At 41.0% G+C, this 576,716-nt stretch overlaps 2 protein-coding genes and 1 long non-coding RNA gene across 3 annotated transcripts; 1 reads left to right on the forward strand and 2 right to left on the reverse strand.

Annotated features, from left to right (window-relative positions):
* Nucleotides 1–14,378: 14,378 nt before the first annotated feature.
* LOC126470907 (nose resistant to fluoxetine protein 6-like) lies at nucleotides 14,379–341,010 on the forward strand. The gene is made up of 15 exons (XM_050098938.1): nucleotides 14,379–14,571; nucleotides 88,167–88,390; nucleotides 133,454–133,647; nucleotides 178,819–179,030; nucleotides 179,118–179,180; nucleotides 197,007–197,174; nucleotides 236,605–236,698; nucleotides 236,781–236,897; nucleotides 245,822–245,987; nucleotides 324,918–324,997; nucleotides 338,505–338,600; nucleotides 338,687–338,816; nucleotides 339,934–340,108; nucleotides 340,501–340,643; nucleotides 340,715–341,010. Exons 1-15 carry the CDS (start codon nucleotides 14,379–14,381, stop codon nucleotides 340,880–340,882), a joined length of 2,223 nt encoding a protein of 740 aa, XP_049954895.1. The 3' UTR covers nucleotides 340,883–341,010.
* Nucleotides 341,011–341,306: 296 nt separating this feature from the next.
* On the reverse strand, nucleotides 341,307–350,590 carry LOC126470310 (uncharacterized). The gene is made up of 2 exons (XR_007586165.1): nucleotides 350,467–350,590; nucleotides 341,307–348,208 (listed from the first exon to the last, which is right to left on the reverse strand). It is a non-coding gene; the product is annotated as an uncharacterized LOC126470310 (long non-coding RNA).
* Nucleotides 348,225–350,543, reverse strand: LOC126470309 (inosine-5'-monophosphate dehydrogenase 1b). Its single transcript, XM_050098081.1, has one exon. The coding sequence runs from the start codon at nucleotides 350,383–350,385 to the stop codon at nucleotides 348,826–348,828; it is 1,560 nt and encodes a 519-aa protein (XP_049954038.1). The 5' UTR covers nucleotides 350,386–350,543; the 3' UTR covers nucleotides 348,225–348,825.
* Nucleotides 350,591–576,716: the final 226,126 nt, after the last annotated feature.

The following is a 576,716-nucleotide window of genomic DNA, read 5'->3' on the forward strand; positions in this document are numbered from 1 at the left end:
TTATAGCCTTGCCTACTGCCTTCCTATTAGAGAGGCAGAAATTAATCAAGAAACAGAGGTAGAGATTGATCTCAATGAATCGACCCAGCCAGCAATTGGCAGAATCGTTCCTTTGCTGCCACCATTGGATAAAAAAATGTTCCAGCGGATGTCTCACTAACAGGTTCCATAGTGCACCACACACATCTATTTTTCTTTCTTTTACATTTGTTTTTCTAATTTATTGTTGTTCTGGTCAGGTTTCATTTGCCACGTTGTCTGATTTGGAATAGCAGAAAGGAGTGTGGTTCCACATTACTTTATTGCTTATTTACGCACCTAAATGTTATTTAATTGACTCACTCAATTTTTCAAAGTTCTGATGCTTGAAATTAAATTACAGACACAAGAGTATCACACCAGAATACTAACCTCAGTCACCCTCCCAGTCACTCATATATCTAACTATGATGAAGTCATTAAAATGCATTCACTCATTAATTTAAAAATTCTTACAATATCAACCCATTCATTCATTCACACATTAAACATCATTCCCATTCACATCCTCAGTATAGGTCAAGAACATGGAAACGTGCATAACACGTGATGACTGGGTGTTGCGTGCTGTCCTTAGGTTAGTTAGGTTTAAGTAGTTCTGGGTTCTAGGGGACTGATGACCATAGATGTTAAGTCCCATAGTGCTCAGAGCCACTTGAACCATTTGAACCATGCATAACAAAATAACAAACACACTACAAAGAAAAAAAATCATAAATACAGGTACAACTCATCAGCCCACTATGTTCAATATAACACCAACAATAGCAACAGCTTTTGTTATGAAAAGGGAATATACTCCAAACATCTGAATAATAAAAGAATGCTTCTTTAAAAAGGGTATCTGTGGAAAGCATTTCATGAGTAAACATTCATTTACGGTTATGATTCAGTGTGTCCTTCACTTAAGGAAGCAAGGTGAAAATAACAATATGATGACCAAAAATATATTAATACTAACCGAAATCAGTTAATCATGAAAATTACTAACAATAAACAAAAAGCGGCTCAAGTGCCCTCTCGACCAGTCTCTGACCAAAGCTACTGAGTGCTATAGCACGTAAATTTAAAAAAATCACAGACAATTGCATGATGTCAGTGGTTTATGAAGTACTGAAAGAAACACACAGAGTCACTTCAGACTATATGTGACAAGTCTCCACTCAACACTGTTCTTACACGTTAAAGTGTCGGGCATGTTCACGGGTCTTCACACAGAAATATGGGAGATCAAAGTCTTCTTAATCCGACTTGAAGAAAAAGAAAACGCTAGGAGTGAGGGGGGGGGGGGGAGGCGAGGGGAGGGATGTCGTTGCAGATCTCATCAATGATTTACTGTTTATCTGCGACACATCCCGCTCCTTTACTGCACATTTTGCAGTGTTAGCTTACTAAATTCGACTGGCTACATCTAAAAACTCGCTTAAAGACCTTAATCTTGCTAGACGAAATAAATACGTTAATAAAGAATCGGTAATATAGGAATTATTCCATCTTTTGCGGCTGTAAGAGAGTCACAAAACATGGAATAACTTGCATATTAATTGCGAAACTGTGACCGCCGAAGAGAGACCTCAGGCAACATGTAAGTAAATACACAGGTGAGCAAAATTTTAGGACGAAACTAACTTTCGAATTGTGTGTCACTGCCAAGTCACATAGCTCGACGAAACTTCGACCATTCATAAAAACAAGTGCTGCAGTGCATTATAGAAGGTAACTGAAAGAAATACGCAATAAAACGAACGAAAATTACACTTTAAGTCAGAGACAATAATTATAATGAAGTCATAGCTCCTGATAATGGTCACCTCGATATTAAACAAGGAGGGAAATGGTTCTTAATAGGGTGTGTGACCACCACGGACGGCAATGCAGGCTTTGCAATGTACTTCCAGGCTGGCCAAAAAGTTGGGAAGGAGTTCTTGTGGTAGGGCGTTCCATTCCTCCACTAGCGCTGATGACAACTGTGGGATGGACGTTGGTGCATGTGGACGTGCTGCAGTAAGTCTCTCCAACGCATCCCACAAGTGTTCGATGGGAATGAGCTGGCCATTCCATTCACTGACCATGCCTTCGTCGCAAGAGCTGCTCCATCTGTGGTGTTCGATCTGGTAGCGCATTGTCATCCATATAATTGAAGCTAGGGTCGAATGCATCCCTGAAAAGATGTACATGTGGAAGGAGTACAGTGTCACAAAACGCTGACCGCTGAGTGTACCAGGTTCAAAGAGCTGGAGATCAGTATGTACATGCAACATTATGAATCCCCACACCATAACACCTGGACCACTGAACCGACAATGTTCCACAATCTTGGACGTACCCACATGTGACGAGAGGAGGAAACACTTAAAGCTCCCAGGAACACTGCAGTTAGTCTTTAATTGCTGAAAATGGGGAGCCATGTTCGCTTTCTATCAAATAGGAGTCCCAAAAATCGGGACTGCGCAACAATATCCAAGCACGTAGTATAGGAGTAGGGTTCTAGATGAGGATGGAGAGTGGTACGCCGACAGAAATTCATGACTCACGTTTTTGCGGAACGAGGTTGTAAGCCATGTGAAAGGACAAAAGCGGAGTCCCTTCGGATGGCTCCTTGGAACTGGCGTTCAATCCAGGGTACAGATTGGGTGCTACACAAACTGCAAAAGTCGTCGACATACAGTGCGAGGAGTAAGCACTGGTCCATCAGAGGCAGCCTATTGATGGCGATGGTAAGTGTAACTACGCAGAACGGATCCCTACAGGAAGTCATTCTCGTGGGTCCGTGATCAGCAGAGAGATGGACCAACTCTAACCAGAAACAACCTACGAAATATAAACTAACGAACAAAAATCGGTATAAGGGGAGGGGGAGTGCTTGAAAGCCCCAGTCACGGAGGGTAAGAAATGTGATGGAACCAAGCGGTGTCGTGTGCCTTATGTAGATAAAAAACAAATGACTGCAATGAGATGTTGGCGTTTGGAAAAAAGCCTGTCGGATTGCTGTTTCCAACCAAATCAGATGATATGGCGTGGATTGCCCTTCCTGGGAACCACACTGATAGCGGGCCAAAAGGTCCTGTGATTCAAAACCCCAGCGCAATCGTCGGACTGCAGTCCTTTCAATCAGTTTGTAGAGCACGTTGGTGAGACTAATCGGTCGATAGCTGTCGATTTACGTTGGACTTTTGCCTGGTTTAAGGACTGGTACGATGATACTGTCTCGCCAGTGCGAAGGGAAGCACCGTATAGCTAAACACGGTTTCGGACACTGAGTAGATGGAGTCTTTGAGTAAGTTGGAGCATCTCAAACTGAACCAGATCAGCGTCTGGGCCTGTATCGTGTGACGAGTCAAGAGCAAGTCTCAGTCAGTGAAATGTTCATTATATAATTCGGCTTGAGAGGGGGGGGGGAGGATGAAGAATAGGGGGATGTTTCCGACGTGTCTTTTATGTGTTTAAAAAGTAGCCAGGTAAGAAGAGGACGTCGATGTAGCTGTAATGAGTGTCCTGATTCGTTTGTATAATCATGAGGAGTATTAAATAATCGGAATTAATGTGGACCAATAGCTTCCTTTCTGTAAATAGTATATTTCTCTACCTTATCACCTAATGATGTAAGCTGTGCATCGCGGAGTGGCTGCGTGGTTTAAGGCGCTATGTCAAGAATTGCGCGGCCATTCCCGCCGTAGGTTCGAGTCCTCCCTCGGGCATGGGTGTGTGCGTGTGTTGTTCTTAGCATAAATTAGTTTGTGTGTAAGTCTAGGGACCAATGACCTCAGCAGTTTGGTTCAAATGATTCAAATAGCTCTGAGCACTATTGGACTTAACTTCTGAGGTCATCAGTCCCCTAGAACTTAGAACTACTTAAACCTAACTAACCTAAGGACATCACACACATCCATGCCCGAGGCAGGATTCGAACCTGCCACCGTAGCGGTCGCGCGGTTCCAGACTGTAGCGCCTAGAACCGCTCGGCCACCTCGGCCGGCAGCAGTTTGGTCCCTTAGGAATTCAACACATTTGAACATTTAAGCAGTACCGCCACTTTCATTGGTATTTAACTCGCACGCTATGACTTTAATTTTGTGGATCCCACGGGTAATAGACATTGTAGAAACACAACTAAACCTAGAGGCGGCAGGCTTCATGTACTGATGGACAGGAACCATCGAGCATTGTGGAGTGTGGTTAAAAAAAGTCGCATGAAATCAGCTAAAGCAACCACACAAGAGTTCCAAAGTTCTACAAGCAGTAACTGTGCGCAGGTAGTTAAAAAGAATGTGTTGCACTGATCGAGCAGCTCGTCATGTGACAAATTTCTGTAGTCATTGCTAAGCAACACTTGTGGTGGTATAAAAAGCTGTGTCACTGGACAGTGGATGACTGGAAACGAGTGATTTGACGAAAGCCAAGACAACGTTACCTCTCGTCATATATAGTGCCAGCAATGAAGAACAGAGGAGGTGTCGTTACGGTAGGCGGGGTGAATTTCGTGTTTAGAATGTGGTCCCCTTATTGCGCTTAAGAAAACGGTAAATTTGGAAGGATATGAACACATTTTACAGAGCTGTGTACTGCATACAGTAGAGGAACTGTTTGGAGATAATTCAACCTGCGCGGCATGGTTTCTGGAGAATAACTTTCCTGAAATGGACTGGCCTGCCCAGAGTCCAGACCTAAACCCTTTGGAATATTTTTGGGATGACCTAGAAGTTAGCTTGGCTCAAGATCTCAACCTCCAGATTTGTCAGATTTCGGCTTTTCCGGAAAAATAGGTTGCCATTCCTCCATAGACAGTTAGATACCTCACTGAAATCGTCCCCAGCAGAGTTCATGCCACCATAAAAGCGAAGGGTGGACAACCCTCATATTAATGTCCAATAATAGACGTCCGGATACTTTCGATTAAATAGTGTAATAGTGTAAGATTAGCAGATGAGAAATATATAGAGATAAGGAGATGAGGCTAGCATGGACAGAACTGGCAGTCTGACAGAAAAACTGGAACGCCATTGAACAGAAAGAAGACATATGTCAAAGGGTAACAGGTAAATCTTTAATCTTTGCTTGGTTGCAGAGTGGGCTTGGAAAAGACGTAGGTTACTGAGTAGCTAATTCCAGTGTCATATGACCGAAATGGCGATGGTGAAAGATTTAGTATTATACATAGGTACAACCAAGATGCTGGACGTATCAGATCTTGGCCTGCATTTATATAACAATGGCGGGTGTTTATTGTGCCTACATCTACATACTCCGCAATCCACCATACGGTGCGTGGCGGAGGATACCTCGTACCACAACTAGCATCTTCTCTCCCTGTTCCACTCCCAAACAGAACGAGGGAAAAATGACTGCCTATATGCCTCTGTACGAGCCCTAATCTCTCTTATCTTATCTTTGTGGTCTTTCCTCGGAATATAAGTTGGCAGCAGTAAAACTGTACTGCAGTCAGCCTCAAATGCTGGTTCTCTAAATTTCCTCAGTAGCGATTCACGAAAAGAACGCCTCCTTGCCTCCAGAGACTCCCACCCGAGTTCCTGAAGAATTCCGTAACTTTCGTGTGGTGATCAAACCTACCAGTAACAAATCTAGCAGCCCGCCTCTGAATTGCTTCTATGTCTTCCCTCAATCCGACCTGATAGGGATCCCAAACGCTCGAGCAGTACTCAAGAATAGGTCGTATTAGTGTTTTATAAGCGGTCTCCTTTACAGATGAACCACATCTTCCCAAAATTCTACCAATGAACCGAAGACGACTATCCGCCTTCCCCACAACTGCCATTACATGCTTGTCCCACTTCATATCGCTCTGCAATGTTACGCCCAAATATTTAATCGACGTGACTGTGTCAAGCGCTACACTACTAATGGAGTATTCAAACATTACGGGATTCTTTTTCCTATTCATCTGCATTAATTTACATTCATCTATATTTAGAGTTAGCTGCCATTCTTTACACCAATCACAAATCCTGTCCAAGTCATCTTGTGTTCTCCTACAGTCACTCAACGACGACACCTTGCCGTACAGATCATTTATGTAGGTAGAAAACAACAGCGGACCTACCACACTTCCCTAGGGCACTCCAGATGATACCCTCACCTCCGATGAACACTCACCATCGAGGACAACGTACTGGGTTCTATTACTTAAGAAGTCTTCGAGCCACTCACATATTTGGGAACCAATCCCATATGCTCGTACCTTAGTTAGGAGTCTGCAGTGGGGCACCGAGTCAAACGCTTTCCGGAAGTCAAGGAATATGGCATCCGTCTGATATCCTTCATCCATGGTTCGCAAGATATCATGTGAAAAAAGGGCGAGTTGCGTTTCGCAGCAGCGATGCTTTCTAAAGCCCTGCTGATGCATGGACAGCAACTTCTCTGTCTCAAGGAAATTCATTATATTCGAACTGAGAATATGTTCGAGAGTCCGGCAACAAACCGATGTTAAGGATATTGGTCTGTAGTTTTGAGGATCCGTCCTTCTACCCTTCTAATATACAGGCGTCACCTGCGCTTTTTTCCAGTCGCTCGGGACTTTACGTAGGGCAAGAGATTCGCGATAAATGCAAGCTAAGTAAGGAGCCAATGCAGTAGAGTACTCTCTGTAAAACCGAATTGGAATCCCATCAGGACCTGGCGATTTATTTAGTTTCAACCCATTCAGCTGCTTCACAACCCCAGGGATGTCTATCACTATGTCCTCCATACGGGAATCTGTACGAGACTCAAACGGCGGTATGTTTGTACGATCCTACTGCATGAAAGATTTCTCAAATGCTAAATCTAAAATTTCAGCTTTCCTTTTGCTGTCTTCCGCTGCCAGGCCAGACTGATCAGTGAGTGACTGGATGGAAGCCTTCGACCCGCTTACCGATTTTACGTAAGACCAGTACTTTCTTGGGTTTTCAGCAAGATCTTTTGCTAAGGTATGACGGTGGTAGTGGTTGTATGCTTCGCGCATCGCTCTTTTTACGGCAGCACGAGTCTCTACTAACTTTTGCCTGTCCTCATTCTCCCGATCTTTCTTGTACCGTGAGTGCAACTGTCTTTTCTTCCTGAGCATTCTCCGAATTGCGCTGTTAAACCACGGTGGGTCTTTTCCGCCCGTAACCCACTTTTTCGGCACATGCTTCTCCAATGCGTGATTTACAAAGTGTTTAAAATTTGCCCATAAGTCTTCCAAGTCCATCGTACCGGAAGTAAACGAAGTCGATTCATTTACTAAGTGGAATGCTGACAACTGCTTATCTGAGTAATAGATACGGAAAACAGTGTGTGAAAATCACGTGGGCTATCCAATCACATCCACCCTGAGTATATGAAGGACTTGCGTGCTCCAACACTCAAACGTTACACACATACCATACGCAATCGTTCATAAGCATCTCGAGTTACTGGAGTTACGACTGATGCCGTGTCAACTACAACACTGTAGTAAAAGATCAGCAGGACTAAAGACTTGACTAGATTTTGTTTCTTTTAATAGTAAATATTTTTTAAATTTTTGTATTTAATACAGAAAAGCGAGATGTTTCCTGCATGCCGTAAAAGCTTTTTCCTCCTAGTTTAATTGCTCGTTTGTCTGAAACTATGCCAAAATCTATTACCGTTTTTTGATAGGGTAACTACAAAGGGAAATATGATACAATAATTGGACAAAATGGATCTTAGCACTATGGGACTTAGCATCTGAGGTCATCAGTCGCCTAGAACTTAGAACTACTTAAACCTAACTAACCACAACCATGCCCGAGGCAGGATTCGAACCTGCAACCGTAGCAGTCGCGCGTGTGCAGACTGAAGCGCCTACAACCGCTCGTCCATCACGGCCGCCAATAATTGGACAATGGCTAATATTCGACAAATACTGAATTCAAGTCCCACGTTTTAGGCTGCTCCTCTACTTAACGGGAATGTCGAAGTGTATCCTCCAACAAAGCCATGGCCTCCTCCGCCCATCCCATCCCCAACCACCCCCCCCCCCCCCCAATCTTATCTGGTCCGAGGTAGTCCTCTATGTCTGAGGACCTGCATGCCAATGGAACGGTAAAATTCTTCCTACCTTTAGAAATGCCGATGGAGATGCCAATCACAGCGTCAACAGCAGACCGAAGGTTCGATATCAACATCGAAATACCGTAGAAGGTTTTGAGATATCACCGCGAACACAATCGATCCTCAGCTGTACAACCATAAGTCCTCATTCCTCCACTCCCGTTTTGCAGCCCAAACTGCGGTGGTAGAAATTCAGTTCTCACGTGCAATTCGAACATCCTTACTTAAGTGCGATTGAAGCGCATCTCTTCGATTTAGCGGAATAGTTAAGACAATGGACTCGTAATTGGGAGTACTGAAATTCAAATTATCAACCATCTATCCAGATCGATCCCTTTCCTTATGTTCTCCCCCCTTCTCCCACTCTCCTACTTTCAAAATCGAGTCATTCCGCGATTTCCGTCCTGTTGAGCACAATCTCTCGACGCCGATATGAAGTTAAACTCGACCATCCCTTCATTCCTTTTCGATGTAAACACTGGCTATGAAGTGTCTTGTTGTCATTAGGATCATGAAAAGACGAAACGATATTACAGATTCACTGAGTTTTCGTAATGTTTCAGCTCCTGCTATGCGTAAAGAATCAAACTGGCACTACGCAAGGACTGATCTTGGAAAACCATGGAAACCGCGAACTGCGTTCATAAAGTTAAATTATACAGGTGGTACCATAGAACAAAATCTTACGGTTCTACCACAATGTTAACTATCACCTCGAAAAAAAGAGCAGTATTTAGTGAGGAGTTATTGGGGATAGTCTCTGAGAAGAAATTCGTGGTGATAGCAGAAGTGCTTTCACTGCTCGGGACATTTATTTTTAATATAGTGTTATTCAGCTTTTACTGCATTTCATTGAGCTCGTTCAAATGGTTCAAATGGATCGAAGCACAATGGGACTTAAGATCTGAGGTCATCAGTCCCCTAGACTTATAACTACTTAAACCTAACTAACCTAAGGACATCACACACATTCATGCCCGAGGCAAGATTCGAACCGGTGACCGTAGCAGCTGCGTGGTTCCGGACTGTGAGTTCGTGATTTGCGTCCACTCGATAAGGTCGAACGATGCAGTGATAGCCGGCCAAAGTGGCCGTGCGGTTAAAGGCGCTGCAGTCTGGAACCGCAAGACCGCTACGGTCTCAGGTTCGAATCCTGCCTCGGGCATGGATGTTTGTGATGTCCTTAGGTTAGTTAGGTTTAACTAGTTCTAAGTTCTAGGGGACTAATGACCTCAGCAGTTGAGTCCCATAGTACTCAGAGCCATTTTTTTTAATGCAGTGATATACGTTAATATACGAGAATATATAGCACTGTGCAATAATGCGTATGACACTGTACAATAGTTCACTATCATTTATTTGGAAGTGAGTAGCAGGATGTGATTGTGATTGTATCAGCAATTGTGCTAAGATTTGCATCAAACATTACAATGTGGAATTAATTCCTGGCATCCTTTCCAAAACATACCTACAAATTCCTATAGCAGATTCACAGAGCCAAATCATCTACCAAACGACGACTGTGCAGGATCTTCTGGGGGAGGAGAGGGGGGGGGGGTGGCACACAACTTTACAAGACACGAGATGAGCAAACTAAACTTTAGCGGCGTGTGCCTCATGTGTATATGTGGACCTGCAACTCTCACGTGGACTGATCAGTTATTACAACCAGCCACACTCTCACTTTCTTGAAATATTGCGCCGCACGGGATTAGCCGAGCGGTCTGAGACGCTGCGGTCATGGACTGTGCGGCTGGTCCTGGCGGAGGTTCGAGTCCTCCCTCGGACATGGGATGTGTGTGTTTGTCCTTACGATAATTTAGGTTAAGTATTGTGTAAGCTTAGGGACTGATGACCTTAGCAGTTAAGTCCTATAAGATTTCACACATATTTGAACATTTTTTTTTTTTTTTTAGATATTGCACAGTGTGGGCAAACCAGTCTAAATGATGGACAACGAAGTGACAGATTATCTGTCTGTGAGGGAATCGCAAGAGAAATGGAGCCCTGGTGGTCGAAGACCCACGTACCACAATAGAGGATATAGTGGAAAAATTAAAATGGGGAATCGATCAGTTTTCAACGTCTTGCACGATGTTTCGATCATGACAAAGGTTACCACTCAGGGGCGTCCGCGACTGCTCATATCCACTTAAAAAGCCCGCCGAAAAGAAGCAGCAGCTAAAACGTTGCAGCAGTGCTAGGGCAAATAGATCACTTCTTTAGCCACCCAGTCACCGTGACCAGGTGATTGGTGTATCACAGTGACCCAGAGTCAAAGCAATGGCAAGGTGATGTCAAGTGTATTTGGAACTGTCATGGTGTGGTGCTCACAGATTATGCTCGTAAGGGGCAAACTGTCACAGGAGCATACTAACGAAATCTCCTGAGAAGAGGACTGTCAAAGAGGGTGTTTTTGCTTCACGACAATTCCTCAGCTAATTCTGCACAGGTTACGCTAACACATCTTCCTCCTTTAGGCTATCACATTTTACCCCCCTCCCTTCCCGCTCGTATTCTCCTAACATGGCACCCAGTGGCTTCTTCCTCCTTCCTCGGATAGCGTTCCAGGCAATTCCAGGATTACAAACTCTTGATTTTCGAAGTGGAACTTTTCCTGAACATCCACGATAGAGACTTATAGAGGATGATTCCATGATGATGCTACGAACTTCCAGAGATTATGAAAAACGGTAAACGTATCAATTTGAGGTAAGAGACACTGGTCTGTAAACGACCGAGTAAAAAGTTAAAATCAAAAATCTCTCTGATACCTGTGACGGTGGACCCCTTCTACTGCAAGCTCTTAGGTCTTCATATTTTTGGAGGAGGTAGTATCGACCAAAGCAAGAAAAAATGTCTGGTAGTCATTGGCTCTAAAGCGCATAGCTTAAGAGCTATGAGCATTTGTTATCGTTGCTACTGTGAAACACGTCTCTTCTACTGAACAAGTGCTCGTACCTCTTAAGGTATGCATTATAGAGCCCATGTTTACCAGACAAATAGTTCTTGTTTTGGTCCGTACTATCTCCTCCCAAAATATGGAATGCAAAGAGCTTGCAGTAGAGTACAGCTTGCGAATCGGTTGTTTTCGGATCAGTGTCCCTTATCTCATATTGATACAGTTATCCTTCTCCATCATTCCTTAAAAGTTTGTAACATCATAACGGAAATAACCAGTATGACCAAAGTCTCCATCAGTTAACCATCGTTGGGAAAAATGTGTTGCACTGAAGAGTGATTATGTAGAGGAGGACTTATAAGACAGCAAGTTATATTGTCGCAGTCTGATTTTTTCGAGGCTGTAATTAAAAATTTGTGACTAGTCGTCGTAGTAGGTGCGGGAAGAAAATTTAAGACCATGACATTTGATGCATATTTGAAAGTCGAAATCCTTTTTAATATTAAGGGGTGCGACGCTAGCTATTTTTTCTTATCACAGATATTTGTTGCTCGTCCTGAGATGTTTCATTCTAGACTTTTTGACCTCAAATGTTATTGCGTCTGATGTGTCATTTTAGCACATTGCATGAAGTGTTAATTGAATTTAAATCATTTTCTTTCAATGTCTTTGACATTAACGTGACAATCGAACTGCATGTTTCACGATGTTAGGTCGTTAGGAAAGAAGACTAAGGTCAAGATTGTTTCGAGAAACTTTTCAAGTCTTTGCAGACCGGTACCATGTGTAAGGTTTTCAGAGGCCCTACTGCCACATGTGAGTTCCTGGGATGTTGGCAAACTGTAACAGGTGAAGAATGTTGGAAGTAATCGACCGACGAGATCAGGCTATGACGCATTCTCCTCCATCACCAAGTTTCATTGTCGAAGCTTGATATTTTCGAGATCTTAATTAGTACACCGTCTTTTCACACTAATGTCACTACCGCCAATGTTCGACGTCAAAGTGCAGTAACCACTTACATACGGCAGGTGGCGGCGTTAACAGTGGAGGTTATACACTGAAGAGCCAAGGAGACTGGTTCACCTGCCTAATATCTTGTAGGGCCCCCGGGAGCGCGCAGAAGTGGCGCAACACGACGTGGCATGGACTCGACTAATGTCTGAAGTAGTGTGGGGTGTCGCATTGTCCTGCTGGAATTGACCAAGTCTGTCGGAGTGCGCAATAGACATGAATGGATGCAGGTGATCAGACAGGATGCTTACCCGTAAGTACGTGTCCCCTGTCACAGTCGTATCGTGACGTATCAGGGTATCTCTCCAACTGCACACGCCCCACACCATTACAGAGCCTCCACCAGCTTGAACAGCCCCCTGCTGACATGCAGGGCCCATGGACTCATGAGGTTGTCTCCATACCCGTATACGTCCATCCACTCGATACAACTTGAAACGAGACTCTTCCGACCAGGCAACATTTTTCCAGTCATCAACAGTCCAACGTCGGTGCTCACCGATCCAGGCGAGGTGTAAAGCTTTGTGTCGTGCAGTCATCAAGGGTACACGAGTGGGCCTTCGGCTCCGAAAGCCCATGTCGATGTTTCGTTGAATGGCTCGCACGCTGACACTTGTTGATGGCCCAGCATTGAAATCTGCAGCAATTTGCGGAAGGCTTGCACTTCTGTTACATTGAACGATTCTCTTCAGTCGTCGTTGGTTCCGTTGTTGCACGATCTTTTTCCGGCTGCAGCGACGTCGGAGATTTGATGTTTTACTGGATTCCTAATATTCACACTTCACTTGTGAAATGGTCGTACGGAAAAATCCCCACTTCATTGCTACCTCGGAGATGCTATGTCCCATCGCTCGTGTTCCGACTATAACGCCACGTTCAAACTCACTTAAATGTTGATACCGTGCCATTGCAGTAGTAACTGCGCCAGACACTTGCTGTCTTATGTAGGCGTTGCCGACCGCAGCGCCGTATTCTGCCTGTTTACATATCTCTGTATTTGAATACGCATGCCAGTTTCTTTGGCGCTTCAGTGTATATGGCGTGCCGGTGGGTCGCAGACAACAGTGCAGTCGTTCTCGTATTGCAGAAACGGAGCGTTTTATCTGACATCCAGAAGGGCATGGTCATTGGCTTTCGGACCAAGAGTGGAAGCCTTACCGAAACGGCTAAGTCTGTAAACTGCCCGCATACTGTTGTGTTAAGGTAAACCGCGCATGTCAAAATGACGTAATCCAAAACCGGTGCCGAGGCAACAATGGTATACCACGACGACTGTGGAGATGAGTACGGGCGAATAGACGTGCAACTGTTGATCAATTGACCGCCCAGACGAACCGAGGTGTCTCCTAAACGACTGTTCAGCGAACCTTGATGTGTATTGGACTTCGCAGTAGGCGCCTGGTTCACGCACCCTAGTTGACTGCTGTTCACCGGCGGGCAACGAAGGATGGAATTTGCACGCCAGTACCTCAACTGGAGATCAACTGAGTGGTGGCACGTGGCCAGTCACGTTTTATGCTCCATCGGACAGATGGCCGTTGGCGTGTACGGCGTGAAACGTCTCAGAGGAAAGAGTACAGGACTGAGGAAGGAGCGTGATGGTCTGGGGAATGTTTTCGTGGCATTTCTTGGCTGATTTCGTAATTCTGGAAGGCACAGTGAATCCACAAATGTATCTATCTATCCTTGGAGACCACGTCCACTCCTACATACACTCTGTCTTTCCACGGCGCGGTGGCATCTACTAGCAGGATATTGCAAGGTGTCGCACAGTTCGCAGTGTATGTGCATTTGAAGAGTACCAGGATCAGTTTACCGTACTCCCTCGACCGCCAAACTCCATGGATTTAAAGTCAGTCGAGAATATGCGGAACCACCTAAAGTGGGCTGTTCGCGCCGTGGATCCTCAATCGAGAAATCTAGCGCAGCTGGGCACGGCATCGGAGTAGGCATGGCTTCGCATCCCTGTCGATACCCTTCAGAACGTCACGCACTCTCTTCCTACACGTCTCGCAGTGGTCCTCACTGCAGGCTTTTGACGGGTGGTCACATTAATGTGAGTGGACAGTGCAAATACAAATGGATAATGGCAAAGAAAGATCCTCATCTGGAAATCCAGTAAATCTCGAAGGCGCTCGAAGTAAGTGAAAGGAGTTGTGATGTGTCCCCGCAAGACGGCGATGAAACGGAGCTCCATAACGAGCGTGTGTTACGCAAACGGCGATTGGCGAGCTTTCTCTGGCGGGCGGCCGGTCTTCGTGGCCGCGGTGGCGGAGGAGAACGGCACCGGAAGGCTTCCGCGAGCCCCCTCCACGTCTGGCGCGGCCGCCCGGCACGTACAGAGGGCCGGAGAGCCGCAGTACTGACAGCGATGTGGCGCTTGACGGTTCTCGCGGTTCTGGCTGTGGCGGCCGCGGCGGCGGAGAACGCCTTCCTGGCGCAGGAGTCGCTGCTGTACGCTCTGGCCGCAGCCGCGCCGCCGGGCGCCTCCAACTCCTCCTGCAGCGGACAGCTCTCACAGCTGCGGGTCGCCGCCGACCGCAGACACGTCTGGGCGCTCAAGAGTGAGTAACCTCACCGCGCCTACATTTTACACTCAGGTGACAGAAGTCCAGCAATTCCTCCTAACATCTTGTCTGACGCCCTTCGGCCTGACATAGCGCGGCAACTCGCCATGGCACGGACACTAGAAGTCCCTGCAGAAATACTGAGCCACGGTGCCTCTAAAGCCGTCTATAACTGCGAAAGTGTCGTCGTTGCGGGGTTTGAGCATGATCTGACCCCCTTCTTATCTCCCATAAAAGTTCGATGGAATTCATGTCGGGCTTTACCCGGTTAACCAAACCATTCGCTAGAACAGTCCAAAATATTCTTCAAACCAATCGCTAACAGTTGTGGCCTAGTGACGTTGCTCATTATGACCCATAAAAATTCCATCGTTGTTTGGGACCATGAATGGCTGCAAAACACGTAGTGGCCGCGTGGTTTGAGGCGCCTTATCACGGACTGCGCGGTCCCTCCCGCCGGAGGTTCGAGTCCTCCCTCGGGCATGGGTGTATGTGTTGTTCTAAGCATAAGTTAGTTTAAGTGGTGTGTAAGTCTAGGGACCGATGACCTCAGCAGTTTTGTCCCTCAAGAATTCACACACGTTTGAATGGCTACAAATGGTCTCCAAGTCTCCGAACATAGCCAGGACCCAGTCTGTTCCGAGTAAACACAGCCCACACCATTATGGGGCCACCACCAGCTTGCACACTGCCTTGTTGAATGTAACTTGTGTTCGTGTGGTCTGCGCCACACTCGAACCCTACGATCAGCTATTACTACCTGTAATCTGGACTTATCTGGCCAGGTCACTGTTTTCCAGTCGTCTAGGGGTCCAACCCTAGGGTCATGAGCCCAGGAGAGGTGCTGCAGGCGATGTCGATGCAAAGGCACTTGCCTCAGTCGTCTGCTGCCATAGCCCGTTAACGCCATATTTCGCCGCACTATCCTAAGGGATGCGTTCGTCGTACGTCCCACATTGATTTCTGCTGTTATTTAGCGCAGTGTTGCTTGTCTGTTAGCAACGACAACTCTACGCAAACGCCGCCGCTCTCGGTCGTTAAATGAAGTTCGTCGGCCACTGCGTTGTCCATAGTGAGAGGTAATGTCTGAAGTTTTGTATTCTCGGGTCACTCTTGACTTTGTGGTTCTAGGAACATTGAATTCCCTAACAATGGAATGTCCCATGCGTCCCGCTACAACTTCCACTGCCCTTTCGAACGCCGTTAATTCCCGTCGTGCGGCGATAATCACGTCGGAAACCTTTTCATATGAATCACCTGAGCACAAATGGCAGCTCCGCCAATGCACTTGCCTTTTGTATCTTATGTATGCCATACTACCGCCATCTATATATGTCCACATCGCTATCCCATGACTTTTGTCACTTCAGTGTATAGCCCAGTGCTGTTGCTTACTAGTTGATGCATCCGCGTTAACAATAACTATGCTTTCGAATGGTTCAAATGGCTCTAAGCACTATGGGACTTAACATCTGAGGTCATAAGTCCCATAGACTTAGAACTACTTAAACCTAACTAACCTAAGGAAATCACACACATCCATGCCCGAGGCAGGATTCGAACCTGCGACCGTAGCAGCAGCGCGGTTCCGGACTGAAGAGCCTAGAACCGCTCGGCCACAGTTGCCGGCTAGCTATGCTTTATCTTCTAATCGTCGAGCATGGTCGTCTAGTGATAAAGCGCATTCCAGGAAACCGAGAGGTCGCGAGATCGGATCCTGGTAGGCGGAAATTTTGAGTCTGCCTTTAATTTAGCCTTCACATGTCTACAACGTGAGAAATTGCCAGGAGGGACACGTGGTCCGGCTTCCACGTTAAACTGCAACTTACCATTCCCCGGCTGGATAACTGATGTAGAGCTGACGGAATGGCGTCAGTCGAAATTCATTGAGCCACACAAAATTGTTATTATTATTTTATAATTTGGAAGTTCATAGGATTATCAGATCGCGGCGGAAGGTGAAGCCACTATTGTTTAGCAATGAACTGGCTGTGGCAACAACCTAATAACAAGTGATATTGGTTTTATGGGCATGGCCGTGGTCTAAGGTAGGAGAGTTCAATGATCTGTCCGTGCGTGTTGGCTCGCCCTCACGCCTCAGCAGAGAGCAACCGGTGATACTGGCGGGTGGAAACGGGAGGAGAGGAGGAATCGGTACAAAGCAGTTAGGCACGAGAAATATTGTTAACGAGTCTATTCTGCAACTGTTAATGTTAGATCTACGGAGATGTGACACTTCGCGGTGGTTAATTAATGCATTTCGTGGCTAATTTATTCTCTGAGACTGATGCACTGATGATAAATTACAATGAAATGGAACTTACATTTCTTTTAACTGATTAAGCGAAGGACATAGGGTATCAAAGTAGGAAATGTGATATTTCTTGCTACTGATGCTGCCTTATGATGATGTCGTTTTAGAAATAAGTTTAAACTGACATAGACTTCTATATATGACTACTTTATTCACACGTTAAACATGAAAATGCAGACTGACAATGATTCCTACATATTTTGCTTTTCACTAAAGCATCAGTCTCTGGTATCACTTTCTGAACCCTGCTAGTCCGAAGATGAGCTTCTAAGTGGCGGTCTGTGACTGATCTCCTGTGGGTATATTTGGTTCTCTTCACTGCGGAAAGAAGTTGCTCGCACAAATATGTAGGTCCAAAGATCGGCATAATCGTAGCTGCCAACTTGTGAACTCATGAAAATTTATGTTGCGTAAGCATTTTACACGAGTCTACAACACTTATTTTATCACGAAATATATCACGCAACTACCTGTCACACTGCAGGTCTGTGAGTTCTAACTGCAGCTAGACATCCAGCACTGACGTGTTGTAAATTGATGTTGGTGTGTCTAGCTCAGCTGTGAAGTTCCTAAGACGGCCATAATGCCGCTTTTCATAGATTTAAAAAGAGCTATTCTCCGCTTTTAAGCACTGGGCCATTAACCTTCACCGTTCGTGCCGTTGTATTGTGTAAAACGCCTGGCTTATTTTAACTACCCATCGTTCCCGGCCAACTTCTCGGAATACTGGCATCAGCTATTCGTCGCGACAATACTCTTGCCGCCCGCCCCTCTTCACCCGTTTGTTGCAGATTCATAAACATTTATATCGTTACGTGTCTGGCTATTGTACCGACTGCAAAACGCGACCGGTGGAGGGTTAAGTACTGTATATACGCTTGCGTCTGAGGCCACTGCGAACTTAACACACGGTCATTCCTCTGAAGGCAGCGCTCAGTTTGTATTTCCCCTGCAGTACATAATGACATCTGACCATCCCATTTTACTACGAGCGCTCATCACCCAGGCGGCCAACGCACATGGTCGCTCGCGCTCGCCTAGCCGCCCCCTGAACAGGCCTGGTCTGAGACATACTTCTGTGTATTAGATCAAGGAATAATACCCATAAAGCCAATGGATATAAATACCAACCGTCAAAGCCTGCAGTGTAAGAACTTTATATTACGTAGGGAGTTCAGAAAGTGAGTTACACATGTCGTACCACGCTATGAACACGTGCAACAAGAGTGGCTCATTGCCAGAAGAAAGTATATGTTCCGGTTTTCCGGAGGACACAGTTCTGCTGCGGTTATCTACATCTACATGATTACTCTGCAATTCACATTTAAATGCTTGGCAGAGGGTTCATCGAACCACAATCATACTATCTCTCTACCATTCTATTCCCGAACAGCGCGCGGGAAAAACGAGCACCTAAACCTTTCTGTTCGAGCTCTGATTTCTCTTATTTTATTTTGATGATCATTCCTACCTGTGTAGGTTGGGTTCAACAAAATATTTTCGCATTCGGAAGAGAAATTTGGTGACTGAAATTTCGTAAATAGGTCTCACCGCGACGAAAAACGTCTTTGCTTTAATGACTTCCATCCCAACTCGCTTATCATATCTGCCACACTCTCTCCCCTATTACGTGATAGTACAAAACGAGCTGCCCTTTTTTGCACCCTTTCGATGTCCTCCTTCAATCCCACCTGGTAAGGATCCCACACCGCGCAGCAATATTCTAACAGGTTCATCACAGTGTGCGATTGAAACTGCGCGGCAAAATGAAACGTAATCCAAAGTTGAAGTACGCGTGACAGTACTACGATTCTTGTGATCAAAACGTCTAAATTGCCCACAGATTCACCGTGAAATTCTAGCGGTGTACTGACCAAATGCGTTGTCGCGTCCAACCGTAGTGAAATGGTGCCCACAATTTGAGTAACGTCGCAAAGTCGTGAGTAATGCTGATAGGAAAGAGCTGATTTTGCACAACGCGATTCCCTTCTTTTCAGCAACATGAAAGAACATCGGAGGGGAAACAGATATTCCAACCATGAAGACGTTCGCACAACAGTTGTAGAATGAACTAAAAATCTAGAATGGCTCCGCGACCAGGGGGCGGATTCCTATCGTCGAGGAAATGAGCGATTTGTAGAAATTTCGGACTGTTGTTTACAGACACTTGATGACTATGTTGAAAAGTGGTGTCATATATCTGTGTCATTTTGAAGTGCAGTGTATCATTTAATAAAAGTTACTTGGCATGCCCCAATAATATGTAATTTACTCTCTGAAGTCCGCTCTTAATATGAGACGTAAGTAACTTCACTTCTTTTTGTCACACCATTGCACGAACTGTCTGTAATTTACAGGAATGAAGACCAGCTTACTACGCAGACAACTATTCTTTTCAACGCCCAAATATGTTTCGACACATTGGTGCCACCATAAATGGGTACCTTCAGTCAGGTCAATTATCTAGTATTCTAGGTTAGGTAGGACTTTCCTTGCATTATTGTAAAGCTTGTCATAGTTATTTTCGTGGCACCTGTCCTCATCCGCATCCTCATCTGTTGCAGATTAATGTAAAGAAGATCGTACAGAACCTAAAATTCTAGAGAATAAAACACGATTAAACGCACCCACTTATGATGACGTAAGTGTATCGAAACATATTTCAGCACTATAAAGATTAGTTGTTTGCATAAAAGGCGGATCTCAGTTCCTATAATTTAATGCTGTTTTGTCGAAAACTGACATTCTGAGCCCATAGATTGACTCTTACAGAGAAGATAACAGCAACCAGTCGACCGGAACCTCCAGGACAAGTATACCTACCCTCACCTTCCCATGTATTCCTATATCCGGTCACTGCCACATCAGAAGGCCCCACAAATACGTGTATCGTACGATCAGACCATACGGCGAAATGGGGACCAGTAATGAGGCCCCTTTCAAACTCTGTCAGGCGCTGATAATGCAGTCTCACGCGGGTAAGTGGCATTCCCGTGTTCTTCAGTCGTCATTACACATTTTACCTTGTTCACGCTCCTTATACACCCTACCAAGCCTGGTAACAACGCTAAATATGAACAACACTAATAGACTCAGGTCGCCGTTCTACCAGCCACAGAGAATTGCAGCTCTAATTATTTAAATACCCGCCGATCTAAAACAATGCCACAAACTCCAATACAGATATCCACGCACGTGTAAATATGGATTTATAATACCAAATCAAGATGTTTCAAGTTGAGGATGCAGCCGTTGAGGTTAGAAAATATCGATTTGTCATGAAGAGAATGGTGGTTGTTTACTATTGGCTACAGGAAGCACTGAAGGTTGTGATACTTGAAGAATCTCAAAAACATTATTCACTCGGAAGTCTTACGTCCAACATTCTCTCTTACAATTAACTGTGGTGCTTAAAACGTTTCGATCAAAGACGAAGGAACATTACAGTATAACGTCTCGTTGACAGAGGGATATTTAGCATCAGAAAGCTATTCCAGTTGGACAATGAGTTCCTAATATCAGTCTTATACTGAAAATGTGGGCAATGCTGTTCTGCATAAAAGAGCAACATTCTCGAGGTGGTGGTTTGTCATCACCTTGGTACGACGTGTTACGAATTGTCAGATGCGAATCAGAGTATGTGTCGTGGCATGTCTATGATGAGATCTAGTGCGATTTACTGTTGCGTTTGTATTGTTGTAGTTGAGTACAGAAATGAAAGGAAGGACGACAGTGCATCGTGGTAGTGGCACTAAGGAAGCGAATATCGGATAGTACAAACCGATGTTAAAGGCTCCATTTCACGAATACATTACCATCTACAGTGTCACATGTCATCATTCCACGAGCAACTACAAAGAGATTTGGAATTTACGCTATGCGATCAAAAGTATCTGGACACCCCTAAAAACATATGTTTTTCATATTAGGTGCATTGTGCTGCCACCTACTACCAGGTACTCCGTATCAGCGACCTCAGTAGTCATCAGACATCGTGATAGAGCAGAATGGGACGCTCTGCGGAACTCACGTACTTCGTACGTGGTCAGGTGATTGAATGTCACTTGTGTCATACGTCTGTACGCGAGTTTTCCACACTCCTAAGCATCACTAAGTTCACTGTTTCCGATGTGATGGTGAAGTAGAAACGTGAAGAGACACGTACAGCACAAAAGCATACAGGTCGACCTCGTCTATTGACTGACAGAGAGCGTCGACAGTTGAAGAGGGTCGTAATGTGTAATAGGAAGGCATGTATACAGATCATCACACAGGAGTCCGCCCCCTGTAGCTGAGTGGTCAGCGCGACAGACTGTCAATCCAAACGGCCCGGGTTCGATTCCCGGCTGGGTCGGAGATTTCCTCCGATCAGGGACTGGGTGTTGTGTTGTCCTAATCATCATCATTTCATCCCCATCGATGCGCAAGTCGCCGAAGTGGCGTCAAATCGAAAGACTTGCACCAGACGAACGGTCTACCCGACGTGAGGTCCTCGTCACACGACATTTCATTTATATCACACAGGATTTCCAAACTGCATCAGGATCCACTGCAAGTACTATGACAGTTAGGCAGGAGGTGACAAAACTTGGATTTCATGGTCGAGCGGCTGCTCATAAGCCACACATCACACCGGTAAGTGCCAAACAACGCCTCGCTTGGTGTAAGGAGCGTAAACATTGGACGACTGAACAGTGGAAAAAGGTTGTGTGGAGTGACGAATCATGATATACAATGTGGCGATCCGATGGCAGGGTGTGAGTATGGCGAATGCCCGGTGAACGTCATCTGCCAGCGCGTGTAGTGCCAACAATAAAATTCGGATGCGGTGGTATTATGGTGTGGTCGTGTTTTTCAAGGAGGGGGCTTGCACCCCTTGTTCTTCTGCGTGGCACTATCACAGCACAGGCCTGCATTGATGTTTTAAGCACTTTCTTATTTCCTTGACTTGAATCCTGTAGAACACCTTTGGGATGTTTTGAAACGCCGACTTCGTGCCAGGCCTCACCGACCGACATCGATACCTCTCTTCAGTGCAGCACTCCGTGAAGAATGGGTTGCCATTCCCCAAGAAAGCTTCCAGCACCTGATTGAACGTATGCCAGCGAGAGTGGAAGCTGTCATCAAGGCTAAGGGTGGGCTAACACCATATTGAATTCCAGCATTACGGATGGAGGGCCCCACGAACTTGTAAGTCATTTTCAGCCAGATGTCTGGATACCTTTGATCACGTAGTGTATATCCAAATAGCGTTGTACGAGGGTTGTCCAGAAAGTAATGCACCGCATTTTTCTTCAACAATTCTTTATGGAACATAATGAGAATTACACACATAAAAGAATGGTGTTTTATCTACCCACCCTCTTCTTCCACGTAATCTCCATCCCGTTCTATGGTCATCCTCCAGCGCGAAACAAGGGCGTGCATGGCCTGTCGGTACCAATCCTTGTCCTGGTGGCGGAGCCAGTGCTTCACTGTGTGAACTTCCATTGCTGACTGGCAGATGCAGTGCCAGCTAGCGAGTAGTAATGCGTCTGTCCTCGTGAATGACATGTTAGGTGTGACAGCCGTGGATGGTCTCCCCGACCGCTGCAAATCGTGGAGCTCCGCCGAACCGGCTTCTGATGACCTCACCCTCCATGCCCAGCGTCTAACTGTTCTTCTGTGCCGGTCGGAGTGGCCGAGCGGTTCTAGGCGCTACAGTCTGGAACCGCGCGACCGCTACGGTCGCAGGTTCGAATCCTGCCTCGGGCATGGATGTGTGTCACGTCCTTAGGTTAGGTAGGTTTAAGTAGTTCTAAGTTCTAGGGGAAGTTAAGTCCCATAGTGCTCAGAGCCATTTCTTTGTTCTTCTGCTGACAGCCGATGCTCCCTAGACTTTGCACAAGCGTTTGTGAACATTTCCCACAGTTTCTTTCTCTGCAGTGAGAAATTCAATGACGGCACGTTGCTTGTAACGTACATCATTTACAGACGCCATTTCGAAACTGTCCTGCAGCTACGCTATCTGTCGAAAGTGACGGAAACTTGGCGCGCTCACTCAATAGACTTCAAATGACACATACGTAACGTTTCGCAATCGTAGCATTGTTTTCGGCTGAGAAAAATATGAGGTGCATTACTTTCTGGGCAACCCTCGTATAAGCCAGTACCTCTTTGCATGTGGGGGGCCACCAGGAACCAAACCGATCACTTCCGGTGGAGCGTCACCGCACTGGCGTGCGTTATCGACTTCGAATACGGAGACAGGGTTGGTCGAGAATGACGAAAGAGTTCGCCCGTTGCTTGCATATAGAAACCATTCAAACATTCGTCTGAAGGTATTATGTGAAACCATCATAAACTTGAATCTGATTAGCAGAAAGAAATTCGAACACCGCTTATTTCGGTACGAGTCTCATGTTTTAATAATTATGACATTCCACTCGGTCAACAAAGTTTGAGTTTTTCGTCAATGGCGTTCTCCTGGGTTGAAGAACCACATCATCAAAATGTCCTTGACGTCGGAAAAAGCGTACTGTATCCTCTTGTTTTGTTATACTTCTACTGATTCTATAAAACGATGATTTTGTGTGAGAACAATTTGTGATTATGCGTACACTTTTCTGCAGTTTACAGCGAAACATTTCCATTTTATTGAAACCCGTGGAGGAGTCTTACAGGGGGACTGCTCATACTCGTCATCACCGTTATCGGCCAGTTTTTGGCTATTTGCGGGCTTTGCCAGAAATTAAAGCGACATAAGTGGGAGCTTCAGATGGCCAAGCACTTAGAAAAACTAGCATTTTTGGCGTGGGCTGGGACAGGCGTGAACCATTTATGTTAGCGATGATTCTAGGCAGTGGTTGGCGCAGCTGAAAAAGTACAGAACCGTGGGTCCAGTCGCAACCTGCAACCTTTTTTTTATTTTCAATTTTTGCTTTACTTACACTACACGTATACCGAAATAATGCTCTATATATTGTATGTACCAGTATTTTCATAAAAGTCACGAAAAGGAAAGACAAACTAAAATTTGCGATTGCGAATAAATTTTGAGGAAAGGCTGTAAAGCATACACGAGAATTTCGTATATTAAATTAGGTACGTGTATTATTTTACAGTTGATGGTTTACACGTGTTGTGGCAATATTCATCGCAAAAACAGTGGAAGCAGTAGATTTCTCGGCATCTTGCACACGTCATAAACGCCGCATTTAGATGGTTGTTTTAAAGCTTCTACGCAAAAATAAACTCAATTTCCGTTCGCAAACTTTTATCTCTCATCGCATAATTTGACAGCAAATCATGTGTAATGCCGGCCGCTGTGGCCGAGTGGTTCTAGGAGCTTCATTCTGGAACTGCGCGACCGCTACGGCCGCAGGTTCGAATCCTGCCTCGTGCATGGATGTGTGTGATGTCCTTAGGTTAGTTAGGTTTAAGTAGTTCTAAGTTATAGAGGACTGATGACCTCAGATGTTAAGTCCCATAGTGCTCAGAGCCATTTCATGCGTAATGCAAATTCTTTAGCTCCCGATAAAACAGGCAGTGTTGCACTAGTGGTGTGCATTTGTGTGGAATCGCTTTAATACTGCACGACAGTAATCCTTCATCATATTGAAAAATCTCGTCGTGTAGTTGTGGATTTGTTGGTCGTCCCCAAGAGTCAGTTAACAGAAGAAATGTGTTTTCCTGCACATACGATCTCATCACATCGAACACAAAATATCTCGAACTGTCTAAGTTTATTTGTAGTGTAAGTAAGATAAAAAATTGAAAGTTTAAATACAAAATTTCCGCATAGGGACACAATCCAACGACTCTCTGAATACCCTTCAGTACTTTTTCCTCTGCACCAAACCAACCACTGCTCGGAAGTTAAGTTAACATAAATAGCTCATGCTTTGCCCGACCCGCGCCAAAAATGCTATTTTTTCCAAACGCTTGGCCATCTGTAGATCCAGCTTCTGTCATTTTCATATCTGGTCAAGCCGTGCATACACCACGAATGTGGTTGAAATTGGTGATTCCGCGCAGGCGCCGTCCTCTTGTTAGAGGGACTTCGCTTGTGGCTAGCGGTAGAGCTTTAATGGTTTGAGGAGTTGGTGCTGCTGGTGCTCGTGGTATTTTATCTGTTTCTGTATTCCTAGTTTCCTAGAATGTTCGGTACAAGCGAAGATTTCGTATGAGTATCAATAAGCTTGAAAGACAACTTGAAGTTTCTCTGATGTCACCTTAAAATTATTTGCATCAAAATAAAATATGAAACGTCATTCCTCCGCGCTCTTCAATACAGACGAATGTATTCCTCCATCCAGAAAATCTATTGAAACACAGACAGTTTATATGAATTCTCTGATATCAATACTCCCTTCCATAGGTAGTTTCAGGAAACAGCTTCAGCACACACGGAAATAAAATGCCATATGACGAGAGATAAGTAAATTATGTGCATTGTAAATATGTGGAACAGCCTGCAAATAGAGGCCACAACAAAATGTAGGAAAAAACTAGGTGTTTCAGATTTTGAAAGACCTGAGTTAGGACTCCTGCACTGACAAGGAAATTGGTGCATTAATCAGGCAAACAGGTCGTGGCATGTAGAAACAAGCAAAATACTTTTAACATTAATGCAACAAATAAAGAGACAGCGCAGTTAAGACGTGATACGGAAGAACGGTGTTAGTTGAAGAATTCTAGAAGTATGAATTCAAATAAACTAAACAACAAAGAAAATCGGTAGTTGATGTGGAAAATAAGAGAAGCACTCACAAATTTGCCTCAAAAGGATACAGGTCTGGAACTTTTGGAGTTATGATCAAAAGTAGTCAGGTAATGACAGAAAAATACTAAATACACAATGAAAGCCACGTACATTTTCATCTGTTCTGGGAATAAAAAAATATAATGAACACTAAACTCATGGTACTGATGAATTCACATAACGCTTTGTTGTCATTTAACGTATGTTATGCTAATGTTCCAAACAGAAATCTGCAAACTAAGAGACACGCAGAGTGTGCGTGCGCTGGAATGGCTACAAGAACGGCAGAAATTTTAAAAGGTCATAGCGTATTTTAGTCGATAGTTCAAAATGCGGTGAAAATTGGCGTCATTGGCATAATAAAAACAAAAGCGCAGGCGCTGTTTTATGGGAGAATGGGTCCCATATTAGAGGACAGCCGGTTGACGTCACACAGCCAGCTTTGGCGACACCGTTAAGTTCCGTTCACTGGAGAACGTCCTCAGTAGAGTGACAACTCGCAGCTGAGCTTTGTGGCCATTGAGACCATCAGGAACTTTGTTCCTCTGGGGTGTCAATACGGTCGGATAAGAGATCGGTTCCCTGCGTGTTAGGCATCGATTGTTGCTGAATACTTCAAGTTTATTACAACAGAGAGAAAGTCTTGAAAGGCGTCAGCGACCATAGACTGTGTAATGAAGGAACTTTCTACATCGCACTTTACTTCTTTACAGAAGCTGTAAATTATCCGTTTACTTAGAGCGTATGAATCGCGCAGTTCTGATGGCAGAAGAAAGAAAATACATTTTGACAGTTAACGTCAGTGCGCCCTCTGTATTGTGGAATAGTGACTGCACTGGTGCTAGGTGACTAGATCTAATGGATTAAATCGATGAATACAATTTAATGATCGTAAACAGGACTAATAACCCAACGATATATCAAAACAGAGCAGGATCTAGTTCAAATATTGATGTAACACTTGACTCAAGAGAAGACTTTGAGGGTCTTAAAGAGTGGTAGGTAGATGATGAGTCAGCTACAAGCGATCAAAATACAATATGCATAGTAGTGGAGCTTAAACAGGACGTGGTTCATCACTGTAATATTCAAAAAGCTGACTCATGACTCTTAAGGGAACGCTATAACCAGAGGGACGAGAGGAATAACTCAGCCAGCAAATAGGCTGGGAAAAACAATAAAACGTGCAATGGACGGGGCTCTGGCGACTGTCAGAAATAAACAGCTATCATGGGCTGCAGAATTAGGTTACTTAAGAAAGGAGATCCGCATGCGGATCTCCTTTCTTAAGTAACCTAATTCTGCAGCCCATGATAGCTGTTTATTTCTGACAGTCGCCAGAGCCCCGTCCATTGCACGTTTTATTGTTTTTCCCAGCCTATATATATATATATATATATATATATATATATATATATATATATACGGGGGTTGGTACTTAAATAGTGGCCACTACTTATTCACAACCGATACAGAAGAGTTAGATGTTTGCACCTGTTACTGTCCTTCAAAGTAGTCACCAGCGTTGTGTAGAACCCGTTGTCAGCGATGTGGAAGGCGTAGTATACCTTTAGCAGAGCCTGTTCTGTTGACGGTGCGAATGGAACAGTCTAAAATTATGGTGAGTCTCATGTACATCTATGATGCTGTTATCCTAACGAATTACGTTCTTCCACGGCAAACCGTCAATGCACAGTATTACCGTTCGTTTTTTGAGCACCACCTGCGACCAGCTTTGCGAAAGAAGCGGCGACACTTTCTGCGCAACCCACCCTTCATTTTGCACGACAATGCGCGGACGTATACAGCGCAAACTGTGGCTGCTCTGTTCGGTTGATGGGACTGGGAAGTACTGTACCATCCACCATACTCCCCGGACTTATGTCCTTGTGACTTTTATTTGATTCCGAAGATGAAGGAACCACTTCGTGGCATTCGCTTCAGAACTGTTCCAGAGATTCGACAGGCAGTAGACCGCTCCATTCTCACCATCAACAGAACAGACTCTGCTAACGGTATACTACGACTTCCACACATCTGGTTATGAGTTCTACACAACGCTGGTGACTACTTTGAAGGACAGTAACAGGTGCAAACATGTAACTCTTTTGTATCGGTTGTGAATAAATAGTTGCCACTATTTAAGTTCCAACCTTCGTATCAACCAGAATACTATGACCACCTACCTAATAGCCGGTATGTCCATCTTTGGCACGGATAACAGCGACGAAGCGTCGTGGCGTGGATGGAATGAGGCCTTGGTAGGTCACTGGAGGGAGATGGCACCTCTTCTGTACACACAGGTCGCCTAATTCCCGTAAATTCCGCGGAGGGAGCACCACGTTCCGTCACATGATGTGTTCGATCTGATTCAGATCTGGTGAGTTGGGGGGTCAGCATATCAATTGGAATTCACCACTGTATTTCTCGAACCACTCCATCACACTCCTGGCATTTTGACGTGGCGCATTATCTTATTGAAAAATGCCACTGCTGTCGGGAAACATGGTCTCTATGAAGGGATGTAGGTGGTCTGCAACCAGTGTACGACAGGGCCGTTATGGTGCCTTTCACGAGCTACATTGGACCCATGGATGCCCACGTGAATGCGCCAGAGCGTAATGGAGCCGCTGCCAGCTTGCCTCCGCCCCGCAGTACAGGCGTCAAGGAGTTGTTCCCCTGGAAGACGACAGATTCGCGCCCTCCCATCGGCATGATGAAGAAGGTACCGGGATTCATTAGACCATGCAACGCTCTGCCACTGCACCGACGTTTAGTGCCAACGGTCACGTGCCCATTTCAGGCTTAGTTGCCGATGTCGTGGTGTTAACATTGATGCGCGCATGGGACTTCGGCTGTGGAGGCCCATCGTTAGGACTGTTCGGTGCACTGCGTGTTCGGACACACTTGTGCTCTCGCGACATTAAAGTGGTAGTTCCACCACAGCACTCCGCCTGTCCTATTTTACCAGTCCGCCCAGCCTACGACGTCCGACATCTGCAATGAGAGGTGGCCGCCAAGCCCCACGACGTCTGGACGTGGTTTCTCCTTGGTTTCGTCACGTGTTGAAGACACTTTCCACTCTTCGATCCCGACAAGTCGTGCCGTTTCCGAAATGCTCGTGCCGAGCCTCCGGACCATTGCAAACTGCCTTCGGTCAAACACATGTAGATCGCGCACGGTCTCCATTCTGCACACGAACAGCACGCTCACTGATATTACATGCACCGTGTGTGTGTCTGACTAACTGTCATTCCTCGAAAGGTGACATTGCTATCGCCTGGACGGGTTTGTATCGACAGTACGTCGGCGGTCATAATGTTCTGGCTGATCAGTGTATACTGAGGTGACAGACTTCATTGGATAGCGATATGCACATATACAGAAGGCGGTAGTCTCGCCTACACAAGGTACAGAAGAGCAGTACATTGGCGGAAATGTCATTCAGGTGAAATGGTTTCTGACGTGATTTTAGCGGCACGATGGGAGTTAACAGACCTTGAACGCAGAATAGCACTTGGAGCTAGACGCATGGGACATTCCATTCCGGAAATCATTAGGAAATCCAATATTACGACATTCACAGTGTCAAAAGGGTGCTGAGAATTCCAGATTTCAGGCATTACCTCTCATCACGGGCAAAGCAGTGGCTGACGGCCTTCACTTACCATCCGAAAGCAGCAGCATTTGCTTAGAGTGGTCAGCACTAACAGACAAACAGCTCTGCGTGAAGTAACAGCAGAAATCAATGTGGGATGTACGATGAATTATCTGCTAGGACGGTGCAGCGAAATTTGGCGTTAATCGGCTAAGGCACGAGACGACCGATAGGAGTACCATTGCTGACACCACGATATCACCGTCAGCCACTCTCCTGTGCTCGTGACGATATCCGTTGGAAGCTAGACGACTGGAAAATCATCTCCTGTTCAGATAAGTTCCGATTTCGGTTGGTGAGAGTTGATGGTAGGGTTCGACTGTAGCACAGACGCCACGAAACCACCAACCGAAGTTGTCAACAAGGCACTGAGCAAACTGGTGGTGGCTCCATAGTGGCGTGTACTGTGTTTACATGGAATGGACTAGGTCTTCTGGTCCTGTTGAACCGATATTGACTGGAAATGGTTATCTGCGGCTAGCTAGAGACCATTTACGGCCATTCAAGGACGTCATTTTTATGGACGACAATGAGCCATGACACCGCGCTACAGTTGTTCACGATTCGTTTGAAGAACATTCTGGACAGTTAGAGCGAATGATTTGCCCACCAAGATCGCCCGACATGAATCCCATCGAAAATTTATGAGACATATTCGAGTGGTCAGTTCGTGCTCAAAGTACTGCACCGGCAACACTTTAGCGATTATGAGCGGCTATAGTGGCAGCACGGCCCAATATTTCTGCAGGAGACGTCCAACGAGTTGTTGAGTTCATGCCACGCACTGCGCCGGGCTAAAGGAGGTCCGACACGATATTAGGAGGTATCAAAATGGCTCTGAGCACTATGGGACTCAACTGCTGAGGTCATTAGTCCCCTAGAACTTAGAACTAGTTAAACCTAACTAACCTAAGGACATCACAAACATCCATGCACGAGGCAGGATTCGAACCTGCGACCGTAGCGGTCTTGCGGTTCCAGACTGCAGCGCCTTTAACCGCACGGCCACTTCGGCCGGCTTAGGAGGTATCCGAAGACTTTTGTCATATATATATATATATATATATATATATATATATATATATATATATATATATATATATCTGTGTGTGTGTGTACAATTTTTGATTGTACTGTAATTTTTACTTAAGTTATAAAACCTTAAATGTTGTTTTTTTAAATATGATCATTTGTTTTGTCATACTTGTACATGTTTGTTGCCCGCCCGGTTAGCCGAGCGATCTGACGCACGGCTTTCTGGAGCGGGAAGGAGCGCCTGGTCCCCGGCACGAATCCGCTCGGTGGACTTGTGTCGAGGTCCGGTGAGCCGGTCAGTCTGTGGATGGTTTTTAGGCGGTTTTCCATCTGCCTCGGCGAATGCGGGCTGGTTCCCCTTATTCCGCCTCAGCTACACTATGTCGGCGATTACTGCGCAAACAAGTTCTCCACGTATGCGTACACCACCATTACTCTACCACGCAAACATAGGGGTTACACTCGTCTGGTGTGAGACGTTCCATGGGGGGGGGGGGGGGGGGGGGGGTCTACCGGGGCCGAACCGCACAATAACCCTGGGACCGGTGTGGGGCGGCGGAGGGGTGAAGTGGACTGTGGGGTAGTCGTCGTAGGGTTGTGGACCACTGCGGCTGCGGCGGGGACGGAGCCTCTCCGTCGTTTCTAGGTCCCCAGTTAACATACAACATACAACATGTTTGTTACAATATCGATTTATGTGTGAGAGATAAGGTTTGTTATTAAAATTATATCTGTGAAGAAATTGATTTGTAAAATTTTGCTTACGAGTACCCAAATACTCTGTAGAAGTGCTGCTGACTGGGGAAAACTGTCCTTACACTTTCTGTCTAATGGTCTGACGATTTTCATCTTTTGATGAATGGCCTGGTGCACAGTCCTTAATATTCTCTTTTAGGTAGCTTTCCTGTAGTACCTCGTGTATTTCAGCTGTTCTGGTTCACCAGGGTATTCCTAAACTGTATTTGAAGCATTTCTTGTGTAATACTTATAGTTGATTTATGTTCGTTTGGCATATTGTTCCCCTTACCGAACTTCAACATATCACTCTGTATTCGATGGTTGCTTTTTACAGCCTGAATTTTGTTTTCGTTTTTAGTTCCATACTTCGTAGCATTGGCAGTAGTGCTCGAATCATTTCGACGGTTGCTTTCTTCCTTCCTCGGACATGTTTGTCGAATATCATCCCTTTGCCGACCCAAATTCCGAACTATTTTGCCTTCCCTTTTCAAGTGATTCGATAATCGTAAAAGGTTAGTTTTCTATTTAATATTGCTTTTGTTTGTAAAACGTTTTGCCGCTGTTTTGGTGCCGTTGATAGTGTTTTTTTTTTTCAGTTGGACCTATGTTGTTAGTCGTTCCAATTGCCTTTGTATCCGATGTATCACCTGTGGTATATGTATTCCTAATGTTAATAAAGCTGTGTCGTCCATAAATAAACTTGTTCGCAAAACACTGTTACTGTCCAAAAAAACGAAGACTATTAATCAGTGGCTCGAACAAAATCAGGTGGATTTGCTGGACTGACCTGATTAAGAACTCGACCAGAACCCACCGAACATCTTTAGACTAAAACACTACTTCTCTCGCGTGCAAGACCAGTTCGCCCATAAATCTCTCAACAGCTATCTAATCTGCTTTAGGAACAGTGGAAACAAACTGCATCTACAATGCATCAGAATTTTATTTGACTTTTCCCTCCAACGGCTCAACTCGGTAATAGCTGCAAACTGAGATCATAAATTCTATTTGTTACATATCTGTAGTCTTTGGAAGGAAAAGGCATGTAAGTCCGGAAACTTTTGGCAACAGGGCATACCTACTGACTACGGAAGGTTATTTGAACGACATATATCTGCGTCTATATCCATACTCCGTAAGCCACCTTATGGTGTATAGTGGAGGGTACTCTGTGTATCACTGTCGCTCCCCTTCCCCCTCCCTTTTTTCCAGTTCCAGTCTTGAATAGTCAATGGGGAGAACGATTATTGGTAAATATTGGGAACTACATTGTACAGTGCAGAGCTGTATTCATTATTTTGTTTAGACGTCGATTTCAGGCAAACTCAGACCATCTACGGTTCATAAGACCTGTTCCACTGTGTACACTACAATTGCAATAATTAACCATTCTGAAATTTTCTGTTGAAGTATAACATATGATGTAACTAGAGACCGGATTAAATGCGTCATAAAAACGTTAAACCTAATATGCATGAAAAATGCTTGCAAATGCATGAAAAGTGTCGAAATATGCAAGATCAAATAATAAAACAACATGGTAGTTACTGCGTGCATTATATCTCAGAGTCGAACCTGTGCATATCAGTTACGAGGAAGAGCGCTGGCCATGCGCAAAATCGGTGCATGTAGATCGCTGATATCATTATCTGAATACTTTCTGGTAGAGGTTACAAGGGGGCCATTCTGGGACTATTTTCTACAAATTTGCAAAATGGGGACGCATACCGTGTTTCAAGAATTATTCCTTATTTGTTATTGTTGTCGGTAACAAGCGGATGCGATGCGAGTGAGTCGCAGCGAAACAATTGATATGTACAGGACTAACTTCGAGATATATCGCACGCAGAGGGGCACGCTCGAAAAGTCCGTAATATTTTATTTAAAAAACAACAAATAATCATGAACTTTTTGAACAGAATTAACTTTTAATTAATACGACTGGACCAAAGTATCATCTACAACTTATTTTAAATTTTTCTACTACTGTGAACGTAAACGACCAAACACTGTCCCAAATATTGTGTCCATCACTCAAAATATTTTTATAAACGGAAAAGGACCGTTCTACATCAACTGAGGTAACTGGGCAGTATCTGAATTTGGGTGCTCTGTTGGCACTTATTGTTTCTGGTAAAAGTTCACCCGTACCATTAAAAAAACTGTCAGTTTGGTACAAGGGTTCAAAGCCTGGGTTATTGTTTAAAATGTTTCCAGGCTTTTCTTTAAGTTTTCTTAAGAATACCTTCGGCAGTGAGGAGTTCACTAGAATAATTTTATTCATTAACTGAATAGATTCATTCAACGCCAAACCTAGAGTTTCAAGCTTTTTAATACTTGCAGGTATATGGGAAAAATAAGTACTAATCACAGCAATGCCTGTTTTAATACCGGAATCATTAAAAGCTTCCTTACACTGGCAAACTGCCAAAGCCTCTGCCCTATCGAAGTCGTTTATTAACCATCTAATGGTCTCGAAATGTTCATTGTAAAACAACACAGCTTCGACCCACGTACCGCAACGAGTTACCACTTGTTTTAGACGTAAAGGCACATTTGGTAGTTTTTCTACGTGGGTGTTGAAGCGAGCAGGAGCCTTTAGAAACACTTTCTTTGTGGATGTAACCAGTTTATTTAAATTCACAATCGTGGAACGTACTTCTTCAGCAAGGCGATGTACCCCATAAGCAGAGCACGTCACATGAAAAAAATTCGGATAAAATACTCGGAGGGATTTTCCTGCTTTGATCATATAGGAAGAAATATCTGAACTAAACTCAAGCATCCTTTCATCTGCAGAAGTTTCTGAAAATATTTTTCTAATACCCTCATTCACAAATCTGGCGATCGTAGAATGATTTACTTTATCAAGTACTTTGCAGGCCTCTAAATAGGAATAAGAAGGCTCTTCTTCTAAAGCACCAACAATTAAATTTGCAATGTAATGGCCACAAGTGTCTGTAGTTTCGTCAACTGAAATCCAGATAATGCTGTCCTTGAGTTCATTGCGTATTTCTTCCAAAACATTTACTTAAATTGTCGGTAATTAATTTTTGCGCAATGTTGATTCATCTGGTATATTTTGATTTAAGCAGTATTTGCGCAGGAAGCCTTTTAGGATAAGGATTGTAAGTGTGTGAAGAGGAATATTGCTTACAATGAATGCTTCACATAGATCCATGTTAAATCGACTTTTCTTGTTACCTTTCGACAAATTCCTACTTCTGCAACTTGCTGTTGTCAGAAGTTGTTGTCGTCGTCCTTACTTCTGCATTTCTGCGATGTGAAGACTTGTCTTGACATGCTGGTCTATTTAAAACTTTTTTTGCACGAAACGTTTTCCTCGCAAACTCGACAGTATAAAACAAGTCCATCATATGTAATTGTTCCAGGTTGGTCAGCTATCCATGAAACGACGTTTCTTTTTTCGGGCGGCATGGTTCACGACACGTTACACACTACACGTCGTAAACACGCTCAACTGTGTACAAGTAAATAGAAAGCTAAAATGAAACAATGGACGTGCGACTGAAAGCTTGTGTAGTTTAATTTGTTACCGATGCATACGGTATGACAGCGGAGAGGATTAACCGGGGGCGCGGGTGCTGGAGGATTGACTCTGTCTGCCTGTTCCTGTTCCTCTTCTGTAACGATTTCGCTAGGCAGTGGCCTCTCGGTTAGCGATTGCACGCAGTTCTAGGTCGCGGTCAATCTGTGAGACATCAAAACTACATCGAGCTAGAGACCGCCCGTCTAAATTTTTAAAATATTGTAAACATAGAGAGAAAATATGCATCGTCAATAATTTTTAGTTAAAATATGCAATGGCCGGTGAAAAGGAGCCAAATTTTCGTAAGCTTCTATGTGAGCTCAAACCCCTCTAATTTTACCTTCATGTTATTTTCATGATATACACGTGAGAGGAAACAATATATTGGTTTGACTTGTCTAGAAGTATACGCTCTTGAAAGTTTTATAGTAAACTAGACCGTGATGTAGAACGCCTCTCTTGTAGCGTTGCCTGATCGTTTTCGAGGCACTTTCGCGCTTACTAAATAAGCCTGTGACGAAACGCGCTGCTCTTTTTTGGATCTGCTCTACTCTCGCAAAAAATCCTCTCTAGTACAGATCACAGATTACCGAGCAATATTCGAGTATTGGTTAAATGATGGTTTTCTAGACTACCTCCTTTCTAGGTGAACTACATTTCCTGACGATTCATCCAATGTATCTTCGTCTGACATTTACCTTACCTACAATTAGTTTTATGTGATCTTTCCACTTGAAATCGCTCCATAGGCATACTCCTAGATACTTTATGCAAGTGACTGCTTCCAGTGATTGTTTCGAAATCGTGCAATCAGCTAATAATGGAGATTTCTGTCTATTTGTGCGTAATACGTTACATTTCTTTATGTTGAATGCCAACTACCAATCCCTGCCCGAAGCGTAGGATTACATGAATTAGGGCGCTGCAACTTCTGAATATACAACACCATCATCAACGATAAGCAATGTTCTGCCTTGCACACAGGAGCTGGACAAAAGCATGGAAACACCAAAACTACAACACATTACTATGTCTAATACAGTGTAGGAAATATTTTGTCACTCAAAACTGCTTCCAGTAGTCCCGGAATCGATAAATACGGATACTGCATGGTTTTCAAGGGATCTTATACCATTCTTGTTGCACTTGTAACTTCGGGTAACGATGATGAAGGTGAGAAGCGATCTCCAGGGTCGACCGCAAAGGCTCAATTATATTGAGATCTGGTCACTGTGGTGACCAGGTGGCGATGCTACAACTCATCCACGTTCTCACAAAACCAGTGTGAACAGCGGCTATGTCGTCTTAGAACACAGCAACACCACTTAAGCACAAACATTGTACCGCCGCGCGGTGTAGCCGTACGGTCTTAGGCGTCTTGTCACGGTTCGCATAGCTCTCCCCTCGGAGGTTCGAGTTCTCCCTCGGGCATGGGTGTGTGCATTGTCTTAGCGTAAGTTAGTTTAAGTTAGATTAAGCAGAGCGTAAGCCTAGGGACCGACGACCTCAGCAGTTTGGTCCCATAGTCCTTACCACAAATTTCCAAAACATTGTACCATGGGATGGATATGGTCAACCAAAATGGTCACATGATCCTTGGCAGTAATGCGACCCTGCAGAGTAATCATGGGGTCCTTGGAGTACCACGAAATGGCTGCCCAAGTCATCACCGAATCCCCGCCATGTTTCGATCTTTGGCCGTAAACCCGGGCAAGACTCACGTGATAAAATAAGATTCTTCCATAACTCTGTAGTCCAGATTTCACAGTTTCGACACCACATTTTCCTATTACGGGCATCTGCATCACTGATGAGCGGTTTTGGAATTCCAGCTCAAAACTGAAAACTTCTCTTACCAGTCTTTCAACAAAACTCACTTATCGTTTCGTATGCATTCTTAAATGTTACCGAGCTAGTTTATGCAGCTGTTAAGTCACTAGACAGACGTGCACGAGGTGTGGGATTCAGTCCCCATCTGCCCATGCGGATTGGGGGCCATAATTTTAAAGAACTTAATGCGAACGACGGAATGACTTTGAAAAAAACTCGACCGAATTTCATCTTCAGTCTTGCCCAATCCGAGCTTGTGCTTCATCTCTAATTACACGGTCCAGTCATATTAATGTGACCACCGCCTATATTCGACGTCAACGTGCAATAACTGCTCACAGACAGCACGTAGTGATACTAGAAGTGTCGGCCGGTGTGGCCATGCGGCTCTAGTCGCTACAGTCTGGAACCGCGCGGCCGCTACGGTCGCAGGTTCGAATCCTGAATCGGGCATGGATGTGTGTGATGTCCTTAGGTTAGTTAGGTTTAAGTAGTTCTAAGATCCAGGGGACTGATGACCTAAGATGTTGAGTCCCATAGTGCTCAGAGCCATTTGAACCATTTTGAACGGGCCTACGTCATACGCGCAAACGACCGTCATTTGCGTGCAGGTAGAAACTGCTTTCATCGCTGAAGACCATGGCGCGCTATTCCATCTTCCAAGTGATCCTCTGACGGCACCAGTCGAGCCCAGCACGTCGATGCTGTGGCGTGAGTGGAGGACGGTCTAGAGGTGTGCGTGCTCGTAGTCCCACTGCTAATAACAGGGTAGTAACAGTTTGCGTTGACACGTCTTGGTTCACAAGCCGTCTTATCAGTGCTGTGGTAAATTCACAATCTGATACTGCTGTCCTTACAGTACGACGATCCTGGCAGGCGTCTGTGCTGCGTGGGCGTCCAGAACCTCGTCTGGCGTGTGAGAACGTTCACGTTCACACCAGCATCGTTGCGCAATTGACTCAGCACGTTCAGTTTGTGGTTCAAATGGCTCTGAGCACTATGGGACTTAACTTCTGAGGTCATCAGTCCCCTAGAACTTAGAACTACTTAAACCTAACTAACCTAAGGACATCACACACCTCCATGCCCGAGGCAGGATTCGAACCTGCGACCGTAGCGGTCACGCGGTTCTTTCAGTTTGTGTTGCAGTTATCTGAAAGGACCATCCCGTCACTCGGAAGACCACAATTTGACTCTTTTTAAACTCGTTCAGTATGCTGTACGAAGCGCGGGTGCGACTCTGTCACATGGTTGCCGCCTTGCTCCACACGTTTGGACTACACTAAGACTTCTGCCTGTGAAAATTCCCTATTAATGGGTAGACACAGATGGCGCTCTGGCAGCTATGCCTCTACATTATCTATTGACTGATGACACTTAAGCCGTTATCAGCACATCTATTATGCCTCAGGTAGCGTATGCCATCATCGGATCAAAATCGACGTCGTCTCTCCAGCTGTACTATTTTTTTCCGGCAGTGTATATCACCTTTTTAAGATGCTCCTCGTATAAAATCTGCAAGATGTGCTTTGCCTCCGTGTGTGAAGACAAGACAGTCGACATTAACAAAAAATGGTTCAAATGGCTCTGAGCACTTTGGGACTTAACATCTGAGGTCATCAGTCCCCTAGAACTTAGAACTATTTAAACGTAACTAACCTAAGGACATCACACACATCCGTGCCCGAGGCAGGATTCGAACCTGCGACCGTAGCGGTCGCGCGGTTCCAGACTGAAGCGCCTAGAACCGCTCGGCCACTCCGGCCGGCCGACATTAACGCCTTTGCTTCAGCGATGCATTGCAAAAGATATCTGCAGCAATTAGAAGCGGTTATTCTTCCTCCGTAACTATCATTCATTACATTTCAAATGTTCAATTTGATCTAACGCACCTCCTCTCACAACTATAATCAACCGTTTTAAAAGCATATGCCTAATTTTTCTAACCTAACATTTCCTCATAGTTTTATAAGGAAAGCGATTTGATTGCTCTGGTCTAAATTAATCACGCAAACGCTGATTCCTTCAAACTAGGTTTCTTAGTGTTCTCTTCAGACGTAATGGAAACTTCCAGATGGCATTTGGTCTGTGTATCCCAAGCTATAGCAAATATCTTTGTTTAACACTTTCAGGATAACGTGTACCATCGGTAGGGCAGGCACGGAGAATCTTTGGTGACCTGCATGCCTGATTCACATACTTATTTACGCACGTGGGCCAGTTCGTCAAGTGAAGCGACAGCAGGGCTCTTAGCGGATCAAGTCAAAACCACAGAGTCCGTGACGTTAATGTTTATAGGATAACTCATCGACATGAATAGTGCCCTTTCCCGACGCACCACGCCAACAAATTATGCCCCAAACTCGTGTTTTTGAGTATAAATTCATTTTATGTTCTCCGTACACTGATAAGCCGAAATATTATGACCACTGCGCACCATGACGCTGGATCTTACCTGGTGGCTTTGAGGGAACGTGACACAGCAAGGAAAGTATACAAGTGGATCAAAGACGGTTGAGGAATCATTCTAACGACGACATGTGCCGCAAATGAGGAAATCTACTGACATAAGCGACTTTGATAAAGACGATGTTGTTATTACCCATGAATAAGTATCTCGAAAACGGCATAGCTGGTCGAATGTTTATGTGCTACTGTATTGAGCTCTTATGGAAAGTGGTAGATCGACAGCGAAACTACCACTGTGCGATAAGTGGTTGGGTAGCAATCGAAGACGCGCTGATAGCTGTGGACCACCTGTACCACTTCATGCTTGTCTTCCCCGCCGGCTATGTCGTCTTCCAGCATGATAATTGTCCGTGTATCAAAGCCAGAACCGTGCTACAGTGGTTTGATGAGCATGGCATTGTACTCAAATTGATGTCTTGGTCAAGAAATTCGCTTCATGTGTGTCCAATTAAACTCATTTGGGTCACTATAAGGCGCCATAACCGAGTACACAAGTCAGCGATCGGCTGTTTGAGGAAATTACATGACTTGTGCGTGGACATCTGGTGCTACGTACCTCCACAAACGTATCAACAAACTGTCGAATCCATGATACGCGGGATCGGTAACATATTGTGTTGAAAAGATGGACAGACTAGTTATTAAGCAGATGGTCATAATGTTTTGGCCCGTCAGTGTATTTTCAGATATTTACATTTATTTACGCGCAGTGAGTATTGCTTTTTTACTTACGACGTGCAACAATACCTATGTTAAAAACTTCCGCTGGAAAATTCTGCAGCGTCCTGGTCTCTCACTCCCATGAATTTCCAACGCGAACTAGACTGAAACCAATCACTGGCCGAACACACCCATCGGCCGGAGTGTACCACCGGTGGCTCACGCTCGACTCTACCAACTATGTTGCCAGCAATACACTAACGTATGATGTGCACTGCTGGCCATTAAAATTGCTACACCAAGAGGAAATGCAGATGATAAACGGGTATTCATTGGACAAATATATTATACTAGAACTGACATGTGATTACATTTTGCCGGCCGGGGTGTCCGAGATGTTCTAGGCGCTACAGTCTGGAACCGCGTGACTGCTACGGTCGCAGGTTCGAATCCTGCCTCTGGCATGGCTGTGTGTGATGTCCTTAGGTTAGTTACGTTTAAGTAGTTCTAAGTCTAGGGGACTGATGACCTCAGAAGTTAAGTCCCATAGTGCTCAGAGCCATTTGGACCCTTTTTTTATTACATTTTCACGCAATTTGGGTGCATAGATCCTGAGAAATCAGTACCCAGAATAACCACCTCTGGCCGTAATAACAGCCTTGATACGCCTGGGCATTGAGTCAAACAGAGCTTGAATGGCCTGTTCATGTACAGCTGCCCATGCACCTTCAACACAATACCACAGTTCATCAAGAGTAGTGACTGGCGTATTGTGACGAGCCAGTTGCTCGGCCACCATTGACCAGTGCTGGCCATGGCAGCAGTCAAACATTTTCTGTATCCAGAAAGGCCCATACAGGACCTGCAACATGCGCTCGTGCTTTATCCTGCTGAAATGTAGGGTTTCGCAGGGATCGAATGAAGGGTAGAGCCACGGGTGGTAACACATCTGAAATGTAACGTCCACTGTTCAGAGAGCCGTCAATGCGAACAAGAGGTGACCGAGACGTGTAACCAGTGGCACCCCATACCATCACGCCGGGTGATACGCCAGTATGGCGATGAAGAATACACGCTTCCAATGTGCGTTCACCGCGATGTCGCCAAACACGGATGCGACCATCATGATGCTGTAAACAGAACCTGGAGTCATCCGAAAAAATGACGTTTTGCCATTCGTGCACCCAGGTTCGTCGTTGAGTACACCATCGCAGGCGCTCCCGTCTGTGATGCAGCGTCAGGGGTAACCGCAGCCATGGTCTCCGAGTTGATAGTCCATGGTGCTGCAAACGTTGTCGAACTGTTTGTGTAGATGGTTGTTGTCTTGCAAACGTCCCCATCTGTTGACTCAGGGATCGAGACGTGGCTGCACGATCCGTTACAGCCATGCGGATAAGATGCCTGTCATCTCGACTGCTAGTGATACGAGGCCGTTGGGATCCAGCACGACGTTCTGTATTACCCTCCTGAACCCGCCGATTCCATCTTCTGCTAACAGTCATTGGATCTCGAGCAACGCGAGCAGCAATGTCGCGATACGATAAACCGCAATCGCAATAGGCTACAATCCGACCTTTATTAAAGTCGGAAACGTGATGGTACGCATATCTCCTCCTTACACGAGGCATTACAACAACGTTTCACCAGGCAACGCCGGTCAACTGCTGCTTGTGTATGAGAAATCGGTTGGAAACTTTCCTCATGTGAGCACGTTGTAGGTGTCGCCACCGGCGCCAACCTTGTGTGAATGCTCTGAAAAGCTAATCATTTGCATATCACAGCATCTTCTTCCTGCCGATTAAATTTCGCGTCTGTAGCACGTCATATTCGTGTTTTAGCAATTTTAATGGCCAGTACTGTATATTAGGTATCAGCGAGGCCCCAAGAACACCTGCGGATACAATTTTGTTTGGGTCTTCAGCGAGAAAGCTTTCTGAACCAATAAGATAACACATAGTTTGTGATTAACTTAGTGTAAAATTATTCTTCGTGATCACTCGTTGCTTTAAAGAATGGACTTACGCCACTTTCAAAATAAAAGGCCAATATATTAAAATAATAATCTAGATCTTTTGAATTCAAACGCCTTCTCTCGGCGAGAAAAAGGAAAAGCAGCGCCGCCAGATGAAGGAAAGCATGAATAAGCGCTGCCCCACAGCGAGGAACACGTGAACCTGTTAAAAGAAAATGCTGTTGCACTGGAAACAAAGATGAATATGCAACAGAAGTACGCTATAGAAGGGATGTAGTAATTGTGTCAGACCGACTTTCACTGAGTCTGTATTACTCTATGCACGGAAGTGTGAACTATAGACCACATTACATCTGGGTAAAGTTATTTTTAGAACAAATGACTTGACGCTAGTATAGACAGCAGTAAGATAGTATTCCTGTCGAGAAAATTGTGCAGACATTTCTATGGGGTTATATGCATATTCGCCAGTTAGAACGCCGATTAAACAAACCTGATGAAATCGGTACTATTGTTCAGTTATTCGTTCATCATGAAGCGGGAGCAAAATATCCCTGGCGTGTAAACTGACCAGTAGGTACCAATAATTTTCCTCTAAGATTTCCTTTGCCTGTCTGCTAATTTAATTCCAGTGTTACAGGTCAGGTGCTGTCTAGACGACATTACTCTCGATCATTCGTAAATCCAGTATCACACGACGCACATCCGAGTCAGCGACCATCTCTGAAGTTTAACAGGACGCTGCACTGGACGTATGTATGTAGACCTTTCTAAAGCCTTCACTACACATCGGACTAGCCAATAAACGATCGTCTAGGCTGCAGTTAGGTAGCATTCCAGATCTATCCACTGGTCAATATACGTGCAGATCCATTTCAGACTGCACTAGTCTGTAGGCCGGGTGTACTAGGACATGCGGTCTGAACGATAGTTCACTCGTTCATTCGTCTTATCACGCGAGCTTAATGTACTACTGACCAGTTTTACTGCTAAGTAAACCATCCAGTCCGGTCGATTGTTTACATCTTTGTCGTGTGACATGATCTTAATATGGGCTTAATTTTCAGCGTTATAGCGCATGTCCCGAAATTTGTGTTACTTGGTTACATTTATTTTCAATATTTCCTGCACAGTCCTGAAGTCTGATTTTATTACCATGTTATACTATCTTCGTTACTCATCGTATAAAAATATCCCTCTGCCAACCCAGGTGCAAGAGAACCTTATCTCCAGCAATATTGCACCACTTACCCTCGCTGTGTAGAGTCTTTATATGAATATGTATGTTTCCATATACTTCTGCACATTTTTGTCTCCATGTAGATTATATTAGCCGTTATTTACTGTCAAGATTCTGTTGTCATTTACTTGATTATCTCAGTTCATATCTCCTTTGTTCAAATTTAAAAAATTCTCGTGGATCGTAGATGAGTACTTGTTTCATCTCAGTTGTCAAGCCTAGATTTACCGAAAACTGTCACTGAACGGAAAATGGAAGCATATAACTGATAGAAACTGAGTTGAACAGTTGTGATTGGAGCCCGTTCAGGACAGACATTCAAGAGCATGGTGTCTAAGGGTCTCTTGGAAACAACCATGTTTAAATGATAAAGTCTCACAGTGTAAGATATATGTAAAATACCACTTCAGATGCAGTTAAGAAATACTTTAATTTCTACTATCGGTCACATTCATTGAATAGTTTCGGGTGATAGGTGTCTAGGACGTTATTGAGTGCTTCGGTACGCATTTCAAGTCTCAGTTTTCTGCCAAATTATGCAGTCAAAATCGGTAGCATTCTATGGTAATAGCAATAGAGAGTAGTTTCGGCACTTCATTGCGAGACACCAGCATAGATCGTCTGTATCATCTTGGGTTCTGTCGGAGACGCGCTTTTTAACCGTTGCTGGTGTCCCAAAGAACAGTTACAGTTTTTTCAAGTTCTCCATTCCCAACTTCATGAATATTATGCATTTACACATTTCAAAATTTATTAACAGCATTCACCAAAACTTGCACATTTCATCAATGGCAGGTAACATACTCCGTCCCGACACAGATATTGTTAAGCTGTCGTCATGATTTCGCTGTGGAAAAGCTTTTGTACGGCAAAAGAACAAGGGGTGAAACATTTTCTTCGGGATATTTATTGATTTTATGCGACCGTCATTTCTTTGTTATGCATTAGTATCTGTGACTTCTAGATAACAAAACTCGTAACAACCCACAGCTGACAGAAAACAGACTTCATTTAGTAATGATGACTGTATACACAGCGGCTGGACAAAAATATGGAAACGTCAAAAACACAACACACTGCCATGCCTAATACAGTGTAGAAAAGATGCTGGCATTCAAAACAGCTTCCAGGCGTCCCACAATGGATAAATATAAGACCTGCATGGTTTCGAAGGGAATCTTATACCATTCTTCCTGCCAAATAGTGGCATGTTCAGGTAACGGTGATGGTGGTGGATAGCGATAACGCGACCTTCTCTCCAAAGTACATTACAAAGTATTAATAACATTGCAATATGGTGACTGCGGTGGCCAAGGGAGATGCAACGATTCATCCTAGAGCTCACAAAACCAATCCTGGATGATTAGAGCTGTGTGAACAGGGACCCTGTCCTCTTGCAACACAGCATCACCATCGGAGAACAAACACTGTACCGTGGGCTGGTCCTAATCAGCCAAAATGGTCACATAATCCTTGACACTTGCAGGGCAACCATGGGGCCCATGAAAAAAAATGTTAAAATGTGTGTGAATTCTTAAGGGACCAAACTGATGAGGTCATCGGTCTCAAACCCTACACACTACTTAACCTAACTTAAACTAACTTACGCTAATGACAACACACACACCCATGCCCGAGGGAGGACTCGAACCTCCGACAGGGGCAGCCGCCCGGACCGTGGCAAGACGCCTTTGACTGTGCGGCTAACACGCGCGGCTGGGGCCCATGAAATACCCTACTGGCCATTAAAATTGCTACACCAAGAAGAAATGCAGATGATAAACCGGTATTCATTGGACAAATATATTATACTAGAACTGACATGTGATTACACTTTCACGCAATTTCGGTGCATAGATCCTGAGAAATCAGTACCCAGAACAACCACCTCTGGCCGTAATAACGCCTGGGCATTGAGTCAAACAGAGCTTGGATGGCGTGTACAGGTATAGCTGCCATGCAACTTCAACACGATACCACAGTTCATCGAGAGTACTGACTGGCGTATTGTGCCGAGCCAGTTGCTCGGCCAACATTGACCAGACGTTTTCAATTGGTGAGAGATATGGAGAATGTGCTGGCCAGGGTAGCAGTCGAACATTTTCTGTATCCAGAAAGGCCCGTACAGGACCTGCAACATGCGGTCGTGCATTATCCTGCTGAAATGTAGGGTTTTGCAGGGATCGAATGAAGGGTACAGCCACGGGTTGTAACACATCTGAAATGTAACGTTCACTGATCAGAGTGCCGTCAATGCGAACAAGAGGTGACCGAGACGTATAACCAATGGCACCCCATACCATCACGTCGGGTGATATGTCAGTATGGCGATGAAGAATACACGCTTCCAATGTGCGTTCACCGCGATGTCGCCAAACACGGATGCGACCATCATGATGCTGTAAACAGAACCTGGATTCATCCGCAGGCGCTCCTGTCTGTGATGCAGCGTCAAAGGTAACTGCAGCCATGGTCTCCGAGCTGATAGTCCATGATGCTGCAAACGTCGTCGAACTGTTCGTGCAGATGGTTGTTGTCTTGCAAACGTCCCCATCTGTTGACTCACGGATCGAGACGTGGCTGCACGATCCGTTACAGCCATGCGGATAAGATGCCTGTCATCTCGACTGCTAGTGATACGAGGCCGTTGGGATCCAGCACTGCGTTCCTTATTACCCTCCTGAACCCACCGCTTCCATATTCTACTAACAGTCATTGGATCTCGACCAACGCGAGCAGCAATGTCGCGATATGATAAACCGCAATCGCGATAGGCTACAATCCGACCTTTATCAAAGTCGGAAACGTGATGGTACGCATTTCTCCTCCTTACACGAGGCATCACAACAATGTTTCACCAGGCAACGCCGGTCAACTGCTGTTTGTGTATGAGAAATCGGTTGGAAACTTTCCTCATGTGAGCACGTTGTAGGTGTCGCCACCGACCCCAACCTTGTGTGAATGCTCTGAAAAGCTAATCATTTGCATATCACAGCATCATCTTCCTGTCGGTTAAATTTCGCGTCTGTAGCACGTCATCTTTGTGGTATAGCACTTTTAATGGCCAGTAGTTTACCACGATATGGTTACCCAAATCGTCACCGAATCCGCTCCATGTTTCACTCTCGGGCCATAAACTCTGGTAAAATTTGGAAACAGACACATGTGACCAAACAACATTCTTCCTTTGCTCCATATGCCAGATTTTATGGCTTCTGTACCACTTTTTTTGTTATCAGCATTTGCATCGCTGGTGGGTGGTTTTGGAATTCCAGCTCTCCATGCAATTCCATGAGTATGGAGTGCCCATCACGTTGTTTTGGTCCTGACAGTGCTCGCGAGTGCGACATTCAGTTCTGCATTGACTTTTGTAGTTGTCGTGCTCATTTCTTGTCACAATCCTCTTCAATGACAGCCTGTCACGATCACTCAACACACACTTCCGTCCACGTTGTGACTCAGCGGGAGTTGTTTTTCCGCTTTCACTGTGTGCAATATAACACTTCGACTTCATTGGTTACGGAAGCACCCATCGTACGAGCACCAATAATTTGCCCACGTTGGAATTCATTTAGCTCCGAAATAATGTACTCACAATTACACAGAACACTCCTGAGACACGACTGACTCTTGCAACGTGTTGCACAGATGCCGTTCGTGATCAGATACAACAGCGCAACCTGCAGGTTTGGCTACCATCTGCATTTATGTTCAAGCATGCACTTCTCGAAGTGTTTCCATATTTTTGTCGAGCCCCTGTATCATTACGTACCTAAGGGAGGAAAGTCTTTTCAGTGGCTAGTCACTATGTATAATTTGTTATATACTGTTTCCAAGATATCAAGTAGCAGAACTTGAATATCGGCTAAGTCCTGCTTGAGACAGAAGTTCAAAACCTCTTATAACTATTCACCGCACACATACTGAGTTCCAGGCTAGGGGACTGATGACCTCAGAAGTTAAGTATCATAGTTCTCAGAGCCAATTCCAGGCTGAAGTTTCATACCTGGATATAAGTATAGGAATCAATCGTGAAATTTTTGAAACTGACTATAGGAGAGGTGAATTTGCCAGTTCGCAGTAGAAATTTCTACGCTGTGCTATCTCAGACTCATCATCTGTGAATCAGTGCACACTCTCTGGAACCGCGCGACCGCTACGGTCGCAGGTTCGAATCCTGCCTAGGGCATGGATGTGTGTGATGTCCTTAGGTTAGTTAGGTTTAAGTAGTTCTAAGTTCTAGGCGACTGATGACCTCAGAAGTTAAGTCCCGTAGTGCTCAGAGCCATTCAACCACACTCTGTGCAGCTTTCAGAAAACAGAAATCCTGAATACGTGGGAACTAATTTTCAGCACATGTTAGCTGTGGAATATCTTACTGAATAAGGTCGAATCGTTGTTAAGATACTATGCTTGAAATTTTTTTTTGTCGTACAATTGCTGCATTTGTCCTCCACTATCACTAGCGATGTCAAATTTTCATGTAAACTGTAAGTGTAACATCCATGCAAAATGTTCAGATTTTAGATGAAACATATACGTGGAATTCTTTCATGGCAAGACGGGATTTACGAATTACATGGCACAGAAGTTGATGTGACAGATATGTTTGCGTTTCTATAACGACAGCTGGCACGATACAAAGGGTGTTTTAATTCCACTGTGCCTAGTAATTAAAACGTTCTGGGCCAGTGCTTAATTCTGAATACAAATTGTGAACAAGGCGCTCAAATAATTCCGATACAAGGAGTCTCCCTCGTTCTGCCAATGGCCTTGTCAAAGAGAGCAGAGGAGCGGACAGAGGTTTGGAGCACTCTCTTGCTCTTCGGGTGGGAAACAGCCCCTAAAATGCAGATGAAGAAAATAATGGAAACCACTGCATTAGAGACACAATGTCTATCCATAGGACATGTGACTAGTAATTGAAAAAGTGTCATGATGATCTTTCCATTTGCAAAAGATTCCGAGTTAGTCCCACTTTCGGATCTCCGGGAGAGGACAGCCAAGAAGAAGGTGATCATGATAAAAAAATATTGAATAACCACCGAAAGAGAAACATTCTACAATTCGAAATGGGGAGTGAGTACCAGAAGTCTGAATGTGGTAAGGTACCTGCAAAGTCTAAAAAGGGAAATGCAAAACCTCGGTCTAGTTATAGTGGGGTCACTGAAGTGAAATGGAAAGAAGATAAGAGCTTCTTGTCAGACGAATATAGTGAATATCAACAGCAGCCGATAAGATGTAAAGGAAGTAGGATTCGTCATGAATCGGAAGATAGGGTAGAGAGCGAGTTCTTTAAGCAGTTCGATGGTAGGGACACTCTAGTCAGTATCGACAGCAAACCAACGCCAACAATAACAGTTCAGTATATATGTCGACGGTGCAAGCTGAAAATTAAGGGATAGAGAAGGTATATGAGGAGATGAAAAAGGCATGGAGGCACCGGAAGATTCCTGCCGAATTACATCATGGGCAACCAGAGATTCCGAAAACAGATACTGGATTTTAAGGAGCACCCAGTAGCTTTATAGACTCTAATCACAGTTCAGAAACGATGAATGTAGGCTGAAGTTTAAGATAATCGTCCGGAAGAAAGAACGTGGAAAGAAATGAGATGCTGAAGTACTGAGGGGCATCTGAAGTTCTCCGAGGCTGTAGATACTGCGATAATGAATACCACAATAAGCAGTTCAGTGGAAGAGGAATGAGTATTTCTGTAAAGAGCAATTACAGATGTTGGACGGAAGAATATACATACAAAATGGGTAACTGGAAAGTAACCTTGGGTAACAGAAGAAATACATTAACTCATAGACGGAATCAGTAGAAAAATGATCAGGAAAACACCGTAATTCAGCAATAGTAGTAGTAGAAGTAGTAGTAGTAGTTTTTTTGGGATACAACGTGGTATTAAAATTTAAGAATAACAAAAATAACGTAATTCATACATACAGGCATTCACACATTTACAGGTCTAGTTTTCAGAATGAAATTTTCGCACCGCAGCGGAGTGTGCGCTGATATGAAACTTCCTGGCAGATTAAAACTGCCGGACAGAGACTCGAACTCGGGAGCTTTGCCTTTCGTGGGCAAGTGCTCTACCATCTGAGCTACTCAAGCACGACTCACGACCCGTCGTCACAACTTTAATTCCGCCAGTACCTCGTCTCCTACCTTCCAAACTTCACAGAAGCTCAGCTGCAGACGTTGCAGAATTAGCACTCCTGGAAGAAAAAATATTACGGAGACATGGCTTAGCCACAGCCTTGGAGATGTTTCCAGAATGAGCACTTGCCCGCAAAAGGCAAAGGTCCCGACTTCGAGTCTCGGTCTGGCACACAGTTTTAATCTGCCAGGAAGTTTCATATCATCATACAGTCCGCTGCGCTCTGAAAATTTCATTCTGCGAAGAAATCGAAAAAGAAATGGTAGCTGAGTGAAGTTAAAAGCAAAGGCGTCAGCATGAAGGACCCACGAGGAAATCCATGTTAAACGCAGAGCACAGAGAATGTGCGTTTGGGGCGTTTGGGGCACAGCATTGCACGGAACTGAATCGGACTGTGGGAATATCAGAAAAGAAGAGGATTGAAGCGTTCGAGATGTGATGCTATAGAAGGATGTTGAAAATTAAATGGACTAAGATAAGAAGTGGGGAGATCCTTCGCAGAATCGATGAGGAGAGGAACATGTGGAAAACATTGACAAGTAGAAGAAACAGGATGACAGGACACGTGTTAAGACAACAAGGAATAGCCTCCATGATACTTGACGGAGCTGTAGAGAGTAAAAACCATAGGATAAGAAAGAGATTGGATTACATCCAACAGATAATTGAGGACATTGGATGCAAGTGCTACAGCGTGATGAAGATAATTACGCAGGTGAGGAATTCGTGATGAATCGCACTAAACCAGTCAAGAGACTGATGGAAACTCCGGCATTGATCTGCTAGAACTTAGACCTTCTCTCTCGAATAAGACAGGCATGTCGTTTAAAAAAAAACTTAAATTGCGTAAAGCGTTATTTTCTTGTCATTTTTCTGTCTTCTACCAGTCGTCAAAGGATTTTATTTGCCACCGAGTATTATTTTTAGTATAAAGACTGATCTAAACCACAAAATCGTCAGCTGTATACGCCATTATCGGTTTTGGCCCTGAGTTCACATTCAGAAAGCTAAGTATTATTAGTTTCCCAGTTATTTAATTTTTCTTGTATTATGGAAGTTGTTACGGTAACTTTATATTTCCTTACACTTCTAACAACAAATCGAGCCAAAATCGACGAGTATATGAGAAATATATAATGCGATGCGGCAGCTGAACAGCACATTTTCGTAGTATGAACGTAGTATGTAATGGGAAAACCACCAAAAGGGCATTTTGGATTCCCAAATGCGTAATCCGACATGGCAAGATAAATGAAGCCAAGCAGATGTGTTTCTGGTGATACAACAGAACACGGAGATATTTATTTCGGTGTATATCCAATAATTTTTAGAAAACGCAGTTGTGTAGAGATAACAGCGATTAATTTACTTATAATCAATTATTCGAAATGACAGTTACAATCGCATTATTTATTTTGCCGCCAACCGGTTTCAACCCGCGATGGGGTCATCTTCAGGGCAATTTACACCATTTGGTCGATCGCTGGAGTCGTCAACCTGTCTGTGCACCAACCGGTTGGCGGCAAAATAAATATTGCGATGGTGACTGTCATTTTGACTAATTGATATCCAATAATGTTTTTACTACATTGTGTCTTAAAGGTTGTGGTGACAGCCTGACCTTCGATTAAAGATGGACGACTGAATGACCGTTGTGTATTTTCCTTGTGTTTCCATTTGTTTACTGTCAACTCAGGGGATACAAAGGTATGCAAACACCACAAACAACCCACTGCAATGCCCAATACGGTATATGAAAACCATTGGCATTCTAAACAGCTTTCAGTAGTCTCGCAGTGGATAAAAACAAATCGTGTAGCGTTTTCGACAGAATCTTTTACCATTCTTCCTGGCAAACAGTGGCAGGATCAATAACGATGAGGGAGGTGGATAGCGACCGCGCACCCTTCTCTCTAAAGTAGATCATAAAGATCTGGCGACTGTGGTGACCACGGAAGATACCACAATTAAGCCTCGTCTGACAAATCCAGTCCTGGACGATTCGAGGTGTGAGAACAGGGTCCCTGTCATCTTGGAACATAGTATCATCATTGGGGAGCAAACACTGTACCAGCTGAGTAACCATATGACCCGCGTAAGACCACGATATGGCTACCCAGATCATCACCCAACCCCTGCTATGTTTCACTCTTAGGCTATAAGCTCAGTCAGAAGTTAGAAACAGTGTGCAAGGAGACTCATCTGATCTGTTATGGGCAGTTTCGTCACTGACTAGTCGTTGGAATTGCCGCTCTTCCTGAAACTCTCAGGTCATGGAGTTCGCTTCGTGTGGTTTTGGTCCCGACAGGGCTCGCGAGTGCGACCTTCAGTTCTGCAGTGACTTTTGCAGCCGGAATCCTCTTATTTGTCGTCACACTCCTCTTCAATGACCGCCTGTCACACTCACCCAATACACACCTTCGTCAGCGTTTTCACTTAGGAGATGATGTTTCTCTGATTTCCCTGTAGGCGGTATAAATTTTACATATGGTGCCTCTTGAAACACCAAACACTTCGGCTACCTTGGTTACGGAAGCGCCCACCATACGTCCACGTTAGAATTCACTTAGCTCCTACATAATACACTCACTACTACGCAGGGCACTGATCTGACCACGACTGGCACTTGCAACGTATAGAGGATATAGCACATGTGCCGATTGTGATGAAATACAATAGCACAACCCGCAGGCATGGCTATTACAAAAAAAGGTTCAAATTGCTATGAGCACTATGGGACTTCACAGCTGAGGTCATCATTCCCCTAGAACTTAGAACTACTTAAACCTAACTAACCTAAGGTCATCACACACATCCATGCCCGAGGCAGGATTCGAACCTGCGACTGTAGCGGTCGCGCGGTTCCAGACTGTAGCGCCTAGAACCGCTCGGCCACTTCGGCCGGCCGGCCGGCTATTACAGTACCTGCATTTATGTTCAAGCATGCATTTCTCGCAGTGTTTCCATATTTTTGTCCAATCCCATTACGTTACCCAGGTCTAGCACAGAAGAGTCAAATTAAGTTTTGTGTCACCTTTTAAATAACGTTTTGTTGAGGTAAATACCACACTATGATACGTTTTCAAACTGGCCTTCAGGAGACGAACTGGTTCGCCGAATAAATAACATAGGGTGCTATTTAAAAAGACATACTGTTGTTATATCTTGTTAACGAACAAAATTAAGAGAAACGCAATAATACTGGTTAGTGCCCCAATGGTAGCTAAACTATATTTTTTGGACAAAAAGTTATAGGCCTATTGGGTGGCCAAGATAAATCGAACACCCTGTATTTAAAAGCATTTCCAAGCGCTCTGTTCTACTGAAAGATGTGTGCTTCACACCACTGCAAGTCACGTGCACCAGTATGAAGCTTAAATATTCTTCGTGAGACTCATCAAATGCTTTTTCTGTGTCTTGTTGAATATATCTGCAATTTTCAACCCAAATCTGCGACGTGTTTCATGGAACACCCAGCGTGAGCAAGAAACGTCGTTACGATTCTCATTAAGAAAGTGTGATCTTTAGAGAGTAATTTTATTAATGCTGTCGATATTGCGAATTAAATTTTGTCTTTTAAGATATTCAAGGCAACAGTAGTTGGAGCCATTGATTAAGGCGTATACTAAGCAGCGCTGTTGTTCACTGTAACGTCAGACATTGTCTTTACGCATTCGCTACCGGAAACAACGAGTATTCGTTATAATGTTTTATGATAGCATTTTCATTATAAGCTATGGTACGTTATGCGTATTAATTTTTAAATGTTTAAAAAACTGTTATACCTTGCGCTTTCACCAATGCGATTTCTATTACTGATAACTGTTTGTCTTTACTTTTCGTAGATCTGAAACAAGTTACAGAACCGCTTTTATATTGCGATCATGACAAATCCGTAGTGAAGAAAAATAGTATTTACTACTCTTTAAAGTCGACAGAAAATCAGCACAAATTATAAAAATGCCCTATTCTCGTCACCAGAATGCTTACGACTTCCACAACAAGGATGATCTCAGAGGTGTATCTCACGGACTTTGATCCTTTTCGGCGAGTTATGCTTCGAACTCCAAAACATAGTCCCTATAGTGCTATTAGTGCCACTTAGCCGCATTTTTTAGATAATTTAGGTTTTAGAAAAGAAACGACGACGAGATCAACAGAGACAACATAATCTCAGACAGGACAGGGACTGCGAAGGATATTGGCCTCATTCTTTTTGAAGAAAGCACCGCAGGTTTTGCGTTAATAGCCAGACAAACAGTGGAAAACCTAAATTTGAATGGCCGAAGAGGATACCTTTCCGCTCCTCTCGATACCGTTCCGCCCAGTGCCTCAACCACTGCACTACTTTGTTCGGTTTGATTTTTTAGGGCGTGACGGTAAATCTCATTCGGATACACGGAAACAAACACGAGCAGCTCTCAATCTCATTTTCTTCACAACATGGTTTATTTTTCAAGTATGTGGATCGGTAAGTAACAGTGACGTTACACCATCGGTTAAGATCTCTGTGTTGGTGCAGGTACTAGATGCTCCCCCTGAAAAATCGTTGCTCGCTGCTTTGCAGCCTCAGGCCTTTGCAGGCGAGTTTGCTAAATGTCAGGTGCGGTGGTGCTCGGTAGTGGCTGGTTTGAATTCGGCAACATTTTTATTTCCGGAATTTAGCAATTCACGTGAAGAGAGGTGACCGGACACAGCTCTTAATCATATGAGCTATTTTCCCGCGTTAGATTCCAGTCTTCTCCGCAGTGTCTCATTGAGTGAGTGCTGAATGTGATGGGTCCGTTAGAAAGGAAGGTTTTGTTCGACGGCCTAATAATGCTGTTCGACAAGACTATGCCATGTGTCCATTCCGCACTTCTTTGTGGAAATGAGATGAAAGAGCTCCTCATTGGTCTCGCTAACACCCATGAAAATGGTAGACTTCCCGATAATTCAAATAAATGATCAGCTATAGTTAGAAATTGATTCACTTCTTAATTTTCCTTGATCAACACTAAAAGCTGCAAAAATCGATGTATGAAAAAATGAATAGGCGTTGTTATTGTGATGATGCAGCTCTACACGCTAGTCTATCCTGTGCAAACCTCTCCGTCTCTGCATAACTACTATGGCCTACATCCATTTGAACCTGCTTACTGTAGTTAAGCACTGGTCTTTTCCTGCAGCAAACACACCACAACCATTAGTACTACTAATCGCCACTTTTCCAGTAAAATAAAATGCATTTCCTCGATGTTGTCTTCTTTAGTTGCCGTTTTGGAAAATCTTTCACCTGTAAGTGAAAGAGCAGACTACCGATTTTGGATGAATTTCAGTTAGTGATCAATCGATCAAATCAAAGATTTTAATGACGAGCCAGTATTTTAATTTACCACTGTGGACGGCACACTACAATACTTCTGAGAACATTTGGCTTCTTTCGTAGAAACACACTCAAAAAAATCATTGAAAACTACTAATGACAGCCACAAGGTAATTACATATTTAAAATCCATACCGAGGCCAAGGCGGGACTCTAGCCCGTGACCTATACTTTAGTAAGCAGCGACGCTATGCAGAGAACACTGCGTACTGTAACTCACAGCTGTTGATAGAGATTAACATATCACTTATTAATCAAAAGAAAATGAACAGTTACACTGACTATGAAGTTACAGATAGTATATGTTGGAGTAAAAAGATTTGTGTCCTCGATACTTAATAAGGAAATAAATCTTGATTGTTTTGTATCTATTGTTTCCACCAGTTCCCGAAATGATCATCCTCATATCTTGAAACCTTAATTTTGGCCACGCGTGGTGGCCGCGTGGTCTCAGGCGTCTTGCCACGGTTAGCGCGACTCCTCCCGTCGGAGGTTAGATTCCTGCTTCGGCCATGAGTGAGTATATGTGTGTGTGTGTGTGTGTGTGTGTGTGTGTGTGTGTGTGTGTGTGTGTGTTTTGCCCTTAGCGTTAGTTTAAATTAGATTAATTAGAGTGTAAGCCTAGGGACCGATGACCTCAGCAGTTTGGTCCCATAGGAACTTACCACAAATTTCCAAAATTTCCTTAATTTTCCTCGCAAATACAAAGTAGAACCTTTGGTTTTACCAAAATAATTTATCGTGGTCCCGAGTATTCCTACCTAAGTAGTTAAACTCCCCTGGGTTACTTATATAACGCGGAATAAAATATCTTGATGACACCAACAGCCACCCAACAGCTGCGTGTCTTACAATGGCAGTGATAACAATGTCACGGCTGTGGTAGCTGACGGCAGCTCCTTTCACTGAGTATTGATCTTCATTATATGAGCTTTGCTTCGAGAGACAGAAGTACAATACCCAGCAGTGGCGAGTACCAGGACAAATGGAGGGGAGCACTTTTTCTTCGTTTCGTCGCCCTGCATATCCCTTCCACGTTACGGTTAAGACTGATTCTATAGCTAAGTTTCTTCGAAACGCCTATGCATTTTTTTGTACTTCAGTACTCTGTCCAGAGTAAGTCCCATCTACTTAGGACACAGTCATACCGTTTTATACAAACATTTGTTCCTCCGTCTAAAGTTCTGTGCTGTGCTATCGAAAAGCGTCAGCCTCAATTTTAGGTTGTTCTGGAGCACGCCCTCCGTAATAAGCGACAAAGTCATGGTTCTTGCAGATGAAAACAAGATGAGCTACAAACGGAAATTTATTTGACGAAAAACACACAATAACTTGATACTGAATGTTGAATAACATGAGACATAAGGTTGCTCTGTGAAGTGACTCGATGTTTAGGAATCCCAATTGTTGGTTTTCGAACTGAAATGAAAAGCACAACGTCTGCTTGATAACTTACTTTCAAACACAAGAATATCAAAATTTTGTTCACCTAACAAAAAACGTAACCCCCTCCCAGTCATAACTGCAATACCTACAGAGGTCTGATGCCCTCATTATTTTCTCGTAATCCTTGTCACACGCTGCAATATGATGCTTCAGATATAACTGTATTGGGCTGTGCCAAAAGCCAGCATCTACACATCGACGTTAACCCGAGTGTTTTCCATCCAAGCTTCTCTTCGGACAACTGTTCACGTTACACATTTCCCTATCACATCTCTGTTGCCCTAAACGCATTTAAAGCCTACGACCGTATATGGCAATCTGATATGATTTCCTAACTCCAGATCTTTAAACTTCCAATTAACTACGCTCGCCTTATCACATCCTTTCTGTCGTTTTTATCGAATCGTTTGTGGTCTATCTACCCATAAAACCTTCAGTCCCCGTGTCATCTTCCCCACTGCAGGCGTTCCATATGGCTCATTCCTCCCTGAATATCGAAATGTCTGAAATACTTAACCGATCTCCTCCACTGCGCCGACGACACCGGCTTATCAAGCCCTCTCTACCTCGTCCTTCACAAACCCCTCAACGTTCCCTCCAGGTTGTTTCAGTCAGTCATTGATTTCGATATGCAACAGGATTTGGAAGCATATATTGTCTTCGAACATTATGAATTATCTCGAAGAGAACTGTCTACTGACACACAGTCTGCACGGATTTAGAAAACATAGTTCTAGTGAAACACAATTAGCTATTTACTCAAGCGAAGTGCAGAATCCTATCGACAAGGGATTTCAAATTGATTCCATATTTCTAGATTTCCAGAAGGCTTTCGACACCGTACCTCACAAGCCGCTTGTAATCAAATTACGTGCTTATGGAATGTCGTTTCAGTTATACTACTGGATTCATGATGCCCTGTTACAGAGGTCACAGTTCCTAGTAATTGTCGGAAACAGAAGCGATTTCTGGCGTTCCCCAAGGTAATGTTATAGGACCTCTGCTGTTCCTTATCTACATTAACGATTTAGAGACAATGTGAGCAGCAGTCTTTGGTTGTTTGCAGATAACACTGTCGTTTACCGCCTAGTAAAGTCATCAGAAGATTAAAACAAATTACAATACGATTTAGAAAAGATATCTGTATGGTGGTAAAATTGGCAATTGACCCTAAATAATGAAAAGTGTGAGGCCATCCATATGAGTTAAACTTCGGTTACACGAAAAATCAGTCTACTATTCAACTAAATACCTGGGAATTACAATTACGAACAACTTAAATTGAAACAACATATAGAAAATATTGTAGGGAAGGCGAACCAAAGACTACGTTTTACTGGAAGAACAGAAAATGCAACAGATGTACTAAAGAGGCTGCCTACGCTACGCTTGTCCATTCTCTTATGGAGTATTGCTGCGCGGCGTGGGATCATTACCAGATGGGGTTAACGGAGTGCAGAAAGTTCAAAGGAGGGCAGCACGCTTTGTATTATCAAGAAATAGGGGAGAGAGTGTCACGGACATGATGCAGGACTTGGCGTGGACATCATTAAAACAGAGACGTTTCTCGTTTCGGCGGAATCTATTCAATAAATTTCAATCACTAGCTTCCTCCTTCGATTGCGAAAATATTTTGTTGGCGCTGATCTACATAGAGAGAAGCTATCATCATAATAAAATAAGGGAAATCAGAGCTTGCACGGAAAGATGTAGGTGCTCGTTTTTTCCGAGTGCTGTTGAAAAGTGGAAGAACAGAATTATTGTGTAGGTGGTTCGATGAACTCTCTGCCAGGCACTTACGTGCGTTCTGCAGCATATCCATGTAAATGCAGATGTAGATGTAGACTTCGTTGTATAGCCAGTCATCTCCTAAAACAAATTTTTCAACTAACCCCCACAATAATTATACTTCAGAATAAAACTCAGTCATCAGCTGCACAGTTTTGTAATACACTTTTTATACTTTACAACAATGTACGGCCAAGTTCTTGTGATGCATATAATCCCAAATTTTGTAGGTTTATGAGGATGACAGATTAATCTGTCGAAACCGGTAAAGCCAAATAAAAAATAACTGTGCAGCTGATTACTAAATTTAATTCTGAAATATTTACTACAGTTACTGAGAAAATAAGAGTTATGAATCAAATCATAATAACTATATGTTAAACCTTCGTAGTTTCTGCTACCATTACTTTTACCAAACCATTTATCCCCATCCTATCCGATGGTCCAACGCATTAGGATATCTTGAAATATCCTTCCACTGTAAACTAGCGTGAAAATTCCAACCACTAACAATCCGACAAAAATCTCACAATAGACTAAAACTTCTGGATGTTATCACTCCACCATCCTATGCACATACGAAGCCTTGATACAACTCATCGTCTCCTCTTCAAATTTCGCCTACCACGAAGCTCCATCACTGCTCATAAATCCTTGAACGAAATATTGTTCGCCTTGCTTTCCAAATCCGCTTACCCTTCCGGAAATAAATGGTCAACGAACCTTTAAAATTAGCCTCTCTCTGCTCCCATATTGACCACCTATAGATATTATGCGCTTCCCTGAAAACATGACACCAGCTACCCTATATTGTCATCCCTAATATTTAATACCACTTCTCTGCTCCACCTATACCATACATCCGTTCAACCTTACACCTACACAGTGAACGGTGTACATCCCCTTCCAACGACACTTTAACTATCTCTCACTGAGACGTCCCTTCGTCTGTACACTCTTCTTTGCGAAACAGACTTCATTCAATGCAAACTAAGATCAGTCGAGACGCTTCGTCCAATTAGATCACGTAATCTGCAGTGTACCACGTTGTGAACTCACTGTCGAGCGCTTTGAACTGAAACGATTGAGTATTCGATTTGTGTTGTGGCGGTACCTATCGGTTACTGCTGAGTAGTTGCTCTTCCTAACAGCATCCCTTATGAGCAGTCCAGTTGCGTCTTGACTTGTCATTACTCCTAATTTAGATACTTGGGCTATGCACGGTCCCGGTTGAAAAGAATAGTTCGATCTATCCATAGGATCCACCCGCGCACGTCTGCTTTCATGCCCCGCAGTTAATTCGCTCCAAATAATAACCTGCAGTTAAACAATATATGCATTGGTTAGAATTTGCGAGTTAATAAGATATACAGAAATACAAAATAAAACTTAAATGAATAATTTAATAACAAGGGTTCTTTTCTAACGTCTGTAATTGATTTAGTCCACAGAATAATGTTTATTAAGAAAGGACATCTCCAATAAACGGGAAGTGGCTCTACGATATTCAGTTAAAATACAGACATAAACACCCTTAACAAATACAGTAAAGTTACGATGAGAGCGTTACGAGAATGCTAGCAAAATCCCCAAGCTAAACTGTCGTCAAAAATACACGAAAGCTAAGTCCATTTTGTGATCATAATACACGAAATATTCATCAGCTCAAAACAGTTCAGAGTTCAACATGATGATTCACAGATTAGCACACGCAGTACAAATAATAGTAATGCATACTGCGTCTACTCTAAGTTCTGCAGATCAAACGGAAGAAGTTAAGAGTCGTATTATCGAGCACATTCAGATGTCTCGAAATATAGTCCCTTCAGAAGTTAAAATATAGTAGCGGTTCTTCACCATCCAGAATCAAACATCTCCACGATCGGGTACCACTCGTTACGACTGGCAGGTTTGTCTCTTCCCAGCACTCGACATAAAGTGTTCAGAATCTCTCTCTTGAGCTCTTCTCTCGAGAAGTCCCAGTCTCCACTTGACGCCCATAATGTTCCGCAACTATTTGCTTTCCCATTGGCTGAGGGGCATCTCCCCCAAAAAGACATCTTCCTTAAGCTCTACAGACATGATTTGACTCAAAATGACCACTTCCCAGACTAAACTAATATATTACAACAATATAAAATAAAGAAAAGTTATATACATTCGGTTACATTCAGACAATTTACATTAAACATAAGTCATAGTAGGTTCATAAATAAATAAGCCAGTATTCTTGCACAAGTGCACGCGCGTTAAATAACTGTAGATTGTCCTTATATGTTGTTTAAACAGTTATTTATGCTTTCTTGGCAGAGGGTCTTTTGGTTCTCTTTTCAATTGCGGTGTCCGCTATCACATACGGTTGACCACTTTTAAATTAGCACAGCTTTTAATAGCGCTTGCAATTAATATTAAAATAAAGTTACTGGCAAAATAGTAAAATGTTCATTACTTAAAAACACAACTATGACAAAATATGAGGTACAGATGTTGAGTCATTTGCTGCGTAAATGTAGTGAATATGATGTTCTTATACATTATCATCATGAAAAAGACGTGAAAGATGTCGTAAATCAAGAAATAAAATAGATACAGAGACGTAGCTTTCAGAGATGATAGCTGTCGTGCAATGCTATCATTGGATATAATGTTTGTTGAAATCATATGAATTGATTAAAAGTTATTAATTCCAAGATTCATTGTGAAAATGTTTATTCACCCTAGAATATTAGCTTTTGTTGTTTTAAAGATATTGATATTATTGTTGTGTCACTGGATGTGCCTCATTTTTTACGGAACCGCCGATGCATTGCGATTTGCATTTACACACATAAAAAAAGTTTTTCATCAGCCCAGTTCCCAGAAGTCCTGAAGATAGACGTTGACTGTGGATATTGTATCACAGACACAGTCCCTTTGACTGTTCAGAGATGTCAGTAAACCCGCCCAAAGATGTAAACAACCATGCATGAACAGCACCTATTAGACGGAGGTCGTCCGACAGCCGATCAGTTGCAGTCATTCCACCAGGAAGGAGGTACACGGCTCGTGTTGTCTGTAGTTCAACTGTGCCTAGACGGTCAATACGGCGGTTCGATCGCGTCCGCATTGTTACTTTGTGCCACGAAGGGCTTTCAACAAGGGAAGTGTCCAGGTGTCACGGAGTGAACCAAATCAATGTTGTTCGGACCTGGATGAGATACAGACAGACAGGAACTGTCGATGACATGCCTCGCTCAAGCCACCCAAGGGATACTACTGCATTGGATGACAGCTACCTACGGATTATGGCTCGGAGGAACCCTGACAGCAAAGCCACCATGTTGAATAATGCTTTTCGTGCAGCCACAGGACGTCGTGTTACGACTCAAACTGTGCGCAATAGGCTGCATGATGCGTAACATCACTCCCGACGTCCATGGCGAGCTCCATCTTTGTAACCACGACACCATGCAGTGCGGTACAGATGGGCCCAACAACATGCCGAATGGACCGCTCAGGATTGCCATCGCGTTCTCTTTACCGATGAGTGTCGTATATGGCTTCAACCAGACAATTGTCGGAGACGTGTTTGGAGGCCACCCTGTCAGGCTGAATGCCTTATACACACCTTCCAGCGACTGCAGCAAGGTGGAGGTTCCCTGCTGTTACGAGGTGGTATTATATGAAGCCGACGTATGCCCCTGGTGGTCATGCAAGGCGCCATAACGGCTGTACGATACGTGAATGCCATACTCCGATCGATAATGCAACCATCTACCTCTACGAGAGGTGTAGGCTAAATGCTGGCCCTTCTCTCTTCATCATCATTGCCGTCATCGTCATGATCATTACCACCCGACATAAACAAAATACTACACTATAAGTGCATCCATTACACTCGTCTTCATGGACGACAGTTCGCGCCCCCGTCGTGCACATCTTATGAATGACTTCCTTCAGGATAACGATATCGCTCAACTAGAGTGTCCAGCATGCCCTCCAGACTTGAATCCTATCGATCACGCCTGGAGAGATTGAAAAGGGCTGTTTATGGGCGACTTGACTCACCAACCACACTGAGGGATCTACGCCGAATCGCCATTGAGGAGTGGGACAATCTGGACCAACAATGCCTTGATGAACTTGTGGATAGTATATCACGACGAATACAGGCATGCATGAATGCAAGAGGACGTGCTACTGGATATTAGAGGTACCGGTATGTACAGCAATCTGGACCACCACCTCTGAACATCTCGCTGTATGGTGGAACAACATGCAATGTGTAGTTTTCATGAGCAATAAAAAGGGCGGAAATGATGTTTATGTTGAACTCTACTCCAATTTTCTGTACAGGTTCCGGGACTCTCGTAACCGAGGTGATGCAAAACTTTTTTTGATGTGTGTATATTTGATGTGAGTTACTGTCGAATCTCAAAGGGCTGTAACTTAGCCATCTTTAAGATTGGCTGACACTCCGCCACTTCTTGAAGCATCTCCTGCACAAAGGCAATGCGAGTGACAGCGTCCTAATTCCCAGATTAGGTATTTTCGCCGTTTCCCGCCACGTGCTCCTTGTCTTCGCACCTGGACTCGCTCGAACCGGTCAGCTAGCCGGAAGTCGGAACAGTCGCGGCGCGCACTGAGACTTGGGCCCGCTAACGTTTAGTCGTATAACAAATACACCTCACCTCGTCCCAATACGATGCGGCCGATTATCCCGCCTAAATACACGTAACCTTACAGTGTGTACTTGAGTTAGTTCTCTTTCGCACTCTGTGTAAGCTAGTAGCGCGTCTGGGAAAGAAATCTGCCAATTCAATGAATGGAAAGCAGCTCAACTAATCCAGCGGGTTTTCCAGCCAGTAATTCTGCGTGAGTTATCTTCATCACCTGCGGTAGCACTTTATTCTTACCCATCTCCATAACCGAGGTCGCTAATGCACCCCTGTGTGGTGGTGCTCAACTCTGAGATACGGCGGTTCGAATTCTGCTGGTGGGTGAAATTTTGGCTGCCAGTATGAGACCGCAAAGGGGAGAGGTGGTGGCGCGAAGTTCCTGCTCATCAGTCTTTCAGCCAATGTCCTCGATTAAGTTCCAAACCTCCTTATACTGACTCATGAAGTAATGGTTTCTGACACTGTTTATGGTGATCCGTCGGTCGAATGGGGACGGTAAGCTCAACGGCCCACTTTGCTCTCTACGAGAGGTGTAGGCTAAATGCTGGCCCTTCTCTCTTCATCATCATTGCCGTCATCGTCATGATCATCACCACCCAACATAAACAAAATACTACACTATAAGTGCATCCATTACACTCACCTATACTCGACAAATACTCATACGACACAACTACCATATATCCACAAGGAAAGGGACCATTGTGCACAGAGAAAGAACACATTTTCCGCTAGACGATCGAACCACTCCGAGGTATTTCCCAGTCAATAGCACCATACGACATTTAAATTGTATTCTTTACTTTATCAAACCATATTTACAGAGCATCCGTAGGTTTTGCTCTCGCCATGTGGTATGATGCAGTGCACTTTTTGGTCCTGAGTGTTTCTTTTCTCTTCTGTATGACTCAGAACACATTTGTCCAAGTATGCGTAAGTTTACAGAATCGAGAAGGGACGGAGGGCAATTGGCCCTGAGCACTATGGGACTTAACTGCTGAGGTCATCAGTCCCCTAGAAATTAGAACTACTTAAACCTAACTAAGCTAAGGATAGCACACACATCCATGCCCGAGGCAGGTTTCGAACCTGCGACCGTAGTGGTCGCGCGATTTCAAACTGTAGCGCCTAGAACCGCTCGGCCAACCCGGCCGGACGGAGGGCATTTTCTCCTAACTCTCAGGTCGAATTCTACCTGTTTCATTGATCGTATATCGTTCTAATTGGCTAGAGATGCTTGGAATCCAGACAGCTTGGAGCAGAGTCTGTGGGGAGGACGTTGGCATCTCTCAGTGCACTGGCCTGTTCACAATTATATCTGAGGAGAATTTTTAGGGTAAGAAGAAAGGAAGATTAGAGGTTAACGTTATGTCGACAAGATTACCTCATTCGGAATGGAGCGCAAGCCCAAACTGGGAAGGAAACATGGTGGTGGAATATTTTGGCCACGTCCAATTAATCGTTATTATCCCTGCATTTAACTTAAGCAATTTAGGGAAACAATGGAAGACTCAAATCTAGATGACGACACATGGGTCTGAACGACAGTCTCCAAGAATCTGAGTCCAATGTCTTACCCACTGCGCCAGCTAACTTGTTAATTCTGTTCCTCCCTCCAAGATACCATTATTACCATGCAGAAGATGGAACGGCAGTGTAAGTGAATTTTATCCAGAGTGGCTTATATTGCACATTGTATAACTTATACCAGAATTAAAAATTAACAAAGTTTATCTGACAAAGATTAATAGCTGATGAAATGAGGCTTATCGATTACATATACTACAGCGTGTTCTACAAGTAATAAAATCTACTTCTTTTAACTTACGTATCAACACGCGCACTGACCTCTCCAAATCACAGTACCGGCTCTGATACAAGACACGTAGCGTACCAAGATCGTTTTCTCCCATTCCTGTTTCATTCGCAGTTCAAACTCAAGGAGAACGATTGTTAGTACGCCTGTGATTTCCACGAATGCGGTATTTTATTGTCATTATACGAGTTTTATGGGGGAACAACTGAGAGTTTTATTGAATCCTTCCGAAATATGATCTCTCGGGAGTGTAAGAGCAAGCCTTCCAGTGACGCATAAGGGTTTTCCTGTGGCATATTCCAGTGGAATTTCTTGAAAATGTGGAGCACTCTCATCCTAAGTACACACCCCCTGAGTAACCTCTCAGCTTTTAATGTAATCTTATCTGTATCTTGCTTCATCTCAACTAGGTAATTATCCCAGACAGACGGAGAACAGCTCAAAATCAGTCTGACGCAACCTTCTTCCTGGATAAATTACACTTTTTGGGAGTCTTGCGATGAATCACACTCTCACCTTTAGCTTCTTCAGAACCACAATAATGTGCTCGATCCACCTTAAATCATTCCGCGTGGATACGTCTTGATATCTGATGTCTGCATGATTCTATTCATTAACTACATCCGAGATGTTATTAGCGTTTCATACAATTACATAATTTGTACTTCTGTCTTCACAGTATATCTGGAAATGATCTGTGGTATAAATTGCAATGTAAAGTAATAATAACACTGTAACGACGATTTAAAAAATTTTTGTGATGCGCTGACGTCAGTGTAATCAAACAGCATTGTTTCTTTCTACGAATTTATGCATATACTAAAAAGGTGGTCCGGCTTCGCAGGGGTAGCATTAAATATCTACGGCAAGGGGACTTGGGTGGCATACCGTATTTTGTTTGTGGGCCACTACGTAGAGCTATAAGTAAATTTCAGACAGAAACGTTAAGTAAGTGAATATCATCTCCGTCATATAACGTATGCGATGTAAGCAGCGCACGGGAGGAAAGTTACCTTTAGGCATGAATGTTGTGTGTTCCTCATAAAACGTCCGCAGCTCGTGGTCTAGTGGCTAGCATTGCTACCTCTGGTCACGGGGTCTCGGGTTCGATTCCCGGCCGGGTTGGGGATTTTTCTCTACCCAGGGACTGGGTGTTTGTGTTGTCCTCATCATTTCAGCATCATTATTCGTGACAGTGGTTAGATTGGATTGTGTAGAAATTAGGACTTTGTACGAGCGCTGATGACCGCGCAGTTGAGTGCCCCACAAACCGATCATCATCATCATCATAAAAGTGACGTCTGGAGTGACATCTCGTGCCATGATGGAAGCTCATTGTGATGTAACTAAAACGTTTACAACGAATGTAAACATTGTATGCGAATAGTGAATGTATGTATGTGTGACTCGTTCAAGGTTAGGTTAGTGTTGTTTTAACGTCCCGTCGACAACGAGGTCATTAGAGACGGAGCGCAAGCTCGGGTTAGTGAAGGATGGGGAAGGAAATCGGCCGTGCCCTTTCAAAGGAACCATCCCGGCATTTGGTGACTCGTTCAATATGTATCGGAGGCTGGCAGTGGTGGAACAAATAAAACAAAAATTTAAAGAAAAATATGATTTAAATTTATAGCTCGTGTTACAGCTCCCCTCTTGTAAAGTTTAGCACGCACTGTGATTTACTATCGAGACTCATTGAGGCAATTTTTTGTTGTGGATTCTTTATGGAAGGCTTCTTCGCAATGCCATGCAAAGAATTGTGTCCATATCTAGGTTTGATTCAAGGAAGCGGATGCTGAGAGTTGAGTCCTCTGCTGCGCTGCTGAAAGAACGAACTGTACGTAAATGAAGAAAAATTGGTAAGGTTGCTTAGGTGATATTTCGGGAAAGATTTTATTTGCATAATTAAAAATAAAACCCCACATGTTTTGGATTCGCTTGTTTTTCCGCAATGCAGTTGTGCTCAAATAATTTCAAGCAAAATGGTTCAAATGGCTCTGAGCACTATGGGACTCAACTGCTGAGGTCATTAGTCCCCTAGAACTTAGAACTAGTGAAACGTCCCCTTTTGAACAATTACAAATGACTGTCCTTAAACTGACATACAATATTTTTTTAGCGCAACGCAATCTGACTTTCAATAATCCCTACAAAAGAATGGGCCCTGACTAACAGTAAACTATACCTTTCACAAATCACTTACCTCACAAAAATCTTCGCTACTCAAGCTACTGCAATACAGCGAGCGCCACTACTGCCAGCTAAATAAAAGATTCAAACTACTGAAGGCACTTACTACTGATAGGGATAGTTAGCAAATGAAAGATATTAATAGAGAACAAACAATGTATTTACCTTGATATCATCATATATAAATATAGCAGTTCATGAAAAATTACAAAACTCCGCCATCTCTCTCCCCACATCCACCACTGCTGGCGGCTCACCTCCAACTGCACAACGCTACGCGCTGTTCACAGCCAGCTGCCTAACACTACAATGGCGAGTATTACAACAATGCAAAGCAGCCACAGACTGCACACAGCACAGCCATTGATTTTCATACCTAGGTGGCGTTACCAATAAAAAAACCTAAACAGCCTACTTACACTAGTTAAACCTAACTAACCTAAGGACATCACAAACATCCATGCCCGAGGCAGGATTCGAACCTGCGACCGTAGCGGTCTTGCGGTTCCAGACTGCAGCGCCTTTAACCGCACGGCCACTTCGGCCGGCTAATTTCAAGCAAATTATTGGTTAAAATATTTGATTATTTCGAGCTTCAAGTCTCACATCACAGCCTGATGATTAGACTTTTCGCTGTAAATTAAAAGTGCGAATTGTGATTGATAATCTGATGAAAGCAGAAATTGGCAGTCTGAAATTGTTATATTTCGAAACGCGTAATTGAGAGGTAACCGTGCCGGCGACCACCACAGCAGATGCAAATCTGGTCCTGTGTGCTGAGTTCTCGAGGCATTGCTGCTCTCTAAACGTATTGCGGTCCGCAGCGCGTGGTCTCACGGTAGCGTTCTCGCTTCGTGAGCAGAGGGTCTCGGGTTCGATTCCCGGCGGGGTCAGGGATTTCCACCTGGCTCGTGATGACTGGATGTTGTTGTGTCGTTTTCATCATCATCACTCATCCCCATTATGGTCGGAGGAAGGCAATGGCAAACCACCTGCACCAGGACCATGCGTAGTACGGCGGCGCGGGTCTCCCGCATTGTTCCCCTACGCTCTGTCAACGAGTATGGGACTTCATCTCATCTCAAACCTATGGCGGAAACTTTCCTCGTGTATCAGTGTACAAATTAGTCATAACCAGATCAAAATTATTAAAGTAGTTTCTAAGATTAGCCTGCATATATAGTCGGACGCGAGCAAGCGACTGTAATTTATACTTGCAGAGAAGTTAATACTGAACTCTAGAAAAAATTTATCTGTGCTTCTAGTGTTTTGAATAATGTTTATAAAAACAAAATTGTCTGACGATCCTATATACCGTATCTTAAAGTAGTTAATTTGTACTTCCATTGTGACGATTTGATACAGAAGAGATGCCGAAGCGTTGGGATGGTCTGCAGGTGCTGCACATGCGACTTTTAACTAGATACTGGAGAATGTATTGATAAATATGAGAACGCCGGTACTATAATGAGAAAAAGTTGATTAATGCCTATAAGACTCTGGATACGGTAGTACATAGGTGATCCGATGAGGAATGGTCAACATTCAGTGACATAACAGGAACGTCCACTAGAAGCAAAAAAAGTCTAGCGAACATGGGCTCTAAAATGCAAACCTTGAGAGCAATGTGCGCTTCTTCATCTTCGAAACTGTGAAACAAATCCCTTCTATTGCAGGCTCTTTGCTTTCCATATTTTGGGAGGAAGTAGTATGAACCAAACAAAAAAATAAAGGAGTCTAGCAAACTTGGGCTGTGCATACTTTCGAGCACTTGTCCACCAGAAGAGTTGTGTTTCACAGTAGCAAAGATGAACTGTTCACAGCTCTCAAGGTATGCACTTTAGAACCCATATTTACGAGACTTTGTTTCTTTTTTTGGTCCACACCACAACCTCTCAAAATATGGAAAGCAAAGAGTTTGTAGTAGAAGAGATTTGTTCCACTGTACCGAAGAGCAAGAATAATCGTATGCAATGTCATTTCGGATAAGCAGTGCAGATCTTCCAAAACCATCTCTTCTGTTCGCTCCGATAACTTGGTATCCAGTGAATGATAAATTGGTTTCCGGCGATAACCAGGTTTCACTAATTGTACATAACAGAATAAACTGGGATTGGGGAGCAGCCATAATAGTAATTATATTGCTCTCTATTGAGATATATGAAAATCATTTGTCTGCTTTACTCAGGTCAAAGATCAGTCGAGAACACCGGTTCAAATGGTTCAAATGGCTCTGAGCACTGTGGGACTTAACATCTTACGTCATCAGTCCCCTAGAACTTAGAACTACTTAAACCTATCTAACCTAAGGACATCACACACATCCATACCCGAGGCAGGATTCGAACCTGCGACCGTAGCAATCCCGCGGTTCTGGACTGCAGCGCCTAGAACCGCAAAGGCCACCGCAGCCGGCTCCGAACACCAGTGTTAACTGAATCTATAGAACGATAGGGACAGGATCTTGACAAGTAATTTGCCCTAGGCTATGACGGGCCACTCATCATGAGTAGAGTATACAATGGTGTTCAGAAAAAGAGTCGAGTCACAGTTTTTGTCTAGCCCTTAAGGCGTTGCAGAGACTAAAAGGTTAATCAGAAAACAGCCCTATATTCAGTTGAGAACATCTACAGAGATTTTTGTCTCAACATGCTGCAGTGTTGAGAAAATGTATCTGAACATCTATTTATTAATTTGGCAGGAAGTAACACACGTCCACGCCGTCGGAGACCCGGAAGAAAATGAACAGTTTTTTTTCAGCAGCCTTGTGAAACCGAGAGAGCTATTCGTTACAGTAGACTAGACTTTTATCTAAGGTTAAATCCCAACGAAATAGTGAGAAAGAATTCTCTTATTGTTTTCACACTAACTTCACACTAACTTGGTTAATACAACATACATCTGGGAGCAGTGGGAGTCAGACCCCTGTTTGACCACCCAAATTTAAGTTTCCTAAGGGTTTCCTAAATCAAGAAAGGCGAATATCTCAATTGTTCCTTTGAAAAGAACGCAGTTGATTTCCATCCCCATCTTTGCTCAGTCTAATGACTTCGTCGTCGACGGGACGTTAAATCCTAATATTTCTCCATCTTTCTTTTACCTTATCTAATTATAGCCTTTAATAGATTTCGTATACAAGTTGTTTCATAATGTAATGCTCGCTATATGACTGGCTGACGGAAGGATGAAATCCTGGTCACTTTAGCTAAGGAAAAGTTTGGTAGGAATGAAAAAACTACGAAAGTAATATTAGCATCGGAAGCTTTAGATACTACGTATGTTACATTTCTCATGCTAGACTTACATAAATCAGTCTCAAACGTTTCCCTTATTAGTGACAGATTTCTTCAAGTACAGTCTCCATCGCCCAACTATCTTTGGAATATCTGCTCCGGTGCCGTGTTCATGGTAACTCGATCAAGACGCATGGATGTTGAAATTCAAATAAGAAGATTCAGCATTCTTTCGTCCATATCGTCAAGCGTATGCTAAGCTTATCACCTTAAAGGTACCATTCATATCACGAACAACAGAGGTGCCGACCGTTTAATTTCTGTAACGAACGACGTCCGAGTAGAACGGTTCTTAATAACAACGATACCGACAAATACCGTCTACATAAAATGAGCGATGTGCGAAAGATGTGTGAGACGTCTGAAGTTGAATTTTAAAAATTTGAAACAGGTAACGGTGTTTTAAATAAATGAACCACAATTGCATTTTGGTAGATTGCTCCCGCATTTTACACATCTTCTGCATCACAAAACAGTCACAGCATTTATGTTACGCAGTAGTTTATACAATGGGACTTAAAAAAGAAAGTTACACATAAGTCACTTTCATTGAATGCTGTACTTCACGTTAAAATCACACAGACAGGTTACATGACACTATTTTTCAGTATAATCAACATGTCTTTGTAAAGAATGGTCTCAATTTTCTACCATTCTTTCAATTCCTCGATGATAAAAATCTGCTCCTTGGTAACGGAGTTATTCGAGCAACGCTGTGTGAACGTTCTCATCGTTAGAAAATAATGCCCCAGATGTTCTTTAAACTTACCGAAAAGACGGAAATCACATGGTGCAAGATCTGGACTTCCCGATCTGTATCAGCCACGTCTGTGCGGCCTTGGTCAAACTGTCGGCACCATTTCACTACAGCTGAACGCGACATTGCATTTCGTCCATACACCGCTAGATTTCACGGTGAATCTGTGTGCAATTTAGAAGCTTTGCCCACAAAAATCGTACTCTCCTACGCACTTCAATTTTGGTGTACGTTTCCAATTATCGCGTCATTGAAGTCGTACACTGTGATGCACCTATCCGTTCCGCAGCGGAACTGTCTCTGCAGTAAAACGGAGACATGTACTCTCTTCTGGCAGTGCGCCACTCTTGTTGCACAATGGGGATGACATGTGTCACTTACTTCCCGAAGTCGCTATACAGGGTGTTACAAAAAGGTACAGCCAAACTTTCAGGAACATTCCTCACACACAAATAAAGGAAAGATGTTATGTGGACATGTGTCCGGAAACGCTTAATTTCCATGTTAGAGCTCATTTTAGTTTCGTCAGTATGTACTGTACTTCCTCAAAAATGGTTCAAATGGCTCTGAACACTATGGGACTTAACGTCTGAGGTCATCAGTCCCCTAGAACTTAGAACTAAGTAAACTTAACTAACCTAAGGACATCACACACATCCATGCCCGAGGCAGGATTCGAACCTGCGACCGTAGCGGTCGCGCGGTTCCAGACTGAAGCGCCTAGAACCGCTCGGCCACTCCGACCGGCCTGTACTTCCTCGATTCACCTCCAGTTGGCCCAATTGAAGGAAGGTAATGTTGACTTCGGTGCTTGTGTTGACATGCGACTCATTGCTCTACAATACTAGCATCAAGCACATCACTACGTAGCATCAACAGGTTAGTGTTCATCACGAACGTGGTTTTGCAGTCAGTGCAATGTTTACTAATGCGGAGTTGGCAGATGCCCATTAGATGTATGGATTAGCAAGGGGCAATAGCCGTGACGCGGTACCTTTGTATCGAGACAGATTTCCAGAACGAAGGTGTCCCGACAGGAAGACGTTCGAAGCAATTGATCGGCGTCTTAGGGAGCACAGAACATTCCAGCCTATGACTCGCGACTGGGGAAGACCTAGAACGACGAGGACACCTGCAATGGACGAGGCAATTCTTCGTGCAGTTGACGATAACCCTAATGTCAGCGTCAGAGAAGTTGCTGCTGTACGAGGTAACGTTGATCACGTCACTGTATGGAGAGTGCTACAGGAGAATCAGTTGTTTCCGTACCATGTACAGCGTGTGCAGGCACTATCAGCAGATGATTGGCCTCCACGGGTACACTTCTGCGAATGGTTCATCCAACAATGTGTCAATCCTCATTTCAGTACAAATGTTCTCCTTACGGATGAGGCTTCACTCCAAAGTGATCAAATTGTAAATTTTCACAATCAACATGTGTGGGCTGACGAGAATCCGCACGCAATTGTGCAATCACGTCACCAACACAGATTTTCTGTGAACGTTTGGGTAAGCATTGTTGGTGATGTCTTGATTGGGCCCCATGTTCTTCCACCTACGCTCAATGGAGCACGTTATCATGATTTCATACGGGATGCTCTACCTATGCTGCTAGAACATATGCCTTTACAAGTACGACACAACATGTGGTTCATGCACGATGGAGCTCCTGCACATTTCAGTCGAAGTGTTCGTACGCTTCTCAACAACAGATTCGGTGACCGATGGATTGGTATAGGCGGACCAATTCCATGGACTCCAAGCTCTCCTGGCCTCAACCCCCTTGACTTTCATTTATGGGGGCATTTGAAAGCTCTTGTCTACGCAACCCATGTACCAAATGTAGAGACTCTTCGTGCTCGTATTGTGGGCGGCTGTGATACAACACGCCATTCTCCAGGGCTGCATCAGCGCGTCAGGGATTCCATGCGACGGAGGGTGGATGCATGTATCCTCGCTAACGGAGGACATTTTGAACGTTTCCTGTAACAAAATGTTTGAAGTCACGCTGGTACGTTCTGTTGCTGTGTGTTTCCATTCCATGATTAATGTGATTTGAAGAGAAGTAATAAAATGAGCTCTAACATGGAAAGTAAGCGTTTCTGGACACATGTCCACGTAACATATTTTCTTTCTTTGTGTGTGAGGAATGTTTCCTGAAAGTTTGGCCGTACCTTTTTGTAACACCCTGTATAGTAAGTTTCTCTTTTCGTAGAAGGAAATAGCCAACCTGCGTAAATGGCTGTCTGTCTTTGATTAAAACAGATTATTTGTTTATTTTTAAAAGTGTCATCAAGTCTCGTTTGTAGCATGAGCTAAATTACCGCATTCTCGTTCCCAGAAAGTTTACTCACGATAAAACCCCAACTAAATTTTGAAACCAATGGGATCTGTTGCCCTGTAACAGACGACACACTGGTGTTGGCTTTATAAGAAGTAAAGCAGAGAGTGGGTAACGTAAATCGGGACGGGAAAAACTACGCTTTCAAGTTTGCCACAGACTGAGCCGCACTCTGCAGCCCCATTTCGTCTTCCGTATGCTATCAACAGTTTTGCGACAAAAACTTATATGAAGTACGACGTTGTGCGACACTTAAAAAGAACCAGACTTTCGTCAACAATTTATGCATTTTACTGGCTGTCGACCTCCGTGACTACGGATTACAATTATTTTGATAAATACAGCAACCAGCCACTTTGTTATGTATTTTTATTTAAGCTAATAAGCGTTTGGGGCTTTCACGTATTATCGACTTCGGCATTTTACTTAGTAGCTTTGGTTAGTTACGATCATACCTGTGTTACCTTTACATTAGATGTGTTGCATACCTTTCAGGCACAATGACATAACGATCCCTTTCTATACGTATGCGATCAGTGTCTTACTAGATTCCCTAAACCCGAAAGCCCTGAACCGTCTAGAAATTGAGTGAGGATGTATACAAAGGGCCAGGTGACGTACGGAGCATTTTTGTACTACATTGTTATCCTGCTTCTGTTACTTAAGTGCCGGCCGAAGTGGCCGAGCGGTTCTAGGCGCTACAGTCTGGAACTGCGGGACCGCTACGGTCGCAGGTTCGAATCCTGCCTCGGGCATGGATGTGTGTGATGTCCTTAGGTTAATTAGGTTTAAGTAGTTCTAAGTTCTAGGGGACTGATGACCTCAGAAGTTAAGTCCCATAGCGCTCAGAGCCATTTGTTACTTAAGTATAAACAGTATTTATAGCAAAACTGGAACTGTAAATGTTTAATTCAGGTTTTATTCGAAAACTGTTGATATGTAACATGAAACGAGGGATGCTGTAGTAAAAATGAAGCAAACAATACAGATTTATCATATTTATATAAAACGTAATTTCCTCAACAAAATGGTAAAATGAGAAAACACAAAACAAAAATATGTCAAACATAGCTTCAATACGTTCAAGTGGCTCTAAGCACTATGGGACTTAACATCTGAGGTCATCAGTCCCCTAGACTTAGAACTACTTAAACCTAACTAACCTAAGGACATCACACTCATCCATGCCCGAGGCAGGATTCGAACCTGCGACCGTAGCAGCAGCGCGGTTCTGGACTGAAGCGCCTAGAACCGCTCGGCTACAGCGGCCGGCGGTTCAGTGTACAAAGAGGGGGTTTGTTCGCCTTAACATATACATCTACATTATTATTCTGTAGTTCACAAGTAAGTCCCTGGCAGAGTTTCATCGAACCACCTTCAGGCTCCTTCTCTACCGTTCCATTCGCATACAGCGCGCCGGAAAAACGAACACTTAAATCTTTCCTTGCGAGCTCTGATTCCTCTTATTTTATTATGATGATCATTTCTTCGTCTGTAGATGGGCACCAAAAAAATATTTCCACTCTCTGAGGAGAACGTTGGTGGTTGGAATTTCGCCAGAAGATCCTGCCGCAGCGAAAAAGGCATTTGTTGTAATGACTGCCGTCCCAGTTCATGTATCATATCCGTGGCACTCTATCCGTTATTTCGCGATACTATAAAACTAGCTGCCGCGCGGGATTAGCTGAGCGGTCTTAGGCGCTGCAGTCATGGACTGTGCGGCTGGTCCCGGCAGAGGTTCGAGTCCTCCCTCGGGCATGGGTGTGCGTGTTTGTCCTTAGGATAATTTAGGTTAAGTAGTGTGTAAGCTTAGGGACTGATGACCTTAGCAGTTAAGTCCCATAAGATTTCACACACATTTGAACATTTTTAAAACTAGCTTCCCTGCTTCGAACTTTTCCAATGTCGTCCGTCAATTCTATCTGATGCGTATCCCACACCACACCGCAATACTCCGTAAGATGGCGCACAAGCGTAGTGCAATCTGTCTCTTTACTAACACAGCTGATTCTGAAACCATTCTCGAAATGTTTCTCCATTCATTTCGGTATGGTAGTCAGATGTGGTTTTTGATTTTGATTTGAAAATAAGTTTACTTTCAGGCACAAACCCGGTAGTAGCAGAACCAGCGTGACATATTATAAGACGCCCTCCTTTTCCCACTGGAACTTTCAAACCGCCTTGTTCATCTGTTGTTTGCCAAATAAAATTTCTGGTATTGTTTTGATTTACCCAAGTCTCATCCAAGTAATAGACAGTTGACGTTCCGTTTGATCTGATGTAATGCATTTTTCTTAGAAACGTAATCCCAGCAGCAGCAATATAATTACGCTCCATTAAAAATTTGCGCCAATCATTGGACTTTACATATTTAAATCCGATGTTCTTCAACATTCTTTGCATTGATCTTGCACTTCCATCGAATCCAGTAGCTTCGTGCATAACAGTGCACAATTTCACTGCTATGGGGAACTCGCCTCTTTCATAAACTTCGAAAACCTTGCGATGTAACACATTTTGATCGAATTCGTCGATTCCTGTTACCCTCTTTGAACCGCTATGTTTCTTCCCTGGAGACCGAAACACCACATTGCCAACTGCTTGATCTGACAGCTTCGCCTCTTGTATAACTCGCCTAACATTTCGTACACTAATATCGCCACAGGCCGCTGCAGTGCGTTCCTGCACCTTGGCAACATCGCAGATCGGCTCACCTGAAATTGCCTCACGCTTGAAGAAAGAGTACATTCTAAAAATAAGGTCTCTTGCCTCTATGTGAAACACTCGACGACTTTTAAGTGTTTCAGCCATTACGACAGAACTCAGAGAAGACCCAGTACACAACATAAATCGGCCAACCGCACTTTTCGCCCGTAAAACACGGTAGAACTCTGAAATATGACGGAGCTTCAGACAGCACGAGGCGTGGAAACCGAATGAGCGCTCATTGGCTAGCTGCGCAGCTATCTACTGCGCATCGTCGGCCGAGAAGCCATCAATGCTGTCGCGAAGTATAGACCTGTTGCATTTTCTAAGTGTTCTGGCAAGAAATCGCAGTCTTTGGTTTGCTTTCCCCAAAACATTATCTATGTGATAGTTCCAGTATAACATATTCCTAATTGTAATCCCTAAGTAATTAGCTGCGTTTACAGCCTTTAGTTTAGTAACCGAAATTTAGCGGATTCCTTTTAGTACTCATGTGGATGACTTCAAACTTTTCATTCTTTAGAGTCAACTGCCAATTTTTATACCATCAGATATCTCATGTAAATCATTTTGCAATTGGTTTTGATCATTTGATGATTTTACAAGATGGTAAATGACAGCATCATCTGCAATCAATCAAAGTGGGCTGCTCAGGTTGTCTGATAAATCGTTTATGTAGATCAGGAACAACAATGAAGTCGCTTGTGATGAACAGTGTTAAAAGCCTTCTGGAAATCTAGAAACATGGAGTCAAATTGAGACGCCTTGTCGATAACACTCATTGCTTTGTGCGAATAAAGAGCTATTTGTGTTTCACAAGAACGTTATTTTCTGAATCCGTTTTGGCTGTTTGTCAATTAATCGTTTTCTTCGAGGTAATTCATAATGTTCGAGCACAGTATATGTTCCAAAATGCTGCTGCATATCGACGTTAGCGATATGAGTCTGTAATTCAACGGATTACTCCTATTTCCTTTCTTGTGTTTTGGTGTATTTTGCCCAACTTTCTTGTCTTTTTATGGATCTTTCGTCGAGCGAGTGGTCGTACGTGATTGCTAGGTATGGGGCTACTGTATCAGCATACTCTGAACGGAACATATTTGGCATACCACCTGGACAGGAAAACTTGCCTTTATTAAGTGTGTTTTAAGCTCCTTCGCTACACCGAGGATATCTATTTCTAAGTTACTCATGCTAGCATTTGTTCTTGATTCTAATTCTGGAATATTCACTTCCTCTTCTTTTGTGAAGGAATTTCGGAAAAACGTGTTTGGTAACTCAGCTTTAGTGGCACTGTCATCAGTAACATTACGATTGTTATCCGGCAGTGAATGTATTGATTGCGTCTTGCCACTGGTGTACTTTACCTACGACCAGAATCTCTTTCGGTTTTCTAACATATTTCGAGTCAGTAACTATTAAATGCCTCTCGCATTGAAGTTCGTGCTAAATTTCGAGCTTCAGTAAAACTTCATGTCTTCGGGAGTAAAGTTAGAAGACTGATCGCGAGCCCAGTGCGTTGTTACAGATGCAACAAGTATCACCGAACTATATTAAGTTGCAAAGGACAGATTACATGTGTAAGATGTGGAACTGCTGTACACGAGCGAGAAATATCATGCTCAGTCCAGGAATCATATGTAAATTGCTTAGTCAACCAGGCCTCGTTGAGTACAGATTGTAAAGTTTTCCTAAAATTAAACAAAATACAGATGCTGAAAACAATAAAGTGATTGAATCCATAGGACGAAATAATATTCATTCCCCTTCTAGGACCATGCTGGTCACTTTGAAGCGCTGTAGAAGGTATAGAACTTCCCGCAGGCTGTCTTGTGATTCTTCTGACGTATGTCATGACAATGAACTGGTGTGTACGTATCAGTCATCTGTATGGAAACTGTGCAATAAAAGATGAGACAGAAAAGCAGAAAGGTGCTATCGTATTTGGATGTGCGCATGACCAACGTGGGCTGTCCAACGTATCTACAAGGAATGGTGAACATCTCACAGCCATGAAACACAGTGTAAGAACAGCGATCGTATTACGATCCTAACCGACAAGAACCGGGTAGAACTTCTAGTCAGTGACAAACCGTTTTAAATTGCTGCTGTCAGTGAATGCAGGACCATAAGCACCAGTTCAGGAACGAGTATTGCGAAGGAAGCTACATGCAATCGACATACGGAGTCAGACACCTGTAATAGGCCGTTGCTCACGGCAGCACATACAGCTGCAAGTCTTGAATAGGGGAGAAAACACACAAAACTGATAGTAGCTGACTGCAGGCGTGTACTGAGTTCAGACGAGTAGCAGTTTTGTCTCTTTTCAAATGCTGCAAGACAGCGAGCGTACCATGGGCCCAATGAGGCGTTTAACGCGCAATGTGTGGAGGGTTTCATCCGAACGGGAGAATGCCAATCGCTGTTTGTTCATGTGGTGTACGGATGACCAGCGTTTTTATGATTATTAGCGAAATACGTAGATTCAGACTATCAGAGTGGAAATAAACGACTAACAGAAATAACAGGTAAGAATGATTATATATTATCTTCTCGATGAATCCGAGAAAATGAAATTTTGACAGGAAATAATTTTTGGCGGCTCGCTACTCTACCAGTTGCACAGTCCCCGATTAGCAGCGGCTTTAAGTTCTATTCTCGTAACAGCGCGGAAAACGCGTTTACGAAAACGTAATAACGTCCAACCGGAGAATAAACGCGAATTAGTGATGACAAGATCGTTTGTTAGAGCGAGGAAGGAGAATCAACGGGGACATCACACAAATTATTTGGAAGGATATGATAATTCCAAATTTATATAAAAATTTTGTGCTGCTACTTTTCGCTCTCGTGCTTGAGAATCTGGAGCGTATGAATGAAATGTGAAACTATTTCCTAACATAAAAATTTTTGCTTGCGGTAGATCTAATAGACATTTTATATTTGCACTTCGTGAATTATGTTCTGTCGTGTTACTTATATAAATGAGGTACATAAAAATGACCATTTCTGCCAAAACAGTCTCGCTTATTTGGAGTGTGTTACAATTGCTGCAATACTGGAAAGGCCTGTTTCGTTTTATCTAGCAGACAGTGACAAAACATACGTAATCAAATCGAGAAACCACACCAATCTTAGGTACTATCCGTATTAACAGCTTTTTCAGTATTATACAATGACATTTTGATTTTTTATGTAGCAAAACAATTGATGAACTTTCGTGACGTAATAGATTCTTTCACAGAAAGGAAAGCACGCCGTGTAATGCCGTAGCAAGATTAGAGAGAAAAAAATGCTGGGACCTAAGGATTGAAGAAATGTGTACGGTCTTACTGTCTCTTGTCTTTACTAGTTTTTTTTTAAAGGAAATCAAACCGTCTGACTGGGAGCAGGTTATTTTAATTTCCACCATCCTGAATATAGGCTTAATGGCTTCCATTACAAAATACATATGTTTGAATTCCACAGAACGAAATACAGTGACGTGCGGTAGAAGAATGCTGTGTGAAGTGTGGCACTGCACTTTCGCATACTTAAAACCAACTAACATGGCGTATATTTACATCTACATCTACATTTATACTCCGCAAGTCACCCAACGGTGTGTGGCGGAGGGCACTTTACGTGCCACTGTCATTACCTCCCTTTCCGGTTCCAGTCGCGTATGGTTCGCGGGAAGAACGACCGCCGGAAAGCCTCCGTGCGCGCTCGAATCTCTCTAATTTTACATTCGTGATGGTCGTCAAAGCTATATCTTTTATATATCAAACTCTTCAGAAAAATGTGCGCTACAAAACTTTTTCGAAAAATCGATTTTTTTTTAATTTTTGACGTCGCTACTATTTATTTTTTGTCCCAGTTCGGAAATAGTCTAGATCCGGGGCCGGGATTCTTACCAAAAAGTAGTAGTAGTAGTAGCTTTATTCATCCATAGCTCTCTTTTTACAAGGATATAGAACATGTCAAAGTATTTACACATTTAGATCAATTTAAAATAAACTAATTCGTATACACATATATCTGCAACCTTGTATAGTTAGAGACAATCATTAGATTTACAATTAGATTTACTCCTGGTATACAATACTTTTTTTACAAATAACTTATTAAATAATGTAATGCCACATTGTTCACTCATATCTCACTATCAGACACTGCACACTCTATACACACATTGTTTCATAACACTTCACTCATTACACACATAAAACACACACACACACACACACACACACACACACACACTGGTGATCTCTGGGTCATTTTCTGTACTGCAACTTCCCATTTGCTATTCTGAAAAACTGAGTCACCATTCCTCCATAATGAGTGAGATGTTGAGTTCAGAAAGAGTAAGAGGAGTTAGTATTGTGCTATGCATAGCTCGGGGGTAATTATTTCTGGAAAGGAAAAAATTGAAGGAAAAAAACATAAAGTGAATGTATTATGTGGAATGTTGGATATTTTATAATCATTATTCTTATTATTATTTATTTGTATAACATTTTTTATCAAACCCCTACTCTGTTTCAGCTAAGTAATCCATCAATGTATAAAATGTAATGCTTAACAGGTACTTTTTAAATATGTGTATTTTTGCAATTTCTTTAATCTCTTTTGGTAATTTATTGTACAGTTTTATTCATTGGTAGAAAATGCTGTTTTGAGTTTTATATTTATTTTTTCTTGGTAAATGTAAGTTGAGTCTACCTCTTGTTGCATGGTCACGAGCAGAGCTGTTTGTACTGTAATTACCAATGTTATTTTTTATGTGTACAACTGACTGGTAAATGTATTCACTTGGAGCAGTTAAAATCCCCAGTGTTCTGAACAGATCTTTACAATGAGCTCGACTAGTATGTTTGGTTATTATTCTTATGGCTCTTTTCTGAAATTTGAAAATTGTGTTCATATTTTGTGCATTTGTTCCCCAAAAAAGAATGCCATAGCTAAGGATTGAGTGTACATATGAATAATATGTAACTAAAAGACGTTGCATATTACACACTGATGATAGGATTCTAAGGGCATAACATACTTATGACATTCTGTTTGCAAGTACCTTTGTGTGTTCACACCACTTCAACTGAGAATCAATATTCATTCCTAGAAATTTTGCATTTGTTTCACAGTCTATAGAGGTGTCATCTACATTTAATTCAACATTGTCATTTTTCCTCTTCAAAACTGAAATTCATGGCATTAGTTTTCTTTATGTTCAATGTCACTTTATTACTTATTGACCAATCATAAACTTCCTTGAGAGTTTCATTTGCCTTCTCGGCAAGGAGTTCTCTTGTTTTCTCATTGACTATAATATTGATGTCATCAGCAAAGAGGATTTTTTCACTGTGAGTAACACTACTGGGAAAGTCATATATGTATATCAGGAACAGTATTGCTCATAATATGCTACCTTGCAGAACTCCTATATTAATGTATTTTGGTTCTGATAAGTGTTTTACTAAATGTGTAGATCCATTTGAAGTATGTGTTATCTCTACTCTTTGTATCCTATCTGTTAGGTATGATCGAAAGCAGTCATTAGCTACCCTTCTTATTCCTAATGCTTCTAATTTATTTGATAGAATCTTGTGGTCGACTGTATCAAACGTCTTAGAAAGATTCAAAAATATACCTGTGACACACTCGTCTTTATCAAGAGCATCATGTACAACTTTAGTGAATTCTACTATGGCTCACTCCGTATTTTGGCCACTTCGGAAACCAAACTGTGATTTGCTTAAAAGATTGTATTTATTCAGGTAATTCATTAATCTGTCTTTCATAATTGCTTCTATTATTTTGGAGAATGCTGACAGCAGGGAAATGGGCAGGTAATTTTCTGTGTCTTCTGCATTGCCTTTCTTAAGCAAAGGTACAACTCTTGCCTGTTTTAACTGCTCTGGAAATGTCCCTGATGTGAAGGCTCAAATGGTTCAAATGGCTCTGAGCACTATGGGACTTAACATCTATGGTCATCAGTCCCCTAGAACTTAGAACTACTTAAACCTAACTAACCTAAGGACAGCACACAACACCCAGTCATCACGAGGCAGAGAAAATCCCTGACCTCGCCGGGAATCGAACCCGGGAACCCGGGCGTGGGAAGCGAGAACGCTACCGCACGACCACGAGCTGCGGACTGATGTGAAGGATTCAGTTATTATATTTGTTAAGCGGCCTTGTATAATCTCTATGCATTATTTCAGTACACACATATCTACTTCATCTAAGCCTATTGACTTTTTATTTTTTAGCTTTTGAATTGTTTTCTGGCTTCATTCTCTGTGGTTGAAAGTATCATCATTGTATATAGTGCAACATTATTTACAGGTGTTTTATTTGTTTGGGGGAATTTTTGCTGTAATTTCTCTGCAATACTTGAAAAATGCTCATTTACATAGCTTGATAAGTGTTGTGGATCATTTATTACTTTTTCCCCCTCCCTTAGCAGTATGCTATTCTGCTTTTGTTTGCCTCTCCCCATTTCCTTTTTTATAACATCCCAGACTGCTTTGCTTTTATTCTCTGTATTATATATTATTTTGTCATTATTGTAGCAATCAGCATCTTCCTATAGATCTTTTTGTATCTGTGATAGAAATTTAAGAATGCTGGATCATTGCGAATCTTTTTTATGGAACGGAGGTGTTTAAGTTTAAGTGTTTGGGAGGACTTCTCAATGCCTGCTGTTATCCATCTGTTTTTGTGAGATGTTGATAGAGACATGCATACTTTTGGAAATGCCTTTTCAAAGTTCAATTTAAACAATGTGGAGAATTTAGAGAATTTCATATTCACATTGGTTTCCTTATACACTTCATCTGAGCTTTGTTTTTCAAGTTCGTTTGAAAAATCTTTTATTTTGATTTCTGATACATGTCGTTTGTAGGCTTCTAGTTTAGGGAATGATTCGATGCCTGACTTTACTGTTGTTATTTGACAGAGATGGTCTGATAGACCGAGATCTTTTACAGCTACATCACATTTTTCCCTGTCCATATTTGTGGCCACATGGTCAATTACTGATGAAGTCGTTGTGGTAACCCTTGTTGCACTATTGACCAATAGGGACATGCCAAAACATTGAAGGCTGTTTATGAAGGTGCTGCTGGATTCATTTATGATGCTAGTGTTGATGTTAATGTCCCCACACAGAATTACGCTGACCTTTGTACTTGAGACTTTATCTAGAACTTCTGTTAACTTATTGAAAAAAGTGTCCACACTACCACTGGGAGATCTATACACACAGAAAATGATTAATTTATTGGTGATATCAAGCCCTGTTAATTCAATAGCTGATATTTCAAAGCGTTTCTCTTCACTTACGGTACTGAGGTCGTATCTTGATTTGAACTGTGTTCCTTTTCTGATATAAATGCATGATCCTCTCCCCCCCCCCCCCCCTTGAAGTAGTTCTACAGTAAGAGTTTGCCTTTTCATACAAAGATAACACTGTTGGATTTCTGTGTCTCTACACCAGTGCTCAGGAATACAAACTACTGTGCAGTTCAAAGATTGGAGCTCAACTTCTAATAGTTGTATTTTATTTTTTATTGATTGCATCTTTTGATGGAGGATTGTTAAGTCTGTGAAATGCCCCATGTTAATCTTTCCAATGGTTTGTTTTTCTTTGTTAAAATCTGTCTTGTGAGTGATTGTTTCAGTATTTTTTAAAGTGCTGGAGATACTCTTTAGGCAGAAGAACCTGTTGTCTGGATTTATCCTAAAAAAGACCTACTTTTCCTACCTATGACAACAGGTATTTAACCATGTGTGGCCCGAGATCCACCCCCTATACTTTCATGAATCAGCTTTACCAATCTTCCCTTCCCAGTTCTGCCCAGTGAAACCCCGATCTGTTGATAGTCCCGACGGGCACCAGAGAAACATGAGCAAAGTTGGTTGTCCTCAGAGCCATCCCTAACCCCACATTGATTCGCCTCACAGCTCCATCAAGGTGTGGTCGATCATGACGCTGGAGCAGCTCAACAAAGTGTACGTTGGTGCCATGAGTCAGGGAAGCTATCTTGTCCAGGTCACCACCTATGTCATATGCCCCATCCCTGTTCAAACTGTTTCCCGCCCCACCCATTGTCACTACATGGTCCTCTTTTGTAAAGGCCTTACATAAAGACCCTAGGTCCTCTATCACATGACTTAACCCTACATTTGGCTTGAAGATACCGGTGGCCTAGTACGCTGCCCCTAAACTTTCCTGTAACTGAGGGCCTACACCTCGCCCATGGCTACTAACTAGCAGCAGCACTTTCTTCTTCCTAACACTTTGTATATTCCTAGGCTGCTTGGCCTCGGTAGAAGTATGCTGCACATTTCCTGCTCCTAGTTCTACCTGAGGCTCTTCTCCACTTAACTTTGGCAGTGGTAGATACCTGTGTTTGATGCTGATGATAAAACTGTCAGATTGCGTTCTCTTTCTTCCTATCCTCCTACCAGCTGCCAGTTCCCAACCACCCTCCTCCCCCTATCTCCCTTGATCCTAATGAGTTCCTTCCTTGCTTCCTCCAACTGTGCTTGAAGGGCACAGATTTTCCTTTCCTGTTCCCCAATCAAAATGTTCCTACCGCATACCTCTGCAGTTCCAGGAGAGAGCCTCGTCTGTTCTCCCAACATTCTCCCCAATGCATCCCATGCATCACCCCCTCCCCCCCCCCCCCCAGCAGTGAAAATATTTCCTACAAGATTGGCAACAAATCCCTCTACTCACTACCCTATAACAGCTCCCACATTTCTCACTCATGGTCAGTTTAGAAAGAATAATTAAGTTTAAATAATGTTTTAAATTTGTCAAGGACGCGAAATTGGCTGTACGTAAACAAAAAACACCACAAAAGTCTTATGTGCGGTGGTTGTTATTTTTTTTACTGATTTAGAGATACAATGACAGAAGAATGGATTTGTAATTAATTTGCTTTTAGAGAATTTACGTTATCAGGCGTGTTTGGTCAGGTTTTTAAACGTTTATAGCTCGGGAAAAAAATGGTTCAAATGGCTCTGAGCACTATAGGACTTAACATCTGAGCGCGACTGCTACGGTCGCAGGTTCGAATCCTGCCTCAGGCATGGATGTGTGTGATGTCCTTAGGTTAGTTAGGTTTAACTAGTTCTAAGTTCTAGGGGACTAATGACCTCAGTAGTTGAGTCCCATAGTGCTCAGAGCCATTTGAACCATTTGAACTTAATATCTGAGGTCATCAGTCCCCTAGAACTTAGAACTACTTAAATCTAACTAACCTAAGGACATCACACACATCCATTTCCGAAGCAGGATTCGAACCTGCGACCGTAGCGGTCGCGTGGTTCCAAACTGAAGCGCCTAGTAGCGCTCGGCCACTCCGGTCGGCCTAACTCGGGAAGTTTAGGCCTAGATTGTGTCTATCTAACTAGTAAACAATACGAAATGTGTTGGTTAAATACGATTTAGAAACGTTTAATTACACTTTTATTGCGACAATAGACACTGATGAAAATAGTAGCAGTCTTTTTAAACGAATTTTGCACTAGCAAGAAAACTTGAGTAGAATTTTTGTGTTTATGTCACGCAAAATTTCGCTATTATCGGGACTTCAGCTAAAGAACAAATTTTTTCAAGAACAAGCGCTACTGGGACGCTAATATTCAGTTGTGTGACAAGAACGGACACTACAGCAAGTATACAAAACAAAGAAATTTTAAATTTGACACTATTTCCTCATAAATAAGTTCTTTTAGCGGACGAACAAAATACCTGTGATCTCACTCGGCGGCCATCTTGGTAATATTGGCGGAGAACGTCAGAAAAGTCAAAGAGGAGCAGCTCGTTTTATACACTCCTGGAAATGGAAAAAAGAACACATTGACACCGGTGTGTCAGACCCACCATACTTGCTCCGGACACTGCGAGAGGGCTGTACAAGCAATGATCACACGCACGGCACAGCGGACACACCAGGAACCGCGGTGTTGGCCGTCGAATGGCGCTAGCTGCGCAGCATTTGTGCACTGCCGCCGTCAGTGTCAGCCAGTTTGCCGTGGCATACGGAGCTCCATCGCAGTCTTTAACACTGGTAGCATGCCGCAACAGCGTGGACGTGAACCGTATGTGCAGTTGACGGACTTTGAGCGAGGGCGTATAGTGGGCATGCGGGAGGCCGGGTGGACGTACCGCCGAATTGCTCAACACGTGGGGCGTGAGGTCGCCACAGTACATCGATGTTGTTGCCAGTGGTCGGCGGAAGGTGCACGTGCCCGTCGACCTGGGACCGGACCGCAGCGACGCACGGATGCACGCCAAGACTGTAGGATCCTACGCAGTGCCGTAGGGGACCGCACCGCCACTTCCCAGCAAATTAGGGACACTGTTGCTCCTGGGGTATCGGCAAGGACCATTCGCAACCGTCTCCATGAAGCTGGGCTACGGTCCCGCACACCGTTAGGCCGTCTTCCGCTCACACCCCAACATCGTGCAGCCCGCCAACAGTGGTGTCGCGACAGGCGTGAATGGAGGGACGAATGGAGACGTGTCGTCTTCAGCGATGAGTCGCGTCTGCCTTGGTGCCAATGATGGTCGTATGCGTGTTTGGCGCTGTGCAGGTGAGCGCCACAATCAGGACTGCATCCGACCGAGGCACACAGGGCCAACACCCGGCATCATGGTGTGGGGAGCGATCTCCTACACTGGCCGTACACCACTGGTGATCGTCGAGGGGACACTGAATAGTGCACAGTACATCCAAACCGTCATCGAACCCATCGTTCTACCATTCCTAGACTGGCAAGGGAACTTGATGTTCCAACAGGACAATGCACGTCCGCATGTATCCCGTGCTACCCAACGTGCTCTAGAAGGTGTAAGTCAACTACCCTGGCCAGCAAGATCTCCGGATGTGTCCCCCATTGAGCATGTTTGGGACTGGATGAGGCGTCGTCTCACGCGGTCTGCACGTCCAGCACGAACGCTGGTCCAACTGAGGCGCCAGGTGGAATTGGCATGGGAAGCCGTTCCACAGGACTACATCCAGCATCTCTACGATCGTCTCCATTGGAGAATAGCAGCCTGCATTGCTGCGAAAGGTGGATATACACTGTACTAGTGCCGACATTGTGCATGCTCTGTTGCCTGTGTCTATGTGCCTGTGGTTCTGTCAGTGTGATCATGTGATGTATCTGACCCCAGGAATGTGTCAATAAAGTTTCCCCTTCCTGGGACGATGAATTCACGGTGTTCTTATTTCAATTTCCAGGAGTGTATTATCGCGAAATAGCGGAGAGAATGTCACGGATGTGATAAGCGAGTTGGGATGGCAATTATAGAAACAAATGCGTTTTTCGTTGCGACGAAATCTTTTCAGGAAATTTCATTCACCAGCTTTCTCCTCTGAATGTGTCCGCCTGCTCAGCTGGGTGGTAACGTGCTTGCCTCCCGCGCAAGCGGGTCCGGGTTCTATTTCCGGCCGGGTTGGAGATTTCCTCCGCTCGTGGACTGGATGTTGTATTGTCCTCATCATCATTTCATCCTCATCACCGGCACGCAAGTCGTCCAATGTGACGTCGACTGAAATAAGACTTGCACTTGGCGCCCGAACTTCCCAGGATGTGGCTTCCCGGCCAACAGTGCCATACGCATGAGCATTTCCTCTGAATGTGTAAATATTTTATTATTGTCAGCCTACATAGGGAGAAATGACCAGCACAATAAAAGAAGAGAAATCAGAGTTCGTACAGAAAGATTTAAGCGTTCATCTTTCTCACGCGCTGTTAGAGAGTGGAACAGTAGAGAAATAGCTTGAAGGTCGTTCTAAAAACCTTCTGCCAGGCACCTAAGTGTGAAATGCAGAGTAGTCATGGAGATATAGATGTAGATGAAATACCTGCAAGCAGCTGTGACTTTCCTGGTGCACATACAGGATGTCTCTCCTAAGAGTCGTCAGGTTTTGGGGCAGATATTTGCAATTTCGTTTTTGCAATGTGTAGATGGAGTCGGCCCAAAGAAATATTGTTCATCATGTGTATCATACGACGTCCAGTTTAGACGAAGAACTTTGGTTTGTTTTCCATTAAAAACAAAACGATTTTTCAAGAGGAATTATACGTGACCATTCGATAGAGCGCTCCCAGACTGACCTACTGCATTATTCAGCAGACGGACGCATAGAATTGTGCTTTAAAACATAAACCAAAGTTTTCCGTTGACACTGGACGTCGCATGAAAGACTGCATGAGCTGCATTTGTTTATGCTTGCCCTAGCTATGCATCACAAAACAAAATTACAGATATCTGTCAAAATACGAGACAAGATGCGCGCGACAACTCTTAGGAGAGGCACCTGGTACAGTTTTGGATTTAGTGTGGGCGAAAAATCAGTCCTAACCAGGACTGAAATAGGCACCAGCAGCTGCTAAAGAGGCCCAAAACTGTTAATGAATTTAATGTAGTACAGAAGAAGATTGTAGTCCAAATTATATATTTAGAACACTAATTTATACCATTTTAAATCACCACTGCAACTATAATAATGTCAGTCTACACTAATAAGACCCAGTCTCTCTGTAATTATGTGTGTGTGTTTTTTGTATTACTTATTTCCGAAGAAGGACATCATCTGAGCGCAACAATGTTTTCAGATTTGTTTATGTGTCTATTGAAGACTCAACACCTATGTGGTGAACTGTTACGTTTACTCTTTACAATATTTGTGTTCAATATACGGAACTGGCGTACAGGAGCGAAACTACAACAGTAGCAGACATGTGATTCTGTTATCACTTTTTTCTGGGAGAGCTGGTACAGATTTCCTTTTTAACTTATTTTTTTATTTATTTTGCTTTGTTTTGATTTCCATTATTTGTCTTTTCAGTGCTGGACGCAAGTGGCACTCCTGGAGCAGCTTTTCTGTGGGGCAACAACTACTGGCTTGGGTCCAGATCTCAATGTGAAACCATTCCACTTCGTGAACCACTGGTGCTTTCCAGAGATCTACCGAAGCCACCTCTCGCGTGGCCACCTTACCCAATACACTTCTCAGTCGCCTCGTTTAGGCACAATGCAACACTTCAAGTCCATGTCGGTTTGCCCAATGAGGTAAAACACAACTGATCTTACCTTTTAATTAAATGTAAAAGAAGTAACATAAATGCTGATACTGACTTTCATACCATTACTAGTTCAACAGATATAACTTTGCAGTTTCACTCTATTTTATTATTATAATGACTTTTGAATAGTCTGACTTATTTCTTTAGTAATCTGTCGTTAATAATGTCAACATAAATTAAGATCTGTACAATAATAGCAAGGTTCAGTGCTGATGACACCAATTTAAGAGTACCTCTTAGTGTAGCTTAGCTGTGCATTTTAACCTTGTGTTATTCTTATACATTTATTATTATACATTTTTTTACACTTTACACTTTTCACTTCATTCTTTAGTAACCAAGAACTACAAATTTTACACAGAGGAACACTTCTGTAATAATGGTAATCCTCTGTTCTGCTTATAGCCATTAATGTGTGTAGGCCTGCACAATTCTATCTGTAAGTGATAGGTTACATAAACTGTTTCGTTCTTCACCCAAACACTCGCACTTATTATCTGACTGTCTTGTGTTGACAGTCTCATCGAAAAATATGTTCCACATTCTTTTATGACCAAAATAGCAGAACTTCATAGAGAAATTTCTTGGCCTAATATTAAACGTGGATTATTCTTGAATCATTCATAACACCTTAAAATAATTTAGTATTCAGAAATCCTAAATCTTTGGACTAGTTATCACCTATTTTTACAAATTAAAATTAATTATTCTTAGTAGAATAAACTAACATGTACTTCATCTCTGTATTGAAAGCATTTGCAGAAAGAAAATTCTTCTCAACAAAATTCTTCTCTCTCCCTAACTGCCTCTGCTGTGTCATACTCAATTTAGAAGACTGAGGATTCACTTCGTGGGACTCTCTTGATTACACACATTGTTGTAAACATATACCCAGATATTGAGTCTCTCATGATGATTTTGCTTTGCCACAGTATGAAAAGTTTCAGATTGATTACTACTTTTGAGACAACTGGCTTCCTCACTGCTTTCTTCTGAAGATGTTTCCTTTATATCACTCACCAGCAGTTGTAATGGACGATCAGTATTAGCACTGTCAGCTTCAGACCAGTCACTGATGTCCTACGTTTCGTTCAAGGTACTTTCGGACCAAGTATGTTTGCCAGTTACATCTGAAAAATAAAAGTAATAATACCGCATTTACAATAAATACTTTTTACCATGAAAGTGAGGTTTAATTAACATTGCTTAGCTCAGAATTATTAAACAAAGTCCTAACCCGCACGCTAGCGATTGTTGTCATTTTTTCCTCAATAAACATGATAACTTGAAAACACAAAGAAAAATGTACAGTTGTGGTTATTATACTTCTTTTGACAAGAAAACATTAATGTAATGAAAAAGAACGAAGTATCTTACCTTGCTGTTGTGACAACACTCGCCGACCTACTAAATTTGCTTTGTGTTGTCTTGCCAACACTTGCAGTGGCACCGGGTGTTTATAATTAAAACGCAGCTACGATATCCTAATTCGTTAATGCGGAATCGATTTACATCGGAAAGAAATTTGTTCCAATTTTGGCCACCAGGTGCAAATCTAGCACTGTACAGCATTTCATCGACGTCTCCAGTGCTCATATTGAACAAATTGTGTAAGCGGTGGTTAATAATAAAATCAACATTACACCTTTCTCAGTTATTTGGCCTTTTCTGCCCACGCCACGTTCACAATCCATATCGAAACATTTCTATACGTCTTTTTTGCATTCACAGCGCCAGGTTTGCACCTGGCCAAATTTGGAACTAATTTTTTTCAGCGTAAATCAGTTCTTCATTAATCCATTAGAACATGTACCTAGTTTTGCTGCCGTACGATAATTAGAGCCTACACTGGACCACTGTGAATAGTTGCACTTTAATTATAACCACACAGTGCCAACACGGATTAACCCATACGACTCATGCGAATAGGTGTGTGCCAGAGGAGTGAAAACAAGCCAAAAAATAGTTTCACAGACGAAAAGGCTGAAGGGATTAGATCGGTTTTTCCTCACCTATGGACCAACTTGTACTTCCAGACAAATGTGAGATTTGTGCCAGTAACATGCCGATGTCGACTTTGTTTTCTACTCTTCATGTAAATTTAGTTCGTGTGTAATCTCCGATGAGCTTACTGCCAACAAAACGTTTAAACCTAGTTCTCTGTTCCTCTGAACAATATATTCATTTTCAGTGTTTTTTAATTGGTTCATCTGTATCAATATTCTAGTATTTTTATTACTTCCTAACACCTCCTATTCTAGCACTCCACTGTTTTTGCACACTTCTCGTAGCAAACAATTACCCCACCACTTTCATTTAACTTGCTATTTGACAGCATTTGCGTTTCTTACATCCATCACATAACAGTCTTTGCCACCTATCACATGTATTTGTTCGTCAGTTCCCTATTGTTCATTGATTTTTTTAGTGTTCCTTCTCTAGTTAACCTAACTACTTGAAAGACTTTCTCATGTTAATCCCCTTGATATCATGTCTCCTATCTGCCTACCTTCTTACTTGTTGCTAAAACATTTGGGCAGCTTATCCAGCTTTTTATCTCCACTGCACAAATGTATGGAACCATGAAACAATTGCCTGTCATCTTGCATGAATCAGAGTCACCAGCTACACACTATCTCATGCAAAAAGCGAAATTTCTTAAAAATAGTGAATTATAGTGAAGTACCTCATTTATCAAAGATTCTCATCAGAACATTAATGAAATGTATAAATATTCCACCATGAAAACTTCTTGAGAGAGGCAGCAACAATAATGACCGAAGCCTAGGAATCCAAAGTAAATAACAAGGGGAAACCTCTGAACGTCTCTCTCTGACACAATCGAAACTTCGTAATGTGAATGAGCGTGAAAACATAAGACCACATATTTTGTCTTAGCTAGCGTCAGTCAATAGTCTCCCAGAAAATGACGATCAAAGTTTCGACGGCACTTCATCAAGTTGCTCGTGCAGCGTAAAATCAAGTGAGTCGATAATGCAGTGGCTAAGAGCATGGTTTCGAGTTTTTGCGCTCCTTATTCAAGTTCCGTCTTACGTTTCTTTTTCTTTTGTTGTCGCGGTGACAGACATCCTAAATCTTATTAAAAATGAATTTTGTCATCATACGTCTTACATAATCTTATATAATTAACAGCAAGTGAAAAAGGAAAAAAATTCTACTATTTCAATTTTTGCTTTGATTTTCACTTTGGTACTTTAAGAGAACTAGTGCATTCCCCATGATGATATGTATCATAAAACATTCAAAAGATAGAAGTTCGGAGTACCTCTAGCATCGCGCGGGAGCACATATCCCACAGTCACGTCACATTTTTTAGTATGAATACCATTTCGAAAAGCAGCTTCGTTAACGCTGCTAAATACCTTGCGATCTGGCGACATTTTTGCGGCAAACCAAGCACATCAAAACATTCTCTACAGCTGGCGTCTGTAACTGACTATGCATCAACGCGTGTATTTCAAACACATCGCTTCTACTTGTGACTTCCCTGCGTTATGAGAATAGCACACTTCTGTAATCGGCGAATGTAATTCTTCGTCAGTCTGTAAAAATGTGCATTGCAGGGTTGACTGAACGGCAACCACTTTGGCGAAATTAATTTTAATAAACACATTGGTATACGAAATGCATCGACAAACGGCCCATCGCAGAAGGAGGGATTGCTTTACCCACCCCATGGGTTAATAATGTACAAAAACGGCCCCTTTTTTACGTGACGTCCAAAAACTGATAATCAGTTTCTTTCGCGAATTTTCCAAATTTTTTGACTGTTTTGTACACACTCTGATGCCGTTCAATTAATTGGTGTACGTCTTGTTGGATTCGAGGACCACATTTGCCACCGAACTGGAGACAAACAAATAAGTTGGTAACAGTTCCCTGGGAAGTGACAATCTGTAGTGGGCAATGCAAGGGTGCGCAAGCTTACAAGTTCAAAACAGCTATTGCGATGAAAGAGCCGAGTGATAAGCGGCGTATCGACTCGAGATAAATATAAAATGATCGATTAGTGGATGTTTGGTAGTTTTACAGAGGTTAAAACAATTGACATCTGGTTACTTACGTTACTACATGAGCGTTGCTGCAGTGGGCAGTGGCTGCAACAGCCTTACTGCAGTCGGAAACTTTTGAATTTACTAAAGCCTTAAACGCCTATCGCGATTCTTTGAAGAGAAACGCAAAATTCAACAGCTTCATGTTGCCAAATACGTTGGCACCAAAGACAAGCGTAAATCTGATGCATCATCGGAAACAAGACTGTTTCAACTTCAAAGATGCACTATAATTCCAGCATTCAATCCAGATTTCGTTATAAATACGGATCAAACAGAATGTATCACATATCTAGTAACAGAATGTTATCGTTTTGAGGTGAGAAAGTTACGGAAACAGATGTCGGCAAATTGAGTCACCTGAGGCACTCCTACAACGACCAATACGGATTGACTCTTTCCGGAAACCTGTTGGTACCAACAGTTTTTTTTTCTCCAATAAGTCAGTGGAAAATTTGTTCCTCGTGTCCAACAAGACGTAAACCAATTAATGGAAAGTCACCAGAATGTGTACGCAACAACCACAGAATCTGAAAGCTCTTGCAAGAAACCTACCATCAGGTTTTGGACAATGATGCCTTACGTAAAAATGGAGTCGTTATCGTACATTATTGACTCGAGGAGTGGGCAAAGCGATCCCTTATTATGCAATGGGCCGCTTAGCGGTGAAACTGGTATACTGATGGCCTCTTTAAAGAGAATGCGTGGTCTGCAGCAAAATTATCGCGAGCTACCGTTAACAATGTTAACGAGATTACTTTTCCAGATGACATTCATACCAAAAATGTGATGTGACTGTGGCGTATGTACCGTTGCGCGTTGCTCGCGGTGCTCCGAATTTTTATGCTTTGAATGTTTTTGTGATAGACACCGCCAAGGGGAATGTATTAGTTCTCTTGAAGTATAAAAATAAAAAAAATGGTTCAAATGGCTCTGAGCACTATGGGACTCAACTGCTGAGGTCATCAGTCCCCTAGAACTTAGAACTAGTTAAACCTAACTAACCTAAGGACATCACAAACATCCATGCCCGAGGCAGGATTCGAACCTGCGACCGTAGCGGTCTTGCGGTTCCAGACTGCAGCGCCTTTAACCGCACGGCCACTTCGGCCGGCATAAAAATAAAAATCGAAGCAAAAATTGAAATACTAGAATTTACGTGTTTTACGTTTTCAGTTGAAGGCATTAGTGCGATAACAAGTTATGTCGATAATTGATCGACTATGAGGTTTTACCACCATTGCATAATCTGAAAAACGCTCTGTCGTGTTATGTAAGTATGAGACCTGTCCATGGGACCAACTCAGAATAACATAGGAAACGGACTTGTCGACGTCGGGTGTTTGGGGCACGTACCAGATATGTCCACGGCTTGCTTTGTCATTGCACCAAATAGTAGTCAAGATTCTGGCATGTAAAATACATTTAAGAAGTTCACTCTAACTGATGTTACACAAGATCTATTTTTAGACTTCTTGTTCCACCTAGAAATGCTGTTACGGTTTAACATTAAGGGTGCTGATACTGATAAGTTTACTGTTTCACGGTACAGCTTCTTTGAGTACTCCACTGCACACAAGCGTGTAGTTCGCTGTAGTGCACCATTATCACAATTTATCTACCGGGGGCGTGCTGAAAAGTAATGTCTCCGAATGTTTTATTCTGTTCGCACATTACATGTCATACGTGTTACATGTCATACATGTTACTCGGTCGACTTTCCCACTTCGCTGACGAAAGTTGTGACCCTGTGCCGCTACAGTGCCCCGAATTGTAGAGTGTATCGTAACTATGTCGGTGTACTGCGAGACCATAAGAAAACTGAAAGCACGACTAATAAGAGTTCGTCCACACGTAGAGCACCCTCTCCTTCAGTATGACAATGCCAGACTACGCACGAGGGCTGCGGCATCTGCAACAATCTGATGCCTTGTGTTCACTGCCATAGATCATTCTCCATACACTCCAGACTTTGCCCCATTCGTGTATGAGACAACATGAAAATCTGCTTCCATAGGAAGCCCCTCGAGGGCTTCACTTTGATAGTGATGAAGCGATGCGAGCAAGGGTAGGGGTTGTGGCTCTGTCAACAAAGTCAAGCATTCTGCAGTGGCGGCATTAACAGACTGGTCTCTTTAGGAGAAATATTTTCATCACCAGGATGACTACGTTGAGGAATAAATACGTAGACATAAAGAAGAAAGATGTATAAAGTTAATAAAAAATGTTTGCCTTATTTTAAAAGTTTTAAAATTTTGCACATAAAAAATTCGGTGGTATTACTTTTCAGAATGCCCTCACATCATGATTTTGTCATTCAGAAAGTCTCGGCTACATTGACTTTCCCGAAGGAAAAACCATGTAAAGTGATATAAAGATGTCATGAAACTTGCTTACGTGTATGTGTCAGCCTCAGACTTGGAATTTTACAACCCTCACGGATGGCAGATGGCAGCACTAGGAGTGGACACTGTGTAAAACGTGCCGGGAGGACGCGGGGAACAGTGCGGTCTTTGTTGCACGAAACCGGAGCGATTTCTCTGTAGTCCAAAAGTGCATAATCTTGGCCTTTCGGGTCAAGGGTGGAAGCATTTCCGAAACGAATAAGTTAGTAAGCCGCTAGAGGGGGTGGTAGGACTGGGTTGAGCTGAGAGTGGTTCTTGCTACTTGCTAAAACAATTTTTATTTTATTTAAAGAAGTTCTGAATATTTGTTTTCTCATAAAAATAGCACAATTTAGAAATTTAAAAGACAGTTACTTTTTCCAGACCAAGACTATTACATTATGGGCAAACAAATCAGATTTTTAGCTGCTCAATAAGAAGAATTTACTCAACACCAAAATGCTCACGTAACAGCGTGAAATTCCACTACAGTGAAAACACATTAAGTGTCAATGCTGCTTCATAATAAAAAATTACTTAAAATACATATATATTAAAAGTTACACACAATACCATTACGCAAGGAGCAAATTCTACTTCAAATCTGTAAGACAATTTTTATAATAAAAATTTTAATAAAATGCTTCAAATGGCTCTGAGCACTATGGAACTTAACATCTGAGGTCATCAGTCCCCTAGAACTTAGAGCTACTTAAACCTAACTAACCTAAAGACATCACACACATCCATGCCCGAGACAGGATTCGAACCTGCGACCGTAGCGATCGCGCGGTTCCAGACTGAAGCGCCTAGAACCTCACGGCCACACCGGCCGGCAATAAAAATACAATCCATAAAAGCGTCACCTGCAATGTGACAGTTAAATTAGGAGCGGACTGATTGCGTAGAACGTAACGAAAAATCAAATGACATCAAATCCAGTGGCCAAAGCAATACGCATCTGAAAAACTTAGGGAATCGAGAACTGACATATCAAGCGCAGTGAGCAAGTACTGGTTCCATAATGTGCGCTTATCAGACCGAATTCACACAATACACAGAGCAGCGCACACCACTTAATGACATCTGCAGACCTCCAGCACAAGAGAACAGCCCTGTCTAGTAACATACTCAAGCAGGCAATTCCGCTGTCTCCAGTTTCTGCTTCGGTAACAGCCAGCCAGAAAGCCCTGCAGCAAACTGCGACCAGTCTCGCCGTATCGCAAGTCTGCGGCCAGCACCCTTCTTCCTTGTTGTGGCCGTCCACCACGGCAGCCACGGTGTGCAGTTAAATCCAACGGCCGCTTCCACTACTTAGCGCGTACTGCTTAAGCGTTATTGATAAAAGCGCACGAGAATTTCAGTCGTCCAATATATACCTGTGAGTGGCCATTTTTACCAAGAAGCGCCGGCATCCGAGTGGTTAGCGTTGAAGTCCCGTAATCGCTGGGTCGCTGGATCGAATCCTGCTCATCAGTTTTTTTTTATTTCTAACACAGTCATTTTCTTTACTATTTATATTACAACTGATGTAATGGGAAAATACGTGTAATCGGATGAACTTTTATTAAATTTACAATGTTATTTGGCAGTCTACAAATTTTTACTATCACAAATAATATAATATTCATTACTACCGACTATTAAACGGCCAAACGCATAAAGTGATACCGGAAATGTATGCTTGTCCGTGATTTGAGAAATCCCTTATACCTGGAAGGACCCCGAAACGACTTGTTACCTCCAAGTTTTGACCGGCACAGACAGCTTTCGAAAGATGTGCAATTAATTGTCGCTTTCGATATTACGAGTACAAGTTGCGCGATGGTATTTTTCGTAAAAACATCAAAAACAAAGTTAAACGGCACCAGCTGCATTGAATAAATGCTATGTTTCCACACACGCAAGGTCATTTGAGGTTTTCCGTGGAAAAACAAACCTCGTGAACATTTTCAAAAACCTCTCTTTCAGACGATAATTTGGAAGCGAACAATGCATAACGCAGCATTTCCTTAAATATCGGCGCTGATCATTGGTCATGCAGTATCGAGTGTATTTTAATAGCGTCTTCACAAGAAGCAATTTCTCGTTGTCTTTCGGTTAAATACGAACAATTTTGAAGACACGGACAAGCATACATTTTCAGTATCACTTTATGCGTTTGGTCGTTTACTAGTCGGTACTTATGAATATTATATTATTTGTGATAATAAAAATGTAATCTAATTAAGTCGGGTGATGCTGAGGGAATTAGATTAGGAAATGAGACACTTAAAGTAGTAAAGGAGTTTTGCTATTTGGGGAGCAAAATAACTGATGACGGTCGAAATAGAGAGAATATAAAATGTAGATTGGCAATGGCAAGGAAAGCGTTTCTGAAGAAGAGAAATTTGTTAACATCGAGTATAGATTTAAGTGTCAGAAAGTCCTTTCTGAAAGTATTTGTATGGAGTGTAGCCATGTATGGAAGTGAAACATGGACGATAAATAGTTTGGACAAGAAGAGAATAGAAGCTTTCGAAATGTGGTGCTACAGAAGAATGCTGAAGATTAGATGGGTAGATCACATAACTAATGAGGAAGTATTGAATAGAATTGGGGAGATGAGAAGTTTGTGGCACAACTTGACCAGAAGAAGGGATCGGTTGGTAGGACATGTTCTGAGGCATCGAGGGATCATCAATTTAGTATTGGAGGGCAGCGTGGAAGGTAAAAATCGTAGAGGGAGACCAAGAGATGAATACACTAAGCAGATTCAGAAGGATGTAGGTTGCAGTAGGTACTGGGAGATGAAAAAGCTTTCACAGGATAGAGTGGCATGGAGAGCTGCATCAAACCAGTCTCAGGACTGAAGACCACAACAACAACAACAATAAAAATTTGTAGACTGCCAAATAACATTGTTCCATTTAATAAAAGTGCATCCGATTACACATATTTTTCCCATTACATCAATTGTAATATAAAAGAAAATGACTGTGTTAGAAAAAATAAAAAAAACAAACGAGCAGGACTCGATCCAGCGAACCAGCGATTACAGGGTTTCTTGAACGCTAACCACACCTTTTTTTTTATTGTTCGGTGAAATTGTTCGGCGCGGACGTCCCATGACGATCCAATTACTCAGTTTATTTTATTACAGATGGCAGTTAACCTTCTGACCGAACACGCTTTTTTCCTGTTTAATCTCATTTTGTTTGTTTTAGTTCGTTGCATCTGCTCGGGGCGGACGTCGCAAGACACCAGTTTCAGTTCGTCGTTGATCCATTAACTCAGTTTTTTTATTACAGAGGGCAGCTAACCATCTGACCGAACACGCTGAGCTATCGCGCCGGCACTACTTAGCTGCCGGCGCTTCATGGTAAAAATGGCCACGCACAGGTATATGTTTGACGACCGAAATTATTTTGCGATTTTCTCAATAACGCTTGAGAAGTACGCGCTACTGCTTACACATTTTGTTGTCCTACGAAGTTTGCATTAAATCCGCGTTCCAAACATCGTGGCCTCCCCTTGTGAGCTCTATCCCTGATAGATACTTGCTCGCCGTCCAAAATCATATTCCTCATACTGCTATCTGTTCCGCGCAGATTCGATAGGTGGCGCCTGTGTCGCGATGCTTGCGGCGCAGTGCAGACACCGAGCTGCTCAACCACGTATGCCGCGCAATGGCGCGGGCTTTTAACTTGTGACGGCACAGTTAGTTAACTGCTGGGGTGCCGCCGTGGTTAAAGTATACCGAGCAAGGTAAAATGGCGCTATCTAAAACTGGCTCCGAGGTAACTATGGTGCACCGTGGGCCATAGATGACAGGGATGAACGACGGCTGCGGAGATGCGTGTGGGCGAAGAGTCGTTCAACTGTTGAGCAACTGACCACCCAAATGAACCAAGGGGTTACCAACACTGTCTCCTCAATGACCGTTGAGCGAACGTTGCTGCCTAAGGGCCTCCACAGTGGGCGCCTGGTTCGTGCTGCCACGTTGACTGCTGTTCATCGGCGACGAACGCAACTAGTCGTCCACAGAGTGGCGACAGGTGGCCTTTTCAGATGAACCACGTTTTATGCTCCACAGGTGGCGTTGCCATGTACGGCGTGAAACGTCTCCAAGTAAACACCCTGCAGCAATTGTCGGAAGTGTCCAGGCCGGAGGAGAGACTATTATGGTGTGTGGAAGGCAAAAGGACCACACAAGTATGCATCTCTCCTTGGGGACTGTGTCCACACCTGTTTTTCCTCGGTACGATGGGATCTACCAATAGGAGAATGCAATGTGTCACACAGCTTGCAGCGTATGTGCGTAGTTCAAAGAGCACCAGGAAGAATGTACCGTACTCTCCTGGCCACAAAACTTCCTAGATTTAGACCCAATCGAGAATCTGTGGGACCATCTCGATCGGGCTGGATCCTTAACCGAATCCTTAACCGACGAAACCTAGCACAGTGGGCCACGGCATTGGAGTGGGCATGCTTCCTCATCCCTGTCGGTATCTTCCACAACCTCACTGACTATTCCTATTCGTCTCGCAACAATCAGCGCTGCTTAAGTTGGTTATTGAAACTTATGACAGGTAGTCACATTAATATGACGGGATAGTGTCCGCCCATGACAGCTGAATGATTCAAGTCATCCCTCGAGCGAAAAGTTTAATTTCGTCCTCCCCTGGTAGCCGAGTGGTTAGACCGACGCAATGTCATACCTAACGGCCCGAGTTCGATTCCCGGCTGGGTCGGAGATTTTCTCCGCTCAGGGACTGGGTGTTGTGTTGTCCTTACAAGCGCCGGCACGGTAGCTCAGCGTGTTCGGTCAGAGGGTTAGCTGCCCTCTGCAATAAAGAAACTGAGTTAATAGATCATGAACGAACTTAAACGGAAGTCTTACGACGTCCGCCCAGAGCAGATTCAACGGACAAAGGCGAATAAAATGAGATTAAAAAAAAAGTGGTCAGCGCGAAAGAATGTCAATCCTAAGGGCCTGGGTTCGATTCCCGGCTGGGTCGGAGATTTTTCTCCGCTCAGGGACTGGGTGTTTTGTTGTCCTAATCATCATCATTTCATCCCCATCGACGCGCAAGTTGCCGAAGTGGCGTCAAATCGAAAGACTTGCACAAGACGAGCGGTCTACCCGACGGGAGGCCCTAGTCATACGACATTATTATTATTATTATTATTGGACAGTGTATACTACGGAGGTCTATGACAGAACTGTTACGGATGCTACATACAGCTCATCAGAGGAAGAAGCTCAGTGAAATTCTTATTAACCTTCCATACCTATAATTTTTACTAAATTATCTTTGCTTCCTTTTTTTTTAGTTCTCAGATTCTTAATCATATTCAGTCGCCTTTAAAGTGCTAATACTTATTGTTTCTTTAGTTACTTGTTTATTTCTCTAACATCATATTCAAACAACAAAGTAGTGTGATGTTAGAATTTTTTCTTTAATTCAATAACTGTCATAATAAATCTCTGTTTGGTTATGTAATGAGCTGTTACGGTATATTGGTGTCCTAAATAAAGGGATAGTTTTTTATGTTTTACTCGAAAGTATGTAAAAGTGACTTACCTGGTTATCGCACCAATGCCTCCAGTTACTGTTAATTATGTAAGTGTGACAACAAAATTTATTTTTAATAAGATTTAAAATGCTTACTTTTTGTCGTTAATTCCACTGTATTTCAGTGTCAAAAAATACTAATGCCACATAATTCCGCGATATGTGACGAAAAGTACATAAAACTGGATCAAAACACAAGGTACAAAAATTCGAAACTGCTGTCAGCCACTGCGCTACTGACTTGCGACCTCACATGGAATGCAGCTGGCGTGGACCCGGATGGGAAATCCAACAGCACGACACACAGCGCCCATGTGCTGGTTAACGTGATTTGCGACTGCAGCGCTCTCCAGCGGCAGATGTAGGCTGTATCTGGCTCGCAAATCGTACAGTTTGTTTACGAAAATGTACGTGGGTAAAATACCTGTATAAGCTCCACTAAAACTCGCGTTTCCTCCCTCGTCCATATGCTAGCTATGTTGTTCTTTTCATTAAAAGAACTTCAGTATCCATGAACATTCTAGAAGACAAAAAGGAAAGTTACATGTCCATTCAGTAAGGACACCAGATTATAAAACTTCAGAAAATCAGACAATTTAACTCCTGAGAAGGAGTGCACATCACATCGAAAACTACAGAAAATACGAGTAATTTAATAAGAAAGTCCCACAATATTTTATAAAAATCAAAAGTGAAAAAAGTTGGTTATATCAAAACACGAATCCATTACTCATCGCCTCATAACACGCAGCCTCTACCAACAACACTACACTGAACTTCTGTAACAGATGACCGTATATTTTATGTTATGATCTTCTGTATGCTATAATCGCCGATATGTTATTAACTGACATTCTGTTATTACAAATCCTAATGAAAACGACACGTTTTTTTATGAATCTTCAATGTGCATTTCTCTTAAAAAGGCATACTTTTGTGACACGTGAGATTTAATATGAAAATCACTAAATACGAAATTCTTTAACCACCAATATGACGTTTCCTGTAATATTATTGCATCAAATCATACCAATAACGACGCGTTTTCGAGAGCAGTGTATTGGTGCTTAGAAATAGTGTATATTTGTGGGGTGTAGGTTATAATGCAAAACCCACCAAATATGGGCTTCGACTGAAAACAACAAATACAATACGACGTCTCGCAAGTCCTGCTTGTGACGTAGGGAGCGTTCTTGCCTCTTATTGTTTCAGTGTTTCGTAGCATGTTGTCGAGATACCACACAAGTTATTTTCTGTTTCATACTTGTGATGTCTCCTTTCCGTCAAAGAACAGGAAGTGACGTCACAAAATTCGTCAGTGCTGCACGAGTGGACTGATGAAGTCAATTCTCTGAAACTAATCATTGTCAGCACCTATGCCAAAATAAGTGTCCCTTTATTTTCAACCTTCTCTCCCTCCGCGACTTTTCGACTGTTTTAGATAGTGACCTATGTAGGGTACTCCTTGTAAGTAACAACCAAGGTACCGAATACTTAAGCGTTTATATCTACGTCTCTTAACACCTGGCTCTACCTGTCGCATCAAATCTAATTTATTTACACTAATGGCCATTAAAATTGCTACACCAAGAAGAAATGCAGATGATAAACGGCTGTTCATTGGACAAATATATTATACTAGAACTGACATGTGATTACAATTTCATGCAATTTGGGTGCATAGATCCTGAGAAATCAGTACCCAGAACAACCACCTCTGGCCGTAATAACGGCCGTCATACGCCTGGGCATTGAGTCAAACAAAGCTTGGATGACGTGTACAGGTACAGCTGCCCATGCAGCTTCAACACGATACCACAGTTCATCAAGAATAATGACTGGCGTATTGTGACGAACCAATTGCTCGGCCACCATTGACCAGACGTTGGTGAGAGATCTGGAGAATGTGCTGGCCATGGCAGCAGTCAAACATTTTCTGTATCCAGGAAGGCCCATACTGGACCTGCAACATGCGCTCGTGCATTATCCTGCTGAAATGTAGGGTTTTGCAGGGATCGAATGAAGGGTAGAGCCACGGGTCGTAACACATCTGAAATGTAACGTCCACTGTTCAAAGTGCCGTCAAAGCGAACAAGAGATGACCGAGACGTGTAACCAATGCCACCCCTTACCATCACGCCGGGAGATACGCCAGTAGGGCGATGACGAATACACGCTTCCAATGTGCGTTCACCGCGATGTCGCCAAACACGGATGCGACCATCATGATGCTGTAAACAGAACCTGGATTCATTCGAAAACATGACGTTTTGCCATTCGTGCACCCAGGTTCGTCGTTGAGTACACCATCGCAGGCGCTCCCGTCTGTGATGCAGCGTCAAGGGTAACCGCAGCCATGGTCTCCGAGCTGATAGTCCATGCTGCTGTAAACGTCGTTGAACTGTTCGTGCAGATGGTTCTTGTCTTGCAAACGTCCCCATCTGTTGACTCAGGGTTCGAGACGTGGCTGCACGATCCGTTACAGCCATGCGGATAAGATGCCTGTCATCTTGACTGCTAGTGATACGAGGCCGTTGGAATCCAGCACTGCGTTCCGTATTACCCTCCTGAACCCACCGATTCTATATTCTCCTAACAGTCATTGGATCTCGACCAACGCGAGCAGCAATGTCGAAATATGATAAACCGCAATCGCGATAGGCTACAATCCGACCTTTATCAAAGTCGGAAACGTGATGGTACGCATTACTCCTCCTTACACGAGGCATCACAACAACGTTTCATCAAGCAACGCCGGTCAACTGCTGTTTGTGTATGAGAAATCAGTTGGAAACTTTCCTCATGTCAGCAAGTTGTAGGTGTCGCCACCAGCGCCAACGTTGTGTGAATGCTCTGAAAAGCTAATCATTTGCATATCAGAGCATCGTCTTCCTGTCGGTTAAATTTCGCGTCTGTAGCACGTCATCTTCGTGGTGTAGCAATTTTAATGGCCACTAGTGTATTACTGTATTAGAGAAAGCTGAATAATGTTTTATCCCTATAGGAAACTTATTTTATTTGTTTGATCACTAGATATGGCTGATACAATTACATGTACACCTCTACACGATTACTCTGCAATTCACATTGAAGTGCCTCGCAGAGGGTTTATTGAATACCTTCAAGCTATTTCTCTACCGTTCCATTCGGTAATACGCGGGAAAAACAAGCACTTAAATCATTCCGTGCAAGATCTGATTTCTTTTATGTATTGTGATGATCATTTCTCTCTATGTAGGTAGGCGCCAACAAAATATTTCACACTCTATGGAGAAAACTGGTGATTGAAATTTCTTGAAAGATCCTGCCGCAACGAAAAGCACCTTTGTTTTAATTATTGCCACCCCAATTCGCGTATCATACCCATGGCACTCTCTCCCCTATTTCGAGAGAATGCAAAACGAGCTGCCCTTCTCTGGACTCTTTCGATGTCCTCCGTGAAACCTATCTGATGCGGAACCCACACCGCACAGCAATACCCCGCAACACGCCTGAAAAACGCGACCTGTTGCCTTTTCTAAGTGTTCCGCCAATAAATCGCAGTCTTTGATTTGTCCAATTTAAGCTATTCGTAAATGTAATCCATAAATATTAAATTGAACTGACAGCCTTTAGATTTGTGTCATTTATTGTGTAACGAAAATTTAGCGGATTTCTTTCAGTACTTCTGTGAATGACTTCACGCTTTTCATAATCTAGAGTCAATTGCCACTTTTCACACCATAAAGATATCTTGTCCAAATCATTTTGCAATTGGTTTTTGTCATCTGATGACTTTACAAGACGGCAAATGATAGCGTCATCTGCAAACAATCTACGTCAGCTGCTCAGATTGCCTCGTAAATCCTTTATGTAGACCAGAAAGAGTAGAGGGCCTATAGCACTTCCTTGTCGAACGCCAGATATTACTCTCGCTTTACTCGATGGCTTTCTGCCGATTACTGTGAACTATGACCCTCCTGACAGGAAATCACGAATCCAGTTTCAAAAATGAGACGATACTCTATAGGCACGTAATTTGGTTAGACGTCACTTGTGAGGAACTGTGACAAAAGCCTTCTGGAAATCTAAGAACACGGAATCAATTTGACATCATCCGTCTATAGCACTCATTACCTCGTGAGAATAAAGAGCTAGTTGCGTTTCGCAAGAACGATATTTTCTGAATCCGTGTTGGCTATTTATCAATAAATCGTTTTATTCGAGGTAGTTCAAATGTCCGAACGCAGTATATGTTCCAAAATCGTACTGCAAATCGACGTTAGCGATATGGGTCGATAATTCAGGAGATTACTCCTATTTCCGTTCTTGGATTTTAGTGTGAGCGTCTTTCAGTCTTTAGGTATGGATCTTTCGACTAGCGAGCGGTTTTATGTGATTGCTAAGTACGGAGCTATTGTATCAGCACACTCCGAAAGGAGACTGACTGGTGTACAATCTGGACTGGAGGCCTTTCTTTCGCAAAGTGATTCAAGCTGCTTCGTTACACTGATGGCATCTGCTTTTAAGTTACTCATGTTTGCAGCTCTTCAGTGGATTATAGAACATTTACTTTGTCTTCTTTGGTGAAGGAATTACGGAGAACTGTATTTAGCAACTCCGCTTTAGTGGCATTGTCATCAATAATATCATCATTGTCGTCGCGCAGTGAGGGTTTTGATTGTGTCTTGTGTACTTTACATACGACCAGATTCTCTTGTAGTTTTCTGCCACATTTCGATACTGACTTTCACTGAGGAAACTGTGAAAAGCATCTCGCGTTGAAATTCGCGATACATTTCGAGCTTCTGTAAAACTTCGTCAATCTTCGAAGTTTTGCATTCTTTTAAATTTGGCATGCTTATTTAGTTTCTTCTGCAACGATGTTCTGACCTATTTTGTGTACCATCTTTTATTAATTTATTTGTTATATATCTCTCAATTGCCGTCTATACTATATCTGTAAATTTAAATCGCTCTAGCTTAGGCTTGTATAGCCAGACTGAAAGGAGTGGATATTCTCTCTTAGGAAGGCGTCAAGCGAATTTGTATCTCCTTTTTTAAGCAGATGTATTTAGGGTTTACTTTTGGTGGATTTGGCTGCTACGGTATTCAGTCATTCTACAACAACCCTCTAGTCACTAATCTCTGTATGCTCCCTATTTGAATGAGAATATTGAGAAACCCAGCATGTCCATTCCTGGACAAAACTGAGTAAGCTATGAATTTGTACTTTAAACATATAGGCTAATCATAACACAGAGAAAACCCATGTGTTCTGCCATTTCCTGTGTTGCTATGCAGCCATTGTATCACTTTAACTGAAGATAAACTCCACATGTACAAAAGGTATGGGCTTTTTCAAAATTTTAAGTGCTGGCACTGTCGACTATTAATTTTATTTGAAAAATTTTCGTAGACTCTCTCATTTAAAATAAGGACAACCACAAATGGATACGTGTTGCACATGAGAAGACCTTGGTGAAAAAATCAAAAGTCCATCCGTGAATGATGCTACTAAAAGGCCAGCAACAACTGGATTAGTAGAGCACAAGAGGTGCGTTGATAAATTCTTTAGGAAATTACATGCGGTTAAAGAGAAAACTGAAACAGATTCTACCACTGCCGGCCTCTCTTTCGATTTTATGCAGAACCTGCAGTTGACTCAGATACCAACACAAGACATGTTTTAGTTGCATCAGCATTCAGTGAATGCCCTTAATGTGCGTGACTTATGAAGAGGAAGAGGCAGGTTTTATCTCTGTTGTGAAGGAATAGCATGAAAAAGCCCTGATGAAGTCTGTTCATTTGTTTTTGACGATATAAGTGAACATGTTGGACAACAGGTTAAATAGCTTGACTTGTTCTTGTAGAGGTCAAAATAAAAATCATGTTTCTATGAGATGTTGTTTAATGTTTATGGCACATGGAAGATTTCAGTTCATCACCCAACACTTTCCAGTAACAGGCCACTTTGTTCGGCGTGTTAAAACGGAAAATTAGAAAGATAGATAGTATATATTTGCTGAGAAAGTATGCATAAGTAATAACAGAGTCCAACAAAAAGATGACTTTTGAAGTGAAAATATAAGAAACAGAAGAGGCGGTAAATTATAAGGAATGGCAGCCAAATTTCTACGAAAAGAATGGTATTTCCGTTGAAACTCAAGGAACGGCTACACAGAGAAATAACAAACATCACTTTCATGTAACACAATTCATGCAGTCCTGCTATTCACATGAACATCTTGGTGATGTTAAAGCCAAGTCATTCATTAATGGAGCAGAAGAACACACATTCTAACTGACTGATTCATGTGTAATTCTACCAAGCCTTGAAAGTGAAGATTATTAGGATCTTGTGCTATAAATGAGAAGAAAATTCTTGACCTGACGCGATTTCTAACATTCCTACCAAAAGAAAAAATCGTACAGAACTTCCACTCTGTCATACATAATTGGCCACCACGTGTAAAAAAATAATCATTTGTGGAGCATAATTCCAAACAACATGGAAAATACGAATAATTTGTTTGATATTTGTCCATATTAAAATTAAAGTAAGTATGAGTTAAGTAAGAATTGATGCTTATTGAGAAATTGCACATGTGCGCTACTTAAATTTTAAGTTAATGTCAAGATAATGTGTCAAGATTGTCTACCGTGCATTTGCATTATTTCTCCTAAATTCATTCTGACAAAAAATAAGAAGCAAAACAGAATTTCAGCATAATCTTAAACGATGGAATTTTTTTGCACTAATGTGGGGTTTCTCAATATTCCCATTCATTTGGTCATGATTGTTTGTTTGCACTTTGAATGGGCTCCTGAACAAAATGTTCAAAATGATTTTCTGAAAACGCTTTCAGTACGATTTCGAACGACGTTTTATGCCTACCTCCGGCTTTAAACATCTACTTTTGCCAACATATCGAGGGTAGATTGAAGTCACCACCAAGTATAACTGTATGAATGGGGTACCTATTTGAAATGACACTCAAGTTTTCTTTGAACTGTTCAGCGACTGTATCATTTGAGTCAGGGGTCAGGGAAAGAAACCAGGAACTGTCTACTTCAATTTCAGTACGAGGTAAACTACTTCTGATAGCAATTAACACTCCGCCGCCAGCTGCATTTAACCGACCCTTTCGGAATAAGGTTAGGCCCTTTGTAAAAAATTCGGCTAAACTCTCTCCGGCTTTGGCCAGCTTTCCGTGCCTATAACGATCTGAGCTTCAGTGCTTTATATTAGCGCTTGGTTCACCGTTTCTTTTGCAACACAGCTACGACAGTTCACAACCACAATGCCGACTGTTGCTAGTTCTACCTTACTGCGTTTGTCCTGCAGCCTTTTAGACTGACGTTCTTCCTGCAGTTTTCCGAGACCCTTGAGTGAGCTCCCTGCCGCTGCTGGATAAGCAGCAGCGAGCAGCGAGTCGTACTGTTAGCTCACTTATTTATTTCATAGTTTAATTCTTAATTTCTTTGCTTCGTTTTGGGTACTTGCATAGTTTAATTCACAAATTTCGGACGTGTTATAGTATTTGAGAGTTGTAGCATCGCTTTTTAGTACCCGTATCGTGTAAATTCGCGTAGTCATCAGTCATATGTTTGTTTTGAACGGCTTGTGAGATAAAAGAGAGGAGAAATTGTTAGGGATGGTTAGAGACTGCGCCTGTTGTGTACGGATTGAGGGGGAATTGGCCACCGTCCGTAAACATCTGAAAGCTGTGTTGGCCGTGGTCGACAGACTCCAGGCTGTTGCTCTGGACCGCGGTGACATTGGGACACCCGAGGCGAGTACTTTGGCGCCTCTGGAACCTGTAGCATCGCCTGGGAACTCCAATGCCATTGTAGCCTCGGGTTCGGACGTCCCTGCCGGTCGACACTTGTCTGACTCTGATTGGCGAACTGTGGCGGGGTCGCGAGTCCCTGGGCGGAAGGCGAAAGTTGGTGCTGGCCGCTAAGCTGTACCCTGACGTTTCCATAACAAGTTTGAGGTGCTGCCCACTGCTGAAAGTACTTCTGAGCCAGCAAGGGAAGCCTCGCCTGTCGCGGCAGTGGCCGGTCTTCCTGAGAGGTCCGGACAAGCGCAGAGGATGGGACTGCTTGTCATTAGGAGCTCCAATGTTAGGCGGGTGATGGAGCCCCATAGGGATATGGCAGCTAAGGACGGGAATAAAGGCAATGTGCACTCCGTGTGCATACCGGAGGGAGTCATCCAAGATGTGGAAAGGGTCCTTCCGGATGCCATGAAGGGTACAGGGTGCAGCCAACAGAAGGTGGTGGCTCATGTCGGCACTAATGATGTGTGTCGCTATGGATCGGAAGAGATTCTCTCTGGTTTCCGGCGGCTATCTGAGTTGGTGAAGACTGTCAGTCTTGCTAGCGAGATGAAGGCAGAGCTCACCATCTGCAGCATCGTCGACAGGACCGATTGCGGACCTTTGGTACAGAGCCCAGTGGAGGGTTTGAATCAGAGGCTCAGACGGTTCTGCGACCGTGTAGGCTGGAGATTCCTCGACTTGCGCCATAGGGTGGTGGGGTTTCGGGTTCCGCTAAATAGGTCAGGTGTCCACCACACACAGGAGGCGGCTACACTGGTAGCAGGGGCTGTGTGGCGTGGACTGGGCGGTTTTTTAGGTTAGACAGTCTTGGGAAAGATCAAAAGGGGTCCAGTCTCAAAGGGTACAGGGCAAAGAAACGATGAGAATCGACCAAGCAACAGTCGGTATTGTACTTGTAAATTGTCGCAGCTGTATTGGAAAAGTACCAAAGCTTCAAGCGCTGATAGAAAGCACAGAAGCTGAAATCGTTATAGGAACAGAAAGCTGACTAAAGACAGAGATAAATTCTGCCGAAATTTTACAGAGGCGAAAATCGTGTTCAGAAAGGATAGATTAAATAAAGTAGGTGGTGGTGTGTTTGTGTCTGTTGATAGTAGTTTATCTTGTAGTGAAATTGAAATAGATAGTTCCTGCGAATTACTATTAGTAGAGGATATACTCAACGGCCGTACCAAAATAATAATTGGCTCCTTCTAACGACCCCCCGACTCAGATGATATAATAGCTGAAAACTTCAAAGAAAACTTGAATCTTATTACAAATAAGTACCCCACTCATAAAGTTATAATTGGTGGAGACTTCAATCTACCCTTGATTTGTTGGAGAAAATATATGTTCAAACCCGGTGGTAGACGGAAAACATCTTCCGAAATTGTACTAAATGCTTTCTCTGAGAATTACTTTGAACAATTAGTTCATGATCCCACACGAATTGTAAATAGTTGCGAAAACACACTTGACCTCTTACCACAAATAATCCTGATCTAATAGAGAGCGTCATGACAGATACAGGGATTAGTGAACACAAGGTGATTGTGCCAGGCTCAAACCCATATCAACCAAAACCACTAAAAATAAATGCAAACTATATCTACTTAAAGCAGCAGATAAAAATTCGCTTGATGCCTTTCTAAGAGAGAGTCTCCATTCCTTTTAAGCTAATTATGTAACTGTAGACCAGGTATGACTCAAATTCAAAGATACAGTATCGACAGCAATAGATAGATTCATACCACATAAGTTAATAAGAGACGGGACTGATCCAGCATGGTACACAAAACACGTCTGAGCACTGTTGCAGAAGCAACGAAAATAGCATGCCAAAGTCAGAAGAATGCCAAATCCCCAAGACTGGCTAAGTTTCACTGAAGCTCCAAATTTAATGCGGACATCAATGCGAGATCATTTTAATAGTTTCCACAGTGAAACATTGTCTCAAAATATGTTAGAAAACCCAAAGAGATTGTGGTCGTGTGTAAAGTACACCAGTGGCAAGAAACAATCAATACCGTCACTGCGCGATAGCGATGGGAATGTTCCTGATGATGGTGCCACTAAAGCGGAGTTACTAGATACAGTTTTCCGTAATTCCTTCACGAATGACGACGAAGTAAATATTCCAGAATTCGAAACCAGAACAGCTGTTAGCATGAGTGACATAAAATTAGATATCTTAGGTGTTGCGAAACAACTCAAATCACTTAAGAAAGACAAGTCTTCCGGTCCAGATTGTATACCAATCAGGTTCCTTTCAGAATATGCAGACACAATAGCGCCGTTCTTAGAAATCATATACAACCGCTCACTTGATGAAAGGTCTGTTCCTAAAGACTGTAAGGTAGCACAGTTCACACCAATATACTAGAAAGGAGATAGGAGTAACGCATTGAATTACAGACCCATATCACTAACCTCAATTTGCAGTAGGGTTTTGGAGCATATACTGTACTTGAACTTTGTGAATCACCTTGAAGAAAATGAGTTATTGATACATAACCAACACAGATTCAGAAAATATCGTTCTTGTGCAACACAGCTAGCTCTTTATTCCCATGAAGTAATGAGTGCTGTCGACAAGGGATCTCAGATCGATTCCATATTCCTAGATTTCCAGAAGGCTTTTAATACCGTTTCTCACAAGAGACTATAAATCAAATTGCGTGCATATGGAGTATCGTCTCAGTTGTGTGACCGGATTCTTGATTTCCTCTCAGAGATGTCACAGTTCGTAGTGATAGACGGTAAATCATTGAGTAGAACAGAAGTGATATCTGGTGTCCCGCAAGGTAATGTCATAGGCCCTCTGTTGTTCCTGATTTATATAAATGATCTAGGTGATAATCTGAGCAGGCCCCTTAGATTGTTTGCAGATGACGCTGTAATTTACCGTCTAGTAAAATCATCAGACTATCAATTCAAATTACAAAATGATCTAGAGAGAATTTCTATATGGTGCGAAAAGTGGCAGTTGGCACTACACAAAGAAAAGTGCGAGGTCATCCACATGGGTACTAAAAGAAATCCGATAAATTTTGGGTATACGATAAATCGCACAAATCTAAGGGCTGTCAATTCGATTAAATACCTAGGAATTACAATTACGAGCAACTAAAATTGGAAAGACCACACAGATAACGTTGTATGGAAGGCGAAACAAAGACTGCACTTCGTTGGCAGAACAATTAGAAGATGCGACAAACCCACTAAAGAGACAGCCTACATTACACTTGTTCATCCTCTGCTGGAATATTGCTGCGCGGTATGGGATCCTTACCAGGTAGGATTGACGGAGGACATCGAAAAAGTCCAAAGAAGGGCAGCTCGTTTCGCGCAATAGGGGTGAGAGTGTCAGTGATATGATACGCGAGTTGGGGTGGTAGTCACTGAAACAAAGGCGGTTTTCTTTGCGCCGAGATCTATTTACAAAATTTCAATCACCAACTTTCTCTTCCGAATGCGATAATATTTTGTTGACACCCACCTACGTAGGGAGAAATGACCATCATAATAAAATAAGAGAAATCAGAGCTCGAACGGAAAGAGTTAGGTGTTCCTTTTTCCCACGCGCCATTCGAGAGTGGAATGGTAGAGAAGTAGTATGAAAATAGTGTGATGAACCCTCTGCCAGGCACTTAAGTGTGAACTGCAGAGTAACCATGTAGATTTAGATGATGTAGAACCAAACAACCGCTCAGTTTCCTCCACACAGTCCCCGCTATACCCGTGTAACCACTTTCTGTGTGTAGTGGACCCATGAGCTTGCCAACAGTCAACACTTGTACAACGGGTGATATGGCCTCCAGTATTCAGTTGTGAAAGATCTTCTTGTGAGCAGATCTTGTGGTGTTGTACCTACGACCTGTGTGCACTGTTGCTCAATGTATTGACTACCTCACAGTCTTGGCACACTGTCGTTAGTAATTTTCTTTCATGTACAAAATGTAGATGAAACTGTACTCACCTGCCCTTTACTTCTTTAAACTTACCTTCTTCTTGTTCTCCTTCTTCCTTCTCCGCCTCCACCTCTGCTCCTCAAATTCACACATCTATCGTCTCATTTAATTGTTCCACTATTTCTAATATCACATTTCAAATTCTGTTCATTGAAGTTTCCTCTGGTTCTCCAATTACGACCTATGCATATTGACTCAATAGACTTATCTTGAAAGAAGCATTATCTTAGCTGTGATTCTTCAACTTCTCTCGGCGTATTTCTTGCTCGAACAGTCCACGGGTGTACTGCCGGTCCATAGTGTCCAACGGGCACAATATTTCGGCGATCAGACATGTCGCCATCGTCAGGTGCGCTGGCGAACTGAGCTCCTGAGGGCGGGCGGACGTCCTAAATCCCCTTCCCCCCGCGAGGCGTTCTCTCCGCGGTCCGCGCCCGCGGCCGCGCGTCGCTCGTGGTTGAGAGGCTGGCGTCGGCGCCTGTGGTGGCATCGGTGTAACTTCCGCATACGCCCTGGTCGCTCGTTTGTTTTCTTTGCTGAGCCTCTTTTTAATTAGAGTCAATGCTGGTTCCCGTGCCTTGCTGAGGTTATAGCCGCAATCTCTGTTGATGAGTCCGTCCCTGGTACGAATTTCGATAGCCTCTCTAACGACGCTGTCCAAGTATTAAGATGTCTGTGCCAATACCCTGCTATGTTGGTAGTCCATTTCGTGATTTTCGGACAAACGGTGCTCTGCGACTGCCGACTTTTTGGGGTACATAAGTCGAGTGTGCCCCTGATGTTCCCGGCAAAGATCTCCGATGGTGCGCACTGTCTGACCAATGTAAGTCATCCCACACTCACAGGGAATCATGTATATGCCGGCCTTCCACAAACCGAGATCGTCTTTGACACTTCCCAATAATGCTTGTGTTTTATTGGGCGGTCGCAGGTTCGAATCCTGCCTCGGGCATGGATGTGTGTGATGTCCTTAGGTTAGTTAGGTTTAATTAGTTCTAAGTTCTAGGGGCCTGATGACCTCAGAAGTTAAGTCGCATAGTTCTCAGAGCCATTTGAACCAACCAACCAGTGACATAGCGCATTGTCATCCATAAATATTCCATTGTTGTTTGGGAACATGAAGGCCACGAGTGACTGCAAATGGTCTCCAAGTTGCCAAACAAAACAATTTCGAGTCAATGATCGGTTCAGTTGGACTAGAAGACCCAGTTCATTCCATGTAAACACAGCCCACACAATTATGGAGCAACCACCAGCTAGCACAGTGCCTTGTTGAAGACTTGGGTCCATAGCTTCAAGAGGTCTGCGCCGTAATCGAGTCCTGCCAACAGCTCTTACTAACTGAAATGAGGACACATCTAACCTGGCCACGGTTTTCCAGTCGTCTAATGTCCAACCAATATGGTCTCAAGCCCAGGAGAGTGGCTGCAGGTGATGTCATGCTGTTAGCAAAGGCACTCGCGTCGGTTGTCTGCTGCCATAGTCCATTAACGCCAAATTTCGCTGCACTGTCCTAACGGACACATTCATTGTGCATCCCAAATTGATTGCTGCAGTTATTTCTTGAAGTGTTGCTTCTCTGTTAGCACTGACAACTCTACACAAACACCACTGCTCTCGGTCATTAAGTGGTGGCCGTTGGCTACTGTCTGTGATGAGAAATAATGCATGAAATGTGGTATTCTTGCCAAGCTCTTGAGAATATGGTTCTCAAATATTGAATTTCCTAACGATTTCCGAAGTGGAATGTCCCATACGTCTCTCTCCAAGTCTGTGTATTCCCGTTATGCGTCCATAATCACGTTGGAAATCTTTTCACACGGATCACCTGAGTACAAACGGAAGCTCTGCCAATGCACTGCCCTTTAATGCCGTGTGTAAACGATATTATCACCATCTGTATGTGTGTATATCGCTATCCCATGACTTTTATCACCTCAGTATATTTCTCTTTTCTCTCTGTTCATGAGCTCCCATCTGTTTTCTCTCGTTCTTTCTGCTGTTTTCCTCTTTCTTCCTTTTCTATTCTTTATCTTTCTTCATTCACATCTGCATCTTTCTTTCCACTATCTGTTGTCTCTCAGACAATTTTCTACCTGTCACACTCATATCCCCACTTTTGTCAGCCCTTCTTCGTTCATTATATATTGCCAAGTGTTGTTGTTGCTGTTATGGTCTTCAGTCCTGAGACTGGTTTGATGCAGCTCTCTATGCTACCCCATCCTGTGCAAACTTCTTCATCTCCCAGTACTTACTGCAACCTACATCCTTCTGAATGTGCTTAGTGTATTCATCTCTTGGTCTCCCTCTACGATTTTTACCCTCCACTCTGCCCTCCAATGCTAAATTTGTGATCCCTTGATGCCTCAGAACATGTCCTACTAACCGGTCCCTTCTTTTTGTCAAGTTGTGCCACAAACTCCTCTTCTCCACAATTCTATTCAATACTTCATCATTAGTTATGTGATCTACCCATCTAATCTTCAGCATTCTTCTGTAGCACCACATTTCGAAAGCTTCTATTCTCTTCTTGTCCAAACTATTTATCGTCCATGTTTCACTTCCATACGTGGCTACACTCCATACAAATACTTTCAGAAACGACTTCCTGACACTTAAATCTATACTCGATATTAACAAATTTCTCTTCTTCAGAAACGCTTTCCTTGCCATTGTCAGTCTAGATTTTATATCCTCTCTACTTCGACCATCATCAGTTATTTTGCTCCCCAAATAGCAAAACTTCTTTACTACTTTAAGTGTCTCATTTCCTAATCTAATTCCCTCAGCATCACCCCTTTTATTCGACTACATTCCATTATCCTCGTTTTGCTTTTTTTAATGTTCATCTTATATCCTCCTTTCAAGACACTGTCCATTCCGTTCAACTGCTCTTCCAAGTCCTTTGCTGTCTCTGATAGAATTATAATGTCATCGGCGAACCTCAAAGTTTTTATTTCTTCTCCATGGATTTTAATACCTACTCCAAATTTTTCTTTAGTTTCCTTTACTGCTTGCTCAATATACAGATTGAACAACATCGGGGAGAGGCTACAACCCTGTCTTACTCCCTTCCCAACCACTGCTTCCCTTTCATGTCCCTCGACTCTTATAACTGCCATCTGGTTTCTGTACAAATTGTAAATAGCCTTTCGCTCCCTGTATTTTACCCCTGCCACCTTTAGAATTTGAAAGAGAGTATTCCAGTCAACATAGTCAAAAGCTTCCTCTAAGTCTACAAATGCTAGAAACGTAGGTTTGCCTTTCCTTAATCTTTCTTCTAAGATAAGTCGTAAGGTCAGTATTGCCTCATGTGTTCCAATATTTCTACGGAATCCCAGCTGATCTTCCACGAGGTTGGCTTCTACCAGTTTTTCCATTCGTCTGTAAAGAATTCGTGTTAGTATTTTGCAGCTGTGACTTATTAAACTGATAGTTTGGTAATTTTCACATCTATCAACACCTGCTTTCTTTGGGATTGAAATTATTATATTCTTCTTGAAGTCTGAGGGTATTTCGCCTGTCCCATACATATTGCTCACCAGATGGTAGAGTTTTGTCAGGATCGACTCCCCCAAGGCCGTCAGTAGTTCTAATGGAATGTTGTCTACTCCCTGAGCCGTGTTTCGACTAAGGCCTTTCAGTGCTCTGTCAAACTCTTCACGCAGTATCGTATCTCCCATTTCATCTTCATCTACATCCTCTTCCATTTCCATAATATTGCCCTCAAGTACATCACCCTTGTATAGACCCTCTATATACTCCTTCCACCTTTCTGCTTTCCCTTCTTTGCTTAGAACTAGGTTTCCATCTGAGCTCTTGATATTCATGCAAGTGGTTCTCTTTTTTCCAAAGGTCTCTTTAATTTTCCTGTAGGCAGTATCTATCTTACCCCTAGTGAGGTAAGCCTCTACATCCTTACATTTGTCCTCTAGCCATCCCTGCTTAGCCATTTTGCACTTCCTGTCGATCTCATTTTTGAGACGTTCGTATTCCTTTTTGCCTGCTTCATTTATTGCATTTTTATATTTTCTCCTTTCATCAATTGAATTCAATATTTCTTCTGTTACACATGGATTTCTACTAGCCCTCGTCTTTTTACCCACTTGATCCTCTGCTGCCTTCACTACTTCGTCCCTCAGAGCTACCCACTCTCCTTCTACTGTACATCTTTCCCCCATTCCTGTCAATTGTTCCCTTATGCTCTCCCTGAATCTCTGTACAACCTCTGGTTCTTTCAGTTTATCCAGGTCCCATCCCCTTAAATTCCCACCTTTTTGTAGTTTCTTCAGTTTCAATCTGCAGTTCATAACCAATAGATTGTGGTCAGAATCCACATCTGCCCCTGGAAATGTCTTACAATTTAAAACCTGGTTCCTAAATCTCTGTCTTACCATTATATAATCTATCTGATGCCTTCTAGTATCTCCAAGATTCTTCCACATATACAAGCTTCTTTCATGATTCTTGAACAAAGTGCTAGCTATGATTAAGTTATGCTCTGTGGAAAATTCTATCAGGTGGCTTCCTCTTTCATTTCTCAGCCCCAATCCATATTCACCTACTACGTTTCATTCTCTCCCTTTTCCTACTCTCGAATTCCAGTCACCCATGACTATTAAATTTTCGTCTCCCTTCACTACCTGAATAATTTCTTTTATCTCATCATACATTTCATCAATTTCTTCATCATCTGCAGAGATAGTTGGCATATAAACTTGTACTACTGTAGTAGGCATGGGCTTCGTGTCTTATCTTGGCCACAATAATGCGTTCACTATGCTGTTTGTAGTAGCTTACCCGCACTTCTATTTTTTTATTCATTATTAAACCTACTCCTGCATTACCCTTTTTTGATTTTTTATTTATAACTCTGTATTCACCTGACCAAAAGTCTTGTTCCTGCTGCCACCGAACTTCACTAATTCCCACTATATCTAACTTTAACCTATCCATTTCCCTTTTTAAATTTTCTAACCTACCTGCCTGATTAAGGGATCTGACATTCCACGCTCCGATCCGTAGAACACCAGTTTTCTTTTTCCTGATAATGACATCCTCTTGAGCAGTCCCCACCCGGAGATCCGAATGGGGGACTATTTTACCTCTGGAATATTTTACCCAAGAGAATGCCATCATCATTTAACCATACAGTAAAGCTGCATGCCCTCGGGGAAAAATTACGGCTGTAGTTTCCCAGCCGGCCACCGTGGCCGTGCAGTTCTATGCGCTTCAGTCCAGAACCGCGAAAGAGCTACGGTCGCAGGTTCGAATCCTGCCTCGGGCATGGATGTATGTGATGTCTTTAGGTTGTTAGGTTTAAGTAGTTCTAAGTTCTAGGGGACTGATGACCTCAGATGTTGAGTCCCATAGTGCTTAGAGCCATTTGAACCATTTTTTGTTGTTTCCCCTTGCTTTCAGCCGTTCGCAGTACCAGCACAGCAAGGCCGTTTAGGTTAGTGTTACAATGCCAGATCAGTAAATCATCCAGACTGTTGCCCCTGCAACTACTGAAAAGGCTGCTGCCCTCTTCAGGAACCACAATTTTGTCTGGCCCCTCAACAGATACCCCTCCATTGTTTTTGCACCTACGATACAGCCATCTGCATCGCTGAGGCACACAAGCCTCCCCACCAATGGCAAGGTCCATTGTTATTTTCACTTAACTCTTCTTCTTTTCCCCTTCCAGCTGATTACCCTCTGCTTATTTCCACTCATCTCTCTGATAATTTGTGAAAACAATCTATGTGGGCAAACTGTATGTAATATGCTATTTCTCATTATTCAGAATTTGAACTTGCTCTTCAGAGCCCCGCAGCACTACCACCAAGATAACTCTGCTGACCCAGCCATATGTGCTCACATTCATTCAAAAATTATAGACCATGCTAGATTATTGCTATTCCTGAAATCTTCCATCTTTGACAGAGTCTCTAAATGTAGACTTCCTGAGAGATAATGCTACCTGCATCGATGATACGCACCATACATAACCCTGGACCATGTTTAATAGTGGGCACCTCAGGGAGCCCACACATTCATGGTTAGATGTGTGAAAAACTCTGAATTCTTGAACTGGAGGTTGATGGCTGCTCTGAGAACGCTTCAGCAACCACCACACAGCACAGTTGTGGAACATTGTGTGTCACAGGGAACAGAGATCTTGGCTTAACTGCCGAATCATAGAAATGAAAATCTGTAATCTCAAAGGGTGGCATGTATAAATGGAGTTACTGAAAAACAGTGTTTAACAGGCAGCATTCTAGACACCAGACACACTTCATTTGTATTAGGCTTGTCCAAATGATACTAGACCATGTTTGGGTCAACCTGTTTTTCCATAGTTTTCCAGGATTAAGATAGATCATAACTCTCAAAATCAAAAATTCTTTATGGAGTTGGATAGACCACTGGTTGAAATTTCATTTTCCTCTGCCAATAGTAACAGAGCACATTTTTAGTAAAATGTATTTACACTGCCTGACAAACAAAGCACCCAGAGTGGAAGGAGGAACTGAAACGAAACTTCAGTGGTTAAGAGGATATGTGATGTTATTTCAGTGATTGTAAACTTGAGTCAAATTTACAAAGAACTTGACAGTATGAGCCCATTTATCAATATGACATTGCACTCCCTCTGGCCTACATAAATGCACTGATTCAGTTGTGGGGTGTATCACAAAGGCACTGTATCATCTCCTGCAACTGGTGTAACGGGTCCTTGATGTTCTGGACATTGGATATTTACTCCAGGATGAAGCTGGCATCTGAGCTGGTCACACACATATTCTGTCAGGGACCATGGGAGAACATCAGCATCATGCAGACAGTTCATAGAGGCATATGCTATGTGTAGATGAGCATTGTCCTGTTGAAAAATGTCAGTGTGATACTGTCACATGAGAGGTAGCATATGAGGCTGCAGGATGTCTGTGATGTGCCACTGAGGTATCAGAATTCCCTCAGTCACTACCAGTCATGACCTGAAGTCATACCTGATGGCTCCTCACACCATGATCCCAGGAGTAACACCCTGTGCATATTCGAATTATTCAAAGAATAGGACTCCTTCCCAGGTCGTCACCATAACAATTGACAATGGTCATCCTTGGCAGTGCAGAACCATTATTTACCACCGAACATAATGCAACACCTTTCATCAGCAGTCCACGCTTACACAATCCTGCAAGGAGTCCATATTTGATCTTGGATGGCAGGTGATGATTTGAAGGGACTATGATGTGCTTTGTGCACAATATGACCATCCTCCCTTCTGATGGTCAGATGTGGTAGACTGGCATCTTGGCAATGAGTACACCATCTCTCACAGTCCCATCCAGTCCAACATTGGACCAATGTCACATCTGAATGCTCCACACACCTAGATACTGCTTGATTCGACCAGCCAGACAAATGGAGACCCACAATGAAACCTCTTTCAAACTTTGTTAGGTGCCAATAATTCTGTCCCACACAAGTTTGCGGCATCTCCATGTCCGATCACTCAACCTCTGGCAAAATTACACATGAACAACACTCATTTACTGTTCAAATGAGTGTGAAATCTTATGGGACTTAACTGCTAAGGTCATCAGTCCCTAAGCTTACACACTACTTAGCCTAAATTATCCTAAGGTCAAACACACACACTTATGCCCGAGGGAGGACTCGAACCTCCACTGGGACCAGTTGCACAGTCCAAGAGACTGCAGCGCCCAAGACTGCTCGGCTAATCCCGCGCAGCACTCATTTATTCTCATGGTCATTCTACCTGCCATATTGTTACTCATGGTTTTTTGTTGTTCACGTCATTCTTCCTGTTCTTCTACATGACGTAATTAACAAAAACCATGAGTAACGATAAGAATTAATACTGTTTATAGTAGTAAGTGAATGCATGCGTATTGCTCATGATCCTAGCAAACAATGTTGGAAGAGAAAAAAAACATATTGTTACAGTAACCACTGAAGATGCTTTGGAATAAAGTGAAATGCGTTTGGTCTTAATAACACTTTCATTGATTTATTGATCCATCTTTAAGCATTTTTCGTGCAATTGATGTCATTTTACATACATTATATAATTACAAAATAAGTCATACATTTTTAACATTTTGAATGAGTAAATATGTTTTATACTGCACATTTTTAATAGTCATTAAACATAAATGTGTCATGCAGAATGACAAACGGAGATACTGTATGTGTAACACAATACACATGCTAAGAAAAAACATTTTAACAAATATAAATGAGACAGGCTTAATACATGTTAACAATTGGGGAAAATGCATTATGTAAATAAAGCACAACAACGTGGTAAAATAACATTTTCAGAAGAACTTATGTAAAGGGGTGGTCATGTCATACAGCAGTTAACTATTGAGTAAAAATACATTATGTAAATAAAGCACAACTGCATGATACAATAACATATTCAGAAGTGCTCATGTAATATGGTGGTCTTGTCATACAGCAGTTTTAATAGATTAGATCATCTTTATTACATACTTTAAATTCTTCTATTGTATAGAATGATTTTTGTCCAAGCCACCTGGAAAAGACAGTACTTAACATAAACAACTTTTATTTCTGCCGCTGCAGGGAAAAGAGGTCGAAAAACAAAAAAGACAACATGTAGGCCAGGAGTAGTCAACATTTTTACCTACCATCCACATTTGCTTCTCTGTTAGCACTTAAATTTTCTTACTGTCCACTTTTTCCTCAGTAATGGTGATTTATGAAGCAACAAAGTAACTTCAACTCACAAAGCTTATGAAGCAGAGTTACAGCAAGTTAAAGCATATAACAATTATTAGTTCCCAAATACTTTACATCAAAATTTCATGAAAATCCAGTGCAATTGTTTTTAGAACCTCTACTGACTACGGTCTACTATCAAAGCTGGAACGCCCACTAGTGAGCGGTGGGGCCGAGGGTGACCAGAAGCCCAGATTAATCCAGACATGTCCTGCTTTTTAGCTCTTTGTGCGGGCGGATTTTTACAGTGTCCGGCTTTTTCGCAAAGTTGAGCGTAATACAGTTAAATTTACAATTCATCCCGTTCTGTTGCTCTTTTCTTAAATACTTTAACTATTGGGACAGCCTTCAAGATAAACACGCACAAAGGCGGCGTTAGTAGGTGGTACCAGGATCGTCGATGTTGTCGTTGATCGATCTATAAGCGAATGCAAATATCGATTATTTAAAATTTTCGTTTCGCATCTTCGCTTTGTATTGGGTTGGCTTCCTGTAGTGCACGTGTGATTTGTGAGTGTAATTTTTAACCGAGTGAGTTACGTAAAATATTTGGCTATGCCTAAACAAAAGTGTACATTTTCTGATGTCCTTCCCTGCAAATATCCAGCTTTCAAGAAAGGGAGAAATGAATTTGAAGCGGAATGTAAGATATGTGGAGTTGGAACGTATGTCTCAGTGAGTGGCCAATAAAGGTAAGAAATAACTTGACAGATTAACTGACATGGTTTTATTTCATTGTTTCATAATCATTCAGTTTATTTGTATTCGGAAGGTTAAATTGCAGTTTACATGTCGTCAGCTGCTGCTTGAATTGTAGATGTTGGTAGCGGTGCGTCGAATGAAGGGAGGTGAATGGTCTTACGTTTTTCGCTTTGTAGGCAATTCCGTGTTGTTGACATAACAAATCAATTGACGCCACACTGTCGCCACAATCAATGTTTTTAATTTTTTATATTGCTCAGTTAACCACCACCTGACCATCAGTAACAATTAACTACTAGTTTTACCGGTAATTCCCGGCAGTCATGTGACTTGTACGAAGCTGATGGGTGGTATCCTCATCTGCAGTTGATCCGCTTGATGTGTTCTCTTTTTTCTTCCTTTGCTCTCCTTTTTGAAGTTGTTTGTCCTCCTTTTTAAACAATTGCATCTGATCACCCTATGGGGACCAGACTGGCTGACTACCATGCGATGAAACAGCATTTCGAGCTCAAGTGTTGGTATACCCTAGCTTTACGGTATCTCGACCAAACATCAAAGGGTACTGGGTGCAATATCGATACATGACCGCATATAGGCGCAAATGTTTGTTTTGGTTGTCGTTTCGAGACACAATTTTGTATCTCGCTTCTTCTTCCAGGGTGGATTTTTAAAATCACAATGACAAGGAGCAGTGGAATAATATACAAGTTCTTGAATTTTTGAGTCTTTACCAGCAACAAATACATTTGTTGAATCCCCGCTACGAGGAACCACAAAAATCGCAATGCCACTGCAGATGCATGGCAACGCAGTCAGCAAAAATTCAGTATGGATTGCATAACAACGGAATTAAAAAAAGAAAAGTCTTTAAATTGTCAGCTTATCGTTTTGCCAGAAGAGAACAAGAGATTCAGTTAGTGTAGGTGCATTAAGTCACGAAGTATATCGTAGAATATGGTTAGTCTACGATCTTATACCTTACTTAAACCTTGGTGATTTGAAAATGCGAACTGTTAGAGCCAACCATTCTCTTCTACTTTTTCTTTTCTTCTCTTTTTCTTAAGTGGGAAAGTATAATTATTCACTCTCAAGCGCACAAATGCACAGACCGCGATGTGTGCGTCAGACCTGTTTACGTTGACTCTGGACGAGTTCAAGTGACTGTTACTTTGAATGTGCTGGCACTGTCCCATAAACATTGGCCAAGATTGGCACCAGTGTGTGGACGAATGATGAAGTGCACTGCAGCCTTTGTGTTGCGTGCTGATGTTGGCAATTCGTTATCATTGTTCGTAGCCATAGAGTTTCCATAGCCAATCAGATGACAGTATACGGTGGACAACGAGAATCGCTGAATGTAATGACTTGTTTGGGCGGAACATACGAATTAATTACTTCTGTTTCCGATATGGAGAGCGCAAGATTGACGATTATTTATCTAGCTTTTATGGATTGTAAGGTTGGTTACTGTTTCTCGTATTTATTTCTTGTATATGACAGGATATCTCAGGAGACATTGTCCAGACTAGAATACTAAGTCGAGCGATTTTTGTATCTGGACAGTGTCTATAGATAATCGAGCGATTTTGTATGTAGACAATTGAGAGACATTTCTTGTCTGTATACACGTTTTGCAACGAAATTGCAGCACTTTTGATTCCTGTTTGAAATGGGAGACATTAGACTATATTGCACAACATTTCGTAGTGTGGACGTGTTGGTAGAAATGGCCTCCAGTTATTCTCTTTGCGACGAGGAAAAGCTACGTTACTTTTTTTATCATTTTTGTTTTTCTTATTGTTAAATATCACTTATCAAGATGTGGCCAACGGAGAAATTGTTGCAGCTGAATGAAGATCTTCACGCAGCATCATGATTGTGGGCAGTTAGTAATTCCGAATATAAAAATCGCTACAAGAAAAACTTGGCTATAGAAGAGCCGTCAAAAAATATTAAGTATCAGCGAGTGATGTTGGGGGAAAAAAAAACATGCTATCTTCTACTTTCAAAATCAAAAGTAAATTGCAGCCGGGACGAGGCCCATCCACAAACAATTCAGGTTTCCACGAACGTCTCCTCTTTCGATTCTTTAACTGTTATCATCACTACACAAGCCACGAACCCAAAAGGATCAACCCCATTTAGCAAATATTGAGGAACAAGGTATTCAAGTGTGTACACGGGACAAGTATCTAGTCAAGCGACATGTTTATAGACAGTCCCTCAATAATGTCTACAGACAATCGCTCGATATTGTGTACAAATGTGTACTTGTCTTTAAGATATTGTTTCTTATTCTGAAATTATAGTTTGATTGTGAGTTTAAGCCAACAAATGTGACTGGAGGAACAATGGCTGTGAAGACGGGGCGATCTGTAGCGTGTAACCTGATGGTAGTTTCAAACACTTTCTGCGATATTTTCAGAATTTCCCGATTTCCGAGGTGCTGGTTAGGCAGGAACCTAAGAGCACTGTTTAAATTTTTACAGAATGTTGTGTTTTATACGACAGCATTCTCCATAATATATTCCATTATGACGTCACGTGATTTCATACACAAAACGTCGTGACGAAGTGTATCGTATGCTAATTCCCACTTGTTCCGCCACTTTGTTTAAGTACCCAACTCATAATTCGTCGTGTTCACTTTATATCATTTACCGCGTAAACGGTTACCAATAACTACACGTAACAGAAAAGCTGCGGTACATTGCAAGTGCACCTCTACTACGTTTACTATTACGTTGTTAGAACTTCTTTAGTTCTACTAGGCAGTTATTTGCATTTTTTTAGCATCGTTTGCTCCGCTTTACACACCCCAGAATCATTTTTTTGGTCAACATTTTGTCACGTAGATTCACATCAATAATATTTTTCGTTGTTGCTCTTGGCTTAATAATATTTGCTGCATAGGATGTACTGTGTTCTTTGAGAAGTCTTGTCACTTTTTTCTGCGGCTGTCCGTTAAAAATAACACACTTCATTCGTATTTGTGCTATTGTACGTTTTTATTGTCATTGCCTTCAATATTAGTTCCATTATTACGTGCTCTGGATGGTACCGAAGCACAGTTTCTCAGCGTCACTGTTTTTCCTAATACTGAATTTAGACCTATTTTACGCTTCTTTCGACACGGTTGGCCTAAAACTTCATTTTCAGTTATCGGTTCAATCTCTTTACTTTGAAGATTTTTCATATCACTACTCAAGGCCCTGATGATTAAGTGAAGGCTAGACATGCACTCATTTATCTTCACGATTTCGTTCGCACAATTTGCACACACTTTACTTTCACCTTCATTATTTCGTTTTTCTCAGGGACACGATTCACTTGAATAGACAATGCTGCCGTCACTTTTTACAACATAAGATATTTGTAATACCTTGCCTTTCCCGTCACTATCATTTGTAAGTAGTTGCTGTGATAATGTATATACCAGCCCTCTAGTGCCACTAAATGAATAAGCTCTAATACAGCTTGTATCACAACTCCCCTATACATTCCTTCTTAGATGCACATAATGTCCCAATACCATCCGCCTCAAGGCTAAAGTTGTTGACAGCCTTATGTTTTTAGAAGTTCTGGTACTTCTGAGTGTTGATCAGAGCACAAATTTCAACATTGTTACAGTGTTGGTCTCTTACATAAATACCAGTATCTCAGTTTACTCTACAGGTCTCAGTGGGAAGTGATCAATGATTTTAGCTTTAATGTCAACTTCTCAATCTGGATACATCTAGTAGATTGGGCACATGTCCAAATGGAAGCACCAAAATGAATGCTCAGGGAGGTTAGGTGAATGTTGTATTGTCAATTCTCTGCATTTGAATATCACAACATCACTTAGGAACAACTGGATCACATTACAAATGTGATCCACCATGCCACTGATTCATCTATTTCACAATTGTGAGACCAAAAACTAATATTACCTGTTCTCTAGTGAAATGAGGAGTGATACTCAGCAATCAGGGACAAATTTGTGACTGCAGAAGCTCAAATGGTGAGTAACTGTGGAGAACCCTGGAACACTTCAGTTGATAATGATAAAGGCGTGACAGGTTATTAAAGAGAGCAAGAAGATATTGCGGAATGTGTTCCTGGACTAAATCAGATATTCCAATAGCTCATTGCACATATAGGCAGCCATCAGAAGGATTTCCAGAAACCACTGTTGCACACTTTTAGTAGCTGTACTGAAAGAGCAATTATTTGGAAGTGGATTTTAACATGTTGCATGATAACTGTTTCATGTACGTTTTTTTTTTCTCCCCCCCCCCCCCCCCCCCCAATAAGCCAGACTTAAATTCGTAAGCGATCATTTTAAGCTTCGCTCTTGTAATTCAAGAATGTTTTAGAACAGTGACCTATTTACAGTTATAACAGTTTGAGTGACAGAGTGAGTGTGCAGATGACTAAAAGTGAAAATAGAAGGGAGGGAGTTTTCACCACATTGATCTCAAAATATGTTAATAATGTCGCTAATCACATCACTGATGAATGTCCTGCCAGAATGCATACACATGCACGCCCAGTTCAGTAACCTCTCTTCCTTTTCCACAGCAGTTCCTCCAGCCTGCTGTTAACAAGAGGGAATTTCTCCTGTTAACCCCTCTAAGGGCACTGCTACTCTCCACCTTATGATTTGTAGGCAGTTAATAATGCTTGACCATTTATGAAGATCATTCAACTCTATGAGGCCATATACCTACCATTATCCATAAATTAAGCCCACCAGCAAATGTAATCATAAGGGAAGGGAGGAGAGGAGAAGAATGGGCACTTGCATCTCTTGGCATTAACAGCATAAGCTTTTGATTCAGCACAGAACTCTAATGAATTATTAATATGGTTTTGATTCTGCTAAAACTCATGTATAGCGTGCTCTGGTATTCCATGGACAAGGGCCGTGGGATATCCGGTAGCTTAAGCAATACCTAAATAAGTTAGGATTGTTTAGTTATAACACAGTTCACAGAAAATAGTCCCATTGCACATGTTGTAGGTTTCGGTACACACATGTATTGAAGAAATGTATGAGTTTTTGCAAAATGGTGTGAAGTAGAGTTTTAAATCTTTTCTCTGTTGCTTCCTCATACCTGCCTTTGTTAAGTTGCAGCAAAGGACTAGTCCAAACCTGAACATTGCGAATTCCACAGAAAAACATTTAAACACTTCCCAAAAGGGCATTGCCCTGTCCTCACCATCTTCTTCTCAGATGCCGCCCTTCTTCCCCCCCCCCCCCCCCCCCCCCTCCCCCGTCCCCCTGCAGCACACATGCACACAAAGTTGAATGTTATTGTCTCTTAGCATATTCTCCACTTCTCAATTATCTGTCAGTTGGATGGGGACATCCTTTTGTGAGCACTGACTGATGTGGGGATGTTCGCCAGTGTTTGTATGGTATTTCACATTGTGCCGCCTGGTCTGCCATATTTCCACAGCGGACTGAATCTTGAAATGGCTGTACGAGGTGTGTTCCATAAGTAATTTAACACTTTTTTTCTCAGCCTGTTTTGGTTGAAAAAATGTGAAATTTGTTGAGGGACATTAGGGGTATTCCCATTTCAGCCCATGTGGTCTCATGAAGTTCCTATAGGTCACGTACTATACATAGCCTTCAACGTCTGTAATGGAGATGTGGTCTAAGCAGAAACCTGTAATTGAGTTTCTTTTGGCAGAAAACCAGAGCATCATAGATATTCATACGTGCTTGCAGAATGTCTCCGGAGACTTGACAGTGAACAAAAGCACGCTGAGTCTTTGGGCTAGGAGTGTGTCATCATTACAACAAGGTCGTGCAAACCTGCGCGATCTCCTGCATCCCAGCCGACCATACGCAACTGTTACTGCTATAATGTTGGAACGTGTGGACACACTCATTTGAGGTGACCAACGGATCACAGTCAAACACTTCACTACACAATTGGCCTCACACAAGTCTGCACACCCAAGAGGAGCTCACAAAACTTCATTGGACTGTTCTTCCTCATCCACTCTACAGCCCAGATCTAGCACCTTCTGACTTTCATCTGTCTGCAAAGATGCACTCCACAGGAGCCCGCAGGAAGCAGTACATGGTTGATGGGAAGGTTATTGATGCAGCAAGGGGTTGGCTATGATGTCGACCAGTAGAGTTGTAACTTTTGGACGTAAAGACCTCTCAGTGAGGTGGTGAAGGCCATCCCATGGCACAGAGATTAGGGCACTGCAGCCAAAAGAGTGAGGAATAATATTTTGTAGTGGATTTCTGAATAAAACCAACCTGCTTAAAAAAAAAAAAACAGATGTGCTTCATTATTTATTGAATGCCCCTTGTAGAATGGCCATCACACGTTGACATTGATCCTCGGTCGAGCACGGACCTTTTGTCAGCTGGATAATAGAGGCCTCTAGTGGCTAGTTGGTACTGCTAGAATAGCTTCCTCCTCTATCAGTGGCACATAGTTGACCATCCTGGACTGGTTTGGCCATCCCCAGTGCACATACCCTTCAGGCTGAGTTCCAGTTGTTCATGACAATTGGTTACCCAGAGCTCTCCTTGTCCATTTGTGATGATTATAATTGCTTAATTGCTGCTAGTGTATAGATTTGTTTTGTGAGGCTGAACTGAATTTTCATACTGAACTAAGAGTTCCTTGTTACATTGATCATCCAGACTGGTATTTGAGCAAATGTTGTTGATGATGGTGGGTTAAGTACATCTTCGATAGTAAACAATTGCCAGAACAGTTGTATTGCATGAAATTGTTGGAGTAACTTTGCAGTCTTGTGCTCCAATGTTCTACAGTCAGCTTGCAGAAGTCCCATCCAAGGACAACATTATGTCTGTATTATTGTAAAATAAAAAAATTTAAAGGCATGTGTTCTGTCATTGATAGTTAGTCTCACAACTCTGATTCCTGTTAGCTTGAGATATTTTCTGTTTGCAACATTCAGCACAATAAGAATTTTGGAATGTAATCTTGTTCATATGGCTACAAGAAATATCTGATATCACAGAAAATGATGTCCCAGAATTGACTAGTGGACCGGTTGCTCATCGCCAATGACAGTCTTATTTACTGATTTCTTTGCAACTGTCATCCAGGGAGGATTTTCATCTGCTATGGTGCCTACTCCATAGATAGACACCATGTTAGTTTTCCTGGTGTTTTTTTTTTTTTTTCAGGTGAAGGGCTGCAATATCTGTATGATGACAGGGAATGGCTGCGGTCCAGGGACAGCAGTACATTGGAGAGCAGTATAGCGACATTCTTCATTCCACTGGACAGTTGTAGTCTTCTGGAGTTGCCTGACATGGATATAACTGCCCTTTGTTTGATATCTTGTGGCATGACAGTCGTCAAACATGTGTCTTGTTTCTTTACAGTAGCATGTGACCTGTGCAAGGTTCCCCCAATGGAAACATAACTCCATATTGTCCTTCATTCTCCAAATGTCTGTTTTTCTGCATGGCACTCAAATTGATGAGAGAGCTGGTTGTATCCATGTCACCAAAAACCTTGGATGTTGTCTGACAGTTGTGATGTAAGACCAAGATTTCTGCCTCTAGTCTTCAGTTGACATGTGTCTTGTAGAGATCAGTGCCAATGATCAACAAACCTCTTCTTAAATTAATGACATTACCTTATTCTTGCTGGGTATGATGGTCAATACATTTGTGTTCCATATTAGTGGACAATGTAAAGCCTTTTACCTATATCTGTTTGCTGTATTAGTGATGCAAGGTCCTAATGATCTCCAGCGAATGCTACCAGCACAACAATTGAAAATTTGTCTAGCATCTTGTGATGTAGTTTGTTCTGGTGTACTGCCTGGTGGGCTGTCGCCACCTGATGAAGTCCTCTCTGTTTATCACATACTCCAAAAGCAGCTCTTGATAAGTGTCCTTTGCCACACTCTTTATTTGGTGTGAAACTTTGTTGGCATCCACCATATTTAAGTTCACAGTATGATACAGCACCAAAACATTCTGTGTATGTGACTGCGTCACCTCCGCCTGGTGTTGAACTCTGTTTTTCAGTTGTTCTTCAACTATATGGGCATGCTACTGATTGTCACCAGATGTTTTCTTAAAATGCAGCTAAAATTTCTTCCTGTTCTTTAGCGTTTGCTCTTTGCTCTTGAAACACTGCCAGGCTGTACTGTCCAAGTAAAAGTAGGCACTGGCAGGAAACACCATGCCATCCCACCTGTTGTATTTAGCAATAGAGTTGAATACTTATAGCCATTTTATTGCATCCTGGTCAGCATCTCCCAAAAACACTCCTATATGCCAGATATGCATATGTCTCACCAATTTATTTGTATCCATTGTTCTCTTGATAATCCAAACTGTAGGAGAAATATTTTGTTTGTATTTGGATTCCTACCCATGAAGGTAATGACTTTTGCAGGCAGTGTCAGAGATACTCTGCATCTCCAGCAAACTATTAAACTGTGTCTCATACAACTCATAAGCAAGTACCACAATGAGAGCAAGGTCATTAACTAGAACTAACACTTCACACTGAAGGCATGTTTATTAAGCACACATGAAAATAAAGATGAGATGAACTGCCTGCTTCAGCAGTGTGTGCTCCTGTTTATACATACATAAAGTATTCTAGCAAATTGCAACATTTGTAAAAAAAAGGGAAGTCCTAGAAATTAGAAATGTTAAATCATAAAGAACTTCAGGAGGTGGGTACTGAACTAGTGACCTATATGTTGCCAGCCAGTGACTGTAACCACTATGCCATGGCATACAATGCAGAGCATATGGTAGTAGTTTTCATATCAGTTCACTCTTTTCCTCTTTTGACTGTCCTGTGTCAGTGTGCATTAGGTCTCTTCATGAAATGAAATGATCATATGGCATTGATAGCCAGGAGTCCCCACCAGGGGAAGTTCGGCCACTGAGTTGCAAGTTTTTCCTGTTGACACAACAGTGGGCTACTTGCGTGTTAATTATTATCAAATGATTATGAGGACAACATAACATCCAGTCCCAAGGGAAGGAAATCTCTGATCCTTCCGGGATAGAACCCAGGGCTGCTGCATGGCAGAAGTGCTGTATCATCGATAGGCACACAAACAAAAGGTTTGGAGCTTGGCTAACTTTCAGAATGCACTTCCTTTTTCTAGGTGTAGTAAAACACACACACACACACACACACACACACACACACACACACACACACACACACACACACACACACGCCTGTCTCCGTACATTGTGCTCAGTCGACTACCAGCTCTTTACTGGTCCACGGCCAGCCAGTGTGGCCGAGCGGTTCTAGGCACTACAGTCTGCAACCGCGTGACCGCTATGGCCTCAGGTTCGAATCCTGCCTCGGGCATGGGTGTGTGCGATGTCCTTAGGTTTGTTAGGTTTAAGTAGTTCTAAGTTCTAGGGGACTGATGACCTAAGAAGTTAGGTCCCATAGTGCTCAGAGCCATTTTTGAACTGGTCCACGGTGAGTGTACTGGGATGAGGTGGAGGTGTAGGGTGGGGCCTCAGTCGACTGCCAGCTAGTCTCCCTACATTGTGCTCAGTCGATTGCCAGCTCATCTCCCTACATTGTGCTCAGTCGATTGCCAGCTCATCTCCCTACATTGTGCTCAGTCGACTGCCAGCTCGACTAGCCCACCAGATGGTTCCCTACTCTCTCAAGAGCCACTAGACACCTCCCTCTAACCCCATCCTCTCTCCATGTCTCTCCCTACCCCACCTTACACCCCCATTGCACCCCAGTACACTCACTGTGGTCCAGTAAAGAGCTAACAGTTGACTGAGCACAATGTAGGTAGACAGGCATGTGCATGTGAGCGAGTGTATTTGTGTGTTTGTGTGCATTTTTTTTCTACAGCCAGAAAGAGGGAATGTATTCCAAAAGCTAGCCAAGTTGTTTACCTTTTGTTTGTGAGCCTATCAACGACACAGCACTTCTGTCTTTTGGTGAGTTGTCTCCTTTATCCCTAAATAACTTGTGCAGTAGTTCAGTATTCGTGATGTTTGTTGTAAGGGAACACAGATTTCTTCACTAATAGTGCCCAATTTTAAATACTTCACTAACTTTAAAGTATCTGCAATGCACTGAAGATCTTAATATGTGTATGAGAAAGACTCATTTTTATAAATGACCCGTTCTCTCTTTAACAATCAAGAAAACATTTTTGGAAACACTTTGCGTTCTGTTATTGCTAAGAATACATTTCTAAGTTCTCCATGGAGGGAACTGGATAGGTGCTTGGCCATGACCTAGTTGGAATCATCCTGGGATTTGCCTGAAGCGATGTAAGAGAACCGTGGGAAATCTAAATCTGGATGGCTCGGAAGAGCATGACTTTCCATCGTCCCATATCTGAGGTGAGTGTCTTGGTTGGCTGTAGACAACAAATATCTGTTCAGCAGATGTATGTACCTGGGAAAGGATGAACTTCAACCAGAGAATCTGTTTCTGAAGACATTGTTATGAACCTTATGGCAGCATTTTGTAGAAGTGGAAAGAATGTGATAACGGTTAACTTGTTCACATATTTACAACTGCCTAACATATGGAAGAGTAATGGGACAATCCCAACGGTGACAGTGAACTATTCAATAAGAGAAATAGCAACATGGGTAAGAATGGCAAAAGCATCCATATATGAAATGGCTCTGATGATTTATGAAGATACAACCTTGTCCATCTATCAAGGCAAGAAAAATGGAAATGCTCTTGTTCTCAGAGTCCATATAAAGATCTATAGTCTGCAAACTACTGTGAAGTTTGTGGCAGAGGGTACATCCTGCTGTATCAGTTATTAGGGGTTTTTCCTCCATTCACGTTTGTAGTGCAGGAAGACTGACTGTTTAAATGCCTCCATGCATGCTGTAATCTGACCTTGTCCTCACAATCCCAATGAGAGTGATATGTAGGGAGTTGTAGTTTGTTCCTAGAGCTATCATTTAAAACCAGTGTTTGTAACTTTGCAAGTAGGCTGTCGTGGGATTGTTCACTGCAGCCTTCAAGAGTCTGCTAGTTCAGTTTCTTCAGCGTTTCTGTGACACTCATCCACGCATCAAACCCCATGCACTTGAGCAATATTCTTGGATGTGTCACACAAGTGGCTTGTAAGCAATCTTCTTTGTAGACTGATTGCATATCCTCAATATTCTATCAATAAACGAAAGCCTACCACCTTCTTTACCAAAAACTGAGTGTATGTGATCATTTCATTTCATATCCCTACAAAGTCTTACACCCAGGTATTTTCATGAGTTGACCAATTCCAACTGTGACTCATTGGTTGTATAGTCATAGGATACTTTGCTTTTTCGTTTTGTGAAGTGCACAATTTTACATTTCTGAACATTTAAAGCAAGTTGTCAATCTTTGCACCACTTTGAAATCAATCTTTGCACCACTTTGAAATCTCATCAAGATCTGACAATATTTATGCAGCTTCTTTCAGGCAGTACTTCATTATAAATAACTGTATCATCTGCAAAAAGTCTGAGGTTGCTATTAATATTGTTTGCAAGATCAGTAACATACAACATTAACAACAAGGGTCCCAACACACTTCTCTGGGGAACACCCGAAGTTACTTCTATGTCTTGTCATTGACTGTCCATCCAAAATAACATTCTCCATCCTCCCTATGAAACCATCATCTATCTTCTTTTCAGGATTTCCTGTTGTCATTTTAATATTTTTTGTCATTGTTAAAATTGTGTTGTTTGTGTCCAAATTCAAAAGCTTATAATCTACAGTCAAAATATTTGATAGATTATTTGTTGTAATTTGATCTTTTTGTGTACAGGATTTGATAGTAGTTGGACTGTGCCTGCCTGCCTCATGTCCTGCAAAGGAGGTAGCTGAACTGCTGGATGCAGCATTCCTTTCAAATCCTATATACATCCAGAAGATGTACAACATGAGCTTCAGTCGAGTCCAGGTGGAATCACTAAAGGAAGATGACTCATGGGTGTCAGAACAAACATTTGTTACTGTTGAGTAAGTTAACGTATTGAGTATGTATACATATTATAAATTAAAGTCTCCCGTCACATTTTTCAATATGTATGCGAAGGCTTATTTCAGGCACTACTGTAGGAATTTTGAGACCGTTTCCACTAGTAGATGAGTGATTCACAAGGAATGTTTGTGTGTATAGTTTATTACCACTACACCAAACAAGTTGTCTTTCTATAGATATGTAGCACTATTCATGCAAAAGTTGTTGCTAATAGTATACTATAGTTGACTTGGATGTATCATCAATTTACTAATTACACTGTAATATTTTGTAACTTGTTATGCACAAAGACAACAATACAAAAATATTGCACACACACACACACACACACACACACACACACACACACACACACACACTTTCTCCACATAATCTACATTGCAATCCATTGCCCAGTGTGGTTGACAAGATCACTGATAATCAGTACACTGTATAATGATATTCACTTTCAGTTAGGCATAATTATGTGGATTTGCTGATGGTCCAGCCTGCAGCAGAGGGGGACACACACATCCACTACTTGTTCGTAACTGCTACACAACTTCAAACTCCACACTCTACTGAGCAACAGTGTCACTGACCCAGCGTGATTGGCACTCGATAATCGATCTCTCCGTATGCAACCTGAGTGGGCGTGTAATGTACATCTCTGAGTAATAGATCACAGATTCCTTACAATTGCACCATAAAAGACTTCTTTAGTGTCTAAATAGAGTTGGAAAACTAGTGCAGACTGTCATAGACTTTCATAAGTAAGTGTAGACTATGGTAATTTTCCTAGTAGCCATGGTCTGTTAACATTGGAACCATGTTACCTGTACAGTAGATGTATTGCATACCTATAGGGCATTACCTCATTTTGATCGCTTTGTCTGCCTATGTGATCAGTGTCTTAAACTAGAACTGGTGAACAGTCTAGAAACAGAATGAGGATATATAAAGGGCCATGGGACCTATAGAACATTTTTCTTCTTCATAGTTATCTTCATGACTGTTACTTAAAAGTAAACAGAATTTATAGCAAAATTGAAGTTTTCAATGTATAATTCAGATTTTATTCAAAGATTATTGACTTGTAATGTGAAACAGAGGAATCTTGTAGTTTACAAATATACAGATTTATCATATAGTGCTAAAAAATGCAATTTCCTGTTTGCGACATTCAGTTGTCACCTGAAGATTGCCTGAGAAGCTGAAAACCCATTTGTGATGAAATAAATGTAATTTTGCAGAACATAAGGAAGTGGTTTTCCTTTTTAATATTACTGTGTTCTGCCAGTGGAAAATTCAGTTAACGTCATATAAACATGTTTGTGTTTTTCATAAACAACTTTCTCACACTTATCAATAATAACAGGAAACTCTTGCCTTTGATTATACTTCAGTATGTTCTATTGAGTACAGAATAACTACAATAATTAAATGCATTTTTTGTGTTTGTTCACGTAAACTGTACTTGCATCAAAAGTTATTGCTATGGTTACATAAAACTGCAGAAGTTACGTGATCAGCTAATTTATATTTTGTAAGGATATAAAATATACAATGGATGTGCAGTTCTAATTATGTGCAGAACAAACAAAGAACAAAGAGAAGTCATATTTTACCATTTTCTATATCAGACATTCATTTGTGTTTCTTCCCCTACTATTACTTAAGAGTTGCGCTCTACCAAACCTATGGTTTGGCAGTTTTGGTACAGTACATAAATGACACAGTAAATGATAGGATTACCGGTAGTATTGGTACCATTGCTAGCAATACTACTGGTAATCCTACCATTTACCATGTCATTTATGTACTGTACCAAAACTGCCAAATCATAGGTTGTGGCAGTTTTGGTACAGTGCATAAATGACATAGTAAATGATAGAATTACCAGTAGTATTAGTACCATTGCTAGCAATACTATTGGTAATCCTACCATTTACCATGTCAAAACTGCCGAATCATATGTTTGGTAGAGCACAACTCTTAAGAGTAAGCAAAAAATAAAACAATAAATTCTTAATAATTAAAAAAAGGAGATAAAGAATATTAAAACTGCAATGTATCTTGCATAAATTTCCTCTGGCTGAGGTAGTGGATTGCCTCTACAGAAATATTTTATTCCAAATTTACAATACATGTTAATGAAAAATGGTAAATATTTTCACAAGTTTTATTTTGCATTTAATGACAATGTATCTTTCTCTTCAATAGTTTGTTTTGGCCATCAAACACATAACTGTTGCTGGTTACCTTTTTTGGAGCACTGCCACAAAAAACATTCACTTATATTGAGCTACTGTTTGGTTGCCATCCTTTCAGTAGAGTGCTTGGCACCCATACTACTACCATTCTGAATCATATTTATTCTCAACCCACATCGGACACCACACATAGAAGGAAGAGAAGAAATACAATAACATAGCAACTATTCCATTCTTATGTTTACCAAACTATTGACGTGAAACCTATTAAGCAAAATATAATTTTAGTACATCAATTTATACAGCTAGATGACAGTTTATTATTTTTCATTGGGTCAGTGAAAACTGTAGATGCTGACTTAATGCTCTAAACCTCTGCGACTCATGTGGTTGCCCAGAGAAAAATTTCAGAATAAATGACTATTCTATTTTACTCTGACATAGTGTATGTATTGTAGTTGAATAACTGTTATCATTGCCAGTAAGAGTAGTACAGTGTGTTCTTGAAGTTGGTATTCATTATCCAATTAATAGTGGCAGAACTCTACTTTTGAAGCCTGATACAAATACATCCACTACAAATATCCTTATAGCTAAATGCATCATTAAATCACTATTCCTTTGCCATTCATGAGTAACACTTTACTTGCTATGATCATACTGTCTTCATCATCACACACATCTATGAGGGGCATTCAGTAATTGATAAGATGTGGAATTTATTGTGGGACATCATGGTATATTCCCACTTCAGCCACTATAGTTACGTGGTGTTCCAATGGATAATGGTGCTGTATGTAGCCTTCAAAGTGGAGTCTGTAACAGAGGTGGGCTCAAAGCAGAGAGCTGTAATTCAGTTTCTTTTGGCAGAAAACCAGAGCATCACAGATATTCATTGGTATTTGCAGAATATCTACGGAGACTTGGCAGGGAACAAAACCATGGTAAGTCGTCAGGCAGGATGTCACATAAACCTGTCCAATCTCTCATGTGCTGGCTGCACACCACTGTGACTCCAGCAATGTGTTCATCGCCACAAAAATGCAAACAAACTTCTCCTCCTTGACAACACAATACATCACACAAGTTAGCGTACACGAGAGGAGTGCAGAAAACTTCATTGGACTGCTCTACATCATTCACCCTGCAGCCTGGATCTTGTACCTTCTGACTTCCATGTGTTTGGCCCAATGACGGATGCACTCCGCAGGAATCAGTGCATGGCTGATCAGGTGGTTATTGTGCAGCAAGACGTTGGCTCCGACATCGACCAGTTGAGTGGTACCATACAGGCACACAGGCTCTCCCAGTAAGTTGTCATAAGGCCATAGCATTGAACAGAGATTATGTTGAAAAATGAGGTTTTGTAGCCAAAAGGGTGGGGAATAATATGGTGTATTGGAATCCTGAATAAAACCAACCTGCTTTGAGAAAAAATGTGTTGCATATCTTATTGAACGCCTCTTGTAAATATATATAGATACAAATAAGACAACTTGTGTAAAAATAAAATAACATTGTTAAAATACTAGCTCTTAAAATACTATTCCGTATACCTTTAAGCTTACATAAATCATCATTACGCATATGTGTATCTCAACTCAGTATCATTTTTACTCCAAATATTTACTACTTCAGCCTATAAGAATCATTCACCTCAGTAAATACACAAAAGTCCCACCATGTTCCTTATCTACTCCAAACATCATTGACCTCATTACATCAATTACCTTTGTACTTCATATTATTCATCTGAACAAGTAACTCATCTATACTCCATTTTACACATTTTCCTATTTATCACAACCGTCAACTGTCATGTAACTCCAATTCTTTAAGGTCCCTCTGTTCTATCATGATGACTCATCAAATAGATCTGCAAGATTACATAGAAAACTTTACTGATACTAAGTATGTATCAAACATTCTTGAACTTCTTGCGATGTCATTTCAGGGCAAAACCTTGGATCTCAATGATTACCTCCATTGTCTTCGTCAGGAGCATATGACTGTCTAAACTGCAGCTGTGGTGTCCTCATATAGTCCATAGACAGCTTATGATTGGTCGATAATTACATAATACTGTCGCAGGTGGTGTTAAAATCTGCACTGGTGGCACCACTGATCCTGTTGTAGTGTAAACATTGCGACGGATATCTAGGCTTCTTCTCTGCATCGAGGGCTCTTTTCCATGCACTGCTAAGATTGTATCTGCTGCCAGGGTTAAAGTTCTTCTTACACATTCTTATTTATATTGTCTCTTTAACACGTTCCCTGTGGAAGAAGATTTGATGTACCTCCTGTATTGCATATTGGCCCACTGGTGACCTGATGAAAACTTTGCTGAAATGCAGCTGAGGTCAGCGGTGTCCCAGATACTGTGAGTGACGTCCCTTCACCACATAGGTGCTTGTTGGGCTGTCTGTGATAAAGGGGATGTATCGCTGTGTAAATTGCTGCAGTAGTGGCCAGCTAGACCCCAAAATGACCCCAAAACAATGCTTTTTTGTTGGACATTTTTATTGTACTGCTATATTTGGTAAATAAATATCTTACAGAAAACAATACAAAAAAATCATTTTCACATAAACTTTGCACTATTTAACAATCGTGATCTTAAAGAGCTATTCTTGGTTTTATTGTTCCTTCTTTTTTATTTTTGAAGAGAATTTTACCCTAATAATTTATTTGCAGAACATATAAACAACGTATAAAAACATACAAAAAATACTTTTTAACATAACCTTTGCACTGTTTAAACACTGCAATCTTAAAAAGTCATTCCTGGATGTGGTTTTCATTGAAACAACTGAGCCACATTTTAGGTTGTCCTGGGCAGTCACTGCAGAAGGTTGTAACTCTCTTGGGGTTGTTGTCTGCTACTTTTTTGCCTTCCTGAGTGAAAATGCTTTTGTAACACAATGTACAGTGTTGCTGAAATTTTCTTACTGGTCCCTCAATTTGACCCAAAGTATGGGCTTTCTTTCTTGATAGAGGAGTGGCACAGGCAGCATATTGACATGAATGGAAGGCAATGGACTCTTTGAAAATTCAAAATGACATTCTTCTCTTCAGAGTGCTCTTTTTACAAAGCAGAAACCAAGCATTTACTATAGAAGTCACTAGTAGAAGTTCCATTGCAACTTCTCTCCACCATTTCACCCCCTTTCTCAATAGTGAATTATATAAAGACATCTTATCACTGAGATCAATGCCTTTTTTTATCTTGTTGTACTCCAGCACAGCCTTTGGTTTCATTATAACTTCTGCTTTGCTGTTCTTTTTGCTGGAGTTCTCTAAAACATCAGTATGTCCAGGAACCATTGAAATCATTAGAACTCTCCTTTTACACACCCAGTTAAAATTTTTGACTCCATTATTGTTCTCTGCTCCACATATTTCCCCCTTTTTTGGTATCTTCTCCACAATATCCTTGGGAAGTCCTGCTCTGTTTGAACAAATTGTTCCACAGAGAAGCATATTTTTATCTATCAACTTATGCACTAGAGAAATGCACAAACAAAACATAAAGACCGTGACCTTTTCCAAAAAGAGGCTCTCACATTTTCATAGTGATAGTGCCAGCATGACTTGCACCTTGCAGTTCATCATCTTTCCCTTGATAGATATGCAAGGCAAACGTGTAGCATTCCCCTGTGCAAATTTTGTGCAGTTTTACACCATACTAGTGAGACTTGTTGGGGATATACTGCCTAAAAACCAATCTTCCTCTCCAAGGAATCATAGATTCATCAACTACCACATCTGTTCCAAGAGTTAGACCATTTTGAAGGTTAATCTGCAGATGTTCAACTGACAACTTTACTTTGTAAATCCTGTTGTTTACACTTCTAGGGGCCTCATTATCAACAACATGCCAGCAAGGTAAAAATGCCAGAAATTGATCATGAGACATAGTGGTTTTTATAACTTTATTTTCATACAGTGGATTCTTTGACAAATAAAGTGAAATTTTTGGGACCTCATTTAACCCCATAATTAGTATTATGCCAATAAACTTGCCTATTTCTTCCTCAGAAGGGTCAACCCAATTGGCTTGAGATCTTTTTTTGCATAGCATTTTGGAAAGTTTCTGTGCTGCATATTTGTTTCTCTCACCATATTGTTAAATATGTCTTGCGGCACCAGCATTTTGTAAACATCAAAAGGGATGTTAAAATTGATGGAAATATTAACTTTTGAATACCTATTAAAAATTACTCTTGTCATATTTTATCCAGTTGGTTTCCGAATTGGGATATCATTTTCATTACCATTATCAGAGTTACATATGATATCAGGAACCTCATCAGAACAGGGATCATCATCACTTACATTCAAATCTGAAGATGATCTTGAATCTTGGGAATTGTAAGCTGAATCATTGTCAGATGCACAAGAGACATCATCACTGGAGTTACTTTTATTTGGGTAGTAGTTCAGATAGTAGCATAGTCCCTCCTTATCTAATGGTGTACTACATCTTCACTTCCTTGTTACTGGAAGCAGATGGATCCATTTGTAGCTAAACCTGCAATGGAACATCATTAAAACTGGTGGCCAACCACCAGAATGTAAACAATCATCTCAAAACCATAAACAATATTTCAATGCATACCTTAAAGCAGCTATTCTTGGCTGCTAGCACTAACACATGACAGTGCCCAGAATGAGATTTTCACTCTGCAGCAGAGTGTGCGCTGATATGAAACTTCCTGGCAGATTAAAACTGTGTGCCTGACCGAGACTCGAACTCGGGACCTTTGCCTTTCGCGGGCAAGTGCTCTACCATCTGAGCTACCGAAGCACGACTCACGCCCGGTCCTCACAGCTTTACTTCTGCCAGTATCTCGTCTCCTACCTTCCAAACTTTACAGAAGCTCTCCTGCACAGGAGAGCTTCTGTAAAGTTTGGAAGGTAGGAGACGAGATACTGGCAGAAGTAAAGCTGTGAGGACCGGGCGTGAGTCGTGCTTCGGTAGCTCAGATGGTAGAGCACTTGCCCGCGAAAGGCAAAGGTCCCGAGTTCGAGTCTCGGTCGGGCACACAGTTTAATCTGCCAGGAAGTTTCACACGACAGTGTGTGTATTTTAAAGCATTTTTTCTTGCCTGCAAACATTAACAAATGACGGTGTATGTATTTTAAAGTATAACAATAAGTGACCTGTTTTCTGTAGAGTTAGCCACTAAAAGAGCGCAGCACAACTATCGGAACACAGGATGACCCGAACAATTGAAAACCAGTACGAAAATGTGTTATCAGGTCACCAGTGGACCGAATGGAAGCAATAACATATATGAATTATTTATCTCATGGTAAATAAATATATACCTTTGAGTCTTATGCAGCTTAGGATCTGATATAATAATAACTTCGGCAATTTTGGAAAGTCAGTGAAATTCATGACAGTCGGGTGGAAAGAATTGCATCAGGACACATGGTGGGCCGAGCTGCAGGGAATGTGTTAATTACTAAATCCCAGTATGTAGGAGCATGGTACAAAACTTTTGTCGAGCATGGTACAAAACTAATGTCTTCTCAAACAGTATTTTGTGTTTGTTTGTGAGGCTGTGTTTAGCAACTGCAGATTGCTCCAGGTCTTGATTTTTAATATTCTGTTGATGTTCTGTACAGCAGTTGAAAATGGTAGGAATGGATTATACTGTGTACTTCTACATCTACATGGTTACTCTGCAATCCACATTTAAGTGCCCGGCAGAGGGTTCATCGAACCATTTTCATACTACTTCTCTACCATTCCACTCTCAAATGGTGCCTGGGAAAAAGGGACACCTAAATCTTTCAGTTCGATCTCTGATTTCTCTTATTTTATTATGATGATCATCTCTATCTACGTAGGTGGGTGTCAACAAAATATTTTCGCATTCGGAAGAGAAAGTTGGTGATTGAAATTTTGTAAATAGATCTCACCACAAAGAAAAGTGCCTTTGATTCAGTAACTGCCACTCCAACTTGCGTATCATATCAGTGACACTCTCACCCCTATCGCGCAATAATGCGAAACAAGCTGCCCTCCTTTGCACTTTTGCGATGTCCTCCATCAATCCTACCTGGTAAGGATCCCATACTGCGCAGCAATATTCCAGCAGAGGTCGGACAAGTGTAATGTAGGCTGTCTCTTTAGTGGGTGTGTCGCATCTTCTAAGTGTACTGCCAACAAAGTGCAATCTTTGTTTCGCCTTCCCTACAATGTTATCTGTGTGGTCTTCCCAATTTTAGTTGCTCGTAATTGTAATTCCTAGGTATTTAGTCGAATTGACAGCCCTTAGATTTGTGTGATTTATGGTATACCCAAAATTTATCAGATTTCTTTTAGTACCCATGTGAATGAACTCGCACTTTTCTTTGTTTAGTGCCAATTGCTACTTTTCACACCATACAGAAATCCTCTCTAGATCATTTTGTAATTGGCATTGATCGTCTGATGATTTTACTAGACGGTAGATTACAGCCTCATCTGCAAACAATCTAAGGGGCCTGCTCAGATTATCACCTAGATCATTTATATAAATCAGGAACAGCACTACCTTGCGGAACACCATATATCACTTCTGTTCTACGCGATGATTTACCATCTATCACTATGAACTGTGACTACTCTGAGAAGAAATCACGAATCCAGTCACACAACTGAGACGATACTCAATATGCATGGAATTTGATTAATAGTCGCTTGTGAGGAACGGTATTGAAAGCATTCTGAAAATCTAGGAATATGGAATCGATCTGAGATCCCTTGTCGACAGCACTCATTGCTTCATGGGAATAAAGAGCTGGCTGTGTTGCACAAGAATTTTCTGAATCCATGTTGGTTATGTATCAAAAAGTTATTTTCTTCAAGGTGATTCATAAGGTTCAAGTACAGTATATGCTCCAAAATCCTACTGCAAATTGAGGTCAGTGACACGGGTCTGTAATTCAATGGGTTACTCCTATTTCCTTTCTTGAATACTGGTGTAACCTGTGCTACTTTCCAGTCTTTAGGAACAGACCTTTCAAATGAGCGGTTGTATATGATCGCTAAGAAAGGCAGTACTGTGTCTGCATACTCCGAAAGGAACCTGATTGGTATACCATCTGGACTGGAAGACTTGCCTTTCTTAAGTGATTGGAGTTGTTTCGCAACACCTAAGATATCTACTTTTATGTCACTCATGCTAACAGCTGTTCTGGTTTCGAATTCTGGAATATTTACTTCGTCGTCTTTCGTGAAGAAATTATGGAAAACTGTATTTAGTAACTCTGCTTTAGTGACACCATCATTGGTAACATTTCCATCGCTATCGCGCAGTGACGGTATTGACTGTTTTTTGCCGTTGGTGTACTTTTCTTATGACCAGAATCTCTTTGGGTTTTCTACCATGTTTTGAGACAATGTTTCATTCTGGAACCTATTAAAAGCATCTCGCATTGACGTCCACACTAAATTTCAAGCTTCAGTGAAACTTAGCCAGTCTTGGGGATTTGGTATTCTTCTGACTTTGGCATGCTTTTTTCGTTGCTTCTGCAACAGTGCTCTGATGTGTTTTGTGTACCATGATGGATCAGTCCTGTCTCTTATTAACTTATGTGATATGAATCTGTCTATTGCTGTTGATACTGTATCTTTGAATTTGAGTGATATCTGGTCTACACTTACATAATTAGCTTGGAAGGAATGGTGACTCTCTTAGGATGGCATCAAGTGAATTTTTATCTGCTGTTTTAAATAGATATATTTTACATTTATTTTTAGTGGTTTTGGTTGATATAGTTTTAAGCCTCGCTACAGTGACCTTGTGTTCACTAATCCCTGTATCCGTCATAACGCTCTCTATTAGGTCAGGGTTAGTTGTGGCTATGAGATCAAGCGTGTTTTCGCAACCATTTACAATTCGTGTGGGATCATGAACTACTTGTTCAAAGTAATTCTCAGAGAAAGCATTTAGTACAATTTCGGAAGATGTTTTCTGTCTACCACCAGCTTTGAACATGTATTTTCTCCAACAAGTCGAGGGTAGATTGAAGTCTCCACCAATTATAACTGTATCAGTGGGGTACTTATTTGTAACGAGATTCAAGTTTTCTTTGAAGTTTTCAGCTATTATATCATCTGAGTCAGGGGGTCGGTAGAAGGAAAAAATTATTATTTTGGTACGGCTGTTGAGTATAACCTCTACCCATAGTAATTCACAGGAACTATCTATTTCAACTTCACTACAAGATAAACTACTACTAACAGACATAAACACACCACCACCTACGTTATGTAATCTATCCTTTCTGAACACAGTTGGCGCCTCTTGAAAAATTTCGGCAGAATTTATCTCCAGCTTAAGCCAGCTTTCTGTTCCTATAATGATTTCAACTTCAATGCTTTCTATCAGTGCTTGAAGCTCTGGTACTTTTCCAACAAAGCTGCGACAATTTACAACTACAATATCGAATGTTGCTTGGTTGATTCTTGTCATTTCTTTGACCTGTATCTTTTGAGACTGGAGCCCTTTTTAATCTTTTCCGAGACTGTCTAACCTAAAAAGCAACACAGTCCACGCCACACTGCCCCTGCTACCCATGTAGCCGTTTCCTGTGTGTAGTGGACACCTGAACTATTTAGCGGAACCCGAAACCCCACCACCCAATGGCGCAAGTCAAGGAATCTGCAGCCTACACGGTCGCAGAACCATCTGAGCCTCGGATTCAGACCCTCCACTCGGCTCTGTATCAAAGGTCCGCAATCGGTCCTGTCGACGATGCTGCAGATGGTGAGCTCTGCCTTCATCTCGCTAGCAAGACTTGCAGTCTTCACCAATTCAGATAGCCACCGGAAACCAGATCGGATCAATAGCGACACACGTCATTAGTGCCGACATGAGCCACCACCTGCAGTTGGCTCCACCCTGTACCCTTCATGGCATCCAGAAGGACCCTTTCCTTATCTTGGATGACTCCCCCCGGTATGCACACAGAGTGCACATTGGCTTTCTTCCCGTCTTTACCTGCCATTTCCCTAATGGGCTCCATCACTCACCTAACACTGGAGCTCCCAATGACAAGCAATCCCACCTTCTGGGCTTTTCCGGACCTCTCAGGAAGACCAGCCACTGCCGCAACAGGCTTCTGCACTCACAAAGGATGTTATAAATCACAGGGATCCTGAGGCTGAGACAGACCTGAACAGGGTGTATCATTTCCTTTATCTTCTTAGGAGCTCGAAAAATAGGTCTTATACCTCACCTTCCTAGAACTCTGACTATTTTGCTGGATATAGTGCCGCAGAAAGGAAGGAGTACAATTGGTGTCTCACCATGTAATTGTTCAACATTTTAACATTTCTCTCAGATGATCATTACAAAATTAAGTAGATTAGAGTTGGTCCAAAGGGTATTTTAGTCAGCTTGGATGTAGTCTCACTATTAACAAAAGTTCCTTGAAACTTGTTGCAGAGCATTTTCCTCCTGAAAAGTTGTTCTGACATGTTATGACAACCAACTACTTCTTGTATGTGGGTAAATTTTATGAAATGACAGACAGAATGGCTGTGGGTTCCCATTGTGTCCGGCTGTAGCCAACTTCTTTATGGAACTTTCAAGGAATGTGCATTAAATCAGGCTCCCCTTCATCCATCTTCATTTTATCATTGTGTTGGTGATACATTTCTGGTCTGGCCACATGGCGTAGAAGCTCTTGAGCACTTCCTTGAGCATATGGGCAGCATGCACCCAAACGTTCAGTTTGCTGTTGAGACAGAGAAAGAAGAAAGTCTGCCATTTTCGGATATTTTGGTACAGCCAAATTCAAATGGATGTCTCAGTCTCTCAGTGTATTGCAAAGCAATGCATACTAATCCAGAGTTTTCATTGTCCAGTCCAGAAGAGAGCATTTTTAAATATATTGATACATAGAGCAAAAATTGTTTGTGACGAGGATCACTTGGATTCTGAAATTAATCATGAAGTACATGTTCCAAAAGAATGGCTATGGTTCATGTGATACAAAGTCAACAATCTTCAAAAAAAGGAAACATGAAAACATTGAACATTCACTTGATGAGACACAAATTGTATTCCTCCCTTTCTGTGCCACTAAATCAAGCAAACTAGGTAGAGTCCTGGGAAGGCGAGATATAAGGCCTACTTTACAACCTCCTAAGAAGATAAAGGGGATGCTGTGTCTTATTAAGGATGGTCTTGGCCTCAAGATCTCCAGGATTTGACATCCACTGTGAAAGCAGAAGCAATTTCCTTGGATAAACAATCCATACCATTTCCAACCACTGTGCAGAACATCAACAGCATAGTAAAAATCGAGAACTAGGGAAATCTGCAATTGCTGAACACAGCTTCAGGAACAAACACAAAATATTGTTTGACAAAACAAAAGTTTTGTCCAAGGCTCCTACACACTGAGATTCTGCAATTAAAGAGGTTGTGGAAATAAGAATATGTGGGAAGAACTTTAATCATGACATCTTAGCGGTGCATTGAATTGAGTTCTTTATGCAGAGAATAGGCAGACATATTTGTCACAATGTTTACGCTACTATGGGAGTGGTGGTGCCACCAGTGCAGATGTTGACACCATCTGCGACAGCGTTATGTAATTACCGACCAATCAGAAGCCATCTGTGGGCTATATAAGGGCATCACAGCAGCAGTTTGGACAGTCAGTTGGTCCTGACGAAGACAATGGAGATAATCATCAAGAGCTCAAGGTTTTACCTTGCATTGATGCGGCAAGAAGTCCAAGAATGTTTTATACAACCGTGCTGCTGTGAAAGGCTTAGTTCTCAGATACTAAGTACCTTCACTCAATATTTTTCTTTCCAATGTGGCTCTCATCTCTGTTCCTTTTGGCACTATTTCAATAGTTTTGACTGTGAACAATTAAACAAAGTATGGTTTCTCAGATATTAACGCTGTTACTTTACTATTAACTTCATACTATTATGATGCGTATCTCGTAGGTCTTACTAAACTACATCTACATCTACGTGATTACTCTGCTATTCACAATAAAGTACCTGGCAGGGGGTTCAATGAACCACCTTCATGCTGACTCTCTACCGTTCCACTCTCGAACGACACACGGGAAAAATGAGCACTTAAATTTTTCCGTGCAAGCCCTGATTTCTCTTATTTTATCATGATGATCATTTCTCCCTATGTAGGTGGATGCCAACAGAATGTTTTCGCAATCAGAGGAGAAAACTGGTGATTGAAATTTCATGAGAAGATCCTGTCGCAACGAAAAATGCCTTTGTTTTAATGATTGCCACTCTAATTCATGTATCATGTCTGTGACACTATCTCCCCTATTTTGCGATAATACAAAACGAGCTGCCCTTCTTTGTACTTTTTCGATCTAATCCGTCAGTCCCACCTGATGCGGATCCAACACCGCACAGCAGTACACCAGAATAGCGTGGACAAGTGTAGTGTACGCAGTCTCTTTGGTACACCTGTTGCACCTTCTAAGTGTTCTGCCAATGAATCGCAGTCTTTGGTTTGCTCTACCCACAATATTATGTATGTGATTGTTCCAATTTAGGTTATTGGTAATTGTAATCCCTAAGTATTTAGTTGAATTTACAGCCCTCAGATTTGTGTGACTTATCATGTAATCGAAATTTAGCTGATTTCTTTTAGTACTCATGTGAATAACTTCACAGTTTTCTTTATTCAGGGTCAATTGCCACTTTTTGCACCATACAGATATCTTATCTAAATCATTTTGCAAGTTGTTTTGATCATCTGATGACTTTACAAGATGGTAAATGACAACATAATCTGCAAACAATCTAAGACGGCTACTCAGATTGTCTCCTATGTCATTCCTAATTGAAATATTTGGACAACCATTACTTAATATACATAGTAACTACTACAACTTTCTTATCCTACAGATACGAAAGATGTGAGAGGAGCAAAACTTGCAACAAGAAGTAAAGTCTCACCCAGCTGGGAGTGTAGTGTATACGAGCAAAAGAGTTGCTGGTTTCCTACATCTTCTCAGTTCAATTTCATTATTCATTTGTCTGTCTTGTCCTCTCATGTCATTTCTTGAATCATTTTCTTTCCTCTGATCACCACAAAATTGATAGCCATTACCATGGTTCCTGTATTGATGACCACTGCCTCTTACTTTGTAGTACAGTGTGTCATTAAATTGATTTTGATAATAATTATTTCTTCCTTAGGTTTTTTCGTCTATTTGGGCATTTTCCTGTGAGAAAATTTATTGTACCTGTTCCAGCACTTAAATTAAGCTATCTTTGTCTTTAATTGGGCTCCCAAATAAACTTTCCTGCATCCTCCACGTCAATCTTCTCTTTATTGTGGATATCATAATTTCATCATTATACCCTTCCATGTGCTAAGAGATTTGCGATGTAGGAAATCTTCCAGTGTTGCGCATTGATGGCTCTTGAACTGGTATTTCTTCAGAAATTCTCCTTCAAATTGATTGTAATTATTAACTTTTTCTTCTTTCTTCTTAATTCCCCAGGTGAAAGCTTCACCTTCCATTCTCTCTAATGCGTATTGTATTTTGCCTGCATCATTAAAGTGCCCTGGAAAAATGCATTTTCATGACTTATTAAATATTGTTGACTATAGCTCTCCTTTTAGTTCATATTTCCACCCTGTAGTAGCTTGGATGTACCATTCATCACTATTCACTAATGTAACAACATTACCTTCCCTCACTGTCAAGGTTGCATGACTAATTTTGCTATCAATTTCTTCAGTCTTATTCTTCAGTAGTTGTAGCCCTTCTTGTAAATGATTGATCTCTTGTATGGCCTCTTGAGTGTCCTGTTGTCTGTGCACTGCTATTTCGTCTCTTAAACTTACACCCAGTTCAGTTTGTCTAGTTTCCAGACCTTTAGCAGTGACATTTCATTATCATTACATCTTTGTCACAAATTGTTTGTCATGACAGGTGGCAACTTCTTGACTCTTCTTTTGTAGTTCAGTTTTAGCCTCCACAACACCATCCTCTGCTTCTCCTGTTATCTCCATTCTCACCCTATTCGTATCTTCTTGGAGTTTGTCGATACTCTTCTGCAGTTTGACTTGTCTTTCTTCAAGTTCTCTGACCACTCTTTATTGATGCTCTTGTAACTTTTTCCTCAGGTTTTCTCTATACTCTCTGTGGTTTCCCATACTCTGTTTTCTATGTTCTCTTTGATTTATCAGGACTTTTTTTGTTTTCTCATAATATCTTCTGTAAGTGCTCTTTGGTTTCCTCATTTCCTCTAGATAATCTTGACATTATTTCTAATATTAATTGTAACTTTACCCCATCTATATCAGGTTTATCTCTAATTGTATTTAATGGTGTCTCATTGTAACTGGTTATGTGGCTAAAGGCCTATCAACTGACACTCCACAACCACTCGTTCCTGAGTCATCTTTATCTTGATTATTCAAAATATATTGTCAGGTATCATCAAAGAACTCCCTGGTAACCAAAATACTTCTCCTAATTAACAACTAATTAAGAAGTCCTCACTGTTCTGTTTCAGTTTATCCAAATTAACAGAACTGATTACACAGCTGGATACAGTAATCCTTACAAATCTGTCAAACTCAAATACTAACATTAACATTCACAACTTTGCATAAAGCATTTAAATAAAGTATATGTCACAAATCAATAACCAGATAAACCTGCAGTTCACAATAAGTAAAGTGCTAAAATGCTGCTGTTTGCTATCTTCACTCTTTAGTCATATAAACAAGCACACAGAGCAAAAATAAAAAAAACATTTTATAGTCCTCTGCATGAATTCAAAATACAAATATTAAACCATCCCTATGCTCTGAAGGCTGTGTTACATAGGCTGCTGTAGCATCTGCTGATCATCTTCATTCTCCCTTTGATGCTTATACATCATGATGTTTTGACTTTTGAAGGTGGGCATGGACACTGTATTTTTGTTGTGCTGATCATGCCACACAGTCCTACTCATTGTTCCAGTCCTGGTTGCTTGATGCACTGGCATTTTTGTAGTTTTGTGACTTGCCACAAGATGGAGCTGTCATTACTTTGCGTGGTGGTCACAGTTCATTGGTAGGTCACTTACAAGAGGATGCTATGACGTTCGAGTCACAGATTTACTTCACACATTTTACACTTTTAGTAGTCCATTGATACAAGTATAAAGTGCAAGCAGTAACACATACTACTGAGGCAATTCTGAGAAAATTGCAAGGGAAGTTGTGCACAGTGAGTATCTATCAGTACTTTGCCACTCTGAGCCTGTGATGACAGTGGTCAACTGCTAGTTCTTCTTTGTGTGTTGGGTGAGCAGATCATGTCATACTTCCACCTCTACCATAGTGCTGTGAGTGCTTGCTTGTTTACTTTTAGTGCTGTGTGTGTGTGTGTGTGTGTGTGTGTGTGTGTGTGTGTGTGTGTGTGCGCACGCGCGCGCGCCCACATCACATTGTCATTCATCTAATAGCATTTGTTGTTGGTTTCTCTCTTCTGGTTGCGGCATTAGTCTGTGCAGTGATGTTTATCATGTTTCCCAAGAATATTCCACATAAAGTTACTGAAGTTTCAGTTTTGACAAGACCACATGTCATATTCTGCCTGGGTCACTACTGGGTTATTATCAACATTTGGGTCACTACAGAATAGGTTCATACGGCTTACTTTGATTCAGATTTTTTTTTTTTCCCCTTCAGGTTCCTGGATCCATTTGAAGCAGACAGGTTAATTTCACATCATGGCTCCCAAGTTTCCTTTGCCCATTGCAATGGAACTGCTAGTATGGTTCTTCTTGCTAATGTGGAAGTTGAATATACTAATATCATGATTGTTAATCTTCGATGCTCCTATACGGAGATAAGGAGTATATGAAGAGAATGCTGGTCCTCCCAACCTCAATTGCAGGGTTATAGCGGTATTCGTTTGGTGGAAATGTGTGTAAAATGGAACATTTCCTCTCATTTTCTGGTGCATGGGTACTGAGTTCATATTACTTATACAGGAAAAGTAGGGTCTTGTTTTCTCTGCAATGAAAGTAGCCACCTCTAATCAAATTGCCTGCATCATTTGACTGTCATAAAATCAACTTATGAACAATGTTGTAAGTTGACATTAGTAGATCTTGTTCCACAACAGAGAGATATCATGTCTTCCAAGTTGTTGAGGAACAATGGGAGCTGCTGCTGCCTGACAACTCTTGAGAGTTTGCTCCAACACATTCAAGTCATGACTCTGCAGCTATAGTTGCCACACCAACGACACTTGCAATTCAGCACAAACATCAGTGGAGTCAGGATGGATTACAGGTGTTTGGTGTGTGAAAGCAAAACCGCTTCAGCAAAAATGGCAGCAAACGGAAGTGTTTAGGACGCAGTCAAAGCCATGCTCCTTGTTTCAAGATGAATTAACCTCCTCATACCATCTTATTTGGTTTCAAGCGCACAGTAAATGCGTGTGTGTCATGACTCTTACAAATGAAAGTAGGCATGTAATGACATCACAAGACATATCATGTATGAAACACCAATACTTTCTGATCTTTGTGCCTATTTCTGATACTGCATTGCCTGATGATTTTACCTCTTCTCTAGATTGTGTACTCACTCCTGCATTAAATGCTAAACTTTTAGGAGCCTTTCACCGAGATGACATTAAAGATTTTATTTCCCATTCACCCTCACGTAAATCACTGAGATTGGATGACATCCCTAAAGATATGTGCATTTTTTTGCCACTTATAGATGATGCAAAAAACTGCTGGTAAATGAGGTTTTGTGGAGGGGGTTTGATTTCCACTCCCTTTCAAGGTTGGAAAGATTGTGTTAATCCTGAAAATATCTAGATGTTCAGACATTGACAAATTCCTCCCAATAATGCTTCTTAATTTTGATTACAGAATGTTGCTAGAGCAATAAATAGCCACATGTTGGTCTTGCTTGCGAAAATCTTTGTTGCTCACCAAAGTTGTATTCCTGGTTGCATGATCTTGACCCCTGTTATAGAATGCCGAGATGTCGTGTCAGTGGCTGCCACCATTTCTGCTCTGTGGCTTTACTTTTTATTGATTTTAATAAAGCATTTGACTAAGTCACAGTTCCTTGCTGTAGGTATTGATAGCTGTAAGGTTTAACGCTGAAGCGCATCAAGTGTTACTCTGTCTTTCTACTGCCATGGCTGTGATTAGCCAACTCTCACCCCCCCCCCCCCCCACATCATCATCCATCAGAGTGTCCCACAAGGGGGCCCCTTTCCATGTCACTGTTTATCTTATTTCTGGAGTCCTTACTTCACCATCTCACTTCTCAGCTACATGGCTGCATGAATTAGGAGAGTAGTTTTCTGTGGAAGCATGTGTGTACAATGTCACGGACTTAATTCGTAGTTCAGATGAAATTGCCTTGCTCTCGGGAACGTTGGATGCTTTTTGTCATATTTCTAGAGTCCACTTTAATGAACAGAAATGCAGTATGTTGAATTGATGGGGTTTTACCGATGCTATGATCCCATGGGCCATGGTCGTTGATTGCCATAATTCATTAGGTGTCATCAGTGCTTGTTGCCCAGTGAAGATGGCTGAGCTCAGCTGGAGATCGGTCATGGATAAAATGCAAGGGGCAATTCCTGAGCATGAGTGCTTCTCCCTTACATTACATCAAAAAGTCCAGATCTTGGATACCTATGTTTTGTGTGAAGCATACTATGTAACACAATTTTTTCCTGTTGATGTTGGCTGTATGATTTCCAAATTGAAACAACAGGTATTTTATATCACTGTGGAGGCTAATATACCCTCAAAGACACATCTCACTGTCAGACTCTTGTTTTGTCATGAGGGAGGTCTCACTTTGCTCTCCCTTGTTAAAAGTGCATTGTTGATGATGTCTTGAAAGACTGTGTGGTTCCGTATTAGCCTGCCTATTGTACCAACGGATTTGACATCATCATGGTATAAGGTTATTCACTATCTGGTGCCAACCAATGAATATCTTTTTCATATTGGTCTAAGTGCTAAGGACAAGTGTAACAATTGCCTCCAAACTGATACATTAGACATACACGTGTCTCTTGCACTGAGAGCACTGGATCCGGATTACGCAGCAGCTGGTGTTGCTCATCTGATTAACCAAAACTAACTTTTCGGCTGACATCCTTCTGTGTCCAGCCTCTTCCTTTTTCCTGTGGACGAAAACCGATATGATCATATGATTCTTTGGACATTACGTTCACTGTATAGTGGGAGGAGAGAACAATCCCAACCCTTGGCACTGGAAATGACAGCAGATACCGCATTATCACACTTCTTTTGCCAGTATGCTGTTACTTGTCTTTAACCACCAGTGGAATGGATAAAAGATTTACGGCAGTGTAATGTTTTGGGAACCCTTCCCACCCCCCTGTCCTACTTTTCTGGTTACACTTGTTCAGGTTAACAGTTGTGAAGTGTTTGCTTTTATATGTCTATTATATTTAATAAAAAAATTATAAGAACCACTGAAAAGATTTCCTTTGTGGAGCACTAGAGTCTTAGTTCACTGAAAGAGGAGATTTAGTTTTAAAATCACTCCACTTCATAACTACTGCTGTGGCACTGGTACAACAACTGTAATAGATCTTCAGATTGTCTGATGATGCCCAGAACAGGACAAACACATCACATGTGAAGATTAAATAAATGTACCTTGTGCAGCCAAAACTGGTTTTTTCTGTATCTGAAGATTTAGTTTTTGTCTAAGAGGGGAGGGGGGGGGGGGGGGAGGTTAGTGTTTAAGTTCTATAATCAGTGGATCACTGAACTGAATCATGTCCTTTCTTTTATTTTTAATTTATATCTTTTTCAACACTGGTCGTATTAGTTCATATATATGACATGTACTAATTTTAATTACTACAACAAACATTATGTTTATATTTATTGACAAGTAAATGATGAAACATATAAAATTTTCCTGAAAATGCATGTGTGTCATGATTCGCGAAATCCCTTGTACCTGCAATCGGGTAAAGTACGTGGAACTTCTTTGAACCTGGACTCTTCCACCTGCAGACACAGATTTCAGAGATGAGGGAAAAGCCCAAGTCAGCCATCAATAAATAAAGGTGTAAATATATGTATTCAATAATACAATGAGTTACAGTATTCCAGAATATAAGGACAATGGAAAATTAATTTTCGGGTGTGCTGTCAACATTACAAGTTGCAGGATGATATTTTTCATACTGATATGGAAAACATAAATTAAAATAGCATCTACTATACTGAATCAATGCAACTTTACCACATGCTCAAAGAATCTTCAGAGCTCCTAAGAAGAAACAAGCATTGCTGACAGTTTGAAAAATATCTTTTTCTTCTGATAATGTGGATGCAAGCCATGTGTAGTGCAACATTTTTGTAAATGCTGGTAATTGGTAATGTGTGATAGAATGTATTTTAAAGAACCTTCATGAGGAGCAATTTCTTGTTCGTTGTCAGTCAAGTACAAACAATTTTGAAGGTGCTTGATGAAGTTATTTACTTGCCTATAGGAATAAACATTGCACAGTTGTAAGATATGAGTACATTTTGCGGGTATGACTTTAACCATGCAAGTTCCACGACCAAGATGACCATCAGTCATCATATACCAGGGTTCGTTTAACCTCTCCAAGAATCTGTTATTAGCAAGAAGTTTTCTTTTCCCACATAAGGAAGAATGAAGTGCGTTAAAAACAAATTATAGAGCTGTGTGGTAAGTTTCCAGATTTCAAACCTTTTACAATGACATTTCAAAATTCTTTTGTTAAATTTTCAACACTTGTTTGAACCCTTGGACCAAACTTTCCCATGGCTTCTTGCAAACACAGAAACACTTGCAATAGTAATTCAACAGAAATCATCATCCTGTATTCTGCCCTGTATGAATGTGGTATCTTGTGCATATCATGCCTTTTAACAAACACAGTTTTTGAATTTTTTCCAGCGAGAATTCTGTCGTAAGTTGGCTTGCACTGGCAACCTGTCTGAAAAGTATTAATCAAATTTTTTCTCAAAATTTTGGATAATTGCCTTCATTTGCAATTGTTCCTGTCTTGTAGCTTCTGTGTTTCTTATTTTAGTTTAATAAAAATGTACGCAGTATGCTGATGATTTTTGTGAGCCTCCACAAAGCAGTCACTGTTCAATGAATCAATTATTGTATATTTACCAATTGCTGTTTCTCCAGTTTTTAGGTTTTTTTCCCATCTCTTCAAATCGTCCTTTCTTTTTAACCTTTGAGATCCTTTTATCTGGAGAGTTTGTAGATTCCTTGTGGGGTGTCTGTTGCTGTCTCTTTTTTTGTTTCCAGTGGAATGTATCCAGCTTTTGCCTTCTTTTTGGCTGGCTCATAATCCTCATCATTGGAAAAAATCTTGAACTTCACAGACTAGACCTCCTTCATCTAGTTTGTCAGAACGGATGAGGTCCTCGGCAGTAATAAGTATATTTACTCCTAACATTTTGGCAGTAGACTGATAAAGTTCTTCTCCAATTGCCATTACATCTGCAAAAGTTGTTGCTGATGATACTGTATTAGCAAGGTGACTTTTTGAAGAAGACTGTCACAGTACATGAATGCATCTTTTAACTGATGTTTTGCAACAGCATTATGCATTGAATGTTCATGACATTTATCAACAGTAGTAGTTGAAGAGCTACGAATCACCTCCATATTTGCAGTAAAAATGTAACTTTTGTGATTTTTAAAAAAATTTGCATGTACACGATTTGTTCTTGTTACATTAGTAGACCTCACTGCTAAGCAAGTCAACTGCCAAATGGGACCTGTCTCTGTGTCTGTAGGTGGAAACTTTCAGGTGCAAAGCAGTTCTGGATGCCATACCCAACTGCAGCAGGTGTAAGGCAAAAGTTTTTGGCAAAACTTTATGCATTTTGTCATCTATTTGTCAATACATATAAATGTAATATTTTGTGTAATAATTAAAATTAGTTAGCAGCCAAACAACTGGAAGTTCAATAAAAGTTCATGCAAGATCACTAATGTGACCGGTGTTGAAAATAATATAAAAAAAATTAAAAGAAAGAGTGGGGCTCAATCTAGCGGTCCACCAATTAGGGGGCTTTAATGCGAACCACTTGACCATTGCCATCACGACGGGGTGGTGACACATTGGTACACACCTGCAGCACAAAACTTCTCTTGCAATTTTCTCAAAACTGCCTAAATAGTACCTCTTCCTACTTGCACATTATGTTGTCCTAATGGACTACTAAAAGTGTAAAAAGTTTGAAGTTAATCTGTGATCTGAATGTTGTGGCCTTCCCTTGTTAATGGGGCTGTCATTGCATGAGGTTACCCATTCAGCTACCAGGTGCTGCTGCTGCTGTGTAGTTTGCCCCTAGATGACAAAGTCAGTGCTTAGTGCTACCGATTTCGTCACTCTAAGCCTTTGCAGTCATCCTAGTTGATGTGGCTTCTGTGCTTCGCCCAAATTCCTTTTGGGTATTAGATCCCACAGCATGTAGTGTGCATTTGTGTTGTGTGTTGCATGTGTGTGTGTGTGTGTGTGTGTGTGTGTGTGTGTGTGTGTGTGTGTAATGTCACTCAACCAATGTGCCCCCATCTGAACTTGCATAGACATAAAAGTTTATAGATCTGCATACTATCAACCAATTTAAACTGTTTGAAAAGTACTTTTGGCCTCAAAATCACTTGAAAACACTTCTGCTCTAAAGTTTGTGATGAATATTTGGTCTATTCAGATGTGGTAATATACACACTTGTCTATCTTTAGTGTCTGAGTTTCACAGTTACTCGCACAGATTTTGAGGTTCACACTTTTAGACACAGTTCAACACTACTTCTGCTGTTTTATATTGTCAAAACAAGTTTTACTCATGATATATATGTTCCATCTGCTATTTCAGTCAACAGTCCAAATTACATTGTTCCTTCCTGTGATTTTTGGATTTCAAAATTACATTGTATTACGCTCGCCATGGTTTAATATTCATTACAGTTCTATTCAAAGTCTGCAAGTCCTAGGTACCATTGCTAATATGTAACATTCCTGTTTAAGTTTTGATTATATACTGTAGCAGCTTAACATCTGACTTTAATGACTGTTACCTAATGGTTAAAGCTCATTAGTTTATTTTGTTACAGTTGTTACAATGGAATTTCTGGTTGTGAATATTATTGATTTCACTAAAATATGTAATATATATGTCAATCAGGGTCATTGTTAGTTTTCCACCATAGCAAACAATGTACTGTCAAATGGAGTGATATCGGACACCGGGACAAATTCGGACAGTATGACTTATTTGCTCTTTGCCACTGCATAGAAACTAAGAGTTATTTATTTTAACGTCCGTGTACTAGTTATTTTAAGCGCAAGATTGCATTTATCGCTTTCCACAACTTTTATTTGCTTCAATTGTTTCCCTAGGTGAATAATTGACGAACAGTCTCAGTGTTAAAAATCCATGCATTATCGTAAAATGGAAACTTTCTATTGTTGCAGCGAACGGGAAGTTATTGCAACCGTAATTGTCGACACGCTCAGTAGCTAAGAGCAATGAGACAAATTCTGTACGAGTTTGTAGAGTTTTTCGTGCAAGGTTATAAAATATCGACAGTTTTTGTAAAACTGTGTACTGTGTGAGGCGATTTCGAACAATGCCAAGAACATATAAGAGCAGGAGAGGTGCTATGGTACGGTGTAATTATGACCCGGAACTTTTAGATAAAGCTGTTCGTGATATTCAGATTGCTAAATTATCATACAGAAAAGTGTGTGATTTGTATGTTATACTTAAATCAACCCTACAAAATAAAATGCAGAAAGCACATCTGAAAAAAAATGGGAGGACAGCCAGTGCTAAATAAAGAAGAAGAAATGTTGAAGCAAGGTATCTTGAGGGCTGCACATTGGGGATTTCCCTTCACTAGATTGGATATTAGATATTTAGTTAAAGGCTACCTTGATAAATATGGCAGAAAAGAGAAGAAATTTCATAATAATTTGGCAGGAGAAGAATGGGTGCATTTATTCCTCAAATGACAGTCAGAAGATCTTTCCATTCGCCTAAACGAAAATATTAATCGAGCTTGTGCAGAAGTGAACAAAGAGACTGTTAAGATGTTTTTCTCCAATATCAAGGCATAGCTGGAAAATCTCTTGCAAAATAAAAACTTTATCTGTAATATATAAAATTCATTATATCATTCCATATCACTTATTCGTAACAAAGGGCTACCTTAGAATGTGTAAAATGTCACCAAAATCAAATAAAAAGCATGTAGAATTTTAAACAAGTCAGTAACTGTCCGAATTTGCCCTCTATATACTGTAAATTCGGACAGAGATTTAAAAAACACACGTGTCTGAAATCACCCCAATCCATGGGGTGACTTCGGACACTTTATTTAACTGCCTCAGATAAATATACCTACACATACACTTTCTGGTCCTGGGGTATTTTATTAGTTACACATACACTCTACCACTTCCATAACAGTCAATTTAATCTAACAATATATACGAAAGTTACAATCAAAATAATGACAAAACTGTCCAAAATCACCCCATTTGACAGTAGTCTTTTTAAAAGCCACCATAGGAGGATAGCCATACCTTTGTCTTACAGATCAGTTTACGTCTATTTCACAGGTTGAATACATAAAGATTTTGCCATGCTCCTGTAGTCCATCAAAAACACTGATAACCAATACACTGCATAATGATATTCAGTTTAATTTTAATAAATGTGCTTTTCTCACTAGTTAGCTTTAATTACACCAGTTTGGAGGGAGTTCAGCCAGTGGCAGAGGAGGTTGCATTCAACCACTACTTGTTCACAACAAGTTGACTCATACTCCACACTACTGAGCAATGAAAATGTCCCTGACCTGGCACTGTTGGTACTCAATAATCTATCTTTCCCTATGTGGCTGTTGTGGGTGTATAATGTGTATCTCTGAGTAAGGGATAATGGATCCCTTACACTACTCTGTTGAGATGCCTGAGACTACTATGTTGGACACTTTTGTTGATTTCACCATAAATCAAGCAGAAGAGTCTAAATACTTCAGAAGTTCATATTGTTATCTGGTAAAGACTGTTTTTCCAGGGATATAGTAAACTATCCTTTCATTAGGTGTTATATTTTTCCTGGATAACTAGCCATAGCAAGCCATTTATATTTCAAAATATTGCAGCCATATGACTTATTGTCTTCTTCTAACTCTGGATTTCTATGTGTGTCATGAAAATTTATTTAATATTTATGGAAGAAGGTAGTTTTCATTGAATAATATGTGACTTTTGGCTATAATGCATGTAACATAATGTATATGGGAATAAATTAGTGCCAAATTAGACAAGTGTAATAAGACCATTGCTGCCCATGACTTGTAAATAACCCAGCAGACAATGTCTTTAGCTCACCATGCCTCTTTACAGTTAACACAGTGGTACAAAAAGATGTCACCTGGCTACAGAACTGTTACGATATGCTCGAATACTTGAAGAAGATCAACTTTTGGTGCAAAAAATGACAGATGACTCTCAACATAAAAGGATGTAATGTAATTTGTGTAACTTGATGAATAGGCCAAATACTGTTAGCTCACATAATAAGTGACTAGTCACTGGAATCGTTTACATCAACAAAGTATATGAACATATTGCTCAGAGTGTATTTAACCACAAAAACGTAGGTGTAAGAGAGTAGATAAAGTCTGAAATTTATCTGAAGAGTCTCAAGGGAGTGCAATTCTCTCATGAAGTAGGACATTTGCAAAATCCAGGGCTATCAACTTTCTGTAGTTGATTAGGGACCCTTAGCGAGTTGCTATTTGGATTTACAAATGAGAGAGAAAAGTACAGCTCAACATGGGTTTGTTTAGTTGGTATGAGAATGTCACATATACATTCAATGAGCTCCAATGTGGAATGGTGCAAAAAGGTGTTATGTGTGATGAAGAGCCTTATGCTAAAAATTCCCCAGAGTCCACTGTTTAGTACAAGTCAAGAATCACATAATTTCGTCCAACTAATGACTCACTTAATAAACATGATGAACTGTTAGAAGTGTTTGGCTCTATATGGGGGATATCAACAGTCTTTCTTCCTATCCACTTTCTGTCAATGGAACAGATAGAGAAATCATTTTGAAACATCATATTCCCTCTTCCCAGACCATTTGTTGGTTTGCATTGTAAAATTGTTCAATTTTATTCATATATGAAACACAGAAAGCCTATATACAGTATGTCTCTATGTGAAGGGAATTCATACAATACTGAACAAAAATTGGTTCTTAAAATTGAAACACATCAAAGTCTAATAGAGACAATATTAGTGATGTTGGAACAACTGTAAGTGTGATGTGGGGTGGTCTCATGACTGTGACTGGGGCTTGTGCCATGAAGATGACAAAGGGGAATTTCAAAAGTGTGCCCACTGTAAGAAGTCACATTACACTGGAAACTGGACTTGCAAAACTGAGGTGGGTGTCTGTGTGCGGCCAATGTTTATGACATTTGAGGAGGTTGAGAGCTCGGGACTAACATTCAACTTTGGCATAATTCCCTGACCAATATGCATGGTGCCTGGCCTGAACTTTCATTGTGTTCAGATTGCAGTGGCTTTGGTGGAGCATTATTTGGACCTACACTTGCAGGATTGGAGGGATAACTACATGGTGGTTCACATGGCCAATATCAAGAAATAGAATGTCAAGCAGTGTCAGTCTACAACAGAGTGCAAGGTAATTTTATGGGACAAGGTTGCTTGAAATCAACAAATGATTGAGTGAGCCACACTTGACATGCTTCATGGCCCTGATTTGCAACGTATCAATGGCTAAGTACTGTGTGATATGGTTAGTCATAATTGAAAAGTATTCAAGGGCACATGTGACCTTCACATCAAGTGGGGAACATACAAGTACAATCTCCTGGGCATCGAAATCTACATTGTACCCAGTAGAAGGCAGAAGAGAGTATGTGCACAAGCATTTTGGGATGATAACTTGAAATGGGTTTCATAATTTTGTTTGCTAAAGAGTAATGCATATATATATATATATATATATATATATATATATATATATATATATATATATATATATATAAAAAAAACAAAAATGATGTGACTTACCAAACGAAAGCCCTGGCACGTCAAAAGACACACAAACATACACACAAAATTCAAGCTTTCGCAACAAACTGTTGTCTCATCAGGAAAGAGGGAAGGAGAGGGAAAGACAAAAGGATGTTGGTTTTAAGGGAGAGGGTAAGGAGTCATTCCAATCCCGGGAGCGGAAAGACTTACCTTAGGGGGAAAAAAGGACGGGTATACACTCGCGCACACACACCCATATCCATCCACACATCGTATGCAGACTGAAGTAGTGGAATCTCTCTCCACCATGCCCTGCCTTGCAGCAGCCATGGAGTTTTTCCAGAGAGAAGCATGCGATGGAAAGAGTTCTATGACTGGCACTTCCCCACATTAACATTGAATTAGTGACACGCTCACCTGAGTGAGACAGTGTTTCATAGTGAGTGTCTTTTGTGCTGTGTGAACCTGAAGACAGGATGTGATACAAAGTGCAGTGACATTATTCTGGACACATACGGTTGCAGAAAAGACAAAGCCAATGAGTTCATATCACATGCTTGGCTCAGAACAGTGATTGCTGGCATCTGCAAAAACCTTGTTGAGCGCTAGTGGCAGAGCGTTAGCATTTTGTTCATATGGACCAGTTTCAGATGGATGTTCTTCATGCCACACATGGCAGTGTAATGAGATTGATAGGCTACTTCCACATCACATCTCAATAACAAGTGTATAAAAGTGGATAGCATGACGCATGTTTGCCATAATCTACCACGTATGTGCTATCATGTTTTCGTTTCTTGTATTTGCTAGGTGTGGAATAGTTGTGTATAATTTTCAACATTTACGATTCATTACTTGCCACTCACTGAAACTTTCAGTTCTGTGAGTCTACTGTGTGCTATAGGAATTATTTCCCCTGTGTCCATTTTTATTGCTATGTAATTTTATTGTGTCAATGCTCTTCTGTCAGTTTTTATGTACTTGTGCCCTGTTCCAATAACAAAACTGAAAAATCAAAAGCACTTTCCATGTCCTTTTTGCCTTTCTTTTTCCCACTATCATCCATATGTGCTAGTGCATTATAGGACTATGTGTGTGAGGTTAGTGGGGAAAGTATTTCCCTACACTCGTGGCCCTCGACTGAACAACCCCGACCATCCAGCTTCCGCTCACTGCACCGGGTCACGTGCATCGTACAGCTGCACCGTGCATCCATCCCCACCCCTCCATCACGGTACGGACCGATCCCACTACACCGCCCCGAGTGGGTCCAGCAGTCCCCACTGACAGCATAACCCCCACCACCATCACCACCACCCCTGACCCGCAGGCACAGATGGACGGATTCCAAGCATTCCTAAGCCACTTTGCACAGCTTGCAGATGCCACCACCAAACAGGCCACGCACACTCTTCCACCCATCCACTTGCCATACATCTGCTGCCATTAAACATATGTGACTCACCAGTGGTTTACTTCTGCAGAGGCAATATTCACAGGCTCTTCCATCTCAAATGACACAACACACTTTGCACATTCCGTTGCACAACTGGAACCTTTGATCAATGTGGGGGCATGCGACATCATTGCAGACCCACCACAATCTGGGAAATTCACTGCCTTACATGCCTGGCTCACAGAATGACTCAGCATATCAGAATTTCAGCACACAGTCACATTATTCTCATTCAAGGAGTGCGCCCAACATGTTGCTAATGGCAACTAGGCACATGTGTTTGCCTGCTGCGAAATGCACAGTGCTAGCGATGCAGGAGTTTCCGAGTGCCAATGCAGTCCCTTGACTCACTCACTATCTCTGTCACCATACAGCATCACAATGCCCATGGGCATGACCGCACACTTGCACAACATGCATCATCCCTCATTCCCCCAACCGCCGTGCTCGACATTATGACTGACAGCACGCACGCTTGTGCAGGCACAACCATATCTCCTCCCGCTCCCCCGCCTGACTAATTCATGATAGATGTGGGAGTGCGTGGGGTGAGCGATTATTGTTGTTAGCATGAGCGTTTTGGCAGAGATGCTATAAACTGCAGTGTTCAGGGGCCCCAAATCCAACAGCAACTGGCAGTAGGCACTCCTGGCTGCTCTGTGGTTTCGCAGTGCCTATTTGTACCCGATCATGGTAACCTCCACTCCTTGCCATCCTACCTACTCAACATGGATCTGGACCTTTCCATCTATCCTTACTGGTTACTACCTTCTGATGCCCTTACTCCTCCCTGCATCAAATCGCTCTGCCATTAAGGCCTACTGTTTCCATGTCCAATCCATTGACCTGGGCCTGGGTAGAGATTTCCTGTGGACCTTTGCTGTGGCTAACATTATGGACTCTATCCATGGTGTCAATTTTATTTTTCACTATGACCTCCTGCTCGACCTGGCAAACCACTGTATTGTCAACACCATCTTCTACCATTCCACCTCGTGTCAATCCTAGTCTATCACCTCTTGTTCCACCAAACAGCTCTCCTACACTTGCCAGTTTGCCTACCACCTCACTGCATTCCCCCTCCACACCCGCCCTTCCAGCATTCCCTGTGAGGTTCACCACCGCACGTGGCACTACTTGACCATGATGCCTGGGTTGCCAGTTTTCCGCTGCCCTCACCCCCTTCTGCCTAACAAATAGAGAGCCACACAGGCTGAAATTGTGCAGCAATTGCTACAAGTGTGCTCTGGCCCACCAAGAGTCCATGGGTTCCTGCCCAACACATCATACCAAAGATAGATGGTGCATGGTGCCTGTGTGAGGACTTCAGGATGCTTAACTCCAAAATGGTGCCCAATTGTTACCACTTTTGTGCAGTTATGGCGACTCTCTAAAAGATTCCGTCACATGACACTCTGCAATTTGGTCTACCACTTTGTCTCCTCTATCTATAGTCCTATTAGATTTTCATGTGGTCCACAAGGTGGATTTGAGCACATCTGCCATCAAACTCGTGTACGAACAGCCGCTCATCCTCCCAGGTGACCGTATTCAGCCCCAGCCCCAGCTGCCCATAACCTGCATCCCAGCCTTCATGCTGCAGCTCCATAACTCAGTGATCTCCCAGGAGACATAATGAATGCCAGCCCTTCATGCACTGGGATCTCAGCGCATGTACACACGCAATGCTCTGGATGGATGCCTGCCAGCTGCCACTCCGCCCATGGTACTCAGGCCCACACCATGTTCTCTCACGTGCCACAAAGACATTCTGCTTGTGTCTCCATGGCACTGCCATCAAGGTCTCAATCAATTGCCTGAAGCCATCATACACGCTCGACCTCGCAAGCCCTACGCAGCACTGTCCATCAAAATCGAGGCTGCCTTGCTGTTCACTCTGCCAACCAACCTATTAGAGCTGACAATGACATTAGTTAGCATCCCCCCCCCCTCCTTCTCCCACCCCCTACCAGACCTTTGCCCAGCCACTGCACCCAACTCATCAGGTGAAAATGCCATGTAACTGACACCGAGGGCCATTTATCACTGCCCCATTGCCAGCGCATGCTCCCGGGGCGATGCATGACCGAACCTACCACCATGGGTTGCCTGTAGTGGATGCCCACATCACCAACACAATATGGTGGGCAGTATACCACCCACAGGGTGGTCACACAAAGCAGCAAGTTGTTAGCTGATAGGGAACAAAGAGTGCAAATTTTCTGAAGAGTTCTTGTTTTTTTTAAAAAAAAAATGAGGGACAGAATGTCAAACCGGCCGACTGTAAGCAGGAGAGGCACCACAGGACATTTTAATTTCCACTGTCCTGAATATGGTTTGATGGCATCCATTACAAAATATACACATTTAAATCCTACAGAGCGAAGTATAGTGACGTGCGATAGAAGAATGCTGTGTGAGGAGATGAGGCCCTGCTCTTTGGCACACTTATGACCAAATAACATGCATCAGACTCTTCAGAAAGATGTGTGCTACAAAATGAACATATTTTCGAAAATTCTCTCCCCTTCTGCCCCCCCCCCCCCCCCCCCCCCCCCCGTCACGTGACTCGTGTTTACATTTAATGATTTTGCTGTTTCCTCTTCGTTTACTGCTCTCACATCAAATGAAAACAAAACAGATTTCTGTGGCCAGGACCTATTAAGTGAATTAAAATACATTCACATAATTACAGAAGGCTAAAATGTGTTATTAGTTGCAGATTTTATTTTATTTCCACCTTTCTGACAGTTAAGCATTAATTGCCTTGCAGAACAATGAAGTTATTTTTGTCAGTTTGCCAAAGATATTTTCTTTTATTAATCTTTTCCGCTGAGGGAGACAATATATTTGAAATGAAGTGTTTAATTCCACACACTGTTCACTGTGTTTCAAGTGCACGTTTTCAACTTCTAGCACATTTGGCATTATGCCATAATAAAGAATCAAACATAAGATAACACAGTACTGGTACTCCAAGAAAATTTACATCCCAAAAACCACATTGAAAGCTTAATATCAGGTCTCGGCCTACTTCACTGGGAATCTGGACATACTTTAAATGTGCACATTTTAGTATGGATCACGAAATTCCAATCCTCTTGGAGTATCCTCTGACATCTTGTTTCTTTTATGACATAATATAAGATCTTTTAATGTTTTACACGTACAAACATATGGGCTCCCTACGACATCGTAGCTGCGCAAGCATGGTGATGCCTGTCATCTTACACTCTCTGGCAACTGCAGAAATGAATCTATTTCTAACAGGTCGCAGGAAAATATTCCAAATGGTGGTTTGAAAAGTGTTACCATCCAAGTACCATTCTGGCAGTTACACCGGAACTATGTGTGATAATGTACAATGAATTTCTTAAATCACAGAGCGTTTAACTCTCATTTAAAACTCAACTCTTTGATGACGAGCCATTTAGATGAATTTCGAGCCCAGATCATCAGACATTAATGTTGTTATTAAAAATTTTACTGGCATCTTTGTGTGATATATCTTAAATTGTAATATGCGCATAAAAGACCAACATTGTATTATTATATGTGAAAGCTTTGCGTTTTGTGTAGCAGCACTGTGTATGTTAATTTGAACTGTTAACTTCTTCTGTTTGTGTGTTCACGCTACTTAACAGTGATGTTGCTATTGGTTGACTACATCACGTGTCCTAAGCTCTGAATACCCGCTGTGATCGGCTGGTGAGATCACGTGACATGAGCTATGACTGGCTTACAAAAGCGCATCACAATCTCGATTTCAATACTTCAGAAAGTAACATGCAGTGTTTGATGGAATTCGAATTTATACTTTCGTAATATGAAAATATGCAACGTACATGTTGCTGCACCTCAAAGATCTTTCCAAAACGCGTTTTTTTTCTGTGTTTAGTTTTCTAAAGCGCCGGGAAATTCTACGTCTATGTATAAAACCATAATCATTCAAAGGAATTATATGTTATACAGTTCTGAGAGAAAATATACTGTCAGTTAACAGGGAAAAAGTACGTTTTCACCTGGGAGAAAGTGTATTTTTAACCGGGAAATCCGGGAATTTTTGCCAGAACAATGTGATCATCACTCTCCATAAGATTCTTGCATGGATCCTTGTGAACCTAGAGTTTAGGTCTGTCTCAGGTCATAAATTGTGCCAATGTTTCGACTATGTGACTGGAGTTTTCCATACAGGCGTATCATTGTGATGACTTCATCTTCCTGTACCTCAAAAGGCAGTACAAAAATACAGATCTTTCAAAGGCCAAGTCCAGTGCGGTCCACGTCCACTGGCCTGATATTGCTGTCGGAGTGTCAAAATTTGAGTCTGTGTCATGTCAGTTGGATAAACACCTTGCAGGCAGCTTCAGAAGTCATCGTACCATGAACGACGCTGCTGACAGTCGATAGATGAATCCCGAAGGGATTGTCACGAGTGATCTTGACATCATTGTGTAAGGAGTGCTCGGCAGCCAGTGCTTTGGGTCATGCATATTCATTCAGAAAAGTGAGATTAAGAGTGTTCTTCTTGTAAGAGTTGACCGTGATATTTTGTTCAGCTTAGAAGTGCAGTGATGTGAAAGTAAATAAATGCAATGTACACACAGTGGCAAGTACAGCTAAGCATGGTCTGCACTGCAGAACTGCCAAAGGTAGACTCTGGTGTGGTTCACACTTGGAGGGATCAGAATAAAGAAAAATACCTGCTCCTATGTGGGGATTTCTTCTTCCTCTCTCTAATTTTTTTTTCATAGCAAATAAAAATCTCTGGTGCTCTAAAATGAATGAGGGTCTTTATAAATTAAAAAAAATATTTCTTGACAACATGAATAAGTGTACTTTTTCAACATCAGTTTTTTTCCCAGATCATCTTTTTACCTTTTTTTTTTATTTCTTCAGATCACATAGGACGCCCTCCATGTGAAAAATAATGATTTGTAATTAGCATCAATAACAAACAAAACATAAAGGGAATTAAAGAAAACACCTTCCTGGCAGAACAAACAAAATGGCATCCACGTCCCATCATCTTGTGGGTAGATGCACTCTGACTCCCAAGGCAGTCAGGCATGTTCTGGGCATGTCTTCATGAAGAATATTCCATTTTGCCAGTACATTGGACTGAGTCCTGGTATAACACAATCACACTGAAATCACCTTCTCATACCTGGGACACCCCAGCTGCAGGGGGGATCGAAGAAGGCACTACCCAAAAAGTTGGCACAGTACTGATCGTATCATGGATAGTGCATGAGAAAAGTAAAGCGATCTTGCAGGAATGTCCAAAAATCAAGAACACTCCTATCACCTTGAGGGAACAAATAAGAGATCGAGAGGCCCTTTATCCAGATCACAGCAGTGGTCTTCGTACGTGGGAAATAAGTCTCATCTGAGGACAGAAATGATTGCAGTGTAATGGCATGAGGGGCTGTACGTAGAAGAAAGGCAAGCATCTTTTGCATCAGGTGCCACACCTCTGCAGAAGATCCACATATCAGTCGATGTTCGTTGTATCAAGCATGTGACGACGAGGGCACGTGGTGAATCTATCATTTTTATGACATGTAGATGAAGTTGTGCCATGTATTTTCCATTAATGACCAGATACTAGGTTGCATGAGCGCTCATGTCGAGGGGGACATGGTGCACAGAATGCGAAACCATGGGCCATGCAATCATAGGATATCGGCTTTCCACAACATTCCAAGTATGAGTTCTGATCATTAGGTGGTAAACATCATGTGCTGTAGGGTTCCTGGTACTAGGCAAGTCGCCATGGACACAACTGTATTTAATGAAAAAGATCCTGACATGTGGGAGAGAGGAAGAAATATGGGTTGCTGCAACACGTGCCTCTCGAGAGGAGGGGGGGGGGGGCAGTTCATCAATCAGGCTTCCCGATAATCCAGTCCGGTGGCGGATCCATGATGTAACCATCATAAGTACATAAAGGGCAGCTGCTCTTGCTTGGACATTGACTGGGCCAAGGCCACCATCTGGAGGAGACTTTGCAGATAATACCCGCGCATAAAAAGTAGCCGAACACTGCCTGCAGTCTGTGTGCCATTGATTTTGGCATCAGTAAAATCCGTGCAGAATGGGGTAGTCGCGAGACTAGATGAGTGTTACCAACTGTTGTAACATGTCAAATGCTCTCAGGAGGTTGCCGCGAATGTTCGGGCGGATTGGTAGAAGCAGATGTTTGTAATTAAATGAGATCGTGCACTGTATATCATGCATGAAGGTGATCCACAAACATTTGAGTTGTCCACTAATTGGCAATGGAGCCACACTCTCTGCTGGGAGACCTCTTCCAACAAACATAGCACAAGATTTTGTCAGGTTCACATTGCTGCCTGCAGCAGTGCCTCTCGCACTTCATCCACCGATAGTACCAAGAACACCACATTATCAGCATAGGTCCGACAGATGAAAGCATGCCCCCTCATTGGTATCCCTATCAACCGACTCCTCAAACCATGTAACAATGGCTCAAGGGTGATGGCGAAAAGGAGCATTGATAGTGGACATCCTTGATGGACCAACCGCATGATATTAATAGGGCCCACCATAAGACCATTGACCAGCACCCGCGACGTGGCACCTCGAAGGAAAATGGTTCAAATGGCTCTGAGCACTATGGACTTAACATCTGTGGTCATCAGTCCCATAGAACTTAGAACTACTTAAACCTAACTAACCTAAGGACATCACACACATCCATGCCCGAGGCAGGATTCGAACCTGCGACCATAGCGGTCACGCGGTTCCAGACTGAAGTGCCTATAACTGCACGGCCACACTGGCCGGGTATCTCGAAGGAGTCGCAAGACGATGTGTGTAATCTGTGGGGGAAGGCCATCCATTGGAATACGTTTTCTAGAAAGTCATGACTCACTCTATCAAAAGCATGGTCGAAGTCCACTGTCACTAAGGCACCATGACTGCAGCAGGTCGTGGCCAGGGCTATGACATCACAGTAATCGCTGAGTGGTGTCTGAATGTTACTGTCACCACCAAAGGACGTTTGATCCAGAGAAATGACTTGAGGGATGATGCGCTGAAGGCGAGTGACAAGAATCTGGGTAAAAATCCTTAAGTCACAATTTAACATGGCCAACGGCTGAAAATGTCCAACTCCCCGACCTTCCGATGCCTTGGGACCAGCATAAACAAGCCTTCTACGAATTTGGGTTGGAGGGAAAGGTCAGGCTTCATCAGTTCTTCATTCATCGCAGTCCAGTGTGAGCCCATGATGTTGTGGAATGTGTGGTAAAACTCCAGCAGAAACCCGTCAAGGCCTGGTGCTTTGTTCGCACACCCTTATGAAGAGAATCAGCCATAATTGTCGCTGTGAGAAGTTCTGCAGTAGCCCTATCGTGGGTATCTGTCAAGGAACGGAGAACATCAGTCATCACTGCCATGTTCTGGTCCTCTGCTGCATAGAATTGTTTGTAGTGATCCACAAAGATGTTTACGATATCATTCTGGGACGTCAGTTGGCGACCATCTGGCATGTCAAGGGCATTGACCAGCTTTCTCCGACACTGCTGCTTCTCTCAGATAATATGATGCATGGACGGGGGTTCTCCTAGTACACAGTCATGACATCTTGTGTGTACTATTGTGCCTTCAAGGCGGTGACACTTAAGAGAAATTATCGTCACCTTAATCCACTGAATTTCAACCTGCCGTTGAACAGAGGTGTCATGGTCTGAGAGTTTCTGGAGAACTGTGAAGTAGTATTCCGTGGTATGTCATAGCATTTTGTAGTGACCATAATTCATCATTGAACGACATAAAGCAGGCTTGGGGCCATCGAGACATCACTGGAGTGTTGAAGGATACGCTGGAAGGTGTCTCACACAGTTGTTCCACATCATCTGTACAACCTGCCTGCATTCTGGATCCTTGAGATGGGCAACATTCAGCTTCCACAGGCCTTGACCACACCACACCTTCTGCCTCTGGAGCAAAACAGTGAAAATGTAGGCGATATGGTCGGAGAAGGCGGTAGGCCATAATTTAGCATCAAGCGAGGCAGTTATGATTCCTTGGGAAACGTAGACATAGTCGATACAACTTGCTGAATAGCTGTTGATGTACGTATATCCAGGTCGATCACCATGCACGTGGTCCCAAGTATTGGTGAGGTTCAGTTCATGCGTGAGCAGCTAGAGTTCCTGGCATGTAGTGAAATGGGGATGTTGGTCCTTCTGGGATAACACACAATTGAAGTTGCCGCCAAGAATAATATGGTTGTAGCAGCCCATAAACAAAGGAGTGACTTGTTGTCAGCACATGGCGTGAGGTAAGAAACATAGCCATAGATAATGGGAAATGTCGCTAGTCGAACTTCCTGCAGAAGGGCAACATCAAGGTCCAATGCCCGCAACATTTTATGGAGCAATTGTAATTTGACAAGGGTGCCAATAGTTTTGACATTGATGGAGCCAGTCCCATAAGCTTGTTGTGGAATTGGGACTACTGGGATGCTCATGGAGGTACGAAGAGCAGCAGTGAACAGGAATGTTGTCCCAGAAAGCTGTACGTCCCCATCCAGTAACCCTGTCGATTAGCAGTTGTGGGTTGGAACAGCAGCATTTGCTGCTGTCACACCACGCGTCAGACCACGCAAAGGTGTGTGGATGGCATGCGTCCACTGGAGTACCTGTGGAGTCCAAAGGCTGCATCACGTTGGCAGTGGAAGAGTGGTGCTGGCCCCGCTGCTGCTCAACATCCATAGGTACAGTGCCTGGTGCATATGAAGATGGTTGTACCTCCGACGGGGGGCAGGCTAGTGCTTCCACCATGGAATCGTCGATTGTGGGAACATCTTGAGAGATGTGTTTCTCATCATCTTGAGACTGCATCCTGCAGGTATCAGATGGAGCGATCCGCCATTTACGATGTCTCTTCGGCGACTGTTACTTGTGCATGTGATCTTCAGTGTCCAGAGATGCCTGGGTGTACAGATGGTCAGGCACAAAAGCATTGGTAGGCACAACCATGGAGTCAAGGGCCATCCCCTGTACTAGAGATTGTTCACCACTACACATGATGGGAGGAGGAGGCAAGGGTGTCAGTCCGTCCGTAACAGACTGAGGCATTACCGGAGACGACGATGTGTCATTAGTAGGAACCAGTGGTGATCGCGGTCAGGGGTCATTATGGAGAACTTCGACAATCATCAGCAGGAGCGTCGTCAGAGCAGTCATGGCCTGCAAGTCCCCTGGTGGTAAGTGTGTGATTCTGCGTTGCAGACAGCTGGAACGGAGCTGTTCTTCTCTGCCACATCCCGAGCATGTCATCAGGTGGCCATCATAAATTATAATTGCACGGCAGCCACCAGTATATAAGTAGTATGGCACATGTTTGGTTAGCTGTATGCAGATCTGTTGGACTCCATTGAGAACTGGGTATGTAGTGAATTGAACCCACTTTTCAGCTGTCCGCTGCTCGTGGTCTAGTGACTATTGTTGCTGCCTCTGGATCACAGGATCCTGCGTTCAATTCCCGGCCGGCTCGGGGATTTTCTGTGTCTGGGGACTGGGTGTTTGTGTTGTCCACATCATTTCATCGTCATTCATGAAAGTGGCAAGTGTGGACTGTGTAAAGATTGGAACTTTGTATGGGCGCTAATAACTGCACGTTGAGTGCCCCACAAACCAAATATCATCATCATCACTTTTCAGCTGTATGACTAATCACCTTTCCATATGGGTGGAATGCAGATACCACTACCTCTGAAGGCACCTCAAAAGGCAGTTCAGATATCCTGACCGTCCGCAGTCTAATTCCCGCATGTTCCACAGTTAAATTACTGATGTGTCCATCAGTGACGGAACTTAAGACCACTTCGAGAAGCAATTAGAATTTTGTCACATATGTCTTTGTTAACCAACTTCACGTATACCGCACTGCTCACTATAGACAGGTGGGTAACAACAAGATCATTGCAATCAATCTTGACTTCGTCTCTGATAAATTGTTTGATTTCAAGTGCTTATGGTCGGATATAGTCAGGTGAAAAACTAATCTTCAGTGTTGATTTTCTGTGGGCATAAGCCATTCTCTTTCAAAGGAAATACAGCACACTAAGATGTCAGAATCACATAAACAACTCCGAGAGCGAGCTGTGCAGCGATGACGTAAAGACGTCCGCCCTGCTAGCATACCAAAAGGCGACTATTTAACCCAGGACCTCCAGGGGCAGAGTCTAGTGCTCTACCTGGTAGCCCACTACAGCTACATTGTATTATTTAGTTTGTTACAGTTTTAGATATCACCAGAGATGGAGTAAGTTACTATGAGCATGTAATTTAGCATGCACAAGAGAATGGAGCATGCCGTTTTACATGCTTGTTCCTATAACTTGTACACATCATGATAACATAGTTTTAAGACAAATTTAGAAATAACAGTACTTTGTTTTATTGAAAACATTGGCAACCCTATTATACATCCGAGGGGGACAGCTAATATTACATCTGTTTTTCCTGAAGATTTACCATCCAATATATCACACTGCCCCCCATGAACCATGGACCTTGCCGTTGGTGGGGAGGCTTGCGTGCCTCAGCGATACAGATAGCCGTACCGTAGGTGCAACCACAACGGAGGGGTATCTGTTGAGAGGCCAGACAAACGTGTGGTTCCTGAAGAGGGGCAGCAGCCTTTTCAGTAGTTGCAAGGGCAACAGTCTGGATGATTGACTGATCTAAAACGGCCTTGCTGTGCTGGTACTGCGAACGGCTGAAACCAAGGGGAAACTACAGCCGTAATTTTTCCCGAGGGCATGCAGCTTTACTGTATGATTACATGATGATGACGTCCTCTTGGGTAAAATATTCCGGAGGTAAAATAGTCCCCCATTCGGATCTCCGGGTGGGGACTACTCAAGAGGATGTCGTTATCAGGAGAAAGAAAACTGGCGTTCTACGGATCGGAGTGTGGAATGTCAGATCCCTTAATCGGGCAGGTAGGTTAGAAAATTTAAAAAGGGAAATCGATAGGTTGAAGTTAGATATAGTGGGAATTAGTGAAGTTCGGTGGCAGGAGGAACAAGACTTCTGGTCAGGTGACTACAGGGTTATAAACACAAAATCAAATAGGGGTAATGCAGGAGTAGGTTTAATAATGAATAGGAAAATAGGAATGCGGGTAAGCTACTACAAACAGCATAGTGAACGCATTATTGTGGCCAAGATAGATACGAAGCCCACACCTACTACAGTAGTACAAGTTTATATGCCAACTAGCTCTGCAGATGACGAAGAAATTGAAGAAATGTATGATGAAATAAAAGAAATTATTCAGATTGTGAAGGGAGACGAAAATTTAATAGTCATGGGTGACTGAAATTCGAGTGTAGGAAAAGGGAGAGAAGGAAACATAGTAGGTGAATATGGATTGGGGGACAGAAATGAAAGAGGAAGCCGCCTGGTAGAATTTTGCACAGAGCACAACATAATCATAACTAACACTTGGTTTAAGAATCATGAAAGAAGGTTGTATACATGGAAGAACCCTGGAGATACTAAAAGGTATCAGATAGATTATATAATGGTAAGACAGAGATTTAGGAACCAGGTTTTAAATTGTAAGACATTTCCAGGGGCAGATGTGGACTCTGACCACAATCTATTGGTTATGACCTGTAGATTAAAACTGAAGAAACTGCAAAAAGGTGGGAATTTAAGGAGATGGGACCTGGATAAACTAAAAGAACCAGAGGTTGTACAGAGATTCAGGGAGAGCATAAGGGAGCAATTGACAGGAATGGGGGAAATAAATACAGTAGAAGAAGAATGGGTAGCTTTGAGGGATGAAGTAGTGAAGGCAGCAGAGGATCAAGTAGGTAAAAAGACGAGGGCTAGTAGAAATCCTTGGGTAACAGAAGAAATATTGAATTTAATTGATGAAAGGAGAAAATATAAAAATGCAGTAAGTGAAACAGGCAAAAAGGAATACAAACGTCTCAAAAATGAGATCGACAGGAAGTGCAAAATGGCTAAGCAGGGATGGCTAGAGGACAAATGTAAGGATGTAGAGGCCTATCTCACTAGGGGTAAGATAGATACCGTCTACAGGAAAATTAAAGAGACCTTTGGAGATAAGAGAACAACTTGTATGAATATCAAGAGCTCAGATGGAAACCCAGTTCTAAGCAAAGAAGGGAAAGCAGAAAGGTGGAAGGAGTATATAGAGGGTCAATACAAGGGCGATGTACTTGAGGACAATATTATGGAAAGGGAAGAGGATGTAGATGAAGATGAAATGGGAGGTATGATACTGCGAGAAGAGTTTGACAGAGCACTGAAAGACCTGAGTCGAAACAAGGCCCCCGGAGTAGACAATATTCCATTGGAACTACTGACGGCCGTGGGAGAGCCAATCCTGACAAAACTCTACCATCTGGTGAGCAAGATGTATGAAACAGGCGAAATACCCTCAGACTTCAAGAAGAATATAATAATTCCAATCCCAAAGAAAGCAGGTGTTGACAGATGTGAAAATTACCGAACTATCAGCTTAATAAGTCACAGCTGCAAAATACTAACACGAATTCTTTACAGATGAATGGAAAAACTAGTAGAAGCCAACCTCGGGGAAGATCAGTTTGGATTCCGTAGAAACACTGGAACACGTGAGGCAATACTGACCTTACGACTTATCTTGGAAGAAAGATTAAGGAAAGGCAAACCTACGTTTCTAGCATTTGTAGACTTAGAGAAAGCTTTTGACAATGTTGACTGGAATACTCTCTTTCAAATTCTAAAGGTGGCAGGGGTAAAATACAGGGAGCGAAAGGCTATTTACAATTTGTACAGAAACCAGATGGCAGTTATAAGAGTCGAGGGACATGAAAGGGAAGCAGTTGTTGGGAAGGGAGTAAGACAGGGTTGTAGCCTGTCCCCGATGTTGTTCAATCTGTATATTGAGCAAGCAGTAAAGGAAACAAAAGAAAAATTCGGAGTAGGTATTAAAATTCATGGAGAAGAAATAAAAACTTTGAGGTTCGCCGATGACATTGTAATTCTGTCAGAGACAGCAAAGGACTTGGAAGAGCAGTTGAATGGAATGGACAGTGTCTTGAAAGGAGGATATAAGATGAACATCAACAAAAGCAAAACAAGGATAATGGAATGTAGTCTAATTAAGTCGGGTGATGCTGAGGGAATTAGATTAGGAAATGAGGCACTTAAATTAGTAAAGGAGTTTTGCTATTTGGGGAGCAAAATAACTGATGATGGTCGAAGTAGAGAGGATATAAAATGTAGGCTGGCAATGGCTAGGAAAGCGTTTCTGAAGAAGAGAAATTTGTTAACATCGAATATTGATTTAAGTGTCAGGAAGTCATTTCTGAAAGTATTCGTATGGAGTGTATCCATGTATGGAAGTGAAACATGGACAATAAATAGTTTGGACAAGAAGAGAATAGAAGCTTTTGAAAGGTGGTGCTACAGAAGAATGCTGAAGATTAGATGGGTAGATCACATAACTAATGAGGAAGTATTGAATAGGATTGGGGAGAAGAGAAGTTTGTGGCACAACTTGACCAGAAGAAGGGATCGGTTGGTAGGACATGTTCTGAGGCATCAAGGGATCACCAATTTAGTATTGGAGGGCAGCGTGGAGGGTAAAAATCGTAGGGGGAGACCAAGAGATGAATACACTAAGCAGATTCAGAAGGATGTAGGTTGCAGTAGGTACTGGGAGATGAAAAAGCTTGCACAGGATAGAGTAGCATGGAGAGCTGCATCAAACCAGTCTCAGGACTGAAGACCACAACAACAACAACAACAACATATCACACTGGGCTCTATCAGACAAAAATTCTTGAAACCAATCACATATATGGCATGATTGTTCATATAATGATATCTCCAATAGCAGCTGACAGCATAGTGTAATGTCAGACCCCATTCAGAAATCTACGTGCTTGCCCACGTCTATTATATGTAATATATTGTGTGTGAAGCACTCCAGCAGTTTTTCACATGAACAGGATTTCCTGTCTCTGTGCTGACTTTTGTTTTTCTCATGGAAAATTATCATGCTTTAGCTTAAAATATGTCACAGGCTCTTTTAACAAACACGATAATGGATGAAACTTTCTAGCAGAATAAAATTGTGAGTCGGGCCGAGACTCGAACTTGGCCTTTCGCGAGCAAGTGCTTCACCAACTGAACTACCCAAACACAACTGACAGCCTGTCCTCACAGCTTTCCTTCTGCTAGTACCTCATATTCTACCTTCCAAACTTCACAGAAATTCCCCTGTGAAACTTGCAGGACTAGCACTTCTGGAGAAAAGGCTGCTGTGGAGACTTGGCACAGCCACAGCCATTTCCAGAATGAATCTTTCACTCTGCAACGGAGTGTTAGTCCTACAAGCTTCCTTCTGTGGAGTTTAGATGGTAGGAGATGAGGTACTTGCAGAAGTAAAACTGTGAGAATGGGTTGTGAGTCATGCATGATTAGCTCATTTGTCAGAGCACTTGCCCATGAAAGGCAGTCTCGAGTTGGAGTCCCAGTCTTGCACACAGTTTTTATCTTACAGAAAGTTTCATGTCAGCAGAATGAAAAATTCATTCAGGCACAGTGCATGTTTCTATGTAAACAAATCCATTATTTTATTCTTCTTGTAATTGAGAGTCACCTGTACTCACTTCATCTGTGTGGGACTTTTCTCTGTACAACACAGTCTTGAAAAATGTGACAAATAGAAGTTGCTATTGCTGCAGTATATTCAATGTAGACTGTTAAAGGAACTGTGTCAGAGACTGGAGCCTTGTTTGCTTTGCATAGCATCAATATTTTTTTCTCACTTTTAGTGATTTTTATTTCAATATCAATCATGATCAGCTTTGTGTAGTGGTTACATGAAAAAGCTATAGTTGGACCCTTGTGCATAAATGTAATTTTAATGCTAAAATTTAGTATTTTTACTTCTTAATTGTTGTCTTCTATTTTGACACCAGACTGTTCCACAAAAGACTGACTGGAAAGTTTTAGACTGTTCATAAACTTCCCGTAGGAACAGAACGTAATAAGATTTCCTGAAAGGTCTTACTAGAAGTTGTTGTCACTTTCATGCATAGCTATGCACAGTTTGTCACTTTACTTTTTGTCACTTAGTTCTTTTCTATTCTCTCGTGCAAAATCTCTGTTTATGTAACTTTACCCAAGTGGTAACATTAATGCAATGTGAGATTTGCCATTTGGTATGTATCTCTTGAGGCCATGATTAGTGATTTCTTAGAGCTTTTCCCAACTATATTTGCCACGTCCATACTTTTTCTGTTCTACTTGGAATTAGGTAGAAACAAAGTTCTCGATCACTCCCACAGATGCATGGAGATCAGTAGAACAAAGTGCCAGTTCTATGTGGTCAGTAATGAAAGATCTCATGCAGTGAACAGCTGATCAGAAGGGAAGTCCAGAATACAGCAGAGGCTGTAATAAAGAGTGATAAATCCATTTGGAGAGAAATGCAAATCAAGCAATGTAAACAGGAACATTGGAATTCAGATAATCATATGATGTACAGACAGAGGCATCATTGAGTAAATGAGTGTACCTGAAAAGTGGCTGGCCACAGTAGTTTTCATAGTGACTGCACCTACTTCATGTGCTTGTTATGTCCTCCTCAGCACCTAGTGTGAACTCTATTGCTACACAGCCTGAAGATCTCTGACTCCATATCTGTATCAGTACTCTAGTGGGTAAGAGGTTGGGTACAGTTTATAATTGACAAGCATAAAAATAAAAAAAATATTTATTGGTTCATTTTAATGACTCCCTGATGCAGATGATACAACTGCTGTAAGTCTCAAAGAAAACTTGAGTCTCACACCCTACTCATACAATTATAGTTGGTGGTGACTTCAATTTGCCCTTGATATGTTATTCCACGCTGTACGGGATTAATTTATTTAGTTAACTGGCTTTTGGTGTACTAGGTCATCATCAGACATTAACTGAGGTTAGCCTTGTAAGACAAAAACCAGTTAACTAAATAAATTTATCCTGTAGAACATAAACAACGTTTTGCTTTTCATTTTTATGGTATTCTACCAAGAAGCAACAGTAGAATCAGTTAACTGTTTCATATTATTCAAATAAAAGTGGATCAGTATGAAATTCATGAACATTTTATTGTAATAATTTATTGTACTAAATAAATTACAGTTTTACATTTCATGTAGTATTTCATTCTTTTCTATCAAACAAAATCTCATAAACTGACTATCCAGCATAATTACCACAAAACAACATGCATTACTGTACTGAAATGAAGGGTTACAAAAGCATCTTTTGCACAATAGTTCATACTTTACTTGTAATTTTCAATCAAAGTCAAAATTTTCAATGCATTGTTTACAGGGTACTGTTGACATTTGTAGCGGTAATCGTGATTCTGGGTACAGCATATGATGTCATTATTTGGCAGCCTCATCTGAGAGAAATAACAGCACATGGCACATCCCAGAAAACAAAAGTCCACAGTGTTAAAGAGAACATGGAGGTAGCCATCACCAACCCTAAAATACGTGAAAACAATAATGATAATAGTTACAGCAACAACTACAGTGAGAGTAAGAAGTTTTCTTTTTATGCCATACTTCCAGATGGATGGTTAAGCAAATAATGTTTATCATAATAGTATCCTTTAACTGTTACAGAAACTGATTGTTACACAAGAAAATCAACATCTTCCACAAGAGAGAAAATTGTGCAGGGGCTTGGTAAGTGATGCTAAATATCACAACTTGATACCTTATTTCATTTCAGCGATGTATTTTACAGTCAAACAAAGGGTTAAGATACACAGCTCTACTTCTATATGGGGTACCTAAAATTATAAAATCTGTTCAAAAAAGATTGTGATCAAAATTAACAAATGCAGTTTCACAAATATTGCTTCTATGGAATAGAGGACTTTATGAGTACCAGCTAACTAAATTTTATTGTTTCTTATATTTTATCTGACTTGGGACCAGTTGTAAAAGCTTTGAATAACTGGCAGTTAACATTTATTTTCTGAACGGTACAGGAACCACTTTTTACCAGCACAGAACAATGAATAAGTTCAGTGTAAACTCAGGATAAGCTATTTGGTGATTTATGGTTGGGTTAGGAAAATTATCTGGAGAATAAATTTGATGATCGCATCAGAAATAACTATAATTTATCAGTTTTATTGGTTGTGGAGCTCTGAGGCTGTGGTTTATATTGTTTTAAGAAATACAGCTGGCAGCTGCTTTTTTATGTATTTTTATTTATGCCAATACATGTTTTGGGCTGTCATTCATCTTCACTTGGTGTAATACATGTATAACTCTTCAGTAAGTACATCATCAAAACATCAACAGCAATTTGGATGCTGCATCTGGCTTGAGAAAAATTAATTATTTTGTTTAGCTACTACACTTCGCAAATTGTATAGTTATGATGATATCATAAATACACAACTTGTGAAGTTTATTGCCTAAATAAAATTGTTAATTTTGTTCAGGCCAGCTGCAGCACCCAAATTGCTATTGATGTGTTAGTGATGTTCTTACATATATGTATTACACAAATGAAGATAGCTGAAAGCCAAAAATACTTTTTAGTATAAATAACGATATGATGCAAGAAAAAGTGGCTGGTTGCAGCATTTCTTAAAGTAAAAGAAATAAATGTATTATTGGAGAATGATGATGAGTTTTTGAAGAGCTGTTCATCAAAATGAAATGAGATAAGAAAGTGAGTATACATTCAATTACTTCAAAGAATGCATCAACTTTAAATTAATAACTAGACTTAACAATCTGAGGAAGCTAAACTCTGGCTTTTCAGTCTTGTAATGAGAAACTGAAGCATATGACTGAGACATGAGCATGCATCTGTATCTCATAGCATTGTTAATTACTATATCAATAATATCTGGTGTTAAGGGGTACACATTTTTTTGTTTACTGATACTTCAAAAATTTTATGACATTACCTTGTGACTGAATGAAGAGAGCAATATATTGTGATTTAATTTAGTCGATAAATATGGAGCAAGACAATTTGTGCTGAACATGCCACATATTTATCTTCTTCTCAACATTTCATAGCTCTGTGTTATTATTGCTATAGTATTTTCGTGATTCATCATTTTGTATATCAAAAACAGTGTAGAATAGGCCTAAGCATACTGAGAAACCCTCATATCTTGAGAGTGATAGTTGCATAGTTCTCTTATGAAGCTAGAGATAGTTTCTAATGTTCCCATACTGACAGTACTTTTATAGAACAAAATATTATTCCACCTTCTCCTTTTTTGTTTTGTGTAAACATCCAAACAGTGTCAGAAGGTGACAATCTCAATAATGCTGAAAAAACCCAAGAAGTCTCTAACTTTTCATAATATGCAATCATTTTATTGTTATGGGTAGGCTTTTGGTAACAGAACAGAGACTATTTTTACTCCTGCTGTGAGGAATGTGTCTTCCAGTTGTCATTGGAGTCACTGAAGGATGTAGAGTGGCTCATAAATGCTATCACTGATGCTGTCTTATGTAATAAGAACTAACAGACTACAGGTCTCCCACAGGTTACCTTGCGTAAGTTTTCTTTCAGGAATGATTATTCCATCAGTGAGTTAGTTGATTTTGATTCTCGGATTTTTTTTTTTTGTTCGGATTTCCTTCTGTCATTTGGAAACCTTATTCATACTGACAAAGAAACAGCCAATAGGACTATTTTTTTACAGTATAAGAATTGACTGTGGACATTGGCCCTTAGACATCAAGTTTCCACTCATACAGCAGAAAAATACTAGAGCACAATAATGTGTTTCCGAAATAGCTTCATTCTCACTACTTTGATATGTCATACATCATTTCTTTAAAATGAAGTCCTGGGTGTTGAAGTTGTGATCTAATCTTCAGTACATACAGTACGATACATTTTATATCATGTACCTAACTAATTACAAGGTTCAGCTTAATGAATTTGACTTTGAACTGAGAATTATCCATCTATTTATTTTTGTTTTGGTCCTGTGACATCTCATGCTGATATAGGACAAATCAGTATAAAATACAGAATTACATATTTGTAATGTTACTGCTTGCATGTTGTTGTTGTTGTTGTTGTGGTCTTCAGTCCTGAGAGTGGTTTGATGCAGCTCTCCATGCTACTCTATCCTGTGCAAGCTTCTTCATCTCCCAGTACTTTAACTTCAACCTACATCCTTCTGAATCTGCTTAGTGTATCTCTTGGTCTCCCTCTACGATTTTTACCCTCCAATCTGCACTCCAATGCTGAATTTGTGATCCCTTGATGCCTCAGAACATGTCCTACCAACCGGTCCCTTCTTCTTGTCAAGTTGTGCCATAAACTCCTCTTCTCCCCAATTCTGTTCAATACCTCCTCATTAGTTATGTGATCTACCCATCTAATCTTCAGCATTCTTCTGTAGCACCACATTTCAAAAGCTTCTATTCTCTTCTTGTCCAAACTATTTATTGTCCATGTTTCACTTCCATACAAGGTTACACTCCATACAAATACTTTCAGAAACGACTTCCTGACACTTAAATCTATACTCGATGTTAACAAATTTCTATTCTTCAGAAACGCTTTCCTTGCCATTGCCAGTCTACATTTTATGTCCTCTCTACTTCGACCATCATCGGTTATTTTGCTCCCCAAATAGCAGAACTCCTTTGCTACTTTAAGTGTCTCATTTCCTAATCTTATTCCCTCAGCATCACCCGACTTGATTCGACTACATTCCATTATCCTCGTTGTGCCTTTGTTGATGTTCATTTAATATCCTACTTTCAAGACACTGTCCATTCCGTTCAACTGTTATTCCAAGTCCTTTGCTGTCTCTGACAGAATTACAATGTCATCGGCGAACCTCAAAGTTTTTATTTCTTCTCCCTGGATTTTAATACCTACTCCAATTTTTTTTTTTTTTTTGTTTCCTTTACTGCTTGCTCAATATACAGATTGAATAACATCTGGGAGAGGCTACAACCCTGTCTCACTCCCTTCCCAACCACTGCTTCTCTTTCATGCCCCTCGACTCTTATAACTGCCATCTGGTTTCTGTACAAATTGTAAATAGCCTTTCACTCCCTGTATTTTACCCCTGCCACCTTTAGAATTTGAAAGAGAGTATTCCAGTCAACATTGTCAAAAGCTTTCTCTAAGTCTACAAATGCTAGAAATGTAGGTTTGCCTTTCCTTAATCATTCTTCTAAGATAAGTCGTAAGGTCAGTATTGCCTCACGTGTTCCAATATTTGTACGGAATCCTAGCTGATCTTCCCCGAGGTTGGCTTCTACCAGTTTTTCCATTCGTCTGTAAAGAATTCGTGTTAGTATTTTGCAGCTGTGACTTATTAAACTGATTGTTCAGTAATTTTCACATCTGTCAACACCTGCTTTCTTTGGGATTGGAATTATTATATTCTTCTTGAAGTCTGAGGGTATTTTGCCTGTCTCATACATCTTGCTCACCAGATTGTAGAGTTTTGTCAGGATTGGCTCTCCCAAGGCCGTCAGTAGTTCTAATGGAATGTTGTCTACTCCCGGGGCCTTGTTTCGACTCAGGTCTTTCAGTGCTCTGTCAAACTCTTCACACAGTATTGTATCTCCCATTTCATCTTCATCTACATTCTCTTCCATTTCCAGAATATTGTCCTCAAGTACGTCGCACTTGTATAGACCCTCTATATACTCCTTCCACCTTTCTGCTTTCCCTTCTTTGCTTAGAACTGGATTTCCATCTGAGCTCTTGATATTCATACAAGTGGTTCTCTTTTCTCCAAAGGTCTCTTTAATTTTCCTGTAGGCAGTATCTATCTTACCCCTAGTGAGATAAGCCTCTACATCCTTACATTTGTCCTCTAGCCATCCCTGCTTAGCCATTTTGCAGTTCCTGTCGATCTCATTTTTGAGATGTTTGTATTCCTTTTTGCCTGCTTCATTTACCGCATTTTTGTATTTTCTCCTTTCATCAATTAATTTCAATATTTCTTCTGTTACCCAAGGGTTTCTACTAGTCCTCGTCTTTTTACCTATTTGATCCTCTGCTGCCTTCACTATTTCATCCCTCAAAGCTACCCATTCTTCTTCTGCTGTATTTCTTTCCCCCATTCCTGTCAATTGTTCCCTTATGCTCTCCCTGAAACTCTGTACAACCTCAGGTTGAGTCAGTTTGTCCAGGTCCCATCTCCTTAAATTCCCACCTTTCTGCAGTTTCTTCAGTTTTAATCTACAGTTCATAACCAATAGATTGCGGTCAGAGTCCACATCTGCCCATGGAAATGTCTTACAATTTAATACCTGGTTCCTGAATATCTGTCTTACCATTATATAATCTATCTGATACCTTCTAGTATTTCCAGGATTGTTCCATGTGTACAACCTTCTTATATGATTCTTGAACCAAGTGTTAGCTATGATTAAGTTATGCTCTGTGCAAAATTCTACCAGACGGCTTCATCTTTCATTTCTTTCCTCCAATCCATATTCACCTACTATGTTTCCTTCTCTCCCTTTTCCTACTCTCTAATTCCAGTCACCCATGACTATTAAATTTTCGTCTCCCTTCACTACCTGAATAATTTCTTTTATCTCATCATACATTTCATCAATTTCTTCATCATCTGCAGAGCTAGTTGGCATATAAACTTGTACTACTGTAGTAGGTGTGGGCTTCGTGTCTATCTTGGCCACAATAATGCACTCACTATGCTGTTGGTAGTAACTTACCCGCACGCCTATTATTTTATTCATTATTAAACCTACTCCTACATTACCCCTATTTGATTTTGTATTTATAACCCTGTATTCACCAGACCAAAAGTCTTGTTCCTCCTGCCACCGAACTTCACTAATTCCCACTATATCTAACTTTAACCTATCGATTTCCCTTTTTAAATTTTCTAACCTACCTGCCCGATTAAGGGATCTGACATTCCACACTCCGATCCGTAGAATTCCAGTTTTCTTTCTCCTGATAACGATGTTCTCGTGAGTAGTCCCCGCCCGGAGATCCGAATGGGGACTATTCTACCTCCAGAATATTTTACCCAAGAGTACGCCATCATCATTTAACCATACAGTAAAGCTGCATGCCCTCGGGGAAAAATTACGGCTGTAGTTTCCCATTGCTTTCAGCCGTTCGCAGTACCAGCACAGCAAGGCTGTTTTGGTTACTGTTACAAGTCCAGATAAGTCAATCATCCAGACTGTTGCCCCTGCAACTACTGTAAAGGCTGCTGCCACTCTTCGGGAACCACACGATTGTCTGGCCTCTCAACAGATACCCCTCCGTTCTGGTTGCACCTACGGTACGGCCATCTGTATCACTGAGGCACGCAAGCCTCCCCACCAATGGCAAGGTCCATGCTTCTTGGGGGGACTGCTTGCATACAATATGTAAATTAAAATTTCAGTTCAGACATTACATTTTACTCTTAAAATTTTCATTAATTTACTGAAAGTGATGGGAAAATAGTTTTTGAGCGGTAAATGATACAATAATTGTATTAATACCTTATTCATGATTGTTTATCGAGCTAGTAAATCATTTACATTCCTTGCAGAGCATACTGGGGTGATTCTCTTCAAATATGTTGCATTCTTACAACATAACAAATAACTTTCTCATAACCAAAATTCTTTTTCAGTATTATTGTTCACTTATAGTTTCTTCACTTCTCGTTCCTCCATTACATAACTTTTTATTAAAATTTAGCACTGCAACTAACCACACTTTAACAATTTCCTCCATAACAGCATCCAAGTTGGCCTAACAGTGGCCCATATATAGATTCTTGATAAGGCAGGCTTTCTATAGTATTGTTTTAATTATGATTTCTGGTAATTTACTGTGGAGAAAATTTTGTACAAATAAGTTTAAACATAGCAGCATGGTCAGCATCAAATTAAACAAATATATCTGAGAGTAACTGTTCTGTGAAATACCAAGATTTTCCCATGATGCTAAAACTTTATCAATTTTGTGTAAGGAACACTGTTGCAAAACATGCTGAAGATAAGTAAATTAAAATTGTTTACATTATGAACAATGAGTTTCATCATTATATAGAATTCAGTTAAGTTAGTTACATTTGTAGATTGATTATTACTACTTGTGCTGTTATACAATGATTAGTGTAAGTTGAAAACTAAGACATGACGATACATACGGATTTATCGTGTATCATGTTGTTCTGGTATCATCTTTATTGAGTAGTTCAGTAGGCAAATCTTGGTGTGTTACATTATACATTACATATGTATAATGATATTAAATACATCAAACTGATTGCTGTTAACAATACACAGTTTGACCATAAGTACATGCAGCTATGGTAATACAATTTATCACTCATATGATTGCTATAGAAAATACAGAGTTAGACATTACGTATGTATGATAGCAATAATGCAAATTACCATATACATTTGCTGTTATAGGTGTTTCACAAAATTTAATTAGCTGCGTGTACTTCTCATATAGCAGATATTTAAGACAGTGTACTTAGAATATAAAATTGAATATCATAACTTCTTATGAAAAATACGCGCCAGGTAATACGACTAATAATTTTGCATTACAAAATTCCATATCATTTGGCAAATAATTCAGTTTTAAAGGAAAATTTGTGGTCCATTAGAAATAACTTCTGCTTTTTTTTAATAGTCTTTCTTTCTTTACCAACTTGATATTCTTATTGTTTCACTATGAAGGACACATGTTCTGGCATGAGAGATATGAATATTTTAGCAGACAGAATAGCAATGGTGTCAAACTAGTTTCACAAAGTCTCATGTTAGTAAAGCCTCAGTGGCATCATTCTACTTTTGTAAGATATCACTGCACTGTTGTCTGTTCACTCGGTGGGATTTGGAGGGTGGTATGATGATAATCTGAGGCAGAGCTGTGATTGCGATAGCTTATAAAACAGGTGAACCAGTCACAATTTCAGGCGGTGATCTCATGTGAATTCAGTGTTCTCTGGCATTTGGCTGCACCTAGCAGCAGCTCATGGCAGCTGATTTAAACGTTTCTTCTTCAGAGATATTAGTAGTGTACGATGAGCTGAGTGTGGGTGACGAAAACATTGTTGATACCACCATATTTTAAGAGACTATTCCCTCATACATATACAAACACGGAAGATTCAATATGGGCAGTAAAACTCTATACATGATAAAATTCATTCACATCTTGTTGCCTGAATCTCAAAGCACCATGTGAAACTTGTGATTCTAATTGTAAGTAATTATTAGTAAACTTACTGTGCTGACTTACAGCTTACAAGAAACATGTACCATAACGTTTACAACAGCAATGTTCCCAATAGCTTTCAGTTTAAATATTTATGAAGTATGTTTATTTTTATTTCTGTTATATTTTTATTTCAGTTAAAATATTTGTGAAGTATTTTTATGATTCTTATTTGTGGATTGTACGGCAGTAGATTATGACACACTGGCTGACAGAAATTGAGGTAGTAAGCTCATTAGCACAACATTATTGGCCTAAAAACCTTATACTAAGCCAGGAGATAAAAGGGTGAGCCAGGCACTTCATCTTTCCTCCTCAAGTTGCTGGAGGTGATTGCACAAGCCAAAGTTACCATTCCTCCAACATCCAGACAAAGGGAGGAAGTAAGATTAGGGTTTAATGTCCCATCAACAGTGAGATCATTAGTGACAGAGCATGAGCTCATTTTGGGGAAGGAAATTGGCTGTGCCATTTCAGAGCAACCATCTCAACATTTGCCTTAAGTGATTTAGGAAAATCAGAGAAAATCTAGATATAGTTGGGGATTTGAAATGTGGTCATCCCAAATACAAGTGTGGTGACTTACCACTGAGTCATCTCACTTGGTAATATCCAGTTGAGATAAAACGATAACAGACATCAGTGTGGATGTGTGTCATAGACACAGGTGTCCACAAGAGGTGGCACATGCCCCCTTCTTGAATTTAGGGTACAGACTATTTGTGCATTTCTCGAAGTGATTGTCTACAATTCTACTCAACAGCAGATTTAGCATTGATTTATCTAGCTGAATATTGGCCCTGGGTTACCCTTTACCCAAATAAACCAAAACATGTAACTTTCAAACCGTGTTTTGTTGAACTTCAGCTGTGGCCATCAGTTTTAAAAAATAGGTACATGTAAGAAGGCAGCAGTGTGATGCATTTTGCACAGAGAGAGACAGAGAATACCATATTTTACCGACTACAAAATGCTACAGACCAAAAAATGCACCTTAATTCTTCAGCAGTTTTTTTAAAAAATAAAATTTTTACCATTTTTATTATTAGATTGCGAAGCCAGACAAAAAAAGTTCTTACTTTATGAAACCAAACTGATCTTTAAAATCCCTGAAAATCGCTATCTGAACTTTCATCTTCTTCTTCCTTTTCATCATCATCATTGTCCTCTTCCCATTTACACTCATATTCAGAAAAAATGGAACACCTTGAACGACTAGCAATAGGATGTTCATATTCACAGGACATACACTGGAGTATGTTCTGCAAAAATGATTAGCATTTGAACCATGTCGGCCTGCAGGTTCAAAGTCAACATCAATATCACTGCGCAACACCAAGTACTGGTAAAATGTGCCTGCAGCTCTTGCTGTCACTATAAACCAAAGGTAATAGAACAGTGTGACTTGTGCAGGCATGCACGACGCCTCACAGACGTATGTGCAGACCATACCGTCAGATCAATGAGTTTGAAAGATGGCACGTTATTGGCATGAGAGAATGTGGTGGATCCGTCTGGAAACTGCTGTTCACATGGGACAAAGTGTTTTGGCAGTGGAACAGGTGTGTGCAGAATGGTTCATGGAAGGCCATAGAATTCAATGAGATGGGTCAGGCCGCACCACCCAGACCCCTGGCCCCCGCCCGAGAAGATAGCACCTCATCAAAATGGCATTGCAGGACAGATCTGCATCCTCCTTGGCTCTGGCAGAACAGTGTAAGACATCGTACATTGTCTGGGGTGACAGTTCTTCACAGCATGGATTAAGTGCACATCGCCCACTACTCTGCCTACTTTTCACGAATGTGGAGAAACGTAGTAGATGGCAGTAGTGTATGGAACAGTGTCACTGGAGACAGGAATGGCGTCAGATAGTGTTTTCAGACAAATTCAGGTTCTGTTTTGTTGAAAAATATAGCTGCATTTTGGTTTGCCGCCAACAGGGACCGGCATCACAGGACTGCATTCACACAAGGCATGCAGCACCAACTGAAGGCCTTATGGTGTGGTGTTCTATTGGGTACAGGCACAAATTACAGCTGGTGTGTGTCCAGACACTGTGACCTGTATGACCTACGTGAATGACATCCTGCGACCCATAGCCATACCCTTTTTGCACGACGCCCCCAGACCCAATTTTTCAGCAAGACAGTGCATGACCACATGCTGCCACATGAACCCAAGCCTTCTTGGTGTCACTGGATGTCAGCCTTTTACCCTGGCCCATCAGATCACCAGACTTGTCACCAACTGAAAATGTGTGGAATATGGTAAAACGGCGGGTGTAGCACTGTGACCCAATGCCAACCATCACAGATGAACTTTGGAACCAGGTGAGTGCAGCATGGATGGTTATGCAACAGGACACTATTTGCACCTTATATGCATCGATGCGATCATACGTGGGACAAGTTATCAGGGCCCATGGCGGACCCTGTGCTTACTAGGCAACAGGACACCTGCTGAACTGAGGTGGTTGAAATGCCAATAATTTCTGCAGAACATACTAATGTACATGTCCTGTGAATATGAACGTCCTATCTCTAGTTGTTCAGCATGTTCTGTTTTTCTGAACATAAGTGTAAGATGATCTTCACTGTCATTGTGAGCGTTACTTATGCTACACTTCTTAAAAGATTTATCAGTAATGTCTTCTCTCACTCTGAACCATGACTGTTTTATCCACTGACCCACTTGTTTGATCATAGGTCATTTTAAAGCCTCCTTCGGTGTGAATTCATGTAGGGTTTCATCCATCCATTTGTCCCATTTCTCTTTTATATACAGTTTAAATTGTTTATTTATTGAGACATCAAGAGGTTGAAATTGTGAAGTAAGTCCTCCTGGAAAAGCAGCAAGCACTATCTTTTCCGGTCTCAATTTCTTTTCCACAGAATTTTTCAAATTACTCATGTTTCTCACATCGGTGCACTGCTGCTGCCAGTTGAATCCAATGTTGCCATATAGATATGTATGTTTCCCAGGGCACTGAGTATATGGTCATTTTTAAGACTGGTGGAAATTATAAATCAAACACTGGACTTTTTCTGTTAGTGTGGTGTATAAGATGCACCTGAATTTTGGAGGCAATTTTTTGAAGGAAAAAAGTGCATCTTATGTTCCATAAAATATGGTACTTTGCGATATTCCCAGTGTGATCTCTCTCTCTATCCCATGCTTCACACTCCAGCCACTGCCACCTTCTCTGCTAACTGGAAACACAGGAGTGAGTGCTACATTCAGGCACAGTTCCAAAGTTGCTTCCATTCAGTGCTGCCTTGATTAGAGGAAACAAAAAAAAGTCATTTGGAGATTAGATTAGTTTTTCGTTCCATAGATCCGTGCTGAGGAGTTCCTCGTGGATGTGGAACATGTCAATTTTTTTTTTAAGCTGAACAATACTAATAGTATGAATATATACAATACATCATTTGTTTCTACTAAAAAATTTGTCAATGGAGTAGAAGGAGTTGGCCACTAGTAAGTCTTTCAGGCTCCTTTTAAACTAATCTTTATGTGTAACTAAATTTTTTATGATTGCTGGCAAATTATTGAAGATGAGTATTCCTGAGTAGTGGACCCCTTTTTGAACTAAAGTAAGTGCTTTTAAGTCCTTGTGCAGATCATTTTTGTTCCTGGTATTGTATGTATGAACTGAGCTGTTTGTTGGAAAAAGAGATAAATTATTTTGGCTAAATTTCATTAAGGAGTAAATATACTGAGAGGCAGTAGTTAGTATACCCAGTTCTTTGAAGAGGTTTCTACAGGACGTCCGTGAATTTACTCCACAAATAATACGTATTACACGCTTTTGGACTCTGAAAACTTTTGTTTGACTTGAAAAGTTATCCCAAAATACTATACCATATGACATTATGGAATGAAAGTAGGCAAAGTATGCAAGCTTTTTCATTTTTATGTCGCCTATGTCTGCTAACACTCGAATTGCAAATACAGATTTGTTAAGGCGTTTCTGCAGTTCTGTGGTGTGATCCTCCCAACTGAATTTATTATTAAGTTGTAATCCCAGGAATTTAAGACTGTCAACCTCTTCTATCTGCTCTTCTTCATACTTTATGCATATGCTGGGTGGAAACCTCTTACAGGTTCTGAATTGCATATAGTGAGTCTTTTCGAAGTTTAATGTCAGTGAGTTGGCTTTAAACCATTTATTAATATCCATGAAAATATCATTAGCAGAGCTTTCTAGAACTACACTCGACATACTATTTATTGCAATACTTGTGTCATCTGCAAACAAAACAAACTCTGCTTCTGGCAGTGTAACTGATGAGAGATCATTAATGTACACAAGAAAAAGCAATGGCCCTAAGATGGATCCTTGTGGGACACCACATGTAATTTCTTCCCATTCTGATGATGACTGATGACTTAATTCACTAGTCCCTTGCACTGACACCCTTTGTTTCCTGTTAGTGAGGTATGACTTGAACCATTTTGCAGCACTGCCCGTGACACCATAGAATTCTAATTTATTTAAAAGGATGTTGTGGTTCACACAATCGAATGCCTTTGACAAATCACAGAAAATACCTGCTGCTTGTAACTTGTTATTTAATGAATTAAGTACATTTTCACTGTAGGTGTAAATAGCCTTCTCGATATCAGAACCCTTCAGAAATCCAAACTGTGTTCTATATAATATGTTATTAGTGGTCAGATGGTTGAGAAGCTGCCTGTACATTACTTTTTCTAAAATTTTTGATAATGCTGGCAAAACTGAAATCAGTCTGTAGTTTGATGGTATCTCTTTATACCCTTTCTTGAATAGAGGCTTAACATCTGCATATTTTAGCCAGTCAGGAAATGTCCCAGTTATAATTGACTGGTTACACAAGTAACTTAGAATTGTACTAAACTCACAAGAACATGCCTTAATTAACCTTTGTTGACATTTCATCGTAACCACTAGAATGCTTTGTTTTTAAAGATTTTATTATGGAAGTTATTTCTTTTGGTGAAGTGAGTGACATATAATCATGTACCTGAAGCTATTTGTAAAGACTAGTTTCAGATATTCTTTGGAGCCTTTGCTAACTGCATGATGTCACCTGCAGTGTCTCTCTCTATATGGCAACATTGGATTCAACTGGCAGCAGCAGTGCACTGATGTGACAAACATGAGTAATTTGGAAAATTCTGTGGAAAAGAAATTGAAACCGGAAAAGATAGAGCTTGCTGTTTTTCCAGGAGGACTTACTTAACAATTTCAACCTCTTGATGTCTCAATAAATAAACAATTTAAACTGTATATGAGAGAGGAAGAAGAATGGGTAGCTTTGAGGGATGAAGTAGTGAAGGCAGCAGAGGATCAAGTAGGTAAAAAGACGAGGGCTAGTAGAAATCCTTGGGTAACAGAAGAAATATTGAATTTAATTGATGAAAGGAGAAAATATAAAAATGCAGTAAGTGAAACAGGCAAAAAGGAATACAAACGTCTCAAAAATGAGATCGACAGGAAGTGCAAAATGGCTAAGCAGGGATGGCTAGAGGACAAATGTAAGGATGTAGAGGCCTATCTCACTAGGGGTAAGATAGATACCGCCTACAGGAAAATTAAAGAGACCTTTGGAGATAAGAGAACCACTTGTATGAATATCAAGAGCTCAGATGGAAACCCAGTTCTAAGCAAAGAAGGGAAAGCAGAAAGGTGGAAGGAGTATATAGAGGGTCTATACAAGGGCGATGTACTTGAGGACAATATTATGGAAAGGGAAGAGGATGTAGATGAAGATGAAATGGGAGGTATGATACTGCGAGAAGAGTTTGACAGAGCACTGAAAGACCTGAGTCGAAACAAGGCCCCCGGAGTAGACAATATTCCATTGGAACTACTGACGGCCGTGGGAGAGCCAATCCTGACAAAACTCTACCATCTGGTGAGCAAGATGTATGAAACAGGCGAAATACCCTCAGACTTCAAGAAGAATATAATAATTCCAATCCCAAAGAAAGCAGGTGTTGACAGATGTGAAAATTACCGAACTATCAGCTTAATAAGTCACAGCTGCAAAATACTAACACGAATTCTTTACAGATGAATGGAAAAACTAGTAGAAGCCAACCTCGGGGAAGATCAGTTTGGATTCCGTAGAAACACTGGAACACGTGAGGCAATACTGACCTTACGACTTATCTTGGAAGAAAGATTAAGGAAAGGCAAACCTACGTTTCTAGCATTTGTAGACTTAGAGAAAGCTTTTGACAATGTTGACTGGAATACTCTCTTTCAAATTCTAAAGGTGGCAGGGGTAAAATACAGGGAGCGAAAGGCTATTTACAATTTGTACAGAAACCAGATGGCAGTTATAAGAGTCGAGGGACATGAAAGGGAAGCAGTTGTTGGGAAGGGAGTAAGACAGGGTTGTAGCCTGTCCCCGATGTTGTTCAATCTGTATATTGAGCAAGCAGTAAAGGAAACAAAAGAAAAATTCGGAGTAGGTATTAAAATTCATGGAGAAGAAATAAAAACTTTGAGGTTCGCCGATGACATTGTAATTCTGTCAGAGACAGCAAAGGACTTGGAAGAGCAGTTGAATGGAATGGACAGTGTCTTGAAAGGAGGATATAAGATGAACATCAACAAAAGCAAAACAAGGATAATGGAATGTAGTCTAATTAAGTCGGGTGATGCTGAGGGAATTAGATTAGGAAATGAGGCACTTAAATTAGTAAAGGAGTTTTGCTATTTGGGGAGCAAAATAACTGATGATGGTCGAAGTAGAGAGGATATAAAATGTAGGCTGGCAATGGCAAGGAAAGCGTTTCTGAAGAAGAGAAATTTGTTAACATCCAGTATTGATTTAAGTGTCAGGAAGTCATTCCTGAAAGTATTTGTATGGAGTGTAGCCATGTATGGAAGTGAAACATGGACGATAAATAGTTTGGACAAGAAGAGAATAGAAGCTTTTGAAATGTGGTGCTACAGAAGAATGCTGAAGATTAGATGGGTAGATCACATAACTAATTAGGAAGTATTGAATAGGATTGGGGAGAAGAGAAGTTTGTGGCACAACTTGACCAGAAGAAGGGATCGGTTGGTAGGACATGTTCTGAGGCATCAAGGGATCACCAATTTAGTATTGGAGGGCAGCGTGGAGGGTAAAAATCGTAGAGGGAGACCAAGAGATGAATACACTAAGCAGATTCAGAAGGATGTAGGTTGCAGTAGGTACTGGGAGATGAAAAAGCTTGCACAGGATAGAGTAGCATGGAGAGCTGCATCAAACCAGTCTCAGGACTGAAGACCACAACAACATGAGAGAGGAATGGGACAAATGGATGGATGAAACCCTACATGAATTCACACCGAAGGAGGCTTTAAAATTCTGACAGATATAAATATGCTGCAGTAACATCCATGTACAAAACTGGAGATAAGCAAACCACCTCTGATTACAGATGTATGTCACTCTTCCGAGCCTTTCCAAAAGTGCTTGAGAAAGTGACCTATGTTACTGACTCATTTAACAGATCAAAACTTTTTGACCATCTCTCATTTTGGCTTTTGTAGAAGATTCTCCACACTGAAAGTAATACAAGACCTCACAAACGATACTGACTGAGCTAAACAAGAAAAATTACCTTGTTGGTATATTCTGTGACCTTGCCCCAAGCCTTTGATAGTGAGGATTACAAAATTCTACTTAACAGACTAAAGTGTTAGACAACCCCCTTGTATGGATGGAATCTTAGTGCTGTAATGGAAAGCAGAGGGTCACAAAAGAGGCTCGATCTTAGGCGTGAAAATAGTTTCAGAATGTGAAGTGCCTCAGGGATTGGTACTGGGCCGACTCTTGTTTCTAACCTACATAAATGATCTTCTAATGACTTTAAATGGTAGTTCAAAGACTGTAATGTTTGCTGATGATACAAGTGTACTAATCAAGAGTCCTAACTCATCCCTGCCAGACACAACTCAGTTGAGAGCTGAACAGGTCTACAAGTACTTCGCTGGTAATGCACAGTTCAGTCACATTAATGTGACCACTGCCTATGCTCGACATCAACATGCAATAACCACCCAAAGATGGCAAGTGGCAACATTACTGGTGGGGGGGTATATAAAGCGTCTCAGGGAGACTAGGAAAGCAGTGCAGTCATTGTTGTAATGTGGATATAGCAATTTGACATCCAAATGGGTACGATCATTGACTTTCAGGCCAAGGGTGGAAGTATTTCTGAAATAGATAAGTTTGTAAACCGTTCATATGCTGCTGTGGTTAAAGTACACCATGCGTGGCAAATTTGCATCTAATCTGATTCTCTAGTTTCAGAGGTTTAAAATTTTTGTTAGCTACATGGCAAGTAGTAGTGTTGGTTATTAAGTTGTATAACAAGTATACTATAAATAGGACTCCATATTCATAGGAGTAAAAATATTTTCTTTGAAAAATGCAATTGTGATCAAGTAAATAGTAAGCTACTAATGGCAGATAAAGAAAAGCTCTATAATAAAACTAATGAACCAGCAACATTTTTCAAACTAGCAGCTTTCTTACTGACATACTAGATTAACGTTACATGGCAGCCAGAGATAGTGGTCATGTGTGTGAGAGCTATATTTGTGTGAATATGTATGTGTGTGCGTTTTCTAATTCAGAAGAAGGCTTTTTGGCCAAAAGTTTACTTATTTAGCAGTCTTTTTGTTGTGCCTCTCTGTGATGCAGCACCTCCACTCTACCCTTTTCATAATATCGTCATTATTCCACCGTGGATTTTCCATTGTTTGAATAAATGTTGTACATCACAGGCAACAACACATCCATTGAAACATCAGCAATGAAGTTTAATTACCTTGGTATGTTTGCTATTGCTTCTGACTTTGTTTGGGATGTTTCCTGCAATAATTCACTTGCCTTTGTACTGTATACCATCCTTGGTGTACAAGAACTTTCCGAAACTTGCCTCTAGGAGATGGTTTATAAGATTTTCCTGATAGTTTTCTCTATTTCTTTGTTAACACATGATCAGGCTGTTAAATAGCGTCTGTGAGGTACAGCAGACACTAAAACATTTGTATGTATCATAGACACTAAAGTTTCCTTTAGGACTTGTCTAGTGCCTGCTAATTCACTTTTTGCAACATCATTTGATCCCACACAGTTTATTACATAGTCTCTTCTCAGTAAAACTGAGAGCTGCTGACAGTCTTTTTACTCACCTCATTCATGGTTGTGACAAGTAAAATGTTTCATTCAGCATAAAGCCGGTGCTTCTTCTTCTTCTTCTTCTTCTTCTTCTCTCTCTCTCTCTCTCTCTCTCTCTCTCTCTCTCTCTCTCTCTCTCTTTCCAAATAACTGAATTTAAATACAATTCAGAAAGGGTTGCATTTTGTTATTTCCATTTTGAGAATTTTCACATCCAGTCACTTGAGCGAGAGGATTGTTTCCCCTTCTAAACACTTTGCAGTCTTCTGCAGATACAGAATTGTAGTTGAAGCCAAACATTTGAAAGTACTTTTTTCTGTTTGTCAAGGGAATACCATTTACAGCACCCTACTTTTTGCTTTTTCTTGGTCTGTCCCCTAGAATCAAAATATTGTCCAATTTTATGCAACAGTGCTTTTTTCTTTTGGTTGTCATAACATTAACTCATGAGAATTCAAAATTTCCATTTGTTTCCTCGACCTAGTTTCTTTTATGTGATCAGTTTCTCCATTTAAACGTTTGTTGTACTCTATCATCATATCATATTTATATTTTAAACTTTGATTATCATCTGATAAATGAGAGATAAAATCGTTTATACCATATTTTACCTATTTAAATATTCTAGTTTTAACAAGTTTCAGCATACCTTTAGTAGTGTACCACTCTGCATTTAATTTGTAATTTTTCAGTTGTTTATCAATTCCCTCGCCATTTGAAAGTGATTATAATATGAAGTGGACTATCCATTCTTGATGCATTGACTGTGTATTGCCATTTATGTTACTAGTTTCTTTCGCTACTTCTATATCATTACAACAAAATATTAGGTACACATTGTGTCACACTGTTCACTAGCTTCTGTACACATTTTGCACTTTTCACCACTCCAACTTTCATCACTCCCAATTGCCGTGATTTTCTGAATTGTATTTACATTTGATCTTCTTTAATGTGACTCTTAATATAGCAATTTACTAGGTGAAATGAGAATATGGTTCATTTATTTGTAAGCATGTCTCTAGTGTACATAATATAAATGCAGTAAGCATGTCTCTAATGTATATGTTATAAAGTTATCAACTTATATGTTCTTTCTGTTGCATAATGTTTCAGGGCCGCTGAATAGCATCTTAGTATGTTTCTCCATATATTCCAATGTACCCATAATACTCGACACCCAACTTGGTAGTGACTCTGTCCCAGCAATACATGGCCTGCGATTCATGGGTATGGGTTGGATCATCATGGTGCACACTGTTTTCTATCTCAGTGATTATGCCGGTATGTAAAAACCATGGGAAAATGCAAGTTTTGGTGTCAGTTACATATTCCTATTAGAATTCAAATTAAATATTCATTTGATACTGGACTAGTGCCACACAAAGCTTATCCATAATGCAGTGAATGAGCAAGAAAAAGTCGTATAAAATATTGTTTTATTGCATCTGTAATATTATTGACCATAGCAATTTTTATGACTAATGAGGGCTATTGAATCATAGATTGTCACAGTTCCCACACAGGAACTTGGGCGCTATTAAGTCCACCATATTACTGGAACATGACAAAATTATATTACTAAGATCTCAGCAGTGTTTGCACAGATATCCACTTTAAACCTTTCTTGGTGTATCCATTTATTTCAATAATTTCATGCGGATTTACACACACACACACACACACACACACACACACACACACACACACACATATCAATCCTACATTTCATACCATAGGCTAGTTGTAACCCTTTTTTAAGTAGCAAATATTAACAACGTTATACAGCACAATTTTAATACCTAATCCATTTAGATGAAATGCTCACTTCACTTGTAAGAACAGATTGAAGGCATAAGTCCAAGTTGGCTTAAACATGTATATGTTATTGTATAATCATTTTATTTTGATCTTATAATAAATATAGTTTTGAAGTAAGGCAAATCAGTGCACTTGTAGACTCACACAAAATTACATGTTTAATCACAATAATTTACACACTCAGAGAAGATATGATTTTTGTCTTCCAAGTTCCCGCATGCACACTGCAGGAAAGGTGGAAGGTGATAGGGTTCAGATGTTTGTTTAGCAGCTCTGACTGAAGCTCAGACATGAAACAGTATTCCTGAAGCTCCTTAAACATTGGCAGTTGTGATAGCAGCGACACAGTGCCAGGAAAGAATGCATTTGAGCATACACTCCTTCCCAACTTTTGGAGGACTCCTGTCTCTTATTGCTCTATACATCTTTCCTAATCTTCCTTCTAAATGTTCATAAATATCTGTAGCCTGCTTTTCACTGTGACTTGTACTTGTCATAAATGACCTCTTTTGTTGAAATATCCGCCATTCTGTTTACTAGAATGCTTCAGTTCACCTTTGCCAAGCAGATGTGGCTGTATGTTGATAATTGTGGGATAATTTATACATATGAGTGTTGTCTGTTCTGTCAGACATGCAGTGTCATATACATGAATAATTGTTGTGAAAGGAATGGAAAATAAATGGGATGGGAAAGCCACACAGAGTATTGTGGCAATGCAATGGCAAGAGTGTAAAATTTGTGGCAGTCTAGGACTCAAACCCTGATGCTCCACTTCCCTGGAACAGTATCATTGCTGTGTGGTCACCCAGACACACTTCCCATCAGCCCCAAATTCCCAACTTCCCATTCATTGCACTGCAATGACCCCTCTCCTTAAACCCACCACTCACAGATTTCTGATCCCTGTAAGAATTCAGACATTGGTTGTGCATCTGCACAGAAACTTTTTCATCAAACAGCCATTGCATCCATAGAATTATAGATATGAGTGGCATCTGTTCTGCTGGACATGTCTGACAGAACAGACACCACCCATGTCTACAAATTACCCCATTGCTTATGATACTCAGGATCTTTTTACATTGTTCCCCAATTATCACCATAACAGCAACATCTGCTTGGTAAAGGTGAACTGCAGCATTCTAGTAAACAGAATGGTGGATATTTTGACTAAAGAGGATATTTATGACACTTGTGATGAAGCAACTGGGACATATACATGAATAATTGAGGTGAATCAGAAATCTGCGAGTGGAAGGTTAATGGGCGGGGGTTGTTATGGTGCAGCGAGCAGGAAGTTTGGAATTTGGGGCTGATGGAAAGTGTGTCTAGATGGCTAAGGCAGTTAACGCAACCATTCTAGACATGCAGAGCATTTGGGTTCGAGTCCCAGTCGGGCATACATTTTCAACTCCTACCATTGTGTTGCCTCAATGCCTGGTATGGCTTTAAGTCATTATTATTTTCTTCCTATCACTTTCCCGTCTCATTTCATATCCATTACTTTCACCCCATTTATTCATGAATGGGATGATTGTTCCATCCACTGTGTAAGTGCTTCAGGAGAGCAAGTGTTGATCTGGAATCTGTTATTACCATGATTTGGTCTTCCATTTATAGATAAGCATATTTTAGGCCCTTTTAAAATGGTTCTCAACTGTTAAGTTAGATCAGCAATTTTGATTGGAAGAATAAATTTTCCTTTGTTCCTGGAAACAGAATCCCATTTAGTGCATCCACATCCCTTTTTTCTGAACAGTAAGTCAGTTTGTAGTCGATGCTTTTCCATTAGGAGGCATAGTTTGCAAGGATGACATAAAGATGAAATCTAACAAGACATTGGACTAAAAAGTTGTGCACTGGAAACCAATATCAAAACAGTGTAAGATCTAAGTGGATGTGCTCCTAATAGTGCAGGGTGCAACAGAAACACCTGTCAGTTTTGAAACTAAAACAACATTTCAGGGGAAAGTGTAAATATTCTTTATATATATATATATATATATATAAAGCTACATTTTGTTTCTCGTGGAGGATTAGTGTTGCTATAGCAAGAACAAAAATGATTTATAGAACATATTACTCTATAGGGCAACATGTAAGATACGGTTGTGGCTAACTGAACACTCTGACTGGACAGCAGTAATACACGGTACAGAGTAGGCCAAGAACTTATTTGTGATCACTTAAATAATACTGTTTCCATCACAGCTCACCAGGGCACCAATCCAGGTGGCCTCTGTAAGCAGGCCTGTGAACTGTAAACACTGGTACCAAAAAAAAGCAATTGTACTGAAGAAGCACTGATACCTAAAAGCACTGGTACTGTGGAAAAAAGCATTGATCTCACAAGGGATTGAGATTATGAGTCACAGTAAACACCAATGACAGCGTTGATGCCCATTTCATTGCCCGATGATGGCAGCTGCTGTAGCATGCTGCAGGAAGGCACCAGCAAGTAGGGACAGAAATGATGAGGAGATGGTTTGGCGTGCCATCCCCCTTTTTCATGAGAGGCCATAGGGCAGGGTCAGGGATGGCATCTCCATAGCGACATCCTTGTCGAGGTCAGCTGTTGGTGCCGGAGGTGTCATCAGTGGGGGCATTGGAGATGAAGGCTGCACAAGACCCAACAATGGAAGTGGTGGCGGCTATGGTGTCAGTTACTGCAGGGGCTGCACCAGTGATGGTGGTCGAGGAGTGGGGCACAAGCAGGAACTCCAGACAGTGATATGCCAGACAGCAACCCCTGCTGTAGCGTGACCTGGATCGGCAGGGGGTGGAGGAGGTGGTGGGCTCTGCAGAACAGACCCTGCCATGTGCGGCTGCAGCTGCTCAAAGTGATGATACATCCACCTGCCTGGAGTGCGGCTTACAGACAGATGATGACCCCCGTGATACTCAATGATGGTGGGAACTCAGTGTGGCTGGCGGCCGAAACTATGGGCCCAGACAGGCACGCCTGGCCAGAACCATCGAAGATCTGGGCCAGAACCATCGAAGATCTGTCGATGCCAGCGGATGTGGCTTGGGATGCAGCAGGTGAAGGATGGTCTGTGGTCAGTGTCCCTGTCGCAGCAGGCAGCTGTGCCGGGCTCTTGTCCTCCACTAGAATGAAATAGTATGAACTCAAAAAATGGTCTAAAGTGCCTTCAGAAAACTTGCCAGATACTTAATTCCACATCTGAGTTTTAAATGTCCAAACCATGTGTTCTGCCTCACCATTACATTGAGGATGAAACAGGGGAGCTGTGAGATGCGAACACCACAATCCTGACAAAAGATGCAAATTCTTGAGAAAGAAATGGGGGGACATTATTGGTAACATTCATATACAAAAATCCCTCAACTACAAAAATCTTAGACAGCGATGAAGTAGTGGCTGCCACATACGTGGACAGACAGTGTGCAGTGTAGGGATACATGGAATAGGCGTTCACTACAATGAGCCAATACTGATTTAGGAAGGGCCCAACAAAATCAATATGTAGACGCTCCCATGGATGCAGGGGCATGGCCATGGGAAGAAAGATACCCATGGGACTACCTGTTGCTGAACACAGTGAGTACAAGTGGCAACAAGCTGTGTAATGTCCCCATCAATGCCTGACCAGTGCACGTGCTAGTGGAACAAAGCTTTGATGTGAGAGGTCTCTCAATGACTGACATGCAGAAATCACAGTACATTATGCCCTAAGGAAGCAGGAATCATAACCTGGGGAGCAGCGTGTTCCATAGCTAACAAAAGAACCCCACCAAACACAGAAAAGCGGTGCTGAAGGGAGAAGTAATTATGCAAGGTATCAGACGCACAGCCCGGCGGTTTTTCCAGCCAACTGTGCTGCACAAAGGAGAGGACCCGACTAAGCACAGGATCCACAGCAATGACCAATGCTATCGTGGCACTAGTGATGGGAAAACCATCGACTGTGTTCTGATTCTCAATATCTAAACTGAAACAAAGCAACTCATCCTGATTGAACACCAGGTCCGGCCAGATCGGAAGGAGAGATTAAGCTTCAGTGTTGGCATGTTGCACTTTCAGCCGGTAATGGCTCTAATAATGATAATGGGAGAGGAAGAAAGCCCACCGCTGCAAAAAATTTGCTGCCGTGACCAGCACTGAAGCGGAAGGCTGATAAACAGCAGCCAACCGCTTGTGATCCATGATTAAATGAAACTTAGAACTATACAAGAAGACATGAAATTTCTTGAGGGCAAACACAATCACTAAAGCCTCCTTTTCAGTCTGAGAATACTGCCGCTGAATGGAAGTTAAAGTCTTAGAAGCATAAGTGATAGGTCATTCAGACTCATCTGCATATTTGTGCACTAACCCCAGGTGAAGATTGTGTTGAGAAGCGTCTGTAGTCAACACGAGATGCTGACCCGGCTGAAAAGTGGTCAGACATGGGGAAGATTGAAGCTTAGATTTAAGCAAAGCAAATTCTTGGGCATAAGTGGGGGCCAGAAAAAAGGCACGTTTTTACCCAAAAGTGTGTGCAGGGGATGAGTAACAGTGGATGCATGCGGCAAAAACATATGTTAGTATGCATCTTTACCTAGAAACGGCTGCAGTTTCTTAACAGAGGTCCGCCATGGCAAAGCCACAATTGTGTCAACATGGTGACCCAATGGCTTGACCCCCATGTGAGTAACGTCAAAATGACTGCACTTGAGACACACAGACTGCAAAGCAGAAAACAATGATTGGAGATTGTTAAGGTGGTCTTCAGTGCAAGAAACCAAAACAGTGAGATCAAATTAACTGATGCAGCCTGGCACAGACGCTGTCAGCTCTTCCAAAAACACTGAAAAATTGTGGGTGTGCTAGTGACACCAAAAGGCAAGTGTTGATATTGGTATAAGCCAAAAGGTATATTGACAATGAGAAGGCACCTAGTAGCCTAATCCAAGGGGAGCTGGTAGTAGTTTCCGACAAATAAATCTTGGAAAAGTACTGGCTGGCCGATAATTTTGTGAGCAACTCATCAAGGTGGGGCAAGGGGTATGTATATATCATGGACTGTTCATTAATCGTGACACTGAATTCGTCGCGGAGGTGAAGCTTACCCCTTGCCTCCTTAACGATGACCAGTGCTGTAGCCCATTTGCTGGAAGAAATAGGCCAAATGACATCAAACAGTCTAATTCAGCCTTGGCAGAATCGTGCAATGCGACAGGCACCTGCTGTGCCCCAAAAAAATGAGGACGGGCGAACTCTTTCATGGCAATGTGGGCCTGAAAACTAGTAGTACAACTGAGCCCAGGGGAAAACAGAGACAAAAACTCAGAGAAGAGGGACTCCAGTTGCTGATACAGAACTTGATCTTACACTAAATTTACTTCATCAGCAGTGGAGAAATCAAAAGCGTTAAATGCTTCTAACACGAACAGGCATGTAGTATGAGAATGTTCCACAACAAGGAAGGTGAGAGGGTAAACAACAGATTTGTAAGACAGGAGTGGAGAACTGATGTAGGATCGAAATCTGCTGTTTATTGTAGCTCACCAACTTCCATGAAATCTGTGTGAGGGGAGGAGAGCCCAAGTCCACACACATTTGTGCATTTACCAAAGTCACTACAGCCCCTGTGTCCACTTACATGTTTCTCCTTCTGACTCTGCCTGACAGAATTTATATGCGTGTAAAACTATTACTGTCATATCTTAACATAATACTTGTTGTGTCAGCTTTATGCCTCCCATAGTGAACACAACAGTAGATAAGTAATCTCGCCATACCTAAACTAATGTGAAAATTAATCCTAAATGTTCTACGTCCACTCCAATGTGTGTCCTACAGGCAGACGTGGCAGAATGGCACTATCGTCAGGACCATCACATGATACACTGCTCCTTGCCACTGTGCTTCCCCCCATTCCTCATCATCTTATAAGCACACCTCCATAGCTGTCATTGCCAACTGCATGCAAATTTCAGATAATACATTCACTTTGGCCTCTGCCACATCACACGATGCATTACTGCCCATATTCGACAATTTTAAAATAGTTATGTATCTAAAAATTATTGACCTGAGAGGGTACCAGTAGTGATATTTTTTTAAAACAGTTTACAAGATGTACAACTTTTCTTCCACCGTTGTTCCCCAACATTTGAGGCTTTAATGAAACAAATTGGTTACACATGTAACATTCAAAGTATTTTCCATCACTGGCCACTACTTTCTCCATCTTTCGGGCAGTGTACGAATCCTGGTTCGAGAAAACTGTTCATCTTTTGAAGCGGTCCACGAATCGATCTAATTTCTGACTTCTTAATGAGATCGGAAGTGTTGGTCAGCCAGGCCATGCACCATTGATCTAAACAGGTGATAGTCAGTGGAGAATACGATGGGTGAGGCAGGACTTCCCATTTTAACGTTTCCAAGTACGTTTTGACCTCTTTTTCAATGTGGGGTCTAGCGTTGCCATGCTGCAAAATCACTTTATCGTGCTTCTCGCTGTATTGCGGCCGTTTGTCTTTTAATGCTCTGCTCAAACGCATTGATTGCATTCAATAACGAGCATCTGTGATTGTGTCACTTGGTTTTAACACCTCATAGTACACGACACCGAGCTGGTCCCACAAGTGCAGAGCATGATCTTGGAGCCGTGAATATTCGGTTTGTCCAGCGACGTGGAAGCATGGCCGGGATATACCCGTGATTTTTTGCATTTAGGGTTACCATAATGAATCCATTTTTCGTCCCTGGTCAAAAGGCGATGCAGAAATCCCTTCCATCTTTGCCTCTGAAGCAACTGTTCACAAACACACAAATGCTGTTCAACATCTCTTGGTTTCAGCTCACACGGGACCCAAGTTCCTTCTTTCTGAATCATGCCCGTAGCCTTGAGAGACGTTTTGAAATGGCTTGCTGTGTCACTCCCACTAATCGTGCCAATTCTTCTTGAGTTTGACACGAGTCTTCACTCAGCAATGTCTCCAATTCTGCATCTTCGAAAACATTCTCTCTTCCACCACTATGCCAGTCTACAATGTTAAAATCACCATTCTTGAAGCATTGAAACCACTCACGACACGTTCTTTCACTAATAACATCCTTACCATACGTACTTGAGAGCATTCGATGAGACTCAGCCGCTGTTCTCTTCATATTGAAACAAAACAGTAACACCTCCAGCAAATGACGAGAATTAGGCTCGTAAACTGACATTTTCAATCAAGAACAACAATATGATGCAGATACAAATCGACTAACGTTTGAATGAGGTTATGTTGACCGAGGTCCAAGCTAACTGCCTGATGTCTGCGATCTGTTTCTTTCGACCGCTGCTTAGCGTTGTGGCCACCTATCGGAGAACGGTGGTAGCAAAGTTGTACACCTTGTTTTTTTTTTTTTTTTTTTTTTTTTTTTTTCCTAATCATAGCTGTGCTAAGTCTTGTACACCAGTTTTGTACTTTAAATGAAGTTGTTATCAGCATCACGTGCAGGCAGTAGTGGAGAAACAACATCAGGAAATGTCATAGTAAACTTAAATGCTTCATTTTTAAAATACCTTTGGCACCTTGAAACCGCATATTTAGTTGTGAATAAATGGTATCACTCATTGGGTAAAAAAGTATCAGATCTAGTTACTGGCTCTGTCAGCCTCTCATCCTCACAAAGGTTATCAAAATGCTTTTTTACTATTTGCATTAACTTTTATGAAACTGACACTCAACGGCTCTGTTTTTCCTAGATGTTGAATGCCTCGTCAAATGATCTTTCAGTGGTAGTTCCGGTATTTGTGATAGTACATAGAGCCATTCTTAAGATGCTGTATTCAGCTTAAGACTTATTTCTACACTTTGTTCTTTATATTTCTCATTTTTAAGACAATATAACTTTTTTTAAGTGCATGGATTCCATCATACTTCCCAGCACAATGCATTCAGTTTACTTACTTTTTAAATCCTACCAATATAACATGTTGTGGTGAAAATATTTGTATGTTACAGTGAAAATATTTATAGATCTCAGCTGCTTCAAAAAACAGGACTGTTTCACAATTAATCTCTACAACGTCTTAAAGGACGAAATTTAAATTGTGACTTGCACAATGGACGTAATAGACATCAGGTGCTGATTTGATTCTTTTTAGGTCCAGCATTGTAGAAGCTACTCATCATAGTATATCCATTGTAGCCTTAGCCTCAACATTTAATCAGATTTAGCCTGTTTCAGTTTTTAGGTTAACTTATTTGATGTTTGCCTCCAAATGTGGACTGGTTTTTGACCTGGAAAAATGAATGTGCTACAGGGAAAGGGAGGACAACATGTTGCCAATTACACTTTCTGAAATATTACTAAAAAAAACTGTGCTCTTTTGGATGCTTTTATAACATTTCATATATTGTACATTCACGCAAGCAAAGCTGCCACTCGGCACAGTGGCGCATGGGAGCAACAGTAAGGCTGAGTTCACGTGATGGAAATATGACATGCGTTTTCAAATCACACATTTTTATATCTAACATTCAACGTACAATTAGTCATATGAGCATGCATTGAAGCTTGTTAACACAGTGTTCACAGAAAAAATCTCTAGACACAGACGAATACATGCTGATCATGATTAGAAAAGTAGGTGGTGCCCGTGTGCTGTTCAGCTGATAGCACAATTCCGTCATGACCGGACGAATTTTCTGTGTGTTTCTGTTATTTTTCTCTGTTGGACATTGCAAGACAAAAGACAAAAAAGGCCAGTATTTTGGAATACAGTGTAGGAATTGCAAAAAATAAAATGTTGAGGCTGTGAACTTGAGAAGCATTGGTTGTAATCTTCTGTGAGCAGAATTACTTATGGAAAAAATATGGGTAAGAAAAAATTTATCATTAACAGGTACACTTTCCTTCATATGATAGGTCTGTGTGACCAGTTCATTAACAGAATAGCTGGTAATTTTAGCCTGAACATTATCTGCTATTTAAGTGGGTCATCCACTGTGGTTAGAGAGTGCTTTTACAGTGTTTTCGGTACAATCCACACTGACATCTAATGGTTGATGTAGTGTTCTCCCCTCATAACTTGCTATACCGAAAGTACAGTCAACATGTTGTTGTTGTTGTCTTCAGTCCTGAGACTGGTTTGATGCAGCTCTCCATGCTACTCTATCCTGTGCAAGCTTCTTCATCTCCCAGTACTTACTGCAACCTACATCCTTCTGAATCTGCTTAGTGTATTCATCTCTTGGTCTCCCTCTACGATTTTTACCCTCCACGCTGCCCTCCAATGCTAAATTTGTGATCCCTTGATGCCTCAGAACATGTCCTGCCAACCGGTCCCTTCTTCTTGTCAAGTTGTGCCACAAACTCCTCTTCTCCCCAATTCTATTCAATACCTCCTCATTAGTTATGTGATCTACCCATCTAATCTTCAGCATTCTTCTGTAGCACCACATTTCGAAAGCTTCTATTCTCTTCTTGTCCAAGCTATTTATCATCCATGTTTCACTTCCATACATGGCTACACTCCATACAAATACGTTCAGAAACGACTTCCTGACACTTAAATCTATACTCGATGTTAACAAATTTCTCTTCTTCAGAAACGCTTTCCTTGCCATTGCCAGTCTACATTTTATATCCTCTCTACTTCGACCATCATCAGTTATTTTGCTCCCCAAATAACAAAACTCCTTTACTACTTTAAGCGTCTCATTTCCTAATCTAATTCCCTCAGCATCACCCGACTTTATTTGATTACATTCCATTATCCTCATTTTGCTTTTGTTGATGTTCATCTTATATCCTTTCAAGACACTGTCCATTCTGTTCAACTGATCTTCCAAGTCCTTTGCTGTCTCTGACAGAATTACAATGTCATCGGCGAAACTCAACGTTTTTATTTCTTCTCCATGGACTTTAATACCTATTCCGAATTTTTCTTTTGTTTCCTTTACTGCTTGCTCAATATACAGATTGAATAACATTGGGGACAGGCTACAACCCTGTCTCACTCCCTAACCAACCGCTGCTTTCCTTTCATGCCCCTCGACTCTTATAACTGCCATCTGGTTTCTGTACAAATTGTAAATAGCCTTTCGCTCCCTGTATTTTACCCCTGCCACCTTTAGAATTTGAAAGAGAGTATTCCAGTCAAACAATCAACATACACACATGATAAAGTTGGACAATAGTTAAATATGGTATCTTTTTCTTATAAGTCAGCTGCTTTCCACTGTCCCATTAAATTTTCTATCAGGCCAAATGCTTCCATCACCTATGATCTTGTAAGGAAATGCCATGTCATGGTTTCCTTTTAAAGGTCTTTGTTTCAGTGCGGCCTAAGATTTTCCAATGACTTTTTCATACAGAATGGAATCTCTGAAAATTCGTGAGCCGCTGTCTTTTCCTTAAGTGTGAGTATCTACCCAGATAAAGCAATAGCTTCACATTAAGTTAATAGCACTAGAGCAGAAATGTGTGTAAGTGAAGTAAAGAAGAGTATCCTAGATTTTGTATTCTGACATCTTTATCATTGAGAGCTCCAGTACATATTCTTGATGTAACTCAATCCATTTTCTGCATCTGGTATTAGTGTCACAATGTCTTTCAATTTCATCCAGATAACTTTGCATAACTGATGAATTATCCCAGACATAGTCAATTTCCCAATTTTATCCATTTATTTTGTATCAGTAGTGTAGCTCTGCCACTGAACAATGAACAACGGCTTGCAAAATATCTGAAACCGAAACAGACTGCGAGAGAGTACCTGCTTCAACGACTAAAGTCCTCTACTGCTTATCATCTGAACTCTTGAAATTTGATCACACATTAGTGTGCATTACATCTGAATGTAGACTAACGGGAAATGCCTTTACGTCACTCCCATGAACCTCAGTACTGAGAAGAGTCCGCTTGGATTGCGTGAATTATATTGTGTGCTTAAACCAGATTAACTGTACACTTTATCTTGGGCTCTCTGTGATTGGTAGAAGTTGGTTGATGACTTCGTGCTGCTTCAGAAACAGCCACAGACTATATTTACCTTGCATGCCAACATCCGAGGACTTCTCTGTGGTAATTTGCAGTGCAGTTGTCTTGCTGCCTGCGATGGTCATTCGCTGCAGCACAGGAATCCAAGATCCATTTTTCTTGAGGCTTTCCTCTTTCTTGTCGAAGCTGTTCTCATGTTTGTGTATTTCTACAGCTTCTCTAAACAAGCAGGTGTGTTATTTATTCTCTACAGCCAAAATTTCCATGTTGGGAAATGTTACTACATGGTCAGTCTCACACAGCACGTGCTCTGCCACAGCTGATTTCTCCACCTGACCCAATCTGCAATGTCATTTATGTTCTTTAATCCTGGTGTTGATCAATCGTCCAGTCATTCCAACATAAACTTTTCCGAATGTGCATGGTATGCGGTATATTCCTGGCATTGCAAGTGGGTCCCTTTTCTCCTTTGCTGATCTGAAACACTCTTTGATTTTCTTTGTCAGTTTGTAAATAGTCTTCATGCCGTGTTTGCATAATATAAGGCCGATTCTGTCCGTCACTCTGGGAATGTATGGCAGAAAGGCCATACCCAAAATTTCTTTTTCTGATTTCTTACTTCGCTGAGTGTTTGGCTCTGTTATACTTCTAATATCACTTGTGGAGTACCCATTGCTCCTCAGAACACTTTCCAAGTGTTGTATTTCGTGTATGAGGTGCTGTGGCTCACATATTCACCTTGTCTGCATTATGAGCATTTTAATCATGCCTCTTTTCTGGCTCAGGTGGCGATTTGATAGTTTATGCAGGTATCAGTCCGTGTGTGTTGGTTTCGTTATCATCCCGAGAACTATACCTATGGAGGACATCATTGCTAATACCAAAGCAGCAATTCGGACCCTTCCTTGTGAAAGAGCAGAGGAAATATACACTGAAACAGCCAGGATACTGCGCTGAGCAAAACCACTAGCTTGCAAACTGAAGAAAGAAGAGGTACAAGCCATTAAGAACCTTAACGCTGGCAAGAGTATATTGGTACTGCTTGCCAATGAGGGTAATGCGACCGTCATGATGAAGATCGAAGATTATGGGCAGAAGATCTGGGATCTACTAGATCTGACGATGTACTGAAAACTAAGCCCAGATCCGATGCAGCGTATCACACAGAATACGAATCAGTTAATCAAGACGTCTTCTCTGCCGACAGACATACAGAGGAATCTGCGATCTGTGCAACACAGAAGCCCTACCACCTTGGCTACATGGATTACCTAAGATCCATAAGAAAAACAGTTATTAGTACTCCTGGCTCACCAACGTATAAACTGGCAAAATACTTGGACTCTCTGCTCCAGTCGCACATGGGGAAGACTGACTCATACATTAAGGACTCTGGACATTTCATTGAGAAGCTGAAGAAACTAAAACTTGCACCAAACGATATCCTGGTCAACTTTGATGTTGTTTCTCTGTTTACAAAAGTGCCAGTCAGGGACTCTCTGGAGCACATCGGTTCCGTCTTCCTGCAAGACACCACAAAGCTCTTCCAAGCATGTCTCGCCATGAGCTATTTCACGTGGAATGGCAACTTCTATGAACAGCTGGAAGGTGTCGCCATGGGTAGTCTTCTTAGTCCAGTGGTGGCCAACTTCTTCATGAAACACTTTGAAGGACAGGCACTGGACTTGGCATCTTGTAAACCTAAAGTGTGGTACAGATTCAGTGATGGTACCTTGTTGTGTGGAGCCATGATGAAGAACAGCTTGGTGACTTCCTAAAACACTTCGAACAGTCTCCATGCCAACATAAAATTTACTATGGAAGAAGAGAAGGACAAAAAACTACCATTTCTAGATGTGCTGGTCACAAGGGATTGTGAAAACCTGGCACACAGCATGTATCGAAAGCTGACACACATGGACCGATAGCTACGCAAACTATCAAATCACCACCCGAGTCAGAAAAGAGACATGATTAAGATGATCATAACACGGGCAAGATGAATATGTGAGCTACAGCACCTCAGGTGCGAAATACAACACTTGGAAAGTACTCTGAGGAGCAACGGGTACTCCACAAGTGATATTAGCAGTATAACAGAGCCAAACACTCAGCAATGTGAGAAATCAGAAAAAGAAATGTCGGTTACAGCTTTTCTGCCATACATTCCCAGAGTGACAGACAGAATCGGCCATATATTGCACTAATGTGGCAGGCAGACTATTTACAAACTGACAAAGAAAATCAAAGAGTGTCTCAGATCCGCAAAGGAGAAAAGGGACCCACTTGCAATGCCAGGAATGTAACGCATACCATGCACATTCGGAAAAGTTTATGTTGGAATGACTGGATGATTGATCAACACCAGGATTAAAGAACATAGATGACATTGCAGGTTGGGGCAGGTGGAGAAATCGGCTGTGACAGAGCATGTGCTGTGTGAGACCGACCATGTAGTAAAATTACCCGACACAGAACTTCTGGCTGTAGAGAAGAACTATCACATTCTCTTGTTCAGAGAAGCTGTAGAAATACACAAACACAAGAACAGCTTCAACAAGAAAGAGTAAAGCCTCATTGTAAACAGGTGCTGGCTTCCTGTGCTGCAGCGAATGACCGTTGCAGGTAGCAAGAGAACCACACCGTAAATGACCACAGAGAAGCCCTTGGACTTTGGCGCGCCGGCTGCATATAGTCTGTGGTTGCGAGTTCAGTTCCTGTCGACCACCAGCAATGGAGGGTGAGACTCTGACAATGCCAGCCACTCATGCTGGCGAAATGTCATAAAAAACATCAGACAGACGTTGGCCGGCGAAACTGAGACAGAAGCCAAAAGGCAGTTTGTCAACAATTGGTCACAAAAGCCTTATCAATTTTCTGACCCAATTGCAAGCTTCCACTACCAACATCCTCCATCCAAGGGCCAAGTGTAGTGGGCTGTCAGTAGGCTTGTTGGCTGATTGGAGGAACCATAAAAACTTTTCCGTGTACACCAAAACACATAATAAGGAAAATGGTAAAATAAAACAGTTGTGATCTGGACAAAGAGTTCCATGTGCCAAAGAGATTGCTGACCTCTTTGTTGATTTTATGCCGTATACTATGAGTAGATATGGCAATACCATCAATGATAATTAATTGCTGACAGTTCTTTGGATTTTAATACTTCAAAATACTCATATTTAGACAAATAATTATAGGAATGGGTTCATATTTGTTTCAACAGCAACAATATTTCTTGATTTTTTTCACCATAACATGTTCAATACACCTGTTCCATCATCAATTTTACACATACCATACCGGTAATTGTATTCTTGTACATATGTCCTTACAATGAGGATGGAAAATTTAGCTTAAATATTTTTGTCATTTCAACTGTGATATTTTTAACTTTATTAGTAGTTTATGGTTTGTAGTACAGGTACAGTAATTCATTTTTGCTGGATAGCACAGTATATCATCAGCAACAACATGATTATTTTCCAAAACTGATGAAAATTTTCGAAGCTAACTTAAACTATATGGGCTTTCTTGAGAAATTTGTGTCATTCTCGTCAATGAAGGATTCATTTAGGTGGCTCACTGCTGACTAAAGTTAATATTTACTGGTGCAAATCTCAGCACACAGACATTATATCACCTGTTTTTTAATTTCAAGTGCAATTTGGTCATTATTGGTTTTTGTTAACACTGCCTATATACAGCTCAACTTTGAAAGGCTGTTTTTGGTTTTTGTTAACACTGCCTATATACAGCTCAACATTGAAAGGCTGGTTATTACTGTGCTCTCTCTTCATAATGAAAACCAGTGTATCACTAAGCTTTACACTTTACTCAAAATTATTGATGTGTGTTCTGGTCATCTCGCTGTATAACCTGCTGTTGTGCCTGTTGATACCAAAACCTGGCTGTTATCAAATAGAATCTTGTGGTTGTTTCCTTGCTGTGAAGCGAGTTCCATTGCAGTTGATTTATCCATTAACTCCCTTTCATTCTCTTTGTAGCTGAAAACAGCTGTTGATTGTTAATAAACTATGCACCCTTGTGAACATACATTGATGTAGGTCACATTTTCCAAATTTTGTGATGAGTTTAATTTTCCTTATTTTTGTCCTTTCTTTCTCTTGGGCACCAGGGAAAGGGGTGAGTTGTGTCTTGTACTCAGTGACCCAGTTCGTTACATGGTTGCCCCTGCATAGTATGCGCACACCCACAACCTGGTCAGTTGTAAGATACAACATTTTGAGTACGTAGGTGACTCATTATTAAGCAAATCTAGATTATCTCCAACAGTGAGTTGGTTGATTCTTTGCTGTATTGATAATTACCAATCACTCACCTGATATTTAATTATGGTTTTCCTCCACAATCTGTACACTGTAAATGCATTGACAGTCCACTAGCTTTATATAAATATAGTAAGGAAAGTTCTTACAGATCGTAAATACTTTAGGAGTAAGGGAGACCATTCAACAAATAGCAGAAGTGTTGAGTTGTCTCCAGGCACACAGAATAGAGAAAGTAAACTTGCTAGCTTTTGGAATAAGCCCTTTGTCAAGCTCCACACAGTGGCAGATTTAAAAATTTTGCACCCCTAGGAACACCATATTATATGCACCCCCCCCCCCCCCCCCAAAAAAAAAAAAAAAAAAAAAAAGAAAAACCACACCCCATGCTTAATCACTTCACAATTGCCGTTTTGGGTGAGAGCGCTGTGAGCTATTTCCGTACTCTGCTATATGTTGGTCTGAGGGACACATCAGCGCTCAGTCACACTCAGTCAAAATGTAATATGGTTCTTGAACTGTATTTGGTGTATGGCAGCGGATAAAACAAACTTAAAACTGCATTATGTTAACACGTTCTTCTGTTGAAAGGCAACAGAAATGGACACAAGCAAAATAACTTTTCTTTTAGGGCCTAAAAATTCAGCAGAGCGTGTAGGAGTCAACGGATTTTTGTTATACATTCACTTTTAATGTGTTCTTATACATGAAACTGTTGAAAATGAAAATAAAAAAGTTGTGATGCAATCTAAAATTTGAAGCAAATGTGTCATACATTAGAAATTAATAGGTACTTTTACAGAGATATGTTCAAAATTAAAATTAAGCAGATCTAATAACTTGAACGTGTAGCAGATTAAAAAAATCATGTTTGGTATTAATACGTGAATCTGTAGGAAAGCATAAGAAATGAAAATGAAATAGAGATTTCAGTGCATGAACTAATAACTACATACAGACGAACAAACACAGAACTGGATTTGTTATTACATAATTTTATAGACTAGTCTGGAAAAATCAAATTTGTTTTATAATCTAATAGTTAATGTGTAAAGCATTAGGGTCTGTGAAGCTAGATCCTGCATAAGAAGTGTACACAGTAACTTTAGTCCATGTAACAGCTAAACAGTTTTGTACTGCAGCTACTGCTCTCATCATAGCTCTTTCTAACGTTATTAGCAAAGCTTTTACGTATTTATCGACAGAACTGAACTGCGTTATTTATTAACACTTTTTCAGTACTCTCCAATAATGTATATTTCCACAATAACTACACATTTCAGCAGACACCAAGAATACATATCAGTTGTAATATACTACAGTATCAGTATGACTTGACTCTACAGCGCCAAGCGGCCTGGATCATTCGGGTTTTGTTTAGTATTGTTGCACACCTTCAGTCACGAATGCACATAAACGAGGTTTAGTTTCGCATTCTCCCATCGGCAATTGTAAAACAAACAAGTAATACATAGTTTGTAAATCCAATGAATGTGCTATAAGTTATAATAAAATCACACTATAATCTTAAATTTTTTAAACTAATATGAATAAATAGACAAACTCACCAGTCAGCAAAGCATACATCTGGCTTTGACAGCAGAAAACTTGTTGATCATATCTTCATAGTTCAGACGGTTATCAGTTAGGAGGTCGGCCGCAACATGAATAATGGACAAGGCGTTCAATCTCTCCTCAAACAGCGTAGAACGTATGTACAATTTCAGTCTTTTAAGAGCCGAAAACAAGCATTCTGCTGAACAATTTGTAAGTACTGTACATAGAAATTTTCTAAGAGCAATGTCAACATTCAACAGACTGTAACCTCTTTTTTAAAAAAAATTTACTCATTTTGACTGGTATATCACTAATCTCAGAAGATTTCAAGAGTTCTGTGAAATGTACACATTCGCTAGGGAAGGAAGGCTCTAAATCTGTGTCATATGATGCTTGGAGTTTTGCTGTATTTTCAGCAATATCATCAGGTGAACTGTTCTTAAGGTTACTGAAAACTGTGAAGGAGTCCAACAGTGTTCTATAGCTTTCCTTCTTCCTCACTAATACAGCCTACAAGTTGTTGAGTACTGGGAGAAATTTTTCGACTCTAAATTTTTCCCTTCCAGTCAGAAAAACTTCTTCAGAGTCTGCTTCTTCGTCATAATAAAGTTTGCATTTTCGTGATCTTCATTTCGTGCATTCATAGTCTATAACAGTCACAATCACCATGGATTTATTTTCATTATAGTCGAACATACCATGAATAGATGCAAAAAATCCTACAAGTGATTCATATAATTCATGCACTATTTTAGTATCAATATTTACACTTTGCAAATTCAGATTTACACTATTAAATCTCTGGAGTATGTCCTTCCAAGCTGTCATCGTGAATACTGTTTCTGGTCTTCTGAGTTGATTCAGTAAAGCTGAAGCCTCATTTTGTACAAGTGGTTTTCCAAATGTATTATTGGCAATATGTGTGAGGGCACTGATAACCCCCTCCCAGTTTTCATATAGACTCTTACACATGCTTCCTCTTTTGCTGACCAACATGTTTTTGATAAACTTTTTACCGTTTTGCTTCTCGGTTTCATGAAAGAAAGAAGTTTATCCCAGTGTTGTGTAGAAGCAGAGAAAAAATTATTGAGGCTTTGCACTACATTGAAAAATGAACATGCTTCCCGACAACAGCTTACAGCACTAGTGCCGACTAAATTCAAAGAATGTGCTGCACAAGGTACATAATGTGCTTTCGGATTTCGTTCTTTAATGCGTGCCTGCAAACCAGTGTAGGTTCCTAACATATTGCTTGCGTTGTCATATGATCGGCCTCTACAGTCAGTAATATCAGTGGAGTTTGTAGACAGGACTTTTAGTACAGCCTGAGCTAAGTTTTCGGACTTGTGTCCCAGGCTTGGTAAAAACAGAAGGAAATGTTCAACAGGTTCACCATTCTCGTTCACGTATCTTAATAAGAAAAATAATTGATTAGTATGTGAAATGTCCACGGTAGAATCTACTAATATAGAGAAATATTTGGCCTGTTTTATTTCACTTTCGATAATTCTTTTTATTCATTCAGAAAAAAGCTCTATTATTTCATTATAGATTGTTAAAGAAAGATAATTTGTATGTCCCAGCCCTGGATTTCCATATCGTTCAATGCACTCTGCGAGAAAAGGATCAAACTCTTCTATAAGTTCAAGAGACATTGTAAATTGATCACTAAGTAATGAATGAAATCTTTCTACTTGTCCATGTAGGGGAAGTCCACGACTTGTTAGCTTCTTCGCTACTGCAAACACCCTTTTCAACACACTGCGCCAGTACAGTTTTTCTGTTTCAACATGTGACTTGAAATGGTTATCTATTGTTCCAAGTGACTTTTTTCTTGTTGAGAGTGATAACTCAGAATTTTTGTGTCCAAGTGAATTCTCATGATAAGATAAAATATTAGAAATATTTTTCCAATGTGCAATACCATTAGTAGCAATCATGGCCTTACCTCCGAACAATTTACATGGTGCACAAAAAACAGCTCTGGTGCTACAGGAGTATACTAGAAAATCAATCAAAGTTGATTCACCATTTAAAAGTTTATGGTAAAATACATTTTTGTCCAGATATCTGGTTTTGTTGCCTATTGATCGTCTTGAATTAGAAAAATCACTGTTACAATTTTGATTGACGCCACGTTGTATGAGAATGTCAATTGTTGATTCATTGACACACCATTCTGCAGGATCATCACTAACGAGGTTATTTCTTTTTGTAATTTTTGACTCGACACTTAGTTTTTTGTGAAGCTTGAAATCAGGAACAAGTTGATTTTCTTCATTTTTAACTTTTGTTTTGTCTGTATTTACTTCTTTTACAACAGCTGCAGTGCCAGAAATATCATCTGTACAACTTGAACTCGTTGGCCACAGAATTACCTCAACATTATGCAGACATTAGTGAACTTCCGGGTTTTCAGCCGAGTTGTTATTTCCATTTTCTGCACCATCTTCTGCAGGTGGTGCGAGTTTTGTTATTATACGTACTCGCTGCCTGGATCCCAACTGTACTGTGAGCAATTGTTGGTCTCATGCTGTTGTTTATAGCCTAGTTGAAGACCCAATGTCCACTACACCCTTTGATGCTCATTTGTTTTATAGAGCATGCATTGATACTCTGTGAAACGCAAATTCAGTCAGGCTTTTCCAACTCTGATGGATGTGATGGTTGGCGAGATTGTAATAGGTTTAGTGCCAGACACCAAGTGTTATTTAAATTGAAAACTCATCCCTCTGTTTATTAGGTTTACTGACATCTTTAAATCAATTGACTCCTCAGTTATGCTGTCCCAGAAACTGGGCATTTGCACCACAATATTTCATTTCATGATTGTATTTGAGGCACTGGTTGACAATAGCTGATTTTATTGGTTGTTTTAGTTGCGTGTGTCGCTGATGTTCCTTGCATCTCTCCTTCACTGTTCTGACAGTCTGCCGAACATAAGACATGCCACATTCACACAGAATACAGTACACTCACAGCTTTCAGAGACCTAGATCATCATTAACATTACAAAAGATATTCTTTATCTTAGTTGAAGGGAGTGAAATACACTGGATGCCATGTTGCTGATCACATCAGTAGAACATAGACTGATTGGATTCAAGCATGCAGGTAAACACATGAGTCATACCTAATTTATGCATTTGCCTTTATTTAGTACAGTGGGGCAGACATTTATGGGACCTATCCTCCTTGCTGTGGAACAGTGATTTGCAGTTCTGTTATTTTGTTACTGTTTGATCAACTTCCACACATAGTATGTCATTTAAGTCCTGTTTGAAGGCTCTTTCCAATGCAACAGAGAAGTAGATAGTTTCATTTAAAAAGCTGATGTCGTAATTTGGCAGCTCTAAATGTTAAAAATTACATACTTACCCTGGAAAACTCGTCAGGTTACCTGCTATATATTTCAATATATTTGCTTTTTCTTGGTATATGTGGTATGGTATGTCTTTGCTACTTTACCTTGTATATCAATCATTTTTGGTTCTGTGGTACAATGGGTAAGTGCCAAATCACAGGTCTAAAGGTCTGAGGTTTGATCCCTAGGCAATCATAGGATTTTTTCTGTAAGCTGCTGCTTCTGTCATGTCTGGGCAGTGATTGTCAATGTGGAAAGTGACAAGTTGCACAACAGTTTGAAATCCACATTAAACCATAAGTCCCAATATAAACAGCTAGATAAATCAGTTCAAAGGTTGAGAGAAGGCGAGGGCATACCACTCCTAAAACAACCATACCTTGTGAAACACTATGGTGTTCAAATCAATTGTCAGGTTGAGGAGAGCTTTGCTTGTGTGTATTTTAGTCAGAAAAATGAGTCATGACTTTTTTATTTTGATTTCATTTTTGATTTGATTTATTTATACATCCAGGGATCATCAAACAATGATAAAGGATTTGTCATAATACAATGATAATAAATAGATCCAAGTATACATACATTTATCAATAGTGTTGGTATAGAGATAGGGATTAGTGATCAAGATGTCATCATAGCGACTGGTGACAAAAGTTAATAAATCAGTCAAGAAAGCTAGGAGAGTTTTTCTCTTACAAAGAGCAGATAAGCAGTTGTTAGCATCTCATTTAGACAATGAATTGCAATCATTTAGTTCCAGTATGATGGACATAGAGGAATTATGGGCAAAGTTTAAACGGATTATAAATCATGCTCTGGTAAAGTATGTACCTAGTAAGTGGATTAAGGAAGGAAAAGGTCAACCATGGTTTAGAAACAAAATTCGGAAAATGCTGAGGAAGTAAAGGCTGTTGCACTCTGGTTCAAAAGATAATGCATAAATTGTGACATGAAAAAGTTAGTAGAGATTCATGCTTCTGTGAAAAGACCTATGTGCAAAGCATGCAACAACTACCAATGTCATACATTAGCAAAACATCTGGCCAAGAACACGAGAAAATTCTGGTCCTGTGTAAAATCGCTAAGTGGGTCTAAGGCTTCCTTCCAGTCACTCATTGACCAGTATGGTGTGACATTCGAAGCTAGCAAAACGCAAGCCAAATCTTTAAATTCTCCATTTAAGAAATCATTTACACAGGAGAATCATACAAACATACTGTCATTTGACCATCACTCAGAGTCCTGTGTGGACAACATGGTAAAAGCAGCCCTGGCATAGAGAAACAAATGAAAGAGTTGAAAAGAAATAAGTCACCAGGTCTGCATGGACCCCAGTTTGGTTTTACAGAGAGTACTCTATGGCATTGGCTTCTTACTTAGCTTCCATGTATCATGAATCTCCTGCCCAGCATAAAGTCTGAAGCAACTGGAAAAAAGTGCAGGTGACTCATGTATATAAGAAGGGTAAATTACAGATCAATATCCTTAACATCAGTTTGCTGCAGAATTCTAGATCATATTCTGCGTTCAAACATAATAAATTTCCTAGAGGCCAAAATTTGTGTCCAGAAACCAGCACAGTTTTAGAAAGCATCACTCATGTGAAACTCAACTTGCCCTTTTCTTGCATGATATAACTGCAAACTATGGATGAAGGAAAACAGGTAGATTCCATATTTTTACGTTCCTGATAAGTATTTGACATGGTACCTCACTGCAGACTGTTAAGAAAGATATGAGCATAAATAATAGGTTCCCAGATATGTGAGTGGCTTAAAGACTTCTTAAGTAATAGAACCCAGTAGTTGTCCTAGATGACAAGTGTGTCATCAGAGACAAGGGTATCATCAAGAGTGCCCCAGGGAAGTGTGATAGGACCGTTAATATTTTCTATATAAATAAATATTCTGGCAGAAAGGGTGGAAGCAATCTGTGGTTTTTTGCTGATGATGCTGTGGTGTATGTGAAAGTGGTGAAGATGAGTGAATGTAGAATGATACAAGATGACTTAGACAAAATTTTGTGCTGGTGTGATGAATAGCAGCTAATTCTAAATGTAGAACAGTGTAATTTAATGTGGATGACTAGGAAAAACAAACATGTAATGTTTGGATGCAACATTAGTAGTGTCCTGCTTGTCACAGTCAAGTCATTCAAAGGTCTAGGCACAATGTTTTAAAGTGACATGATATTGTACGAGCATGTGAGGACTGTGGTAGGGAAGGTAAATGGTCAACTTTCGTTTATTTGGAGAATTTTAGGAAAGTGTGGATCATCTGTAGAGGAGACTAGGTACAGGACGCTAGTGTGACCTATTAGTGAGCACTGCTTGAGTGTTGGATTAAAGGAAGGTTGTATGAAATGAAGACATTGAAGCAGTTCAGAGCCGGGCTGCTAGATTTGTTACTGATAGGTTTTAGCAACACACAAGAGTTACAGAGATGATTCAGGAACATAAATGAGGATCCCTAAAAGGAAGGCAATGTTCTTTTCGAGAAACACTATTGAGAAAATTTAGAGAACCAGCATTTGAAGCTGACTGCAGAACTATTGTACTGCTGCCAATGTACATTTTGCATCAGGACCATGAAGGTAAGATACGAAAAATCAGGGCTCATATGGAGGCATATAGACAGACATTTTTTCCCTCACTCTATCTGTGAGTTGAACGGGAAAGGAAGTGTCTGAGAGTGTATGTGGTGGTACACAACACCATACACTGTATGGTAGCTTGCAGAGTAATGCTGTAGATGTAGATACACACAGAGTATGTAAATACGTAGGGAGAAACAATCATCATAATAAAATAAGGGAAATCAGAGCTCACATGGAAAGATATAGGTGTTCATTTTATCTGTGTGCTATTCAAGTTTGGAATAATAGAGAATAATAGAGGCACTTAAGCGTGATTCGCAGAGAATCGATGTAGATGCTGTTATGAATATAGGAAATTAGGTTGGCCTTGCCTTACTGAAGAAACCATCCTGGCATTTACCTGAAATTATTTAGAAAACCATGAAAAACATAAACCAGGCCTGCCAGGCAAAGCAAACTCCAGCCTCCTAAATATGAGGTCAGTGTCTTAACAACTGCTCCCTCATTCAGTTGTTACCTACAGCACAGAGTTCTTTTGGCAATACACAATTTGCACCAGATAACTTGTATCATAAAACGTAGTTTTGCACTGCAACACTGCACTCACTATGGACACGAGCTGGAGCCTCCAGGAGCATAAACTTGCTGCTATGCAGCTTGTGCTGCCTTTCTTCCATTCAGAAAACTGATTCCAGGCATGTACACATGCTAACATGCTCCATGCACATCTAAATGTCCTCACAGAGTCAGCATCTCACCACTATGAGTGAGCTGTTGAGCTCAGGAGTATAACAACACATTACTGTAATGAACTATTGATACTAGTGCATGATTTTCTTGAAAAAGTGTCACATTGTGATCATCTATTACAATGTGACAGTGTTGTCATTGTCCCTTTTCATTTTTGACCCCTACACAAAGTTCTCTGAGTAATCTTTAGTTGGTTAGTATGTGTTACTTTTGAAGTATGTTTTATCTGACTCATTTTAAGTGAGAACAAAGTCTTTCATGGTGGCACTGTTGTATAAAAAATTCTTGGACTTCCTGCCGTGTCAATTCAGGGTAAAATCTCAAGCTTTTGGCAATTCCCTCCATCACCTTTATCAGGAGCAACAGCAAGCTTTCATAGATTTCCTCCATCGTCTTCATCAGGAGCAACAGCAAGCTTTCGATAATTCCCTCCATCATCTTCATCAGGAGCAACAGTCTGCTGCTCCTGACGAAGACGATGGAGGGAAAATTTTACAATTTTATTCTCTGATAGGAAATGCTGTTTTGAGATTTATGCTTCAGTAAATGTAAGTCCAGATTGGCTTGTGTTCCATGGTTATATTGTTTGTTTTCTTTATGTTCAATGTTAATTTATTACATACTGCCAAGTCATAAACACCCTTGAGGGTTTTGTTTGCTTTCTCTGATATGAGTTTTTATGTTTTATAAATGATTATAATGTTGCTGCTATCAACAAAGAGAACATTTTCTCCATGTCTTACACTGTCTGGGAAGTCATTGATATACAGGGTGTTAGGGGTATAAGTGCAGATATTTTTGTTGGTGACTGAGAACAGTGTACTGAACATCATTACAATGGTATTTAATTCATATGCAGACCAGTAATTAAAGCTATTACAAGTAAAATGTTTTAAGTTGGTTAGTAACTCCAAGTACACATGGCACAAGCAAGCCATTAATATTTATTTTCTCCTGGGCAGCAGGTCAGGTACTGATGTGCCGGCACACAGATGTCTATACTGATAGGTTTAGTCCACTTCATGACTCTGTTACAATCATGCAGAAAACATCAGATGGTAAATTATGTGATCTCTTTGTGGGACGACTGTTAGATACAGAGAAAAAACAACTAACACACTGAAGTGGGTACATATTAAGGTAACAATTATCACAATATCTGGACCTACATCCCTAACACCCTGCACAGGGTGTCCCACTCAAACCTCCCTGATTTCAAAGACGGAGGGGGGGGTGGGGGGGTGGGGGGGGGGAAACACACAGTAGATACGACAATGAAAAATACACCACATTGTAGAGCATCTCAAAGAATTTATTTATTTATCATCAGTACACCTCTACATGTGAACCATTTGTAGCTTGAAGAATATCGAGTCTATATTCAATTTCTTGCTAAGTTCTTTGTAATATTTCCTCTGTTATTGTTGCAATCGCGTAAGTGATACAATGTTGCAACATAGGAATATCATCCACTTTGGTCACATACACGCGGTCCTTCATGAATCCCCACATGAAGGAATCAGGCAGCATAATGTCAGGCGAACGTGGTGGCCAGGCAATGGATCCTCTGCGTCCTATCCAACGATTGGGAAATTTCCTATCCAGGAACTTGCGAACAGCCGTTGACCAATGCAGCGGAGCTCCATCTTCTTGAAAAATGATGTTGGGTTGGAAGTCTTGTATCTGAGGGTACACAAACTGCTCCAACATGTCCAGATACACTGACCCATTCACTGTTTGTTCTGCAAAGAAGGACAGTCCAACAATCCTGCCATGCACTAGCTTGCACCAGACATTTAGTTTAGAGCCATCACGAACATGTTGAATGACAACGTGCAGATTTTGTGAACCCCAAATCCGAACATAATGCCTATTAACCCTTCCTGATAGATGAAAGGTTGCTTCATCTGAGAATAAACATCTTTCCAGGAAGCTGACATCCATACCAATACACTGCAGCATATGTGCAGCAAATTGTTGTTGGCGTGGTTTGTCGTTCGGCGTCAGATGTTGCAGAATTTGCACCTTGTAAGCACACATACAAATGCGCTGGTGAACTACACGAAGCGATGTTGGTTGTGATACATCAAGTTGCCTAGACACTTGACAAATTGACTTACGGGGACTTCTGAAAAACGTTTATCTGATGTCCTCCACTGTCTCTTCTGAAACTCCATAATGTGCACCACCATAATGTTTCAGAACACTTCCTGTTGCCAGAAACTTCCTATACCATTCCTTAATTGTTTTCACTTCAGGTGGATCACATTCATACACATGACGATAATTTCTTTGCGCAGTAATCAGCAATTTTGTTTCTGCTGCAAACCACACTACTGCTTGCGCACACTGCTGTCGAGTCGCCATGTGGCCATGCTGCACTCTGGTGACGATACTTGGCACTTCTGACGTGGGAATATAAATTCTTTGAGATGCTCTAAAATGTGATGCATTTTTCATTGCCATATCTACTGTTGTTTTTCTCTCCTGGGTCCTTGAAATCAGGGAGGTTTGAGTGGGACATCCTGTATATTAAGAACAGAACTGGACCCAATGCACTACCATGAGAGACACCTATGTTTCTTGTCCGACCGTTCTTTTACTAAAAATTTGCCACCATCAGATATGGGAACTATCTCTACCTGTTGCACCCTGTTTTCCAGGTAAAACTGGAACCACTCATTTCCTATTCCTCTTACACATAGTGCATCCAGCCGTTTTTAGTAGTATTTTATCATCAACATTGTCAGAAGCATGGGACAAGTCTAAAAATATGCCTGTAACAGTCATCCTTGTCGTGCAATCAAGTACCACTTTTGTGAACTCTGTAATGATGGATATCATACTTCTCCCACTTTGGAAACCAAAGTGTGCTTCCATTAAAAAGATTGTATTTGTTCATGTAACACATCAGTATATCTTTCATGATTTTTCGATTAGTTTTGAGAGTGAAACAGTAGTGAAAATGGCCTGTAGTTTTCAGTACTCTCTGCATTACTCTTCGTTAGTAATGGCTCATTTGAAAAGTGCATCAGGCACTCAGAAATATATCTGAACTTAAGCACTCATTTATTATGTTTCTTAATGGGACTTATATGCTGTCTATGCACACCTTCAGAACAGAGACTGGAAACTCATGTATGTCTGCTGACTTATTTTTTAATTTCTGTATTGTCTTCTTGACTTCAAACTCTTTTGTGGGAAACTTCATTGTGCTTGCTTTGTATATCACTGTGGCTACTAAAGGATCTGGGAGGACTTCCTAATACCTGTAGTTTTCAATCTATTTTCCTTAGCTGCTGTCATTGAAGTGGATACTTTTGGAAATGTCCCCTCAGAATTAATGTAAACAATGTGCAGAATTTAGAAATGGAAATGTCGTGCGGCTAGGGCCTCCCGTCAGGTAGACCATTTGCCTGGTGCAGGTCTTTCGATTTGACGCCACTTTGGCGACCTGTGCGTCGATGGGGTTAAAATGATGATGATTAGGACAACACAACACCCAGTCCCTGAGCGGAGAAAATCTCCGTCCCAGCCGGGAATCGAACCCGGGCCCTTAGGATTGACAGTCTGTCACGCTGACCACTCAGCTACTGGGGCGGACTGCAGAATTTAGAGAACATAGAATCTGCATTGTTTTCCATATATATTTCATCTCAGGTTTGATTTGCCACTGCCCTAGAAAAAGTATGTATTTTACATTCTAAGAAGATCCTTTTGTAGGTCTGCAGTTCTGTGGGTTTTCCCAATCCTGTCTTTAGCTTTTTTATCTGACAGTAATGACTGTAACAGCAGATCTTTTGTATATACTTTACAGTTTCCCTGCCAGTATCTGTAAGTGTATGGTCTAAGACTGTCACTGAACTTTTTGATACCTAGCAGCATTTACCATTCGTGCCATGCCAAAATTTTCAGAATGCTTAGGAAATAATTACTAAGTTCACCCTCAACACCTGTGTTAATATTCATGTGACCACATATTATTATGCTAGATGTGGGACCTGAAACTCTTTCCAGTGCTTTTAATTTGTTAAAGGAAGCTTCCACGTTACTGGTACATGCACAGAATGACTAACTTCTTATGGATATCTAGTTTTGTTAATTCACCGGCTGCCAGTTCAAAATGGTTCAAATGGCTCTAAGCACTATGGGACTTAACATCTGAGGTCATCAGTCCTCTAGACTTAGAACTACTTAGACCTAACTAACCTAAGGACATAACACACATCCATGCCCGAGGCAGGATTCGAACCTGAGACCATAGCAGCAGCATGGTCCTGTACTGAAGCGCCTAGAACCACTTAGCTGCTGCAGCCAGCTCAAAATGTTTAACTACACTAATTGTGATCAGATCTTCTCTAGCTTTAGAGTGTGTACCATCTCTCATATAAATACATGATCCCCCACCCTTTAAGGTGATTCTACACTAGCAACTGGCACATTCAGATTTTACCCGAAATTGATTTACGTGGAACAGGAAAGGGGGATGTGATTAAGATACGCAAAGTACCCTTTTCCACACACCTTACAGTGGCTACAGTATCTATCACCAGCTTGTTGAGTGTTTCTAGAATGATCTCACAGTCACCAGACAAATTGCTTACTTATTGTATGTATCTTCTTCCTTACTGCAACCAACTTTATGTGGATCACAAAGAGTTCAGCAATACTCAAGAATTAGTTTTCATCAATCACATTTATGTATTTTCAGGGGTATACTACAACAATACAGAAGATTTTAGTGTATGTGTGGAGATGATTGTATTCAGTTTTCTTATATTTAGCATTAATTCCCAGTATTGTAAATCTCACAAATTATATTACATTGGTTCCCGACGAAAATTCTCCATCTAAAGTAACATATTGACTATCTTCTCACAGAAATTCCTTAATCCAGTTGCACGTACATATATCTTATTTTTTACAGGCTGTATTGTATCATATGACTTTAGAAATACAGTTCCTGAGAAAAAAGTGAAGTACCCTGAAGACGTAGTTGGATGTCAGTGTAGGATCATACAGATACACATGGTCGGCGGGTATGAGCTGCAATTCTCTGTGAGGTAGAACAGCTACCAGAGTGCATTAGTGTTGTTCATGTTTAGTGTTGTTACCAGACCTGGTAGGTTGTATAAGGGATGTCAGGGTGTATATGACCCGGGACAACCAGGAGATCCAGGAAAAACCCGGGAATTTTTTCATCCGGGAGAAAACCAGGAAAAACCCGGGAATTGTTTAGAATTCCGGGAATTTTTCATTGTTTTAGTTTTCAGTTAAATTTTTGTGATTTTGACTGGTAAGAACCAATACTCTAACAAAGGATATTACTGTATCCCACTACTGCAGAATAATACTTCAACAACAAAACATGAACTAGAGAAAAAAAACTAAAATAAAACTTAAGTTGCGAAGGAAATGCGCCATATACAACAACAAAACAGTGCTCATACAAGCGTCTGCCAACAGCAAAGTGTGTCAAAGGCTTTAAGAAGACTATGCAATGCTTTGTAACAACAAATTGCCTCCAATGAGCGTGGCGTGACAACTGTTTAAATTAGATTCATTTGAGCAGTTGCGGGCGGGCTCTTGCGCATGCGCAGTTAAGTCGCGTATGAGTAGTATCTTCTCCTGCTTCTGGTTACAGAAGTGTGGCTGGGTGCCACTACTTAATATTGCCCCAGTTTTTGAAATTAGTAAATGTGGGGCTGATGCACAGAGCAGTCTGAGTTGTGCGGGTGAGGTGTGTCGTCTCCACGTGACCTGTGTTTACGGTCAGTAATTTTGTTGTTTCCTCCTAGTTTATTGCTCTCACATTAAATGATAACAAAACAGATTTTTGTGGCCAGGAGCTATCAAATCAATTAAAATACGTTCATGTAATTACGGAAGGCTAAAATATGTTATTAGTTTTAGATTTTATTTCCACCTTTCTGACAGTTAAACATTAATCGCCTTACAGAACAATGAAGTTATTTTTGCTGGTTTGCTAAAGAGATTTGGCTTTTATTCATATTTTCTGTTGAGGCAGTCAATTTATTTGAAACAAAGTGTTTAATTTCACAATATTGGCTATTTTCAACTGTTTGCTGCATTTCAAGTGCACATATGGCATTATGCCATAACAAAGAACCAAACATTAGATAATACAGTACTGGTACTCCAAGAAAATTTACATACAAATGTGCATTTTAAGCCGAATCATGCGCTTTAGTATGATTCATGAAATTCCGACACTATTGAAGTATCCTCCTATGTCTTGTTTCTTTTATGACATAATGTAAGATCTTTTAATGTTTTACATGTACAAACATATGGGCTTCCTGCGTCATCGTAGCTGTGCTAGTGCAGTGACACTTGTTAACTGGCACTCTCTTGCAACTGCTGAAACGAACCTATTTCTAACAGGTCGCGGGAAAATATTGCGAATGGCGGTTTGAAAAGCGTTACATTCAAAACAGATTTCCTTTTATGTAAGATGAAGAGGAAATGGGAGATATGATACTGCATGAAGAGTTTGACACAGCACTGAAAGACCTGAGTTGAAACAAGGCCCTGGGAGTAGACAACATTGCATTAGAACTACTGACAGCCTTGGGAGAGCCATTCCTTACAAAACTCTACCATCTAGTGAGCAAGATGTATGAGACAGGCGAAATACCCTCAGACTTCAAGAAGAATATAATAATTCTAATCCCAAGGAAAGCAGGTGTTGACAGATGTGAAAATTACCAAACTATCAGTTTAATAAGCCACAGCTGCAAAATACTAATACAAATTCTTTACAGATGAATGGAAAAACTGGTAGAAGCCGACCTCAGGGAAGATCAGTGTGGATTCCGTAGAAATGTTGGAACACGTGAGGCAATACTGACCCTACGACTTATCTTATAAAATAGATTAAGGAAAGTCAAACCTATGTTTCTAGCATTTGTAGACTTAGAGAAAGCTTTTGACAATGTTGACTATAGTACTCTCTTTCAAATTCTGAAGGTGGCAGGGGTAAAATACAGGGAACGAAAGGCTATTTACATTTTGTACAGAAACTAGATGGCAGTTATAAGAGTCAAGGGACATGAAAGGGAAGCAGTGGTTGAGAAGGGAGTGAGACAGGTTTGTAGCCTGTCCCCGATGTTATTCAATCTATATTGAGCAAGCAGTAAAGGAAACAAAAGAAAAATTCGGAGTAGGTATTAAAGTCCATGGAGAAGAAATTAAAACTTTGAGGTTCGCCGATGACATTGTAATTCTGTCAGAGACAGCAAAGGACCTGGAAGAGCAGCTGAACAGAATGGACAGTGTCTTGAAAGGAGGATATAAGATGAACATCAATAAAAGCAAAACGAGGATAATGGAATGTAGTTAAATTAAATCGGGTGATGCAGAGGGTATTAGATTAGGAAATGAGACACTTAAATTAGTAAAGGAGTTTTGCTATTTGGGGAGCAAAATAAATGATGATGGTTAAGTAGAGAGGATATAAAATGTAGACTGGCAATCGCAAGGAAAGCGTTTCTGAAGAAGATAAATTTGTTAACATCGAGTATAGATTTAAGTGTCAGGAAGTCATTTCTGAAAGTATTTGTATGGAGTGTAGTCATACAAGTGAAACGTGGACGATAAATAGTTTAGACAAAAAGAGAATAGAAGCTTTCGAAATGTGGTGCTACAGAAGAATGCTGTAGATTAGATGGGTAGATCACATAATTAATGAGGAGGTATTGAATAGAACTGGAGAGAAGAGAAATTTGTGGCACAACTTGACTAGAAGAAGGGATTGGTTGGTAGGGCATATTCTGAGGCATCAAGGGATTGCCAATTTAGTATTGGAGGGCAGCGTGGAGGGTAAAAATTGTAGAGGGAGACCAAGAGATTAATACACTAAGTAGATTCAGAAGGATGTAGGTTGCAGTAAGTACTGGGAGATGAAGAAGCTTGCACAGGATAGAGTAGCATAGAAAGCTGCATCAAACCAGTCTCTGGACTGAAGACCACAACAACAACAATAGCAACAAGATGAGCTATGTGCGAGAATGTACAATGAATTTTTTAAATCAAAAAGCATTTGACTCTCATTTGAAAATCAACTCTTTGAGGACGACCATTTAGAAGAATTTCAAGCCAAGAAGATAAGACATTAATGTCGTTATTAAAAATTTTACTGGCACATTTGTGTGATGTATCTTAAAGTGTAACAAGTGCAAAAAAGATCAACATTATATGTGGAAGCCTAGCTTCTCCTCCAGCTTACTAATCTTCGAGACCAATATTATATGTGAATGCTATGTATATTAATTTAAACCATTAACTTTTCTTATTTGTGTGTTCGCGCTACTTAAGAGTGATCTTGCTATTGGCTGACTACATCCCGTGTCCTATGCTGTCATCAGCTGGCGAGATCACGTGACATGAGCTATGACTGGCTTACAAAAGCGCATCGCAATCTCGATTTCAATGCTTCGGTAAGTGACATGCAGTGTGTGGCGGAATTTGAATTTATGCGTTCGTAATATGAAAAATATGCAGCGTACATGTTGCTGCACATCAAAGGTCTTTCAAAACGTGTCCCCCGCCCCGAGTTTCATTTTCTAAACACGGAAAAAGTGTATTTTCACCTAGGAGAAAGTGTATTTTTAACCAGGAAATCCAGGAAAAATCCAGGAATTTTTTTTCCTTGTCCATGTATACACCCTGGATGTGAATAGCATCAGACATTGAGTAATCACTGTGAAGGTCACATAAATCTTGTGTACCCATGTGGGGCAGTGTAATCAGCACCTGATAAAGTTGGAAAGGGCTCTCATAGTGTTTCTCCATATGGCCGGTGGGACAAATCGTGCAACATCCAGATTTGTGGGACATTCAGAGGTGACAGTGGTTCAGTGTTGGAGTGCATGGCAGCATACTTGTCTTCAAGGTTCTGGTGAACCACCTGCCTCCAAGGTTCTGGTGAACCACCTATGACCACAACAAGGAAGGTTCACCATATTGTGCACCAAGTATATTGTAACCTCTTCACATCTGTGTTTGCCATCTGAGAACCAGATTCCCTGAAACATTTTGTACCATGCCACACCATTGGTCAGAGACCAGCAGCAGCTGGACTAGGGACTTATAGTCCCATCTGTAGACAGCTGTTAACACCACAACATGAACAGCTGAATTTGGAGTGGTGCTGTGACCAGGAACTGCTGGTGCATGATGTCACATTTTGTCCAGTGATAAATCGCAGTTCTGCGGTACCTGGAATGTCCACAAGCAGTGATATGGTGGTGATCTGGGGAGAGGTCCCACTCTTTCAGTGTTTTGGAGAGACACAGCAGAAACTCTGATGGTACTGTGATATGTCACGGAGATCTTGCATCCTGTGTACTAAATGTTACTACTTTAAAACAGTATCATGGTGCCATCTTTCAAAAGGACATTGCTCATGTCACTGTGAACTGTCTGCATAATTCTGAGGTACTCACATGGCCAGCAGGATTCCCAGATTTGTCCGTGATGGTACAGGTGTGGGACCAGCTCAAATTTCAACTCTGTCCCAGTGCCAGTATCCAGGATGTCAGGGCCCAGTTATGATAGTTGGGGGCCAGCTTGCCTCTGGGGAGGATACAACAGCTTTATGACAAACTTCCCCACCGAATTAGTGCATGCTTCCAGCCTAGAAAGGGTGCAATGTAATACTGATAAATGGGCTTATACTGCCATGTTCTTTGTAAATCTGATTCAATTTTTTAATCGCTGAAATAAAATCACATGCCCTCTCAACTTGTAGAGTTTCATTTCATTTTGTCCTCCCCTTCTAGGTGCTTCAATTTTGATGTCAGGCACTGTATGTCACTCACATGGCCACCACTATCAGTAGTCTTTCAGCTCTTCTGAATAAAAAGTATGAGCAGAATTCCTCATTAAGACTTCAACCAAAAATGAGTACTGATTTCAGTGGAAGAATTTCTCACCCTCAGCAGAAAACACCAAGCTAAGACGAAATGTATTTCAAAATAACACCAAAAGTGTGATAATGATAGTTGGTTTAGAGTGTTGAATAGTATAAATGTTAGCAGCATTACTCGCATATTTGAGAGAAACATTAAAATACCTAAAATTAATATAATAATAAAATTAATTGTAAAAAATGTGGTCACTCATTAAAAACCATACTTAATAGTAAATTAACATTCACACTTCATTTCCTTATAAGATCACTCAACGTGACTACTATAAACTCATTTCTCCAGACTTTCAAATCTGAGTTACAAGATTGAAAGTGAGTCAGAAAATAATGAAATTATCCATGAATAGTGAGTGCTATACAGGACTCATCACTGTTGATAATATGCCACTAATCACTACTGCATACAGAGTTAAGCTTGCAATGTGCCCTTAATGGACATTAACATGTTGCTCAAAATGGTTTTTATAACATAGTGAACACAACACTCAAAGAAATATTTACCTAAGAAGAACCAAATTCATATGAGGAGTAAGCCACAGATATCCCTTTTTAGAGTTGGCTGCAGGTTGTAGTAACCCAGAGAAGTCTGTAAGAGTAGTAGTCTTCCTTGTGATCCTTTAGTACTGCTGCTATCTTGTTCAAGTAAATTATGGAAATACAGCCAGGTAATATCTTCAACAACCACCAATGATTCTACTTGCCTGCATACCTTAAGTTAGTTAAACATTCAATACACTGAGAGAAGCTCGTATTGTCACCTTCTCAATGTGACTATATTTGAACATGAGTCCTCTGGTCCTCATTGTCAAACACTGAGATGTTAGGCCTAGGAGTTCAAGCTGCCATTTTCATCTAAATCTTCACAGTATTGCCTGCATGATCCTGACTTCAAAAGGACATCAGGAAAGGTATCCTTTTGAACTGGTGTGAGACTTCTGAATTACTATATTAGCATGTAGATTGACTTTCCTTGTGATGTAATGCACCAAGTCCTTGACATTCTCTCTGTGCATCATAGTACCCCAGTGACCATACAGAATCCAATTAACACTGATGGAGGTCCACTTTATTTGCTTCTTTTCAAGGGATTCTGTGTCCATAAAGTGCTCAAATGTGGGAAGTGATCCCTCAGCAGAGTGCTCGATAAATATTTGAACATGATTTCAAATGTTCTTCAGGAATAGTTTCATTTATGTAAAGATAAAGTTTAGTTACTGCACTTCACAGATCCATCAACTCTATTTTTTTTCCTGGTATTCTTATAAAAAATCCTTTCAAAACTTTCCTTTCCCAGTCAATTCACTTCTCATTTTGAATTAACCAACAACAGGGATTGCAATGACACAAGAATTCTCTGAAAAGTGTAATGAGAATTTTACATAGGTTTTGTGTATAAATATACAAGTTGCTATTAAGTTTCATTTATCAGATTTTTACTTCATCTTTTGAAATGAGTCTGTAACAGTATATTTTATCAAAAAAATTAAAATTATACTACTAAGCCAAGATGAATTATCCAGAGAATGAGTTATCCAGAGAATGACTTAAATGTGTTTTACCTTTGACTACAAATCTTCTGCTTCTATCACATTTAAGTTGAATGTCCTTAATTCCTTATTTCTGTTGGATATTTATATTGTCCTATCAACAAAAAATACTCTTCTAGCTTTCTGGTTTAGTAGTTTCATTTTTTGTCACCATTGCTGCTACAATACAATTATTATGGCAAATTTCTGTCTCCTTGGCAATACTGTTGATAAGGTCAGATCTGTTTGTAACCAGCAGCTATAAAATATTTCTCTTTTGTCTTTGTTGAGGCTAATGTATGTAATAGTTTTCCCAATCAGTATTACACAAATTAAAGCCAAACTGTGTATTATTGTATGGTTGGCATATTCCCTTGGTACAAAATTTTTGCTGTCTAATTAGAGTGACTCAGTGACTGATATGTCAGAATGTGGCAATCAGTAAGAATTTCCTATTATAAATGTAAATCTGGATTCTTGTCCATAAAGTTTTCAGTCAGATTAATTCTCATATTTTTTCCAAATTTTTTAAAAAAATTCTACTTTATATCTTGATTTTCAGCCAGCTCTTGTTTGAAACTTCTTAGCAGATTAAAATTGTTTGCCAGACCAAGACTCAGACTCAAGACCTATCCATTTAGCAGGCAAGTGTCCTACCAACTATGCTACCCAAGCATGACTCATGACCCGTACTCACAGCTTTACTCCTGCCAGTACCTCATCTCCTACGTTCCCAACTTCACGGAAGTTCTTCAGCAAACCTTGTAAGACTAGCACTACTGGAAGAAGGGATATTGCGGAAACATGGCTTAGCCACAGCCTGGGGGATGTTTCCAAAATGAAATTTCACTCTGAAGCAGAGTGTGCATTGATATGAAACGTCTTGGCAGACTAAAACTGTGTGCAGGAAGTTTCATATCAGTGCACACTCAACTGCTGAGTGAAAATTTTATCTGGAAACATACCCCAGGCTGTGGCTAAGCAATGTCTCTGCAATATTCTTTCTTCCAGGAGTGGTAGTCTTGCAAGATTTGCAGGAGAACTTCTGTGAAGTTGGGAAGGCAGCAGACAAGGTAATGGTGGAAGTGAAGCTGTGAGGATGGGTTGTGAGTCATGCTTGGGTAGCTCAGTTGGTAGAGCACTTTCCTGCAAAAGGCAAAGGTCCTGAGTTCAAGTCGCAGTCCAGCACACAGTTTTAATCTGCCAGGAAGTTTCACATCAGCACACATTCTGCTGCAGAATGAAAATTTCATTCCGGTAACTCTTGGTTTTTAGTGCTACAATCAATTTTAATATTTGTTTTCGAGCTGACATTTTCTTGTAAGGGTCTCAGAGGTTTGCATAATCTAAACTATAAAAATAGAACAGTGGATGCACCAGAGATGCCCTGCCACTTGAATGGACCTGCTCTGGGCAGCATTATAAGTTGTTAAACTATAGTGAAGACCATGGAAGTTTTTCTCTCTTTTGCCTAATCCAAAGAATATAGAACAGAACTATGGACATGTCACATGCACTCTGCTACTTGAATGGAGCTATTCAGGTCAGCGTTACAAATATTAACAGTACAGTGAAGGTCAAGTAATTTGCATCTGAGTTGACACCTGTGTGAACAAAGTCTGCAGTTAAGAACTTCTACTTAGCTCTAGACTATAGAAGCCTGATCAGTTTTTGGGAGGAAAAAATATCCAAGAGATATATTTAGGTCAGCCATCTTTTCTGCATGTTAACTGAAATAATGCAAAATATCTATTATTACTTTTATTTCCATTTAGAGATCCAAAGTATCTGAAATAATTTAACTCCCGCTTTCTACATCCAGAGCTACGTATACATCTATACACGTACTCTGCAAGCCACCATGCAGTACATGTATTAATGTGATTTTCTATTCCACTCACATATTGAACATGGAGGAAAAAACTGTCCATACGCTCCCATAAGAACCCTGATTAGAGTTGTTGTCAAGGTTCTTATACAAGATGTATGTTGGTGGTACTAGGATAATTCTGCAGTCTGCTGCAAATGCTGCTTTCATCTAAACTTTCTCAGTAGTGTCTTTTTCCTTCCAGGGATTCCCATTTGAGTTTATGTAGAATTTCCATGATACTTGTGTGCTAATTTTGCCTACTAGTAGCAAATCTAGCTGCACATATCTGTGTAGCTTCAATGTCTTTCTTTTATCTGACTGGTGTGGATTCCAAACACATGAGCAGTACTGAAGAATGGGTCACAGAAGTGTTCTGTATGTGGCCTCCTTTCTAGATGAGCTACGGTCTCTTAGAATTCTCCCAATAAACCGAAGTCATACATTCATCTTCCCTACAACTGACCGTACATGCTCCTATTATAATTCCCTGGGGCACTCCAGATGATACCTTAGTCTCAAATGAACACTAGCCAAGCAGGACAGTATACTATGTTCTGTTACTTGAAAGTCTTTGAGCCACTCAAATATAGGAGAACTTATTCCATATGTTCAGACTTCTGTTAACAATCTGCAGTGTGGCACTGTGTAGAACACTCTCTGCAAACATAGGAATACTGAACCTTGTGTGTTGGCCTTCATTCGTGGCTCACAGGATATTGTTCAAGAAAAGGGCAAACTATGTTCTTCACATTAGCGAAGTTTTTTGAATCCAAAGTGATTTATAGATAGAAGCTCTTCTCTGTAAGTAAATTCATTACATTAAATATAGAATATGCTCAATAATTCTGGAACAAACCATTGTTAAGTCTATTGACCTGTAATTTTATGGGCCTGTTCTTTTACCCTTCTTATGAAGGGGAGTCACCTTTCCAACATTTCAGTGTCAGGGATGTCTATTTCTGTGCCTCCATACGGGAGTTTGTGCAGTGGTCAAATGATGGTATGTCTGTACAATCCTCCTGCACAATTTTTTTTAATTTTTTTCTTCTTTTTGAAAAATGAAACTTCAAATTTCCTTTTGTAGTCTTCTATTGCCACATCACACTGGTTTACAATTACTGAATAGAAGTCTTTGACCCACTTGGTGGTTTTATGCAGGACTGTAATTTTCTTAGGATTGTTGGCAAGATCTTTCACTAATATATATAATGTTGGAAGTTGTATACTTCATGCATTAGTATTTTTATAGACACATGAATTTCTGCTAACTTTTAGCTGTCAGTACTTGTGCGTTCTGTTTTGAGCCAAAAGTGCAACAGTCTCTGTTTTCACAGTGTTTTGAAAATTTTGTTACACCACAGCAGGTCTTTTCCATCCTGGATTCACTTACTTGGCTCGTACTTCTCCAGAGTATGATTAACAATCAGTTTAAACTTCATCCATAATTAGCATACATCTATCATATTGGATGCTAACAAATGTTAATTTGCTTCTTGCAGCATAAAAACTCTTCTAGCCTTCTTGAAGGATTTAGTAAGTTAACTAACCATCATGGCTCTGTTGACATGATTGCTAATACCTGTCTCTCTACTGACACTGTCAATAAGGTTAGGCTTGTCTGTAGCTACAAGATTTAAAATATTTCCATTACATGTAGGTTTTTGCATTAGTCATTGAAGACAGTTTTTGATGAAAGCATTCAGAACTTCCTTGCAAGACTGCCTTTACCACCTATAACAAATCTATAGATGTCCACTCTACCCTCAGTACATTAAAGTCATCTGAAACTAGTATTGCATGATCAGGGTACTCCCCTACTACTGAGAATAGACTTCCTTTCAATGATAATACAACTGTTGCAACATAATCCGGTGATTGGTAAAAACATCACCTAGTCCTTCTCAGTGTCGACCTTGTTAGACATAATATTTTTTTCAGCTGCAATGGACACTCTTCCTCCAGTCAGGGCCAGTTTCATGCATGATGTAATAGATGACAATTCCTTTATTTTTCATATATGTTTTCTTTTATGTTTGCAGATAATAAACCACAAGCTTTTTACTTGTCAGAAGGTTTCATGGTGCAGGTGGTCAGTAATTCTACTCTTTCAGTAGACACATTTTTCTTCCTCAGGTAGAGTATTAAAGAACTTTTTCCAGTTGCTATCTTTTACTTCTATTACAACATAAAATTCTAACATATATTCTCTTAACAGTGGGTTCCTGGTTTCATATCTGTATTATCAAGGGAAACAAGGAAAGAAACCCTCACAAGAGACATGTGGAAGCAAAATTGTGGAGTTTATCACCATGGTTCTACGAAGAATTATTAGGTAAGGAGCATATGCCCTGTTGAATAATGTCATAAAATATTATCAGTTATTTTCAAAAGAAAAGGAGATATGTTTGCCAACAAAATTTAACCCTTTTCTTTTTAAATCTTGGGAGGTAGCGGTCCTTCATTATGTTTGTAAATATGTGTATTTAAAGTGCAACTTAGTTGAATTTCAGTGTTTTGGATCTTATTTCGTAGCAAGATAAAATGTGATGATGGTTCAGTGCTGAGGATGTAAGATTTTGTCATTAAAATCTACATCTACATCTACATTTATACTCCGCAAGCCACCCAACGGTGTGTGGCGGAGGGCACTTTACATGCCACTGTCATTACCTCCCTTTCCTGTTCCAGTCGCGTATGGTTCGCAGGAAGAACGACTGTCTGAAAGCCTCCGTGCGCGCTCTAATCTCTCTAATTTTACATTCGTGATCTCCTCGGGAGGTATAAGTAGGGGGAAGCAATATATTTGATACCTCATCCAGAAATGCACCCTCTCGAAACCTGGCGAGCAATCTACACCGCGATGCAGAGCGCCTCTCTTGCAGAGTCTGCCACTTGAGTTTATTAAACATCTCCGTAACGCTATCACGGTTACCAAATAACCCTGTGACGAAATGCGCCACTCTTCTTTGGATCTTCTCTATCTCCTCCGTCAAACCGATCTGGTACAGGTCCCACACTGATGAGCAATACTCAAGTATAGGTCGAACGAGTGTTTTGTAAGCCACCTCCTTTGTTGATGGACTACATTTTCTAAGCACTCTCCCAATGAATCACAACCTGGTACCCGCCTTACCAACAATTAATTTTATATGATCATTCCACTTCAAATCGTTCCGCACGCATACTCCCAGATATTTTACAGAAGTAACTGCTACCAGTGTTTGTTCCACTATCATATAATCGTACAATAAAGGATCCTTCTTTCTATGTATTCGCAATACATTACATTTGTCTATGTTAAGGGACAGTTGCCACTCCCTGCACCAAGTGCCTATCCACTGCAGATCTTCCTGCATTTCGCTACAATTTTCTAATGCTGCAACTTCTCTGTATACTACAGCATCATCCGCGAAAAGCCGCATGGAACTTCCGACACTATGTACCAGGTCATTCATATATATTGTGAAAAGCAATGGTCCCATAACACTCCCCTGTGGCACGCCAGAGGTTACTTTAACGTCTGTAGACGTCTCTCCATTGATAACAACATGCTGTGTTCTGTTTGCTAAAAACTCTTCAATCCAGCCACACAGCTGGTCTGATATTCCGTAGGCTCTTACTTTGTTTATCAGGCGACAGTGCGGAACTGTATCGAACGCCTTCCGGAAGTCAAGAAAAATAGCATCTACCTGGGAGCCTGTATCTAATATTTTCTGGGTCTCATGAACAAATAAAGCGAGTTGGTCTCACACGATCGCTGTTTCCGGAATCCATGTTGATTCCTACATAGTAGATTCTGGGTTTCCAAAAACGGCATGATACTCGAGCAAAAAACATGTTCTAAAATTCTACAACAGATCGACGTCAGAGATATAGGTCTATAGTTTTGCGCATCTGCTCGACGACCCTTCTTGAAGACTGGGACTACCTGTGCTCTTTTCCAATCATTTGGAACCCTCCGTTCCTCTAGAGACTTGCGGTACACGGCTGTTAGAAGGGGGGCAAGTTCTTTCGCGTACTCTGTGTAGAATCGAATTGGTATCCCGTCAGGTCCAGTGGACTTTCCTCTATTGAGTGATTCCAGCTGCTTTTCTATTCCTTGGACACTTATTTCGATGTCAGCCATTTTTTCGTTTGTGCGAGGATTTAGAGAAGGAACTGCAGTGCGGTCTTCCTCTGTGAAACAGCTTTGGAAAAAGGTGTTTAGTATTTCAGCTTTACGCGTGTCATCCTCTGTTTCAATGCCATCATCATCCCGGAGTGTCTGGATATGCTGTTTCGAGCCACTTACTGATTTAACGTAAGACCAGAACTTCCTAGGATTTTCTGTCAAGTTGGTACATCGTTCTACGAAGAATTATTAGGTAAGGAGCATATGCCCTGTTGAATAATGTCATAAAATATTATCAGTTATTTTCAAAAGAAAAGGAGATATGTTTGCCAACAAAATTTAACCCTTTTCTTTTTAAATCTTGGGAGGTAGCGGTCCTACAAGGGTGGACAAAAATATGGCAACACCAAAAACACAACACATTCCCATGCCCAATGTAGTGTAGGAAAACCGTTGGCATTCAAAATTCCTTCCAGTTGTCTCGCAGTGGATAAACACAGCTCCAGGGTGATTTTGAAAGGATTCATATACCATTCTTCCTGCAAAATAATGGCAATTTCAGGTAATGATGATGAGCTGGATAGCGATGATGCTTCTTTTCTACAAAGTAGACCACAAAGATTCAACAATATTGAGATCTGGTGACCAATGGCCAGGAGGGATGCAACAACCAGTCCTGGATGATGCAAGCTGTGTGGACAGAGTCCCTGTTGTCTTGGAATACGGCATCACCATTGGGGGCAAGCACTGTACTATGGGATGTACCTGATCAGCCAAAATGGTCCCATAATCCTTGGCAATAATACAACCTTGCATAGCAACTGTGGGGTCCACGGAACAACATGATATGGCTGTCCAAATCAACACCAAAACCCCATCATGTTTACTCTTGTGATGTAAACTCAGCTGGAAGTTGGAAACAGTGTGAAACAAAACTCATCCAAGCAAACGACTTCTATGGCTCCATAGCCCATTTTTATGGTGTCAGCATCATATTTTCCTGTCACGGACATTTGCAACACTGATGAATGGTTTTTTAGTTCCAGCTCACCTTACAGTTCCCTACTTCTGGAGCCCCCACATGTTGTTTGATGCTGACAGGGTTCATAAGTGCAACAGACAGTTCTGCGGTGACTTTTGCAACTTTTGTCCTCTTAATTTTCATCACAATCTTCTTCAATGACTGTCCCTCACAATCTCTCAATACACACTTTCATTCACATTGTGACTTAGCAGATGATGTTTTTCTACTTCCTCAGTATGCAGTGTAAAGCTTTGATATGGCTCCTCTGGGAACACCAGACACTTCGGCTACCTTGGTTATGGAAGCACCCACCATACGAGCACAAAAAATTTGCCCACATCTGAATGCTCTGAGCTCCAACATAATGCACTCACTATTACACGGAACACTGTTCTGAGCATGACTGACATTTGTATTGAGGATATCGCACGTGGTCAAATTCAGTAGTGCAACCTACAGGCTTCACTATCATCTGTATTTACGTTTAAGCCTGCATTTTTCACAGTGTTTACATATTTTTGTCCAACCCCTGTATATTCAAAGTTTACAACACATTATAAGTGCAGCGTGACCTTGGAACACAATTTTTTTTTTCTGTATTGTCTCCATTAATCTTTCAGTCAACTACTACTTAACATAATTTGGCAAAAGAAAAGTCAGTATCAAAATAGTGATCTTATACCTTATATATATACCTTATATATATTTCCACAGTGAGACTTAACCCAATTATCACCCAGACAAATACTGTGAAAGGCCAAGTTCCCAAGTTTGAGTCTCGGACCAGCACAACACAGTTTTAATATGCCAGGAATTTTCAGATCATGGGTTATTTGTTGAAGTTTTCCCAGTAGTATTTTGACTGATAACCAAACAGACATCTTCGAGGTGAGTTGGTAATGAATTAAAACTACAAGGCACAAATGGTTTTAATTAAAGTCATCAGCCCACCCTGAAGATGGCCGTATTGGTATCTGCCAAAATATTATAAGAAGAAATAATTTTTTCCTGGATGCATATCTAAAAGGTGATGGAAGGTCCTTAACTGTATTATATCTTCATAGTTTACTGAAAATATTCTCAGAATGCACCTGAAGTCCAAAGTCGTGATACACATAAGCGACCATGGCTTTCTACAGCACTCCCTGAGCAATGATTGTCAAGTTACAAATATCTGTAAGTCAGACTCTGGATTTGTCCATGTTACATGCAGTCTAGACTCTCCAGAGAAAATAATAGTGTGTGCTGGCAACACTTTAGATTGCAATCACAATTACAAATCTGATGTGATATCACAAACATTAATCAGAAGGCATCACTCATGACAGAAAATTTTGTCACCCTTACAACAGTTTGATCAGTTTTAAGTGATGCAATCTAATGAACATATAATTATAAAAACTTAACCAGTTGCTGGTGAGAGTGGAACAGTGACATGTAATTTTACAGGTTAATAGTTTTGCACTGATAGTTGCTACCAGGAGATACAAAGGCTGCCCGCTACTTACCTCCAGGAGGCAAAATTCCAGTACTGTTGATAGACAAATTTAAAAGTGAATAATGTGTCTATAAGCAATACTGAATGTAAATACTTGCCAGTAATTGGATATCCTTGTAATTTTAAAATTTTCTCAAATGAAGCCACCTTCTGAAACAAACGATAAAACTGGCATGGAAGCATGGTTATAGAACTTGCAAACTTGATTATAGCTCTGAGTGATGCAGCAGCAATAGAGCCAGTTGCATAAGTCATCAATAATAATAATAATGCATTCTACCTATACAGCATTCATCCTTTCCCTCTAATTTCCCACATTTTTGTTATGACTGTTTAGACTAAATATTTAACTGACAAATTAGTTCTGTTATTACACTGAAGAGCCAAAGAAACTGGTATGCCCGCCTAATATTGTGTAGGTGCCCCACGAATACGCAGAAGTGCCACAACACAACTTGGCATGGACTCGACTAATGTCTGAAGTAGTAGTGCTGGAGGGAATTGACACCATAAATCTGTTTGGGTATGAAGGGGTGGAGATCTCTTCTGAACAGCATGTTGGAAGGCATCCCTTACATGCTCAATGATGTTCATGTCTGGGGAGTTTGGTAGCCAGTGGAAGTGTTTAAACTCAGAGGAGTGTTCCTGCAGCCACTCTGTAGAAATTCTGGACATGTGGGGTGTTGCATTGTCCTGCTGGAATTGCCCAAGTCTGTCGGAATGCACAGTGGACATGAATGGATGCAGGTGATCAGACAAGATGCATATGTATGTGTCACCTGTCAGAGTAGTATTACTCCAACTGCACATGCCCCACACCATTACAGAGCCTCCACCAGCTTGAACAGTTCCCTGCTGATATGCAGGGTCTGTGGATTCGTGAGATTGTCTCCATACCCATACACATCCATCCACTCAAGACAATTTGAAATGAGACTCGTCTGACCAGGCAACATGTTTCTAGTCATCAACAGTCCAATTTCAGTGTTGACAGGCCCAGGCAAGGCGTAAAGCTTTGTGTTTCATACAGTCATCAAGGGTACACAAGTGGGCCTTCAACTCTGAAAGCCAATATCAATGATGTTTTGTTGAATGGTTTACACACTGACACTTGTTGATGGCCCAGCATTGAGATTTGCAGCAATTTGCGGGAAGGGTTGGACTTCTATCATGTTGAACAATTCTCTCCAGTCATTGTTGGTCCCATTCTTGCAGGATATTTTTCCGGCTGCAGATCTTTTTCCAGCCACAGCGATGTCGGAGATTTGATGTTTTACCAGATTCCTGATATTTACGCTACACTCGTGAAATGGTCGTATGGGAAAATCCCCACTTTGTCGCTACCTCGGAGATGCTGTGTCCCATTGCTTGTGCACTGACTATAAAACCATGGTCAAATTCACTTAAATCTTGATAACCTGTCATTGTAGCAGTGGTAACCAATCTAACAACTGCACCAGACACTTGTTGTCTTATTTAGGCGTTGCCAACTGCAGCACTGTATTCTGCCTGTTTACATCTCTGTATTTGAATACACATGCCTATACTAGTTTCTTTGGTGCTTCAGTGTATTTGATTAATTACAATATTATGACAAAGATGTACCGTGTCTACCAACAACATTCATATGATCATTCTAACTTTAAAATATATAAATGAAGACCAAATTAAAACATGAAATATCTATCAAGAATTCTTATACAATCATTTCAGCTTTAAAATATGTATCAGTAATCAACATGTAAGAAGTTAATTATATTGAAAATAAAATGCCACTTTCTCTACAGGAAGTAATGAAGTTACATGAAATATCTACTGATGCTTATAATCAGAGCTCTGTCAGATTACACTTAAACAGTGTCTAGGAAATATAAATTGAATGTACATTGATCAGCCAGAACATTATGACCACCAACCTACTATTGATATAAAACCATCAGGGCGACAGCAGTGTCACCTGACAAGGAATGACTGGTAGTCAGACACACACACACACACACACACACAGTGCATCTAGTATCAGTGATCATGCTTCAGTGTGTAGAATGGGGAAGTTGCACGATCTATCTGAGGGCAGATTGTGACGGCCTGAATGCCTGGCACGAGCATTTTGGAAACTGCATGACTTGTTGGATGTTCGAAGAGTGCTGTGGTGAATGTCTTCAACACATAACAAAACCAAGGTGAAACCACATCAAGACATCAAAACCCCTCATTACAGATATCAGACGTTGTAGGCGCAGACTGGTAAAACAGGATAGATGACAAATTGTGGTGGAACTAACATCAGACTTTAATGGTGGGCAGAGTACAAGTGGGTCTGAACACTCAATGCACTGAATACTCCTAACAGTGGGCCTGCACAGCTGACAACCTATGTATGTGCCAATGTTAACACCATGACATTGGCAACTATGACTGAAACGGGTACGTGAACATCAACATGAACATTGTTGCAGTGTCAGAGTGTTGCATGATCTGATGAATCCCGGTGCCTTCTTCATCATGCTGATGGGAGACCACAAATCTGTCGTCTTCCAGGGGAACAGCTCTGTGACACCTGTACTGCGGGGCGGAGACAAGCTGGCGGTGGCTCCATTATGCTCTGAGAAACATTCAGAGGGCATCCATGGGTCCAGTGGAGCTTGTGCAAGGCACCATGATGTCCAAGGAGTATCGTACACTTGTTGCAGATACCATTCACCCCTTCATGATGATCATGTTTCCCGATTGCAGCGGCATTTTTCAACGAGATAATGTGCCATGTCACAAGGCCAGGAGCGTGATGGAGTGGTTCGAGGAACACAGTGGCGAGTTGCAGTTGATATGCTGGACCCCCAGCTCACCAACTCAAACACATCTGGGGTGTGATTGAATGTGGTGTGACTTGTGTGTGTGCAGATGTGGTGCTAGCTCCCTCCAGTGACCTACCAAGGCCTCATTACTTCCATGCTATGATGCATCACTGCTGTTATCCAAAGAGGTGGACATACCAGCTATTAGGAAGGTGGTCTTAATGTTCTGGCTGATCAGTGTATGAATCTAGAATGCTACTGTATTAGCTCCCATTACTGTAAGAGTAACTTAGACTGAAGAATCAAGGCAATTAATACTCACAACAACCTTATGTTAGAAGCTCTAAATCTTTCACTCATTTGAATTCTTACAGTACAAAGTAGAGCTATGAACATAACCATTTATATTCAAAGCAGTTAACAGGATGCCAGAGGGAATATCCTGCATATCTCTAGACATCTAGAAACTGTCACTGTAAAACTGTATAAATAAAGAGATGATTGCTTGTCGAGCCTATAGAGTAAACTTTGTGCCAGACAAAATAAATACAGACAGAATCAATAAATGTCTAAATCTGTGGCAACATTACAATCAAGGGGATATGATATGAGTGAGTGATAGTTTGTCTATAACACAGACTACAATAATCTGACATTTCCATCAGATAATTACATGTATTTTTTCTCTCTGTCATTAAAGAACTCAGAACACAAGAGATATAGTAGATAGCGATAACTGCAGAGATACACAAAATACCCAATGAAATAATAAAATTCATCAAATCCTCTCCTAATCCCATAACACATAATGGTTTGATGGATTACAGTAATCTTTCTTAGTCAAAAAATGTCTGTATTTATTCATTAAATTGGTGTCATCCACACAGTAAATACATTTTTTGGTCTGTTACTATATTTTTAATCTTACAACTAATAAAAGCAATAACACCGGTAATGTTAAATATTGTAAATACATTGCATGTGGTATAAACTACACATATTATGTATTCATTGTTTGCAGAAGACTGTGTTCTCCTCTGAAATATGTACTGTGTTTGCAAGAGCTGTCAATGTGATGATGATGTGCAAAAATATTCTTAAAACAAAATGTATAAAACTCATAGTGACTATTCCAGCAGAATAGGAATATGAAATGTTTTATCAGTTATGGTTGATTACAGTTAGATTGAAACATGAGCTGAAGGAACATGTAAGTCAAAAGTTCCTGAGCTTGCTTTGTTGAGTGTGAACAGTTAACCATCCTCAGCTGTATTCATCCGAAAATTAGTACATGAAACAAAGAAGCGTGAAACATTATAAATACATTTGTATATTAAATGTAATCATCATAATAGGAAATAATTCAAAATGCTGTCGAGGCAGATATTAGTTATTGAGTACTGTATCTGCATATTGATCCTGTTCCAATTAATTGTCCATCTGAATATAAGGGATTTTTTTTTTCATGTTTGGAGGATTGTTAATAATTGTTTTGCCTCAGACTGAGTGAGAAAGTTTGTTTTAAGCTATTTATTTAACATCTCTACCACTGTCCTATTATATCTGGTATTTTTATGGAAACTTTGTTAAGAATTTTCATCAACAAACAATGGTCAGAATATTGTAATGAATATGCAGGGAGCATCTATGTTCAATATGAACTGTGAAGTAACTTCGTGTAGCATTCTACAATATTTTTTAAATCATAACAGCTTTAAACAAATTTGTGTTAACTGCGTTAAATGTTTGTGCTATAAAATAAATGCAATCGTCTTGCATTAATAATATGAAGTGTGTTCCTGCCAAGTCATCTGAAAATATTCTGCAGGTTGACACCAGCATATATGGCAGTGATTGGAATTGCCATACTTAATATGAAATGGCACAGCCAGAAAACTTTGTTCCATATGACAGAGAGAGCAGATGTTATTTGTCCGAAGTACTGGTGGCGGAATTTGCTTTACATCAATAATCTGTTTGACAGGGAAGAAATGGTAAGTGTTATTCTGATCTAAGACAGTAAATTATATCTGCATGTTATTTATGACTTTTATTATTTTGTTGTCAGTATAAGGTGACAAGATAGTCTAGAAGAGGTTTCATATACAATGTTGTGTAAAAAGGTGATCTACTCACACAGACAATGGAGTTTTATACACAACAAGAAATACATGAGTCCCTTAAATCTCAAGCAATGTAAGTTCACCTTTTCTTACATTTTCAGTAGGATTGTGATCTTGCTCAGCAAGTGGCATTCTGTTGACAGTGCAAATGGTTTAATTTGTAACTCACACAGCTAGCAGCATAATTTTCTGCTGTAAGTGGAGATATGTATCTGTTGACAGCTGAAGTGTTGTAGTTGGGAGTTTCATCACTGCGCCTGCTATTGTTTTTAGTTCTCTCAATTCAGTGTGAATCTTTGATCTTCGTACTTTTCCAAAAATAGGACTGTACTTGTTCAATTATTTGAAATGTGTTCAGTGTGATTCACCCTGAGTTCGAGTGGTAAAGATAGCATCAGGGAATATATTACATGGCTTAAACAAAAAAATCTATTCCTGGAGAGATAAATTGGGATTCTTAGAGCAATTTGAAAGGTCAGTTGAAATCTGTTTTCAGTTTTTCATCATCAGCCATAGTTTAACCAGAACGTCCATTTTTATCTAATACATTACCATACAATTACTTTTTTGCAATTCAAGAAATAATAAGATCAAATGTTTCAGTTAAGTACTCTAACTATACCATATTAGAGAAGCCTAGGAAGGTGGAATCTGATGCTGTATTCACAAAAGCATTTGCTTTCTAGAATGTATTTGAAAGGAAGGTATACAGAAATAGAGAAAATGATAAAATGTGCCACCAAAAATTACAAGTCTCATTTTTTTCTCTTGTATGGAGTGTCTTTCTTGTCTCAAATGATACTCTAGCAATAATCAGCTAACACTGTAGTTATCTACTTCCCTTTGTACCATTTTTTCATGGTGGAATATGTCTCAGTGGAATCTTTGTCTGTGTTGCTCTCTGGGAAGAAGTCAGTGTGAGAGTCCAGGAAATGTACTTTCAAAGACATGATGCAGCCAAGAATTCAATCAGCATTAATCATTTGATTAACTCGATCCTTCTAATTTGCAGCTCGTGTTCCTCCATAGAAGTTTTCTGACTTTTTATTTTATTTTATTTTTCCAGTATAATTATGCACTTTTATCTCATAAATAGAATTCTTGTAGAACAGTGTTATTTGGGATGATAATGGATCCAGTGATGAATAATATCCCTTTGTTATCTTGTTATTTAAATCAAAATTAAATGGGTTGCCACAAGCTGTCATTCATATACTCCTGGGATGAAGTGTCTGGATCTCAAGGTCCTAAGGAATTTGTGTCTGTTTGGTCAAACACATTGAAACAAAAGCACTGTCTGCAAAACATGTTGTCATGTACAATGATGGTGGTTTAGCCTCCGCAGAAAACTGCAGCAGGGGACAGCAGATATTTTGCCCCAATGATTGGTAAGATATTATTGCCAAGCCAAGGAAAAAAATTCCTTTCATGTCATTGTAATCACAGGCAATTACTTTTCATCTGTGGAAAATTTTTTGAAGACAATTACCAAAAGGAAGACTGAAACTGAAAAACATTTAGTATCATGGCTAAAGATGTTTTGGACACTGTACCAAAAGAGAGATTGATTCACACTCTTTTTCAAGGAAACACTGTAAGTGGACATGGAATTTCACATGTTGGACTTCAAGCCAGAGTCTAAAAAAGGACACACAGTTTCTCTGACTGACATGCCTCAGGGAAAGTAGTACACAGGACCATAGGTTGTTATGAAAGAGAAGAAGAAGGACTTAGAAAAACATTTGCCATTCTTTCCACTCACTCATCACTAGTGCTTTCAGAGTCTTCTTTCTTCTGGCAATGCTGAGGACATTGGGCCACTGATTGAAAATGACAGTACTGATGATGAATAACAGTGATTATGTAAATACAGTGTTGTTGACTGTCATATATATTTTTATAGTAAATAAAATCGTTGACCTGTTTGTATCACAAGTTCTGTAACTTCATTTGGGTCCTTATATCATGTCTATAACCAGATAAAATTTATTGAAATTGTTAATTTGAGGTAGAAAAAAACTATTCAGCTAATATATAAAAAGTAACATAAGAACTACTGTTGAATTTTGTATAACAATCTTAGTGAACCAAAAAGTAGAAGCATTGAGTTGTCTATAGACACACACGAAAGAAATAAAACTTGCTAAGTTTTTGGAGTAATCATTTGATGAGCTCGAGTAAAACACACACACACACACACACACACACACCTATGCCTCTACATGATGCCAGCTGGACTAAGAGTAGCAGAGCTGTATTTTGGCAGGGGGACTGGTTGTGGTAGCGATAGTGTCAGGTGGGGTGGGTAGAGTGAGATGGACTAGGAGGGGGTCGCTAGTGGCTGATAGGGAGGTAGCCAGTTTGCCAGCTATGACTGCAGGAGGGAGGGTTAGCTGGTGTATGGGCTAGGCATGTAATGCGCAGTTGTAGAGGCCAGTGTGGAGAAGCACACACTAAAGGCAACATGGGGTCATGAATTGGGAGGGTGTGATAGGGTGGAGGAAGGGGAAACTGTTGGGTAGAGGGCACAGGGATACCTGAGATTGAGACCAGGATGATTATAGGAGTGGAGGATGTGTTGTAAGGATAACTCCCATCTGCGTAGTTTAGGGATGCTGGTGGAAGAGGAAAAGATCCAAATGACCCAGTTATGAAGTAACCTTTGAAACTGAGCATGTTGTGCCACTTGGTACTCAGCTTTGTTCTGGGTGATAGTTAGAGTTGGCCATTTATCCTAGTGGACAGCTGGTTGGTAGTAATACTGACATAAAAAAACTGAGTGTTTGCTGCAGGGTTGGTATACAATATGGCTGTTTTCAGAGATGGTCCAGCTACTGATGGATGGGGTAGGAAGAGAGATAATCAAAGCCCTGCCAAAGTTGTTCCAGTCCAGGGTGATACTTCATGGTATGGTAGATGGTCTTTTGTAGCTGATTCTTGGGGGCGGTAGGAGGATTGGGGGTTTGTGAGGATATAGTGAGGGAAATCTGTTTGTGGATCAGGTGTTTGTGGGGGGGTTGGGGGGGGGGGTGCCTCTCTGCGAAGGCTTTTGTCAGGCCTTCAGCATACTGGGCAAGGGAGTTCTTGTCGCTTCAGCTACATCGTCCACAGGTGACTAGGCTGTGTGGGGGAGTGTTTTGGTATGGGAAGGATGGAAGTTGTCAGAATGCAGGTAATGTTGATGGTTTGGAGAATGTGGAAGTCAGTGGCCAGGAAGATGGTGCAGAGGAAGACCAGGTGAAGCAGATAGGACAGAAGGTGCTGAGTTTGTGAAGGAATGTGGGTCGAGTGTCTCAGCCCTGAGACCAGATCTTGAAGATATCATTAATGAATCAGACTAGGGGTTCTGAGTTTTTGGAAGCTAAGAGGGTCTCCTCTAGATGGCCCATAAGCAGGTTGACATTGGACTCCCACTTTCATCCCTTTGCCACAGGGATCATATCCCTGTGGCAGAGTAAGGAGCAAGACCTGCCCAATCTAGCCACCCAGCACCTTCTACTCCAGTCGTGCCAAAGGTTTCTCCTAGCCCATCAGAGGCCAGGCCACCTGTGAAGCAGCAATGTCATATATGATCTCTGCAGCAAACACTGCACAGCTTTTTATGTCAGTATGACTATCAGTCAGCTGTCCACTAGGATGAATGGCCCCCTTCAAACTGTTGCCAATAACAAAGTTGAGCATCCAGTGGCAAAACATGCAGCTGAGCACAACATGCTCAGTTTAAATGGCTGCTTCCCAGCCCATACCATCTGGATGCTTCCCTCCACCATCAACTTCTCTTAAACTATACAGATGGGAGTTTTCCTTACAAAACAAACTCCACTCTCGTAATCATCCTGGCTTCAATCTCATGTAACGCACTGCTCCTGAACGCTCCACACAACAGTTTCCCCTGTCTCAGTCCACATCTTCACATTGCCTTTAGCGTGTGCCACTCCCCATCGGCACCTACAATTGGGCATAACATATCTAGCCCGTATACCTGCCACCCCTCACGCCTGCATTCCTAGCCTGCAGACTGGCTGCCTCCCTTCAAGCTGCTAGCCATCCACCCCCAGTCCCTCTCCCTGACTCTTGCCTCTCACTCCATCAACTCACCCTATGCAACACTACCCTAGCACAACCAGTCCACCTGCTGAAATACAGCACTGGCACTGTTAGTCCAGCCAGTGCCATGTAGGGGCATAGACATGTGTGTGTGTGTGTGTGTGTGTGTGTGTGTGTGTGTGTGTTTGTTTGTTTGTTTCATTCTAGCTTGTCAAAGGATAACTCTGAAAGCTAGCAAGTTTTCTTTCTTTTGTGTGTGCCTATCAATAACTCAACACTCCTGCATTTCAGTGAGTGGTCTCCTTTAATCCAGAATAATTACAGTCTACAAGAAATTTCCAGCAGCAATCTCAGTAAACCATAAATATCTCAAAACAAGAACAATGTGAGTTACACCACTTGGTACCTAAGGGGCTCCAATGTACAAGTGGGCTATTAGGAACAGTGCAAGCTATCGTAAGTCCATATTCCAAACCCAAGTCCAGTCCAAGCCAGATCACAGTTCTGTGTACTATGAACAGAGTCCACCAGAATAAGATCATAGTCAAGTTGGGTTGTTTTGTGGGAGGAGACCAAACAGCGAGGTCATTGGTTTAGGGAAGGATGGGGAAGGAAGTCGCCCGTGCCCTTTTCAAAGGAACCATCTTGGCATTTGCCTGAAGCAGTTTAGGGAAATCACAGAAAACCTAAATCAGGATGGCCGGATGTGGGATTGAACCGTTGTCCTCCCAGATGTGAGACCAGTGTGCTAACCACTGTGCCACCTCGCTCGGTAAGGTCATAGTCAATACGATATCACTTGTGGTGCGCACTCCACTGTCCGCATCATAACTGCCTAGGCTAGCACCTGTTCTGGTGTATATGCCAAAGTCTGGCACGATCAGTCAGAGGGCATGCCTGAGGATCAGTGCCCTCTCAGTAGTGTCCCAACAGTGAACAATAGTAATGTAGCACCAAATAATTTTCCATAGTAACTTAAGTGATACCACTACAACCCCTCCCCCTCCCCAGCAGCGACCACCTGGTGAAGAAGAACGAAGGTAGTGCATGGTCCAGAGGATCTGCTACCAGAGAAGGCAGCACATCAGTGTCCATGGGAGTTGCTGCAAAAAGCTGTGGTAGGACAATATTTGATGCAAGTTGCACAAGTCACCTGAGACCAGAGACCCCACTGGGGTTGGAGAATCCGGCACCATGGGTGGAGGCCAAAGGATACACCACAGATCATTCCACAGATCCAAGTTGTGTCGGTCCAAGCTCATGGGCCTATGCTATGGTCCCACTTGGAAAGGAGACTTCTTTTTGCTGATATTAAATATAACTGGATCCTCATTCTGACTTGTACAATTTGTGCTTTCTGATAAAACTGGACCAATAAAAAAAACAGTCAATCAAGAGATTTCAGTTGTTTCTCAATGCCACTGACACTAATATCTACATCATTCATCTTTGCAGTGGTGCAAGGATTAAACTGGGGTGGTACTTGTGAATTTTCCTTCGTAAAGGAACACTTGAAAATTGAATTCAGCATTTCGGTTCCTGTGTCATCAATAAGTGTCTGGACACTAGCTTTGGTGCCACTGACAGCCTTTAAATATGAATAGAATTTCCTTGAGTTTTGTGACGGTTCTTTTGATAAGATTCTACTATGGTAGTCATTGCTGCTTCAAGCATTGCCCTTTTGACGGACAAACATGGTTCTTTTAGCATCTCTCTATCTATACACCCTTGCTTGTTTTACACGTATTGCTTTTTCTTTAAAGTTTCTTTAGAGAGAATTTATACCAGGTGCAGTTCACCCTGTACCTCTGCACACACACACACACACACACACACACACACACACACACACACATCACAAACTGATCTACTAGGTACATGTCAACTATTGTTCTTATTTTCAGCAACAGTTCCTTTGCATACTTATGCCCAGAACGAATGTTACAGGTTCCTCCTTCATTTATGCTCAACTGTTTCCTTATCTGCTTTACTGAACATATAAATACTTTTGGATTAAAGGAGACCACTCACTGAAAACCAAAAGTGTTGATTCATTGACAGGCACATACAAAAAGACAGAAAACATGATAGTTTTCAGAGTAATCCTTGTTCACGATACAGTATAAATATATACAGAAAGTACATACATACACACGCACACATACACATATCTATACCATTACATGGCACTGGCTGGATGCACAATGCTAAATTCTGGCAGGTGAACTAGGTCAAGTTGGATTTTGTGTCAGGTGGGGTGGGTAGAGAGAGAGAGAGAGAGAGGTGGAAGGCAGATAGTGGGGTTGGGGGTGGGTGACTAGTTGCTCAGTGGGAGCTAGCTGGTTTTCCAGTTAGGAATGGAGGAGGGACGGGTGGCAGATGTACAGGCTAGGCATGTGAAGCATGACTGTTGGACCCAGTAGGAAGCAGCACATTTTGGAGGAGGTGACTGGATGGAGGAGGAGGAAACTGTTGGATGGATGGTGCATGGACAGTAGGTTACCAGAGATTGAGGCCACAGTGATTACAGGAGCAGAGTGTGTGTTGTGAAGATTACTCCTATCTGCATAGTTTAGAGAAGCTAATAGTAGAGGGAAGGATCCAGACAGCCTCGATTATGAAGCAGCGGGTGATCAACTTTGTTGTTGGCAACAGTTTGGCAGTGGCCCCTCAATCTGGTGGGCAGTTGGTTGGTAGTCATATGGACATGAAAAGCTGTGCAGTGTTTGCAGCAGAGTTGGAATATGAGGTGGTTGCTTTCACAAGTGGCCCAACCTTTGATGCAGTAGGATAAACATGTGACAGGACTGGAGTAAGAAGTGCTAGGTGGGTGGACTGGGCAGGTCTTGCATCTTGGTCTTCCATGGAATATGATTCCCATGGCAATGTTTTGGGAGTGGAAGTGGCGTAAGGATGGACTAGGATGTTATATAGGTTGGGTGGGCAACAGAACACCACTTTAGGAGGGGTGGGAAGTATCTTGGGTAGGATGTTCATCATTTCAGGGCACGATGAGAGATAAAGCCCGTAGATATGTTTCAGTTGTTCCAGTCCAGTGTACTACAGGTTGATGACTAGGATGCTCCTTTGCAGCTTATTGTTTGGGGTGGTGGGATGATTGGGGTGTGTGTGAGGATATGGTGCAGGTAATCTGTTTGTGGGCTAGGTTAAAACCACCAACAGTACTCAAATTTTGACAGCTGTCATCCCTTCCACACCAAAAAATCCTTCCCATACAAACTGGCCACCTTGGGATGGCTTATCTGCAGTGACAGGACATTCTCTCCCCGGTATGCTGAAAATCTCATGAAGCTCTTCACAGACAGGCACTACCCCCTGAACCTAATCGACAAACAGACTTATTGTGCTGTATCCTCACAAATCCCCAATCCTCCCATCATCCCCAAGAATTAGCTACAAAGGAGCATTGCTGTCGTCACCCAGTATCACCATGGCCTGGAACAACTGAAACATATCCTATGTCAGGGCTTTGATTACCTCTCATCATTCCCTGAAATGAGGGGCATCCTACCCAAGATCCTTCCCACCTGTACTAAGGTGGTGTTCCATTGCCCATCAGCCCATCTTTATGCTGCTCCCACTCCCAGCCCCTTTGCCACAGGAATCATATACCTGTGAAAGACCAAGGTGCAAGACCTGCCAAATCCATCCACCCAGCACTTCCTACTCCATTTGTGTCACAGACTTATCCTACTCCATCAGAGGCTGGGCCATCTTTGAAAGCAACCATGTCGTATGCCAACTCTGCTGCAAACACTGAACAGCTTTTTATTTTGGTATGACTACCAACCAGCTGGCCACCAGGATGAATGGCCACTGCCAAACTGTCACCAAGTTGGCTACCCAGTGGCACAACACGCAGCTGACCACAACAAGCTTAATTTCAATGGTTGCTTCACAATCCAAGCCATCTGAATCCTTCCCTCCACCATCAGCTTCTGTAGATGGGAATTATCATTGCAACAGAATCTTCATTTCCTTAATCATCCAGACCGCAGTCTCTGGTAGCATACTGTCCCTACACACTCCACCCACTAGTTTCCCCTTCCTCTGTTCTGTCAGCCCTTCAAATTCGCCTTCAGCACGTGCCACTCGCCACTGGCTGTGGCAACTGTGCATCACGTGCGGTGAAACCTCCACCACAGCCTAGTCCACCTGCCAAAATGCAGCATTGTGCATTGAGATGGTGCCTTGTAGGGGCAAAGTCATGTGTATTCAGCCTGAATGGTGGAAGTGATTGTCTTCAAGTCTTGAAGCTCATGGGTGGTACCGAACAGTGATCGGCTCAGGGACTTCAAATTGTAATGAGGTGCATTGACTGCACTACCATAAACTCTGCATGCATTTAAGTGCATTGACAAAAACCTTGAAGTGGCTTTGTGATAATCCACAGGGAGCTGGCAGTGTGTGTATCTGCATAACTATTTTAAAGCATTTGAGTGGTTCTCCCTGGATTACATGTGGAGGGTGTATGGATCAGAAGGATCTGAATATCTGAAAACAATTTGAAATATCCATATCAGTAACTGAGGCTGCTCACAGGTGGCTATAGAACCAGCCCTGTATTTAGCTTCTGTGCTGATGATAAGAAGTCACCACTTCCCTTGTGGTGGCAGCTCGTCATGGTGCTAGACATGGAGTTTCTTTTCTATTCCACTATCACTGTCATTATACTGGGTGATCAAAAAGTTACTATAAATTTGAAAACTTAATAAACCACGGAATAATGTAGACAGAGAGGTAAAAATTTACACACATGCTTGGAATGACATGGGGTTTTATATTAGAACAAAAAAAAAAAAAAAACACAAAGTTCACCAAATATCCGACAGATGGCGCTGGACAGCAAAACGTCAGTGGTTGTGCATGACAATCATGTATAAAAGGAGCTGTAATGAGAGAGAGAATCAGATGCGCCACCAGTCACAGCATGGTCACGTTACTTGAAAAGGCACTTTTAGTGAAGCTGTATTATCAGGATGGGGAATGTGCTAGTTCAGCGTTACGATCCTATTGCCATAGGAAAGGGATTCAAACGAGTAAAGGTCCATTGACAAATGCAGCTGTGGCGAGAATGATTTGGAAGTTCAAAGCCACGATAGACCCAGCAGTGGCCGACCGAGCACAAGGCATAATGCTGCTGAGACAGTTCAGGAAGAAATGGAACTGTAGTGGGTTTGTCTATGCATGGGGAAGTCAGCGCTCGTGAAGTCGCACGTTGCACCGGCATTCCATACACTACTGTTTGGTTGGCACTTAGGCGTACCCTCCGATGCTATCTGTACAAAATCCATCTGCATCATGAACTGTTACCTGGCGATTTAGTGAAGCGGAGGGCATTTGTGGTGTGGACGTTTCAAAAGATGGCGGAAGATGACGATTGGTTGAGTAACGTGTTGTGGACCGACGAAGCTCATTTCACGCTCCGAGGGTCTGTCAACACCCACAGCTGCAGAATTTGGGCTACCAAAAATCCTAGAACTGTCGTGGAAACTCCATTGCATGACGAGAAAGTCACAGTATTGGTTGGATTTACCACATCTACCGTTATCAGGCCTTTTTTCTTCGAGGAAATGCATGATTATGGTTTTGTAACTGCTACTGTGACGGTTGAGAAGTACGCCGATATGTTACAGAATCACATCATTCCTAGCCTAGCTGATAAACACCTTCTGGAACATACAATGTTTATGCAGGATGGCGCTCCAACCCATATTGCTAGACGCGTGAAGATCTCTTGTGTGCGTCGTTTGGTGATGATCGTGTACTCAGCCGCCACTTTTGTCATGCTTGGCCTCCCAGGTCCCCAGACCTAAGTCCGTGCGATTATTGGCTTTGGGGTTACCTGAAGTCACAAGTGTATCATGATCGATCGACATCTCTATGGATGCTGAAAGACAACATCCAACGCCAATGCCTCACCATAACTCCGGACATGCTTTACAGTGCTGTTCACAACATTATTCCTCGACTACAGCTATTATTGAGGAATGATGGTGGACATATTGAGCATTTGCTGTAAAGAACATCATCTTTGCTTTGTCTTACTTTGTTATGCTAATTATTGTTTTCTGATCAGATGAAGCGCCATCTGTTGGACATTTTTTGAACTTTTGTATGATGTGACTTACCAAACGAAAGCGCTGGCATGTTGATAGACACAGAAACAAACACAAACATACACACATGTCTGCTTGTGTATGTGCGGATGGATATGTGTGTGTGTGTGTGTGTGTGTGTGTGTGTGTGTGTGCGCGCGCGCGCGTGTGCGAGTGTATACCTGTCCTTTTCCCCCCTAAGGTAAGTCTTTCCGCTCCCAGGATTGGAATGACTCCTTACCCTCTCCCGTAAAACCCACATCATTTCGTCTTTCCCTCTCCTTCCCTCTTTTCTGATGAAGCAACCGTTGGTGCGAAAGCTAGAATTTTGTGTGTATGTTTGTGTGTCTATCAACATGCCAGCGCTTTCGTTTGGTAAGTCACATCATCTTTGTTTTTAGATATATTTTTCCCACTTGGAATGTTTTTCTAATAAAACCCCATGTCATTCCAAGCATGTGTGTCAATTTGTACCTCTCTATCTACTTTAGTCCGTGATGTATTCAGTTTTCAAATTTATACTGACTTTTTGATCACCCGGTATACCCATCATATACCATTGCTTGTCCTACCATGCAAATGATTTCAGACACTCATCACTGGTAAGACCATTTGAAGCTTTGCAAAGTATGGCCTAATTGCACTTGATATGGGGCAAATCTATATCATCTGTCAATTAGTATTCTGCACGTGTATTGGAGTGCAAAAAGGATTTATGTCAAGGAATATTTAAAAATTTTATGACATTTTAAGTGGACAGAGCAGCAATGTGACAGTATATGCGGATGGCTACATTTGGGTTGTTTTTTTATCTTTTTTTTTATCTTCCATTATTGAAACTGGTAAGATATATACGTGTAGTCGAATTTCTCATTTGCTGTGCCTCTCTGCTTTCTCTTTTTAAAAAAAACTACTTGTCTACTTGTAACTTTCCACTTCCTAACCACTATATCAAATTAATATAATTTAGCTCAACATAAGAAGTTACTAGAATGCATAATTTCACATATTCTATGATACATTGTCCATTATTGCAATCCATTGTCCATTATTGCAAGAAAGTGGGAACTACACTGCCTGACAATGAAAGTGAAACACTCAGAAATCATGATTGGTTGTCAGTGTGATTTTGTACACATACACATCAATGGTGGGTATTTAAATGTATAGAGTTGAACTTCTCTGTGACAAGTAAGACAGTCACCATAGTGCATTAGTGTTGTTCATGTTCAGGATTGTTACTAGACCTGGTGACAGAGTTTGAAAGAGGTTCTCCATTTGGCTGGCTGGTGGAATTGGGTAGTACGCAGATTTATGGGGCATTTGGATGAGAGAGTGGGCTGACATTGCACTGCGTGAGGACATGAAGGTAGGCATACTTGTCAAGGTTCTGGTTGACTACATCGGGACCACCATTAGGGAGGAACACTATATTGTGCACCATCCTCATCATAACTCCTTCACATCTGTGTCTGCCATACAAGAAAAGTAATGGGCTCCCCGCAACATTCCGTGTCATACTGTATTATTAGTTGGAGACTAGCAGCAACCAGGCAAGGGAATTGCTGTCCCATATGTAGGCTGTCATTAACAGCTGCATTTGGAGTAATGCTGTGACTGTAAAGCATTGACTACTGATGAATGGCATCGCATTGTGTTTAGCAATGTATCGCAGTTTTGCACTAACTAGGATGACCATTGTTGGCCTGTGTGATGACCACTTGCAGAGATGCCCCTTTCTTCCAGTGTTCTGAAGTGGCACTGAGGTTTTACTTCCGGTTTCATGATATGGGGCATGATTGAGTATGACTTTGTCGTGGCTGGTGGTGATTAAGGGAATTTTGATGGCACAACAGTATGTCATGGACATCCTCCATCCTCATGTGTTACCTCTAATGTGATTGTATTGGAATGCCATTTGTCAACAGGACTATGGTTGTCCACTCATAGCACATACATCTACAAACTTGCATGATGTTGAGGTATTTCCACGGCCAGCAGTATACCCAGATCTGTCCCCAATAGAACATTTATGGTACCACCTTGGACATCAACTCCATCCCAATGCCAGTCTCCAGGATATCGAGGACGAGTTACAACTGTTGTGAGCCAGCTTGCATCAGGAATGATACAATGGTTTCATTACACCCTTCCCGACTGAATCAGAGCATGCATCCAGGCCAGAGGGGGTTCACTGTCATATTGGTAAGAGGGAACCCATGGAGCTTTATTTTGTTTCCTCCTCCAGTTCTGGGTGCTTCATGTTTTTTATTAGGCTATGTAATTAGAAGAGGTATATAATGATCATCGCTTAAGCAAATGAAGAATAATACAGTGTTCTTTAAATGTATTGTATAGGCACTTTTTCTCAAACATGATAGTAGACATCCAATCTTTTTTCACATAAAATGTGTTTTTGGCAGACTGATAAGTGGCAAATACAAAAATAAGCAATACATTGTCTGCAATTGCTGGAAAAAGTGGAAAATAAATAAAATTTCTGGGTGCTGCGCTTCGTTGGTCAAGTTGTGTATGGTAGCAGCAAATTAGAAATCTAAACAAGAGCTTTATTTGTGTTAGTTTCCTTGTTTCAATTTGATGTATTCATCATTGAATTTCACTACTTCTTCACTTTCTCTGCTCAGGTTTTTAAGTGCAGCGGGTATTCATAATTTAATGGGTTTTCCTTTCCAAATTTAACCACTAAAACCACTATATCATAATTTTTATTTCATTCATTATTGGATTACAGACTTTCACCTACATACAGCAGAAGACTGACTGCAGACTGACCCGCAACTGACTGACAACTTGGTGCACCTCAATACTGCTGGTGATTAAATAGCAAATGATACTAACTGATGCCTATACCCTGCCCTCAACTTATAATTTTTCAGTATTTATGTACATTGAAAATTACATTATTTTTACAAGATACTAAATGATTTTATAACTGAACAATGTTTTAGAATTAGTGTTGGAATTTTTTTTATTTAGTCGTCAGTCTTCTGTCTAGTTTGGTGCAACCCACCACATCTTCATCCCAGAGTAGCGTTTGTGCCCCACATCCTTAACTATTTGTTGGATGTGTTCCATTCTCTGTCTTCCTTTACAGTTTTTAACCTCTACCACTCCCTCTAGTACCATGAAAGTTATTCCCTAGTGTCTTAACAGATGCCCTGTCATCCCATCCCTTCATCTTGTCAGTGCTTTCCATGTGTTCCTTTCTTAACCAATTCTGCAGAGAATCTCATTGTTCCTCACCTTATCAGTCCACCTAATTTTCAACATTCTTCTGTAGCACCACATCTCAAACACTTTTGATTCTCTTCTTATCTGGCTTTCCGACAGTCCAATGATTCACTACCATACAGTGCTTTGCTTCAAACGTACATTCTCAGAAATTTCTTCCTCAAATTAAGGCCTATGTTTGATGTTAGTAGACTTACTTTGGCCGGGTATGCTGTCTTTACCTGTGCTAGTCTGCGTTTTACGTTCTCATTGCTTCATCCGTTGTGGATTATTTTGCTTCCAGGATTGAAGAATTCTTTAACTTTGTCTGCTTTGTAATCACCAATTTTGATGTTATGGTTCTCAGTATTTTCATTTCTGATACTTCTCATTTCTGATACCTCTCATTACTTTTGTCCTTCTTCGGTTTACTCTCAGTCCATATTTTGTACCCATTAGACAGTTCATTCCATCCAGCAGTTCCTGTAATTCTTTTTCACTTTCACTGATTATAGCAATGTCATCACCAAATCTTAACATTGATATACATTAACCCTTAATTTTAATCTCTCACTTGAACCTATATTTTATTTCCGCCATTGCTTCTTTGCAAAAGACTGCATTTTCCCCTTACACTCTTTTTAATCTGAGCACTTCATTCTTGTTCTTCCACTCTAATTGTTCCCTCATGATTCTTGTTCATGTTGCGTATTACCTGTCTTTCCCTATTATAGTTTACCCCATTTCTTTCAGAATTTCAAATGTGTTGAACCATTTGACATTGTTTAACACTTTTTCCAAGTCAACAGATCCTACGAACCTGTCTTTTATTTTTCTTTAGTCTTGCTTCCATTATCAAGCACAAAGTTAGATCTGCCTATCTGGTGCCTTTATCTTTCCTGAAGCCAAACTGATCATCATCTAACAGATCCTCAATTTTCTTTTCCATTCTTCTGTATTCATTTTGTCAGAAATTTGGATGCATGGCTTTTAAGCTGATTGTGCAGTAGTTCTTGAACTTTTCCGCTCTTGCTATCTTCTTTATTGTGTGGATGATATTTTTCCAAAAGTCTGATAGGCCTTAATGTGAGGAAGAAATTTCTGAGAATGTACGTTTGAAGCAAAGCACTGCATGGTAGTGAATCATTGGATAGAGATTCTACTACCATCTTGAGTAGATGTTTCATGCCACTTCCCCAGTGATTTTAGAAATTCTGTTGAGATGTTATCTATCCTTTCTGCCTTATTTGATCTCAAGTCATCCTAAGCTCTTTTAAATTTTGACTCTAATACTGGATCCTCTATCTCTTCCATATCGATTCCAGTTTCTTCTTCTGTCACGTCATCAGATAATTCTTCCTCCTCATAGAGGGCTTCAGTGTACTCTTTTCACCTATCCACTCTCTCCTCTGCTTCCGGCAGTGGAGTTCACATTGTGCTCTTAATGTTGTCATCTTTGCTTTTAATTTCACCAGAAATTGTCTCGACTTTTCTATATGCTGAGTCAGCCCTTTTGAAGCTCATTTCTTTTTTGATTTCTTCACCTTTTTTTCTGCAGCCATTTCACCTTGGCTTTCCTGCACTTCCTACTTATTTCATTCCTACATGATTTATATTGCTGTAGTCCTGTCTTTCCTTGAACATTTGTGTACTTTCTTTTTTCATCGATCAGCTGAAGTGTTTCTTCAGTGCAGTTATCTTCGTTGCACCTATGTTTGTCTGGCTAACATCTGTGATTGCTCTTTGTAGAGATTTCGACTCCTCTTCAACTGAACTGCCTACTGTGGTATTCGTTATTGCAGTATCCACATCTTTAGCATCATTGCTCAGTAGCTCAGTATCCCACTTCCATCTACACTTATTGTGTCAGAACATCGCTTAAACTTCGGTCTACTCTTTATCACTACTATATTGTGATCTGAGCCTATATAACTGTTTTGGCATCAATTCTTATGAGAATTACCCTCTCACAGAACTTTTTGCAGTAATTCTCCTTTCCTGTTCATAATGAATCCTACTCCAATTATACCATTTACTGCATCTGTTATTATGACTCTATATTCAGCTGACCACAAATTGTTATCTTCTTTTCATATCACTTCACTGACTGCACTACACCTAGATTGAGCGTTTGCACTTATCTTTTCAGATTCTCTAGTTTCCCTACCACATTCAAACTTCTGACATTCCATGCTCCAACTCATAGAATATTACCCTTTCGTAGGTTATACCATCTTTCTTTCATGGCCATCTCCCCCTTGGCTGTCCCTGCCCAGAGATCCGAATTGAGGACTTATAAGGAATCTTTTGCCAGTGGAGAAATCACCACAGCAGTTTTCAGTTATAAGCCACATATGGTGTTGATACACCCTGTTTGTCTTTATTTCAGTGATTTCCATTGTCTTCTGCTTCCTTGTGGTATTAATAATTAAAGCTGAGCCTCTATGCTCTCCTCAATTGTCTTTGACAGGCCATTGGCAGAATGAGGGTGACTTCTCAGGTCGAAAGACTTTAGGTGTCTTTATTACAGAGAGCAGCCAGCCCTCTGACCAAACACACTGAGCTACCATGCCGGCACCCCTAGACCACGGGTTTGCTTCTATTTACAGTTTATGTGAAAATATTGATGAAATATGAAAAATAACAGTTTCATGTTACAGATCATACCAAACTGTTACAATTTATATATAAATCTTTGAATAAACAATATTTTACCCAAAAAAATTTATTTGCATAGCTTAACAGCAGCCTATTTCATAACAAAGTTATCTGCTCCTTAACAATACCCATTTTCAATTTTGGAAAACAAAAATCTTATTACAGTTTTTATTATCTCATTTACTTTCATAATTAAAGCCTTAGTTGAAAAGACTACAGCACACAAGTGTCGTTATAAGCTAAAAGAACAAAACGTTTTTTGATTATCTTTCGCTGGTCAATTAGGACAATTACATAATACAGTATATGCACACAACATGTACCCTGAGGTGATAAAAGTCATGGAATACCTCCTAAGATCATCTCAGACCTCCTTTTGCCCAGCATAGTGCAGCAATCAATCAATCAAATTTTATTGTCGTTCAGCTCATAAAGCAATAGACAACGTCAAGATAACTTACATTTTTAACATTAATTACTAAATACAATTTAGTTTGGATTACATAAGGCCATCCATAGATACAGTGTTGAAAGACAGTATTTTCAGTTTCAAAAAATTCGTCTACTGTGTAGAAAGGATTATTGACTAGTATTCTGTACAACTTAGCTTTGAAGATATTGACAGGTAACTCTTTTAAATCTATACTTAACTTATTGTACAACTTAAGTCCAAGAACTAAATATGAATTCTGTGACTTTGATAGTCTTTCATATGGTACATCTAAACTTGATTTGTTCCTGGTGTTATGGCTATGTACATCCCTTCTTAATGATATATTTGAAATATTGTTCCTAACATACAATAGAACATTATAGATGTACAACTTTATTACTGTCAGGCATTGCAATTTAACAAACAAGGGTTTACAATGTTCTAACTTATCTGAGTCGGTTATTATTCTTAATAATTTTTTTTGTAAAAGTAGAACACCCTTTACGTGACTGCTATTGCCCCACAATAAGATTCCATATGATATGATACTTTGAAAGAAAGCAAAATATGCTGATCTTATATAACTATTAGGGACATGTCTTTTTAAGTTTCTAATTAAATAGATAACTCTTGAGAGTCTGGCAGATAAATGTTTGACGTGTGGTTCTCATGTCAACTTGTTGTCTACTATAACACCTAAAAATTTTATACTTTCTAAGTCATGATTCTCTCTTAAGCTAAAGGAAAGTGCCTGGGTCTTACTTTCATTTAGTAGAAAACCTTTCGCTCTAAACCATAATGAACTCTGAGCAAGGGTATCTTTAACTATATTTTTTAGTGTGTTTAAATCTGAGCTTTTATTTTAAAAAGTTGTGTCATCGGCATACATTCTTGTGTGAGAGTTTACAAAAGATGGCAGGTCATTAATCATAAGTAAACACAATAGAGGTCCAAGTATTGAGCCCTGTGGCATGCCAGACCTAACATTAATCAGATCTGACTTCTCCCTGTTAATGCATACAAATTGTTGGCGGTTCTCAAGGAAGGATTTAATCATATTTATGCTGCTATTAGCAAAACCATAATAGGATAGCTTATTCAGTAAAGTATCATGGCCCACACAGTCAAACACTCTGCTCAGATCACAACATGTAGCCTGGGCAAATGCCCTAGCCTCAAACACATCCAGAACAAATTTTACAAGAGAATCCATAGCATCTGTTGTGGATTTACCTTTCATGAATCCATATTGTTTGTCACTTATTAAGTTTAAGTTATCTAAATACGTGCTAACTTGATTATACATAATTGTTTCAAGAATTTTTGAGAAAACAGGAGTTAACGATATTGGTCTGTAACTAGCAGGACAGTTCTTATCACCTTTCTTATATACGGGGCCCTCTCTAGATATTTTTAGTACATCAGGAAACTTGTTTTCAGCTAGACATTTATTTACACAGTAGGTTAAGGGATCAATTATGCAGTCAGTAATATCTTTCAATAACTTACATGATAAATCATAGTAATCAATGCTATCTGAGACTTTGAAATTTTTAACTATTTTCAGAACTGTATTGGTACACACCTCTGTGAAGTTAAAATGCTCTGGCGGGGCCTTTCAAAATAGTTATCGATGAAGTTAAGGGCATTTTCTGAAGGTTTGTCTATTGAGCTGCATATTTCTTCAATAGATTGGACGCAGAATTTATTGAATTCATCTGGGGATATGGCAATAACGTCTTTTCCTTTAGTGTGTACCACAGAGTTAATTATACTCCAGGCTTTTTTGCATTTATTTCTAGACTTTTCAATTAGGGCTGTATTATATAGCTTCTTAGCATCATTAATAGCCTGTCTATAATTACACTTAGCTCTGGAATATAATTCCTTATGTAGTTCAGATTTGCTGTTCTTGTACATACCAGAATAGAACATAACAGTGTTTTTCATTTGCCCTAACTGTGGAGTATACCATTCCCTGTTTTTCCTTCTCTTGTAACAACTGCTATCCTTAATATTTAGAGTACATTTTCTCAAAGGAATATTATTTTCAAATGTATTTAAAATTATAGAGAAAAACTTAGTAAAAACAATGTCAGAGGAACAATGTTGTAGTCTACTAAATAGGGCATCCCAAGTGATACAAGTGAGGGCAAGTCTAAATCTATCTATCCTCTCTTTGTTCTTAGATCTCATAGTTACAGTTTTAGCTTTTGGGCTGGAACAGTCTGGAGTTACATTGCTAAGACTAATATATACTGCAATATGGTCTGAGAAATGAAAACTAACTACATCTGAAGACATATGAGTTCTATTAATATTTGTAAATATATTATCAAGACAAGCAGGGCCCCTGGTAGGTTTGGAGTTAGTATAGTACAGGTTATATTGCCTAAGTACATTCTTGAAATCTGCCACAGTTTTTTTGTCCTGCAGAATATCAAAACTTGAGTTGACGTCCCCTCCAATGACAATAGTATATTGTTCCCATTTTGATGTACAGACGGACATTAATAGGTCATCAAATTTCTCAAGAAAGATACTGGGGTCTCCACTAGGTGACCTGTAGACTACTACTACTAATATTTTAAGGCACTCAATTACTATACGCGATGTTTCAAAGTGCAGTTCCTCACAGGGAGCAACTTGACATGGCACGGATTTAACAAGTCATTGGAAGTCCTGTGCAGAAATAATGAGCCATGCTGCCTCTATAGCTGTCCATAATTGCAAAAGTGCTGCTGGTGGAGGATTTTGCACATGAAATGACCTCTAAATTATGTCCAATAAATGTTTAATTGGATTCGTGTTGGGTGATCTGAGTGGCCAAACCATTCGTTTGAATTGTTCAGAATGTTCTTCAAAGCAGTCGTGTCATGGTGGATTGTCATCCATAAAAGTTACATTGTTGTTGTGGGAGTGTGACGGCCATTAGTGGATGAAAGTGGGTCTCCAAGTAGCCGAACATCTGGAGGAACCAGTCCATTCCCTGGTAACACAACCCTCACCATTATGGAGTCACCACCAGCTTGCACAGTACCTTGTTGACAACTTATGTCCATAGTTTTGTGGGATCTGTGCCACACTTGAACCCTACCATCAGCTCTTACCAATTGAGTCATGTCTCATCTGACAGGGCCATGGTTTTCCAGTCATCTAGGGTCCAACTGATATGGTCACAAGACCAGGAGAGGTGCTGTACCCAATATCAGTCATCTACTGCCATAGGCCATTAACACCAAATTTCACCACACTGTCCTGACAGATAAGTTCACTGTATGTCCCACAATGATTTCTGTGGTTATTTTATGCACTGTTGCTTGTCTGTTAGCACTGACAACTCTACGCCACTGCTCTCAGTCGTTAAGCGGAGGCCATCAGCCACTGTGTTGTCTATGGTGAGAGGTAACACCTGAAATGTGGTATTATTGGCACACCCTGACATTGTGGATCACAGAACATTGAATTCCCTAATGATTTCTGAAATGGAATGTACCATGTATCTAGTTCCAATTGCCACTGCATGTTCAAAGTCTGTTAATTCACATCGTGCAACCATAATCATGTCAGAAATCTTTTCACATGACTCACCTGAGTACAAATGACTGCTCTGCCAGTGTACTGCCCTTTTATACATTGTGTATGTGGTACTACCACCATCCGTATATGTTCATATCGCAATCCCATGACTTTTGTCACCACAATGTAAATAACTAAAGGGCACACAGCAAAACCTGAAGGAGAACCTGTCATACTGAGAATCAGGTACATTAGAATCAATGTCTAAGGAGGTCTTGATGCTGCATACTGAAGCAATAAATGACAATGCCATACACGCTGTCTCTTTACTGTAGAGGCTCAATCATCCTTTGACAGGAGCATGAGTGAAGTAGAGATGTGGATCAACACACTGAAGTTCATTGAGGCAATGGCCTGGCAGTTTTGCAATTGTTTTCAACCATCCAGGCAACAAGAAGTACTTTAAACAGCCTCCAGTAGTGCACTGCTCTTTGGTGCTTGGGTCCTTTCTCTGTCAGGACACCATGAATGTGTGGTGCTTGAGCCTCATAGGTTTTGGTACACTAATGTTTAACATATTATATTCTGTATTCAGACAAGAATATTGATCCACCTTTTGCAGGTACATGCGCGTCCAAATTTATGGTATTTACAGCACTTGGTCAGAATTGAAAGTGATGGATGTGGGAGCTCAGATGGCTGAGCATTTGGAAAAAATAGCATTTTCGGCACAGGTTGGGCAAGAAATGAGCCATTTATGTTAGCATAGTTTGTTTGCAGGCAGTGATTTGCACAGAGAAAAGAGTACACAGCAGTAATCTCAGGATTATGGGGTCAAGTTCCTGTGTAGAACAGTTTTTTATCTTCAGTTTTTACATTACTTACACTGCAAGAAAACTGAGATAATGCTCAGTATAATATATTTATTAATATTTTCATAAAATGCATGAAAATTAAAGGCAATGGAAAATTTGGGATTGCAAATATATTTCAGGGAAGGGATTGTAAGGTGTACAAGATAACTTCATATATAAAATTAGATACTTTTATTATTTCTCAGGTGGCGATTTACATATGCTGCAGTGATATTCATTGTTAAAACAGGGGAAGGAGTAATTATCTTGACATCTTGCACATATTGCAAAGGCTGTATTTTTACTTTTTACATGGAAGGGTTAAAGTTCTATAGAAAAAAAATTGGTTTACATTCCTAAAAGGTTCTCTCTCACTGCACAGTTTGACAGCAAATTACATGTAATGCACCATTTCACCAAATATTGGCAAGGATAGCTGATGATGGGCAGTGGAATGTATTTTGACACATCCTTCTTGGGATGCAATTTATTTTCCTTTCTAGATGACATAGAACAGTTTTGAAGTTTTTTGATCAAATTCTTTACTTGATGACAAAAGTAGACATCACAGTGGTTAGCAGAGTACATTTGAGGGAAATTACTTCAATACTGCATGATGGCAATACTTTTTCATCTTGGAAAATCTTGTCATATAATTGTAGACTTGTTAGCTGCCACCCCCCCCCCTCAAAAAAAAAAATCGGTTAATAGAAGAAGTTTGTTCTCCTGCATGTAGGGCTTTATTTGCAATCCCAAATTTTCTTTTATCTTTCCGCATTATGTCTATTATGAAAATATTAATAAACACAATTTACTCAGCATTATTTCAGTTCATTTGCAGTGTAAGTAATGTAACAATTGAAAATAATAAAATTAAAAAAGATTCCACACAGCCACTCGATCCCATGATCCTTAGATCTACATTCTATACTCTTTCAGCTGCACAAACCACTGCCTGGAAACTATGGCAAAATAAATGGCTCATTCCTCACTAGACCTGCCCTAAAGATGCTACTTTTTTTTAAATGCTTGGCCACCTGGAACTCCCACTTCTGTCACTTTCATTTCCAGCCTAGTCCTGCATATATATATATATATATACAGTGGCGGTCGAAATAATAGAGCCATCTCTATTGACGAGATTAAGAACTAGGATATCTATTAGTTCGCGAAATCGCCACGAGTGCCGTGTTGTCGGTCCCTTGTAGACAACATCAGGGAAGACGTTGCTGCTATCTTTAGTCGTCCGAAAGGAAGCGTTTGAGCTAGACGTGTGAAAAGAGGCATAAAGGTAAGAATCTTATGGGTCAAAATAATAGAGCCGCTTTACACATGTGCCTTTAAATTGATTTTTATGCAGTTGTTTTGTATGTAAATGACGTGTGGTTTTGTTTACATTCGTCTAGATGGGCAGAGCAAAGCATACCAGTGAAGATGAGCGTATAGTAATGTTCCGGATGTTCAAAAGTGGGATGTCCATGAATAAAATAGCCAATGTCTTGCACGTTTCGCGAAAACGAGTCCAGAACGCCATGAGACGGTCAAAACAAACAAAGCCGCAGGTGGAGAATAGGGGGCGACCTCGTGTAACTACTCCTCGCGTAGACAGACTCATCACTAGGGAAGTGAAGAAAGACCCATTTTTGTCAACACCACGACTGAAAGCCATTTTGTTTAACGACGAACATGATGTTCAACCATCAACCTCAACGATTCAAAGACGACTGAGATCTGCAAAATTGAATGGGCGCATTGCAAGAAAGAAGCCACATGTTTCACAAGCTAATGTTCGGAAAAGGTTAGCCTTTGCCCAGAGAAATGAACAAAAACCTAATACTTGGTGGAGGAACATCCTTTGGTCCGATGAATCCAAGTTTAATAGGTTTGCCTCAGACGGAAAAGTCTATGTGCGCCGCCCACCAAACCAGGAATTTAATCCCAAGTACACTTTAAAAACTGTGAAATACGGTGGCGGAAGTGTTATGGTATGGGGATGTTTTTCGTGGTACGGCATTGGTCCAATACACCGTATCAACGGCATAATGAACGCAGAAATGTACAAAGACATCTTGGCAAATGTGATGCTGCCTTATGCTGAAGAGGAAATGCCGCTGAAATGGAAATTTCAGCACGATAACGATCCAAAGCATACTGCAAGGATCATAAGGCAGTTTGTTCAAGAGCACAATATCGAAGTATTAGAGTGGCCACTTCAGTCCCCTGACGCATCACCCATTGAGAACTTATGGGAGATCTTAGACAAGAGAATTGACCGCTCAAAAGCTACATCGTCAGAAAAACTGTGGGAAGAAATCCAGAGAGCCTGGTATGCGATCAGTAGTGACGAATGCAGGCGTTTAGTAGACTCTATGGGTAAGAGGTGCAGGGCAATCCTCAAAAATAAGGGTTACCCCACGAAGTACTAATGCAGTCCTATGCAAAAAAGACTGTTCCTGTACGTTTCATAAGACTGAGATCAAGTACAATATATTTGTTTCAATTGGCTCTATTTTTTTGACCCTGTGGTCTGGTATTCTTTTGAATATTATCGATTATTACTGATTATTTTGTGTTGTGTTATCGATATAACTGACTATAGTACAATGTGACTCGGTTGTAATGGTTTCCATCATAGTTCAAACATGTCAAGTAATAAATGTGCACTTTATTCCAAACCTTTGCCAGGTGGCTCTATTATTTTGACCGCCACTGTGTGTGTGTCTATATATATATATATATACCTGTACAGAGAATTGGATAGAGATAAACATAAACATCATTTTCGCCCTCTTTATTGCTCATGAAAACCACACATTGCATGTTGTACCACCATACAGCGAGATCTTCAGAAGTGGTGGTCTGGATTGCTGAACACACCGGTACCTCTAATACCCAGTAGCACATCCTCTTGCATTGATGCATGCCTGTATTCGTCGTGACATACTATCCACAAGTTCATCAAGGCACTATTGGTCCAGATTGTCCCACTCCTCAACGGCAATTCGGTGTAGATCCCTCAGAGAGAGAGTGAGAGAGAGAGAGAGAGAGGGAGAGAGAGAGTGTGTGTGTGTGTGTGTGTGTGTGTGTGTGTGTGTGTGTGTGTGTGTGTATTGCAGCACGTCTCCTTACGTGCCAGCGATAAAAAAAAGTCTTTCACAAAATTTCGTCTGGTGAGTACATTCGGCAGAAAAAGGACATTAAAGAGTGGCAATCTTGCAACACTGTAACCACATGTACGGTAACTACCTCCATTAGCACAAATTAGATGTGCTGTATAGTTGGTGCAGTCGATAGAGTTTTGGATTAACATGCAGGAGGTCAAGAAGGGTTTGATCCTGGGTTGGGGCTTCTCTCTCTCTCTCTCTCTCTCTCTCTCTCTCTCTCTTTTCTAATTTCATTCTGTATCCTAAATTTACAACATTTTGTAACGTTTAACATAACAAATACAAGGTTAGACAAATAAGAAATAGACAGTTGAAACAAATGACCTATCATAGGACAGAATAACTACAAAAGAAATATCAATTTCAAGATGCTAAAGATGATAGCACAGTACAATAACACAACATTTACTTCTTGTTTATACTGCATGTAATATGAGCACTCAGGTGTTGCACATTAGCAACCAGTGACAATAGTAATGTCCATATTAATGACTGCATGATGTTCAGAACAGAATATGTTGGTCTCAGAACAACAGATGCTCAAAGTGACCTCCCTGCACGTACAAATATTGTGCAACCTGCCGGATCATACAGCTCTGGACCCTTCACAGCAAGCTGCATCCACAGTTACAGGAGCAGCGTGAACATGTGTTACCAATTCTTCCACATTTGTCAGCAGAGTAGATTACACATGCTCCTTCAGGTGTCCCCACAGGAAGAAATCCAGGGAATTTAGGTCAGGTGAACGCGGTAACCATGCAACTGGACCTCCATGTCTGAGCCATTACCCTGGAAATGTTCTGTCCAAATACTCTCGCACATTAATTGCAGACTGTGGAAGTGCACCATCATGTTGGAACCATATCCTCCACCGAACACGTAGTGGAAGATCTTCCAGCATATCAGGCAGATAGTTTGAGAGTAATGCATGATACCTTCATGCAGTCAACTGTTCAGGCAACATGTAGGGGCCCAAACACCTGTCGCACAATATTACGGCCCAGGCGTTGATACCAAAGCGAACTTGATATCCACAGTCGTGGGTGACGTGCAGGTTAACCTCGCACCAATGGTGGGCATTGTGCACATTGAAGACAGCCTCACGAGTGAATGCTGCTTCATCTGACCATATTGTGGTGTTCACGAAGTCATCGTTGGCTTCCCATTGTTGTTAGAACCATTCACAGAATTGCATCTGCTGATGGCGATCTACAGGATGCAGGTGTTGCGTGAAAGCATAATGATAGGGGTGCAGCACATGCTCATGCAGCACGTTAGTGACCATGCATTGTGATACATGGAGTTGCCTTGCTACGCTATGTGTACTTCGCTGAGGCACTTGGTGATGACTTCCAGAATAGCTTCCTCAGTAGCTGGAGTAATCTATGGACGACTTCTGTCATGCGATGGTGGAAGGAGAGAACATGACTCCCAAAGGCGCAGCTCCATACAACGAAATAAGGTGCAGCTCCAGACAACGAAACACATTTTTATCTGGATGGTGTCAACGAGAACATCTAGCAGCATATTCATGAGTGGCAACACCAGACGAGTTATCAGATGCAGCAAGGACCAGAAGCATATCCACATATTCATCATTTGTGTATACCATACGTCTGACACACTGGTTTAGAGGTTTACAGTGAGAAAATTTTATATGTGTACGCATGTACTTTGGAGTCGGTCACGGGCATGTTATGCTACTTGCAATTAGTCCCTGTCTGGTGGACAGCGCTTACAGTATAAACACACTATCAGTCCTGCATGCTGTTCCACCCAACACGCCTTACCACTCGACAGATATTGTTCTGCATGATTCATCCCGACACTGCTAATTGTGAAATCTTCAATTTTGAATTACACTGTTTCCCTAACTGTAATAGACAAGATGTTTTCACAGTCCCATCTATAGAATAATAATAATAATAATAATGCATTGAGATATGTAATAAACAGTATGTGACCACCAGACTCAGTGTTGAATGGGGTAATTAGTGGGACCATGGTGATAACACATAAAAATAGTCACCGAGTTTGGACATTACTCACAAAGCATATTGCTAGTCCTACTGGTAACATAAGGCCCTAACAAAATGTAATGTACCTGAACGAGGCAAGAATAATAATTGGTACTAATCTATGGGACCATTGGAGGAGGATCCTTTTTCTGCTGGATGTACTCGCCGGACGAAATCTTGTGAAAGACATTTTTTTATCGCTGGCATGTGAGGAGTCGCGCTGCATGCTTCCCTTCCAACCCAAATTCCCAGCCTGTTATTCACTACTGCCATATTGACACATGGCCATGAACCTCTTACTTGCAGTCCCTGATTCCTGTAACAGATTGGGCATATCTGCACTGAAAGACAGGATCGCTCATTGTTGTCACATTATTTATATACACATAAGGTAAAAACAACTAATGATCCTTCTTTCAGTGCAGATGCTCACCATGCCTGATCACTTATGGAACAGGGACTGCAAGTAATGGGTTCATGAGTTGTTTCACGTCAGCAGTAATAGGCTGGGAATTTGGGCCAGAAGGGGAGTGTGCTCAACAAAATGGCTCTGAGCACTATGTGACTTAACTTCTGAGGTCATCAGTCGCCTAGAACTTAGAACTAATTAAACCTAACTAACCTAAGGACATCACACACATCCATGCCCGAGGCAGGATTCGAACCTGCGACCGTAGCGGTCGCTCGGCTCCAGACTGTAGCGCCTAGAACCGCACAGCCACTCCGGCCGGCAGTATGCTCAGATGGCCATAGTGGTTAAGGCAACTGCTCCAGTAAAGTGGTAAATCTGACTTCAAGTCCCAGTCTGACATAAATTTTCACCTGTTACCATTGACACATTTCGATGCCAGAAAGCTGCTAATGTCATTAAAATCTTTGAATGATACATAATATTAATGTGACACCAACTGTAGCTGGAGGTCCCATAGGTGTTGTATTCTTTCACCATATGTTAAATGTAACATTACCATGGTCAGAGTTTCAATAAACTGCATCTGCTTTTCAGTACTCCTTACAGTGTTACAGAGAAGTCTCTCTTGAAACCACTGAAATGCCTATCATATGTTGCATACTTGAGAAGTACTTTTATTAGGGCTTAAGGTTAATCAATACTGTTACTCTCACTCAGAAAAATTATGTCCAATAAAAGTAAAATTCCACATTGGCAGCAACATTTGTATGCAATGTAGTCCTATTGATGTGCTATATTGAAACTGAATATCAAATTTTTATAGTGATTGTAGTATAAAAAATGTGATTGCTGTGATGGAGTATGTAGGAAACTGCTGCTCCTTACATGTTTTGTTGTTCCTAGTTTCCATTACAAGCCACTGAAAACAAAATTGCCTTTTTTTTTTTTTTTTTTTTTACTGATAAAATGGCTCAAGCCATGATGTGTATAGGTCACGAAGTATGCATTGCCGTAGCAACTTAGCAATCCCAAGCTTAGAAAAATCTGAGAAATAACTCTTCTAAAGTATTTTCCCATCCTAGATTCTTCCATCCGCAATGTTCACCTGTTGTACACCTCCAAAAATCCGTAAACTGAAGCACCCAGAACACCTTAATTACCGTGTTCCTAGTGAAAGGTTCTCTGGGAGAGAGATGATTAATATGTCTAACATCAGATACCCCTGATATTACAAGGGGCAGTCCAGTGAAAACAAGGTAGATGGAAAAATGCAAGTAAACTGTTTATTATTTCAAAATAATTGACATAACAGTTAATACATTTATCCCACTGTGAGGCAGGTTGGTCAATTCCTTCATGGAGAAATATTTGCAGTTGTCTGTGGAACCATGATTGTACCCAAACATGCACTTCATCATCTGAAGCAAATCAATGACCCCTAATGTCTTTTTTCAGGGCTCCAAAAATATGCAAATTGCATGGGGAGAGGTCAGGACTGTGTGGAGGGTCTGTAATAGCTTCCCAGTAAAACTTCTGCAGCACACTCGAATTAACATTGGCAACATGGGAAATGTCCTCAACCAAGTGACAAGTCTTGTTTGATACCCCATATGAATGTACTTTCATTAATATGTGTTAGTGCAGTATTGAGTCAAATACTGTCCAAATGTCAAGATATACTACATCCACCAGATAAACTTGATCCATGGCTTTAATGATATCATGTCAGAGAAGTGCAAGTTGAGTTTTTCATGATCAGTGTTATCATAATCCATGCTTATTGACACGGAGGATGTCATTCTGTGTGGGATATCCCACTATGTTAAGAGTTCAGAACATATTCTAAGTTTCTATGATAGATGAATATCACTGTTATTCGATGGTAGTTTTGTAGATCACATCTGCTACCCTTCTTGTAGAAGCTTTCCTTCACATACTAAGCACAGTTTTTTATTTAAAGGATCCATTATGGGCAAAAGAAGAGATGAACTGCAAATACTGTACAGAATTTGATTGGAATTTCCTAGAGCTATGGGGCCTTATTTAGTTTTTGTCATTTCAGCTGTTTCTCAATGATACTGACACTGATATCTGTATCACTCAGCTTTGCACTGGTGAAAGAATTAAACTGGGACAGTACAGCTATGTCTTCCTTTTCTTGGAAGGCAGTAGATGAGGTACTGGCAGAAGTAAAGTTATGAGGATGAGTTGTGAGTTGTACTTAGATAGCTCAGTCAGTAGAGCACTTGCCCATGAAAGCAAAAGTCCTGGGTGTTAGTCCTGGTCTGGTACACGGTTTTAATGTATTGTCCTCTGCAAAGAAACATCTGAAAACAGTTCCGCTTTTCTTTGCTACTCTAAGATTTGATTCTTGGGATGTATGAGTATGGATGTAGATGTAAATTAGTGTCTGGACACTAACTTTGGTGCTACTGACAGCCTTAACATATAACAAGAATTTTGTTGGCTTTTGTGAGAGGCTTTTCAATAAGATTCTGCTACAATAGTCATTGAAGGCTTCACATATCGCTCTTCTGGCAGCCAGACATCTTTTTTTCAACGTCTCTATCTGTATTCTGCTTTGTTCTATCCCTATTGTGCAGTAGCTGCTTTTTCTTTAGACGTTCCTTTAAAGAGAATGTATACTCTGGTGCATCCCTCCCATCATCAACAATACTCTTAATGTATATACCTATAAACTGGTTAGTCAACTATCCATCTAAATGTGAGCCACTGTTCCTGTATATGCTCCTGATGTACAGAGCTAACTTCCTCCATATGATATGACCCAACTTCCTGTTATCTAGTTTACTGAGCATGTAAATCTTTCTACTTGCTTTAGTTTCTGTCTGCACATTGGTAATCTTTGTTGCTACAACTGCTCCATTGTCAATGAAACTAGTTTTAGTAGTGGCATCTTTAAAGAGTTGGATCTGTTTGTTGCCATGAAATACATTTCAGTCATGAAGGGACTTCCAAAATATCTGTTCACAGTATTTTTCAGAGAAAGCATATAGTATTGTTTTGTAGGGAATCTTATCATGACCACCACTTACAAAACTGTACTTATCTTAGTGTTATTAGGTTACTGAAGAATCTACCAGCAATGATAGTATGACAAGGGAACTAACGTATCAATGAGCTGAGGTTTTCATAAAACTGTGGCATATTATCTTGAAGTACTACTTTGCAGTATTTATTTCTTTATATATACAAGAATTTTCCATTAAATCATTTCTATGTGGAATTCAAACAACAAGGAAATTTGCCTACAGCATTTTCTCTTATGTTTCAGATGGTGCATTTATTGCTTGTCTTCTTCCATTTAAGTCTTTAGATATCCAACTTTTGTTTCTGGTTGGTTTTAATTTACGTTGCTTTAGTGGGAAGACTAAGTCAAAATAGTGCTTATATGATACATGAAAGTTATCAAACGTTGTATTTACATCTGTTTCATTGAACACTTCATCCCGTGTTTCTCGGCTTAATATGTTGCAAAAGTTTGCTATATTGCCATCACTGAAATCCCTGCACTCAGTTATTTTCAAGGGAGATATTTTCTGTGAACATAGTTCCAGTGATAACAGCACAGCCTCATGATCACTGTATTCCATCTTAACTGCTTCATTACTGTATGGAGAAAAGGTTTCTTGAATAAAAATTTGGTCTGGTGCAGTTTTACTATGCCTAGTGATTCTTGTTGGTGTATTTACTGTGGGGATTAAGTTGAAACTCTTTGTCATATATAGTAATTCATCTTTGTAGTTTGAGGGTTTCAAAAAGTCTGTGTTGAAGTCTCCACAAATGATTTTCTTTTTCTTCGGTTCTACAATATTTAACATCATTTCAAATTTACTCAGGAATTCTTCTATGTCAGCAACAGGGGATCTGTATATAGTTATAATAACTAGTTGAATGTCAGTAAGTTCAATAGCCACCATTCCAAAGACTTTTTCTTTATTCAGTTCAGGATATGTTTGGATTGCTTTATACCTTAAATTCTGCTTTGCAGAGATAGCTATCCCTCCATGTTTGTAATAAGACCTGAAAAATGAACTGACTAGGGAAAAACCAGGGACCTTTAGTGTTTCTATTTGCAGTTCTTCTAACTAATGTTCTGTTATGCAGATAACATCATTTAGGTCAGAACACAGTATTATTTCTAGTTCTTGCAATTTGTTAGTCAGAGACTGAACATTATGATACATTATATGAAATGGGAGAAGGTTGGATTTAATTTGCATACTGCAGCTATTGCTTTTAGTCTTTTCTGATGAACCACTCACCTCAAATAAAGTCCTGATGACACAGCACCATATACAGAAAACTTTTATGTGATTTGTAGTTCCTGTTACTGAAAATGTTATCTACATATCTGAAATCTTGTTCACCAGTGTTCTCCTGTGATGTACTGACATTATAAGTATCTCATCTTCTGCCTTCAAATTTTGCTGATTTTCCTCATAGACTTTATAATGTCATTATTTTCTGATGTTGTTTGTGTTATCACACTATTTTTCCCCAGCATTTTGTCATTATAATATACATTGGAAATCAGTTAATAGCACTTCTTTCTATCAAAACTTTCTCTTAAATCATCATTAATAGCATTTTAACCCTCCTTACAACCAAATACACAGTCCTTAATAGTGAACGTGTACTTTAATAATACATACAGCATCCAGAATGAGATTTTCACTCTGCAGCGGAGTGTGCACTGATATGAAACTTCCTGGCAGATTAAAACTGTGTGCCCGACCGAGACTCGAACTCGGGACCTTTGCCTTTCGCGGGCAAGTGCTCTACCAACTGAGCTACCGAAGCACGACTCACGCCCGGTACCCACAGCTTTACTTCTGCCAGTATCTCGTCTCCTACCTTCCAAACTTTACAGAAGCTCTCCTGCGAACCTTGCAGAACTAGCACTCCTGAAAGAAAGGATATAGCGGAGACATGGCTTAGCCACAGCCTGGGGGATGTTTCCAGAATGAGATTTTCACTCTGCAGTGGAGTGTGCGCTGATATAAAACTTCCTGGCAGATTAAAACTGTGTGCCCGACCGAGACTCGAACTCGGGACCTTTGCCTTTCGCGGGCAAGTGCTCTACCAACTGAGCTACCGAAGCACGACTCACGCCCGGTACTGGCAGAAGTAAAGCTGTGGGTACCGGGCGTGAGTCGTGCCTCGGTAGCTCAGTTGGTAGAGCACTTGCCCGCGAAAGGCAAAGGTCCCAAGTTCGAGTCTCGGTGGGGCACACAGTTTTAATCTGCCAGGAAGTTTCATATCAGCGCACACTCCGCTGCAGAGTGAAAATCTCATTCTGGAAACATCCCCCAGGCTGTGGCTAAGCCATGTCTCCGCTATATCCTTTCTTTCAGGAGTGCTAGTTCTGCAAGGTTCGCAGGAGAGCTTCTGTAAAGTTTGGAAGGTAGGAGACGAGATACTGGCAGAAGTAAAGCTGTGGGTACCGGGCGTGAGTCGTGCTTCGGTAGCTCAGTTGGTAGAGCACTTGCCCGCGAAAGGCAAAGGTCCCGAGTTCGAGTCTCGGTCGGGCACACAGTTTTAATCTGCCAGGAAGTTACATACAGCATGTTATAGTATCTCCTGTGTGCGATTTTTCAGGTCCACTGTATGAAAATTTCTCACTTGACATATTACATCTTCAAGAGACTCAGTCAAATCCCATATCATACTCACCAACTTTCCAGCATATTTTCTTACTGTATCTAGATCTTAACATAATTTGTCTAGCACAGTTAAGTCAGGTTTGGTACTACATATTTCCCCTGTGGCACATGACCATTAAAAGAGAACCATTTACAAAGCCTATTAAAGTGTCATAACAAGCTGGTGTCATAGGTCACACGTTCTATACAGTTTAAACTATATACACTGCCTGACAAAACAAATGAAGCACCCAAAAGACATGTTTAGATGTCAATGTAACTTCGCACATATAAAAACTGTTGGCAGTTATGTAAATGTATAAACTGGAAATTCTCAGTGACAGGTAGAATTGCCAACATAGTGCATTAGTGTTGTTTGTGATTAGTGGTGTTACTGTGCCTGGTAGGGTATATAATGGGTGTGAACAGTGTCAAATGTTGAATGATCACTGTGAAAGATACAGAGATGCCACATACTGGTGTGAGACGGTGTTATCAGTACCTGACAGAGTTTGAAAGGGGCCTCATTGTAGGTCACCATTTGGCTGAGTGCTCAAATCACGCAGTAACCAGATTTGCATGGCATTTGGATCTGACAGTGGTCCGATGTTGGACTGCGTGGACTTGTGAGGGCAGACGTAATTAGAAGCAGTCAGACTAGGGAATTAACTGTGTGTATGGGCTGACATTGATACCAAAACACAAATGTCTGCATTTGGAATGGTGCCCAGGAAGCATGGATTGGTGAATGGTGTTACATCATGTTCAGTGATGAACTGCGGTTCCGCACTACCCCTGATGATGATCGTCAGCAATTATGGTGGCCACCTGGGGAGAGGTCCCACTTTCCCAGTGTTTTGGAGAGGCACAACAGTGTTACTCCTGACATCATGGTGTGTAGAAGCATTGGGTATGACATCCAGTCATAGCTCAAAGTGAGTGAGGAAACTCTGATCGTAGAATGGTATGTCATGGGCATCCTGCATCCTCATGTGCTACCTCTCAAGTGACAATATCATAGTGCCATTTTTTAACATGACAACAGTCATCCACACATGGCATGTATATCTATGAACTGTGTGCGTGTTGCTGAGGTACTGCCATGGCCAGCAGGGTGCCCAGATCTGACCCACATATGGTACCAAGTCAGATATCAACTCCATTCCAGTGCCAGTATCAAGGATATCATGGACCAGTTACAACTGTTGTAGGCGAGTGTGCCTCAGGAGTTATACAATGGCCTTATGACACCCCATCTGAAATGAATCAGTTGTATGCATCTGGACCAGATGTGGTTCAATGTTATCACCAGGGATGTATGCTCCAAGTGTGCTGGTCAATCCACTGTGTTACAGTCATTAATTCCATATTTTGATCCGGAAGCAATATGCAGTACATGGTTCTTTTCAGTGACTGATGAACATAGATGTGATATGAATATGAACATCTATCATTTACAATTCTCCAGATAATAGTTCTGTTGGCGTCTGAATCTTGTGCTTTCCTTCATGTAGATAGGTGACGGTGAAGATTTGCAGTAAGGAAAACTGAACTTCTGTCATCTGAAATGTATCTTCTGACTTGTTTATTAAGATTGTGGGTTGACTGCACTTGACCACTATTATGAACCTGTGTCTCCAATAACTGAGAAACATGCCATAACTGGTACAGACAATTTTGTCCCTCTGTATGAAGCTGCTTTGTTTGTAGGTAATTCTGACAGCACTCTCAGAGTATCATAAGAATATCAAATGCTTCTTCATTACAATATGATGTTACCAAATGAATAACATAAACGAACCGTCACAGTAACCTACAATACCTTGCTGAGAAACTGCCTCTTGGTAGACTCTAGTAATGACACTAACATGAGGAAATGCGCGTTGCCCTATCTAGCAACAACTTCCCATGCGAGGCAAAGCATGGCATGACAGTTTTCCAGTAAGACTGTATAGATGATATCACTGATCCAACACAAAAAAGTTGTAGACTAAAAAATATCACTCTGCGGCAGAGTTTGTGCTGTTATGAATCTTCTTGGCAGATTAAAACTGTGCACCTGACCAGGACTCAAACCTGAGACCTTAACTTTTCACATGCAAGTGTCCTCCCGACTGAGCTAACCAAGGATAAATCATGATCTGCCCTCACAGTCCTACTTTCTCCAGTGCCTCTTCTCCTACCTTCCAAACTTCACAAAAGTTCTGCTGCATACCTTGTGGGACTAGCACTCCTTTCTTTCTAGAAGGAACATATGGCTTATCAAGTTGAAAGCTTTTATGAGGTCCAAAAATATATGTGCATATTGTATCTTCTGGTGGTGAAGTAGACAATACATTGCATGTAAGAATTGTTTAGCTACTGCAGTCATGTTTAGCTATTTTGAAAACCACACAGAGATTGTGTAAGCAGTTTGTATCTCACAAAGAAGGCACTAAGTTGAGACAGGATAACACTTCCAAATATTCTATTAAAGGTTGGGGTTAATGATATTAGTGTGTAGTTTGAGGCTTCTTTCTTACATCCTATTTTTATACATCAGCTTGATCACAGTCATTTTTAGTTCACTTGGATACACATTTTCCTTAATACTGCAACTAAAAAAGTAGATAAGATGGTTTGGAGATTTCTTGTATGCACATCTTAGTAATCACACTAGATATGCCATCTAACCTCAATGTATATTTATTCTTTAACATTCATTTAACTTGCATACTTTCTGTTAATTTGCCTCCACAAATCAAAATCAACACATTGTGTGAAGTGACCTGATGTCTTTACATGTGCAGCTATAATAATGGTTGGTTAATATGATTACCAAATTCTTGTTAAATATATTACATATATCCTTTTGGTTTTTTGCTACATTACCTCCATCTCTAGTACTTGATGAATCAGTGCTCCTTGTCGTAGAAATTTTACAATATTAGTCAATTAATTCACAAGATGGTTTGCTTATATTGTGAGACTGCTCTGTTGATTTGCTATCAACCTGTTTCCAAAGTTTACAATTTCTTTGTTAGTAATTTTCTTAGGTTGATTGTTTTTTCACCGTACTATCTGAATTTGCATCTATATTAAAGTGTTCAAGTCATTAGGAACAATCTGCCCAATTACACAGCTAAGTCTATCCACAAAGTATATTTCATTAACATTTGGTTAGCAATATAAGCACATCATTTCTGTTTAGCTTACTTACACCTGTGAAACAACAAACTTTGAATTGGTGGTCAAGAAATGACATTTAAGTACAAATAGGTTTGTGAGCAAAAATTGTCACACCAACACCTTTGTGGTGTTGCCTGCAATAATTATTTTCTGGTGTGTAACATTCTATTCCCCCCCCCCCCCCCATGAACCATAGACCTTGCCGTTGGTAGGGAGGCTTGCGTGCCTCAGTGATACAGATAGGTGTACCGTCGGTACAACCACAATGGAGGGGTATCTGTTGAGAGGCCAGACAAACGTGTGGTTCCTGAAAAGGGGCAGCAGCCTTTTCAGTAGTTGCAGGGGCAACAGTCTGGATGATCGACTGATCTGGCCCTGTAACACTAACCAAAACGGCCTTGCTGTGTTGGTACTGTGAATGGCTGAAAGCAAGGGGAAACTACAGCTGTAATTTTTCCCGAAGGCATGCAGCTTTACTGTATGGTTAAATGATGATGGCATCCTCTTGGACAAAATATTCTGGAGGTAAAATAGTCCCCCATTTGGATCTCCAGGCGGGGACTATGCAAGAGGACGTCATTATCAGGAGAAAGAAAACTGGCGTTCTACGGATCGGAGGGTGGAATGTCAGATCCCTTAACAAGACTTTTGGTCAGGTGAATACAGGGTTATAAATACAAAATCAAATAGGGGTAATGCAGGAGTCGGTTTAATAATGAATAAAAAAATAGGAGTGGAGGTAAGCTACTACAAACAGCATAGTGAACGCATTATTGTGGCCAAGATAGACACGAAGCCCATGCCTACTACAGTAGTACAAGTTTATATGCCAACTAGCTCTGCAGATGATGAAGAAATTGAAGAAATGTATGATGAAATAAAAGAAATTATTCAGGTAGTGAAGGGAGACGAAAATTTAATAGTCATGGGTGACTGGAATTCGATAACAGGAAAAGAAAGAGAAGGAAACGTAGTAGTTGAATATGGATTGGGGGTAAGAAATGAAAGAGGAAGCCACCTAGTAGAATTTTGCACAGAGCATAACTTAATCATAGCTAACACTTGGTTCAAGAATCATAAAAGAAGGTTGTATACATGGAAGAAACATGGAGATACTCACAAGTTTCAGATAGATAATATAATGGTAAGACAGAGATTTAGGAACCAGGTTTTAAATTGTAAGACATCTCCAGGGGCGGATGTGGACTCTGCAAAAAGGTGGCAACTTAAGGAAATGGGACCTGGATAAACTGACTAAACCTGAGGTTGTACAGAGTTTCAGGGAGAACATAAGGGAACAATTGACAAGAATGGGGGAAAGAAATACAGTAGAAGAAGAATGGGTAGCTTTGAGGGATAAAGTAGTGAAGGCAGCAGAGAATCAAGTAGGTAAAAAGACGGGATCTAGTAGAAATCCTTGGGTAACAGAAGAAATACTGAATTTAATTGACTAAAGGAGAAAATATAAAAATGCAGTAAATAAAGCAGGCAAAAAGGAACACAAACGTCTCAAAAATGAGATCGACAGGAAGTGCAAAATGGCTAAGCAGGGATGGCTAGAGGACAAATGTAAGGATGTAGAGGCTCATCTCACTAGGGGTAAGATAGATACTGCCTACAGGAAAATTAAAGAGACCTTTGGAGAAAAGAGAACCACTTGTATGAATATCAAGAGCTCAGACAGAAATCCAGTTCTAAACAAAGAAGGGAAAGCAGAAAGGTGGAAGGAGTATATAGAGGATCTATACAAGGGGTGTATATGGAGGGTCTATACAAGGGCGATGTACTTGAGGACAATATTCTGGAAATGGAAGAGGATGTAGATGAAGGTGAAATGGGAGATACGATATTGCGTGAAGAGTTTGACAGAGCACTGAAAGACCTAAGTTGAAACAAGGCCCCGGGAGTAGACAACATTCCATTAGAACTACTGACAGCCTTGGGAGAGCCAGTCCTGGCAAAACTCTACCATCTGGTGAGCAAAATGTATGAGACAGGCAAAATACCCTCACACTTCAAGAAGAATATAATAATTCCAATCCCAAAGAAAGCAGGTGTTGACAGATGTGAAAATTACCGAACTATCAGTTTAATAAGTTTTTGTGGGCTGGCAAGACAGCCAATCCGCTAAGAGGAAGCCGAAAGGCACGCGTTTAAGCGCACGCAGGCTGGCGTCAGGTCTGGAACAGGTCAGGGATATGAGACTAGCAAAAATAGTACGTATCTGTTGGAATACTTAACTTTAATCCATAATTGGTGAACATTGCTCTTGACGGTACATGCATCACAAGATAAATAGCAATTGATGATGGCGCCTTGCTAGGTCGTAGCAAATGACGTAGCTGAAAGCTATGTCCACTATTGTCTCGGCAAATGAGAGCGTAATTTGTCAGTGAACCATCGCTAGCAAAGTCGGCTGTACAACTGGGGCGAGTGCTAGGAAGTCTCTCTAGACCTGCCGTGTGGCGGCACTCGGTCTGCAATCACTGACAGTGGCGACACGTGGGTCCGACGTATACTAACGGACCGCGGCCGATTTAAAGGCTACCACCTAGCAAGTGTGGTGTCTGGCGGTGACACACACAAGTCACGGCTGCAAAATACTAACACGCATTCTTTACAGACGAATGGAAAAACTGGTAGAAGCCAACCTCGGGGAAGATCAGTTTGGATTCCGTAGAAATGTTGGAACACGTGAGGAAATATTGACCCTACGGCTTATCTTAGAAGCTAGATTAAGAAAAGGCAAACCTGCGTTTCTAGCATTTGTAGACTTAGAGAAAGCTTTTGACAATGTTGACTGGAATACTCTCTTTCAAATTCTGAAGGTGGCAGGGGTAAAATACAGGGAACGAAAAGCTATTTACATTTTGTACAGAAACCAGATGGCAGTTATAAGAGTCGAGGGACATGAAAGAGAAGCAGTGGTTGGGAAGGGAGTGAAACAGAGTTGTAGCCTGTCCCCGATGTTACTCAATCTGTATATTGAGCAAGCAGTAAAGGAAACAAAAGAAAAATTTGGAGTAGGTATTAAAATCCAGGGAGAAGAAATAAAAACTTTGAGGTCGATGACATTGTAATTCTGTCAGAGACAGCAAAGGACTTGGAAGAACAGTTGAACAGAATGGACAGTGTCTTGAAAGGAGGGTATAAGATGAACATCAACAAAAGCAAAATGAGGATAATGGAATGTAGTGGAATTAAGTCGGGTGATGCTGAGGGAATTAGATTAGGAAATGAGACGCTTAAAGTAGTAGAGGAGTTTTCCTATTTGGGGAGTAAAATAACTGATGATGGTCGAAGTACAGAGGATATAAAATGTAGGCTGGCAATGACAAGGAAAGCGTTTCTGAAGAAGAGAAATTTGTTAACATTGAGTACAGATTTAAGTGTCAGGAAGTCGTTTCTGAAAGTATTTGTATGGAGTGTAGCCATGTATGGAAATGAAACATGGATGATAAATAGTTTGGACAAGAAGAGAATAGAAGCTTTCGAAATGTAGTGCTACAGAAGAATGCTGAAGATTAGATGGGTACACCACATAACTAATGAGGAGGTATTGAATAGAATTGCGGAGAAGAGGAGTTTGTGGCACAACTTGCCTAGAAGAAGGGATTGGTTGGTAGGACATGTTCTGAGGCATCAAGGGATCACCAATTTAGTACTGGAGGGCAGTGTGGAGTGTAAAAGTTGTAGAGGGAGACCGAGAGATGAATGCACTAAGCAAAAGCAGAAGGATGTGGGCTGCAGTACGTACTGGGAGATGAAGCAGTTTGCACAGAATAGAGTGGCATGGAGAGCTGCATCAATACAGTCTCAGGACTGAAGACCACAACAACAACAACATTCTATTTTTTTGTTGCAGAATTTGACCAATCCTTGACCACTTAGAAGCTAAGACTATGGTATAATCTTTTTCTTCTTAACTATCCAGGACTTCTTCATGCATTGGCTGATGGCCTGCCTCTGTTCAATTGACATCACTCTCCTAGGCTGTGGTTTTTGTTATGGGATAGCAAGTTTTGCAGTGTTATTCAGTAACATGAAATTTTTCCTGTCATATACAGTGTCTTCTGTGATGTTAAGTCTTCTCAGAGGCCTTCTTGTCTCTTCCAACCATCCCGTGAAGTTTTTTTTAATTTGAAAATTAAATTGAAAATTTTCTTGATTAGCCTAGTGTCATTAATTCTGTGAATATGACTGTACAACTTCCTTATTGTATCTGTGATTGCTTCTATATTTCTGTATAAATCATTTCTCTCCTGATCCAGTTGTTATCCTTACTCTTTCATAGTCTTAAAACTTTTCTCAGTATTGTCCTTTTTTCTTTTCCAGTTCTTGTTTACCTCTTTTATTCAGTGTAAGGCATTCAGATCAGTGTAGTGCTTCTGGTTTAACTAATTTTGTGCTGTGTCTAAATTTGGCCCAGAATGATCCTGATCTTTTATTACATCTATTTTGGGCGAGTTTTTACACTAATTCCATTTCCTTTCATATTTCCTTACTGGTGGTGTTACCTAATACATTTGCTTGTATCCATTCTCCAAAATACGTAAACTTTTCAACTCTTTTGATTTTCCTGTGTTGTGTTTGTATATATTTTTCTCTGTTGTGCTTATGTTCAATGTATTCTGTTTTCTCATATGATACTTGAAGTCTGGTTTAAGTGCAATTGTGGGAAGTGTTTGAATTGTTACCTTTGCTGATGTTTTGTATGTAGAAATTATTGCATTATCATCAGCAAAAGCAAGACATTTCACCTCAGATCTTCCTCTTCCTTGTCCCAGATGTATTCCTTTGATTTTTTCCTCTTGTAGTTATTGGGTAATAGAAGAGATACTGAACTTAATTGATGAAAGGAGAAAATACAAAAATGCAGCAAGTGAAGCAGGCAAAAAGGAAAACAAACGTCTCAAAAATGAGATCAACAGGAAGTGCAAAATGGATAAGCAGGGATGGCTAGAGGACAAATGTAAGGATGTAGATGTTTATCTCATGATGGGTAAGATAGATGCTGTCTACAGGAAAATTAAAGAGACCTTTGGAGAAAAGAGAACCACTTGCTTGAATATCAAGAAATACAGAAAGCAGATGGCAGTTAAAAGAGTCGAGGAACATGAAAGGGAAGCAGTGGTTGGGAAGGGAGTGAGACAGGGTTGTAGCCTCTCCCCGATGCTATTCAATCTGTATATTGAGCAAGCAGTAAAGGAAACAGAAGAAAAGTTCGGAGTAGGTATTAAAATCCATGGAGAAGAAATAAAAACGTTGAGGTTCACCGCTGACATTGTGATTCTGTCAGAGACAGCAAAGGACTTGGAAGAGCAGTTGAATGGAATGGACAGTGTCTTGAAAGGAGGGTATAAGATGAACATCAACAAAAGCAAAACGAGGATAATGGAATGTAGTCAAATTAAGTCGGGTGATGCTGAGGGAATTAGATTAGGAAATGAGACACTTAAAGTAGTAAAGGAGTTTTCCTATTTGGGGAGCAAAATAACTGATGATGGTCAAAGTAGAGAAGATATAAACTGTAGACTGGCAATGGCAAGGAAAGTGTTTCTGATGAAGAGAAATTTGTTAACATCGAGTATTGATTTAAGTGTCAGGAAGTCATTTCTGAACGTATTTGTATGGAGTGTAGCCATGTATGGAAGTGAAACATGGACGATAAATAGTTTGGACAAGAAGAGAATAGAAGTTTTCGAAATGTGGTGCTACAGAAGAATGCTGAAAATTAGATGGTTAGATCACATAACTAATGAGGAGGTATTGAAAAGAACTGGGGAGAAGAGGAGTTTGTGGCACAACTTGCCTAGAAGAAGGGATTGGTTGGTAGGACATGTTCTGAGGCATCAAGGGATCACCAATTTAGTACTGGAGGGCAGCTTGGAGGGTAAAAATCATAGAGGAGATTGAGAGATGAATACACTACGCAGATTCAGTAGGATGTAGGCTGCAGTGGGTACTGGGAGATGAAGAAGCTTGCACAGGATAGATTAGCATGGAGAGCTGCATCAAACCAGTCTCAGGACTGAAGACCACAACAACAACAACAACAACAACAACAATTATTTGTCCCACTCCCTCATGACCTAATTCCACATTGAAGAAAATCAGTGATGTACTAACACCTTGCGAAACTTCATTCCGAAGGGTTCAGAAACTTTCTCCTGGAATTTAACTTTTTAAGTCTTGTCTGAGAGTATCTGTTCGACTAAGTGTGTGGCAGTTTTATTCATACCTGCTTCTTTTAGTGTTAGGAGTACTATGTATCTTTCTACAGAATTGTAAGCTTTTTTGAAGCCAGTGCGGGTAATGACTGGGGTTGTCTTGATCCTGATAATTCTTTTCAAGTTAAAAATTTGTCAGGGCATGATCTACTTTTCTTGGACCCTGATTGGTACTCTTCTATTGTGTATTGTGCTCAGTTTTGTCTCATTCAGTTGCGCTTTGAATATAATTTTGTAGGTGACTGGAAGTAAAGAGATGCCTCAGTAATTGTTTGAGTCTGTCCTGTCTCCCTTCTTATGGTTGTGGATGGATTTTGTCTCATTTCCAATTGTCTAGCATTCTTCTTTCCTCCCAGCAATCTTTAATGATCTCATAAATCGTGTCAGCTGCCCACTTATCTCCCAGTTTCCACGTCTCAGCTGATATCCCATCTACCCCTGGTGCTCTGTTGTTTTGCAGCTGACCAATGTATGGTTCAGCTTGATGTAGCGATGGTGGTTCTGAGGGTAGGTTCTCCTTTTGGGATTGTCTGAAAATTAGTGATATTGGTTCCTCACAGTTTAGAAGGTTCTTGAAGTATTTTGCTAGTAGCACACAGCGGCGCGTTTCGTCACCGGGTTATTTGGTAACCGTGATAGCGTTACGGAGATGTTTAATAAACTCAAGTGGCAGACTCTGCAAGAGAGGCGCTCTGCATCGCGGTGTAGCTTGCTCGCCAGGTTTCGAGAGGGTGTGTTTCTGGATGAGGTATCGAATATATTGCTTCCCCCTACTTATACCTCCCGAGGAGATCACGAATGTAAAATTAGAGAGATTAGAGCGCGCACGGAGGCTTTCAGACAGTCGTTCTTCCCGCGAACCATAAGCGACTGGAACAGGAAAGGGAGGTAATGACAGTGGCACGTAAAGTGCCCTCCGCCACACACCGTTGGGTGGCTTGCGGTGTATCAATGTAGATGCAGCGGTATTTGTTGTTGGTAAACAGTTTGCCCATTGCATCTTTGAAGTGAAAGCTTATCTGCTTGTACCCTGTTACTTCTTTGAAAATTTTGTTAAGTCCCTAATGATTTTCTGTCTCAAATTTGTATCTGTTTTAAATCTTGTATCTATTTCATTTTTGTCATGTTTCCATTTTTGTGTTCTAATATTTTTTTTATTTTTGTTTTCTGATCTCAATGAATTTGTTCCAGTCATTATCTTTTTGCAGGAGTTCCATTTATTCCAGATTGGTAATCTATACTGTGTTGATTCATCACATATCTTGTTCTACCATCTGTATTTTCTTCTTCTTGGTAGTTGTTCTAGTTCTTTCACTGTTTCTAACATTGCTTCTCTGATCTCGTGTCAATTTTCCATCTTTTTTGTGTGAAGATTTTTAACAAATTTGTTCCTGCTGTCCAATAAAAACATTGTATCAATTATACGAACTTTTTTAGTTTTGGGGTTTGGTCTTTTAGGTTGAAATTTGGCTTTGATTTCTGTTAAAAATCCAAGTCTATGCCTAGCCCTCTTCTGGTACGTATGTTCATGATTTCTCTATCATTTAGTTTGGTTATTGCCACATGATCTAGTTGATATGAGCCTAAATGTGTACTAGAAGACCAGGTCTTCTTTTTCCTTGAGAATTTTCTGAAAAAAATTGACATTAGTTTAAATTTGAATTGTCTGTAAAAGTTGATAAGCCTTTCTCCATTCTTACTGGTTTGTTTGTGTGAAAATTTCCTACTTTTTCCTTGCATCTCTCGACTCTGCCAGTCTGTGCACTGAAGTTTCCTACGAGTAGGTTTACGTGGAGCTTTGGTGTTTTTTGCATCTCACTGTCTAATGTTTCACAAAGTTCTTATTTTTTCTGGATTTTTTTTCTGTTGTCTTTGTTGGTAGGTGCATGTGTATTTATGATGGTGTAGCCATTGTTGACTGATCTAAGTAAGAGAAGTAATATTTGATGTAATGGCATGTAAAATTTGTTATGGATTCTGTTTGACCATGAAAGCTGTTCCAGGCATAGAGACTTTCTGTTTTAGTCATTACAGTGAGTTCCCCTTTATGCTTCCTGTAGTCTTCTGATTCAAATGTGTTCTCATATCGGTATCTGGTTTCCTGAAATGCCCACATGAGTATGTTACATTTGTTGAACACATCCATCAATTGCTTAAGTTTCCCAGTCTTTAATAAAGTTGAGGTTCAGTGTGCCTAGCAGATGTTTTTTTCTGTGGTCTTATGTAGGAAGTTCTAGAGAACTCCAGTTCTTCCTTACATGATGTTCTAGGCTCTCCAGAATCCAATTGCCTAGTTGCATAACTGTTGCCAGTGATGGAGGCTTGTTTGCATCATGGAGTACTTTTTTGTTCAGTGTTTACTGTCATGTCTTTGTTGAAAATAAATTATGAAGGAGTATTAACCTATTTGTGTGATGTAATGTCTGTGATCAAATCACGAAATGAGTTTTAACAGGCTGCCTAGTATGGGAACAGATGCCTTTTGTAGCCAAACAGCAGATGCCTCTGATATTTGCAGCTGCCATCAACGTATAGACAGGCAATGACCACATAGCCATTTATTGCATTTAGACACAGTTTGAATTTTTTGTTTTTATTGGTGGGTTGCCTCTTCTGCTAGATTTGCCATACTGGGGTCCATCCTCTCCACTATTGCTATCATTGAGGTATAACAAACAGTCAGGAGTAAATGACTCATCTGCCTTCTTTGCCATTCCAATATATAATACTGGACTTCACTGGTTTTGTGTACTTTTAATCATTACAAACATAAGTAGTGAATGAGTAATTGCTTCACGGAGTTATTGCTGCATCATATTTGCATCAATCTCGAGCTTTCTATAACTTCCTCCATCGTCATCATCAGGAGATTCCAGCAGATTCTTAGGTACTTTACTGAGCTGACCAAATTATGTCATGGAGACATCATGAGCTCATGGAACTTCCATATGCTACTAGAGATTATGTTGATATCTATGACTGGAGAACATCAGTGGTGATGATTTCTTAGGTGGTGGATGACTGAGCTGATTTCTCTGTTGTCTTTCAACATCAGACATCCACTTCCATGCACCACTAAGGGTGTAGCCACTATTCCAGTTAAAGCAGTTGTTACACGTTCTGATTTCAGTGGCTTCTTTTATGATAGAATCCCTGTAGGTAGATGCATGGCATAATTTTTCTGTTTCATTAAACATAATCATATGTTTGTTCATAAGACATAAATCATGATATTTAATGTGGCGTCAGCCTGCATAGCAGTGCTCTGAAATCTCATCTTTAGCTGACCAATATAACTGCTACCACTTTCACAAGGTATTTTATAAATTCCAGGAACACTGAGACAAAAGCTGTCTGTTACTGAGTGCAGCATCTCTTTAATTTTATTGGGTGGTTGGAAAATGGCTTTAATATCATATCTGCCCAGGACTCTGCCTATTTTGTTTGCTGTAGCTCCAAATAAAGGAAGGAGTGCTACTGGCTGATCAACTTCTGATGATTGAGTATCTGTGTGTTTTTGTTTTTTTGGAGATAGCTAACTTAATATCTGGATTGCCGTAGCTGTTGTTCTGGAATATGTTTCTTACATTCCTGATCTTGAAATCCAGGTTTTCCTTGCGACAGACAATTTTAGCTCTACATATCAGCATATTTAAAACAGTTTTCTCATGGGCCAGATGATGAAATCCTTGTGCACTGAAATATAGGTCATTATATGTTGGCTTCCGGTAAACAGAGTGCACTAGCTCCCCATGTGATTTTTATTCAGGTAGAGTATCTAAAAATGGTAATTTTCCTTCTCTCCTCATTTCAGCAGCAAGCTTAATATTAGCATATTACTACTCATATGATCAATGAACATGTGAAGATCTTCAGTGCCATGTGGCCAGATCATAAACGTGTTGTCTACAAACCGAAAGACGCAAGAAGGGCAAAGAGGAGCTGGTTTAACATGTCATCTTCAAAATGCTTCTGTGTACTGGTACAAGACATCTGAGACAGGCAGAACGCACTCGGAATTTAAGAAAAATGTCATAATTCATATTCCAAAGAAGGCAATTGCTTAAAAGTGTTAATATTACTGAACCATCAATGTAATAAGTCATGGTTTCAAAACACTGACACAAATAATGTACAGAAGAATGCGAAAACTGACAGAATCTCACCTCAAAGATCAGTTTGTGCTCTGGAGAAATGCAAGAGCATGCAAGGCGATACTGAACCTACAATTTACTTAGTAGGTACATTAAAGAAAGTCAAAACTACTTTCGTAGTCTTTGTACATTTAGAGACACCTTTCAACAGTGATGACTGGAATAAACTCTTTGAAATTCTGTGAACAAAAGGTCCAGAAACCAAATTGCAGTCATAAGAGTCGAAGGATACAAAAGAGTAACAGTATTTGAGAAGCAGTTAAGGCAGATTTTTTAGCCTATCCCCAATGTTATTCAATCTGTATAAAGAGCAATTAACAGCGAAAACCAAGGACAAATTGGGGAAGGTAATAAAAGTTCAGTAAGAAGTAATACATATTTTAAGGTTTGTCAATGATGTAACTCTATTGGAGATGGCAAAGGACTCTAAAGATCAGTTGAACAGAATAGGTAGTGTCTTGAAATGAGATTCTGAGATGAAAATCAACAAAAGTAACACAATGGTAATGGAGTGTAGTTGAATTAAAACAGGCAATGCTAAGCGAACTAGAATTGTAAATGAAACACTAAAAGTAGTAAATGAGTTTTGCTATTTGAACAAAAACAATAGTGATGATGGCTGAATTAGAGAGGATATCAAATGTTGACTGGAAATGGCGAGAAAAAGAGTTTCTGAAAAAGAAAAAAATGTTAACATCAAATAGAAATTTTAATGTTAGGAAACTGGAATGCACCAAGACCATGACAAGATTGGCCCCTGTCAGTAGCACATACATGGAGGGGTGCAAAAAACTGGCTGAGAAGGGGAAAAAAGAAAGAAAAAAAACTTGAAAGATGGTTTCAAAATTAACTGGGAGAGGTAGTGAGTACATTTGCCCCACGTGTTCGTGTCTCCTGCCTGGGAGAAGAAGCCTTTCCCTCGGCCCAAGACTGTAAATGAACTCTGTTATCACAGTGTCATTTCATTCAAGTAGCACATAAAGAAAGCACTACCGAACAGGCATCAAATAGGTTATGTGCCAACAGGGTACTTGCTTCATACACCTGCTGCCTACATGGCTAGCTCATTTTTTGCTGACTCCTCTATGGTATAGTGGGATCTCAAAGGTTGGTGTGTGGATGCTGCAGCAAATATGCTCTCTGCCTAAAGGTTCAGGCTTATTGTCAATTTCTGCCAGCCGAGGACTGAAATGAAACTGTTCAAGCTTAAGTGCTTCACATTATTTCAGAGAATAACACCATTTCGTCTCACTTAAATTTCCTTTCGGGAATGCATAAAATGAGAGCTCTTTATCTTATTTTGAAAAATCTGTAGCAGACTTCAGTGTCAAGTAAAGCAGAAATATCAATACAGCTGAGTTAATTAACAAAATATCTGCTTTCGAATTCCAGTAGAGATTGCTGATGGAAAGTGCTGACACAGCTTCCTATTTGGAGGTTACACCTGCTTCATTTGCTGCATTTTATATTTTATACTTTCATCAGTTAAATTCAGTATCTCCTGCATTATCCAAGCTCTTGTCTTTTTACCTATGTGATCATCTGCTACCCTCACTACTTCATCTCTCAAAGCTACCCATTCATTTGCTGTTGTATTTCTTTCCCCCGTTTCAGTGAAAGATTGCGTAATGCTCCTTGTAAAACTGTCAACAACCTCTGTTTGCTTCAATTTATACAGATCCCACCTTAATTTCATACTTTCTTGCAATTTATTCAGTTTTTGTCTGCAGTTCAAAACCAATAAATTGTTGTCAAGAGTCCACAGGTGTTCCTGGAAATGTCTTACAGTTTAAAATCTAGTTTCTAAATCTCTGCCTTACCATTATCTAATCAATCTGAGAGCCTCCAGGTCTCGTTGGTGTATACAACCTTCTTATATGATTCTTAAACCAAGTGATGGTGATGATTGAATTATGCCATGTGCAAAATTCTACTAGACGGCTTCCTCTTTTATTCATTTCGCTCAGTCTTTCTTCTTCCACTATCGAATTAACAATTGTACATCACAATACAGTTTTCATCTCCTTTAACTATTTGAGTAATTTCCATTACCTCATCATACACTGATCCCATTTTCTGTTGATAACCTCAGATTGACCTGATCAGATGTCCTGTTTGTCCTGCTGCTACACTTCACTAATTCCCACTATGTCTAACTTCAAACTATCTCTTTCCCTTTTTAGATTCTCTAACCTAGCTAACTGACTAAGGGATGTAACATTCGATTCTCCCACCCGTAGAATGCCAATTTTGTTTTTCCTGACCAGGACGCCCTCCAAAGGATGGCAGAACACTTAGAAGATGCAACAGGTCTGCCAAATAGACCATCTACATTACACTTGTACATCATCTTCTGGGATATTGCTGTGTGGTATAGGATCTGTGTCTGGTAGAATTGACAGAAGACACAGGAAAAATTCAGAGAAGGGCAACTCATTTTGTATTATCACGAATTAGCGGAGAGAGTCTCACAGATGTGGTAGATGAATTGGGGTGGCAGCCATTAAAAGAAAGGTGTTTTTCTTTGCTATAAGTTCTTTTCATGAAATTTCAATTAGCAACTTTCTCCTCCGAATGCAAAAATATTTTTTGATGCACACCTACATAGGGAGAAATGGTAATTGTAATAATGTTGGAGAAATCCAAGCTTGCACAGAAAGATGTCAGTGTATGGTTTTCTTGTGCACTGTTGGCATGTGTTGCACAGATCTGTGCATGTTCAGTATGGACTAGGCATAAGTGCAGGTTGTTTACGAGTAGTGCACACTTCGTGTCTGCATTTAGAGGCCAAGGTGACATGCAATGAAAATCTAACAGAGTTCCAAAGAGGGCAGATTGTGGGGACCCGATTAGCTGGAGCATCAGTAACCAAGACAGCCAACTTATTGAATGTTTCAAGAGTAACTGTTTCAACAGTCATGACAGCCAACACAAAACATGGAAGACATCATCGTGTAAATGTAATAGTGGGCACAAAAGGAAACTAAATGACAGAGATCGTCGTACGCTAACACGAATTGTATCAAAACAACACAAAACCACAGTGTCTAAAGTAACTGCAGAGCTCAGTATCCATCTTCGAGACTTTATATCTATTGACACTGTCCACCAAGAACTCCATAAAGCGAATATTCATGGATGAGCTGCTATACCAAAACCATGTTACAGCCAACGATTATATGAACATTTTAGGTGATCAAGTGCATCCCATCATTCAGATGTTGTTCCCCAACAATGATGTCACATTTGAGGATGATAATGCACCCATTCATGCAGCCAGGACAGTACAATCATGGTATGAGGATCATGCATTTGAACTCCAGCATCTTCCCTGGCCAGCAGAGTCCTCGAACTTGTACATTATCGAACACTAGTGGGCGGTATTGGAGCGCAGATTCCAGAGAAAATTTCTGGCTCCTTTGTCACTACAGGAGTTAGAGGTTCTGATCGAAGGGTGGCATAACATTCTACTGGTGACTATACAATCATATGTGCCAGTATTCCAAGAAGAATCACAGCTATATTGTGGGCAAATGGGGATCCAACCCCTTATTAATAAACCATACTCAAGTAAGTACAAGTGTTCACATGGTACATCTGCCTAATATTATGTAGGGCCCCCATGATGCAACATGACATGGCATGGATTCAACTAATGTCTGAAGTAGTGCTGGAGGGAATTGGCATCATGAATTCTGCAGTGCTGTCCATAAATCCATAAGAGTATGAGGGGGTGTAGATCTCTTCTGAACAGCACATTGCAAGGCATCCCAGATGTGTTCAATAACGTTTATGTCTGGGGAATTTGGTGGCCAGCAGAAGTGTTTAAACTCAGCAGAGTGTTCCTGGAGCCACTATGGAGCAATTCTGGATGTGTGGGGTGTCGCATTGTCCTGCTGGAATTGCCCAAGTCTGTCAGAATGCACAATGGACATGGATGGATGCAGGTGATCAGATAGGATGCTTACGTACATGTCACCTGTCAGTGTCGTATATAGACATATCAGGGGTCCCATATCACTCCAACTGCACATGCCCCACACCATCACAGAGCCTCCACCAGCTTGAACAGTCCCCTGCTAATATGCAGGGGCCATGGATTCATGATGCTGTCTCTATACCCCTACACGCCTATCCGCTTGATACAATTTCAAATGAGACTCATCCGACCAGGCAACATGTTTCCAGTCATCAACAGTCCAATGTTGGTGTTGACAGGCCCAGGCGAGGTGTAAAGCTTTGTGTTGTGCAGTCATCAAAGGTACACGAGTGGACCCTTGGCGCTGAAAGCCCGTAACGATGATGTTTTGTTGAATGGTATGCACGCTGACAATTGTTGATGGCCCACCATTGAAATCTGCAGCAGTTTGCAGAAGGGTTGCACTTCTGTCACATTGAACGATTCTTTTCAGTCATCGTTGGTCTCGTTCTTGTAGGATCAGAAATGCTGTGTCCCATCACTCATGCCCCGACTGTAACGCCACGTTCAAACTCACTTAAATCTTGATAACCTGCCACTGCAGCAGCAGTAACCGATCTAACTATGCCAGACACTTGTCTTACATAGGCATCGCCGACCACAGTGCCGTATTCTGCCTGTTTATGCATCTCTGTATTTGAATATTTCAGTTTCTTTGGAGCTTTGGTTTATATGTGTGTGTTTTGGGGGAGGGGTGGGGGGAGGGCTTAGAGAGTATTATCCATGCAGCGAACCAGATGGCATACTATTTTTTCTCTGGAATAATTTACCTGATAGGATGCCTTTGTCATTTAAGCACATAGTAGAGCAGCATGCCAGCGGAAAAAAAGGTCATGGCTGCAATTTCCCCTTGCTTTCAGTCATTCGCAGTATCAGCACAGCAAAGACCATGTTGGCTGATGTTACAAGGCCAGATCAATCAGTCATGTATACTATTGCCCCTGCAACTACTAAAAAGGGTATTGTACATCTTCAGGAGCCATGAGGTAGAGTGGCCTCTTCACAGATACTCCCCTGTTGTGGTTGCACCTACAGTACAGTTGTTTGTATCATTCAATCTAGTAGAGTCATTCAACAATAAACAAAATAAATGTTGTAAAATAGAAACCACTTAAGGTATCATACTGCCATTGCCTAGGGAAGAAGGTGTAGTCACTATAAGGGTGATGTGGCCCCGAACTTGCCACTTGAGGGACCTGATGACAGCATGAGCTCGTGCATGCGTTGTCCACTGCTACTCAGTGGTGCTGAAAACAGGAAAATGGAGATAGATGCTACCATAAATTGCCCTTCTTAAATAATGAGTGCATTCACCTGCTGGACAGTGGTATCAAAAATGCAGTGTTACTTTCCAGATCATGTGTCATTAGCCAGTGACATCCGTCCTTTCTTGAATTGCTTATGCCACCACGCCTTGACCCTTGCAATGGACATGCCCTCTTGTATGTACAATTGTTCCATTCCTCAATGAATTTTGTTCGCCGCACTCCTTCTGCCGTAAAGAAACCAACCACATCTCTTTGTTCTTCTTCTGAAGCCTCCATTTCGCTGTTTTCAGTAGTACAGAGTGCAGTGGACAGTTGAAGCATGTACGTGCTTACACTATCATCATGTGGGTATGGGCCTGTGTTTCTCCAATGGTGAGTGTGTAGGTTCAACATTCTCACAGGGACCACAACTTATTCCATAGGCAGTGGCACTATGATTCCTTTAGCAGTTTTCATTTTACAACTGCCAGCTTATTTCTTTTTGAATGATGCTAGTAAATTGCGCATTTAAGTAATATTTTTCAGTAATGTTTAATTTTTGTCAAACCTACATTATAAATTTTATAAATTACAAAATCTTCTAAACCTATGCTGAAACCTTCTCCTTTTTTTTTGGGGGGGGGGGGGGGGTCACCTTGGCACTCTTGCATAGAAGTGAATTGTGGATGATAAATAGTTCAGGCAAGAAGAGAAGAACAGTTTTTGAATAGTACTGTTACAAATTAATGTTAAAGATAAGCTGGGTAGATCAGATAACACATTTAGTTGGTTAATTACATGTTCCACACATCTACATCTACATCCATATTCCACAAGCCACCTGATAGTGTGTGGCGGAGGGTACCTTGAGTACCTGTATCGGTTCTCCCTTCTATTCCAGTCTCGCGTTGTTCATGGAAAGAAAGATTGTCGGTATGCCTCTGTGTGGGCTCCAATCTCTCTCATTTTATCCTCATGGTCTCTTTGCGAGATATATGTAGGAGGGAGCAATATACTGCTTGACTCTTTGGTGAAGGTATGTTCTCGAAACTTCAACAAAAGCTCGTCTTCCACTGGAGTTTATCTATCATCTCCATAATGCTTTCGCGATTACTAAATGATCCTGTAACAAAGCGCGCTGCTCTCCGTTGGATCTTCTCTATCTCTTCTATCAACCCTATCTGGTACAGATCCCACACCAGTGAGCAGTATTCAAGCAGTGGGCAAACAAGTGTACTGTAACCCACTTCCTTTGTTTTCAGACTGCATTTCCTTAGGATTCTTCCAATGAATCTCAGTCTGACATCTGCTTTACTGACGATTAATTTTATATGGTCATTCCATTTTGAATCACTCCTAATGCCTACTCCAAGATAATTTATGGAATTAACTGCTTCCAGTTGCTGACCTGCTAAATTGTAGCTAAATGATAAAGGATCTTTCTTTCTTTGTATTCACAGCGCATTACACTTGTCTACATTGAGATTCAATTGCCATTCCCTGCACCATGCGTCAATTTGTTGCAGCTCCTCCTGCATTTTAGTACAATTTTCCAGTGTTACAACCTCTCGATATACTACAGCATCATCCGCAAAAAGCCTCAGTGAACTTCCGATGTTATCCACAAGGTCATTTATATATATTGTGAATAGCCACGGTCCAACGACACTCCCCTGCAGCACACCTGAAATCACTCTTACTTCGGAAGACTTCTCTCCATTGAGAATGGCATGCTGCGTACTGTTATCTAGGAACTCTTCAATCCAATCACACAATTGGTCTAATAGTCCATATGCTCTTACCTTGTTCATTAAACAACTGTGGGGAACCGTATCAAATGCCTTGCAGAAGTCAAGAAACACAGCATCTACCTGGGAACCCGTGTCTATGACCCTCTGAGTCTCGTAGACGAATAGCGCGAGCTGGGTTTCACACGATCGTCTTTTTCGAAACCCATGCTGATTCCTACAGAGTAGATTTCTAGTCTCCAGAAAAGTCAATATACTTGAACATAATATGTGTTCCAAAATTCTACAACTGATCGACGTTAGAGATATAGGTCTATAGTTCTACACATGTGTTCGACGTCCCTTCTTGAAACCGGGGATGACCTGTGCCCTTTTCCAATCTTTTGGAATGCTACACTCTTCTAGAGATCTACAGTACATCGTTAGAAGAAGAGGGGCAAGTTCCTTTGTGTACTCTGTGTAAAATTGAACTGGTATCCCATCAAGTCTAGCAGCCTTTCCTCTTTTGAGCAATTTTAATTGTTTTTCTATCCCTCTGTCATCTGTTTCAATATCTACCATTTTGTCATTTGTGCGACAATCTAGAGAAGGAACTACAGTGCAGTCTTCCTCTGTGGAACAGCTTTGGAAAAAGACATTTAGTATTTCAGCCTTTAGTCTGTCATCCTCTGTTTCAGTACAATTTTGGTCACAGAGTGTCTGGACATTTTGTTTTGATCCACCTACCACTTTGACATAAGACCAAAATTTCTTAGGATATTCTGCCAAGTCAGTACATAGAACGTCACTTTCGAATTCATTGAACACCTCTCACATAGCCCTCCTCACACTACATTTCGCTTCGTATAATTTTTGTTTGTCTGCAAGGCTTTGGCAATGTTTACGTTTGCTATAAAGTTCCCTTTGCTTCTGTAGCAGTTTTCTAACTCAGTTGTTGTACGACGATGGTTCTTTTCCATCTCTTATGATCTTGCTTGGCACATACTCATCTAATGCATATTGTACGATCATTACATGATCGGTGTTAACATTTATGAACATGTAACAACTTGCAAAATGATGTAGATAAGATATCTGTATGGTGCGAAAAGCGGCAATTGACCCTGAATAAAGAAAAGTGCGAAGTTATTCACATGAGTACTAAAAGAAATCAGCTAAATTTCGATTATGTGATAAGTCACACAAATCTGAGGGCTGTAAATTCAACTAAATACTTAGTGATTACAATCACAAATAACCTAAATTGGAATGATCACATAGATAATATTGTTGGTAGAGCAAACCAAAGACTGTGATTCATTGACAGAACTCTTAGAATGTGCAACAGGTCTACCAAAAAGACTGCTTACACTTCGCTTGTCTGCCCTATTCTGGAGTACTGCTGTGCGGTGTGGGATCCTTATCAAGTGGGACTGACGGATGATATCAAAAAAGTACAAAGAAGGGCAGCTCGTTTTATATTATCACGAAATAGGTCACAGACATGATATGTGGATTGGAGTGGCAATCATTAAAACAAAGGCGTTTTTCGTTGCGACAGAATCTTCTCATGAAATTTTAATCACCAGTTTTCTCCTCTGATTGCGAAAACATTCTGTTGGCACCCACCTACATAGGGAGAAATGATCATCATGATAAAATAAGACAAATCTACATTTATACTCCGCAAGCCACCCAACGGTGTGTGGCGGGGGGCACTTTACGTGCCATTGTCATTACCTCCCTTTCCTGTTCCAGTTGCGTATGGTTCGCGGGAAGAACGACAGCTGAAAAACCTCCGTGCGTGCTCGAATTTCTCTAATTTTACATTCATGATCTCCTCGGGAGGTATAAGGAGGGAGAAGCAATATATTCAATACCTCATCCAGAAACATACCCTCTCGAAACCTGGACAGCAAGCTACACAGCGATGCAGAGCGCCTCTCTTGCAGAGTCTGCCACTTGAGTTTGCTAAACATCTCCACAACACTATCACGCTTACCAAATAACCCTGTGACGAAACGCGCCACTCTTCTTTGGATCTTCTCTATCTCCTCCGTCAAACCGATCTGGTACGGATCCCACACTGATGAGCAATACTCAAGTATAGGTCGAATGAGTGTTTTGTAAGCCACCTCCTTTGTTGATGGACTACATTTTCTAAGGACTCTCCCAATGAATCTCAACCTGGCACCCGCATTACCAACAATTAATTTTATATGATCATTCCACTTCAAATCATTCCATACACGTACTCCCAGATATTTTACAGAAGTAACTGCTACCAGTGTTTGTTCCGCTGTCATATAATCATACAATAAAGCATCCTTCTTTCTATGTATTCGCAATACATTACATTTGTCTATGTTAAGCGTCAGTTGCCACTCCCTGCACCAAGTGCCTATCTGCTGCAGATCTTCCTGCATTTTGCTGCAATTTTCTAATGCTGCAACTTCTCTGTATACTACAGCATCATCCGTGAAAAGCCGCATGGAACTTCCGACACTATCTACTAGGTCATTTATATATATTCTGAAAACCAATAACACTCCCCTGTGGTTCGCCAGCGGTTACTTTAACGTCTGTAGACGTCTCTCCATTGAGAACAACATGCTGTGTTCTGTTTGCTAAAAACTCTTCAATCCAGCCACACAGCTGGTATGATATTCTGTAAGCTCTTACTTTGTTTATCAGACAACAGTGTGGAACTGTATCGAACGCCTTCCGGAAGTCAAGGAAAATGGCATCTACGTGAGAGCCTGTATGTAATATTTATGGGACTCGTGAACAAATAAAGCAAGTTGGGTCTCACACGATCACTGTTTCCGGAATCCATGTTGATTCCTACAGAGTAGATTATGGGTTTCCAGAAATGACATGATACGCCAGCAAAAAACATGTTCTAAAATTCTACAACAGATCAATGTCAGAGATATAGGCCTATAGTTTTGTGCATCTGCTCGACGACCCTTCTTGAAAACTGGGACTACCTGTGCTCTTTTCCAATCATCTGGAATCTTACGTTCCTCTAGAGACTTGCAGTACACGGCTGTTAGAAGGGGGGCAAGTTCTTTCACGTACTCTGTGTAAAATCGAACTGGTATCCCGTCAGGTCCAGTGGACTTTCCTCTGTTGAGTGATTTCAGTTGCTTTTCTGTTCCTTGGGCACTTATTTCGATGTCAGCCATTTTTTTCGTTCGTACGAGGATTTAGAGAAGGAACTGCAGTGTGGTCTTCCGGAAAAAGGCATTTAGTATTTCAGCTTTACATGTGTCATCCTCTGTTTCAATGCCATTATCATCCCAGAGTGTCAAGGCTCGCATGGAACAATTTAAGTGCTTGTTTTTCCTGCTTGCCGTTCGAGAGTGGAACGGTAGAGAGACAGCATGAAGGTGGTTCATTGAACCTTGTACCAGGCACTTTATTGTGAACAGATCACATAGATGTAGATATAACGTTTTAGTCCTAATCTTGCAACTACGCTTAAAAACTAGCTTTTTTCCAAGCTACCAGATTTTGAATAAAAATTTGTCCATGGAATAGAAAGAACTGCCTGAGACAAAGTTAAGGTTATATTTAAAACTTTGTGTTGCTAACTGCCACACATTTTATGGTATTGGGTAAATAATGTTGCATGTTGAACTCCTTTCGAGTTACAGATGGTTTTAATTATGGGTAAAATAGGTCATTATTTCCTCTGGTGTTATAGGTATGGACATCACTATTCTTCTCAAATTGTAATGGATTATGTGTAATGAATTTCCTTAGTGAAATGCCTCTCTTCTGAAGAAGTTCCTATATGACGACTGCAGGTGAATACCACATATTATTTTTACTGCTCACCTTTTTGCAATCAATACTTTCTTTGTAATTGATGAGCAGGACTGACCCATAATGTTTGCCACCCCATTCAAAAATTTTAAAGATCTCATCCCCCTCCTTACTTTTTCACAGGTAGTCAACCTTTTTCACAGTGTCATTCATCTGTGACTTCTTATTTTCACATATCACACACACTCGTACATCTTTCTTTCTTTTGAGAATATGTCTGTAAGACAAAAGCCAAGTATGGAGTACTAGTCATTGAAGCAGAAGTGAAATGTTTTAAGTGTAACACATTTTGAGTTATAACTCCAAAATTAATTACGTCAATCAAAATAAAGTTATGTCACTTGCAGAGTTTATAGCAAAAATCTGTTCAGTTTTTCTCATTCCCTGAGCAGAGGTGAGATGTGGTGCGGAGAGGGGGCACCATGACTGTTGTAGGGAGTGTGACAAGTGGAGAGTAGAGGCAAAGTAGAGTTCTCACAGTACTTTCAATGCTCATAGTTTCCACTTCATATCAATTGCTTGCTGTGGTGTAAATGACACTCAAGAGTCATGAAAGCATGTGTTTACATAAAAATTTATCTTCACGTATGGTACATATTTGAAGCAGACCATGAAGACAAAGAAACAAATGCACACCTGCTCACTGCAAACCGAACGACTGTTCACTGCCATGCTGAACAGAAGTAGATCGCATTTGTTTGCAGAAGTTGCAAAAGGCATTGAACACCAGAAATTATTTAAATGAGGTCTGAGCAGAACTATGGGTATCAGCAAATAAGGAAAAGTAGACAAACTGTCGTATGTGAAATAGCACCTCCAACACTGAGTTTGCATGGGTGGGTGACATTGGCAACCTTTTTGCTGTTAGACCAAATAAATGAAGGCCTACCCTACAGCAAATTTTTATTAAACAAATCAATGAAAATGCGTGACATGCATAAATAAATCAAAACTAAATTTAATGATAAACGTATGTTTACACACTTGCCTTGTTACGAATATGGCTCAAATGGCTCTGAGCACTATGGGACTCAACTGCTGAGGTCATTAGTCCCCTAGAACTTAGAACTAGTTAAACCTAACTAACCTAAGGACATCACAAACATCCATGCCCGAGGCAGGATTCGAACCTGTGACCGTAGCGGTCTTGCGGTTCCAGACTGCAGCGCCTTTAACCGCACGGCCACTTCGGCCGACGTGTTACAAATATTTTTCTTGCTATGGCATCAGTGAACTCCTGTGACTTCAGTGAAATCCAAACATCCAACTAACTCTGGTTTAGTCAACACTGTTGCCAGCCCACACAGTTGTGCCTGTGGTCCATTGTTGACGACAGGTACATTGTAATCTGTTTAAACTTCAAAAAACTTTTTTTCCTACTTGCCATTGTCACCAGTTGTGTTAGCAGAATTCATATGGCTATACTCGCTTTGCACACAAAGCCATACTCTTTGTATGACTTTCAAAGTTTCTCTTGGTGTGTTACCAGGCTTTACCAATGTTGAGACCAATTTAAGTGCATCTTTAAAATTGACAAGACTGGCGTCCTTAGCCTATCAGTTGGGAATCGTTATGACTTAGAATGTCAAGTGACATGTCTTTAATTTTACTAATGTCATACAAAAAATCAAAAAGCTCACTGTGACTTTTAAGCTACTGAAATCTCTCACTGAGAGCACATATTATAACATCCAGTATTTTAAAGTATAGTTCTAGTTTGTACTGCAATTCTGTATCTTCAATTTTCTCTACTTCGAGTCTTTGCATGAGGTATGGAATTATACTTTGAGGTAACTCAAACCATGTGTGTCAAATATTAAAACTTCGGAAAATCATCGTTAGAAATATGCACAATGTATGAGGAAGAAAATCATGTCGCCCACTCCTAAAAAATTTAACCCTGATTTATTTGTACCAAATCATTTTCAACATGATTACAACAACAGAAATCAAACTAATTGTATGCTGCCCACCCACTGTTTAAAAATTTATGCTCAGACTCCACAGTATATGGGTATGAAAATTTATAATGAAGTGAAGGGAAGAGAATTGCTCAGTATAAATTTAGAAATGCTGAAAAAAACCTTACATGAGAAACTAGTGCAGAAATGTTACTATTCGGTAGAAGAATTCATAAATGACAATCTGAAAATTTGAACAGGAGAGAGCAAGTCCTTAGGACTGTTAATTTTTAAAAGTTCTATACTTTCTAAGAAAAATTATTAATTGCTTAATGAATTAATTATACACTACAGTATATTATATTAACAATATTATAAGAAAAACTGTAAACCAGTTTTTGTGATTTGGCAAGTGACTTTAAATTTTATGTTACAAGGCAATAAACTTCTATTCTGTTCTGTTCTCATCTTCTCCCTCATACTGGAACTGTTTCTTCTTCTGTCTCTTTCATATCTGCATTGTAGCACCTACAGTCGGGTTTTCTGTATCAAGTTGGGTTATCAGTTTCTTCTTGTATAGTGGCTAATCTTGGAATTTGAGGTCCTTTTGGTAGTTTGTTGAATGCTCTGTTGCATTTTCAAGTAAGTGTATGGCTTTTGATATATCGATGGTAATACAGACGTTACTGAGAACATTAATGTGGAGTAATATATCATACAATATCACCACTTAACAGAGAAATGTAAAATCACAAATAAGGTTTGCCAAACTTCCAGCTTCATGTGCAACTATCCATATTTTCATCTTCCTTTATTTCAACCATGTTAATGGTCTTGTGCAGTGGTAACATCAGTTCCCATCAGATCACCAAAATTTAGCACAGTCAAGCCTAGTTAGCACTTGGATGGGTGACTGTCCAGGTCTGCTGAGTGCTGTTGGCATTTTGGGTGCACTCAACACTGATGAGGCTAATTGAGGAGCTACTTGATTGAGAAGTAACAACTCTGATCATGAAAACTGACAATGGCCAGGGGAGTAACCGGCTGATCCCTCATATTCGTATCCAGTGAGATCTATCAGCTGAGGATGGCACAGGGGTTGATTGGTACCATTGGGCTTTCTAAGGCTTGTTCAGAAGGAGTTTTTTAGTTTTATTTCAACCAGTGCATCATAGACCTATTCTATGTAGATTATACTTAAGGGATGACTGCATCAGTCCTACTTTCCTATCTGTTGTACTCAATGGCTTCAGTGATACGACAGAGTTAAGACCACTGACTACTGCCCAGCACCACATAAATGCAGGAAAGAAATCATAAAGTTTTCTACCAAACGAAAGAATGAACCTGCGCATTCGGATGTCTTTGCAGCATCATTTTATTACTTATGGCTTCAACACTGAGAAAGAAAATGGAATGAGCAAAATCTTAAGAGAAATTACAGACAAAGAAGAAAAAAATTAATTTAGAGGAGCATGGCAAGAAGAAGTACAGTGCAAGTGGTATTAATGGCAGATCCAAATGAGAAGTTGTGGTGAGGGAGGATGCCCTGCATCTTTCCACATGTAAATGTATAGAAGCATTTAAGTAGTCATTCTTCCTACACTCCATACAAGAATGAAACATAAAGAATCTCTAACATGTGATGCAGTGGGAAGTACCCGCTACAATGTACCAAGCAATGGTTTGCAGAGTATCAGAGTAGTTGGAGATACTACAGTTTAAGTAGTTCTCAAAGTCAGCTTACAATAATTGACCCTTCTTATTGTAGAGAAGGAACTTTTGATGTAAAAATAGCATGGATGTACAATTATAAAATGAAGCAATCATGAAATTACCAAATTCAGGAACATAAATAAAAATGTAAATGTTCATTTGTTCAAAATCATATATCTCCAAAAGTTCGTTACCAATTCCTTTGAAATTTTGACACAATGTTGCATTTGAATACGACCGTGTTTTTATATATCTACTGGTGTGACGCACACACACACACACACACACACACACACACACACACACACACACACACACACACACACCACATGGCACCCGCATACGTATATAAAAACTCATGCGTATTCAAATGCAACTTTGTGTCAAAATTTCAAAGCAATTGGTGAAGCACTTTTTGCGATTTAAGATTTTCAACAAATGAACATTTACATCTTTGTACTTAAAAATGTAAATGTTTGTTTGTTCAAAATGTTAAATATCTGAAAGTTCTCCACCAATTGCTTCGAAATTTTGACACAACATTGTGTGTGAATACGCCTGAGTTTTTATATACCTATTTTTAATATATATCAAATATAAATGTATATGGTATGTAATATATAAAGGGGAAAAATTATTACCAAAACTCTTGAAAATTTTGCGACATATTTACTTCAAATTTTTACATGTTGCTGTACTAAACATATAAAGACATAGAGGCTCTGTATTTTTAATACATATAAAGTATATAATAGTGAGACATTGTTAGCAAACAGGGAACTTGTATTTATGTCTTATCGGCTTATGATTAGAGTACTACTACAAAACCTGAATTTGCAATAACGATAAACAAGGCTCAAGGCCTGAGAGTGGGGAGGAGGAGATTGACAGAGGAAGGAAAAAGGAGAAGATGGACGGGTTGGGGGGAGGGGGTGGACATAAAAAGGAGGGAGGTGATGGATGGAGAAATTGGGAGAGAGAAGTGGCAGGAGGAGATAGAGAGAGGGACAGGAGGAGAAAATGAACAAAGAAAGGGTAGGCTGTTATAGACAGAGAGAGAGTGGGGCAGGAGGAGATGGAGAGAGGGAAGCAGGAGGAGATGAAGAGAGAGGGGCAGGAGAAGAGATGGAGAAAGGTGGGGAAGGAGAAGATGGACTGAGGGAGGGGGGGGGGGGAGAGATGATGGACAGGGAGAGGTGGAGGAGGAGATGGACAGAGACAGGGGGGAGAAAGAGATTGGGATGTAAATTCAATTCCCATACATATTAGAAACATGTGCTTTCTTTTTTATTTCCTATCAATTTAACCAGACTGAGGCACAGCAACACATGGCCAGGAATATTTTTGTTAAAAGAAATAAGCAATAATACAAAATCTAAGAAATACACATTTTGTATCTGTTGTTGTTCTGCTCTTCAGTATTGACTTGATGTAGCTCTCCACCCAAGTCTAAATTGTGCAAGTATCTTCATTACTGCATTGTTAATGCAGGTTACATCCATTTGAACCTACTTAGTGTAATCAAGCCTTGGTCTCCCTTAACAGTCACTCCCTCTACCCATAGTGTCCACCATTACTAAATAAACTATTCCTTGGTGCCTTAGGATGAATCCTATCAACTAATCCCTTCTTTTAGTCAAGTTGTGCAATAAATTTCTGTTCTCACCAATTCAATTCAGTATGTCTTCATATAAGGTTTTTTATCTGTCCCATCAGTATATATTGATAGTGACCAGGCCAAATATCTCACGAAATAAGCGTCAAACAAAACAACTACAAAGAACGAAACTCGTCTAGCTTGAAGGGGGAAACCAGATGGCGCTATGGTTGCCCCACTAGATGGCGCTGCCATAGGTCAAACAGATATCAACTGCGTTTTTTTTTTTAAGTAGGAACCCCCCCATTTTTTATTATATATTCATGTAGTACGTAAAGAAATATGAATGTTTTAGTTGAACCCCTTTTTTCGCTTTTGATAGATGGCACTGTAATAGTCACAAACGTATAAGTATGCGGTATCACGTAACATTGCACCAGTGCGGATGGTATTTGCTTCGTGATACATTACCTGTGTTAAAATGGACCATTTACCAATTGCAGAAAAGGTTGATGTCATGTTGATATATGGTTATTGTGATCAAAATGCCCTACGGGTGTGTGTGCTATGTATGCTGCTCGGTATCCTGGAAGACATCATCCAGGTGTCCGGACAGTTCGCCGGATAGTTACGTTATTTAAGAAAACAGTAAGTGTTCATCCACATGTGAAACGTCAACCATGACCTGCAACAAATGATGATGTCCAAGTAGGAGAGACGCTCAGTAGCTCGGTACGAGCTTTTGTTAAATTTTCGAGAACATACCTTCACCGAAGAGTCAAGCAGTATATTGCTCCCTCCTACGTATATCTTGCGAAGAGACCATGAGAATAAAATCAGAGAGATTAGAGCCCACACAGAAGCATACCAACAATCCTTCTTTCCTCGAAAAATACGAGACGGGAATAGAAGGGAGAACTGATAGAGGTACTCAGGGTACCCTCCACCACACACCGTCGGGTGGCTTGCGGAGTATGGATGTAGATGTAGATGTAGATGGAGATGTAGGTGTTTAAGCTGCTGTCGCGGCTAATCCACACATCAGTAGCAGACAAACTGCATGAGAATCGGGAATGTCAAAAACGTCGGTGTTGAGAATGCTACCTCAACTTCAATTGCACCCATACCATTTTCCTATGCACCAGGAATTGCATGGCGATGACTTTGAATGTTGTGTACAGTTCTGCCACTGGGCACAAGAGAAATTATGGGATGATGACAGATTTTTTGCACGCGTTCTATTTAGCGTCAAAGCATTATTCACCAACAGCAGTAACATAAACCGGCAAAATATGTACTATTGGGTAATGGAAAATCCACGATGGTTCCGACAAGTGGAACATCAGTGACCTTGGCGGGTTAAAGCATGGTGCGGCATTATGGGAGGAAGGATAATTGGCCCCCATTTTATCGATGTCAATCTAAATGGTGCAATGTATGCTGATTTCCTACGTAATGTTCTACCGATGTTACTACAAAATGTTTCACTGCATGACAGAATGGCGATGTACTTCCAACATGATGGATGTCCGGCACATAGCTCGCGTGCGGTTGAAGCGGTATTGAAGAGCATATTTCATGACAGGTGGATTGGTAGTCGAAGCACCATACCACGGCCTGCATGTTCACCAGATCTGACATCCCCGGATTTCTTTCTGTGAGGAAAGTTGAGTGATATTTGCTATCATGATCCACCGACAACATCTGACTACATGCGTCAGCGCATTGTCAATGCATGTGCGAACATAACGGAAGGCAAACTATTCGCCGTTGAGAGGAATGTCGTTACACATATTGCCAAATGCATTGAGGTTGACGGACATCATTTTAAGCATTTGTTGCATTAATGTGGCATTTACAGCTAATCACGCCGTAACAGCATGCGTTCTCAGAAATGATAAGTTCACAAAGGTACATGTATCACATTGGGACAACCGAAATAAAATGTTCAAACATACCTACGTTCTGTATTTTAATTTAAAAACCTACCTGTTACCAACTGTATGTCTAAAATTGTGAACCATATGTTTGTGACTATTACAGCGCCACTGTAACTGGATGCTCTCTTTTGATGCTAGTCAATTGTCAGGATGAGCATTACTGCAAAGGGCGTTTGATTCTAAAGCATTATGACAGGGTGAAAAACACTAAATAAATTACTTTTTCTCTCTGAACAACATGTGGGCAGCGTGGGTTCTTCCTTGGCTCGAGTATGAGGTAGAATGAAACAGCATTTATACATAAGATAACTTTTATTGAAAGTTTTGTACAACGGTTTCCTTACTGGATTGTTCTGGCTGGGAGAGCAGCAGCTGTGTCGTCTGCGAAGTCTTCTGCTGCGTGGGCGGCGGCATCTGATTACACCTGGTGGTGTATATCTCGTGTCGCTGTTTTCCCCAGTTGACTGGAGACGCTCATCTTGAGTTGGCCCATTTAATTACTGAGAATGAATCGTGAATCAGATGGTGATACCTCAAATGTGGCGTCCCAGTGTTTCTCTTCTCTATGGGCCGCGTGTGTCAGTGTTGTGCGTCAGCCAGTGGAGCGGCGTGGCGGGGGAAGGCCAGTGTCCCGGACTTGAACAACAGACTCCAGCTTGCCAGTCTTCGGCTATCAGATCTTCTTCCCAGCTCACAGGTGACTGCTGATGTGAGGCCGTCTCCTTCCCATCCTCACGAGTCTCCTGGGTGCGTAAAAATCAGTCTTCAAATATCTTCTAGCTTCTGTCTTCTGGTGGTGAGGCTGCTGCTTGCTATTCCATTATAGCGGCGGACTTGGTGCTTCTGTGTACGATGCAGTCTCTTCCTGCATGACGGTCTGCAACACCGACTGAACTGTACTGGAACTGAAAACTACTGTCGGGCCCACTGCGTCTCACGTATTTATTTACTTCAGCTCACTGGAGGTGAAAGACTTCACGGTCATTTCCTCGTCTGTCACGTTGACAAGCTTCTCGAAGAATCTTCGTAACATCGGTCATTGGCTCTTGGAATGTAGGCGAGGGCCTTTGATCACATGTGACAATTGAGAAACACGTGAGCTGGTCATTGCCTCTTCTGTCACGTTGAAAAGCTTCTCGAAGAATCTTCGTAACATCGGTCATTGGCCCTTGGAATGTAGGCAAGTGCCTTTGATCACATGTGACAATTGTGAAACACAAGAGCTGGTCGGGCGATGCCCTGCCGGCTGAATCGACAGCTTCCGCTTATGTGGGGAGGGCAATGGCTTCTCCTGAACGTGCTGACTTGCAAGCGGTCATTGCCTCATCTGCTCTGCCCACTGTTTGCCAGGTTTTCATTTATTTTCTAACTTCTACTTCACTTCACATTGATTTCACTAATTTATTTACCTATTTTGAAGTACCACTCAACATTCCTCCACTCTTCGGAGAAATTCGCCCTCGAATTTACCACTCGATATTCCTCCACTCTTCACATGGCAAAAGCACTAACACAAGTAATGAAAACTCTGGATTTAGACAATTACACACGCTTTACATTAAGTATGTTGAAAATACTTTATCACTTTACTAAAGCACTGTACGCTCATGAATCACATAGTTCACACATAAATTTTTATAATAAGTGTAAAAAATCTTGATGGCGATGAATAAACAAAAATAGATTTTTCACTTAGAAAATTACATAGCGACACCTGTTTAATCTACCCTATGTTAATGCAAGAATATCTGTTCTACAGTATTGTTTATTTTAACATGAGACTGTTTAATAAAGACTGAAGTACAATAAACAAAATTAATACACTAATGCTCACAAATAACCACTGAAGTACACCAGTTAAGAGTGTGGTATCCGATTAACAGGGATTTGATGAAGTGGTATATTATTATTTGGCTTATTTTTTCATCTTAAATAAAACAAAACTGTACAAAGCAGAGCCACCAACACAAAGGTTCCAGACATACCCGTTCCTAGCATTATAATTTTAGTTTTGTGTTCACTTTTTAACTTTAAGACATGTTGCATCATTACATTGGCATCAATTTTGCCTTGCTGTGAGTTTATGAACATCTCTAATGACTTCAGAAGGGAATTGTCAAGGGAGTCATTGAGGTAGGTTAGGTTTTAAAAAATTAGAGGAAAGAAAAGAAGGAATACATTGTTAACTACAAGATCTACATGTTTCTATGTTCAACTTTTTTTCTTAAAAAATAAACTATTATCATTTAGTAATTATTTACATTTGTATACTATCCACAGTCTACTATGATTCAACTAGGACATTTGCACCCTTGGTCGAAGACTGTATGGTGCCATGCCTGTATGTTGTGCTGGCATGGCCACTCTTTTTCCTTTTCGGGCACTTCCTCCACCCTTCGGAAAAGCAGACACTATTGTTGAAGGAATTACATCTGGAGCACCCTTAAAAGGTTTTAAACGACTTGCATGGACAATAGTAGTTCGGGTGGGCAGTTGCAATTTAATGTTGACTGGTGACGTGATCTCAATAATTTGATAAGGGCCTCTGTAGTTTATCACTAATTTCTTCATTTTTCCTTTCGCAATTTATGGGGTTGACAGCATCACCCACTGACTGATTTTGTGATTTGGATATTTAGCTTGGGCATTACCTAATCTTTCCTGTCGTTCCAAAGCCTTTGTATTAGATTTTTGAACCTTTTTCCATACACCCTTCATCATTCGACAAAAATCTTTTACTGTTTCTCCGACTTTTCCGTTTTTCTGCCTGATTACATCAAAAGGTGACGGCATTTTTCTCCCATAGACCACTTCATAACGTGACATGCCAGTTGCTTCATGTGTTTTGGCGTTGTATACCGACACGATTATTGGTAAATACGTATCCCAATTAGAATGTTATTCGTTAATATAATAACTAAGCATCTTGCCAATTGTCCGATTAACTCTTTCTGTGTGTCTGTTGCACTGAGGGTGTAACGGAGTTGTGCGTAATTGACGTATTTTTAGTAAGTGGCATAGCTGTTTCATTAATTCAGACATAAAATTAGATCCCTGATCTGTGATAATAGCTTCAGGTACACCAAATTTAAGTATCCAGTTGTTAACTAAAGCCTGGGCAACTGTATTTGCTTGCTGATCTGGGAGACTCACCATAGCTACATAGCGTGAAAAGTGATCTATAATCGTAAGAACATACTTATTACCAGCAGGTGTTTTATGAAATGGTCTGTAAATATCTACTCCGCAGATTTGAAATGAGCATGAAACCTCAGGGAGTCTCTGTAAGGGTATTTTTAAACGAGAAAGTTCATCTCATTGTGCACACACAATGCAATTACGAATGTACTACGCAACATCCTGCTTTCTGGTTTGCCACCAAAATTGCTCTGCTACGCGTCTTTTGGTTGTCCGCTGTCCACCATGTCCTGCAAGGATATGATCGTGGGCCACTGCCATTATCTCTTGTCTAAGGTCCAAGTTTTGTTTTACGGCATAATACACCATCTTCAAAGCAAAATTGTTTTTGAGTTGTGTATTTTTTGCATTTTGTATCCTCATCTTGTGCCTTTCTCCAGTCCTCAGTATCTTGGCCTGTTGCTTCCAAAAGTGCTATTTTCCGACTTAGGCGATCTGCATTCGTGTGTTTTTTGCCTGGTTTATGGATAACTTCGAAATCCATTTAAGAAAGACATAGGGCCCAATGGGTGAGACAGCTAGATGGATCCTTCAACCCAAGCATCCATTTTAAAGCTGCGTGATCCGTAATAACCTTGAATTTCCTACCGTACAAGTAGCATTTAAAGTATTTGATGCCATAAATAACACTTAACAATTCTTTCTCCATTGTGGAATAATTTCTTTCTGCCGTTGTTAGTTGTCTCAAAGCATAGGCTATGGGGTGTTCCGCGGCAGTAATATTCTGACTCAAAACAACTCCTACTGAATGACCACTTATGTCACAGGATAAAATAAATTCTTTATTATAATCTGGGTAGCCTAATACTGGACTGTGTGTTAACTCATCTTTAAGGGTTTGAAATGCTGATTCACAATCTTCAGACCAATGGAATTTTGCACCCTTTTTCAATAGTGGGTTTAAGGGTTGGGCAATTTCAGCAAAATTTTGAACATATTTTCAGTAATACGATGCCAGACCAATGAATCTTTGTACTTCCTTAACGCGTTGTGGTGTTGGGAAGTCCTTAACTGCCGAAATTAATCGAGGATCTGTTTTAATTCCTCTTTCACTAATGACGTGCCCTAGGTATGTAACCTCTGTCAAAGCAAAACTATATTTTTCCATGCTTAATGTTAATTTAGCTTTTCTAAGTCTCTGAAAAACGTTACGCAGATGCACAGCATGTTCAGTAATGTCTTTGGAGAATACAATAATATCGTCTAGATATACACAACATTGCTGAGTTCTGAGTCCTCGCAATACTGCATCGAGTAGTCTTTGAAAAGTTGCTGGGGCGTTTTTCAAACCGAAAGGCATTCTTTTATATTGCCAGTGGCCTCCAGGGGTAGAAAATGCTGTTTTATGCCTATCTCCAGGTGCAACTTCCAATTGATGATATTCACTACGTAAATCGATTGTTGAAAAGTATTTACTGTTACCCAAACTGTCAATGATATCTGTAATGTTTGGAAGAGGATAAACATCTGAGATAGTTTGTTTGTTAAGGTGTCTGTAGTCACAACAAAATCTATATCGTTTCGTACCATCGGGAGACTTCTTTGGAATAACTACAATATTTGAATTATAAGGCGAATCAGAATATTCTATAATTCCATCTTTAGGTGCTGTTCTAAAAATTCATCCAGTACTGGCTGTAAGTGATGCGGAACTCTATAAGGCTTCCTATAAACTGGGGGGCTATTTCCTTTTGGGATCCTATGCTGAGTGATATCTGTTTCTGGCAGTAGACCTTCTGCATTAAATAAATCTTGGAACTCAACTAAAACTGCTTCTATCGTGTCTCTATCATTTCCTTTCAAATGCTCAATCTTCTGGCATAATGCGGTTTTATAGGCGTCTGGTTTCTGACAATCAGTAATATCTGACCAAATGAAATCTTCTTCTTCAAAAGTACTGACTGTAGCTACTAATATTCCCTTATGCAACTCTTTGTCCTCCACTCCGAAATTGTCAATATGTACCGGTACTTTTCTTTCTCCCTCAACGTCTTGAATCCATACAACACTTCTACGTACAAAACAATGTGATACATCTAATTTCTCATTTTCCTCTAATGGCTCTATTAGACACACTGTATCTGTAGGTACGTCGGGGTCAACGGTCATCCAGAAAAGTTTTCCTGAGCCAAATGGTATCTTATCCCGCGAATCAATCTTCAAGGACGTTGCACGCAGTGTAGTTGATTTCGCCTTCCGGTTGGGGAAATCTTGCGGCAGCGGGCCCTTTGCAGCGGTGTCACCTAGCTAAAACACTATTTCGCTAAGTTCTACAGTTTGCTGTCTGAGGTCGATTTTAGCGTGATGTTTATTCAGGAAATCCAGCCCTAGGATCGCGTCGTACCCATCAGTTACCACTTCTACATCTTCTGGAAATTGTACACCGTGAATATAGAAAATCAATGATGTACATCCTAATGACTTCACTGTAAATCCTCCTACCCCAATCAATCTGTACCTTGGAGGGTCATATTTCTTTTCTCCAATACATTCATTACTCACTATTGATACGTCTGCACCTGTATCCACCAGTATCCTTGCCTCTTTATCCTGTATGGTAGCAGATAACCAGCATTCCGCCTTCACATTCGCCTTATTGGCATGAAATTTTATTGGGAATGCCTGGCGGCAGCTCCAACATTCCCGTTTGAGTTTAACTGATTTCTATTTCCAAAACCTTTCGTAGACCTGCATTCCTTGAATGTGTGACCTATTCTTTGACAATTAGTGCATTGAGGTTGTCTGCAGTTTTTTGCTATATGTCCCTGTCGATCACACCTAAAACATCGTACTCCTGCTGAAAATACATTTCGCTTCTACTTGTATCTGGTGGCAATGTCTATTTCTTCAAAAGCCGTCGCCACAGGTACAGCTTCCGCTAAATTTTTAGGAAACTCTGCCCTGACACGACGGGACGTTTCAGGAGGTAACCCACATAAAAATGTATCCAGAGCTCTGTCTTCTGCCTTTTGTAAAATAACTTTATTTGCTTCATCACTAGTTGTCAACTGATAGGTGTTAATATTAACTTTTCTAATCCTATTTACAAAGCTTTCTAATGACTCATTTTGCCTCTCAGTGATAGTCTTTAATTTTTCTCTATAAAATCTACAGCTGTTCTGTTCTTGAAAACGTTTAAGTAATCCTTTCTTCAATTCCTCAAATATTGGAGCATTCCGTAATTCTTCATATAATACGTGTGCTTTAGCCTCTCCTATCAATCTTAATTTTGTCATTTGTAAGAGCTGTTCATCTGACCATGATCCTAACTTTGCAGCTGCTACTAAATCATCAAAAAAGACTGTAATGTCCTCGCCAGGTTTACCTCAAAAAGGAGTTACCAAGGCTGCTGCTGAGGAATCTAGGGTGAGAGGGATTGAACCGGTTTGCCTAACCCCACACAACTGTTTAAATAATGCATTATTATCATTTTTAAGCTGTGCTATTTGATTAACTCTGAATAGCTTCCTCAGTAGAAACCGCTTGTGGTGCTGACTCTGACTTCGTACGATTTCATGTCATCATTTTACAAACTATTAGTTACACAATCTTACTACACTGAATTAAAGAGATGTTTAAATATTTTTGGCAAACTCTTAAAATTATGAGAGAAAATACACTTCTAAATAAATAAAGAAAATATTACGATTGCTATGCAAACCTCTATCCTTTCACACATTAAACAATACTAACTGTGGACCTTCAGTGACTGTCATTCACACTTCATATTGAGCCAAGTGTTTTTTCTCTGACACCAAATGTAACTGGGTGCTCTCTTTTGAGGCTAGTCAATTGTCAGGATGAGCATTACTGCAAAGGGCATTTGATTCTAAAGCATTATGACAGGGTGAAAAACACTAAATAAATTACTTTTTCTCTGAACAACAAGTGGGCAGGGTGGGTTCTTCCTTGGCTTGGGTATGAGGTAGAATGAAACAGCATTCTTACATAAGATAACTTTTATCGAAAGTTTTGTACTACAGTTTCCTTACTGGATTGTTCTGGCTGGGAGAGCAGCAGCTGTGTCGTCTGTGAAGCCTTCTGCTGCGTGGGCGGTGGCATCTGATTACGCCTGGCGGTGTATATCTCGTGTTGCTGTTTCGCACAGTTGACTGGAGACGCGCACCTTGAGATGGCCCGTTTAATTATTGAGAACGAAGTCGTGAATCAGATGGTGATACCTCGGATGTGGCATCCCAGTGTTTCTCTTCTCTATGGGCCGCGTTTGTCAGTGTTGTGCATCGGCCAGTGGAGCAGCATGGTGGGGGAAGGCCAGTGTCCCGGACTCGAACAACGGACTTCAGCTTGCCAGATCTTCTTCCCAGCTCACAGGTGACTGCTGATGTGAGGCCGTCTCCTTCCCATCCTCACAAGTTGCCCGGGTGCGTAAAAATCAGTCTTCAAATACCTTCTAGCTTCTGTCTTCTGGCAGTGAGGCTGCTGCTTGCTATTCCATTACAGCAGCGGACTTGGTGCTTCTGTATACGATGTAGTCTCCTCCTGCATGACGGTCTTCAGCACTGACTGAATTGTACTGGAACTGAAAACTACTGTCGGGCCCACTGCGTCTCGCGTATATATTTACTTCAGTTCACTGGAAGTGAACGACTTCACGGTCATTTCCTCTTCTGTCACGTTGAAAAGCTTCTCAAAGAATCTTCTTAACGTCGGTCATTGGCTCTTGGAATGTAGGTGAGTGCCTTTGATCACATGTGACGATTGAGAAACATGTGAGCTGGTTGGGCAATGCCCTGATTTCTGAATCGACAGCTTCTGCTTATGTGGGGAGGGCGATGGCTTCTCCTGAACGTGTTGACTTGCAAGCGGTCATTCCCTCTTCTGCTCTGCCCACTGTTTGCCAGTGTGTAACTCTTCTAAGTTTTCCATTTATTTTCTAATTTCTACTTCACTTCACATTGATTTCACTAATTTATTTACCTATCTTAAGTACCACTCAACATTCCACCACTCTTCGGAGAAATTCGCCCTCGAATTTACCACTCAACACCATCAATCACAAAGCGAAAAAGGGGTCCAACTAAAACATTCATATTTCTTTACATACTACATGAATATGTAATAAAAATGGGGGTTCCTATTTAAAAAACGCAGTTGATATCCATTTGACCTATGGCAGTGCCATCTAGCGGGCCAACTATAGCGCCATCTAGACAAGTTTCGTTCTTTGTAGTTTTTTCGTTTGACGCTTATTTTGTGAGATACTTGGCCCGGTCATGATCAATGGACCACCCTGTATATATAAAAATATATGCCTTTTGTTTCTGTATGTGGCTTGCCCCAAATCAAAATGTACCTGTTTTGTACAGCAAAATGTGTATATGTTTTACAAAATTGAGAGGAAGTAAAGAGCAAAAATAATTACAATAATGATGATGATGATGATAATAATAATAATAATAATAATAATAATTGTTATTATCAAATTACAATCATGACCAGTTTGGAAGGGGATTTACAGTTATGCTCTGGCTGAAGTACCAGGATACACATAGCAAGCGATTAAGTCACCAGATCCAGTGTATTACATATCCAAAAACCTTTGAAGTTAATGCTATATTCAGCCTTGAATTATGGACAACAAAGAAGCAATTTCTGTAGTATGGTATATAATGTCTTGTGTTCCATGCTGAACCCTGCAGCACACACAAACTGTACTTTCTACTGCCTGTCTGTGACTTCATCCTTCCCTCTGATTTTGAAACTCAAATATTTTGTTCTTCTTACTACTACTGGTGAAAAATTTTCAGATTAATTATATGATGGTACAGTTGTGTTACTAGTTTCACTTACTCTGTACATTATCCAGAAGCTCTTTAATGTAGAACTGGCTAAAATTATGGTCAAAGTCTGTAACTGTTATTTCACACTTCAATAACTTGAATATTTCATCACCCATCTGAATGTAAAAGTCAGAAGCACTTTTTTCATGTTTTGCATTACCAGATTCTGTGACCTGTTATGTATACCACAAATAAACCTAATGTGTGGCCCTTTCTTGAAATATAACACACCACAATGTGAATATTTGTTTTATGTTCATAGCACGTAATTTTACATACATAAGCAATTTCAACAATATGTAATTACATTGTTATTGGTGTACACAGTGAAGTTTTTCACACCATTGTGCAGCTATTTAATTCATGCAGTTCTGTAATAATTCACTCCATAGTTCAGTAGTATTTATATGCAATTTAATTCTACATTTATTGCAATGACAGAATTGTTGCATACATTATAATTAATTTTAATTTCAAGATATAGTTTCAGTTAAGTATGAGGCACTTTTTAAGTTGCCTTTTAAAAGTATCTCCAGTGAAACTCTAATAATCATTTGCAAGTGGTCCCTTTGAAATCAGAGGTTTTTGTTGTTAAAGTTAATCTTCTGTTGACCATATGAAAATCTGTTTTATGCCTCATATCATGATTGTGAAATTGCATGTTCCTATTTCTGGTCTTGGTGCCTACTTTCACTAGCATAATAGCTTGTACCATATACACGGCATAAACTGTGAGATGTTAATAGTGGTAAATTGTCTTTTACAAGATATTCATGGTCCCACTTTCACTATGAAAAGCTATCTGGTTTCCAGTCAAGTGACATTGTTAAAAACCACGACATTTTGAAAAATGTCACACTCGAAATCTTCTGGTGGAGTGATGTTAGTTTGGCAGTTCCTTTCATGTAGGACTATTCCATAAGAGAAGGAAGTATATATTAATCCAAAATACAAAGTCCTTAGGGTTTCAGAATTAAGATTTGGTGATAATCTTGTTAACATATATATATAGGTTAGGCTTTTTTCCCTCAGGTATGATCAAAATGATTCCATGAAAGCCTGCCATCTATGAATTAACTCAAAAACTTACAATCCAAACAGTTCTTTGACAAAATTTCATCATTGATAGTATTTTGCCTATGTGGACAATTTGGTTTAAAGTGAATAATATTTGTATTTAGTATGTTAACTTTTGATTATCTCTCTGAAAAAGAGCTCCTGCCTTTTAAATGACATTTTCAACCACTTTGCTAAGGTAAATTCACTGTCTACCCAGCCAACTCCATATGTGTCATTGGCATTCACAGATGCTTATAATCTAGAGCACCTGGAAAATAATTTATGTTATGTGTGAGCAGGAATCAGTGGCTCTAAAATAGGGCCTACTGGGCACCATAGTTTATATTTCTTGTTCTTGATTTTCTCCTTTCTAATAGTTTTCCATTCTCATAAATCATTCCCATACACTGTATGCTGCTTATATCTGTGTTTCCTTTAGTAATTGCATCGGTTTACCAGAGACACTATTCATCACAATTTTTTTTTATAAGAGTGCATTATAACGTACTCTGTCAAAAGCTTTAGAGAAGTCCAAGAATACATGTGCTGTTTGGGACTTTTCAAGTAGGTAATGAACAAACTGCACTGCTGCTGATATGGTACTCAGATGAATTCTGGGGCTACGGTGGAAATCGCCTAAAATGTCTACCGTGTTGTGATGTTTGAAGATGCTTTTTAACGTTAGTTTCTCAATAAGTTTGCTGAATGCTGAGGTTAAGGCAATAGTTCAGTAGTTTTGAACATGCTTTTCTTCCCCCTTTTCGTGCAATTTTCTCTAATTATCTTATTGTCAGTGGGATGTTAAACCATAATCTTCCTTTTTGTGTGCAAGGGTTTGACAACAGCCAGTTTTAATTTGTCTGTGAATGTACCTTCTTCAAGAACATTGTTTATTACATGAACTAATGGTTTCAGCAATGTTTACATGAGTGTGCTGACATTTTTGTTTCTGAAGATATCAATGAGCCAGAGAATGTTATCAGTGTCTGCTGCAGTTCTGTTTGCTATACATTCTGTTTCATGTGGAAATCACTTTCAACTATATCAGTAAAGTACTCATGAAAAATATTGCAAACTAGAAAGGGATAAGATATTACATCATTATTCATGGTTAACTCTGCATTATTAATTTTACTTCCTGTTCAGTTATTTCTGATCTGTTGGCTTATACTTTCTTATTTTAATCATCTGCCTTCTTTGCATAGTTGATACTAGCACTGCTTATAGAGTTCTTTATTTAACTTGGAGGTAGTCAGTCTGTGCAAGATACAAATGTTTTCCTTTTTTCAGCCCTTTTGTTGTAACATCTAAAGGCATAGGTTTTCTTTTTAAGGATAGATTTGTTTGGCCAGAACTTCTATGAACATGTTCCACTTGTTGTTGATCCCAAGTTACTGTAGTAATTCAGATAAGTACAAGGCCAAATAAATCTTTAGCCCCATGATGTGGGATAAAATCTTAGAATGTTCATGTTCAGATCTCAGAGTTTGACAATATTTAAACTTGTGCAAACCTAACATTAATTTACTCAAAATTCGATCAAGGGATTTCAGGATAGTATCAAAATCTACAGAGAGGGATCAATATATACTTACCAGCAAGAAAGAAACAGACTGAAATACGAATTTGAGCATTACTGTTTCAAACTCTTGGTCAACACAGCACTTATTCTCCCACAACACTTTTTCTCAGATAATTACAAGCTTACTATTTCCTAAAGTAAATGGTATGCCACATATAATGTGTGCTCTAATGTCAAATGTTGCTAGGTTATAGTCTTGTAATTTGAAATATGAATGTTATCTACAGATTTCTGTGGTACCATTCCTGTAATAAATTATTCACAAGCATCTGTTTTGTTACTGAAGTCCTCTAGATCATAATTCAAAAATGGTAGCTTATTGTTGTATGAATTTGTATCAATCTGGGGCATTATAAATGACATGCACTGGCATTATCTAGTGTAGAGCTGGAGGTGATTTCATTTGTCCCAAAAAAGGTCACTCATGTTCAGCAGATGCATTGCTTCCCTTGTATGGCATTTCGTGATTAATTTTCCCAGGTACTTGTAATGTTTTTCCTTGAGAGAAATGACCTTTATAGCATTAGAGTGCACCCCAACATATTGCTTACTATTTTAAGAATTCTTGTTATTCCGAAGTCCTTCCCTAAGCTATTGAGATGGAGACCATAAGTTGTGTGAAACCTACTTCTCATACTGTGTATGTTCACAAATGTCACATTTTAAAATTTGCTGCATTTATTTTGTATCTCTTTATTAGCACTTTTTACTTTTTTATTTGTACACACCCATTCTGGCAATTCATGACACTGTGCAAGAGAAAAGATGATAATACTGCTGCTTCTCAGCTTGTGCAGTTACTTATACTATATTAAAAATGACGTTATTCTTTTTTACCTTATTACATATCACTTCTTATAAAGTAAATTGAATAACTGTCTTGGAGGTTCATTATCTCACTGCAGGAACTGAGTTAACCACATTATGCAGATAACACATTTTGTATCAAAGTACTGGTACACAAATCCTTAAGCCATTTGCATATGTCCAATCAACAGCTGTAACAGGACAAAACATCTTATGGGTCAGTTCAAAAGGTAGAGGAACACAGCACAGGGTTGTGGAAACTTATCACTAAGTAATTTGCTGTATTAACAATAGTGATGGTGTAAGTACTATGTCACATTGGTATTTTTTTTATTTGATTTCATTTTATTTTTCTTGTCATTTGGTGTACGCACCATGAAGGCAGAACCTTATTATGTAGGTAGTGCATCTGTTGATTTTTAAAAAAGAGTTGTATAAGGACAAACAGAGCATACAACTGCTGATAATGTGTCATGGGAGCTTCTGATGCCTAGCCTATGAAGCTGATTGGGGCAGTTATCATGAGGGAAACGCATATTTATGACATTTTAATGCTGTGAACAATGTAGTAATTTATTGCTGTAGATGAATAAGAAACTCTGAATTTACTCTGCCTGACAAAAAAGTGAAGCACCGAGAAGTGTATAACTGTGATTCATGTTTAGTGTTGTTACCTGGCCTGGTAGGGTATATAAGGAACATGAATGATGTCAGATGTTGATTGATCACTGTGAAGGACACAGAGATGCTGCGTACTCAAGTGAGACAGCATTATCAGCATCTGACAGGTGGAAAGTGATTTCATTGGGGGTCTTGATTTGATCAGCTGGTCGAATCATGCGATAGGCAGATTTTTTTAGGAATTTGGATGTGACAGTGGCCCGATGTTGGAGAGCATGGGAATGTGGAGGCAAGGTTCTAGTTGACCACATCTGATGACCACAAGGGAGGATCACCATATTGTGCACCAATCACATTGTAACCCCTTTTCATCTGCACCTGCCCCCTTTTCATCTGCACCTGCCATCTGAGAACACATAATGGACTCCCGCAACATTTTGTGTCATCAGACAACATTAATCGGAGACTAGGGCAGCTGGACTAGGGAATTACCATCCTATGCATTGGGTGCCGTTCACACCACAACACAATGGCTGCATTTGGAGTGGTGCCATGAGTTGGAAGCAGACTGCTAATGAATGGTATTGCATTGTGTTCAGTGATAAGCCAAGGTTCTGCAGTACCCTGTATTACCATTGTCAGTGAGTATGATGGTGACATGGCGAGAGGTCCCAGTCTTCCAATGACTGGGAGAGGCACAGCAATGTTACTCCTGGTGCCTTGGTGTGGGCAACCATTTGTTATTACTTCCAATCATGGCTGTCAGTGATTAAAGGAACTCTAACAGACATCCTGCATCCTCGCATTCTAGCTCTCATGCAACTGTATCATAGTGCCATTTCAATGGGGCAGTGTTTGTCCACAAATGGTATGTATCTCTACACACTGTCTGCATTATGTTGAAGTACTTCTGTGGCCAGCAAGATCCCCATATCTCTCCCCAATAGAACATATTCTGAGCTCAAACATAATGAGGTATCTCCAACGGAATGATCTCCTCCCTGCCAGTCAACATGGATTCTGAAAACAATGATCATAAGAAACCAAACTTCCACTGTCACATTCGACATACTGAAAGCCATGGATCAAGGCAGTCGGGTAGATGCAGTCTTCCTGGATTTCCAAAAGGTTTTGACTCAGTACCACAACTGCACTTATTATCAAAAGTACAGCCATATGGGGTATCATGTGAAATTTGTGCCTGGATTGGTAACTTTTTTGGTAGGGAGGACATAGCATGTTATCTTGGATGGAGAGTCATCCATGGGAGAGTGTCACAAAGATGCTAAAAGATTTGCACTATCCAGTAAAAATGTACTTAGAAAGTTTCTGGAACAACTTTAAGTGATGAACCTAGAAATATATTACAAGGTCTACGTATCACTCCCATAGGGATGGAAAAAAAACAATCTTAGACTAATTAGAACACACAAAGAGGTATTTGAGCAATCATTCTTCCTATGATCCATATGTGAATGGAATGGCAGAAGGCCCTAATCACTGGTACAATGGAACATATCCTCTGCCATGCACTTCACAATGGTATGCAGAGTATAGGTGTAGATGTAGACCAGGTCAGTCAACTCCATCCCAACACTAGTATCTGGGATATCAAGCACCAGCTACAACAGTTCTGGGCCAGCTTGCCTCGCTAGAAGATACAACAGGTTTATGATACCCTTCCCAACTGAATCGGTGCATGGATCCAGGTCAGAGAGAGTGGAACATGATATTGATAAGTGAGCTCATACTGCCAAGTTCTTTGTAAATTATACTTTATTTTGTAATCACCAAAATAATGTCACATACCCTCACAACCCATGAAATTCCATTTTATTTCCTTCTCACCTTCTAGGTACTCACTTTTTTTTGTCAGGAGTGTATTTTGAAACATTTCTTTATTAGTTGAGCAGATGTAGATGTAGGAAGTCAGTGATTAATATTGATATGATTACTTAATAACCAAGCTAAATTTGACCCTTCAGGTAGACTTCTTAGTATCTATCATCTGCTAAGCTGCAAAAGACTGTAAAATTTAGAAAGCTTAATATGTTTACCTATAAGATAGATAACTAACATATTAGATGGTGCATTGTAAAAAAAAATGTTATTTCTTTTACAGTGTTTGTCCTGGAGTTGGTACTTATCCAATGATATGCAATTTTTTATAATTGCAAGTTTCCTTCTCATTCTCTCTAGCAGGTATGTACAGGCAAAGCATAAAAAGTAGGATTCGTCTAAAATCAAGTACACATGTGTGCACATTTTAGCATTTTATGTCTTAGTATTCAAGAGGTTTTGCTGTACAATTCCACATTATTCTCATGACAATTACGAGGTGCACCCTATGCAAAGCACCCATTTCCATCATGTGGATTGCTCGGGTATCTGCTTTTGAGGACCATCTTATTCATTTACCTATCAAACTTATGGGAAAGTGAGATGTATAATTTGATTTCTAGCTTGAAGATATGTGAGAGCATGTGGTACTAATTAGCATATCAGAGAAATTTATGGAAGCAGTGATGTTGATAAATCATAAATTCAACTTATATTGATAGATTTAATATTAGTTATGTTTTATAAATAAATAGTGGATTGCCTCCCATTGACTGCAGAGGAATTCCTGTGTTCAGTTGATAGAAAAGATTCTTGAGTGTCAGTGTAACTAAGTAAATTCACGCATGACACATAACATTCAAAGTGAATAAAATTAGTTTTCTGATGCTCTTGTCTGTGAGTAAATATCAGTTAATAGAATGCCATGGTGGTCATTTGCCAAGCTGTCTATAACAGCTCATGAGAGAAGAACAAACTCAACATACAATTGTAATGGGACAGAAGCACTGCACTGTCTTGAAGAGCCACTGTTAATGTTAATCTCGGCTGCATAGGATTTATGAATCCTATGTTGCAGATGTCAGATTTTACTCGCCATTAAGATCCAGAGATTAGTGGTAGCTGCACAGCACCAAACATTTAAGATACTGATAGTTCAGTTAGTTACATGCTCCATGGATTAATAGACTGATATACTGTAATATGTGGAATGGGTAATTTTACAGGCTATTTCAAATAATTTATGTTTAAATATGATCCATGATGAACATTTTCAGATCAGTTTACATTACAGCAAAAATATTTATTTAGCACAAAATGTAAGTATCCAGCTCATTTACATTACATAAGCTACAAGTTTCTAAATATTTTTCAGCTGAATACGAGTTGCTCAGAAGAAACCTTTCCAGTTTGCCTCTAATTTAGCTTTGCTGTCTGTCAGGTGCAGTACAATAAGATTTTACTAAATGGGGAAAACATGCTGAAAACAATGTATGAGGGGATAAGGAGCAAAACAGGTCATGTTGACATATGGCCAGAAATACATCTGAAGAGAGTTACACCCTCTAGAAGGTGGAGATAAAAGGTCATTGATAGTGTAGGTGTCAACGATTGAAATCAAACCACGCAAGTGGGAACCATCTGTCTACACTAGTGTTTTAGCTCCAAATTTAATAGGGCATGAGCTGGTGCACCATTATGTAGTAGCGGCATTACCTTCCATACCACAAATGGCACACCTCCCAGAACAGGAGGCGAGGTCACCTGCCGGAAGTGCAGATATGCGCCACCTGTGAGATGCTGTGGAAGGATGAATGGCCCCTGTTGCAGCTGAATTGGTGCTGATGATTCACTGCTACCATACCATGGGGACTATGTAGCCCACAGGTGGGTGTTGTGAAAGTTGACTATACTGTCCCTTGTAGAGGTAGCCTCATCTGTGAATAGGATGGATGACAGAAATCGCAGAAACATGATGGCCTGTACGACGAACCAATGGCAAAACCATCACTTCAGAGGCAAACCCATAGATAATAAGTCCTGCACACGTCGTAAGTGTTACGGATAGTGACAGTTGTCATAAAGAATGTTTCACATGGTTAGTATTTTGTTAGCCTCCTTCTAACTACAATGCAGTGCTTAAATCTTGCACAGAGTCAATCATAAACCTTTTGAGTGTAGCTCATTAAAAGATGTTGTCAGTAATAAAAACTAAACCAACGACCTTTCATCATATCAGTTGTATCCCACATGTACTTAGTGAGGCACCATCAGTGACTGGCTGCATGGTGATGATGTGCAAGAGGAAGCCTGGTGAATGATACCTCATTCCGAGCTCAGGTTTCTGCATAAAGTTCCTGGTTGGTTCTATCTGGTGCTGTGGATGCAACATAGGTCCTAATTTGTTCCGGAGTCACCAGCAAAGGCTGCTTATGTGATGCAGTTGTCTGGATGGTGTGGTAGTGGTTGGCTGATGCTGTTGCCTAGAGTATGCAATGTTGATGTTTCAAGATGGTGATGATAATGATTTACTTAGTCCAGCACAAGTTCTGAGGTGGGATATGAAGATGCTGGTAATAATTATGCTGCTTCATTAAGTTGTTATGATATTCATTGTGGTGGAGGTGCAAGGAAAAGAGATGCAGGTCTGTGGTTAGAGTGTAACTGAATGGTGTTGGGGTTGAAGCTTTAGGGTCTCAGGGTTGTGCCTGTACACAGAGGGGCCAATGTGGGAAAATGTATGGTTTGCTATATGCGTGATCTATATGGGAATTTATAAGTGAGAGAACGCAAAACAAATAGAGGTGAAGAGAAGGAGGGATGTAATATTACATCTGTGGCAGCATTCAATGGTTGATGAACTGGAGAAGTGACCGAATATTAATGGGCACAAGCCTGCAGATGGAATAAGATTTATAATGGAGATATAGATGGTTAAAGGAGGTGGAAACTTCATTAACTGGTATAGCATGCAAGTCAGTTGGGTCATCAGATATAGGATGTCAGGTGGACCACATAGCATTGGAATACTTGTGGATAAAGATAGAATTTGAATGGGGCAAATATCCACACCACATAGTTCAAGGTGAATAGGGGGTCTTTTTGTGTATAGAGTAGGGAAAGATATAATTTCCATTTTTTTTATTATTAGTAATTTGTACCTATTGTGATTATTATTTTGAATGGTCACTAAGTATATTTTTAGCTTAGTTTTGGATTGGGAGTTGATTCTAATTACTGTAGTGTTCCTAAATCAGATAGGATGGTTTTGGATGCTGGGACACAAGCCGTTGAAAGAGGAAGCAGCAATATTTTGCTTCAGTCTTCTTGTAAGGTGATCCTAAACTGCACTAACAAAATTTTAAAGTTGTTCAAGATAGGAAGAAAATAATCCTGAACAACCTCAGAAATTATTTTCTGCATATCATGAACAGCCTTCAAAATTTTGTCAGTGGAGTGCAAATTCACACTGTGGAACTTATTTCCAAGTAGCAGAACCAGTGACCATTGCAATGTCAGAATAGTGGGATGGAAAGCAAGGAAGGCTATGGTGCTAGCATGTTGGATCAGGAGAGCACTGGGGCAGATGAATGGTAGGCTAAGTAAGCTTAATGATGCAGAAGCAATTCAATACTTTGGATTAACTGACTAAAATGTGTCCTCAAATATCATAAATTACCTATACCGAAACAAATACTGAACAACTCACCTTTTTTGTTGGTAAAGTTCATCCCATGTCGTGTCAGTCCTAACAGGGTACTGTATACATAACACTTCAGCTAGTTACACAGTAAGGCAATTCTGATCAATGTCAGATTGACCTGCCAGTCTATTAACAAGATAAATGTTAACCATCATACTCTTTTAATTTATGATATAGCATATTATATAAATAACATGCATTTTAAATGTATACCTTTTCATACTATATAAATTTTCTTGTCGTTTTGAGAATGTCTGTAAATGTTCATAATATTATTCAGCATACAGAGCAGCTATACCAAGAATAACTCTTGATTAAGATAAGTAGTAACTGTCATTTTGGTATACATGCAGTAATTTCGTATGCATGAAAGCATAAGATTAATTATGAAGTCCTGATATGTTCTGACCTAGCATAATCTTTATTTACCAATATAGTTAGCAACATAAAATTAATATTGTTTAGGTATGTCTGGGACCTGCTGAAACACATGACCAGTTGAATCAGCAACAAGATGGGAAATTCACTTATTAGCAAAAATTGTCACTTGTTTCACGAGAAAGGCTCACATTCAAAACATATTGCACAACTATAAACTTGAAAAATGATTTATTGTAGGTTTTCAGACAAATTTAAGAGAGTTGTTCGAATATCCCTGTGTCAGCATCTACACACTTGTCTCTTGTATGAAATGTTTCATAAATACAAATCTTCATAACATATTGGCAAGTCTCTCACCAGATTTCGTTTAGTTAACAAATGCGCTACTGTGGCTGCCATCTTTTACAAAACTTTTCAGTTGTGTCCTCCTTCCATGTGGCAGATATTCAATTAAATCATACATGAGTTCAACACACAAAGGTGGCCCATACATGATGGCACTGTTAACTTTGTCTCATAACAATATCTGTGTTTCAGTTTATCACTATTACAGCAGTTTCATGAGTAGAAAGGTACATGAACTTATTTATTTTTTTCATTTTTGTGACCAATATGTATTCCTCAATTGCAAACAGTATCAAGTCGAAAACAGTTGGATGATTATACACTGGTATACCTTTGTAATATGAATATTGTATCAAAAGGAAAACTGTGTTTGGAAAACTACACAATTATGAGAAAGAATTGCTTGCCAGTACTTAAATTCAGAAGACAAAATATCAGTACTCCAAATAGGTACATACAGGGTGTAACAGGTTATTGGTGACTGAGTACTGTGTACTGAACAACATCACATTAGTATTTACTTCATTTGCAGACTAATAATTATAGCTATCAGGAGTAGTATGTTTTTAGTGCATGTGGCAAGAGCAAGCCATTAATGCTAATTTTCCCATGGGCACGAGGTCAGGTGTGAACGGAAAACGGTTAGTATACGGGATGATTATAATTAAAGTTAAACTTTCAAACCGCTGTAGAAATAACACCACTTGTCAGAATGATGTTAAATTACAACAGAATATTATCGAAGAAGGGGGGAAACGTATGGCAGAAGAAAAATAAATAGTTACAAAATATGGCAATAGGTGGCACGGTAAGCATCATAATTTAATAGTGGTTGACTACAAGTGACAAATGAATCATACAACAATGCCTAAGGTGTACGTTTGATGTCAAACAAACTGTACCCTACTCAGTGTGCATGGGTGTACAGGTGTGATACTGTTAGTTACATAATCCCATACACCACGGCAAGGTCATATCACATTGGATGGGAAAATTTGATTTTTAACTGTCCTGAGGCCAAAAACCGCATAAAAAGCATCACTGACATCAGTTTTTAACTGGCCTGAGGCCAAAAACTGCATAAAAAGCATCAGTCACATTGGTTTTTAACCCTAGAATGGACGGACGAAAAAAAGTAACACAAACGGATGGGCTGGGTCTGACAGACCCACCGGTTTATTTATGTTCCGGAATAAGTAAGACTTAAATTTTCAACACCAGTGCTGCTATACTTCTTTTATTGTTTATTAATATTTAAATTTACCATACATTTCTTTGAAAATAATGTTGTATTGCTCCGAAAATCTGAAAGTAAAATTATTCAGTATTTAAAAACGTTCTTGAACATTTAAAACAGTTTTATTTTATTTTTGACAGTTCACGTCCTCACAAGTTATGAAATTAGGATTGTCAAGCATGCTATTACAAAACATTATACATTTTAGTGCATAGCATAATCTAATAAAAAATGGTTTCTCTTGTTACGATATACATATTACTGATCTGTATTTTCTGCACAATCTTCACGTAACTTTACAAAATGGGAGAGACACAGCCACTTTCCACAACTTTTACAAAAATATTTTGTTTTATTGTCTTTGCATTTATAACAATGATCTCGTTTTCCTTTTGGAACAACTTCCTTGTCAATGGTAATCCCAGATACACGTGCTGCCAGCTGTCGAATGTTGCTCGGGAGATTCCTCTGGTTAGCTCTCTGTGCCATGTGTTGTTTTATAAGTCCCAAACTGAGTTGCTTGAGAAATATCCTTCTTGAAATATCCAGTCCTATGTTTGCTTTGTATACCAGAAATGCATTTATACCAGTAATGTTCTAAATGGCATAAAACATGCACAACGGCCAGCATCTTGTTTGCCTTCCAACGTTATATTCTGAACACATGGCATCAACCACATCCACTCCACTCTTTGTTGAATTGTAGAATGTAATAATTTCTGGCTTCTTCATATTACCGGTTTCTTCATTGATTTTATTGTTTGTATGCATTGAAGACAGCAAAATTACACATTTATTTTTCTTTGGCACACATGACACTAATGTGAAATTTCGCAAAATGCGAATATGGATTATTGTATTTCTCTTTTCTTGTGAGGCAAGAATTCCAATGGAATTTCTCTTTTATTTTTGCACAGTGTCCCAACGAGTGTAAGGTTACAGTCTGTGAGCAGTTTTCTTGCAAGAGTGCAGCTTGTGAACCAGTTGTCAAGGGTAATATTCCTTCCTGTTCCCTTCACTGGCTCCACAAGTCTGAGCACAACATTGTCAGCTGCATTACTCACATGGAAGAAGCCTGGAGGTTGTTACCCTATATACACTTCCAAGTTTTTTACATAGTACGTTTTTGCATCTGCCAAGAGAAATATTTTGATCCTATACTTTCCGGGTTTTGAAGAAATGTACATTCTGAAAGAACAACGTCCCCAAAAAGATAGTAACATCTCGTCCATTGTAAGGTACTCACTTGTTGTGTAATGCCTTCTGCAGTTTTTTGTGAATCCTTCGATAATAACACGTACAGGGACCACTTTATCACTTTTTTTTTATGTTCCTCTCTTGTGTGAATATTATCTAACCTAACACATCTCAGAAGAAAACGAAATCTTCACAGTGACATACTTGGAGGGAAGATTTCTGTCCCTGTGCCATAAGTGTCCCAAAATTCTTCCATATTCATTTTGCCTCCGTGAAGAATGCCAGAAATGTACAAAAGACCCAAAAATGCCTGGAACTCCTCTTTTTTTCAAGTTCCTTGCAGTATTTCGGTCACTTTTATAATGTGGTTTTACATGATCTATGTAAGTATTTCTGCTCTCTATTATCAAATCGAGCAAATTGTCGTCTATGAACAGCTTCCAGGCCTCGACAATGTTGTTACCATTTCTGGTTTCCCCACTGACACCAGGCAAATGCATAATTATATTGTGTGATCTGGTATGTACATTTTGGTTGGGAACTTTTTTCTGACATTTAGTTCGTCCATCTCTCGACAAATAGTAAAGTGATGATTCACTGGAAGAGGGAACGGAACCAACCACACTAGCTGATACAGAATCTCGAGATGTATTAGTGAGTGTACTCAAGTTTCTTGCAGGAATAACGACGTTATCGTCGCTGTCCAGCTGTTTGTCGCTCATTTCGCTTTCTGTGTTGTGAACACTTTCAGGAATAAATCAGGATCTACATCCAAATATCATTATCACTTTCTAATAACAGTTTTTCAATTTCTTCATCACTTAGAGGACACTGCCAGGCCATTTTCGAGCAGTTTTATTGCTTGTAGTCAGTATAACATGAAGTGTGCATAAGCAGAAAAAGCTAACATAAACAGACGGGCTAGGTCTCTCAGACCCACAACACGCTTTTTTCATGATGACATGCTGAACCACTTGCTGTTATAAGCACAACTGTCCTGAATGCATTCACCGTGCAAAGTGTATTCCTTAGTCACCACTCTACTATAACGTCACCATGTGTCTCCAGTAACAACCACTGCAGGCCATGTGCAATAATATTGTGGTGGTGTAGTACCTATCACTCATAGGAATCACAAAGACAAATAAGACTAACTGCAGTAGGCCCAGAGGCATTTAAACAGTCATGTCTTCCTAATCACCACACTCCACAGTGATTTGTAAATTATTATAGAGCAGAATAGCTACTTTTCCAAACATCAGCTTGTGTGTTGTATGTGTTTACCAATTGATAAACAATGCAGCAAATAAAGGAGGTTTGATTTTGTATTTGTTTTCAGACATTGATATTTGTTTACTACGTAGTCATTTTTCTGCCTACAGTGATTATCTTACTAAAACCTTTTATCTAATATCTAATCAACACTATTCATTGAAAGTTAATTCTACACAACCTAACCAGCACATTGTGCAGTCTTTATTAAAAGACTAGTGCATTTGTTTAAAAAAATTATATTTTCAGATAATGATTTATTCTAAATGTCTCAGCAATGTTTTTCTACGTGCTGTCATTGCATTTTGCTCTTTTCGTGCTTACATGCATTACGCTGTTAACCGCTTATCTGCCATTTTTCATGCTTTTAAAACATGCTTCAACTGCATTTAAAGCTGCTTGGTTGAGTTAACTGATGGAATGCATAATTTTTAACATAAGATAAGTAAATAAAAAAAGTTTGACACCATTTGTTGCAGACTTTTACTACTGTAAACATACCAATCTGGTATTGAGGAAAAAAAACTCCTTCCACCAATATTTTTCAATGGTAACTGTCTTTCAAATACCTTCCATAGATCTTTCATTGTAGTATCTTAAGTCTGCCCATACTCTCACTTTTCATACATTCAGTGTCACCACAAACACATCTCAAAACACAATATGATAAAGCTACACTCTGATCTGTGTAATATATTTACCAAGACTCATGGCAATCACCAGCTGTGCAACTTATTTGGGCCAAAGTCTAAACAAACAAACTAGATCCATCTTGCATTTTGTAGCAATAACTACAGTCTAGATTGCCAGTTAAGATTCAAAGAGACATCTAGTTTATTTTTGTTTACATTTTGCCACAGAGGTTCTTCACTCCCCATAATACACACTTGAAATGTTAAAAACAAAATACATGTCCACAAACAGGATAAAGATCTGCAGACAAATTGCATGCAACCAATAGGTGAAGATATAAAAAAATTAATGAAGAGGATGTTAATCAGTGGCCACAGAGAAGACGGCAGGCAGAAAAACTCTGACACTGCCAATCTTCATCTGATACCAAGGAGAAGATTGGCTGGAATTTCTCAGCAAGCTAGAAGACGAAACAAAGGGCAAGACCAGCATCAAGCGCAAACCAAGAGACCATCGGCAGTTAAGGCACACCTACAAGGGTTACCATGGCTATGCAGTGAAGACATGGTCTGCAGAGGACTGCAGCGAGCTTGGTTCGGAGAGGTGGCTGTCCGACTACACAATTGGACAAACAGGAGGAAGCTGCCCCTCTTCATTCTGGCCATAAACACAGCCATGGAGCAACAGAGAAGGGAAGAAGCAGAGCAATTCTATGAGCTGTAAGCTCATGAGCTTCAATGTGCAAGTGGAACCATTACCACCGGGACTTGACACTTAAGCCACAGTGCTTTAAGTGTCAGCAGGAAGGCCGTGTGGCAAAGTACTGCTGCAACCAGCCAGTATGCATTAAATGCACCGGCAAGCACACCAGCCACACCTGCCCACGGAAAAGAGAAGGCCCCCGGCGTGCACCCACTGCAGCAGGCAACACATCACCAGCTGGCATGGCCTTAGAGCCTTTGCTGGCCATAGCAACACAAACAAGGCGATGTCCGGAGAGCTGAAGCAACGTAAGAAGTAACGCAGGAGGAGGCGAAAAGTCAGCAAGACCGCTGCCTTACCTCTGGCACATAACAACAGCAGTCCGACAGCAGCCCCACCTCCGGCCACCCGCCCATCAGTGGCAGGGGGGGGGGGGGGGGGGGGGGGCGGGGGGTGCAAATGGACATCGTCACCTCCCTGGAAGAAGTAGTATCCCACTTCCAGATGGTGCTCCACACTGAGATGGAAGCAGCCCGCCTCATGCTGAGGGAGTCCTTCTGCAAGTGGATTCGTGAGAATCACAGTTGACCACATAAATGGGTATTGAAGCGGCATCCCAAATGGAAGCCTGCTCACTCAAGCGCAGGCCACGACAAAGAAGAAGAGAATGGTGACCAACCGTGCCATAAAAATGACCGGTGTTGCTGCAAACCAAGAAGACCAAGAGGTATAAACTAGGGAGTTTGTCAACTGGCACGACAGCTTAGTCAACAATGAGGTGCTAGACAGGACAGCCCCGAGTGTGGAGGATCGAGACAACACAAATCAATGCAACTGTCTCAGAGTCTGGCGAAGAAAAGAGGCTCAACAACCCAAATTTCCTAGAGAACTCAAAATAAGGAGACAAGAACAAGAAGAACAATGCCACTGCCAGCCCTATCGCTACCACAGAAGATAGGCCCGCTCCAAAGCGCAAGACAGCAGGAACACCGAAGTGCTGAGAAGACAAAACAAAACAACATAGTGCCTCCACAGTGAAGCACTATGAGAAGCAAAAGCTGTCAACACCAGCAGCCCTGGCTGGGTTTTGCAGGTTTTCCTTAGGCTATAAAGTGAATACTGGAGCTGTGCCCCAAACTTTCTGCAAATAAATTCCCAATTGGGAGATATAAGTAGCCCTGCTCCCCTCAGGGAAAGAAATAAATAGAGCCAAAACAGAACTACATACACCCCATGGCTGAATAGTGTTCAAACCCGAAGGCCTTCCTTCCTAAGAGGCATTACACCCAAATGTGCATTGTCGAGTGAGAGAAAACTAATCTGTTTAACAAACGACAATGGAAGACATACTGAACTCGTGCTGTTGACTGTTAATAGATGAAAAGGGGTTTCCTAACTGGAGGGGAGTATTCCTGCATGCATTTACACTTCAGTGAAGAGAGATGTGCACCTTGTCATTTAACACATTGACTGCTACACACTTACGGATGTTTCACTGCCAGGCCAGGCACACAGTGCGCGTTCTGCTGCAGCTGTGTGTGGACAAGTGGCTTTAGGTGGGCAGTTCCGCTGCGGCTGGTGTCAGCCACATGGCAGTCAACATGTTAAAATGACATTTAACAAACTGCCAACAATATTTATGGCAAGGAAAGTTCTGGCAGAATGTAAATATTTTTGAATAAAGGGGGCAGTCCTCTGAATAGCAGAAGCATCAAGTCCTCAAAAACGCTCACAAAGAAATAAAGGAAACTATGCTAGCTTTTGGACAAAACCTTTAATGAGCTTGAGTACGCACACACAATGGAGACATGGTGGAGTGAATTTGGGAGAAGGTGACAGTACAGAGGAAAGGTGAGACATGAGTAGAGGGTGTGGGCTAGCAAAGATTGACACCAAGAGACATTACGAGAATGGGGGATGTGTTTCCAGGATAACTCCCAGCTACGTAGTTCACAAAATTTGGTTCTGGGTGGGTTGGGGGATCCAGAGGGCACAGATTGTGAAGCAGTCATTGAATTTTAGTATGTTGTGCTAAGCAATGTGTTCTGCCACTGGGTGGTCAACTCTGTTCAGTCCACAATATTTTTTCATTCACCAAGAAACTGAAAAATGGGATTTCTACAGTCCATGAACTAAATTGCTTTCAGTTCCTGTGTATCTTATACTTTATAAGGAGACCTCAAGGACAATCTTCACCAAGTCACCCAACACTGAAATACAGGGTGAAAAGTATTTAAACCGACAAACTCTGGTAGGTTGTAGGGGACATCAAAACAAATATTCTTCCCTAATGTCATTTTTTCCTATGAGGATTATTTAAACCGTTGGAGGCCGTATTACGATATTCAGTTGTCAGAGGGCGTATTACGCTCTTCAGTTGTAGGCAACTGCTGTCCACCAGTGTAGTAGTGCATTGTCTCTGTTTACTAATGGAGCGATACATCTGGAGTGATTACACTGATATGGTTGGTGCGTACTACGTAGCGCACCACAACAGACGAGCTGCACAGCGGGTTTCTCAACAATATCCTAATCGCCGTATCCTGCATAATACGACCTTTGCTGCTGTGTACCAACGTCTGCGTCAGACCGGGTCATTCAGCAGATTACCTGGACAGGGACGCCATCGTAAGGTAAGAACGCTGCAATTTGAGGAAGCTGTCTTGCAGCATGTGGAGTGGGATCCTCCAATCAGCACTCGTGCAATTGCACCTAACATGGGGACGAATCAGACAAATGTAAGAACAGTCCTTCGAGAGCAATTGTTACGTCCATTTCACTTACAGCGTGTCCACAACCTAGAACCAGGTGATTATCCACCCAGAGCACAGTTTTCACAGTGGTACCTGGAACAGTGTGAAATGCATTCTACATTTCCATCCTGTGTTGTTTACCGATGAAGCAACGTTCGGGCGTGATGGAGTCTTCAGCATGCACAATGCGCATGTTTGGAGTGAGGATAACCCACATTTTTTGAAAATCTACTGTAATTGAAATTGGGTTGTTTTGACGTGTGGTCTCTTGGTCATAAAAAAAATGGAAAAGCGTTTGTTGGTTTAATTAATTTGCTGCCAGAGAAATCTTCCTCTACCGGTTTAAATACTCCTTATAGGAAAAAATGACATTAGGAAAAAAATATTTGTTTTGATGTCCCCTACAGCCTCCCAGAGTTTGTTGGTTTAAATACTTTTCACCCTGTATATCATCCTTCAGTGTCAAGCAGACTCCATACAGCTTACACAGAAGTAGACATCTGTGTTGGCCCAATGTTTTGCCTCATTGACAACTTTAAATGATTTCAAGTATCCTAGTTCCAGCATATGCTTTCAAACATTATTGCATTTTCAAAATCTTTCATAACTCTCAGTGAGAAACTATATATTGTACGTATGTATTGAACTGAGGACCTAGAAATGATGGAGACCCCACTGTCACCCCACACTGAACTCAGGGTTATTGTGCGGTTTGGCCCCCAGTTCTGAAGAGTTTTGAAAAGTTACAAAAAGTTTTGTTGAGTATCCTCTAATATTCAGAAAATACAACATGAGAAAAAACTTACCCCAGTAAAAACAAGTACATCAGGAAGGAACCATACCATTAACAACCAATCAGTTTCCACTCCACTCATGAAATATCTGCAAATGACGTAATACAGTACCAAAAGATCTGATGGCAGTCGAAAGAATGCCTCAGAAACTGTGACAAAATAAAATCATTAAATAAAAGAGCCCACTGAGAACACTGCAATAATGTCAAAACAAACTATATTTTGCTAACATTTACCTCTGTAACAACTGCTGACAAAATAAACTCTCTCAAAGAACCTATGTGCCCTCAACAAAAGATTTTTCAGTGAAATTTTAAATCAACATTGGGAACAGATCCTTACATCCCTCACAGTAAAGTCTGATACTTGCCAGCAGACCACCAGATAATGTATCAAATACTATCCAGTCAAGTTAGCCAAACAAATTTAAGAGTGAAATCGCAAAAAAAAATTACCCATACTGCAAGGATGTGTGAAATTCAAATTTTCTTTTACTGTATTAACGTACCTAACTTGGGGTGTGTTTGAAGCTTCTGAAGAAATGCGAAGCAGAGTGAGTCTTGGTGATGAAACCTATGAGTAACTACTCTTGCTATAGTCTCATACATAATAACCACACAAATTCCCAACAAAACTAGCAAAGAGAATTAAGTCATTCATTATTTGTTCTTAAGTGATGTGTGTGGAAAGGAAACAAATTGCTGAGACATTCCAAATTCATCTTAAATCAACTTGGGTTAAACAATTTTTGTAACAGTGTCATGGAGCTATGATTCAGTTGTTTCCGCTTTCTTTTGGAAGAAAGTGTTAACAGTTTACAAACATTATCAACAGCTACTTACATTTTTTCCAGCTACTTCTTGCTGAGTGCTATTATTCTGGGATCACTAATTGTTGCTTCATCAGCAGTAACTTTCTACTCATCATATATCAACAGTTATATTCCTGTGTAAGTATATGCCATCACTGTGCAAAATTTTGTACTAAACTTTTCTCCTGTTTCATTGTCTTTAACCCATCAGATTTTGTGTATAGGTTAGATCAACAATTTGCAATGCTTAGTACCTTGTACGATCCACCTTGGACGCGCATTGGACCACATCTAGTTGGAGTAGCTACTGGCTACATTGTTATTTATTTGAAAGGGAAGCTCATACTGAAGAAGGTAAATATAACAACTTATTTGATACTAATGTTAAGATACACTTGATATCCTTTTCTACATGAAATTCAACACATGCTTTTCCTTGAAAGCACTGACAAAAATATTTCACCCCTTATTAAGTGGACATTCTTGCAGCTGGCCACCATTCACATAATGCCAGATGTACACACAATTGTTTGCAGCATGCTTTAAAGGCTGTTCCTACAACATAATACTGACAGTGTATCACTCAAGGGCACGTGGCCCAACAACACTGGTCTAGCATAATGAATATAAAATAAATCTTCTGCCACCGATGTCGATATTTTGTTAGTCAAAAATGAGGTTCCTGAGATCTGTGTGAGCTGCAGAGTACCAAAATATTAAACATTGAGTGGTGACTAACCTAGGGACTATATCAACTAAGATAATAGTCTAAGAATGTAAATAATGTATGAAAATTACAATATAAATAATGATTAGTATATTTTCAATAACATTTATTAAAAGACCATTTGTTTACTTCACTTGTTGGATATTTAAATGCCGAGACTACTTTCTGAAGGGTCGAGAGTTACATTGTATTTTCTTGATATAATGCCAAAGGTTGTTCAAAGCATTTTAATAACTGAAGTATTTACGATTTCCCTAAATTGCTGAGGGTAAATGCTGGGAGGGCTCCTTCAAAAGGGCATGGCTACCTTCCTTCTTCAACCTTCCCTGAACTAGGCTTGTGTCCCTTCTCTAATGACATCATTGGGGCTTTTTAACACTAATCATCATTTTCTCCTCCCCCCCCCCCCCCCCCCCCCAATCCCTCCCACCTGGAAGTATTTGCTTCCAAACAAAATTCCAACAATTTTTTTTTTTAGGAAAAGTGTTGATAATTAAGAAAATTACTTAGATTGGTTTGAGTATTAACAGCTTGCCTATTGAGTGCCTAAACAGCTGAAGTATATTTTACTTTCAATTTACTTTTTCTCCCATGTAGCAACTTCTTTTTAAATGGATGTAACTTGTGCTAAGATCATGCAAACTGGACAGCTCACTATAAATCCAATTGAATGAATGAAATTGCAAAATATCTTCAGTCAACTGAAGAACAAAATGTGTGAAATTGTTTTAAATTTTGTTTCAGAGAACACTGCTAATGGCATGGCTTCTAGGATCCACTTTCAATGTGATCACATTATTTGGTCTCTACAATCGTAATATCCCGGTTATTGCAGCAGCACTTTATGTGGCTCTAAGTAGAACTGCATGGGCACTGGGAATCTCATGGATCATAATAGCATGCTGCACAAACAATGCTGGTATATAAAAATCTGAACATCACAAATGTAACATTTGTCAAAGTATTTTTTTCTCTGTGAAAATTTAACTTACCACACATTCTTTTAAGAAAAGTGATCAGTTTATGTACACACATCGAACAAGCAATAGTTCAAGACAGAATACGCACACGAGTTTCACATTCCACCCAGAAAGGTCATTAGAGACCTAAGATTTATATGGCACAAAGCATAAAGAATGGATAGCTAACAGCTGTACCCATCTCATCCTTTACACTGATGCACAAGAAATTATGTTCTTAATTTTATTTGCAGTGCTTCAAGTAACTTCAGCACACTTTAAAAATTGTTGAGTTTTTAAGTTAACACTGCCAAGTATTTTGACGTATCTTATTACCCAATTTTGATTTCAGGCATCATCAACTCTATATTATCGTTTAGAGGATGGATACCACTCAGCCGTTTAACGTACTGTGTTTACCTCCTGAACCCACTGCTTATGAATTCCATGTACCTAGACAGCGAAACTGCCATGCATGTCGAGTTTTTACCTCTGGTAAGTATTGTACATGCTTTTTCCAGCTTAATATAAATCTAAACTAACTAAATTGATTCCTTTATTTTCAGGCTGCTTACTTCTTTGGCCATGTAGGTGTGTCTTTCTTTTGTGCATTTGTTTTATCCCTGACTTTTGAGACTCCAAACGTCCTGTTAATGAGGTGGCTCTTGGGATGCAGAAGTAAGAACCAGAAAGCAAATGCAAGAGCTAAGGACTGTAAAGCTACCTCAGTGTAGTATCGACTGATTAATGTGTAGTTCCTGCTAGTCAAGTTGTGATTTAATTTAGTATTGCTTAGATATTAAAGCTGTTTTAAAATCACTTCCCATTTTTTATAACTAGTGAAATTGTAAACCATGTGCATGTGGGCCCACATTGAGTTTTTCTGATGTATCCAAGATAGCTGAATTTCACAAAATTATAACCCTCCCTTTTAAATGACTCCTTCGTTACAAATTCAGTCTATTTACTTTTATTCTTTGTACACCACAGAGTGAATTACATATAAGAAATTAAGTCTCTATAAAAACACGTTCCATTTAACTTACTACTGTTAAGAAAGCATTTAATTTTGACTTTTTGAAGCATTATTTAAAATCTTCCTGCTGCCTCATGCTAAAAAGGAACAGTGTAAGTGTGTGCCAATAAAAAAAAAACAAAAATGATCAATTAGTTTATTACACAATTTAAAAATCACACAACATGATTCAAAAAATGTACATATTCATTAAAAATATCAAGGGCAGACAAATAGGGTGCAGGCACCATTTCAGTTTCCAACAAATTAGGTTGAAAATTTATGACCACAACCTTTACAATATGCATAACATTTAAGCCAGTCAGTAATTTCAGTAGATAATTCTGAGCATCATCAACTGTAAAATGTTAAAAATGCACTATTTTAACCTCTGAACAGCTCTTTCACACTCTAGACAATATTTTTTGCATAACACTTAGCCAATGGATCAAAATAAGTAACCAAAACTATTTTGTTTGAAGATGTGCACACAATCCATGTTTAAGGAACTAAGTTAAAGCACTAAAAGTTGTCCTAATGAATATTTAGAGAACTATTTTCAGACAAGCAGCCGTCATGTCACTGATTAAAAAATCAAAATCTGTGACGAAAATTTTGCTTGACTAATATTATAACAGCTCTTGCAGTTTTCTTTGAACACACTGAAGCTGTGCAACACTGTCTATAAAAATGCTGGCTTTTATGTTCAGTACAGCACCATAAAATATTTACCAATTGTGAAGAGGTTGTGGCCTCTAGCTTACAGTAAATAAAACTATACAATGATAGGAAAAATTACAAAATGTAATACAAATAACCATCTCCAATATAAGTTGGAAGGTAACCAGATAAATTCTATAGGCTCAACAATGCTCTAAATTTTAATTCACTGTCATCTTGCTTGTACTGAAGTTTTCACCATGAGTTTTTTAAATATACATTTTTGTAAACTAGAATTTACAAAATAAGAAATGTTAAGCTGTGTTTCATTTACAGACAGCTAAGTTCATTTGTACTCACTGGAACCTGAATACTGGCATCAATGTTACAGGACATTCTATATTACATAAATCTGCCAAAGTCATGCTTTACTATGAAATTCCATCACATTTTTTTTGTAATTGTAAGATGAATACTGAAATTTACAGACCAAGGGTAAGTTTTCACATGTTTAAAGAGTTACGCACCAACTCCAACAACTTTGTGTTAAAATAAAGAGCCAAATCCACTAACTTAGAGAGAACCTAACATTTCAGTTTATTTTAACACATTCAGATACATTGTGCCAAACTTTTAGTAACTAGGAAGCATGCGAACCAATGGAATGTTTACTACAAAATTATGCTCCACAAATACTGCACTGGATACCTGGTCACATCACAAAATTAACTTACTTTAATGTGACAGTAACAAGAAAAATACCTTAAATCTATTTTCAGGATTAAATTTCCAGTCAACTTCCTGGACAAACACCACAAATACTGGAACACAGTTAAACATTCCTTATAAAGGATAACTCTCTCACTACAACTTCTGCACAGAAAATATCTGAATATACATTTCAACACACACACACACACACACACACACACACACACACACACACACACACAGTGCATAATACATTGCAATCAGCTCTTCAATTACAAATCATTGAAATTGTTAGTACATTACACCAGAGGAACAACACCCAAAATAATTTTTATAACAATGTTGTTTAAGTATCTGCATAAATTCAAATAATGTACTACTCAGAATTTACCAGTAATATCACTTTCCTGAAGACAATTTTACATGTTCACTCTTAGGCATTTTAAAACCATTGCAATGGCATGGACCCTTTACATGTTACTCATTAAAGTTCATGTCGAAAACTCAGACCAGTAACACAAAATGAAACTTCTTAACTTGCTGCTCAAACTTATTGCAATGGCCTCTTTCACATAAACAGATGCACATTTTACTATGCTGGTGCCACCTTAAAGCAAGCTAGGATGACTATCTCAGTAATGAGAAAGTTAACCAAAATTCATTTACTACAGTTAAAACTTTTAAGCTGAGAGGCCATGGTCTAAACTATTGTGACATTTCACTTCCAGCTAACTGTGCCATTTTACCACCAGAGATGTTTCTTAGAGCCAGAGATGAAATATTGGGAATAGCTTTACATATTTACCATAGCACCTCAGCCCAAGAGTTAACTGAAGTAAACCCTGGCTGTGAAAGCCTACATTGTAGGATTAAATTTCATTAAGTAACCAACATGAAAGCAAAAAGTTAAGCATACAAAAATCTGATGTCACACCATAACGACACTAATTTTATTTAACTTTTTTACCTCCATTGCAGCAGTAGTACTGCATTGCTACATTATTCTTTAAATATGTTATGCTTTTTCAGGCCCTTTCTAAATTGTCCATTTCAGACTAAGTGGGCCCTGCAAGACACTTCAAATAGAACATGCATGAAACCTGGGTTCACTGGGGCAAACGCTGGCCACTCTAGCCACAGACTGCATAAGAACCACTAGCCATTAGTTTGAACAGTGGCATGTTCATACATTCCAGCATAATTATGAAACCCCTATCATTACTACTCTCATTTCACTGACTATATATTATTCAACAAAGCCAACTAGGTCTCAGCTGTAATGGGACTTTTCACTATGTATAGCCACATTCCAGTTCATAGTAGTGCACATCAGTAGCTTGCAATGCAAGCATGTAAACCAAGTGCAGAAATGCACTGAGAAGGGTGATGGCCAACAATCAATATTAATTTAATGACAAATAGAAAAACAACAGCAGGTCCCAGTCCAGTACACAGTTTTAATGTGCCAGAAAGTCTCAAAGTGAAACATGAAATCTTAGTATTTTTCATCCTAGTACTGGGATTTAACATAGGTTCTCGTGTCTGAAGAGTTTCACTGGTCATAAACCAAATAACGTGCGACCTGTGGTGAGTTATCTGTACCTTAAATGAAAACACTTAAAGTGCCTCCCCCACCCTCACCCGTTACTGGCGATCCCTTGAAATCTTGGTAGTGGTGACAGACTGATCGTTCTATTAAAATTAACTATCACATCATTTACCTTAGAAAAACCATAGGAAATAAATTACTGTATGCAGATTTGAACCCAACTCAAACAAGCCCAATGTCTTCCCAAGATACCAAGACACTGTTAGGCAGCCATTTAGAGATACTTTGAATGATGAAATAAGGAACTATATTTTAGAACTTTTACAGCAGATGATGACAGTCAAATGATTCTGCTACACAGACCTCTGATATTACTAATTGGCCTTATACATATTCCACGCATTTTCTTTAATTGATGCTGAAATAAATAAGGTGTTAAGAATAGGGCAGTTACAGAAAGCATAATACACCATAATATCACAAATTACACAAACATTTATTTAGATGACATGTTTAGTCACATTTCAAAAGTGACCGTGTGCAAATAATATAATCAAACAGAAGTGCCTGTCAATGTGTTGCCGGTAGACATTTATCCCAGAATAGTGATACTTTTGAGATTACTGGATGTAGGCCTTGATTGTTGTCGGGTTTGTGTTTCTAAATGATGTTCCCTAGCCCACAGTTCTATTAGTCTACCACAAAATTGCACCTGGAAGTAAAGGTACTATAGTGTACACACACACACACACACACACACACACACACACACACACACACACACACACACACACACACACGTCTAAATCTTCCACAGTGCAATATGTTTTCCTTAGTCACCATTTGATTTTACTGTAATATCACAGTGTGTTTTCTGTAATAGCCACATGGGGCCAAGTGCAATACTATCATAGTTATTGCATAACTCCACAATTTAACTCAAAAACATTTTACTCATTTGTTTTCTTTAATAGATTTGAACCTTACACTAATGTAGAAGATTCTTAACACATCTCCACATCACATATGTGAAAGGTTTCTCCACAGTACTACTTCCAAGGTGTACATCCAAAGGTATCCAAGTTGGGCCCATATAGGTTTTTTAGAATATCCTGTGCCAATATATACTTCCAACTTTTTGTTCAAAAACTCCTTATCCAGTAGACAACCCAAGCTGTATACAGAGATTTCCCCCTTCCACCCAGAGCTTAGACTGCTATTATACACAGTATTACAATGTAGTTTTGAAACCAGGTTCACTTAAAATCTAAATGCACAACATAGAACTGATCAAACAGCAGAATGCCAAATTTGATTTTTTAGTGAAGAGTCTATAAATTATACATTCCTAAGCATGATAGATCATGTTTGCTGTGTCCAGATGATCCAGCAACGTGAACAATGTACTGTGCATGTTTGTTTTAGCTAGTAACTTTTCCAGAACTATTAGTTCTCATGTCTTTCATAGTTCTTACAAACTGAAAATTCACTACATGTCATTGAGGCTGGCATTAAGCACATTAGTCCGTTTTCTTCCCCTTTTACCTTTTTCTTTTTCAAAAAAGAATTATTATTTACCATCAGTTTCTTGCTGTGTATGAATAGCATTGTGTGTTGATAAAATGTGAATAGGCATATGGTTGTTGGCTGTGAAACTGGCACATTGTTTTGCTCCCTGAACACCCTAAACAAAAATAAAGATATTAACTACACAATTTGATGTTTAATCTGATTAGGGCTATCAGGCACCCTCTTACATCAGACCAGGGTTTCACACATACATTATGGCAGGAAGACAGGATGCCATTATGAATCAGAACATTCAGGGATGTGGAATGTGTTTATTTACTCTTGCTATGATATTCAAGTCAGGAAGTGAGCAACTCTTCAAAATAATTTAAACTGGTACCAAGTGTAAGTAGCAGTTCATAGGAAAACTGCTTTATAAGAATAAAGAAAAATACACTAGCTGACCAATGCATGTCAATTTCTAGACTGATATCCAAAAAGAACTGGTCCCCATGCTATGACAAGTGTCACCTGGGAATTTTACAGGGTGTTTCAGAAATGATGGTCAATATTCAGGGATATGACAGGAATGATCATTCAAAACAAAAACACATTCTCTAAAAATCTTCCCGGCAGATTAAAACTGAGTCAGACCAAGCTGTGAAGTTTGTAAGGTAGTAGGAGATGAGGTACTGGCAGGATTGACACTGAAGGCAGGTCACAAGTCTTGCTTGGGTAGCTCAGTTGGTAGAGCACTTTCCTGCAAAAGGCAAAGGTCCCGAGTTTGAGTCTCAGTCTGGCACGCAGTTTTAATCTGCCAGGAAGTTTCATATCAGCATACTACGCTGCAGTGTGAAAATCTCATTCTGGAAACATGCGCTCTTGTTCATCTTCCTACTTTGAAACAACTCTTCTAATTAAGAAGTGGTTAGAACTTCATTTTAGAGCACAGGTTTACTGGACGTTTTTCTCGTTTTGGTCCATACTGCCTCTTTCCAAAATATGGAAAGCAAAGTGCCTCCAGTACAAGAGGCTTGTTTCACAGTATCTAAGAAAGAATTGATCCTCTCAAGGTATGCATTTTAGAACCCATGTTTACCTGGCTTTTTGTTTTGAATTATCATCCCTGTTATATCCCTGGCCACCACTTCTCAAACACTGTACAGAAAGTAGCACTAACTGCTTACTTTCATGAAAATAAGCCATTTAATATTTGGATGGTTTATACATCTCAAATCTTCAAAAAATTTAATTATTTCACTACGATCACCTTTTTTTAAGATCATATAAAAACTGGTAAACTAACAAACTCACTGAAATACAGTTATCAACTGAACCTTCTAGGTCTACAGCAGAAAAAAGTCAGGTACAATAAATTAAACCACTGATAAAGATTAATATTGGACTAATGTAGACCAAATTTCTTGATTTGCTTCTTTAAGCTGCAAGACTAACATTATTCCTACTACTACTATTCTCTGATCATATAATGTTCGCTTTTTATCTAGCAAATATTCAAGTATTACTATTTTCCTTTTAGTAAAGTATGAAGTTTTAGCTGTTAATCTTCAACAACCAGCATACAAACTACATTAAATATTCAGATTTTTTTTCTGGATTCATCACCAGCTCTGCCACAATGAAAACACGATAAAAATTACAGCTGCCATGTTCTGAAGTTTATAAATGGCTTTTTACTTCTTGTGACCAGACAAAAACATGCTTTCTCCATCCAAGTTCTATACACAACATTTACATTTTTTTCATTCTCGAGTGAACACATTCACTTTCTGGTCCTATAGCTTAATCCTATTAATTTCACATTTGAAAAGTCAATAGAAAGGTCATGTCTACAGCCTGATTATAATTTCTTTTTAGTCAACACTTGACATTTTGAACTTTGGTCCTCCAACTAGAGCTTTCAACATCAAAGTGGCAGGTGCCAAACTGCCAAAAACATAAGTATCAATGTGTCAAAATCATCAGCTCAGCTGCACTTCAAGTAGTGTGATGTACTTGTGCAATCTGTGTTGCCCATCTTATTTAACAGGCTCAAGTTGCAGCAAGCATAAAGAAGTTCTGTATGTGTTTAGAGCTTATTTTATGTTGCTTGCACCTTTGCCAAGGTAAGATTTAGAAAACAATATGGCAATGCCAAATGACAAGTTTTAATCAGACTATAGAGGAACTTTCTTCTATTGGACAGTATTTTGACACCCTTTACAGTCAACAAATGTTCATTCATTCATAATAGTCACACTTAAATTATTGGTGTCTTCATTCTTTGTGATCACATTTTCCAGTGTAAAATTTTCATTTTTGTTCCAGCACAGAATGACACTTCACTAAATGCCTTCTGTATTAATGATTTTAACTCCACCAAAAATTTTACTGAGGTGTCAAAAATATAATTAATTTCATTAACATTAGAAACAAGCTACTTTAATGTCATATTCCTCACAAAGGCAAGATTCTGACAAGTTTAGTAGAAAACTAAAAATGTATTATGTAAACAAATTCTCACCCTCAGTGGCTGCATTATGAAGTTGGAACGTATCCCATGAGTGGATACTGAAGCGTTGACAAAAGCTGCTCGTAATTCCATGATAGATCATTCTGTGCAAGAAAAGGGACAGCACTTACAATCTGTTGTATTATGTTCTCACAGTAAAGGAAAGTAAATTACAGTAAAAACAAGTTACAGCTTCAAGCTTTCAAATTTGTTTACATAAGACAAATCAAATATGACATGCATTAAAGTCTACACAATACTACAACAGTCAACAGACAATAATAGTTGGAATATAAGTAGAAATTTAAAACCAAAGCCCATTAAAATTTTTCTACATTCAAATGTAAATATAATGAATCTAGCTGAACATCTACACATGCATAGAGGACATAGGTTTCTTCCTACACACACACACACACACACACACACACACACACACACACACACACACAAAATTTGACAAAACTACCACAACTGTCAGAGTCTTACTTCACAATAATCTGAATATTCCTTTCATAGTCAGTCTTACACTTTAAAAGCCAGTTACCAACAGAACTAGCAGGTCAGCTCTCATTTCTGTTGAAATTAGAGTTCAGACAATTTCAAAAATTGCCTTTATCAAATTCTTCTGTCATACAACATAAACACCTATTACCGACAACCTCCACGATACCTCAAAACACACCTCTACGTGATACAAGATTTTACAAGGTCTAAAATATCAGAACAACCTTTTCTCATAGGAGAATAAGCCATGAACATTTCCTTCAACCTGTGCAGATTGTGTCCGCCTCTCAAACTTCAATTCACCAGAATACATCATTGAACGTAATGCTGAGAGACTTCTGGCCCCTATGTCCTGGCACCCATGACGGAGTCCACTCTGCAGGTAAGGCAGAAAGCGAAGCACAGAACCTTTGTCTACAATAGAACCACTCACACCCTGTGCCACTTTCAGTTTGTCTGTCTCACTGTGAAAATAGCGGTCCATAGCAGCACCCTTTGCATCTTTCCTGTTCATGGCCTCTAAACTGCCCATACCTCTATACTTCTTAAGTCTAACACCATCTGAGAAGAAATACTCTCCAGGAGCCTCTGAAGTGCCAGCCAACAAGGATCCCATCATCACTGTGGATGCACCAAGTGAGAGTGCCTTTGTGATGTGACCAACAGACTGAATACCACCATCTGCTATAACTGGAACACTGAAACGTCTTGCATATTCCGCAACTTTGTACACTGCTGTGCCCTGTGGCCGACCAACAGCCATAACTTCTTGTGTTATGCATATAGAGCCACTACCCATTCCAACTCTCAGTGCATCAACACCAGCATCTATGAGATTCTTTGCTTGTGCTGCAGTCACTACATTACCACCAATAACTTGTAAGTCTGGATAAGCCTTCTTAATGTACAATATCATATCTCTCTGATACACTGAGTTGCCTTGTGAGGAATCAATCAAAACCACATCCACACCTGCCTGAGCAAGCTGCTCTAGTCTAGCTTTGTCTTCTTCTCGTGTACCAATAGCAGCACCTACAAGCAACTGTTTGTTTTCATCTTTAGAAGCATTTGGATAATTCCTTGACTTTTTTAAATCTGTGCGAGCTATTAGAGCCACTAACTCCCCATTTTCATTAATGATAGGCAGCTTTCCTTTCTTCGATTTTTCCAGAATATTGTTTGCTTCTTCTAAGGTGACTCCTGCTGACGCTGTAATTAAATCTTCTAACTTTGTCATAACGCTGTCGAGTTTCAAGGAACTATTTTGCGACTCTTTCAGAAAATCTATGTCTCTAGATGTAACGATACCTGCTAGTTTTCCGCCAAGCTTTCCATTTTCTGTAATAGGAATACCACAAAAACCGTGTTCTTTTTTTACTCTAATTACATCTGCAACAGTATGGTCACGGCTTAGCACAACAGGATCACGAATAAAACCTTGCTTGTATTTTTTTACTTTGTGAACTTCGTTCGACTGATACTCTGCCGTACAATTGTGATGTATTATACCAATACCTCCACAAAGCGCCATGGCAATTGCCATATCAGATTCCGTGACTGTATCCATCGGTGAAGAAACAAGCGGAGCTTTAAGCGTGATTTTCTTTGTTAGCGCCGATGTTAAGTCGACCTCATCCGCCGTGAAGTCAATAAACCCTGGCAGTATAATGAAGTCATTATACGTGAGACCATCTCCGTTACCAAAGAGCTGAGCACCTGTCAAACCGTCCTCCGGAACATAACCAGTTCCTCCGCAAATCAAATAATCAGCCATACTATATAACACAGAACGACTTATCACTCGTCAACAAAATAAACACTTCCCACGTGGTAGTCTTGAAAACTGATCACTCACAACAGACCACTGGTCAACCTGCCTCGACACACGAAGCATAAAGACCAGCTCTGACGACCGCTTCCGATATTTATATGCCTCATGACATAACAAACACGTTGCATCAAGCCCACGCTTCTCTACATAGCCAAAGAGTGTACCTCCCGGTTCCATCTTTGTTGATGTTCTTTAACATATAAAGCGAACTTCAAAACACTGTTTCTTGAGGAAACAGCAGGTAATACCCCTAAATTAATTTATTGATGCATGTGCCTAAATGAAAAATTGTGCAGTATGTTCTGAATATCTTAATGTCTTTGCCGCTAGTTATATGTCCATTATTACTAACTGCATAAGTAATTTCTTTAGAATTTTGCACCAAGTACGCGATTAAAAGAGTGAAATTAAATTTACATGTCATAATTCAGATATTTTTACATGCCGCGTGAAACACGGAAGTCAGCAGATTTAAAAGAATTGTCACTAAATACGAACAGATGGTAATTTGGGCATTCATCATTGAGCTTTAGCGTATTTTCGTATATAGAAAGGTCAGTGGCCGCAGATGTACCTGAGCTAGCTGCCTCATGCTCCAAATTAAATACTTGGTTCAAAAACAATGAAGGTCGATTAACACTTGGCGGAAAGTCGGGTTTACACATAAAACTAAAGTGAGCCACGGCTAGTGGCATACTGCAGTGGAACCACCAGATACCATTCACACAGAATGCCGTAAGTTCTACACAGTTGACACTGTTACGAATGTGGCGTCAAGTGAATCATATGAGAGGGTTTTGGCATTAGAGCTGTGGCAAGAGTTAAATACAAGAAAAGCGAAACCGAAATGTTAGATCCGAAATCAGATTTCATGCAGGAATGACAAGCGGCAACTAGTACTCACTCGAAGTCTAAAATAGCGCATACTGCAGTAAACCAAACAACAGTCAGCATGTAATATCACCTGCAGAAGCGCCACTCTTTCAAGATTTTAGAATTATACTGTATTCATTAATATACGCATTTTGAATAGCTCTAATTTTCAGTTTCACTATTGGTACGTCACAGTCGGGGACTATTTCCTGCATAAACTCCACAATTTCCGCGGTGCTTGGTCTATCAAACCATGATGTCTATGCGACTCCTATTTTGTCCCATATTAAGTTTATTTATTTATTCAACCAAAACTGTTTCGAGACTGTGAGAAACGTCATTCGTTTGCAGATATTTTGCACATACACACACACGTGCTACCACAAGAAATTTAATTGTTTTCGTAGTTCCAGCGGTTGAAAAAGTGTACCTGTTGGCCACTGTAAAGCCAGGTTCACACACGCAACAATAATGTCGCCACAGCTAGTGGCGTAATGCAGCTACGTGTATAATCTCTCCAGTTTTCAGTGGCCCAACGTAAGAGACGCAACAAATTCTGTCATGCCACAAAAATTTCAAATTGGTTGTACTTTGTTATGTCACTTTCCTTTCACAACTGCTTCCTAACGGCTGTATTTCAAAACACAAGCATTCTGTCACAGTCATCGTGGAGTAACTACTCCTGTACTCCATTCGATTTCAATGTGTTTTCATTTTATTACGTAAAAAGGTCAAAACAGTGTTCGGCAGGTACACTTTCGCAGTTACTCGAACTACAAGAACAACAACAAATGTTTAATTTTCTGTAGCAGTGTGTTCGATGCACAATATTTAAAAACCAGTGATGTATCCCACAATCTTGATAGATTTTTGGATGAATAAATAAATAAATAAAACAGTGAGCCGTGTAATCTTCGTGATTTGTGAGACCAATCACAGAATAAATTGTGGATTATGTGCGGGAAATACTCCACGAGTATGATGTGGCAGCTGTTAAACTAAAAATTAAGCCAGGTTCACACACGCATTTAACGTGGCGCCACAGCTTGTAGTTTGGTGTTGTGGCATCGTGAGCTATCGTCCACATAGGACGCAACAAATTCTATGTAGTTGCACAGCTTTCAATATAGCGTCAATTGAAATCATATGGATGGGTATCAGCGTTATAGTTCAGATTATGGCCTTAGAGCTGTGACAAGACTTAAATACAAGGAAGACGAAATCCAATTATTCAGGATCCGAAAGTAGATTTCGCACAGGGGTGAAAGAGCGGAAACAAACACATTTATAAAAGAAATAACACTCAGAGACGAAAATGCTGCCTGCAGTAGCAGTATCAAACTAACCAGCAGCTGCATTGAAAATGTAATCTGCAGACACGGCACTCTTCCAACATTTTAGACTCATATTGTATTCATTGATATAGGCATTTCGAATAACACATATTTAGTTTAACAGCTACCACGTCACACTCTGGAGCTATTTCCTGCATATAATTCACAATGTATACAGTGCTTTGTCTCACAAATTACGAAATTTATACGGCTCGCCTTTTTGGTTACATACATTAAGTTCATTTATTTATTCCTTCATGAGATATGTGAATCATTTGAAAATATTGCACACACACTCCTGCAGAAAATCAAACATAGGTTGCTGTTCTTATAGTTTCAGAAGCTGCGAAAGTGTACCTGTCGACCATTGTTTTCACTTTTTTCAAAACACACTGAAATCGAATGGAGTACAGCAGCAATTACTGCGCGATAACTGCAACAGAATGCTTCTGTTTCGAAATGCTGCCACCAGGGAGCAGTGGTGACAGGAAAGTAGCGCAACAAAGTACAACCAAGAGGAACTTTTTTATGGCGAGACAAACCTTGCGTCTCGTAAACTGCGCCTCTAAAAACTGGGAGTTCACACATGCAACTGAAGTGTGCCACTAGTTGTGGCGACACTTTTATTGCATGTGTGAACCCGGCTTTAGTTATTCTAAATGCCTACATCAACGAATACAATAAGATTTTAAGCTCCTGGTGGAGTTGCATGCCAGCTGTGGGTTTGTTTGCCATAGCAGACATCATTCCGATCTTTGAGTGTTATTTATTTTATAAATGTGTTTGTGGTCTCTGAATTACCCCTGTGTGAAATCTATTTTCGGATCCCATTTGAGATTCGTCTTCTTTGCATTTAACTGTTGTCACAACTCTAATGCCATAACCTGCACATAACATTAAAACTTGGCCATATGACCTCTATGGCGTGGACAGCAGCTCATAGTGCCACCACAGAATGCTACAAGCTGCGGTGTCACGTTATTTACATGTGTGAAACTGGCTTAGGAAAATGGAAGCAATGAATCTGAATGGAATAATCAGCAGTTATTACGATAACTACAGCGGAATGCTGTCTTTTCGGAAATGTGTGGGGAGGGGGGGGGCTAGTGATGTCAGAAAGTACAGCTACAAAATTTTTGTGACAAGAAAGATGTTGCCTCACCTGAGTGACGCCACTGAAAACTGGGTGTTCAAAAAACATGTGTTTATTTCAGAGAGGCTGCACTCGTTTCAAAGATACACTTTGACTGCAACACCTGAATGAGGCCATAATTTCGTCGAACTTGTATTTGCCATTTTTTATATTCAAACCACATAATAATTTATAACCTATAAATAAATGGTGTTTCAAACTCTAGCACATTGAGAATTTCTCAAAAAGATAAAATTTAATGATATTAGATGTCAGATAATGAGTTATCAGCGTTTAAAGATTTTGGGAGCTGTATGACACAGCAGACAGCCATAAATTGCCCCGCATCACTGGAGAAGTGGTTACATCCTCAGTAGCGGATGAGCATATAGAACTACAAGTGTGATAATTTTGGTTCACATCCTGCCATCTGCAAAAATTTTATTATTCACCTTCGCATTTCGGAGAGATTCTGGTACTTGTCATTATCAATAGTTTACAAATTAACCACGAAATGCAGAAATGCAAGCGAATATTCAGAATACATTGATTACCTGATAAAAGCAAACTACAGTCATCATCATAACAGAAAACAAAAAGACTGACACATGTGAGAAAGAGTTAAAAGATGGCTTAGTCTCACTGTCAGCTGCTTGTGAAATATAAAAGAAAATTCACAAGCTAGTTACTGTAGGAGAATTCTTGTCCAAACAAGAACGTCTTTCAATTAAGCACATATGGAGACAAAATATATTCAGGTACTGGTGCAGACATATTTCTGATGGTGTTTTTTTTAGTTGTTTCAGTTACTTTCCTGGCAGTGAATAGTAATTTTTCACGCAAATTAGAACATACTTCACACAACCAACACATTCATTTAGCAGTGGGGGAACGTCTCCTTGAGTATATTTTCTAATACATAGCACTACATAAATAACTAGTATGTTGTTGACAAGTTCTCACTTTAAAGAAAGAAAATACAGCAATAGTTGTATTTTTTGGAGCAAATTAGAACACACTTCACATAACCAGCACACTTATTTAGCATTGACGGAGCTTCTTAATTACTTTTCTTACTACATACTGCTATGTATATAACGAATATGAAGTGGGCAGTTTGTCACTTTCAAAGCAAGAAAAGACAATAGCTTTCAAATTTGCAGTGAATAAACCAACTGAACACTTAAAGAACTTCTGCTTTAATTCGTCTGCTACAGTGGCTGCTGCAGTCATGACAATATTTTGACAACAGAGGCATCTATCGATACCTTCGAGAAAGCCTAAGTATAGCTTCGAGACGAGCGCAGCTACAGTACCTCTCGTGACGTAAACACAAATAAAAGCATTTGTTAACACATGCAAGTAAAGTATCACTGTAGTATGCTACTACATGTGGTGTCACTTTAGTTCCCTGTGGGAACCCGGCTGAGTAGGGCAACAAGGTCAAGGATTCTCGGAAAAAAAGTTTTGACATTGTCTCTGATCGGAGGAACGCTGTCTTCGACTACAGTTACAACTGTAGGCAGTCTGTTCGTGGCCATTTTCACCACGCTCTCTCGTATAGTAGTGGATTTCGTGCTTTTGTTTCTTTTGATGTTAATATCACTTTAGATGAATGTGAGCTTTTTTTTTTTTTTTACCACTGCTGCAAAGTCTTCCTTTCCTCCTCATAAGAGGAGTTTGAAACCAGCACGCAAACCTAATTCATACTCTGCTTATACAAACCAGTTTCTACAATACGCTGTGCATACACTGCTGATGTGTAACTGGAGAAAAGTGAAAGTATGTAATGTAATTAAATCAGTAGAGTCTCCTGGCGGCTTTCTTTTACCAAATTAAAAATTTCCCTAGCCCCTGGAGAATTATCCTAGTGAGGAAAACCTTACCTTAGATGGCAATGAAACAAGGCAGAAGAGTAGTTAATTAGTGGTTTTCTTCAAAAATGGATGTGCATAATTTTCTCAGTAGACAGATAACTCATAAAAGCCCTAGAGATATATGGTCTATGTGACTCCCAAGTTCCTTTGGTATCTAGGTATATGGCAAGCTGGCTGGTAAAATTGGATCCAGCATCAGCACTGGATAGGCTGGAAGAAACATTTACTCTCTTTTCATAGTTAATTTCTAACTCATTGCCTATGAACAACATATTGGACCCCAAAGTAATCTCCTTCAGTTTCTTTATGTCCTTTCAGAAATTGATGAATGTCGTCTCATCTGCATAAAGCACAGATTTGCAAGGCATGTTGCTGGGAAGCCAATAAAAAACATTTATCAGAAATCAAAATACAAGATTTTTCAAAAGAACTAACAAACCAAAGTAGGGATGAAGACCATGGACAAACCATAAATACAAAGTTGTCTAAATTTTCAACATGATTTAAACTAAACTCGGAAAAGACATTTCCACATTTCCAAAATTTCCCATGTCAGTATGAATGTTTCACAAAAACAAATTGGTAACATGAGGTATAAAAAAAGCCCTCCCAAACCCTTAAGTACTTCAGTTTCATGAAAAAATCATAATCAGCAGGAGTTTTTAAATATGTGTCATAGGCACAGAAACATTTATTGGAAGGTGCTGGTTGCCACAAGAAATTCATGCAATGACATAATAATATACAATGTAGGAATAAAAGCAAAGCCGTATGAGATACCATAAAAAAGGAAATAGTGAGAAACAAATGAAGGCACTATAACATATTGATAAGAGAAGGGAACAAAGTAATGAATGATACACCACCTAGATAACTATGTATATGAGTGTCTTTCAAGTACTGCAGAGAAGTTAAAGCAAAAATTCCCAAAACATAATATAACACCTGGAAATAATTATGCACTAAGCACAATGATTCAATTACCAATGACAGAGCATGAAGTCAGTAAAACCGTACAAAAGTAAAAAATAAAAAATCGGTAAGTTTAGATGTAGTACCAATGTGTGTCAGAATTAATGCATAAAGAGTATACAAGCTCCCTTAACAAATACAATAAATGAATCCACATTTAGGGAAATTTCAAGATTATTCATAACAGACAAGATTGGTTCTTCTGCTAAAGAGAGGTAATGCAGAAGATGTAGAAAATTCCCAACCCATTTTCCCGCTGACACCATTCTCAAAAATAATAGAATCAGTTATGAAAGACAGATTAATAAATTACTTGAATAAATACAACCTTTTAAGTGAAACACAGTTCGGTTTTCAAAGTGACCAAAGAACAGAATCACCCATAATAGAATTCACAAACATGGTACTTAATGATCTGACAAAGAAGAGTGTGCGATGGGCATATTTTTAGATCTTTTGAAGGCATTTGATACTGTTTACCATAAGATTCTACTTAATAAGCTACAAGCCTCAGGAATAATGTGGATACCTAATGACTGGTTCCAGTCACACTTAGCATACAGGGTTCAAAGAGAGGAAATAAAACATACCTCAGATAAGTCTCAGTTTTTAATAAGACATTCATCGGAACCCAAATACATTAATATAGGAGTTCCTCACGGTAGAATTTTAGGACTAATACTATTCCTGACATACATCAATGACTTTCCCAGTAGTGTTCGTCATAGGGAAAAATTCTCTTTACTGATGACAGCAATATTATACTCACTGAGAATACAAGAGAACTCCTTGCAGAGAAAGCAAATGAAACCCTTAGGGAAGTTTACAGTTGGTTAACAAGCAATAAAGTGACATTGAGCATAAATAGAACAAATGACATAAATTCCAGTTGGGAGAAAACGGCACTGTTAAATTAAATGTCGGTGGCACTTCTATAGACTGTGTAACAACTGCAAAAGTTCTATAAATAAATACTGATTCCCCATTGAATTGGTGTGAGCACTCAAAGGCAGACAGATTGTCATCAGCATGTGCTGCCCTTAGAGACCTGTAATCAGTGTGCAGTAACCAGAGTCTTCTAGTTGCATACTATGCATATGTATAATCAGTTCTAAGCTAGGATTCTTTTCTGGTGAACAATTGCTCAAAATATAAACATAGTTATCAAATTGCAGGAAAGGACCATAATAATAATAATAATAATAACCAAAAATAGTAGCTGAGCTCACTGTAAAAATCTGTTCAAAACGCTTTGTATTTTAACTGCATCATGCCAATACATTTACCAATCAGTCATACACATAAAAAATAACATCGTTAATGACTGCACAAACAGATCTGTCCATGACCATGGATAAAAATCTAGAATGAACTTACATATACCAGGAAACATAAAACTCAAAACAGTACTTTCTACCAAGGAATAAAACTGTACAACAACTTACCAAAGCAGATAAAATAAATTTCTAAAACAATCTTCTTTTAAAAAGCAGTTAAAAAGTACCTGTTGGGCAATACATTTTATACATTGAAGGATTACTTAGATAACACAGAGTGTTTGGTAAAAAATGTAACACAAATAAATAACAGCCACCTAAAATCCCACATAACACTTTCACACTACATTTTTTCCTTCTTTTCACCTTTTCTGGAAAAACGTACTACCAGAGCTGTGAAATGTATAATACTAACAGCTTATCTCCTTTCTGAGCTCAACATGTCACTTGATACAGAGGGATGCTGACCCAGTTTCTCAGGCTAGTAATCAGGAAGTTGTGGTACACAAAATTGTCCAGACATCAGCTGATAGTGTGTGTAGTGTTATAAAATAATGTGTGTGTAGAGCGTGCAGTCACTGGAAGTGAGAAATGAATGAACAATGTAGCATTAGCCTTTTTCATTATTAGAAAACATATCTGTAAAACAGTACTGTTCACTAGAGGAAAACTGAATGAGGTAAGACTGTTTTAAACAGATAGGCCTTGTATTCAGGAGGATGAAGGCTAGAATCTTGATCCAGATTCAGGTTTTCAGTGGTTTTCCTAAATTACTTAAAGCAAATTCCTAATGATACAATTTTCATTAAATAACCCCTTTTTAAGTGAAAGGCAATGGCCTTGCTCGCAGTGGATGCACCGGTTCTCGTCAGATCATCGAAGTTAAGCGCTGTCCTGCGTGGCCGGCACTTGGATGGGTGACCATCTGGGCCACCATGAGCTGTTGCCATTTTTCAGGGTGCACTCAGCCTCGTGATGTCAATTGAGGAGCTACTCGATCGAATAGTAGTGGCTCCGGTCAAAGAAAACCATCATCACAACCGGAAGAATGGTGTGCTGACCACACGTGCCTCCCATCCTCAGCTGAAGATGACATGGCGTTGGATGGTCCCGATGGGCCACTTGTGGCCTGAAGACAGAGTGCTTTTTTAAGTGAAAAAGTCAGCTCTATTGAAGAAAGAAAATATAGTTGCTCTTAATAATTATCACTTTGGATCTGTCCAGTTACAGCTGAATGAAACGAATTTTTTGCATCATACAACTTTCATCTTCACTGATTAAATGGCATCTTCACTTGCCTGAAACACAAACGTTATGTTATGTTACATACTGGACACTGTACAATGAGGTCATCAGCAGTTCTGGCTCTTTTTGATTCTCTATGATTTCATAATAATTTAAATTTCTTCTCACAGTTGTCTCTGATGTTATTTGGTACTTAGAGAGAAAAATGACAATGGATAAATGCCAATTCACACTGGCCATCACATCACATCAAGTCTCATCCCATCAAAACATTCTGCAATTTATTTCAAATTGTGACATTCACACTGGCCACCATGTCAAATCCCATCATATCACAGCACCATTCTGGTTTCTCAGGAAGATAGTTTTCATAGCTGATGTCATCCTCTGTTGTTGATCACGTGACCCTCAAGCTCATCAATACAAAACCATGTGCTCATCACCATTTTTCGTTTTGCCATGGTTTTTGTGGTTGATATCAATTGTTATTCTAAGTCTCTAAAGTTCGTTATTTTTGTTATTGGTTATAAACTGTTCTGTTTCGTTATTTCTTTTGTTAATATTTATAATTTTATAATAAATGATGAGATATTAATTGAAGCACTGAGGCAGCAGCCTGAATTGTATGTCATTAGTGTACTAAATTAATTGCCCTCGACTATATTTATAAAGTGGATTTTTATACATACTGTTATTGTATTTATTATTTTATAATTAAATGGAATATAATATGGCCGCAACTTGAAGTGAAAAAAGAGCTGTATGTAGAATTAGACTCATTAGCAAGTGTTAAGTATTTAATACTGTCAGGCATTTGTAATGTTTAATAAAGAAATGGACTGAAACCTTCAGACACTGAAATAGTGGCAAAATGCCTTTTTGTGATGTATACATCAAGTAACGTACTAGAATTGTTTGTTTATATATGTATTTGTGAAAGGTTTATATTGTGTGAAGTAGCTCTGTGGATTGTGTATGAAACGGACATCAGTGGTCAATATTGACGTGGTTTCTCTAGCCAACCCCAGTACAAATAAGGCGTTTGATCTATTAAAAGCCAAGTACAAAATCTGAAGAAAACCGCTAAGTCATGAATGGAAAGATACTGAGTGTAACATGCGTATTGTACAAAAGTTTACAATGGACTAACAACCAAACCTAACCTTAAATAAACCAGTTTTTTATCAGGTATAAAGGCAGTTTGTAACACTGTGTTTCTTTTAGCAATTCTGGGTACAGTTTGATGTAACAAATGAAACAACATGGTGCTTTGATATTCTAAAACAATATGATATGCAGATTGCTCTTCTTCGTGCTCCTTGTATTGTGTGTGAAATTCCCCTACTGTAGTACATAATGACATCTTTTTCGGACCAATGCACTTTTTCTTGCATTGTTTCACACTTCTGTCTTCCTTTTGTAACATATAAGCTATCTTTGCAAGCTGCAAACCATTTGAATCCGATAAATGCCATTTTCGTAGAGATGTGGGATCCAGCACCAATGTATGTAAGCTACTGCATTGTGTATGTTCAATTCCCATTTAAAACAGTTGAGAATCATCTTGTGAAGACCGCAGTTCTGGCGAGAAAACAGTTGAGCACAGCTATGCAAGTTGAGATCACAGGACCTGAATTGATTCAATGTGACGGATAGTGTGAATACACCCTGATGTGATGGTGCTGTGATGACCAGCATGAATTAGCCTTGTGGTATAGAGTGTTTATGCATTGCCTTCACCTAATAGTTTGATGTAATGGTATGTATATATTTTCTCTAACAAACAAGTGTCTATGTTTTGAAATGTTTTAATGACACTTTTCCTGCTGTTTCATTTCTCAGTAGTTTACCATATAAACTTCATCATGAACATCCATTAGGAAGTTTTATTTAGCCATTAATAAATTTAATCATTAGGTTCCCTTTCATTCAGAAGGCTGTTGCACGCACCGACTGTTACATTGTCTTGTAAATAATAGATTTCAGCTATGAGTCGTCCTTTTTGAATTTTGTTGGAAGATCTAGATTTCAGCTAGAAACTAGCCATTCTCAATGCACTATCATTTTTTAATAATGCATGGAATAGTCCGCCCCGATAGCTGACTGGTCAGCGTGACGGATTGCCATCCTACGGGCATGGGTTCCACTCCCAGCTGGGTCGGATATTTTCTCCGCTCAGGGACTGGGTGTTGTGTTGTCTTCATCATCATTTCATCCCCATCTGGCGCGCAGGTCTCCCAATGTGGCGTCGCATATAATAAGACCTGCACCAAGGCAGCCAGACCTGCCCCACAAGGGGCCTCCCGGCCAATGATGCCAAACGCTCATTTCCATATCCGATGCATGGAATGCCTGTTGGTCGGGCATCATCCACAGTCCATTGAATACTACTCAATGAACTGTGTATGAATCACGACCAACAGGCATTACATTCATTGATTAAAATGATAGTGCATTGAGAATAGCTAGTTTCTAGCTGAAATCTAGATCTGCCAATAAAATTTAAAAAGGACGACTGATAGCTGAAATCTATTATTTACAAGACAAATCTAATCATTGTTAGTTGTTTACTGCTGTTACTACTTTCTGACTTTTCTATCACAGATAATGCTTTATAATCTCACTTTCGTCATTCAGTACTGGGCTATGCAGGTGATGTGGTGTGGACATTTCGACCTGTGTGAACACACTACTATTTGTTGGTGACACTGTCTGTCATTCCATTCTGTTTTGTAGCCGTCAATGGAACAGACTGAAAGACATCACAAAATTAAATCATGGTGTGTTCACACTAGAGGGAATGTTAACAAAACCTCACTTTGCATAGCTCTATACTGAATGGAGAAGGTGAGTTCATGAGGCACTATCTGTGGTACAAAAGGTTGAAGTATATCAGAATTAAGGAACTACCAATGACAGCAAAGTTTATCAATGGCCAAAGTAAGATTCACAATGGATAGTCTTAACAAATTTTGTAGAGTAAATTGCTGAGAAATGAAACAACAGGAAAACTATAGGCCAAATAACTACACAACATTGACGTCTATCTGCCACAGAAAATGTATACAATGAAACACATGAAACTATGCTTAGAAAGCAACACATAGTCTTTGTATCTTCTGCATACAGTTTTTTTCTTTCTAAGCAACAGATAATGTCAAGAAACTGTATTTTTCTACTTCAAAGAGCTGATATTTTCAATTTTTTTAAAAAAGGTTATTTTATACAATTTGGTTTACCACTTTATGGTCTTATTTAGGTAAACGGTGGATTTTTCTGTGCCTAGGTGTTGTAAAATGATCTTTTTCCGCTTCAGGAAAAAACACATAGGAACAAATGTCCAAGTTCTAATGGAACCTTCTAATGTGACACAAAATTAAAGCAAACAAAAGTATGAAGCGCAAAGCACAATATCCACTACTGTAACTTGAGTTAGCACTGTCAGAATAGGTGAAGTTCTGATGTTAGCAGCCGCCGTGCCATACCCCCACTAATTCTTCTTGAGATACCTTGTCATTGACATTCCATTCTGTTGATAGCCTACATGAATTACACCTTTTGAAATGTATTGTGGAGTGTTTTGACATTCTATTTCGTCAAGTGTGAATCGAACTTAACTTTAAAACTGCGTTGAACCAGAATCTGCAGCAAAATTGTGTCCCATGCATTAAAAAAATGTGAGCATGATATAACATTCACAAAATTATCCACATCATCACCTTGAGAAGCAGTTGCTTCCACAGATTGTGGTCAGATTAGCCATATAAAGAAGGGAGGCTTTTCTACTCAAGTTGAATGTCCCACCACTGTAGAACCCATTAGAGTTGGTGGTGGACATGTTACGGAAACTAGCATAAAAATCATTCAACAAGAAGCTCCAGATCAAAAACATCACTAGTGGAATCATACATTACACATGAGGACACACATAAAAATATAGCTCAAAATACTTACAGTCCATGTGCCCCCAACTCCCTAACCTTCAATTTGTAAAAGTCTGAGAACTTTGGGACCATATTATACTCGTTTGATTTGCTGTCATTGTATATAGTCGAACAGCACTATGTTTTAGTAGCCACTCGACAACGGCATGCATCATTTTGTTGTGCAGTGAATGTAATGACTTCCATTAATATTACATAAACCATACAACTGTTTTTTATCTCTATTGCTTTTCTCTCGCCCATCTGTTATTCCTTATGTTGTGCATTGAGAAGAAGCTTTTATACTCATTTTGGTTTTAAATGTACAATTGTTGGAAGTTTTTTAAAAGTTATATCTACTGTATCATTAGTTTAACTTTCCCAAGGAAATCTTCAGTAGCATAAAACGAGTGATAAATTACTTATCCTATGCAAAAGAATGTTGTAACTGAATCTGAGTAAATTTGCGTCATACATAACTGGAACGTTGACTCCTCACATGTTGTATATTTCAACTCTTTCTGTTTACCAAAAGACAAAGTGTTTACTGAAACAGGACATCTAACTATTGCTTTTATTTTTTAATTAATATTATTCAGTTGTTATAAATAAATGAATAAATCCACTTAAAGTGTAATGCATAAAAACGATGCTGCTAGACATTTTCTATTGATGGTATAACTTTTAATCCGGTAAATTGACTGTATATTTAAAAAAAACTATTCAGACCGTTGGCTGGATCGTTTCTGGGAGCCTAGGCCAAAGAATAGCTAGTAAAGTACTTGTCATGAATACCAATGTTGATTTAACACTATGAATGTTGCAGTCCTTCCCCTGAACTAATTTACGTAGCCCATTATAGGGAAACTACTGTTTAATTTACGTGATGGAATCCAAAATTTTCGGGACTGGTGCTGCCATTTGGAAAGTAGGAGTAGTAGATAATTTCACCGCTAGTTGGTGAGAGCTGCATATCTGATGAGTCAGTGTGTGGAGTGGAATTCAGCTGGGAAGACGTGTTGTGTGTCCACAGTGATATCCGTAATAGTCTGTGTTTGATGTGTGGCGATTTTATGATGGATCCGTGAACAGAACAGCACATATGTATGAAATTCTGTGAGAATCTCGGGGAAAGTGCTATGGGTAGCCGTGCAATTATTCAACAAGTGTTTGGCGGACAGAGCATGAGCCCTACACCCGTGCTTGAGTGGCATGCTCGGTTCAGGGCCGGCTCACACTGGAAGGCCCATTAACCGCACAATGCCAGACATTTTTGCCAAACGTCAACAATTTGTTCGTGCGGATCGACGTCAAACCATTCACGACCTTGTGGATGAAGTGGGTATTGGTTGTGGGACAGTTCAACGAATGTTGATTGATGAATTGGGCATGCATTGTATCGCCGCAAAATTTGTCCAAGGATCTTTACTGCCAATCAGAAGGTGCAGCGTGTTATGTGTCAGCGTCAGACCACGTCTGGTGATCCAACCTTCTTGGCACAGGTTATCACCAACGACGAGAGCTGCATTTACAGTCATGATCCAGAGACAAAGCAACAATCGCCCCAGTGGAAGAGCCCTGGCTCTCCAAGACCCAAAAAAGCGAGACAGGTGAAGAGCAAAGTGAAGAGCATGATCATCGTTTTCTTTGATACTAAGGGAGTTGTGCACGAAGAATTCGTCCCACCCAAACAAACAGTGAATTCCACGTACTACTGCGACGTTTTGCGATGGCTCCGTGAAAACGTGCGGCGACGATGGCCCGAAATTTGGTGTCAAGGGAACTGGCTGCTGCATCACGACAACGCGCCCTGTCGCACGCCCTTGCTCATTAGGGCCTTTTAGGCAAAAAGAAACTGTGGCGGTTGTATGCTACCCACTATACTCGCCAGATTTGGCACCTTGCGACTTAGCGCTATTTCCAAAACTGAAACTCAAGTTGAAAGGCCATCAGTTCGACGCTCTAGAGACGATTCAAGAAGCATCGCTGGTGGTGATAAACACCCTCAAAGAACAGGGCTTACAGAAAACGTTTGACCAGTGGCAGAAGCGCTGGAACCGGTGTGTATGTTCGGTTGGGAACTACTTCGCGGGTGATGGTGACCGTTAGTTCAAAGGTAAGGTTTTCAACAGATGGGAGTACGAGTCCCAAAAATTTTAGATACAGGGTGTATACGACCCGGGGGATCCGGGAGAAACCCGGGAATTTTTTCATCCGGGAGAAAACCGGGAAAAACCCGGGAATTGTTTAGAATTCCGGGAATTTTTCATTGTTTTAGTTTTCAGGTAAATTTTTGCGATTTTGACTGGTAAGAACCAATACTCTAACAAAGGATATTATTATATCCCGCTACTGCAGAATAATACTGTAGCTACGAAACATGAACGGGAGAAAAAAAAACGAAAATAAAACTTAAGTTGCAAAGGAATGTGCTGTATACATCAACAAAACAGTGATCATACAAGCGTCTGCCAACAGTAAAATGTGTCAAAGGCTTTAGGAACACTATGCAATGCTTTATAACAACTAATTGCCTCCGATGAGCGTGACGTGACAACTGTTTAACTTAGATTCATTTGAGGAGTTGTGGGCGGGCTCTTGCGCATGCGCAGTTGACTCGCGTATTAGTAATACCTTCTCCCGCTTCTGGTTACGGAAGTGTGGCTGGGTGCCACTACTTAATATTGCTCCTGTTCAGAAGTATCGTAGATCTGGGGCTGATGCACAGAGCAGTCAGAGTTGTGGTGGGGAGGTGGGTCGCCTCCATTCAGTGATTTTGTTGTTTCCTCTTCGTTTATTCCTCTCATGTTAAATGATAAAACGGATTTTTGTGGCCGGGAGCTATTAAAAGAATTAACATATGTTCGCATAATTATGGCAGGCTAAAATATGTTAATAGTTTCAGATTTTATTTCCACCTTTGACAGTCAAGCATTAATCGCCTTACAGAACAATGAAGTTATTTTTGCCAGTTTGCTAAAGAGATTTGGCTTTTATTAATCCTTTCTACTGAGGCAGTCAATTTATTTGAAACAAAGTGTTTAATTTCACACTATTTGCTAGTTTCAACTGTTTGCTGCATTTCAAGTGCACATATTATTCTATAATAAAGAACCAAATGTGGGTACTGATACTCCAAGAAAATTTACATACGGATGTGCATTTTAAGCCGAATTATGCATTTTAGTATGGTTCGCGAAATCCCAACGCTCTTGAAGTATCCTTTGATGTCTTGTTTCGTTTATGGCATAATGTAAGATCTTTTAATGTTTTACATGTACGAACATTGGGCTTCCTGCGTCATCGTAGCTGTTGAAGCGCGGTGACGCCAGTTATCTGGCACTTTGGTGCAATTGCTGAAACGAACCTATTCTTAACAGGTCACGGGAAAATATTGTGAATGGCGGTTTGAAAAGCGTTACATTCAAAGCAGATTTCCTTTTATGCAAGAGGAACTATGTGCGAGAATGTACGATGAATTTCTTAAATCACAAAGCATTTGACTCTCATTTAAAATTCAACTTTTTGCGGACGACCATTTAGAAGAATTTCGAGCCCAGAAGATGAGACATTTGTGTCCTTATTAAAAATTTTACTGGCACATTTCTGTGATGTATCTTAAAGTGTAACACGCTCAAAAAAGAACAACATTATATGTGGAAGCTTAGCTTCTCTTCCAACTTATTAATCTTCGAGACCAATATTACATGTGAATGCTATGTATATTAATGGAAGCCATTAACTTTTCATATTTGTGTATTCGCGCTACTTAAGAGTGATCTTGCTACTGACTGACTACATCACGTGTCCTATTGCTGTCATCAGCTGATGAGATCACGTGAATGAGCTATGAATCCTTTAAAAGCGCATCGCAATCTCGATTTCAGTGCTTCGGAAAGTGACATGCGTTGTTTGGTGGAATTCAAATTTATACCTTCATAATACGAAAATATGCAGTGTACATATTGTTGCACATCCAAGGTCTTTCAAAACATGTTTCCCCCCTTGAGTTTCGTTGTCTAAAGTGTCGGGAAATTCTACGTTGGTATATAAAACGATAAACATTCAACACTCAAAGGATTGGTGACTTTTACAGTGCCAAGGAAGAGTATAGTGTAACTTAACACGGAAAAAGGTATTTTCACCAGGTAGAAAATGTATTTTTAAGCGGGAAAAATCCGGGAATTTTTTTTCCCTGTCCACGTATACACCCTGGGATAGCACTTCATAGACTCTACACAACAACACATTTGGCATTTTCCATGTACACAAATCATTACCTAAGGTTCTAGTTTAAATCTATCTATGTGAAATTTGTCATTATTCTTTCACTTATAAACGAATATCAACTTTTTCCCTGCAATATAGTAATTTCTAAATATTGGATATTATTTTAGATGTAACTTATGCTTATCATAATGAATGTAATATAAAATATGTAGAATACCAGGTTAGATGTACAGAGAGTCTGGCAGCCCTAATATTGTCAGGTTAAATAATGGATAAGTGAAAAAGAATTAGGCGAAATAATAGATACATGACAGAAAATAATTTTAGGGTGCGTGATTATTAAGCTACATTTGTATTGTAACTTGTCACATAGCCATATGAACAGTAAATACTCATGGAACAGATGAAAAAGACTGGTCATATTTCGAACTGCACAGGAAGGTAGTTGTATGAAAGTGACTGGCATCCAAAAGTCAGACTTTTCCACAACTCATCCACTCTTAGTGTTACTGCAAATGAGCATGTTGTAACACACAATCTCATTGGCACCAGCTGACTGTTATCATCCTCAAGTACCTGCAGAACCAACCTTAAAGCGATAATATTGGCAATATGCAAGCACCAAGATTTTAAATGGAAATTATAAACACTGATGAAAAATTACATTTATTTTAGCCTTAGGCAGGCCACGGGTTTTGAGGACAATCGACATAGAATTTTGATATGTTGTTCAAATCCTAATTACTGTAATAGGTACGTATGAAGTTTTGGTAAATCAGTGCTGAAGGTGATTCATCAAGCTCACACTCAGATTTTTACATAAGTTTTTGTTTTCTTGTCACAACAGATAATCCCTTACATATGGAAGAAGACATTCAATGACATAGTCTGCTGACACTGCTGGTGCATTAATGCTCTGCTTCCAGGTAGGCGAGCATGTCCCAGATCAAATTCGTTTCGTGGAGTAGTGACAAGGACTGGTGAACTGACCAGACTGGTTGAGGTTTCTAAGCGGTTTTCCATGTCCAAATAAATACACAGTGTTGGTACCCACATTCTGCATCAGACACACACCACACAAACACTTAAACCATGAGATTTAGTCTAGACACAGACAGACAAGGTACACAAATTCAGTCCCAGGAGAGAGTGGTGGCATCATGAAGGGCATCTGGCTATCACCTGCCACTAACATGTCCAAAAATCCATATAACAATGCCAACCCGTTAGAGCAACATGGAAAAGGAAGAAGAAGAAGCTATAATATAATCAAACTATTTGTAATATTGAATTTCTGGTAATTTTGTGAAAAATATATGTTTTTACTGAAGGAAATGGTTTAGCAAAAACCATGATGTACACACTATCTTGATTACAAAAATCTAGAATATGCTATCTTCATGAAAAACTTACCCAAGTGGCTTGCTGACCTGTTATAGTTATTAGGACTTGAGCAAAACACGAAGCTTCTCGATTTTCTCCAAAATTATGGAGTGTCAAGCTAAAAGCTGATATATTTCTCAATTTTGTCTGTGATGAACACTTCAGTGTGGCATAAAGTAAAATCATTGTCAAAACTGGTGTCATAAAAATGAAATAAGAATGAAATCTCTGACAAAAATCTGTGAAAAAGGTATCCAGTGTTGTAAATGTAGTCATTAGTATAATGAGTAATGCTCTAAAGTAAGTGTGAAATATTTGACTGTACATGAATATGCTGTGAATTCAGTATGGAACTCTGTGAAAAAGTATTTAATTTATTTGGTTTCTATCTACCCAGTTGTTCATCCTAGGACAGAGTTTTGGAAATGTACTGTCAGACAAAAATGAACAAATGATATTGCTTTAAGACGTATTGATTACTGAATAATAAACCCCCTGAAACCAAAAAAAATCAGTGTAGAGTAGAAACTACAAACTGTGGATCACTGTCGCAAAAATAGCACTGAATTAATAAATGAGGAAATGTGCAGTGGTCAAAACGAAAACTACACATTACATAAATTTTACAAACAGATTCGCTGATCTGAAGGTAGAAGATTACTCACCTCTTGCCCTAAACAAAATGAACAAAAAACCAACAAGTGTATGTAATGTCTTAGAGTACTGCAAAACTAAATCAGAAAAGAATGTCGAGAAACGCATAACACGCGAAAAATTTGGTATATGTTGTTAAAAAAAGTGTATTTGATGTTATTTTGTGCCACCAAGTAAATAAACAAGTCATTTTACGTATGATGCTAACATTCTGCCACATAAGTACACACAGGTGATACAAGGAAAGTTGCAATGTGCTCATACAAGAAATAAGCAAGTAAAGGTATGATGTGCTTGATATGCAAGATTGTTTATCATAACAGCTACGTCGATGGCGAGCCAAAGCAAAAGATCTGGAAATGTCTGAAATATGTGGACACATAATTAACCCCAAATATTAACAGAAATCTCAATGTGGGCTACTGTTTCAGTTTTAGTAAATATGATATCACTCTTGAAACAAAAATGGATAAATCATAAACTAAACTGTGGATTAACAACACATAACAATTTTAATAATTAAAGTGAAGAAAATACAGTGACCAACACAATCCACAAATAGATAGCACAAAACTTTAAAAAAGATTTCGATATATTCATAGATCGGTCATGGAACTGCATTCCATTATTGGCATCTAAATATGGATCCTTCAGAGACATATAATTTAGATTGCATTTTGGTGTGTAATATTTCAGCAAGCTCCTCAATGGCCATAGCACAGGACTAGCTTTCAGTGAAAACCAAGAAGAAACAAATGAGAGGGAGATTGACATTATGTAGGAAAATGTAGTGATGGCCCCCATGGAAGATGAATGTCAACAACACCAGGAAAGGATACAGCATTTGCAGAACTGTTGAAGTATGAAAGAACCAGATTACAGGCCAAACTGTGCAGACTCATTCAGCACATTTGGAAGACTGAGGCGTTGGTAGAGAGAGGGGAGACAGCAGTCATTTGTCCAATATACAAGAAAGAAAGCAAGATGTTTTCCCATAGCAACTGAGGTGTCAGTTTACTTAACATAGCATACAAGATTTTATCCACAGTTATTTTAGAAACGCTAAAACCATTTGCAGGAAATATCAGTGGAGTATATCTGAATGGAATCACTCCAAACCTTCAACTACTGTCACTGTGTTCGATGTTGGACAATTACATGAGAAATATTGGGAAGGGGTAGAAAAGTCCAGCTACTTTTCGTAGATTTTCAAAGGACTTACGTTTGTATTAACTGAGATAATCTCTATAAAAACCTGAAGGAGTTCAAAATCGTAGATAAACTCACTGAAATGATTAGAGGACGTATGAGTGAATCAAAAGTGATAGAATGAATTGGAGGCCATATCACAAACTGTCCCCATAAGGACTGGATGAAGACAGGGAGATGCACTGTCACGTGTATTGTATAATCTGAACCTGGAGAAAGTCACGAGAGAGAACAAATTTGAAGAGTGTAATGTAAAGGGAAGGTGGTAAGTTTCAGATATTTGTTTAAGTACACAACGTAGCATTAGTGAGTGAGAGTGAAGAAGATCTTGGCGAGATGTGCAAAAGGGTCACCATAGCACAACTAAAGCAGGACTACTCATCAATAAACAAAAAAAATATGCAGATAGACAGAACTTAATATGCAACTGAGCGAGGTGGTGTAGTGGTTAGGACACTGGACTCGCATTCGGGAAGACAATGGTTGAATCCCATGTCTGGCTATCCTGATTTATGTTTGCCATGATTTCCCTAAATTGCTTCAGGCAAATGCTGGGATGGTTCCTTTGAAAGGGCATGGTTAACTTCCTTCCCTAATTCGATGGGACTGATGACCTTGCGTTTTGGTCCCCTCCACCAAATCACCCAACTAAATATGCAGAAGAGCACTTACCAGTTAATAAAGAAAAGTTCAAGTCAGTCGATCAGTTCACATACCTGGGAAGTTGATCCAGATACTGTAATCAAATACCAGTGGATGTAAACGAAAGAATTTCTGCTAGCTCCAGATATCTATATACCCCCAGAGGTATATTCAAGCCTGAAGCGATAACAAATTCTGCAAAAATGACTGTATACAGTGCCATTATAGACCCCATTGTCCTGTATGGTTCAGAAAGCTAGAAAATGACTGAAGCAGAGTTGCAATAACTTCTGTCATTTGAAAGAAAGGCGATGACAAGGATCTAGGGCCCAGTAACTAAGATATTTGGTGAGCAATAGAGAATAATCACGTTTACGAGATTATGGACCAGTCGAAGTTTTATAATATCAAAAGACCAGGAAACTCCAATGGACAGATTGCATACTAGAGAACTGACTTCCTAAGCAAGTTTCAACGCCCACTTTACAGCAAAAAGAGCCTAGATAGACCAAGGAACAGATGGGAAGGTTACATAAAGAAAGATGTGTAAGCATTGAATCTAGTCAATTGGGAGGAAATAGAAATGCTCAGAATCTGTTGGAGACAGATTGTTGATGCAGCCATGGTCTAGAGCGCTGGTGACCACTGGATAAATTAGTAAGTAGTTGTAAATGGAAGCATGCAGTCCACTGGTATATGTTTAAAGTTCTCAGAGATATTAGTAATTATACAACTTTGTCTCAACATCTCAGTGAAAATGGTGAAGCCAGCAGGAGTGAAAGGGGGAAGAACGCTGCCCCCACATTCCAACGGAAAGATGATCTTCACAAACTGAACTGGAGTCCTGCTCCAATACACAGACTCACATATCAACTTAATATCAGTTTTAAGAAAGGTGGAATGTGTTTAATGGATGCAGGCTAATATCAAGTGTTCCCAGAACCATTACTCATAAAATCTCAAAACTGTTTCACCATTCACTGTGAAATTAATATCAATCCCCTCCCTACAACCCATAGTTCAGATCCTGGAACGCTCTTGCTAATGAAGACATATCAAAATGAGATGTCATTATTTCTGTACAGTAGAGCTCCAATTATCTGAACTCCAACTATTCAGCTCACCAATTATCTAGATCACTTTGAGGAAAAAGAAATTTATTCTGCATGACTGACATTGTTGGTTTTGTTCAATATAGTACGTTTCTTTATCGGTCTAAAATACATCTGCAACAAACGTAGTGAAAGACAAAATCTTCCAGTGAACAATAAATACACTATGGACGTTGTTATGTACACAACAAACACATTGTTGAGTATATGGTCCTGTCATTCAATGTGGACTACATCAGTCTGTGTCGTGACTAAAACGTATACACTGATTTGTTGCTATACATTCCGTCTTCTGTGTCTTTAGTTTTGTTTTGTGTGTGTGTTTTAATTTACTGTTCAGCATATGTCTTATAAAATGAAATAAGTTGCTTAGCATTGACAGACAAAATAAATGTCCTTGAACAATTAGACATTCAGACACAAAAATGTCCTCAGTCTTAAACTTTGTGATTGTCCTTGAGAATGAAGATTGAGTTCATCGAGAAAAGTGATGAAAACAGCAGAAAATAGAGAGCTTGAAGAAGGCCATATTCAAGTGGTTTTTGCAGCTGTGAGCATTGGGAAATACTCTATGAGGACTGACTGCTTGCTAAAAAGCAAAACTTTTAGCTGACAAAGTCGACAGTTCGTCTTCATTTAAAGCAAACAATGGCTAGCTATAGAATTTCAAAACAAGGCACAATATTCCTGATTTGGATTTATGTGGTGAAAAACTATCAGCAGACCCAAAAGCAGCAGAAAATGCTATTGAAAAATTCAAAAGTGAGGCAGACCTTAACGTCTCTGAATTTTTGTACAATGCTGATGAGACATGCATTATATGTAAGGCTTTGCCCAAAACAATTTTATCTCCTAAAAGGGATTCAAAGGCCCATAGCCATGAGGTTAGTAAAGACCATGTCACTTTGCTGAAATGTGCTAACAGTATGGGAAAGCACAAAATAACTCTTCAGGTGATAGGAAAATCGTAAAACCCCATCCTTTCAAAAATGTGAAGAAACTTCCTATCTTTTACCAGAATCATCCAAAGGCCTGGATGACTGCTGCTTTGTTTTGCAAACGGTATAATTCAGTTTTCCTACCTGAAGTAAAACAATACCAAAGATCGATAGGAAAAGAAGGCAATAAGGTGATGTTAATTCAGGAAAACACATCCACTCACCCATCAGAAAGCCTTCTGGTATAGAGAAGATGGACGTTTCAAAACACTCTTCCTACTGCCAAATGTAACGAGTTTGCTACAGCCAATAGAGCAATCAGTTATCAAAACTATGAAGCGATATTACAGAAGACTGCTGTTGAGGAAGCTTTTGATAGGAGATAGAAATGACGAAAGCATTGTGGCTTATCACCAAAAATTGAATTTAAAAGACTGCTCTTATATGGTGATGGAAGCATGGAATGTGATGAAGACAACCACATTAAGGAGAGCTTGAAATAAATTGAAATGCATTTCAACCAAAGGTGAGATACAGAAAGATGAAGATGAAAAGAAGTATGAGAAGGACAAAAAAATCACTTGAGGACATGAGAAAGATCCTTTTAAAAATTCCTAGATGTTACGATAGCAATGCAGAGGGGATAGGTGAGTGGCTTGCTTGTCATTCTTCGGATCCTGGATTCCCAGTTCTCAGTCATGATGAAATCATTCAGAGTGTGTGGGAAGAAACTGATGGCCTGGAGGATGACGTTGTCATCGAACAAGATGCAGGACTGTAAGCTGGTGAGGCATTTGTGTGTCTTCATATTGCGCTAACATGGATGAAACAGCAACATGGGTGTGACAGCTGCTCACTGTCAAGCGGATGTGAGACTTAGCTGAACAAAACCGACTGAAAGCAGCAAAATAACGGACTGTGACCCGTATGTTGAAGAACTGATAGTATATATAACTACAGTACTGTACAAAAGTTAAACAAAATTTTTTTGTGGGCATTAAATTAATCTTACAGTAGTATTTATGCACAAATTTAGCTTTTTTAAAAAAAGAAATGAGCTGTTTTTGTAAATTAATCCATTTATTTGGATATTTCATTATCCACATTGGGTCCAGTCCCAAGTCATCTGGATAACTGAAGTGTTGCTGCAGTATTGGCATAAACCCCTCATTGTGGTCATGTAAGGGCCTCAAAAACAAGTTCAGATAATTTGTTTAAGAACTAATCATTTTATTTTAATTTTATACTTTTCTTACATTCGTATTGACTGATTGTAAAGTAAATACCATTGGTTCACAGAATTACATAAATTTGCTGCCTACCTTGATTACAAAAAGTTAAACACACTAATGAGTAGGCTCATGAAGCTCACTGATGCAAGGTATGTACTGTAGAATACATGAGCCACTGAACATTAACCAATATTGTTCACTGCAAGCCCACGTGCAGCTCTTGTTCATCTGGCTGACTGGTGCACAAGTGAGCAAGTTTAAAAATAACATGCTGTGAGACAAGTTATTACTTCAAATTGGGATCCCCCTGTCCCAATTCCAACTAGAATAGCGTGGCTCAAAACAAATAAATTCTACAAAGGACCTCACCATCTCGTTTCTGGTTTCTGGTTAGATCAGCCGCATGCAGCCTGTCGACCACGGCCTGTGCATCCCTGATACAAATGAAGCATTGCTATGAATGGAGAGTAATTCATTGAGCATGGACCATCGTTTTGTTAAACTGGGAATTCATCATCTTTAAATAACTTCATTGTGATGTTCAACAGAGGGACTTATGTTTACATAAATGAAATGACCATAGCCTTCAGGGAATTAAACACGTTTGAATCACTTGAACTTTCATCTATTTGATATCCTACTGCACTGTGATCAGTCATAGTGATGACATGTATATCATGAACTCTAAAGTGATCCATGAAATAGCTAATAAATCCCATGTGTGCAGCTGGCTTTGAGAATTAGATCACATCTTATTTAGGGTGAACATTAAACTTTTAAAAATCATTAGAATAGAAATGCTACAAATAATAAATAATAACCTTAACATAGTTCTCATAAATATGAACAAAACTGGTACATCAGAAATTAGAAACAGCAGTGAACACAATAACCATAGCACAATCATCTCATTTCCATTCAGATTAAAAAACAGAGAGCCTCATTGTAGAAAACCAGCAACATCATCACAATCAGACTAATAACTGTACATCTAAACATGCAATCGTGAAGCTGTGAACTTTTAAATGCAGAAGTCATACTAAGAGCTGTGGAGAAGCGCAGAGTTCTTATTTTTTAACTTAACACTAGCTTCATGGCGAGGAAGGCACTCTTTGCAACATACAGAACTATACAGTACCAATACACATGTGTCGATCAGTTTCTAAAAATTGTTCCAGCTGTATATTTGAGCAAAAATGGTTAATGAATGTGGTAGAGAACGTATTTGAGTAAGTAAAACTTAAATACTGAGGAAGACTTGCATAGAAATAGTAATAAATAATACAAATACATTATCATCAGTGTTTACCAGTCACTTCACAGTAGTCCAAAATTATTTCAGAGGATTTTATACAGTATGTTCAATAAGATTAGCAGCTACATACATACACAAAAACATCTTATTTGATGATTTTAACATTAATTATCATAAGGAATCCATTTGCTACCGATTTCATACAATCATTATAATATGATTAATGTCTATATTGGAGTTACTAGTAATAGTGCTACTGTTATATATAATATTACAAACAATGAACAGGAATATTACTATACAGTAACATAGTCTCTCTGCTCACAAAGAATGAGTAAGTTCCATAAAACAACACAGAAACCACGGAACCTTGCTGTTAAGGAATCTATAATTACATCAGAATAATGTAAATAACCTCATTTGTAATTTACCAAATAAAAGATGGACAGAAAACAGCAACAGGGAGGCAGTACAAATAATTTAAATTTTTTCAGACTCTGATATTGTTAATATGCCAATGAAGCAACTTCTGTCATAAGTGAACTAAGTATGAGGGTGGTTTGAAAAGTTCTCGGAATCACCATGAGAGGTGAGCACTAGCTCAACAAGTTTTTCACGTGATATTCATTGGACTGTTGCCTGTAAACACGTGCCACGTCAGTCCTCTCGGAAGAGCACTGTGGCGGTGACATGGCTGTGTTGTTCCTGCATTGTGATTTCCTAAGATGGAAAAAATCGAGATTCGAGTAGTGATTAAGTACTTCGCAAAGAAAGGTATAAAAGTAAAGGATATTCATGCTGATTTCTAGAATACACTGGGGACTCTGCTCCTTCATATTCAACCGTTGCCAAGTGGAAAAATGAATTCAAATTCGGTCGGGAGAGCTTAAATGATCCATGCAGTGGTCAGCCAAGATGTGTCACTACTCCAGAAATCATTGCAAAAGTGCACAAAATGGTCATGGAGGATCGGCAATTGAAAATGCGCGAAATTACATTTTAACCGATGAATGAGAAATGAAAAAATTATCTGCAAGATGGGCGCTGCGACTCTTGACGCTGCATCAAAAACGCATGAAAATGAACACATCAGAACAATGTTTGGCCCGCTTTAGGAGAAACGAACGAGATTTTTTTACCCCTGTTTGTGAACACAAATGAAACGTGGGTGCCCCAAAGACAAAACAACAGTCAAAACAGTGGAAACATGCTGAATCTCCGCCACCAAAGAAAGCAAAGACAATTCCTTCGTCGGGAAAGGTCATGGCATCAGTGTTCTGCGATACGAAGGGGATTCTGTTTGTAGATTATCTCCCCACTGTGCAAGCAATTACTGGAGAATACTATACTAACCTCCTAGACAAATTGCAACAAAAGATGAGCGAAACAGCGCCAGGTTTAGCAAGAAAGTCATCATCCATGAAGACAATGCGCGCCTGCACACACGTGACGTTGATATGGGAAAATTACACGAACTAAGGTATGAATTGTTGCCACACCCGCCTTATTCACCTGATATGGCTCCGTCAGACTTCCATCTCTTCCCAAAACTGAAAAGTTTTCTTGGTGGACGAAGATTAACTTCAAACGAAGAATTCATAGCCAGAATTCAAACTGGTTCAAACGGCTGTAAGGACTATGGGACTTAAAATCTGAGGTCATCAGTCCCCTAGACTTAGAACAATAAACCTAACTAACCTAAGGACATCACACACATCCATGCACAATGCAGGATTCGAACCTGCGACCGTAGCAGCAGTGCGGTTCCAGACTGAAGCGCCTAGAACCGCTCGGTGACAGAGGCTGGCCATATCTGGAGTTGACAACTATTTTGCAGGCCTGGAGGAAACTCATTTTCGAGATGGGATCAAGGCACTGGAACATTGCTGGACGAAGTACATTAATCTAAAAGGAGACTACATTGAAAAATAAAAAAAAGTTTCAGTGATGTAAGTACTTTTCTTCTATTCCATTCTGATAACTTTCCAAATCATCCTCATAAATACATTTACCTGTGTTCAGCTAATGACAAAAAAGTAACTATACTCATAAATAGGTTGAACAACATTAAAACCACAAGCGTATATGGCCACTAAAATACAATACTGACACTGTGATCTGCTTATTTAGTTAAGCAGCTTGCCAAGACCAGTAGCAAATCCATAAAAGAAAGATTGTTTCCTGCGAGTTTAGCAATCAAAGTGATGCACACAATAAAGGGCATTTTGAAGGAATCTAAAACCTAAGGACTAGTGGATATTTTGTCAGTGTTAGCAAAAGTCTTTGAACATGTACTGTATAAAAGCGTAAGAGTTTTTTTATGGTGTACAGTATACTATCCAGAAGTGAAGATGGATTCTAAAAAGTAATTCCACTATCTCAGCAGTGCAAGAACTTGTTGAGTACTTGCTAGAAGCACTAGGTGGGGAAGAAGTGGCAACTGAAATATTTTGTGACCTGTTAAAAATCTTTTTTTTATTACTTTAAGTTCTAATACTATGGTGTGTGAAGCAATGCACGAAACAACTGATCAAAGCATGCTCAACAGACAGGTACCATAAAGTAAATATATGAAATGAGTAATAAATCCCTCTCAGACATGGAGAAGATTCAACATAATGTGCAACAAGGAAGTGCACTGGAGCCAGTACACATTTTAGTCTACATTAGTTATCTAACTGAGGGTATCAACAAGAAATCCATCCCATTTTCAGATGACACTAACATTCTAATCAAGAGAAAAATCTAGAAGAAATTGTTCAAGAAACTGCTAGAGTTATAATTCAGCTAGATAAACTATTGAGAACAAATTGGTACTAAATTACAAAAGTCCAATTTTATTTATTTTAAAAACTACCACATCAAACATAATCTCTTATTTCTAGAAACCAATCACACAAAACTTCAGCAAGTTCAAATGGCTCTGAGCACTATGAGACTTAACATCGGAGGTCATCAGTCCCCTAGAACTTAGAAATACTTGAACCTAACTAACCTAAGGACATCACACACATCCATGCCCAAGGCAGGATTCGAACCTGCGACTGTAGTCGTCGCGCAGTTCCAGACTGAAGCGCCTAGAACCGCTTGGCCACACCAGCCGGCTACTTCAGCAAGTATCCAGTATAAATTTGTTTTGAGTCTCCAACAGGATCACAAGTTAAGTTGAAATAAGAAAATATATATATATGTATATATACCACACATGCAATGTGTGTGTGTTACTAGGTGACAGTAGGGAAATATCTAATTAAAAGTAATCAAGAGCCAGGTCAGTATGAAATCGGGAGAAATCATAATTTCATATTGTTTGAAAATAAGTACTGCAGAAATCATGAGTTTATTAATCTCTTTTTAACGGTGTATATGCAATAATTGGTCAAAAATACCATAGGTATATAAAATTATGCTGACATTGCCCATATTCGGTGATGCGTTGTTTGTCACCTGTTAATGTTGGTAAATACGTTTCTCAATCATAGTGCATTTTTTGTACATACATTAACCATTATTAACATAGACTTACAAAAACTAGAACTGTTGTTCTTCTCGTATTACCAGACACTTGGGGTAAACATTGGTGACACCTAACTTCAATACTGTTTACAATGTAATTGAGTTTAACAGACAGAAATGAAGATAAAGTCGTGAAATATTTATTAGTTGCATGTGCTGTTGATAACAGGCTGTGAAAATTTTTTCCTAACCAATATTTGTATCTTAACACATTATAAAACTGCCCTACCTTGAATACACTATTTACATCCATCCAGTTGGTGGATGGAGTACAGTGGTGCTGCTATAATGTATATTATACTCTCCTTGGATTGCTGAAACAAATGTGTCAATAAGTAAACGTTATGACAGATACTGAAACTTAACAAGATGAATCACATAAAATAGAAGGACGCATTTCTTAACTTTATTAAGGTCGTAACTTAAATGTAAAATGATAAGCAAATGGAAAAAAGTTGTATTTCATTCACTGCTAGCATCATTTATTCACAGAATCAATTGAATCATTTATTCTCGAAATCAACTGACAATTGTTCACTTCTCTGAAGAAAGTGGTCATGACAAAGTTAAATGATATTGAGTGAGAGAGCTAAGACAGGCCACCAGAAATAAATAAAAAATAAGTACACACACACAGAGACATATACGCCCATGTTTCGCTCAGGTATATTAGTAATATGGAGACTTTCCTGATGTATATGATTCTTTTGTTTACTGTCATGACTCTCATATCAAGTACTCAAAATGTTGACTGTGACAGGGCTTCGGAGCAAACACACTCCATGAGCAGGTGGTGAGCAGAGGCCTGTGAGGAAATAGTATTGTATCCCTTCCTTTATCACAGGAATGAGGTGGGGAGACTTGTGTAAACGAGGAAATAGATCCTGAGGGAGTCCTATATTCCTTGATGATTTACATATCAGTTACATCCAAGCTTCAGGCCCGCAAATTGATAACTGGAAGCTTTTTTTTCATTTTACCATTCAGCTGTGCTACGAATCCTTATCTTTTCCCTCAACATGACTGATGCAGCGTCTGTTAACACACTAACTAGTAAATTCCATAACAAACCTACACCATGTGAGGTGGTTCAGTGCTTAGCACACTGGACTGGTATCCAGTAGGACGATGGTTCAAACCTGCACCTGGCCATCCTGATTTAGGTTTTTCGCAATTTCCCTAAATCGCTTGAGGTAAATGTTGGGGTGGTTCCTGTGAAGTTCCTCCACCATCCATCCCTAATCTGATGGGTCCAACGACCTTGTTGTCTGGTCCCCTCCCCTCGAATCAATCTACCAACCAATCAACCTACATTTTGCAGACTTCCTCCAACTCTGCTAAGAATGTCACATCCAGCTGTATGACTGCAGTACCTACACTTTCATAGAGCGCTAAGGAATATGCAACACACTCTTCACAGAGGTTTAACAAACTGGCTCTGAATTTCGTCTGCCATATCCTGGTTGGTACACATGATTCTAATGTTTGATAATGGCACCATGCAAAACTGTTCAGCCTGAAGCGGACACCAGTACCCATTTGCAAGTAACAAATACTCTTTTATAAAAGGCGCAAGGACTTTGCTAAAAGAAGTGCAATTTTTTAGCACACATGAACGGCACATTCAATTACTTTATCTTCCTCTCCTTCTTCCTCTGGAGAGAACTTCAAATTTTAAAACCTCTTATACACGCTCAGGTACTTCACATTTGTCGTTTACATTTTCCTTGAGGTGGTAAGACATGTAATGCCTTTGTAAATTGAACTTCTTGAAAGTATTCAGCTCTTTATGGTACACTAAACATTTCGCAAACGCATTTTGTGTGTAATAACAAGATTCATCGCACTGCAGATCGAAGTGGGAAGACACTGTCGGTGCTACACAATGCAGACGCGCCGTTGCTGCTATTAGATGGCAAACCTCCACCCCTATTACACATTAATGCATCTCCAGTGTTGTTACAACCATGTGATGCGCGTGCATTTCCCCCACTCCCCACCACAAGACAAATGCTCTGCTCCCGAGCAAGAGTGTGAGCAGGGACGAATGCTCACGCCCAAAATTAGTGCGTTGATAAGCCCTGCTATAAAGCAATTTCATGCAGACAATACTACACATTGAATTTTATCTGGACGCATTACATCATAGGTTCATAGTATATGGCGTTTCACGTTGTGGGAGTTGCAGGTGTTCCCTTGTAAAACTCTCGTTTCTGTTTTCTCTGCGTATAAAAGTCCAGAGCTGTTAAATCTTGTAATTTTCTCCATGTTGGGTACCATAACCATATGTTTTGTTAAAAGACATTTTGACGTTTTCCTCCTCAGCTGTTTTTGACAAGTAGCAACTTTATTACATCTTGCACAATTGGCCAATTTCGGCCTTACAGGCCATTTTGAAGCATGGTAGATTGTACAACATATCAACACTTACTGCAATTAGCCTGTTGTGCAAGATGTAATAAAGTGAATACTTGTCAAAAAAAGCTGAGGTCAAAGACGTCAAAATGACTTTAAGTCTGATGATTGTGAAGGCCATTTTGTGTTTCCTGAATGATCAATACAATGATCTCTAAATGTTCTTTTAAAAAGATCTGTAGTTATCTGTGCACCAAAGGTGGGGCATTAGTGATGTTGGCACCATATGGAGACTCTTATGTCTAATGAGATGTCGTCCAATAATTGTGGGAGAATATCTGTTAGGAACAGTATATGCTTGTGGCTATGTAGACTCCTATCAATAAACACAGTTAACGATGCTTTTGTTGAAAACTCCACATCACACGTTGACAGACTATTGTTGTTCATCCATTTCCCTCAGCCAGTGTGGAGTTTCAGCTAACCAATAGAGCACATAGCTACGACCGATTGTTCCTTGGTTTGTAATTCACAGTTCATTTGCAAAAAAAATCTTCCATATAAACGTTATATCACTTTGCAGTTTTCATAGACGTCATTAAGAGAACTGTAAGCAGTTTTGAAAGTCACTGCCACAAAGCTGTTGATAGAAGGGAAGGTAGAAAGCATAAAATGTGTTGGAATGGAATATTTACAGAACACTCTTTAGGGTGATGCCACTCATACAATTAAGTTGCTTTGTAGTGACATGTGGATTGTGTGATACTGCTGATAAAATGTTAGCTGAGTTACTCTCATTAATTTTGATTTCTTTTCTTCAGGTAGTTTATTCCTTGCGCTTTTACTGTCTTGAATTATTTTTATTGATCACAAAGAGAGAATGTGAGGGCTTGAAACACTCTTCAGCCCAGTACCACACTGCTGCTCAAGTAGTTTGGCGACATTCACCATAAATGAAAACCATATCTACTGTGTCGACTGTCACATACTTTGTGAAAGTCTAAACACCTTGACGAGCAAGCTGTCTGATATATACAACAGCTGGGAACAGATTGACGGATATCAAACTCACAGAAAAACAGAAGAACAGCACAATACCTGAGTTATGAGTTTGATTACATTTGGCATTTAGGGCACATACAATATTTTGTGTGACCTCTTTTCCTGATGACGATATTATGGTTATCTTGCTACTTTTTGTTCAAGATTCACACATGTTATGTCATTGAAGTCCTCTTCAGAGGTTCTTCCTGATGACATGGTAAAAGTATATAGTTTGATTAAAAGAAAACAATGTTAATGTCATAAGTGGCCACTGCAAGTGTCACAAATTATTTCAATGTACCCACCTCTATATGTATACTCATTCTGCATGTATTTGGGGTGGCGTCTTGTAGCTGCCTCACTCTGAACATTAGCTCAATAAATAATGCTGAAATATATCAATGAGTTTTTTAGGGTTTGGGGGATTGTTTGGGGAAGACCAGACAGCGAGGTCATCGGTCTCATCAGATTAGGGAAGGACGGGGAAGGAAGTTGGCCATGCCCTTTCAAAGGAACCATCCCGGCATTTGCCTGGAGCGATTTAGGGAAATCACGGAAAACCTAAATCAGGATGGCCGGACGCGGGATTGAACCGTTGTCCTCCCGAATGCGAGTTGAGTTTTTTATTTCACTTTGTAAAAAAAAAAATCAACTTGTTGTGTAAAATACTATGCAGCACATGTCTAATTATTTCAAAAGTAATCAACAAATGAGCATGAAAAACAAATAATTCATTAACTGTTACCAGTTGGAAGGAATGACATCACATAATGAGCAGGTGTATGCAGCACTTAACTATGGGGCAAATAAAGATTCAGTTATGATGCCTGGCTATGTTTGAAATGTGATAACAATGGCTTAAATCTAAAAATAACAACACAGATTGCAAAATAATTATATCAGTGCCAACACAAAAAATAGCTGTTCGAATCAAACTTAGAATGAGAGTCTTAACAGTTGAAACACGAACAATGAAATGAGCCAGTGATAAATTACAAGATGAAATCAAATACTCAACCTAAAAGAGAGAACAGATTTTCCTTTTGCCTCAAGATGTTACCCACTTGGTCACAAATAACGAGAAATGCTATACATCAAGAGTGATATAAACTGAGTTAATTTTTTTAAGGATAACCAACAGGACAAACACACTTAATTTTGACCCAATGACTGTCCTGTTACATAGTTATTACATTTTAAGCATTTGGCAGTATATATCAGCAACAGCCTTCTTAGTGAACTTCAATTTTTCTCGTCTTTTAAGCATCCAATATATATTTTCTTTGTAGCTCATTTTTCCAAATTGACTAAAATTTGTTTTAGACATAAAAAGTATCAATCAGTTTCTATTAAAAATTACTGTGCACACCTAAAAACAATGCCAGTACAACAAAGATTTTTTATATAACTTATTGTTACTTTAGTGTCTCCCAGAAAAGGCAATGTTTTCATTACGCTGTAAGAGATTTTGTTGTCAGTTATTTACCTTAGAAACAGCTAATGACTGTAGCAGTGTTCTGTATAACTTCTTTTCAAACTTACTTCACTCTAAGAACCAATCACATGTTTCAGTTTTAAAGAGTCTTCTATATACCCAAAGCTTGGGTTCTGTTGGACACATTTTTATGCATTTTTATCGTCCATTGAATGCATAAGAGCCTAACATAGTAAGTTTATCGCACTTGAATGAGTTAAGGTAGTGTGTATTAAGTTGTTTCATAAGTAAAATGCTGAATATTACATGAGGCAGTACTGTAATACCATTATTTGTATTGTAAGTATGAAATAAAGGCAGTCCTGTAGAGTAATTAATGTTATATTTTTCTTTGTGACTTAATTACTACATATCTGCTAAGTAACTCAAGCTTTAGATTGTCAGTTTATATTACTTCAACTAAAAAGTGTGATAAATGCTATACACAATATACACTCCTGGAAATGGAAAAAAGAACACATTGACACCGGTGTGTCAGACCCACCATACTTGCTCCGGACACTGCGAGAGGGCTGTGCAAGCAATGATCACACGCACGGCACAGCGGACACACCAGGAACCGCGGTGTTGGCCGTCGAATGGCGCTAGCTGCGCAGCATTTGTGCACCGCCGCCGTCAGTGTCAGCCAGTTTGCCGTGGCATATGGAGCTCCATCGCAGTCTTTAACACTGGTAGCATGCCGCGACAGCGTGGACGTGATCCGTATGTGCAGTTGATGGACTTTGAGCGAGGGCGTATAGAGGGCATGCGGGAGGCCGGGTGGACGTACCGCCGAATTGCTCAACACGTGGGGCGTGAGGTCTCCACAGTACATCGATGTTGTCGCCAGTGGTCGGCGGAAGGTGCACGTGCCCGTCAACCTGGGACCGGACCGCAGCGATGCACAGATGCACGCCAAGACCGTAGGATCCTACGCAGTGCCGTAGGGGACCGCACAGCCACTTCCCAGCAAATTAGGGACACTGTTGCTCCTGGGGTATCGGCGAGGACCATTCGCAACCGTCTCCATGAAGCTGGGCTACGGTCCCGCACACCGTTAGGCCGTCTTCCGCTCACGCTCCAACATCGTGCAGCCCGCCTCCAGTGGTGTCGCGACAGGCGTGAATGGAGGGACGAATGGAGACGTGTCGTCTTCAGCGATGAGAGTCGTTTCTGCCTTGGTGCCAATGATGGTCGTATGCGTGTTTGGCGCCGTGCAGGTGAGCGCCACAATCAGGACTGCATACGACCGAGGCACACAGGGCCAACACCCGGCATCATGGTGTGGGGAGCGATCTCCTACACTGGCCGTACACCACTGGTGATCGTCGAGGGGACACTGAATAGTGCACGGTACATCCAAACCGTCATCGAACCCATCGTTCTACCATTCCTAGACCGGCAAGGGAACTTGCTGTTCCAACAGGACAATGCACGTCCGCATGTATCCCGTGCCACCCAACGTGCTCTAGAAGGTGTAAGTCAACTACCCTGGCCAGCAAGATCTCCGGATCTGTCCCCCATTGAGCATGTTTGGGACTGGATGAAGCGTCGTCTCACGCAGTCTGCACGTCCAGCACGAACGCTGGTCCAACTGAGGCGTCAGGTGGAAATGGCATGGCAAGCCGTTCCACAGGACTACATCCAGAATCTCTACGATCGTCTCCATGGGAGAATAGCAGCCTGCATTGCTGCGAAAGGTGGATATACACTGTACTAGTGCCGACATTGTGCATGCTCTGTTGCCTGTGTCTATGTGCCTGTGGTTCTGTCAGTGTGATCATGTGATGTATCTGACCCCAGGAATGTGTCAATAAAGTTTCCCCTTCCTGGGACAATGAATTCACGGTGTTCTTATTTCAATTTCCAGGAGTGTATATGATGCTATTCATGATAAATATTGTAAAGCAGTCATTTCAGTCACTTACTGTAAGCTTTTCTTGAATAAAGATTATTTTAATGTTTTTCAAAAGGTTTCAGATTTTATGTAGTGAAAAAACTGAAATAAATAATATTTCCAACTCCTTTCCTCCATTTTCTCTTTTATTTACTTGAATTATTCACAAATGTTTCCCCTTAGAAATAATTACTAACTTCAATGTATATTATCATAAATACCTTTTAGGAATACTATCACAAACAAGGTTAAAAAGGAACAACTGTAGAGGCATCTTTCAACAAAATAGGAAGTGTCACTTGTCACATGACAGAGAAATGAATGAACCATTACTAACTATAGGCAGAGAGGATTGCAGATAAACAATGGGAAAAAATTAATACCAGAACAGAAGTAAAAATAAATGACAATAAGTAATTTGTCTCTTCATTTTTTTTCTTTCAAATACCGTTCTCGCAACATAATTAAATTTTCAACTCTTCTTTCTGAGTAATTCCTTTTATCCCACAAATTGTTTCAATTTCTTTGTCATCTACAGAGCTCATAGGCATATAATCTTGAATACTAAAGTGGTTGTAATGCTATGTAGGCTATGATAATGTGTTTCCTATGCTGTTCACTGCAATTCAGCCACATTATTTTCTTTTTCATTTCTGTATTATCCCTATTTGATTTTACGTTGGTAGCCCTATATTGAAATGACGAGACATCCTGTTCTTCTTACCACATCACTTCACTGTTTCACACTATCTTTTAACTTCAATCTATAAGTTTTTCTTCTTGTATTGTCTGACCGATTAACCTGATTCCATGCTCCAACCTGTAGAATGCCAGTTTAGTTTCTCGTGATGGTAACGTCCTCCTGAAGAGGGAAACTCCTCATCGCGCCCTCCTCAAGATTTAGTGATAAGATGGCCCATTGGATAGCCCATCAAAAACTGAACACAGATCAAGCATGAGAACAAGAAGAAGATGTAGTGAACAGTGAAAAAAAGAAAAATAGAAACAGTGAAGGGTCCAACAACAAGAAGTGCAATTAAGAGCAGCCTAACACATCAACGGTGTAATGGGTAAGAGGTTTTTATTGTTGGACTGCCAAATGGGCAAGCCATGTTCAAAACTGCCTTCTGCATTTTAATTTTTTTTCACAACATTATGATCCGTCTGTCTGGTCACTGAAATGTCTGTTCTCTTTGTGTAGTCTTGGCGGTTGTCATACTGTACATGAGTCATATAGTGAGAATTCGTTATCGTCGCAAGTAAATGTGATGAATAGTGAGAGCAGGAGAGATACAACATAGACGTCTCACAGAAATGAAAACAATAAATAAACGGTTGTGAACTACGTTAAAACAAAGGAATTCAAGAGACAAGACTTCTAAAATGGAACACAACTTCAAAAACTTTCAAAACATATGTTCTGACAGAGCAAAGAGAAACTGTGTGATTGTAAAACTGTTGCGTTCATTTATTACAGCTAATGTGACAAACTATTATGTTTTCAACATTTCCTTGGGAGTGATAACATTCACAGTCATATGACCACCTGTACCAGGCACGGGGGCATATCTCACTCACTTACCAGTTGTACAAATTAGCTGCATCGATAGGAGATTCCTATAATATGACACACGTACTGTCACTAATGCTGTGTATGACACAAAGACGTGTTTTCCGTTGGAAGATTCAGTTGACTTCCCTTGTCATCAAACGTTTGTGGCTCCCATTCACAAGCCACATCTTTTCGTTTGCTAATAGAGTAGTTGTGCAGAATTAACTATGCTAACAGAGTAGTTGTGCAGAACTGTCGTTATAGGTCCCTACCTTACACCTCGATTCTGCAAACTGACGTTACATCACGACACAAACACAAATTTGAATAAAGCGAAGTTGTTGTTGTTGTGATCTTCAGTCCTGAGACTGGTTTGATGCAGCTCTCCATGCTAATCTATCCTGTGCAAGCTCCTTCATCTCCCAGTACCTACTACAACCTACATCCTTCTGAATCTGCTTAGTGTATTCATCTCTTGGTCTCCCTCTACGATTTTTACCCTCCACGCTGCCTTCCAATACTAAATTGGTGATCCCTTGATGCCTCAACACATGTCCTACCAACCGATCCCTTCTTCTAGTCAAGTTGTGCCACAAACTTCTCTTCTCCCCAATCCTATTCAATACCTCCTCATTAGTTACGTGATCTACCCACCTAATCTTAAACATTCTCCTGTAGCACCACATATCGAAAGCTTTTATTCTCTTCTTGTCAAAACTATTTATTGTCCATGTTTCACTTCCATACATGGCTACATTCCATACAAATACTTTCAGAAACGACTTCCTGACACTTAAATCTATACTCGATGTTAACAAATTTCACTTCTTCAGAAACACTTTCCTTGTCATTGCCAGTCTACATTTTATATCCTCTCTACTTCGACCATCATCAGTTATTTTGCTCCCCAAATAGCAAAACTCCTTTACTACTTTAAGTGTCTCATTTCCTAATCTAATTCCCTCAGCATCACACGACTTAATTCGACTACATTCCATTATCCTCGTTTTACTTTTGTTGATGTTCATCTTATATCCTCCTTTCAAGACACTGTCCATTCCGTTCAACTGTTCTTCCAAGTCCTTTGCTGTCTCTGACAGAATTACAATGTCATCGGCGAACCTCAAAGTTTTTATTTCTTCTCCCTGGATTTTAATACCTACTCCAAATTTTTCTTTTGTTTCCTTTACTGCTTGTTCAATATACAGATTGAATAACATCGGGGAGAGGCTACAACCCTTTCTCACTCCCTTCCCAACCACTGCTTCCCTTTCATGCCCCTCGACTCTTATAACTGCCATCTGGTTTCTGTACAAATTGTAAATAGCCTTTCGCTCCCTGTATTTTACCCCTGCCACCTTTAGAATTTGAAAGAGAGTATTCCAGTCAACATTGTCAAAAGCTTTCTCTAAGTCTACAAATGCTAGAAAGGTAGGTTTGCCGTTCCTTAATCTTTCTTCTAAGATAAGTCGTAAGGTCAGTACCGCCTCACGTGTTCCAACATTTCTACGGAATCCAAACTAATCTTCCCCGAGGTTGGCTTCTACCAGTTTTTCCATTCGTCTGTAAATAATTCGCGTTAATATTTTGCAGCTGTGGCTTATTAAACTGATAGTTCGGTAATTTTCACATCTGTCAACACCTGCTTTCTTTGGGATTGGAATTATTACATTCTTCTTGAAGTCTGAGGGTATTTCGCCTGTCTCGTACATCTTGCTCACCAGATGGTAGAGTTTTGTCAGGACTGGCTCTCCCAAGGCCGTCAGTAGTTCTAATGGAATGTTGTCTACTCCCAGGGCCTTGTTTCGCCTCAGGTCTTTCAGTGCTCTGTGAAACTCTTCACGCAGTATCGTATCTCCCATTTCATCTTCATCTACATCCTCTTCCATTTCCATAATATTGTCCTCAAGTACATCGCCCTTGTATAGATCCTCTATATACTCCTTCCACCTTTCTGCTTTCCCCTCTTTGCTTAGAACTGGGTTTCCATCTGAGCTCTTGATATTCATACAAGCGGCTCTCTTTTCTTCAAAGGTCTCTTTAATTTTCCTGTAGGCAGTATCTATCTTACCCCTAGTGAGATAAGCTTGTACATCCTTACATTTGTCCTCTAGCCATGCCTGCTTAGCCATTTTGCACATCTGTCGATCTCATTTTTGAGACGTTTGTATTCCTTTTTGCCTGCTTCATTTACTGCATTTTTATATTTTCTCCTTTCATCAATTAAATTCAATATTTATTCTGTTACCCAAGGATTTCTACTAGCCCTCGTCTTTTTACCTACTTGATCCTCTGCTGCCTTCACTACTTCATCCCTCAGAGCTACCCATTCGTCTTCTGCTGTATTTCTTTCCTCCATTCCTGTCAATTGTTCCCTTATGCTGTCAATGAAACTCCTCTGGTTTAGTCAGTTTATCCAGGTCCCATCTCCTTAAATTCCCACCTTTTTGCAATTTCTTCAGTTTTAATCTACAGTTCATAACCAATAAATTGTGGTCAGAGTCCACACCTACCCTGGAAATGTCCTACAATTTAAAACCTGGTTCCTAAATCTCTGTCTTACCATTATATAATCTATCTGATACCTTTTAGTATCTATATGTTTCTTCCATGTGTACAACCTTCTTTTATGATTCTTGAACCAAGTGTTAGCTATGATTAAGTTCTGCTCTGTGCAAAATTCTACCAGACGGCTTCCTCTTTCATTTCTTAGCCCCAATCCATATTCACCTACTATGTTTCCTCCTCTCCCTTTTCCTACTGTCGAATACCAGTCACCCATGACTATTAAATTTTCGCCTCCCTTCACTCCTATTTTTTTATTCATTATTAAACCTACTCCTGCATTACCCCTATTTGATTTTGTATTTATAACCCTGTATTCACCTGACCACAAGTCTTGTTCCTCCTGCCACCGAACTTCACTAATTCCCACTATATCTAACTTTAACCTATCCATTTCCCTTTTTAAATTTCCTATCCTACCTGCCCGATTAAGGGATCTGACATTCCACGCTCCGATCCGTAGAATGCCAGTTTTTTTTCTCCTGATAACGACATCCTCTTGAGTAGTCCCCGCCCGGAGATCCGAATGGGTGACTATTTTACCTCCGGAATATTTTACCCAAGAGGACGCCATCATCATTTAACCATAGAGTAAAGCTGCATGCCCTTGGGAAAAATTACGGCTGTAGTTTCCCCTTGCTTTCAGCCGTTTGCAGTACCACAACAGCAAGGCCGTTTTGGTTAGTGTTACAAGGCCAGATCAGTCAATCATCCAGACTGTTGCCCCTGCAACTACTGAAAAGGCTGCTGCCCCTCTTCAGGAACCACACGTTTGACTGGCCTCTCAACAGATACCCCTCCGTTGTGGTTGCACCTATGGTACGGCTATCTGTATCATTGAGGCACACAAGCCTCCCCACGAACGGCAAGGTCCATGGTTCATGGGGGGGGGGGGGGGGGGGGGGGATAAAGCGAAGAGCGGAAAAAAATTGGCAAAAAATAAGTTTGAACACAGCTCGCCCACATGACAGTCCAACACTGGAACCACTTGCCCACACGGCCATTTCTCAGTGTGTCTGCTCCATATTACATTTCTTGTCCTTGGACCATTCACTGTTTCTGTTTTGCTCTTTTCTCACAGTCCAGAACACCTTCTTCCTGTTTTCATGCTTGATATGTGTTCAGTTTTTTAAGGGCTGTCCACTGGGCCCTCTTACTACTAAATCCGAGCAGGGCGCCATGGGGAGTTCACCTTGTGAATAGTCCTCACCCAGAGATCCGATTGGCGAATTATACAGGGCTATTACAAATGATTGAAGCGATTTCATAAATTCACTGTAGCTCTATTCATTGACATATGGTCATGACACGGTACAGATACGTAGAAAAACTCATAAAGTTTTGTTCGGCTGAAGCCGCACCTCAGGTTTCTGCCGCCAGAGTGCTCAAGAGCGCAGTGAGACAAAATGGCGACAGGAGCCGAGAAAGCGTATGTCGTGCTTGAAATGCACTCACATCAGTCAGTCATAACAGTGCAACGATACTTCAGGACGAAGATCCACCAACTGCTAACTCCATTCGGCGATGGTATGCGCAGTTTAAAGCTTCTGGATGCCTCTGTAAGGGGAAATCAACGGGTCGGCCTGCAGTGAGCGAAGAAACGGTTGAACACGTGCAGGCAAGTTTCACGCATAGCCCGCGGAAGTCCACGAATAAAGCAAGCAGGGAGCTAAACGTACCACAGCCGACGGTTTGGAAAATCTTACGGAAAAGGCTAAAGCAGAAGCCTTACCGTTTACAATTGCTACACGCCCTGACACCCGATGACAAAGTCAAACGCTTTGAATTTTCGGCGCGGTTGCAACAGCTCATGGAAGAGGATGCGTTCAGTGCGAAACTTGTTTTCAGTGATGAAGCAACATTTTTTCTTAATGGTGAAGTGAACAGACACAATGTGCGAATCTGGGCGGTAGAGAATCCTCATGCATTCGTGCAGCAAATCCGCAGTTCACCAAAAGTTAATGTGTTTTGTGTAATCTCACGGTTTAAAGTTTACGGCCCCTTTTTCTTCTGCGAAGAAAACGTTACAGGACACGTGTATCTGGACATGCTGGAAAATTGGCTCGTGCCACAACTGGAGACCGACAGCGCCGACTTCATCTTTCAACAGGATGGTGCTCCAGCGCACTTCCATCATGATGTTCGGCATTTCTTAAACAGGAGATTGGAAAACCGATGGATCGGTCGTGGTGGAGATCGTGATCAGCAATTCATGTCATGGCCTCCACGCTCTCCCGACTTAACCCAATGCGATTTCTTTCTGTGGGGTTATGTGAAAGATACAGTGTTTAAACCTCCTCTACCAAGAAACGTGTCAGAACTGCGAGCTCGCATCAACGATGCTTTCGAACTCATTGATGGGGACATGCTGTGCCAAGTGTGGGAGAAACTTGATTATCGGCTTGATGTCTGCCGAATCACTAAAGGGGCACATATCGAACATTTGTGAATGCCAAAAAAATCTTGTTGAGTTTTTGTATGTGTGTGCAAAGCATTGTGAAAATATCTCAAATAATAAAGTTATTGTAGAGCTGTGAAATCGCTTCAATCATTTGTAATAACCCTGTATAATCCCTAAATGTTTATCCAAGAGAGTGCCACCATACCAAGCCATGAAGTAGAACTGTATGTCCCCGGAAAAAGTAACGGCTGTAGTTTCTCTCAACTGTCAACTGTTTGCAGTACCAATATAGCAACACCACGTTAGCTAATGCTACAAAGCCAGATCTTTCATACAGACTGTAGCCCCTGAAATGGCTGGAAAGACTGGTGCCGTTCTTCATGGATCATGAGTTTGTCTGGCCTTTCCACAGAAACCACAACCCAGTGATTGCATCTACTGTACAGATATCTGTATCAGTGTGGCACGCAAGCCACCCTTTACCATGGTTCAGTTGGAGAACTTGGACTGAAAGTAAGGAATGAAAGGAAAAGCCACCTGATAGAATTTTTCACAGAGCATAATTTCATTACCGTTAACACTTTATTTAATAATCAGCAAAGAAGATTTCATAACTGGAAAAGACGTGGAGACATTGGAAGGTTTCGTACAGATTACGTAATGGTAAGACAGAGATTCTGCAACGAAATTTTAATCTTTAAAACGCTTCTAGGGACAACTATGGACTCTGACCATATTTTATCGATTCTGAGCTGCAGATTAAAAATGAAGAAATCACAGAAAGGTAGGATATTACAGAGGTGGAGCCTGGATAAATCGATAGAACCAGAGGCTGTTAAGAGTTTCAAGGCGAGCACTAGGCAAATAGTGGAAATGAGGACAATAGAAGACAAATGGGTAGCTTCTAGAGAAAAGTGAAGGCAGCGGAGCGTCAAGTAGGCAGAAAGACAGTGATTAGAAGTCTTTGAATAACACACGAAATATTGAACTTCATCGATGTTAGAAGAAAATATATAAAAGTAGCCAATGAAGCAGGCAATGTGGAACATCGATGTACAAAGGAAAAGCTTGAAGACGTGCAAAATGTTTAAGCAGGTGTGGCTAGAGGACAAATGTAAGGCTGTATATGAATGGATCAACAAGTGAAAGATAGATACCGCCTACAGAAAAATTAAGTAGACGCTTGGAGAGGAGTGACTGTATCAGTATCAAGAGCTCCGACAGAAAGCCAGTACTAAACAAAGAATAGAAAGCTGAAAGATGGAAGGAATATATAGAAGGGCTGTACAAGGCATATAAATTTGAAGACCAGTGGTATGGTTTGCCCCACTTTGTTTACATTTTTGAAGCTATGTGAGCAGGTCAGTGACCTATTCCATGATGCCTAGTTGTCCATGATGTCATCACCATCACATAAAAAGGCATGCCTTCCTTAGCAATGATATCATTCGCATTTCGAGAAGCTCTAGCTTATTTCTACTAACAGTGGCGGCGGCCATTACAGCGAAACAGTGAATCACACTGTGGTCACAGAGCAGCCATTTGACTGTGCTCAAAAGTATCTGAATGATTTAATATTTTTTGCATCATGTTCAAAAATATTTAGCAAAAAAATACTTGAATATAAGGACAGATAAATGAAAACGAGACAGATGGAAAAAAAGTAAGTAAACTACGTGAATTTTAAAATTTTCCAAGCGAACTGAATGTTCAAAGAAATCTCGGGCTTGCAGCCAGTCGTCGTTTAATGCTTCCCACAATATTTCAACTGGGCAACTGCCAGTCATTTACAGGTGAGCCGTCAAAGACAGACGAAGACTTTTTCCGTTCCACAATGTATAGCATGCTGCGAGTACGTACGTGTGTCAAAATCAAGTTGACAGATAGACCACACTTCCCAGCGGCAGTGCCCTCGCTGGTGGAGCCACAAAACTAACCTGTGTTCGAGGATTATCGCTTTCCATGGACTTCGGCATACTCTATCGTCTTAGATTACAACAAATCGTGGAGATGATGGGGTTCCATGCACTTTCCAAGTGGTAGCTGCTATCACAGTTCATCAGCTTTTGTGCCCGTGCCCCCAAGCTCTCAAGGAAAGGAAAAAATATAGTGCAGTCAGGTGTTTTCCTTCAAGAAAATGATCTAAGCGTCGGCATTACGTACTGGAGCTCCTTTATGATTACTTACAAGTCGCCATTCGTCTTCCAAAGCATTAGAAACACTTGACATCCTTTGGTTGGCCACCACCTACAAACTGTTGTATGGGCGCCCTTGTCAGCAAGGACGCTATCGCCGGGAAGTGTGGTCCTTCTGTCAACTTGATTGTGACACGTGTCTGGAATACTCGCAACGCGCTATATATTGCAGAACAGAGCAAGTCTTTGATGGCTCACCTGAAGATGACTGAAATATCGTGGGATGTATTGAACGATGATTGGCTGCAAGCCCGAAATTTTTCTGAACAACAGTAAGCGAACTGTTTATTATTTCAAAAGTAATCACCATAACTGCTAATACATTTGTCTCACTGTGAGACAAGGCAGTCAGTGTTGGCATGCAAAAGTGTTTCCCATAGAAACTTTATTGTACCTAGACATGCATGCCTTTGCCTGAAGCAAATCAACGACCACGAATGTCTTTTTCCAGGGTTCCAAAAATATGGAAATCGCATGGGGCAGAGCGGGACTCTATGGAGGATGTGTGAGGGATTTCCACCGAAACTTCCGAAGTATAGTCTGAAGTACCTTGGAAACATGTGCACAGGCATTATCCTGCAACAGAATGATGATGTTTGGACTTGATGGCGTGCCTCAATTTAAGCGAAGTGTCCACTTACTAATCTGCATTAATTGTTGCAGAATGTCAATGAACTGTGGACCCCTGTAGTCAGAGAAAACGGTCCTCAGTCTTTCCCAGAGATGGCATGTATGACTTCGAATTTTTTCATTGTGAGTGAACTCATGAGCGGCCACTGCTGGTTGTGACACTTGCTCACTGGCTCAAAATGATGACACTACATTTTATCTCCCACAACAATATAGGGCAGGAAGCAATCTTCATTCTGATACCATCCTAGGTGCTGCAGTGATGTTGACATTCTGTTCAACTTTTACTCCTCTGTCAGGCAGTGGAGAACCCACTGTACTCAGATTTTATGGAACTTCTTCAGACGGTCTGTCATGATTGTGTGAGTGGTATTGTGACTGATGCTCAACATGAGCCAAATGACTTCCACCATCCACCTTCGGTCATTTCTGACAGCACCACCCACGAAAACAATGATTGAAGGGGAAATGACACGATGAGTCTGTCTTGGCCCATTGCTGTCTTTCAGCGATACCCGACCTCAAAATCATTTATTCCACACAAACACAAACGCAAGTGACATACTGGGCCATACATTGCAGACATTTGGGCATGAATTTCATTTCCTGATATTTTTTTCTGCAGTCCAAAATCGCCGTGCACCTCACTTTCACGTCCTCCAAGTGAAGTTGGACACACATACTATGTGCTGACTTCACACTGAGCACATCTAACAGACAAATGCACAGCCATGAATGTTCGCGTTGTAATTTCCTGATTCCCAATAGAGGGCACTTCTTTACACACACCTACATGGATTAGTAACGTCTGCACTATGCTTGATATATAAGGAGCATGTAAATGAAACTTGGTCACTAGTGTAAAGTAATTGAAACAATTTCACTAACTCAAAAATGTGGTTTTACACAGTACACATATTCAAAAATAGTCGCAAAAACTGTTGGCACATTTATCCCATTCTGACACTAGCCAGTCGATCCCATCCTTGGAGAAGCTAGTAGGCTGCTGTCAGATCCAGCCCTGGACATAGTCACACACTTCGTCGTCCGTTGCGAAGCTATGGCCACAAATAGTTTGTTCTAGAGATCCAGATACATGAAAGTCACACGGCGGAAGGTCGAGACTGTACGGTGGATGTTCCAGCGTTTCCCACCGAAACTGCTGCAATGTCGTCTTCACCGCAGTGGCCGTGTGTGGGCGGGATTATCATGCAGGAGGATAACGCCATTGGACAATAGGTCTCGGCGTATTCCTCCTCATGATAACGTTGCAGATGACTTAAAGACAGCGCCATTCGAGTACTGCTTTCTTCGGCGGTCAGTTGGTGGGGAACCCACTGCACACAGATTTGTCGAAAGTGTGGGCGCTAATACCCAGTAACCGATGGATCTCGTCCATGGTGATTCTGTGGTTGTCCAAGACTAAAGCATTCACTTCCGCAACCATTTCCGGTGTGATGACACGATGAGCCTATCCAGGACGAGCATCGTCTTCCTGTGACTCGCGCCCCTCAAGGAATCGTTTGCGCCATTCAGCAACACTTGAACGACTCATACTGTACTAACTATACACAGCCTTCATCTATCGATACGTTTAACAGCCTCCAACTCCCTCCGTCGCCGCCAAAAATCGAATCACTTCTCGTTGTTCCTGCTTACTCGCCTGCATTTTCGGCAGTGGACGGTAACTAGTGTGACCACCTTCTCTTCGGCGTAATACCACACTGGCACTATGCAATATCAAACGGTGCGCACGTGTGAGTGTCTCTACCAATAGATGGCGCCACCATACCCGCAGTTACGTGGCCCCACCTTACGTGTAAGGCAAAGGTAGACGCAGAGCCCAGGTTTCATTTGATTGAACCTCATATAAGTCGGTTTCGTTTTCATTTGACTGCCCCTTATAGTATATCTTGCAGCATTTCCACATGTAACATCCGTCAGCAGCACAGACATACAGAAACACACAAACACACACTGTTTATTCCATGAACTTACAACTAAAGCAACACTTGGGAACATCCAAAGATCGATTATTGCATCACACTTGGCGTAAAGCTGGGTTTCCACATGAAAACAAAGTGATATCACAGCATCAGATAAGACGACCGATAAGGCAATGGCATTGTGTGCTGCTGTTTCCACATGCTCCTGTCAGACTTCTTGTGACACTGCCCCGAATATGGTGTCAGCTGGGATTGTTTGTACAGACAATGGCGTTTTCATCGAAGTTGTGGCATTAGAACTTAATCAAGAATACTATGAGAAGGAAAGAAAGAATAAATGTTGAATTTGGAAGTGGCCTTTAGGCAGAATACACGGTGAGTCATACAAGCTTAAAATGGACGTCGCTCTCGCAAAGGATGGCACATTTACGAACAACTTTCGAGAAAAGTCAATTCCGAGTAGAACTGTGACTCAAGCTCTATTAAAAAGAACGATACTGATGCTAGAGATGCAGTCTGTGGTACTAGAGACGCAGTCTGTGGTCTGAAGTGACACTTCGATATTTGACAATTGGCATTTACTTGTCATCTTCCCAATATTTATACCATGTTCTCAAAAGTATAATTTCAAAGTTCTTGTGTGATATATTGGATGCTATTTATGATGCCCTAAAGACTCTTTCAAAAGCTAGTTTTTTTTTATTCTTGGACCCCACGTGAGTTAAATAAGATGAAATATCAAAGTTATTCTATACCGAATTTTGGTGGTATGCTTAAGTACACTGTAATATATTTAATTTAATTTATTAAAAGCCACACTCAGTCTGAAATTATACTGCCACCAGAAACCTTGTTACTTTCTTTGTTAAATGCACTGGGCAAGTGTTCAGCAGCATCAAAGTAGCCAGTCATAGAATCTGAATTGCATACACAAATACTGTTTATGGATACACAAATACCATCCTTGCATCAGATAATAGAAACATCACAATGTTCTTTCCACTTCTAAAATATGTGCAAAAAGACGACAGGAACATAAAAATGCAGTGTTTATATCAAGTGATATAATTTTATTTTCAACATACACTTACACATCAGATTTGTGCCTAACATATGATTGTGAACTCTAAAATTAAGTTTCCCAAGTTTATCTTCATGCCTGAATAGTTACAAAAGTCACATGGCTAAATAATACCATTTTAATATTATATACAACCGATCGCTCACAGAAAGATCTGTACCTACAGGCTGGTTAATTGCTCACGTCACGCCAATACCTAAAAAGGGAGGTAGGAGTAATCCGCTGAATTACAAGCCCATATCACTAACGTCAATTTACAGTAGGGCTTTGGAACATACACTGTATTCGAACATTATGAAGTACCTCGAAGAAAACGATTTATTTACACGTACTCAGCACGGATTGAGAAAATATCGTTCTTGCAAAACACAACTGGCCCTTTATACTCATGAAGTAATGAGTGCTATCGATAGGGGATGTCAAATTGATTCCACATTTTTAGATTTCCAGAAGGCTTCCGACACCGTTCCTCACAAGCGTCTTTTAACCAAACTGCATACCTATGGAATGTCGCATCAGTTGCGTGATTGGATTCGTGATTTCCTGTCAGAGAGGTCACAGTTCGTAGTATAGACGGAAAGTCACGGAGTAAAACAGAAATAATATCCGGCGTTCCCCAAGGAAGCGTTATAGAACCTCTATTTTTCCTGATCTATATTAACGACATAGGAGACAATCTCAGTAGCCGTCTTAGATTGTTTGCAGATGATGCTGTCATTTACCTTCTTGTAAAGTCATCAGATGACCAAAACGAATTGCAAAATGATTTAGATAAGATATCTGTATGGTTCGAAAAGTGACAATTGACCCTGAATAAAGAAAAGTGTGAAGTTATTCACATGAGTACTAACAAGGGAACCTCCCCATCGCACCCCCCTCACATTTAGTTGTAAGTTGGCACAGTGGATATGCCTTGAAAAACTGAACACAGATCAATCGAGAAAACAGGAAGAAGTTGTACGGAACTATGAAAAAAAATAAGCAAAATATACAAACTAAGTAGTCCATGCGCAAGATAGGCAGCAACAAGGATAGTGTGAACTCAGGAGTGCCGAGGTCCCGTGGTTAGCGTGAGAAGCTGCGGAACGAGAGGTACTTGGTTCAAGTATTCCCTCGAGTGAAAAGTTTACTTTCTTTTTTTCGCAAAATTATGATCTGTCCGTTCGTTCATTGACGTCTCTGTTCACTGTAAGAAGTTTAGTGTCTGTGTTTTGCGACAGCACCGCAAAACCGTGCGATTAGTAGACGAAAGGACGTGCCTCTCCAATATTCATTGACCTTGTTATTGAAGTCGCGAGCTATATTTGCTGGATTCATATTGCCCACGGAATACATCTCACGTATTTAATGCACTCTCGTCCAAAGTAGCGAACAGTCAACTGCCAGCCAGGGACCCTCGTTAGCAGGAATACTCTTTCTTCCGTGCGCTGTAGTCGACTGACGTCGTGTGTTTCGATGTTTGTTTAGGTGTAGCGTCCCCATACTACGGCGCAGTTACCTCGCATCGGACGGACAGATAATAATTGTCTGAAAATAAAAAATTAAACTTTTCACTCGAGGGATGACTTGAACCAAGAATCTCTCGTTTCGCAGCTGCTCACGCTAACCACGGGACCACAGCGCACCGGAGCTCATGCTATCCTTGATGTTGCCTATCTTGCACATGGACTACTCAGTTTGTATATTTTGCTTATTTTTTTCATAGTTCCACACAACTTCTTCCTGTGTTCTCGATTGATCTGTGTTCAGTTTTTCAAGGCGTATCCACTGTGCCAACTTATAACTAAATCTGAGGGGGGTGCGATGGGGAGGTTCCCTTGTAAGAGAAATCAGCTAAATTTCGATTACGCGATAAGTCACACAAATCTGAAGGCTGTAAATTCAACTAAATACTTAGGGATTACAATTACAAATATCCTAAATTTGAACGATCACATAAATAATGTTGTCGGTAGAGCCAACCAAAGATTCCGATTCATTGGCAGAACACTTAGAAGGTGCAACAGGTCTACTAAAGAGACTGCTTAAACCATGCTTGTCCGCCCTATTCTGGAGTATTGATGTGCGGTGTGGCATCCGAATCAGATGGGACTGACGGATGACATCGAAAAAGTACAAAGAACGGCAGCTCGTTTTGTATTATCGCGAAGTTGGGGAGATAGTGCCACAGACATGATACGTGAATTGGAGTGGCTATCATTTAAAAAAAGGCGTTTTTCGTTGCAACGAGGTCTTCTCATGAAATTTCAATCACCAATTTTCTCCTCCGACTGCGAAAAAGTTCTGTTGGCACCCACCTACATAGGGAGAAATGATCATCACGATAAAATAAGAGAAATCAGGGCTCCCACAGTAAAATTTAAGTGCTCGTTTTCCCCGAGCGCCGTTCGAGATTGGAACGGTAGAGAGACAGCTTGAAGGTGGTTCATTGAACCCTCTGTCATTCACTTTATTGTGAACAGCAGAGTAATCACGTAAATGTAGATGTAGATGTAGTTGTTAAACAGGTAGTTGACACGTCATGTTGGTCCTAAATGAAGTGATGTACCAAAGCTAACCTAACCAAGCTTATAACTGCAGAGAACTCATGTTGATTAAGATAATATGCTAAGTAAGCGAGTCCACAACAAACAGGAAGTCTGAATCGCTACCAGCTACTGGAAGAATGTAAATAATTTCAATTTTAGGCCTACACTTGGTCAAAGGACCAATGGACCACCAAATTAAATATTTTCACATCTAAACTGTTTCATGATGCTTGTGAAGTGTTACAATATTATCCCCATGTCTAAAATACCTAAAAGATGTTGGCAATTCAATCTTAGGCTGGGAGGCCTATAGAGCTTACGTACAAAAAATGTTTTGAGGAATTACCAGTCGGAACTATGACGCCAAGGCGCTCTACAGCGTTTGCTGGCTATATTTACCATAATCATCCCATAATCAGCTATTAAATATACCAAAAACCTAATCAGAATATGCGATGTGAAAACACACAGCATAGCCACAGACGAATTAACGGACCAAACAGAACCTTCGGATGGAAAGAAGAAGCTGTTTTGACGAGATCTTTATTTTGATGTAACACTCCAACTTCATACCATGGAATGTCTACATACTACACAAAATTATCAATGACGGTGGCAGAATAAGACAGAGATGAAGTTAATACCCTGTTATGGAGTCACTGAGAGTATAACAACTCAGATTTCCATCCAATAAAATGTCTGTTACTATTGTTCACTATGATATTTCCTAGAAGTATGATGTAGATTACCCTGTGTGACAGCAAAAGATGACAAAGTTTTGAACTCCTACATTTTAAACTTTGATATTGCTTTTAGAGACATTTTGACGAACTGAGATGTTGGATTAACATTGTTTATTTTGGTAATTCTAGTTGACAAGTGCACTTTAAGCTGTAAGTTAGATAATGTTTTTCAATGTTATAGAATCAATTTTTATATCTTTTGATGAGTTTAATGCATGGTACAAAGATCGAATTATGGTCTTCTACCAATGTATAGTTTATTTCATTAGTGTCAATAAACGACCTCTGTGTATTTTAATAAACATACAGTTTATTTAGATTTGAAAATGTTTAATTTGAAGGTCAGCTGTGCTTGTAAACTGTGGTACAACAATCGAAATTTGCACACAAACAAATGCTGCTTAAGCTATAAATTTTATCAGCCAATATTCAAGCCATGTACATTTTTTTAAATCTCGAATATTTAGTTATAGCAGTAGCGACATGTCAGTTTTGTGCTCAGAGTCTAAAGTATTTTGGGAGATAATACAATTTTATTTTTGTGAAAAGTTCCAATTTTTATTCACAGTGAGTGACAGTGATTACATTTGCATATTACAATATGCAACACATGTGTGTGTGTGTGTGTGTGTGTGTGTGTGTGTGTGTTTTATTAGTGGATAAATTTTTTATGATAAATAATTTTATTTCAAGACCCAGAATCTTTCATCTCCGTCTTGTTCCACCACCATCTTTGGCTATGTTGTGTACTACGTTAATATTTCGTATTATAAAGATTAAGTGTTAGATGTCAATAAAGATCTGGTCAACACAGTTTCTTCTTTCCGTCTGAAATTGGTGTTTGGTCACTTTATATGTCTGTGACTATATTACATCGCCAACATTGATTTGGTTTTTGGTATTAATTAATAGCTGATTATGGAAAATATAACAGTGCAGTCTAACGATATTGATTTGACAGCAAAACAGTCGATTGTTCCTTTTCAGAATTGAATGCATTGGCATCAGGTGAGTTCAGTTGTCACTCTGTGCGATGCAGGGAGATAGGAATTGGTTAAAACTATTTACATTATTGGCGTGAGATAGGCTTAACTGTGAAATTGAAGTACCATAGTGTGAATGTGAATAGTACTTCTTCAAACCTCTGAAACACTACATTTGCTATTTTATGCAGGTTGTGAAATGTGTGAATGAGTGTGACGTCCTATGCACACAGACAGTGCTGTAATTTAATGCTTAATATGCTTACATTTCCACATAATTAAATAGCTCAATAATTCTGAAAGTAGCAGATTCCAAATGTTGTTAATTTGTGTAGATTATCACATTTTTCATTAAAACAGAATGCAAAGTGTCACTAAAATTTGCCAATATTCTTCCATTTTCATATGACCCAAAGGTAGTTTTTACTCTCAAATGTCGCATTACTTACATATTAGTTGCGCCTGGAACGAATTAATCCATGCAGTATGTCAATTATTTGCAATGATGAAAAGGACAATTAAGATATAATTAAATGAACATGTGTAATTCTTGTTTCAATTTTGGCATATGCTTCACATATACTGAGAGGTATACTCCAGAGGTATGCATCCCCAAAGTTATACACCAATGCCTTAATTAACCAATGTAAATACTAAAGACTGGCTTCACTCAGAAAAATGAATGGGTAACTCAGTCAACTGAAACACTAACGCCTGATTTCAGCTGAAGCACGAATACATGTTCCATCTGACAACATAACAACAGCATGATTTCACTTGAAAAGAAAGAATAAGCAATTCACTTAATATGCAAAACAACAGAAGACTGTAGCTATAGTTTTCATTCTTTCTTTCCCAGAGACCGGTTTCACTCAAAAGAAACGAATGCATAATAATCCTTCTGATACATAAAACTAAAACCGACTGAATCGAATGTACTCATTTGGTTGTTACTATAGACTGGTTGTACTAAAAAAATAATAAATAACTAAACCACTACAAAAAACTACAACTGAATGAGTCGACTGTTTTCATTCAGTTGTTCCTATTACTATTCTCGACTACACTGATCGTCATTTATAAACTGTCTTTCCAGCTGTAACTTATCCCTTTGAGAGGTTGTACTTGAGCTTATGGCTCTATTGTCCTATGCATCATGGAGAGTATATTTGATATATCGTTTGCACCACAAAAATATCACCTGGTAAAAAGATCCACTGCTGTCTGTGGTGGTCCATGTATTTATTAGTACCGTTCTATGAAATAATGCGCAGAAATGTTACTCAATACTCCAGAAAAATTCGTTTCTTCTAGGAATGCAGGAGACGTTATTTGAAGTTTGGGAAACAAGAGAGAGATGTTGGCAGAATCATGTCTGTGAGATTGGATTGTGAGTTGTGTCCCGCTAAAGGCCAATTCACACTGGCCGTCACGTCACGTCGCGTCCCGTCAAAACATTCTTCAATGCATTTCAAATGGCAGCATCCATACTGGCCATCCCATCACTTCATGTCACATCACGACGCCGTCAAGGTTTGTCTGGAGGAAAGTTTTGATGGCTGACATCATCCATCTATTGCTGATCACGTGGTGTTCTGTGACATACAAGCTCATTTAATCTCAATACATGGCCATAGGCAGATCCCCATATTTCGTTTCGTTTCGTTGTGCTTTTTGTGGTTGATATCAGTTGTTTGTTGTTCGTTACTTGCTATAAATTATTTAGTTTCGTTATTTATTTTGATAAAATTTATAATAAATGACGACGGATGAATTGAAGCAATGAGACAGCAGTCTAAATTGCACAACATGAGTGTACTAAATTACATGCGCTCTACTACATTTATGAAGTGGATTTTTATAGATACCAGTACCATATTTAATATTTTGCAGTGGAATTGATTACAAAATGGCTGAAACTTGAAGAGGAAAAAGTATCATCGATAGAATCAGACTGATTAGTAAATAAAATTTATTTGTATGTTGTCAGGCATTTTTATTGCTACATAAAGGAATGGACTAAAACTTTCACTCTCTGCAAGTTGTTTGTTTAGAATATATATTTGTGGCAGGCCTACTTATTGTTAAGCAGCTCTCTGAATTGTGTGGAATAGTTTTGCAAGTATCAGTGGTCAGTATATATGTGGTTTCACTGGCTAACCCGTTTCAATAAGGCACTTGAACTACTAAAAGCCAAATACAACATCTAAAGAAAACATATACATCTTGAAGGGAAAGGTATTGTGGGAGATATGACTAATGCACAACAATTTGCACTGGACTATCGGTTGAAGTTAATCTCCAACCAAATTTTAATGGGATGTGATAATAGCTCGTAACACTGTGTTTCTGTTAGTAATTCTGGGTGCAATTTGACATAACAAATGAAAAACTGATGCTTCTACTTCCAAAAATATAAAAAGCAGATTCTTCTTCTTCTTGCTCCTTGTATAATGTGTGAAATTCCCCTTCTATACCATGTAATGACATTTTTTGGTATCTATGCACTTTCTTTGTGTTGTTTTGCACTTCTGTCCCCATTCTCTGCAAGCTGAAAACCATCTGAGTCCAATAAACGTCATTTTCGTACAAATGTGGGCTCCAGCAACCACGCATTTAAGCTACTGCATTATGTAGGTGCACTTCACGTTGAAAACCATCTTGATTAATTTTCAATTTCGCGAAAAGTACAGTTGAGGAGAGCAATGCGAGTTGAGACCACGTGACTTGAATCGGCTTGACATGTCATGCTGTGACAGAAAGTGTGAATACACCTTGATGTGATGGAGCCATGACGTAATGGTACCGTGACGTGACTGTGCCGAGACAAACAGTGTGAACTGGCCATAACTCAAGTCAGAAGAATCAGGATCAATGAGAAAAAAATTCTGGGTCCAAGTTCCAGTCTGGAAACTTCATTATTGAATAATGCTTGACATATAATTCTGAAACTGAAAAATATGTTCACTGAAGTAAATATGTAAACTGATCAGCATCACATGGAATTGTCATAATTTTCTGCTATGAGCAGCTACACAAATTTAAAATAAGTTAAAGTATATTGCATAACTTTAGAAGAAAGAAGCTAAGTGAATATTACTCTTTATACCACTGCCAGTTACAGGTAATACCCAACCAGCAAATTGCTGTTGTTTTCCAATCTTGTAACTAGTCCTTCGGATTTGTATGAGTAGCAGCCAACAGCAACAGATTTAATACTTCAGTTGTTTTATTATGTTTTTCTACTTGGAAACGATCTCTTCCATTTTTATTTATGAATGTTAATACAGCGTTATCTAATTCTGTAGTGTGGTTCTCGCTGCAAAACCGCAACATTTACCTGACTAAATTTGAATTAGTAACCATCACACAAAGTTAGTAGTGCCCCTTGATGAGTTCCTGATAGTCAGTAGCGGTGTAGCAGTGGCACTGAGACTGTATATAGTGAATGTGGGATTAGGAATATACAATCTCAGAAAAAATAAGATGCACCACGAAGGAATTATCTGAATGGGACCACAATCAGTAGACGTCATGAACATGTACAGAAAAACAAATAATTACAATTTAATAAAAACTGGATGACTTATTCAAGAGAAAGATTTTCAGAAATCGAGCAAGTTAATAACGCATTGGTCCAACACTGGCCCTTATGCAAGAAGTTATTCGTCTTGACACTGATTGACAGAGCTGTTGGGTGTCCTATTAAGGATACCATGCCAAATTCTGTCCAACTGGCTGTGGTCATTGGAGGGCAAATCATAGTGTGACTATCAATGAAGACAATTCTACTCCAGTTAATGAGATTACAGGCTGAACATGTGTCTGGGGATGCCTTGGACAGGGACGTTCTTACAACACAGCAGTACCATGACGATATTCTACGCCCTGTTTTGTTGTGCTTTATGGCAAGCCATCCTCGACTTACAATTCCGCAAGATAATGCCTGACTGCACATGGAGAGAGTTTCTACTGCTTGTCTTCGTGCTTGCCAAACCCTACCTCGGTCAGCAAGGGTACTGGATCTCTCACCAACTAAGAATGTATGGAGCATTAAGGCAGGGCCCTCCCACCAGCTTGAGATTTTGATTACCGAACGCAGCAAATGGACAGAATTTGGCACAGTATCCCTCAGCAGGGCATCCAACTATTCTCTCAATCATTCCAAAGCTGAATAATTTTTTGCATGAGGGCCAGGGATGGACCAACATTTTATTGACCTGCTCAATTTGTGAAGCTTTTTACTTGAATAAACTATTCAGTTTTTCTGAAAATTCAACATTTATTTGTATGTACATGTACATCACATCTGGCGATCTCTATCCATTTGGATAGTTCTTTTGTGCTGCATCTTTTTTTGTCTTATAGTGTACACCATGTTAAATAGCTGAGTGCATGTGCAGATGGATAGGAACTGTGCCTGCTGTGTAAGGATGTATGCGAACTGGTTACAGTCCTGAATGATGAAAGCTATGCCACCTCTAGTGCCGCCTTGCGTCCCAGATACAGCACTTTTGATATGTTGGAGAACAAATGTCGAACAGTGGCAGTATTGCAAATCTTAGGACGGAACATAAAAGTGGGCACTGTCTGATCAGCTGTCCCCTTACATTCTAAAATAAGATTTGAGGTTAGTAGATATCATGGGTGGATTATAGCAAAGATAATGATCTTATCTCAAGATCATTGAGAGGGACTTCCAGGATCAGGTTACACACATCGGTTGAATGTATTTAAGTTCACCACCAGAAAATGTATGTGGTGTATTCAAGATCATCCAGGGGAACTGGGGCAATTGTACAAGATATATTTAAGGCAATAATGTGACTCAGTTCTGGTCACATGGTCTCGTGTGATATCAAAATGGCGGGAAACCCTTCCCATCACTCAGTCCATGGTACCACATTGGAATGATGGGAAACCCTTCTGTCCACCTGGACCAATGAGATTCTGGAATCCTTTATGACTAGTTTAACTGCATAGGCCTCTTCATCTGAGGTCTGTGCTCCATGGGAAGAGATTCAAGTTTGTAATATACTAATTATTATTACTATTAATTCTATAGTGGAAATTTATAACAATGATATAATAAAGTAACTAATGGTTTATTAATAAAAAAAATTTGCAGTAAAATTAGTTTACAGTATTATTTGATTTTTTATTAATAATTTTAACCCTTTTGTTGGTTCATTTACAAAGCTATTTTTTTCTTATATACAATAATTTGCAACGCTATTTATTTTTATTTTGACATATATACAGTGTTTTACCTACAATGCTGTTTTTTACAATTTTTTTCTTGAAACTTATATACAATACTAAAACTATCAGGCAAACAAAAACTTAAATAATACATTTCCTATCGAATTTGTAATTTTTCATTCAATATGCAATATTTGCATTTTTAAATCACTGATCATTCTATTTGCATTTTAATCATTTCTTTTTTTATGTACAATATATGAACATATATGTGGGAAACAGTGACTAGCAGCAGTACATGAAGAAAAACCACACACACACACACACACACACATACACAACTATGTACAACATTTACAGGCACACATAGTGTGCACATAATTTGCATGCACACATTGTGTGCTATCAGGCATGCATTTTCATACACAAATCTATGACATGCAGTTCATCCAATTATTCAGCACACATAACCACTATTTACAATGTAATAAATAGACGGTCACACACTTGATCACTCTCAGGTGAATAGTGTGAGTATGATAAGGCCCATCCCCTCCCCATAGATGAACCATTTGTCATTATGATGCAACAGCCCAACTCTCAGCTACAGTGCAGTATGTACCGCATTGCCTCACAAGTGAAGTACTACCTGGTGCACCATATGTGGAGTGGCATTAACAGCCACAAGCAAGTACCTCTTGTAATCCTTGATTGTGAGTGCCACAGAGGCTACACAATGCACACCCTTTGCCCACATCTGTGTGATACTTGCATCGATGCCATTTGCATACATTTTCGACCTGAGCCCTACAGACACCTCTATCTGCAAACCACTCATCTCATCTTTCATTAGGTTGATAACCTTCATGTTTTGTGGTGTTAATTGAAAAGAATTATTGACCACATATCCAGACGTGTCAAATGATTCTGGCTTTTACCTATTACAAGAGGCATTCCTAAAGTATGTTTTGTCATTGTTTATCACGTGGAAATTTTATTCCAAAAGCAAATGCATCATTTCATCATCAACTATATACCTCGCGCCATTTTTCTACATAGTCACCACCGGCATTGAGATGTGTTGTAGCATGCAATTAGTTTGAAGAGACCACTCTGGTGAAACTCAGTGCTCTGCAATGCAGGGAACTGTCGTACAGCCTGCTCCATCTCAGCAGTGGTTTGGAAGTGATGTCCCAAAACTGTGGCTTTCAGTGCAGAGAACAGAACAAAGTCCGATGGGGCAAGATTGGGGCTGTAGGCCAGATGATCCAACCTCTCCCATCTGATGTGACGAATCTGATCCTGTGATTGACTTGTTGTGTGTGGTTTTGCATTGTTGTCGAAGATCACAACACCTTCACTCAAGTTCCCTGATCTCTTTTATCGAATGGCAAACCTGAGTTTGGTGAGGGAGTCACAGTAGTATGTCACATTGGTGGCCTCTTGCTGGACAAAATCAAGGTGAAACATGTCTTTAGCATCCCAGAATACTGTAGCCATAACCTTTCCTGCAGAGGGTGACACTTTGAATGTTTTCCTTACTGGTGAACTGGCATGCTTCAATGTCATTGTGGCAGCCTTGGATTGTAGGTTAAAGTGGTGCACCCATGTCTCATGAGCTATGATGATTCTGAAAAGAAACTCATTTCCCTCTCATGTGTATTGCATCAGTTAATCGAGGATGATTTCCATTCTTTTATTGTTGTTTTCTTGGAGACACTTTTTAGTAACCCAACACATCATAGGACATGTGCCAGGCCTGAGCACAGCCAAGGCGCAGTGTGGAAGCCATGTCTGACACCATTACTCATTTGTCTGCTAACACCACTTCTGGCTTCATTTGTGGATATGGAGGGACGCCCACTTCGACCTTCACCCTCCACCCTCTTCCTTCCTTCTCTGAACACACACCAGTGACCCACCACTTGGCAATATATGACCTATTCAACGTACATGGTATGTAGGAGCTCATGGACGACGGGCACACTGGTCCCATGTGCCCATTCATACTAGTTAACAACAAGCACTTCCCATAGCGATCATATTGGCAGTACATGTCCGCCTGCCTTCGTGAGGCGTACTTGAATAACATATGGAACGTCTTCTGCTGTTCTCTCATCTTTGGCGCTCCTCTCACGCGTCATTCCTCCTCCGCTCATGCCTCATCCACCGTGGAAACACTGATAGGTGTGGAATCATATGGCGTTTGCTTGTGTAATCTAGTGTGCCATCTTCTCTATCAAAAACAATGACGAAACTTACTTTCAGAACATTCCTCGTACTTCATACAGATTGCAGCCTTTCATCCAATAGATCAAACTGTTTGCATCCGTATAAAGTAATTTGGTATCAGCGATGTTTGGTTTTGCAAAATCATAGTGGAATCGGTACATGTGGAGTTTAGAGAGGTCCAGACCACACATATCGATATAGACAGGCTTTTTAAACTGCACTGAAACAGTGGCCATCTCCACAGTCACTAGTCTTCCATTGAAGATTGTGGCTCACTTGAAATTTGACATGACGATGTAATCTCTTGCACCATAATGCCCCTCCCACCGGTAAACTAAATGAAAACCTTGGTGTCCTCTAACATTTTCCATTGTTTTCCTGGGAAAGAATTGTTCATTAATTTATAAAAATCTTTTTCAGAGTCACATGTTGTGAGAACTCACTGTTCGGTGTTTACATCAATGTACTCCTTCAACTAGTGAAGCTGCTTGAAGGAGATGCCACTGGTGATTCTAAGAAGAGCAGTCCCCAAAATGAGACACTGTTTTAGGTTTCTGTAGTGTAGGATACATCTCTGATTACTCCCGATTGTTGTCATCAGCTTCAGGAGAGAAGCATTTTGCTGGACTAGGCCCTCAAGATACAGTAGCAAGTCGCTGTGTGCATCAAACAACTGGGCAGGATATGTCAATTCTGCCTCCAAGATATATCTCTCACTAGAATCAACAGACACGTTTTGGAACTCTTTCTCCACTGTGATGACTTTCTCTTCAGCCAGCCACCAGAACCCTCCAAATGGCAGAATTTGTTGCGTGGTATGCATGTAGAGGTTTCCACATTCAAGTAAAAGATATAACTTAAATCATCAGATGGCCTGAAGTCATCTTTGTTCATTCACAGGATACTTGCATTGGTGTAGCTGTACACGCACTGGCAAAGGCCATGTGAATCCAGTATTTGAAGAAGAGCAGCATGTCAACTTTGGTCAGAAATTTGATGCTGAAATGTGTTGCTCTTAATATTGCGCCCCATGAAAGTTCTGATGAAATAGGAGGCAGGGTTCAGACAGTATGTACCCAGGCATAAATTCTGGAATTACTGGAAACTGTCTGTGAGCAGGCGTAGATCAGTGTTCATGCGTAGTCTACTGTATTCCATAAAGTCAGAAATGCTGAACTCCTACCAAACATTCACCTTGCGCTCATACTTCACATCCGTTATTTCAGTTCCTGTTAATTTACTGGAGAATGCGGTTATGTTGGTCATGTGATTTTGTGGAGTTTCCCCATCGAATACAGGTATTTGTATGGAAATTTCGTCACATGCCTAAACTTTATATCATTTGGACATGTGGCTCTGGTGACGTGCATAAACTCCTCAAGCATTGTCTTAGTAAATTTCTAAAGAGACGCATGCATGAAGAATAGCAAATGCAGGAAGCAGGGTGTTCTTTTTGGAGTGATTTGCTTGGAAAATTAAATTTAATTTTCTACCGTGTAATCAATGACACTGACCTTATCGTCTTTGAAGTCGAAACCATCCAAGTGCTCAACAAGGAAGTAGGCATTATATATGCTCAAATTAAGGAAAATGATGGGTATGTGTCATGACAGTTGGTATTTCCTGCTGCATGTGTTGTGAGCTACACCACAGAACTTTCCCATCAGATGACAGTGCTCTATGTGGAGTTTCAACTGTTCTGTCCAAAGGTAAGCCACAAATTTGACAATCAACAGCCTTCTTATATAATGCACATTCTCCTGCGAGTTGGTCGTGGGACTGTTGTTGCGATAAATCCTATCAAATTCCACGCAAATTTTTCCAGCTGAGAAGATAATCCCTCAGGATTATCTGTGCCATATGATTTGAATTTCTTGAGCTTGGAGTCATATGAGCATATACTTTGATATGATTCTGCTTACAGTATGTGTTATTCTGACAAGGTAGCATGAGAGGCGTTTGAATCACCTTCTCAGCACACTACAGGAGCTAAGAGGCACTCGAAGTGAGCATATACGATGAAGAGACATCTCTCCTGTGGGGTGCGTTCTTAAACTTAAAGAACTTCTTCTCCTCAGTAGGTATTGATGCACTTACTAGTTTCTTGCTCGACAATGCAGAGTTGAGGCGTCTATGAAAAAAATGTCATGGATCACAATGTTTTGATAACTGGAAAGGGAGTAAGCGGAAAATGATTTTTAATCCAGAAATAGTGTTGCCCTTGGAGAATAGCAACAAATCTACGTGTTTGGGGCACTGATCGGCTAATTTTGATTCGCTCTCATCAGCATCTAGGACGTAAGTGTGAACTGGAAAGTCCAGTTTCTGCTTATCGAATTTTGATAGTTCCCGCAGTTTATGACGAATGAGGTGCCTTTGAAATTATAATGTCTGCAGACATCAGATATATGGTATGTTTCATAACCACCGCATTTCATGGGTAATTTCTATCACAAGTCAGAAGTGACTATGCAGTGCAATATTCATCTTCCTCAGCTATATTTTGGACATTGATACATGCCTTTTTAGCGGCAATATCTTTCAGAAGAGCGATGTAACAAGACGCCACATTAAGTTGATCAAAAACATGCAATCGTATATCGAGGTGAAGTACGTGGCTGAGCACCTTATCCAATCCTCTGTCCTGCATTTCTGAAAAATAATCCAGTATGGTGCCCTTCGTGAAAGTTCTGAACCACTCTGGGATTGACTCGTCCCGCGGTATCACAACACTAGATCCCTAAATATGGATGATGCTCTCTTTTACTCACCAGCTTTACTCCCCTCCTTCAGAGCGCGCGTGACTTCGCAGTATAGAGCTGCCTTAAAATGAATTGTGGGATATCGTGGGTCAATGCCGACTTTGGGGAGCTAGCCTTCCAAAATGGCTTGACAAGCATTAAGGAAAGTGGTACTATCTAGATGCCCTGCATTAGTGTTGTCAATGTGATTTGGCGATATCCTGTCCCAAAAAGCGCCATCAACCACAGAGTAGTTGAGCGGGGCTGTATGATTTACCCGATAATTTATAAAAGAGTGGGCTGTAGAGCTGCTGCTGCTAGGCCCCAGGCAATGTCTTGTTGATGCCTGATGGCGACGAATGCAAGGTGGTTAAGAGTGCGGAAACCATGCGTACATTGGCAAATGAGCTGGCGTCATCAGCTCATACCACGTTGGTGGTGACAGACCACAGTGCGGTGGAATTTGTAGGTGCAGCGACAAACCAAACTGTGAGGTTGTAAAGTTGTTGTCACAGGTGCAAGCCTGAGTCTGCACACATCCATTTCCATTACAATGAGAGAGTTATTGACAAATATCTTGCATAAAAAAAGATACATGCAGACATCTGTGCTCACAAGAATATTTAACAAATGCAATATTGTAGAACAGAAAGAAAATGAACTAATTGTACTTATTTATCTGTCCCTCGATGACTGGCGTCATTCTCCACACGGTAACGCTGGAGAAACAGACTGGATCAATTACTTGGACTTCCAAAACAAATAGACTAGGTGTTGCGACAATTTTGGTCATAGGTTGCAGCAGGGAGTGTACAGTTATTGGGTTGAGCTGCAATTCATTGACACTCATCACAGCAATGTTGTTTTGCAATTCGCCAGGGAGCCATCCACAATCCTCTGGGGCATCAATGAACCCTATCAAATCCTCTAGAGAAATACCATTCATTAAGGGCGGTCACAGAATGCCATCTGTAGCAACAGAAGAGGAAGAGATTAATCATCAGATTGCAACTATAACTAACACCCACAAACATGGAAAAAAGGTAACATCTTAAATACATATCTGTCAGATCACTAGAGTCAGAACGGGGATGCTTATTAACTCCTGATGAACCATCATCATAACCATTTCCATTATGGGGCTTCATCTCTCCTGGCTATATCACAGCTGTTTATGTTGCTGCTAGCAGGTCTCAGACTGAAACGACGTTTTGCACCAAAACTACTAGTATTTATAGCCTCCTTTGCTTATTTCAACAAATAAGAATCAAGTATGCTTATCTCTAGTCATGTGGCTTTAGGCAGTATGGAGTCTGCTCATGGTTTTGTGTAGCCAACGCTGTCTTACTCCACTTCCGCTGGTGTTCTTAAATATAGGATTACATTTCAGTGTAGGTGTGTGCACTAGCCTGTCACTCGGACAGTGGAATGCTACACATCAGAAAATGAAAGAGAAGAATATTTTTCTGATATTTTGAGGCTTGGAGCACACTGAGCCATTATCTGAGGAGTACTGCCCATGCGTCTGATGTTTCGGGGGTGTGTGTGCTGACCATCTGTGTGCTTTAGTGATTACATCTGTGACCCTACAAAAAGATGAGGCATTCATGTTGAACATCAGCAAGGTTCTATGTAAGCGTCAGGCGTCACTCAGAGTCCAGTAGCTTTCATGACATCCACCTCTCCGACAATAATAGTAACAGAAGGTAGACAGTGAGAATAATTTTGATCTTCGCACTGAGACAACATCTTAGAGGTGTGTAGTCTCTAGTAGTGGACAGCCACTATACACGCAACCTAGCCACTATACACGCAACCTGTCTATGGTGCTGAGTACATTGTTTTGCTCTCCAAAGATAGCCTCAGACATATGTTAAAATATGATACAAACCCAAATGTTTTGCCAGCAGCATTCTGAAAAGAATAAAAAAAAGTGATGTCTTTTCAACCCTGCAGAAGAAGTTTCATGTCAGAAAAAAAAGAAACGCTGGAATATGACATTTACCTCTCTGAAACTGACACACAAAATAGTACAACTGAGCTATATGTATCTACAATAGGATAAAAAAATTATTATTATTGCCATTTGTTACACACAATCTGAATCTAATCTTTGATACATGCAGTTCATCAGTATTTCATGTTACCAACGTAGGAGGAGAAAAATATAAATGAGTATCATCATTGTTGGGTGTTCATGAAGCTAGGTTTTTGTAAGTATAGAGCTATATTTGAGATAGCTAAACGCAAAGCACCTGCCAGTGATGCACTAATATTGCAACACACCCCACATCCACCACAGTCCATATGTTTTAGTGTAAATATAAGGGTTGTCTTTTGATAACTGGCAATACGTGTTTAGAAGAATTTTTTGAGGTAGCCGTTTTGGAAAAAGTTCACTTTGTAGTTAGTAAGGCTGGGTGCTGAATCTGTATCACCACTGGGTAGTAAAGAAACCAGGTCATATGCTAACAACATAGAATACATTCCACCTATGAACTTCAATACTTAGCATGTATTCTAAAGATATAAGACGGAAATATTGTTCAGAATACTGATCAACTGCAGCTATCACATAGGTACAAAATGGACATTTTCATGCTTTCGGCACTTTGATATAGTGCTTGTGACTAATATTTCGACTGCACCATTTGTATAAACAGAGACGTACTGTATTACAATTTCCTGATTTTCCATTTTTTCCGTATTTTCACATTTTCCATTTTTTACTTTTTTTCCATATTTTTCCTCATTCTATACGTTGGTAAAACGGAAATGAGCGTATGGCATCGTTGGCCGGGAGGCCCCATGTGGGGAAGTTCGGCCGCCATGTGCAAGTCTTATTGCAGTCGACACCATATTGGGCGACTTGCGCGCCAGTATTCTATATGTTAATGTACATATATACATGTGTGGGGGGGGGGGGTGCTACTTTTACCATCTACCTATAATACTGAGTCCTGTATACACTGACGGGAAAAAAATAGCAACATCACAAAACGATTAATGCAGAGTAATGAAATTTTGGGAATACATATGCTTAGGTAACATATATACGTGATTAATACATAGGATAGTGTCTGCCAGAATGTTTAATGCAATCATGTAAATGTACATGCTTTCTGTTGTGTGGGTATCGGATGTAGGTTTGTGGGATGGAGTTCCATGCTTGTTGCACTTGATCAGTCAGTACAGAGATGGTTGATGCTGGTTGTGGATGATGCTGCAATTGTCATCTGATCAAGTAAGTCAATGCAACATATCGAAATTCTGTAGAGCATGTTTAGTGACAACAGTGGTATGTGGAAGAGTGTTATCCTGTTGGAAAACATCCCTTGGAATGTTGTTCATGAACGTAAGCACACCAGTTCGAATCACCAGACTGATGTACAGTTTTGCACTCAGGGTGTATGGGTCAACAATGAGAGTGCTCCTGCTGTCATACGAAATTGTACCCCAGACCATAGCTCCGGATGTAGGTCCAGTGTGTTTAGTGAACAAACAGGTTGCTTGCAGGCCCTGAACTGGCTTCCTCCTAATCAACACAAGGCCATCACTGGCACCAAAGCAGAACCAGCTTTCATCAGAAAACGTAACAGACCTCCACCTTGCCCTCCAATGAGCTCTCACTTGTCACCACTGAATTCGCAAACAGCAGTGGTCTGGAGTCAGTGGAATGCACACTACAGGGCACATCTGGCTTGGAGCTGTCTTTGAAGTAACCGATTTGTCATGTCTTTGAAGTAACCGATTTGTAATAGTTTGTTGTGGACTGTGATGCCAACTGCTACTCAAGTATATATATATATATATATATATATATATATATATATATATATATATATATATATATGTGTGTGTGTGTGTGTGTGTGTGTGGGTGTGTGGGTGGGTGGGTGTGGGTGTGTGTGTGGGTGTGTGTGTCTGTTCATGTACATACACAATATGGAGAATGTGAAAAATATAAACTGAAAAAATTCCAAAAATGTGGGAATGTGGCAAAATGCAAAAAATGTAAAGTATGGAAAATCACAAATTTCAGTTCCAGTATGACAATACAGGATGTCTGCATTTATACAGTGAGTGTAATCGAAATTTTAGGCATAAGCTCTAGATCAAAATGACATAACTATGATATGCTCCATTTTTTACCTATGTGATAGCTGCAGGTGAACAGTATTCTAAACAATATATCCATGTTGTATTGCTTCAATATATGCCAAGCTTTGAAACCTGTAGTTGGAATGTTAGCATACAACCAGGTGTGGGTAGCATTCATTATTATCCAACTGTGATGCAGATCTGCCACCCAGCCATAGTATCTACAAAAGAACTTCTTCCAAAAAACTGCTCTAAACACTCATTGCTAGCTACCAAAAGAAAATCCTTATATTTACACTAAAACAGATGGGTTGTATTGGATGTGGGTTCTGTTTTAATGACAGTGCATCACTGGCAGGTGAGTTGCCTTCAGTTATCTTAAACACAGCTTTATGCTCACAAAAATCGAGTTTCAGGACCACCAACAACCGATGATGCTCATTTATACTTTTCTCCTATATTGATAACATGGAATACTGAAAACGGCAGGTATAAAAGCTTAGATTCAGGATGTATGCAATACAAAGGAACGTTCGAGGAATATAGTTTTGAATTTTCCATGTTTATCCAAGTTTTACCGTGTTTTTTATATTTCCTTCTATATACAGGGGTTCCCACCTAATTCTGCCACCTTGTATATTACCAAAACGAAGCACAATGTGAAAAATGCAGTTGGACAGAGATGCACCTATGTTAGGGGCTCACACAGTGGGCATGAATACACAATCCGTAAATGTATACAGCATCACTTTCAACAAAAAGTTACGTTTTTTTTTTTTTTTTTTTTTTTTTAATGACACTTTAAAGGATAGTAACGGCGCCAGGTGCCTGCCGTAATGCACAGAGCAAGGCTTCAGGACAGTGCAGCCAACCCGCATTATGTCTTCATGTCAGAAACTGTAGCACCATTTCCATTATTTAAAGTCTACGTCTTCCAGAAGTTATAAGGTTTATAACAGTGAAATCAAGCCTGTGATCACTAATTGTGTCTCTAATTTTCATTTTGGTAAGAAAACATACATGAGCCCTTAAAAAAATGTAACTTCATGATAAAAATGATTTTATTTTTGCAGGGACTGTGCATCACTGGCCAGTTGCATTCACATTAAGTGGGACAGCACATATAAGGTGTTACAAAAAGGTACGGCCAAACTTTCAAGAAACATTCCTCACACACAAAGAAAGAAAATATGCTATGTGGACATGTGTCAGGAAACGCTTACTTTCCATGTTAGAGCTCATTTTATTACTTCTCTTCAAATCACATTAATCATGGAATGGAAACACACAGCAACAGAACGTACCAGCGTGACTTCAAACACTTTGTTACAGGAAATGTTCAAAATGTCCTCCGTTAGCGAGGATACATGCATCCACCCTCCGTCGCATGGAATCCCTGATGCGCTGATGCAGCCCTGGAGAATGGCGTATTGTATCACAGCCGTCCACAATACGAGCGCGAAGAGTCTCTACATTTGGTACCGGGATTGCGTAGACAAGAGCTTTCAAATGCCCCCATAAATGAAAGTCAAGAGGATTGAGGTCAGGAGAGTGTGGAGGACATGGAATTGGTCCGCCTCTACCAATCCATCGGTCACCGAATCTGTTGTTGAGAAGCGTACGAACACTTCGACTGAAATGTGCAGGAGTTCCATCGTGCATGAACCTCATGTTGTGTCGTACTTGTAAAGGCACATGTTCTAGCAGCACTGTATGAAATCATGATAACGTGCTCCATTGAGCGTAGGTGGAAGAACATGGGGCCCAATCAAGACATCACCAACAATGCCTGCGCAAACGTTCACAGAAAATCTGTGTTGATGACGTGATTGCACAATTGCGTGCGGATTCTCGTCAGCCCACACATGTTGATTGTGAAAATTTACAATTTGATCACGTTGGAATGAAGCCTCATCCGTAAAGAGAACATTTGCACTGAAATGAGGATTGACACATTGTTGGATGAACCATTCGCAGAAGTGTACCCGTGGAGGCCAATCAGCTGCTGATAGTGCCTGCACACGCTGTACATGGTACGGAAACAACTGGTTTTCCCGTAGCACTCTCCATACAGTGACGTGGTCAACGTTACCTTGTACAGCAGCAACTTCTCTGACACTGACATTAGGGTCATCGTCAACTGCACGAAGAATTGCCTCGTCCATTGCAAGTGTCCTCGTCGTTCTAGGTCTTCTCCAGTCGCTAGTCATAGGCTGGAATGTTCCGTGCTCCCTAAGAGGCCAATCAATTGCTTCGAACGTCTTCCTGTCGGGACACCTTCGTTCTGGAAACTATCTCGATATAAACGTACCGCGCCACGGCTATTGCCCCGTTCTAATCCATACATCAAATGGGCATCTGCCAACTCCGCATTTGTAAACATTGCATTGACTGCAAATCCACGTTCGTGATGAACACTAACCTGTTGATGCTACGTACTGATGTGCTTGATGCTAGTACTGTAGAGCAATGAGTCGCATGTCAATACAAGCATCGAAGTCAACATTACCTTCCTTCAATTGGGCCAACTGGCGGTGAATCGAGGAAGTACAGTACATACTGACGAAACTAAAATGAGCTCTAACATGGAAATTAAGCGTTTCCGGACTCATGGCCACATAACATCTTTTCTTTATTTGTGTGTGAGGAATGTTTCCTGAAAGTTTGGCCTTACCTTTTTGTGTGTGTGTGTGTGTGTGTGTTGTGTGCACTTTTCGCACCTGGAGTAGGGTGCAGCTATTATCTATCGCTATGCAGAAGGTCCATGTGTGTGACGTCTATAATAGGCTATTTTTCCTATGTTGAAACTTTGGTTCAGAGTGTTGTTATTCTGATTGATTATAACATTTAAATAGCGTTTGCAGTCAATACTCTCAGTAAATATCTGTCATTTTTATGTAATTAAAGCTTCAAAATCATTAAATATCAAGATATGGTCACATGATCGAAAATACTCTGCCGTTGGCTGATGCTCTGGTGACGTCACAGACCAGGAGTAAGACGAAGCTATACGTGTGCTATAGTAACGTCAGCTGAAGTTCCGAGGGTTTCATGTACCTTTTCTGCAAACAATTTAGCCATTTAGTGGTGAAAAATGCAATTAAAATTTTTAAGTAATAATAGATACGAATTTTGAGAACGATGATAATGGAATCCTTGCAGAAGTTGATGCGTTTATGCTGCAATCATTTAGAGCGGCGATATGTACTACAACGAACACTCTTTTCCCTGCTCCCTGTAACATAACTAAACTCGCTTAAAACTAAGGAATTGTAGACCTTCTGCAAATGGGTCCTAATGTTATAACTAGATTGTCGACTATCAGTCATGAGCTACGACCAAAGCACAATAAAAGAATTCTTGGCAAAACTTAGTGCTGATGTCCTCTGTAGAAGACACTCAGCAGAGGCACTGCATTCACGAGGCATTCGGTGGAGCAACGGATAGCTCATCTGATTGCAGAGAGGTGAGATGTTCGAATCCTGGAAGTGTCACATATTATTAAATGTCTTACATGAAATGCGAAAATAGCGTTAGCAAGAACTGATTGTAGCAGTTGTTTCGATAGTTGGATGTATTATATATAGCTTCACATCAGTCTTGGTCTGAGAAACGGACAACAGCGGATAATTGCATTTACTTTGCGAACAAACAATTCACTTTTTTTGGAAAGCTTTGTTAATACTGAGGACATCATCATACACCAACCATTTAGACGAGGTGAAACAAGATGAGGTTATACGGAGACACATAAAGCGTGTACGACATGCAGGTGACACAAACGTAAGAGCTGTGATGTTTGTGAGTTTAAACTAACGTTAGCATCTGAAGCAGACTTATTTCATTTTTATGTAAGATGGTGAAACTGAAAATGTTTAAACAATAAGGGTCCTAGCTGGACAGTACGAAGATAAAAACATTGTTTCTAATAAAGTAAAAATTGTGGGGTCACATTAACTAGAAAATATTTTTTTTTGAACTTGACATGTGTAAGTAGCGATTGCAAATGTAAGCGCATATAAACACCAAGGAAAACACAATAACACCAAGGAAAACACAATATGATCGGTGTGATGAAGTTTTGTAATCGTGATTTGGTTTTCATATTAGAGGACAGCCAAGTTGTTTCACAAATAAGTTGAAGTTTTCTTTTGAGCTAGATTCGAACCAGTGATCTATGGACATCATCTTATAAAAATCGACGATCTACCGCTCTAATAATTGAGCTACCGAATAATGAAAGTGTAGTTGGGTAAAACGACAATTTTCATTAGGACTTTAGTTTTGTTGAATGACGCTATCCTTCATCATAAAAGTGAGAAAGCATATTTCGGAGGTACATAAATGTTAACTTCACAGTGCAACACATTTTTAATTAAGTTAGTGAACTTATGCGTCGACGTGGTGGCAATTTGCAGGTACAGTGCAACCACATCATACGCTCCATGTCATCCTCTGGAACACCAAAAAACTACTTTTCTTGTTTTTATATATGTATTTGTAAGCCATTTTCCGAAACGTAACTTTCAAAACAAGAACTCACTGTGAAGTAGCATTATGACAGTAAGAGTAGCGAGCTAGCCAGTGACGACACAGGCATCACATGAATAGATGGAGCGTTTTAGTGGACTTTCAAATTATTTGAATTTCATTTCCGATTTTTTAAAAGAATACTGAAATTCAAGGGGAAAAAGTATGTTAGGAGCATAATATGACATAATTAATCTTTTAAGACAATTTCCAGAAAACAGTCAAATTCTCTGTTACACAGTATTATTTGTTACCTCAACAACAGGAGATCTAATACAATGTGAAACTATACAGAATATCATGTATTTCAGTTAAACATCTGGATTTGTGTGTATACAATAGGATAAAGTTTTGCCCCATGTGCTATATCATGATGATCTCACAGTAAAGGGTGTGTGGCTTGTAACGTCATGTGCTCAAGACATGATAAATGTGACTAAGCATTTTGATTGTTGGAAAGAGTTTTGACTTGCTAGTCTCGATAAGTCGTAACCTGCTGACTTATCACTTTTACTTGCTGGAACCAGTGGCCATGTGCCAGAGCAAATCTCAATTTGCTTATGATATTTAGATGTGTCGCTTCTTCATATCCAACGGAGAAATTTTTTGGTGTAGCTCGCAATGAATGCAGCATGAAATACCAACTGCCATGACAAAACCCTCTCATTCCAAAATTTAAGTGGGTGTGATGCACGCTTCCTTATTGAGCACATAAGTGATTTCAGCTTGAAAGACGATAAATCAGTGTCATTCATGAATCTTTGAAAAGTACTTTTTATTTTATGTACGAATCATACAAAAAAATACACTTTATGGATTCGCAACGCTTCATCTTCTCGGAAATTTGCTGAGACAGTGCTTCAGGAGGATATGTACATCACCAGAGTTGCATATTCCAATGATGCAAAGTTTTACCATGTGATGAAGAAGGGGGTCTTTCCACACGAATAACTCCATTCAGTGGAGAGACTCCACAAAACCATGTTGCTTGACATAACCGCACTCTTCAGTAAAATAACAAGCACTGCCACAATATGTGTGAAGAATGAACACAAGGTGAATGTTTGGCCAGATTTCGAAATCCCTGATTTGGGGAATATGTAGAGTACAGTAGGGGGGCTACAGGGGTACGGCCACACTCTCATTTGTTGCCAGATGCATCAAAGATGGCGGTGATGACATCATCCAAGATGGCGGTGTGTAGACTTGGAAACAGTGCATGACACCATCCATGATGGAAGTCGAGACATCATTCAAGATGGCGGAATTTGTGGGAAGATAGGTCAATGAGGCTACCTCCACTAACCTAAGTCATTCGACCGCCACCTCTTCCTGGGAACTGGCAGGAAGTGTGAATTTTGCAGGGAAGATAGGTCAATTGGGCTAACTCTACTAATCTAAGAAAAGGGTAGGAAATAAATGGCAGTTGCGCTACCTCCACTAACCTAAGTCATCTGACCGCCACCTCTTCCTAGGGATTGGCGGCAAGAGGACTCGACCTGTGCTGGACATAAGTCTTTATTTCGCATGCACTATTTATATAAACAATCAGAAGTAGTACCACCATAAAGTGTAGTCACCATGGGGTCTGGATTCCAACTGGCATAGTACACAGTACAGCCACCAGAGGGCACTGTCGTCCATTCAGCAATGTAATCCAAGATAGCAGTCATGACATCAGCTGATGACACAAGTACTGTTATCCAAGGTGGCGGATTTTGGCGCGAAACAGTGTGGTCAACACGAGGTATGGACCTAGCACACAGTACTGCCACCAGAGGGCGCTCTTGTCCTTTCCATGACATAACCCAAGATGACTGTCTGGAGGAGAAAATGACCCAGCCTATGCTGGGCTGCTGGAGAGAGGAGAGAGTGTACTTTATTTATATTGAAACAATTTATTTAGGGATGGATTTGAGATCGTATATTCACCACACTGATACAAAACACATGCTCTGGCATGCTTGGGATCACGCCACACAGCCCACAGACCTGTAAACTACTCCTAAATAACGCTGTGCACACACGCAAACAATTCATAAATTACTGAAATACTTTCAGTACAGACATGCAAACTCCTCCGAAATAATGCAGTTCACAGATGTGCTGACACAAATCAACTTTTAAACTGTCCAAATAACGCATAGCACAGCCTACAGACCTACATGCGAAATAATGCAACAGACTTGCAAACAATGTACGCAGAGACCGCCCGCCACCCCCTGTCCACCAGGTGGCACAGGAGGCTACCACACACGCTCCCAGGAGTCAGGATGCACTAGCACACCCTGCAAAGTGATGCACAGGTGCCCACAAGCTTGAGGCGGCGTCACTCCTTTCATACCTGAGATATTCCTCTCGAAATACGTGTTCACCTAGGCACTGTTGCTGACGTGACTGGATGGGAGTGAAGACTTATTTGCAGAGCGCAGGCGCTCCAAGGGCGTGCACACATAGACGCCACCACGAGCCAGCGCCGAACAAAAGCCAGCGAGAGCCATGACTATCACTCCACTGCCGACGGCATGTGAAAGTCCTCCCAGTGTTATACTGATGTCACATGTCTATCTAAATAAGCGCCAACTCATCCTCTGGACCATGTGGGCATGTATTTACCGTTGCTGGTGCGATGACGCATAACTGTGGTGCGGCTCCAGTGGGAGTGCCATTTGTCGTTGTTTTCTGCAGACCGGTAAAATTATTTTGCACAGACCGCTAAATTGCACTGACAGTTAAACCCTCAAAAGTTGTCTACAGATCATCAAATACATATAAGACTCACAAGAATATTGGAAGACAGGAACATATTTACCAGTGTAACTACAGACTGCTGCTACAGTCTGACACCGATTAGTGTACAGGTAATGTCTCCTCTTGACAGCTGTGGTTCTAGAACGAATCTCAGTATCTATAGCACACATAATTTTTCACGTTAAAAATCTCTATCATACCCTGGTGGTTATCAAAGTCCTGAATCTATACGTCCCTCACGATAGGACACACAGTCATCTTCTCTGGTCATGTCACAACATAAGCCACAGCAACTTCACACCGCAATATATACACATTTTACAAACACAGTGCTGTTATCTTTTATATCTGTACAGCACACGAAAAAGTTATGGTATGCCTACACTCACACTGGTTATATGTCTCTATTCTACTCAGTCCTAGGAAATTATGTGACAAAGTCTTACAATCAGCGCTTCTGGAAGGTGCTGCATCCTGCCAAGATTCTCTCAGACAAGTGTAATTAAGGACAGGCATCCAGCAGTATGTGTGGTAATGAATACCGCACCCACGGACGTAATGCTTGGAAAGACATCACTGACGTGGGTAGGTGTACTGTAATCATCATCACTATCGATAGGACAACAAGGAAAATGCGAATTCTCTCTTCCTCGTGGTTCTAATGTGGCACCCCATCCATCACTGTTACCCTTCCTGCTTTCAACATACACAAACGCTCTCACCGCTATGTAGAGACTCCTCTATCCCAGCACAAAGGATGTCTAGTGAATGAATGGGGGATTATGATTGGCTCTTATCGAATTTACCCGCAGAATTACTGATGCCGCCAGTGTGGAAGCACCATCTGCCTTTTTTTTTCTTTCTGCAGATGAGACTTTCAGTGGCAAAAAAAGCTATTTTACACTGATCACCACATTGCACCAACAACTAAACCTTGCAAAGTGCCCTACATATTGTCAAATACCGAAAGACTATTACTAAATTACACTGCTCTCCCACTGAGGACAGGAGCTTGAATATTAGAGTGTGAAACCAATTTCGAACCCAGCAATATATCACCGTGTACCACGTCGATGTAGTAAACATAAAATTCGTATCCTGCACCATACAAAATCATCCCTTTTACATCATTCGTACATATACTGCGAAGACAGACAGCATCGTATATACTCCTCATGGCACTAGATATTTCCCTGCAAGGTCAGTGGGCATCCACTCCTGAGGGGTGATCAGAGTGGCCTCAGTGGACCAAAGTCACTCTCAGAACTGTTATACAAATTCGTGCTCGTTCCCCCCCGGCACAAACGCGTTACTGTTTCTGGTCTGGACCTGCTTGCTTGCTTGCTTTTCTACATCCATCTCCAGACTCTGGGATTACAAGAACACATGTATTTTCGCATGATTTGCTGTAATATTATACCATTTTCGCGGTACTTCTCGATATCAAGCACACAGCAGTATCCTACCGATCGCTTGCGCAACATAATTCCGAAATATAGACTGGAAATTATTTCTCTACAAACCCGAAACCTTAGCGCTTATCCAGTCTGTGAAGATCTTTACGTCAGAACTCGAAACCAATAGAGGAAACTCGTCTGTATTCAATATTTTCAAATTTCCATGCTATCACGAAAGCTGCCCAACACATACAAAGTATTAGTTCGCTATTCTGCCGTCTAGAGGACGACAAAGTTGACTCAGCTACATTCCTGCATTCCAAAAGGCCTTTGCATTGGGCGGCTCCTACTGTTAATGGGAAACGTGAACCACCTCCTCACAGGTCACCGGTGCAGCGGACTGACCACGCATTGACAGAATGAGCGTACAAAATTGCTCACCTATATATTTAATCCTGTACTTACAACAAAATGTTACGATCACAGTCTCAGTTGAAACACATTCGATAATGAGCGAAGTATCGGAAGTACACCTTGTTGACAGCTGTCAAATATCATTACCATTCTTATGTCTTGACATACTCTTCCCTTTACTGTCACAGTACTCGAAGTGAAATCCATACCTTCCTTACGACTGGACATAGTCATTTCCTTTGCACATGTCCGAACACAAACACATACTTTATAAGCCTGATGCTCAAATACGAACCTATCGCGCAGCCCCTACTACTAAGTATAATACTTCGTCAATAACTGACTGCTGGTGATACGAAATAATACTGAGAGAAAACCAATCATGGGCGGACATGTCTCATAAATTTTTCTTGTGAGTGTTACCACCGTGTTTTAGAAAGAGGGGTTTAATCGTCCTACAAACCACCAGATGTTAAAAAACTCGACCCCAACAAATACTGTATGTTACCGCCACAAGGGGTCTTGGTTCTACAGGTGCATACAAGTATCCATGTTAAAAGCTATACCCACATTACAAATCGAGGTACGACATTACCTCTGAATGAGGTAGCTTTTGCAAAATGTGTATATATTGCAGTGTAAAATTACTGTGACTTATGTTGTGGCATGACCAGAGAAGATGACTGTGTATCCTATTGTGAGGGACGTATAGATTCAGCACATCGATAACCACTAGGGTATGACAGACATTTTTTACGTGGAAAATCATGTGTGCTATAGATACTGAGATTCATTCCAGAACCAGAGCTGTCAAAAGGAGACATTACCTGTACATCGATCGGTGTCAGACTGTAGCAGCAATCGTAATATTTAATTGTAGTTACACTGGAAACATGATCCTGGCTTCCAATATTCTTTTGCGTCTTGTCTGTATTTGATGATCTGTAGACAACTTTTGAGGGTTTAACTGTCAGTGCAATTTAGCGATCTCTGCAAAATAATTTCACCACTGAAAGTCTCGTCTGCAGTAAACAATGACGAACAGTGCTCCCACTGGAGCCACACCGCAGCTATGCATCATCGCACCAGCAATGGTAAACACATGCACACACGGTCCAGAGGATGAGTTGGCGCTGATTTATATAGATGTGTGACATCAGTATAACACTGGGAGGACTTTCACATGCCGTCGGCAGTGGAGTGAGAGTCATGGCTCTCGCTAGCTTGTGTCCGGCGCTGGCTTGTGGTGGCGTCTACGTGTGCATGCCCTTGGAGCGCCTGCGCTCTGCAATTAGCTCTTCACTCCCATCCGGTCACGTTAGCAACAGTGCCTAGGTGAACACGTATTTCGAGAGGAATATCTCAGGTATGAAAGGAGTGTCACCGCCTCATGCTTGCGGGCACCTGTGCGTCACTTTGCAGAGTCTTCCAGTGCATCCTGACTCCTGTGAGAGTGTGTGGTAGCCTCCTGTGCCACCTGGTGGACAGGGGGTGGCGGGCGGTGTCTGTGTATATTGTTTGCAAGTCTGTTGCGTTATTTCGTGCACAGGTCTGTAGGCTGTGCTACGCATTATTTGGACAGTTTAAAAGTTGATTTCATGTCAGCACATCTGTGAACTGCATTATTTCGGAGGAGTTTGCATGCCTGTACTGAAATTATTTCAGTAATTTATGAGTTGTTTGCGTGTCTGCAGAGCGTTATTTAGGAGTAGTTTACAGGTCTGTGGGCTGTGTGGCGTGATCCCAAGCATGCCAGAGCATGTGTTTTGTATCAGTGTGGTGAATATACGATCTCAAATCCATCCCTAAATAAATTGTTCCAATATAAATAAATTACACTCTTTCCTCTCTCCAGCAGCCCAGTGCAGGCTGAGTCATTTTCTCTTCCAGACAGTCATCTTGGGTTATGCCACGGAATGGACAAGAGCGCCCTCTGGCGGCAGTACTGTGTGCTAGGTTCATACCTCGTGGTGACCACACTGTTTCCTGCCATTTCCCCTCCACCATCTTGGGTTACGTCACAGAATAGACGACATCGCTCTCTTGTGGCATTACTGTGTACTAGGTCCAGACCTCGTGGTGAACACACTGTTTCCCGCCAAAATCCGCCATATTGGACAATGGTACCTGCATCATCAGCTGACATCATGGCTGCCATCTTGGATTAGATCATGGAATGGACGACAGAGCTCTCTGGTGGTGGTACTGTGTACTAGGTGAGTTGGACTCTGGACTCCATGGTGTACACACTGTTTCTCACCATTTCTCCCCCAACCCAGACCGCCATCTTGGATTACATCATGGAATGGATGACAGCACCCTCTGGTTTCGGTACTGTGTACTATGTCAGTTTGACTCTGGACCACATGCCAACTACACTTGGATTTAGTATTACCTCTAATTGTTTAAACAGATAGTGTATGCAAAATAAAGACTTACGTTCAGCACAGGTTGAGTCCCCTTCTCACCAATCCCTAGGAAGAGGTGGCGGTCAGAAGACTTATGTTAGTGAAGGTAGCCCAACTGCTCTTTCTTTCCTGCCATTTTCTTAGTTTAGTAGAGATAGCCCAGTTGACCTATCTTCCCTGCAAAATTCAAACTTCCCACCAGTTCCTAAGAAGAGGTGGCGGTCAGATGACTTAGGTTAGTGGAGGTAGCCCATTTGACCTATTTTCCCGCCATTTTCTTAGGTTACTATAGGTGTGTTGCAGTGTCCTGATGGAATTTGAACTTGCCGCCATTTTTGGGAGGAAGGGGAGGGGAAGGGTGTTAGGTTAGTGGAGTAGCCCAATTGACCTATCTTCCCACCAAAATCCGCCATCTTGAATGACGTCTCGACCTTCATCTTGGATGGCGTCATGCGCTGTTTCCAAGTCTACACGCCACCATCTTGGATGATGTCAACGCCGCCATCTTGGATACATCTGGTAACAATGGAGAGTGGGGCCAGACACCTGTAGTCCCCCTACTGAGTACAATTGCCACTGAACACGAACACACACCTGTTTGCAGACATTTTCGCTAAATGCCAGAGTGTATGCCTGGGCACATACTCCCTAGATCCAGCCTTCTATTACACCATGGCAGGGCTTTTGTGGGATGCAATGTTAAGAACACATATCAGCATTCTAACTGTTGATCAACGTTGATATGCAGCTCTTCTTCGATCACTGGATTCGTTAGTTCCTTTGCCAATGTGTGCACAGGTACACTAAGGCAAATAACCTGTGTATGAGTGAGCAGGAGTACAGGCCATCTCATGACTTTAAGTTACGTCCTTTACTTGGATGTAAGCAATCTCTACGGGCATGTCATGAAAACACTCTGCCATATGGAGTGTTCTGATAGCTGTCCAAAGAAGAATTCGTCAGAATGGAGAAAGAGATCCAAAAATCTGATTGCTAACTATAGTGAGCGATCTGTCTTGGAGGCAGGACTTATGCATCCCACCCATTTGCATGACGCACATCATGACTTGCCACTGTGTCTGGAAAGCCTAGACCCACAAAATGGTCTTCTCCTGAAGCTGATGACATCACTGGGGAATAATCAGAGATACATTCTATGCTACGGAAGCCTCCAGCAATGTTTCAGTTTGTGTATAATATTTGTTATAATCACCTGTAGTCTTTCCATCAACCAACTTTGCTCGTTGAAGGAGTACATTGATTTAAACACCAAACAGAGGGCTTTCACGACGTGTGAGAAAGATTTTTATAAATAAATGAATAATTCACTTGTCAGGAAAACAATGGAAAATGTTAAAGAATACCGCGATATTCATTTAGTTTATCGATGAGAGGGGCGTTATGGCGCAAGAGGTTATATCGCAAGGTGAAATTTAAAGTGGCCACAATCTTCAATTGAGGACTAGTCACTGTAGAGATGGCCACGGTTTCAGTGCAGTTCACAAAGCCTGTCTACATCTGTATGTGTGTTCTGGACCTCTCCAAACTCCACATGTTCCGATTCTACTATGCGTTAGCGAAACTAGAATTCGCTGATCCCAGATCACTTGATATGGGTACTGACAATTTCATCTACTGAGTGAAGGATGCGATCCATATGAAGTAATTAGATACAATCCTGAAGCATTGGAAACATCTGGATATTCGATTGATAATCCTTATGGAATAAAATCACAGAACAAGAAGGTTATCTGACTGATGGATGATGCAATGCTTTGAAGACTGTGAAGTTCGTGGGACTCAAGCCGAAAACATACACATACTGCATTGATAAAGTGTCATCCAGAGGTGGGCTAAGGGTATGTATTGTGAGTCTCAGAGGCTCTTATGATCGATTATTACAAGAGGTACTTGCTCGTAGATGGCGCCACCGCTCCACATATGGTCTGCTAGGTTGTATTTCGATCATGAGGCCATGCGGTACATACTGCATTGCATCTGAAAGTCAGGCTGACTTGTCATGGTGACAAGCAGCTCATCTATAGGATCGGGATTGGGTCCCTTCCGTACTCACATTATTCACTTAAAAGTGACTGAGTGTGTTGCTGTGTATTTATTTATTTGTAAGTAGTGATTAAGTATGTTAAATACACTCCTGGAAATTGAAATAAGAACACCGTGAATTCATTGTCCCAGGAAGGGGAAACTTTATTGACACATTCCTGGGGTCAGATACATCACATGATCACACTGACAGAACCACAGGCACATAGACACAGGCAACAGAGCATGCACAATGTCGGCACTAGTACAGTGTATATCCACCTTTCGCAGCAATGCAGGCTGCTATTCTCCCATGGAGACGATCGTAGAGATGCTGGATGTAGTCCTGTGGAACGGCTTGCCATGCCATTTCCACCTGGCGCCTCAGTTGGACCAGCGTTCGTGCTGGACGTGCAGACCGCGTGAGACGACGCTTCATCCAGTCCCAAACATACTCAATGGGGGACAGATCCGGAGATCTTGCTGGCCAGGGTAGTTGACTTACACCTTCTAGAGCACGTTGGGTGGCACGGGATACATGCAGACGTGCATTGTCCTGTTGGAACAGAAAGTTCCCTTGCCGGTCTAGGAATGGTAGAACGATGGGTTCGATGACGGTTTGGATGTACCGTGCACTATTCAGTGTCCCCTCGACGATCACCAGTGGTGTACGGCCAGTGTAGGAGATCGCTCCCCACACCATGATGCCGGGTGTTGGCCCTGTGTGCCTCGGTCGTATGCAGTCCTGATTGTGGCGCTCACCTGCACGGCGCCAAACACGCATACGACCATCATTGGCACCAAGGCAGAAGCGACTCTCATCGCTGAAGACGACACGTCTCCATTCGTCCCTCCATTCACGCCTGTCGCGACACCACTGGAGGCGCGCTGCACGATGTTGGGGCGTGAGCGGAAGACGGCCTAACGGTGTGCGGGACCGTAGCCCAGCTTCATGGAGACGGTTGCGAATGGTCCTCGCCGATACCCCAGGAGCAACAGTGTCCCTAATTTGCTGGGAAGTGGCGGTGCGGTCCCCTACGGCACTGCGTAGGATCCTACGGTCTTGGCGTGCATCCGTGCGTCGCTGCGGTCCGGTCCCAGGCCGACGGGCACGTGCACCTTCCGCCGACCACTGGCGACAACATCGATGTACTGTGGTGACCTCACGCCCCACGTGTTGAGCAATTCGGCGGTACGTCCACCCGGCCTCCCGCATGCCCACTATACGCCCTCGCTCAAAGTCCGTCAACTGCACATACGGTTCACGTCCACGCTGTCGCGGCATGCTACCAGTGTTAAAGACTGCGATGGAGCTCCGTATGCCACGGCAAACTGGCTGACACTGACGGCGGCGGTGCACAAATGCTGCGCAGCTAGCGCCATTCGACAGCCAACACCGCGGTTCCTGGTGTGTCCGCTGTGCCGTGCGTGTGATCATTGCTTGTACAGCCCTCTCGCAGTGTCCGGAGCAAGTATGGTGGGTCTGACACACCGGTGTCAATGTGTTCTTTTTTCCATTTCCAGGAGTGTAGTTGGATGAATCACTTGTCACATTTTTGTGTATGAGTATGCGTTTCTTAGCACACAGTGTGTGCATGGAAATTACGTACACACTATGTGTGGCTGTAAATATTTCATATAATTGTGTGTGTGTGTGTGTGTGTGTGTGTGTGTGTGCGTGTGTGTGTGTGTGTGTGTGTGTGTGGTTTTTCTTCGCCTACTGCTGTAGGTCCCTGTTTCCTATAAACATGGTCATTCACTGTACACAGAAAAGAAATGGTTAAAATGTAAAGAGAATAATCAGTGATTAAAAAATGTAAATAGTGCATGCTGAATTAAAAAATTAAAACAGTTATCAATTTCAATGGGAAAACGTACTATTTAGTTTCTTAGTTTACCTGAAAGTATTAGTGTTGTATATTTAGTTTCTTAGTTTACCTGAAAGTATTAGTGTTGTATATAAGTCTTCAGCAAAAAGATGCAAAAATAGCTTTGTAAGCCCATGTATATACAGCATCAGAAAAATAATTTAAATAGCTTTGTGAACAAACCAACAAAACATTGTAAAATGGCTTTGTTACCTATTGTATGTATCGAAAATAGAGTTGTAAACAAACCAACAAAAGGATGAAAAACAAATTGTAAATAAACCAATGTATACGAGACACCTGAAAATATAGCTTTGTAAATAAACCACAAAAGGATTAAAAATTATTACTAAAAATCAAATAGTAGTGTTAACTAAATGCACTGCAAAAATTGCTACTAATAAACCATTAGTTAATGTGATATATCGTTGTTATTATTTCCAAACTATAATTTAGTGTTAATAACAATTTTTTATAACATACCTAGACCCCTCTCCATGATGCACAGTCCCCGAATGGAGAGACCTATGTAGTTGAACTGGTTATTAAGGATGATAAGGGAGAGAATGTGCTTGAATATTATTAGTGCTAGGGGGAGGGAAGGCGTTTCCCACCATTTTAATGTTTTCCCGTAACCCGAGGGAGATAGGGGTTTCCCGCAAATTTTATATCAGACAAGACCACGTAACCGGTATTGAGTTATGTTATGACCCTGAATATACCCTGTACAATTGCCCCAGGTGCGTAGGCAGGGTGGGGGTTCCCCTGGGTGACCTTGAATATAACCTGCACAGTTGCCTATGGCGCTTCCCTGGAGGAGGGAAGTGGGGGGGGGGGGGGATGAACTTCAATATAACTATCCCAAGTGTGTAACGTGACACCAGAAGTGACCTTGAGATAAAATCATTATCCTGGCTAGAACCTGCCCTTGATAGCTACTGAGGTTTTGTCCATTGCTGAGAGTATATCTGAGTCAGCATGGGACGATTCATCTGTTGGGAATTGGGTCAGTCTCCCTGCAAGATCCACACATGTGGGGATGTGAGTTTGCTGGTCACTGGGACGTTCAGCGCTAAGCGGCTGAAAGAGCCCCTCACGGAAGTGTAGGTTTAGTGGAGGAAGAAGGCCAATGTCCACTCTATGTTTGCTGAAGGGAGGGGAGCAGGCTCATACGAGATGTGGAGAAGGCTCTGTGGATGGCTATACTGGGCGTGGTAGATGTAGCCGCCTACAATTCGTGGTTCACGCCGGCATAAATGTCGTCTGCAGGTTCCTATATGCGACTGACTGAATTGATGTTTATAGATAGCTTTACACACGGCGTGCAGTATGAACTAGCGTTGTTCCCAGAATCGGCAGAGATTCTTTGGTTTGGAGTCGATTGGAGGGTTTAAACCAGAGGCTCAGACAATTTCGTGACGACCCAGAATGCGAATTTGCTATTGGGTAAGGAACTGTAAGTCCCCTTAATATACTCGTGTGCAAAATTTAAGGACGAAAGTGTCACTGTCAAGTAGCATAGGTCGATGAAACTTGGACCGTGTATATACAAAGAACTGCAAAAGTATAGCACAGAATGTAATAGATAGAAATACGCAATGAGACGAACAGAAATTCACTTTTATTCAAAGACAGTAACTACACTGCAATCACCGTGATTTTTGATGGTGCCCTGGACATTACAAAAGGCGCAACATAGTTTTCAACAGTGTCTGCAATTACGTCGGAAGGAATTGCATGCACTGAAAAGCGCTCCAATGCGACCACAAGGCTGGTAGAGAGTTCTTGTGGTAGGGTGTTCCCTTCCTCCACTACCGCGGTCGACAACTGATGGATGGTAGTTGGTGCACGTGAACGTGCTGCAGCACGTCTCCTCAACGTATTCCACACGTGCTCGATGCGATTTAAATCGGGGGAATGGGCAAGCCTGTCCATTCGCCGAATCTCCTCTCGTTCCGAGAGTTCCTCCACCTGTGCTCTCCGCTGCGATCGCGCATTGTCATGCATAAAAATGAAGGCAGGGTCGAATGCACCCCTGAACAGACGTACATGGGGAAGGACTACAGTGTCACAGTAACGTTGACCACTGAGGGTATCGTGCTCAAAGAGCTGGAGGTTAGAAGCCCATGCAACATTATGACTCCCCATAATACCAGGACTACCAAAACGATCATGTTCGAAAATATTTCTGAGTGCATTGCTACCTTCATATGGTGAGAGGCGGGGACACAGACCTCCGCAATCGTCCTCATTTCAAAAAGGTAATAGTCGTAGCAAAGAAACAGGTATAGCCATGCCTATTCAAATAGTGAGATATGTAAACAGACAGAATACGCCGCTGCGGTCGGCAACTCCTTATATAAGACAAGTGTCTGGCTCAGTAGTTAGATCGGTTACTGCTACTACAATGGCAGGTTATCAAGATTTAAGTGTGTGTGAACATGATGTTATAGTCGGCGCACAAGCGATGGGACATAGCACCTCCGAGGTAGCGATGAAGTGGGGATTTTCCCGTACGACCTTTTTACGATTGTACCGGCCGGAAAAAAAAAATCCTGCAAGAACGGGACCAACGACGACTGAAGAGAATCGTTCAACGCGACGGAAGTGCTACCCTTCCGCGAATTACTGCACATTTCAAAGCTGGACCGTCAACAAGTGTCAGTGTGTAAACCAATCTACGAAACATCATCGGTATGGGCTTTCGGAGCCGAAGGCCCACTCGTGTACCCTCGATGACTGCACGACACAAAGCTTTATGCCTCGCCTGGGCCCGCAACGACATTGGACAGTTGATGACTGGAAACATGTCGCCTGGTCGGACGAATCTCGTTTCAGATTGTATCGAGCGGATGGACGTGTACTGGTATGGAGACAACCTCACGAATCCATGGAAACCTACATGTCAGCAGAGGGCTGATCAAGCTGGTGGAGGCCCTGTAATGGTGTGGGGCGTGTACAGTTGGAGTGATATTGGACCCCTGATACGTCTAGATACGACTGTGACAGGTGGTACGTGCGTAAGCATCCTGTCTGATCACCTGCATCCATTCATGTCCACTGTGCATTCCAACGGACTTGAGCAATTCTAGTACGACTATGCGACACCCTACACGTCCAGAATTTCTACAGAGTGGCTCCAGAAACACTATTCTGAGTTTAAACACTTCCGTTAGCCACCAAACTCCCCCGAAATGAATATTATTGAGCATACGTGGTGTTCAGAAGCGATCTCCACCCACTCGTAGGACAGCCCTGCAAGATTCATGGTGTTAGTTCCCTCCAGCACAACTTCACACATTAGTCGAGTCCATGCCACATCGTGTTGCGGTACTTCTGCGTGTTCGCGGGGGCCTTACACGACATTAGGCAAGTGTGCCAATTTCTTTGACTCTTCAGTTTATTAACGAGACAATTTTTCCGGGTAAGTAAACAGCAGTCTGTCAAGAAATGTCAGTGGTATTTTTTTTCAATTAGTGGATAGATATATTAACTGTGTCTCAAAGTGTCAAGCTATTTGTGCGGGAAGTGAAGATTTATTGGCAAAAAGTGTGAATTCCCAGACAGAAGTTCAATAACGGCATACCAAAATTACAAGCCTTCTATTAACAATGGAGGAAACTAAAAGAAAGGTTCTCACTATACTGGCACGAATATGAAGATTATGTCAATTTTCTACACTTATTTTATAAACGGAAAGTCGTAAACGACCCGACTGTTACGAGGCACCAAGCTCATAAAGGTCTATAGTAAATTATTTACAATAAACGAGAAACAGAAGCAAAATGTGCTTCTTCCTAGAAAATTGTTTTCGCCCTACTGCAGTGTAATTAATTACATGATTAGTTCAACACTTGAACTTTTTCTATTCATTCGCCTATTTTTTCTGTCATTGTTTGAAATTTTATGGTTGCGACGTTGTCTTAGCTCTTACGAACTGAACATCAGTGGTGCGCTATTTGGTCTTGCGCATATTATCACTGTGGTATTGTGTCCGTTATACAAAGATTGTCCGTCTAGATCGTAATTTACTTTATCAAACGGATAGCATGTTTTGGTAGACTGCCATCACCAGATCTCCATCTTGTACCAAAATTGTCTATCCCAGACCTCTATAAAGATTTCCTGTCTTCAAACATTGTGATCGATTTAGTTTCCAACTTCTATAATAGATATTACTTTCGACATTTACCGTTCATTATCACTGTTTTGGATGTGCTTACACGCATTTGTTGTGAGAATAATGTCTAAAGAAGTTCGGGAAACAAAGTCATGTTTGAGAAACCAGTAAATTTTATCTCAGGTTTCCCTTTCGTTATTTACACAAACCACTTTCTTGGGTGTTCTAGATTCAGATAATAACGGGAACTTGCAATACTTGGAGCACTGCAGATCATAAATTTAAAGCAACATCAATGAGGGAAATTTAAAAAAATGGCTGTGAGCACTGTGCGACTTAACGTCGCCTAGAACGTAGAACTAATTAAACCTAACTAACCTAAGGACATTACACACATCCATGCCCGAGGCAGGATTCGAACCTGCGACCGTAGCGGTCGCTCGGTTCCAGACGGTAGCGCCCAGAACCGCACGGCCACTCCGGCCGGCGGGAAATTTAAAAGTTAATTATTTAGTGTTTAGGTAAACACTGTACGAATGAGACGTATCCCCACTGTGAATGCCCTTCTTAGACACCCGATGAGTCAGTTGACATCCATAAGCAGCTCGAAATCACTCTGCCGGCTGGCAAGCGACTAGAAGCTTCTTCAGGTGGGTGCAATGTGGGAAGTGACCAGAGATATGTATCAGAGACAACAATTATACTTCAAAACTGTCCTCTGCAATAGACTCTGTCCCCTCTGTAGGAAGTACAGGCTCTATCACAGCTCATCCACTTGACTGTGCGTGGCGTTCAGTGGTAGGTGTACAGGCTCTGTACAGGGAGGCAGAACCAAGGATAACTCATAGTATTACACCATCTCCTAAACAATAGGTTTGTTGTGCTGTCTTCGACTCAAAGAGATTGAGCCAAGGAGAACTCGTGGTATAACACCGTCCCCTTAACAACAAGTTCGATGCATTATCTCCGACTCAAACTGACATTGAGTCAATGAGGCGCACTTCACCTTTTGAGATACCGGTATGCCCTGTCAAAGGGAGACAAATACCAACGGGTAAGGGTCTCTTAAACGTCGGCAGTTCAAACGTACGGTGAATAATGATACTTCTTCTGGAGATGACAGCAAGGGATGGGAGGGATCTCCGTATGCACTCTGCGTGTGTGTCTGGAGGCCTCATTCAACATGATGAAGATGTTGTTGCGGCAGTCACTGAAGGGACAAAATACAACTAACTGCCGCCTGTACTACATACTGGAATGATCAATGACTGTCGTCTGGGGCCTGAGGTCGTACTGGGAGCCTTCTAGCGACTCACAGAGAGGGCTGAGTAGATCACCCTTGCTCACACGATTCCTACGAAGTTCACAATCTGCAACATTGTCACCAGAAGTGATTAGTACCTTCTGGCTCTGAGACGAATAGGAACACTTGCACCAGAGACTTAAATGACAAACTAGAGAGTGTCTCTCTAGACTTGCGCCATTGGATTGAGAATTTTATGGTCCCCCTAAATGGCTCATGGATGCACTACTCATCGGAGGTGGCTGACTATGTCTGGAGTGCACACAGTGTTTTATCCATCCTTTACAGGTAATGATAGCTGTAGGACACCCAAAGTATTAGGATGAGATTCAAAGAAATGGCCGCCACAGATGAACTGATTGAAATCCTAGTGATCAGCTGTCGAAGCATTCTCAACCACTCAGCAGGCAAAATAAAAGTGTGACACTAGACTAAAACAAATATTTTTTGTGAGCGCATTGGTCACTGTTCCAATAGACGGTATGTCGGGAATATGTAATCTTTTACAAAGTCTCAGAATCTGAAGGAGTCCCAAAAACAGCGGAGCTCGTAAATTACCAGTTAGAGCTTACAGAAAACTAGCTAAAACTCGAAATTGACTGCAGTGAGATTTTTGGGAGAATATACGTTGAAAGTATAGGCTAATGGGAAATGGAGGCGGTGTATTTGTTTCAGTAGACAAGAAGCAGACAGCCAACAAGATAGAAATTGAAGCTCTATGCGAGATTATTTGGGTAATACTAAGTATCAAAGGTGTGCAAAGTCTTGTAATTGCATCTTTCTACAGGCCACCAGACTCATTTTCTGATAAAACCGCAGTGACCATGTTTTGCAGTTGAACTAGCTCCCATTTTAACTATAATCGATTCCTTGAACGAAAAACTGCGCCCAGAGACTGGTAGAAAGCACAGACGACACCCATCTACCACAAGTTATCTAGCACAAGTCACATATGCGTACAAGAAAGGTAACAGAATTGACCTACAAAACTATAGTCCAATCTCACTGACGTCGATCTGTTTGAGAATCTGAGCTCAAGCATAATAAGGTATATCCATGCCAACCAGCATGGATTCCGAAAAAATCGGTCTTGTCAAAGCCAACTTGTCCTTTTCTCACATGACATCCTGAAAACCGTGCTTCAAGGCAGTCAGGTAGATGCAATATTTCTTGCCGTTCGAGAAGCATTTGAAAGTACAACCGCACGGGGTATCAAGGGAAATTTGTGACTGGATTGAGGATTTATTGGTATGGAGGACGCATCATGTTATCTTGGATGGATACTCATCGACATATGTGCAAGTAACTACAGACGTGCCCCAAAGGACGCGAGTAGGGATCCTCGCTGCTCGCGTTATATATTTATGACTTTGCAGACAATAGAAAGTCACACTTTTTACTGATGATGTGGTTATCTGCAGTGAAGGACTGTCTGAAAAAAAGCTACACACCAGACAGATAATGATATGATTTCAAAGATGTGCAAACGTTGCCAATTTGCTTTAAATGTACAGAAATCTGAAATTATGCGCTTTGCGAAAACACTAAAACGTGGTATCCTATGAGTACAATATCAATGATTCAGTTAGAATCAGTCCACTCATACAAAATCTAGCTGTGACAATTTGTTGGGATATGAAATGGAATGATCACATAGGCTCAGTTGTAGGTAAGGCAGTTGGTAGACCCCGGTTCATTGGCAAGATACTGGGGAAATACAATCAGTCTACTTAGGAGACTGACTACAAATCAGCTGTGCGTCCAATCTTAGAATATTGCGGAAGTGTGTGGGATCGTGACTACACAGGGCTGACAGAGGGTATTGAACATATACAAAGAAGGGTGGTACGAACGATCATAGGATTGTATGACTCACAGTAGGGCGTCACGAAACTGCTGAAAATCTTGCATTAGAAGACTTTTGCGGATAGATGCACATTATCACGTAAAATCCTACTTATAAAATTTCAAAATCAAGTATCAAATGAAGAATTAAGAGATATTCTTTAGGCCCCGACGTATCGCTCCCGTAGGGACCAAGAATACAAAATTAGACTACAATATGCACACACGTTTCCGTAGTCATTTTTCCGGTGCTCCACACACGATTGGAACGGGAAGAAAACGTAACATGCTAAATACCTTCAGTCATTTACTTCACAGTGGTTTAAGGAGTACGTATGCAGATATGTAGTTGTAGGTTGTAACTGAATATCTTCATAAGTTTCCGGATCAAAAAATGATACTACAGCAATAAAAGCGTTACAGATCGCATTGTTAATGTTGATGAAGCACTATTAATAATTACATTAAAAGTAATAAAGTTATTGGTCAGTCAGCTACTTCAGTGTGAAACAGAAGAATGAACAAGATTTTTATGTCATTTGTGTTTTCTGCTTGTCTTTGGAAAGATTCGCTTGATGTGTCTAGACGTATCCAAGTAATATGGTTCCTGATGCTTTGTCACATGTCTCGTACATTTATTTGTTACTGATCCGTTAATAAGTATCTGCGCCTTTTGTTGGCCCACACGTAGGAATCTGCCATTCCTTCATTTCTGTCTCGTTAGTGTCCACAATGATTAAGTCACCAGACACACATTCTGAAGAATGGGGCTACAACCATCAAAGTGTAGGTTTTCTGTAATTCTCAAAGTCACAAATGCTGGAACGTTATTTTGAAAAGCACATGATCGACTTGATGTACTTTCCCATTCTTGTCCCATCCGAGCTTGTGCTCCATCTCTAATAATGTCGTCGTTGACGGGACCTCCTTCTTCAGAGTCTTCTCTTGTTGCTAATGGTCGACGTACTTGGGTGTCCAGGTACTCCGACTAGATCAGTGATTGTTAATGGCTTCCCCATTGTAGGTGTTCTTCCTTATGTGGAATGCTACCTCCATTTTCTTGACCCTTCACAATTTGCTCTTTCAACCAGTCCACTGAGCTGAAGAATCTCGCTTACATACTTGAACTAACCAACCTTACCTTAGCAGACGTTCTCTTTGGAAATGAATTTCAAGCTTTGTCTGATGCTGGTGATACACGTAGTCCTTTGGAACTAACCCCACGGGGCGGTTTTCAATAACATTTCCTTCAAGTTGTTAAACAGAGTGCTGTCAAATTCAGATTCACCGATTAAAGCTAAAATGTTGACAGCATCCAGATCCTATCTTCATCTAAGATTTTTTGTTTTATGTGTTAGTACGGATTCTGCAGCTTGGCGATTGGAAATTGAATCTTAACAGTTCTTCTTTCATTCCTGTCTCTTGCCTTCTTTGTAGATAATTGCTGTTTGCTTTTCCTATCACATATATTGTTACATCTGTTTAATAAGTCATGCTTGCAAAATACTAACGCGAATTGTTTACAGAAGAATGGAAATACTGGTAGGAGCTGACTTCGAGGAAGATCAGCTTGGGTTCCGGAGAAGTGTGAAACACGCGAGGCAATGCTGACCTTACGACTCATCTTAGAAGAGAGAAAACTTTTGTCAATGCAGACTAGAATACTCTCTTTGAAATTCTGAAGGTAACGAGGATAAAATACAAGGAGCGAAGGGTTATTACCAGTTTGTACAGAAATCTGACTTCAGTTGTAAGAGTCCAAGAACAAGAAAGGGAAGCAGTAGTCGAGAAGGGAGTGAGCCTGTCCCCAGTGTTATTCAATCTCTACAATTAGCAAGCAGTAAAGGTAACCAAGAATAAATTCGTAAAGGGAATTAAAGTTTAGGAAGAAAAAATAAAAACTTTGACGTTTACCGATGACATTGTAATTCTGTTACTTACGGCAAAGGACTTGGAATGGCTGTTGAACGGGATGGATAAGTTTTTTGGTAAACTGAACATCATCAAAAGTAAAACAATGGTAATGAAATGTAGCCGATTTAAAATAAGTGATCCTGAGGGAATTAGATTAGGAAATTAGATACTCGGTGCAGTAGATGAGTTTTGCTAATTAGGAAGCAAAATAACGGATGATGGCAGGATATTAAGTGCAGACTGGCAATAGCAAGACAAGCATTAATGAAAAAGAGATTTTTTTTACTTCGAAAATAAATTTAATTGTTAGAAAGTCTTTTGTAAATGTGTTTATCTTAAGTGTAGCCTTGTACGAAGGTGAGGCGTGGACGATAAACGGTTCAGACAAGAAGAGAATAGAAGAACTTAAAATTTAGTGCTACAGAAGAATGTTGAAGATTAGATGGGTAGATCTGACAACTAATGAGGAGGAAATGCACCATATTGGGGAGGAAAGAAATTTGTCACAACCTAACTAAAAGAAAGGATCGGTTGATAGCACATCGTAAGGCATCACGGAATCGTCAGTTTCATAATGGAGGGAAGCGTGAGGATAAAAATTGAACAGGGAGGTTGAGGCTCGAATACAATATGCGGGTTCAAATGGATGTAGGTGGCAGTAGTTACTTAGAGCTGAAGAGGCTTGCAGAAGATAGCCTAGTGTGAAGAGCTGCATCAAACCAGCAACAAGAGCAATAGCAGCGTGCTGCAACATTACGTTTAGTTGGTTGGTTTACGTTTCGTGTAAAATTTTTTAATAACGGAAGTACTCCTCGAACTCCGAACTCAGTCTCATATCACAGTTTGACTGAAGTTTGTCTAAGTCGTCTTCTAAACGTCAAGTGTCCTTCAGTAAGCTCAAGCGAGTTGTTGAAATGTTTGGTCGGAAACTTGACAGACTGGTTTCTCAGCTACACTAGTGGTCATTTAACTGTCTTTTCAACTGTAATTGCACTTAGGTTATGGCTCTATTGCTCTATACAACACGGAAAGTATATTTGGCGTATCGTCTGTGTCACGAAAGATTATCTATTAAAAGATTCACTGTTGCCTATGATCGTCCATCTATTTAGTTCCACCGTTGACTATAATATTTATTATTCACAACACGATTGCTATTTACGCGATTTCGCCACTGTCAAGTACTTAAAACAACGCCTTAGCAGAAATCAAAAATAAATAAAATTATTCGACCATTCTATACACATCTTGATATTCGAGACCGTTGTCGAGAAACCTTGGGTGGCATTATAATTTGACTATAATTTGACAACGATCTCGAATATCTCGATGTTTATAGAGTGGCCGAACATGTTTATTTACTTTTTATTTATGCTAAGGTACAGTTTTAAGCACTTCACCTTGGCCTAGTTGAAGAAACAGTAGCCGTGTTGTGAATAATAAACAACAGTCGTCAGCAACTGTGGACCCCAAGAACTATAAGTTATTAGTTGTACTCCTGCTTATCACTGTACACTGAGGTGACAAAAGTCATGGGATACCCCCTAATATCGGGTCATACATCCTTTTTCCGGGCGTAGTGCAGCAACTCGACGTGGCACGAATTCAACAAGTCACTGGAAGTCCCCTGCAGAAATATTGAACCATATTGCCGTCATTAATTGCGAAAGTGTTGCCGGTGCAGGGTGTTGTGCACGAAGTGACCTCTCGATTATGTCCAATAAATGTTAGATGGGATTCATGTCGGGCGATCTGGATGATCAAATCATTCGCTCGAATTGTCCAGAATGTTCTTCAAACCAATCGCGAACAATTGTGGCCAAGTGACATGTCTGGGAACGTAAGGTCCATGAATGGCTGAAAATGGTCTCCAAGTAGCCGAAGATAACCATTCCAGTCAACGATCGGAACAGTTCGACCAGAGAATCCAGTGCATTCCACGTAAACACAGCCCACAGCATTATTGGAGCCACCACCAGCTTGTGTCCATGGCTTCGTGAGGTCTGCGACACACTCGAACCCAAACATCACCGAGCGAGGTGGCGCAGTGGTTAGCACACTGGACTCGCATTCGGGAGGACGACGGTGTCAATTCCTCCTGGGACACACTGTATTCATCACATTGGGCCAATTACTTTTTGACTTGTCACTATTTTTGAGATTTTTACTTTATTTATGGAAATTAATTTATGAATACAATTAAGAGCGTAGATTTTATCAGTGCTTCAAAATAGGATTTTTAAGCTGAGTAACAAAATAAAGAAATCTTTCACTGAGAGGTTAAAGTGAGCCCTACGTACATGTAATGTGGCTCTCAGCCTCACGCAGAACATTCCATTTAACGCCCGTTCGAAGACTCGCGTGGCCGTTTCGCCGTCTGTTTGCTCTTGCATCTTGTCAATTTGCCCATTGAAGCAGAATGAAACCCGTTCCGAGGTGGTCACCTAGAATCAGGATCTTAGCGTCAATGAATAGATGCTAGCCAATTTTTTGTCCCTGGAACAGCACTTTTATTGCAGATGTATATTATTGTACAATACAGCTTTAAATGCAGCACAAATAATGAGGCTCGCAAATCCTGAAAAATGTTGTGTTAACGTTCTGTGTTCCTTCTATAATAGCTTCGCTGTCGACAACACGCTAAACTCTAGCATTATTTGACACATGTAAGAGGTGGTTTCATTCAAGTTTGTCCATTTCACCGCTGACCGAGAAATTAAAGGCCAGAAAGCTGTTGTGCCGCAGGAAAATACGTCTTCCAAAAGATAAGATTTTTCCTGATACACTAAGACGTTTTCCTTAAAGTTTCCAGGATGTCGTGCGAAAGAGTTCGTCGAAGGCTGCTCAAATGAAATAATATTCGCCGAGTAGAGGTATGTACCAGTCAGCGGGACCACGCTATTAAACAGGGCGTGCAGTGCAGGAGGAGATAACGCTCTGGTCGCGGAAATACACATTTCCCGCCATGATAACACCGTCGCAAGCTCTTACCCGAGTAAACATATGACGGTCTCAGAGTTATCTCCAACGGTAAACAGCTGAAATTTACTTGCTTTCTAGGGAATGGCAAACCTCAACACCATTCAGGCTTTATAGTTCAAGACTAATTTTCTTTAACAAAAGAGCTAATGAAAGTTTATTGCCTCCACAGACTGCTGGAAAACAAATATAGAACTTGCTTCCATGCACATAAATAAAGCCTTAGTACAACCGAAGTAAATGGTGCGTCCATTTTACTCCCCTTTCCCCACCCCCCTCTAGCGTCCGAAATTACTAATTCAGGGGATATGATGCCCCATTCAGTGACTCTTAAGTGTACTTCGTGTCGAGGAAAGAAACGAGCGAAATACAGCAGTGCTCAAAACACTGGACTGGTATTTGAGAGAAGCAGGATTAAAATCCACGATCGGCCACCAGAATGAAGTTTAACAACCACATTGCTTCGTCATTAATGACCAGACGTTAACGCAAAGTTAAAGTCAATTTTTCCCCTACTCCTGAGGAAATAAATATCGCCAATAAAATTTATCTGTTGTAAATACGAATTTACGATGATTACCTCCAAACCTTTAATGGGTGTTTGCCGTCAGCATCGATTAAAAATCTCTGCAGTTTTACTTTTAATACACGAAAGTTCAATTAATTTACCTGCTGCTAACCGCAAATGACTGCTCACAGCACGGTTTTTCTAATTACATTGAGTTACCATGTTCACTGATGGATTATTCTAATTAATGTAATAAGTAGTCCTTCAAAGGCAGTGTCAACTTCAAAACAATCCATAAATCTTTACAACCTTAAACATTAATCGCATGACAGCGTTTATTGTTATTTAATGTCTAAATCCTAAATACAGCTGCCCCTACCAGTGTCGTTTTATGCAAGCCGCAATGTTATATATGGGCTTCATAAACAACACGCCAGATTTCCATATTTCACGCTCGCTAGGCTCAAAAAATGAACATGACTTTTTTGTAGGAAATTTAATGTAGTTAATTTTTTTGCTGGGAAACGCTTTCGCTGGAGGCCATGGTTTTCGAGTTATTTAAGAAAAAAAAGAGGCCTTCACAGGTTAGGATTTCTGGTATGTTGTTCATGGCACCCACCTCTACTGCTGTACAAAAATCTGCGACTGTACCAATTATTTCCCACATTAGACTTTTTTAGCTCTTCATTGACCGACCTTATCACACCATCGGCTTAGTCGAGCACTTCTAAACTGTAAAATTGACGTTTGTGTAAATTTTACCTAACAATTTTGCGAATTTTAATAGCGTAAAATAAACAGTTAGATCGTCGTAATCGTATGCCTTCTGACTACGCAACTACTGTGCTTTTAAGGGTTAAGTTTGGATTGAATTCTCAACGCAATTAGTTTTAGCGTAACGTTTAGAAAAGTCGTTTTTTTATTACACTCAAGGGCATGTTTAAATTAATAATGTTAGCGAACAGCGGGCTATGTTGGTGGCATATAGCTCAATCAATAGAGACAAAAGTCGAATATCGGTAATGGTTCGTGTAGTAGGCGATTTTTGCACATTAGTAGGAGGGAGTGCTACGAAAAACATACTAGAATTCTGACTGGTGAAGGATGAGTGTGGGGGTGGAGGTACGTTTGAAAGTCACTTGTCCGCAGCTCGTGGTCGTGCGGTAGCGTTCTCGCTTCCCGCGCCCGGGATCCCGGGTTAGATTCCCGGCGGGGTCAGGGATTTTCTCTGCCTCGTGATGACTGGGTGTTGTGTGATGTCCTTAGGTTAGTTAGGTTCAAGTAGTTCTAAGTTCTAGGAGACTGATGACCATAGATGTTAAGTCCCGTAGTGCTCAGAGCCATTTGAACCATTTGAAAGTCACTTTTGCACGTTTTTCTTGAATAACTCGAAGATCGTGGCTTCCAGCAAAAACGTATCCCGATACAAAATGTAACTAGATTAAATTTTTTACAAAAAGATCCTGTTAATTTTTTCTGTAGGACTAATAATTTGCGTGCAGCGAGCGAAAGGATATGAAAATCATGCATGTGGTTTATGTAGATTGGAAATAACGCTGCGGGTTGCGTTAAACGACAACGGAAGGGGCGGCTGAGTCACATTGTGTACGGTCACAGAAACCTATACACACAGGCAGTTTAATGACGAAAAGTGCTCTGTCCTTTCGAGCTAACGAGTCTAATCTCACCACATCTACTTGAAAAAGTGAGTTAGTCTTTAACACTCAGGAGGCACATAGCGTGGGGGTAGCCAAGATTAAACCACCGTTCAATCATCTAGATTTAGGATTTCTTTGATCTCCATACTTCACAGTAAATGAAAGAAATAAGTCACAACTGCTTCTTTGCCTACACTACACAACATAGTGCTTAGTCATAGGTGGCCTCAAGAATAAAAGTACCTCGGGTTGGTCAAGGCTAAAATGAGAAAGAATCATCGATATTTCCCGTAAGTAACTAAACTACGGAAGCTTTAAACTGTGTGGCCGCAAGGTGACCTGAACCCCGCTACCCCAAATGCGAATCCACTGTCTTAACCACCACCAATGGCCTCGACCTCAGCGTTGGTGAGACCAACCACTAACCTCGTTTTCTTCCTTTTGTCTCTGATTTCACGACATGCTACAGCAAAATTTGTGACAGGCTAAAACGGTGTGGGGACTGCGACTCGAAACGGCTCCTTTCAACTCATGGTGACATTAAGGCTGGATGTTTCTTCGATGCTTTCCTGAATCAGGAACTCACTCTGCACCATGGGAGCTTCAGGAAAACAGTACTAGTCTCCGCAGGCACTCATTCCAGCAATCCCAGCTGATCACTCTTAGATTAAACACAATTTCATATCACGCAGAACTAGGGCAAGAAGACGACAAAGTACACGCGAGTCATTTTAGACCCAGATTCTAGAAGTCTAATTTTGTCCTCACAATCCTTACTGGAATGGTATGTAGTGGGCTGTAGTATACTCCTAGATTCCTCACTTGAAATTGGTTCTTGAAACTTTAGGAGTAGGATTTCACAGGATAGTTGACGACTTTCTTCAAGTGTCTGTCAGTTCAGGTTTCTCAGTGTTTTTCTTCTCTGATAGCTCAAACAAGTCTTTGACCATTCGTGTTACCTTTGACTTCATACGTTCAGCAGCCCTTGTTAGTCTTGTCCCATTCACTTGGGAGAAGTATACAGGTTGAGTCAGGTGGAAAAGTTCAAAAGTCCACCGTCAACTGCAATGCATTTGGCAGCACTTGTAGACAGCTGCTGTGTTGATGATCTGAACAGAAAACGTCATACGAACATGTGCCCTGTTCATAAACAGTTATCGAGGAACTGATGAAAAAAATGGGGAACAGGTTAAACGGAGGTGATAGAAAATGAAACATTGTGATCTAATGTTTTGTTTAACTGTGTACATTTCCTCACAAAATATGTTCAAAAGTCCACCGTCAATTGCAACAGCTGCTGTGTTGATGATTTGAGCTCATTGCACGCACATAAAATACAAGAGAGAAGTTCCTCCTTTGCGTCCACTTTGCGGTTGTGGACTTCGCTTTTAAGCTAACCCCACAAACAGTGATGTAATGGAGTAAGATCGTGTCACCTCGGTGGCCAAAAAATAACTCCACGGTGACCAATCTGACACCCATGATACGTTTCAGTGGGGTATTCTGTCACCATATTCCGCATATGTGAAGACCTGTGGCATTTCACTAGGCTGAACTGTACTATTTTAACCGTACACGTCACAACACTGCAATACACTGGCGCAACCACAGTGGTATTGAGATGTGAGGTAAACAACGTGTACGCTTGCAGGACTCGTCGCCCCACCATGCACAAGTGAAGTGCGCATTGAAATGGCCAGTAAAGACAACACTACGTAGTCTCATGTCACTATGGTTGTACTCACATGTGGGTGCTGGTAAAAAAAGGACATGCGACTGACGCCCGCGATTTTTCAAACAGCTATATGTCGCATACGGTTAAAAAAGGGCACATGTTCGTCTGAAGTTTTTGTTCAGAATCACCACTAATATCACCTCTCAAAGCATGTACCTTTCCTCCTCATTCTTGTATGATGCTTGTCAGTGACACATTGTTAATTCAGTGTTTTAAATGTCTGCAGAAATACGTCAGCAATACAAAAACTGCAGTATTTACATCGTCACAATGTTATTTTCGACACACACACACACACACACACACACACACACACACACACACACACACACACACACACACACACATACATACACACATCTGTGAAACAGCTGCGTAAAAATGATTGTGAACTCTAAAGTAAGTACCCCAAAGCTATTTCCATGCCTACATAGTTACAAAACATCCCAAGCAGGTAATTTTAGGCCTACACTTGGTGTAAGACAATCCACAAATTAAACATTTCCACATCCACATTGTTCGACAATGTGTGTCAAGAGTCGCAGTTTTAATTCAGTGTGTATACTGTCTGCAAAAATATGCCAGTAACACAAAAAATTCAGAGTTTATGTGAATTTTCACAATGTTATTTTCCACAGACACACACATATATCAATCAAAATTGCTGCATAAAACATTATAGCGAACTCTAAAATTAAGAGATCTAACGTTATTTCCATTTTAAAATAGTTTTAAAATACATCGGGATAAAAAATAACGTGCAGAGCAGCTAAATTTAAGACCTACACTTGATTTATGACACAATGGACTTTCAAATTAAATAATTCCATATCTAAATTATACAATGACTCTTGTCAGTGTTACAATGGTATCTCCACATCTACACTGAAGAGCCAAAGAAACTGGCACACTTGCCTAATACCGTGTAGGGCCCCCGCGAGCACGTAGAAGTGCCGCAACACGACGTGGCATGGACTCGACTAATGTGTGAAGTAGTGCTGGAGGGAAATGACACCACGAAACCTGCAGTGCTGTCCATAAATGCGTAAGAGTACCAGGGGGTGGAGATTTCTTCTGAACAGTACGTTGTAAGGCATCCAAGATATGCCCAGTAAAGTTCATGTCTGGGTAGTCTGGTGGCCAGCGGAAGTGTTTAAATTCAGAAGAGTGTTCCTGGAGCCACTCCGTAGCAATTCCGGACGTGTGGGGTGTCAAATGGTTCAAATGGCTCTGAGCACTATGGGACTTAACTTCTAAGGTCATCAGTCCCCTAGAACTTAGAACTACTTTAAACCTAACTAACCTAAGGACATCACACACATCCATGCCCGAGGCAGAATTCGAACCAGTGACCGTAGCGGTCGCGCGGTTCCAGACTGTAGCGCCTAGAACCGCTCGGCCACTCTGGCCGGCGTCGTGCAGTCATCAAGGGTACACGAGTGGGCCTTCGGCTCCAAAAGCCCGTGTCTATCATGTTTCGTCGAATGGTTCGCATGCCGACACTTGTTGACGGCCCAGCATTGAAATCTGCAGCAGTTTGCGGAAGGGTTGCACTTCTGTCACGTTGAACGATTCTCTTCAGTCGTCGTTGGTCCTGTTCTTGTAGGATCTTTTTCCGGCCGCAGCGATGTCGGAGATTTGACGTTTTACCAGATTCCAGATATTCACCGTATACTCGTGAAATGCTCGTACAGGAAAAATCCCCACATCATCGCTACCTCGGAGATGCTGTGTCCTATCGGCCGTGAGCCGACTATAAAACCATGTTCAGACTCAATTAAAACTTGATAACTTGCCATTGTAGGAGCAGTAACCGATCTAACAACTGCGTCAGAAACTTTCTGTCTTATATAGGCGTTGCCGACTGCACCGCCGTATCTGCCTGTTTATATATCTCTGTATTTGAATACGGAAAGCTATACCAGTTTCTTTGGCGCTTCTGTGTGAAATATGTAAATGATGTTGTCACTTCGACGTGATGTTCATAGAACAAATTGACATAACGTAGTTTTTTTTTAAAGTTTCACTTTAGCAAGCACCATTTTAGGGGAGACAACCATAACGAATCATGTTCTACTCTACAAAAATATAGTCGGTGTTATTAGCAGCCCAATATTGCTTTTCATTTGCATATGAACTAAACGTACTAGAGATTATATACAAAAAGAAATTTTGAGAAATGCTGTAATATTTACATCTACATCTACATTTATACTCCGCAAGCCACCCAACGGTGTGTGGTGGAGGGCACTTAACGTGCCACTGTCATTACCTCCCTTTTCTGTTCCAGTCGCGCATGGTTCGCGGAAAGAACGACTGTCTGAAAGCCTCCGTGCGCGCTCTAATCTCTCTAATTTTACATTCGTGATCTCCTCGGGAGGTATAAATAGGGGGAAGCAATATATTCGATACCTCATACAGAAACGCACCCTCTCGAAACCTGGACAGCAAGCTACACCGCGATGGAGAGCGCCTCTCTTGCAGAGTCTGCCACTTGAGTTTGCTAAACATCTCCGTAACGCTATCACGGTTACCAAATAACCCTGTGACGAAACGCGCCGCTCTTCTTTGGATCTTCTCTATCTCCTCCGTCAACCCGATCTGGTACGGATCCCACATTGATGAGCAATACTCAAGTATATGTCGAACGAGTGTTTTGTAAGCCACCTCCTTTGTTGATGGACTACATTTTCTAAGGACTCTCCCAATGAATCTCAGCCTGGTACCCGCCTTACCAACAATTAATTTTATGTGATCATTCCACTTCAAATCGTTCCGCACGCATACTCCCAGATATTTTACAGAAGTAACTGCTACCAGTGTTTGTTCCGCTATCATATAATCATACAATAAAGGCTCCTTCTTTCTATGTATTCGCAATGCATTACATTTGTCTGTGTTAAGGGTCAGTTGCCACTCCCTGCACCAAGTGCCTATCTGCTGCAGATCTTCCTGCATTTCGCTACAATTTTCTAATGCTACAACTTCTCTGTATACTACAGCATCATCCGCTAAAAGCCGCATGGAACTTCCGACACTATCTACTAGGTCATTTATATATATTGTGAAAAGCAATGATCCCATAACACTCCCCTGTGGCACGCCAGAGGTTACTTTAACGTCTGTAGACGTCTCTCCATTGATAACAACATGCTGTGTTCTGTTTGCTAAAAACTCATCAATCCAGCCACACAGCTGGTCTGATATTCCGTAGGCTCTTACTTTGTTTATCAGGCGACAGTGCGGAACTGTATCGAACGCCTTCTGGAAGTCAAGAAAAATAGCATCTACCTGGGAGCCTGTATCTAATATTTTCCGGGTCTCATGAACAAATAAAGCGAGTTGGGTCTCACACGATCGCTGTTTCCGGAATCCATGTTGATTCCTACAGAGTAGATTCTGAGTTTCCAAAAACGACATGATACGCGAGCAAAAAACATGTTCTAAAATTCTACAACAGATCAATGTCAGAGATATAGGCCTATAGTTTTGCGCATCTGCTCGACGACCCTTCTTGAAGACTGGGACTACTTGTGCTCTTTTCCAATCATTTGGAACCTTCCGTTCCTCTAGAGACTTGCGGTACACGGCTGTTAGAAGGGGGCAAGTTCATTCGCGTACTCTGTGTAGAATCGAATTGGTATCCCGTCAGGTCCAGTGGACTTTCCTCTGTTGAGTGATTCCAGCTGCTTTTCTATTCCTTGGACACTTATTTCGATGTCAGCCATTTTTTCGTTTGTGCGAGGATTTAGAGAAGGAACTGCAGTGCGGTCTTCCTTTGTGAAACAGGTTTGGAAAATGGTGTTTAGTATTTCAGCTTTACGCGTGTCATCCTCTGTTTCAATGCCATCATCATCCCGGAGTGTCTGGATATGCTGTTTCGAGCCACTTACTGATTTAACGTAAGACCAGAACTTCCTAGGATTTTCTGTCAAGTCGGTACATAGAGTTTTACTTTCGAATTCACTGAACTCTTCACGCATAGCCCTCCTTACACTAACTTTGACATCGTTTAGCTTCTGTTTGTCTGAGAGGTTTTGGCTGCGTTTAAACTTGGAGTGAAGCTCTCTTTGCTTCCGCAGTAGTTTCCTTACTTTGTTGTTGAACCACGGTGGGTTTTTCCCGTCCCTCACAGTTCTACTCGGCACATACCTGTCTAAAACGCATTTTACGATTGCCCTGAACTTTTTCCATAAACGCTCAACATTGTCAGTGTCGGAACAGAAATTTTCGTTTTGATCTGTTAGGTAGTCTGAAATCTTCCTTCTACTACTCTTGCTAAACAGATAAACCTTCCTCCCTTTTTTCATATTTCTATTAACTTCCATATTCAGGGATGCTGCTACGGCCTTATGATCACTGATTCCCTGTTCTGCACTTACAGAGTCGAAAAGTTCGGGTCTCTTTGTTATCAGTAGGTCCAAGATGTTATCTCCACGAGTCGGTTCTCTGTTTAATTGCTCGAGATAATTTTCGGATAGTGCACTCAGTATAATGTCACTCGATGCTCTGTCCGTACCACCCGTCCTAAACATCTGAGTGTCCCAGTCTATATCTGGTAAATTGAAATCTCCACCTAAGACTATAACATGCTGAGAAAATTTATGTGAAATGTATTCCAAATTTTCTCTCAGTTGTTCTGCCACTAATGCTGCTGAGTCGGGAGGTCGGTAAAAGGAGCCAACTATTAACCTAGCTCGGTTGTTGAGTGTAACCTCCACCCATAATAATTCACAGGAACTATACACTTCTACTTCATTACAGGATAAACTACTACTAACAGCGACAAACACGCCACCACCGGTTGCATGCAATCTATCCTTCCTAAACACCGTCTGTGCCTTTGTAAAAATTTCGGCAGAATTTATCTTTGGCTTCATCCAGCTTTCTGTACCTATAACGATTTCAGCTTCGGTGCTTTCCATCAGCGCTTGAAGTTCCGGTACTTTACCAATGCAGCTTCGACAGTTTACAATTACAATACCGATTGCTGCTTGGTCCCCGCATGTCCTGACTTTTCCCCGCACCCTTTGAGGCTGTTGCCCTTTCTGTACTTGCCCGAGGCCATCTAACCTAAAAAAAAAAAAAACGCCCAGTCCACGCCACACAACCCCTGCTACCCGTGTAGCCGCCTGCTGCGTGTAGTGGACTCCTGACTTATCCTGCGGAACCCGAAACCCCACCACCCTATGGCGCAAGTCAAGGAATCTGCAGCCCACACGGTCGCAGAACCGTCTCAGCCTCTGATTCAGAGCCTCCACTTGGCTCTGTACCAAAGGTCCGCAGTCAGTCCTGTCGACGATGCTGCAGATGGTGAGTTCTGCTTTCATCCCGCTAGCAAGACTGGCAGTCTTCACCAAATCAGATAGCCGCCGGAAGCCAGAGAGGATTTCCTCCGATCCATAGCGACACATATCATTGGTGCCGACATGAGCGATCACCTGCAGATGGGTGCACCCTGTACCCTTCATGGCATCCGGAAGGACCCTTTCCACATCTGGAATGACTCCCCCCGGTATGCACACGGAGTGCACATTGGTTTTCTTCCTCTCTCTTGCTGCCATATCCCTAAGGGGCCCCATTACGCGCCTGACGTTGGAGCTTCCAACTACCAGCCTGCGACCGCCCGGATCTTGCAGACTGAGGGCGAACCTCTGGAACAGGACAAGTAGCCATGTCGGGCCGAAGATCAGTATCTGCCTGAGACAGAGCCTGAAACCGATTCGTCAGACAAACTGGAGAGGCCTTCCGTTCAGCCCTCCGGAATGTCTATCGCCCCCGCCACACCTCGAGACGACCTCCCACTCTATCACAGGTGAGGGATCAGCCTCAATGTGGGCAGTATCCCGGGCAGCCACAGTCGTAGTCCGATCGGGGGATGCGTGGGACGAGCTGGCCGTCCCCGACAAACCCCCATCCGGACCCCCACAGTGATGCCCATTGGCAACAGCCTCAAGCTGTGTGACCGAAGCCAACACTGCCTGAAGCTGGGAGCGAAGGGATGCCAACTCAGCCTGCATCCGAACACAGGAGTTGCAGTCCCTATCCATGCTAAAAACTGTTGTGCAAAGAACGTCTGAACTAATCTACAGAGAGCACAAACAATTCGACACAAAATTTAAACGGTTATTAAAATACAAGATTGCCTATTAAATGCAGTAATGCTGCTACTTGCGCACTGCTGACACACTGCTCGGCGGCGGAAGGGGACTACGCGATTTTACACTATTCAGGTACTAAAACACGATGCTACAACTCACAAATACTACAATACGCCCGAAATTTATGAATTAAACAATGCAAGTACCATAAACACGCAAAGAAATTAAGAATTAAACTATGTAACAAATAAGTGAGCTACGAGTATACGACTTGCCGCTGGCAGCTGCTTATCCAACGGCGGCAGGGAGCACACTGGCTGTGACCAACCGGCACTGGCCGTTCAAAACAAAAACAGAAGACTACTCGAATTTACACTATTCAGGTGCTAAAGCGCGATGCTACAACTCACAAATACTATAATACGCCCGAAATTTATGAATTAAACAATGCAAGTACCAAAAACACGCAAAGAAATTAAGAATTAAACTATGCAACAAATAAGTGAGCTAAGAGTATACGACTTGCTGCTGGCAGCTGCTTATTCAATGGCGGCAGGAAGCTGATGGTAACCATTTTACCAAGCCACACCAGGACTTTTGAAGACTGTATTACCTACAGTCAGTTACTCAATAACACTAAAATCTAATCAAAGTATGTCACGTAAAACACACACACACACACACACACACACACACACATATATATATATATATATATATATATATATATATATATATATATATATGTAATAAATATATTTAGTATATTAATATTTGATGCAATAAATATGTTTGTAATAAATTTTATAAACGTAATATATATATTTGTAATAAATTTTTGTAATAAAGTTGAGAGAACCTCTGCAATGTTTACATTACTCACAACATGACCAAAGTTGGTGGTGGTGGAATAAGACAGGGATTGTGCATGTCCAAAGAAGAAGGAAGGAAGAAATATTGGGTTTAAGGTCCCGTCGACATTGAGGTCATTAGAGAGGGAACACAAGCTCGGATTGTGTCAAGAATGGTGAAGGAAATTAGCCGTGACATTTCAAAGGAACCATTCTGGCATTTTCCCGGAGCGACTTAAGGAAATCACGGAACACCGAAAACTGAATGGTCGGGCGCGTGTTTGAACCATCGTCCTCCCGAATGCGAGCCCTGTGTGCTAACCACGACACCACCTCGCTCGGTCGTGTCCAAAGATAAAGGTGGAGCAAGACAGAGATGGGGAAGGGCGATATCTCTAAAATGTAATCTTTCCTGCAGAAGTAAAATTATTTAGCATAATAAGTAACGATTATGAATACAAATATACACACAGGCTGCTTATCATAACGCACAAGTACAATAAACAATCTCGGATTCGAACTTTGCAGCAAAATAAGATTATTTCTAAAAATACGAAGGACTTCGAGCACAAAAGACTCATGACTACACCGTCATAATTCAATTTTTCTGTAAAATGACAAAAATACACACAGCTTTCAAACTGGCACTACTGATAAAACGTATAGAGTAAGCAACAAATTTTGATGACTAACGTTTGAGTGTGTAACACGTTTTACGTACACACTGGACCCCAAAATTAAATATTTTCACATGTAAATTGTCTGTATTATTTACTGAACTATACGCAGCTTGCTTATCGGTAGTACAGAAACAAATTGTAGATCAGAGAGATAATGATGATGATGCTGAGGCAGATGTGAAAATATTGTATACAATTTTTCGCTGTTGTATGCTCACATATGAGATGAAATTAGATAACGAGGCGTTACAATATTTACATACGTGGAAAAAGAGAGGGGGAGAGAGAGGGGGGAGGGGGGATTTACTGCGGTGTATAAGTCAGAGAGATAATGACGATGAGGTAGATGTGGAAAAATTGTTCGTAATGTTTTGATGTTGTGTACACACTTTATTTCATTTTTTTCTCTACTAGCTAATTCGTCCCCTTGGGCATTTTCAAGCTAACTGCGTCACAGTGACACTGAGCGAGGTGGTGCAGTAGTTAGCACACTGGGCTCGCAATCGGGAGGACGACGGTTCAAACCCTCGTCCGGCCATCCAGATTTAGGTTCTCTGTGATTTCCTTAAATCACTCCAGGAAAATGCAGGGATGGTTCGTTTGAACGTGCACGACCAAAGTCCTTCCCTGTCCTTGGTACCATCCGAGCTTGTGCTCCGTCAGTAATGACCTCGATGTCGACGGGATGTTAAACTCAATTTTCCTTTCTTCTTTCCGTCACTATGTAAAACTGTAATCACATCTTCCACACATTAGCGTGGAGGAAGCACCAGTTAATGGTATCTCAAATAAATGTTATTTACGAACGTGGTGGCAACGGGCACAACACAGATGTGAATTCCGTACGTAAAATGATAAAATGCAATCCTAATGCGGGTCTTTGCCGCTGCTCCAGCGTAAAACACATCAAAATCCGTTAGTTCACGTTTCAAACAAAAGTGCACTTGAGATGGTACACATTTTTAGACATGCAGCAATGACATTTATATTCTCCTTGCCAGAAACGCTTTTATTCGAATTATTTTGCTATCTCCGACGGTCCACTCGTCCACGGGAGAAACTGGCGTCACCCGCCGCTTTCTGGGTCGACTGCTATCCAGTTTCGTGGTCGGATCGAGTGACATGTCGTTTTGACGTCACTTCACAGAAAGCCGGGAGTGGGACTGACTTCCACTTCAAATGATAGAGCAAGGGGAAACCACAAAACCTCATTGACACGCATTAGTGGTATCTGATTATTTTCAACAAGTACGAAAGCTTACAGAGTGTCGTAATTGATAAGATTTAAATGAGACAGGGTGTCAGACCATGACAAGAGGTCAAGTCGAACGGCACAGGCAGCTGTCTCTGTAATTTCGACTAATGTAAACTGAATCTTCTTGGATGCTCAAAATAGGCCGAAAGTTTGACAACTACTTTATCTCTCTAGATGTGATAATGATTCTGCATGTCAGCGGGTGCTGAAAAATTCTCTGTCTGTAGCGGACTTGGTTTCCATGTCGTATAATGCGTATCTTCTCATTCCTGCATACATCGTCGTACAATACTGTCGGCATGGGCAGTGCGGCTGATTTAAAGGTGAGCTTTCATCCGACACCAGATATTTTCGCAGCACAATAGCGTTCAAATAGATTTCCACTCAGTGTTTTACCTTTCTACGATGCCGTAGCATGCTGGTATTCTTCTTACCTCTAAAGATCCTAAAATTTTATTTAGCTGTTAGGTAAGGACAATTAATGACTCCTACATGAGGCGAATCATAATTTTTCGAGCAAACTTCAGGAGGTGACTACCAACAGATGCAAAAAGAGATAGGAAAACTCTAGATATATTTTTTCCAAAACTTTGTATTTCCTATGACAAATGGCAACACGATGATTTACTGCACAACTTTCATATGACCACAGCCTCACCAGCTATAAGGTGTCAATAGTTTGTTGTTATTGCAGATCTGTAGCTGAATGGTCGTTTGTTAAAAAATACAGTTCAACTGGTCATATATTCCAGGCCGCTCTGATTCATCAAGAAATTTTAGCCTCACCTACAGCTACCGGATCAAGATAATTTATTTGACAAAAAAGGAAGTTTAAGATTTAACGTCCCGTCATCATCAAAAGAGACGGAAAATAAGGTCGGTTTGGGCAAGGATGGATCATTGTGACAGTAGTCTCAAGCTTCAAATAGAGATTGGCACCTTTCTCAATCCAAATACAAGTCCAAATGCGCTTCTTTGCTTGCTATTAGTGTGACTTGACCAATGGAGAGAGGGAAAAGAGAAGCGCTTCTGTCTTATTCGTATACACACTTGGAATAGTGAATTCTCGTGGATAGACTTGAGGTAAGGGGTCCACCAATGAAGCAGCCGTGCTGTTCACCTATACAGCAGCTGCCTCTCTATCCATATCATATGCATTTAACGCAGGCAGCATCGCGAGCTCTTTATACTCATGAAGTAATGAGTACTATCGACAGGGGATGTCAAATTGATTCCATATTTTTACATTTTCAGAAGGCTTTCGACACCGTTCCTCATAAGCGTCTTCTGCGTGCCTATGGAATATCGCCTCAGTTGTGCGATTGGCTCCGTGATTTCCTGTCAGATAGGTCACAGTTCGTAGTAATAGACGGAAAGTCATCGAGTAAAACAGAAGTAATATCCGGCGTTCCCCAAGGAAGTGTTATAGAGCCTCTATTGTTGCTGATCCATATTAACGACACAGGAGACAATCTTAGTAGGCGTCTTCGATTGTTTGCAGATGATGCTGTCATTTACCGTCATCTAAAGTCATCAGATGAGCAAAACGAATTGCAAAATGATTTAGATAAGATATCTGTATGGTGCGAAAAGTGGCAATTGACACTGAATAACGAAAAGTGTGAAGTTATTCACATGAGTACTAAAAGAAATCCACTAAATTTCGATTACGCGGTAAGTCACACAAATCTGAAGGCTATAAATTCCACTAAATACTTAGGGATTACAATTAAAAATAACCTAAATTTGAACTATCACATAGATAATGTTGTGGATAGAGCAAACCAAAGACTGCGATTCATTGGCAGAACACTTAGAAGGTGCAACAGGTCCACTAAAGAGACTGCTTACACCACGCTTGTCCTCCCTATTCTGGAGTATTGCTATGCTGTGTGGGATCCGTACCAGGTGGGACTGACGGATGACATCGAAAAAGTACAAAGAAGGGCGGCTCGTTTTGAATTATTGCGAAATAGGGGAGATAGTGCCACAGACATGATACGTGTATTGGAGTGGCTATCGTTAAAACAAAGGCGTTTTTCGTTGCGACGGGACCTTCTCACGAAATTTCGATTGATTGCGAAAACATTCGATAGGCACCCACCTACATAGGGAGAAATGATCATCACGATAAAATAAGAGAAATCAGGCTCGCACAGAAAAATTTAAGTGCTCGTTTTTCCCGCGCGCCGTTCGAGAGTGGAACGGTAGAGAGACATCTTGAAGGTGGTTCATTGAAGCCTCTGCCAGGAGGCAGATTAATCACGTTGATGTATATGTAGATATTCCTCTCAGATAACGGTTTATTTATAGTTAATCCTCTTCGTAGACGTAGGGGACTACTGTGCTATGTTAATTTATTTTCTCAGGTTCAGTGGACCTATCTGAGGAAAAGCTCAATTCATCCACAAAGAGTACGTTGAGTAAAAAAGAAAAAAAAGATAAAAACTCCACGAAAACAAGATTTCATCGATAACAGGTACATACTCTGACTGACAAACAAAGTGAATCATCCGGAAGGAATGGTCCGATGTAGGCGTAATTTTGTACGCGTACATACCATCAGTGGTTACGAACATAATTAGTCTATGATGAGTAGAACGACCAACAGAGAATGTTAGATTTATTATATGGTTTTGCACGAATGAGCTAGCTTTAAACGTTGAAAATACACAGTTCATACGGTTTTTCCACTTTCAAAATCACCCTACCTCCAATTAACTTTCTATACCAACAAGAAATAATACGAAGGTGTGAGGGAAAGTAATGTCTCCGAACTATTATATGAAAAGCCTTAAAGTTGTTTTAAAAAAAACAAACGTTATCAACATTCTACATCTTTGTTATTCATGTCTATATATTTATTTCTCAACATAGTCGCCCTGGCGATGAAACACTTCTCTCAACGAGAGACCGGTTTGTTCATACTGTCACTGTAGAACGTTTGACACAACCGTAGCTCTGCTTGCACCGCTTCATCACTGTCCAGGTGATGTCCTCGAAGGTGCTCTTTAAGTTCCGGTAACAGATGAAAATCTGATGAGGCCAAGTCGGGAATCTATGCAGGATGATCGATGACGGTGGACCCAAGCAACCGGATTGTTGCCGATGTCGCAGCGCTCGTGTGTGATGTGACATTGTCATACTAAAGGAGAGGGTGCTCCACGTGTGGACGAACTCTTAGATTTCGAAAGTCGATTACAGCACGCTGTTTCTCACGCACCGACATAGTTAGTTTACAAAGTCATGCGACACACTACAATTCAGAACCCTCTTGCGGCCGAGCGCTGAAAATGTGCAGACATGAAGAATAAAGATGTAGAATGCTAAAAACGTTTGTTTTATTTAAAAAGCTTAAAGAGTTTTCACATAAAAAATTCCGAGGCTTTACTTTCAGCACGCTCTTGTAAAAAGCATAGAAACCGAGCGAGGCGGCGCAGTGGTTAGCTCACTGGACTCGCATTCGGGAGGACGACGGTTCAATCCCGCGTCCGACCATCCTGATTAGGTTTTCCGTGATTTCCCTAAATCGCTCCAGGCAAATGCTGGCATGGTTCCTTTGAGAGGGCACGGCCGACTTCCTACCCCGTCCTTCCCTAATCCGATGAGACCGATGACCTTCTCCCAAACAACCGAACCCAACCCAAAGCATAGAATATTATAAGTTTGTAAGTTCTTTGGTGTGCGTACTGATGAAAACTGAAACTGGAAAAACTATGTAACAGTTTTGTGCTTTACCATATTGTAGTTTTCTACTGTCAAAAATATCCCACCTCCTACCGACCAGTTCGCCGGCGGCAGAGGTGGTGAGCGGTTGTCTGCAGTGGACTGCGCCGACCTCGCTCGGAGCTTGGTGAGTTTGTGTGCCTTGCTGCTTACAGCTGTCAGTATCTGGAATCGTTTGAACAGTAGAAAATACCGCGATGGCTCAGCTGAATAGGAAAGACACTTTGAAGTTTATTTTCGATGGAAATTATATTAGACCTTTAAGGTTGACAAGTTTCTAGAAGAAGAACAGAAACTGAATTTTGAGCATCTTATTGGAATCCATATGTCGATTATCAGTAGTGTCTGTTTTGTGAAACTGAGGAATGCACAAAAAACACTGTGATGGCAATATTGGTTATGTTAGTGTTTCACATGCCGGATTAGAAATCAGAACTGTCAGAATTTTTGAGTGCGTTTGAAGTGCCTGCTGAATATATTAATGCAGTAGTCTCGAGTTATGGGAAAGTCACTATTGCACTGTGTATATTTAAATATACATATTTTCAGAACTCTGTACTGGCTCATGTAATGTAATTGTGCCACTGACGTGCAGTGTATACGCAGATATACATCTGTGTTTTCCGTGTATCACGTCAGATGGCATCATCTGCTTACAGCAGTTGAGTAGAAGTTCGCAGGACTGTTGTTATGTCTAGAAGACTGTGGGTCTCTGGGCGTGCGATTAGTGGAATTTATTTATTCATGAATGACGTGTCTTTCGAGCTTTTCTTTCGCCGTGTTTCTATTGGAAGAATTCGACGCGCAGGTCGCCCAAGTGGCGTCAAATCGAAAGACCTGCACCAGGCGAACGGTCTACCCGACGGGAGGCCCTAGCCACACGACATTTCCATTTCTATTGGAAGAATCAACAAAAGCTATAAACGTATTGTTTCCTTCGAAATAATTGTTTCTTTGCTTTTTATTCAAACTTTTGTGCGTGTGTATTTGAATGAAAAGTGTGCAGTAAAGGTAAAAGTGGACAATACGTGAAGTAAACATGGATACCCGTTTATTTTACAGAAAAAGACAAGGGAGAAGCTATATTCCTCCAGAAAGCAGTGACGAAGACTGTTTTGACAGTGATCTGGATAAAACCTACGTTGAACGATTACAGGTGAGCTAGAAATTCACTAGCAATTTTCATAAAAAAATCACATAAACAGTTACATCAATATGAGAAGTTGATTGGATTTTCGCTACAGTGGCAACATTTACTGCTCTAATATACAACTCTTTACAGTTCTTTTCATGTGTGTTCTTTTTCTCGTGACAATATATCAATTGTTGATGTCCCAAATGTATTCCATGCTTTTTATCTAAAAAATTGTGACTGTGACGTAGGCCAGCATTGTAGCCTAGTCAGCTTTATATAGTTTCCCACCCCACCCCTTGTTCAGTTTCTGATGACATGTTATTCACACTCTACTTTTCAGGCTCACAATCAGGTGACAGTAGCAGCAGTGAAGAAAACTGTGATGAGCCAGATGAAGTGGGAGTGCCTTGTGTTTCAAACACAGAGCAGATAGTTGAACCTGAAGTAGGTGATAATCTTCCTCAGGCACAATCTCCATCTCGTTGTAATGTGCCGAAATTGAACCTTCTTTGAAAGAGGAACACTGTAAAATCTGTATTTCCGTCTCCTGTTTGGACTGGAGAAATTACACCATCTACAGAAGTATTTTCACCACTAACGTACATCAAAAAGATTTTTGACTCAAGTATCATTGAATACATATGTCATCAAACAAATCTGTATTCGAAGCAGTGTGATGTGGCCAACACCTTCAGTGTTACCTCTACTGAAATTGAACAATTTATTGGTATTGTATTCTACATGTCACTGATTGCTATACCTGGGAACAGAAGATACTGGAACAAGAAATGTGGTGTGAAACAAGTGACTGATGTAATGACGCTACGCAGATGGGAACAAATAGAGAGATATTTACATTTTGCTGACAATACTCAGCAACATTCTGCACCTGACAGACTGTTCAAGGTTAGAATGGTAAGCGAGACGCTGCGAAAAAATTTATCAAAAATACCAACTGAAGAACACCTTGCAGTGGACGAACAAATTGTGCCGTTCAAAGGTCACAGTAGCTTGAAACAGTATAATCCCAAGAAACCAAAGAAGTGGGGTGGTAGTGCCAGTGGTATTATTTATGATATTTAAGTCTATTCTGGACCAATCAATCAACCCAGTCATCTTTCTAATGTAAACGCCAATGGAAATGTAGTGCTTAGATTGGCTGAAAGAATACCAAAGTACAAAAATCATAAACTGTTCTATGATAACTGGTTCTGCAGTCCAGAGCTTCAAGTTGAGCTGGTAAAATGTGGTATTCAGTATGGGAACAGTACAGTCGAATAGAGTGGGTAACAATAAGATGACATCTGATGCTGAAATGAACAAGCAGGGAAGAGGCACATCTGTTGAATCCACTGCATCAGTTTCTGGATATGACCTGATTCTTGTGAAATGGCAAGACAACAGGTGTGTCAGCCTTCTGGGGACCTTTTCAGGTACATACCCAGAAACCCAGGTTGCAAGATATGACAAAGAAACAAAGCAACATATTCAAATACAATGCCCAAAAATTGTGAAGGAGTACAACAACTTTATGCGAGGTGTTGACACTATTGGCTCCTTATTAGCTCTATACAGAACGAAAATCAGGTCAAATAAATATTACATGAGACTGTTCTTCCATTTACTGGACATGAGTTGTGTTGTTGCTTGGCTACTTTACAAGAAAGCCTGTCATGAAAATAGTATTGAAGAGAAAACCCAGATGGCTTTGTTTGATTTCAAGCTTGATATTGCTGAATCCTTATGCTGGTCAGGAAAACCATCCAAGAGGCAATCGCTGGATAGTTCACCAGGCAGTGGCACCAAAAAAAGAAGGCATCCAAATACAGCAAATGCAGACATCAGGAAGGACAGAATCGATCACTGGCGTAACTACTGCGAAAAATCTGCCAGATGTGAATTTAATGAATGTCAAAAAATAACAAAAGTAATGTGTACCAAATGTGACACCTATTTGTGTTTTGTACCAGATAGAAATTGTTTCTACAATTTTCACAATGTATAAATTCTGGAAATATGTAATTGCAAAGTAGTGACATTTTGCTAACTGATGTATACCCAACTTTTATAATGTTTTTATTTTCATTTTTTAAATAAATAAAATTTCCTTTAAAGTCTTAATTTGTTGATGTACCATAAATTTTGAACTCTGTTCTCCAAAAGTTTAGTACCTTATACGAACTAATATGTACGTACTCATTACATCCGTAAGTAACATTGCCGAGAAGTGGTCCAATGCCTGCAGGTTACCTGTGTTGAACGGCATGAGACAACTAAAAGTTGATCTACAACGACATAATTCGTTCTAAATTAATGTGTGCAGATATAGAGCGATAGTTATCTCAGGCGGGCAACCCACAACGGTTGCGGTGGAACGGGTCATGTGCGCGCCCAATAGTCTATACACAGAGGCGCGTAGCCCAGCTGCCGGCCGGCGAAGCAGTGAAGACCCGCGGCTACGACCATTGTACCCTTAAATTAAGCAGCGGCTGCTACAGGACAGAAGCCACCCACCACAATAACAGCAACGATCCCGAATGACAGTGTTTGTGAAAGAGTCACTCCGAAGGAGACCATAGATACTGCGAAGGTGTGCCTGACCACACCGAAACCGAAAGAACCTGTGACGAATGCTCCAACAGCTACCATACCAGAGAACACTACGGTGGCGGCTGTCACTGAACAGGGACCACCCACCCCTATTTCGATGAAACTCACGAATGACAATGTTAGTGCAAGTGACATTCCAATGGAGACCACCTAAACTGCGGAGGCGTCCTTGATCAAACCACAGCTCACAGAACCTGTGACTAAAGTTCCAATCACCAACATCCCAAATAACTCAAAAGTTCCTGAATCAGCATCTTCTGAGGCTTATATTTCTGATCAGGACCAGGAAACTGCAGCGGACTCTTCACGGCCTGCACCAAAAAGCCTTTGCTCTAGAATAAACAAAAAGCAGAGACTCGCACATGAAGGGGCTGAGCAACTTGCTCCGCTAATGCGTGTAAAGGCGAAATAAATAGGTAATAGAATCAATGACGGATCTGTGGGAACCTTCGTCCACAATCCACTAGTACATCCACCAAAACTGATTCCACCCCTGCTAACTTGAGCCACATTGCAGTGGCAACCAATAACCATTTGACTGAACAGACTCCTCGTGACTTTGGACAAAATGCAAACAATCCTATCACTCAAGGGAACTGGGCTTACGAACCAATCGAGGACGCAGAGATGAACGAAACACCGGCACTTTCTGACGGGGCAAAGACTGACTCTACGATGGCTCTGTTAGGTAGTAAAAGTCTGTCTCTAACGGATCAGAGAGTGAGAAGTGGTTGTGTGTCACATACATATTAAAAATATCAAAGCATGGCTGGCAGTGATGAAAGCTCTTAAATCAACAATGAGCAAAAATTACGAGCCCTTTTCAAGCTTGCCGAATTGTTGCCTTGAATATAAACAGTATTAGAAGTTCACTGAAGATGAATAACCTGAATTTTTTTTTTATATACCGCCTATATCGACTTTACCTTACTTCAAGAAGTAAAAGACATTGAATTGAATGAGGTACATGGGTATAATGCTGTTTTTAACTCTGAACATGGAAGTGAACTAGGAGCAGCTATACTAACCAAAGGGGGAATTGTTAACGACGTGAAACTCTTCCTAAGGGTACAGGCATTGCTTGCATATTATGTAACTCGAGAACCATCAATATCTACGCACCGTCCGGAAGCAACATTCGACGCAATAGAGCAGAGTTTTTCAAACACAAAATTGCTCCCCTGTTCGTTATGCGCCATGATATTATCATAACTGCGGGACACTTTTACTTTGTTTTAAATCCCAAAGATCAGGTTCAGAATTTTGACACGTCCACAGAGTTAGCATACATAGTGAAAGAGTTTAGACTATCTGACACGTGGGAGTTTCAAAACGCCGACGCTCCTGGCTCGACTTTCATTACGAACTCTTCAGCGAGCTTTTTAGACAGGATCTACGTCTCTGACAACTTGAAAAACAGAGTATCGCAGACCGAAGTGTGACCGACAAGCTTTTCCGACCATGCTGCTTATATAACGATATTGAATATGGAACGCCAAAAAGCCTCTCGAGCACGGGGATAACGCAAATTTAATGTCGTGCAGCTGAAAGATATCGAATGTCGCGAGTGTTTTAGCAAAACATGGAAGGCATGTGAGAGGAAGTGTACTTCTTAGAACTCTGCTTTGACATGATGGCTTCAGTATGGTCAACTTCGGTTTATTGGGAGAATTCTAGGGATGTGTAGCTCATGTATAGTGGAGACCGTGTACAGAATACTAGTGCGATCCATCATTGAGTATTGCTCCAGTTCTTGAAATTCCCATCAGGTCAGATTAAAGGAAGACGTCGAAGTAATTCAAAGGCTTGCTGCTAGATTTGTTACCGTTAGATTCGATCAAGAAGTGAGTATTAGGGAAATGCTCCATGAACTCAAAATAGGACTCCCAGGAAAAAAGGCGAGTTTCATTCGTGAAACACTACTGAGAAAAGAACCATCATTTGAGGCAGATTGTAGAACAATTCTACTGGCGCCAACGTACATTTCACGTAAGGACCACTACGAGAAGATTACAGAAATTACAGCTCATAGGGAAGTTATTTTTCCCTCTCTCCGTTAGCGAGTGGAACAGGGAAGGACGATATTAGTAGTATTAAAAGGCACCCTCCATTACGCACCTTACGGTGACTTGCAGAATATGTATGTAGATATACACTACTGGCCATTTAAATTGCTACACCAAGAAGAAATGCAGATGACAAACGGGTATTCATTGGACAAATATATTATACTAGAACTGACATGTGATTACATTTTCACGCAATTTGGGTGCATAGATCCTGAAAAATCAGTACCCAGAACAACCACCTCTGGCCGTAATAACGGCCTTGATAGACCTGGGCATTGAATCAAACAGAGCTTGGATGGCGTGTACAGGTACAGCTGCATATGCAGCTTCAACACGATACCACAGTTCATCGAGAGTAGTGACTGGCGTATTGTGACGAGCCAGTTGCTCGGCCACCATTGACCAGACGTTTTCAATTGGTGAGAGATCTGGAGAATGTGCTGGCCAGGGCAGCAGTCGAACATTTTCTGTCTCCAGAAAGGCCCGTACAGGACCTGCAACATGCGGTCGTGCATTATCCCGGTGAAATATAGGGTTTCGCAGGGATCGAATGAAGGGTAGAGCCACGGGTCGTAACACATCTGAAATGTAACGTCCATTGTCAAAGTGCCGACAATGCGAACAAGACGTGACCGAGGCGCGTAACCAATGGCACCCCATACCATCACGCCGGGTGATACGCCAGTATGGCGATGACGAATACACGCTTCCAATGTGCGTTCACCGCGATGTCGCCAAACACGGATGCGATCATCACGATGCTGTAAACAGAACCTGGATTCATCCGAAAAAATGGCGTTTTCCCATTCGTGTACCCAGATTCGTCGTTGAGTACACCATCGCAGGCGCTCCTGCCTGTGATGCAGCGTCAAGGGTAACCGCAGCCATGGTCTCCGAGCTGATAGTCCATGCTGCTGCAAACGTCGTCGAACTGTTCGTGCAGATGGTTGTTGTCTTGCAAACGTCCCCATCTGTTGACTCAGGGATCGAGACGTGGCTGCACGACCCATTACAGCCATGCGGATAAGATGCCTGTCATCTCGACTGCTAGTGATACGAGGTCGTAGGGATCCAGCACGGCGTTCCGTATTACCCTCCTGAACCCACCGATTCTATATTCTGCTAACACTCATTGGATCTCGACCAACGCGAGTAGCAATGTCGCGATACGATAAACCGCAATCGCGATAGGCTACAATCCGACCTTTATCAAAGTCGGAAACGTGATGGTACGCATTTCTCCTCCTTACACGAGGCATCACAACAACGTTTCACCAGGCAACGCCGGTCAACTGCTGTTTGTGTATGAGAAATCGGTTGGAAAATTTTCCTCATGTCAGCACGTTGTAGGTGTCGCCACCGGCGCCAACCTTGTGTGAATGCTCTGAAAAGCTAATCATTTGCATAGCACAGCATCTTCTTCCTGTCGACTAAATTTCGCGTCTGTAGCACGTCATCTTCATGGTGTAGCAATTTTAATGGCCAGTAGTGTAGTTCCGCGTACTTGTGTGGCACGACATAATAGCACTTGATAGTGTTTGTTTCCTAAGGCAGACGCGACGGTGTGGCATGATCAGGATACTTATCATCTTACATCAGCACAGTTTAGCAATTTTCGCCGTGAACGAAAACCATATCCACTTTTTCGACTGTCAGACACATTGAGGAAATCTGAATAGCTTCACGAGCAGGTGCCTGATTTCTGGAACAGCAGAGCACAGACTGATGGACTTTAGGTGCAGAGATACAACACACGAACCGTACCTGAGTTACGCGTTTGCTTACATTTGATATAGTGCGGCAGACGTCTGTGGGACCTCTTCTCCTAACGGCGGGACACTGGCTTGCAGCCGTTATCCTGTCAATATTTCATCACGTTACGCACTTGCTATCTCGTTGAAGTCCTCTTGGAAGACTCTTTCCAATGCCACAGAAAAAAAGTTTATAATTAAAGTTGAAAATTAGTTGTGCACGTCAGAAAATGCGCCACATTTTCCATTGTAGATTAGCGACAACTGCATTTCGATATATCGGGTGGTTATAATTAAAGAGCAGGTCCAGTTTGGGCTGTAATTATCAACTGGCAGTGAAAGTTGGCAGGTGTTCTAATACATTAATGCGGAACTGATATAGGTTGGAAGAGAATTAGTTCCAGTTTTCGTCACCAGGCGCAAATTTGGCACTGTGAGTGCAAGAAAGACGTACGAGAGGCGATCGTAAAGTTTCTAGTCCGAGATAGTTACCGTAATGTCTCGGACAACAACACCACCAATTTTATGGTAAATGGAAATGAGCCTTTGTCGTCATTGGCCGGGAGGCCCCTTGCGGGGCAGGTCCGGCCGTCTTGGCGCAGGTCTTATGACATTCGACGCCACATTGGGCGGCCTGCGCGCCGGATTGGGATGAAATGATCGCGCCGGCCGCGGTGGTCTAGCGGTTCTAGGCGCTCAGACCGGAACCGCGCGGCTGCTACGGTCGCAGGTTCGAATCCTGCCTCGGGCATGGATGTGTGTGATGTCCTCAGGTTAGTTAGGTTTAAGTAGTTCTAAGTTCTAGGGGACTGATGACCACAGATGTTAAGTCCCATAGTGCTCAGAGCCATTTTTTGAAATGATCGTGAAGACAACACAACACCCAGTCCCTGAGCGGAGAAAATCTCCCACCCAGCCGGGAATCAAACCCGGGCACGTAGGACGGCAATCCGTCACGCTGACCACTCAGCTATCTGGGCGCACAATTTTATGGTGACCCTTTGTTGATACGCAAGTCAAATTTTGCGACTCCAGCGTCGTTAGTTTTAGCGCTAGGATACGCTGTATACCGTAGTGTAAGCAAAATGGTGAATATCTAGAAAATCCCCTGCTGTGATTGGATATCTTCATTTGACGGGAAAGACGCCCAAGGAAATTGCGGACAACATGCGAAATACACTTAAGGACAGCAAAAAACTGGCTGTCCGACTTCAAACGTGGTAGAACGAGGGTGGAAGATGCGCCAAGGAACGGAAGGCCTGTCACAGTTGCCACTGATGAAACAGTGACTGCAATTCACGATACGATTTTGCAGGATCGTCGAACAATGTTGCAGCACATTGAAACGACATTTGGAACCTCCCATGGGCAAGGTATGTGACAATGGACGAAACGTGGGTTCACCACTCTGATCCTGAGACAAAACACCAGTCACAACAATGGAAACATCCTTCATCCCCTACCCCAAATACATTCCAGGTGCGAAAATCAGCCGGTAAGGTGATGGCATCTGTCTTCTAGGATGCGGAAGGGATAATTACGATCGATTACTTGCAAAAGGGTGTAACCATCAATGCATCATATTATTGCACCCTCCTGCGCCGTTTGAGAGAAGAAATAAAGAAAAAAGGGCGCAGAAAATAGGCGCGCGGAATTGTCTTGCATCAGGACAACGCACCGGCGCACAAAGCCCTCGCAACACTGGAAACTCTGAGTGACTCCGGGTTCCAATTGTTACTTCATCCGCCAAATTCTCCAGATTTGGCGCCATCAGATTTTTTCTTTACCCAAACCTAAAAAAAGACCTCAAAGGACGACGATTTGACAATGATGATGCAGTGATCGGTGCTGTGAACTCTTGGTTGGACTCGAAATCGAAGACCTTTTATTTGAATGGTTCGCAGAAGTTATCTGAGCGTGCCCGTAAGTGTATTGGTGTATACGGGTATTATATTGAAAAATAAATTGGTATTATGACATTTCTGTCATTCTACATCTACATCTACATTTATACTCCGCAAGCCACCCAAAGGTGTGTGGCGGAGGGCATTTTACGTGCCACTGTCATTACCTCCCTTTCCTGTTCCAGTCGCTATGGTTCGCGGGAAGAACGACTGTCTGAAAGCCTCCGTGCTCGCTCTAATCTCTCTAATTTTACATTCATGATCTCCTCGGGAGGTATAAGTAGGGGGAAGCAATATATTCGATACCTCATCCAGAAACGCACCCTCTCGAAACCCGGCGAGCAATCTACACCGCGATGCAGAGCGCCTCTCTTGCAGAGTCTGTCACTTGAGTTTATTAAACATCTCCGTAACGCTATCACGGTTACCAAATAACCCTGTGACGAAACGCGCCGCTCTTCTTTGGATCTTCTCTATCTCCTCCGTCAAACCGATCTGGTACGGATCCCACACTGATGAGCAATACTCAGGTATAGGTCGAACGACTGTTTTGTAAGCCACCTCCTTTGTTGATGGACTACATTTTCTAAGCACTCTCCCAATGAATCTCAACCTGGTACCCACCTTACCAACAATTAATTTTATATGATCATTCCACTTCAAATCGTTCCGCACGCATACTCCCAGATATTTTACAGAAGTAACTGCTACCAGTGTTTGTTCCGCTATCATATAATCATACAATAAAGGATCCTTCTTTCCATGTATTCGCAATACTTTACATTTGTCTATGTTAAGGGACAGTTGCCACTCCCTGCACCAAGTGCCTATCCGCTGCAGATCTTCCTGCATTTCGCTACAATTTTCTAATGCTGCAACTTCTCTGTATACTACACCATCATCCGCGAAAAGCCGCATGGAACTTCCGACACTATCTACTAGGTCATTTCTATATATTGTGAAAAGCAATGGTCCCATAACACTCCCCTGTGGCACGCCAGAGGCTACTTTAACGTCTGTAGACGTCTCTCCATTGATAACAACATGCTGTGTTCTGTTTGCTAAAAACTCATCAATCCAGCCACACAGCTGGTCTGATATTCCGTAGGCTCTTACTTTGTTTATCAGGCGACAGTGCGGAACTGTATCGAACGCCTTCCGGAAGTCAAGAAAAATAACATCTACCTGGGAGCCTGTATCTAATATTTTCTGGGTCTCATGAACAAATAAAGCGAGTTGGGTCTCACACGATCGCTGTTTCCGGAATCCATGTTGATTCCTACATAGTAGATTCTGGGTTTCCAAAAACGACATGATACTCGAGCAAAAAACATGTTCTAAAATTCTACAACAGATCGACGTCAGAGATATAGGTCTATAGTTTTGCGCATCTGCTCGACGACCCTTCTTGAAGACTGGGACTACTTGTGCTCTTTTCCAATCATTTGGAACCCTCCGTTCCTCTAGAGACTTGCGGTACACGGCTGTTAGAAGGGGGGCAAGTTCTTTCGCGTACTCTGTGTACAATCGAATTGGTATCCCGTCAGGTCCAGTGGACTTTCCTCTATTGAGTGATTCCAGTTGCTTTTCTATTCCTTGGACACTTATTTCGATGTCAGCCATTTTTTCGTTTGTGCGAGGATTTAGAGAAGGAACTGCAGTGCGGTCTTCCTCTGTGAAACAGGTTTGGAAAAAGGTGTTTAGTATTTCAGCTTTACGCGTGTCATCCTCTGTTTCAATGCCATCATCATCCCGGAGTGTCTGGATATGTTGTTTCGAGCCACTTACTGATTTAACGTAAGACCAGAACTTCCTAGGATTTTCTGTCAAGTCAGTACATAGAATTTTACTTTCGAATTCACTGAACGCTTCACGCATAGCCCTCCTTACGCTAACTTTGACATCGTTTAGCTTCTGATTGTCTGAGAGGTTTTGGCTGCGTTTAAACTTGGAGTGAAGCTCTCTTTGCTTTCGCAGTAGTTTCCTAACTTTGGTGTTGTACCACGGTGGGTTTTTCCCGTCCCTCACAATTTTACTCGGCACGTACCTGTCTAAAACGCATTTTACGATTGCCTTGAACTTTTTCCATAAACACTCAACATTGTCAGTGTCGGAACAGAAATTTTCGTTTTGATCTGTTAAGTAGTCTGAAATCTGCCTTCTATTACTCTTGCTAAACAGATAAACCTTCCTCCCTTTTTTTATATTCCTACTAACTTCCATATTCAGGGATGCTGTAACGGCCCTATGATCACTGATTCCCTGTTCTGTACTTACAGAGTCGAAAAGTTCGGGTCTGTTTGTTATCAGTAGGTCCAAGATGTTATCTCCACGAGTCGGTTCTCTGTTTAATTGCTCGAGGTAATTTTCGGATAGTGCACTCAGTATAATGTCACTCGATGCTCTGTCCCTACCACCCGTCCTAAACATCTGAGTGTCCCAGTCTATATCTGGTAAATTGAAATCTCCACCTAAGACTATAACATGCTGAGAAAATTTATGTGAAATGTATTCCAAATTTTCTCTCAGTTGTTCTGCCACTAATGCTGCTGAGTCGGGAGGTCGGTAAAAGGAGCCAATTATTAACCTAGCTCGGTTGTTGAGTGTAACCTCCACCCATAATAATTCACAGGAACTATCCACTTCTACTTCACTACAGGATAAACTACTACTAACAGCGACGAACACTCCACCACCGGTTGCATGCAATATATCCTTTCTAAACACCGTCTGTACCTTTGTAAAAATTTCGGCAGAATTTATCTCTGGCTTAAGCCAGCTTTCTGTACCTATAACGATTTCAGCTTCGGTGCTTTCTATCAGCGCTTGAAGTTCTGGTACTTTACCAACGCAGCTTCGACAGTTGACAATTACAATTCCGATTGCTGCTTGGTCCCCGCATGTCCTGACTTTGTCCCGCACCCGTTGAGGCTGTTGCCCTTTCTGTACTTGCCCAAGGCCATCTAACCTAAAAAACCGCCCAGCCCACGCCGCAAAACCCCTGATACCCGTGTAGCCGCTTGTTGCGTGTAGTGGACTCCTGACCTTATTGTTAGGCTAGAAACTTTTCGACCGTCCTTCGTATAGAAAACTTTCCATATGTAAAGTATCAGTAACGGTACGTGGGCAGAAAATATGAAACAAATGTGAAAGGCATAATGTTGATTTTATTATTAATCGCCGCTTACACATTTTGTTCAGTATGAGCAATTGGTTCCGCATTAACGCTTTTACATATCTACCAAGTATCGCTGCCACGCGATAATTACAGCCCACACTGAACCTGCGTGAGTTGCTCCACTTGAATTATGAGTATAACCACCAGGTATTCACTTACTCTGGATATATTTTCTTTAATTTTCGTATAAGCATTGATTTATCTTTCTCATAGTCATATCAGCCTCTACCGCTTTGCATTTCTCCGCTAGTCACGCCCGCTTTGCCATTTTTCGCTTCATGCCAGTCACATTTTTTAGACATCTGTATTCTCATCCGACTGCTTCATTTGCTGCATTTGAACATTTCCTCCTTTCGTCAATAGAATTCAATATGTGGTTTGTTGTGCACGGATTTCTACTGGGCGTTATCTTCTTGGTTATTTGATCTTCTGCTGCTTTCACTATTTCATCTCATCTATTTTATTTCTTTTCGCCGTTTCTCGCAATTTTCGCCTAACGCTCTCTTTGAAACTATCAGCAACCTCTGTTTCTTTTTCAATTTGTTGAGATCCCAGATTCTTAATTTCCTATATTTCTGCGTTTCTGCAGAAAATTCCATGCTTCGTGTGTGTGTGTGTGTGTGTGTGTGTGTGTGTGTATCCTCACCTTCAAATGCAAAATTCACAATTGTTTCATTCCCTTGATGTCTCTTTCTGGAATAACTATCTGAGGTTCCTTGCTGCACTGCACTTGAGATTTACTATATACAACGTGCGGCACCAATGTGCCCACGACGACGCCGTAACCAATTACACTTCACGGTTGACACGTTAAGTAACCTTGATTCTTTACAAAACGATTATTTATGGATGTGACATTTGTACCAGTTTATACTTATCTTACAAATTATTAATGATACCTAGCCCCTTCCTTGGGTACAGAACTGCTCCACATCTGCGCTAATATCGTTGACAGTATAAAATGAAATCTCAGAAACATAAAACCTGAGAAATGTTTAGAATATCAGAATTAGTTCGGAATGAAAAAAAAAGTGTGGAATAACAAAGATGCCACGCAATAATCAAGGTACAGGCTGTTTCCTTGCTCCAGTTTCGGAAAAAAATGAACATTACTCGGTTGGCCATTCTTCATTTGTGCCTTAGTGCCGTGCGAGAACGCGTCTGGTGTTGTTCAGGTCTTCGGCACGCAGTGGCATGCTGGCGATCAATACATTGACGTTATCTTAAGGAAAGAGGTCCCCCTCCATCTTGGCAACTTTAATAAGGTCTTGCAGTGTCTGAGAATGCCGCGGACGATAAAAAAAGAACACAGCCGTTTTCAGCCTGCCTCTAGCATACTCAATACAGTCCACACCCGTTGAATGAGGTGGTCAATTTATGTGATTGATATCCAGGGCAGTCATGAACTTCTTCGCTGAAGTAAGTTGATGACGACGAGCACTGCTGTTGACGAAAATAAATTCAGCATTACAATTGTGGCCAAAGGGTTGTGGAAATGGTCGATGAGCGTCATTGTTATACTCACCAACAGTTAACGTCCCTCGAAATTGTATCTAAGGTTTACGATAGTCACGCATAATACCGGTCAAAAACAAGACACATCTTGAACATGGTGGTACTTTGTATCGCGTCGTTTACGTCGACACAGCCTTTCTTGTATTGTATCTGGCATAACAGGTCTCCGTGGTTCACTTGCAAACATGACATTATGCCAGTCATCAAACCCACAGCCAGCCGCTGTGGCCGAGCGGTTCTAGGCGCTTCAGTCCAGAACCGCGCTGCTGCTACGATCGGAGGTTCGAATCCTGCCTCGGGCATGGATGTGTGTGAATTCCTTAGGTTAGTTAGGTTTAAGTAGTTCTAAGTTCTAGGGGACTGATGACCTCAGATGTTAAGTCCCATAGTGCTCAGAGCCATTTGAACCATTTTGAACCCACAATTAATGTGTTGAATGGTCTATCTTCTCTCCACACGTTGACATTGCTCTAGTGACACATAGCACAGGCAGAAAGACTCGTTATTGTGCACTAGGATGCCGATTTGCTTCTCTTCTAGCAGCAGCATACCGTAGGGCGCTGGAGGAGGGAAGCGTCCCTAGTGATTGGAAAAAAGCGCAGAGCAATATCGTTCTCAGGAAGAGTCGTCTAACATCTGACATCAATCTGTTTCAGGATTTTAGAACACATTTTATGTTGCGTATTATAACCTTTCTGAAGACCGAAAGTCTCCTAAGCATGAATCAGCATGGACTCAGAAAACACATCGATCGTGTGAAATCCAACACGCTCTGTTCGTCCATGCGACCCAGACGGCAACAGACAGCTGTGCTCAGGTTCATGCAATCCTTCTTGGCTACCGTAAGGCTTTCGATACAGTTCCTCACTGTCGCTTGTTAAACAAACTAGGAGCGTATGGCATACAGTCCAGCTTTATGACTGAACTGGAAACATCGTAGCAAATAGAACACATACGTCATTCATAACGAAGAGAAATCTTCACACGTAAAAGGAACTTCGGGCGTGTTCCAAGCGAATGTTATAGTATGATTACTGCTTTCCAAATACTTTGTAACCCTTGGATTAGTGGTTCTGATCACTGTCCCTAGATCGTGGGGTTCCGGGTTCGATCCCCGGCCGTGTCGGAGAGTTACTGCACTCAGCGACTGGGTGCTTGTGTTGTCAAATTCATTTCATCACATTTTTATCGAAAAGATGCGCGCGTCACCTAAGTGGCGTCAAACAGGCAGCCGAACAACCCCAGACGGGGTTCCCCTGCCAATAACGCTATACGATCATTTCATTTATTCAATACCCACAGTGAATAAATAAATAAACATATACAGGGTGGAGAAAAATTGGGTCACGAAATTTTAACCCAGTATAGCTGATGCCAGAAGGAACCAAAATTACTAATGTTTGGTAAGTCGACAACGCACAATTTTTAAACTACGGAAACTTGGCGCCACGCGCTCCGATTGGCCGCGGGATTGCCCTGTTGCCGGATGCTCTGGACAACGCATGACCGCGAATGCTTTGCCTGCCGGAGATGGCGATGTATACAGGGCGGCCCCCACGCTCGGTGGTAGTGCGCCAGCCTTCCACCCTGAGGACCTGGGGGCGAATCCGCCAGGGTCCCGACACATCCATTGTAGTTTCATGATACGACGTACCGGGAACAAACCCATCAGTAACTGTCAGTTCGCGTACAGAAAGTCTTTTACAAATTGTGTCGACCCTGAAAAGGACCTTCCTTGTAGCTAGGATATTGTTTACTTAAAGCAGATGCTCGAACTGGCGACTCTCTGACGAGACACAAGCTTGGTAACGTCGAACGGTGTTTTGCTGAATTCTTTCAAAGATTCTTGGCATTGCTCTGATGTGAATGGCGGCAGGCTGAATGCGATCCATTAATTCCTCTTCGTTTCTAGGTGAACTAGAACCTTGAAGAATCCCCACAGGAAAAAGTCCGGTGGCGTGAGGTCTGGTGATCGCGGAGGCTATGTCCTACGAGCACTTCTGCCAACTACCCGGCCGTCAAAGAGTTCATTTAAATATCCACGCACAGCAGACTTTATGTGCGGGCGCCCCATCATGTTGCAACCACATGCGTAACCGTATGTCCAGGGGAACATCTTCCACGAGGCTGGTTAGAGTTTCTTACAAAAATGAAAGTAATTTGTCCCAGTAAGTCGAGGAAGTAGACTGACCGGCCCAATCAGATGGTCACCCACAATGCCTGCCCAAATGTTGAGCGAAAATCGTTCCTGGTGTCCATGGACGTATGTGACGTGAGGATTTCCCCTTTCCCAATAATGAACGTTTCGAGTGTTGTAAAGGCCATCCCGATGGAAGGTGCACTCGTCGGTAAACAACAAAATGGCGAGGAAGTCGGGATCTCGTGCAACAAGTCGCAGAAACCACCAACTAAACCCTAGGCTGTGTTCATAGGCCGCTACAAGATTTAGGTCTTGGACAGGGCGGAAACTAAATGGATGCTGGCCTTCAAAATCTCCCAAACTAACCCATGAGTGACCCCCATGGCGTGTCCAACCACTCGAGTACTTGACGTAGATGCTTCCTCGAAGAACAGTCTCTTCAAATGCAGCATCCCGTTGTGCTCGAGGTCTTCCAGCAACACCATGATATCCCACTATCGTGCCTGTTTCGCCAAGTCGCTGGTGAATTGGCGTAAACGTTCGCGAGTGTGGGTGGCGTCTTGCTGGGTACAGTTCCTCATACAACTGTCGAACTTCATGCACATTACCGTCGGCTAGTCCATAAACAAAAACCATATCTCGTTCTTCAAACGAATACTGGGCCGCCATGCTTACTGTATGACTAAACCGCAGATGACGTGTGTGTGCTCCGAAACGAAGCTTAGGTGTGAATGCCTCTGACGTGATGTGGAGACAAATAGTAAGATCAATTCGACACGTGTGCGTATCACGTTGGGGCAGTGACGGGGCGAGGAATGTTTGTATGTGTGAACCGACAACCATAGCCCTGCCCGTCAACGGACGAACGGCAAATTATATATCCCTTTTGTAAGTTTTTCTTTAATAACTCGAAAACCGCACACTCCAACGAAAACGTGTCTCAGTACACAAGTAAACTACATTAAATTTGCTACAAAAAAGGTCCTATTTATTTTTTGTCTAGGACTAACAGCTTGCGTGGAGAGATCGCGAGGATATTGAAAATCTCGCACGACGCGCGTGCGCTGTAGCTTAGGTACATTTAGTAGGCCAGTTTGAGGTAGTTTTCCGACTTGATAGACCACAAGCGTCCCGTATCAAAATGTTCGTCTCAACTTCCTCTATATTGCCGTGGTACGTTGTAAACACTGACAATCAATAATACAGAAAATAAATAGAAATGTGCATTAGAAGTGTTCTGTCTCGGAAACCATTCGGAATAGGGCAAACATCCACATCAAGGTTTTTGTTCAGAATCAGTAATGCCATCACCCGTCAAAACACGGAGAAGTCGCAACGCTAGAAAATTGTAGCAAAATGCAGGAAGACCGGTAGCGGATCGACGTTTGGTGCAGTGTTGGTAGCTGACCCTCAAAATAAACTGACGTAATACATTGCGTATAAATAGACGGGTTATTGTATAATTACACGATTACCGAAGAAGAACAGGAAGAAGTCATCCACTAAATATCTGGGAGTATACATACTGAGTAATTTAAAGTGGAACTAATCACAAGAAAGGGAGATGCCAGATTGTGATTCACTGGAAGAATTCTCAGCAAATACGAGGGGCGTTTGAAAAGTCTGTGCAAAGTCCGAGAGATGGCACCACCGGCGCGTATCGAGGTTATGTTTAGTTAGTAGCATCTTTGGAAAGAACGCACACCAAGTTTCAGCCATATTGGTCTATTTATTTGTAGTTGGAATTCGTGTGAATCAAGGGAGTCGAGTGATTGTCAAAAAATGGACGAAAAAGAATTTCGTATGGTGATTAAACATTACTTTATGAAAGGCAGAACACCTCAGGAGACTAAAGAGAAGCTTGATAAGCATTACGGTGACTCCGCACCTTCGATCAGAACAGTTTATAGATGGTTTCAAAATTTTCGGAGTGGCCATATGTGCACAAGTCATGCTCCAGAAATCGTTGATAAAATACATGATATGGTGATGGATGACAGAAGAGTTAAGTAAGGTGCATGAGATTGCTAGTGCTGTGGGTATCTCGAATGAACGGGTACATAATATTTTGCATAAACATTTGGACATGAGAAAGCTATCTGCAAGATGGGTTCCACGATTGCTCATGCTTGACCAAAAACGGAATCATGTGACGCGTTGCAAGGATGGTTTGCAGCTGTTCAGGAAGCATCCGCGGGACTTAAGTGTCGTTTCGTCACTGTGGATGAAACATGGATACATTACTATACTCCTGAGACCAAAGAACAATCTAAACAATGGGTTACCAAGGGAGAATCTGCACCAAAAAAGGTGAAGACCATTCCTTCGGCCAGAAAGGTTATGGCGACTGTCTTTTGGGATTCGCAAGGAATAATCCTCATCGACTATCTGGAAAAGGGTAAAACTATTACAGGTGCATATTATTCATCGTTATTGGACCGTTTGGAAACCGAGCTGCAAGAAAAACGCCGGCTGCAAGAAAAACGCCGGCGATTGGACCGCAAAAAAGTCCTTTTCCATCACGACAATGCACCAGCACACACCTCAGCAATTGTGGTCGCAAAATTAATGGAAATAGGATTCCAACTCGTTTCACATCCCCCCTATTCTCCAGACTTGGCTCCCTCGGACTACTATTTGATCCCCAATTTGAAGAAATGGCTGGCAGGACACCGATTTTATTCAAACGAGGAGGTGATTGCAGCAACTAATAGCTATTTTGCGGACGTGGACAACTCCTATTATTCGGAAGGGATCAACAAATTAGAATAGCGCTGGACGAATTGTATACGTCTAAAAGGAGACTATGTCGAAAAATAAAAAAGGTTTACCCCAAACACATAAGTAGTTTTTATTTTTGCACGGACTTTTCAAACGCCCCTCGTGTATTGCACCCACGCAAGACGATGCTTCTAGAAACCCCGTTCGACCGATACATGACTAATAAAACAATTTATTGAGAAGAAGAGAAGATCTAAGGAAGAGCGGCTCGTTTCGTCACACGTTCGTCTAGTAATCGTGAAAGCGTCACAGAGATCGACATCCAACTCCAGAGGCGGACGTTACAAGAGAGGCGTTGTGCATCCCGGTGTTATTTACTGCTAAAATTCAGCGTATTTCCCTGGATGATTCAACGAAAATATTACTTCTTCCTACGTATATTTCACGAAAAAACCATGAATTTAATACTAGAGCTCGTCCGGAGGCTCACCAACAATCATTCATTTCGCGCCGGCCATTGTGGACGAGTGGTTCTAGGCGCTTCAGTTGGGAACCGCGCGACCGCTACGGTCGCAGGTTCGAATCCTGCCTCGGGCATGGATGTGTGTGATGTCCTTAGGTTAGTTAGGTTTAAGTAGTTCTAAGTTCTAGCGACTGATGATCTCAGATGTTAAGTCCCATAGTGCTCAGAGCCATTCGAACCATTCATTTCGCATAAAATTCCCGACTAGATAAGGAAAGGGTAAGTGACAGTGGTACACGGAAGAACCTCCACCACACACCATAATATGGCTTGCGGAATATAAATGTAGATGTAGCATTTTGTACAGATACACGCCTTCTGTCTGCCCGCAAGAGGATCTCTCGTAACTGGTAATTGCTATTAGGCGAATGTACCGATTTTTACATCAGCCTTATCGCGGTCCATCACTCGAATCATTGTTTTCGGTATTTTTTCCACATTGAGAAGCTTCTATGATGGGTGATGTCGCTGCTTGTGTAGTCCGCCCAAAATTAATATCACAATTCTGGCTAGTAAATACGCATTTCACGTGAAACGTTCACTCTTACAGAAGCTCGTATTGTACCTTGTATGATAAAAATCACTTGAAAAGTTATAGAGACCCCTGGGCTCAACACAGGCAGTAGAAGAGCCATATTCTGTATAATAACAAGCAATTGCATTACGTTTGTGTGTATATTGCACTACCACTCAGTCACCGATCTGGGAGTGGGCGGGGTGGGGGTGGTTGGGGCGAAGCGATTATGGGGCTCATGGTCCCATCCCTCAAAGAAAATTTGACTAAGAGTTTTTATATTTGTACATACATCAGTTTCCAAGTGTCTTCGACAATGTTCGGAAACTATATTAGCCTTAAGGGGCTCCGGAACGCCCTATACTTGCAATGTTAAAATAACGCTTATAAATTGCATCTTTCCTCACAAAGTATTTGAGGTAGGAAGTTGAACTTTTTACAGATTATTTATTGGAATATGGGCTACAACTTAACATAGGGATTTTACAAAATTTTAGTTCAGTTATTAAAGATGATTTTTTTTCAATTGTAATGAAAATTCACAACATTTTTTTGCAATTTTTTATTTATATATTCAAAAATATACTGTTTTTTGGAAAAAGGCTGTGTTAAATTATGCAGAAGGTACTGTGTAACATTTACTGAAAGTTTGAAACAAATATGTTTGGAAGTTCCTTAGAAAACATGTAATTAGTATGAGAAAATAAAAGTTTTGGGAATCGAGCGACAAAGATTGGATTAACTTTTTAGTGCATTCCAGGTCCATAGGATGGATTATCTTCATCCTCTGCAAACTCCTCCTCCAGCTTCCTCTTGTTCCTCCTCCTGTTTACTCTTGCTTGTATTTCTAGACTCTTTACAGCTCTGTCTGCAGCCCGAAGGCGTTCCTTGTCTAAAGCAAGCATCGCTCGTTGTTGTGTTCGTAGATTTTGCTACCATTTTCTTCAGTTGCAGTTACTGCAACACTGTTCCAAAAGGTGGTCATGTATGAACACTTATCACATTTCAGTTGTATTTCGCTAGCAAGTCCTACGTGCTTTATTATGGAGAGTTCCAGACCAACTTCACTACGATGAATACATCTTACACAGTTTCAAATAATTCCTTTGAGAACCGACATATCAAATATTTCATTCACATCCGATTCGCCCATAAAACATTCATGGTTTTCACTCATTGAACCAAGCTTCTTCTGTGAAGTATTTTCTTTCCCACTTTGACTGCTATGGGCAGGTGTACTTGATAGGTTAGGTTCACTCACTTGGTTATCGTCTTTATTGTTTACAGTAATAACACATACCTTTGGCTTTCCAACATTTCTCCTTTTCTTAAAAGCCTTCAGAGGATTTCTAATAACTTTACTTTTACTCATTATTATACTTCAACAAAACAGAGACTCAAGAAACAGAATTAATTACGAATATTTTCGAGATAACGACAGAGTAAATACACATGAAATAATCGACAATCACACCAGCGATATATATTGAACCATCACAGTTTAGCCACAACACATACTTTATCTCACATCACTAAAATGTACCTGATGAACCCGGACGTTAATAATAACACCATTTGACAGCAGTTTAACAGCGCCGCAGTGGGTCACGCCCATGTAAACACATTTCAAAAAAAATTTAAAAATAGTTGTAGTCTTCGGAATTGAATAAATTATATATGTATTAAAAGGTAATAGTCTGCAGATTCAGAAAACGCAAAAAAGTAAAAATTGAACTTTTCATGATTTTGAGCCTTTCCGGAGCCCCTTAAGACAAACAGTATCGACAACAGCAAGGAGTTCTAGAAGTTACAACCTGTGTTCCTAGAATAAATTTTCACTCTGCAGTGGAATGTGTGCTGATTTGAAAGTTATTGGCCGATTACTACTCTGTGCCGGCTTGGAACTCGAACCCAGGACCTTTGGCTTCGTGGACAAGTGGTCTACCGAGTGAACTCTTCAAGCACTCACGACTTGCCCTCACAGTTTTACTTCCGCCAGAACCTCATTACCCACCTTTCAAACCTCACAGAAATTGTCGTGCATAACTTGCGGGACTGGTACTCCAGCAAGAACGGATATTGCGGTGACATGACTTACACACAAACTGGGAGATTGTTGGCAGAATGAATCTGCACTCAGCAGCAGAATGTGCGATGATTTGTAACTTCCTGGGAGATTAAAACTGTATACCGGATAGTGACTCGAATCTGGAACGTTCTCCTTTCGCCAGTAAATACTCTACCGGCAGAGCTACACAATCACGATTCACGCTTTACTTCCGACAGTACCACACCTCAACGCACATTTCGCTGCAGAGTGAAAAGTCATTCAGGAAACAAAACCCCACGGCTGTGTCTTTGCAATATCCTTTATTCAGAATGGTTAAAATGGCTCTGAGCACTACGGGACTTAACATATGAGGTCATCAGTCCCCTAGAACTTAGAACTACTTAAACCTAACTAACCTAAGGACAATACACACATCCATGCCCGAGGCGGGATTCGAACCTGCGACCGTAGCAGTCGCGGGGTTCCGGACTGAAGCGCCTAGAACCACACGGCCACCGCGGCCAGCTATCCTTTCTTCCAGGCATACTAGTGTTACAAGATATAGCAAAGCTTCTGTGAAGTTTTGAAGGCAGAAGGTTAGGTACTGGCGTAAATAAAGCTATGAGGGTGGGTCGTCAGTCGGGCTTGGATAGCTCAGTCGGTAGAGCACCTGCCTGCGAAGGGCAAAGTTCCCAGGTTCGACTACTGGACCGGCGAACAGTTGCTAGCATGAGGACCAGTCACGTGCATGGGTTTGCAGAGCCACGTGCCCGCAGAGAAAATTCCAGCCGGAAAAGGTGGACGTTCAGAGGATGACCATAACTGCTACCAACAACAAATCCGACACGGTTCGTGATTCGTCAGGTAGGCCTGCCAAAACACAGGAAGAAGAGTAAAGCAAGACAAGAAGGAGATGACCATTTAACAAGGGAAAAAGAGAAAAAACAATTTAGGCTGATTTTCTCCAACGGAAACGGAATCGACTGAAAGAAACAGCATTTTTTCCAATTATACGCTCGCAAAAATGGTTCAAATGGCTCTGAGCACTATGGGACTCAACTGCTGTGGTCATAAGTCCCCTAGAACTTAGAACTACTTAAACCTAACTAACCTAAGGACAGCACACAACACCCAGCCATCACGAGGCAGAGAAAATCCCTGACCCCGCCGCGAATCGAACCCGGGAACCCGGGCGTGGGAAGCGAGAACGCTACCGCACGACCACGAGATGCGGGCCATACGCTCGCATAGACGTAGTCGGCAGACCTGTGTTCACAGTCACAGTGTCAAGTGAAATCGTGATAATGATGATTCTACACATAGACTTGACACTGCCGGTAAAAACGGATAGTACAACCTTTAACAGGATTTCAATTTATTCAAGATTTATTGTTGCAACAGCACTGTAAGGAGTACATGAAATGATTACATTTACAGATCAATAGCACAAGCAGTTCTGAGGCACAAGGTATCGACTCATGCTGAAACACCCACATTAGTACGTGATGTAGCCCCCATGGTTGGCAATGCAGGCGCTGACTCTTGCATCCAGTCCATCGTACAGACGGCGAATACTGTGCTGGGATACGTTACGCCACGCCTGCTCGACCTGTTCACGTAGTTCTGTAAGAGTTGTTGGTTGACGAGTCGCACGAGTCACTTGTCGTCCCATCATATCCCACACGTGCTCCATTGGAGACAAGTCCAAGGATCGTGCAGGCCAGGGAAGTTGCTGCACCTGTTGCAGAGCACGTTGCGTTTCGCGGACAATGTATGGGCGTGCATTATCCTGTTGGAACAACACATTACTATAACTTCATGTTGGAGGAACGGCAAAAGGAGGGGCCTAACAGCGTTTTACACGTACCGAGCGCTGGTTAGCGTCCCCTCCAGCAACAACAAATGTGAACGCGAGTTCTAGCTTATCGCACCCGAAATAATAAGGCATGGAGTGAGGCCAGTCTGTCTAGGACGAATGCAACCTAAGGAGACAACACTCACCAGGTCTACGTCGTACGCACAAACGACCATCACTTGCGTGCAGGCGGAATCAGCTTGCATAGCTGAAGACCACAGTGTGCCATTCCATCTTCCAAGGGATTTTCTGACAGTACCAGTCGAGCCGTGCACTTTGACGCTGTGGCGTGAGTGAAAGAGGGGCTAGAAGTGTGCGTGTACGTAGTCCCACTGTTAATAACCGGTTCGCAACAGTTCGCGTTGACACGTCTGGGTTCAATAGCCCTCTTATCAGTGCTGTGGTAGCTGTACCATCTGCCACTGCTGCCCTCACAATACGACGATCCTAGCGGGCGTCTGTGCTGCGTGGACGTCCAGAAACTCGTCTACATACGTGAGATTGTTCACGTGACCACTGGACCAGCATCGCTGCGCAACTGACGCAGCAAGTCCTACTTGTGTGGCACTTCTTCGAAAGCACCATCCCGCCACTCGGAAGGCCACAATCTGACCCCTTTCGAACTCGCTCATTTGGCCATAGGAAGCACAAGTGCGTCTCCGTGGGATGTTTGCCTGCTTACTTCACACGCCTGTACCACACACAGCCTTCTGGCTGTGAGCATTCCCTATTAAAAAAGAGACACAGAGGGCGATGTGGTAGCTAAGCCACTACGGTGTCGGCTTCCGGGTGGATGCCATTTTCCTTGACTTCCGGAAGGCGTTCGATACAGTTCCGCACTGTCGCCTGATAAACAAAGTAAGAGCCTACGGAATATCAGACCAGCTGTGTGGCTGGATTGATGAGTTTTTAGCAAACAGAACACAGCATGTTGTTACCAATGGAGAGACGTCTACAGACGTTAAAGTAACCTCTGGCGTGCCACAGGGGAGTGTTTTGGGACCATTGCTTTTCACAATATATATAAATGACCTAGTAGATAGTGTCGGAAGTTCCATGCGGCTTTTCACGGATGATGCTGTAGTATACAGAGAAGTTGCAGCATTAGAACATTGCAGCGAAATGCAGGAAGATCTGCAGCGGATAGGCACTTGGTGCAGGGAGTGGCAACTGACCCTTAACATAGACAAATGTAATGTACTGCGAATACATAGAAAGAAGGATCCTTTATTGTATGATTATATGATAGCGGAACAAACACTGATAGCAGTTACTTCTGTAAAGTATCTGGGAGTATGCGTACGGAACGATTTGAAGTGGAATGATCATATAAAATTAATTGTTGGTAAGGCGGGTGCCAGGATGAGATTCATTGGGAGAGTCCTTAGAAAATGTAGTCCATCAACAAAGGAGGTGGCTTACAAAACACTCGTTCGACCTATACTTGAGTATTGCTCATCAGTGTGGGATCCGTACAAGGTCGGGTTGACAGAGGAGATAGAGAAGATCCAAAGAAGAGCGGCGTGTTTCGTCACAGGGTTATCTGGTAAGCGTGATAGCGTTACGGAGATGTTTAGCAAACTCAAGTGGCACACTCTGCAAGAGAGGCGCTCTGCATCGCGTTGTAGCTTGCTATCCAGGTTTCGAGAGGGTGCGTTTCTGGATGAGGTATCGAATATATTGCTTCCCCCTACTTATACCTTCCGAGGAGATCACGAATGTAAAATTAGAGAGATTCGAGCGCGCACAGAGGCTTTCCGGCAGTCGTTCTTCCCGCGAGCCATATGCGACTGGAACAGGAAAGGGAGGCCCTCTGCCACACACCGTTGGGTGGCTTGTGGAGTATAAATGTAGATGTAGATGAAGATGAAATCGTTATCGATACATCTACTATCTCCCATGTAATCTATGACGTCATTGGATCAAAATCGACGTCGCCTTTCCAGGTGTACTATTTTTTTCCGGCAGTGTATATCGTGTAAATTAGGACGTTGACAACACTAGAGCGTTTGTTTCTATTTTACACTGAGGATACAAAAGTCATGGAATAGCGATCTGCTCATACACAGATGGCAGTAGTATCACGCACACAAGGTATAAAAGAGCAGTGCGTTGGCGGAGCTGTCATTTGTACTCAGATAATTCATGTGAAAAGGTTTCCGATGCGATTATGGCCGGACGACGGGAATTAACAGACTTTGGAGCTAGCCTTCACGTTGATTCTGAATACGTTTGGAGTGATTACTCTGTTTCAAGTTAATTTGTGAATACATTCTTCTCTTTAGATAGCGAAGTTTTAAATCCTCATATCACGCGTCCCCTCTATAAGGGAGGGTAGCACACAGACATTTATAGATTTTGACAGGGGATTGGAAGGTATGAATATAATGTTGCATTCAGGTAAATAAACGTTCAAGTTCCTCTTAAATTTTTCGTTGCACTACGTCAACACTTTCCACTTGTGAATATATCAATGAAATCGAAATTAGATCTCGTTAATGTTTATGCTTGGGTCAAAATTTTGTTTAAAAAGGGTAATATTTTCAGGCAAATGATGTCACTAACTTCTTCAGTTTTATTCAGAATGGAATAGGAGGCTTTCAGACTTTAAACTGCTTTTGCGAAATACAGACTGGCAAGATGTACACAACGCACTTGGTGGCAATGAAAACTGAATGCATTCTGCAAGATAGCTTACAGTTCCCTGTAAAAGTGTTCCAAAACAAGTTTAATAAATTTCATTCCGTTTATTATCGTTTATTGCTAATACTGGTCGACATATGGAGATCAGTGTCACCGCTCCTAACACAGCAGTTCATTTTCGCTCATGTATGACAGAGTAGAGGAAAGTGACCGATTTAAAGTAACATCACTGGTGCGTGTGAGGATCCCTAACAGATTTCTTTTTTATAAAGCAGAAAAACGTTACAAATAATAGAACAAAGTCATCAGGTACTTATATATCCAGTCTTCTTAATTTTAACGTCAATAATGCAGATTTATTTGAATTCATTATTCTCTGGATCGAATCCCAAACGTAGTGAAACTTTGACGTTTCTTCTCTTATTTTGGCGACGTCCGTGAGAAGGTTCGCTGCCCTCGTCCCTGTGACCTTCAGGTGACGTGAGATGCGCTTCTATTTCGTTATGCAAAGTAATTTTAATTAACCTGAATGAGATTTTCACTCTGCAGCGGAATGTGCGATGATATGAAACTTCCTGGCAGATCAAAACCGTGTGCCCGACCGAGACTCGAACTCGGGACCTCTGCCTTTCGCGGGCAAGTGCTCTACCAACTGAGCTACCCAAGCACGACTCACGCCCCCTCCGAGTGCTAGTTTTGCAAGTTTCGCAGGAGAGCACTGGCCCGCGAAAGGCAAAGGTCCCGAGTTCGAGTCTCGGTCGGGCACACAGTTTTGATCTGCCAGGATGTTTCATAATTTTAATTTCATCACGATTGCTAAAGGAAACGCAAATTATATTTTTATCGACGTTCTAGCAGTACTTAAAGATTCGCTTTAATTCGGCAAACTAATGCCACTGTTTTTTAGCCCCAGCTACAGAAAAGTCTCTTCTCTAAATCAAATGCCTTCTTCAACTAACTATTAGCTATACAACTTAACACGTGGCTACCACCAAAAGACAACGGATGTGGTTAAGATACTACATAAGCACGCACCCTCGAAAATCAGAGCTGCCAAGAAATCTGCCACCTGTTCCCCATATCCTGCAGCATTTCTATCTGTGCTCTAAACTCTGCAAAGGGTGAAACTTCCTGGCAGATTAAAACTGTGTGCCCGACCGAGACTCGAACTTGGGGCCTTTGCCTTTCGCGGGCAAGTGCTCTACCAACTGAGCTACCGAAGCACGACTCACGCCCGGTACTCACAGCTTTACTTCTGCCAGTACCTCGTCTCCTACCTTCCAAACTTTACAGAAGCTCTCCTGCAAGGTTCGCAGGAGAGCTTCTGTAAAGTTTGGAAGGTAGGAGACGAGGTACTGGCAGAAGTAAAGCTGTGAGTACCGGGCATGAGTCGTGCTTCGGTAGCTCAGTTGGTAGAGCACTTGCCCGCGAAAGGTAAAGGTCCCGAGTTCGAGTCTCGGTCGGGCACACAGTTTTAATCTGCCAGGAAGTTTCATATCAGCGCACATTCCGCTGCAGAGTGAAAATCTCATTCTGCAAAGGGTCCTTATCTAGCTCCTCTAAACCTCTAGTCTGGAGAACATTCATTTGAGATTGAATGTTTCAGAAACAAGTACTTTGGTAACAGACTGACTGGCTTCTGCCTCGTATAAGCATTCCCATTGGTTCGTTCCCTTCTTCTGCTGCTAGTACTGTTCTCCCTGCTACTAGTGCTTTCCTCCTTGATGGCGCTTCCTGGCATAACCACTCGTTACTACTATTTTCATCCCACAGTTACGAAAGGTTGAAAAGTTTACGCCTCAAGGTAAGCTCTTATTACTGAATTCTTATTAACCCAATAGAGCCCGGTTTAAATGAATTCACCCCGTTGGCTAGCGGTGAGCTGACAAATGGAGCGTGCCTGTCCATACGAAGACTGGATGCAACTCGTGTGATGGGCAGTGGGAATGCCTACTGAGCTACCCCTGACAAAGAATTGTTGTTGTTGTTATTGTTGTTGTTGTTGTGGTCTTCAATCCTGAGCCTGGTTTGATGCAGCTCTCCATGCTACTCTGTCCTGTGCAAGCTTCTTCATCTCTCAGTACCTACTGCAGCCTACATCCTTCTGAATCTGCTTAGTGTATTCATCTCTTGGTCTCCCTCTACGATTTTTACCCTCCACGCTGCCCTCCATTACTAAATTGGTGATCCCTTGAAGTCTCAGAACATGTCCTACCAACCGATCCCTTCTTCTATTCAAGTTGTGCCACAAACTCCTCTTCTCCCCAATTCTATTCAATACCTCCTCATTAGTTATGTGATCTACCCACCTAATCTTTAGCATTCTTCTGTAGCACCACATTTCGAAAGCTTCTATTCTCTTCTTGTCTAAACTATTTATCGTCCATGTTTCACTTCCATACATTGCTACACTCCATACAAATACTTTCAGAAATGACTTCCTGACACTTAAATCAATACTCGATGTTAACAAATTTCTCTTCTTCAGAAACGCTTTCCTTGCCACTGCCAGTCTACATTTTATATCCTCTCTACTTCGACCATCATCAGTTATTTTACTCCCCAAATAGCAAAACTCCTTTACTACTTTAAGTGTCTCATTTCCTAATCTAATTCCCTCAGCATCGCCAGACTTAATTCAACTACATTCCATTATCTTCGTTTTGCTTTTGTTGACGTTCATCTTATACCCTCCTTTCAAGACACTGTCCATTCCGTTCAACTGCTCTTCCTAGTCCTTTGCTGTCTCTGACAGAATTACAATGTCACCGGCGAACCTCAAAGTTTTTATTTCTTCTCCATGGATTTTAATGCCTACTCCGAACTTTTGTTTTGTTTCCTTTACTGCTTGCTCAATATACAGATTGAATAGCATCGGGGAAAGGCTACAACCCTGCCTCACTCCCTTCCCAACCACTGCTTCCCTTTCATGCCCCTCGACTCTTATAACTGCCATCTGCTTTCTGTACAAATTGTAAATAGCCTTTCGCTCCCTGTGTTTTGCCCCTGTCACCTTCAGAATTTGAAATAGAGTATTCCAGTCAACATTGTCAAAAGCTTTCTCTAAGTCTACAAATGCTAGAAACGTAGGTTTGCCTTTCCTGAATCTTTCTTCTAAGATAAGTCGTAAGGTCAGTATTGCCTCACGTGTTCCAACATTTCTACGGAATCCATACTGATATTCCCCGAGGTCGGCTTCTACCAGTTTTTCCATTCGTCTGTAAAGAATTCGCGTTAGTATTTTGCAGCTGTGACTTATTAAACTGATAGTTCGGTAATTTTCACATCTGTCAACACCTGCTTTCTTTGGGATTGGAATTATTACATTCTCCTTGAAGTCTGAATTATTATAGACTAAATACACCTAAAAGTACTCCCCAGACTCAATCAAGAATACCATAATTTGTTACGGAAGCCCATTCCCTACAGTCTCAAAAATTATATGTTACAAATTATTTACTTCTCAGTGCATGAAAATATATGTTTTCCTTCTTGAAACTCTCTTAAATACGTGAAGTTTTTCTTTGCTGTTACGGCCAACTCACACAAATAGTTCATACAATCAATCTTCAAAAACGATTTGTGCAGCATAACGGGAAGGATAAAAGAGGCCCAAAACATTACGCAGGGAAAATAATAAAATGGCAACGTCCCTATCTTCTTTTCACAGGCTTTAACCAAATACTATTACACATTGTCAAAGATTTCTGTTTTTTTTTTTTTTTTTTTTTTTGCTCAATTGCGGAAATGATGCGGGGGAGGGGGGGGGGGGGGGGGGAGGGCGACAAATTTAGCAAATTTAGGGTTCCCACCGGGTGGCAGATATCCACGCTCCGCCACTGTTTCCCACTAAAAGGCTTTTAGTCTACTGCTCCTCCCTTGAATTTAACATCTTACTTTAGCTGCTTACTTGCTGTGCACAGTTTAAGATGAGACAAGGTTGAACATCGCCTTGTTAGAGCACCCATACTGCTGCACGTTCTTTGTCGGAGGGCTTTGGCCATGACGACAGGGTGTCAGAGCATCAGTTGTAATTCCGTTAACATTTACAGGAGGTTCCGGACGAGTGTCGGTTGATATGGTCAGCAGATAAGAGGCAAAAATCCCACAGGGTAGGAGCGGTGTAAGATCAACGCCCAGCCACTTTCATTCAGGCACATTTTCCCTGAATCACTTGAAGCCAATAACGGAACGATTCCTGTAATTCGACCATAGACCATTTTCTTATCTATACTTATCCCGTTGAGCACGTGCGCCGTTTGTAATGACCGTAATAGTAGGAGCAGTTTTAAATTCAGAAGGTAAGCCACTCCTGGGTTAGACGCACCTCGCAACACAGACACATGGGAAGGCTTAAACTAGATTTTCGGACCCGCATACAGATAATTTTGAGCACCTGGTGTACGTGTAAGCTGTGATGAAATACATGTTACGTTATCAGTACATAAATTTGAAAGAATGATGAGTAACACAAGCGAAACGACATTCCACACTATTGTATATTCGATACTGCAGTGCCAGGGTTATTCTGATTACGATGCAAAGTTCCTTTGAACGTACATGCATGTCCAAACGACAGACACTGCGGCGACTACAGGCGTAAAGAAATACATTCAGTGTATTGGAAATTGCGAATAAGGACAACGATCAGTTGTAGAATGGAATGACGACAGTGAAAAGAAGCCGGGTTTGCCGCTTATCGTGAGCGGTCGCTATGCGTGCACGACTCACGGACAGACCCAAACCTTCACATGTCCTCACCCATGCCTCTGTGACTCGTACTCGTATATCGATTATGTACACTACTGGCCATTAAAAGTGCTACACCAAGAAGAAATGCAGATGATAAACGGGTATTCATTGGACAAATATATTATACTAGAACTGACATGTGATTACATTTTTACGCAATTTGGGTGCCTAGTTCCTGAGAAATCAGTAACCAGATACTCGTAATAACGGCCTTGATACTCCTGGGCATTGAGTCAAATAGAGCTTGGATGGCGTGTACAGGTACAGCTGCACATGCAGCTTCAACACGATACCACAGTTCATCGAGAGTAGTGACTGGCGTATTGTGACGAGCCAGTTGCTCGGCCACCATTGACCAGACTTTTTCAATTGGTGAGAGATCTGGAGAATGTGCTGGCCAGGGCAGCAGTCGAACATTTTCTGTATCCACAAAGGCCAGTACAGGACCTGCAACATGCGGTCGTGCATTATCTTGCTGAAATGTAGAGTTTCGCAGGGATCGGACGATGGGTAGAGCCACGGGTCGTAACACATCTGAAATGTAACGTCCACTGTTCAAAGTGCCGTCAATGCGAACAAGAGGTGACAGAGACGTGTAACCAATGGCACCCCATACCATCACGCTGGGTGATACGCCAGTATGGCGATGACGAATACACGCTTCCAATGTGCGTTCACCGCGATGTCGCCAAACACGGATGCGATCATCACGATGCTGTAAACAGAACCTGGATTCATCCGAAAAAATGGCGTTTTGCCATTCGTGCACCCAGATTCGTCGTTGAGTACACCATCGCAGGCGCTCCTGTCTGTGATGCAGCGTCAAGGGTAACCGCAGCCATGGTCTCCGAGCTGATAGTCCATGCTGCTGAAAAAGTCGTCGAACTGTTCGTGCAGATGGTTGTTGTCTTGCAAACGTCATCATCTGTTGACTCAGGGATCGAGACGTGGCTGCACGATCCGTTACAGCCATGCGGATAAGATGCCTGTCATCTCGACTGCTAGGGATACGAGGCCCACGGCGTTCCGTATTACCCTCCTGAACCCACCGATTCTTTATTCTGCTAACAGTCATTGGATCTCGATCAACTCGAGCAGCAATGTCGCGATACGATAAACTGCAATCGGGATAGGCTACAATCCGACCTTTATCAAAGTCGGAAATGTGATGGTACGCATTTCCCCTCCTTACACGAGGCATCACAACAACGTTTCAGCAGGCAACGCCGGTCAATAGCTGTTTGTGTATGGGAAATCGGTTGGAAACTTTCCTCATGTGAGCACGTTGTAGGTGTCGCCACCGGAGCCAACCTTGTGTGAATACTCTGAAAAGCTAATCATTTGCATATCACGGCATCTTCTTCCTGTCGGTTAAATTTCGCGTCTGCAGCACGTCATCTTCATGGTGTAGCAATTTTAATGGCCAGGAGTGTGTATTCCCGTACGGGTGAGACGTACTTGAAAGTCGCTTGCCCAGTATCGGCAGATAAATACGATATTGCAGAATGAGATTTACACTCTGTAGCGGTGTGTGCGCTGATATGAAACTTCCTGGCAGATTAAAACTGTGTGTCGGACCGAGACTCGAACTCGGGACCTCGGGACGTCTGCAGCAAAGGTCCCAAGTTCGAGTCTCCGTCCGGCACACAGTTTTAATCTACCAGGAAGTTTCATATCAGCGTACAGGATATTGCAGTGCATGTGTTATTCTGATTACGATGCAAAGTATTCCCTGTACGGGAATATACATAATGGATGTACAAGTACGGGTCGTAGACGCATGGTTGACGACACATGAAGGCTTGGGTGGGGCTCTGAGTCGTGCACGGATAGCCAAATGGTAAGGCGACCGTTCGCGATAAGCAGGTAATCCGGGTTCTAGTCCCAGTCCGGCACAAATTTTCACTGTCGTCATTTCATTCTACGGCTAATGGTTGTCCTTATTCGCAATTGCGAATACATTCAATGTACTCCACACAATTCGGAAAGATTTAGGCAACTGTACAATTTCTAGATAGTAATAATAGTTCTGTGTGGCTCAACGGCCTGGTGCTAATGTTTCAAACTGACGCCACAATGGTGACTTTCGTGTCCCTAATCTACCCAGTAATCTTACCGGGGAGAAGGGACCTACAGTTTAACGTGGAATCCGAACTGTATGTCACTGCAGACGCATCTTCACATCGCTGAGAGGTGAAGGCTAGGATAAACAGACTGAAATTTTCTGTGGCCCGAACGAAATTCTAACCCGTGCCCTTTCGAATTCCAAGCACGCAGTTTGCTGCTAGACTACGGAGCCCGACAATTTTACACCTGGGCTGGAGAGTAAGTATCCCTGTCTATTTATGTGCTCGAACGGAATCCAGTCGGCTACCCAAGGGCAATGGCGTCGCGCACTATAAAATACTCGAATAACCGGTCCAAACCGAATCTGCTTCATCTGCTCGTTTGTCTACCGAAATCAACCGGATGACCTTCGAATAGACCTTGTTTCAACTGCCGAGGTACAAGCATGCCTAAGAGTTATCAGAATGTAACTCCACGATGGTACTTCAGTATACTTCAGTAAATACATTCTCTACAATTATGGCTGACACGGAACGAAAAGTATTACAAATCATGGAGACAATATATTTAAAAACTGTGAAGCGGTTTAAATAATGTGATGAAACTCATTAGCTTAAGGTCTGTGCAATCTCGCTTCCCACGCCCGGGTTCCCGGGTTCGATTCCCGGCGGGGTCAGGGATTTTCTCTGCCTCGTGATGACTGGGTGTTGTGTGATGTCGTTAGGTTAGTTAGGTTTAAGTAGTTCTAAGTTCTAGGGGACTGATGACCATAGATGTTAAGCCCCATAGTGCTCAGAGCCATTTGAACCATTTTGGTCTGTGCAATCACACTTGTCCCATTTCCTAGCATTTCCTCTATTTATGCATTAACATTGCTCTTCGTTTTCTCTTTAGAAACCTTTTTTTGGTTGGTGATGGTGGTGATTGTTGTTTTTGTCTAAGTACACTCTGAATGTTCTATAATTGCAAATTATTATTGTTTTTAAATTGTGCTTTTGGCCACTCAACTGTACAGCCAGATCTTTATTTAGATTCTGTTATTTTAAGGTATACTCTCCACAAAGACTGTGTTTACTAAATACAGCTGACGCTTAATTTTCATTTGTATTCTGTACCTCGCAAAAAACTCGAAACCAACAGCGTTTGTAAATTACATTTTAATGTATTCACTAGACATTGCAGTAAAGCACATTTAAAACTCTTCACTGTCCCCTGTCCTACGCAGAGCTTGAACCTTCGACTATGGCTTTATGAGACAGTGAGACCGACGGCGGCCAGTTGTCAAAAGGTTTTCGTTATCTATACCGTCTCATAACATCTGTTTTAACCTAACGTAAGACGTCTGTGCTCACCTGAAATGACGCAGAAAGCTTCGAAACAAGACATACGACCAGCTGTTAGTGTGATTGGAGGATAACGTTTCACCTTCATGTCCAAGAACCACATAACGATCTGTCTGAAACCTTGAGCAAGGAAGGCTATGTTACGTAGCACGCAGAAGTGGCGCAACACGACATGACACGGACTCGACTAATATTTTAAGTAGTGCTGGAGGGAACTGGCACCATGAATCCTGCACGGCTGTCTATAAATCCGTAAGAGTACGAGGGGGTGGAAATCTATTCTGAACAGCACGTTACGAGGCATTCCAAATAAGGTCAATAATGTTCATATCTGGGGAGTATGGTGGCCAGCGGAAGTGTTCTGTAACAATTCTGGACGTGTCCTGCTGGAATTACTCAAGACCGTCGGAATGCACAGTGGACATGAGTGCATGCAGGTGATCAGGCAGCATGATTACGTACGTGTAACCTGTTGGAGTCGTATCTACATGTATCAGGTGTCCTATATCACTCCAACGGCACACGCCCCACACCATTACAGAGCCTCCATCAGCTTGAACAGCCTCCTGCTGACATGCTGGGTCTATGGATTCAAGAGGTTGTCTCCATACCTGTACACATCCATCCGCTCGATACAATTTGAAACGAGACCCGTCCAACCAGGCAACGTTTTTGCAGTCATCAACAGTCCAATGTCGATGTTGAAGGGCCGAGGCGAGACGGACAGCTTTGTATCGTGCAGTCATCAAGGGTACACGAGTGGGCCTTCGGCTCCAAAAGCACATATCGATGATGTTTCGTTGAATGCTTCGCACGTTAACACTTGTTGATGGCCCAGCATTGACATCTGCAGCAATTTCGGAAGGGTTGCACTTCTGTCACGTTGAACGATTCTCTTCAGTCGTCGTTGGACCCGTTATTATAGGATGTTTTCCGGCCGGAGCGATGTCGGAGATTTGATGTTTCACCGGATTCCTGATATTCCGGGTACACTCGTGAAATGGTCGTATGGGAAAATCCCCACGTCACCGCTACCTCGGAGATGCTGTGTCCCATCGCTCGTGCGCCGACTATAACACCACGTTCAAACTCATTTTGATCTTGATAACCTGCGATTGTAGCAACAGTAACCGACCTAACAACTGCGCCAGACACTTGTCTTATATAGGCGTTGCGGACCGACGCGCCGCATTCTGCCTGTTTACATATCCCTATATTTGAATACGCGTACCTACACCAGTTTCATTGGCGCTTCAGTTCATAAAACTTAACAAAAGGAAAAGAAACATATACAAGAGAGTTTTGCGGCCTTGCAAACCGTTCCAAAAGCAGCTCTTTCTTTCTTTCTCTCTCCCATTCTCCTTGGGTGTGCGTACATAAGAAACAGATGGCACAAAGTGAAGTAAGAAAATGCCAAACGACGTGTACTGGCGTACCTAACACGAAAAAATGATGCAGTACCAACTGCGAGAGCCACTAATTCCAGGATTTCTTGACAGACAGAACGGAGCGTGTTATTCCGGACAGAGTGTCATACACAGTTCCTGTTTTATATTAAGATAATAGGTGATCGTGTTACCTGCAGATCTCATACATTTCACAGACGTTGTTCATTTATGAGGAAGTGTTGATGATCAGTGATAACGCGCATGGCGAGATGTTAGCAATGTGCGTTTTTCTCAGCGTCTGTGATGGCTGTCATGAGAGGAAGGTATTGCATAAGTTCTCACATGAAAAAGAATTTATATGGGAGAAGGAACTGATGGGCTGTAGTTATAATGAGAAGAACAGGATATTAGTTAGACAGGAAGGGGCCTTCAAAATGTTCAAACGTGTGTGAATTCTTATGGGATCAAACAACTGAGTCATCGGTCCAAAGAGTTGCACACTACTTAAACTAATTTAAACGAAATTATGCTAAGAACAACAGACACACCCATGCCCGATGGAGGACTCGAACCTCCGGCGGGAGCGGCCGCGCAATCCGTGACATGGCGCCTCAAGCCGCGAGGCCACTCGGCGCGGCAAGAGTCCTTCATTTGCGTTGGGAGAGGTGGGACAGGTTATAGTTGATAGGATTGGTAGATCTCTGGGATTATTTGATGTTCTGGGAGGTGAAGGTGGATAAAATTGACCTGAGAATGGACATGAAATGTCTAGAGATAAAAAGAAGGAGGGATATGATGTTACATACGCGGCAATAGGCCAACGTTTCCAAGAATTGCGGATAGCCCGCATCTCGTGGTCGTGCGGTAGCGTTCTCGCTTCCCACGCCCGGGTTCCCGGGTTCGATTCCCGGCGGGGTCAGGGATTTTCTCTGCCTCGTGATGGCTGGGTGTTGTGTGCTGTCCTTAGGTTAGTTAGGTTTAAGTAGCTCTAAGTTCTAGGGGACTTATGACCACAGCAGTTGAGTCCCATAGTGCTCAGAGCCATTTTTTGATTGCGGATACAGAGAAGTGTTCGGATTTCTGTTTAATGAAAATGTGGGGCAAGTAAAGGTGTTCCAGCTGTTTGAGGAGGTATGGGAAATCGATGAGCTGGTACAGTACACGTGTGGGAAAGGTAGTCGGATACAGAAAGTAAGGCAGAGTTAGTGTTGTCTAAGGATTTGGAGGGAGCAGAACCTTTGTTGAGTAGAGTTCTATGACACATTTGTACAGTGTCTTGCATGTGCCGACGATTTACGTCGGAATAAGTTCCCATAATCGGATGGTAGTTTTGCTCTATCATGGGCTTTGTTTTGGACCGTTAGCAGTTGGGAATTTCAAATAGGTTAATGACCAGTGTTAATCCTAAGTATTTTAATATTTTGTGGAAAGAGTAGAAAAAATTAGCTTTGTCATTGCTCTGAAACGCCTAAGAAATTAACGAATAGGCGCCGTATAATGCGGAAAGAATAGCTTATTTACCAAAAGAAATGGCATAGAACTTAAATCAGTTTATATGGTATTCAGAAACAACCATATTTCATTAATTCTGTTGATAAAGATGTATTTGTTCTACCTCTGAATTACTCTCTGGTTTAACTTTGTTCTAAACTTTGCATTCAAAATTATTAATGGTTAGTGGAAAAAACCCGCAAATATGAACAGAACAGGTTTCGATCTCTGGTCAGTAAGACCATATAAAAATTTAAGACTAAAGTCTATTTAGCTCTTAATTTAAACAATAAAATTTTTCTTTATCGAAAATATTATTTAGCTCGCTGATATCCGCTGCATTTTTAACTTTACACCTACTACACTCAGACCTACAGCCAAAACATGTTTAGTAATTCCTGTCATATTGACACAGGTGAAACTGTGCTTTTATGGAAGTTTATAACAAATTAGGCTGGAAAATGAAACCTGCATTTCATTGAAGGAGTAACGGGGAATATGGCGTATTGATACACTGAATGCAAACGTGTGTGAGTTTGAACTGGAAAATGTAGTACAGGAAGCCCTCTCCGCCGACCATCATATGGTGTTTTGTGAAGTATAGATGTAGACGAAAACAATTTTACCTTTCAACAGGACAGTAGTGCCAAGTATACTGCCACAAAAACTGAAGTGTGGTCCCCGCACAACACAACAAAACAGCTGAAGGCACTCCAGTCTCCTAAATTACATAGGTCAAATATCTGTGCAACATTTTAAGATCTTGCACTAAAGGCAATTGTAACCGTACACAATATAAAAGTGTTTCTATGCGTTCCTCCTAAACTACTGGATCGATCTCAAGAACACTTGATACACATATCACTTACTGTCTGGAAAGAACCAATTGTGGATGTAAGAACCACCTGCGTCTCAGAGGAGTAGGGGGGTGGGGAGGGGGGTGCTGAAAAAGAAGCGTAGCTCACGACGCGCAAATAGCCAAATTACATTCACGCAGTATTTGAGAATGAGAGCACTTACGGATTTAAAACCAATTTTAGACTTAATTTCATTCCTTTATGACACTTTTTCTCGTTGACACCCCACAAACTGATGAGAGGAAAAAAGTTTTTGCTGTTCACACTGTAAAACTGCCACATTAGGCACCACCTTTTAATTTATTACTTATTTACTGCTAACTCTACTCGCAACACATTTCACATACAGTATCCTCATATACCATTGGATCGAGTGCTAACAAACTTCGTATCAGCAGTTTTCTACTGGGATGGGGGTGATAATGTGAAGGGAGAAGGAGATGGACAGACAGAGAGGGGGAAGGAGAAGATGGACACAGATAGGAGGAGGAGGACATGGAAAGAGAGAGGGGAGAGGAGGGGACGAGCAGAGAGAGGGGGATGAGGAGATGGGCATGAAGAGAGGGGAGATGAGATGGAAAGATACAGGTGGTAAGAGGAGACAGACAGAGAGAGGGGAGGAGGAGATGGACTGAGAGAGGGGAAGAGGAGATGGACAAAGAGAGGGGGAGGAGGAGATGGACAGAGGGGGGGAGAGAAGGAGACAGACAGAGAGAGGGGAGGAGGAGATGGACTGAAAGAGGGGAAGAGGAGATCGAAAAAGAGAGGGGGAGGAGGAGATGGACAGAGAGTGGGGAGAGGAGGAGACAGACAGGGAGAGGGGAGGAGGAGATGGACTGAGAGAAGGGAAGAGGAGATGGGCAGAGAGGGGGGAGGAGGAGATGGACAGAGAGGGGGGAGAGGAGGAGACAGACAGGGAGAGGGGAGGAGGAGATGGACTGAGAGAGGGGAAGAGGAGATGGGCAGAGAGGGGGGAGGAGGAGATGGACAGAGAGGGGGGAGAGGAGGAGACAGACAGAGAGAGGGGAGGAGGAGATGGACTGAGAGAGGGGAAGAGGAGATGGACAAAGAGAGGGGGAGGGGGAGATGGACAGAGAGAGGGGAGGAGGAGATGGACTGAGAGAGGGGAAGAAGAGATGGGCAGAGAGGGGGGAGGAGGAGATGGACAGAGAGGGGGGGATGCAAAGATGGACTTGGGAGAGGGTAAGGAGGACATAGAGGGGGTGAGGTGGAGATAAATGCGATGGAATAGATGGGCAGAGGGGGCAGGAGCAGATGGGTAGTGACAAGCGGAGGAGTAAATGGACAGAGAATGGGAAGAGGAGCAGATAGACACAGAGAGGGAAGTTGAGGATGTGGACAGAGAAAGGAAAGAGGAAGAGATGGACAGAGAGATGGGAGGAGGAGATGGACACAGCAGAGAGAGGGGAAGGAGGAGGTGGACAAAGGTGGGGGGGGGGGGGAGATGGACTAATAGGAATCTGGAACAAATTCAACACGGGGTACTCAGCTAGTTGGGTATAAAAGTGATATGATGAAACAACTTCCAGACAGCTGGAGTGAAACATCGTGAGTGTAATCAACGAAACTGAGAGAATTGATTGATAAATGCTTCCAAAGAGTACTTGCTGTGCCTATTTTGGTAAATAAAAGCGATAATTTATCATTTTCAGCCTTTTCTGTATGTTGATACTACTACATCAATTCAACCCTCTGCAACGTTCAGAGTCAAAATACCTTCGTGCCAGAACAAGTTTTTAGATTTTCCAAATACATTCAATCGATACTAGTGCGAGAAAACTGATCACTGAACCAGTTAAAGGACACGACAAAAGGAAACCTTAAATCTTCCGACTACTTGTCAGGCCCAAATTTTTTACATTATTTGATGCAACGTTTCTTTTTTAATTATATTCTGTACTTGACATGTAAAATAAATACTACAGCATCTATAATTTGCAGCGCTCGATCTTGTTAATGAAATGATTCTTTTCCTAAACCAGCTACAAATCCGGAATATCTAGGTGTCAGAATACAGGTTGCTCTTAGTTTACGTGATGATAGGGCAGAGGTAGGTAAGTAAGGAAGTAATTACATTAGCCTGCTGCAAAGGAAAGTAATTAATGTACGCCGTAGTTATGGAGACACAGTCAAAAAGTTTCGCCACCAACGTCCTTATAAAACAGCTTTTACCTCAAGAAATGAGAAAAATACTGTCGTCATCGGTCACTCTTGCACTGGTAATCTACACGGGAGAAGAGCTACTATTTTACGCTTGACTGCCTTGAAGAACTTCGTGGTTCTTCAAATTGTGTTTTCGCTTTTGAAACTAATGTACTGGGAATAAATACGATATTGCACTTTATTTTGTGGGACAACAATAAAATATTTTCACGGTCATGAGTTCCTCATCGTTGACATCAATATACACTAAGAGTACTAAATTTTGTACAGTTCAGCCTACTAATGCCAAAAGAATGATACAGCCCAAATGAAATGACCGATTTTTCCTGGTATGTTGTTTAGCGTTGCAGGCCTTGAATGTACTCGTACGCTGTTTGCTGTCAATAAAAGGCGACACCTTCGTTTATGACTCAGTCTATTGGTCCATTTCGCAAGTGTCCGAGCCTTTGTTCTCAGAGCCGGGGATCGTGACGTCAGAAGCGTCCTTAAGTTTCCGAGAGTCTCATGAGGTACGTTGTACGAGAAATGCATCGAGAAGCTGTCGAGTGCCTCGGGACATACGCTTTCATTTCCCATCTCTATCTACAGGCACGCTACCAGCGCCGTCTAATAGTTTGGTAGCAATTCAGTAGTACCAAACACTTAAATAAAAATAAATGCCATGTTTATAGTCGGACGGCTCGGTAAGAATATATTTATTTTGTGGATCTTACTTCTTTTATCCTACTTAAGTTCAAGAAATAACATAATCATGACGTAAATATGAGTCGATCTCATATTAATGCAATCCAGCATGAACTATTACAGCTTACGGAACGTGGTGAGTGGGACAGCACTATGATATAGTTTGCTTAGGCGAGATAGATAGCTCACTATTCGGACACTCAGCGCATATGGAAAATGGAGCCTAACTAGATACTTGTACAGCCACTATTTTTCACACTTACAGCGAAGGAATACAAATGTATACCTAACAAAGACTTCGATGGGATGCTGAAGACAATGGAAAACTACTTTATTGGAAAAAACGAGAGAAATGTATACAGTAATCCTAAAATTAATTAAGAATTTAATATTTTGTCCATAGCATACGGATTAATTCCACACCACTGTAGTGAAACTGTATTGGATCGACAGCGACCAACCACATGTGTTGGAAGAATTTTGTTTCTGTAATCTATCGATATTTTCAAGTATGTTTTAAGATTGTTCCTTTGGAAACGGTATCTACTTGCAACAGGAAAAATTTCCTGTATATTCCTCACGAAGTTTGGCACAGTACGTCAAAGAAACCTATACCAGGTGTTGAGTCTGTCACGCGACCGCCAAAGTCACCCGACATTTCTCCACCACGATATTGCAGTGCCTGTGTTGTTAAGAAGAACGATGCAATATTCCTTAGGACATGCAAGCATGTCTTGCATTGTTCTTCAGAACAACACCGGCACCGCAATATCGTATTTATCCGCCGATACCAGGCAGCGACTTTCGAGTCAAATGTCCTCACTTGTACGGGACTTACATAATGTGTTTACGAGTACGGGTTGTGACGCAGGAACGACGACGTACGGCAGTTTGGGTTTGGCCGTTGGTTGTGCATGGACAGTCAAAGCGTATTGGCGACCGCTCGCGTAAAGTGGGACATCTGGGTTCGAGTCCCGATCCGGCACAAACTGTCACTGTCATCATTCCCTTATATAGCTGATGGTTGTTCGTACTCACAACTGCGAATACATTTCACGTATATATTTCTCCACTATATTATAATTTGTGGGACTATTTGAAGACTGTCGTGCGGTAGCGTTCTCGCTTCCCACGCCCGGGATCCCGGGTTCGATTCCCGGCGGGGTCAGGGATTTTCTCTGCCTCGTGATGACTGGGTGTTGTGTGATGTCCTTAGGTTAGTTAGGTTTAAGTAGTTCTAAGTTCTAGGGGATTTATGACCATAGATGTTAAGTCCCATAGTGCTCAGAGCCATTTGAACCATTTTTTGAAGACTGAAGTTTACTGGCAGAAGGTGCGAACGAGAGAGAAAATGTGATCTCTCAGATTTTTCTCGGCGTGAATGATTAATGGTATGCTCTCGGGTGATTAGCCGAGTTGTTGATTCTGTTTAAAGCACAATATTTCGACGGCCGATCCAATCCTTGAGGTTACAGCTTGAACAAGGCTTGGTTCCGGAACTCAATTTGTTAAATCACCAGTTATTTCATACACTAAAGTTCGGAAACGCTGAGAGAGTAACGGTACGGGCTTTGAAAAACAAATGAGCATCAAAGGGCGTAGCGGACGCCGGGAGTCGAACTCGGCTATAAATAGCGGAGCGACACCAACAATAGTTCACAGTCTGGTTGGAGTCCAGGGAGCGAGTACGCGTAACGACGCTGTCTGCTGCCCCTGAATAAGGCGTGTAGGTCGGTCGTTAAAATATTGTGCATAAAATGGAATTAACAACTCGGCTAAACACCCGAAGCTACACATTTCAATGTGAATATTCTCATTCGTGTTTTAAATGCTTGTGCTCAGGTTGAAAACACTTTAGCACACATACCATCTCGGATTAGCAACACGGCATTTGTGTAAGTGAGGTGCAAAATTCACTGTAGTCGGCGCTGGCACTTTTAATATGAGTGGCCACCAATTCAATCAGTTACACCACACAAATAAATGGAGTTAAGTCGATAGTGATATGACATGGAACGATTCGCACATTCAAGTCACGAGTACAGAGGGTGACAGATAGTGAAAAGTGAAGTGTACAATTTTAATACAATTTGGAAAAGCAAACTGTGACCACTAAGAGGCAGGACCACACACTGTCCAGAAAAAAAGTTTCACATACGTACTATCTCCATTACCTTAATTTAAAATAAACCAACTAGATGATTAAGGCGTAATTATTCGAAACACGTGGTAGAAACTGTGAACAGTGGTTCGTCAAAGCTAATTACGCGTTTTACTTGATATTCATAAAATTCGCTGTAATGCACAACCAAAAACGTTCATCTACATCTACGTGATTACTCTGCTATTCACAATAAAGTGCCTGGCAAAGGGTTCAATGAACCACCTTCAAGCTGTCTCTCTGCCGTTCCACTCTCGAACGGCAAGCGGGAAAAACGAGCACTTAAATTTTTCTGTGCGAGCCCTGATTTCTTTTATTTTATCGTGATGATCATTTCTCCCTACGTAGGTGGGTGCCAACAGAATGTTTTCGCAATCGGAGGAGAAAACTGGCGATTGAAATTTCATGAGAAGATCCCGTCGCAACGAAAAACGCCTTAATGATAGCCACTCCATTTCGCGTATCATGTCTGTGACACTATCTCCCCTATTTCGCGATAATACAACACGAGCTCCTCTTCTTTGTACTTTTTCGATGTCATCCCACCTGATGCGGATCCCACACCGCACAACAATACTCCAGAATAGGGTGGACAGGCGTGGTGTAAGCAGTCTCTCTGTTCTGCCAATGAATCGCAGCCTTTGGTTTGCTCTGCCCACAATATTATGTATGTGATCGTTCCAATTTAGGTTATTTGTGATTGTAATCCCTAAGTATTTAGTTGAATTTACAGCCTTCAGATTTGTGTGACTTATCGCGTAATCGAAATTTAGCTGATTTATTTTAGTACTCATGTGAATAACTTCACACTTTTCGTTACTCAGGGTCAATTGCCACTTTTCGCACCCTACAGATATCTTATCTAAATCATTTTGCAAAACTGATGACTTTTAAAGACGGTAAATGACAGCATCATCTGCAAACAATCTAAGACGGCTACTCAGATTGTCTCTTATGTCGTTAATATAGATCAGGAACAATAGAGGGCCTATAACACTTCCCTGGGGAACGCCGGATATTACTTCTTTTTTACTCGATGATTTTTCCTCTATTACTACGAACTGTGACCTTTCTGACAGTAAATCACGAATCCAGTCGCACAACTGAGGCAATACTCCGTAGACACGCAGTTTGGTTAGAAGACGCTTGTGAGGAACGGTGTCGAAAACTTTCTGGAAATCTAAAAATATGGAATCAATTTGACATCCCATGTCGATAGCACTTATTACTTCATGAGTATAAAGAGCTAGTTGTGTTTCACAAGAAAGATATTTTCTGAAAACGTGCTCACTATGTGTTAATACATCGTTTTCTGCGAGGTACTTCATACTGTTCGAATACAGTATATGTTCCAAAACCCTACTGCAAATCGACGTTAGTGATATAGGCCTGTAATTCAGTGGATTACTCCTACTTCCCTTTTTGGGTATTGGTGTGACTTGAGCAATTTTCCAGTCTTTAGGTACGTATCTTTCTGTGAGCGAGTGGTTGTATATAATTGCTAAATATGGAGCTATTTTATCAGCATACTCTGAGAGGAACCTGACTGGTATACAATCTGGATCGGAGGCCTTGCTTTTATTAAGTGATTTAAGCTGCTTCGTTACTCCCAGGATATCTACTTCTATGTTTCTCATCTTGGCAGTTGTTCTTGTTTGGAATTCAGGAATATTTACTTCGTCTTCTTTGGTGAATGAGTTTCGGAAAACCGTGTTTAATAACTCTGCTTTAGTGGCACTGTCATCAGTGACTTCACTGTTGTTATCGCGCAGTGAAGGTATTGATTGCGTCTTGCCACTGGTGAGCTTTATGTATGACCAGAATCTCTTTGGGTTTTCTGCCAGATTTCGAGACAGAATTTCGTTGTGGAAATTATTAAAAGCATCTCGCATTGAAGTACGCGCCATATTTCGAACTTCTATAAAGCTTTGCCAATCTTGGGGATTTTACGTTCTTTTAAATTTGACATGCTTTTTTCGTTGCTTCTGCAACAACGATCTGACCCGTTTTGTGTACCATGGAGGATCAGTACGACCACTTATTAATTTATGTGGTATATATCTCTCAATTGCTGTCGATACTATCTCTCTGAAAACGTTCTCCTTCAGATCGCTCCAACTTATGGACTCCACACCAATATGCAATGAGTTACTGAGAAGATTTTGGCATGTGGAAATATGTTAAAAATGTGTGCTCTTCACTGCAGGAACCTTTTCTACATTTGGAATCCTTGATATATGCTGTACGTTTAGGGAGTGAGTTTCATACTAATACTAATCAATAAACTGTGGGTTTTTTAGGACATAAAAAATGCATTTTAGGCACCTAAAATAGACTTTTTCAGTGTCTCATTTAGGTTACATAAAACCTAAAGTAGTTCCTAAAATGTGTTATACACAAAAACTAAACATATTGTAAAATACACAGTGTTGATGTATGGGCATACCATTATTTATTATAAATAAGGAAAATGAAAATATGCACAGTAGTACAACACAGCAAACATTATACTACTTTAATGGTCAAACTTATCTCACATCTTTTAATTTTTTCAAGATAAAAATACATGTAGCCATATGTTGAAATACCTGTAATATGTAATGTAATAAACGCTGAATGAACTAGTAGTTTCAAACATTCAGAGCATAGTTGACTTCAAACATTCAGACCATAGTTGGTTTCACAGAAATAACTAAAATATTTTCTGGGTTTTCCAGAGAAAAACTATGGCGCTTGTCATTTAGTATTAGTTCATATGCCGAAAAAGAACGTTGTACATCAACGGATGTAACAGGAGCGTACATCACTTTCGGCACATGTTGGACAGGAATGCAACAATCAGGGGAGCTGGATTTTCTGCTAAGTATGTATATTGCAAAAAAAAAAAAAAAAAAAAAAAAAAAAGTTCAAATGTGTGTGAAATCTTATGGGACTTAAGTGCTAAGGTCATCAGTCCCTAAGCTTACACACTACTTAACCTAAATTAACCTAAGGACAAACACACACACCCATGCCTGAGGGAGGACTCGAACCTCCGCCGGGATCAGCCGCTTAGTCAATGACTGCAGCGCCTCACCGCTAATCCCGCGCGGCATATTGCTGAACATAAGTCCTTCAGGCCAGTGGTCTGCAAATCCTTTTTTCATTTTTGACCATACTTCTTCGCCTACTTCACACGGCACTTCACTGATTTTCTTTTTATCTTTCTCCAATAAACAAATGCTCTCATAGATAGGTCTTCCTGAGGCTTCTAGTTTTTGCCATAAATGTGTATTGCTCTAATATCAGCCAAGTCCCGTTGGACTTGACTGTTTTCCTAAAGTTGCAGAGGCAGCATATTCCGGTAGTTTTGCAGTTACCTTCTGGTCTGCTGGGAGATGCTTAGTGTAATATTCCGCCGCGCGGAGTGGCCGCGCGGTTAGAGGCGCCATGTCACGGCTTGCGCGGCTCCTCCCCCTATAGGTTCGAGTCCTCCCTCGGGTATGGGTGTGTGTGTGCGTGTGTGTGTGTGTGTGTGTGTGTGTGTGTGTGTGTGTGTGTTGTTCTTAACATAAGTTAGTTTAAGTAGTGTGTAAGTGTAGGGACCGATGACCTCAGCAGTTTGGTCCCTTAGGAATTCACACACATTTGAACATTTTTTGTAGTATTTATCTGCTGCTAACCACGTGCCCCAACGAGTAACAACATCTGGAAGTTGTCCTTTGAATCCGTATGTCCTTCATGGCGCATTAACAAAAACTTTCTCTACCACGGATTACTATATTTACCTTGTGCTACACAACTTACTGGCAGCATCGAAGGGTAGAATACTAGAAGCAATTCAAACGCTGCAGCCATATATGCAGCGGCACCTGTGAAGGTCAGAAGCACCTTGTTTTCATCCACAGCATTTAGATACAGCTTGTTCAGCCCATTGTTGACAGTGTGTGCATTTCTTAGCTGGTTAGTCTTTGGGAGGTGTTTTGAACAAATCAAAGAAGACCTGGATGGTGAATCTGGGTCCAACTTTCCAATAATCAGTTGTACAACGTACCGACGAAGACTGTCAGCAGTTTATCAACAGATACATTTTTTTCTGTTTCAGTATTTTGTTGATACAGGACCTGTAACCTTTATTCAATATTTCATGAAGCGTTAATTAACAAAGCTGTCACAGTTGCAGTACATACGCTGATGGAAAAAGTCGCAGCACCAAAAAATAATTAACGTAGAGTAATGAAATTTCGGGTATACATTTGTCCAGGTAACATATTTAAGTGTTTAACATTGCAAGATCACAGGTTAATGTACGAGTGAGATAAGCCATTGCCAAGGTGAAATGCTAGTTTAATAATAACCGATGGGACCGCCAGAATGTTGAAAGCAAGCATGTGGACGTACACGCATTGTGTTGTTCAGGTGTCGGATCTCACTTTGTAGGATGGAGTTCCATGCCTGATGCACTTGGTCATTCATTACACGGACAGTATAATGCTGGTTGGAGGTGACGCTGGAGTTGTCGTCCAATGATGTCGCATATGTGCTCGATTGGAAACAGATCTGATGACCTTGCAGACCAAGGAAATATGTCGACACTCTGTAGAACATGTTGGGATACAACAGCGGTATGTGGGCGAGTGTTAACCTGTTGGAAAAAAAAAAATACCTGGAAAGCTGTTCATGAATGGCAGCGCAACATGTCATATCACCAGACTGACGTACAAAGTTGCAGTCAGGGTGCGTGGGATAACCGCGAGAATGCTCCTGCATCATACGAAATCGCATCCCAAACCGTAACTCCAGGTGGTCCAGTGTGTCTAGCACGCAGATAGCTTAGTTGCACGCTCTCAAGTGGCTTCCTTTTAACAAACACACGGCCGTCGCTGGCACTGAAGCAGAACCAGCTTTCATCAGAAAACACAACAGATCTACACCCTGCCCTCCAATGAGCTCTCGCTTGACACCACTGAAGCCACGAATGGTGATGGTTTGTAGGCAGTGGAATGCACGCTACAGGGCGTCTCACTCGAAGCTGTCCTTGAAGTAACCGATTTGTAACAGTTCGCTGTGTCACTGTGGGCCGGCCGAGGTGGCCGAGCGGTTCTAGGCGCTACAGTCTGGTACTGCGCGACCGCTACGGTCGCAGGTTCGAATCCTACCTCGGGCGTGGATGTGTGTGATGTCCTTAGGTTAGTTAGGTTTAAGTTGTTCTAAGTCTAGGGGACTGATGACCTCAGATGTTAAGTCTCATAGTGCTTGGAGCCATTTGAACTATTTTTGAACCATGAATTGCCACTGTGATGTTCCTTATTAAGATGAGGCAATTTCTATGCATCCTCCGTAGGTCAGACTTGAGAATGAACCAGTTGGTCGAAACTAGTCGCCAAACGCATGTATTTCAATTGTGACAGATTTGATAATAAGCGCCTAATGAAATATCTGTGTGCGAAACTCACGAATACCTTCTTAGATTGTGTGCAGCGTAAGTGTAAGTTGAATCCACATAATTTTTCCGCGACTTTGACTCTGCAGGAGCAGACTGATTGCAGTACCCAACTAGAAAACCTTTGAAAATAGGACTTCCGTGCCACAATAGTATGACATAAGTCACTGCATAACTATTTCTTTTAGGTGGATTAATTAGACGTCTTTGTTAAAAGTGTTTGCTTGAGTTTTGATTTTCGTTCAACATTTGTCTATTGTAACGCTCCATCTGACTACAGAGTTAAGTGGGACTTAGTATCACTCAAAACCTAGTACAAGAAAGAAACAAGCTGTTATATAGAAGTGCATATACAAAGTATTTGATATTGTTAAGGAACACCGGTATTAATTTTAGCACAATAAAAAATAAAATAAAATGAAAAAACATACAAAACAGGTTATCAGTTTTAGTTTTCCAAATATCCTGTCGCTGAATAGACTTTTGCTATAACTCAAAATTTAAACAAAATCAAAACTTGGTGCGTCACTTGAAAAAGATTTATGACTACTTCACCTTTACATAAAAATTGAATTCAGCGACTTACAAATTGTAATAAAAATGAGCAATTGTGTCCCGGTGTCTCTTAGCATAATTTTAAATAATATTTACGAAATAATCAGGTCTCGAAATGCTGTAGTGTCGAAGCACGTGTAAAGAAATTCGTAGTTCCGAAAGGGCAGGAAAAACTAAGAAGCATAAAAAACATATTAATTAACCTCTTTCTTGCATGTTTGGCAGAATATAATTTTTCCATTTGTCGAATAGTGCAGAAACTCTGTCAGCCGCAGTTTTATACGACTAGACGTTGAACTAGCCGTTTTCGGCATTTTCTTCTGTTGAACTGTTCGCGCGCTGAAACTAGAATAGACTTTAATCAATGAAGATGTTTCACTTTACACGTCCATCGGTACACGACGTACTAGTTTAGTTTGTCGGGTGGATAACAAAAATTTCGACGATGGTCTCACTTTCCTACAATGAGAGTCTGTGCATAACCAATGAGAAAGGTAAGATTTTTTTATTACAATGGCTAGGCAGCTTTAACTCTCCCCCTGTGTATGTGTTTCTTCCATCTGAGATCATTTCAAGGCCCACGAATATCTTTCTTTGTGGAAACAGGCATTTGGATAGGTTTCTATGAGCTACAGTTCTTTTTTTAAAAAAAGATCGTCTTCAGTCCTCCCACCTTGGCTCTTGAAAAAAATTCTTATCTTTTGGAAATATAAGAACTTTATGTTACATTAAATAAATTGGAAACTTTTAGGATTTTAGAGCTAAAATAGGCAAAAATAGGCGTTAATGTCGAAATGGGATATTGTAGCGCTGTAAAATTAACGGTTTCGAGTTCAGTTAGGCATGAAGTACGTAAGGACAACTTTATTTGCGACTAGGAACTCAGGAAAGAAATGCGTTTTAACATAAACATCCGTGGTCTCTTAATCAGTCTCTGTCCTGTTCCATTCAAAAATGGAACGATGGAGTAAAAATAAATTATATGCTATAGCACGCACGCTTGCTTTTCTTCTTCCTGGCCGCGCTCATTCAGCCCTCTCAATAGCAATGTCAACTACGACGATACGAAAGTAAGGACAACACAACACCCAACCCCTGAGCGAACAAAAGCTCCGATCCCGCGGGGAATCGAACGCGGCCTGCTTCGCTTCCTACTCTGTCGCTCTAACTGCGCAGCTGTCGAGGCAGACTAGGTCTATTACTTCATTCCCATGATATCTGTTCGGGATAAACGATGGAGACAGCACAGTCTGCTCCGAACACTTTACTTCTTATTCTTTTCCCCGACCTTTATCCCGTGTCTTCATGGGGTCGGCAAGTTAATTTTCGGATCTGGCAGCGTTTACACCATTTGTCTGTGTTTAGTGTTATCTCGTTTAAAAGTGAGTGAACGTTTTCTAAATGTTTGCGAATTGTGTAACTGAGGCGGGACGTGGGTACCAGCCCAGTATTCACCTGGTTGCATATGGGAAACCGCCTAAAAACCACGTGAATGCGGGCCGACACACCAGCCATCGTCGTAAATATCCCACGTGGATTCGACCCGGGGCTGGCGCACCTCCCGTCTCGGAAACGTTGTGTTAACGCGCGCGGTTATCGGGGCGGGTCGCTGCATCGAATACAGGTTTTTCCAAGTTACGCAACAGGGTTTCGCGAGAACAAAACATTTACGAGAGATTAAAAACTTGTTAGGACCCGGACTCCAACCAGTTTATCCAGCATGGAGAACAGTTACAGCTGCTGCTTCCATCTCAACATTACATGTATTTACAGAGCGTTCATATCACCTACTTTGGTATACTGCCCGAGTCTGTGGCATAGACATCACGGTGGGTAAACTGGAGGTATCGAACGAGTTCAGGAAAGGGAAGACAAGGAGTCACAGGTCCACAATGCAGGAGAGTAATTCACAGATTTCAACAATGTGTGAAGAAACAAACACTGGTGATGACCTTGCAGCTGTACTAAATTTATGAATTTTTCCGCAATTACAGAATCTTTCGGAAATTTGTGCTGGACCAAGACTCGAACCCCGATTTCCTGCTTGTCGCTAGCGGTCGCCTTAATCAGATCTGCTACCTGAGCACATTTCCAGGACGATGTCTTCAGGCATAGTTGAAATAAATATTATAAGCTCTCGATAGGCAAAATGACGATCATGATACTAACGTCGAATATATTTGTCTCCTTGAAACCCTGTGGCAGGAATCGAAGTAAAGTTGCGAGTGATGGGGTCGCAGACAGTATGACATATGGATGTTTGGGTCAATTCTGGAAGCGCGCTTGGATAGCGGAAGTGCTATGGGCGACCGCTCGCGAGAAGTGGGTCTGGCACCAGTTTCCATTAGGCTCCAATAGATAATATCTTCATACCCTGTGCAGTATATTTCAGAAAGATTCCGCATTTGCGAATAAATTTAATGATTCACACATAGCGCAAACTTCGAATTCGTAGACTTTGAAGAGATTACGTTTACACATACATTCAGCAAACCGGTGTATAGTGCATGGCCGGCGATACATCGTAACAATATTACCGATTTTATGTCATACTCTTTTCCGTTCCCATTGAGAGAGAGAAAAATGACAGTCTACATTGAGATGACAAAAGTAATGTGACACCACCCAGTTTCGTGTTGTACCTCCTTTTGTCCGGTGTAGTGCAGCGACCCGATGTGGCATGGACTCAAAAAGTCGTTGGAAGTCCCCTGCAGAAATATTGAGCCATGCCCCTGTATAGCCGTCCATAATTGCGAGAGTGTTGCCCGTTCAGGATTTTGTGTATGAACTGGCATCCTAATTATGTCCCATAAATGTCTGATGGGTGTCCAAATCAATCGCTCGAATTGTCCAGATTGTTCTTCAAACCAATCGCGAACAATTGTGACCCAGTGACATGGCGCATTGTCATCCATATTTATTCCATCGTTTTACTTATTTATTTACTGTTTTTGGGGGAGGTGGGGCGGGGGGGGGGGGATGTGGGAACGTGAAGTCCATGAATGGTTACAAATGCCATACAAACGGACGAACATAACAATTTCCAGTCAATGACCGATTCAGTTGGACCACGGGATTCAGATCATTCCACGTAAATACAGGCCACACCATTATGGAGCCACCAATAGCCTTCACAGTACCTTGCCGACAATTGGGTCCATGGCTTCTTGAGGAATGCGCAACACTCGAAACCTGCCAACAGCTCTTACGAAATGATATTGGGACCCATATGACCAAGCCACGGTTTTCCAAACGTATATGGTCCAACTGATATTGTCAGTAGCCCAGGAGAGGTGCTGTAGCCGATATCATGCTGTTTGCAAAGGCGCACGTGTCGGTCGTCTGCTGCCATAGCCCATTAATGCCAAATTTCGACGAACTGGCCTAATGGATGCCGTTATTTCCCGCAGTGTTGCTTGTCTGTTACGCACTGACAACTCTACAAAACGCCACTGCTCTCAGTGAAGGCCGTTGGCCACTGCGTTGTCCATGGTGAGAGATAGGGCCAGAAAATTTGTATTGTCGGCACACTCTTGACTCTAGGGATCTCGGAATAATGAGTTCCGTAACGATTTCCGAAATGGAATGTCCCATGCGTCTAGCTCCAACTACCATTCCGCGTTCAAAGTCTGTTGATTTCCGTCGTGAGACAATAATAACGTCTGAAACATTTTCACAAGAATCACCTGAGTACAAACGACAGCTCTGCCCTTTTATACCTTGTGTACGTGTAACTACCACCATCTGTACATGTGCATATCGTTATCCCATTACTTTTGTCACCTCAGTGTATAGTCCTCTGTACGTAGCCCAATCTCTGTTACATTATTCTCATGAGTCGTACGTGAGATATGGTGGCAGCATAATAGTCGCACAGTCTTTATTGATACAGCCTGTAATCACTGTTGCTCAATTAGCACCGCCCAGGAGGCACTTGTAGGGTATTTTAAGGTTAAACGTACGGACGTGATTACAGGCAGCCAGACTATCCATAGGATCTCCTGGCAATGACATATCAACTAAATAGCAGAAACAGTTCTTTTCAGAGCTCATTAACAAGAAACATTGGACCAACTATCAGACTCCTTCAACTGAATATCGAAAGCATTAGCAGGGCAAAGTGTGACTACCTGTCAAAATTTTTGCTGGACAACAATATCGATGTCGTCGCCATTCAAGAAACTCGTGTTTTCAGCGAAGAAATATTCCGAAGCCGAGGTCGAATTCCTCGGTATTCTGCACTTGGTGTAGCTTACCACGAGGTGTATGGAATTGCTACGTATGTCCGTAACAACATAAACGAAGCTTCACTAATTTCTGTAAGTGTGGAGGCAGATATACATACAGTTGTCATACAATTGCACGGCATTACTATTACAAATGTTTACAAACCACCCAAAACAACATGGCCCGATTTTGTCCTACACATAGCAGAACATCATGCAATTTACATAGGAGACTTCAATAGTCACCATGAACTTTGGAAGTACTCGCAAAATGATGAAAATGGGAGCATGCAGAATGGATCGAAGAGAATAATCTTCATCTAGTGTTTGATGCCAAAGATCAAGGCACTTTCAGGTCAGCTGCTTGGGACAAGGATTCAAATCCTGACTTATGCTTTGTTAGCTGCAACGAAACTGGCTTTCCCATCAACACCACAAGGAAAGTGATAGGTGCCTTTCCTCACAACCAACACAGACCTGTAATAATACAAATTGGCTGCACTGTTCCTGTCATACGATCAACTCCGCATGTTCGATGGAATTTCCAGAAAGCCGACTGGATGAAGTTTTCAACGGAACTGGATAAGACCATTCGATGGATACCTCCATCACATAATAACTATCAACGCTTCATTGGTGCAGTAACAGCAAGAGGATACCGAAAAGAATATGTTCCAGGATGGAATGAAGAAAGTGAAACACTGTACCAATACTTCTAGCAAAGTGGTGACCCAGAGATAGCTACGGAACTATTGTCCAGCTTGGACATGTCTCGGAGGCATAAATGGGCAGAAACAGTCAAAACTATGGACTTTACCCACTCGAGCAGGAAAGCATGGAGTCTCCTGAGAAAACTGGGAGGAAGTGCACCAGCATGCAGAAAAAATTCCGAAGTAACACCAGACCAAATTGCTTCCCACATCATTACTACCTCAAGAGTACCTCCTGACAAGAAACATACAAGACATATCAGACGACAGCTTCGTGACCTGAAAAAGAAGGCATCTCCCTCATCTGAGTATACCCATCCCTTCACAGTTTCAGACATTGACTCTGGACTGAAGGACCTCAAACCTCTTAAGGCACCTGGATTCGATGGTATCCATCCAGAATTCCTGATCAATATGGGAGGGAAAGCTAAGAAATGGCTGGCAGAATTCTTCACTGACATCCTGCTGACTGGTCAACTTCCATCTGAGTTTAAAAAAGTGAAGATAATATCTGTTCTGAAACCTGGCAACCCAGCAACAAGGTAGAAAACTATCGCCCCATTTTCCTACTCAGCTGCTGCTACAAGCTTTTTGAAAGGCTAATATATAACAGAATAAGTAGCGCTATCTCAGAGAACGTTCCAGTTGATCAGGCAGACTTCAGACCAGGGCGCAGCTGCTGCGACCAAGTATTCTCTCTCATCCTTCATAGAGTCAGGATACCAAATGAAGCAGAAAACATCTGTGGCATTTGTTGGTCTACCTGCCGCCTTCGACATTGTGTGGAGGGAAGGCCTTATCTACAAATTTCTCCGCATCATACCCTGCAGAACAATGGCTTGACTGATTAACAGCATGCTAAGTGATCGGAAGTTCCAGGTAATCACTGGAAGCAACATAAGTAAGGAGAGGAAGCTGAACAACGGATTGCCTCAAGGAACGATTTGAAGTGGAATGATCATATAAAATTAATTGTTGGTAAGGCGGGTACCAGGTTGAGATTCATTGGGAGAGTGCTTAGAAAATGTAGTCCATCAACAAAGGAGGTGGCTTACAAAACACTCGTTCGACATATACTTGAGTATTGCTCATCAGTGTGGGATCCGTACCAGATCGGTTTGACGGAGGAGATAGAGAAGATCCAAAGAAGAGCGGCGCGTTTCGTCACAGGGTTATTTGGTAACCGTGATAGCGTTACGGAGATGTTTAATAAACTCAAATGGCAGACTCTGCAAGAGAGGCGCTCTGCATCGCGGTGTAGCTTGCTCGCCAGGTTTCGAGAGGGTGCGTTTCTGGATGAGGTATCGAATATATTGCTTCCCCCTACTTATACCTCCCGAGGAGATCACGAATGTAAAATCAGAGAGATTAGAGCGCGCACGGAGGCTTTCAGACAGTCGTTCTTCCCGCGAACCATACGCGACTGGAACAGGAAAGGGAGGTAATGACAGTGGCACGTAAAGTGCCCTCCGCCACACACCGTTGGGTGGCTTGCGGAGTATAAATGTAGATGTAGATGTAGATCAGTTCTCTCACCCTTACTGTTCAATCTATATCTATCTGATCTACCTGACACTTCGTCCAGAAAATACTGCTATGCCGATGACCTGGCTCTAGCCGTCAAACACCAGGAAATGAAGACAACAGAAGAGATTTTAGCCAATGATCTGTCTGCATTAGACAATTACTTCAAAATCTGGAGACTCCAACCCAGTGTGAGTAAAACAGAAGTGTGTTGCTTCCATCTAAATAACCAGTTGGCGAACGTAAAACTGGAAGTAAGTTTCAGAGGCAGAATTCTTCGTCACAATTGGAACCCAAAATATCTTGGTGTCATCCTGGATCGTACACTATGCTTCAAACAACACCTTCTTAACTTAGCTCAAAAGCTGAGGACTCGAAACAACATCCTCCATAAGCTATGCGGAACTACCTGGGGATCTTCAGCAACCACCCTGCGAACTTCAGCTCTGGGCTTGGTATACTCAAGTGCTGAGTATTGTGCACCTGTTTGGATGAATAGTCATCATACAAGGCTTGTTGATACCCAGCTGAATACGACAATGCGCATAATATCCGGCACAATCAGATCTACTCCAGTTTATTGGCTTCCACTGTTAACCGGTATAATGCCTCCTGATCTACGCAGGTGTACTGCCCTTATGAGAGAATTCCACAAGTTCTCCAGGAATTCTAACCTACCCGTGCATAACGACCTGCCACTTTTAAATCGCAAGAGACTGAAATCACGTCATCCAACTCTGTGCGAAGCTGCTGACATGGTTGCTAAGAATTTCAAACCTCTTGAAGAATGGAAAGGTCGGTGGGAAGCAGTGACAGATGAGCACCAGCATAACATCTTCTCAGGTGCTAAACTTCTAAGTGGATTCGACTTACCACGCAAGACCTGGTCTACTCTCAACAGAATCCGTACCAGCCATGGGCGATGCAGGGATGCTCTCTTTAAGTGGAAGAAACTGCCTGATCCAGCTTGTGACTGCGGGGCTCCATACCAGACTGTTCACCACATTGTCAGTGAATGCAGGATTCGAGCCTATCACGGCGCCAAAGAGGACTTCCTGCTAGCAACTCCAGATGCAGTGCGCTGGATTGAAGGACTGGATATTCAGTTGTAAAGACAAACTTAAGTTTCTTGTGTGTCAATATGTACATATGTATATGTAATTTCATGATATGTCTGTATTTTCCATACGCTAAATAATATTGATACAGGTTCGCTAAATTTACGCAACAGAATTCCACGAGAACTACGTACTCTTTCTTCCGAGGATTTCCATTTAAGTTCGTCGACCAGTTTTGTTACCACTTTGGTATGGGCCATACCGACCAGTTACGATCCCAGCAGAGCGTCTCTGAATTCCTTGACGTTTTTTCTCATGCCTACTTGATAAGGCCTCCAGACACTTGGTAGCACCAGCTTAACATACGACGGGCGAAACTAGGAGGGCATAAAAAGCAGACTATCGTCAGTAAAGAGGGTATTCCTGGCCAAAAGAAATCTACATGTTCCAAACATAGGCCTTAACTTGAGGATGAAACTTCTGAGAATGTACATATGGAACACAGCTTTGTATGGAATTGAATCTTGGACAGTAGAACAACCGGAAAAGAAGAGAATCGATACGTTTGAGATGTAGTGCTATTGAAGGATGTTGAAAACTAAGTGAAGTGAAAAGATGAGAAATGAGTTGCTCTCCGCAGAATGGGCAAGGACAGGAAAAAATTAACAGGGAGAAGGGATAGGCTGATATGACAAACTTTAAGTCATCATGGTTCTTGGGGGAGCTTTAGAGGATAAAAACTGAAGTAGAGGACAGAAAATGGAGGATATCCTACAAATAACTGAAGATATTAGGGGCGAGTGCTACTCTGAGATGAAGACGTTTGTGCAGGAGAGGAAATTGTGAGGGGCTGCAACACATCAGTCACAAGAACGATGACACAAAAAAATCGTTTCGTGAGCGATCTTCTTTGCAGATGTCTTGCGTTTTTCCATAATACTTCCAACAAATCTGATTACGGCATTAGCCTTCCCTAATACTGACATTACTCTAATTGTTAGATAGAAATTTTCGAGATCCTGTTTTCTGAAGCCAGTAATCTGCAATCCCCAACATACAGAACGTTTACGCACCACGTAAAGAAGTTAAATTAATTACTTGTCACACACAAGCAACATTTTTTTCCTCGTTTCGAATAGGAAAGGATCGGGAGGAGCGCTTTCTACATCTGCATCTATATTCTGCAAATCACTGTGAAGTGCATAGCAGACCGTACATCCCGTTGTAAAAGGTTATTAGTGCTCTTCCCCTTCCCATTCAAGTATGGAGCGCGGGAAGAAGAACTACTTAAACGCCTTCAGGCGAGCTGTAATTAATCTAATATCGTCGTCACGATTCCTACAGACGCGACACGTAGGGGTTTGTAGTATATTCCAGGAGTCATAATTTAAAACCGGTTCTTGAAACTTTGTAGGTAGCCATACTCGGGATAATTTACGTCTGTCTTCAATGGTCTGCCAGTTCAGTTTTTTCAGCTTCTCTGTGACACTATCCCACAGGTGAAACAAAACTGCGACCATTCTTTCTGCGCTTCTTTGTATATATTTTCTAACCCTGTTAGTCCTATTTGGTACGGGTACCACACCCTTGGGCAACATTCTTGGATGGGTCGCAAGAGTAATTTGTAAGAAATGTGATCGTTTCATTTCATTTCACATCTAAGTGTCACACCCAGATATTTGTATGAGTTGACCAATTACAAAAGTGGCTAATTTTATTATATAAGTTTTTTTTGCATTTTGTGAAGTGCACAATTTTACATTACTGGACATTAAAACAAGTTAGCAATCTTCGCACCATTTTGAAACCTTATTAATGGTCGAACCAGTATTTGTGCAGCTTCTTTCAAACAGTACTTCGTTATAGATAACTGCATCATCCACGAAAAGTCTTAGGTTCTACATCTACACCTATTATGATTACTCTGCAATTTATTATTAAGTGCTTGGCAGACGGTTCATCTAACAGCCTTCAACCTATTTTCCTACAGTTCTACTATCGAACAGCGTGCAGGAAAAACGAACACTTAAATCTTTCCGTCCGAGCTTTGACATCTCTTATTTTATTATGGTGATCATTTCACGCCATGTAGGTGGACGCCACAAAATATTTTCACACTCTAAGGAGAAAGCTGGTGAGCACCCCAGTTTGTGTATCACATGCATGGCACTCACTACCCCATTTCGCGATAACACAAAACGAGCTGTCTTTCTTTGAAGTTTTCTGATGTCCTCCGTCAGTCCTATCTGATGAGGATCCCACACCGCACAGCAGTACCCCAGAAGACGGCGGACAAGCGTAGTGTAAGCAGTCTCATTAGTAGATCTGTTGCATTTTGTAAGTGTTTTGCTAATAAATCGCAGTCTTTATTTTGCTATCCCCACAACATTATATATTTGATCGTTCCAATTTAGGTCATTCCTAATTGTAATCCGTAAGTATTTAGTTGAATTTAAATCCTTTAGAAAATGCTTCAAATGGCTCTGAGCACTATGGGACTTAACTTCTGAGGTCATCAGTCCCCTAGAACTTAGAACTACTTAAACCTAACTAACCTAAGGACATCACACACATCCATGCCCGAGGCAGGATTCGAACCTGCAACCGTAGCGGTCTCGCGGTTCCAGACTGTAGCGCCTAGAACCGCTCGACCACCCCGGCCGGCAATCCTTTAGAATTGTGGTATTTATCGTGTAACCGAAATTTAGCGGAATACTTTTAGCACTGATGTGGACGACTTCACATTTATTTAAAGTCGACTGCCACCATTCATACCATACAGATATTTTGCCTAAATTGTTCTACAATTTGTTTTGATCATCTGATGACTTTATAAGGTGGTAAATGACAGCAAACAATCTAAAAGGGCTGCTCAGATGGTCTCCTAAGTCGTTTATGTAGACCAGGAACAGCAAAGGGCCTGTAACACTTCCTTGGGGAACGGCAGATAGTACTTCTTAGTGTGAATATTGTCTGCAGGATCATTATTATCGAAAATGAACATCACGGGTCCCAGAAAACATCTCTGCGGCATTCCTGAGGTTGCTTCTACATCCGTCAATAACTCTCCAACCAAGATAACTTGCTGCATTCCCGCTACTCAACTCCTCAATCCAGTCACAAATTTTGATCGATACCCTATATTATCGTACTTTTGAATACAAACGTAGATACTGGACGATAGTTTTGTGGGTCACTACTGCTTACCTTCTTGTAGACGTGTGTGGCCTGACTTCCTTAAACTGGTTACTGCTTTTTGTTCGACGCATCTGCGATAGCTTATAGTTAAAAGAGTGACTAACACGGGCGGAAATTCACTATGGAATCTGATAGGGATTACATCTATCTCTGAAGCTTTTTTCAGTTTTAGCTATTTCATCTGTTTCTCAATGCCATTGACACTAATACCTATTTCATTCATCTTTTTAGCGGTACGAGGATGAAATTGGGAAATTCTTCTGGGCTTTCCTTTGTAAACGAACATTCGAAAACGGAGTTAGCTTTACTATCCTGAATTTCAGTTCCTATCTCAGCCATAAGAGAGTGAGTTGTAACTTGGGTGCCACTAACAGCCTTCACAAACGACCAGAATTTCTTTGGGGTTTGTGAAAGATCATTCGACAATATTCTGCTACATTAGTCATTCAAGGCCACACGCATTGCTATCTTGACAGCCAAACACGTTTGATTTAGTATCTTTCCATCTATAGTAGGGTGACCAAACGTCCCGGAAAACCGGGATTGTCCCGGTTTTCATCCCTGTGTTCCGGTGTTCGTGAAACATCAGTCAAGTGAAGAGACGAAAGTTCGAGTAGCCGAGCTTACACTAGCCTACCACACGGTAAAACATCACCAAACTTATAGATCTAGTGATTGTACTAATAAGCTTAACAGAATTATGTTTGATCATAATTCCATTGCAAAAAAGTTTAGTTCAGCAAGAACTAAAGTGTCAGCCTTAGTGAAAGGAGTTATTGCTCCCCAGAGTGTAAAGAAAAGCCTTGAATACATTAAAAAGTCTTCTTTCTACGGGATATCCACTGATGCCAGCAATCATAAGGTCACTAAAATATTTCCGTTTGTTGTTCAGTTTTTCGGTATTAATCAGAGAATTCAGACCAAACTTTTGAAGGCGAGTTCCCTACCTAATGAAACATCTGACGAAATTTCAAAATTTTGTATGAATACTATTGAAATGTTTGATATTGAGAAAAATAAATGTGTGGCATTTTGTGGAGACAACACCAACACAAACTTTGGTGGTTTAAAAAGACAAGGCAAATGCAACGTATTTACCAAATTAAAGGCAACATAGCATGAAAACATTGAAGGCATAGGGTGCCCTGCACATGTTTTACACAATAGCATGCAAACATCTGCTGACGGTTTAAGCTGTGATGTTGAAACTATCGTCATGAAGGTATAATCACACTTTTACATATATACTGTTAGAACAGAGAGGCTTAAGGAGTACTGTGGTTATGTGGGAACTAAAAATATGAAAGTAATGTGTCACTCGAAAACTCGCTGGTTATCACTGTTTCCAGGAGTTGAAAGAGTAATCCACCTGTTTGAACCGTTAAAAGACTTTTTCCTAAATGAAGACAAAGCCCCCAAAATATTGATTCAGTTTTTCAGTAACCCTTTAAGTGAATCCTACTTATGGTTCATTCACAGTCAGCTTAGCACATTACAGCATGGGATAAAGGAAATTGAGGGAAGCACGAAAAGTGTAATAGAGATAAATGATGTTTTGAAAAATACTCTGGAAACTGTTACTAAGAGGAGAGAACAGCAGTTATTTTTTTAATGTTAAATCTGTCCTTAAAAGAGCAGAAGTATCAGAAGCAGCGGAAAGTTAATTGATTAAAGTTAATTGATTAAAAGTTGAATGGCTGTAAAATTTTGTAAAATCGTAATACATTTCTTTATTACTGTATACGTTTATTAAATGTCATTGATTATACAGATAATCTAGATTATATCAATCTTTTGTATCCTCTTATTAGTTATAATAATCGGGTTAACAAAATGTATCAACAAAACATTAATATTTAAAATTAAGAAACCTGGGTACATGTGGAATGAGGCGTCCATTGGCACCCGGGTGAATAGGCCCCGGTTTTCACCGAAAATAATTTGGTCGCCCTAATCTATAGCCATATGCTTTGTTTTACACCTGTTATGCAATAGTTTCTGTTTCTTTAGAAGTTTCTTCACGGTGACTTTGCTGTATCGTTTACTAAAAGATACCATCTGTCTTGCAGTTCACATTGACTTGCAAGATATACAAGTATATGTATGTAGAGTGTAACAGTGCAGTGGGTTAGCCCTACCGCAGAGGTTAACTCCGGTGCAGCCGCGAGCTCACACGGACAGCCTCGTGTGCGGCAGTAGAGTTCGTGTCCTTGGGAGGAACAGGTTACTGCCGAGGAGCGCCGCGTATAGGATTTCCCGTGCTGCCCCGTATCCCATGAGATGCATGAACCGGCTTACCGACTCGCTTGCACAGCTGCCACCCTCCCCGAAACTGCCTGGAGGAACACTTGTTCCCACGCAACTCGTTCTGCCCGTCACATTTGCTTCATCACCTCAATTAAGACGGTTAGGCGTTTATTACTCGTCAGTGTGCTACAAGGAGTCCCGCCGAGAGATCAGAAGACCTAGGTTCAAGGAACATCACAAATCTTCAAGAAAAAACCACGACTCGCAACAACTGCTGTCTCCTTAGTGACGGTCTTCAGAATTGTGTTGCCATCTCTACTGTCTCTGTGTTACTATAAACAGTTCTACTGGTGTAAATGAACTTAGTTAACGTAGACGTATAGTTTTTTTCAGCAAATGTAAAATTTTACGATAAGTGAGAATTGTGGACTCTGTCGTAGGTTTATGAGTAGCGGGTTAAGGTGTGGGATTTTTTTCAAAGTGTTTTAATTGGGAGGAATACAATGGGGAAGCCAGTGGGCATTCTAGCGAGATCCTCTCCTGGGAACGCACAATCTATAGTAGAAATGAGTTGATAGAGGAGCAGGAGCGTAAGATATGTGCCCTTCAGGTGCAGTTACAACGCGCAAAGGAAGAACTGGATAGGTTGAGGAGGGTGAAGGGTGTTTGGGAATGGGAACTGGCAGTTGACAAGAAGGCAGCTAAGAGGAGGAGGTATTCAGACAGTTATACTTTTGCGTATATGCAATTCACAGGATAAAATTAAAATCATATGGTCAGTTGTGAAGGAAGTGTCTGGTCAGCAGCACAAGGACGACGATTTAAAGTCAGTTCATAGTAAAAAATATTTCTGTTACTGATAAATTAGATATATGTACAATATTTAACAATCATTTTCGGAGCATTGCTGGTGAATTAAATAAAAATTTAGTTTCTACAGAGAATCATATAACTCTCTTGGCAAATGCCTTTCCGAGATTGATGCCTGAAATACTCCTCTGTGATACAGACAAGGGGGAGACTGAGTCAATAATTAAATCACTGAAGACTAAGGACTCTCATGGTAGTGATGGAGTGCCTAGCAGAATATTAAAGTACTGTGCTGCACATGTTAGCCCTGTATTTAGCCATATTTGTAATTTTTCCTTTAGGAATGATCAGTTTCCTGAACGATTAAAGAACTCAGTAGAAAGCCGCTTTATAAAAAGAGAGAAAGGGATAATGTAGACAATTTTAGACCTATTTCTATGCCGTCAGTATTTGCTAAAGTTATTGAAAAGGCTGTGTATGTAAGGATAGTTAATCATTTTATATCACACAACTTGCTATCAAATGTACAGTTCGGCTTTAGAAGTCGTTTAAAAACTGAAAATGCTATATGCTCTTTTCTCTGTGAGGTACTGGATGGGTTAAACAAATGGTTTCTACCACTAGGCATATTTTTTGAGTTAACTAAGGCGTTTGAATGTGTTGATCACAAAATATTGCTCCAGAAGCTGGACCATTACAGAATATGGGAAGTAGTTCACAATTGGTTCACCTCTTACTTCAGCAACAGACAGCAAAAGGTAATTATTCAGAATGTTGAGAATGGCTGTGATGTGGGGTCTGAGTGGGGTACAGTCAAGTGGGGGGTGCCCCAGGGATCAGTGTTGGGGCCACTCCCGTTCCTTATTTATATAAATGATATGCCCTCTAATATTACGGGTAACTCTAAACTATATCTGTCTGCTGATGACACTAGCTTGTTAGTAAACTATGTTGTGTGCAAGACTGGCTCGCTTTCAAATAGTGCAGTTCATGACCTAAGTTCATGGCTTGTAGAAAATAAACTAACACTAAATCACGGTAAGACTCAGTTTTTACAGTTTCTAACACACAATTCAACAGGACCTGACGTTTTAATTTCGCAGAATTGGGATATGATTAGTGAAACTGAACAGTTCAAATTTCTAGGTATTCAGATAGATTGTAAACCGTCGTGGGAAGCCCACGTTCAGGATCTTGTTCAAAGACTTAATGCTGCCATTTTTACTATTCGAACGGTATCTGAAGTGATTGATCTTTCGACACGAAAATTAGTCTACTTTGCTTATTTTCATTCGCTTATGTCGTATGGTATTATATTTTGGGGAAATTCTTCCCAAAGAATTCTACATCTACATCTACATTGATACTCCGCAAGCCACCCAACGGTGTGTGGCGGAGGGCACTTTACGTGCCACTGTCATTACCTCCCTTTCCTGTTCCAGTCGCGTATGGTTCGCGGGAAGAACGACTGTCTGAAAGCCTCCGTGCGCGCTCTAATCCCTCTAATTTTACATTCGTGATCTCCTCGGGAGGTATAAGTAGGGGGAAGCAATATATTCGATACCTCATCCAGAAACGCACCCTCTCGAAACCTGGCGAGCAAGCTACACCGCGATGCAGAGCGCCTCTCTTGCAGAGTCTGCCACTTGAGTTTATTAAACATCTCCGTAACGCTATCACGGTTACCAAATAACCCTGTGACGAAACGCGCCGCTCTTCTTTGGATCTTCTCTATCTCCTCCATCAGACCGATCTGGTACGGATCCCACACTGATGAGCAATACTCAAGTATAGGTCGAACGAGTGTTTTGTAAGCCACCTCCTTTGTTGATGGACTACATTTTCTAAGCACTCTCCCAATGAATCTCAACCTGGTACCCGCCTTACCAACAATTAATTTTATATGATCATTCCACTTCAAATCGTTACGCACGCATACTCCCAGATATTTTACAGAAGTAACTGCTACCAGTGTTTGTTCCGCTATCATATAATCATACAATAAAGGATCCTTCTTTCTATGTATTCGCAATACATTACATTTGTCTATGTTAAGGGTCAGTTGCCACTCCCTGCACCAAGTGCCTATCCGCTGCAGATCTTCCTGCATTTCGCTACAATTTTCTAATGCTGCAACTTCTCTGTATACTACAGCATCATCCGCGAAAAGCCGCATGGAACTTCCGACACTATCTACTAGGTCATTTATATATATTGTGAAAAGCAATGGTCCCATAACACTCCCCTGTGGCACGCCAGAGGTTACTTTAACGTCTGTAGACGTCTCTCCATTGATAACAACATGCTGTGTTGTGTTTGCTAAAAACTCTTCAATCCAGCCACACAGCTGGTCTGATATTCCGTAGGCTCTTACTTTGTTTATCAGGCGACAGTGCGGAACTGTATCGAACGCCTTCCGGAAGTCAAGAAAAATAGCATCTACCTGGGAGCCTGTATCTAATATTTTCTGGGTCTCATGAACAAATAAAGCGAGTTGGGTCTCACACGATCGCTGTTTCCGGAATCCATGTTGATTCCTACATAGTAGATTCTGGGTTTCCAGAAATGACATGATACGCGAGCAAAAAACATGTTCTAAAATTCTACAAGAGATCGACGTCAGAGATATAGGTCTATAGTTTTGCGCATCTGCTCGACGACCCTTCTTGAAGACTGGGACTATCTGTGCTCTTTTCCAATCATTTGGAACCCTCCGTTCCTCTAGAGACTTGCGGTACACGGCTGTTAGAAGGGGGGCAAGTTCTTTCGCGTACTCTGTGTAGAATCGAATTGGTATCCCGTCAGGTCCAGTGGACTTTCCTCTATTGAGTGATTCCAGTTGCTTTTCTATTCCTTGGACACTTATTTCGATGTCAGCCATTTTTTCGTTTGTGCGAGGATTTAGAGAAGGAACTGCAGTGCGGTCTTCCTCTGTGAAACAGGTTTGGAAAAAGGTGTTTAGTATTTCAGCTTTACGCGTGTCATCCTCTGTTTCAATGCCATCATCATCTCGTAGTGTCTGGATATGCTGTTTCGAGCCACTTACTGATTTAACGTAAGACCAGAACTTCCTAGGATTTTCTGTAAAGTCGGTACATAGAATTTTACTTTCGAATTCAATGAACGCTTCACGCATAGTCCTCCTTACGCTAACTTTGACATCGTTTAGCTTCTGTTTGTCTGAGAGGTTTTGGCTGCGTTTAAACTTGGAGTGGAGCTCTCTTTGCTTTCGCAGTAGTTTCCTAACTTTGTTGTTGTACCACGGTGGGTTTTTCCCGTCCCTCACAGTTTTACTCGGCACGTACCTGTCTAACACGCATTTTACCATACGACATAAGTGAATGAAAATAAGCAAAATAGACTAATTTTCGTGTCGAACGATCAAGAAGAATATAATAATTCCAATCCCAAAGAAAGCAGGTGCTGACAGATGTGAAAATTACCGAACCATCAGTTTAATAAGCCACAGCTGCAAAATACTAACACGAATTCTTTACAGACGAATGGAAAAACTGGTAGAAGCCGACCTGGGGAATATCAGTTTGGATTCCGTAGAAGTGTTGGAACACATGAGGCAATACTGACCCTACAACTTATCTTAGAAGAAAGATTCAGGAAAGGCAAACCTACGTTTCTAGCATTTGTAGACCTAGAGAAAGCTTTTGACAATGTTGACTGGAGTACTCTATTTCAAATTCTGAAGGTGGCAGGGGTAAAATACAGGCAGCGAAAGGCTATTTATAATTTGTACAGAAAGCAGATGGCAGTTATAAGAGTCGAGGGACATGAAAGGGAAGCAGTGGTTGGGAAGGCAGTGAGACAGGGTTGTAGCCTCTCCCCGATGCTATTCAATCTGTATATTGAGCAAGCAGTAAAGGAAACAAAAGAAAAGTTCGAAGTAGGCATTAAAATCCATGGAGAAGAAATAAAAACTTTGAGGTTCGCCGATGACATTGTAATTCTGTCAGAGACAGCAAGAGCAGCTGAACGGAATGGACAGTGTCTTGAAAGGAGGATATAAGATGAACATCAACAAAAGCAAAACGAGTATTATGGAATGTAGTCCAATTAAATCGGGTGATGCTGCGGGAATTAGATTAGGAAATGAGTCGCTTAAAGTAGTAAATGAGTTTGTATATTTGGGGAGCAAAATAACCGATGATGGTCGAAGTAGAGAGGATATAAAATGTAGACTGACAATGGCAAGGAATGCGTTTCTGAAGAAGTGAAATTTGTTAACATAGAGTATAGATTTAAGTGTCAGGAAGTCGTTTCTGAAAGTATTTGTATGGAGTGTAGCCATGTATGGAAGTGAAACGTGGACGATAAATAGTTTAGACAAGAAGATAATAGAAGCTTTCGAAATGTGGTGCTACAGAAGAATGCTGAAGATTAGATGGGTAGATCACATAACTAATGAGGAGGTATTGAATAGAATTGGGCAGAAGAGAAATTTGTGGCACAAGTTTACTAGAAGAAGGGATCGGTTGGTAGGACATATTATGAGGCATCAAGGGATCACCAATTTAGTATTGGAGGGCAGCGTGGAGGGTAAAAATCGTAGATGGAGACCAAGAGATGAATACACTAAACAGATTGAGAAGGATGTAGGTTGCAGTAGGTACTGGGAGATGAAGTAGCTTGCACAGGATAGAGTAGCATGGAGAGCTGCATCAAACCAGTCTCCGGACTGAAGACCAAAACAACAACAACAACAATTCTTCCCATTCTAAAAGAATATTTTTGGCTCAGAAACGGACGGTTCGGGCAATAACTGGTGTAAGTTCACGAACCTCTTGTCTACCCCTGTTCACGAGTTTGCGTATTTTGACGTTGGCCTCTCAATATATATATTCCTTACTGTCATTTCTGGAAGAAATCAAACCTGCATTTGGATCGGACTTCCTTAACTCTTGTGCAGTACAGTACAGTATACTGCTGCATCCATTTTCAATAAGCTACCACTCGAATTAAAAAATACTAGCAGTAATCCACGCGCTTTCAAATCGAAACTGAAGAGTTTCCTCATGGGTCACTCCTTCTGTTCTGTCGAGGAGTTCTTTGAAAAATTAAGCTGATTCTTGTTGTATTGTTGATTGCGTTTACTTAAACTTATGGATTGACTTTTTTCGGGTTCATTTTTATCTGTTATTACCTTTATGTTGTCATTTCATGTACTGACACGTTCCGTGACCTTGGAGATTTGCTCCTCAATTTGGTCCTACGGAACTTGACGTGCAAATAAAAATAAATAATCTCGTCAGGTCAGTGGATGTTGAACCCTGTCAGTAAATTCACTGAAAAAAACCAAACCGACGGGTATTCCAAATGAAGTTAGTATATACTGTACTGATCATTCCTGTTGGAGCTTATATGAATATGAATACAGGGATTCTATGGGTGCAGATTCCCCTATGTCTATCCGACAACTTTTTCAACAAAATCCATCTCGTATACATCTCAGCCTAATGGTATAAAGCAGCAGTACTTTAGTGCAAAACAATAACAACCACTCTATAAACTGAATAAGACATTCATTTATACATATTTCAACTATAAATAGATACGTGTTTCCAATTTTAACTATTAATAGAGAACTTATTGGTATTAAATATGCATTAGCGTTATTCACTATTTATGAAGCACATGGAAACATAAGACAAAGTCTGCATCGATTTACTACCGTGTTCTTTGATTCATTCTAAAACGCTGAAGTTTCACTTTCATACCAGAATCGACGGAACATGGTGTGTGTGTTTTAAAGATTTGCATTTGTTTTCGGATTTACTGAGATTTTTATCTTGTTTCGCATGTGGGACGTATTTTGTTCAAGACACCATAACTGCTACATTTAACTTAGTCTCTAAGCGCTGTAATGTTCGTAATTAATATTGTGCTTAGATGCAATAGTTAATTTTATGACATGGTCGAACTTGCACAAAATACAGTTTTCTGTAATTACATATAAACAGGGTGGGTCGGCTTCCCCTGCCGATTTCATTTTATGCAACCCACAATTTTATATCTGGCCTTCAAAAACCACCCGCGAGATCTTCATATTCTCTAGCTCGCTGAGCGGAAACTATTAATCCGACAGAAAAAAAAGAACAGGACATTTTTGTAGGAAATATAATGTAGTTAAATTTTGTACTGGGATACGTTTTCGCTGAAGGCCACGGTTTTCGAATTATTCAAGAAAAACGTACAAAAGTGACCTCCAAACGCACCTCCACCTCCACACCCCTCCCTCACTAGTCAGAATTTTTAGTATACCGTTGGTGGCACGCCCTTACATAAATTTCCGACTACATGAACTATTCTCGATATTCGACCTTTTTTCGTCTCACCTGAATGGGATATTAGGTCACCAGAATAGTTACCTATTTCGTTAACATTAGTAATTTAAACGTCCCAGTTGAGGGTAATGGAAGAAAAACAATATTTATAAACGTTACGCTTGACAATTCAATCCAAACTTAACCCTTAAAAGCCGGCCGCGGTGGCCGAACGGTTCTAGGCACTTCAGTCCCGAACCGCGCGACTGCTACGGTCGCAGGTTCGAATCGTGCCTCGGGCATGATGGATGTATGTGCTGTCCTTAGGTTAGTTAAATTTAAGTAGTTCTAAGTTCTAGGGGACTCATGACCTCAGATGTTAAGTCCCATAGAGCTCAGAGCCATTTGAACCATTTTAACCCTTAAAAGCACTTTCGTAATAACAAGGCATAACGAATATAACGTTGTAATTGTTTATTTTATGCTGCTAAAATTCGCTAAACTGTTAAGTAAAATGTACACAAACCTCAGTTTAAAATTTGTAAGTACTCGACTAAACCCGTGACGTAATAAAGTCAGTCACTGAAGACCTAAAATGGTCGAATGTGGGAAATAATTCGTGCAGTCGCAAATTTTTGCACAGTGGTAGGACGGAGTACCATGAACAGCATGCTAGAAATCCTGACCGGTGAGGGGATACGTTGAAAGGTCAGCTTTGACGTTTTTCTTGAACAACTCGAAAACTACGGCCTCTAGCGAAAACGTACGGAATTCAACTGCATTAAATTTCCTGCGGACATATCTGTCTGAATACGCATGCCTATAACAGTTTCTTTGGCGCTTCAGTGTATATGCCCCGACCAAAAGATTAATACGGCGTTGCATGATGTCATCTTCATAGACCGCAGTCATCATAGTATTCTTAGCAAACTCGTGCAGTTCTGTATTTGCTCCTAATTTGACGCCGACTTATATGAGAACATTGATGCTCCGATATTGGTCTTTTATCACAATAGTATCCCAGACATGATCTTCCGGCCGATGACGCCATAAGATCATTTCATTTCATTACAGTAATGGGAGGATTATAAATTGTTCGAGGGTTGAGTTACATGAAAGGATGACGATAAGTACTAAAAAACTAAACTCCTTCCGAACAGGCCTTGGAAGGCCCAACAGTACCGACCGGCCGCCGTGTCATCCTTAGCCCACAGGCGTCACTGTATGCAGATATGGAGGGGAATGTGGTCAGCACACCGCTCTCCCAGCCGTATGTCAGTTTCGGAGACCGGAACCGCTACTTCGCAATCAAGTAGCTCCTCAGTTAGCCTCACAAGGGCTGAGTGTACGCCGCTTGCCAACAGCGCTCGGCAGACTGGATGGTCACCCATCCAAGTGCTAGCCCAGCCCGACAGCTCTTAACTTCGGTGATCTGGCGGGAATGGGTGTTACCACTGCGGCAAGGCCGTTGACGACGATAAGCACTCCCCACGTTAAATGGCGACTCATCCATGAACAGGACACTATCGCACCGTACCTTGGTTCAGTCGTGAGCGACACACAATAGTTACCGAGCCGCACGGACCCTCCGCGTGAGTATAATGCTTTAGTCAGGTTGCCAAGCATACATAACAACATTTCGAAGACGACAATGCAAACTCTGACGGGAGATACGTGAATCTGCGGATGCCACGAGGTCTCTGGCCGCAGTAGTTGGTTGAACATCTTCACACACGTAAAGTAAAATAACTATCTTGGCGCTGATTAGTCGCGAATAGTCTACTTCGCTCGAATTGCCGTTGAATGTTTCCTTCGTCCTGGTATCTTCTCCATGAGTCTAAAATGACGCTATGGTTAACATTCAACTCTTGGCTCACGTTGCACTTACTCCGGCCAGCCGTCAGTCTGCCAGTGATCTATCCACACATTATATTGTAAGCCTGTGTTCGCGGTGCCATCTTCCTCCAACACAGACACACAGAAAACATACAGCTAGAACCTCTATATCAAAGATCTATGCACGCCAAATGTTGCAGGTACGCTAAGCGATCTCGTACGGTGTGCCTTATACACCGTCAAGTCATATTAATGTGACCACCTGCCAAAAGCATAGCTAACCAACTTTTGCGGCGCGGACCGCCTGCGAGACTTGCAGGAGAGTCAATAAGGATCTGGAAGGTACGACAGGAATGTGGAGTCATAGAAATTCCAGAGTTTCTCAGTTGAGGATCCATAGCGCAAATAGTCCTATCGAGATGGTCCCGCAGATTCTCGACTGGATTTTAATCCGTGGGGTGAGATGGCCAGGGGAGTACAGTAAACCGATCCTGGCGCTCTTCGAACTACGCAAATGCACTGCGATCTGTGTGACACGTTGCGTTGTCCTGCTGGAAGATGCCCTCGTGCTGAAGAAAATCAGACTGCATGTAAGGGTGCACATGGCCCCCAACTATGTATGTATACTTGTACTGATCCACTGTGCCTTCCAGAATGACGTGCTCTCTCATGGAATGCCACGAAGACATTCCCCAGACCATAACGCTCCCTCCTCCGGCCTGTACCCTTTCGACGATTGCTGCAGGATGTTTGCTTTCAGTTGCTTTCAGACGATCATCCGACCGATGGAACATAAAACGTGATTCATCTTAAAAGGCCACCTGTCGCCAATCAGTGGACTTCCAGTTGCGGCAATAGCCTGTAAATTCCAGCGTCTTCGCCGATGAACAGCAGTCAGCATGGGTGCATGAACCAGGTGCCTCCGCCTGCGGAGGCCCATACGAACTAATGTTCTTTGGGGAGACACTGTTGGTAGCCCCTTGGTTCACATGGGCGATCAGTTGCTCAACAATTGCATGTCTGTTTGCCGGTACACATCTCTGCAGCTGTCGTTCACCCCTGTCATCTATGGCTCGCGGTGCACCAAAAGTTGCCTCGGCACCGGTTTTGGATACCAACATTTTGTCATGCACAGTACATTGGAAACACGGTGCGATGTGAACTCCGTCGTTTCGGAAATGTTTCCACCCTTGACTCAAAATCCGATTATCATGCCTTTTTGGGCGTCAGATAAATCGCACCGTTTCCGCATTACGACGAGTTCTGCACTGTTTTCCACGTTCCGCAGACATACTTTATACACCCTCCAGTGCTAGTGCTGCCACCTGGAGTCTGTGAGTGGTTGTTGCACGTAGACGTTGAATATAGGCGGTAATCACATTAATGTGACGGGTCCGTGAATTTCATATGTTCCTCTGTTGTCCCTCCATAGTTTAGAGCGGTAAGCGTAATCGTAGATCTAGAAAGCATCTAAACTTATGGACATAAATGCGCATTATGTCTCTCAAGAAATTCTGAAACTGTTCGCAGATATCAGGAGATATTCCACGGGCAGCAGCACGTAGCACAACCGACAAGGTGGAAGAGTGTTGAAGACATTTGTTTGCACTCGAGGATTTCTGGATTTCTCTGATTATTGTTCAGTATATCCGACAGACAGCAATACGCAATAAGAAACTCACAACTACTCACTCTCCACCGAAGACGCGCCCTGAGCCACACTCCTGACGCCAACAGAAGTGTAGCTTTCATCACGTCTCATGATGATAATGACATGAATATGATAACGATAGGATCTTTTGTGCGCACGACGTCGAAGTCATTAGAGCCCTTACTAAATTATGATGTGATGAGTATGACTGACACGCTCTTTAGAGTGGTTTGCAAAGTATGGCTGTAGGTGTATAAATGGGAGGCGAATGAAAAGGAGACAGATGGAAAAAATAAGTAAACTGTTTATTATTTAAAAAATCGTCGTCATAACTGCTAAAAGAATTATGCCACTGTGATACAAGATGGGCAGTGGCTTCTTGGGAAGATATCTGCGGTTTGAAATATGGTTACTACTTTTTATTTACTTAAATTTGACATATTTCGTGACAGTACCTTTTCCGTGAAATGTTTGCAAGGCGATATTTGTCTTGGCTTCAGTTATCTAGTGGAAGTATGATTCCACAATGCAGTTTCGTCGGCTGCATAAATGACCTGGTTCAATGCGTTTGCCTCATTTTTGGTGCTTCAAATACCATTTCTTCGAATGTGGTTTCTTCTTAAAGTTTATATAAAAAAGTAGTAACATAATTCATTTTTTTCTGTTCACTTTCAAATTATTATGACGGCGACCTGCACATTGTTCTACCGTCAACACACACCACGAGTTCACTGCCGACTGAGTACAGTCAAAGACGACTCCAGCGTCAAAGACATTTTACACAACACACAAGCTTCCACTTGTAATCAGTCTCTTTGATATTCTTCGTCACATTTACTAATAGTAATCAATATGCTGTCACTCTCAAAAATATAAGCAAATTAGCATATAATAAGGCAAATTACAATAAAAAATTCTGACAAGAATATAAGAAAACATTTACAATTTGGTATCGACAAATCCGGTAAAAAATAACACATCTCCCAGATCCATTACAGGTTGCCTATGGAATCATGATGGTACCCAGGCGTGCTACTCTTCGTCCGGAACAAATCGACGGCCACGAATGTCTTTCTTCAGGGTTCCAAAAATATGGAAATGGCATGAGAAGAGATCGGAACTGTATGGAGGACGTATAAGGGCTTCCCAGCACAATTTCTGCAGCGTACTCTAAACAACCTTCGCAACACGTGGATTATTTTTGAAATACTAATCAGTTTTTTTTTCTTTTTTCCGTATGTCTCATTTTCATTTGATTGTCTCTTACAGATACAATGGCGTTTTTCGTGGAAAACACTTCCGGCGTTGGTCTGCGCATAAAGGGGCTGGATCGCCCTGTAACGTACAGCACTCGGCGAACGATGATCAAGTCGCTGTCTATTTCTGCCTGTGATCAGCATAGCCGCAGATGCACCGCACATGTATAGCAAGTCATGACTTATTGTATATACATGGAAACAAATACAGCCGGCCGTGTGGCCGAGCGGTTCTAGGCGCTACAGTCTGGAACCGCGCGACCGCCACGGTCGCAGGTTCGAATCCTGCCTCGGGCGTGGATGTGTGTGATGTCTTTAGGTTAGTTAGGTTTAAGTAGTTCTAAGTTCTAGGAGACTGATGACCTCAGTAGTTAAGTCTCATAGTGCTCAGAGCCATTTGAACCAACCATTTGAAACAAATACACTTACATGTTTAACTGTCTTTCATTTTTTGTTTGGAACATATTGCCCAAAAATTAAATACAAAAAATTTCCCGTCCGTCTCCCCTCCCCCTCCTACCCTGTTGTTCTGATTAAAGTTTTCTGAAGGTTTCCTTTGGATGTAAAGCTAGGTATGCACTTAAGAGTTTTTCACTGTCAGAGAGCTTTTGCGAGCAGTACGTGTCGTGTGGACAGCGCCAAGAGTCAGCTCGGTGACAGTGTCCGAGAAAGGGGGGGGGGCAAGATCTCAGATGTCGCGCTCTGCGAATTTTGACCTCTCGTGTAGACGGCAGCCTGCATCTGTCAAGAGCTGCTCGCCGTTGCTCTCAGTCAAGAAAAACTTGACGGGAATTGTCGGGAGAGCTGAGAGTACTTGGAGATTGCTGAGCGACCATATTGCGTCCCAGATTTGTGCTGTATTTCACAGTTTGTACACTACCATATCATGGTAATATATTTTTCCGTACTCATGCTTAAATTAAATAACTGTACCCACAAAATTGCGTGTTTTGAGCCATAAATGTCGTCGAGGCATGTTTCAGAGTGAAGAAATCGCCCGCCCGTTTCACTCACAAAATGAACAGCATGAGAAGTTAGCTTATTTCGAAAGTTCCAGGTTTTTAAACAATGCTACTGAGCAAATAACATATAAAATATCATAGACATATGGAATTAACAAACTACAATAAGAAATGTCACCGAAGAGACTCAATGCCACGTTAATACAAAAATATTAATAATAACCTAGCGCGCTGACCACTACGCCACATCAACGTTATAGCGCCATTATCGAGACACTTGAGATTACTGTCGCGATGGATGCACATTGTGGGTGGATGTCAGTGATGTGTCGGCAATAAAAGTAATGAAGAAAGAAGCCAGAAAGTGGACTCAGGACGAAGTCGTGCATTTAATTAGTATGCTTGAGGAAAGGTCAGCGTTATGTAATGCACGGTTACTGGGATACGGGAAATGAGATTAAGGGCAAAGTTTGTTGTCTGAAATGGCTACAGTTTTAACACTTCCACAGAAGAAATTTGCCAGAATACCCATAGTTCAAGGAATAAGGCAAAGTTGTTTTATAATATACATTAATTAACACAGAGACACATGTGATGTTACGTTTGAGAGTAATCGTTTTGGAACTCGCGAAATTGCCATTTAACTTTAAACAATACAGATGTATCCATAATGTTATATGACGCGATATTTATAGATTATGTTATTATGTTACGTATTGAAGAACAGACATTCAGGAATTTACGAGTGGTTTCTTAAGTCACTAAAAGTAAACACGATCAAAGAAATGTATGACTGAAATTGCTTCATTTATCAGATATACGTTCTACTTGACTTTTGAACGTCTATGTCTATCAAGATGAAATTGGTGTGATGTTATGTCATCGCAATGGTTACTTAACCAAATATTAATGAGAATAGACGTAGCTCATGCTAGAAATTTTAGTGTCAGAAGCAATCTGTCTTTAATACTAATGGGTTTACGCACAATAGTATCTAGATCGGCAATTCTGGATCCAATTACAGAGAGTATTTCTTCGATTTCCATCGCTGTAATCTCGTAAAATTTCTATATTGTTGTGGATTTCCATCATAAGCTCTCGAATGAAATTCTCGCATGCTCAAGAATCATCCCGCCACCTAAACCGCTCTCTTATCCAACACGAGCCGGTCATTTACGTTTTTTCTTTGGCACTAAAAGCATTAAAAGTACAGCTGCAATCCAACGCTCTTTCATCGCAACCTCTTCCTTCACGCACACATCTACGACAAAAAAATCTCGCGGAGTGTGATCTCTCAGTTCTCACAGATACTCTCATCCTGCTGTGCGTAATCGCTTCCGACATCTGCTCTTGCAACACTCTCAGACACTTACAGGAAGTACTCGCAAGGTGTGCTGGAGTAAGCTGTCGCCAGCACACCGGTCGGCAAAGATGAAGCGCGAAGATCAAGCGCCCCTATCATGAGAGAGGCCAGACACACACCCACAAGCATCACGCCGCCAACGCCCTCTCGACAGCACGTATTTAGGCCACCGCCGTTGACCGGAGGATCCCACTCACTCAATCATCCAGCTGGCATCTGTCGGTATACTCACAGAACGGGTTTCGTTCGTCACAGACCACGACAGTACATAGCAGCGAGATTAGTGACTATAGCAGGTCTAGTTTACCTCAACCAGAATTGAACTTTACTGTCTGCAAGAGGACTACTACTGATGACCTTGTACCACAAAACATGCACTCTATTCAAGTTAAGTAAATGTTTCAAAATGGCTCAAATGGCTCTGAGCACTATGCGACTTAACTTCTGAGGTCATCAGTCGCCTAGAACTTAGAACTAATTAAACCTAACTAACCTAAGGACATCACACATATCCATGCCCGAGGCAGAATTCGAACCTGCGACCGTAGCGGTCGCTCGGCTCCAGACTTTGGCGCCTAGAACCGCACGGCCACTCCGGGCGGCTTAAATGTTTCCAGTTCATGTAAGAGAGAACTATATTAATCCACTTGTGAATCTGTGTTGTAGAAAAAGGATACCAGCCACCCATAACAACATCCTCTGCCTTGCTTCCTTGCGGTACAAGACTAAGCAAGGAACTATGAGACAATAACTATCAGCGAAAATTCGCCCCTTCTGTAGACAATTGTGCGAGTACTGACTGAGAGAACCAAATTATCTCAGCGCAAAAAACTCTCACGTGTGTCGTAGCCCTACCGCAAATGCCGGAACTAGGAATCCCCTCTCAAATATTCCCAATTTGGCTTTAAAGACCTTGCCTCTACAAGTCAGAACTCGAACAGCCATTTCTACATTTACGGGTAGACAATGAAAAAAGAGTATAGCCACTGCTGTGTTTAGGCTTAATGTCGTTTACTCCGACTCGCTACACAAGCTATCGAATCCTAGCTATGGATTTCTCTTCTCTTGGATTGTTCTTCGGTTGTTGACTTGGAACTTTAGTACTGGAGCCAGCCAGTGTGGCCGAGCGGGTCTAGGCGCTTCAGTCTGGAACCGCGCGACCGCTACGGTCGCAGGTTCGAATCCTGCCTCGGGCATGGATGTGTGTGATGTCCTTAGGTTAGTTAGGTTCAAGTAGTTCTAAGTTCTAGGGGACTGATGACCTCAGATGTTAAGTCCCATAGTGCTCAGAGCCATTAGAACCATTTTTTTTTTTTTTTTTTTGTACTGGAAGTTGGACTACGGACTAATCTTTTTAGGAATGTACATTGTTCGACAAAAGAAGTGAAGCACCCCGAAGACATGGTCGGATGTCAATGTAAAAAAATGGCTCTAAGCACTGGGACTTAGCATCTGAGGTGATCAGTCCCCTAGACTTAGAACTATTTAAACCTAACTAACCTAAGGACATCACACAAATCCGTGCCCGAGGCAGGATTCGAACCTGTGACCGTAGCAGCAGTGTGGTTCCGGACTGAAACGCCTAGAACCGCTCGGCCACAGCGGCCGCCTGGATGTCAATGTAACCTCATACAAGTATACACTATCATTGCGTATCTAAATGATTAGAGTTGGAATTCTCTGAGACAGATAGAGCGGTCACAAGAATCTCTTTGTGTTATTCGTGTTTAGTGTTGTTACAACGTCAGATGTTGAATGTTCACTGTGAAGGACAGGGAGATGCCGTATTCTAGTGTGAGACAGCGCTGTCAGCGCCTGACAAGAGTTTGAAAGGGATTTCATTACGGATGACCGTATGACTGGCTGATCGACTCGTGGACTATCCTGATTTGTGGGACATTCAGTTGTGACACTGACCCGACGTTTGATGGCGTGGCAACGTTAACGGTACAAAAACTGTTGAATTTGGAGTGGTGCCGTCACCGGGAAGCATGGACCTCTGATGAATGGCGTCGCATTGTGTTCAGCAATGAACTGAGGCTCTGCACTGCCCCAGATGACAATCGTCGACGAGTATGGCGGCGACCTGGAGAGAGATCCCACCATTCTTCCAACTTTTTTTTTTTTTGGACAGGCGGGGTATTCGGGGTATGACGGACATATAGCATCCTCCTGTGTTACCTCTTTTGCCATTTTTCAACAGGAAAATGCTCGACCTCGCACGGCACGTGCCTCTACGAACTGCCTGCGTGATGTTGAGGTCCTCCCGTGGTCATCAAGATCGTCATTTTTGTTCCCGATAGAACATGTGTGGATCCAGCTCGGACGTCAACACCGTCCCAGTGCTAGTATCGAGGATATCGAAGAACAGTTACAACAGTTGTGGACCTGCTTGCCTGAGGAGAGGATACAACGGCTTTTATGACTTCCTTCCTTTTGTATCCCGCCTGGATAGGCGGTGCGTGGGTCTGCTCCTGAGAACTGCTTCTGTAATATAGGCCGAGAGTGAAGGAAGAGAGTAGGAGCAGGAGAGGTGAAGCACTTTGGTACTGCATGTAACTTTAACACTTTTAATAGAGTCAAAAACACAAGTAAATATCAAATGTTTGCATAACTTTGGCTAGGATGAACACGTAGGTGTGAAGCCGTAGTCCATGTCTATTCCTGTGAAGTTAGGATGACTGTTCTGTCTAATCTCAAAACTAACAAATACTCGTTGATGTCCAAACTTTAACTGAACGTAACTAATGCGAAGTCTCAATAGCAAGCTAGCCCACTCGGTAGTAGAAGGGATATTTCCAGGCCGTCTGCTGTTGATGAAAATGGCTGAAAACAAGACGGCACTCCCGCACCGTCGGCCAGAGGGCGCGGTGATCGGCGTAGTTAGCCTTGTCTCATAGTGCCGACCAGGCCCCCACAACCGCACGAGTGGTCGACTGTGAAGAGCGGACAACTTGAATAGCTGGGCGGCGGCCATTAGAGTGGTAAACTGACGCGCGGAGTTCTAATGTTTATACATCGCTTTTGGTTATAAAATGCCTTCCCTTGAGTTAGGTCACAAACATAATGCATCATTTAAATACGTTACTACAATATACTTTTCAATTTACGAACAAACAGCAACTAGTCACTGTTTATGAATTTATCTTACGTACTACATGGAATCTGCCATTGCTAAAAGTTATGTACTGGACCCCTAGCATTTTTCGTAGTTCATTTACGATAGATGAACGCAAAATGCATCAAAATACTCAAAGATTTGCCCACTATATTAATAGATATTTTCTGACTCTACCTTGCTTTAGATTTTATGACGAGAAGTGCGTTATATATGGCATAGTGCTTTGGCAACTCACGACCAAATTATCAAGTTTCAACCTAACCTAGACCATGAAAACACTACCGATCAGCCAGCTTTCTTCAAAATGATCAGAATATATAAAATGGTATTCTGTCGGTCGGAAATCTTGCCTCCAGACAGCGTGTAGCCATTTTTGTAACAGCTGTGGTTTTGAGAAAGGAAACCTGCAAATAGATGCACAGACATTATGCTAATACCGTGTTACAAAAACATTTATTAAGCAAGTGCACTGACATACAAAACAACTTAAAATATCCACATACCTGTGAAATGTAATATTCGTTCCTTTCTCGAATTTATTTGTACAATTAATCGCTGCACAACTCTTCACCATTGTACTTCTTGTGATTGGAACGTACAGACAGTGGAATTACGAGTAACAAATACTGTATGTACGCCCCAACAAATATACAACGTTGAATCAGGGTCTTCATAAACAACAATACTACACAACACATCAGACTAAAACCACTATAATGGCGTCCAGCCGAAGGTTCAAATTATCCCGCGACTGCAGCGCCATAAGTGAGTCTAGCTATTTTTACAAGGTCTTTGGTGCCGACTTACGACAGCGTGCACCTACGTTGTGGCATCCTAACTATCGAAGTCACACTTCCTAGCCGCATCAGTGCATGCATCCAGGCCGGACGCGGTGCAACGACACACTGATAAGGGGGCTCATATTGTCAAGTTCTTTACAAATTTGACTCGATTTCTTAATCACTGAAATAACTTCACGTATCCTCTCAGTCGGTGAAGTTCAGTTTCGGTTTCTCCTTCCCTTCTGGGTGTTTTACTTTTTTTTTATCACCCAGTGTACATATGCCAGATTTCTCTTTAACCCCTGATGACAGTGTTCCTCCACCCTTATGATTTTTTGTGTCTGCATTTGCTCCTCTAGAATGTCTACTGCACCATTGCAGTGAATTGGTATTAGTGTAAACACAAAAATTTTTGCAGCAGCGTTCTTAGGATATTTCACTGTCCGATGCTTGCATTAAGCGGGAAAAAAATATTTTTCTGTAACTAAATATTCTGCCAGTCTTCGGTACAACATTTCCCTTATTTTCATTACAAACACAGCTTTAGTAAACACTTAGACAACTTACTAAATTGAAAACCTACTTTCTTCTGTTTAAACATCCTCTAACAACCAACAGACTAACATAACATGTGTACCAACCATTTGGTATGAGACTTATTCCAAGACAAAGGATAAATCTGATACGAAAACGAAAATCGTATACTTAGATGACGATTGTGAACAAACAATAATCGCGCTTATCTAGTTCAATTTTAATAACACAAAATATTAAAATATCATTTTTGAGTTGAACCTCATTTTCGAAGGATGCAGCTGCCACGATTCGTTGTGTAACAAGTGTCATTTTGGTTTAAATGGCTCTATGGGACTTAACTTCTGAGGTCATCAGTCCCCTAGAACTTAGAACTACTTATACATAACTAACCTAAGGACATCACACACATCCATGCCCGAGGCAGGATTCGAACCTGCGACCGTAGCGGTCGCGCGGTTCCAGACTGTAGCGCCTAGAACCGCTCGGCCACATCGGCCGGCAAGTGTCATTTTCCCTACATGAATTTAAGCAAATTGAAATGAAAATAAACGGAAAAGTACAACAGTCTGACACTACGCGGAGAAAGAACACAAATAATGATTTGAAAACATGTGTACCACCATCGCCTTGTGACGCAAGATAAGTAGGGCATTGAGATGATTCTATAACACATTGGCTCTTCAGCAACACCAAAGAAATGGCCATGAGACAGAGGGAGAATTATGAGGATTGCATTTTGAAAATCGCAAACGGCCACAAGTAATGTATTTCATATTTATTCAAAAATTGCCATAACTGCTTTCGGATATATACTGAGGTGTCAAAAGTCATGGAATGCCTCCTAATATCGTGCCGGACCTCCTTTTGCGCGCTGCAGACTTCGCACATTGATATCTATGGTCATTTCACGCAATACTGCTCGTCTGTTAGCACTGACAACTCTACGCAAACGCCGCTGCTCTCGGTCGTTAAGTGAAGGCCACCGGCCACTGCGCCGTCCGTGGTGAGAGTTAATACTTGAAATTTGGTATTGTCGGCACAATCTTGACACTGTTGATATAAGAATATTGAATTCCACTCAAAGTCTGTTAATTCCCGTCGTGTGGCCATAATCACGTCAAAAACCTTTACACATGAATCACCTGAGTACAAACGACAACTAAAGCACTACCCTTTTATACCTTGTGTAGACGGTACTACCGCCATCTGTATGTGTGTATATCTCTATCCTACGACTTTTGTCACCTTAGTGTAAGAACGCATCTTCGGTTGGACGCCAAGACCAATCTTCGGTTGGAGGCTACAGGCTTTTTATATCCTCTTCTTGTGGACTCTTAGCGATGTAGTGCCGTGGCGTATATTGCCGTTTGACGCATATTTCGAATGCAGCTTTCCAGAATGTAGTTTGACACATGTGCACTAAATGTAGAGCTGTGCAAGTGATACAATAATGATGCAATAAACACCCTTCCACTTTCTAGGGCACCACATGCTGTTATAGCTACTAGCAACATCTGTACTAACTTCACAATTAGAAAAAAAGAAAGGAAGATTTGCGTTTAACGTCCCGTTAACGGCCAGGTAATGGACACTGAACACAAGGTCGGATCGGGGAAAGATGGGAAGGAAATCATCTGCATCCTTTCCAGTGAAATCACCCCGACATTTGCCTTCTGTGATTTAGAGGAACAACGGAAAACCCCTAATTTAGATGGCCGGATAGGACAAAGAAAAATAAAACATAGTACTTCATAGCCATGACACTGTGCTGTGGATTGCGATTACCTAAATGAAAAAGAGACGAAATGATCTGTGATTTACCTTTAAGATATAACTGTGGCTAGCTGGTAACCAGTGTTTCAAAGGGTTTAATTTTTCTTTTTTGCTGACATTTTCAGTTTTTGTTAATTCAAATGGCTCTGAGCACTATGGGACTCAACTGCTGAGGTCATTAGTCCCCTAGAACTTAGAACTAGTTAAACCTAACTAACCTAAGGACATCACAAACATCCATGCCCGAGGCAGGATTCGAACCTGCGACCGTAGCGGTCTTGCGGTTCCAGACTGCAGCGGCCTTTAACCGCACGGGCACTTCGGCCGGCTTTTGTTAATTAATTTTACCGATTTTCTCGAGACGACTGAGACTACATTAAACTCCAAAACGGATATCAAAATTATAGTGATTTCAAGAAGCCAATGTTTTTGAAATCTCGCTTATGACAACCTTGACAATATAGATGACAGCGAAAAAATATTCGAAAATTAAAGAGTCGTCTCCACAACCACTTCCTAAGGTCTGATTTACAGTACATCGATACAACAAGGGCTTGTGAAATGACTCGCACCAAAGCGCAAACTCCAAATTTTTTGTTAATGATGAATTCTTTGCCTTTAAGTCCTCAATCACTGACATCACAGGTTGTGCATATTTAATAAGTCTAGCCGAACTAGCCATCACGTACAATGAAGCAGTGGCTCTGAGGGTTTAAGAAGCAGAATATTTTCTGGGGGGCAACGCGAAGCGAACTCGTTTTCGCGTAGAGTAACACAGTCGCACGAAATCGTTCGCTGCGCATCTGAACAGGTTTCCCGCCGGTTCGCGTAACGGCACCCGGAGGAAAATAGAAGAAAATGGTTTACGAGAGAAGCAGTTGTTTGTCTCGAGCTACTCTCTGAATAGCAGGTGACGTAAAGCGATGACATTACTGTACCTAAAACTGAACTATGAAACAAAGAGCTCTTCAAGCACATAACTTCTTAAGAGTGAGGGTTTCTAAAGGTCCACAGACGTGTAATCCAACATTTTGTTTACTTCGTAGCCGGTCGTTAAGCGTCATTTTACCACTTGTAGGTCGCATCTACGCCCAGTTAGTACCATGTATACACATCACGTAATAGGGTAACACAATCAGTTCGAATTGTACTTATTTGGTTAGATAGATCCGTCGTTTCATATGTTTTTGACACATTCGTACTCACTTACCGATATTTAACAGAATACACAGCGAATAGTCACGCAAGCAACTTTTTCTGTTCATTCTCCAGGTAATTAATTAATTATTTCAGTTTCACCTTTGCTGAATAAGAAATAACTTGAATATTTCGCAAAACACAGTTATTTCAAATTTTCTGACGCCACAAATATGTTGCACGTCTCTTCAACACAATTACTAAATCGCAATAAGCTGTGGTGAGCATGATGTTATCATTATTAACTACTAACACAGAAATCAGTGAATCAGTGTAACCAAGATGTCATCGGCAGCACAGTGGGCAAAGAAAATGCAGAATTTACGTAACTAAGTTCAATTTTCATTTGTCAGGCTATGGGTAACTTACAGATCATGATGAAAGAATGGCCAAAGGAAGGAAATACATGTGCTGAAATTATACAACTGCTGCAGAGGGTCACAGAATACAGCTACCTAGGTCAGCTCGCAAGTATGGAAGGAGACTTGAAACCAAAAATATGTCGACGTATTAAACTGATCTGGTAAGCATACGGAAGACACTCTTTAGTTTTCAAGTCAAAGATGACGGATGAGCTGAAGATAGCAGTTTTTGACCAATATATACTACCAGTAACAACTTATGACTAGCTACGAGACATGGACATTAAATGAGTTCGTTGTTAGTAAACTCATGGTAGCTCGAAGAGGAATGGAAAAATCAGTGTTGGACTACACAAAGAAAGACAGACAGAAAGAAAGCAGTAGATATTAGGCGTACAACAAATGCCAGTGACATAATGGTAAAAGGAAATACGTCGAAATGGCAGTGGGCTGCTCATGTAGCTCGAAGAAAGAATGACAGATAGTCAAAACAGTTACTAGATTCGAGTGCAGTTTGCCAAGAAAGACGGAAGGGAAGGCCACCGGAGTGATTGAACAGAGACTTACTAAAGACAGGTGGATGCAACTGGCAACGGGAAGCTCAAGATCCGCAGAAATGGAAGATCCTGCTGGGATCCTATGATGCACGCCTACCCAAAGAGGCCACATCAGGAGTGACTGAATTGACTGATGATGATGATGATAATGGCGAAATACCGACCATACACACAATACAAACATACGATACGTGAGTGACTGATCAATCTTACCAGCGAAAAACTCACAAAAGAAGAACAGGATCTCCAAAAGAAGGACCAAAAGAGAATATCGACTCCTACATACCTACGCGAAACAAGAGCATACGTCATAAATAAGTCTAAACATACAATAAAGCAACACGAAAGCACCATCGCAAAAACGTAAGGGGAGATGTAACGGAAAATGTATGCATTTATTTAAAAAATCATTACAGCCACATTTATAAATGTACAAATATAAAATTTTGCATGTGTAAAGAAAAAGAGCTGTGTTTTAACGGAAAAATATAATAAAATATGCACGATTAATATTTTGCCTGAAATCTGAACTTTAATTTTGTATTGTCTTTCTTATAATAAGTCATAACTCAAATTCTTATCATGCAATTAATCTGAAAATTTTATTGCAATGTCCTGTGAAGATTATAAGACCACTGAACTACAGTTATTAATTCATGGTAAAAATGGTATCATTAACAGAGTTTTTAATTTTGCACATCCAAAATTAACTTCTTTTTCTACATACAATCATCTAAAAATCAGAATGTAATTGCAGGATCTCGCATTTTTTAGTTCCAAGGAGACAAAGACATGTTGCGAACAGTTCCTGAAAATTTCATAGCATTAGCGCAATAACTTTTTGAGAAAAGGCTTCTAATAACGTAAAAAATGCAAAGCAGAGAAAATAAGGTTCAAAGATTTTCTTCTCATACTTCTACATGCAATAAGCTTACCACAATTTTAAAATCCTCCGTAGTGATACTCCTCATCCTCCAGGTTTCTCTTCTCTTATCTTCGAATCTGCCTGGCCTGTATTTGCACGTAAGACACTGATCTGTTAACTTTCTTGACCCTGCTCTCGTCGATGGTGTAAAATGCTTTTGTCGTAAACACACCAGGATCTATACCAACTCTCTCCAGCACTTCAATTCTGCCATTATTTCTGTTATTGTAACATAAAACTGCATCATAGACACCCATTTTGAGTACTTAAGGTCCATAGAATGTCCTTCTTGAGCATCTAATCCAAATTAAATTATTGAGGCTTTCATTTGCATTTTTTGTCTCTCTGTGAAGACACTTCCTCAATATATCAAGGTTTGCAGGAAACCTGAATGTGGGCTTTATTGCATTCAAACAGGTTCTGGTAATGAGTGTTTATGTGAATACGTCTCATTTCTGTTGTTGGACTTACACCAATCGTCTTTCGGACACAGATTGCGCATTGGTGTTTGGTCAGTGGATAATTTGTGGAAAAAAAAATTGCTCACACAGCACGTCTCATCGCCTCTAAACTATGTGTGTTTTTCCTGATAGCTCTCCCATAAAATAACTGAAGAGAATCAATTTCTTTCAGCCTGCCTTTTCCTCCTAGTGGCTTTCCATCCTCAAGTACTTCACCTCTCTCCTCTTTCAGCAAGCGACGAAGCCTACTACCAAGCCTCCTTTGGATGTGACCAACATATTCCAACTTTTCTATTGTTGTATTGTGCAGATTTTTATCTGTTACAGCTTTGAATGAAGAGGAGTCCCCATCACCAAGGTATTTAGTATATCTAACAGCATACTGGCCCTCAGATCAGGAGAACATCCTCACAACTGCAGCAACCCCCAAGCCCACACTTGAGCCACTATAATGTTTAGATCATGCCACAGTTTCTCACTGTCTTCCTCGTTGCACACTGGTGACAGTATTTAGATATAATTTTTACATTTAAAACTTTACGTGAGTCAATACCAATAACAGATGCAACTCCATACAGAGATGTATGACCCCTTTTCATCCAGGTCCCATCCACAGACACACACAGGTCAGTAACATTTGTAGGAGATTCACTGTCACGAATATCTACACCAGGATCTATTTCTTTTTGGTTTATTTCTACCAATTCCTCCAACTGCTTTCTTCATAGAAACTTTGGCAGTATCGCATACGGCATCACGCATTTATTTATTTATTTATTTTTTCAAACCTTGCACAAGGTGGAGGCATGTTCAGAAAATCACACAATAAATTACCTCCTTCCCTGCCCTGTCCAAGGCATCTCAGAGCATATGCTAACCTAAAATTGCTTTCATATATATCAGTGTCATATTTTTTGGAGGAGGAAAATGAAAATTCATAGCCACACGAATTACAAATTAATTTAAAATCAAAAGCTATTCCCACTCTACTTTCTTCGACAACAATCATGCATTCCGTATTTTTACAGCTAACACATGAACATGAAAACTTTATAGCCTGGCAGAGAGGCTCTAAATCAGTAAGTCTGAATCCAGTGGAATCCATATCAACATCATTCATGCACCTGTACAATTCTTCTGTCCCAAGTTTCTATGCTGAAGCTGAGAGCTTACGCTCTTCATTTCAAGTTGCATCCTCTTTTTTGTTGGTAAAACTATTTCTATGAAACCTCCGTTTCCTAAACACAGTTTCCCCACCACCCATTGTGCATAAATCTTGACTTCCACGTCAAAATTTGCGAATTCAACCTTCCACCTACTAATACGTGTTAGTATTGTCAAAACGTAAGTAAACCAGATGCAAGAAAGTTTTCAGACAAAGATATAGATGTCAGCCGGAGATATAGATGTCAGCCAAAAAATAGCTCTGAGCACTATGGGACTTAACATCTGAGGTCATCAGTCCCCTAGAGCTTAGAACTACTTAAACCTAACTAACCTAAGGACATCACACACGTCCATGCCCGAGGCAGGATTCGAACCTGCGACCGTAGCGGTCGCGCAGTTCCAGACTGAAGATGTCAGCCAAAGATATCGAAAGAAAATAGCCATCACACTGACAAAAATTCAGCTGAATCAAGCAGTTTTCCAAATGTCGGAAAAGCTGAGAGCGATCGTCAGTGCAGAGTTAATCAGTTTAACAATTTAAAGGCATTTCTAAAGCTGCTATCATAATGAAATTCACACACAACATAGATTAAACTGTGTAGATCAACAAAATAATATTTTTGAAAAATCAGCTTTTTGGACCAAAATCCATTACATCCCTTCTTAAATGCAAGCGTCATCAGATGGCTGGTTGCAGATGAGGCGAGACATACGATCATGGAAAACGAGAAGTCCATCAATCAGGAAAAAACCAAGGGAAGAGAAATCTGCCACGGACATATTCAATAAACTAGAAAGACATGATGCACTCATTGTGAAGACTAACAAGGGGTACCTTAATTTTCATAAAAAATTAAATGTGCAAGAGCAAAACTAACAAACTCCTTGGAAACCACATAAAGACTAAAAAAAGTATCAGTTCAAAGCTGGCAGAGAAAGATACAGGTACTTTTAAAAAGCTTCACGTTTTCGCTCTCAAATCACTGAGTAAAAAAGCGATAAAGAAGTTTCATACAGCCAACACAATATAAAGCAAAATAAATCCGTAAACCATATATTTCCATCAGGGCAGTAGTGATATTTTTTTTAATCGCTCTCTAAGCATTTAGTGAGAGTGCAAACACATTTCTACAAAGCCATTAAATATCCACTCATAACAGAAGTATATAAGATAGTACCGATCTCGTTCAACAAATCAGGAACATAATTGTACCTGAAAAACCAACACTCTTGTCGTTTGAGATATAGGGTGTCTCTCCTAAAAGTCATGACGTGCATTCTCTCTGGTGTTTCGGCAGATATTTGCAGTTTCGTTTTTATGACGCGCAGCTGGACGCAGCTCAAACAAATGCTGTTCATCAAGTCTCTCATGTGACGCCCATTACTGCCGGTAGGCCTAAGCGTCGGTTTGTTGCTCGCTACGAACAAAATTACTTTTAAAGCGGTATTTTATGCACCCTTTCGAATGAGCGTTCCCCATTCTATCTAGTGTGTTTTATCGATATATATTAACAGGGACAGTAAAACACGAAGAATAACTCAGGCTACAGCAGCAAATGAACAGTGTTGCTGTGTGGCGGTAGCAGTCAGCGCGGACCTGGACGGTGTTGTCGATACTGTAATATTGCTTATTCTCCTTGTTTTACTATCTCTGTTAATACAGATCGATAGAAAGAATATCGCACTACACTAATTTGTGGCTTGAGAATCGAATGGGGCACGTAAAATTCCGTTTTAAAGACCTATTTCCTCTTAACGGGAAACAAACCGCCGCTTTCCGTAGACACTGGACGTCGTATGAAAGAATCTATGAGCAATATTTGTTTCGGTTGACTGTAGCTACATACTGCAAAAACTAAATTGCAGATATCTGCCTAAGCACCAGAGAAAATGCGCCTGACGACCTATACGAGTACGATTATAGAGCAATTAAGTAGCACACCAGAAGCATATGTTGTTGTTGTGGTCTTCAGTCCTGAGACTGGTTTAATGCAGCTCTCCATGCTAATCTATCCTGTGCAAGCTCCTTCATCTCCCAGTACCTACTGCAACCTACATCCTTCTGAATCTGCTTAGTGTATTCATCTCTTGGTCTCCCTCTACGATTTTTAACGTCCACGCTGCCCTCCAATGCTAAATGTGTGATCCCCTGATGCCTCAGGACATGTACTACCAACCGATCAATTCTTCTAGTCACGTTGTGCCACAAACTTCTCCCCTATCCTATTCAATACCTCCTCATTAGTTACGTGATCTACTCACCTAATTTTCAACATTCTTCTGTAGCACCACATTTCGAAAGCTTCTATTCTCTTCTTGTCCAAACTATTTATTGTCCATGTTTCACTTCCATACATGGCTACACTCCATACAAATACTTTCAGAAACGACTTCCTGACACTTAAATCTATACTCGATGTTAACAAATTTCTCTTCTTCAGAAACGTTTTCCTTGCCATTGCCAGTCTACATTTTATATCCTCTCTACTTCGACCATCGTCAGTTATTTTGCTCCCCAAATAGCAAAACTCCTTTACTACTTTAAGTGGCTCATTTCCTAACCTAATTCCTTCAGCATTAATTCCACTACATTCCATTATCCTCGTCTTGCTTTTGTTGATGTTCATCTTATATCCTCCTTTGAAGACACTGTCCATTCTTCTCCATGGATTTTAATATCTACTCCAAATTTTTCTTTTGTTTCCTTTACTGATTGTTCAATATACAGATTGAATAACATCGGGGAGAGGCTAAACCCTGTCTCACTCTCTTCCCAACGACTGCTTCCCTTTCATGCCCCTCGACTCTTATAACTGCCATCTGGTTTCTGTACAAATTGTAAATAGCCTTTCGCTCCCTGTATTTTACCCCTGCCAACTTCAGAATTTGAAAGAGAGTATTCCAGTCAACATTGTCAAAAGCTTTCTCTAAGTCTACAAATGCTAGAAACGTACGTTTGCCTTTCCTTAATCTAGCTTCTAAGATAAGTCGTAAGGTCAGTATTGCCTCACGTGTTCCAATATTTCTACGGAATCCAAACTGATCTTCGCCGAGGTCGGCTTCTACCAGTTTTTCCATTCGTCTGTAAAGAATTCGCGTTAGTATTTTGCATCCGTGACTTATTAAACTGATAGTTCGTTAATTTTCACATCTGTCAGCACCTGCTTTCTTTGGGATTGGAATTATTATATTCTTCTTGAAGTCTGAGGGTATTTTACCAGTCTCGTACATCTTGCTCACCAGATGGTAGAGTTTTGTCAGGACTGGCTCTCCCAAGGCTGTCAGTAGTTCTAATGGAATGTTGCCCACTCCCGGGGCCTTGTTTCGACTCAGATCTTTCAGTGCTCTGTCAAACTCTTCACGCAGTATCGTATCTCCCATTTCATCTTCATCTACATCCTCTTCCATTTCCATAATATTGTCCTCAAGTACATCGCCCTTGTATAGACCCTCTATATACTCCTTCCATCTTTCTGCTTTCCCTTCTTTGCTTAGAACTGGGTTTCCATCTGAGCTCTTGATATTCATACAAGTGGCTCTCTTTTCTCCAAAGGTCTCTTTAATTTTCCTGTAGGCAGTATCAATCTTACCCCTAGTGACATAAGCCTCTACATCCTTACATTTGTCCTCTAGCCATGCCTGCTTAGCCATTTTGCACTTCCTGTCGATTTCATTTTTGAGACGTTTGTATTCCTTTTTGCCTGCTTCATTTACTGCATTTTTGTATTTTCTTCTTTCATCAATTAAATTCAATATATAGAGGAAATAACAACTGTTAAGTAGCTCACCATTGAGGAAGGAAAGGAATTCTACCTACAAGAGGTAGAGCTTCGAATGAGATCGACATCCTGTGACCGGCAATTTTATTTTGCTTTCCAGCTGAAGACAGAACAAAATATTTGACCAAGTGGCAGGACATAAGCAATACAGGAACATGTACATATAATCGGGCTTCAGGATGAAATAGAAAGCTAATTATTGGCGTCAGCTCAGTTCCTCCACACAACCTTTACCTTACTGAAAGAGAAACACAGAGTCGACTTAAGTTTCTGGATCTTACAGCTGAAACCAAAGGCATGGATTTTTGCTGGAAATCTACAAGTACGTACAACACTTCAACTCACTTAGACAAATAGCTACTGATAAAAGTTAAAGTGCAGACAAGACTGAAAAGCGTTGAAATAAAATTGATGCACAGTTGACATAATTTATCCAAAAAAGTTTGCCAGAAGTTCCTATAGCATACAGAACCATAAATTCACTACAGAAAAGACTTAAAAATCCTCACACATCCGCTTACAACGACAGCAAGGAAAGAAGGAAGGAAGCAGGATGTTTATCGTCCCGTCAATGACAAGGCCGTTTGAGACAGAATACCAGCTTGAAATGAGGAAGTATGGGGTAGAAAACTGGCCATGTTCTTTTCAAAACACAATCCCAGCATTTGCCTCAAGCGATATAGAAAAACCACACAAAAACTAATTTGGATGGTTGGAAGGAAATTTCAATCATCGTCCTCCAAATATGATTCCAAGGTCTTACCATAGTGCCACCTCGCTCAGTACAAATACAGCAAAAGAGGAATATTAGTTGATATTGCCCAATTTCAAATCAGTGTAAATGGAATGGGCGCGTTGAAATTTAAAGTAAATATGCTGTGAGCATGTAAGAACAGTGGAGAGTGAATTTTCGTACTCCACGTGTTGTATATCATCTAATCACACATAATCACAGTCCATCAACATTGAAACAGATCTCTAGCAACAGCTTATACTATAAATTAATAATTCAGAAAATTATTACATGCAAAACACATTAACAGAATTCAAGATAGTCCTTGGCGATCAATGAATAAAAAGAAAAAAGTCCGTGTCGTCAATAATGTAATGGTGAATAGCCACTTAAAAAAAAAACCGAACTTAGACTCGCATGCACATTACGCAAATTTAACAAATACGCAACAGTCGCTGGTAACAGCTCATGACACAGGATGACGGAAAGATTTAAAATCGAGCACATTGTTTAATGATTGCTTTGAAGTGCCAGAAAGTTTCGAAAAGATTTTAAACGTTCTCTAGCATACATTGGAGAAGCACGCAAAATAAAAAGCATGAAATACTTCAAAAGCATTAAAGTTCTACAAGTTGATGTATTTGCGTGGCTTTACAGAGAGCTTGGAATTAACACGAAAGGAAGGGAATGGACAATTATTTAAAATCTAGTAGTTTCTATTCAAAATAGACAACTATAAGTACCCAAGATTTTTCTCATTTTCTTACAGTTTTTAGTTTCTCTTGTGAAACTATTTTGTAGTTGCGAATAACGTATTATGATCGCAGAAGATCTGAGGACACCACCAACAGAATGCATCATAAACATTATGCATGCTAATAAAAGGCGAGAATTTAAAAAATAGATAGATTTGAACAAAAATATCAGCACCGAGCACAAGCTCCATGGGGGTGACAAAACTTGCTACCTTTCGTGGCACGAGTCGTCAAAATAATTTTTGTTTCGTTGTTTCACTCCTGACACGGGAGTAGCCGGGCAAATACAGCTTATGGACTGTGACTGACTCCGTTGCATGAGCGCATTTTACCGCTAAAATAACGTGTAAACAGAATAGTGTACTTTGTTTTACTGTCTGTATCTTTGCAATAGTATAATATGAGTCATTTTTGGTATTATTGTTTCGCGTTAATCTGTTATTATTGCGCATCTGCCGGTTGCTGTGACCGAGCGGTTCTAGGCGCTTCAGTCCGGAACTACGCTGCTGCTACGGTCGTAGGTTCGAATCCTGGCTCGGGCATGGATGTGTGTGATGTCCTTAGGTTAAGTTTGGTTTAAGTAGTTCTAAGTCTAGGGGACTGATGACCTCAGATGTTAAGTTCCATAGTGCTCAGAGCCATTTGAACCATTGCGCATCTATTGGCATTCTTCTACGGTGCGGGACAGGGCGCCAGTGAGTGTTTTCTCCCACAAGATACTCTGAGGTGACAAAAGTCATGGGAATGCTCCCAATATCATGTCGGACCTCCTTTTGTCCGGCGTAGTACAGCAACTCGACGTGGCATGGACTCAACAAGTCGGTGGAAGTCTGCTGCAGAATCATTGAGCCATGCTGCCTCTGTAGCCGTCCATAATTGCACGTTTTTGCACTCGAACTGACCTCTCGATTATGTCTCATAAATTGTCGATGAGATTTGTATCGGACGATCCTGGTGGCCAAATCATTCACTCGAATTTCCAGTACGTTCTTCAAACCAGTCGCGAACGATTATGGCCAGGTGACATATTTGCGAACACGAGGTCCATGAATGGCTGTAAATGTCCTCCAAGTAGCCAACGATAATCATTTCCAATCAACGATCGGATCATTTCGACCAGGGGATCCGATCCACTCCGCGTAAGCATAGCACACACTGTTATGGAACCATCACCAGCTTGTACAGTGCCTTGTTGTCAGCTTGGGTCCATGCCTTCGTGGGTTCTGCGCCTCACTCGAGCCCTACCATCAGATCTTACCAACTGAAATCGGGACTCATCTGGCAAAGACACGGTGTGCCAGTCGTCTAGGGTCCATCCGATACGGTCACGAGCCCAGGAAAGGCACCACAGGCGATATCGTGCTGTTAGTAAATGCACTCGGGTCGGTCGTTTGCTGCTATGGCCCATTAACGACAAATTTCACTGTGCTGTCCTAACGGATACGTTTGTCGTATGTACCACATTGATTTCTACTATTATTTCACGCAGTGTTGCTTGTGTGTTAGCACTGACAACGCTACGAAATCCCAACTGCTCTCGGTCGTTAAGTGAAGGCCGTCGGCAATTGCGTCGTTCATGGTGGGAGATAATACCTGAAATTTGGTGTTTTTGGCACTCTCTTGACACTGTGTAGCTTGGAATATTGATTCCCTCACGATTTCCGAAATGGAATGTACCATGCATCTAGCTCCAACTACCATTCCGTGTTCAAAGTCTGCAACCCCGTCGTGCGGCCATAATCACTTCGGAAACCTTTTCACATGAATCAGCTAAGTACAAATGACAGCTCCACCAATGCACTGCCCTTTTATGTCTTGTGTACACGATACCACCGTCACTTGTATATGTGGATATACCTGTCCCATGAATTTCGTCACCTCAGTAAGTAGCTTACACAACACGGAATAAAATATTTATTCATATATATGAATACATGGAACATGGAATCCGAAGCTGTAATACATATTATGTAAACTGACGTGGTAGGGGGAGACAGGAAAGAAAAGGGACGGAACTCATGGTATCAACTGCATCGGTCTTTATGCGAAATCAGCAGCGACGAGTGAAAATGTGTGCTAGCCTGGACGCGAACCCCGGATCTCCTGCTTACTATGCAGGTGCGTTGACCACTGTGTCACCCAGACACAGTGTTTGTCGCAAATGCCCGGACTATCTCGGCTCTCTCCCTGGCCGACTCATATTCCCACCCAATGTCACCTATGCAGTACGCATCCATGCCCTCCATTTTCGCTAATTGTAGATTCCTGACGGAGATCGAAAATAAATGTGCATCAGACATGGCTGAAAGAACACATACCACGTGGAATTCAAAGCTGTTTTACATATTATATAAATCGAAGGTGGAGGGGGAAAAAGGAAAGGGAAGGAAGGAATTAATGACATCAGCTGCATCGGGCCTTTGTGTGTAATCAGCGGCATTGAGTGAAAATGTGTGCCGGACCGGGACTCGAACCCGGTAACTCCTGCTTCCTAGGCAGGTGCATTAACTACTGATTCACCTAGACAGAGTGTTTATCGCAAATGGGCGGAATATCTCAGCACGCTCCCTGAGCGGCTCACATTCCCACCTATTGCCACCTGTCCACAGTCCTCATCCATGACCTCCATGCTCGCTAATTTTAGATACCCGTTATAGGTCGAGCGTAAATGTGCGTCTGCATTGAAGGTTGTGGAATCGCTGCCTGTTCGCCTCGATGGACAACGTATCCACAACCTTCAGCGTGAATGCACATTTAGGTTCGACCTCCAGTGGATATCTAAAATTGGTAAATATGGAAGACATGAATGGGGACTGTGTGGGTGGCACTAGGTGGGAATGTGATTCGGTCAGGGAGCGTGATGAGATAGTCTGTGCATTTGCGATACACGCTGCGTATGGGTGGCGCACGGGCTAACGCAATGACTTAATACGCAGTAGATCTTGGGTTCAAGTCCTGGCGCGGCACATATTTTCACTCGTCACTGCTGATTCCACATAAAGTTCCGATGCAGCTCATATCATTAATTCATTCCCTTTCCTTTCCTTTCTCCCCCCTTCACCTTCAATTTACATAATAAAATAATTATTCATTTGAACGTAAGTAAATGGAAGTATTTGTGAATATTATTTATACATCTATTTTTCTTCTCTTAGCTGTTGGGGAGGTGACAATGGCTTTTTCTCCTTGCTGGAAAATTCCTGAAAATTCTTGGGGAATTACTTTGTAGTGATGACAATGATGCTGATGAATCTGTAAGGTATTTCACTGAGCTTAAACATGATCGGGTTTAAAAAAGATAAATTTATACTTCTCATTAAGATACTAGTTGAGAAACGTTGTGTGGCCTGGGTACTAACTTATACTCGTAGCTGTGCCGAGACTTCGTATGTCTGAAAGTAATTTTTGGCTTATAAAGTTTCTTTATGTGAAACGTTTGAAGCAGCATGGTAGGGGAAATGAACAAAGAGCTTGTTTGCTTCACTGACATGGCAGAGAGCCACGTAGAGCGTGCAAAAAACAACTGATACTAATGTCCACACCCACAGCACGCTGCGTCTGGCCTTGTGCTTTGTTTATGGCCATCGCATAACATTAGCTCACCGGGAATTGTATCCGTTTAAAGCGGAATGGTAAATTGTTGGGAATAAGCGGGAGTTGGGGTGTAAAAACTCGCTCGCCTGTGCCACTTTCTGTCAAAATTTCTGCTTCTATGAAGTTGCATTGAAGAGAAGTACCTAGTAGATAGTGTCGGAAGTCCCATGCGGCTTTTCGCGGATGATGCTGTAGTATACAGAGAAGTTGCAGCATTACAAAATTGTAGCGAAATGCAGGAAGATCTGCAGCAGATAGGCACTTGGTGCAGGGAGTGGCAACTGACCCTTAACATAGACAAATGTAATGTATTGCGAATACATAGAAAGAAGGATCCTTTATTGTATGATTATATGATAGCGGAACAAACACTCGTAGCAGTTACTTCTGTAAAATATCTGGGAGTATGCGTGCGGAACGATTTGAAGTGGAATGATCATATAAAATTAATTGTTGGTAAGGCGGGTACCAGGTTGAGATTCATTGGGAGAGTCCTTAGAAAATGTAGTCCATCAACAAAGGAGGTGGCTTTCAAAACACTCGTTCGACCTATACTTGAGTATTGCTCATCAGTGTGGGATCCGTACCAGATCGGGTTGACGAAGGAGATAGAGAAGATCCAAAGAAGAGCGGCGCGTTTCGTCACAGGGTTATTTGGTAACAGTGATAGCGTTACGGAGATGTTTAAGAAACTCAACTGGCAGACTCTGCAAGAGAGGCGCTCTGCATCGTGGTGTAGCTTGCTCGCCAGGTTTCGAGAGGGTGCGTTTGTGGATGAGGTATCGAATATATTGCTTCCCCCTACTTATACCTCCCGAGGAGATCACGAATGTAAAATTAGAGAGATTAGAGCGCGCACGGAGGCTTTCAGACAGTCGTTCTTCCCGCGAACCATACGCGACTGGAACAGGAAAGGGAGGTAATGACAGTGGCACGTAAAGTGCCCTCCGCCACACACCGTTGGGTGGCTTGCGGAGTATAAATGTAGATGTAGATGTAGATGTAGAAGTAACATTAAGCCTACGCGAGTGAAAGGTTCTGAGGAGTGAGATAATGCATGATGCTCATGATTAGCCTTGCTTTCGAAAGAAGTTTCCAAAGCACAAGTTAAAGCCTGATTTTCTCGAGCTTTAGCTCTCGCATCGCTATCTTCATTAGATTCCTGAGACAGTATAGTCCTCAGTCTTTTAGCCGATCTGGTGTATTCAGAAAGACTTGACCGTTTTGTAAGCATTTTTATTTGTAAAAAAACGAAATGAAAATGTAGTGAGTAGGCACCCAAATCACATAGCAAACTTAATAAAATCGTTTTTACTAGCAAATAATATATATAAAACATATCGAAAGGTCCAAAGCAATGTCGATAAGTTTTTAATACACAAAGCGAAATTAGTAAATTCATATGTCATATTCAGGCCACAGGCGTCACTGGTTGCTGGTATGAAGGCTGTGGTCAGCTCACCACTCTCCCGGCCGTAACCGGTGTTACCACTGCGGCAAGGCCGTTGACAAATTCATATGGCCTAGACAAGTAAAATCAGCGTTCGTTTCTATTTGTAAAGATAAGATAGCAGCACTTAATTCTGTCAGTGACGCAAACTTCCGAAAATACTTCTGTCACTGAGGTAAAAAAAGTTTTCCTAGGAAAGAAGTCAAATATAAAAGAAAAAACTTATCAAAAGACGCAATGCAGTTTTTAATACACGAAGCGAAATCAACAAATTTTTGTATCATAGTCAAGTAAATTTTCTGTTAGTTTGTGATCATAAAGCCGGCCGGAGTGGCCGAGCGGTTAACGGCGCTACAGTCTGGAACCGCACGACCGCTACGGTCGCAGGTTCGAATCCTGCCTCGGGCATGGATGTGTGTGATGTCCTTAGGTTAGTTAGGTTTAAGTAGTTCTAAGTTCTAGGGGACTTATGACCACAGCAGTTGAGTCCCATAGTGCTCAGAGCCATTTGAACCATTTTTTGTGATCATAAAGATAAGACTGCGGTGGTTACCTCTGTCACTGACATAAAGTTCCGAAAATACAGGGCCGTTCAGAAAGTAACCTCTGGTTGATTTAAAAAAATACACCAAGTTAAATAAAAATATTTTAATATATACATCTTACAACTACATCTTTGCACTATTTTTCTACATAGTCTCCATAGCGATTGAGGCACTTATCGTATCTCTTCACAAGCTTTGAAATTCCTTCTGCATAAAAATCACCCGCTTGTGCCTGGAGCCAGCCTGTGACTGCATCTTTGAGCTCTTCATCGCCATCAAACCGCTGTGACCCGAGCCATTTCTTCAAATGCATGAAGAGGTGATAATCACTTGGCGCCAGGTCTGGACTGTAAGGTGGATGATTGGTAACGTCCCACTTGAAGGAGTCAAGAAGGGCCGTTGTTCTGCGAGCAGAGTGAGGACGGGCGTTATCGTGCAAAAAAACGATACTGGAAGTCAGCATACCACGGCGTTTGTTCTGTATAGCCCGTCGTAACTTTTTTATTGTTTCACAGTACACGTCTTGATTAATGGTCGTACCACGTTCCATGAATTCAACCAACAACACCCCTTTGGCATCCCAAAACACCGTTGCCATCAGTTTTCTGTCAGAAAAATCTTGCGAGGCTTTTCTTGGTTTGGTAGGCGAATTTGAATGTGCCCACATCTTTGATTGTTCTTTTGTCTCAGGGTTCACGTACTTAGTCCAGGTTTCGTCACCGGTCACGATTCTGTTTAACAATGGTTCTCCTTCGTCCTCATAACGTGACAGAAAGTCTAATGCAGAGGCCATTCTTTGAGTTTTGTGGTGGTCGGTAAGAATTTTGGGCACCCATCGTGCACAGAACTTACGGTAACCCTATCTTGCTGTCACTATCTCGTACAAGAGAGTCTTAGAAATCTGTGGAAAACCAGTAGACAACTCCGACATTGAGAAACGTCGATTTTCACGAACTTTTGCATCAACTGTCTGAACGAGTTCGTCAGTCACCAATGATGGTCTACCACTCCTCTCTTCATCATGAACGTTTTCTCGTCCACTTTTAAATAAACGCACCCATTCACGGACAACTCCTTCACTCATAACTCTTGGTCCGTACACGGCACAAAGCTCACGATGAATAGCTGCTGCAGAATATCCTTTGGCTGTAAAAAACCTTATGACAGCACGCACTTCACATTTGGCGGGGTTTTCTATTGCAGCACACATTTCAAACTGCCACAAAAACTAAACTAGCGCAGGTACGACGTTCACTCGACCACGGCTTGATGCCGACTGACCTGTTGAGTGCGTGAACGCACAGATGGCGTCGCTACTCCCCCACAACCCGCACTGTGACCAATCGGAGGTTACTTTCTGAACCGCCCTCGTACATGTGTCACTTTTTTTTTTTTAAGGAAAAAGAAACTAGCCACATCATCTATTGGTTTTCCGGTGCACTACAGAACCACCAGCACCATCTATTGGTTCTTTGATGTACTACGCTGTAATGATTAAACATCCGAACTACTAGGCTGAGGAGACGATTTGTTGTGGTCTTCAGTCCTGAGACTGGTTTAATGCAGCTCTCCATGCTACTCTATCCTGTGCAAGCTTCTTCACCTCCCAGTACCTACTGCAACCTACATCCTTCTGAATCTGCTTAGTATATTCATCTCTTGGTCTCCCTCTACGATTTTTACTGTCCACGCTACCCTCCAATGCTAAATTTGTGATACCTTGATGCCACAGGATATGTCCTACTAACCGATCAATTCTTCTAGTCAAGTTGTGCCACAAACTTATCTCCTATCCTATTCAATACCTCTTCATTAGTTAAGTGATCTACCCACCTAATCTTCAACATTCTTCTGTAGCACCACATTTCGAAAGCTTCTATTCTCTTCTTGTCCAAACTATTTATTGTCCATGTTTCACTTCCATACATGGCTACACTCCATACAAATACTTTCAGAAACGACTTCCTGACACTTAAATCTATACTCGATGTTAACAAATTTCTCTTCTTCAGAAACACTTTCCTTGCCATTGCCAGTCTACATTTTATATCCTCTCTACTTCGACCATCATCAGTTATTTTGCTCCCCAAATAGCAAAACTCCTTTACTACTTTAAGTGACTCATTTCTTAACCTAATTCCCTCAGCATCACTCGACTTAATTCCACTACATTCCATTATCCTCGTCTTGCTTTTGTTGATGTTCATCTTATATCCTCCTTTGAAGACACTGTCCATTCCGTTCAACTGCTCTTCCAAGTCCTTTGCTGTCTCTGACAGAATTACAATGTCATCGGTGAACCTCGAAGTTTTTATTTCTTCTCCATGGATTTTAATACCTACTCCAAATTTTTCTTTTGTTTCCTTTACTGATTGTTCAATATACAGATTCGGGGAGAGGCTACAACCCTGTCTCACTCTCTTCCCAACCACTGCTTCCCTTTCATGCCCCTCGACTCTTATAACTGCCATCTGGTTTCTGTACAAATTGTAAATAGCCTTTCGCTCCCTGTATTTTACCCCTGCCAACTTCAGAATTTGAATGAGAGTATTCCAGTCAGCATTGTCAAAAGCTTTCTCTAAGTCTACAAATTCTAGAAACGTACGTTTGCCTTTCCTTAATCTTTCTTCTAAGATAAGTCGTAAGGTCTGTATTGCCTCACGTGTTCCAACATTGCCCGCATCTCGTGGTCGTGCGGTAGCGTTCTCGCTTCCCACGCCCGGGTTCCCGGGTTCGATTCCCGGCGGGGTCAGGGATTTTCTCTGCCTCGTGATGGCTGGGTGTTGTGTGCTGTCCTTAGGTTAGTTAGGTTTACGTAGTTCTAAGTTCTAGGGGACTTATGATCACAGCAGTTGAGTCCCATAGTGCTCCGAGCCATTTGAACCATTTTTGTTCCAACATTTCTACGGAATACAAACTGGTCTTCCCCGAGGTCGGCTTCTACCAGTTTTTCCATTCGACTGTAATTAATTCGCGTTAGTATTTTGCAGCTGTGGCTTATTAAACTGATAGTTCGTTAATTTTCACATCTGTCAGCACCTGCTTTCTTTGGGGTTGGAATTATTATATTCTTCTTGAAGTCTGAGGATATTTTACCTGTCTCGTGCATCTTGCTCACCAGATGGTAGAGTTTTGTCAGGACTGCCTCTCCCAAGGCCGTCAGTAGTTCTAATGGAATGTTGTCTACTCCCGGGGCCTTGTTTCGACTCAGATCTTTCAGTGCTCTGTCAAACTCTTCACGCAGTATCATATCTCCCATTTCATCTTCATCTACATGCTCTCCCATTTCCATAATATTGTCCTCAAGTACATCGCCCTTGTATAGATCCTCTATATACTCCTTCCACCTTTCTGCTTTCCCCTCTTTGCTTAGAACTGCGTTTCCATATGAGCTCCTTATATTCATGCAAGTGGTTCTCTTTTCTCCAAAGGTCTCTTTAATTTTCCTGTAGGCTGTATCTATCTTACCCCTAGTGAGATATGCCTCTACATCCTTACATTTGTCCTCTAGCCATGCCTGCTTAGCCATTTTGCACTTCCTGTCGATCTCATATTTGAGACGTTTGTATTCCTTTTTGCCTGCATCATTTACTGCATTTTTATATTTTCTCCTTTCATCAATTAAATTCAATATTTCTTCTGTTACTCAAGGATTTCTAGCAGCCCTCGTCATTTTACCTACTTGATCCTCGGCTGCCTTCACTACTTCATCCCTCAGAGCTACCCATTCGTCTTCTACTCTATTTCTTTCCCCCATTCCTGTCAATTGTTCCCTTATGCTGTCCCTGAAACTCTGTACAACCTCTGGTTTAGTCAGTCCCATCTCCTTAAATTCCCACCTTTTTGCAGTTTCTTCAGTTTTAATCTACAGTTCATAACCAATAGATTGTGGTCAGAGTCAACATCTGCCCCTGGAAATGTCCTACAATTTAAAACCTGGTTCCTAAATCTCTGTCTTACCATTATATAATCTATCTGATACCTTTTAGTATCTCCAGGATTCTTCCATGTATACAACCTTCTTTTATGATTCTTGAACCAAGTGTTAGCCATGATTAAGTTCTGCTCTGAGCAAAATTCTACCAAACGGCTTCCTCTTTCATTTCTTAGCCCCAATCCATATTCACCTACTATGTTTCCTTCTCTCCCTTTTCCTACTGTCGAATTCCAGTCACCCATGACTATTAAATTTTCGTCTCCCTTCACTACCTGAATAATTTGTTTTATCTCATCATACATTTCTTCAATTTCTTCGTCATCTGCAGAGCTAGTTGGCATATAAACTTGTACTACTGTAGTATGCATGGGCTTTGTGTCTATCTTGGCCACTATAATACGTTCACTATGCTGTTTGTAGTAGCTTACCCGCACTACTATTTTTGTATTCATTATTAAACCTACTCCTGCATTACCCCTATTTGATTTTGTATTTATAACCCTGTATTCACCTGACCAGAAGTATTGTTCCTCCTGCCACCGAACTTCACTAAAAATCACACCTGTTTTACTCGATGACTTTCTGTCAGTTGCTACAAACTGTGATCTCTCTGACAGTAAACCACGAATCCAGTCACATACCTGAGACCATATTCCATAAGCAAGCAATTTCACTACAAGCCGCTTGTGTGGAACTATATCAAAAGCCTTCTGGAAATCTAGAAATACGGAATCAATTTGAAATCCCTTGTCAATACCACTCAACACTTCATGTGAGTAAAGAGCTAGTTGTGTTTCACAAAAACGGTGTTCTCTAAATCCGTGTTGACTATGTGTCAAATAGGCCGTTCTCTTGGAGGTAATTCATAATGTTCGAACACAATATATGTTCCAAACTCCTGCTGCATATCGACGTTAATGATATGGATCTGTAATTTAGTGGATTACTCCTACTACCTTTCTTGAATATTGGTGCGACCTGTGCAACTTTCCAGTCTTTGGGTATCGATCTTTTGTCGGCGAACGGTTGTACATGATTGTTAAATATGGAGCTATTGTATCACCATACTCTAAAAGGAACCTAACTGGTATACAGTCTGGACCGGAAGACTTGATTTTGTTAAGTGATTTAAGTTGCTTCACTTCTCCGAGGATATCTACTTCTACGTTATCCATGTTGGCAGCCGTTCTTGATTGGAATTCTGGAATATTTACTTCGTCTTCTTTGGTGAAGGAATTTCGGAGGGTTGTGTTTAGTAACTCTTCTTTGGCAGCACTGTCGTCTACACTATTTCCGTTGCTATCGTGCAGAGAAGGCACTGATTGTGTCTTGCCGCTAGCATACTTCGCATACGACCAGAATCTCTTTGGATTTTCTGCCAAGTTCCGACACAAAATTTCGTTATGGAAACTATTATAAGCATCTCGCACTGAAGTCCGCGCTAAATTTCGAACTTCTGTAAAGGATCGCCAATCTTTGAGATTTTGCGTCCGTTTAAACTTGGCATGTTTTTTTCGTTGTTTCTGGAACATTGTTCTGACCAGTTTTGTGTACGAAGGAGGATCAGCTCCATCGTTTGTTAATTTATTTCGTATAAATCTCTCAATTGCTGCCGATACTATTTCTTTGAATTCAAGCCACATCTGGTCTACACTTAAATTGTGTATTTAGGAGGGGTGGAGAGTGTCTTTCAGGAAGGCGTTAAGTGAATTTTTATCTGCTTTTTTGAATAAGTATATTTTTCGTTTATTTTTGGAGGATTTGTGGGTTACAAACACAATTTCGCTACGACACTAATCTCTGTATCCATTTTAATGCTTGTTACTAGCTCAGGATTATTAGTTGATAACAGGTCAAGTGTGTTTTCTCTTAGGCTTATGAACTAACTGCTCGAAATAATTTTCTGAGAATGTGTTTAGAACAACTGCATATGACGTTTTATGCGTACTTCCGGAATTAAACATGTATTTTCGCCAACACATCGTGGGTAAATTAAAATCACCACCAACTATAACTCTATTAGTCGGGTACATGTTTGCAATTAAACTCAAGCTTTCTTTGGACCTTTCAGCAATTGTATCATCTGAATTGGGAAGTCGATAAAAGGATCCAATTATTACTTTATTCCGATTCCTCAGAATGACCTCTGCCCACACTAACTCACAGAAACTATATACTTCAATGTCAGATAAACTACCTCTGACAGCAACAAACACGCCACCGCCAACTGTGTTTAGCCTATCCTTTCGGAACACTGTTAAATTTTTCGCAAAAGTTTTCGGTTGAACTTATCTCCGGCTTTAGCCGGCTTTCAGTGCCTGTAACGATTTGAGTATCAGTGCTTTCTATTAGCACTTGCAGCTCTGGTACTTTCCCAACACAGGTACGACAATTTACAACTGTTATACCGATGGTTCCTGTATCTCCGTTCTTCCTGTGTTGAGCCAGTACCCTTTGAGACTGAAGCCCTATTTCCCCGAGACCCTCTAACCTAAAAAAAACTCCAGTCCACGCCACACGGCCCCTTCTACCCGCACAGCCGCCTCCTGCGTATAGTGGACTCCTGACCTATTCAGCAGAAGGCGAAAACCAACCACTCTATGGCCCAAGTCAAGGAATCTGCAGCCTACACGATCGCAGAACCGCCTGAGCCTCTGATTCAGACGCTCCACTCGGCTCTATACCAGAGGTCCGCAATCGGTCCTATCGACTATGCTGCAAATAGTGAGCTCTGCTTTTATCTCGCAGGCAAGACTGGCAGCCATTACCACTTCTGTTAGCTGCTCGAAACCAGAGAGAATCTCTTCCGATCCAAAGCGACACACATCACTGGTACTGACGTGAGCCACCGCCTGCAGTTGGTTGCACCCTGTGCTCTCCGTGGCATCCGGAAGAACCTGTTTCACGTCTGGAATGACTTCACCCGGTATCCATACAGAGTGCACATTGGCTTTGTTCCCTTTCTTGGCAGCCATGTCCCTAAGGGGCCCCATGAAGCGCCAAACATTGGAGCTCCCAACTACCAATAATCCCACCCTATGTTATTGCCCATATCTTGCAGGCTGAGAGGTTCCCTCTGAAACAGGACAGGCGACTGCATCTGGCTGAGCGACAGAGTGAGCCACAAACAGCACCTGAAACCTGTTTGTCAGAGTAACTGGGGAGGCCGTACGTGCGGCCCCCTGGGAAGTTTTCGCCGCCTGCCACGCCCCGAGGCGATCTCCCTCCCGTTCATGGGTGAGGTCAACCTCAGTGCGAGAGATAGCTGGGCTGGCCACCAGTGAGGACCGATCGGAGGATTCGGACGTGCTGGACGTCCACTGCTTCACCACGGCCAGCCCACAACAGTGATGCCTATCCTTTGCAGCTTCAAGCTGTCTAACAGTAGCCATCACAGCCTGGAGCTGAGACCGAAGTGTTACCAACTCAGCTTGCATCCGCACACAACAATCATAGTCCATATCCATACTGAAGACCGTGGAAAACTTCACTACTTAGAAAAACGGACTATCGACACGCGCTGCGGAACTCTCCTGTAGACCCTGACGAAAACGCAAGAACTGTGTCTAATAAATTAGATTAATAGGCAGAGAATCAACAACCGAATTACTGAAGCGCTCAGGTGAGATTAACTAATTCGCTGCTGATTTGGAACTTGTAATGTGATACAAAGTCGGTTTACTTTCCGACGCAAACCAAAACGCGAGAACTTTGTCTGTTAGATATTAAATTAACACGCAGAAACTCAAGAAACTAAGGTATTAAAGCACACAGATGAAATCATACAATTGGCTCCTGGTTAGGAACTCGTAAAAGTGATCAAATCGTTTACTTCCCTGTTTCTGCTTCTGTCTCGGTCGGTTGCTGCTGCCTGACGAAGTGCTGATAAGTAAATGCTGTTTGTACATAAGGAGTTAACAGTTTTTATTATTATTTTGCTTTTATCAGTGAACAAGTGTTCTTATTGATTAAAATATATAAATTTTTATATAAAAAATGAAACAAACGCTATCGATATACCTCTAAATCTACAAACATTCTTCGCGAGACACTGTATGGTGCATGGCGGAGGTACCTAGTCATTTCCTTTCCCGTTCCACTCACAAATAGAACCAGGGAAAAATAAGTATCTACGTGCCTCCGTACGCGCCCTAATTTCTGTTATCTTCGTGCTCCTTATGCGAAGTCCACTTGGCGGCAGTAGAATCGTTCTGGAGTCAACTTTAAATGCTGGTTCTCTAAGTTTTCTCAGTAGCGTTTCGCAAAAAGAGCGTAATCTTCCCTCTAGGGATTCCCATTTGAGTTCACGAAGCATCTCCGTAATACTTGCAGTTGATTAAACCTACTGCTAATAAATATAGCAGACTGCCTCTGAATTGCTTCGTCGTATTTCTTTAACCCGACCTGGCAGAGATCCCAAACACTCGAGCAGTACTCCAGGATGGGTCGCACTAACGTTCTGTATGACGTCTGCCTTGTAGATGAACCACACTTCCCTAAACTTCTCCCAATGAACCGAAGTCGATCATTCGCCTTCTCTACAACCGCCCTTACGCGATCGTTCTATTTCATATCGCTTTGCAATGTTAACCTAGAAATTCAATAGACGTGACTGTGTCAAGCAGTACACTACTAATGCTGTATTTGAACATTACGGGATTGTTATTCTTACTCATCTGCATTAATTTACATTTTTCTACATTTAGAGAAAGACGAAATAGAAATTTTGGTCAAGTCATCTCGTGTCCTCCTACAGTTACTCAACTACGACACCTTCCAGTACACCACAGCATCATCAGCAAACAGCCGCAGGTTGATGGACATCCTGTCCGTCAGGTCATTTAAGTATATAGAGAATGACAACGGTCCTATGATACTTCCTTGGGGCACTCCTGACAATACCCTTGTCTCTGATGAACACTCGCCGTCGAGGACAATGAACTGCTTTCTGTTACTTAAATAGTCTTCGAGCAACTCACGTACCTGGGAAGCTATTCCGTATGCACGTACCTTCGTTAAAAGTGTGCAATGGGATACTATGACAAACACTTTCCAGAAATCTAGGGATATGGAATCTACCTGTTGTCTGTCAACCATGGTTCGCAGAATATCGTGTGAGAAAACGGCAGGCTGAGTTTCGCACGGGCGGTGCTTTCTAAGTTCATGCTGATTTGTGGAAAGAAGCGTTTAGGTCCCAAGGAAATTTATTATATACGAATTCAGAAAGGGGAGCCGGAACAATGAAAATGACAAAATTAACGACTTTTGAGTTTTTTCACTACGAAATTATTCGGAATTTTCTGAATAAAACAAATCAAGATTCACCCTTCGAAGTGAATTGTGTGCTTTTTACCGCGACGCGTAAATGGCAGTGGCGAACTGATGTGTCAACTCTGACGTCGCAGCTCGCTGTCTTTAGGCAGGGTGTTTTTGTAGAATTTGGCAATCTTTTGTTTCCCAACGATGTAGGCCTTGAGATCTGTGACAAGTGAACGTTCAGATGCGTATACATAAACGGCACGCAGTGTTTGTTGACTTGTGGAAATTTCCCTGTGTTGATTGTTTATACGTGTGATTTTGCATAGTTAACGAATTCTGATCGTAACTGGTTTACGTATTTGGTTTATTAACGTATATATGCCCTGTTTTATCAATAGAGTGTGTAAGACAAGATGCAGTGAGCGGAAGCAGAAAACTTTTGTTGTTTCGATGGGAGATGCTGTTCAGTCTGATTCACCGACCACTACAAATCTGTGTGAGAAAACGTCTTCCAGCAAGCAATTTGTTGATAGCAAAGAAAAATTTGAAAAATGTGAAAGTAACAATAATGATGTAAATGAAATAATCACCATTTCCTTGTTATTTGGTATTTTGGAACATAATGTATTCTGCCAAGTTTACAAAGAAAGGGGGCTCGAATTGGAAATTATTTTACACATTGGTTGGGCATGTAAAATGTTACTGAAATGTGACAAATGTGGTACAGAAGTTTCATTTTCCAACTCTAATATTAGTCTTCGTAGTCTTAATAGTGAAAATAATTTATATGACAGAAATGTAAGGCTACTGTATGGTTTGCGTTGCATTGGAAAGGTGTTGGATTATGTAATGAATTGGTGGGATCTTATGCTGAAGATATTGCACAGCAAAAATGAACAATGCAGTTGAAAAAGCTGTGATAGATAATGGAAATTGTAGAGAATTACCTATTGTTTGAGGTGGATAGTCACAACAGAGAGGTCATAAATCTCAGAATTCGGATCTAGAACAGCTGCCAATATGAGTAACTTAGAAGTACATATCCTCGGTGTAGCGTAGCAGCTTAAATCCCTTAATAAAGACATGGCCTCCGGTCCTGATTGTATACCAGTTAGGTTACTTTCAGAGGATGCTGATACACTAACTCCATACTTAGGAATCATATGCAACCGCACGCTCTTCGAAAGATCCGTACCTAAACACTGGAAAGTTTAACAAGTCACAGCAGTACTCAAGAAAGGTAATCGCTGGATTACACACCCATATCGCTAACGTCTGTTTGCAGTAGGATTTTGGAACAAACACTGTGCTCGAATGTTATGAATTAACCTCGAAAAATACGATTTATTGACGAACAGCCAACACGTATGCAGAAAATATCGTTCTTGCGAAACACAATTAACTCTTTTTTCTCACGAAGTAATGAGTGCCATTGAAAGGGATATCAAAATGATTACATATTTTTTAATTCCCAGAAGACTTTTGACACCGTTCCTCATAAGCGACTTCTAACCATATTATGCCCCTAAGGAGTATCGTCTCAGTTGTGCGACTCGATTTGTGAGTTTCTGTCAGAGAGGTCACAATTCTTAGTAATTGACAGTTCTTAGTAATTCTTAGTAATTGATCATCGAGTAAAATAGAAATAATATCTGGCGTTCCTCAAGGAAGTGTTGTAGGCCCTCTGTAATGATTTAGTAGACAATCTTAGTAGCCCACTTAGATTGTTTGCAGATAATGCTGTCATTTGCCGTCTTGTCAAGTCATCAGATGATCAAAATCAGAACAATGTAGACAAGATATCTGTATGGTTCGAAAAGAGGCAATTGACTCTACATCATGAGAAGTGTGAAGAACCCACATGAGTACTAAAAGGAATCCGTTAAATTACGAGTACACGATAGATACAAATCTAAAAGCTGTAAATTCAACTAAATGCTTAGGGATTACAATTACGAATAACTTAAACTGGAACGATCACATAGGTAATGTTGTGGGCAAAGCAAACCAAAGACTGCGATTTATTAGCAGGATGTTTAGAAAGTGCAACAGGTCTACAAGAGACTGCTTACACGCCTGTTAGCCCTCTTCTTGAGTATTGCTGTGTGGTGAGGGATCCGCATCAGAGGGGACTGACGGATGACATCGAAAAAGTTCAAAAGAAGACAGCTCGTTCTGTATTATCTCGAAATAGGAGAGAGAATGTCACGAGTATGATACATGAATTGGGGGAGGCAATAATTAAAACAAAGGCGTTTTTCGTTGCGGCACGATCTTCAAAAATGGTTCAAATGGCTCTGAGCACTATGCGACTTAACTTCTGAGGTCATCAGTCGCCTAGAACTAAGAACTAATTAAACCTAACTAACCTAAGGACATCGCACACATCGATGCCCGAGGCAGGATTCGAACCTGCGACCGTAGCGGTCGCTCGGCTCCAGACTATAGCGCCTAGAACCGCACGGTCACTCCGGCCGGCCGCAGGATCTTCTCTTGAAATTTCAATCACCAACTTTCTCCTTTGATTGAGAAAGTATTCTGTTGGCGCCCACCTATATAGGGGAAAATGATCATCATGAAAAAATGTGAGAAATCAGAGCTCGTACACAAAGATTTAAGTGCTCGTTTTTCCCGCACGCCGTTCGAGAGTGGAACGGTAGATGGGTCGATGAACCCTCTGCTAGGCACTTCATTGTGAATTGCACAGGAATCATGTAGATATAGACGTAGAAAAGGAGTAGTAACAGTGGCAAAGTAACATCGAAGTTGCAAAGTTATTGATGTTGCTATTCTCTCTAAATTTTGTAGAAGTAAGGGCAGTACCAAGGAAGAACATAATGAAGCTTGTGAAGCATATTTTCACGGCACGATTGGAGCGATGGAAGCAGAGGGAGAGAAAATTTTTTTTCAGATCAGAGGAGTAGTATACCATAAACATATCGCTATCGAGCGCGCTGGATGCGACCGGCTGCACGTAGTGGCACATGTCAGCACGAATGACGCCTTCCGCTTAGGTTCTGAGGCCATCCTCGGCTCCTTTCGGCGGTTGGCTGATTTGGTGAAGGCAAATGGCAACGCACGCGGGGTGCAGGCTAAGTTGTTTATTTGTAGCATCGTACCCAGGATCAATCGCGGTCCTCTGGTTTGGAGTAGAGTCGACGGTCTCAACCAGAAGCTCAGACGACTCTGCGGCGGTATTGGATGTGAATTTCTCGACCTCCACAATCGGGTGCAGAATTGTAGGGTTTCCCTTAATAGGACAGACGTGCACTATACGCAGGAAGCGGCCACTAGGGTAGAGGAGTACGCGTGGCGTGCACATGGGGCTTTTTTAGGTTAGAGAACCCCTCCCTTGAGATCAAAGACGATTTGCCTGTTAAATCAGACACAGTGACCTCAGAGAATCTTAGTCCTCGCAGATCAGAGATAAAAAAGATGAATATGATTTTAGTAAACTGCAGGAGCATCCGAGGAAAGGTGCCAGAATTAGTATCGCTTACTGAAGGTTATAGTGCACAGATAGTAATGGGAACAGATAGCCGGTTAAAACCAGACGTCAATGACAACGAAATCCTAAGTTCAGACCGGATTGTTTATCGTAAGGACAGGTTAGTCGCCAATGGTGGCGGCGTGTTTATTGCAGTAAAACATTCGACAAAATCTACCGAGGTTATCACGGATTCCGAATGTGAAATAATCTGGGTGAAACTGAGTATCAAAGAACGGTCAAAAATGGTGATCTGATGCTTTTATAGACCACCTGGATCAGGATCTGTAGTTGTAGAGCGCTTCAGACGGAACTTGCAGAATATCGTTAGTAATTTTCCTGATCATGCCGTTGTAATAGGGGATGACTTCAACTTGCCAGGTGTAGGTTGGGAGTGTTATGCCATCAAAACTGGTGACAGAGACAGGGATTCGTGTGACATTTTTCTGGATGTCTTGTCCGAAAATTACCTTGAGCAGATAGTTAGGGAACCAACTCGTGAAGGTAACGCGTTAGACCTCGTGGCAACAAACAGACCTGAACTTACCGAATCAGTTAACATAGGGGAAGGTATCAGTGATCATAAGGCTGTGACACCATCTATGACGACGAGTCCTACAAGGAATGTTAAGAAAGGTAGGAACATATATTTGCTCAGCAAGGGTGACAGGATACAAATTTCAGAATATCTCAGCAGTCAGCATCAAATGTTCGGTGATGAGGACGAAGATGTGGAGAACAAATGGAAAAAATTCAAAGGTACCGTTCAATATTCACTAGACAAGTATGTTCCGAGTAAGGTTTTAAGGGATGGGAAAGATCCACCATGGTTTAGCAGCCGTGTTAGAAAAGCGCTACGTAAACAAAATTTTGATCGTATGTAAAATAATTAAGTGGGTCAAATCATCTATCCATTCTCTCAGCGACCATACCGGCACTGAAACAGAAGGTAACAGAGAGAAGGCCAAAATACTGAATTTGGTCTTCCGAAGTTGTTTCACCGCGGAAGATCGTAACACTGTCCCTCCTTTCAAACGTCGTACGAACGCCGAAATGGCACATATTGAGATAGATCGCGGAACTGAAAAGCCGCTACAATCGCTTACTAGTGGAAAGGCGTCAGGACCAGATGAGGTACCTATAAGATTCTATGGAGATTATGCCAAAGAACTTGCTTCCCTTCTAGCAGTAATTTATCGTAGATCACTTGAGCAACGAAAGGTACCTAACGACTGGAAAAAAGCGCAGGTCATTCCCGTTTATAAGAAAGGCCGTAAGACATATCCACACAATTATAGACCTATATCGTTGATGTCAATCTGTTGTAGAATTATGCAACAAGTTTTATGCTCAAGAATTATGATGTTTTTGGAAAACGAACATCTCTATAAAAATCAACATAGATTCCGCAAACAAGAGATCCTGCGAACTCTGCTCGCTCTGTTCCTCCATGAGATCCACAGAGCCGTACACAGAGGCGCTCAGGTTATGCCGTGTTCCTTGATTTCAGTAAGGCACTTGACACCGTCCCGCATTGCGGTTTAATGAAAAAAAAAATACGAACTTACGGAGTATCGAGCAGACATGCGATTGGATTCAAGACTTTCTTGCAGGTAGAACTCACTATGGAGTTCACATTAAAAACAGGAATGCACTGAGCATGCGCAGAAGCGCATGATGCCTTGCTTGCCCAAACTGAAGGACATATTAGGACCCCAGAAGCTTAGTGATGGTAAGACGAGCGGTGGAAGAGGAAGACTGACAGACGACACAATTGATAGATGGCAGAGTTGTGCGAGTAGGCAAAATACAGGCAGCGTTGAGCATATGAGGAGAGCAGTATGAGCATCATTTTTTCGTACTGTACCAACAAATAAGTATCCTCAACATTCACTGTGCCCCACAGGTGATGACTCATGGTGTAAGTACCAATCAGGAAAAAATATGATCACAAAAACAGTTTGCCAAGTGCTGTAATTGAAGCAATTAAGCCAATATTCAGAGATTTATCACAGCCAAGTTTACTGGAAAAGTACCTGCAGGGGAAAATACAAAATCCCAAGGAAAGTATGAACAGTTTCATTTGGATTAGTTTCCAAAAAGAATCTTTGTACTGATAAAAACATTGCATCTTGGAATGTATGATGCAGTGGCAACATACAATGCAGGAAACAGTATCAAATGTGACGTGCTGAAGTGTTTAGGTTTCCAACCAGGACATCACGCCGTTTCTGCAGTGCACCTTGTGGATCAAGAAAGGGTACAAGATGCGCAAGAAGAGACAAAAGGTTAGACCCTGAAAAACGGAATACGAGACCTGTGAAAAGGAAACGAAGGCTAGAAAAGAAGACGATGCTGATAATTCATCGTACGAGAAAACCTTGAAAGTCATTTCCAGTAACATCCCAATTTTCATGGTTAAAGTATATTTTTTTCAAAAAATGCTAACAGTAGAGCAATGGAAATTACACACAATGTTGTGTGTTGCATTATCTCCATTGTTATAACAAATCGTAAAATAATGTTCTATAAGTAAGGAGTTATAGAAACAAAGCTTCAAAACTTTAGAGAAAAAATTAGCAACTTTAAAAAAATTGAAAAGCAAAATACAATAAATATTTCATAACATGGCATTACAAATTTGTAGAAAAAGACTCACTGAACATGTAGTCAAAATTTCGGAGCAATATGTTTCCTGGTTTAAGATAAACCCTTATATTTGCTAAAATTAACACGAAGGACATGGAGCGTTCTCCTTAACAAATTGCAGTGGGGCACTGTATCAAACGCTTTCCGGTAATCTGTAAACATGGAATCTGCCTGTTCCCCTTCGTCCATGGTTCACAGGATTTTGTGTGAGAAAAGAGCAAGCGGAGTGCACACGAGTGAAGCTTTCCAAATCCATGCTGATTTGTGGACAGAAGCTTTTACATCCCGACGGAATTAATTATGTATGGACTCAGACTATCTTCTAGAAGTCTGCAGTAAACCGATCTTAAGGATATTGATCTGTAATTTTGCGATTCTGTTCTTTTGGCCTATTTAAATACATGCGTCACTTGCGCTTTTTGCAGTCGCTTGGGACTTTGCACTGGGTGTGAGATTTGCGATAAATAAAAGCTAAGTAAGGGGCCAGTCCCGTAAAATACTTTCTGTAAAACGAATTGGGATTCAATCCGGACATGGGAATTTACGTGTTTTTAACTTTTTTTTAAACCTTTCAGTTGATTCTCTGCGCCAGGGACGGATATTACTACGTCCACGTGTAAGGTGGCAGAATAATTTAAGGTCAGATTCGTACCTTACATGAGAGCTTTATACATTGCAATGGGAAGGTGAATATGCCACCTAACTTAATTCGGCGGTAATGAGCAAATTTGCCTAGCATTATTTAATGCAAAAAGAGATGACATTCAATCGACGGTAATTAAAGCACAGTTCCTATAATGCATATTTGAGCACAACATCAAATTTCCACAAAATAAGAGGAACGCTCCTATTGGTCGAAAAAAGCCGTGAAGAGAAGAACGAAAGAACCCAGATAGGGAGACAGTTTGACTATGAGTAAGACAAGACGGAAATTTTCGTGGACTCTTCGCTTCTCTGGCGTCAAGTCCAGAACGGAGCGCATAACGCTCTGTACGACACAGAGGAGTAATTTGTGTGAACACTGCGTTCACAGCACCTGATATCCAGCTAGAAATTAGCTGTAGCATCGTTTAGCTCCAACTGTGGAGAAACGAACCAGCCAGTTAGTTAATTGTTCTTGCGAGAACTGAGAGGGCATTATAATATGCACACTGCTCCAACCATGCGCGTGTATATCACAACATTCTAAGACTAGGGATGAGTACATGTTCTCTTGCATAACAAGAAAAATAGGGAAAGTTTCTGCTGGAAAATTCAGCAAAGGTGTAATTACTTTTTTTTGGAATTTCAACGGAAGAGAGTGGCCTAGCAGACGACAGCTCATTGCAGCTTAAGGTAAATACCGCGTGCAGAGGCGTAAACTAGTTGGTTCACCAGCTTGCATCCACTGTAAACTCGAGCGACCTTGGGTAAGCTTTTGCTCAATTTGTCACATAACTAACCATCCACCGAAGACTTGATTGTCATCCTAAAAATAGACCGAACTTTGAACCGGAATCGGACGATTTTCATAGTACTGACCGACATCATAACGTAAGTGCAGGAACAATTTTGTAAAGAAGCTTCTAGTTAAACTTTAATACTGTCGTGTTTAGGATAATTTAACCTTCTGAGTGTTAATATTTAATGTTGTTGTGTTCAGGATTACTTCACTTTTTGATATTGACGAGATGCATTATCCTATTTTTTGTTGTCACACTGAAAACTGTGTAAAAGCGTGTATTTTGTGCGAATATTGCGACATTAAACATATCATTTCAACTTACACAGTTGTCTTCAATCCTAGAATAAGTAAACCACAAATATTGCACCTTACACACTATGCGAGAATCTGTGCGACGGTCGAATGACGGTAGTATATTTGTATGATCTTCCTGCGTGAATGGTATATTAAATGCTAAGTTCAAAACTTATGCGTTCTTTTTGCTGCCTTCTATTGCCATAGCGGATTGGTCAACAAATCACTGAACAGAAGCCTTAGTGATTTTACGTAGCACCAGAATTATTGTGCTAAGGT

Source organism: Schistocerca serialis, chromosome 3, assembly GCF_023864345.2.
Source record: "Schistocerca serialis cubense isolate TAMUIC-IGC-003099 chromosome 3, iqSchSeri2.2, whole genome shotgun sequence".
Lineage (NCBI taxonomy): Eukaryota > Metazoa > Arthropoda > Insecta > Orthoptera > Acrididae > Schistocerca > Schistocerca serialis.

Excerpts from the sequence above, each read along its gene's own strand:
- LOC126470309 (XM_050098081.1), bottom strand. The coding sequence starts at position 350,385 with ATGGCTGATTATTTGATTTGCGGAGGAACTGGTTATGTTCCGGAGGAC.
- LOC126470907 (XM_050098938.1), top strand. The coding sequence starts at position 14,379 with ATGTGGCGCTTGACGGTTCTCGCGGTTCTGGCTGTGGCGGCCGCGGCG. Across the intron at positions 133,648-178,818 it reads CAAACATTTGTTACTGTTGA|GGTACTGTTGACATTTGTAG; the intron begins GTAAGTTAACGT and ends CATTGTTTACAG. Across the intron at positions 338,601-338,686 it reads ATCAACAGTTATATTCCTGT|GTTAGATCAACAATTTGCAA; the intron begins GTAAGTATATGC and ends TTTTGTGTATAG.